We start from the raw sequence: 520,044 nt of genomic DNA, 5'->3' as shown, positions 1-520,044 counted from the left end.
GATTGTTCGGCTCGCTTGATTTGTCTTTCTCATATCTTTTGTGTCCCTATGGGCCTTTTTCTAAGGTCATTTTCATTGTCGTTTGTCAATTTTGTCTTGTCTTTCAGCCTAAAATAGTAAGGTTTCTCTTTGTTGTTATTCCTTGTCATCCCTTGTTGTTTGTACATAGAAGCGCTGTGATAAAAACATTGAGGTTTTTTGAGCGCGCATAGTTGTGTTTCTTCTCTAAATTTTTTTTTCTAATCCAAAAAAGCGCTGTGAAGAAAATATGGCGTTTTTCTGAGCGCTTACAGTGGTTTATTTATTGTCGTCAGTTCTTTCTGTTGTCCCATAGAAGCGCATTGATGATCATGGGTTTTTTTAGCCCTCATTGATTTTATATATGTCTCGATATGGTTGTTCTGCTTGCTTGATTTGTCTTTCTCACATTTATTGTGTCCTAATGAGCTTTTTCTTTTTCTGATTTTTGTTCTTGTTTAATTGTCGATTTTGTCTCGTCTTTTAGCCTAAAATAATTAGGTTTTTCATTTGTTGTTGTTCTTTGTCATCCTTTGTTGTTTGTCCATAGAAGCGCTGTGATGAAAACGTTGACGTTTTTTGAGCGCGCACAGTTATACTTCTTTTCTAATTATTTTTAATCCATAAAAGCGCTGTGAAGAAAATATGATGTTTTTCTGAGCGCTTACAGTGGTATGTACGTTGTCCTCAGTTCTTTTTGATGTACCATAGAAGAGTATTGACGATCATTGGTTTTTTAGTCCTTATTGAATTTAAATCTGTCTCGTTTTGGTTGGTCCGCTTGCTTGTTTTGTCTTTCTCACTTCTATTGAGCGCTTACAGTGGTTTGTTCATTCTCCCCAATTCTTTCTGTTGTTCCATACGAACGCATTGGTTCTCTTTTGATTAATTTGGTCCTTGTTTTTGTGAATTTTTTGGCTTGCATTTTTCTACTTTGCACGAAGCTAAAACTACAACAATTTTTCTGTCTCTCGCGCGATTTCAATTTTTTTAACCATATTTTCCCCTCTTTTGCTTTTCTGGCTGGTTTTTGTTTGCTGGGTTTGTCTTCGTTGTTTTTTGTCGCCTCTGCGTTTTTGATTTTGTTTTTGTGCTTTTTTTTTAACTTTTTTGAGTTTTTATCAGTTATTTTTGTGCTCTGCTCTTTTCCGTTTTTTATCTCTGCGTTTCCCACCCCACCTTGTGCCTCCCCTTTATCTGCCCTTTTCTTCTTGCGCATTACCCCACCCTTTTGTGTACTCACCCTTTTGCCCAACCCCGCGCCTTGTTCCCACTTATTCCTATTATTGAGCATTTTGGATGCCCCGTGTCTTAGCAGTTTTCGGGTCTCTGTTTTTTTTCCCTGGCTGATAGAGTCTGGTGAACTCCTTCTGGAGATCAATGCACCGTCTCTGTTGGTCAGGGAAGCTCAAGAGGCCCATGCAAAAGCTGAGACAATTTTGCATCCTTCCCTGCTCAAACCCTGTTCCTCCCACGACAAAACGTGCAGGTAAATTTACCTAAAAATGCAGGTAAATTTACCTGAACTGTGCATGTATTTTGGCGTTCCTGCACAGTACCTGCACGGTACCTGCACGTACCTGCAAATGCAGGTAATTTTACCTGAAATGTGCATGTAGTCCCCCTGCACATTTTACCTGCAATTTACCTGAACAGTAAAAATTTTAGGTAATTTTACCTGCACGATTTACCTTAAATTTGCAGGTAATTTACCCTTACACTACCCTCACTGTAAGGGTAAATTACCTGCAAATTTAAGGTAAATCGTGCAGGTAAAATTACCTAAAATTTTTACTGTTCAGGTAAATTGCAGGTAAAATGTGCAGGGGGACTACATGCACATTTCAGGTAAAATTACCTGCATTTGCAGGTACGTGCAGGTACCGTGCAGGTACTGTGCAGGAACGCCAAAATACATGCACAGTTCAGGTAAATTTACCTGCATTTTTAGGTAAATTTACCTGCACGTTTTTTAGAGTGTACATGTCAGAAACGAGTCCATACAGTTTTCACTGGTGCCACGAAGACATCAAATGATGTATGCATTTTCTTCAAAAAACTGTAAGACTCATCCAAAACTCAACTTATTTTTATGATGCAGTACTTTGATAACCTCTAGACGGCAAAAAACGTACCCCCCATTATTACATCTGACTGAATTTTTTTTAGAACATTGGTCAACATTAAACTCCGCAAAGACAATTTTTAAGACGACAAAACATCGATTTTGAAAATTTTTGGCCGATTTACCAATTCGGGAACATGGTATAGTCGGTTCGTATATCAAAAAACAACCTCTGATAAAGAGAAAATTGAAAGAAAATTATGCTAATTTGTCCAATTTTGAAAATTTTTGGTCAATTTTGATGCAAATCAAAAATATAGAATATCAATATAGAATATTGAAAAACCGTACTGTCAGGCATAAAACGTTCAATTTACTGGATTACCGTTCCGTATTCAGAAAATTGCAGAAATGTTGACCAAAAATAGAAAAAATTGAACAAGAACATAAAATTTTGACAAATTTGTCAAAAAAATCAATTTTCCAGCAAGAAGGTTCGTTAATTGAGTGAAACTTATTGCACAGAAAAAGTTGCAAAAATTTTCACAACCTCCGGCCTACAGAAAAAAATTGATCGAATCCCATATATTTTCTCGTCGCTCACTTATTTACCGTTTCGTCCGCATCCTTTTCGTCCCTTAACTTTTCATTTCTCCGTGTTCCGTTTTTTTTTCTCAATAACGTCGCTCTCCCAAAACTTCGCTTTTCGTTTTCTTCCGCTGCTTTTCCGGATTTCGATGTAGTATGTCATATGTGATGAAGTATGTTGTTGTTTTTGCTGTAGTATATTGAGTATGCTAGTATGCTGGTTTGTTGTTTAGGTCTAATAACTTTCTAGGGTGTGACTTAAGTTTATTCTCGAGTTACGGCTGGATTGCCCTTTGACTTTTCAACTTTACTAATTTACTAGCCTTCCTGTTGTAGTATTTTTATTTTGCTGCTTTATGTTTATGTGTACCTGTATGATTGCTAGTTGGTTTGGTCTTGTTGCCTTTAGGGCGTGACTTAAGTTTATTCTCGAGTTACGGCTGGATTGTTTCTTGACTTTCCAACTGTCTTTATCTACAAATACACTATTGTAGTTTATTCAATTTTGCTGTAGTTTGTTTAATACCGCTAGTATGCTGATTGTTTGTTGTGGTTTGGGTTTTGCTAGGATGTGACTTAAGTTTATTCTGGAGTTACGGCTAGTAAATTTCTCAACCTTTTCATCCTTTTAGTGTACTACTGCATTGCCGTAAATTAGTTTGTCGTTAAATTTATCGTTATAGACCCATTATGAACTATATTAGATTGTCTTGCAGTAGCTTCTCTCCTTTTTCCTAGGGTGTGACTTAAGTTTGTTCTGGAGTTACGGCTAGGTTGTTTGGTTGAGTTTTGGCTGTGGTCTGCTAACATAGGTCTTTCCGACCTCATTTCCCGTCCGTTCTTTCGCACCGTCCCGTTTCGTTGTTGCGCGTTTTTCGCTCGCTTTCCCGCACGTCCCGTTTCCGCTCCGTCGCGCACTGCTTGCTCGACTTCTCGTCTGTCCCGTGTCCGTTGCGTCGCGCGTTGCTCGCCCGACTTCCCGACCGTAACGTCTCCGTTTCGTCGCGCGTTGCTCGCTCGACTTCCCGTGTGTCTTTTGTCTCCCTCCGCGTTGACCGCATAGCGTTCAGCGCCCCACTTCTATTTTTGTCGGGCACTGTGTGCTCGATGACCATTTTTTGCTCTTTGGGCGGTTTGTTTTACAGACTGTCTACAGTGTGCTGTGTTTGGAGTCTTTTGCGTTAGATTTATTTTGCGTGGGTTTGATTTGTTTGGAGTGTTCTTATAAAAGATAACCGTGTTCAGTGGTAGTTTTTGCTGGTATTTGGAAGTAATAACATCGTGATGTCTAACAGTCTTGATCAAAAAGTCAAAAAGTTGTACGCTGCCAGGTCAAAGCGTGAAGCTGAATTGCATGCTATACATGAAGATATTCTTCATTGTATAAATAGTCAAAGTAGGCGAGTGAAAGTTGAACGCCTAGTAACAAAGTGCAACGAAGCATTTATGACTGTTGTAGACAAAAATGAGGACCTGATTGCATTTGCTGGAAAAACAGAGGATCCAAGTGCACTTGTTCCTTCATTAGAGTCTTACTTGGAGGCAATGACAACTAAGAATGACAAGATACTCACTTCAGCACGAAACTACTTCAACTCTGTTGATGATAAAGTGAGTGAGCTCCAGGAACCAAGGGCTCCCATTTTTTCTAGACTTCCCTCAATTATGACCTCGTCAAAAACATCTAGTCAGCGTAAACATGATTACGTAATTGCTAAAATGAAGCGCGAAGAAATTGAAAAACAGAATGAGGCAGCCATTCGCCTTGCTAAACAGAAAAAGCAAATGGAATCAGATGAACTGGAGGAAACCAACAGGAAACGTTTGGCAGAGGCAACTCTGCAAGAATTTGAATTGCTAGACGCCGTTTCTAAAGGTAGCCAATCTGAAACCACTGCAAGTGCTAGGAGCTCAATGAGAAGTGAAAAGGCTGTTCAAGACTGGATCAACACCTCACTTGCTTTAAGTTTTCACAATGAGGAGAAAACTAGTGAACCACAGGTTATGATTGACCCTCCAGAATGTCCTAGCCACAACAATGGCAAAACAGTGGAAGATCAGAACACTGAAATTTCAAGGCATTCTATTCCAAAAAATTGTCGAGGCAATTACATTTTAAGCAATGACACCTTGCAGCAACTCGACCCCTATTATACTCCACCTGAAAATTTTTTGGCTGCTGCTAACACACAGGCGTTGTACCAGGCGCACCTAAGGGCGCAAATGAATCAAACAGGCCAGCAAGGCACGGTGCTTCCAAGCATAACTAACCAGGGAACCGCGGATAGTCAGCCGCCTTCTGTGCACACCCCAGGGGCTTCTTCACCGCCCATTCAACAGCCCATTCCACCACAGACGTTCGCACCACAAAAAAATCAAAATAATGCATCCGAGTTTTTTCCACACGCAATATTCAGGGGACCTGAAATATCAAGTCTGCCGAAGAATAATTTGGCCCAGCAAATATGCTCCCGACAACAAATTAATTTTGTCCCCCGAGCAACAAACGCCACTCTTCCTCCTTTTCCGACAACAAATCATCCAGCCCCCGCAATAAACGTTCCCCTGCACCCAAGCGCCCCACCAAGTGCAAACATTCAACAGCACAACTCCGAACCCGCTCATCCTAACGTCCTTCCCATTCCGAACCCAGTCTTCGCACCTAACCTCACTGCTCTCATCCCACAGGCCACTTTGGATAATCAACCTCTCGTCAAAACATTTCAGAATAATAATAACCGAGTACACAAAGTTGTACGTTCCGTTGCTCCGCCTGTCCCAAATATGCCCAATATCCCTCTTGGCCAAAATTTTGTGCCAAATATGAGTCACTGGCGGTTTCCACAGCACAGACCGTCAATATTCAACCAAGACACAACCACCGTGAATAGTCTGCCTCCAAATGTACACGCCCATATCGCACCATCAAGCACTTATGTTCCACCACGAATTTATCGCCATTCGCCCCCTTTGATTGATATGCAATCACCGTTAGGCGCGCAGCAGGAAAACCTGATCGCGACTACTAATGTTGTACCTGGTCTAGCCACTCCGGTTTTTCAGCCAACATACCCCTATGTTGGGCCCACTCCGTTGAGTTGGAGCGGTCCGCAGGTGTCTGCACCTGCCCTTCCGATATCGGACAATGCGTCATTGATTAGGGAATTAGCTGATGCAATAACAAGCAAGAGAAACAACCCTTTGCCCGAGTGGAAACTTGCAGAGTTTAATGGCGACCCATTAAAGTGGCATGAGTGGTATGGTCAATTCAAAAGCGCGATCGACTCGCAGCCGCTCACTGATTACGTTAAATTGACGTACCTTAAAACACTCGTCACCGGTAAAGCAAAGATTGCAATTGCCGAGTTTGCTTACTGTGGTTTAATGTACAAGGATGCACTGCAGACTTTGGAACGTAAATTTGGCCAGCCACAGGCAGTCGTAAGTGCACACTTGGATAAACTAAGCAGTTTTCCACCTCTTAAAATGCACAATAGTGATAACATCATAAACTATTCTGCTGCAATATCCAGTCTCGTTGGGGTTTTCAAGTCGTTATCATATGATGCTGATTTGAAGAGCGCTTAACCTACTTAACCAAGCGGTACAGAAGTTACCACCAAACATGAAAGAGTCATGGTCACTCTTTACGGTTAAGAAGCACTGGGTTAAGCCTACCCTCCTTCACTTTAACGATTGGCTTAAAGAAAAGGCTGAGGCCCATGATCTTATGAAACAAAGCGCAACCAAGGCCAAACCTGAAGAGAACATCACTTCAGTAACCAAGACCAAAACAGCCTCAAAAGTGTTTGCATCAAATTCGCAACAAAGGGAAACAAAGAAGCAATTGCCACCTGCTTCCACAAATACCTACTTTCGATGCATTGTATGCAAAGGTAACCACCGGCTATGGGAGTGTCGAGTTTTCAAGGAAAAGACTCCAACCCAGAAAGCTAAGTTGGTGGCGGATAACAAACTTTGCTTTTCGTGCTTACGGGACAAGCACACATTCCGCCATTGCCCTCAACCAAGAAAGTGCCGAGCAGAAGGGTGCAATAGTTCGCATAACACACTATTGCATGGAGCAGATAGGGTTTTCCCAACAAAACAGTCGACAAATTCCAATACCATTCAACCTTCTGGCAACAGAGGTCAAAGTAAAGCAACCTCTAGTCAACTCCAGCCTAATAAGACCACAACAATGTCATCTGTTACTGATGTTAAGGGGCTCCTTCAGGTGACTGAATTGCAGTTGGTCAATTCGTCCGGTTTAGATACCAAGGCTTTAGTTTTGTGTGATACCGCCTGCAGTAACTCTTGGGTGGCCGGTAGTCTCGCAGATAGACTCGGTTTACACGGTAAAGCACTAAAGCTAACTGTCAAGGGTAATAATACCGAAGAAGTAGTTGATACTAGGGTTGTTGAAGTTACTGTGAAACCAAGAGAACAACAAGTTTTCGAACCATTCACCGTCAACCCTTTCGTTAAAGAGAGTCTGAACGTCGGCTCAGATATAATTAATGTACAGGCCCTGCAACAGACTTACCCACACTTAGCAGTCCTTGATCCCGTAACATATTCCTATCAAGACATTGAGATGATACTCGGACAAGATGTCTATCATGCCATCCGCCCGTTAGAATACTTCTCTGCCGATGAGAAGCGTTCACCCGTTGCCGTACGCTTGCCCATAGGTTGGGTCTTAAGCGGTCCGTTACCATCAAGTTCGTGTTTAACCTCAACGTGCTTTCAAGTGAATATCGAACAAGACAATGAGTTAGCAAGTCAAGTAAAGTCATGGTATGACATTGAATCATTCGGGGCAAACAAGCAGGTCGACTCAAGACCTACCCCACCATCCGGTTTTAAACCCGAACAAACCGGGTAAGGTGCGTAGGGCGCTCAATGGAGCAGCAAAATTTCATGGCGCCTCACTGAGTAAATCTTTGCTCACTGGCCCTGATCTGCTCCAAAACCTTATTTACGTACTTCTTCGCTTCCGACAACATCCATATGCCGTCTCTGCCGGCATCGAGGGAATGTTTCTACAGGTTGGTGTATTATCATCAGATCAACCATCACTTCGCTTTCTGTGGCGGGAGGACCCCACAACTAACGTTGTAGTGTATCAATATACGCGCCATATATTCGGGGCTAAAGACTCGCCCACATGCGCCAACTATGCATTACAACGCACTGCGAGAGACAATTCCAAGTTTTACCCCGAAGCTGCAAAAGCCGTCCTTGAAAACTTCTACAGGGACGATTACCTTGACTCAGTGGAGTCGCCTGAGAAAGCCATCAATAGATCGAAGGAATTGGTACATCTTCTCCATCTCGGTGGGTTCAAGCTTACAAAGTTTGTAAGCAATGTGCAAAATCTGGCTGATAGAATTGACGGTTCGCCTCAATCTACTGAGCCCAAGGTTATTGTTTCATGTCAGGAGGATTCATTGCATGTGCTAGGGTTAAAATTGGATCCCAGTAATGACACTTTAGTAGTGAGTAGGGGTACAAGCTGCGCTATCACCAAGTCCCTCACGCAACGCTTGGTCCTAAGTCTTGTCTCGAAAGTCTTTCACCCCATTGGTCTTGTCGCACCGTTTACCGTCGGTGCGCGATTGCTCTTAAAAGACATCTGGCGTGTCACAGGACAGCAATGGGATGACGAGCTCCCACAGGACATGGTTCAAAGATTTTTGGTCTGGAGTGCGGACTTACCAAAGCTTGAAAACATCAAAATTCCTCGAAGTTACTTTAGTGGACCCTTTGATAATACAGAGTTGCATATGTTCGGTGACAGTTCCCAGGATATTTTTAGTGCCGTCGCATTTCTTCGAGCCCGAGCAACAACCCCTACGGGCAAGATAAAAACAGAGCTTGCGTTTGTTTTGGGGAAAGCGCGCGTGGCGCCAATGAAAGTAATGACTGTCCCTAAACTGGAATTGCAAGCAGCTCTACTTGCCGCTCGGCTGAAGAACGAAATTATTCAGGCACTTACTGTAACTGTTAGCCAAGTATTCATGTGGACACACAGCACGACCGTTCTTCAGTGGATAAACTCTAATGAAAAGCAACCAATCTTTGTTGCAAACCACGTTTGTGAAATTTTGGAGTATACCAGCGTTGACCAATGGAACCACGTCGAAACTAAGGATAATCCAGCTGACGCTGGCACGCGTGGAATGTCCGCTGAGGTTTTGCAACTAAGCAGTTGGGTCAATGGTCCACATTTCTTATCTAACTCAAGTTTCCCTTTCGTACCGAACAAAGACGTCATTAATAACATCAAACTTGGCGTCAACCAAGCAGTCATCATAGAAGACACTGTCTCTCTCGCTACATCTGTTAAAAAACAGACAACTCACGTTCCGTCGTTATTCCCATTTGATAAGTTTAGTTCTTATCAAAAGTACTTGCGCATTGCCGCATACGTTCTCCGGCTTCTGCCGAAACATGCCGGCTACCGTAACCCCGATGGTAGCATTACTGACCCTACTGAGCTTGACGAAGCCGAGCGTCATCTACAGTACTTGGTGCAAGGAGAGTCTTTTGAAGCCGAAAGAAAATATCTTCTTGACAATAAATTCGTTAAACGGAGTAGCCGAATTGCTCCACATTCACCGTTTATTAGTTCAAATGGGCTAATCCGTTCCTCGGGCCGCATCAAGCGGTTAATTGAAGTTGGGTTTAACGTAAAGTACCCAATCATCTTAGATGCACGTCATCCGTTTGTAAAACTGTTCCTTGAACACACGCACGTACAGCATTATCATCAAGGCGTTGAATACCTAAGATCAATTGTGCAGGAACACTATACAGTACTGAAACTAAGATCATCCTTGCGTTCCATCAAAGCACACTGCCTGAGATGCCGAGAATTCCAAGCTGTAACTATGCAACCAATCATGTCTGACTTACCTAAGGAGAGACTTGCTTACCAGTCTCTTCCCTTCACGAACACTGGCGTTGACTACTTTGGGCCATTCTATGTTACTGTCCGCCGTACTACTGAGAAAAGATGGGGCTTCCTCTTCACCTGTCTCACTACTCGCGCTGTCCATGTCGAGATAGTTACATCCATGGACACCAGTTCTTGTGTTATGGGAGTTGAGCGGTTTGTGTCACGTAGGGGTACACCTGCCATGATTTGGTCGGACAATGGCACTAACTTTATTGGAGCGGAGAAAGAACTCCGAGAAAGTATTGAAAAGTGGAACGTTGTCAACATTGCAGCTGAGCTTGCTCACAAAGATATAAAATGGAGATTCAATCCACCCAGCGCACCACATCAAGGTGGTATCTGGGAGAGGTTGGTACGCAGCTTCAAGCGCGTGTTGTATACTATTCTTGGCACGCGTCGCCTCACGGATGAGGTACTGCATACTACCTTTTGTCTCGTGGAGAATGCTCTCAATTCGCGTCTTTTAACACCCGTAAGCGCTGATCCGTGCGATTTGAACGCTTTAACGCCCAACCACTTTCTTTTAGGAGAACACTCTACCGGTATTCCGCCTGTTGTCGGCAATAATGAGTTTGACCATCGTAAACGTTATGCCCGTGCGCAGTCGTACGCTAATGCGATCTGGTCCCGTTGGATCAAAGAGTACGTACCGACGCTGAACCGACGCTCTAAGTGGCAGACGCTTGCCGAGCAACACCTTAAGACCGGTGACTTGGTTTGGATAGTTGAAGAAACCAACCCTAAGGGTTACTACCCAACCGCTCGGATTGTGGAATTCCGTTACGGCTCCGATAGCGTCGCGCGCTCCGCCGTTTTACGTACGTCGACCGGTTCACTCGTCCGCCCGCTTGTAAAACTTGTACCAGTTTTCCCAACCTCTCCCTCAAAATGCTCATGTTAAGAAGTAAATAAGTAAGCGAGATATTATTAGCCAATCAGAATCGAGTATTCAAATGTGCATATAAATCGTTCCAAATAAGATTTAAATACGTTCTAAAATACGTAGAAAGTTCCGAAGAAGTTCATTTAACCTAATTTTAAGTAAATATAACCATGATATGTATCGATTAAGCTGGTTTTTGGCTCAATAATTTTAGGTTTTCTAGACATTTGCCGATTGAATACGATCTGATTTTGACGTCAATGACATCAGACAAAAAACCAGTAAAAGAGCATCGAAAAAACCTTGCCGTCTAAGCTTTCACTTGTTGCTATGATCATCGCTAATGCTTGTACGTTACAATTATACGTTGTTCCTTTACTATACGTTGCTATACGTCGATTATAGAGTTAAATTCAAAGAGCTTTCCGGACTACAGTTCTCGTTTACTGAGTTAACATTGGTGCCGCGAAGCAATCAAGATGTGGATTGTGGTGGAGCTATAATTGACGACTTATGGGTCATTACGGCAGGACATTGTGTGGCTGCTTTTAAAGCGAACGACACGAGATTGTTCCTGGGAGAATTCAAGTCATCCAACGAGACAAAACATCAACTGGCAGTGTGTGGGTTGGGAACTGTGAGTCGGATGGTGTTTTTGATTTCCGACCATTTACAGGAGATGGTGGATGGTGTTCTTAGAGTCAATGTACATGTCAGACAAATTTTCCTGTTCCAACCCTTTTAATGAGGGAGGAACTAAATGCTCATGTTAAGAAGTAAATAAGTAAGCGAGATATTTTTAGCCAATCAGAATCGAGTATTCAAATGTGCATATAAATCGTTCCAAATAAGATTTAAATACGTTCTAAAATACGTAGAATGTTCCGAAAAAGTTCATTTAACCTAATTTTAAGTAAATATAACCATGATATGTATCGATTAAGCTGGTTTTCGGCTCAATAATTTTAGGTTTTCTAGACAATTGCCGATTGAATACGATCTGATTTTGACGTCAATGACATCAGACAAAAAACCAGTAAAAGAGCATCGAAAAAACCTTGCCGTCTAAGCTTTCACTTGTTGCTATGATCATCGTTAATGCTTGTACGTTACAATTATACGTTGTTCCTTTACTATACGTTGCTATATGTCGATTATAGAGTTAAATTCAAAGAGCTTTCCGGTCTACAGTTCTCGTTTACTGAGTTAACAGCTCAAATGGTTCTTTTTGTTCAGTCAATTTTCACCGATCGATTTATTCACCGTCCAGTGTTTTGAGTGATAACATTAGCAAGTTTGTAAAGAGTAACACATCAAATTAAAACGATTATCCTGAATTTCGTTTTTTCAAAGGAGTTACGAATGTTAAATTTTTCTGAAGGTTAGGCTCACTTCCAATGTTTTGTTCATATTCTTTGTAACGTTTGTTGAAATTATGATCAATTTGGCTCACTTCCAATGTTTTATTTATATTCTTTGTAACGTTTGTTGAAATTAAGATCAATTTGGCTCACTTCCAATATTTTGTTCATTTTCTTTGTAACGTTTGTTGAAATTAAGATCATTTTGGCTCACTTCCAATGTTTTGTTCATATTCTTTGTAACGTTTGTTGAAATTAAGATCAATTTGGCTCACTTCCAATGTTTTGTTTATATTCTTTGTAACGTTTGTTGAAATTAAGATCAATTTGGCTCACTTCCAATGTTTTGTTTTATTCTTTGTAACGTTTGTTGAAATTATGGTCAATTTGGCTCACTTCCAATGTTTTGTTTATATTCTTTGTAACGTTTGTTGAAATTAAGATCAATTTGGCTCACTTCCAATGTTTTGTTTTATTCTTTGTAACGTTTGTTGAAATTATGGTCAATTTGGCTCACTTCCAATGTTTTGTTTATATTCTTTGTAACGTTTGTTGAAATTATGATCAATTTGGCTCACTTCCAATGTTTTATTTATATTCTTTGTAACGTTTGTTGAAATTAAGATCAATTTGGCTCACTTCCAATATTTTGTTCATTTTCTTTGTAACGTTTGTTGAAATTAAGATCAATTTGGCTCACTTCCAATGTTTTGTTTTATTCTTTGTAACGTTTGTTGAAATTATGGTCAATTTGGCTCACTTCCAATGTTTTGTTTATATTCTTTGTAACGTTTGTTGAAATTAAGATCAATTTGGCTCACTTCCAATGTTTTGTTCATATTCTTTGTAACGTTTGTTGAAATTATGATCAATTTGGCTCACTTCCAATGTTTTATTTATATTCTTTGTAACGTTTGTTGTAATTAAGATCAATTTGGCTCACTTCCAATATTTTGTTTATTTTCTTTGTAACGTTTGTTGAAATTAAGATCAATTTGGCTCACTTCCAATGTTTTGTTTTATTCTTTGTAACGTTTGTTGAAATTATGGTCAAATTGGCTCACTTCCAATGTTTTGTTTATATTCTTTGTAACGTTTGTTGAAATTAAGATCAATTTGGCTCACTTCCAATGTTTTGTTCATATTCTTTGTAACGTTTGTTGAAATTATGATCAATTTGGCTCACTTCCAATGTTTTGTTCATATTCTTTGTAACGTTTGTTGAAATTAAGATCAATTTGGCTCACTTCCAATATTTTGTTCATTTTCATTGTAACGTTTGTTGAAATTATGGTCAGTTTGGCTAAGAAAAATGATAAAATTTTATATGAGAAATATTATAAAATCTGATTAAAAAATAGAAAAAAAATCGATGTATTGTTTGAAGTCACTTTTTGAGATAAATTTTCAGCCAAAGTTTCGAAAATTTAGCGTTTAATTTTTCAATTTTCACGAAAAAAAAGGTTCTAATTATGCTACCTCTGGCTTCTAAGAAAGTGTTCTGGAACTAAAAATTTGGCAGCTTTTTGCTAATTAAATTTCATATTAATGAAAAACGCGTAATTTATTTTTGGTGCATTACGATGTAGTCTGATAAAAAATCTATTAAGTGTTTAATATAAATACTGAAACTGCTAACAGCCGTGCACTTTTAACAAGGCCACTTCTGGTCTCAGTGTTGATTAGCGCAATGAAAAAGTATTTAGATTTCATTTGGGCACTGTCCTTTTTTTTCTAAAAAATGCCGTTTTTTGTCCCAATTACAGCCAAATCCGTTTTTTTTAAAGGTTCAATTGATAAACATTCCTTTTCATGATCAAATGAGGCCCCTTGAAAAATTCTTATTATATATTTTCTGAGTGACACTCAAGGCATTTATGGCTCTGACAAAATAATTTTGTACTTTTTTTATTGGACTCTTTAATCAAGCTACAATTAATAGCTTTTTTGATGTCAATTGGCTGTGATCCCAATTAATTGGAGGTCTTTATCACTACATTGTCTTTTTTAAGGAAAAATCTAAAGACATCAATTGACTCATATTGTTTTTGCAAAAGTAACTCAATTATTATAAATAAATTTCTGATACACTGAAATCTTTGCTGTCAAAATTTCTATTACGTTAACATTTGTAGCAATCATTTGTTCTAATGTATGAGCTGTATTATCAAGACCAATTTTGGACACTTTTTTGAATTTGACCATTCAAAGTTTAATCAGATTGAATTGGGCACTCACTTTTTTAAAAAAATAAATGTGCTTTTTTAATTTTTATATAAATTTTACACAATAATGAGTTCAAATCAGAGCTCAATAATTGATTTTCGAAAATACATGCATACAATCATTCATTAAGTGCCAATCAAGGTCAATGAACATATGTAGTAGTTCATCAAAGAGTAAATCATAGTTCACAAAAGGTCACAAACTCTTTCATTTTCATTACATTAATGTCTGCTGTATATCTTCTAATTAGGGATTTTTAGCTTTGATACGAAGAGGTTTCTTATTTTTGTAAAACCTTTTGACGTCTTCCAATTTTTGAGGCTCTTTTTTTGGTCTTGTCATATTTTCTGAGTAAACCTCGTGAAAAATACGGCTCTGACAAAATAAATTCGTTATTTTTTAATGGCCTTTTTAATCTAGCTACAATTAAATGCCATTTTGCTGTCTTTTGACGGTGATCCTAATTATTTTGGGGTTTTATTCGCTACCTGGATTTATTTAAGGAAAAGTCTAATGATTCCAGTTGATACATATTGTGTTTTTGCAACAGTAACCCAATAAATATTTTAAAAAATCTGATATACTGAGTTTGCTGTCAAATCTTCTATTTCGCTAACATTTGTAGCAATCATTTGCTCTAATGGATGAGATGTTTTATCAGGACCAGTTTTGGCCAATTTTTTTATTTTGACCATTCAAAATTTACTCAGATTGAAATTTGCACTGCCTTTTTCAAAATAAATGTGCTTTTTCGTTGTTTTTATAAAAAATTACACTACATAATGATTTCAACTCAAAGCTCAATTATTAACTTTCTAAAATGCATGCATACTACCATTCATTAAGTGCCAATCAAGGCCAGTGAACATATATAATAGTTCGTCAGAGAATATTTCATAGTTCATAAAAGAGGTCATAAACACTTTCATTTGAAATACTATAAAGTCTGCACTGCTGTATATCTTCTAATTAAGGGTTTTTTACGCTTTGATACGTAGAGTCTTTACATTTCACTAAGATTTTTGACGTCTTCCAATTTGTGAGGCTCTTTTTATCGGTCGGGTGGTCAGATTACAGTTTTAATGACAAAACACAAACAAAAGGGGGGCCCAAAACCTGAAAACGCTGAAAGGGGGCCCAATTGATTAGATTTAAAAGTTTATTATGAATAGATTACGGCTCTAAAGTCTTCGACCACGTTCTCTTGAGAATTTGTGGTTTCATTTTGTAGCTAATGGCCCTCATGATTTTGAAATTAGTTGTTTGTCTAGGTGTTAATTATGTTCAATTAGGATATTTGTTTAGGTTAGTTTTTATCTGATGCTGTTTCGACTTTATTAGTCTTTTTTTGAAACCAGACATTTTCGAAATTTTTATTGTTTGCTTTTATTGAGTTGTTTTTCTTCTATTTATTGTTTCCCTAATGGCATGTACCATCTGTCACCTCAAGAGAAGTTATTTCGTTTGTTCAGTGGTTTGGGTTAAAACGAAAAGACATAATGTTTGAGCGGGGTTGCAACATTATGTGCGAAAGCACTTTACCGAGCCTCATTTTTAATAGCGAAACATTTGTTCCTACGAAATTAAGTCAGCAGGTTTCATCGGATTTGTAGAAATCTTAACTTGCAACTGTTAACAGCCGTGCAAATTCAACAATGCCATTCCTGGTCTCAGTGATGATTAGTTCAATGAAAAAAAGATTTGGACTTTAATTGGGATTTTTTTTCTAAAAAGTATTGCCGTCTTTATCGCTACATTGTCTTTTTTAAGGAAAAACCTAAAGACATCAATTGACACATATTGTTTTTGCAAAAGTAACTCAATCATTATAAATAAATTTCTGATACACTGAAATCTTTGCTGTCAAAATTTCTCTTTCGTTAACATTTGTAGCAATCATTTGTTCTAATGTATGAGCTGTTTTATCAAGACCAATTTTGGACACTTTTTTGAATTTGACCATTCAAAGTTTAATCAGATTGAATTGGGCACTCACTTTTTAAAAAATAAATGTGCTTTTTTAATTTTTATATAAATTTTACACAATAATGAGTTCAAATCAGAGCTCAATTATTGATTTTTGAAAATACATGCATACAATCATTCATTAACTGCCAATCAAGGTCAATGAACATATGTAGTAGTTCATCAAAGAGTAAATCATAGTTCATAAAAGGTCACAAACTCTTTCATTTTCATTACATTAATGTCTGCTGTATATCTTCTAATTAGGGATTTTTAGCTTTGATACGTAGAGGTTTCTTATTTTTGTAAAACCTTTTGACGTCTTCCAATTTTTGAGGCTCTTTTTTTGGTCTTGTCAGATTATCATTTTAATGACAAAACAAAAATCACGATGACGCTGGAAGGGAGCCCAATTAATTAAATTTTGAAGATGTTTGTGAATAGATTACGGCTCCAAATCTTCGACACCAATCACTCAAGAAATTTATGGATTTTCACTATTTTGCCTTCATTGTTTCTTTTTGGATTTTTTGACATTCTCGACAATAACAGGTCTTAATGACTTCCTATGGAGCAGTATAGGTGAGACCATATAATGGTTTCATTTGGTAGCTAATGGCCCTCACGATTTTCAAAAAATTTTTTTTTTCTAAAAAATATGAAAGGGTTTTTTAACTTTGCCTTATTGTTTTAGGTCTACATGTTTAATATGTTCAATTAGGACATTTGTTTAGGTTAATTTTATCTGATGATCTTTTGACTGTAATAAGCTTTTCTTGAAACTAAAAATTTGTCGTAATTTTTTATTATTTGATTTTTATTGTGTTGTTTGTCTTTTTTTGCTTCCCCAATGGCAGGCATGATCTGTCATCTCACAAGAAGTTATTTCGTTTGTTTAGTGAATTGGGTTAAAATTAAGTCAAACTATGTTTGAGTGGGTTCCGAACATTATGTTAGAAAGCACTTTACCGAGCCTCATTTTTTAATAGGGAAACAATCGTTCCCACGAACTGAAGTCAGCAGGTTCCACCGTAATCGTGGAAGTCTTAAACTGAAACTGTTAACAGCCGTGCAAATTCCAAAAAACAAGGCCATTTCTGTTCTCTGTGATGCTTAGTGCACTGAAAAAAAACGTTTGGACTTTAATTGGGATTTTTACTTTTTCCAAAAAATTTTGCCGTCTTTTCGTCCCAATTACAGACAAATCTGTTTTCCCTTTAAGGTTCAATTGATAAACATTCCTTTTCATGATCGAATGAGGCCCATTGTAAAATATTTTTTTTATATTTTCTGAGCAACCCTCATGATTTTCATGGCTCTGACAAATTAATTTCATAATTTTTTAAGGGACTCTTTAATCTAGCTACAATTACTAGACTTTTTGCTGTCTTTTGATTGTAATCCTAAATATTTAGGGCTTTTATTCGTTACCTGGATTTATTTAAGGAAAATCTAATGACATCAGTTGATACATATTCTTTTTTTTGCAAAAGTAACTCAATCAGTATGAAAAATTTTCTGATATACTGACTCTGCTGTTACATCTTCTATTTCGTTAATATTTGTAGCAATCTTTTGTTCTTATAGATTAGCTGTATTAGCAGGATTGGTTTTGTTCCCTTTTTTGTATTTGACCAATCAAAATTTAATCAGATTGAAATGGGCACTGACTTTTTCAAAAATAAACACACCATTTTGATTTCAAATGAAAGCTCAATTATTGACTTTCCAAAAAACATGCATACAACCATTCCTTAAGTGCCAGTCAAGGCCAATGATCATATATAATAGTTCGTCAGAGAATATTTCATAGTTCATAAAAGAGGTCATAAACACTTTCATTTGAAATACTATAAAGTCTGCACTGCTGTATATCTTCTAATTAAGGGTTTTTTACGCTTTGATACGTAGAGTCTTTACATTTCACTAAGATTTTTGACGTCTTCCAATTTGTGAGGCTCTTTTTATCGGTCGGGTGGTCAGATTACAGTTTTAATGACAAAACACAAACAAAAGGGGGGCCCAAAACCTGAAGACGGTGAAAGGGGGCCCAATTGATTAGATTTAAAAGTTTATTATGAATAGATTACGGCTCTAAAGTCTTCGACCACGTTCTCTTGAGAATTTGTGGTTTCATTTTGTAGCTAATGATCCTCATGATTTTGAAATTAGTTGTTTGTCTAGGTGTTAATTATGTTCAATTAGGATATTTGTTTAGGTTAGTTTTTATCTGATGCTGTTTCGACTTTATTAGTCTTTTTTTGAAACCAGACGTTTTCGAAATTTTTATTGTTTGCTTTTATTGAGTTGTTTTTCTTCTATTTATTGTTTCCCTAATAGCAAGTACCATCTGTCACCTCAAGAGAAGTTATTTCGTTTGTTCAGTGGTTTGGGTTAAAACGAAAAGACATAATGGTTGAGCGGGGTTGCAACATTATGTGCAAAAGCACTTTACCGAGCCTCATTTTTAATAGCGAAACATTTGTTCCTACGAAATTAAGTCAGCAGGTTTCATCGGATTTGTAGAAATCTTAACTTGCAAATGTTAACAGCCGTGCAAATTCAACAATGCCATTCCTGGTCTCAGTGATGATTAGTTCAATGAAAAAAGGATTTGGACTTTAATTGGGATTTTTTTTTCTAAAAAGTATTGCCGTCTTTTTGTCCCAATTACAGCCAAATCAGTTTTCAATTTAAGGTTCAATTGATAAACCTTTCTTTTCATGATCAAATGAGGCCCATTGAAAAATTCTTATTATATATTTTCTGAGTGACCCTCAAGGCATTTATGGCTCTGACAAAATAATTTCCTACTTTTTTTATTGGATTTTTTAATCAAGCTACAATTAATAGCTTTTTTGATGTCTATTGGCTGTGATCCCAATTAATTAGAGGTCTTTATCGCTACATTGTCTTTTTTAAGGAAAAACCTAAAGACATCATTTGACACATTTTGTTTTTGCAAAAGTAACTCAATCATTATAAATAAGTTTCTGATACACTGAAATCTTTGCTGTCAAAATTTCTCTTTCGTTAACATTTGTAGCAATCATTTGTTCTAATGTATGAGCTGTATTATCAAGACCAATTTTGGACACTTTTTTGAATTTGACCATTCAAAGTTTAATCAGATTGAATTGGGCACTCACTTTTTTAAAAATAAATGTGCTTTTTTAATTTTTATGTAAATTACACACAATAATGAGTTCAAATCAGAGCTCAATTATTGATTTTTGAAAATACATTCATACAATCATTCATTAAGTGCCAATCAAGGTCAATGAACATATGTAGTAGTTCATCAAAGAGTAAATCATAGTTCATAAAAGGTCACAAACTCTTTCATTTGAATTACATTAATGTCTGCTGTATATCTTCTAATTAGGGATTTTTAGCTTTGATACGTAGAGGTTTCTTATTTTTGTAAAACCTTTTGACGACTTCCAATTTTTGAGGCTCTTTTTTTGGTCTTGTCAGATTATATTTTTAATGACAAAACAAAAATCACGATGACGCTGGAAGGGAGCCCAATTGTTTAAATTTTGAAGATGTTTGTGAATAGATTACGGCTCCAAAGGCTTCGACACCAATCACTCAAGAAATTTATGGATTTTCACTATTTTGCCTTCATTGTTTCTTTTTGGATTTTTTGACATTCTCGACAATAACAGGTCTTAATGACTTCCTATGGAGCAGTATAGGTGAGACCATATAATGGTTTCATTTGGTAGCTAATGGCCCTCACGATTTTCAAAAAATTAATTGTTTTCTAAAAAGTATGAAAGGGTTTTTTAAATTTGCCTTATTGTTTTAGGTCTACATGTTTAATATGTTCAATTAGGATATTTGCTTAGGTTAATTTTATCTGATGATCTTTTGACTGTATTAAGCTTTTCTTGAAACTAAACATTTGTCGTAATTTTTGATTATTTGATGTTTATTGTCTTGTTTGTCTTTTTTTGTTTCCCCAATGGCAGGCATGATCTGTCATCTCACAAGAAGTTATTTCGTTTGTTTAGTGAATTGGGTTAAAATTAAGTCAAACTATGTTTGAGTGGGTTCCGAACATTATGTTAGAAAGCACTTTACCGAGCCTCGTTTTTTAATAGGGAAACAATCGTTCCCACGAACTGAAGTCAGCAGGTTCCACCGTAATCGTGGAAGTCTTTAACTGAAACTGTTAACAGCCGTTTAAATTCCAAAAAACAAGGCCATTTCTGTTCTCTGTGATGCTTAGTGCACTGAAAAAAAAAACGTTTGGACTTTAATTGGGATTTTTACTTTTTCTAAAAAATTTTGCCGTCTTTTCGTCCCAATTACAGACAAATCTGTTTTCCCTTTAAGGTTCAATTGATAAACATTCCTTTTCATGATCGAATGAGGCCCATTGTAAAATATTTATTTTATATTTTCTGAGCAACCCTCATGATTTTCATGGCTCTGACAAATTAATTTCATAATTTTTTAAGGGACTCTTTAATCTAGCTACAATTACTAGACTTTTTGCTGTCTTTTGATTGTAATCCTAAATATTTAGGGCTTTTATTCGTTACCTGGAATTATTTAAGGAAAATCTAATGACATCAGTTGATACATATTCTTTTTTTTGCAAAAGTAACTCAATCAGTATGAAAAATTTTCTGATATACTGACTCTGCTGTTACATCTTCTATTTCGTTAACATTTGTAGCAATCTTTTGTTCTTATAGATTAGCTGTATTATCAGGATTGGTTTTGTTCCCTTTTTTGAATTTGACCAATCAAAATTTAATCAGATTGAAATGGGCACTGACTTTTTCAAAAATAAACACACCATTTTGATTTCAAATGAAAGCTCAATTATTGACTTTCCAAAATACATGCATACAACCATTCCTTAAGTGCCAGTCAAGGCCAATGATCATATATAACAGTTAATCAAAGAGTAAATCATAGTTCATAAAAAGTCACAAACTCTTTCATTTGAATTACATTAAAGTCTGCTGTATATCTTCTAATTAAGTATTTTTTTAGCTTTGATACGTAGAGTCTTCACATTTTCTGAAACCTTTTGACGTCTTCCAATTTGACGTCTTTCAAAGTATTGCCGTCTTTTTGTCCCAATTACAGCCAAATCAGTTTTCAATTTAAGGTTCAATTGATAAACCTTTCTTTTCATGATCAAATGAGGCCCATTGAAAAATTCTTATTATATGTTTTCTGAGTGACCCTCAAGGCATTTATGGCTCTGACAAAATAATTTCGTACTTTTTTTATTGGACTCTTTAATCAAGCTACAATTAGTAGCTTTTTTGATGTCTATTGGCTGTGATCCCAATTAATTAGAGGTCTTTATCGCTACATTGTCTTTTTTAAGGAAAAACCTAAAGACATCAATTGACACATATTATTTTGCAAAAGTAACTCAATCATTATAAATAAGTTTCTGATACACTGAAATCTTTGCTGTCAAAATTTCTCTTTCGTTAGCATTTGTAGCAATCATTTGTTCTAATGTATGAGCTGTATTATCAAGACCAATTTTGGACACTTTTTGAATTTGACCATTCAAAGTTTAATCAGATTGAATTGGGCACTCACTTTTTTAAAAATAAATGTGTTTTTTTAATTTTTATGTAAATTACACACAATAATGAGTTCAAATCAGAGCTCAATTATTGAATTTCGAAAATACATGCATACAATCATTCATTAAGTGCCAATCAAGGTCAATGAACATATGTAGTAGTTCATCAAAGAGTAAATCATAGTTCATAAAAGGTCACAAACTCTTTCATTTGAATTACATTAATGTCTGCTGTATATCTTCTAATTAGGGATTTTTAGCTTTGATACGTAGAGGTTTCTTATTTTTGTAAAACCTTTTGACGTCTTCCAATTTTTGAGGCTCTTTTTTTTGGTCTTGTCAGATTATAATTTTAATGACAAAACAAAAATCACGATGACGCTGGAAGGGAGCCCAATTGTTTAAATTTTGAAGATGTTTGTGAATAGATTACGGCTCCAAAGGCTTCGACACCAATCACTCAAGAAATTTATGGATTTTCTCTATTTTGCCTTCATTGTTTCTTTTTGGATTTTTTGACATTCTCGACAATAACAGGTCTTGATGACTTCCTTTGGAGCAGTATAGGTGAGACCATATTATGGTTTCATTTGGTAGCAAATGGCCCTCAAGATTTTGAAATTAGTTGTTTTCTAAAAACTATGAAAGGACCTTTAAACTTTGCCTTATTGTTTTAAGTCTGCATGTTAATTATGTTCAATTAGGACATTTGTTTAGGTTAGTTTTTATCTGATGCTGGTTTGACTTTATTAGGCTTTTCTTGAAACTAAACATTTGTCGTAATTTTTTATTGTTGTTTTTTTATTGTGTTGTTTGTCTTTTCTTTTTGTTTCCCTAACGGCAGGTATCATCTGTCATCTCACGAGACGTTATTTCGTTTGTTTAGTGGTTTGGGTTAAAACTAAGTAACATTTTGGTTGAGCGGGGTCAGAACATTATGTGCTAAAGCACTTTACAGCGCCTCCTTTTTTAATAGGGAAACAATCGTTCCAACGAACTAAAGTGAGCTGGTTTTATCGGAATAGTGGAAGTCTTAACCTGAAATTGTTACGTAGGCTGAGAACAGCAGTTTCAATGTAACAATTTGGACATCCGCTTGCGACGCCAGAAACTTAGACAACGGAGCAAACGTATTTATTACTTACGCGCATCCAAATGTATAAATTAGTGCATCAATTTGGAATATGTTCGTGAGCGCTGCTTTCGATAAAGGATGTGAGCCAGCCAGCTACCGTGTTTTATGTCGATATGGTCGCTCAACCCGCAGTCTGGACGCCTAGTAAGTACAGCAGTATATAAAATGGTAAAAAATCCTGAAGTCCCTGAAGTGGTTGAACACCTAAAGCAAATAATCCACCTATTCGGCAACACTATACAGTCTATCAGTCTGTTTTAAGTCTCAACACACATCCCTTGTATCCCTCAGAACATATTAACAAACGTTTGAAAATACTGTTAGAAGATGATTGGGGTGCTTAAGTTGCACAAAGTGATAGCTCATCCTACAGTTAACAGATCTCATATACTCAAGGAAAGAAGTGTTTCCTTTCCCCCTGTCCATTATCACCTTCTATATCGCGATTTGATATTTTGACAGTAGTGATGTAAATCCAAACAATTAGTTCCATTTATCTGTTTTTGTAGACAAATTTGGGGCATCAAACTTGCAATAAAATGTTCAATTCCACTTAAGATGAATGCACCCCTAGACGGTAATCTTGAAAGAAAGCTCCTAAATTGACGGTTACCTTGTAAAGTTCTTGCAGGGTCAGTGCAAAAAAACGCATTATAAGGATCATTACTAGGAGAACAGTTAAGAATGAATAGAACTTTACACAATTGGAGAAGAAAACAACAGGTTACATACATACAGCTGCCGCATAAATCCCACGTGTAAAAAGGGCGGGACAATTTCAATAAATGCCTGTTTTGATTTCGGCATCCGTGTATGTAAAATTAAACAAGTTTTGTGCCATTAAGTTATGCATTGTATATTTACTTAAACAAAAACAGAGCCTCCTCATTCACAATTGGAGTAGGATTTTCAAAATTAGCAAACGTTTGTTTCAATGAATGCAATCGAAGATTAAGAAAACAAAAATAGCAATTAAAAAGCATGTTGTGTAAAACTAAGGCGTTGGAAATCAAGATACATGGTAAGGTATCAAGAGAGATATACATTGCACCGGAAGCAGATGCAAAGACTAAATTTTGATTATAAGATAAGCAGTGTATTGAAATTATCCAAGCAATCGATTCGAGTTGGATCACTAATTTGACTTTTATTTACTCATTCAATGTATTTTTTGCGTAAAACTCAGTAACACTGTAGTCCGTACCGATTTCAATTCATAATCGTGCTTAGATCGACATATAAGTTGATTTGATTCATAGCAACGTATAAGCAAACGTATTGTCCATTGTACGTACAATTCAACCGGCACGGTTTTTTGTGCTCTTTTACCGGTTTTTGTCAGATGTTATTAACGTGAAACTCAGTTCTCAATCGGTCAGCAATTGTCCAGAAAATCTAAAAAAAACTAAACTGAGAACCGCCTTAATTAGTACACATAGTACTTATATTCACTTAAAATTAAGCCAAACACATTTTTCTGAGCTTTCTGATTGAGCAAAAGAATTCTGTGCGTTTCATTATGACGTCTCTTAGCGGTAGCTAACATCCCCCTGCCCAGATGAAGGTTTCTGGTAAAATTGGTAAAATGATTTACAAGCGGACGGACGAGAGAACCGGTCGACTTACGTAAGACGGTGGAGAGTTCCAAGCTACTGGAACAGTAACGCAGTCATACAAACCGAGCAGTAGGGTAGTAACCTATAGGGTTATTTTCCTCAGCTACCCAAACAAGGTCATCTTAGTACGTCGGCTCAGCGTTGGTGCGTACTCTGTGATCCAATGGCACCACGAACGGTAACGAGCGTAATGTTTGCGATTATCAAAGTATTTATTACCAAGAGAAAAAAAACCAGCAGGTCTCTCTCTTAATAGAAAAGGGATGGGCGTTACAACATTAAAATTGCTAAGGTTATCGCTTACGGCGTTAGCGGGCGCGAACGCAGAGAATACTCAAAGAACAAAAAGCAGTGTGCAGGCGGCCCGTGCCAAGAACACTAGACCACACGCACCTGAAACTTCGTACCAACCTCTCCTGCAGATACCTCCCTGATGTGATGCGCTGGGTGGATTGAACCACCACTTCATGTCCTTGCTGGCAAGCCCAGCTTCATTGGTCCTGGCGTTTCACATTGCAAATTTTTCAAGGAGCTTTTTTTTAATCCAATAAAGTTGGCAACATTGTCAGACGAAATCATGGCAGGTGTACCCCTACGTGACACAAAACAATGACTCCTATCACATCTATCACATAGAAACTGCTTTTCAAAGAAGTAAGCATTTCAGCATAGGCAGAGCGAGTAGTAAGAAAAGTGAAGAGAAGTTCCCATTCCTTCGGTAGTGCGGCGGACAGTAAAATAAAATTGCCCAAAGTAGTCAACACAAGTCTTTGTGAAGGGATGAAATTGGTGATTAAGTCTCTCGAGAGTTAGCTCAGACAATATTGGTTGCATTTTTTCAATGCTGAAGTTTCTGTAACTCAAACAATTTGTTTTGCTTTCAGTACTGGATAGTGTTCCTGCACATTTTTTCAATTGATGTCAACGCCCTGATGGTAGTACTTGACATTATGGCTCCCACTTAAACAATTTTACAAAAGAGTGACAAGCATCCAAGACGATGGGCTGCTTTGCATTAAAACTGACTACCATTAACCTTGTGATGCGACCAGAGGAAGGTATAAGTTCATTTCAACAAAAAAACAGCGTGTATGGAAAGGTTTGGCTACACCGTTTAACGGATTTACTGTCGAAATTTTCTCTTTAATCAATGTTAAAAGATTCTCCCTCCATGAACCATGTACAGGAGGTGACGACCGGCTTCGTCGACTGAATAGAGTCAGCAATGCTACCAATAAAGCATTGTTTAGCCGGCATGTTTCGGTAAAAAATGGAAATCGTACGTGGCAATGCCTTAAAACTTCTGATAAAAACTAAACTGAACAAATTGGAAGAAAAATGGAACTGAAGCATTCTGGTACTTGACAGCTGTAGCCAGATATACGTTGGCTTCAATAATGTCTGCATGGTTGGCGCTTGTGTTATTGATGTTATTGATGACGTCTTTAATCGGCGTAAGCGGAACATTTACACTCCTCTAGACATATGGACAATCATAAATGACCCAGCTTCTGTTTCGCAGAACTTCAGTAGCCGTTTCACGCTTGCCAGTGGCAATTGGATTATCCTTAGTTGCGACATTTTTGCAATGGTCTAAGCTGGTATACTCCTAAATTCCGCATTGATGGTTTTCAATGATATTTGAGAAGGAATTCAACAGGCGTGATTTTATTTTTTTAAATCACTCGAGTGGTCATAATTTTTTCTTTTGAAACACACTTTTATTCCCCAATTAATTTGTTTTTATTATCAAAAGTTTTTATCAAAAGTTATTTCTTATAAAGTTTTATTATAACAAAAGTTATCATCAAATTTTTTCTAATACCAACGAGCGTAAGAGATTATTATTGAACTTGACTTGAAACAAGCGCGTTCAGTAGAGTTACTCTAGATTTTATAGGAAAAAAATTCCTTATATCTTTCAAGTTCTTGATGCTGCACACCTTTTTGGATAGAAGTCGTTTGATCTTTTTTTTAATGTTCAATTTGTTGTCCAATTTTATTCCTAACTATCTTACTGACGACAGTTCTCCTATGTCCCCACCGTTTAAAATGAGATGTGATGAAGTTCTTCCTTTTTTGGTGGAGCAAATACGATATATTCTGTCTTCTTATTGCTCATCATTAATTGATTTGATTGGAAGTAATAACACAATTCTTCAAAAAATTTTTCCAAAAAACTTCTGGCTATGTTTTCATTACAAATAGAAGAAAAAAGGAAAGTGTGATCGGCGTACTGGATTGTTTGATAATAGTCATTATCAATAGCTGTATGAAGATAATTCAAATAAATAATTAACAATAATGGTCCTAATACTGTGCCATGTTGCACTCCTCTGTTAAGTAAAATCCAGTCGGACTCATTACCTGAGAAAACTACTTTTTTGAGTTCTGTCTTTCAAATAGGATCTAATCAGATGTGTAGATGTTCCGTCGAATCGTAAAAACTTCAATTTTTCTATTAGTATTTTACTTGAAAATGATTGAAGTACTTTTGATAGATTGAGCAGTGCTCCACAAACTGCCTTCTTTTTATCCTTTTCGGTTCTTATATATTTCGAACAATGAAGTATGACATCTGTTGTTGACCCTTTTTTCCAATATCCAAATTGTTTAAGTGACACCAAGTTATTTCAGAACAAATAGCCATTAATTTGATACCTAATATCTTGCTCAAAAATTTTTGCCAATGCGCTGGTTACTGATATTGGAAGCTAGTTTGTGGGATCCTTCTGTGTTTCCTTTTTATAAAGTGCTGAGACCAATGCTTTTTCGAAGTCAGTCAGAAGTGACTACTCAGAAATCAACTCGTTTATCAGAAAACAGAAAGGCTCCGCAAGGACCGATTGCAAATCTTTCCACGCCCATACGGGAATTTTTGAAGGACCCAAAGGTTTGCTCACATTCAAACATTTTATCAAATCATGGATTTCTTTACAAATAACGTTTTTAAAAACAAACCGATCTGCACTTCCCGTATCAACTGAGAACAATGTCTTATCGTATATGATTCTTTTACCAAAGTATTCTCTCAAAATTGCAACTTGAAGATGTTACGCAGAGTGTCTATTATAATTTGCTGTTTTCATTGTTCCTAACTTCTTGTACAAATTGCCAGCATTTTTTTCTGTCTTCAGAGCAATAAAGTTTTTAACAACGAGGCTTCATTTTCTCATTTGAAATTTTTTCCGGTTAGGAAACTTTTTCTATCCAGAAAAATTTTCGGTTTAACATTCCTCACAAAACAAGATTTCAATGGCGCATGCAATTTATTACTTGCTTGGCTATAATAAAAAAATTAGGACATCATTTTGCTGGAATTTTGTGACATCCAGAAAATATTGCAATCTGAATTCCGCATATATCCCTGAAATTTTTCTTTAGAATAAAAATTTGTCGAAGAAAACTTTTTTGGTTGGCATTTGTTTCATGATCATTTTTTCTTCTAATATAGCAACTGTTCCGTAATGATCAAAAATCAAGATGCATTCTGTAACAAAACATCCTTGGATGTTTTCTGTGATGATATAACCAATCAATGTAGTCTTGTTTATACTCTGCTTCGTCCCCTATCTTTCTGTTACATGACACCAACCCGTACGGAAAAAATAGCGTTTCTAACTTTTGTTTTCCGTTCTGTCGAAAAATGTCAACATTTTAATCGCCCATCAGAATTATTCGTTTGTTCTCAGCTGCAACACAGTCAATTCCCAGTGCCAGTTCTGACAGAACCATTTCAGAAAGATGTTTGATCGAGCAGTACGAAAGATTTGTCAATTACTTTTTTTATTGAACTCACATTCTACCCAGATGGTTTCGAAACGAGATTCGGAGGTTGTGGTAAGACCTGTACGTTCTTTAGGTTTGAATGGTCTGGGTATATAGAGCAGCAGACCACCTCCACTTGTTTCGTCATGTAATGAAAGATTTCTACCTTTTCTGAAACATTAGAAATTTTCACTGCGTACGTCCTAAAAACGGATATCATCATTCAATTTGAGCCATTGTTTTGTAAAGCAAAAACTGTGTTTTTTCCCATATCTTCAGTTAATTGCTTTAAGGTGAAGTTGTGACAAACAATACTTCTACAATTGAGCGAGAGAATCTTTACATTATCCTTAAAAGACGCGCTTACTGTTCAAAGGGATTCAGCATACTTCACAACTGGCCCTGGTTTTTTTCTACATATCCACATTGAATCACGATAGAATCTTGAACTATTAAGACGAAACAAATATTTAATACACCAGAAAAAGAAATTTACATATAAATAAAAGGGGTTCTCGATGTTTTCCTGTATAACAAGAGAAGTGGCGCCTCATGAAAATTGTCATACGCCAATTCACCTTCAGATGCAGTTGCTGAAGATAAAATAAGTACAATAATGAGACTGGATCTTCATTTCCATGAAGTGCCTTCCCTAAACATCTATATCAAAATTGAAATAAAAAACAAGTAACACATCATCTCGAATTACTATACGAATTATTAAAATGGTTATTTCCTCTGGTGTAGTAATATTTTTGGTTGAATGGTTTGCGTTGAAAGGGTCGAAATTTGTTTCCATTGAATGATTGGTTGAAACTGCGGTTGTGTTGAGTATTTGCAATTACCTTGTTTGATGTGAGAAGAAAGTTTCCTAAATTTCTTAGACACTACTTCAACTAATTCAATGTATTCATTAAAAAACTCGTTCACATCACGATGTTTTTGTTTTAAAATTGAATTGGTTCCATCTTGCAAAACAACAGTTATAAGTTTTCTCTGGGGATATTTTTCTAGAACAGCTATCTTTTCTTTTGTTGTTTAAACTTTATATGCGTGAATGGAGATGTCTTGCGGTATTGAAAAATCATTGAGCCAGGAAGGAACCACCCTGCAATCAGGAAGGAATCTCTGGTAGTGCGCCTCCGCCCGCCTTCTAATCTTCTATCCCCTCTTCCTTTCTTCTCAAGTCTAGCAAAATTTGCTTTTGCTAAATGTCTCTGTATTACTCGTCTTGGCTGACACTTTCTATGTAAAAATCAGTAACACTGTAATCTGGTTCGATTTCAATTCATAATCTTGCTTCCATCAGCATATAATTAATTTTGGTACATAGCAACTTATAAGAAAATGATTTATCCATTTTCGTACAAATCAACAAGTAAAAATTATGCCGCAAGGTTGTTTAATGCTCTCTTACCCGATTTTCGCCTGAAGTTATTGACATCAAAATCCGTTTATAATCCGCCATCCATTGTCTTATTGTGCAAAAAACTGACATATGATAAACCGAAAACCACCTTAACTGTTACATATCGTGGTTCACCTAAATTAAGTTTTTCTATCCATGTCTCTATCTTCTGCTGGTTAAAAGCAATTGTAACAACAGTTTTTTTTCTCTGTATCAAAAAAAATTTGTGGAGAATTGAAGATTATACGATCTAATCTCTTCTAACATAACAAAATTAGAACTAGAAAATTTATGGATTGTCCAGTTGAAAAAACTAATAAACTAAATGTTCTTAAATTATCTGGAAATATGGAATTTTTTTCATTCGTCTGTTTTGAAAATGTTCTTCGAACTGACCTTTTCCAGTCTTTTGGCGTTTCTATCAAATGACAAATAAAAATTAAATTGTTTTTTGGTTGTAAAAATCCGCAAAAAACCAAAAATTTCCTTTGGAAGAGGATGAGGAAAATTTTTTTTGTCACATAAAAATTAATTATGTTTTAAAAAGAAGTTTTAAAAATTTTCGATAACATTTCTTTAAAACCAGCTTTTAACACTTCTTCGCAAAATTTTAACAGAAAAAACGAAGAGGCCAAAAAAGCTCAAGAAATATCAAAAATGACAAATTATTTCGAAAAGTTTTTATTTCATTTCAAATGCGAGTTTCAATTATCCGATTAAAAGTACAACTGCCTCGCAAAAAGCACACCTAGAATTCCGAAAAAAACATTCAGCGTCGTTTGTATTTTGTGCGAGTGTTTTCTTGTGCGCGCCTTTGTGTTTTAATGGTGCGCGTGATTATAATAAAAGTGGTATCTGTGTAAGAGAGAGAGAAAATGAGGTTAAGGTGAAATTATTAAGATTAAATAGAAAAATTTCTTAAAATTGGCTACAAATTGCGACTTTAGGATAGTTCAATGCAGACCTTATGAGTTTTTAAAGCACGCTGGTTACTTATCTTTGAGACTGCGAAAAACTCAATGTGCCATTATGCTCATGTAACATCCGGAAGAGGCAGATTTTATTCATACTTTCAGTACTACCGGTCTGATTTCCTAACAAAGTTGGCCAGAAAAACAAGACATAAAAAAAGGTAAGGATCTTTGCGTGAATATTTGATGCCAAAAAAAATTCGGTGGTTTTTTCGGGGTTGGGAATTTTATTAATATACGGGAGCTTGTGTGGGTGTATGTAAGTGTCCTTGTTTTTGCAATTTTCCTGGTATGTGCAAATAGAAGAGAATTTGGGAAAGGAAGAGTTAGTTTGAACAAGTTGAGGCACAGTGTAAAAACCATGCAAAGTTACCGAGAAATCACGCAAAAGTAGAAAAAGCACTAATAGTTGAAAAATTTGCTAAAAAGGCAGTTTTAAATATACTCAATGCCATTTCAAAAGAAAATTCCAATTTTAAACACATCTTCGAGAATTTGAAACAACTGCGAATAAACCGAAGCTGCTGAAGCATCAAAAATTACAAAACATTGCAAAAACTTCAACTTCATTTTATAAATTAGTGATAATTTTACAATTGCAGATAGATTGTCTCACGAAATACACGCCTAATTTGTCTTAAAAAAATCAGCGCGGTTGGTTTTTCATTTGTGTGAGTGTTTGTGTGTGCGTGCGCCTTTATGTATGTATGAGTGTGCTGATTTGTAAAGTAACAGGTATCTGTTTAAGAGAGAGAGAGAGAGAGAAAGAGAGAGAGAGAGAGAGAGAGAGAGAGAGAGAGAGAGAGAGAATGGAGATAGAGAAGAGAGAGAGATATTAGTTTGAGATTGATAGTTGTTTTAAAATTTAGACAAAAACAGAGGCAGGGCGCAAAAACTTTCGCAGATTAAGGAAAACTTGAACATTTTTTTTAAAATTGCCCACCAATTGCGAATCTAAGTATGCCCAAATGCCGAAGTTTTGTGTTTTCAAATCTAGCTGATAACACATCTGTGAGACCTTGAAACAACCAAAAATGATAAAATATTTCGAAGAACTTCAGATTCTTGTCATTTTCACGACTACCTATCTAACTGCCTCATGAATTCCACGCCAAGTTATCCAGAGAAAAAGCAAGACTAAATGAAGGGTGGGGAACCCAGTGTAAATATCAAATGCCAAAACAATTAGTGTTTTTTTCCAATGTCTAGATTTTTTTTGATGTCCGCGCGCCTTTGTGGGTTATATAAGTGTCCTTGAATTCGTTATGTGCGTGGTATATGTGTGTAAGAGAAAATGAGGGAAGGTGGAGCTAGTTTGAGAGAGTTAGTTCCTCTAAATTTTGTACACAAATAGAGACAGAGTGCAACAACTGTCAGAAATCATGTAAAATTAGAACAAATAATTAGTTTTTGCTTTACAGTGCTACAACCTAATACCAAACTACTGTGTTTTTGAGTACGTTGATGACGCATCGGCGAGACTTTCTAAAATTAATAAACACAATAGGCTAACAAAAATTCTGAAAAATTTTCAAAGGTACATTTCAATGTTTGCTGTCAACAATACAGTTGTCAATACAATTGACTCAAATATTCTCGTCCAGTTCCTTTTAGAAAAAAAAACAAAGAACACTTAAATGAACAGCGACGAACCTTGTCTATAGACAAATTGCCGAAACAAATTTAATTTCGGCTGTATTTGTTTGTTGGTTTTTGTTTAACTAATGATTCTGGTGTTCTTTACGGTTTTTCTGTGTTTTTGTCGTTCAAATTTCTGCGTTTTTGTGTTTATCTGGCAACAAGCCGTCGTATATTTTTGGTTTAAACGCTACAAATAATCTTGACTTCTTCTAATTATCTAGTGTACTCAATTTACTACAAAATGTTCTATAAGACCTGCATTTGCTATTTCGATGTTGAATGCTGTCGAAGATTATGATTGTACATAAAAGTGGACTTGACGCCCCGTGTTGACAGACTGCCCTATGAGAAGAGGGGCATTCTTTCAATTGACATTTCTTTCATTGTACCGAACGTTATATCTCAAAAGCCACTTTTGTTATGAAACTGTTTAGTTTTAAAAGAAAATAAATAAAGGTGGAAGACAAATTATTAAGTGAATGGTTTCCAGAAGAGATGGTTCAAGATCAAACTGCTCTTTGTGATGTTGATTCTATTAGTGGGTCTCCCACTGAGTATATGAAATTGGAGAAAAACCTGCTTTAGAACAGGAGTTTCCAGTATTTATTTTTCTTTTTTGCTTTTCGTTTTAATGGAACAAGCATTGTGTATTCGGGCCACTTGCTGTTAACAGCAACTTAAACTTCCAAATCTATTCTCTTGTTGAAGCTTTGAGATTTCGCTAAATGACAGAGAGAAGCCTGATTTTGTTTTGATGGGCAGCATAGCTCTAATGGGAATTGGAGATGTGTTGTAAAACACAGGGGCGCTCCGGTTAACAAATCGTAAGTTCAGAAATTTGTTGACATTTAACTTCCTGTATTTGTGCAACAGTTCTAAACGGTAATTGTTACAATTTTAAAGCATAGACAGTAAATCGACGGAGGGAATCGAACTCATCAACGGCGAAACCCGACGATTTTATACTCATTGACGATTGCATATCATCTAGGCAGACCTCATTCCAACACGTTATTTATAATGGAAATAAGGTATGAATCTTTTGAGTATCGTCAGCCGTTTACAATCAAAAGATCAAACGCATCCAGATGGCGACAGATCTCCTCTCTGGGCTACCTGCCTAAACTCCGAGTTAACTGCGGCATTTGGAGGAATGGCATATCTGTAATGCACGCGTACAATTGTCTAGGTTATATTTTCTACCCACCATTGCCATTGGGTTGACATTCATTGAGAGTTTTGTGAAACTTTATTCAGGTGACCAATTTCGTACATGGAAGATGATGGGCTTTTCATACCTCGTAACACATACTTTAGTTGTTTATAACGAGTTTCTTATTGTCGTATCTATTACCTTTGTGCAGCTTACTACCGGGCCAACACTATATGCACCCCCGAGTTACAGTGGACGCGCTATTACATACTAAAACATTGTTAGAATTTGGCATGCCACGTGTGTCCTGGGGAAAGGGTACCAATGATACTCACTCACTATGATAAAGGGAGAGGGTAAAAACAGGAAGGATCCGATTTGTCATTTGAACGTTCAAAATGAGTAGTTTGTTCGTTTTTATTGTGGCTGTAGCGGCAGAGAAAGCGCCATGACAGATTGTTGGAAAAGCTCGTCAGAATTTCCTGTTGTGAGTGATGCTAAATTGTCTCTGCTTGCACTTTGTGATAGTATCCGAACAGAACCTGTAAGGGGTGTAAAAGATGTGAAGGCAGGTTTGCTTCTTGGCTGTTTTGTGGAGGAAGTAGCTGATTTGTCGTACCTGCTAAGTTTGTGACCCCCCCCCCCCCCCCCCCAGGTCAGTACATGTACCCCCGGGTTACAGGGCACGCACTTATGCATAAATGATCATGGCTGTTACATGTATGGCACGTGTCGGGGTCGAGGGGTGCAAAAAAGCACCCATTAAGCTGAAGGGAGAGGGTACAAACAAATGGAACCTCCAAGGGGCGCAGAAGCGGCGAAGGCAGGCTTGATTTTCTTGGCTTATCTTTAAATGTGGACAAAGCAAACATCCGACGACCATCTCAACTTTAAGCTGAGTGTATGCAAGCATTCCTTCAGGCGCTGCGGATGAACAAGCAGATATGGTTGCCAGCTGCCAATGAATCGCCGCTTCAATCTTATGAAATTAATTCGGGCAAAGTTATGGAAACCGATGATCCTAAATTGACCAGTACTACTAACAACGATATTGTAAGTTCATCTTCAAATAATGAGAATCTGGAAAAATTGGTGAAGAATGCAAAGCCTGAAGACTCAGATCAGCTTTTCTGGTTTCCACTGTTATAATTTATGAAAGGTATTTTCACTGTATCGTGTTCTCTTTCTAATTGAAGCCTCAAAATCTAAGTGAACGAAGCCTCAAACAAAAATTGTAGAATTTATTCTAGTGCGGCTGGTCTTCTAATGTAATTTTCTGTACTATCAATTTTTTCCCGATGTTTTTTCGTCTGGCCAACTTTTCGTCTTTAAGAATAGGATAAACAGGCGAAGATCTGTGTCTGGCCCTCCTCAGTCACTAATTCCCCCACTCAATTTAACTCCGTGCACCCTCCTCGACCTTCGTCTTTTCAGAGACTACGAAAAATTGAACTTAGATGAGAAACTTGATACACTAGGTGAATCTTCTTGGGTGCCATTCAAAATTGTTAATTGCTCAAAGTTCACAGCAATTACATTATTCCTGTGGTCTTTGCAAGTTCAATCTTGAACAAGGCTTTGGTCTTGAATAAAATAATCGTGCACAAAGTTGGTCTTTAACTAACTTTTTAATTAGTCGCGAAATCGAGACGTTACCATTGGTATCTTTTACCGTTTATTGTTGCGTTTGGATTCCCCAACGGTATCTCTAACAAAAGTTTAAAGTTGATTTTGCAACCTTTGAGGTATGTTGGCATATACTCTAACGACACGACTTTAATTTTTTGTCAAGTATGTTATTGTGCATGCTAAATTGTTAAATATGCAGACGATGAGTTCATGCGTCAGTCTGTTTTAATTCACCAGTGAAAAACAGTTTCAAACTTGTTCTGTTTGTTGATTGGGATGTATTGTTTCAATTGATTTTATTTAGAACTGGTTCAACTGTCATTTTATTTGGGACGATAGAAACTTATTCATGCTACCCTGACTTTCGTTCAATCAATTTTCACGCTTCCTTACGCTCATTTGTCGCTAAAATTGATATGAAAAGTTGTCCATAACCTATGAAACACATCTAATAGATGTTCGGAAAAGTCACTGTTACCCCCTTGACGTCAATGATTGAAATAAGATAAAAAAGATCTTACAAAAACCTTACAAAAGCCCAACTTCTGAAAGGCAAAGAATCCAATGAACTCGATCCTAGCAATTAGCTTCCACTCTAAACATCTTTGATTACTTATGGAAGACTTCATGACCTAGCCCCCATCAGTAAATTTCCATTTCCATGTCTTTTTTTCTGAACAATCCCCATTTTAGGTGCAAATCGAAATTGTGAACAAAAAAGCGAGCTAAGATCGCAGTTTTTTTACTGCAGCCATGCTATCATTTTACGCCTCTGTTGGTGAGTTAACATTTGTGTCAGTTTCAATTAATCACCGCCTTTGGATAATAAACTAAAAACTTAGATTATTATTAGTTCTTTGAATTATACAAATTATGATCATCCTTTATAATTATCAATGTTTCTCTTCAGTACATCTCTCTTCCCTCTGATAAATATGGAGTGATCATCAGCCTCCTTGACCATTGACTCCAACTTCTCCTTTGCATCGTCTATCAAGAAAGCTACTGACGCTATTATCTGATCAAACTTCTGCACAGATACAATCAACTGTTGCAACTGATCGTCTAAATTGTACAATTTATTCACAAACTTGTTCACATCTGCGTGTGGCACATCATTCTGGACCAAAGTCAGTGCCGTGAAAACTTCACGCATAGATCGCTTCGAGTTCCTCATTTCATATTGGAAATATTCGTGATCGCGACAAGTTGAAAAATCGTAATGCAACATTTTGGTAATGGCACTCAAGGTCTGAATGGAATCGAGAGATTTCTGCTTAAGGTATTCGCACCGTTTAATCAAATCATCATAGACTTCCGTGTTGATTGTCCGTTCGATAATCCATCGTTTCATTCGTGGGATTCTTTCGCTCAAAGTGTCCGAATGAGCGTAATTAGGCAAAGTGGCATCAGTTAGCTGCAACTCATTCATTACAGCCATGAATTGTCTCAAAGGCTGACGCAGAGATACAATTGAGATGAGGAAATCTTTGGCTTCTTTGATCAACTCTCTCGCATTTGGGTCGTGTTCCTCTACGTTCATATGGAATGGGGAACTATCATCAGTTCCAAAGTATGCTGTCCATTTGTCAACCAGGGATGCGAAGTATATCTGGAAGCTGTCCATTTGAGTGTAGGTTGTTTTGATGAGACTGATGACAAAGACTGTTTGATCAATTAAGTCATTCGTACTTTGCAAATTAGTTCTGCATTTTGTACACTCTATTTCGTCCTCTCCATTTCTACAGTCCCAATTTGAATCGCAAATTTTGTGGATTGGGACACAGGTTGAGTCGCAGAGGATTCCACTGCAGAAACAGTATCCATTAGTAAATGACTCATCTGAATTGTCACCACAGTCCCGATTCCCATCACAGAACTGATCATAGGAGATACACTCGTCACTCATAAGACACAGTTCGTAAGTGCCCTTTGGACACGATGCTGGACAACCAACCTCATCTTCACCCTACACAAACAAACTTCTGGTTAGTTCTAAAACTACTACCAACCACTAACCAAATCCCACCCCCTTCCCCCAACCTCCCACTCACCACCCGGTAGATATTCTGAGGAATGGACTTTTACTCTTCTCTTGTAGGGCCTGCTAACCAACTAAACTGCGCCCTATCTCTTGTTTTCGATAATAAATAACTTGTTTTGTGCCAACACTTATCTTCAATAGTATTAACTCCTGATAGTAAAGAAAATAAGTTAGTCAAAAGTGCTTACCCTGAAACAGTGTTCAATTCCATCGCACACTAGTTCCATCAGAATGCATTCACCGTCTGAACACTGAAACTCCCTATCCCAATCACAATCTGCATCTTGTTCTGCTCCCAATGACGTCATAGCCCACTGTAGTTCTTCACACATGTCCTCTCTCTCGTCCTCCGCGTCCTTACAATCTGACACCCCATCGCATACCCACTCATCCGGAATGCACTAAAATATCAAACTATCCTCCGATAAGAACCATTAAACGCTATTACTTTTGTTGATCCGAGCATATGCTCAATTGTTGTGCTAATTGCTTTTCTTCCCAGATAGACCACTCACTTATGTTACATATCAGGCTAAAACTAGTAGAGCATACCCTGATGTTACTGCCATTCGAGTGATGATTGTTGTGTCCAGCTGGAGTGCCAGAAGTACATCTGAAGTGACTGCCAGACTCACACGAGCACACTCCTTCGTCAGACTTATCCCCACAGTCAATCACGTGATCACACACTTGAGACCTACAACATTTTAATTTATTGTATTGTCAACTGTTTCCCATACTTTTGAGGTTTTGCTTCTTGATTTCGTATACACTTTTTACACCCCATTAAAATTTGAATTCGCTCGTATATTCTAAATGCGCTATATGTATTTTTCAAAAATTGATTTCACTTTTCATAGAACAGCTCAAGATGACTATATTCTGTAAATTTTTGGTTTTTGGTCAACTCTCTTGAATCCAGACTAAAACCAGTCCATCCAAGATAATGCCTGAGTTGCCGCGTCCTGCTCATTGTCTCTTGCCTTGACATAAATTTAAGCATAATCCGATTGCCTTGAAGACCCTTTCCAGAACGGTATGTTCAGTAGCTTTATCCCAATGCAAAATTGAGTTGAAATATCTTGGCGATAGCGTTACCTGTGTTGAGGACAACGAAAAACGACAATATTTTGTAAGAAATCGTAGTTTTCTTCGTTTTCATTTGTTTCCGTTGTTTAAGACGTCTTTTAAGTGTAAGTAATGGTCGTTTGTTTTTTTTTTCAAAAAGAATCGTCGTTTCTTGATCGTTTTTTCGTCGTTTAATTGCCCTTTAACTAGTTTTTCTTTAGTAGATCGTTTTGGCATATCTGTAGTATGCCCTGATAGCGCAGTGGTGAGTGCATAACGATCGTTTTTGTCTAACGAAAACGAATAAAAACGGACGATTTCAAGTGAAAAACAAAATTCCTCAACACTGGTATGCACTTGTAATTTGGAAGCGCGACCCGGTGGTAAGTTTTAAGGTTGTCGGTTTTACATGAGATGAAAAATTGTCTGGTAAAGGTAGGGTTGTCATTGAAACTAGGACTTCCTTCAAGAATTTTTTCGTTTTGTTCCTCGAAATCTGCTTTTGTACCCAGGTTGAGGTGCCAGCTTTAGCCAACGCTTACAACCAGTTTACTCACCTGTCGACACAGTTTCCATTGGTACATTTGAACTGATGAGGTCTTGTGCATTCAGAGTGACACCAACTTTCATCTGACCCATCGTAACACTGTGACTGACCATCACACAGGTCAAACATCAACACACACCCTCTTTTGTCCTCACAAGAGAAGTGAAATGGCTCACAGGGACCACACCCAATCTCATCCGACATGTCCCCACAGTCGTTCACACCATTACACAATTGTTCAGTTCCCACACTCAACAACTGGTTCTGACACATGTACGTGTTAGGGTGCAGCTGGTCACAATTGGTTTCATCTGAGAAATCCCCACAGTCGTTATCTAAACACAATCAACAGCGGTATTATCCACCCCCATTGACATCAACATACTGGCCACAGACTTACACCTTTTACACAACAAAATTTTCACGCAACTATTCTCAAGTACACAAAAATGATGGCGCCTAAATTTTAAACAAACTGCAGATTCCAGAAACTGCAGATTCCATTTAAACAGAAACCGCAGATTCCAATGATGGCGCCTAAATTTCAAATAGAAACCGCAGATTCGAGACACTAAATATAAATCGAACTTGAGCGCAACTGATTAACAGCGCTCATATTTTCAAATATTTTGGCGTTTCTTTTTTGAAACGCCATAAGTTGCCATATTCAATAATTTGCCTAATCTGCCAATGTTTTGCGCTCTCTAAGCAAGCAACAAAAAAGAGCCAAAGAAATCATTGACCAAAATTGCGTAAGAGGTGAGACCTATGAGGCAGGGGCTGGCGCCCAATTTGGTGACAAAATTCACACATTTGAGAGCAATGATTAATCGCTCTCAAAGTCTTTATTCCAAAAATATGCTGATTGTTGCCGAGTAAATTGAATTGAATAAATTATATCATTAGATAGAGAATTTTTGGATCTTTTCTGCTAGAGCCCCCCCCCCCCCCCCCCCCCGCTTAGTTAGGCACCCCCCATTTATAAATGTTTAAACATATTGTTAAAGCTAGTAATCTTATACGTGAACATATACGAACAATATGCATTTACTAAAAGCTAGCACAGCAAAGGTTTGAAAGTATTACGTATGCAACCAAAATTTGTTGCATATAACGTAAGCATCAATAAAAATTTCTGTATTAGACCATTTTTGGTGTTATTGGCTACAATAATGGCTTGATTTTTTCAAAATTTTTAAGGAAACTATTCTAAAAGTGCCTTCAATCTACCTATACACTCTTGTTTCAATGAAATGCAAATATCGCTCTTACAATTCGCGAAAACTTAGATTTTGGGGGGTGCAAACTTAACGGCTATATAAGGCTGGGGGGGGGGCGCTAGCAGAAAAGATCCGAATTTTTGTGCGTATTATATCAAAACTTTCGCTTAGATTTTCCGTTCTAAATGCAACACACGTATTATTTCTGAGAAATACCAAAGCCGATATCCCACTAAGAATAACTTCCAAAATGGCTCAAAACTGTTCGCTTAGCCTAACAAATTCGGTTTTTTGAACGTATTAGTTTAAATTGGTGACCTAGACTAAGACCTGCCAACCAAGTTAACTAGATTTGCCGAGGCATTCTGATGTGCTTTCCGTTGAATGTTGTCTTTGTATAGTACGTTACTTACAGTAGCTTTTACGTAAAAGTTGCTGGATCTCTACTTGATTATTCAATTAAAAAACACATCGAAAGACTGTTTTATTCAGCTTTATTGCTGGTGCCGTCTACATCGGGTGCCTATATTTCATCCAAATTTTGTTGACAATAGTAATACATGCTGGTGGGCTGTTACTCCCCTCTACAGATAGAAAACTTCCCATGACCGCTTTCATATTTACGGACTGTAAATAAATAGTTCCATTTTCCACTTGTGGAAAATAGGTTGGTTCGAAACCAAATTTGGTACTCTGAAAACTCAACGCGATTTAAATTTTGTTCGCTTTAAATGAATTATGTAGAAAACATGTTGAAATAAAAATAATAAATTCTACTACATCAGCCGATTCAGTTCATCTACAATATCTACAGATCTTATACGAAAGATCATATTTAACAAACGCAAGCGAGCAACGACTTTTGATCGTGCTATGGCCTGTTTGATCATTTACCAAGATCAAAGAGTGATGCAGACAAGGACGAACCGAGAGGGAATTCAGGATTGCCACTAGACGCAACCAAAACTTGCAGGAGATAGGAAAAAACTTCAACCTGTTCATCTGTGCACTGAGGTGGCTTTGAAATGTGTTACATCGTGGCCCAAAACCTGGAATTGAACAACGCCGAAAAAAGATGCGAGAACAGCCACCCAGAAAACAACTTCAGTGGACAAAAAAAACTGTAAGACTCGACAGAAAAACTTGGTTTTGATGCCTTAAATTGATTATTTATCCGGCAAATCTAGTAACCCCCCTCAATTGTTTTTGGTTTCATTTGCTATATTCTGGTATTATCATTAATCATTCGTCACCGATAACCCACCCATACACCCTTTTGATTGAAAAAACATCGAATTTGAAAGTTTTTGGTCAAAATTTTGGAATTGACCAAATAGGGCTAAATACTAGAACGGGTAGTCTTATACGAAAAAAAATCACGCGAAGCAAGAAAAAAGTTTGAAAAAATTGACCAGATTTGAAAAAATTGGGAAAAAATCTATCCGATCATTCTCGCATACTTATATAGTAGTTAGATAGATTAAAACGCTGTAAAAAACAAGTTTGGTCAAGTTTTTCAAACTTCAAAAAAAAGAAGATCAGGTAACTGATTTTTTTCCTCTAATAAGCGCTTATTCTTGGTAACTCGTGAAAATCGTGCATTTAACGTCAAGGTTCGGATTTTGAGCAAAGCTCAAATCAATTATGTTGTAAAAACATTATATGGTTTACATATTAGCTGCAAGTTCCCTTCATCACGCCATAAAAACTTTGCCTGAAGCGTTACAAGACCATTATAAAAAAGGAATTTTAGCATTACCGGGTCTGAGTTTTAATCCTAACGCTTTGAAAGTCCGAAAAAACGCGCAATTTCAATTGAGTCACTTCTTCCGTGATAAAAAGAGGCTAGTTATATGGCATGATGTGGTGAACAATTCATTGTCCCGTCATCGCAGTAACAACAATAAGCCTTTACACCTTCGCAGCTTATTGAAGTGCTTGAAAAGTATCAGGAGCGCATAGAAGCTATAGTGTATTGCCCCAGAGAGGGAACTCCTGATATTTACAATCAGCTCAAGCGTAGTACTCTAGTTACCATCCATTTAGTGAAAGACATTGTGTCTAAACGTAAACAGAAAGATCTTTGTTTACTTAAAGAGTACAGAGCATTACACCAAAGGCCTGCACTTGAGCTGAAAACACTCACTATAGTCTTAGCTCGTAAGAACAACCTCCGGTCCTTGATAGCACGCTCCCGTCTGAAGAAACTTTCAAAGCGCCGTCGTAAAACGCTTTGCACCCGTCATGCATTCGAGGAGGCGGAACTCACACAAGCCTTTGATAACCTGAATGTCACTTAGTCTTGCGCTGTTGTGGGAGTCTACCCGCTGACTGGCGGTGTGACTTAGTGAACTCACGAGTTACGGGTTAGTTTGTGGTTGGTTCTCTCCGATAGCGCTTTACTAAACGTTTCGCTCTCCCCATTCTTCGAGTTTTTCACTACCATCTGTTTTCCGCAGGTTATCTGGTCTCATTTTCCGCTTCCGTCCTTTTGTTTCCTTGTCACTTTGTTTCCTTCTATCCCCCGTTTATCTGTTGAATGATGTAGTATGTTGTTTCTGCTGTAGTAAAATTTCTCTGCTAGTATGCTGGTTTGTTGTGTAGTCTCATTCCTTGCTAGGGTGTGACTTAAGTTCATTCTGGAGTTACGGCTGGTTTGTTTTGTGACTTTCACCACACTGGTTTGCTAGCAATTTGTTGTAGCTTTATTAATTTTTGTAGTATGCACTTTTGTTGTCTGGGTAGGGTGGTTTGCTAGGGTGTGACTTAAGTTTGTTCTGGAGTTACGGCTAGTAAAGTTCTTGACGTTTTCGACTTATGGTTATACTACACTGTTGCCGTAAATTATTTCATGTTTGATGTTTTGATGCCGTTGATAAAGCCCTCATAATGTTTTGTGCTAGTTTACCTGGCAGTAGCTCCTCTCCTTCTTTCTAGGGTGTGGCTTAAGTTTATTCTGGAGTTACGGCTAGCTTGTTTGGTTGAGTTTGTTTCTGTGGTCTGTTAGCATCGATCTTCCCGCCTCCTCGCTTGTGGTTTCCGCCCCGCCCGTGCCAGTTTTCCCGTTTCGTCGCGCGCCATCCGCCCGACTTTTCCGCCCCCGCCCGTGCCAGTTTTCCCGTTTCGTCGCGCGCCATCCGCCCGACGTTTCCGCCCCTTCCGTGCCGTTTTCCGTTTCGTCGCGCGCCATCCGCCCGACGTTTCCGCCCCGCCCTTGCTATTTTCCCGCTTCGTCGCGCGCTTTTCGCCCGACGCTCTCGTTTGTCCGTCCGGTTTCCCGTTGCGTCGTACGTTACTCGTTCGGCGTCTCTTCCCGTCCGTCCCGTCTCCCGTTCTGCCGCTTTTCGCGCTTCCTGCGCACCGTTCTTTCTTTCGCCGGGTACTATTGTACTCGACGAACATCTTTGCTCTTTGGCGGTTTGCTAGCCAAACCGTCACACTAGGGTTCGGTATAACCCCTTTGTGTTGTGCTGTTGCATGTGTGTGTACTTTATATTATTACCAAATTAAACTTGTGGTTCCTGTTTTTAAGATCATGACAGCTTTGCAGGACAAATTTAATAAACTTTATGGTGCGAGGGCAAAATTAGAGGCTGAACTATATAACATTTATGGTGAATTTAACAATGCTGTGGATAAGCAAGACAGGAAAGTTAAGATCGAACGTCTGATTGTGAAGTGCAAAGATGCTTTTACTAGAGTAGTTGATAAGAACGAAGAGCTCTTTGATCTGGCACAAAAGACTGAAAAACCAGATGCTGCCTGTAAGAACCTTGAAAAATGGTTAGAGACTGTAACAAAGAAAACTGATGAGTTCATTGCTGCTGCTCGAGGGTATATCAATTCGGTCCATGACAAAGGAACAGCAGAGCAGTATACCTCTCACCATTCAAAATCAAGTTCACATATGACTTCCTCAAAAAGATCAAGTCAGCGTCAACGAGACTTAGAACTATCAAGACTCAAAAGGGAGGAACTTGAGAAACAACATGAAGCAAAGCTTCGCATTGCTAGACAGCGTCTCGAAATTGAAAAACAAACGAAATTGCGGGAATTGGAAATTGAGCAGCTTGAGGAGGATCTCCGCAAGGAAGTAGCTACTGCAGCCCTTGAGGAATTTGAGTTGATGACAAAATCATCCACAGACGGGTCTGGTACAGGCAAAATGAGTGGGCTCTTTACGGAACGAAGTTCAGTCAAGAGCAAGAAACTTGTTCAAGATTGGGTTAATTCGTCACCGGCCGGGAACATTGCAGATGTTGCAAACGAACCGAGTTAGCACTTTTCTGGTTCCATCGCCCAATCCAACGAAGCAATTGTCCAACGACCTTCTTCAGCTCAACTTCTAAACTCACACTTCAATCTCAATACACATAGTCAAGTTTAGGCCAACATCAACCTCCCTGTCCAAGAACCAAGTAGTAGAACCAATGTAACCAATGATGCACATGTTGCAAACAACATCATGCAAGAGCAGCAACAGCCTCAATATACGCCTCCATCACCAATAAACTTCGGTATGCCAACTCAACTAAACGCGCCAAACACAGCCCGACAACTGTCTCAAGCAAAAATGCACTTCGATGGTTTGCAGTTAGATCATCAATTCCCTCGCAGATCGAGCATGCCGGGACAGTTGAATTTAGTCAGCCATCCGCATTCACCACCTTTTAATACAATCGTTAATGCTCCTCTAGCACCTAATCCGCCACAAGCACACATAAATATACCAGCCCCACCATCCCCCGTTCTAAACCTTGCACCACCGCATTTCCCGTTAATCCCACCAGCATTCCGCTTTCCTCCTTCGCCGCCACAAGCACTACCACTACAAGCCACTAACCCCGTGGCGAATAATGTCAATCTGTTACCCCATTCTCCGCCTGCACCATTTGTTTCCTCCGCAAACGTTTTTGTACCTCAATTAATTCATCCACCATCCCCAAAAAAGAGCTTTCAGCCCCAAAGTTTAGTCCCTATAACCCACGCACCTCCTGCTCCTCCAGATCCAAATGTCTGGCGTTTTCCAGCAGCAGTCCCATCTAATGCAGTACCACTTGTACGAACATCCGCAAACTTATACACCGTACAACCGGCCCCGTCAATCAACCCTCATATATCTACATCGCACCGCTCCTCTCATGTACAGGCAGCAGCAGGCACTCAAAATTACGTAACATCAGACTTCATGCAAGCGAATCCATTTAGTTCTTCCACAGGTACCGCCCCCACCTTTGTCACTCCGATCATTCGGCCAACGTATGGAGCTACCGTTCCGAACCCGTTGTGTTGGGGTGGCCCACCGCATCCCACACCTTCGGCTCCTTCTTTGGACACTGCGGATTTGATAAAGCAGTTGGCGGACGCAATTACTTGTAGGAAGAACGATCCACTGCCCGAGTGGAAGTTGTCACAATACAATGGTGATCCCCTGCAGTGGTACGAATGGTTCGGACAATTTAAAAGCGCCATAGACGCACAGTCCTTGACTGATGATGTCAAGTTAACATACTTAAAAACTCTTGTAACTGGAAAAGCTAAATCCGCCATCGCTGAGTTCGCATACTGTGGTGTAATGTATAAGGATGCACTTAGACACTCGAACGTAAATTTGGCCAACCACAGGCAGTAGTCAGTGCACACTTAGAAAAACTCAGCTCTTTTCCACCACTAAAGATGCACAATAGTGATAACATCATAAACTATTCTGCAACAATTTCAAGTATTGTTGGGGTCTTTAAATCACTTTCATATGACGCAGACCTTAAGAGCGCCTCACTTCTCAACACGGCTGTGCAAAAATTGCCGCCCAATCTGAAAGAATCCTGGTCACTCTTCACAGTGAAGAAACATTGGGTTAAGCCAACACTCCTTGACTTCAACGATTGGTTGAAGGAGAAGGCCGAGGCACATGATTTAATGAAACAAACTTCATCGAAGGCAAGAACTGAGGATAACACCAACTCAGTAGTAAAGACCAAAGTTGCCTCAAGAACTTTTGCTGCTAATACACAAACTAAGGGCACTCAGAGACCAGCCTCAACATCGGCAACGCCTGCAACCCCTCGCTGCATCGTGTGTAAAGGCAATCATCGCATCTGGGAGTGTAAGGTATTTAAGTGGGAGTGTAAGTCTCCCACTCAGCGAGCAAAGGTAGTGGCGGAAGCAAAACTGTGTTTCCCATGTTTGAGAGAAAAGCATATGTTTAAGCAATGCCCAAATCCCAGGAAATGAAGGAAAGACGGATGTAATAGCTCCCATAATACACTTCTCCGTGGAGCTGAGAGGGTTTATCCATCAAAATCCTCTTCAAACAAAAACAATAGTATTTCTAATGCTGGCGCAAATCAAAGTAAACTTCCTAGTGTCCAATCATCGAGTAGGACCACTACTTTGTCATCTGTGACTAATGTGAAAGGCCTCCTTCAGGTGACTGAATTACAGTTGAAGAGCTCCTCCGGTAAAGATACCACGGCTTTAGTTTTGTGTGATACCGCTTGCAGTAACTCTTGGGTGTCCAATGATCTTGCAAATAGACTTGGTTTGCACGGTACAGCATTGAAACCAACAGTAAAGGGTATAAATACCGAGGAGGTTGTAGACACTAAGTTAGTTGAACTAATTGTAACACCACGCGACAACCAAGCATTTGAACCATTTAAAGTCAGCCCTTACGTAAAGGAAAATTTGAATGTAGGTGCCGATGTCATTAACATTAAAGCACTTCAGGAAACATACCCGCACCTAGCAGTTCTAAACCCAGTTACATATTGCTATGGAAACATCGAGATGACACTTGGACAGGATGTGTATCATGCCATCCGCCCGTTAGAGTACTTCGCTGCCGACGAGAAGTCCTCGCCCTTCGCTGTTCGCTTGCCCATAGGTTGGGTCCTAAGCGGCCCTCTACCGTCGTCTTCAGGTTTAGTCTCAACTTGTTTCAAAGCTAATATGGAGCAGGATTTTGAACTCGCTAGTCAGGTAAAATCTTGGTACGACATGGAGTCGTACGGCGCACTTAAGCAAGTAGACCCACGATCCGCCTCGGATGCACGTGCGCATGAAATTCTTGAAAACACCACCGTGCATAATGGAAAAAGGTACGATGTCGGAATGCTATGGGCTGAAGATAACATCGAACTGCGCTGTTTCAATTGAAATCTTTGGAAAAGCGGCTTACGAAAGACCAGACTTTAAGGGAAAAGAACTCGAATACCATCAAAGAGGACTTAGACAAAGGCTACGTAGTAAGGGTCAAAGATGCTCATAAGGTGGAAAGTCGCTCGGAACGAGAGTGGTACCTACCACACCTCCGGTTGTTAACCCGAACAAGCCGGGCAAGGTTCGTAGGACACTAAACGGAGCAGCAAAATTCCATGGCGCATCTCTTAATAAGTCATTACTCACCGGACCTGACCTACTGCAAAACCTAATCAATGTACTCCTACGGTTCACACATCCATCTGCCGTATCCGCCGACATCGAGGGAATGTTCCTCCAAGTTGGATTGTTTCCATGTGACCAACCATCATTGCGCTTTTTGTGGCGGGAGGACCCCACATCAAATGTTGTGGTACACCAGTATACGCGCCACATCTTTGGGGCAAAAGATTCGCCCACCTGCGCCAACTACGCTTTTCAACTGCTCAATCCACTGAACCAAAGGTCATCGTTTCGTCCAAGGAGGAATCAATGCACGTGCTTGGGCTTAAGTGGGATCTCAAGTGGGTTGTGAGTAGGGGTACTAACAGCACCATCACGAAAAGTTTAACACAGCGCTTCGTCTTAAGTCTTGTGTCAAAGGTCTACGACCCAATTGGTCTTGTCGCACCGTTCACTGTTGGTGCTCGGTTAATCTTGAAAGACATTTGGCGTGTCAATGGACAAAGTTGGGATGACGAGTTACCTAAAGACACAGTTGACAGATTCCTTGCCTGGTGTGTTGAACTGCCGCGGTTAGCTGAGATCACTATACCGAGAAGTTACTTTTCAGGACCATTCCAACACCTTGAACTCCACATGTTTGGTGATAGCTCGCAAGACGTAGTCAGTGCAGTAGGTTTTCTTAGGGCTCAAGTAACTTGCAACTCCGGGGAGATTAAAACAGAGCTGGCGTTTGACTTGGGCAAGGCCCGTGTTGCACCTATGAAGGTAATGACAGTTCCTAAGTTGGAATTACAAGCCGCTCTCCTCGCTGCCCGTTTAAAAAGGGAAATCTGTCGAGCATTAACGGTTACTGTGGATAAAGTCTTTATGTGAACAGATAGTACCATCGTCTTGCAGTGGATTAACTCAAACAAACACCCCATCTTCATTGCAAATCGTGTTAGTGAAATCCTGGAGAACACCAGCGTTGACCAATGGAACCACGTCGCCACTTGTGATAATCCGGCAGATGCTGGCACGCGTGGCATGTCCGCTGAAGTTTTGCAATCAAGTAGCTGGATGAGGGGTCCTGACTTCTTGAGAACTAAGCGATTCCCTTTTGTGCCAAATACTGACGTCGTTGATAACATCAAGCTCGGCGCTGTAACCAAGGAACAAGATGATGACTCCATCTCATCTTTAGCCGCATCCATAACCAAGCCCCCTAAGGAACAAAGCATCAATCTAATCCCGTTCGATAAGTTCAGTTCTTATCAAAAATTACTTCGTGTCACCGCATATGTGCTCCGTCTTTTACCATCTCATGAAGGTTACCGTACCGTAGACGGCAGCATAGCCGACCCTGTTGAGCTTGACGAAGCCGAACGTCATCTCCAGTACTTGGTTCAGGGAGAGTCCTTTAATACTGAAAGAAAGGATCTTCTTGACAAATTCGTTAAGAAGAGCAGCCGCATTGCTCAGTTTACTCCGTTTATTGGGCCTCATGGTCTCATGCGTTCTTCTGGTCGACTCCAACGGCTAGTGGAAATTGACTTTGACACTAACCATCCTATCGTGCTGGATGCGCGTCATACTTTTGTTAAACTTTTTCTGCGGCATATTCATTTGAAGAACCGTCATCAGGGCATCGATTACTTAAAGTCAAAGGTACAGGAACGTTATGCCATCCTCAAACTACGTTCCACACTGCGTTCAATCAAATCAAACTGCGTCTTGTGTAGAAAGTTCCGTGCGGCAATCATTCAACCTATCATGGCAGACCTTCCAAAGGAGAGACTCGCATACCAGTCTCCTCCCTTTACCAACACCGGGGTTTATTACTTCGGCCCATTCTACGTCACAGTTCGTCGGACTACCGAGAAGAGGTGGGGATTTCTCTTCACTTGTCTCAATACTCGTGCTGTCCATGTTGAATTTGTCCCGTCCATGGACACTAGTTCCTGTGTAATGGGAGTGGAGCGGTTCGTCTCCCGTCGGGGTACTCCTATGATTTGGTCGGATAATGGTACGAACTTCATTGGAGCGGAGAAAGAACTCCGTGAACGTGTGGAAAAATGGAACACGCTTAACATTGCCACCGAACTTGCACATAAGAGCATTAAGTGGAGGTTCAATCCACCCAGTGCGCCACACCAAGGTGGCATCTGGGAGAGGCTAGTTCGAAGTTTTAAAAGAGTACTGTACACTATCCTCGGTACGCGTCGCCTCACAGATGAGGTGTTGAACACTACTTTTTGTCTGGTCGAATACGCACTAAACTCACGTCCCTTAACGTCCGTAAGCGCCGACCCGTCCGACCTAGGCGCAATAACACCTAACCATTTTCTACTCGGTAACCAAGCAAACAGAATTCCGTCTATCGTTGGCGTCGACGAGTTCGATCATCGTAAGCGGTACGCCCGTGCACAGTCCTACGCCAATGCAATTTGGGCACGTTGGCTTAAGGAGTATGTACCTGCGCTGAACCGTAGATCTAAGTGGCAGACGCCTACTGAAAAGCACCTCAAGGTTGGTGATTTAGTTTGAATCGTTGAGGAAAGCAACCCTAGGGGTTACTATCCAATTGATAGGATTGATGAACTCCGTTACGGTTCCGACAGCGTTGCCCGCTCCGCCGTGGTACGCACGTCGTCCGGATCGCTTGTCCGCCCATTCGTTAAGTTTGTACCGATCCTCCCAACATTTTCTTTCGGGCCGGAGGATGTTACCGAGTAAATTGAATTGAATAAATTAATTATATCATTAGATAGAATTTTTGTGCGTATTATATCAAAACTTTCGCTTAGATTTTCCGTTCTAAATGCAACACATGTATTATTTCTGAGAAATACCAAAGCCGATATCCCACTAAAAATAACTTCCAAAATGGCTCAAAACTGTTCGCTTAGCCTAACAAATTCGGTTTTTTGAACGTATTAGTTTAAATTGGTGACCTAGACTAAGACCTGCCAACCAAGTTAACTAGATTTGCCGAGGCATTCTGATGTGCTTTCCGTTGAATGTTGTCTTTGTATAGTACGTTACTTACAGTAGCTTTCACGTAAAAGTTGCTGGATCTCTACTGATTATTCAAATAAAAAACACATCGAAAGACTGTTTTATTCAGCTTTACTGATGCAGAGGGGCGATGGAAAAATGCACTACGCGTCGGTAGCGTATGAGATACGGCTATAAATGTCCAGCGAGGATCATGGGGTTTGCCGCTCAGTTAATTCCAAGAGTGACCTTTATTTTTGGTACCTAAAAATTGCTAATTTTTCATCCTGGCGGTTGTCTTCTTTTCTTTTCCTTTCATCTTTTTTCTCTTCCTTCTATCTATTATATTAAATAAATGAAAGCTGCTCTTCAGCCCAATTATTACCAACGTTCCTATCTGCACATGTTTTATGGTCTATAATCATGCATCCCAGCGTAATAAATGCGTTTCAAAACCTGCTATACCGCCATTTTGAAGCTAATCTGTATATGTTATTGCGCTTATTAAGCATGTAGCACACCAAAAAAAACCTGTAACCGAAAGATAGTTCAAGATGATTCATACTGTTACAAAATGACTTTAAAATTAATCAAGAATTAAGTTTGAAAGTAAGTCTTTAAATAGCCTCAAACTGAGGGTACCGACCTTAAACAGTATCAAGGTAAATGAAATCTTGAGAAAATCTTGTGCAATTGAAAGTCCGGTTCAAACTTCAACAGGTTCAGCAGCACCAACTGGGGTTCAGAGAGTGTTATAAGCTCAAAGAATTTCCATCAAATCAAGTGGCATATTGAAGGAGACCATTGAGTGTAATTGAAGCGATGATTAGCAGGTATGTAGAAAGCTTTCTCTATAGTAAAATCTCAATTCTAAATCTAGTGCTATTTGTTTTATTGCTATTTGTTACCGGACGCACTTACCCCGATCAATTATAAATGTGACTTGATTGATATGCGTTTCAGGGAGTCTAATCTATTCACTGATTGTCTTCTATGCAGTTTGCAGTTTATTTTCTTTAAATGCTCACACCATTTCATTCAATCGCTTCTATTTGTTATAGAAGCGACCCCACGCAGGGTATAGTTTAGAAACGGGGACAGAAACAATGCTCGGTATAGTTTATGGTATGAAAGGGATTTTAGCTGTATCGTGTTTTTAATCAAACTGAAGCTTCAAAGTTTTATGAATTATTCTTCACTTTTTTCGTCTTTTTTCGTTTCAAAAATTTACCTTTTTGTTGTTGACTTGTTTCGAACATTGGACTTTAACAGTAGCTTAGTTTGTAACGTACAGTTATTTGCCTTTCTCATTTTTTCTCGTTTTTTATTTAGCTTTGTTTTCTGTTTCCTTTGCGTTTTTCTTCTCTTGCTTTTCTTTTCCGCCTTCTCTATTTTCTATCTTTTTTGTACTTTTCTGCTTTCCTTTCTTTTTTCTGTCTCTTCTCACTTTTTCTCTTTTACTTAAGCCTTAAGTTAACATTTTCCCCAATTGATTTAATAGAGCAAGCTTCCAATAGTTCAGAAATTGGTTGGAATTAAGTTTTCCTGTTAAAGAACGTGGACTTTGTATTACAGCAACAATTCGATTCGGTAGATTGCTTAATTTAAAATGCTGAGCGTAGACTGTCATGCGAGTAAAGGAATTAATTTACTCGGGACTACAAGCAGTCGGAGAACAGAATATATAGACGGACATTAAAACAATGCCCACAACAAACAATGCCATTCAGATGTACTCAGGAAAGTTTGTTTTTTGTATGAAGTCAATTTTCATGTGCGTAAATGCCGTGGTCGTTTTTCATGTTTCCCCTGGTTAGCTTTTCGAGCTGCATATTTTTTTCGAATCCCCAATTTGATTGAAAATTTATTGAGAACTAAATGACATGCTGCTGATCAACCGTAGAGATTAAGACTCCCGACATAGGGTTATAAAAGAAAAAGGTAAATTGAGTTGTTAAAAGTTGTGTATTATTTCCGAATTAACCCCTACATCGGGAGTTAATCACTCCAGTTGATCTTCAGCATCTTCATTTCCTAGAGCTCTCATAGGTTTTGAAAATTGGTGATTCGAAAAAAGTTGGAATCGAAAAGCCAAACCGAGGGGATTCGAAAAAAAATTGGACTGAAAACAAACCGAGGAGAACATGAAAACCGATTACGATATGGCATTCACTCGAATGAAAAATGAATTCATAAAATAAGTTAGCAAACTTCCTGTATTTATCTGAATTTCATCAGTATTGTTCAACATTAACACCTGACTCCGTCCATTAGAGGGCCGTTTCAGTCACAATTTTGATAAGAAGCCCGACGAGGCAGCGTGGGTAACAAAACGACGGTCACGTCCCGGTTGCAACCAAGCCACATTCACCCAGATCATTTAAAACACTACTTGGTGCTATTGACTATATAACCAAATTCGTCGCCAGTCCCGACAGCATTTTCTCCCGCCATTATTTGGTCGAATAATGTTTTTCGGGCAACCTAATTCAACCAAATTTTCACGCATTTCAGATAAGCTAAAATGTGATCGAGAAGTAAAGTCTTTTTTGGTAAAGTTTCTCACCGTGCCAAGTTTCTCACCGACTCGGGCTCGATCCCAAACCCCTAGCTTAACAGCCATAGGTCTCACCACTTACGCTAACTATGCATATTGCTTGTCCTTTGCTCTTTCTACAGCAAACTTCTGAACAATGGCGTTTGAGCTTAAAATATGATGCTGCTTGATTTTTCCAATTCAGTCTATTTGAAGCTGTTGGTGTTATGTTTTGGGGTGACTAATTTGTTTTGGTGTAATCCTCCCGTTTCGTGGGGTGACTATTTGCTCAACTGGTTTTCTTGATCATTAAAATTGAGAAAAGAATCGAGAAATAAAGGGAGAGAGAGAAAGAGAAACGGAAGAAGAAAAAACGATATAAAGAGAGAAAGGAACGAGGAAAAAAGAAAGAGGACGAAGCACAGAGGGAGAGAGAGCGAGGGAGAGAAACAAAAAAGAAAGAAATTGATTGCTCTAAAATTCGTTTGGTGAAATAAAAGATAATGATTGCTCTAAAATTCGTTTGTTGGCAACAATATTAACTGGAAAATCCTTGGTTCCTACGAAAAACCATCAAAACCATCTTTCAAAGATTTGAAATAAAAAAAAAACAAGGGAAAAGACCAAGCGAATCCAAAGAAGAATTGCTACAAAGAAAACAACTGCCATTTTCATCCCCCAAATATACACACACACGCGCGCACATAAACCAACTCGCGTCGCAAAAATTGCGCGAATGCCAGGCGTCATGGTATTGATTATGGGGTCTCATGATGAGACCATGGGTCTCATGATCACCTACCCTCAATTGTGCTAAAGAAGCTAGCCTCCTCAGTTAACTACTGAGGATGGTAACAGTTGTTTCACCCTTGGAGGGAGACCCAGCTTTTATTTGGTCAAGAGTGAAGAGCAGAGAGTATACTATACGAGCTTATGGTTGTTCATTTAGATTTACGTGTGGATGTTGTGTGTGTAAAAGCCACCCTAATATTAGCCGGATATTATAGTGGTTAACAATTCAACGATATTGACTTATGTTGGAGCTCTGGTCGTTGTGTTGCGACTTAGAGTATTCGTGAGGCGTTTTTTCTGAAGAAACCCAGCAGTGAAGAAGAGGAACCAGCAGAGTGAAGAGAAGCAACCCAGCAGAGAGTATTGATGGGGCGTCTTTCTAAATGCTCTTGAACAAAGTTTTAGTTATTGTTCTCAAACAAAGTATGTACGAATTATATGCAGCCAAAGACCCCTCCCTGCGCCCTTGACACCAACAATCTTGCCTACCGATGCCCCCATCAATCCCCTAACTGAACTGCGCTCACCTCACGCCCCTTCAATTAGTATTAGTAGTAAGAGACTTTAAATTTACCAAAATAAGGGGTTTCAGCATATCGTTCTATGAAGATCTATATGATGTAAATAATTGAGTTTGAAAGAAGGTTTCTTCAAGGAGCCTCAAACTGATGGTACCAACAGGAATTTGTGTTCAATAGTATCAAGTTAAATAAAAATATTAGAGAAAATCTTGTGCAATTGAAAGTTCGGTTCAACAGATAATCGAAGCACCAACTATCGAATTCGGTGTTGTAAGCGTTCTAGGAATTTCAGTCAAATCAAGTGGCAAATTGGAGACCACAGAAGTGTTATCACAGCGATGACGACGACTAGCAGGTATCAAGAAACAGCTTTCTCTTAAGATATTTCAAATCTAGTGCTATTTGATTTTTTGAACGATGCTATCCGACGCACCGTTACCCTGATTAATGTGCCTTGAGTCTCACAGTTTTGAGCAGTCATCCAAAGCGAAGCGAGACGTCGCTTGACTTCACTGCATCCCCCCGTGGAGGCCTGCACTTCTCCACATCAAATCAGAATTTCTTACAACATACGTCGCTTCTATTGTCAAGTTAGTTTCTGCATAGAAAACCAAACTTTTGAAGATTTTTATGCATTTAATTTTAAACTCCTGGTAGCAACCATTTGCAGCAACTGGAAGCCGCGTACAAGCGAGTAGTGAGGACAAACCCAGGAGAAATTTTATGCGCGAAGATTGAATATCCTACCATAAACTCGGACATGGTAAATCTACTTTTTGATTGTCCCATGCAATTTGGTAATTCTTTTCTCCAATTGCTCGCACAATTTCATTCAAGCGTTTTTAATTGCTGGAAAATTGACACATGGCAGAATATATTACAGTTCCTTGATATTCATCAGAGGTGTGCAATTCAATTCATTCCCAAGTGCGAGGGCTACAGTCATAAAATTGATTAGTCTCAAAGTTTTGGAGCGGAGAACTTTCAATGTATCTTTTCGAGAAATCTCAGGAATGGTAAAAATATTTACTGATTGTCTTCCGATGTTTTCTTCAGAGAGTTGACAACGCAGAATATAGTTAGTTTCCCTGATTTGATAACAGATCATATAGAAGTTTCGGCGATCCGGTTAGATCCATTGACAATGTTTGTACCATAGCGAGTCCGAATCTCGAACAGACCGATAAAGGTCTAATAGAATTTTTGGGGAAGAGGGACAGGCAATCAAACTGGAGACGACGTGGTTACTTAAAACGAGTCACGACCAGTTTGCCACTGAGCAGCTGTTTGAGAAAGGAGCCAGAAAGTCAGCCAAGAAGTAACCTAGCCCGAACGCAGAGTAGTCCATGCACGAGAAACGCCTTGTCAAGTTTTAGTCTGGAAGACTTGATGCACTGAAATAAGGCATTCATCTAAAAAATATTTTTCGCATTGATAACCTACACATCAATCGACTTACAGTTTTGACAAACCGAAGCTGACTAAATGAATACTTGAATACTAATATTGCAGAAAAAGAAAATAACTGAAATAAAAATGCTGCCAAGCTTATCACTTCTTCGTAAAAGTATGCCGATTCAAACAATCGTGCTAGCATTTAACTTATCAATGACACTTCAAGGAAGGCAGATCGAACAAGGGGAAAACGAAAAGCTTCATATGTTCAATTAAATAGTGACACGATTATTAAAACATAAGAGCCTACAAAAAACAGTGAATGTTTTTGTTTAGATTTCAAGGGGTTTCTGTTACTTGAAAAAATAATCTTACTTGGTTTTCACACATACACTTGCTAACGACTGTCAAAATAGTAATTACGGTTAAATATGTTATAACTCGCAGATAGCGTTTCGATTTTTTCAATTGTTCAGAAATGTATACTCATATCAGTGCATCAAAAAAAGCGTAGCTTTATGTTTCAGACTGTATATCCCACAAACAACACAAACACCAAGAACAAACGACTACAAGCCTTCGATTAGAACGCCGACGAAGATCAATTTTAGCATTTACCGGGGGCTTATGAAACATGTTTTTAGTTCCTGGTAAGTTCTCATAATCGGTGATCAGATGTCAAATTCGGCTTTTTCAGCAACCTTCCGGCTATATTTAACAGCCACACTAATAGTAGCCGGCTACTGTAGCGGTTAACAATTCAACGATATTGATTTGTGTTGGAGCTCTGTCGTTGTTTTGCGACTTGGAGTATTGGTGGGGCTAGGAACCCAGCAGTAAAGAGGAGGAAACCAGCAGAGTGAAGAAAAGCAACCCAGCAGAGTGAAGAAAAGCAACCCAGCAGAGTAATGATGGGGCGTCTTTTTGAATGCTCTCGAAAAAAGTTGTAGTTGTTCTCAAACAGTATGTACCAATTATATGCAGCCAAAGACTCCTCCCCGCACCATTGACCCCAACAATCTCGCCTACCGATGCCCCCATCAATCTCCCAACTGAACAGCGCTCACCTCACGCCCCTTCAATTAGTATTAGTAGTAAGAGACTTTAGTAGTTATTAATAGTAACGAGACTTTCAGCATATCGTTCCATGAAGATCTATGATATGAATAAATGATTTTGAAAAAATGTTTCTTCAAAGAGCCTCAAATTGATGGTACCGACAGGTGTTTGTGTTCAACAGTATCAAGTTAAACAAAAAAATTTCAGAAAATCTTGTGCAATTGAAAGTTCGGTTCAACAGATAATCGCCGCAAGAACTATCGAATTCGGAGTGTTGTAAGCGTTCTAGGAATTTCAGTCAAATCAAGTGGCAAATTGGAGGAGACCCTGGAAGTGTCACAGCGATGACGACGACTAGCAGGTATGAAGAAACAGCTGTCTCTAAAATCTCAATTTCAAATCTAGTACTCATTGATTTGTTAAACGATGTTATCCGATGCACCGTTAACCCGATCAATGTGCCTTGAGTCTCACAGTTTTGAGCAGACTTCCACAGCTTTAGTGATGACTGACAAGGATATGACTGACAATGATGCGACCATGGTAACAACGACGGCGAATACAGGGCCTTGGAGCCTTTGACCAGAAACAACGCTCCGTATAGTTTTTGGTATAAAAGGGATTTTAGATCAATTAGTTGCTCTCATTTAGTTTTAGATCATTTGATTGCTCTAAGCAATCCAACTTTGTAGCAATTATATTAGTCATTTGCTCATTGTACAACTCACAGAAGTATTGGTATCCTACAGGTTTTAGCTACAACAAGTCTGCGAATTATTTTGACTCGTTTCGAAAATTTACCTTTGTTTTTGTTGACCTGTTTTCAAACATTGGACTTCAACAGTAGCATAGTTTGTATTGTAGTTATTTTTTGCCTTTTTTCCTCATTCTTCTTTCGTTCCTTCGTTTTTTATTTAGCATTTCGTTCTGTTCTGTTTCCTTTCCGTTTTTCTTTATTCTGTTGCTTTTTTTCTGCCTTTCTCTATTTGTTCTGGTTTTATTTCTCTTGTTTTTCTTTTCTCACGTTCTCTTCTCGTCTTTTACTTCAACCTTAATTTAACGTTTTCCCCTATTGATTTAATAGAGCAAGCTTTGTCTATGTCGACTACTGCGATTAATAGTTTATTGTTCCAAACCTTGTAGTATTGAAGTCTTGAAACTTGGCTCAATGAGAGAAGGAGGCCCGACTTTTGTTGTGATGGGCAACATAGTTCAGATGGCATTGCAATGTGTCGATAAACAGTGGAGCTAAAGTTCGAGAATGGTAAGTTCAGAAGAAATTGCGACGTTATCCAAACTCTTTAGTTATGACTGACAATGATATGACTGACAATGATGCGACCATGGTAACAGCGACGGTGAATACAAGGCCTCGGAGGCTTTGACCAGAAACAATGCTCGGTATAGTTTTTGGTATAAAAGGGATTTTAGATCATTTAGTTGCACTCATTTAGTTTTAGATCATTTGATTGCTCTCGAGCAATCAACTTTGTAGCAATTATATTAGTCATGTGGTCTTTTTACAACTTACAGAAGTATTGGTATCCTACAGATTTTAGCTACAGCAAGTCTGCGAATTATTGACTTTTTCGTTTCCAAAATTTACCCTTGTTTTTGTTGTTGACTTGTTTTCAAACTTTGGACTCCAACAGTAGCTTAGTTTGTAATGTACAGTTATTTTTTGCCTTTTTTCCTCATTCTTTCGTTCCTTCGTTTTTATTTAGCATTTCGTTCTTTTCTGTCTCCTTTCCATTTTTTCTTTATTCTGTTGCTTTTATTTTTTTCTGCCTTTTTCTTTTTTTAATTCTGCTTTCCTTTCTTGTTTTTCTTTTCTCACTTTTTCTCTTCTTGTACTTCAGCCTTCAGTCTTAATTTAACATTTTCCCCTATTGATTTAATAGAGCAAGCTTTGACTGTGTCGACCACTGCGATTAATAAATAGTTTAATGTTCCAAACCTTTTAGTATTGAAACTTGGCTCAATGAGAGAGGGAGGCCCACTTTGTTGCGATGGGCAACATAGTTCAGACGGGATTGGAATTTGTCGATAAACAGTGGAGCTGAGTTTCGAGAATGGTAAGTTCAGAAATTGTGACGGTATCCGATTCCTTTAGTTATGACTGACAATGATATGACTGACAAAGATGCGAACATGGGAACAGCGACGGTGACCTCGGAGGCTTTGACCAGAAACAACACTCGGTATAATTTTTGTTATAAAAGGGATTTCAGATCATTCAATTGCTCTCATTCAGTTTTAGATCATTTGATTGCTCGCGAGCAACCAATTTTGTAGCAATTAAATTAATCACGTGGACTTTGTACAACTGACAGAAGTATTGGTATCCTTCAGGTTTTATCTACAGCAAGTCTGTGAATTATTTTGACTTTTTCGTTTCGAAAATTTACATTGTTTTTGTTGACTTGTTTTCAAACATTGGACTTCAACAGTAGCTTTGTTTCTAATGTACAGTTATTTTTTTCCTTTTTTTTCTCGTTCTTCTTTCCTTCCGTTTTTTTCAGCTTTTCGTTCTTTTCTGTTTCGTTTCAGTTTTTCTTTATTCTGTTGCTTTTATTTTTTTTCCGCTTTTCTCATTTTTTCTTTTTCTGTTTTTCCTTCCCTTGTTTTTCTTTTCTCACTTTCTTTTTTACTTCAGCCTTCAGCCTTAATTTAATATTTTCACCTATTGATTTAATAGAGCAAGCTTTGACTATGTCGACCACTGCGATTAATAAATAGTTTAATGTTCCGAACCTTTTAGTATTGAAACTTGGCTCAATGAGAGAGGGAGGCCCGACTTTGTTGCGATGGGCAACATAGTTCAGATGGGATTGGAATTTGTCGATAAACAGTGGAGCTGAGTTTCGAGAATGGTAAGTTCAGAAATTGTGACGGTATCCGATTTCTTTAGTTATGACTGACAATGATATGACTGACAATGATGCGAACATGGTAACAGCGACGGTGAATACAAGACCTCGGAGGCTTTGACCAGAAACAACACTCGGTATAGTTTTTGTTATAAAAGGGATTTCAGATCATTTAGTTGCTCTCATTTAGTTTTAGATCATTTGATTACTCTCGAGCAACCAATTTAGTAGCAATTATATTAATCACGTGGACTTTGTACAACTGACAGAAGTATTGATATCCTTCAGGTTTTAGCTACAGCAAGTCTGCGGATTATTTTGACTTTTTCGTTTAGAAAATTTACCTTGTTTTTGTTGACTTGTTTTCAAACATTGGACTCCAACAGTAGCTTTGTTTGTAATGTACAGTTATTTTTTGCCTTTTTTTTCTCATTCTTCTTTCCTTCCGTTTTTTTCAGCTTTTCGTTCTTTTCTGTTTCGTTTCAGTTTTTCTTTATTCTGTTGCTTTTATTTTTTTTCCGCTTTTCTCATTTTTTCTTTTTTCTGCGTTTCCTTCCCTTGTTTTTCTTTTGTCACTTTTTTTTACTTCAGCCTTCAGCCTTGATTTAATATTTTCCCCTATTGATTTAATAGAGCAGGCTTTGTCTATGTCGACCACTGCGATTAATAGTTTAATCTTCCAAACCTTTTAGTATTGAAGTCTTGAAACTTGGCTCAATGAGAGAGGGAGGCCCGACTTTGTTGCGCTGTGCAACATAGTTCAGATGGGATTGGAATGTGTCGGTAAACAGTGGAGCTGAGGTTCGAGAATGTTAAGTTCAGAAATTGTTACGGTATCCAAATTTTTTAGTTATGACTGAGAACGATATGACTGACAATGATGCGACCATGGTATCAGCGACGGTGAATACAAGGCCTCGGAGGCTTCGACCAGAAACAACGCTTGGTATAGTTTTTGGTATAAAAGGGATTTTAGATCATTTAGTTGCTCTCATTTAGTTTTAGATCATTTGATTGCTCTCGAGCAACCAATTTTGTAGCAATTATATTAATCACGTGGACTTTGTACAACTGACAGAAGTATTTGTATCCTACAGGTTTTAGCCACAGCAAGTCAATTAATTTGACTTTTTCGTTTCGAAAATTTACCTTGTTTTTGTTGACTTGTTTTCAAACATTGGACTTCAACAGTAGCTTTGTTTGTAATGTACAGTTATTTTTTCCTTTTTTTTTCATTCTTCTTTCCTTCCTTCGTTTTTTGAGCTTTTCGTTCTTTTCTGTTTCCTTTCAGTTTTTCTTTATTCTGTTGCTTTTATTTTTTTCCGCTTTTCTCATTTTTTTTTCTGCTTTTCCTTCCCTTGTTTCTTTTCTCACTTTCTTTTTTACTTCAGCTTTCAGCCTTAATTTAATATTTTCCCCTATTGATTTAATAGAGCAAGCTTTGACTATGTCGACCACTGCAATTAATAAATAGTTTAATGTTCCAAACCTTTTAGTACTGAAACTTGGCTCAATGAGAGAGGGAGGCCCGACTTTGTTGCGATGGGCAACATAGTTCAGATGGGATTGGAATTTGTCGATAAACAGTGGAGCTGAGTTTCGAGAATAGTAAGTTCAGAAATTGTGACGGTATCCGATTTCATTAGTTATGACTGACAATGATATGACTGACAATGATGCGAACATGGTAACAGCGACGGTGAATACAAGACCTCGGAGGCTTTGACCAGAAACAACACTCGGTATAGTTTTTGTTGTAAAAGGGATTTCAGATCATTTAGTTGCTCTCATTTAGTTTTAGATCATTTGATTGCTCTCGAGCAACCAATTTTGTAGCAATTATATTAATCACGTGGACTTTGTACAACTGACAGAAGTATTGGTATCCTTCAGGTTTTAGCTACAGCAAGTCTGCGAATTATTTTGACTTTTTCGTTTCGAAAATTTACCTTGTTTTTGTTGACTTGTTTTCAAACATTGGACTTCAACAGTAGCTTTGTTTGTAATATACAGTTTTTTTTGCCTTTTCTCATTCTTCTTTCGTTCCTTCGTTTTTTCAGCATTTCGTTCTTTTCTGTTTCCTTCCAGTTTTTCTTTATTCTGTTGCTTTTATTTTTTTCCGCTTTTCTCATTTTTTCTTTTTTTTCTGCTTTTCCTTCCCTTGTTTTTCTTTTGTCACTTTTTTTACTTCAGCCTTCAGCCTTAATTTTATTTTCCCCTACTGATTTAATAGAGCAAGCTTTGTCTATGTCGACCAGTGCGATTAATAGTTTAATCTACCAAACCTTTTGGTATTGAAGTCTTGAAACTTGGCTCAATGAGAGAGGAGGCCCGACTTTGTTGCGCTGTGCAACATAGTTCAGATGGGATTGGTATGTGTCGGTAAACAGTGGAGCTGAGGTTTGAGAATGTTAAGTTCAGAAATTGTTACGGTATCCAAATTTTTTAGTTATGACTGAGAACGATATGACTGACAATGATGCGACCATGGTATCAGCGACGGTGAATACAAGGCCTCGGAGGCTTCGACCAGAAACAACGCTCGGTATAGTTTTTGGTATAAAAGGGAGTTTAGATCATTTAGTTGCTCTCATTTAGTTTTAGATCATTTGAGTGCTCTCGAGCAATCACCTTCGTAGCAATTATATTAGTCCTGGTGTCTTTGTACAACTCACGGAAAAATTGGTATCCTACAGGTTTTAGCTACAGCAAGTCTGCGAATTTTTTTGACTTTTTCGTTTCGAAAAGTTACCTTTGTTTTTGTTGACTTGTTTTCAAACATTGGACTTCAACAGTAGCTTTGTTTGTAATATACAGTTTTTTTGCCTTTTCTCATTCTTCTTTCATGCCTTCGTTTTTTTAGCATTTCGTTCTTTTCTGTTTCCTTTCCGTTTTTCTTTATTCTGTTGCTTTTATTTTTTTCCGCTTTTCTCTATTTTCCCTTTTCAGCTTTTTCCCTTTTTCTTCTTGTCTCACTTTCTTTACTTCAGTCTTCAGCCGTAATTTAATTTTTCCCCCTATTGATTTAATAGAGCAAGCTTTGTCTATGTCGACCACTGCGATTAATATTTTAATGTTCCAAAGCTTTTAGTATTGAAGTGTTGAAACTTGGCTCAATGAGAGAGGGAGGCCCGCCTTTTTTGTGATGTGCAACATAGTTCAGATGGGATTGGAATGTGTCAGCAAACAGTGGAGCTGAGGTTCGAGAATGGTAAGTTGAGAAATTGTGACGGTATCCAAATTCTTTAGTTATGACTGACAATGATATGACTGACAATGATGCGACCATGGTAACAGCGGCGGTGAAAAAAGGCCTCGGAGGCTTTGACCAGAAACAACGCTCGGTATAGATTTTGGTATAGAAGGGATTTTAGATCATTTAGTTGCTCTCATTTAGTTTAAGATCATTTGATTGCTCTCGAGCAATCAACTTTGTAGCAATTATATTAGTCATGTGGTCTTTGTACATTCACAGAAGTATTGGTATCCTACAGCTTTTAGCTACAGCAAGTCTGCGAATTATTTTGACTTTTTCGTTTCGAAAATGTACCTTTGTTTTTGCTGTTGACTTGTTTGCAAACATTGGACTTCAACAGTAGCTTAGTTTGTAATGTACAGTTATTTTTTTCCTTTTTTCCTCATTCTTTCGTTCCTTCGTTTTTTATTTAGCATTTCGTTCTTTTCTGTTTCTTTTCCGTTTTTCTTTATTCGGTTCCTTTTTCTGCTTTTCTCTATTTTCTCCTTTTATTCTGCTTTTCTTTCTCTTATTTTTCTTTTCTCACTTTCCTTTCTCTTCTTTTACTTCAGCCTTCAGCCTTGATTTAACATTTTCCCCCTATTGATTTATTAGAGCAAGCTTTGAATGTCGACCACTGCGATCAATAGTTTAATGTTCAAAACCTTTTAGAATTGAAGTCTTCAAACTTGGCTCAATGAGAGAGGGAGGCCCACCTTTTTTGTGATGGGCAACATAGTTCAGATGGGATTGGAATGTGCCGGTAAACAGTGGAGCTGAGGTTCGAGAATGTTAAGTTCAGAAATTGTTACGGTATCCAAGTTTTTTAGTTATGACTGAGAACGATATGACTGACAATGATGCGACCATGGCAACAGCGGCGTTGAAAAAAGGCCTCGGAGGCTTTGACCAGAAACAACGCTCGGTATAGTTTTTGGTATAGAAGGGATTTTAGATCATTTAGTAGCTCTCATTTAGTTTTAGATCGTTTGAGTGCTCTCGAGCAATCACCTTCGTAGCAATTATATTAGTCCTGGTGTCTTTGTACACCTCAAGGAAGTATTGGTATCCTACAGGTTTTAGCTACAGCAAGTCTGCTGCGAATTTTTTTTGACTTTTTCGTTTCGAAAATTTACCTTTGTTTTTGTTGTTGACTTGTTTTCAAACATTGGACTTCAACAGTTGCTTAGTTTGTGATGTACAGTTATTTTTTTCCTTTTCCTTCATTCTTCTTTCATGCCTTCGTTTTTTTAGCATTTCGCTCTTTTCTGTTTCCTTTCCGTTTTTCTTTATTCTGTTGCTATTTTTTTCCGCTTTTCTCTATTTTCCCTTTTCAGCTTTTTCCCTTTTTCTTCTTTTCTCACTTTCTTTACTTCAGCCTTCAGCCTTAATTTAATATTTTCCCCTATTGATTTAATAGAGCAAGCTTTGTCTATGTCGACCACTGCGATTAATATTTTAATGTTCCAAAGCTTTTAGTATTGAAGTCTTGAAACTTGGCTCAATGAGAGAGGGAGGCCCGCCTTTCTTGTGATGAGCAACATAGTTCAGATGGGATTGGAATGTGTCAGCAAACAGTGGAGCTGAGGTTCGAGAATGGTAAGTTGAGAAATTGTGACGGTATCCAAATTCTTTAGTTATGACTGACAATGATATGACTGACAATGATGCGACCATGGTAACAGCGGCGGTGAAAAAAGGCCTCGGAGGCTTTGACCAGAAACAACGCTCGGTATAGTTTTTGGTATAGAAGGGATTTTAGATCATTTAGTTGCTCTCATTTAGTTTAAGATCATTTGATTGCTCTCGAGCAATCAACTTTGTAGCAATTATATTAGTCATGTGGTCTTTGTACATTCACAGAAGTATTGGTATCCTACAGCTTTTAGCTACAGCAAGTCTGCGAATTATTTTGACTTTTTCGTTTCGAAAATGTACTTTTGTTTTTGCTGTTGACTTGTTTGCAAACATTGGACTTCAACAGTAGCTTAGTTTGTAATGTACAGTTATTTTTTTCCTTTTTTCCTCATTCTTCTTTCGTTCCTTCGTTTTTTATTTAGCATTTCGTTCTTTTCTGTTTCTTTTCCGTTTTTCTTTATTCGGTTCCTTTTTCTGCTTTTCTCTATTTTCTCCTTTTATTCTGCTTTTCTTTCTCTTATTTTTCTTTTCTCATTTTCCTTTCTCTTCTTTTACTTCAGCCTTCAGCCTTGATTTAACATTTTCCCCCTATTGATTTATTAGAGCAAGCTTTGAATGTCGACCACTGCGATCAATAGTTTAATGTTCAAAACCTTCTAGTATTGAAGTCTTCAAACTTGGCTCAATGAGAGAGGCAGGCCCCACTTTGTTGTGATGGGCAACATAGTTCAGATGGGATTGGAATGTGTCGGTAAACAATGGAGCTGAGGTTCGAGAATGGTAAGTTTAGAAATTGTGACGGTATCCAAATTCTCTAGTTATGACTGACAAGGATATGCTTGACAATGATGCGACCATGGTAACAGCGACGGTGAATACAACGCCTCGGAAGCTTTGACCGGAGGCTTTGACCAGAAACAACGCTCGGTATAGTTTTTGGTATAAAAGGGATTTTAGACCATTTAGTTGCTCTCATTTAGTTTTAGATCATTTGATTGCTCTCGAGCAATCACCTTCGTAGCAATTATATTAGTCCTGTGGTCTTTGTAAAACTCACAGAAGTATTGGTATCCTACAGGTTTTATCTACAGCAAGTCTGCGAATTATTTTGATTTTCGTTTCGAAAATTTACCCTTGTTTTTGCAGTTGACTTGTTTGCAAACTTTGGACTTCAACAGAAGCTTATTTTGTAATGTACAGTTATTTTTTTCCTTTTTTCCTCATTCTTTCGTTCCTTCGTTTTTTATATAGCATTTCGTTCTTTTCTGTTTTTCTTTTTCTTTATTCTGATCCTTTTTATGCTTTTTTCTATTTTCTCTTTTTGTTCTGCTTTTGTTTCCTTGTTTTTCTTTTCTCACATTCCTTTCTCTTTTTTTACTTCAGCCTTCAGCCTTGATTTAACATTTTCCCCCCATTGATTTATTAGAGCAAGCTTTGAATGTCGACCACTGCGATTAATAGTTCAATTTTCAAAACCTTTTACTTTTGACGTCTTCAAACTTGGCTCAATGAGAGCGAGAGGCCCCACTTTGTTGTGATGGGCAACATAGTTCAGATGGGATTGGAATGTGTCGGTAAACAGTGGAGCTGAGGTCCGAGAATGGTAAGTTCAGAAATTGTGACGGTATCCAAATTTTCTAGTTATGACTGACAAGGATATGAATGACAATGATGGGACCATGGTAACAGCGACGGTGAATACAAGGCTTTGGAGGCTTTGACCAGAAACAACGCTCAGCATAGTTTTTGGTATAAAAGGGATTTTAGACCATTTAGTTGCTCTCATTTAGTTTTAGATCATTTGATTGCTCTCGAGCAATCAGCTTTGTAGCAATTATCTTAGTCATGTGGTCTTTGTACAACTCACAGAAGTATTTGTATCCTACAGGTTTTAGCCACAGCAAGTCATTTTGACTTTTTCGTTTCGAAAATTTACCTTTTTTTTGTTGTTGACTTGTTTTCAAACATTGGACTTCAACAGTATCTTAGTTTGTAATGTACAGTTATTTTCTTCCTTCCCTCCTTCTTTCGTTCCTTCGTTTTTTAGCATTTCGTTTTTTTCTGTTTCCTTTCCGTTTTTCTTTATTGTTGCTTTTATTTTTTTCTGCTTTTCTTTATTTTCTCTTTTTGTTCTGCTTTTCTTTCCCTTGTTTTTCTTTTCCCAATTTTTTTTTCTTTTACTTCAGCCTTCAGCCTTAATTTAACATTTTCCCCTATTGATTTAATAGAGCAAGCTTTGTCTTTGTCGACCACTGCGATTAATAGTTTAATGTTCTAAATCTTTTTGTATTGAAGTCTTTGAAACTTGGCTTAATGAGAGAGAGAGGCCCGAATTTGTTGTGATGGGCAACATAGTTCAGATGGGATTGGAACGTGTCAGCAAACAGGAGCTGAGATTCGAGAATGGTAAGTTGAGAAATGGTGACGGTATCCAAAATCTTTATGACTGACAATGATATGACTGACAATGATTCGACCATCGTAACAGCGACGGTGAATACAATGCCTCCGAGGCTTTGAACAGAAACAATGCTAACTATATTTTTTGGTATAAAAGGGATTTTCGATCATTTCGTTGCACTCATTTAGTTTTAGATCTGTGGTCTTTGTACAACTCAGAAGTATTGGTATCCTACAGCTTTTAGCTACAGCAAGTTTTTCGTTTCGAAAATTTACCTTTTTTGTTGGACTTGTTTGCAAACATTGGACTTCAACAGTAGCTTAGTGTGTAATGTACAGTTTTTTTTGCCTTTTTTCCTCATTCTTTCGTTCCTTCGTTTTTTATTTAGAATTTCGTTCTTTTCTGCCTTTATTTTCTCTTTCTGCTTTTCTTCCCCTTGTTTTTCCTTTCTCCCTTTTTCTCTTCACTTTCTCTCTTTACTTCGGCCTGAATTTAAAATTTTTCCCTATTGATTTAATAGAGCAAGCTTTGTCTATGTCAACCACTGCAAGGCATTTTAGATCATTTAGTTGCTCTCATTTAGTTTTAGACCATTTGATTGTTCTTGAGCAATCAATTTTGTACCAATTATATTAGTCATGTGGTCTTTGTACAACTCAGAGAAGTACTGGTATCCTACAGGATTTAGCTACAGCAATTCTGGACATTTTCGTTTCGAAAATTTACCTTTTTGTTGACTTGTTTTCAAACATTGGACTTCAACAGTAGCTTAGTTTGTAATGTACAGTTATTTTTTGCCTTTTCCTCATTCTTCTTTCGTTCCTTCGTTTTTTAGCATTTCGTTCTTTTCTGTTTCCCTTTCCTTATTTTTTCTGCCTTTCTCTTCCTCTTTTCTTTCTCTTGTTTTTCTTTTCTCTTCTATTACTTAAGCCTTCAGCCTTAATTTAACATTTTCCCCCTTGATTTAATAGAGCAAGCTTTATCTATGTGGACCACTGTGATTAATAGTTTATTGTTGCACTTTTAGTATTGAAGTCTTGAAACTTGGTTCAATGAGAGAGGGAGGCCCGATTTTGTTGTGATCGGCAACATAGTTCAGATGGGATTGGAATGTGTCGGTAAACAGTGGAGCTTAGGTTCGAGAATGGTAAGTTCAGAAATTGTGACGGTATCCAAATTTTCTAGTTATGACTGACAAGGATATGAATGACAATGATGGGACCATGGTAACAGCGACGGTGAATACAAGGCTTCGGAGGCTTTGACCAGAAACAACGCTCGGTATAGTTTTTGGTATAAAAGGGATTTTAGACCATTTGGTTGCTCTCATTTAGTTTTAGATCATTTGATTGCTCTCGAGCAATCAACTTTGTAGCACTTATCTTAGTCATGTGGTCTTTGTACAACTCATAGAAGTTTTTGTATCCTACAGGTTTTAGTTACAGCAAGTCAATTAATTTGACTTTTTCGTTTCGAAAATTTACCTTTGTTTTTGTTGTTGAGTTGCTTTCATACATTGGACTTCAACAGTAGCTTAGTTTGTAATGTACAGTTATTTTCTTCCTTTTTCCCTCATTCTTCTTTCGTTCCTTCGTTTCTTAGCATTTGGTTCTTTTCTGTTTCCTTTCCGTTACTCTTTATCGTTGCTTTTCTTTTTTGCCGCTTTTCTCTATTTTCTTTTTTTGTTCTGCTTTTCTTTCCCTTGTTTTTTTCCCAATTTTTTTTCTTTTACTTCAGCCTTCAGCCTTAATTTAACATTTTCCATTGATTTAAGAGACCAAGCTTCGTCTATGTCGACCACTGCGATTAATAGTTTAATGTTCTAAACCTTTTAATATTGAAGTCTTGAAACTTAGCTCAATGAGAGAGGGAGGCCCGAATTTGTTGTGATGGGCAACATAGTTCAGATGGGATTGGAATGTGTCAGCAAACAGGAGCTGAGGTTCGAGAATGGTAAGTTGAGAAATGGTGACGGTATCCAAATTCTTTATGACTGACAATGATATGACTGACAATGATTCGACCATCGTAACAGCGACGGTGAATACAAGGCCTTGGGAGGCTTTGACCAGAAACAACGCTCGGTATAGTTTTTGGTATAAAGGGAATTTTAGACCATTTAGTTGCTCTCATTTAGTTTTAGATCATTCGATTGCTCTCGAGCAATCAACTTTGTAGCAATTATCTTAGTCATGTGGTCTTTGTACAACTCATAGAAGTATTTGTATCCTACAGGTTTTAGCTACAGCAAGTCAATTAATTTGACTTTGTTTCGAAAATTGACCTTTGTTTTTGTTGTTGAGTTGTTTTCATACATTGGACTTCAACAGTAGCTTAGTTTGTAATGTACAGTTATTTTCTTCCTTTTTCCCTCATTCTTCTTTCGTTCCTTCGTTTTTTAGCATTTCGTTCTTTTCTGTTTCCTTTCCGTTTTTCTTTATTGTTTTTTTTATTTTTTTCCGCTTTTCTCTATTTTCTCTTTTTTTTGTTCTGCTTTTTTTCCCTTGTTCTTTTCCCAATCTTTCTTTTACTTCAGCCTTCAGCCTTAATTTAACATTTTTCACTATTGATTTAAGAGATCAAGCTTCGTCTATGTCGACCACTGCGATTAATAGTTTAATGTTCTAAACCTTTTAGTATTGAAGTCTTTGAAACTTGGCTCAATGAGAGAGGGAGGCCCGAATTTGTTGTGATGGGCAACATAGTTCAGATGGGATTGGAATGTGTCAGCAAACAGGAGCTGAGGTTCGAGAATGGTAAGTTGAGAAATGGTGACGGTATCCAAATTCTTTATGTCTGACAATGATATGACTGACAATGATTCGACCATCGTAACAGCGACGGTGAATACAAGCCCCCGGAGGCTTTGACCAGAAACAACGCTAGCTATAGTTTTTGGTATAAAAGGATTCGATCATTTAGTTGCTCTCATTTAGTTTTAGATCATTTGATTGCTCTCGAGCAATCAAGTTTGTAGCAATTATATTAGTCATGTGGTCTTTGTACAACTCACAGAAGTATTGGTATCCTACAGCTTTTAGCTACAGCAAGTCTGCGAATTTTGACTTTTTCGTTTTGAAAATTTACCTTTTTTGTTGGACTTGTTGGCAAACATTGGACTTCAACTAGCTTAGTGTGTAATATACAGTTATTTTTTGCCTTTTTTCCTCATTCTTCTTTCGTTCCTTCGTTTTTTATTTAGAATTTCGTTCTTTTCTGCCTTTCTCTATTTTCTCTCTTTCTGCTTTTCTTCCCCTTGTTTTTGCTTTCTCCCTTTCTTTTCTCTCCACTTTCTTTCTTTACTTCAGCCTTAATAACATTTTCCCCTATTGATTTAATAGAGCAAGCTTTGTCTATGTCAACCACTGCGATTAATATTTTAATGTTGCAAACCTTTTAATATTGAAGTCTTGAAACTTGGCTCAATCAGAGAGGGAGGCTCGACTTTGTTGTGATGGGTAATATAGTTCAGATGGGATTGGAATGTGTCGGTAAACAGTGGAGCTGAGGTTCGAGAATGGTAAGTTCAGAAATTGTGACGGTATCCAAATTCTATAGTTATGACTGACAATGATATGACTGACAATGATGCGACCATGGTAACAGCGACGGTGAATACAAGGCCTCGGAGGCTTTGACCAGAAACAACGCTTGGTATAGTTTTTGGTAAAAGGGATTTTAGACCATTTAGTTGCTCTTATTTAAATGTTTTAGACCGTTTGATTGCTCTCGAGCAATCAACTTTGTAGCAATTATAATCATGTGGTCTTTGTACAACTCAGAAGTTTTGGTATCCTACAGGTTTTAGATACAGCAAGTCTGCGAACTATTTTAAATTTTTCGTTTCGAAAATTTACCTTTGTTTTTGTAGTTGACTTGTTTTCAAACACCTGACTTCAACAGTAGCTTAGTTTGTAATGTACAGATATTTTTTGCCTTTTTTCCTCATTCTTCTTTCGTTCCTTCGTTTTTTAAAATTTCGTTCTTTTCTGCCTTCTCTATTTTCTCTTTTTCCTTCTTTTCTTCCCCTTGTTTTTCCTCTCTCACTTTCTTTTCTCTTCACATTCTTTCTTATTTCAGACTTAATTTAACATTTCCCCTATTGATTTAATAGAGCAAGCTTTGTCTATGTCGACCACTGCGATTTATAGTTCATTGTTTCAAACCTTTTAGTATTGAAGTGTTGAAACTTGGCTCAATGATAGAGGGAGGCCCGACTTTGTTGTGATGGGCAACATTGTTCAAATGGGATTGGAATGTGTTGGTAAACAGGAGAGCTGAGGTTCCAGAATGGTAAGTTCAGAAATTGTACGGTATCCAAATTCTTTATTTATGACTGACAATGATATGACTGACAATGATGCAACCATGGTAACAGTGACGGTGAATACAAGGCCTCGGACGCTTCCACCAGAAACAGAGCTCAGTATAGTTTTTGGTATAAAAGGGATTTTAGATCGTTTAGTTGCTCTCATTTAGTTTTAGATCATTTGATTGCTCTCGAGTTATCAACTTTGTAGCAATTATATTAGTCATGTGGCCTTTGTACAACTCACATTATATTTGTATCCTACAGGTTTTAGCTACAGCAAGTCTGCGAATCATTGACTTTTTCGTTTCCAAAATTTACCCTTTTTGTTGTTGACTTGTTTTCAAACTTTGGGCTCCAACAGTAGCTTAGTTTGTAATGTACAGTTATTTTTTGCCTTTTTTCCTCATTCTTTCGTTCCTTCGTTTTTTAGAAATTCGTTCTTTTCTACCTTTCTGTTTCCTCATTTTTTTGTTCTGCTTTTTCTGTTGTTTTTCTTTTCTCACTTTTTCCCTTCTTTTACTTCAGCCTTCAGCCTTGACATTTTCCCCTATTGATTTAATAGAGCAAGCTTTGTGTCGACCACTGCGATTAATAGTTTAATGTTACAAATCTTTTAGTATTGAAGTCTTGAAACTTGGCTCAATGAGAGAAGGAGGCCCGACTTTGTTGTGATGGGCAACATAGTTCAGATGGGATTGGAACGTGTCGGTAAACAGTGGAGCTGAGGTTCGAGAATGGTAAGTTCAGAAATTGTGACGGTATCGAAATTCTTTTGTTATGACCGACAATAATAAGTGACAATGATGCGATCATGGTAACAGCGACGGTGAATACAAGGCCTCGGAGGCTTTGACCAGAAACAACGCTTGGTATAGTTTTTGGTAAGGGATTTTAGACCATTTAGTTGCTCTTATTTAATGTTTTAGACCGTTTGATTGCTCTCGAGCAATCAACTTTTTAGCAATTATAGTCATGTGGTCTTTGTACAACTCAAAGTATTGGTATCCTACAGGTTTTAGCTACAGCAAGTCGGCGAACTAATTTGACTTTTTCGTTTCGAAAATTTACCTTTGTTTTTGTTTTTGACTTGTTTTCAAACATCTGACTTCAAAAGTAGCTTAGTGTGTAATGTACAGTTATTTTTTGCCTTTTTTTCTTCATTCTTCTTTCGTTTCTTCGTTTTTTATTTAGAATTTTGTTTTTTTGTGCCTTTCTCTATTTTCTCCCTTTTTTCTGCTTTTCTTCCCCTTGTTTTTTCTTTCTCTCTTACTTAAGCCTTAATTTAATATTTTACCCTATTGATTTAATAGAGGGAAAACAAGCTTTGTCTAAGTTTTAGTTATGACTGACAATGATGCGACCATGGTAAAAGCGACGGTGAATACAAGGCCTCGGAGGCTTTGACTAGAAACAACGCTCGGTATAGTTTTTGGTATAAAAGGGATTTTAGACCATTTAGTTGCTCTTATTTAAAGTATTTAAAGTTTTAGATCATTTGATTGCTCTCGAGCAATCAACTTTGTAGCAATTATAGTTATGTGGTCTTTGTAAAACTCAGAAGTATTGGTATCCTACAGGTTTTAGATACAGCAAGTCTGCGAACTATTTTAAATTTTTCGTTTCGAAAATTTACCTTTGTTTTTGTAGTTTTCGAACACCTGACTTCAACAGTAGCTTAGTTTGTAATGTACAGATATTTTTTGCCTTTTTTGCTCATTCTTCTTTCGTTCCTTCGTTTTTTAAAATTTCGTTCTTTTCTGCCTTCTCTATTTTCTCTTTTTCCTTCTTTTCTTCCCCTTGTTTTTCCTTTCTCACTTTCTTTTCTCTTCACTTTCTTTCTTTTTTCAGACTTAATTTAACATTTTCCCCTATTGATTTAATAGAGCAAGCTTTGTCTATGTCGACCACTGCGATTAATAGTTCATTGTTTCAAACCTTTTAGTATTGAAGTCTTGAAACTTGGCTCAATGATAGAGGGAGGCCCGACTTTGTTGTGATGGGCAACATTGTTCAAATGGGATTGGAATGTGTTGGTAAACAGGAGAGCTGAGGTTCGAGAATGGTAAGTTCAGAAATTGTACGGTATCCAAATTCTTCAGTTATGACTGACAATGATATGACTGACAATGATGCGACCATGGTAACAGTGACGGTGAATACAAGGCCTCGGACGCTTCCACCAGAAACAGCGCTCAGTATAGTTTTTGGTATAAAAGGGATTTTAGATCGTTTAGTTGCTCTCATTTAGTTTTAGATCATTTGATTGCTCTCGACTTATCAACTTTGTAGCAATTATATTAGTCATGTGGCCTTGTACAATTCACATTATATTTGTATCCTACAGGTTTTAGCTACAGCAAGTCTGCGAATCATTGACTTTTTCGTTTCCAAAATTTACCCTTGTTTTTGTTGTTGACTTGTTTTCAAACTTTGGGCTCCAACAGTAGCTTAGTTTGTAATGTACAGTTATTTTTTGCCTTTTTTCCTCATTCTTTCGTTCCTTCGTTTTTTAGAATTTCGTTCTTTTCTACCTTTCTATTTCCTCATTTTTTTGTTCTGCCTTTTCTGTTGTTTTTCTTTTCTCACTTTTTCTCTTCTTTTACTTCAACCTTCAGCCTTGACATTTTCCCCTATTGATTTAATAGAGCAAGCTTTGTGTCGACCACTGCGATTAATAGTTTAATGTTACAAACCTTTTAGTATTGAAGTCTTGAAACTTGGCTCAATGAGAGAGGGAGGCCCGACTTTGTTGTGATGGGCAACATAGTTCAGATGGGATTGGAACGTGTCGGTAAACAGTGGAGCTGAGGTTCGAGAATGGTAAGTTCAGAAATTGTGACGGTATCGAAATTCTTTTGTTATGACCGACAATAATAAGTGACAATGATGCGATCATGGTAACAGCGACGGTGAATACAAGGCCTCGGACGCTTCCACCAGAAACAGCGCTCAGTATAGTTTTTGTTATAAAAGGGATTTTAGATCGTTTAGTTGCTCTCATTTAGTTTTAGATCATTTGATTGCTCGAGTTATCAACTTTGTAGCAATTATATTAGTCATGTGGCCTTGTACAATTCACATTATATTTGTATCCTACAGGTTTTAGCTACAGCAAGTCTGCGAATCATTGACTTTTTCGTTTCCAAAATTTACCCTTGTTTTTGTTGTTGACTTGTTTTCAAACTTTGGGCTCCAACAGTAGCTTAGTTTGTAATGTACAGTTATTTTTTGCCTTTTTTCCTCATTCTTTCGTTCCTTCGTTTTTTAGAATTTCGTTCTTTTCTACCTTTCTATTTCCTCATTTTTTTGTTCTGCCTTTTCTGTTGTTTTTCTTTTCTCACTTTTTCTCTTCTTTTACTTCAACCTTCAGCCTTGACATTTTCCCCTATTGATTTAATAGAGCAAGCTTTGTGTCGACCACTGCAATAAATAGTTTAATGTTACAAACCTTTTAGTATTGAAGTCTTGAAAGTTGGCTCAATGAGAGAGGGAGGCCCGACTTTGTTGTGATGGGCAACATAGTTCAGATGGGATTGGAACGTGTCGGTAAACAGTGGAGCTGAGGTTCGAGAATGGTAAGTTAAGAAATTGTGACGGTATTGAAATTCTTTTGTTATGACCGACAATAATAAGTGACAATGATGCGATCGTGGTAACAGCGACGGTGAATACAAGGCCTCGGACGCTTCCACCAGAAACAGCGCTCAGTATAGTTTTTGTTATAAAAGGAATTTTAGATCGTTTAGTTGCTCTCATTTAGTTTTAGATCATTTGATTGCTCGAGTTATCAACTTTGTAGCAATTATATTAGTCATGTGGCCTTTGTACAACTCACAAAATATTTGTATCCTACAGGTTTTAGCTACAGCAAGTCTGCGAATTATTTTCGACTTTTTCCTTTCGAAAATTTACCTTTTTGTTGTGGACTTGTTTTCAAACATTGGACTTCAACAGTAGCTTAGTTTGTAATGTACAGTTATTTTTTTTTTGACTTTTTTCCCCACCTCATTCTTCTTTCGTTCCTTCGTTTTTTATTTAGAATTTCGTTCTTTTCTGCCTTTCTCTATTTTCTCTCTTTCTGCTTTTCTTCCCCTTGTTTTTGCTTTCTCCCTTTCTTTTCACTTTGTTTCTTTACTTCAGCCTTAATTTAACGTTTTCCCCTATTGATTTAATAGAGCAAGCTTTGTATGTCGACCACTCCGATCAATAGTTTAATGTTGCAAACCTTTTAGTATTGAAGTTCTGAAACTTGGGCTCGGGAGGCCCGACTTTGTTGTGATGGTTAACATAGTTCAGAGGGCATTGAAATGTGTCGGTAAAATTCGGAGCTGAGGTTCGAGAATGGTAAGTTCAGAAATTGTGACGGTTTAGTTATGATAGGACTGACAATGATATGACTGACAATGAAGCGACCATGGTAGCAGCGACGGTGAATACAAGGCCTCGGATGTTTTGACCAGAAACAACGCTCGGTATAGTTTTTTGTATAAAAGGGATTTTAGATCATTTATTTGCTCTCATTTAGATCAACTGATTGCTCTCGAGCAATCAACTTTGTAGCAATTATATTGGTCATGTGGTCTTTGTACAACTCACAGAAGTATTGGTATCCTACAGGTTTTAGCTACAGCAAGTCTGCGAATTATTGACTTTTTCGTTTCCAAAATTTACCCTTGTTTTTGTTGTTGACTTGTTTTCAAACTTTGGACTCCAACAGTAGCTTAGTTTGTAATGTACAGTTATTTTTTGCCTTTTTTCCTCATTCTTCTTTCGTTCCTTCGTTTTTTATTTAGCATTTCGTTCCTTTGTTTCCTTTCCGTTTTTCTTTATTCTGTTGCTATTTTTTGCGCCTTTTATTTTCTCTTTTTTTCGTTCTGCTTTTCTTTCCCTTTCTTTTTTTTTCTTTTCTCTTTTTTACTTCAGCCTTCAGCCTTAATTTATCATTTTACCCTATTGATTTAATAGAGCAAGCTTTGTATGTCGACCACTCCGATTTTTAGTTAATGTTCCCAAACCTTTTAGTATTGAAGTCTGAAACTTGGCTCAATGAGAGAGGGAGGCACGAATTTGTTGTGTTGGGCAACATAGTTCTGATGGCATTGCAATGTGTCGGTAAACAGTGGAGCTGAGGTTCGAGAACGGTAAGTTCAGAAATTGTGACGTTTTAGTTATGATATGACTGACAATGATATGACTGACAATGATGCGACCATGGTAACAGCGACGGTGAATACAAGGCCTCAGAGGCTTTGACCAGAAACAACGCTCGGTATAGTTTTTGGTAGAAAAGGGATTTTAGATCATTTAGTTGCTCTCATTTAGATCATTTGATTGCTCTCGAGCAATCAACTTTGTAGCAATTTTATTAGAAAGTTCTATAGGCAAAAGCAATACGCGTCGGTTGCGTTAGGGATAACAATTATGGTGTTAAACTAGGGCTGCGGGTTCTTGCCTGTGAGCTAGGGCTACGGGTTCTTGCTTGTGTTGGTGGCAATAGCTCCTCTATTGGCCAAAAGATGGGTTCTGATTGTTTTTCATGCAGGCCATCTATCTGCTGTATGTCTGACAGACAGATAGATTTCAGTCGAGTCTCAAGACGCGTGGCACTGCCTTTTTGAGGCTCTTAATCTTGCTTTTGAGCTTCTAATACTTTTGCGCTCATTGGGCATGCCGTAGAGCCAAAACAAACGACCCCCCCCAAAAACTATTGACGCGCAATACACATCTATAGCGTATGGCATAACACTCACGGCTGTTAAGCGAGGTTTTTCTAGCACGAGGCTCTAAAACGAGTGTTCCTCCAATTTTCCGGCCCAAAATTGGGTAATCGTTATTTTTCACTCCTGTTTGCCTTTTGTTTCCGCACTTTTTAATCCTTATATTTTCCTTATATTTTCCTCATACGCTTATGGATAAAAATGGTTAATGGTTAATACCTAATGACGACAACCGAAAGATACCCGACTGACGACATGAAAGATTTATACGTCACGCTTGTCGATACTAATGTTTAATGGGGCTGATGGGGGCATTATATATTCAGAGGGAAGTAAATGGCTGACGACACTCGAAAGAATCAAACTTTACGACGCTTATGGATAAAAAAGGTTAATGGTTAGTTAATACCTAACGACGCATCCGAAAGATACCCTACTGACGGCACAAATAATTTATACGTTACGCTTGTCGATATTAATTGCTAAGGAGGTGGATGGGGCATTATATATTCGTCAGAGGGAAGTAAATGGCTGACGACAATCAGACTCAAACCTTGACACTTCTGGATAAAAATTAATGCTTTATACCTAATGACGAAACCCGAAAGACACCCGACTGACGACACGAAAGATTTATATACGTTACGGTTGTCGATATTAATGGTTAAGCAGGATGATGGGCCATTGCATATTTGTCAGGGAGAAGTAAATGGAAGACGACACTCAGATTTACATCTTACAACGTTTATGGATAAAAATGGCTAATGTTTAATAACAAATAATGACACCCGAATTATACCCGACTGACGACACGAAAGATTTATACGTTACGCTTGTCGATATCAATGACTGAGGAGGCTAATGGGGCATTATATATTCATCAGAGGAAAATAAATTGCTGACAACACTCGAAAGACTCAAACCTTACGACACTTATGGATAAAAATGGTTAATGGTTAATACCTAATGACACCCGAAAGATACCCGACTGCCACGAAAAAATTATACGTTTTAATTATCGGTATTAATGGTTAAGGAGGCTGATGGGGCATTTTATATTAATCAGAGGGAAGTAAATGGCTGACGACACTGATTCAAACTTATGACGCATATGGATAAAAATGGTTAATGGTTAATACCTAATGACTAAGATACCCCACTGACAAGAAAAAATTTAACGTTACGCTTGTCCATATTAATGGTTAAGGAGGCGGATGGGTATTATATACTCAGAGGGAAGTAAATGGCTGACGACAATCGAATGACTTTAGGAAGCTTATGGATAAAAATTGTTAATACCTAATGATGACACCCGAAAGATACCCGACTGAGAGTCCCATTAAACATGCAAAAATATTGTCCATATTTTGATCTCACGCGTTTAATATAAAGGATTAGCATTTTTCTTCCTAACACACACAGGCACATAAAGCGACTCAGCGTCGCAAGAGGCGCTCTCGAATAACAGGCGGAATTATGTTGATTTGAAATTTTCATGTCTACAAAAAGAAGGGTACCCGACGCGGGTTCGAGCCCTCGACCCTCAGATTAGCAGTCATCCAAATTACCAACTTCGCTATAACGACTACAAACCACCGCTTCTCACAATCGCTTTTATCGTATCAATAAACATTTCAGATTGAGAGCATTTGAGATCACGCAAAAATCAAGTAAAGCATGCAAAAATTAAGTAGAATGATAAGAGAGTTCTAAAATAGCGCAGAATCTGTACGGCTAACACTTTGCAGAAAAACACGTCTAGTTCGGGAGCAATTACAAAACACGTAGTACCCAGGACAGCAAATCCTCTAGCTTGGCGAGCTTTCTTTCAAGCCCTCTTATCCTCGTCGCAACTGGACCAGACGAACAATCTTTTGTCCCTGGTTGGGCTCCCACCCATCTACTATAAGCCTTTTAGGCCAAAGAAATATCTCGATATGTTCGCTAAACCAAGCTGCTCAATGCGGCTCTTAAAACATACGCTTCGAGAGGCCCCTAAACATGCAACAATTTTGTTCGAATTTTACCTATCGCGTTTAATATATTGATTAGCGTTTTTTTCTAACACGCAAACAAAACACAGCGTTGCAAGAAAAGCTCTCGAACAACAGGCGGAATGATGTTGATTCAAAATTTTTATGTCTACAAAAAAGGACACGGTTCAAACCCTGGACCCTCAGATTAGCAGTCATCTATATTACCAACTGAGCTAAAAACGACTACATGCCATCGTTTCTCAATAGCTTTTATCGTATCAAAAAACATATTTCAGATTGAGAGCATTTGAGATCACGCAAAAATCCAGTAAAGAGTGCAAAACTTAGTTGAGAGAAGAGTTCTAGAATAGCGCAGAATCTCTACGGCTAAAACTTTGCAGAAAAACACGTCTAGTTCGGGAGCAATTACAAAACACGTAGTACCCAGGCCAGCAAATCCTCCCTCTTGGCCAGCATACTTGCAAACCCTCTTATCCTCTTTGTAACTACCCCTGACTAACAGTATTTTGTCCTAGGTTTGGTTCTCACCCATCTACTTAGCCTTTTACGTCATTGAACTCTCTCGATATTTTCGCTTGAACATGCTGCTCAATGGGGCTCTTAAACTTGCGCTTCGAGAGGTCCCGTTACGTTTGTCGATATTAATGATTAAGGGGGCTGATGGGGCATTATATATCACAGAGGCAAGTAAATGGCTGACGACACTCAGACTCAAATCTTACGACGCTTATGGATAAAAACTAGCCTTTGAAAATATGCACGTGGAATTTTGAAAATATCAGATCTAGAGAGCCAGATTTTCCTGTATATAGTGCTGGAAATTAAAACTCCTTCTATTTTAAAACTTGCAATGTGCGTGTTTCAGATAAGGTTACGTCACTCTGCAATAATTCTGGCTTACATTTTGAAAAAATATGAAGTTAGTGGATCATGTCAAATTTTCTTGACTTCATTGAAGTCACGTGACCTAAACGTACTACTACCCAAGTGAATGATGGAAGATCAGATTCTTGCCGCCTGGGGAAAGGAAATATCAAAATTTACTTAGTTCTGTTTTCGTGTTGTTTTCCTTTATAGGTTCCAACTGAACTCCGTTGTATCACTCATGATAGCATTTGGTAATCAGATTTAACTAGTGTATTATAAGGAAATAAGATGTTATGTATTTTGTTATTGATTTTCGTTATGAATGCCTAATTTAAGTGACGAATGAAATCCCATTTTTCTCTTCTTTCCAATGATATTGAGATGAGCAGCCTCCTTATTCAATAAATACGTGACTTAATTTAAGTGTCTTTAATTGTAATTTAATTCTGTGATACTAACGTTTATGGATAAAAATGGCTAATGTTTAATACCTAATGATGACACCCGAATTATACCCGACTGACGACACGAAAGATTTATACGTTACGCTTGTCGATATCATTGATTGAGCAGGCTGATGGGGCATTGTATATTCATCAAAGGAAAATTGTCTGACGACACTCGAGACTCATACCTTACGACACTTCTGGATAAAAATGGTTAATGGTTAATACCTAATGACACCCGAAAGATACCCAACTGACACGAAAGATTTATACGTTTCGCTTGTCGATATTAATGGTTAAGGAGGCTGATGGGGCATTATATATTCATCAGAGGGAAAAAAATGGCTGCCGACACTGATTCAAACTTATGACGCTTTTGGATAAAATTGTTTAATGTTTAATAGCTAATGCCGACACCCGAAAGGCACACGACTGACGACACGAAAAATTTATACGTTACGCTTGTCCAAATTAATGTTTAAGGAGGCGGATGGGCCATTATATATTCCTCAGAGGGAAGTAAATGGCTGACGACAATCGAAAGACTCAAACTTTAGGAAGCTTATGGATAAAAAAGGTTAATACCTAATGATGACAACCGAAAGATACCCGACTGAGAGTCCCATTTAACATGCAAAAATTTTGTCCATATTTTGATCTCACGAGTTTAATATATAGGATTAGCATTTTTCTTTCTAACACACACAGGCATATAAAGCGAATCAGCGTCGCAGGAGGTGCTCTCGAACAAAAGGAGGAATTATGCTGATTAGAAGTTTTCATGTCTACAAAAAGAAGGGTACCCGTCATCACGGGTTCAAACCCTCGACCCTCAGATTAGCAGTCGTTCATCTTACCAATTGCGCTGTAACGACTACATACCACCGGTTCTCACAATTGTTTTTATCGTATCAAAACAAATTTCAGATTGAGAGAGTTTGAGATCACACAAAAATTGAAAAGTGAAGCGTGAAAATCCTGATTGAAAACTAAGGGCGTTCTAGAAAAGCGCAGAACCTGTACGGCTAAAACGTTGCAGAAAAACATACGTTTACAATAAGACCTTCAAATTGGTTAGGGAGCAATTGAAAAAGACGTTGTACCCAGGACAAAAAATCCCTCTTGGCGAGCATGCTTTCAAGCCTTTTTAGCCTCGTGGCAACTGCGCCTAACTAACAGTTTTTTGTCTTAGTCAGTTCTCACCCTTCTACTTCGAGCATTTTAGGTTATTGAACTGCTGAACCATGCTGCTCAATGCGGCTCGAGAGTCCATTAAACATGCAAAAATTTTCACCATATTTCGATCTCACCCGTTTAATATATAGGAATAGCATTTTCCTTTCTAACACACAGGCATATAAAACGACTCAGCATCGCAAGAGGTGCTCTCTAACAACAGGCGGAATTATGTTGATTCCAAATTTTCATGTCTTCAAAAAGAAGGGTACCCGACACGGGTTCGATCCCTCGACCCTCAGATTAGCAGTCATTCAAATTACCAACTGCGCAATAACGACTACAAATCACCGCTTCTCACAATTGCTTTTATCGCATCAATAAACATTTCATATTGAGAGCATTTGAGATCACGCAAAAATCAAAGTAAAGCGTGAAAAACTTAAAATCAAAAGCGTGAAAAACTTAGTTGAAAGATAATTGTTCCAGAATAGCGCAGAATCTGTACGGCTAAAACGATGCAGAGGAACGCGTTTAAAATAAGAACTTCAAACTTAGTTCGAGAACTATTAGAAAACACTAGTACCCAGGACAGTAAATCCCTCTGAGCCAGCGTACTTTCAAGCCCTCAGCCTCGTGGCTACTGCGCCTGACTAACAGTCTTTTTCCAAATCAGTTCTAATTCATCTACTTTGATCCTTATAGGTCATTGAAATCTCTCGATATTTTCCCTTAACCATGCTGCTCAATGCGGCTCATAAACTTGCGCTTCGAGCGTCCAATTAAACATGCAAACATTTTGCCCAAATTTAGGGCTCACGTGATTAAAATATCGGATTAGGATTTTTCTTTCTAACACGCTAACATAAAACGACTCAGCGTCGCAAGAAGTGATTTAGTTGAAAGATAATTGTTCCAGAATAGCGCAGAAACTGTACGGCTAAAACGATGCAGAGGAGCGCGTTTAAAATAAGAACTTCAAACTTAGTTCGAGAACTATTAGAAAACGCTAGTACCCAGGACTGTAAATCCTCCCTCTGGGCCAGCGTACTTTCAAGCCCTCAACCTCGTGGCAACTGCGCCTGACTAACAGTCTTTTGTCCAACTCAGTTCTCACTCATCTACTTATAGGTCATTGAACTCTCTCGATATGTTACCCTAACCATGCTGCCCAATGCGGCTCAAACTTGAGCTTCGAGCGTCCAATTAAACAATCAAACATTTTGTCCAAATTTAGAGCTCACGTGTTTAAAAAATAGGATTAGGCTTTTTCTTTTAACACACGGGAACAAAAAAACAACTCAGCATCGCAGGAAGTGCTCTCTAACAAGCTGAATTTTGTTGATTCCAAACTTTCATGTCTACAAAAAGAAGGGTACCCAACACGGGTTTGATCCCTCGATCCTCAGATTAGCAGTCATTCATCTTACCAACTGCGCAATAACCACTACATACCACCGCTTCTCACAATTGCTTTTATCGTATCAATAAACATTTCATATTGAGAGCATTTGAGATCACGCAAAAATCAAAGTAAAGCGTGAAAAACTTAAATCAGAGTAAAGCGTGAAAAACTTAGTTGAAAGATAATTGTTCCAGAATAGCGCAGAATCTGTACGGCTAAAACGATGCAGAGGAACGCGTTTAATATAAGAACTTCAAACTTAGTTCGAGAACTATTAGAAAACACTAGTACCCAGGACAGTAAATCCCTCTGGGCCAGCGTACTTTCAAACCCTCAGCCTCGTGGCAACTGCGCCTGACTAACATTCTTTTTCCAAGTCAGTTCTCATTCATCTACTTTGAGTCTTATAGGTCATTGAACTCTCTCGATATTTTCCCTTAACCATGCTGCTCAATGCGGCTCATAAACTTGCGCTTCGAGCGTCCAATTAAACATGCAAACATTTTGCCCAAATTTAGAGCTCACGTGATTAAAATATCGGATTAGGATTTTTCTTTCTAACACGCGAACATAAAACGACTCAGCGTCGCAAGAAGTGCTCTCGAACCACAAGCTGAATTATGTTGATTCGAAATTTTCATGTCTACAAAAAGAAGGGTACCCGACACGGGTTTGAACCCTCGACCCTCAGATTAGCAGTCATCCAACTTACCAACTGCACTTTAACTAACGACTATATACCACCGCTTCTCACAATCGTTTTTATCGTATCAATAAACATTTCAGATTGAAAGCATTTGAGATCACGCAAAAATAAAAAAAAAGCGTGAAAAACTTTGTTGAAGACAATTGTTCCAGAATAGCGCAGAATCTGTACGGCTAAAACGATGCAGAGGAACGCGTTTAATATAAGAACTTCAAACTTAGTTCGAGAACTATTAGAAAACACTAGTACCCAGGACAGTAAATCCCTCTGGGCCAGCGTACTTTCAAACCCTCAGCCTCGTGGCAACTGCGCCTGACTAACATTCTTTTTCCAAATCAGTTCTCATTCATCTACTTTGGAGCCTTATAGGTCATTGAACTCTCTCGATATTTTCCCTTAACCATGCTGCTCAATGCGGCTCATAAACTTGCGCTTCGAGCGTCCAATTAAACATGCAAACATTTTGCCCAAATTTAGAGCTCACGTGATTAAAATATCGGACTAGGATTTTTCTTTCTAACACGCGAACATAAAACGACTCAGCGTCGCAAGAAGTGCTCTCGAACCACAAGCTGAATTATGTTGATTCGAAATTTTCATGTCTACAAAAAGGGTACCCGACACGGGTTCGAACCCTCGACCCTCAGATTAGCAGTCATCCAACTTACCAACTGCACTTTAACTAACGACTATATACCACCGCTTCTCACAATCGTTTTTATCGTATCAATAAACATTTCAGATTGAAAGCATTTGAGATCACGCAAAAATAAAAAAAGCGTGAAAAACTTAGTTGAAAGATAAGTGTTCTAGAATAGCGCAGAATCTGTACGGCCAAAACTTGCAGAGAAACATGTCTACGATAAGAACTTTAAACTTAGTTCGGAAGCAATATAAACACGTAGTTCTCACGACAAAAAATCCTCCCTCTTGGCGAGCATACTTTTTCAAGCCCTCTTAGCCTCGTGGTAACTGCACCAGACTAACAGTCTTTTGTCCCAGGTTCCTTTCTCACCCAACTACTGAGTCTTTTAGGTCATTGAACTCTCTCGATATGTTCGCGTAACCATGCTGCTCTATGCGGCTCTTAAACTTCGAGAGGTCCCGTTACCTTTGTCGATATTAGTGGTTAGGGAGGCTGATGGGCATTATATATCAGAGGGAAGTAAATGGCTGACGACACTCAAGACAAGACACAAATCTTACGACGCTTTTGGATAAAAACTAGCCTTTGAAAATACGCCCGTGGAATTTTAAAAATATCAGATCTAGAGAGCCAGATTTTCCTGTTTGTAGTGAATTTAAAACTGCTTCTATTTTAAAACATGCAATGTGCCTGTTTCAGATAAGGTTACGTGACACTGCAAAAAATCTGGCTCAAATTTTAAAATGCTACGAAGTATTTGAATCATGTCAAATTTTTATGACTTCATCGAAGTTACGTGACCTATACGTACTACTAACATACCCATGTGAATGATGGAAGATCAGATTCTCGCCGCCTGGCGAAAGGAAATTTCAAAATTTACTTCAGTTCTGTTTTCGTTGTGTTGTTTTCCTTTATAGATTCCAACTGAACTCCCTTGTATCACTTACAATAGCATTTGGTAATCAGATTTAACTAGCGTATTATGTTGAACTGATAAATGTACTTCGTAAGATGTTGTATTTTGTTATTGTTTCGTCGTTATGGATGCCTAATTTAAGTGACGAATGAAATCCCATTTTTCTCCTTCTTTTCAATGATATTGAGATGAGCAGCCTCATTCAATAAATACGTGACTTAATTTAATTGTCTTTAATTGTAATTTAATTCTGTGATACTGTAACGGATTCTAAGTTGCTTCATTTCTTTTTTGTAAAACTGAATTTTTGCCGCTCAGGTTGAACTCTTTGGGGAGGGGAAAAAGTTGCAATGATTCTTTGTTGTCATTACGTTGATAACTTTAGTGCCTCTGTATTCAAAATAGTAACTCTAGAAAGAGTTTTTTTCTAAAGTTTGCCATATCTTACTAAAAGCCGTTTTAGCAGTTCTTTTAATTAAACAAAAGTTTTGGATTTCGCCCACGTAAAATCCGTGTTATTTTGGATTAATATGCGATTAAAACGGAGTGTTACTTAGGGTTTTTATACTCGGATTGTTGAGAGAGCTCAGAGAGTGATGAATGCAGTTTTTTTCACCAAAGTGCAGTTGTACAATCGCATGACGGGCTGTTAATAATCAGCGTTGACAGCCCTGACCTCAATTCATTGAATGTTGTACATTTGGATAATCATGTACCTCTTGTATTTTATCATTTATGAATTATAAATTGAATTCAAACTTTTCAGTATCGGGAATTAGGAGGATGCTATTGTGAAGTACCTGGTGCGTAGAAAAAAAAACGATAACCACAGTTTCGAAGCTGATGGTATACTTGTTTCAGCTGCGAAGCTGTAAACTCAGAAATTTTACAATTCAGAGAGTTTAAATTGTATTGTTGTGCTGTCTTTGATTTTGCTTATTACAATTCAAAGAATTTGAAATGTATTGGGGTGCTGTCTTTCTTTTAAGATCTGTTCACACAATTTCATGATTTTTGAAGTCAAATTGGAGTAGGTATTTTGTTCACGGCGAAACAGGAAATGGAGCGAAAAAGCAAGTGTTTTTGCGGCATGAGTTTTTTTCGCTCTAATTTTAAAGTAGAGTGAGAAAACGAACAAAATTTCACTTTCTCTAGTGGTTTTTTGTTCACATGCGGCAATTTTTTTGATTTTTACTGTTTTTTCTATTTTTTTGATGAGATTAGATTTTTCAAATGTTTTTTCCAATCCATTCATAGTTCATTATTGGCCTATATTTTTGTGAGAATCAGAGCAAAATTTCTCGCTAGTGGTCTTTTGTTCTCGCTAGCGGCATATTGACATTAACTTTCCGTTTTTTTGTTTATCTGACTTTTTTAGAGTTGGTTTTCCCAATTCACTCATAGTCCGTTCTGTGTCAAGTTTTTGTTTAGTCAATAAAAATTCTTTGAATTGTACGTCAGGACTTGTCCTGCTATGTTTTTTAATTCGTCGACCTCCGTAATTTTCCTACCATCAATTGACCATGCGCTAGTAAGTCATTGATCAACTTTTTTAGTGACCGCTACAAGTTTTTAGGTCAATCGTGTCATCAACGACTAATCAAATCTAAAATTGAAAATTTAAATCAATGTAATTTAGTTGAGGTCAATTAAACTAGAGAATTACAAAACTGTAATTCTTGAAAGACACTAGCAAGCCCGCAAAAGCATTACAAAATCATATCCGAACAGGTGTAAAAGAATGAGATTTTTTTGTGGCAACTCGGGCTCGAACCCATGCCCCTCGTTTAACAGCCACAGCTCTTACTCCTTAGGCTACCGACGCGTATTTTGGCGTCCATTAATTTATTTAACAGCAACTTTTTGTTAAGCAACAATTTTGGCTTTGCTGTGATTAAGGTGCGCTATGTTAAAGGAGCGCAATGATTTTGTATTAAACGAGCTTCTACAACCAAATCTTCTAACAACCAAATCCCAAATTTAATTCCGAGTACATTATACATCCTTTTCCGCCCCTACTTGTGCTTGAACCCATGTCTCTCGCTTGACAGCCACAGGTATAATCCCATGCGCTACAGACGCCTGCTGCTGTTGTCAATCGGTACTGGCTACCGAAGCAAAATTTTTATCAATTTCTTTTTCGTTTCGCTTGTTTTTGCTAAGCCGTATGCTTAATGAGCGAAAACAAAACATTTGCAGAGCAGGCTCTTAGGCATGATTGTGTGGGCTGCATTCTTAAGGATCGTTAAAACATGTCAACATAGGAGCGCTGCTAAACATTGCGTTCAAGTGCGACTCACATTTAAAATATTAGATGAGAGGGAGAGAAATAAATGGAGAAAGAAAGAAAAGAAAGGAATAAAGAAAGAACGAAAAGAAGAAATAAGTAACAAAAAAAACAAAATGAAGAGGGGAAGAAAACGACTACCAACTCCCGAATTTTGTATCCCAGTAAACGATGCATCCTTTTCCTCCACCACTCGGGATCAAACCCAGGCCCCTCTCTTCACAGTCACAGGTCCAATCCATTGCGCTACCGACGCCTGTTGCTATTTTCTATCCGTAGTGGCTACATACGAATATTGGTCGATGGCTTTTTGTCTCGCTTGTTTTTGCTAAGCCGTATGCTTAATGAGCGAAAAAACATTTACAGATCAGGCACTTAATCATGGCCGTGTAGGCTGCATGTTTAAGGATCGCTAAAACACGTGAAGATAGGAGCGTTGCTAACCATTGCGTTAAAATGCGACTTACATTTAATATATTAGAAGATATAGAAGAATCAATAAGAAGGGAAATAAAGAAGGGAGCAAGAAGGAAACACAGTAGTGGATGAAAAGATTCACCATTTTTGAGACAAAAAACAAGGGCCATTTCTTGCACCAATTCGGGCTCGAACCCATGCCCCTCGCTTCACAGCCACAGGTCTAATCCCTTGCGGTACCGACACCTGTTACTGCTGTCTCTTGAATTGGCTACATACGAAAAATATTGGTCGATAGCTTTCAGTCTCGCTTGTTTTTTCTTAAGCTGTGTGCCTTATGAGCAAAAAAAAAACATTTGAAGATCAGTCACTTAAGCATGGCCGTGTAGGCTGCATGTTAAAGGATCGCTAAAACATGTGAAGATAGGAGCGTTGTTAACCATTGTGTTCAAGTGCGACTTACATTTAATATATTAGATTATTATTATATATATATATATATATATATATATATATATATATATTATATATATATATATATATGTATATATATATATATATATATATATATGTGGAAGAATAAATGAGAAGGGAAATCAAGAAGGGCACAGGAAGGAAACAATAGTGGATGAAAAACAAGATACGCCAAATTTGAGAAAAACAGGCCATTTTTGGCACCGAGTCAGGCCAAACCCATGCACCTCTCTTTATCTCCACAGGTATAATCCCTTGCACTACCGACGGTTTTTACTGTTGTCTATCGGTAGTGATTACATACGAATATTGGTCGATGGCTTTTTGTCTCGCTTGTTTTTGCTAAAATGTATGCTTAATGAGCAGAAAAACATTTGCAGATCAGGCACTTAATTATGGTCGTGTAGACTGCATGTTAAAGGATCGTTAAAACATGTGAAGATAGGGGTGTTAACATTTTTAGCACGCACTCGGGGTCGAACACATGCACCTCGCTTCACAGCCACAGATCTAATCGCTTGCGCTACCGGCGCCTGTTACTGCTGTCTATTGAATTGGCTACATACAAAAAATATTGGTCGATGGCTTTCTGTCTCGCTGGTTTTTTCTAACTTGTATGCTTAATGAGCAAAAAACATTTGCAGAGCAGGCACTTAAGCATAGACGTGTAGGCTGTGTGTTTAATGATCGTTAAAACATATGAAGATAGAATCGTTGTTAACCATTGCGTTCAAGTGCGACTTACATTTAATATATTAGATGGTTCATACCTAATGACGACACCAGAAAGATGCGCGACTGAAACGAAAGATTTATACGTTACTCCTGTCTATATTAATGGTTAAGGAGGCTGATGGGGCATTAGATATTCATCAGAGTGATTTAAATGGCTGACGACACTCGAAAGACTCAAACCTTATAACACTTATGGACAAAAATGGTTAATGGTTAAAATTTAACTAGCCGTAGAAAATACGCACGTTGAATTTTGAAAATATAAGATCTAGAGAGTCAGGTTTTCCTGTATATAGTATCGGAATTTAAAACTGCTTCTATTTTAAAACTTGCAATGTGCGTGTTTCAGATAAGGTTACGTGACTGCAATAGTTCTGGCTTACAATTTGAAAAACTACAAAGTTTTTGAATCATGTCAAATTTTCTTGACGTCATTGAAGTCACGTGACCTATACGTACACTTAACATACCCATGTGAATGATGAAGATCAGATTCTCGCCGCCTGGGTAAAGGAAATTTCAAAATTTACTACAGTTCTTCGTTTTCGTTTTGTTGTATTCCTTTATTGATTCCATTTGAACTCCCTTGTATCACTTACGATAGCATTTGGTAATCAGATTTAACTAGTGTATTATGTGGAACTGATAATTGTATTTCGTAAGATGTTATGTATTTTGTTATTGTTTGTCATTATGGATGCCTAAATTAAATGACGAATGAAATCCCATTTTTCTCTTCTTTTCAATGATATCGAGATGAGCAGCCTCCTTATTCAATGAATACGTGACTTAATTTATCTTTAATTGTAATTTAATTCTGTGATACTATAATGGATTCTAAGTTGATTCTATTTCTTTTTTGTAAAATTGAATTTATTGCCGCACAGGTCGCAATCTTGCGGGGGAGGGGAAAAGTTACGGTTCTTTGTTGTCATTACGTTGATAACTTTAGTGAGTCGGTATTCAATATAGTAACTCAGAAACGGTTTTTTTCTTAAGGTTTTCTAAAAAGCCGTTTTTCTTGTAGTTTTAATTAAACAAAATTTTTGGAGTTCGCCCACGTAAGTTCCGTGTTTTTTTGGATTAATGTGATTAAAACGGAGTATTACTTAGTGTTTTTATACTCGGATTGTTGAGAGCTCAGAGAGTGATGAATGCAATTTTTTTCACCAAAGTGCGGTTGTACAAACGCATGACGAGCTGTTCACAATCAGCGTTGACAGCCCTGCCCTCAATTCATTGTATCGTGTCATCAACGACAATCAAATCTAAAATTGAAAGTTTAAATCAATGTAATTTATTTGAGGTCCATTAAAGAGAATTACAAAGCTGTAATTTTTGAAAGACACTAGCAAGCCCGCAAAAGCATCACAAAATCATATCCGAACAGGTTTAAAAGAATTTAGGATTTTTTTGGCGTATTTTCTCGCGTATTTTTGGCGTCCATTACCTTATTTAACAGCAACTTTTTGTTAAGCAACAATTTTGGCTTTGCTGTGATTAAAGTGCTCTATGTTACAGGAGCGCAATGAATTTGCGTTAAACGTGCTTCTACAACCAAATCTAACAAACAAATCCCAAATTTATTTCCAAGTACACTATACATCCTTTTTCTCCCCAACTTGGTCTTGAACCCATGCCCCTCGATTGAGAGCCACACGTTTAACCCCTTGCGCTACCGACGCCTGCTGCTGCTGCTGTCAATCGTTACTGGCTACATAAGCACAATTTGTGCGCTGCATTCTTAAGGATCGTTAAAACATGAACAAAGGAGCGCTGCTAAACATTGTATTCAATTGAGACTTACATTTAATATATTAGATGAGAGGGAGAGAAAGAAATGGAGAAAGAAGGAAAAGATAAAGGAATAAAGAGAGAACGAAAAGAAGATAAAGTAACAAAGAAACTAAAGAAATGAATAGGGGAAGAAAAAGACAACCAACTCCCCAAATTTTGTATCCCAGTAAACGATGCATCCTTTTCCTTTGCAACTCGGGATCGAACCCATGCCCCTCTTTGCAATCACAGGTCTAATCCATTGCGCTACCGTCGCCAGTTACTGGTGTCTATTGAACTGGATACGTACGAAAATATTGGTCGATGGCTTTTTGTCTCGCTTGTTTTTGCTAAGCCGTATGCTTAATGAGCAAAAACATTTGCAGATCAGACACTTAAGCATGGTTGTTTAGGCTGCATGTTTAAGAGTCGTTAAAACATGAAGATAGGAGCGTTGTTAACCATTGCTTTCAAGTGCGACTTTTAATTAATATATTAGATATAGAAGAATCAATAAGGGAAATAAAGCAAGAAGGAAACACAGTAGAGGATGAAAAACAAGATTCCCCATTTTTGAGACAAAAAACAGAGGCCATTTTTTGCACCGACTCGGTCTCGATCCCATGCCCCTCGCTTCACAGCCACAGGTCTAATACCTTGCACTACCGACGCCTGTTCCTGTTGTCTATCCGTTGTGGCTACATACGAATATTGGTCGATGGCTTTTTGTCTCGCTTGTTTATGCTAAGCTGTATGCTTAATGAGCAGAAAAACATTTGCAGCTCAGTCACTTAAGCAAGGTCGTGTAGGCTGCATAATTAAGGATCGTTAAAACAGGTGAATATAGGAGCGTTGTTAACCATTGCGTTCAAGTGCGACTTACATTTAATATATTAGATGGACAACCGAAAGAAACCCGACTGACGACACGAAAGATTTATACGTTACGCTTGTCGATATTATTAGTTATGGAGGCTGATGAGCAGTCTATATTCATCAGAGGGTAGAGAGATGTTCATAAGAGAAACATTAGATAATTATCAAAGGATGAACATGGTTTAGGTTATTAGTTCTAATAATCATTAGTTCTAATAATAATGGAGGTTTATCAACTAAAGTGTGTGTTGCGAGATACAAAAAGCCCATCTTCCAGGTGTAAAAAGGACGACTAATGACCATTTGCAATTCCCGGTGGCAATTTCCTTAAGTCAGATAACTCGGCGTTTAGGCAGGTGGCCATGAGAGGATCTTCCTCGCCCCTTTAGATGCGGCGGCTGATTTTCAGAAAGTAAACGGCTGAAAGTGGTTGCATTGGTTAATTAATCCCTGTCATTTGTCTGTGTTGGTTGTTAAATTCTGATATTGAATCAATTAGTTTATAAAATTTTGTTTGGTCCTGCACTTATCATATTCTTTCGGCATGCTGTGAACATGCTGAGTTCTCTCTGGAATCACCCTCAAAACAGCAGTTTCTAGTTTTTTGAATTTTTAGGGGTTTTCTATCTGTTCATTTGGTAGACAATTTGAACGCACATTACCGAGCTCTTCCTTGTTTATTTTAATTGCATAACTGTAGCAATGTTGGTACCTTGATCACAAATGAAGACGGGGTCAATGCACCGATCACTCTGACAGTGGAAGAGATCCATGTCCTGGCACTCTGTGCAATTCCATTCATCAGATGAGTCAGCACAGTCTGCGAATGAGTCACACCTGTACTGTAGTTGGACACACAATCCATCAGAGACACACTCGAACTGTTTCCCTTCTGAGCAACAAGACTGTCTTTCATCCAACTTACTCTCACTACAGTCTATCTCACCATCACACACCTAACACATATCAACTAGACAGAGTAACACAATTAGACATGCAAATAAACACCACACCCACTTAGATTTTACATCTCGATCACCCAATTAGCCCACCGGGGGTTGGCAGATCTTAAAATGAGGTTTTCAGTCGACCTCACTTATGGTTGAACGCACTAGCGATATTTTGATCAAAGATTGCTCGCTCACCAACTCAGAATTCAGGTGCCCGCTAAAATCCTCAACTCGGATCTCTTCCAAATATGAATCCCCGCTCCAGATTCCAGGATTCATATTTGCACCATGTTTCTGGGTGCTATTGAATTTTTAATACTTGGTACACCTTGCCATGTCATGGTTAATCTTTCTTGGAAATCTTTCCCAAGATCTTGTTTCTTGACACCCATGCAAAGATCTTGCAAGTTCGTACATATCTTGATATTATCTTGCCATGTAACATGGCAAGATCTTGGCAAGATTTTCCATGATTAAGTATGTTTCTTATCAAGGCTATCCAGTTTCATTTCACTGGGCACCCAGACCCAGACCACGCACGTGCCGTTTTCAACATTCTTCAACGATTTTTATATTACAGTAGTCAGTTAATTTGCAGTTGTCGTTCAAAAAGCACTGAAATTTGTTTTCACAGATACCTGCCTGCCCAAGTTTCTTGCCCACTTTCGACCCCTCCCCCCCAAGTAATTTTACTTGCATTACTTAAGTCCCTCTCATACCTTAGACTAAGACTCTTTTGCCTCCTTTTGATCTCACTGTTGGCAACTTAAATCCTAATCCCCCTCATGCCTTGCACCCTGAACTCCTCCTCTGACGCAACGGCTAAATTTTATGCTCAAACAAATATGTTCTCAATTCTTGCCAGGAAAATGAAGCCCCAAAAAAATTCGGTAAAATAGATGCATTTCAACCCCTTCCCCCCCCCCCCCAGTCCCTTTATTTTTAATCACTTCGCACGAGGTGATAGTACATATTTTGGTTTTTTTTAGTTTTACTTATCCATGGTCAGATTAATAATACTTGATTCTACACTTGTTTTTACGTTTCAACTGTTTTTTAAACGGTCTCCTATTTCAATTACTGGGGAGACATGTTACATTCTCTGTGTCAGAGTAATAAACTCACCCAACTGGCGGAAATGCATCCATTGGAATCCTCACAGTCAAACAGTCCAGGCTTGCACGTGGCAGGAGTGTCATACACACTTCGGAACTTAGAACTTTCCACTTGAGCGATCATGAGAATAAACAGCGCCACAGCAGTATACTGTCCTTTTCCCCATGACTCTTTCTTCCTATTTCGGCAAATCTGAAACGAAATTGTCCTCAATCTTTTTGCGTACATTAATTAAATCAATACAACCCTAGTTCAAAACTAATGCCAAATTTGTAAAAATTTGATTATCTATTCACAAGGTCAAATTTGTAAAATTTTGCAAAATAATGTCAAGTTTGCAAAAATTTGCAAACGATGGGCCGAGTTCGTTCCGGTCGAGCTCTGCTTAATTTAGCAAAGTGGGTTATTTTTCCAACCACTTCTCGGAGATTGCTAAATTCAATTGAAATTATTAAAGTACACCCAGTAATCAAAATCTGTGGTAAAATCACCCTACAAAGCAAACTACTAACGAAACGGGACACGGGAGTTGTTTACAATGTATTTGTAAAATTAATACATTTTACAAAATTTGCAAATTTATTTATAAATACTAAAGTAACCTCAAATTAAGGTTCAAACCTAATGACATTGTGAAATCTTGTTTTTTAACCCCCCGGTCCACCTTTATGGGTGGAGCACTGGTTTGTTTCCATCAAACCCATACAAGCGGAGCCATACTTTCAAGATGGCATCATTTGTATGTGACTGGTCACATGACAAGGGGGGATAGGTGGGCACAAACGGATAGCATCCAATATTTTCTGCAAATGTAAAGATGCCAGAATTTGTATAGTAAACGAGAGCTTCTTTAGCAATAAAAGCCCATTTTTTGCGCTACTGTTACACTTCTTGTACACAAACTACTTCCTTCCATGACCTCTCAACCCATTTTGCATTTGAGCGACTAATTCACTTCTTACCTCAGGTGGTGTGATGCCGCCCTAAAATTAGTTATCTCCTTCCAACTGACACGACGATAACCTTAAATAGGCGAAAACGGCGAAATCAAATATGTACAAGTTTGAAGTTACTGGAACTTTAGCATGTATAGCGCATCCCATAAGTTGGAATAACCGAACGTTTCAAACAATACGGGCCTCAGTTGCTCATTTGCATGCTTAGTTGCATGTTTTTGGCGTTTTTCGAACGTTCGATTGTTTCAATTTTATGGGAGACAGTATATTAACTCACCATTTTAGTTTGTTGCAGTTCTCGGATCTTTTTGTGCCTGTTAGCTTCTGCTGTTGGTCGGTGGTGGTCCAAATTTGATAATGAGGAGTGAAAAGAACCGACATAGTTGGCAGGTACCACCACCAATCCATAATTGCAACTGACAATTAATGCACTTTGAACAACTAACCACTCAGACAGCAAACAAAACAAAGAAGATAATGCATTCTCCCTTTACAGCAGTTATTTGTATGTAGCATTGCTCTCATGAACACATCAACGTAATCATCAAACTTTTAAAGATACAAAAACAAGTCCGAAATAAGAAAAATGCGACAGAATAAGTTTCGAAGAAATGAAGCGACGCGGGATATAAACTTCCTCTTGTATAAGTATTCTGAAGCTCATTTTATGTCAAATGTTTTTCAAGGTTGTTCGCTTGCGTTTTACTTTTACTTTTAAGCTGGGTTATATAGCTTGTCCCATAAAGTTGAAATCAGCGAACGTTTCAAAAGCCACAGGTTAGAATTCAAAGGTCAAAGTTCAAATTTGAAACATGTAGAAAAAATTGATGAACAAGAACTTAATGGAGAAAACGTTGATATTCAAATGATCACATTTTGGCGTTTTTCGAACGTTCGCTTATTTCAACTTTATGGGACTGACTATAAAAGCCACATGTTTGAGTTCAAAAGTCAAAGTTGAAATTTGAAACATGTAGAAAAAATTGATAAACAAAAACTTAATGGAGAAAACGTTGATATTCAAATGATCACATTTTGGCGTTTTTCGAACGTTCGCTTATTTCGACTTTATGGGACTGACTATAAAAGCCACATGTTTCAAAAGTCAAAGTTAAAATTTGAAACATGTAGAAAAAATTGATAAACAAAAACTTAATGGAGAAAACGTTGATATTCAAATGATCACATTTTGGCGTTTTTCGAACGTTCGCTTATTTCAGCTTTATGGGACTGACTATAAAAGCCACATAATTGAGTTCAAAAGTCAAAGTTAAAATTTGAAACATGTAGAAAAAATTGATGAACAAAAACTTAATGGAGAAAACGTTGATATTCAAATGATCACATTTTGGCGTTTTTCGAACGTTGACTTATTTCAACTTTGTGGGAAACTATATACTAAGTCCCATAAAGTTGCAACGCAAGTGAACGTTCAAAAAGCTCGGGGCATTCAAATGGACAGTGATTTGCTAGATATCTACATGTTTCAAATTTGAACTTTGACTTTCAAAATGTTCGATAGCGTTGCAACTTTATGGGACTGATTATAAAAGCCACATGCTTGAGTTCAAAAGTCAAAGTTAAAATTTGAAACATGTAGAAAAAATTGATGAACAAAAATTTAATGGAGAAAACGTTGATATTCAAATGATCACATTTTGGCGTTTTTCGAACGTTCGCTTATTTCAACTTTATGGGACTGACTATAAAAGCCACATGTTTGAGTTCAAAAGTCAAAGCTAAATTTGAAACATGTAGAAAAAATTGATGAACAAAAACTTAATGGAGAAAACGTTGATATTCAAATGATCACATTTTGGCGTTTTTCGAACGTTCGCTTATTTCAACTTTATGGGACAGACTATAAATAGTACGTCCGAGAAAGTTGCAACGCAAGCGAACGTTCGAAAAGCTCGGGGCATTCAAATGGGCAGTTTTGCTAGACATCTGCATGTTTTTGAACTTCGAACTTTGACCTTTGAAACGTTCGATAGCGTTGAAACTTATGGGACTGACTATAAAGCTTTAAGTTCCGACGAAGTTGTGGCGCATGAAAAAATTCAGCTTCAAAAGATCAACAGAGAAGAATAGGATTTTTCATATACATGCCTAGATTTTCAACGTTTGCTTGCTTTTTAAGTTGGCCTCGCTATAAAAACATTATGCCATTATCTGCTTGCTGTTAAACTTGGAGCTAAAGCGCTCAATTAGTGTTTCAACCTTGTGTTATGAGGAGGCTCAGTAATGTGCGTTCGCACATAAAGTTCCGACAACGCTCATCCAAATTTTTGGCATATACGTCTACCAACTGAGGAACAGTAGTTTTTAAAAAGAAATGTATATGAACACCAAGAAGCAAATAACTCAGTGGAGTAACAAAAGGGCACATTAGATTGAGATCAGTCACTATTGAGAAAGCAAGTCAAGAAGAACAGAATCAAAAAACAAACAATTTTATCCAAAAATTATGTCCATTTTTAAAAATAACAAGTTAAAACAGCGTCAGATGAAACTGAAAATAAAATTTTTATTTCACTATAAAAGATATGGGACCACTTCATGATGAGGCTCGGTAACAATTAGACAAAAAAACCAATGATAAATTGGCTCATACTTTAAAAAACAATTAATTTCAAGTAATGAAAACCATTAGATAGCAATTGAGAAATACAACTTGTTTATGATAACATAAGCATCTATAAGAAGGCATTAAGACCTGTTATTACTCAGTTTTTTATGTGATTACAAAAAGAAATAAAAATGAGAAAATAAACATAAAATTCCACAAACCTGCGAGAAAACGCCGTCGAAGCCGTGAAGCCAATTTTTGCCCCAAAGAAAACTATCAACTGAGCCTTTCTGGGGCGCAAATAATGTGGTATGCAACCTCTCATTAACGAGAATAGAAAGCAAGTAGACAAACGGAGAAGAACAGCAAAATTAAGCAAAAGTTGTGTATTAGCTAAAAAACTAAATAAACAGGTTCTTTCGTTCGTCCAATGGAAACGCTTGAGAACTGAAATTAATCACAATATGTCTTACGTCTAGAAAAAGAAGACAAATATAGGCAAACATCAAAAATTGGTTTGCTTTTTTGCAAAAAAAAAACGTTGCAAAGCCCGAAATTTCACAACGAATTCTTTAAAAACAAATTTTGTTCATTTCCACCTTCCCTCGAGGACAAAAATGTCATATGTGACCTACAATTAACAATATAAGTTAACAAATTAAAAAACCATCAGCTATCTACTCAAATCAGAATAATGGATAATTTATTCCTCCATAAAAGGCCAATGAGACCTGTCATTATCCAGAAATGCATAGGACTAAACAGATAAAGTAAACACCACAATTAAAAATAAATGTAAAAAATTCAATTAGGTTCTTCAAGAAAGGGATGTCGAAGCAAAGGGGTGTCGAAGCCGCTTAAATCACAATCTATGCCTTTAAGGAGTTTCATATGTTCAATTGTGTCATTTTTTGAGCGTGAATAATGTAATAATTGAACTATCAATAGCATGATAATGTGACAAAACGGGAAAAAACATGAAAAATGGGCCAATACCTACAAATAAAAAAATTGTGAAATCTATTAGTATGACCGCCAGAAAATCATAACTTAACAGGTAAAACCGCAAAAAATACTAAATTTGAATTCAGTAGGAGGAAGATGAAGAGGAAGCATTTTTCTGCTGACACTAAGCTACAAGTTGACCAAATTAAAAGAAAAACAATGTCAAGGTTCAATAAGCCATAGTTTACTTAAAAATCAAACATTTTTAAAAGTGAAAACGACCATAATCTTTTGGAGTAAGGAGATTAGATACATTAATTTGGAACTGCTTAGGAAGCCAATAGCACCTATCAACATTAAGCTTCGATTTGAATTGTTCTGTTCCTTAATTAACGTCAAAAAGATGGAATGTTTTTTTAAAATTCCGACTGGTTACAATCTGAATTATTTTTGTATTGCAACAGTCCAAGATTGAACCAAACCCAGCCTTGCTAATGCTCTTCGTCCATTAAAAACATCTAATTGTTTGGAATGTTCTAGATCTAGATAATTCGTTAATTAAAGGATCAACAATAATTGCAAAAAGTAGCAAAAACGGCAAAACTTTAATTCAATGAAACTGAAAGTGGGACTAGTTCCCTTGGTAGTTTACAAAGATTGTATTAGTTGTTTTTGGGTCTGTACTTCCGCCAAATTTTTGTCGAAGTGGACTGAAGAGGATTATTTCGGGCAATTTTTGATGCGAAAGTCTGAATTTTGAACTATCTCGCCAAAATTTTAGCCAAAAAAATTAAATGGTCAACAAGATTTTTTTGTCTCTAAAAAAATCAATAGTGTTATTGTTAACAGTTTTTACATTTTTTAAGCAAAATTGACGAAATTTTTGGCAAAAATTTCGGAAAATATGAATAGAAATAACGCAAATCGGTCCAATATTCATAAAAATTTAAACCACGATAACTCGCTCTAGAAAACGAAATCCAGAAAAAAATCATTTCAGTTTTGTTTTCTAGAGCGAGTTATCGTGGTTTGAATTTTTGTGAATATTGGACCGATTTGCGTTATTTTTATTCATATTTTCCAAAATTTTCCGAAACTTTTGCAGATTGTATTCAATCAACATTAAACTCATCCAAAAAAAATTGCAGTTAAAATAAAGAAACATTTCTTTTGCTCTGACAATGTAGGCTCGGAATGATAAAAATAAACTAAAACTAACTAAAGAAGACATATGAGGCATCAAGTAAGATAGGCAATGAAACTATCAATTATCAATGGAATTATGAGTTTGGGAAAGTCTACTGAGTCGAGTAGCCCGACCGCCAATCCGATTGGTCCTGTTGGTCATGGCTGAAATGCCTCTATGCGGTAGATTACTTGTAGATATTTCGGGAAGCAACATGCGGTCCGCGCGATCTTGCTTGTCGATTAAACTCAGATCTCGAAGCGCCACAATCAAAGGGCGTCGGAGGAACCGCGATGACTTGCGTTGTTGTGCAGTTGAGTTCAGGAGCTTAGACATCTCAACCGAGTACTGAAACCTTCTCGTTTCCCTGACTAGAGATTTCTCCTCTTTCTGGAATTTGGCCTGGACCATGTTGCGATTGTTCCAGGCTCGTTTACGCTTCTTCCTTTTCCGCCGCTTGCCCGCTTCCTGTAACGCAATTAAATTACTACCCGTTCTGAAAATTAACTTCTATGCTTAGTTAGATCTGGTTAGATTATTTTAGCACCAAATTCAAACTTACTTAAATGATTAAAATGTAAAGGGTAGATAACTGGAAAGGACTCCAAGAGTCGCGCAATAAAACTCTTAGAACTCACCTTGCCAAAAAGCAAATTAGCTTTCAAAAAAGATTTCTTGCAAATGAACTTATCGCCAAACTTAGACAACATAGCATACGTCATATATTATCTTCACGAAGACATCTCCAATAGCTTTCCAATATTTCGTTGCTCGGCAACGAGTCATGTTGGTTATAGAGTGGGGACCTTGAATTTAATCTGCGACAATGTTTTTTAAAACAGCGAAATGCAGGTATGGGGTCTATAGTTGTTCTAGGGATTGAGTAGATAGATAGGGTGGGAGGTAGGTGGGATAGCGGGGTTTAGTTGAGGGTGTATTAGTTTGGGAAGTGAAGAGGTACTGTTATGGGTTCAAAGGTTCTCAAAATTGTTGTCAAATTTCAGTTCATGAACAAATATATATGCTTCAGGCAAAAAAACAAAGTCAAATCATTAATACTTTTCTTCGAGTCGTAAAAAAGAGACTTTTACTGTGATTGCTTCAAACTATCCACAAACTGTAGGCTAATGACAGAGGTAGATAGGATCTAGGTTCCCGGGAGATGAGAAGGTTATTGGGGGGGGGGGGGGGGGGTAGTATGTAGTATGGTTAGCTTGAGATAATTGGTGAAATCGCAGTGGAGATGGCCCTCTGAAAATTCCATCTTCGCCTTACATTACATACAGCTCTCTCTACATTAGAGGCAAACTGTGTACTGCGTAACTGAATAACTGAATAACACCATTTAGGGAAGATTTATATTAAGAGAGACCGAATTTAGCCAAAAAACTCATGCTGAAAAGGAATTCTGCTATAGTTACAAATTCTGCATCAAATGCAAAATGATCTAGAATTGTTTCAATATTTAAATAGCAGAAATTCACCTTATCGTCGTCCTCTTCATCTGGTTTTTTCTTGTGTCTAGTGATTTTGACAGCCAATAGACCCTTATTAGTTGGGTTCCGTTTCACTCTGATTCCATAGTCTTCCAGGTTGACTGAGAAGTCTGGGAACTGAACAATCTCCAGAATCTCAACCAGCAGTTGTCTCTTCACATCATTATCCTCCCAGTTATCCACTAATGAATCTGCAACAAGGCAAATTATTATTTTTAATTTATTCGATTTGTAATTATCAAATTACTTTCTCTTGCTTGCTCTCGACTTGCCAAAACTATATAAATTCCGTAGAACGTGTAGTTATAATCTTCCTCATAGATATTTTTTCATATTAAAAATAAATATTATAATTGTTCTCATTATTAGTAAAAACTCAGCTGAATCGAAGTTTCGGTACCAGATACATGAAAAAACCCAAGCTTCCATTAATTACTCTAATTAAATTTTCCGAATCCCTCACTGAGAGGAGGAGGTGGGGGGGGGGGGGCACAAAGGGGGAAAAATCTGATATTCCATTTTGCCACTGAAAGCAGATTCCAGTTTTGTTAATTTTTCATTCATTCTCAGAGCAAAGAGCACGCGTCTAAGAAATGATGATAAATTTTTAGGAAACTCAGAATTAATTGCCCTTGTCATCGCGGTTTTAAAAAGAATCCCGGAATGTTACTGAACTTATCTCAAAACATATGGAGGCCAGCGACAAAAAGCTGAGAAAGGCATCATTATTAGATAGCTGAAAACAATTTAGAGCAGAATGATGTCCAAAGCAGCGCTGAAGTATCCAATGCATTTTTTCCAAGACCTAAATACTTTTCATAATTAAGTCATAACATGCAAGATAACATTTAGATGAACAAACTTTACAAAACATGGTGCAAATACAGTTGTATCACTTTACTGTGCGACATATCCTCCCCTTCATCGCCAAAATTGTTACGGAACATTGTAGCAGTTCTACATACGATACAAACCTCAAATATTTTAGTACCATCTGATGCAATCCTACTGTGCTATTTCCTGAGTATATTTCGACATAGTGAATCAACTAATCAGGATATGGCAGCTAGCAAGCATTAAAAGCCATCACCATACAAAGCAGAGAATTTATTGCAGAACCATTTTTCATCTCTGCGAGGATACAATCCACTGGCTGGCAATTCAAACCCAATAACAACCAGCTCAGCTGAGCGCGGCGGATTAATACAATGCAATTTTGTACAAGCAGTTCAAGCTAATATTCTGCTTGTTTGCTTACTGCAGTAACACATACAATTATGCGCTATATTACATAGAAAATGAATGTTATTAGGTACTTTTTTTCCAATACAATATCTCATCACCATCGCTAATTTTTACTCTTCAAACATCAATTTAATTTTGAAAAATGAGACTTTTACAACATATAATTTATTAACGGCAACATGACATGCAATTGCTATCAGAATGCTTATCCGAAAAAAAAACAACTCCCATTAAACAACGATCTATTCGATCGACGAATCCAATTAAACGTACTTATTCTCGATATGAACAGATATTGTGTGAGTGCCTTCGGCAAGTGATTTTGAACCTGCATGTGATGAGCAAAAGAAAACGGCGATTAAAGTATTAGTAAATATAAATTGAATTTAATAGTAATCTAGCTAAAATTCGATGTTTTAAATGTAAATCCGGTTTTCCTCGTCTCAAACAAACATCAAAATTTCTTTTTCATAAACTAACCTCTATTTCTGTCATTTTAGTAGCCAATTCGCGAGTTATTTGGGGAGACTTCTTGGAGTATTAGAATGGACTGAGTTGGAGAGGGTGACTTAATGATTTTTCAATGTTGATTATCAGAACAATTAAAATTATGAGATCGGCTGAGAGTTTTCCGTTAGCTGACTTCGAATCGCCGCATCTATGTCTCCTCCTCTATGTTTAGTGGAAATGTTTTCTGAGCCCGTAAAATTGTTGATATAGCTTTGGTTCTAAAACCATAATATGCCAATGCTTGGCGTCTGCGTATAGATTATAAAAATGGTATTGAGGCTTGAGCGCTTGATTTTCTGGTGCCTGGTTGTCGACCTTTTTAGATTTATATACTTTGACAGGCCATGCGGTTGTAATTTCGGTTGTAAAACAACGCGTGTTGAACTGCATTCAATATAATATCTGAACTTTCGAATTTGCTCACATATTAAATTGTTCTCTAACAGCTTAAGTGGTGAAGTCTTGTATCAACTTGCTTGGTAAACTGTGTTTTCAACAAATTATGTCTTCAAAAAAATAACAAAATTTTTGAGGAATTTTTTTAACGCGTACTTGGTGAATTATAATTAGGAGATCAAGTTTCAAATTGTTTGTTAATTTGCTCACAAGGTGTACATTTATTAACAACTCAGGTAATGCATTCTCTTAAACAGTTTATATGTTTATATGTACTATTTGAAAGACTACTCCTTGAGTTACTTTTTAATAACTATTCAAACAAATAAACCAACACGCTATTTTTTGAAAAGAATCACATTCAATACGTGAATTAATTAAAAATGTTCATTACGTAAAGTGCTATGAAACATTCATCTTTTAAGCACCTCATGTAAAATTGTTCATCGGCTGACGTGTCTTGGCCTTCAATTGGCTTCTTAAAAGATTGCCTGGTGAATTATTTCTCTAACAACTTACGCGTTGATTTGTTTTTCGATAACGTTTTTTTTTGTTAGAAAAATTAATCACCCTTTGAGTTTTTATAAATACCTCAAGTGTTAAATTGTTTTCTCAATAGTTTACAATTGATACAATAGCGTAAAGAAATGTTTTTAATAGCTCAGGCAGTGATGCAATTTGACAGCGTACGTATTGAATTATAAATTCCAGACGTCTTGAATTTTGATTTTCATAAGCTTTTTATCAAAGCTTTTTAGAGAATTTTCCATATATCGTGTTGAATTAATATAGTTTTTTAAGTGTTTTTTATTTTTTTAGTTTTGAATTTAAGTTACTGTTTTGAAAATAGATTGTGTGGTGAATTACTTAAAAAGCTCACGCACCGAAGAATGTTTTTTTATCTTAGGTTGTGAAAACTTTTGAAGCTTTATTCCTTTATTCGTTAAGTAGATTACATGTTACAGTTTTCATAATAGTTTATATGTTAAAATATTAAGAAAACTCTGATTTGAATAGCGTGGCTTCCTTTTAAAACTTAGACATCCATTTTTTTGGATAGCTCCCGTGATAATATTTTTCAATAGCTTCGTTTTGAAAAAATTTAAACATCTCACATGGTTAACTCCTCTGTTTCCCTCGATTGTTGAACTTTTGCAAAGCTATTGGTTACAATTGTTTGGTTAAGGTTAAGCGCCAGGCTCACGCTGATAGCTTATAACGCAAAATTCTTAACAAATTTTATATAATTATTTTCTTTTGAAATGTTGTGGTGATTTTTGTGTAACAGCTTACCTGTTGACTATTTACGTTTATCAGCTTACATGATGGGTTTCTTCAACATCGTAGGAGTTGTGTTGAATTAGTGTTTAAATAGTTTACATTATATTTTCTAACATACCGCATCTTCATTTGTGTTTTATTGTGTTGTCGCCAGCTGACGTGTTCAAATTTTTTTACAGCTCATTTGGCGAAAGATTGCTGGTAGGTATTGAGTTGTTTGCTTTAAAGCGTAAGTGATAATTTCTTTATTGAATTGATAACGGGATGAGTAATTTAAAAATTGATTAAAATTTAATTTCTTAAACAACTGAAGTTATCAATTTTTTGAATGCTTACAAAAAATGTTTTAAGAATTCACAAAACGTTTCGAAATTTTTTCAACTAATTACGTCTTTATTTGTTTTTTGAGCACATTACGTATTTCCTAAAAGAATACTTGGTGATTTTTAAATCAACTTACGTGATAAGTTTTTTTTAAAAAAGCTAGCAAGTTGGATTGCTTTTAAATAGAAAGGAGTTAAATATTCCTTGTGTTTTTCAAAGCTAACGCGTAATTTTTTTAAATTGTTGAATTATTAATTTAAGGGTTAAACATTTTATTTAGTTTACATAGGGAACTATTAAGCTGCGTTAAATTTTTCTTTGAAAATTTACGTGGTTTACAATGTTAATTTTTTTTTGTGCTCAATTACATTCCCATGAACTTATGAGTTGTTTTTTGATAGAGATTATGGATTGATATTTTTAAGTAGATTGCATGGAGAATTGTGTGTCAAGAGATTATGTGCTCAATTTTGTTTCCAAGGCTAACTTAGAAGAAATATTCTGTATTTTGCAAAGTTTCTCAAATCCCCAAGTTTTGCTAAATTACTTGTTGAATTAGTTTATAACAGCTTGACTTTGTAAAAATTTTAAGCGGCTTAAGAGTTGAATTGTGCTAGGTGCTGATTTTTTGAAATTTTTAACCAGCTGAATTGCCTAAAACAGCTGACATGCTGAACTGATTTAGCACCTTGCAGTTGATATTTGTTTTTCGAGACCTTTTGAAGTTGGTTACGGTTGTTTTCTGCAAATCCCACTTGTTGAAATGTTTTTCAGCCACTAGTGTGTTACATTTCTTGTTTTCAATAGCCCACGAACTTTTGTTTTAAAACGGTTTACCTGGTCAATTTTTTAGCAGCTCACGCATTGAATTAGTTTTTCTTAGGTTAAATGGTGAATTTTCTTAACATCCCATGTGTTGAATTTTTTTTGAAAGCTAGCGTGTTGAAATAATATCGTAGAAGCCCACGTGTTGAAACCTTTATAATATTTTGCGTCTTAACTTTTGTAAAGTAATTTACTTGTTATATTTTGCTCCGAGTTGAACGGTTTTTATTACCTCTTGAATTGTGTATTTTAAAACTTACGCTGTGATTTATTTACTTAACAGTTTAACACTTGGAGAAATTTTTCAAGAGCCACATGTTGAATTAGTTTTAAAAATAGATTGAGTGGCGAGGTTTTGGATTGGCCTACGTTGTGAACAGATTTAACAGTTGACAGGTTGAAAAAAGAATTAACACATTCTGGAGAAAAAATGAGAGTGTTTTTTGAATAATTTGTGTCTGGTATTACTAGGTATGGAAGTATTCGATAATCGCTGAAATGGGTTTTAAGCAGCTTACCTGTGGATTTTTTTAATAGCTTACGAAGTCAATCATTTTTTGGCAGACATTGTGTTGAATTGTTCAGTTGATAGCTTACGTTTTCAATTGATTTTAAAAATTAAGAGTTCATTTTTATTTCTACCAGTTTAAATGGTGCAGCATTTTTCCAGTAGCCAAAAATTAGTTTTCAACATCTGATGTAGCGATATTTTCATAGATTTACTGCTAAACTGTTATTGTTTTTAGTAGTTGAAGTGTTAATTTCTAACGGCTTACTTGTTGAATTGTTTTTCCGGCACGTGATTAATTTTTTAACACCTCAGGAGTTGATCTTTCATTTCAATAGCCGATGTGTTAAATTAACTTTTTAATTAAACTACATGTTGGAATGTTTTTTTAAAAAAACTGAGGACGTGAATTATTTTAACAGCTACTTGTTGAGTTGTGCTTTGAGAGCTGACCTCGTGAAATGTTTTTCATTTTTTTAAATGGTGAATTGTTTTTAGTAGTTCAAATGTTCCTTTTAATAGCTAACGCATTGAACATTTTTAAAAGTATAATTGTTTTTTAAATAGTTCACTTCTATTTTATTTTTCGTGGCTAAAGTGTTAGAAAGTTCCAGCCTGTGGGCTGATTTTTATAACAGCCTTTGCGTTGATTTTTTACCAGCCTGTATGTTGACTTTTTTACCAGCCTGTGTGTTGATTTTTTATACCAGCCTGTGTGTTGATTTTTTACCAGATTGTGTGTTGATTTTTTATACCAGACTGTGTGTTGATTTTTTTTCCAGCCTGTGTGTTGATTTTTTCAGCCTGTGCCTTGATTTTTTTAACAGCCGGTGTATTGTTTTTTTTAACAGCCTGTATGTTGATTTTTTAGCCTGTGTGTTGATTGTTTTTACCAGCCTGTGTGTTGATTTTTTTTACCAGCCTGTGTGTTGATTTTTTTAGCCTGTGTGTTGATTTTTTTACCAGCCTGTGTGTTGATTTTTTTTTTCCAGCTTGTGTGTTGATTTTTCTAACAGCCTGTGTGTTGATTATTTTTACCAGCCTGTGTGTTGATTTTTTCACCAGCCTGTATGTTGATTTTTTAGCCTGTGTGTTGATTGTTTTCACCAGCCTGTGTGTTGATTTTTTTACCAGCCTGTGTGTTGATTTTTTTAGCCTGTGTGTTGAATTTTTTACCAGCCTGTGTTGCTTTTTTACCAGCCTTTGTTTTGTTTTTTGTTACCAGCCTGTGTGTTGATTTTTTTTACCAGCCTGTGTGTTGATTATTTCACAAGCCTGTGTGTTGATTTTTTTACCAGCCTGTGTGTTGATTTTTTTTACCAGCCTGTATTTTGATTTCTTTACCAGCCTGCGTGTTGATTTTTTAACAGCTTGTGTGTTGATTTTTTTACCAGCCTGTGTGTTGATTTTTTTACCAGCCTGTGTGTTGATTTCTTTTTACCAGCCTGTGTGTTGATTTTTTTTTACCAGCCGGTGTGTTGATTTCTTTTTACCAGCCTGTGAGTTGATTTTTTAATCCGCCTGTGTGTTGATTTTTTCAGCCTATGTGTTGGTTTTTTTACCAGCCTGTGCGTTGATTTTTTTGGCCTGTGTGTTGATTTTTTTTACCAGCCTGTTTGTTATTTTTTTCGGCCTGTGTGTTGATTTTTTTACCAGCCTGTATTTTGACTTTTTTCAGCAGCCTGTGTTGATTTTTTCAGCCTTTGTGTTGATTTTCGTATTAGCCTGTGTGTTGATTTTTTTTACCAGCCTGTGTGTTGATTTTTTCGGCCTATGTGTTGATTTTTATACCAGCCTGTATGTTGATTTTTACCAGCCTGTGTGTTGATTTTTTTAACAACCTGTGTGTTGATTTTTTTTACCAGCCTGTGTGTTGATTTTTTACCAGCCTATGTGTTGATTTTCTTTACCAGCCCGTGTGTTGACCTTTTTACCAGCCTGTGTGATGATTTTTTTACCAGCCTGTGTGTTGATCTTTTTACCAGCCTGTGTGTTGATTTTTTAACCAGCCTGTGTGCTGATTTTGTTTACCAGCCTGTGTTTTGTTTTTTTCGGCCTGTGTGTTGATTTTTTTACCAGCCTGTATTTTGATTTTTTAACAGGCTGTGTGTTGATTTTTTCGGCCTATGTAATGATTTTTTTACCAGCCTGTATTTTGATTTTTACCAGCCTGTTTTGATTTTTTCAGCCTTTGTGTTGATTTTTTTTACCAGTCTGTGTGTTGATTTTTTCGGCCTATTTGTTGATTTTTTTTACCAGCCTGTGTGTTGATTTTTTTACCAGCCTGTGTGTTGATTTTTTTTACCAGCCTGTGTGTTCATTTTTTTACCAGCCTGTGTGTTGTTTTTTATTACCAGCCTGTGCGTTGATTTTTTTACCAGCCTATATGTTGATTTTCTTTACCAGCCTGTGTGTTGATCTTTTTACCAGCCTGTGTCTTGATTTTTTTACCAGCCTGTGTGTTGATTTTTTTTACCAGCCTGTGTGCTGATTTTTTTTTACCAGCCTGTGTGTTGTTTTTTTTCGGCCTGTGTGTTGATTTTTTTTATCAGCCTATGTGTTGATTTTTTCGGTCTATGTGCTGATTTTTTTTACAGCCTGTATTTTGATTTTTTACCAGCCTGTGTTGATTTTTTCAGCCTTTGTGTTGATTTTTGTACCAGGCTGTATTTTGATTTTTTAACAGGCTGTGTGTTGATTTTTTCGGCCTATGTAATGATTTTTTTTACCAGCCTGTATTTTGATTTTTTACCAGCCTGTTTTGATTTTTTCAGCCTTTGTGTTGATTTTTTTTACCAGTCTGTGTGTTGATTTTTTCGGCCTATTTGTTGATTTTTTTTACCAGCCTGTGTGTTGATTTTTTTACCAGCCTGTGTGTTGATTTTTTTTACCAGCCTGTGTGTTCATTTTTTTACCAGCCTGTATTTTGATTTTTTAACAGGCTGTGTGTTGATTTTTTCGGCCTATGTAATGATTTTTTTTACCAGCCTGTATTTTGATTTTTTACCAGCCTGTTTTGATTTTTTCAGCCTTTGTGTTGATTTTTTTTACCAGTCTGTGTGTTGATTTTTTCGGCCTATTTGTTGATTTTTTTTACCAGCCTGTGTGTTGATTTTTTTACCAGCCTGTGTGTTGATTTTTTTTACCAGCCTGTGTGTTCATTTTTTTACCAGCCTGTGTGTTGTTTTTTATTACCAGCCTGTGCGTTGATTTTTTTACCAGCCTATATGTTGATTTTCTTTACCAGCCTGTGTGTTGATCTTTTTACCAGCCTGTGTCTTGATTTTTTTACCAGCCTGTGTGTTGATTTTTTTTACCAGCCTGTGTGCTGATTTTTTTTTACCAGCCTGTGTGTTGTTTTTTTTCGGCCTGTGTGTTGATTTTTTTTATCAGCCTATGTGTTGATTTTTTCGGTCTATGTGCTGATTTTTTTTACAGCCTGTATTTTGATTTTTTACCAGCCTGTGTTGATTTTTTCAGCCTTTGTGTTGATTTTTGTACCAGGCTGTGTGTTGATTTTTTTACCAGCCTGTGTGTTAATTTTTTCGGCCTATGTGTTGATTTTTTTACCAGCCTGTGTGTTGATTTTTTTACCAGCCTGTGTGTTGATTTTTTTAACAGCCTGTGTGTTGATTTTTTTTACCAGCCTGTGTGTTGATTTTTTTACCAGCCTGTGTGTTGATTTTTTTACCAGACTGTGTGTTGATTTTTTTACCAGCGTGTGTGTTGAGTTTTTCAGCCTGTTTGTTAATTTTTTTTACCAGCCTGTGTGTTGATTTTTTTACCAGCCTGTGTGTTGATTTTTTTAACAGCCTGTGTGTTGATATTTTTTACCAGCTTGTGTGTTGATTTTTTCTAAGAGCCCGTGTGTTGATTGTTTTTACCAGCCTGTGTGTTGATTTTTTCAGCTTTTGTGTTGATTTTTTTTACCAGCCTGTGTTGATTTTTTCGGCCTATTTGTTGATTTATTTTACCAGCCTGTGTGTTGATTTTTTTTACCAGCCTGTGTGTTGTTTTTTATTACCAGCCTGTGTGTTGATTTTTTTACCAGCCTATGTGTTGATTTTTTCGGCCTATGTGCTGATTTTTTTACAGCCTGTATTTTGATTTTTTACCAGCCTGTGTTGATTTTTTCAGCCTTTGTGTTGATTTTTGTACCAGGCTGTGTGTTGATTTTTTTTACCAGCCTGTGTGTTAATTTTTTTGGCCTATGTGTTGATTTTTTTACCAGCCTGTGTGTTGATTTTTTTACCAGCCTGTGTGTTGATTTTTTTAACAGCCTGTGTGTTGATTTTTTTTACCAGCCTGTGTGTTGATTTTTTTTACCAGCCTGTGTGTTGATTTTTTTTTACCAGCCTGTGTGTTGATTTTTTTACCAGCGTGTGTGTTGAGTTTTTCAGCCTGTTTGTTAATTTTTTTTACCAGCCTGTGTGTTGATTTTTTTACCAGCCTGTGTGTTGATTTTTTTAACAGCCTGTGTGTTGATATTTTTTACCAGCTTGTGTGTTGATTTTTTCTAAGAGCCCGTGTGTTGATTGTTTTTACCAGCCTGTGTGTTGATTTTTTCAGCTTTTGTGTTGATTTTTTTTTACCAGCCTGCGTTGATTTTTTCGGCCTATTTGTTGATTTATTTTACCAGCCTGTGTGTTGATTTTTTTACCAGCCTGTGTGTTGATTTTTTTACCAGCCTGTGTGTTGATTTTTTTTACCAGCCTGTGTGTTGTTTTTTATTACCAGCCTGTGTGTTGATTTTTTTACCAGCCTATGTATTGATTTTCTTTACCAGCCTGTGTGTTGATCTTTTTACCAGTCTGTGTCTTGATTTTTTTTACCAGCCTGTGTGTTGATTTTTTTACCAGCCTGTGTGCTGATTTTTTTAACCAGTCTGTGTGTTGTTTTTTTCGGCCTGTGTGTTAATTTTTTTACCAGCCTGTGTGTTGATTTTTTCGGCCTATGTGCTGATTTTTTTTACAGCCTGTATTTTGATTTTTTACCAGCCTGTGTTGATTTTTTCAGCCTTTGTATTGATTTTTGTAACAGCCTGTGTGTTGATTTTTTTTACCAGCCTGTCGGTTGATTTTTTTACCAGCCTGTGTGTTGATTTTTTTAACAGCCTTTGTGTTGATTTTTTTTACCAGCCTGTGTGTTGATTTTTTTTTACCAGCCTGTGGGTTGATTTTTTTACCAGCCTGTGTGTTGATTTTTTTAACAGCCTGTGTGTTGATTTTTTTACCAGCCTGTGTGTTGATTTTTTTTTACCAGCCCGTGTGTTGATTTTTTTACCAGCCTGTGTGTTGATTTTTTTACCAGCGTGTGTGTTGTTTTTTTCAGCCTGTTTGTTGATTTTTTTACCAGCCTGTGTGTTGATTTTTTTTACCAGTCTGTGTGTTGATTTTTTTACCAGCCTGTGTGTTGATTTTTTTAACAGCCTGTGTGTTGATTTTTTTACCAGCCTGTGTCTTGATTTTTTTTTACCAGCCTGTGTGTTGATTTTTTTACCAGCCTGTGTGTTGATTTTTTTTTACCAGCCTGTGTGTTGATTTTTTTACCAGCCTGTGTGTTGATTTTTTTACCAGCGTGTGTGTTCTTTTTTTCAGCCTGTTTGTTGATTTTTTTTACCAGCCTGTGTGTTGATTTTTTTAACAGCCTGTGTGTTGATTTTTTTACCAGCTTGTGTGTTGATTTTTTTTTACCAGCCTGTGTGTTGATTTTTTTACCAGCCTGTGTGTTGATTTTTTTTTACCAGCCTGTGTGTTGATTTTTTTACCAGCCTGTGTGTTGATTTTTTTACCAGCGTGTGTGTTGTTTTTTTCAACCTGTTTGTTGATTTTTTTTACCAGCCTGTGTGTTGATTTTTTTTACCAGTCTGTGTGTTGATTTTTTTAAGAGCCTGTGTGTTGATATTTTTTACCAGTTTGTGTGTTGATTTTTTCTAAGAGCCTGTGTGTTGATTGTTTTTACCAGCCTGTGTGTTGATTTTTTACCAGCCTGTATGTTGATTTTTTAGCCTGCGTGTTGATTGTTTTTACCAGCCTGTGTGTTGAATATTTAGCCTGTGTGTTGATTTTTTTTACCAACCTGTGTGTTGTTGCTTTTTTACCAGCCTGTGTGTTAATTTTTTTTACCAGCCTGTGTGTTGATTTTTTTACCAGCCTGTGTGTTGATTTTTTATACAAGACTGTGTGTTGATTTTTTTTACCAGCCTGTGTGCTGATTTTTTTTACCAGCCTGTGTGTTGTTTTTTTCGGCCTGTGTGTTGATTTTTTTATCAGCCTATGTGTTGATTTTTTCGGCCTATGTGCTGATTTTTTTTACAGCCTGTATTTTGATTTTTTACCAGCCTGTGTTGATTTTTTCAGCCTTTGTGTTGATTTTTGTACCAGCCTGTGTGTTGATTTTTTTTACCAGCCTGTGTGTTGATTTTTTTTACCAGCCTGTGTGTTGATATTTTTACCAGCCTGTGTGTTGATTTTGTTACCAGCGTGTGTGTTGATTTTTTTCAGCCTGTTTGTTGATTTTTTTTACCAGCCTGTGTGTTGATTTTGTTACCAGCGTGTGTGTTGATTTTTTCAGCCTGTTTGTTGATTTTTTTTACCAGCCTGTGTGTTGATTTTTTTTACCAGCCTGTGTGTTGATTTTTTTTAACAGCCTGTGTGTTGATTTTTTTTTACCAGACTGTGTGTTGATTTTTTTACCAGCCTGTGTGTTGATTTTTTTAACAGCTTGTGTGTTGATTTTTTTTACCAGCCTGTGTGTTGATTTTTTTTACCAGCCTGTGTGTTGATATTTTTACCAGCCTGTGTGTTGATTTTGTTACCAGCCTGTGTGTTGATTTTTTTTACCAGCCTGTGTGTTGATTTTTTTAACAGCCTGTGTGTTGATTTTTTTTTACCAGCCTGTGTGTTGATTTTTTTAACAGCCTGTGTGTTGATTTTTTTTTACCAGCCTGTGTGTTGATTTTTTTTACCAGCCTGTGTGTTGATATTTTTACCAGCCTGTGTGTTGATTTTGTTACCAGCGTGTGTGTTGATTTTTTCAGCCTGTTTGTTGATTTTTTTTACCAGCCTGTGTGTTGATTTTTTTTTACCAGCCTGTGTGTTGATTTTTTTACCAGCCTGTGTGTTGATTTTTTTTACAGCCTGTGTGTTGATTTTTTTTACCAGCCTGTGTGTTGATTTTTTTTACCAGCCTGTGTGTTGATATTTTTACCAGCCTGTGTGTTGATTTTTTTAACAGCCTGTGTGTTGATTTTTTTTTTACCAGCCTGTGTGTTGACTTTTTTTACCAGCCTGTGTGTTGATTTTTTTAACAGCCTGTGTGTTGATTTTTTTTTACCAGCCTGTGTGTTGATTTTTTTTACCAGCCTGTGTGTTGATATTTTTACCAGCCTGTGTGTTGATTTTGTTACCAGCGTGTGTGTTGATTTTTTCAGCCTGTTTGTTGATTTTTTTTAACAGCCTGTGTGTTGATATTTTTACCAGCCTGTGTGTTGATTTTGTTACCAGCGTGTGTGTTGATTTTTTCAGCCTGTTTGTTGATTTTTTTTACCAGCCTGTGTGTTGATTTTTTTTACCAGCCTGTGTGTTGATTTTTTTTAACAGCCTGTGTGTTGATATTTTTTACCAGCTTGTGTGTTGATTTTTTCTAAGAGCCTGTGTGTTGATTGTTTTTACCAGCCTGTGTGTTGATTTTTTCAGCCTTTGTGTTGATTTTTTTTACCAGCCTGTGTTGATTTTTTTACCAGCCTTTGTGTTGATTTTTTTAACAGCCTGTGTGTTGATTTTTTTTACCAGCCTGTGTGCTGAATTTTTGGGCCTATGTGTTGATTTTTTTCACCAGCCTGTGTGTTGATTTTTTACCAGCCTGTGTGTTGATTTTTTCAACAGCCTGTGTGTTAATTTTTTTTACCAGCCTTTGTGTTGATTTTTTTACCAGCCTGTGTGTTGATTTTTTTTACCAGCCTGTGTGTTGATTTTTTTTAACAGCCTGTGTGTTGATTTTTTTTTACCAGACTGTGTGTTGATTTTTTTACCAGCCTGTGTGTTGACTTTTTTAACAGCCTGTGTGTTGATTTTTTTTTACCAGCCTGTGTGTTGATTTTTTTTACCAGCCTGTGTGTTGATATTTTTACCAGCCTGTGTGTTGATTTTGTTACCAGCCTGTGTGTTGATTTTTTTTTACCAGCCTGTGTGTTGATTTTTTTAACAGCCTGTGTGTTGATTTTTTTTTACCAGCCTGTGTGTTGATTTTTTTAACAGCCTGTGTGTTGATTTTTTTTTACCAGCCTGTGTGTTGATTTTTTTACCAGCCTGTGTGTTGATATTTTTACCAGCCTGTGTGTTGATTTTGTTACCAGCGTGTGTGTTGATTTTTTCAGCCTGTTTGTTGATTTTTTTTACCAGCCTGTGTGTTGATTTTTTTTACCAGCCTGTGTGTTGATTTTTTTACCAGCCTGTGTGTTGATTTTTTTAACAGCCTGTGTGTTGATTTTTTTTTACCAGCCTGTGTGTTGATTTTTTTTACCAGCCTGTGTGTTGATATTTTTACCAGCCTGTGTGTTGATTTTTTTAACAGCCTGTGTGTTGATTTTTTTTACCAGCCTGTGTGTTGATTTTTTTTACCAGCCTGTGTGTTGATTTTTTTAACAGCCTGTGTGTTGATTTTTTTTTACCAGCCTGTGTGTTGATTTTTTTTACCAGCCTGTGTGTTGATATTTTTACCAGCCTGTGTGTTGATTTTGTTACCAGCGTGTGTGTTGATTTTTTCAGCCTGTTTGTTGATTTTTTTTAACAGCCTGTGTGTTGATATTTTTACCAGCCTGTGTGTTGATTTTGTTACCAGCGTGTGTGTTGATTTTTTCAGCCTGTTTGTTGATTTTTTTTACCAGCCTGTGTGTTGATTTTTTTTACCAGCCTGTGTGTTGATTTTTTTTAACAGCCTGTGTGTTGATATTTTTTACCAGCTTGTGTGTTGATTTTTTCTAAGAGCCTGTGTGTTGATTGTTTTTACCAGCCTGTGTGTTGATTTTTTCAGCCTTTGTGTTGATTTTTTTTACCAGCCTGTGTTGATTTTTTTACCAGCCTGTGTGTTGATTTTTTTAACAGCCTGTGTGTTGATTTTTTTTTACCAGCCTGTGTGTTGATTTTTTTTACCAGCCTGTGTGTTGATATTTTTACCAGCCTGTGTGTTGATTTTGTTACCAGCGTGTGTGTTGATTTTTTCAGCCTGTTTGTTGATTTTTTTACCAGCCTGTGTGTTGATTTTGTTACCAGCGTGTGTGTTGATTTTTTCAGCCTGTTTGTTGATTTTTTTTACCAGCCTGTGTGTTGATTTTTTTTACCAGCCTGTGTGTTGATTTTTTTTAACAGCCTGTGTGTTGATATTTTTACCAGCCTGTGTGTTGATTTTTTTAACAGCCTGTGTGTTGATTTTTTTTTACCAGCCTGTGTGTTGATTTTTTTTACCAGCCTGTGTGTTGATTTTTTTACCAGCCTGTGTGTTGATTTTTTTAACAGCCTGTGTGTTGATTTTTTTTTACCAGCCTGTGTGTTGATTTTTTTTACCAGCCTGTGTGTTGATATTTTTACCAGCCTGTGTGTTGATTTTGTTACCAGCGTGTGTGTTGATTTTTTCAGCCTGTTTGTTGATTTTTTTTACCAGCCTGTGTGTTGATTTTTTTTACCAGCCTGTGTGTTGATTTTTTTTAACAGCCTGTGTGTTGATATTTTTTACCAGCTTGTGTGTTGATTTTTTCTAAGAGCCTGTGTGTTGATTGTTTTTACCAGCCTGTGTGTTGATTTTTTCAGCCTTTGTGTTGATTTTTTTTACCAGCCTGTGTTGATTTTTTCGGCCTATTTGTTGATTTATTTTACCAGCCTATGTGTTGATTTTTTTACCAGCCTGTGTGTTGATTTTTTTACCAGCCTGTGTGTTGATTTTTTTTTACCAGCCTGTGTGTTGATTTTTTTTACCAGCCTGTGTGTTGATTTTTTTACCAGCCTGTGTGTTGATTTTTTTAACAGCCTGTGTGTTGATTTTTTTTTACCAGCCTGTGTGTTGATTTTTTTTACCAGCCTGTGTGTTGATATTTTTACCAGCCTGTGTGTTGATTTTGTTACCAGCGTGTGTGTTGATTTTTTCAGCCTGTTTGTTGATTTTTTTTACCAGCCTGTGTGTTGATTTTTTTTACCAGCCTGTGTGTTGATTTTTTTAACAGCCTGTGTGTTGATATTTTTTACCAGCTTGTGTGTTGATTTTTTCTAAGAGCCTGTGTGTTGATTTTTTTTACCAGCCTGTGTGTTGATATTTTTATCAGCCTGTGTGTTGATTTTGTTACCAGCGTGTGTGTTGATTTTTTCAGCCTGTTTGTTGATTTTTTTTACCAGCCTGTGTGTTGATTTTTTTTACCAGCCTGTGTGTTGATTTTTTTACCAGCCTGTGTGTTGATTTTTTTAACAGCCTGTGTGTTGATTTTTTTTTACCAGCCTGTGTGTTGATTTTTTTTTACCAGCCTGTGTGTTGATATTTTTACCAGCCTGTGTGTTGATTTTGTTACCAGCGTGTGTGTTGATTTTTTCAGCCTGTTTGTTGATTTTTTTTACCAGCCTGTGTGTTGATTTTTTTTACCAGCCTGTGTGTTGATTTTTTTTAACAGCCTGTGTGTTGATATTTTTTACCAGCTTGTGTGTTGATTTTTTCTAAGAGCCTGTGTGTTGATTTTTTTTACCAGCCTGTGTGTTGATATTTTTACCAGCCTGTGTGTTGATTTTGTTACCAGCGTGTGTGTTGATTTTTTCAGCCTGTTTGTTGATTTTTTTTACCAGCCTGTGTGTTGATTTTTTTTACCAGCCTGTGTGTTGATTTTTTTACCAGCCTGTGTGTTGATTTTTTTAACAGCCTGTGTGTTGATTTTTTTAACAGCCTGTGTGTTGATTTTCTTTACCAGCCTGTGTGTTGATTTTTTTTACCAGCCTGTGTGTTGATTTTTTTACCAGCCTGTGTGTTGATTTTTTTAACAGCCTGTGTGTTGATTTTTTTTACCAGCCTGTGTGTTTATTTTTTTTACCAGCCTGTGTGTTGATATTTTTACCAGCCTGTGTGTTGATTTTGTTACCAGCGTGTGTGTTGATTTTTTCAGCCTGTTTGTTGATTTTTTTTACCAGCCTGTGTGTTGATTTTTTTTACCAGCCTGTGTGTTGATTTTTTTTAACAGCCTGTGTGTTGATATTTTTTACCAGCTTGTGTGTTGATTTTTTCTAAGAGCCTGTGTGTTGATTTTTTTTACCAGCCTGTGTGTTGATATTTTTACCAGCCTGTGTGTTGATTTTGTTACCAGCGTGTGTGTTGATTTTTTCAGCCTGTTTGTTGATTTTTTTTACCAGCCTGTGTGTTGATTTTTTTTACCAGCCTGTGTGTTGATTTTTTTACCAGCCTGTGTGTTGATTTTTTTAACAGCCTGTGTGTTGATTTTTTTTACCAGCCTGTGTGTTGATTTTTTTACCAGCCTGTGTGTTGATATTTTTACCAGCCTGTGTGTTGATTTTTTTTACCAGCCTGTGTGTTGATTTTTTTTACCAGCCTGTGTGTTGATTTTTTTAACAGCCTGTGTGTTGATTTTTTTTTACCAGCCTGTGTGTTGATTTTTTTTACCAGCCTGTGTGTTGATATTTTTACCAGCCTGTGTGTTGATTTTGTTACCAGCGTGTGTGTTGATTTTTTCAGCCTGTTTGTTGATTTTTTTTAACAGCCTGTGTGTTGATATTTTTACCAGCCTGTGTGTTGATTTTGTTACCAGCGTGTGTGTTGATTTTTTCAGCCTGTTTGTTGATTTTTTTTACCAGCCTGTGTGTTGATTTTTTTTACCAGCCTGTGTGTTGATTTTTTTTAACAGCCTGTGTGTTGATATTTTTTACCAGCTTGTGTGTTGATTTTTTCTAAGAGCCTGTGTGTTGATTGTTTTTACCAGCCTGTGTGTTGATTTTTTCAGCCTTTGTGTTGATTTTTTTTACCAGCCTGTGTTGATTTTTTTACCAGCCTGTGTGTTGATTTTTTTAACAGCCTGTGTGTTGATTTTTTTTTACCAGCCTGTGTGTTGATTTTTTTTACCAGCCTGTGTGTTGATATTTTTACCAGCCTGTGTGTTGATTTTGTTACCAGCGTGTGTGTTGATTTTTTCAGCCTGTTTGTTGATTTTTTTTACCAGCCTGTGTGTTGATTTTGTTACCAGCGTGTGTGTTGATTTTTTCAGCCTGTTTGTTGATTTTTTTTACCAGCCTGTGTGTTGATTTTTTTTACCAGCCTGTGTGTTGATTTTTTTAACAGCCTGTGTGTTGATATTTTTACCAGCCTGTGTGTTGATTTTTTTAACAGCCTGTGTGTTGATTTTTTTTACCAGCCTGTGTGTTGATTTTTTTTACCAGCCTATGTGTTGATTTTTTTACCAGCCTGTGTGTTGATTTTTTTAACAGCCTGTGTGTTGATTTTTTTTACCAGCCTGTGTGTTGATTTTTTTTACCAGCCTGTGTGTTGATATTTTTACCAGCCTGTGTGTTGATTTTGTTACCAGCGTGTGTGTTGATTTTTTCAGCCTGTTTGTTGATTTTTTTTACCAGCCTGTGTGTTGATTTTTTTTACCAGCCTGTGTGTTGATTTTTTTTAACAGCCTGTGTGTTGATATTTTTTACCAGCTTGTGTGTTGATTTTTTCTAAGAGCCTGTGTGTTGATTGTTTTTACCAGCCTGTGTGTTGATTTTTTCAGCCTTTGTGTTGATTTTTTTTACCAGCCTGTGTTGATTTTTTCGGCCTATTTGTTGATTTATTTTACCAGCCTATGTGTTGATTTTTTTACCAGCCTGTGTGTTGATTTTTTTTCCAGCCTGTGTGTTGATTTTTTTTTACCAGCCTGTGTGTTGTTTTTTATTACCAGCCTGTGTGTTGATTTTTTTAACAGCCTGTGTGTTGATTTTTTTTACCAGCCTGTGTGTTGATTTTTTTTACCAGCCTATGTGTTGATTTTTTTACCAGCCTGTGTGTTGATTTTTTTAACAGCCTGTGTGTTGATTTTTTTTTACCAGCCTGTGTGTTGATTTTTTTTACCAGCCTGTGTGTTGATATTTTTACCAGCCTGTGTGTTGATTTTGTTACCAGCGTGTGTGTTGATTTTTTCAGCCTGTTTGTTGATTTTTTTTACCAGCCTGTGTGTTGATTTTTTTTACCAGCCTGTGTGTTGATTTTTTTTAACAGCCTGTGTGTTGATATTTTTTACCAGCTTGTGTGTTGATTTTTTCTAAGAGCCTGTGTGTTGATTGTTTTTACCAGCCTGTGTGTTGATTTTTTCAGCCTTTGTGTTGATTTTTTTTACCAGCCTGTGTTGATTTTTTCGGCCTATTTGTTGATTTATTTTACCAGCCTATGTGTTGATTTTTTTACCAGCCTGTGTGTTGATTTTTTTTCCAGCCTGTGTGTTGATTTTTTTTACCAGCCTGTGTGTTGTTTTTTATTACCAGCCTGTGTGTTGATTTTTTTACCAGCCTATGTGTTGATTTTCTTTACCAGCCTGTGTGTTGATCTTTTTACCAGTCTGTGTCTTGATTTTTTTTTACCAGCCTGTGTGTTGATTTTTTACCAGCCTGTGTGCTGATTTTTTTACCAGTCTGTGTGTTGTTTTTTTCGGCCTGTGTGTTAATTTTTTTACCAGCCTGTGTGTTGATTTTTTTACCAGTCTGTGTGTTGATTTTTTTAACAGCCTGTGTGTTGATTTTTTTACCAGCCTGTGTGCTGATTTTTTTTACAGCCTGTATTTTGATTTTTTACCAGCCTGTGTTGATTTTTTCAGCCTTTGTGTTGATTTTTGTACCAGCCTGTGTGTTGATTTTTTTTACCAGCCTGTGTGTTAATTTTGTCGGCCTATGTGTTGATTTTTTTACCAGCCTGTGGGTTGATTTTTTTACCAGCCTGTGTGTTGATTTTTTTAACAGCCTGTGTGTTGATTTTTTTACCAGCCTGTGTGTTGATTTTTTTTACCAGCCTGTGTGTTGATTTTTTTTACCAGCCTGTGTGTTGATTTTTTTTTACCAGCCTGTGTGTTCATTTTTTTTAACAGCCTGTGTGTTGATATTTTTTACCAGCTTGTGTGTTGAATTTTTCTAAGAGCCTGTGTGTTGATTGTTTTTACCAGCCTGTGTGTTGATTTTTTTACCAGCCTGTATGTTGATTTTTTAGCCTGTATGTTGATTGTTTTTACCAGCCTGTGTGTTGAATATTTAGCCTGTGTGTTGATTTTTTTTACCAACCTGTGTGTTGTTGCTTTTTTACCAGCCTTTGTGTTAATTTTTTTACCAGCCTGTGGGTTGATTTTTTTACCAGCCTGTGTGTTGATTTTTTATACAAGCCTGTGCGTTGGTTTTTTTACCAGCCTGTGTGTTGATTTTTTTTGCCAGCCTGTATTTTGATTTTTTTACCAGCCTGTATGTTGACTTTTTGGGCCTATGTGTTGATTTTTTTACCTGCCTGTATTTTGATTTCTTTTACCAGCCTGTGTGATGAATTTTTGGGCCTATGTGTTGATTTTTTTCACCAGCCTGTGTGTTGATTTTTTACCAGCCTGTGTGTTGATTTTTTCAACAGCCTGTGTGTTAATTTTTTTTACCAGCCTTTGTGTTGATTTTTTTACCAGCCTGTGCGTTGATTTCTTTTTACCAGCTTGTGTGTTGATTTTTTTTACCAGCCTGTGTGTTGATTTTTTCAGCCTATGTGTTGGTTTTTTTACCAGCCTGTGTATTGATTTTTTCGGCATGTGTGTTGATTTTTTTACTACTATGTGTGTGGATTTTTTTACCAGCCTGTGTGTTGATTTTTTTACCAGCCTGTGTGTTGATCATTTTACCAGCCTGTATGTTGATTTTTTTACCAGCCTGTGTGCTGATTTTTTTTACCAGCCTGTGTGTTGTTTTTTTTCGGCCTGTGTGTTGATTTTTTTACCAGCCTTTTCTTTGATTTTTTTTACCAGCCTGTGTGTTGATTTTTTCGGCCTATATGCTGATTTTTTTTACCAGCCTGTATTTTGATTTTTTTACCAGCCTGTGTGTTGATTTTTTCAGCCCATGTGTTGATTTTTTTACCAGCCTGTGTGTTGTTTTTTTACCAGCCTGTGTGTTGATTTTTTCAGCCCATGTGTTGATTTTTTTAACAGCCTGTGTGTTGTTTTTTTACCAGCCTGTTTGTTGATTTTTTTACCAGTGTGTGTGTTGATTTTTTTTAACAGCCTATGTTTTGATTCTTTTTACCAGCCTGTGTGTTGATTTTTTTGGCCTGTGTGTTGATTTTTCTACTAGCTTGTGTGTGGATTTTTTTTACCAGCCTGTGTGTTGATTTTTTACCAGCCTGTGTGTTGATTTTTTTACCAGCCTGTGTGTTGATTTTTTTTGGCCTGTGTGTTGATTTTTCTACTAGCTTGTGTGTGGATTTTTTTAACCATCCTGTGTGTTGATTTTTTTACCAGCCTGTGTGTTGATTTTTTCGGCCTGTGTGTTGATTTTTCTACTAGCTTGTGTGTGGATTTTTTTTACCAGCCTGTGTGTTGATTTTTTTAAGAGCCTATGTGTTGATTTTTTTTACCAGCCTGTGTGTTGATCTTTTTACCAGCTTGTGTGTTGATTTTTTTTACCAGCTTGTCTGTTGATTTTTTTTGCCAGCCTGTGTGCTGATTTTTTACCAGCCTGTCTGTTGATCTTTTTACCAGCCTGTGTGTTGATTTTTTTTATCAGCCTATGTGTTGATTTTTTTCCAGCCTCTGTGTTGATCTTTTTACTAGCTTGTGTGTTGATTTCTTTACCAGCCTGTATTTTGACTTTTTTTACCAGCTTATGTGTTGATTTTTTCGGCCTATGTGCTGATTTTTTTACCAGCCTATATTTTTGATTTTTTTATCAGCCTGTGTGTTGATTTTTTCAACCTATGTCTTGATTTTTTTACCAGCCTGTGTGTTGATTTTTTTAACAGCCTGTGTGTTGATTTTTCTTACCAGCCTATGTGTTGATTTTTTAACCAGCCTGTGTGTTGATCTTTTCACCAGCTTGTGTGTTGATTTCTTTACCAGCCTGTATTTTGACTTTTTTACCAGCTTATGTATTGATTTTCTCGGCCTATGTGCTGATTTTTTTACCAGCCTATATTTTGATTTTTTACCAGCCTGTGTGTTGATTTTTTCAACCTATGTATTGATTTTTTTACCAGCCTATGTATTGATTTTTTTACCAGCCTGTGTGTTGATCTTTTTACCAGCCTGTAGGTTAATTTTTTTTACCAGCATATGTGTTGATTTTTTTTACCAGCCTGTTTGTTGATCTTTTTACCAGCTTGTGTGTTGATTTCTTTACCAGCCTGTATTTTGACTTTTTTTACTAGCTTATGTGTTGATTTTTTCGGCCTATGTGCTGATTTTTTTTACCAGCCTTTATTTTGATTTTTTACCAGCCTGTGTGTTGATTTTTTCAACCTATGTATTGATTTTTACCAGCCTGTGTGTTGATCATTTTACCAGCCTGTATGTTGATTTTTTTACCAGCCTGTGTGTTGATTTTTTTAGCAGCCTGTGTGTTGATCTTTTTACCAGCTTGTGTGTTGATTTCTTTACCAGCCTGTATTTTGACTTTTTTTACCAGCTTATGTGTTGATTTTTTCGGCCTATGTGCTGATTTTTTTACCAGCCTATATTTTGATTTTTTACCAGCCTGTGTGTTGATTTTTTCAACCTATGTATTGATTTTTTTACCAGCCTGTGTGTTGGTTTTCTTACCAGCCTGTGTGTTGATTTTTTTAACAGCCTGTGTGTTGATCTTTTTAACAGCCTGGGTGTTGATTTTTTTTACCAGCCTGTGTGTTGATTTTTTTTAGCCTGTGTGTTGATTTTTTTCACCAGCCTGTGTGTTGATTTTTTACCAGCCTGTTTTTTGATTTTTTTTACCAGCCTGTGTGTTGATTTTTTCGGCCTATATGTTGATTTTTTTTACCAGCCTGTTTTTTGATTTTTTTACCAGCCTGTGTGTTGATTTTTTCAGCCCATGTGTTGATTTTTTTACCAGCCTGTGTGTTGTTTTTTTACCAGCCTGAGTGTTGATTTTTTCGGCCTATGTGTTGATTTTTTTTACCAGCCTGTTTGTTGATTTTTTACCAGTCTGTGTGTTGATTTTTTTAACAGCCTGTGTTTTGATTTTTTTTACCAGCCTGTGTGTTGATTTTTTTGGCCTGTGTGTTGATTTTTCTACTAGCTTGTGTGTGGATTTTTTAAACCAGCCTGTGTGTTGATTTTTTTAGCAGCCTGTGTGTTGATTTTTTTACCAGCCTGTGTGTTGATTTTTTCGGCCTGTGTGTTGATTTTTCAACTAGCTTGTGTGTGGATTTTTTTACCAGCCTGTGTGTTGATTTTTTTTACCAGCCTATGTGTTGATTTTTTTTTACCAGCCTGTGTGTTGATCTTTTTACCAGCTTGTGTGTTGATTTTTTTACCAGCTTGTGTGTTGATTTTTTTTTGCCAGCCTGTGTGCTGATTTTTTACCAGCCTGTGTGTTGATCTTTTTACCAGCCTGTGTGTTGATTTTTTTTACCAGCCTCTGTGTTGATTTTTTTACCAGCCTGTGTGTTGATCTTTTTACCAGCTTGTGTGTTGATTTCTTTACCAGCCTGTTTTTTGACTTTTTGTACCAGCTTATGTGTTGATTTTTTCGGCCTATGTGCTGATTTTTTTACCAGCCTATATTTTGATTTTTTACCAGCCTGTGTGTTGATTTTTTCAACCTATGTATGGGTTTTTTTTACCAGCCTGTGTTGGTCTTCTTACCAGCCTGTGTGTTGATTTTTTTTAACAGCCTGTGTGTTGATCTTTTTAACAGCCTGGGTGTTGATTTTTTTTACCAGCCTGTGTGTTGATTTTTTTTAGCCTGTGTGTTGATTTTTTTCACCAGCCTGTGTGTTGATTTTTTAACAGCCTGTGTGTTGATTTTTTTTACCAGCCTGTGTGCTGATATTTTTACCAGCCTGTGTGTTGTTTTTTTCGGCCTGTGTGTTGATTTTTTTACCAGCCTGTTTTTTGATTTTTTTTATCAGTGTTTTACCAGTTTTACCTGTGTGTTGATTTTTTCGGCCTATATGCTGATTTTTTTTACCAGCCTGTATTTTGATTTTTTTACCAACCTGTGTGTTGATTTTTTCAGCCCATGTGTTGATTTCTTTACCAGCCTGTGTGTTGTTTTTTTACCAGCCTGTGTGTTGATTTTTTCGGCCTATGTGTTGATTTTTTTTACCAGCCTGTTTGTTGATTTTTTTACCAGTCTGTGTGTTGATTTTTTTAACAGCCTGTGTTTTGATTTTTTTTACCAGCCTGTGTGTTGATTTTTCTACTAGCTTGTGTGTGGATTTTTTTTACCAGCCTGTGTGTTGATTTTTTTACCAGCCTGTGTGTTGATTTTTTTTGCCAGCCTGTATTTTGATTTTTTTACCAGCCTGTGTGTTGACTTTTTGGGCCTATGTGTTGATTTTTTTTACCAGCCTGTATTTTGATTTCTTTTACCAGCCTGTGTGATGATTTTTTGGGCCTATGTGTTGATTTTTTTCACCAGCCTGTGCGTTGATCTTTTACCAGCCTGTGTGTTGATTTTTTCAACAGCCTGTGTGTTAATTTTTTTTACCAGCCTTTGTGTTGATTTTTTTACCAGCCTGTGCGTTTATTTCTTTTTACCAGCTTGTGTGTTGATTTTTTTTACCAGCCTGTGTGTTGATTTTTTCAGCCTATGTTTCGGTTTTTTTACCAGCCTGTGTATTGATTTTTTCGGCATGTGTGTTGATTTTTTTACTACTATGTGTGTGGATTTTTTTACCAGCCTGTGTGTTGATTTTTTTACCAGCCTGTGGGTTGATTTTTTTATCAGCCTGTGTGTTGATCATTTTACCAGCCTGTATGTTGATTTTTTTACCAGCCTGTATGTTGATTTTTTTTACCAGCCTGTGTGCTGATTTTTTTACCAGCCTGTGTGTTGTTTTTTTCGGCCTGTGTGTTGATTTTTTTACCAGCCTTTTTTTTTTGATTTTTTTTACCAGCCTGTGTGTTGATTTTTTCGGCCTATATGCTGATTTTTTTTTACCAGCCTGTGTGTTGATTTTTTCAGCCCATGTGTTGATTTTTTTTACCAGACTGTGTGTTGTTTTTTTACCAGCCTGTGTGTTGATTTTTTCGGCCTATGTGTTGATTTTTTTACCAGCCTTTTTGTTGATTTTTTTACCAGTCTGTGTGTTGATTTTTTTAACAGCCTGTGTTTTGATTTTTTTTACCATCCTGTGTGTTGATTTTTTTGGCCTGTGTGTTGATTTTTCTACTAGCTTGTGTGTGGTTTTTTTTACCAGCCTGTGTGTTGATTTTTTTTACCAGCCTGTGTGTTGATTTTTTTTACCAGCCTGTGTGTTGATTTCTTTTGGCCTGTGTGTTGATTTTTCTACTAGCTTGTGTTTGGATTTTTTTAACCATCCTGTGTGTTGATTTTTTTACCAGCCTGTGTGTTGATTTTTTCGGCCTGTGTGTTGATTTTTCTACTAGCTTGTGTGTGGATTTTTTCTACCAGCCTGTGTGTTGATTTTTTTACGAGCCTATGTGTTGATTTTTTTACCAGCCTGTGTGTTGATCTTTTTACCAGCTTGTGTGTTGATTTTTTTTACCAGCTTGTGTGTTGATTTTTTTTGCCAGCCTGTGTGCTGATTTTTTACCAGCCTGTCTGTTGATCTTTTTACCAGCCTGTGTGTTGATTTTTTTTATCAGCCTATGTGTTGATTTTTTTACCAGCCTGTGTGTTGATCTTTTTACTAGCTTGTGTGTTGATTTCTTTACCAGCCTGTATTTTGACTTTTTTTACCAGCTTATGTGTTGATTTTTTCGGCCTATGTGCTGATTTTTTACCAGCCTATATTTTTGATTTTTTATCAGCCTGTGTGTTGATTTTTTCAACCTATGTATTGATTTTTTTACCAGCCTGTGTGTTGATTTTTTTAACAGCCTGTGTTTTGATTTTTTTTACCAACCTGTGTGTTGATTTTTTTGGCCTGTGTGTTGATTTTTCTACTAGCTTGTGTGTGGTTTTTTTTACCAGCCTGTGTGTTGATTTTTTTTACCAGCCTGTGTGTTGATTTTTTTTATCAGCCTGTGTGTTGATTTCTTTTGGCCTGTGTGTTGATTTTTCTACTAGCTTGTGTTTGGATTTTTTTAACCATCCTGTGTGTTGATTTTTTTACCAGCCTGTGTGTTGATTTTTTCGGCCTGTGTGTTGATTTTTCTACTAGCTTGTGTGTGGATTTTTTCTACCAGCCTGTGTGTTGATTTTTTTACGAGCCTATGTGTTGATTTTTTTACCAGCCTGTGTGTTGATCTTTTTACCAGCTTGTGTGTTGATTTTTTTACCAGTCTGTGTGTTGATTTTTTTAACAGCCTGTGTTTTGATTTTTTTTACCAACCTGTGTGTTGATTTTTTTGGCCTGTGTGTTGATTTTTCTACTAGCTTGTGTATGGTTTTTTTTTACCAGCCTGTGAGTTGATTTTTTTTACCAGCCTGTGTGTTGATTTTTTTTTACCAGCCTGTGTGTTGATTTCTTTTGGCCTGTGTGTTGATTTTTCTACTAGCTTGTGTTTGGATTTTTTTAACCATCCTGTGTGTTGATTTTTTTACCAGCCTGTGTGTTGATTTTTTCGGCCTGTGTGTTGATTTTTCTACTAGCTTGTGTGTGGATTTTTTCTACCAGCCTGTGTGTTGATTTTTTTACGAGCCTATGTGTTGATTTTTTTACCAGCCTGTGTGTTGATCTTTTTACCAGCTTGTGTGTTGATTTTTTTTACCAGCTTGTGTGTTGATTTTTTTTGCCAGCCTGTGTGCTGATTTTTTACCAGCCTGTCTGTTGATCTTTTTACCAGCCTGTGTGTTGATTTTTTTTATCAGCCTATGTGTTGATTTTTTTACCAGCCTGTGTGTTGATCTTTTTACTAGCTTGTGTGTTGATTTCTTTACCAGCCTGTATTTTGACTTTTTTTACCAGCTTATGTGTTGATTTTTTCGGCCTATGTGCTGATTTTTTACCAGCCTATATTTTTGATTTTTTATCAGCCTGTGTGTTGATTTTTTCAACCTATGTATTGATTTTTTTACCAGCCTGTGTGTTGATTTTTTTAACAGCCTGTGTGTTGATTTTTTTACCAGCCTATGTGTTGATTTTTTTACCAGCCTGTGTGTTGATCTTTTCACCAGCTTGTGTGTTGATTTCTTTACCAGCCTGTATTTTGACTTTTTTACCAGCTTATGTATTGATTTTTTCGGCCTATATGCTGATTTTTTTACCAGCCTATATTTTGATTTTTTACCAGCCTTTGTATTGATTTTTTTTTACCAGCCTGTGTGTTGATCTTTTTACCAGCCTGTAGGTTGATTTTTTTTACCAGCCTATATGTTGATTTTTTTTACCAGCCTGTGTGTTGATCTTTTTACCAGCTTGTGTGTTGATTTCTTTACCAGCCTGTATTTTGACTTTTTTTTACCAGCTTATGTGTTGATTTTTTCGGCCTATGTGCTGATTTTTTTACCAGCCTATATTTTGATTTTTTACCAGCCTGTGTGTTGATTTTTTAAACCTATGTATTGATTTTTTTACCAGCCTGTGTGTTGATCATTTTACCAGCCTGTATATTGATTTTTTTACCAGCCTGTGTGTTGATTTTTTTTTACCAGGCTGTGTGCTGATTTTTTTACCAGCCTGTGTGTTGTTTTTTTTCGGCCTGTGTGTTGATTTTTTTACCAGCCTGTTTTTTGATTTTTTTACCAGCCTGTGTGTTGATTTTTTTCGGCCTATATGCTGATTTTTTTTTACCAGCCTGTATTTTGATTTTTTTACCAGCCTGTGTGTTGATTTTTTCAGCCCATGTGTTGATTTTTTTGGCCTGTGTGTTGATTTTTCTACTAGCTTGTGTGTGGACTTTTTACCAGCCTGTGTGTTGATTTTTTTACCAGCCTGTGTGTTGATTTTTTTACCAGTCTGTGTGTTGATTTTTTTTGGCCTGTGTGTTGATTTTTCTAATAGCTTGTGTGTGGATTTTCTTAACCATCCTTTGTGTTGATTTTTTTACCAGCCTATGTGTTGATTTTTTTTACCAGCCTGTGTGTTGATCTTTTTACCAGCTTTTGTGTTGATTTTTTTTTACCAGCCTGTGTGTTGATTTTTTTTACCAGCCTATGTGTTGATTTTTTTTTACCAGCCTGTGTGCTGATCTTTTTACCAGCTTGTGTGTTGATTTTTTTACCAGCTTGTGTGTTGATTTTTTTTTGCCAGCCTGTGTGCTGATTTTTTACCAGCCTGTGTGTTTATCTTTTTACCAGCCTGTGTGTTGATATTTTTTACCAGCCTATGTGTTGATTTTTTTACCAGCCTGTGTGTTGATCTTTTTACCAGCTTGTGTGTTGATTTCTTTACCAGCCTGTATTTAGACTTTTTTTACCAGCTTATGTGTTGATTTTTTCGGCCTATGTGCTGATTTTTTTACCAGCCTATATTTTGATTTTTTACCAGCCTGTGTGTTGATTTTTTCAACCTATGTATTGATTTTTTTACCAGCCTGTGTGTTGGTTTTCTTACCAGCCTGTGTGTTGATTTTTTTAACAGCCTGTGTGTTGATCTTTTTAACAGCCTGGGTGTTGATTTTTTTTACCAGCCTGTGTGTTGATTTTTTTTAGCCTGTGTGTTGATTTTTTTCACCAGCCTGTGTGTTGATTTTTTTAACAGCCTGTGTGCTGATTTTTTTTACCAGCCTGTTTGTTGTTTTTTTTCGGCCTGTGTGTTGATTTTTTACCAGCCTGTTTTTTGATCTTTTTACCAGCCTGTGTGTTGATTTTTTCGGCCTATATGTTGATTTTTTTTACCAGCCTGTATTTTGATTTTTTTACCAGCCTGTGTGTTGATTTTTTCAGCCCATGTGTTGATTTTTTTACCAGCCTGTGTGTTGTTTTTTTACCAGCCTGTGTGTTGATTTTTTCGGCCTATGTGTTGATTTTTTTACCAGCCTGTTTGTTGATTTTTTACCAGTCTGTGTCTTGATTTTTTTAACAGCCTGTGTTTTGATTTTTTTACTAGCCTGTGTGTTGATTTTTTTGGCGTGTGTGTTGATTTTTCTACTAGCTTGTGTGTGGACTTTTTAACCAGCCTGTGTGTTGATTTTTTTAGCAGCCTGTGTGTTGATTTTTTTACCAGCCTGTGTGTTGATTTTTTCAGCCTGTGTGTTGATTTTTTTACCAGCCTATGTGTTGATTTTTTTTACCAGCCTGTGTGTTGATCTTTTTACCAGCTTGTGTGTTGATTTTTTTTACCAGCTTGTGTGTTGATTTTTTTTTGCCAGCCTGTGTGCTGATTTTTTACCAGCCTGTGTGTTGATCTTTTTACCAGCCTGTGTGTTGATTTTTTTTACCAGCCTCTGTGTTGATTTTTTTACCAGCCTGTGTGTTGATCTTTTTACCAGCTTGTGTGTTGATTTCTTTAACAGCCTGTTTTTTGACTTTTTTTACCAGCTTATGTGTTGATTTTTTCGGCCTATGTGCTGATTTTTTTACCAACCTATATTTTGATTTTTTACCAGCCTGTGTGTTGATTTTTTCAACCTATGTATGGAATTTTTTTACCAGCCTGTGTTGGTTTTCTTACCAGCCTGTGTGTTGATTTTTTTAACAGCCTGTGTGTTGATCTTTTTAACAGCCTGGGTGTTGATTTTTTTTACCAGCCTGTGTGTTGATTTTTTTTAGCCTGTGTGTTGATTTTTTTCTCCAGCCTGTGTGTTGATTTTTTAACAGCCTGTGTGTTGATTTTTTTTACCAGCCTGTGTGCTGATTTTTTTACCAGCCTGTGTGTTGTTTTTTTTCGGCCTGTGTGTTGATTTTTTTTACCAGCCTGTTTTTTGATTTTTTTAACCAGCCTGTGTGTTGATTTTTTTAGCAGCCTGTGTGTTGATTTTTTTACCAGCCTGTGTGTTGATTTTTTCAGCCTGTGTGTTGATTTTTTTACCAGCCTATGTGTTGATTTTTTTACCAGCCTGTGTGTTGATCTTTTTACCAGCTTGTGTGTTGATTTTTTTTACCAGCTTGTGTGTTGATTTTCTTTTGCCAGCCTGTGTGCTGATTTTTTACCAGCCTGTGTGTTGATCTTTTTACCAGCCTGTGTGTTGATTTTTTTTACCAGCCTCTGTGTTGGTTTTTTTACCAGCCTGTGTGTTGATCTTTTTACCAGCTTGTGTGTTGATTTCTTTAACAGCCTGTTTTTTGACTTTTTTTACCAGCTTATGTGTTGATTTTTTCGGCCTATGTGCTGATTTTTTTACCAGCCTATATTTTGATTTTTTACCAGCCTGTGTGTTGATTTTTTCAACCTATGTATGGATTTTTTTTACCAGCCTGTGTTGGTTTTCTTACCAGCCTGTGTGTTGATTTTTTTAACAGCCTGTGTGTTGATCTTTTTAACAGCCTGGGTGTTGATTTTTTTTACCAGCCTGTGTGTTGATTTTTTTAGCCTGTGTGTTGATTTTTTTCTCAAGCCTGTGTGTTGATTTTTTAACAGCCTGTGTGTTGATTTTTTTACCAGCCTGTGTGTTGTTTTTTTACCAGCCTGTGTGTTGATTTTTTCGGCCTATGTGTTGATTTTTTTACCAGCCTGTTTGTTGATTTTTTACCAGTCTGTGTGTTGATTTTTTTAACAGCCTGTGTTTTGATTTTTTTACCAGCCTGTGTGTTGATTTTTTTGGCGTGTGTGTTGATTTTTCTACTAGCTTGTGTGTGGATTTTTTAACCAGCCTGTGTGTTGATTTTTTTACCAGCCTATGTGTTGATTTTTTTTTACCAGCCTGTGTGTTGATCTTTTTACCAGCCTGTGTGTTGATTTTTTTTACCAGCCATTGTGCTGATTTTTTTACCAGCCTGGGTGTTGATTTTTTTTAGCCTGTGTGTTGATTTTTTTCTCCAGCCTGTGTGTTGATTTTTTCAACCTATGTATGGATTTTTTTACCAGCCTGTGTTGGTTTTCTTACCAGCCTGTGTGTTGATTTTTTTAACAGCCTGTGTGTTGATCTTTTTAACAGCCTGGGTGTTGATTTTTTTTACCAGCCTGTGTGTTGATTTTTTTTAGCCTGTGTGTTGATTTTTTTCTCCAGCCTGTGTGTTGATTTTTTAACAGCCTGTGTGTTGATTTTTTTTACCAGCCTGTGTGCTGATTTTTTTACCAGCCTGTGTGTTGTTTTTTTTCGGCCTGTGTGTTGATTTTTTTACCAGCCTGTTTTTGATTTTTTTAACCAGCCTGTGTGTTGATTTTTTTAGCAGCCTGTGTGTTGATTTTTTTACCAGCCTGTGTGTTGATTTTTTCAGCCTGTGTGTTGATTTTTTTACCAGCCTATGTGTTGATTTTTTTTACCAGCCTGTGTGTTGATCTTTTTACCAGCTTGTGTGTTGATTTTTTTTACCAGCTTGTGTGTTGATTTTTTTGCCAGCCTGTGTGCTGATTTTTTACCAGCCTGTGTGTTGATCTTTTTACCAGCCTGTGTGTTGATTTTTTTTACCAGCCTCTGTGTTGGTTTTTTTACCAGCCTGTGTGTTGATCTTTTCACCAGCTTGTGTGTTGATTTCTTTAACAGCCTGTTTTTTGACTTTTTTTACCAGCTTATGTGTTGATTTTTTCGGCCTATGTGCTGATTTTTTTACCAGCCTATATTTTGATTTTTTACCAGCCTGTGTGTTGATTTTTTCAACCTATGTATGGATTTTTTTTACCAGCCTGTGTTGGTTTTCTTACCAGCCTGTGTGTTGATTTTTTTAACAGACTGTGTGTTGATCTTTTTAACAGCCTGGGTGTTGATTTTTTTTACCAGCCTGTGTGTTGATTTTTTTAGCCTGTGTGTTGATTTTTTTCACCAGCCTGTGTGTTGATTTTTTAACAGCCTGTGTGTTGATTTTTTTTACCAGCCTGTGTGCTGATTTTTTTACCAGCCTGTGTGTTGATTTTTTCGGCCTATGTGTTGATTTTTTTTACCAGCCTGTTTGTTGATTTTTTTTACCAGCCTGTGTGCTGATATTTTTACCAGCCTGTGTGTTGTTTTTTTTCGGCCTGTGTGTTGATTTTTTTACCAGCCTGTTTTTTGATTTTTTTACCAACCTGTGTGTTGATTTTTTCAGCCCATGTATTGATTTCTTTACCAGCCTGTGTGTTGTTTTTTTACCAGCCTGTGTGTTGATTTTTTCGGCCTATGTGTTGATTTTTTTACCAGCCTGTTTGTTGATTTTTTTACCAGTCTGTCTGTTGATTTTTTTAACAGCCTGTGTTTTGATTTTTTTTACCAGCCTGTGTGTTGATTTTTCTACTAGCTTGTGTGTGGATTTTTTTTACCAGCCTGTGTGTTGATTTTTTTACCAGCCTGTGTGTTGATTTTTTTTACCAGTCTGTGTGTTGATTTTTTTTGGCCTGTGTTGGTTTTTCTACAAGCTTGTGTGTGGATCTTTTTAACCATCCTGTGGGTTGATTTTTTTACCAGCCTGTGTGTTGATTTTTTTACCAGCCTGTGTGTTGATTTTTTCGGCCTGTGTGTTGAATTTTCTACTAGCTTGTGTGTGGATTTTTTTTACCAGCCTGTGTGTTGATTTTTTTACCAGCCTATGTGTTGATTTTTTTTACCAGCCTGTGTGTTGATCTTTTTACCAGCTTGTGTGTTGATTTTTTTTACCAGCTTGTGTGTTGATTTTTTTGCCAGCCTGTGTGCTGATTTTTTACCAGCCTGTGTGTTGATCTTTTTACCAGCCTGTGTGTTGATTTTTTTACCAGCTTGTGGGTTGATTTTTTTACCAGCCTGTGTGTTGATTTTTTTTTACCAGCCTGTGTGTTGATCATTTTACCAGCCTGTGTGTTGATTTTTTTACCAGCCTGTGTGTTGATTTTTTTTACCAGCCTGTATGCTGATTTTTTTTACCAGCCTGTGTGTTGTTTTTTTTACCAGCCTGTGTTGATTTTTTTACCAGCCTGTTTTTTGACTTTTTTACCAGCCTGTGTGTTGTTTTTTTACCAGTCTATGTGTTGATTTTTTTAACAGCCTGTATTTTGATTTTTTTACCAGCCTGTGTGTTGATTTTTTCAGTCCATGTGTTGATTTTTTTTACCAGCCTGTTTGTTGATTTTTTTACCAGCCTGTGTGTTGATTTTTTCGGCCTATATGTTGATTTTTTTACCAGCCTAATTGTTGATTTTTTTACCAGTCTAAGTGTTGATTTTTTTAACAGCCTGTGTTTTGATTTTTTTTACCAGCCTGTGTGTTGATTTTTTTTGGCCTGTGTGTTGATTTTTCTACTAGCTTGTGGTTGGATTTTTTTTTACCAGCCTGTGTGTTGATTATTTTTACCAGCCTCTGTGTTGATTTTTTTTACCTGCCTGTGGGTTGATTTTTTTGGCCTGTGTGTTGATTTTTCTACTAGCTTGTGTGTGGATTTTTTTAAACATCCTGTGTGTTAATTTTTTTACCAGCCTGTGTGTTGATCTTTTTACCAGCTTGTGTGTTGATTTTTTTTTACCAGCTTGTGTGTTGATTTTTTTTGCGAGCCTGTGTGCTGATTTTTCACCAGCCTGTGTGTTGATCTTTTTACCAGCCTGTGTGTTGATTTTTTTACCAGCTTGTGGGTTGATTTTTTTACCAGCCTGTGTGTTGATTTTTTTACCAGCCTGTGTGTTGGTCATTTTACCAGCCTGTATGTTGATTTTTTTACCAGCCTGTGTGTTGATTTTTTTTACCAGCCTGTGTGCTGATTTTTTTTACCAGCCTGTGTGTTGTTTTTTTTTACCAGCCTGTAATGATTTTTTTACCAGCCTGTTTTTTGATTTTTTTTACCAGCCTGTGTGTTGATTTTTTCGGCCTATATGCTGATTTTTTTTTACCAGCCTGTATTTTGATTTTTTTACCAGCCTGTGTGTTGATTTTTTCAGTCCATGTGATGATTTTTTTTACCAGCCTGTATGTTGATTTTTTTTACCAGTCTGTGTGTTGATTTTTTCGGCCTATATGTTGATTTTTTTTACCAGCCTGTTCGTTGATTTTTTTACCAGTCTAAGTGTTGATTTTTTTAACAGCCTGTGTTTTGATTTTTTTTACCAGCCTGTGTGTTGATTTTTTTTGGCCTGTGTGTTGATTTTTCTACTAGCTTGTGGGTGGATTTTTTGTACCAGCCTGTGTGTTGATTTTTTTTACCAGCCTCTGTGTTGATTTTTTTTACCTGCCTGTGGGTTGATTTTTTTGGCCTGTGTGTTGATTTTTCTACTAGCTTGTGTGTGGATTTTTTTAACCATCCTGTGTGTTGATTTTTTTACCAGCCTGTGTGTTGATTTTTTAGCAGCCTGTGTGTTGATTTTTTTACCAGCCTGTGTGTTGATTTTTTCGGCCTGTGTGTTGATTTTTCTACTAGTTTGTGTGTGGATTTTTTTTACCAGCCTGTGTGTTGATTTTTTTACCAGCCTATGTGTTGATTTTTTTTTTACCAGCCTGTGTGTTGATCTTTTTACCAGCTTGTGTATTGATTTTTTTTTACCAGCTTGTGTGTTGATTTTTTTTGCCAGCCTGTGTGCTGATTTTTTACCAGCCTGTGTGTTAATCTTTTTACCAGCCTGTGTGTTGATTTTTTTACTAGCCTATGTGTTGTTTTTTTTACCTTCCTGTGTGTTGATCTTTTTACCAGCTTATGTGTTGATTTTTTCGGCCTATGAGCTGATTTTTTTACCAGCCGATATATTGATTTTTTAGCAGCCTGAGTGTTGATTTTTTCAACCTATGTATTGATTTTTTTAACAGCCTGTGTGTTGGTTTTCTTACCAGCCTGTGTGTTGATTTTTTTAACAGCCTGTGTGTTGATCTTTTTAACAGCCTGGGTTTTGATTTTTTTTACCAGCCTGTGTGTTGATTTTTTTACTAGCCTATGTGTTGATTTTTTTACCTTCCTGTGTGTTGATCTTTTTACCAGCTTATGTGTTGATTTTTTCGGCCTATGAGCTGATTTTTTTACCAGCCTGTATTTTGATTTTTTACCAGCCTGTGTGTTGATTTTTTCAGCCTATGTATTGAATTTTTTTACCAGCCTGTGTGTTGGTTTTCTTACCAGCCTGTGTGTTGATTTTTTTAACAGCCTGTGTGTTGATCTTTTTAACAGCCTGGGTTTTGATTTTTTTTACCAGCCTGTGTGTTGATTTTTTTAGCCTGTGTGTTGATTTCTTTCACCAGCCTGTGTGTTGTTTTTTTAACAGCCTGTGTGTTGATTTTTTTACCAGCCTGTGTGCTGATTTTTTTTACCAGCCTGTGTGTTGTTTTTTTTCTGCCTATATGCTGATTTTTTTTACCAGCCTGTATTTTGATTTTTTTTCCAGCCGGTGTGTTGATTTTTTCAGCCCATGTGTTGATTTTTTTACCAGTTTGTGTGTTGTTTTTTTACCAGTCTATGTGTTGATTTTTTTAACAGCCTGTGTTTTGATTTTTTTTACCAGCCTGTGTGTTGATTTCTTTGGCCTGTGTGTTGATTTTTCTACTAGCTTGTGTGTGGATTTTTTTTACCAGCCTGTGTGTTGATTTTTTCGGCCTATGTGTTGATTTTTTTTACCAGCCTAATTGTTGATTTTTTTACCAGTCTATGTGTTGATTTTTTTAACAGCCTGTGTTTTGATTTTTTTTACCAGCCTGTGTGTTGATTTTTTTGGCCTGTGTGTTGATTTTTCTTCTAGCTTGTGTGTGGATTTTTTTTACCAGCCTGTGTGTTGATTTTTTTAGCAGCCTGTGTGTTGATTTTTTTAGCAGCCTGTGTGTTGATTTTTTTACCAGCCTGTGTGTTGATTTTTTCGGCCTGTGTGTTGATTTTTCTACTAGCTTGTGTGTGGATTTTTTTACCAGCCTGGGTGTTGATTTTTTTACCAGCCTATGTGTTGATTTTTTTTACCAGCCTATGTGTTGATCTTTTTACCAGCTTGTGTGTTGATTTTTTTACCAGCTTGTGTGTTGATTTTTTTTGCCAGCCTGTGTGCTGATTTTTTACCAGCCTGTGTGTTGATCTTTTTACCAGCCTGTGTGTTGATTTTTTTTACCAGCCTATGTGTTGATTTTTTACCAGCCTGTGTGTTGATCTTTTTACCAGCTTGTGTGTTGATTTTTTTACCAGCCTGTATTTTGACTTTTTTTGCCAGCTTATGTGTTGATTTTTTCGGCCTATGTGCTGATTTTTTTACCAGCCTATATTTTGATTTTTTACCAGCCTGTGTGTTGATTTTTTCAACCTACGTATTGACTTTTTTACCAGCCTGTGTGTTGGTTTTCTTACCAGCCTGTGTGTTGATTTTTTTAACAGCCTGTGTGTTCATCTTTTTAACAGCCTGGGTGTTGATTTTTTTTACCAGCCTGTGCGTTGATTTTTTTTAGCCTGTGTGTTGATTTTTATCACCAGCCTGTGCGTTGATTTTTTTAACAGCCTGTGTGTTTATTTTTTTTACCAGCCTGTGTGCTGTTTTTTTACCAGCCTGTGTGTTGTTTTTTTTTTAGCCTGTGTGTTGATTTTTATCACCAGCCTGTGCGTTGATTTTTTTAACAGCCTGTGTGTTTATTTTTTTTACCAGCCTGTGTGTTGATTTTTTACCAGCCTGTTTTTTTATTTTTTTTACCAGCCTGTGTGTTGATTTTTTCGGCCTGTGTGTTGATTTTTCTACTAGCTTGTGTGTGGATTTTTTTCACCAGCCTGTGTGTTGATTTTTTCGGCCTATGTGTTGATTTTTTTACCAGCCTAATTGTTGATTTTTTTACCAGTCTATTTGTTGATTTTTTTAACAGCCTGTGTTTTGATTTTTTTTACCAGCATGTGTGTTGATTTCTTTGGCCTGTGTGTTGATTTTTCTACTAGCTTGTGTGTGGATTTTTTTTACCAGCCTGTGTGTTGATTTTTTCGGCCTATGTGTTGATTTTTTTTACCAGCCTAATTGTTGATTTTTTTACCAGTCTATGTGTTGATTTTTTTAACAGCCTGTGTTTTGATTTTTTTTACCAGCCTGTGTGTTGATTTTTTTGGCCTGTGTGTTGATTTTTCTTCTAGCTTGTGTGTGGATTTTTTTTACCAGCCTGTGTGTTGATTTTTTTACCAGCCTGTGTGTTGATTTTTTTTACCAGCCTGTGTGTTGATTTTTTCGGCCTGTGTGTTGATTTTTCTACTAGCTTGTGTGTGGATTTTTTTAACCATCCTGTGTGTTGATTTTTTTACCAGCCTGTGTGTTGATTTTTTTAGCAGCCTGTGTGTTGATTTTTTTACCAGCCTGTGTGTTGATTTTTTCGGCCTGTGTGTTGATTTTTCTACTAGATTGTGTGTGGATTTTTTTACCAGCCTGGGTGTTGATTTTTTTACCAGCCTATGTGTTGATTTTTTTTACCAGCCTATGTGTTGATCTTTTTACCAGCTTGTGTGTTGATTTTTTTACCAGCTTGTGTGTTGATTTTTTTTGCCAGCCTGTGTGCTGATTTTTTACCAGCCTGTGTGTTGATCTTTTTACCAGCCTGTGTGTTGAATTTTTTTACCAGCCTATGTGTTGATTTTTTTACCGGCCTGTGTGTTGATCTTTTTACCAGCTTGTGTGTTGATTTCTTTACCAGCCTGTATTTTGACTTTTTTTGCCAGCTTATGTGTTGATTTTTTCGGCCTATGTGCTGATTTTTTTACCAGCCTATATTTTGATTTTTTACCAGCCTGTGTGTTGATTTTTTCAACCTACGTATTGACTTTTTTACCAGCCTGTGTGTTGGTTTTCTTACCAGCCTGTGTGTTGATTTTTTTAACAGCCTGTGTGTTCATCTTTTTAACAGCCTGGGTGTTGATTTTTTTTACCAGCCTGTGCGTTGATTTTTTTTAGCCTGTGTGTTGATTTTTATCACCAGCCTGTGCGTTGATTTTTTTAACAGCCTGTGTGTTGATTTTTTTTACCAGCCTGTGTGCTGTTTTTTTACCAGCCTGTGTGTTGTTTTTTTTCGGCCTGTGTGTTGATTTTTTACCAGCCTGTTTTTTTATTTTTTTTTACCAGCCTGTGTGTTGATTTTTTCGGCCTATATGCTGATTTTTTTTACCGGCCTGTATTTTGATTTTTTTACCAGCCTGTGTGTTGATTTTTTCACCCCATGTGTTGATTTCTTTACCAGCCTGTATTTTGACTTTTTTTGCCAGCTTATGTGTTGATTTTTTCGGCCTATGTGCTGATTTTTTTACCAGCCTATATTTTGATTTTTTACCAGCCTGTGTGTTGATTTTTTCAACCTACGTATTGATTTTTTTACCAGCCTGTGTGTTGGTTTTCTTACCAGCCTGTGTGTTGATTTTTTTAACAGCCTGTGTGTTCATCTTTTTAACAGCCTGGGTGTTGATTTTTTTACCAGCCTGTGCGTTGATTTTTTTTAGCCTGTGTGTTGATTTTTATCACCAGCCTGTGCGTTGATTTTTTTAACAGCCTGTGTGTTGATTTTTTTTACCAGCCTGTGTGCTGATTTTTTTTACCAGCCTGTGTGTTGTTTTTTTTCGGCCTGTGTGTTGATTTTTTACCAGCCTGTTTTTTTATTTTTTTTGCCAGCCTGTGTGTTGATTTTTTCGGCTTATATGCTGATTTTTTTTACCGGTTTGTATTTTGATTTTTTTACCAGCCTGTGTGTTGATTTTTTCAGCCCATGTGTTGATTTTTTTACCAGCTGGTGTGTTGTTTTTTTACCAGCCTGTGTGTTGATTTTTTCGGCCTATGTGTTGATTTTTTTACCAGCCTGTTTGTTGACTTTTTTACCAGTCTGTGTGTTGATTTTTTAACAGCCTGTGTTTTGATTTTTTTTACCAGCCTGTGTGTTGATTTTTTGGCCTGTGTGTTGATTTTTCTACTAGCTTGTGTGTGGATTTTTTTAACCATCCTGTGTGTTGATTTTTTTACCACCCTGTGTGTTGATTTTTTTACCAGCCTGTGTGTTGATTTTTTCGGCCTGTGTGTTGATTTTTCTACTAGCTTGTGTGTGGATTTTTTTTACCAGCCTGTGTGTTGATTTTTTTACCAGCCTATGTGTTGATTTTTTTTACCAGCTTGTGTGTTGATTTTTTTTACCAGCTTGTGTGTTGATTTTTTTTTGCCAGCCTGTGTGCTGATTTTTTACCAGCCTGTGTGTTGATCTTTTTACCAGCCTGTGTGTTGATTTTTTTTACCAGCCTATGTGTTGATTTTTTTACCAGCCTGTGTGTTGATCTTTTTACCAGCTTGTGTGTTGATTTCTTTAACAGCCTGTGTTTTGACTTTTGTACCAGCTTATGTGTTGATTTTTTCGGCCTATGTGCTGATTTTTTTACCAGCCTAAATTTTGATTTTTTACCAGCCTGTGTGTTGATTTTTTCAACCTATGTATTGATTTTATTACCAGCCTGTGTGTTGGTATTCTTACCAGCCTGTGTGTTGATTTTTTAACAGCCTGTGTGTTGATCTTTTTAACAGCCTGGGTGTTGATTTTTTTACCAGCCTGTGTGTTGATATTTTTGGCCTGTGTGTTGATTTTTTTCACCAGCCTGTGTGTTGATTTTTTTAACAGCCTGTGTGTTGATTTTTTTACCAGCCTGTGTGTTGATTTTTTTACCAGCCTGTGTGTTGATTTTTTCGGCCTGTGTGTTGATTTTTCTACTAGCTTGTGTGTGGATTTCTTTTACCAGCCTGTGTGTTGATTTTTTCACCAGCCTATGTGTTGATTTTTTTTACCAGCCTCTGTGTTGATCTTTTTACCAGCTTGTGCGTTGATTTTTTTTACCAGCCTGTGTGCTGATTTTTTTTTACCAGCCTGTGTGCTGATTTTTTTTTACCAGCCTGTGTGTTGATCTTTTACCAGCCTGTGCGTTGATTTTTTTTACCAGCCTACGTGTTGACTTTCTTACCAGCCTGTGTGTTGATCTTTTTACCAGCTTTTGTGTTGATTTCTTTACCAGCCTGTATTTTGACTTTTTTACCAGCCTATGTGTTGATTTTCTCGGCCTATGTGCTGAATTTTTTAGCAGCCTGTATGTTGATTTTTTTACCAGCCTGTGTGTTGATTTTTTCGGCCTGTGTGTTGATTTTTCTACTAGCTTGTGTGTGGATTTTTTTACCAGCCTGTGTGTTGATTTTTTTACCTGCCTATGTGTTGATTTTTTTACCAGCTTGTGTGTTGATTTTTTTTACCAGCTTGTGTGTTGATTTTTTTGCCAGCCTGTGTGCTGATTTTTTACCAGCCTGTGTGTTGATCTTTTTACCAGCCTGTGTGTTGATTTTTTTTAACCAGTCTATGTGTTGATTTTTTTACCAGCCTGTGTGTTGATCTTTTTACCAGCTTGTGTGTTGATTTCTTTAACAGCCTGTGTTTTGACTTTTGTACCAGCTTATGTGTTGATTTTTTCGGCCTATGTGCTTTTTTTTTACCAGCCTAAATTTTGATTTTTTACCAGCCTGTGTGTTGGTTTTTTCAACCTATGTATTGATTTTTTTACCAGCCTGTGTGTTGGTATTCTTACCAGCCTGTGTGTTGATTTTTTAACAGCCTGTGTGTTGATCTTTTTAACAGCCTGGGTGTTGATTTTTTTACCAGCCTGTGTGTTGATTTTTTTTAGCCTGTGTGTTGATTTTTTTCACCAGCCTGTGTGTTGATTTTTTTAACAGCCTGTGTGTTGATTTTTTTACCAGCCTGTGTGTTGATTTTTTTACCAGCCTGTGTGTTGATTTTTTCGGCCTGTGTGTGGATTTTTCTACTAGCTTGTGTGTGGATTTTTTTTACCAGCCTGTGTGTTGATTTTTTTACCAGCCTATGTGTTGATTTTTTTTACCAGCCTGTGTGTTGATCTTTTTACCAGCTTGTGTGTTGATTTTTTTTACCAGCCTGTGTGCTGATTTTTTTTACCAGCCTGTGTGCTGATCTTTTTTACCAGCCTGTGTGTTGATCTTTTTACCAGCCTGTGCGTTGATTTTTTTTTACCAACCTACGTGTTGACTTTCTTACCAGCCTGTGAGTTGATCTTTTTACCAGCTTTTGTGTTGTTTCTTTACCAGCCTGTATTTTGATTTTTTTACCAGCCTATGTGTTGATTTTCTCGGCCTATGTGCTGATTTTTTTACCAGCCTGTATTTTGATTTTTTACCAGCCTGTGTGTTGATTTTTTCAGTCTATGTATTGATTTTTTTACCAGCCTGTGTGTTGATTTTTTTACCAGCCTGTGTGTTGATTTTTTTACCAGCCTGTGTGATATTTTTAACAGCCTGTGTATTAATTTTTTTTACCAGCCTATGTGTTGATTTTTTTTACCAGCCTGTGTGTTGATCTTTTTACCAGCTTGTGTGTTGATTTCTTTAACAGCCTGTATTTTGACTTTTGTACCAGCTTATGTGTTGATTTTTTCGGCCTATGTGCTGATTTTTTTACCAGTCTATATTTTGATTTTTTACCAGCCTGTGTGTTGATTTTTTCAACCTATGTATTGATTTTTTTACCAGCCTGTGTGTTGGTATTCTTACCAGCCTGTGTGTTGATTTTTTAACAGCCTGTGTGTTGATCTTTTTAACAGCCTGGGTGTTGATTTTTTTACCAGCCTGTGTGTTGATTTTTTTTAGCCTGTGTGTTGATTTTTTTCACCAGCCTGTGTGTTGATTTTTTTAACAGCCTGTGTGTTGATTTTTTTACCAGCCTGTGTGTTGATTCTTTACCAGCCTGTGTGTTGATTTTTTTGGCCTGTGTGTTGATTTTTCTACTAGCTTGTGTGTGGATTTTTTTTACCAGCCTGTGTGTTGATTTTTTCACCAGCCTATGTGTTGGTTTTTTTTTACCAGCCTGTGTGTTGATCTTTTTACCAGCTTGTGTGTTGATTTTTTTTTACCAGCCTGTGTGCTGATTTTTTTTACCAGCCTGTGTGCTGATTTTTTTACCAGCCTGTGTGTTGATCTTTTTACCAGCCTGTGCGTTGATTTTTTTTACCAGCCTACGTGTTGACTTTCTTACCAGCCTGTGTGTTGATCTTTTTACCAGCTTTTGTGTTGATTTCTTTACCAGCCTGTATTTTGATTTTTTTACCAGCCTATGTGTTGATTTTCTCGGCCTATGTGCTGATTTTTTTACCAGCCTGTATTTTGATTTTTTACCAGCCTGTGTGTTGATTTTTTCAGCCTATGTATTGAATTTTTTTACCAGCCTGTGTGTTGATTTTTTTTACCAGCCTGTGTGTTGATTTTTTGACAGCCTGTGTGTTGATCTTTTTACCAGCCTGGGTGTTGATTTTTTTACCAGCCTGTGTTATATTTTTAACAGCCTGTGTGTTGATTTTTTTTACCAGCCTGTGTGTTGATTTTTTTATCAGCCTGTGTGTTGATTTTTTTACCAGCCTATGTGTTGATTTTTTTACCAGCCTGTGTGTTGATCTTTTTACCAGCCTGTGTGTTGATTTTTTTACCAGCCTGTGTGTTGATTTTTTTACGAGCCTGTGTTGATTTTTTTTACCAGCCTGTGTGTTGATTTTTTTTTCAGCCTGTGTGGTGATTTTTTTTACCAGCCTCGTGTTGATTTTTTGAACAGCCTGTGTGTCGATTTTTTTTAACAGACTGTATGTTGATTTTTTTATCAGCCTGTGTGTTGATTTTTTACCAGCCTATGTGTTGATGTTTTACCAGCCTGTGTGTTGATTTTTTTTACCAGCCTGTGTGTTGATTTTTTTACCAACCTGTGTGTTGATTTTTTTACCAGCCTGTGTGCTGCTTTTTTTACCAGCCTGTGTGTTGATTTTTTCGGCCTGCGTGTTGATTTTTCTACTAGCTTGTGTGTGGATTTTTTTTACCAGCCTGTGTGTTGATTTTTTTTACCTGCCTGTGTTTTGATTTTTTCGGCCTATGTGCTGATTTTTTTTACCAGCCTGTATGTTGATTTTTCTACCAGCCTGTGTGTTGATTTTTTTTACCAGCCTGTGTGTTGATTTTTTCGGCCTGCGTGTTGATTTTTCTACTAGCTTGTGTGTGGATTTTTTTTACCAGCCTGTGTTTTGATTTTTTTTACCAGCCTGTGTGTTGATTTTTTTTACCTGCCTGTGGGTTGATTTTTTTTGGCCTGTGTGTTGATTTTTCTACCAGCCTGTGTGTTGATTTTTTTTACCAGCCTGTGTGTTGATTTTTTCGGCCTGCGTGTTGATTTTTCTACTAGCTTGTGTGTGGATTTTTTTTACCAGCCTGTGTGTTGATCTTTTTACCAGCTTTTGTGTTGATTTCTTTACCAGCCTGTATTTTGATTTTTTTACCAGCCTATGTGTTGATTTTCTCGGCCTATGTGCTGATTTTTTTACCAGCCTGTATTTTGATTTTTTACCAGCCTGTGTGTTGATTTTTTCAGCCTATGTATTGAATTTTTTTACCAGCCTGTGTGTTGATTTTTTTTACCAGCCTGTGTGTTGATTTTTTGACAGCCTGTGTGTTGATCTTTTTACCAGCCTGGGTGTTGATTTTTTTACCAGCCTGTGTTATATTTTTAACAGCCTGTGTGTTGATTTTTTTTACCAGCCTGTGTGTTGATTTTTTTATCAGCCTGTGTGTTGATTTTTTTACCAGCCTATGTGTTGATTTTTTTACCAGCCTGTGTGTTGATCTTTTTACCAGCCTGTGTGTTGATTTTTTTACCAGCCTGTGTGTTGATTTTTTTACGAGCCTGTGTTGATTTTTTTTACCAGCCTGTGTGTTGATTTTTTTTTCAGCCTGTGTGGTGATTTTTTTTACCAGCCTCGTGTTGATTTTTTGAACAGCCTGTGTGTCGATTTTTTTTAACAGACTGTATGTTGATTTTTTTATCAGCCTGTGTGTTGATTTTTTACCAGCCTATGTGTTGATGTTTTACCAGCCTGTGTGTTGATTTTTTTTACCAGCCTGTGTGTTGATTTTTTTACCAACCTGTGTGTTGATTTTTTTACCAGCCTGTGTGCTGCTTTTTTTACCAGCCTGTGTGTTGATTTTTTCGGCCTGCGTGTTGATTTTTCTACTAGCTTGTGTGTGGATTTTTTTTACCAGCCTGTGTGTTGATTTTTTTTACCTGCCTGTGTTTTGATTTTTTCGGCCTATGTGCTGATTTTTTTTACCAGCCTGTATGTTGATTTTTCTACCAGCCTGTGTGTTGATTTTTTTTACCAGCCTGTGTGTTGATTTTTTCGGCCTGCGTGTTGATTTTTCTACTAGCTTGTGTGTGGATTTTTTTTACCAGCCTGTGTTTTGATTTTTTTTACCAGCCTGTGTGTTGATTTTTTTTACCTGCCTGTGGGTTGATTTTTTTTGGCCTGTGTGTTGATTTTTCTACCAGCCTGTGTGTTGATTTTTTTTACCAGCCTGTGTGTTGATTTTTTCGGCCTGCGTGTTGATTTTTCTACTAGCTTGTGTGTGGATTTTTTTTACCAGCCTGTGTTTTGATTTTTTTTACCAGCCTATGTGTTGATTTTCTCGGCCTATGTGCTGATTTTTTTACCAGCCTGTATTTTGATTTTTTACCAGCCTGTGTGTTGATTTTTTCAGCCTATGTATTGAATTTTTTTACCAGCCTGTGTGTTGATTTTTTTTACCAGCCTGTGTGTTGATTTTTTGACAGCCTGTGTGTTGATCTTTTTACCAGCCTGGGTGTTGATTTTTTTACCAGCCTGTGTTATATTTTTAACAGCCTGTGTGTTGATTTTTTTATCAGCCTGTGTGTTGATTTTTTTACCAGCCTATGTGTTGATTTTTTTACCAGCCTGTGTGTTGATCTTTTTACCAGCCTGTGTGTTGATTTTTTTACCAGCCTGTGTGTTGATTTTTTTACCAGCCTGTGTGTTGACTTTTTCAGCTTGTGTGTTGATTTTTTTTACCAGCCTGTATTTTGTCTTTTTTAAAGCCTGTGTTTTGATTTTCTCGGCCTATGTGCGACTTTTTTTTACCAGCCTGTATTTTTGATTTTTTTACCAGCCTGTGTGTTGATTTTTTTTACGAGCCTGTGTTGATTTTTTTTACCAGCCTGTGTGTTGATTTTTTTTTCAGCCTGTGTGTTGATTTTTTTTACCAGTCTCGTGTTGATTTTTTGAACAGCCTGTGTGTCGATTTTTTTTAACAGACTGTATGTTGATTTTTTTATCAGCCTGTGTGTTGATTTTTTACCAGCCTATGTGTTGATGTTTTACCAGCCTGTGTGTTGATTTTTTTTACCAGCCTGTGTGTTGATTTTTTTACCAACCTGTGTGTTGATTTTTTTACCAGCCTGTGTGCTGCTTTTTTTACCAGCCTGTGTGTTGATTTTTTCGGCCTGCGTGTTGATTTTTCTACTAGCTTGTGTGTGCATTTTTTTACCAGCCTGTGTGTTGATTTTTTTTACCTGCCTGTGTTTTGATTTTTTCGGCCTATGTGCTGATTTTTTTTACCAGCCTGTATGTTGATTTTTCTACCAGCCTGTGTGTTGATTTTTTTTACCAGCCTGTGTGTTGATTTTTTCGGCCTGCGTGTTGATTTTTCTACTAGCTTGTGTGTGGATTTTTTTTACCAGCCTGTGTTTTGATTTTTTTTACCAGCCTGTGTGTTGATTTTTTTTACCTGCCTGTGGGTTGATTTTTTTTGGCCTGTGTGTTGATTTTTCTACTAGCTTGTGTGTGGATTTTTTTTACCAGCCTGTGTTTTGATTTTTTTAACCATCCTGTGTGTAGATTTTTTTACCAGCCTGTGTGCTGATTTTTTTACCAGCCTGTGTGTTGACTTTTTCAGCCTGTGTGTTGATTTTTTTTACCAGCCTGTGTGTTGATTTTTTTTTTCAGCCTGTGTGTTGATTTTTTTTACCAGCCTCGTGTTGATTTTTTGAACAGCCTGTGTGTCGATTTTTTTTAACAGACTGTATGTTGATTTTTTTATCAGCCTGTGTGTTGATTTTTTTACCAGCCTATGTGTTGATGTTTTACCAGCCTGTGTGTTGATTTTTTTTACCAGCCTGTGTGTTGATTTTTTTACCAACCTGTGTGTTGATTTTTTTACCAGCCTGTGTGCTGCTTTTTTTACCAGCCTGTGTGTTGATTTTTTCGGCCTGCGTGTTGATTTTTCTACTAGCTTGTGTGTGGATTTTTTTTACCAGCCTGTGTGTTGATTTTTTTTACCTGCCTGTGTTTTGATTTTTTCGGCCTATGTGCTGATTTTTTTTACCAGCCTGTATGTTGATTTTTCTACCAGCCTGTGTGTTGATTTTTTTTACCAGCCTGTGTGTTGATTTTTTCGGCCTGCGTGTTGATTTTTCTACTAGCTTGTGTGTGGATTTTTTTTACCAGCCTGTGTTTTGATTTTTTTTACCAGCCTGTGTGTTGATTTTTTTTACCTGCCTGTGGTTGATTTTTTTTGGCCTGTGTGTTGATTTTTCTACTAGCTTGTGTGTGGATTTTTTTAACCATCCTGTGTGTAGATTTTTTTACCAGCCTGTGTGCTGATTTTTTTACCAGCCTGTGTGTTGACTTTTTCAGCCTGTGTGTTGATTTTTTTTACCAGCCTGTGTTTTGATTTTTTTAAAGCCTGTGTTTTGATTTTCTCGGCCTATGTGCGAATTTTTTTTACCAGCCTGTATTTTTGATTTTTTTACCAGCCTGTGTGTTGATTTTTTTACGAGCCTGTGTTGATTTTTTTTACCAGCCTGTGTGTTGATTTTTTTTACCAGCCTCGTGTTAATTTTTTCAACAGCCTGTGTGTCGATTTTTTTTAACAGACTGTGTGTTGATTTTTTTATCAGCCTGTGTGTTGATTTTTTTACCAGCCTATGTGTTGATGTTTTACCAGCCTGTGTGTTGATTTTTTTTTACCAGCCTGTGTGTTGATTTTTTTACCAGCCTGTGTGTTGATTTTTTTACCAGCCTGTGTGCTGCTTTTTTTACCAGCCTGTGTGTTGATTTTTTCGGCCTGCGTGTTGATTTTTCTACTAGCTTGTGTGTGGAATTTTTTTTACCAGCCTGTGTGTTGATTTTTTTTACCAGCCTGTGTGCTGCTTTTTTTACCAGCCTGTGGGTTGATTTTTTCGGCCTGCGTGTTGATTTTTCTACTAGCTTGTGTGTGGATTTTTTTTACCAGCCTGTGTGTTGATTTTTTTTACCTGCCTGTGCTTTGATTTTTTCGGCCTATGTGCTGATTTTTTTACCAGCCTGTATGTTGATTTTTCTACCAGCCTGTGTGTTGATTTTTTTTTACCAGCCTGTGTGTTGATTTTTTCGGTCTGCGTGTTGATTTTTCTACTAGCTTGTGTGTGGATTTTTTTTACCAGCCTGTATTTTGATTTTTTTACCAGCCTATGTGTTGATTTTCTCGTCCTATGTGCGAATTTTTTTTACCAGCCTGTAATTTTGATTTTTTTACCAGCCTGTGTGTTGATTTTTTTTTACGAGCCTGTGTTGATTTTTTTTTACCAGCCTGTGTGTTGATTTTTTTTCAGCCTGTGTGTTGATTTTTTTTACCAGCCTCGTGTTGATTTTTTTAACAGCCTGTGTGTCGATTTTTTTTAACAGACTGTGTGTTGATTTTTTTATCAGCCTGTGTATTGATTTTTTTACCAGCCTATGTGTTGATGTTTTACCAGCCTGTGTGTTGATCTTTTTACCAGCCTGTGTGTTGATTTTTTTACCAGCCTGTGTGTTGATGTTTTACCAGCCTGTGTGTTGATTTTTTTTACCAGCCTGTGTGTTGATTTTTTTACCAGCCTGTGTGTTGATTTTTTTACCAGCCTGTGTGCTGCTTTTTCTACCAGCCTGTGTGTTGATTTTTTCGGCCTGCGTGTTGATTTTTCTACTAGCTTGTGTGTGGATTTTTTTTACCAGCCTGTGTTATGATTTTTTTTACCAGCCTGTGTGCTGCTTTTTTTACCAGCCTGTGTGTTGATTTTTTCGGCCTGCGTGTTGATTTTTCTACTAGCTTGTGTGTGGATTTTTTTTACCAGCCTGTGTGTTGATTTTTTTTACCTGTCTGTGTTTTGATTTTTTCGGCCTATGTGCTGATTTTTTTTACCAGCCTGTATGTTGATTTTTCTACCAGCCTGTGTGTTGATTTTTTTTACCAGCCTGTGTGTTGATTTTTTCGGCCTGCGTGTCTTTTTTTCTACTAGCTTGTGTGTGGATTTTTTTTACCAGCCTGTATTTTGATTTTTTTTACCAGTCTATGTGTTGATTTTCTCGTCCTATGTGCGAATTTTTTTTACCAGCCTGTATTTTTGATTTTTTTACCAGCCTGTGTGTTGATTTTTTTTTACGAGCCTGTGCTGATTTTTTTTACCAGCCTGTGTGTTGATTTTTTTTCAGCCTGTGTGTTGATTTTTTTTACCAGCCTCGTGTTGATTTTTTTAACAGCCTTTGTGTCGATTTTTTTACCGGCCTATGTGTTGATGTTTTACCAGCCTGTGTGTTGATCTTTTTACCAGCCTGTGTGTTGATTTTTTTACCAGCCTGTGTGTTGATGTTTTACCAGCCTGTGTGTTGATTTTTTTTAAAAGCCTGTGTGTTGATTTTTTTACCAGCCTGTGTGTTGATTTTTTTACCAGCCTGTGTGCTGCTTTTTTTACCAGCCTGTGTGTTGATTTTTTCGGCCTGCGTGTTGATTTTTTTACTAGCTTGTGTGTGGATTTTTTTTACCAGCCTGTGTGTTGATTTTTTTACCAGCCTGTGTGCTGCTTTTTTACCAGCCTGTGTGTTGATTTTTTCGGCCGGCGTGTTGATTTTTCTACTAGCTTGTGTGTGGATTTTTTTTACCAGCCTGTGTGTTGATTTTTTTTACCTGCCTGTGTTTTGATTTTTTCGGCCTATGTGCTGATTTTTTTTACCAGCCTGTATGTTGATTTTTCTACCAGCCTGTGTGTTGATTTTTTTTACCAGCCTGTGTGTTGATTTTTTCGGCCTGCGTGTTGATTTTTCTACTAGCTTGTGTGTGGATTTTTTTTACCAGCCTGTATTTTGATTTTTTTACCAGTCTATGTGTTGATTTTCTCGTCCTATGTGCGAATTTTTTTTACCAGCCTGTATTTTTGATTTTTTTACCAGCCTGTGTGTTGATTTTTTTTTACGAGCCTGTGCTGATTTTTTTTACCAGCCTGTGTGTTGATTTTTTTTTCAGCCTGTGTGTTGATTTTTTTTACCAGCCTCGTGTTGATTTTTTTAACAGCCTGTGTGTCGATTTTTTTTAACAGACTGTGTGCTGATTTTTTTATCAGCCTGTGTGTTGATTTTTTTACCAGCCTATGTGTTGATGTTTTACCAGCCTGTGTGTTGATCTTTTTACCAGCCTGTGTGTTGATTTTTTTACCAGCCTGTGTGTTGATGTTTTACCAGCCTGTGTGTTGATTTTTTTTAAAAGCCTGTGTGTTGATTTTTTTACCAGCCTGTGTGTTGATTTTTTTACCAGCCTGTGTGCTGCTTTTTTTACCAGCCTGTGTGTTGATTTTTTCGGCCTGCGTGTTGATTTTTCTACTAGCTTGTGTGTGGATTTTTTTTTTACCAGCCTGTGTGTTGATTTTTTTACCAGCCTGTGTGCTGCTTTTTTTACCAGCCTGTGTGTTGATTTTTTCGGCCTGCGTGTTGATTTTTCTACTAGCTTGTGTGTGGATTTTTTTTTACCAGCCTGTGTGTTGATTTTTTTTACCTGCCTGTGTTTTGATTTTTTTGGCCTATGTGCTGATTTTTTTTTACCAGCCTGTATGTTGATTTTTCTACCAGCCTGTGTGTTGATTTTTTTTACCAGCCTGTGTGTTGATTTTTTCGGCCTGCGTGTTGATTTTTCTACTAGCTTGTGTGTGGATTTTTTTTACCAGCCTGTATTTTGATTTTTTTACCAGTCTATTTGTTGATTTTCTCGTCCTATGTGCGAATTTTTTTACCAGCCTGTATTTTTGATTTTTTTACCAGCCTGTGTGTTGATTTTTTTTACGAGCCTGTGCTGATTTTTTTTACCAGCCTGTGTGTTGATTTTTTTTCAGCCTGTGTGTTGATTTTTTTTACCAGCCTCGTGTTGATTTTTTTAACAGCCTGTGTGTCGATTTTTTTTAACAGACTGTGTGTTGATTTTTTTATCAGCCTGTGTGTTGACTTTTTTATCAGCCTGTGTGTTGATTTTTTTACCAGCTTATGTGTTGATGTTTTACCAGCCTGTGTGTTGATCTTTTCACCAGCCTGTGTGTTGATTTTTTTACCAGCCTGTGTGTTGATGTTTTACCAGCCTGTGTGTTGATTTTTTTTACCAGCCTCGTGTTGATTTTTTTACCAGCCTGTGTGTTGATTTTTTTACCAGCCTGTGTGCTGCTTTTTTTACCAGCCTGTGTGTTGATTTTTTCGGCCTGCGTGTTGATTTTTCTACTAGCTTGTGTGTGGATCTTTTTTTACCAGCCTGTGTGTTGATTTTTTTACCAGCCTGTGTGCTGCTTTTTTTACCAGCCTGTGTGTTGATTTTTTCGGCCTGCGTGTTGATTTTTCTACTAGCTTGTGTGTGGATTTTTTTTTACCAGCCTGTGTGTTGATTTTTTTACCAGCCTGTGTGCTGCTTTTTTTACCAGCCTGTGTGTTGATTTTTTCGGCCTGCGTGTTGATTTTTCTACTAGCTTGTGTGTGGATTTTTTTACCAGCCTGTGTGTTGATTTTTTTCACCTGCCTGTGTTTTGATTTTTTCGGCCTATGTGCTGATTTTTTTTACCAGCCTGTATGTTGATTTTTCTACCAGCCTGTGTGCTGCTTTTTTTACCAGCCTGTGTGTTGATTTTTTCGGCCTGCGTGTTGATTTTTCTACTAGCTTGTGTGTGGATTTTTTTTACCAGCCTGTGTGTTGATTTTTTTTACCTGCCTGTGTTTTGATTTTTTCGGCCTATGTGCTGATTTTTTTACCAGCCTGTATGTTGATTTTTCTACCAGCCTGTGTGTTGATTTTTTTTACCAGCCTGTGTGTTGATTTTTTCGGCCTGCGTGTTGATTTTTCTACTAGCTTGTGTGTGGATTTTTTTTACCAGCCTGTATTTTGATTTTTTACCAGTCTATGTGTTGATTTTCTCGTCCTATGTGCGAATTTTTTTTACCAGCCTGTATTTTTGATTTTTTTACCAGCCTGTGTGTTGATTTTTTTACGAGCCTGTGCTGATTTTTTTACCAGCCTGTGTGTTGATTTTTTTTCAGCCTGTGTGTTGATTTTTTTTACCAGCCTCGTGTTGATTTTTTTAACAGCCTGTGTGTCGATTTTTTTTTAACAGACTGTGTGTTGATTTTTTTATCAGCCTGTGTGTTGAATTTTTTATCAGCCTGTGTGTTGATTTTTTTACCAGCCTATGTGTTGATGTTTTACCAGCCTGTGTGTTGATCTTTTTACCAGCCTGTGTGTTGATTTTTTCACCAGCCTGTGTGTTGATGTTTTACCAGCCTGTGTGTTGATTTTTTTTACCAGCCTCGTGTTGATTTTTTTACCAGCCTGTGTGTTGATTTTTTTACCAGCCTGTGTGCTGCTTTTTTTACCAGCCTGTGTGTTGATTTTTTCGGCCTGCGTGTTGATTTTTCTACTAGCTTGTGTGTGGATTTTTTTTTACCAGCCTGTGTGTTGATTTTTTTACCAGCCTGTGTGCTGCTTTTTTTACCAGCCTGTTTGTTGATTTTTTCGGCCTGCGTGTTGATTTTTCTACTAGCTTGTGTGTGGATTTTTTTTACCAGCCTGTGTGTTGATTTTTTTTACCTGCCTGTGTTTTGATTTTTTCGGCCTATGTGCTGATTTTTTTTACCAGCCTGTATGTTGATTTTTCTACCAGCCTGTGTGTTGATTTTTTTTACCAGCCTGTGTGTTGATTTTTTCGGCCTGCGTGTTGATTTTTCTACTAGCTTGTGTGTGGATTTTTTTTACCAGCCTGTATTTTGATTTTTTTACCAGTCTATGTGTTGATTTTCTCGTCCTATTTGCGAATTTTTTTTACCAGCCTGTATTTTTGATTTTTTTACCAGCCTGTGTCTTGATTTTTTTTACGAGCCTGTGCTGATTTTTTTTACCAGCCTGTGTGTTGATTTTTTTTCAGCCTGTGTGTTGATTTTTTTTACCAGCCTCGTGTTGATTTTTTTAACAGCCTGTGTGTCGATTTTTTTTTAACAGACTGTGTGTTGATTTTTTTATCAGCCTGTGTGTTGATTTTTTTACCAGCCTATGTGTTGATGTTTTACCAGCCTGTGTGTTGATCTTTTTACCAGCCTGTGTGTTGATTTTTTTACCAGCCTGTGTGTTGATGTTTTACCAGCCTGTGTGTTGATTTTTTTTAAAAACCTGTGTGTTGATTTTTTTACCAGCCTGTGTGTTGATTTTTTTACCAGCCTGTGTGCTGCTTTTTTTACCAGCCTTTTTGTTGATTTTTTTACCAGTCTGTGTGTTGATTTTTTTAACAGCCTGTGTTTTGATTTTTTTTACCAACCTGTGTGTTGATTTTTTTGGCCTGTGTGTTGATTTTTCTACTAGCTTGTGTGTGGATTTTTTTTTAACAGCCTGTGTGTTGATTTTTTTACCAGCCTGTGTGCTGCTTTTTTTACCAGCCTGTGTGTTGATTTTTTCGGCCTGCGTGTTGATTTTTCTACTAGCTTGTGTGTGGATTTTTTTTACCAGCCTGTGTGTTGATTTTTTTTACCTGCCTGTGTTTTGATTTTTTCGGCCTATGTGCTGATTTTTTTTACCAGCCTGTATGTTGATTTTTCTACCAGCCTGTGTGTTGATTTTTTGTACCAGCCTGTGTGTTGATTTTTTCGGCCTGCGTGTTGATTTTTCTACTAGCTTGTGTGTGGATTTTTTTTACCAGCCTGTATTTTGATTTTTTTACCAGCCTATGTGTTGATTTTCTCGTCCTATGTGCGAATTTTTTTACCAGCCTGTATTTTTGATTTTTTTACCAGCCTGTGTGTTGATTTTTTTTTACGAGCCTGTGTTGATTTTTTTTTACCAGCCTGTGTGTTGATTTTTTTTCAGCCTGTGTGTTGATTTTTTTTACCAGCCTCCTGTTGATTTTTTTAACAGCCTGTGTGTCGATTTTTTTAAACAGACTGTGTGTTGATTTTTTTATCAGCCTGTGTGTTGATTTTTTTACCAGCCTATGTGTTGATGTTTTACCAGCCTGTGTGTTGATCTTTTTACCAGCCTGTGTGTTGATTTTTTTACCAGCCTGTGTGTTGAGTTTTTTACCAGCCTGTGTGCTGCTTTTTTTACCAGCCTGTGTGTTGATTTTTTCAGCCTGTGTGTCGATTTTTTTACCAGTCTGTATTTTGATTTTTTTACCAGCCTGTGTTTTGATTTTTTCGGCCTATGTGCTGATTTTTTTTACCAGCCTGTATGTTGATTTTTCTACCAGCCTGTGTGTTGATTTTTTTTACCAGCCTGTGTGTTGATTTTTTCGGCCTGCGTGTTGATTTTTCTACTAGCTTGTGTGTGGATTTTTTTTACCAGCCTGTGTGCTGATTTTTTTACCAGCCTGTGTGTTGATTTTTTTTACCTGCCTGTGGGTTGATTTTTTTTGGCCTGTGTTTTGATTTTTTTAGTAGCTTGTGAGTTGATTTTTTTAACCAGCCTGTGGGTTGAATATTTTTACCAGCCTGTGTATTGATTTTTTTACCAGCCTGTGTGTTGATTTTTTCACCAGCCTGTGTGTTGATTTTTTTACCAGCCTGTGTGTTGACTTTTTTACCAGCCTGTGTGTTGATTTTTTTTTACGAGCCTGTGTTGATTTTTTTTACCAGCCTGTGTGTTGATTTTTTTTCAGCCTGTGTGTTGATTTTTTTTACCAGCCTCGTGTTGATTTTTTTAACAGCCTGTGTGTCGATTTTTTTTAACAGACTGTGTGTTGATTTTTTTATCAGCCTGTGTGTTGATTTTTTTACCAGCCTATGTGTTGATGTTTTACCAGCCTGTGTGTTGATCTTTTTACCAGCCTGTGTGTTGATTTTTTTACCAGCCTGTGTGTTGATTTTTTTACCAGCCTGTGTGCTGCTTTTTTTACCAGCCTGTGTGTTGATTTTTTCAGCCTGTGTGTCGATTTTTTTACCAGCCTGTATTTTGATTTTTTTACCAGCCTGTGTTTTGATTTTTTCGGCCTATGTGCTGATTTTTTTTTACCAGCCTGTATGTTGATTTTTCTACCAGCCTGTGTGTTGATTTTTTTTACCAGCCTGTGTGTTGATTTTTTCGGCCTGCGTGTTGATTTTTCTACTAGCTTGTGTGTGGATTTTTTTTACCAGCCTGTGTGTTGATTTTTTTTACCAGCCTGTGTGTTGATTTTTTTTACCTGCCTGTGGGTTGATTTTTTTGGCCTGTGTGTTGATTTTTTTACCAGCCTGTGTGTTGATTTTTTTACCAGCCTGTGTGTTGACTTTTTTACCAGCCTGTGTGTTGATTTTTTCGGCCTGTGTGTTGATTTTTCTACTAGCTTGTGTGTGGATTTTTTTTACAAGCCTGTGTGTTGATTTTTTTACCAGCCTATGTGTTGATTTTTTTACCAGCCTGTGTGTTGATCTTTTTACCAGCCTGTGTGTTGATTTTTTTACCAGCCTGTGTGTTGATTTTTTTACCAGCCTGTGTGTTGATTTTTTTGGCCTGTGTGTTGATTTTTCTACTAGCTTGTGTGTGGATTTTTTTTATCAGCCTGTGTGTTGATTTTTTTACCAGCCTATGTGTTGATGTTTTACCAGCCTGTGTGTTGATCTTTTTACCAGCCTGTGTGCTGCTTTTTTTACCAGCCTGTGTGTTGATTTTTTCAGCCTGTGTGTCGGTTTTTTTACCAGCCTGTATTTTGATTTTTTTACCAGCCTGTGTTTTGATTTTTTCGGCCTATGTGCTGATTTTTTTTACCAGCCTGTATGTTGATTTTTCTACCAGCCTGTGTGTTGATTTTTTTTACCAGCCTGTGTGTTGATTTTTTCGGCCTGCGTGTTGATTTTTCTACTAGCTTGTGTGTGGATTTTTTTAACCAGCCTGTGGGTTGAATATTTTTACCAGCCTGTGTATTGATTTTTTTTACCAGCCTGTGTGTTGATTTTTTCACCAGCCTGTGTGTTGATTTTTTTAGCAGCCTGTGTGTTGACTTTTTTACCAGCCTGTGTGTTGATTTTTTTTTACGAGCCTGTGTTGATTTTTTTTACCAGCCTGTGTGTTGATTTTTTTTCAGCCTGTGTGTTGATTTTTTTTATCAGCCTCGTGTTGATTTTTTTAACAGCCTGTGTGTCGATTTTTTTTAACAGACTGTGTGTTGATTTTTTTATCAGCCTGTGTGTTGATTTTTTTACCAGCCTATGTGTTGATGTTTTACCAGCCTGTGTGTTGATCTTTTTACCAGCCTGTGTGTTGATTTTTTTACCAGCCTGTGTGTTGATTTTTTTACCAGCCTGTGTGCTGCTTTTTTTACCAGCCTGTGTGTTGATTTTTTCAGCCTGTGTGTCGATTTTTTTACCAGCCTGTATTTTGATTTTTTTACCAGCCTGTGTTTTGATTTTTTCGGCCTATGTGCTGATTTTTTTTACCAGCCTGTATGTTGATTTTTCTACCAGCCTGTGTGTTGATTTTTTTTACCAGCCTGTGTGTTGATTTTTTCGGCCTGCGTGTTGATTTTTCTACTAGCTTGTGTGTGGATTTTTTTTACCAGCCTGTGTGTTGATTTTTTTTACCAGCCTGTGTGTTGATTTTTTTTACCTGCCTGTGGGTTGATTTTTTTTGGCCTGTGTGTTGATTTTTTTACCAGCCTGTGTGTTGATTTTTTTACCAGCCTGTGTGTTGACTTTTTTACCAGCCTGTGTGTTGATTTTTTTGGCCTGTGTGTTGATTTTTCTACTAGCTTGTGTGTGGATTTTTTTTACCAGCCTGTGTGTTGATTTTTTTACCAGCCTATGTGTTGATTTTTTTACCAGCCTGTGTGTTGATCTTTTTACCAGCCTGTGTGTTGATTTTTTTACCAGCCTGTGTGTTGATTTTTTTTACCAGCCTGTGTGTTGATTTTTTTGGCCTGTGTGTTGATTTTTCTACTAGCTTGTGTGTGGATTTTTTTTTATCAGCCTGTGTGTTGATTTTTTTACCAGCCTATGTGTTGATGTTTTACCAGCCTGTGTGTTGATCTTTTTACCAGCCTGTGTGCTGCTTTTTTTACCAGCCTGTGTGTTGATTTTTTCAGCCTGTGTGTCGGTTTTTTTACCAGCCTGTATTTTGATTTTTTTACCAGCCTGTGTTTTGATTTTTTCGGCCTATGTGCTGATTTTTTTTACCAGCCTGTATGTTGATTTTTCTACCAGCCTGTGTGTTGATTTTTTTTACCAGCCTGTGTGTTGATTTTTTCGGCCTGCGTGTTGATTTTTCTACTAGCTTGTGTGTGGATTTTTTTTACCAGCCTGTGTGTTGATTTTTTTACCAGCCTGTGTGTTAATTTTTTTTACCTGCCTGTGGGTTGATTTTTTTTCGCCTGTGTTTTGATTTTTTAGTAGCTTGTGTGTTGATTTTTTTAACCAGCCTGTGTGTTGATTTTTTTACCAGCCTGTGTGCTGCTTTTTTTACCAGCCTGTGTGTTGATTTTTTCAGCCTGTGTGTCGGTTTTTTTACCAGCCTGTATTTTGATTTTTTTACCAGCCTGTGTTTTGATTTTTTCGGCCTATGTGCTGATTTTTTTTACCAGCCTGTATGTTGATTTTTCTACCAGCCTGTGTGTTGATTTTTTTCACCAGCCTGTGTGTTGATTTTTTCGGCCTGCGTGTTGATTTTTCTACTAGCTTGTGTGTGGATTTTTTTACCAGCCTGTGTGTTGATTTTTTTACCAGCCTGTGTGTTAATTTTTTTTTACCTGCCTGTGGGTTGATTTTTTTTGGCCTGTGTTTTGATTTTTTAGTAGCTTGTGTGTTGATTTTTTTAACCAGCCTGTGTGTTGATTTTTTTACCAGCCTGTGTGCTGCTTTTTTTACCAGCCTGTGTGTTGATTTTTTCAGCCTGTGTGTCGGTTTTTTTACCAGCCTGTATTTTGATTTTTTTACCAGCCTGTGTTTTGATTTTTTCGGCCTATGTGCTGATTTTTTTTACCAGCCTGTATGTTGATTTTTCTACCAGCCTGTGTGTTGATTTTTTTTACCAGCCTGTGTGTTGATTTTTTCGGCCTGCGTGTTGATTTTTCTACTAGCTTGTGTGTGGATTTTTTTACCAGCCTGTGTGTTGATTTTTTTACCAGCCTGTGTGTTAATTTTTTTTACCTGCCTGTGGGTTGATTTTTTTTGGCCTGTGTTTTGATTTTTTTAGTAGCTTGTGTGTTGATTTTTTTAACCAGCCTGTGGGTTGAATATTTTTACTAGCCTGTGTATTGATTTTTTTTACCAGATTGTGTGTTGATTTTTTTACCAGCCTGTGTGTTGATTTTTTTACCAGCCTGTGTGTTGACTTTTTTACCAGCCTGTGTGTTGATTTTTTCGGCCTGTGTGTTGATTTTTCTACTAGCTTGTGTGTGGATTTTTTTTACCAGCCTGTGTGTTGATTTTTTTACCAGCCTATGTGTTGATTTTTTTACCAGCCTGTGTGTTGATCTTTTTACCAGCTTGTGTGTTGATTTTTTTTACCAGCTTGTGTGTTGATTTTTTTTGCCAGCCTGTGTGCTGATTTTTTACCAGCCTGTGTGTTAATCTTTTTACCAGCCTGTGTGTTGATTTTTTTTACCAGCCTATGTGTTGATTTTTTTACCAGCCTGTGTGTTGATCTTTTTACCAGCTTATGTGTTGATTTTTTCGGCCTATGGGCCGATTTTTTTACCAGCCTATATTTTGATTTTTTACCAGCCTGTGTGTTGATTTTTTCAACCTATGTATTGATTTTTTCACCAGCCTGTGTGTTGATCTTTTTAACAGCCTTAGGTTTTGATTTTTTTTACAAGCCTGTGTGTTGATTTTTTTTAGCCTGTGTGTTGATTTCTTTCACCAGCCTGTGTGTTGTGTTTTTTAACAGCCTGTGTGTTGATTTTTTTACCAGCCTGTGTGCTGATTTTTTTTTACCAGCCTGTGTGTTGTTTTTTTCGGCCTATATGCTGATTTTTTTTTACCAGCCTGTATTTAGATTTTTTTACCAGCCTGTGTGTTGATTTTTCAGCCCATGTGTTGATTTTTTTACCAGTTTGTGTGTTGTTTTTTTACCAGTCTATGTGTTGATTTTTTTAACAGCCTGTGTTTTGATTTTTTTACCAGCCTGTTTGTTGATTTTTTTGGCCTGTGTGTTGATTTTTCTACTAGCTTGTGTGTGGATTTTTTTTACCAGCCTGTGTGTTGATTTTTTTACCAGCCTGTGTGTTGATTTTTTTACCAGCCTGTGTGTTGATTTTTTTGGCCTGTGTGTTGATTTTTCTACTAGCTTGTGTGTGGATTTTTTTAAGCATCCTGTGTGTTGATTTTTTTACCAGCCTGTGTGTTGATTTTTTTAGCAGCCTGTGTGTTGATTTTTTTACCAGCCTGTGTGTTGATTTTTTCGGCCTGTGTGTTGATTTTTTTACCAGCCTGTGTGTTGATTTTTTTACCAGCCTGTTTGTTGATTTTTTTACCAGCCTGTGTGTTGATTTTTTTGGCCTGTGTGTTGATTTTTCTACTAGCTTGTGTGTGGATTTTTTTACCAGCCTGGGTGTTGATTTTTTTACCAGCCTATGTGTTGATCTTTTTAACAGCTTGTGTGTTGATTTTTTTACCAGCTTGTGTGTTGATTTTTTTTGCCAGCCTGTGTGCTGATTTTTTACCAGCCTTTGTGTTGATTTTTTTACCAGCGAGTGTGTTGATTTTTTCAGCCTGTTTGTTGATTTTTTTTACCAGCCTGTGTGTTGATTTTTTACCAGCCTGTGTGTTGATTTTTTTAACAGCCTGTGTTTTGATTTTTTTTACAAGCCTGTGTGTTGATTTTTTTGGCCTGTGTGTTGATTTTTCTACTAGCTTGTGTGTGGACTTTTTTTTACCAGCCTGTGTGTTGATTTTTTTACCAGCCTGTGTGTTGATTTTTTTTACCAGCCTGTGTGTTGATTTTTTTGGCCTGTGTGTTGATTTTTCTACTAGCTTGTGTGTGGATTTTTTTAAGCATCCTGTGTGTTGATTTTTTTACCAGCCTGTGTGTTGATTTTTTTAGCAGCCTGTGTGTTGATTTTTTTACCAGCCTGTGTGTTGATTTTTTCGGCCTGTGTGTTGATTTTTCTACTAGCTTGTGTGTGGACTTTTTTACCAGCCTGGGTGTTGATTTTTTTACCAGCCTATGTGTTGATTTTTTTTACCAGCCTATGTGTTGATCTTTTTAACAGCTTGTGTGTTGATTTTTTTACCAGCTTGTGTGTTGATTTTTTTTGCCAGCCTGTGTGCTGATTTTTTACCAGCCTTTGTGTTGATCTTTTTACCAGCCTGTGTGTTGATTTTTTTTACCAGCCTATGTGTTGATTTTTTTACCAGCCTGTGTGTTGATCTTCTTACCAACTTGTGTGTTGATTTCTTTACCAGCCTGTATTTTGACTTTTTTGCCAGCTTATGTGTTGATTTTTTCGGCCTATGTGCTGATTTTTTTACCAGCCTATATTTTGATTTTTTACCAGCCTGTGTGTTGATTTTTTCAACCTACGTATTGATTTTTTTACCAGCCTGTGTGTTGGTTTTCTTACCAGCCTGTGTAATGATTTTTTTTCAACAGCCTGTGTGTTCATATTTTTAACAGCCTGGGTGTTGATTTTTTTTACCAGCCTGTGCGTTGATTTTTTTGGCCTGTGTGTTGATTTTTATCACCAGCCTGTGCGTTGATTTTTTTAACAGCCTTTGTGTTGATTTTTTTTACCAGCCTGTGTGCTGATTTTTTTTACCAGCCTGTGTGTTGTTTTTTTTCGGCCTGTGTGTTGATTTTTTACCAGCCTGTTTTTTGATTTTTTTACCAGCCTGTGTGTTGATTTTTTCGGCCTATAGGCTGATTTTTTTTTACCGGCCTGTATTTTGATTTTTTTACCAGCCTGTGTGTTGATTTTTTCAGCCCATGTGTTGATTTTTTTACCAGTTGTTGTGTTGTTTTTTTACCAGCCTGTGTGTTGATTTTTTCGGCCTATGTGTTGATTTTTTTACCAGCCTGTTTGTTGACTTTTTTACCAGTCTGTGTGTTGATTTTTTTAACAGCCTGTGTTTTGATTTTTTACCAGCCTGTGTGTTGATTTTTTTACCAGCCTGTGTGTTGATTTTTTTTACCAGCCTGTGTGTTGATTTCTTTTGGCCTGTGTGTTGATTTTTCTACTAGCTTGTGTGTGGATTTTTTTAACCATCCTGTGTGTTGATTTTTTTACCACCCTGTGTGTTGATTTTTTTAGCAGCCTGTGTGTTGATTTTTTTACCAGCCTTTGTGTTGATTTTTTTAGCAGCCTGTGTGTTGATTTTTTTACCAGCCTTTGTGTTGATTTTTTCGGCCTGTGTGTTGATTTTTCTACTAGCTTGTGTGTGGATTTGTTTTACCAGCCTGTGTGTTAATTTTTTTACCAGCCTATGTGTTGATTTTTTTTACCAGCCTGTGTGTTGATCTTTTACCAGCTTGTGTGTTGATTTTTTTTACCAGCTTGTGTGTTGATTTTTGTTGCAAGCCTGTGTGTTGATTTTTTTACCAGCCTGTGTAATGATTTTTTTTACCAGCCTGTGTGTTGATTTTTTTTGGCCTGTGTGTTGATTTTTCTACTAGCTTGTGTGTGGATTTTTTTAACCATCCTGTGTGTTGATTTTTTTACCACCCTGTGTGTTGATTTTTTTAGCAGCCTGTGTGTTGATTTTTTTACCAGCCTTTGTGTTGATTTTTTCGGCCTGTGTGTTGATTTTTCTACTAGCTTGTGTGTGGATTTTTTTTACCAGTCTGTGTGTTGATTTTTTTACCAGCCTATGTGTTGATTTTTTTTTACCAGCCTGTGTGTTGATCTTTTTACCAGCTTGTGTGTTGATTTTTTTTACCAGCTTGTGTGTTGATTTTTTTTACCAGCCTATGTGTTGATTTTTTTACCAGCCTGTGTGTTGATCTTTTTACCAGCTTGTGTGTTGATTTCTTTAACAGCGTGTATTTTGACTTTTGTACCAGCTTATGTGTTGATTTTTTCGGCCTATGTGCTGATTTTTTACCAGCCTATATTTTGATTTTTTACCAGCCTGTGTGTTGATTTCTTCAACCTATGTATTGATTTTTTTACCAGCCTGTGTGTTGGTATTCTTACCAGCCTGTGTGCTGATTTTTTAACAGCCTGTGTGTTGATCTTTTTAACAGCCTGGGTGTTGATTTTTTTACCAGCCTGTGTGTTGATTTTTTTAGCCTGTGTGTTGATTTTTTTTACCAGCCTGTGTGTTGATTTTTTTACCAGCCTGTGTGTTGATTTTTTCGGCCTGTGTGTTGATTTTTCTACTAGTTTGTGTGTGGATTTTTTTTACCAGCCTGTGTGTTGATTTTTTTACCAGCCTATGTGTTGATTTTTTTTACCAGCCTGTGTGTTGATCTTTTTACCAGCTTGTGTGTTGATTTTTTTTACCAGCCTGTGTGCTGATTTTTTTACCAGCCTGTGTACTGATTTTTTTTAGCAGCCTGTGTGTTGATCTTTTTACCAGCCTGTGCGTTGATTTTTTTTACCAGCCTACGTGTTGACTTTCTTACCAGCCTGTGTGTTGATCTTTTTACCAGCTTTTGTGTTGATTTCTTTACCAGCCTGTATTTTGATTTTTTTAGCAGCCTATGTGTTGATTTTCTTGGCCTATGTGCTGATTTTTTTACCAGCCTGTATTTTGATTTTTTACCAGCCTGTTTGTTGATTTTTTCAGCCTATGTATTGATTTTTTTTACCAGCCTGTGTGTTGATTTTTTTACCAGCCTGTGTGCTGATTTTTTAACAGCCTGTGTATTGATCTTTTTACCAGCCTGGGTGTTGATTTTTTTACCAGCCTGTGTGATATTTTTAACAGCCTGTGTGTTGATTTTTTTAACAGCCTGTGTGTTGATTTTTTTATCAGCCTGTGTGTTGATTTTTTTACCAGCCTATGTGTTGATTTTTCTACCAGCCTGTGTGTTGATTTTTTTTACCAGCCTATGTGTTGATTTTTTTACCAGCCTGTGTGTTGATCTTTTTACCAGCTTGTGTGTTGATTTCTTTAACAGCCTGTTTTTTGACTTTTGTACCAGCTTATGTGTTGATTTTTTCGGCCTATGTGCTGATTTTTTACCAGCCTATATTTTGATTTTTTACCAGCCTGTGTGTTGATTTTTTCAACCTATGTATTGATTTTTTTACCAGCCTGTGTGTTGGTATTCTTACCAGCCTGTGTGTTGATTTTTTAACAGCCTGTGTGTTGATCTTTTTAACAGCCTGGGTGTTGATTTTTTTAACAGCCTGTGTGTTGATTTTTTTTTAGCCTGTGTGTTGATTTTTTTCACCAGCCTGTGTGTTGATTTTTTTAACAGCCTGTGTGTTGATTTTTTTACCAGCCTGTGTGTTGATTCTTTACCAGCCTGTGTGTTGATTTTTTCGGCCTGTGTGTTGATTTTTCTACTAGCTTGTGTGTGGATTTTTTTACCAGCCTGTGTGTTGATTTTTTTACCAGCCTATGTGTTGATTTTTTTTACCAGCCTGTGTGTTGATCTTTTTACCAGCCTGTGTGCTGATTTTTTTTACCAGCCTGTGTGTTGATCTTTTTACCAGCCTGTGCGTTGATTTTTTTTACCAGCCTACGTGTTGACTTTCTTACCAGCCTGTGTGTTGATCTTTTTACCAGCTTTTGTGTTGATTTCTTTACCAGCCTGTATTTTGATTTTTTTACCAGCCTATTTGTTGATTTTCTCGGCCTATGTGCTGATTTTTTTACCAGCCTGTATTTTGATTTTTTACCAGCCTGTGTGTTGATTTTTTCAGCCTATGTATTGATTTTTTTTACCAGCTTGTGTGTTGATTTTTTAACAGCCTGTGTGTTGATCTTTTTACCAGCCTGGGTGTTGATTTTTTTCACCAGCCTGTGTGTTGATTTTTTTAACAGCCTGTGTGTTGATTTTTTTACCAGCCTGTGTGTTGATTCTTTACCAGCCTGTGTGTTGATTTTTTCGGCCTGTGTGTTGATTTTTCTACTAGCTTGTGTGTGGATTTTTTTACCAGCCTGTGTGTTGATTTTTTTACCAGCCTATGTGTTGATTTTTTTTACCAGCCTGTGTGTTGATCTTTTTACCAGCTTGTGTGTTGATTTTTTTTACCAGCCTACTTGTTGACTTTCTTACCAGCCTGTGTGTTGATCTTTTTACCAGCTTTTGTGTTGATTTATTTACCAGCCTGTATTTTGATTTTTTTACCAGCCTATGTGTTGATTTTCTCGGCCTATGTGCTGATTCTTTTACCAGCCTGTATTTTGATTTTTTACCAGCCTGTGTGTTGATTTTTTCAGCCTATGTATTGATTTTTTTTACCAGCTTGTGTGTTGATTTTTTTACCAGCCTGTGTGTTGATTTTTTAACAGCCTGTGTGTTGATCTTTTTACCAGCCTGGGTGTTGATTTTTTTACCAGCCTGTGTGATATTTTTAACAGCCTGTGTTGATTTTTTTTACCAGCCTGTGTGTTGATTTTTTTATCAGCCTGTGTGTGGATTTTTTTACCAGCCTATGTGTTGATTTTTTTACCAGCCTGTGTGTTGATCTTTTTACCAGTCTGTGTGTTGATTTTTTTTACCAGCCTGTGTAATGATTTTTTTACCAGCTTGTGTGCTGATTTTTTTTACCAGCCTGTGTGTTGACTTTTTCAGCCTGTGGGTTGATTTTTTTTACCAGCCTGTGTTTTGATTTTTTTTTAAAGCCTGTGTTTTGATTTTCTCGGCCTGTGTGTTGATTTTTTCAACCTATGTATTGATTTTTTTACCAGCCTGTGTGTTGGTATTCTTACCAGCCTGTGTGTTGATTTTTTAACAGCATGTGTGTTGATCTTTTTAACAGCCTGGGTGTTGATTTTTTTAACAGCCTGTGTGTTGATTTTTTTTTAGCCTGTGTGTTGATTTTTTTCACCAGCCTGTGTGTTGATTTTTTTAACAGCCTGTGTGTTGATTTTTTTACCAGCCTGAGTGTTGATTCTTTACCAGCCTGTGTGTTGATTTTTTCGGCCTGTGTGTTGATTTTTCTACTAGCTTGTGTGTGGATTTTTTTACCAGCCTGTGTGTTGATTTTTTTACCAGCCTATGTGTTGATTTTTTTTACCAGCCTGTGTGTTGATCTTTTTACCAGCCTGTGTGCTGATTTTTTTTACCAGCCTGTGTGTTGATTCTTTACCAGCCTGTGTGTTGATTTTTTCGGCCTGTGTGTTGATTTTTCTACTAGCTTGTGTGTGGATTTTTTTACCAGCCTGTGCGTTGATTTTTTTTACCAGCCTACGTGTTGACTTTCTTACCAACCTGTGTGTTGATCTTTTTACCAGCTTTTGTGTTGATTTCTTTACCAGCCTGTATTTTGATTTTTTTACCAGCCTATTTGTTGATTTTCTCGGCCTATGTGCTGATTTTTTTACCAGCCTGTATTTTGATTTTTTACCAGCCTGTGTGTTGATTTTTTCAGCCTATGTATTGATTTTTTTTACCAGCTTGTGTGTTGATTTTTTAACAGCCTGTGTGTTGATCTTTTTACCAGCCTGGGTGTTGATTTTTTTCACCAGCCTGTGTGTTGATTTTTTTAACAGCCTGTGTGTTGATTTTTTTACCAGCCTGTGTGTTGATTCTTTACCAGCCTGTGTGTTGATTTTTTCGGCCTGTGTGTTGATTTTTCTACTAGCTTGTGTGTGGATTTTTTTACCAGCCTGTGTGTTGATTTTTTTACCAGCCTATGTGTTGATTTTTTTACCAGCCTGTGTGTTGATCTTTTTACCAGCTTGTGTGTTGATTTTTTTTACCAGCCTACGTGTTGACTTTCTCACCAGCCTGTGTGTTGATCTTTTTACCAGCTTTTGTGTTGATTTCTTTACCAGCCTGTATTTTGATTTTTTTACCAGCCTATGTGTTGATTTTCTCGGCCTATGTGCTGATTCTTTTACCAGCCTGTATTTTGATTTTTTACCAGCCTGTGTGTTGATTTTTTCAGCCTATGTATTGATTTTTTTTACCAGCTTGTGTGTTGATTTTTTTACCAGCCTGTGTGTTGATTTTTTAACAGCCTGTGTGTTGATCTTTTTACCAGCCTGGGTGTTGATTTTTTTACCAGCCTGTGTGATATTTTTAACAGCCTGTGTGTTGATTTTTTTTACCAGCCTGTGTGTTGATTTTTTTATCAGCCTGTGTGTGGATTTTTTTACCAGCCTATGTGTTGATTTTTTTACCAGCCTGTGTGTTGATCTTTTTACCAGTCTGTGTGTTGATTTTTTTTACCAGCCTGTGTAATGATTTTTTTACCAGCTTGTGTGCTGATTTTTTTTACCAGCCTGTGTGTTGACTTTTTCAGCCTGTGGGTTGATTTTTTTTACCAGCCTGTGTTTTGATTTTTTTTTAAAGCCTGTGTTTTGATTTTCTCGGCCTATGTGCGAATTTTTTTTACCAGCCTGTTTTTTTGATTTTTTTACCAGCCTGTGTGTTGATTTTTTTTACGAGCCTGTGTTGATTTTTTTTACCAGCCTGTGTGTTGATTTTTTTTTCAGCCTGTGTGTTGATTTTTTTTACCAGCCTCGTGTTGATTTTTTTAAAAGCCTGTGTGTCGATTTTTTTAACAGACTGTGTGTTGATTTTTTTATCAGCCTGTGTGTTGATTTTTTTACCAGCCTATGTGTTGATGTTTTACCAGCCTGTGTGTTGATCTTTTTACCAACCTGTGTGTTGACTTTTTTACCAGCCTGTGTGTTGATTTTTTTACCAGCCTGTGTGCTGCTTTTTTTTCCAGCCTGTGTGTTGATTTCTTCAGCCTGTGTGTCGATTTTTTTACCAGCCTGTATTTTGATTTTTTTACCAGCCTGTGTTTTGATTTTCTCGGCCTATGTGCTGATTTTTTTTTACCAGCCTGTATGTTGATTTTTCTACCAGCCTGTGTGTTGATTTTTTTTACCAGCCTGTGTGTTGATTTTTTCGGCCTGCGTGTTGATTTTTCTACTAGTTTGTGTGTGGATTTTTTTAACCAGCCTGTGTGTTGATTTTTTTACCAGCCTGTTTGTTGATTTTTTTTAGCAGCCTGTGTGTTGATTTTTTTACCAGCCTGTGTGTTGATTTTTTCGCCTGTGTGTTGGTTTTTCTCCCAGCTTGTGTGTGGATTTTTTTTACCAGCCTATGTTTTGATTTTTTTTACCAGCCTGTGTGTTGATCTTTTTACCAGCTTGTGTGTTGATTTTTTTACCAGCCTGTATTTTGATTTTTTTTAAAGCCTGTGTTTTGATTTTCTCGGCCTATGTGCGAATTTTTTTTACCAGCCTGTATTTTTGATTTTATTACCAGCCTGTGTGTTGATTTTTTTTACGAGCCTGTGTTGATTTTATTTACCAGCCTGTGTGTTGATTTTTTTTTTCAGCCTGTGTGTCGGTTTTTTTAACAAACTGTGTGTTGATTTTTTTATCAGCCTGTGTGTTGATTTTTTTACCAGCCTATGTGTTGATGTTTTACCAGCATGTGTGTTGATCTTTTTACCAGCCTGTGTGTTGATTTCTTTACCAGCCTGTGTGTTGATTTTTTTACCAGCCTGTGTGCTGCTTTTTTACCAGCCTGTGTGTTGATTTTTTCAGCCTGTGTGTCGATTTTTTTACCAGCCTGTATTTTGGTTTTTTTACCAGCCTGTGTTTTGATTTTTTCGGCCTATGTGCTGATTTTTTTTACCAGCCTGTATGTTGATTTTTCTACCAGCCTGTGTGTTGATTTTTTTTACCAGCCTGTGTGTTGATTTTTTCGGCCTGCGTGTTGATTTTTCTACTAGTTTGTGTGTGGATTTTTTTAACCAGCCTGTGTGTTGATTTTTTTACCAGCCTGTTTGTTGAATTTTTTAGCAGCCTGTGTGTTGATTTTTTTACCAGCCAGTGTATTGATTTTTTCGCCTGTGTGTTGGTTTTTCTTCTAGCTTGTGTGTGGATTTTTTTTACCAGCCTATGTTTTGATTTTTTTTACCAGCCTGTGTGTTGATCTTTTTACCAGCTTGTGTGTTGATTTTTTTTACCAGCCTGTGGGCTGATTTTTTTTACCAGCCTGTGTGTTGATTTTTTGGCCTGTGTGTTGATTTTTCTACTAGCTTGTTTGTGGATTTTTTTTACAAGCCTATGTTTTGATTTTTTTTACCAGCCTGTGTGTTGATCTTTTCACCAGCTTGTGTGTTGATTTTTTGTACCAGCCTGTGGGTTGATTTTTTTTACCAGCCTGTGTGCTGATTTTTTCGGCCTATGTATTGATTTTTTTTTTACCAGCCTGTGTGTTGATCTTTTTACCAGCCTGTAGGTTGATTTTTTTTACCAGCCTATGTGTTGATTTTTTTTACCAGCCTGTGTGTTGATCTTTTTACCAGCTTGTGAGTTGATTTCTTCACGAGCCTGTATTTTGACTTTTTACCAGCCTATGTGTTTATTTTTTCGGCCTATGTGCTGATTTTTTTACCAGCCTGTTTTTTGATTTTTTTTCCCAGCCTGTGTGTTGATTTTTTCAGCCTATGTATTGATTTTTTTTACCAGCCTGTGTGTTGATTTTTTTGACACCCTGTGTGTTGATTTTTTTAACAGCCTGTGTGTTGATCTTTTTACCAGCCTGGGTGTTGATTTTTTTCACCAGCCTATGTGTTGATTCTTTTAGCCTGTGTGTTGATTTTTTTTACCAGCCTGTGTGTTGATTTTTTTTAACAGCCTGTGTGTTGATTTTTTTTACCAGCCTGTGTGTTGATTTTTTTACCAGCCTGTGTGTTCATATTTTCGGCCTCTGTGTTGATTTTTCTACTAGCTTGTGTGTGGATTTTTTTTACCAGCCAGTGTCTTGATTTTTTTACCAGCCTATGTGTTGATTTTTTTACCAGCCTGTGTGTTGATCTTTTTACCAGCTTGTGTGTTGATTTTTTTTACCAGCCTGTGTGTTGATTTTTTTACCAGCCTGTGTGCTGATTTTTTTAACCAGCCTGTGTTTTGATCTTTTTACCAGCCTGTGCGTTGATTTTGTTTACCAGCCTGTGTGTTCATATTTTCGGCCTGTGTGTTGATTTTTCTACTAGCTTGTGTGTGGATTTTTTTTACCAGCCAGTGTCTTGATTTTTTTACCAGCCTATGTGTTGATTTTTTTTACCAGCCTGTGTGTTGATCTTTTTACCAGCTTGTGTGTTGATTTTTTTTACCAGCCTGTGTGTTGATTTTTTTACCAGCCTGTGTGCTGATTTTTTTAACCAGCCTGTGTTTTGATCTTTTCACCAGCCTGTGTGTTGATTTTTTTACCAGCCTGTGTGCTGCTTTTTTTTCCAGCCTGTGTGTTGATTTTTTCAGCCTGTGTGTCGATTTTTTTACCAGCCTGTATTTTGATTTTTTTTACCAGCCTGTGTTTTGATTTTCTCGGCCTATGTGCTGATTTTTTTTTACCAGCCTGTATGTTGATTTTTCTACCAGCCTGTGTGTTGATTTTTTTTACCAGCCTGTGTGTTGATTTTTTCGGCCTGCGTGTTGATTTTTCTACTAGTTTGTGTGTGGATTTTTTAACCAGCCTGTGTGTTGATTTTTTTACCAGCCTGTTTGTTGATTTTTTTTAGCAGCCTGTGTGTTGATTTTTTTACCAGCCTGTGTGTTGATTTTTTGGCCTGTGTGTTGGTTTTTCTCCCAGCTTGTGTGTGGATTTTTTTTACCAGCCTATGTTTTGATTTTTTTACCAGCCTGTGTGTTGATCTTTTTACCAGCTTGTGTGTTGATTTTTTTTACCAGCCTGTATTTTGATTTTTTTTAAAGCCTGTGTTTTGATTTTCTCGGCCTATGTGCGAATTTTTTTTACCAGCCTGTATTTTTGATTTTTTTACCAGCCTGTGTGTTGATTTTTTTTACGAGCCTGTGTTGATTTTATTTACCAGCCTGTGTGTTGATTTTTTTTTCAGCCTGTGTGTCGGTTTTTTTAACAAACTGTGTGTTGATCTTTTTACCAGCCTGTGTGTTGATTTCTTTACCAGCCTGTGTGTTGATTTTTTTACCAGCCTGTGTGCTGCTTTTTTACCAGCCTGTGTGTTGATTTTTTCAGCCTGTGTGTCGATTTTTTTACCAGCCTGTATTTTGGTTTTTTTACCAGCCTGTGTTTTGGTTTTTTCGGCCTATGTGCTGATTTTTTTTACCAGCCTGTTTGTTGATTTTTCTACCAGCCTGTGTGTTGATTTTTTTTACCAGCCTGTGTGTTGATTTTTTCGGCCTGCGTGTTGATTTTTCTACTAGTTTGTGTGTGGATTTTTTTAACCAGCCTGTGTGTTGATTTTTTTACCAGCCTGTTTGTTGATTTTTTTAGCAGCCTGTGTGTTGATTTTTTTACCAGCCTGTGTATTGATTTTTTCGCCTGTGTGTTGGTTTTTCTTCTAGCTTGTGTGTGGATTTTTTTTACCAGCCTATGTTTTGATTTTTTTTACCAGCCTGTGTGTTGATCTTTTTGGCCTGTGTGTTGATTTTTCTACTAGCTTGTTTGTGGATTTTTTTTACAAGCCTATGTTTTGATTTTTTTTACCAGCCTGTGTGTTGATCTTTTTACCAGCTTGTGTGTTGATTTTTTGTACCAGCCTGTGGGTTGATTTTTTTTACCAGCCTGTGTGCTGATTTTTTCGGCCTATGTGCTGATTTTTTTACCAGCCTGTTTTTTGATTTTTTACCAGCCTGTGTGTTGATTTTTTCAGCCTATGTATTGATTTTTTTTTTACCAGCCTGTGTGTTGATCTTTTTACCAGCCTGTAGGTTGATTTTTTTTACCAGCCTATGTGTTGATTTTTTTTACCAGCCTGTGTGTTGATTTTTTTACCAGCTTGTGAGTTGATTTCTTCACGAGCCTGTATTTTGACTTTTTACCAGCCTATGTGTTTATTTTTTCGGCCTATGTGCTGATTTTTTTACCAGCCTGTTTTTTGATTTTTTACCAGCCTGTGTGTTGATTTTTTCAGCCTATGTATTGATTTTTTTTTTACCAGCCTGTGTGTTGATTTTTTTGACACCCTGTGTGTTGATTTTTTTAACAGCCTGTGTGTTGATCTTTTCACCAGCCTGGGTGTTGATTTTTTTCACCAGCCTATTTGTTGATTCTTTTAGCCTGTGTGTTGATTTTTTTTACCAGCCTGTGTGTTGATTTTTTTTAACAGCCTGTGTGTTGATTTTTTTTACCAGCCTGTGTGTTGATTTTTTTACCAGCCTGTGTGTTCATATTTTCGGCCTGTGTGTTGATTTTTCTACTAGCTTGTGTGTGGATTTTTTTTACCAGCCAGTGTCTTGATTTTTTTACCAGCCTATGTGTTGATTTTTTTTACCAGCCTGTGTGTTGATCTTTTTACCAGCTTGTGTGTTGATTTTTTTTACCAGCCTGTGTGTTGATTTTTTTACCAGCCTGTGTGCTGATTTTTTTAACCAGCCTGTGTTTTGATCTTTTTACCAGCCTGTGCGTTGATTTTGTTTACCAGCCTATGTGTTGATTTTTTACCAGCTTGTGTGTTGATCTTTTTACCAGCTTTTGTGTTGATTTCTTTACGAGCCTGTATTTTGATTTTTTTACCAGCCTCTGTGTTGGTTTTTTCGGCCTATGTGCTGATTTTTTTTACCAGCCTGTATTTTGATTCTTTACCAGCCTGTGTGTTGATTTTTTCATCCTATGTATTGTTTTTTACCAGCCTGTGTGTTGATTTTTTTTAGCAGCCTGTGTGTTGATCTTTTTACCAGCCTGGGTGTTGATTTTTTTATCAGCCTGTGTGTTGATTTTTGTAAACAGCCTGTGTGTTGATTTTTTTACCAGCCTGTGTGTTGATTTTTTTATCAGCCTGTCTGTTGGTTTTTTTACGAGCCTATGTGTTGATTTTTTTACCAGCCGGTGTGTAATTTTTTTACCAGCCTGTGTGTTGATTTTTTTTACGAGCCTGTGTGTTGATTTTTTTACCAGCCTATGTGCTGATTTTTTTACCAGCCTATGTGTTGATTCTTTTAGCCTGTGTGTTGATTTTTTTTACCAGCCTATGTGTTGATTCTTTTAGCCTGTGTGTTGATTTTTTTGACAGCCTGTGTGTTGATTTTTTTAACAGCCTGTAAGTTGATCTTTTTAACAGCCTGGGTGTTGATTTTTTTCACCAGCCTATGTGTTGATTCTTTTAGCCTGTGTTTTGATTTTTTTTAGCAGCCTGTGTGTTGATTTTTTTAACAGCCTGTGTGTTGATTTTTTTTACCAGCCTGTGTGTTGATTTTTTTTAGCCTGTCTGTTGATTTTTTTCACCAGCCTGTGTGTTGATTTTTTTTACCAGCCTGTGTGCTGATTTTTTTATCAGCCTGTCTGTTGGTTTTTTAACCAGCCTGTGTTTCGATCTTTTTACCAGCCTGTGCGTTGATTTTGTTTACCAGCCTATGTGTTGATTTTTTACCAGCTTGTGTATTGATCTTTTTACCAGCTTTTGTGTTGATTTCTTTACGAGCCTGTATTTTGATTTTTTTACCAGCCTCTGTGTTGGTTTTTTCGGCCTATGTGCTGATTTTTTTTACCAGCCTGTATTTTGATTCTTTACCAGCCTGTGTGTTGATTTTTTCAGCCTATGTATTGTTTTTTTTACCAGCCTGTGTGTTGATTTTTTTAGCAGCCTGTGTGTTGATCTTTTTACCAGCCTGGGAGTTGATTTTTTTATCAGCCTGTGTGTTGATTTTTTTAAACAGCCTGTGTGTTGATTTTTTTTACCAGCCTGTGTGTTGATTTTTTTATCAGCCTGTCTGTTGGTTTTTTTACGAGCCTATGTGTTGATTTTTTTACCAGCCGGTGTGTTGATTTTTTTACCAGCCTGTGTGTTGATTTTTTTTACGAGCCTGTGTGTTGATTTTTTTACCAGCCTATGTGCTGATTTTTTTACCAGCCTATGTGTTGATTCTTTTAGCCTGTGTGTTGATTTTTTTTACCAGCCTATGTGTTGATTCTTTTAGCCTGTGTGTTGATTTTTTTGACAGCCTGTGTGTTGATTTTTTTGACAGCCTGTAAGTTGATCTTTTTACCAGCCTGGGTGTTGATTTTTTTCACCAGCCTATGTGTTGATTCTTTTAGCCTTTGTGTTGATTTTTTTTACCAGCCTGTGTGTTGATTTTTTTAACAGCCTGTGTGTTGATTATTTTTACCAGCCTGTGTGTTGATTTTTTTACCAGCCTGTGTGTTCATATTTTCGGCCTGTGTGTTGATTTTTCTACTAGCTTGTGTGTGGATTTTTTTACCAGCCAGTGTCTTGATTTTTTTACCAGCCTATGTGTTGATTTTTTTTACCAGCCTGTGTGTTGATCTTTTTACCAGCTTGTGTGTTGATTTTTTTTACCAGCCTGTGTGTTGATTTTTTTACCAGCCTGTGTGCTGATTTTTTTAACCAGCCTGTGTTTTGATCTTTTTACCAGCCTGTGCGTTGATTTTGTTTACCAGCCTATGTGTTGATTTTTTACCAGCTTGTGTGTTGATCTTTTTACCAGCTTTTGTGTTGATTTCTTTACGAGCCTGTATTTTGATTTTTTTTTACCAGACTCTGTGTTGGTTTTTTCGGCCTATGTGCTGATTTTTTTACCAGCCTGTATTTTGATTCTTTACCAGCCTGTGTGTTGATTTTTTCAGCCTATGTATTGTTTTTTTACCAGCCTGTGTGTTGATTTTTTTAGCAGCCTGTGTGTTGATCTTTTTGCCAGCCTGGGTGTTGATTTTTTTATCAGCCTGTGTGTTGATTTTTTTAAACAGCCTGTGTGTTGATTTTTTTTACCAGCCTGTGTGTTGATTTTTTTATCAGCCTGTCTGTTGGTTTTTTTACGAGCCTATGTGTTGATTTTTTTACCAGCCTGTGTGTTGATTTTTTTTACGAGCCTGTGTGTTGATTTTTTTACCAGCCTGTGTGCTGATTTCTTTTACCAGCCTGTGTGTTAACTTTTTCAGCCTGTGTGTTGATTTTTTTTTTACCAGCCTGTATTTTGATTTTTTTTAAAAGCTTGTGTTTTGATTTTTTCGGCCTATGTGCGAATGTTTTTTACCAGCCTGTGTGTTGATTCTTTTACCAGCCTGTGTGTTGATTTTTTTTTACCAGCCTGTGTTGACTTTTTTTACCAGCCTGTGTGTTGATTTTTTCAGCCTATGTATTGTTTTTTTACCAGCCTGTGTGTTGATTTTTTTAGCAGCCTGTGTGTTGATCTTTTTACCAGCCTGGGAGTTGATTTTTTTATCAGCCTGTGTGTTGATTTTTTTAAACAGCCTGTGTGTTGATTTTTTTTACCAGCCTGTGTGTTGATTTTTTTATCAGCCTGTCTGTTGGTTTTTTTACGAGCCTATGTGTTGATTTTTTTACCAGCCGGTGTGTTGATTTTTTTACCAGCCTGTGTGTTGATTTTTTTACGAGCCTGTGTGTTGATTTTTTTACCAGCCTATGTGCTGATTTTTTTACCAGCCTATGTGTTGATTCTTTTAGCCTGTGTGTTGATTTTTTTACCAGCCTATGTGTTGATTCTTTTAGCCTGTGTGTTGATTTTTTTGACAGCCTGTGTGTTGATTTTTTTGACAGCCTGTAAGTTGATCTTTTTACCAGCCTGGGTGTTGATTTTTTTCACCAGCCTATGTGTTGATTCTTTTAGCCTTTGTGTTGATTTTTTTTACCAGCCTGTGTGTTGATTTTTTTAACAGCCTGTGTGTTGATTATTTTTACCAGCCTGTGTGTTGATTTTTTTACCAGCCTGTGTGTTCATATTTTCGGCCTGTGTGTTGATTTTTCTACTAGCTTGTGTGTGGATTTTTTTACCAGCCAGTGTCTTGATTTTTTTACCAGCCTATGTGTTGATTTTTTTACCAGCCTGTGTGTTGATCTTTTTACCAGCTTGTGTGTTGATTTTTTTTACCAGCCTGTGTGTTGATTTTTTTACCAGCCTGTGTGCTGATTTTTTTAACCAGCCTGTGTTTTGATCTTTTTACCAGCCTGTGCGTTGATTTTGTTTACCAGCCTATGTGTTGATTTTTTACCAGCTTGTGTGTTGATTTTTTTACCAGCCTGTGTGTTGATTTTTTTACCAGCCTGTGTGTTAACTTTTTCAGCCTGTGTGTTGATTTTTTTTTACCAGCCTGTATTTTGATTTTTTTTAAAAGCTTGTGTTTTGATTTTTTCGGCCTATGTGCGAATGTTTTTTACCAGCCTGTGTGTTGATTCTTTTACCAGCCTGTGTGTTGATTTTTTTTTACCAGCCTGTGTTGACTTTTTTTACCAGCCTGTGTGTTGATTTTTTTAACAGCCTGTGTGTTGATCTTTTTACCAGCCTGGGTGTTGATTTTTTTACCAGCCTGTATGTTGATTATTTTAAACAGCCTGTGTGTTGATTTTTTTACCAGCCTGTGTGTTGATTTTTTTATCAGCCTGTGTGTTGATTTTTTTACCAGCCTATGTGTTGATTTTTTTACCAGCCTGTGTGTTGATCTTTTTACCAGCCTGTGTGTTGATTTTTTGACCAGCCTGTGTGTTGATTTTTTTACCAGCCTGTGTGTTGATTTTTTTACCAGCCTGTGTGTTGACTTTTTCAGCCTGTGTGTTGATTTTTTTTACCAGCCTGTATTTTGATTTTTCTTAAAAGCCTGTGTTTTGATTTTCTCGGCCCATGTGCGAATTTTTTTTACCAGCCTGTGTGTTGATTTTTTCAGCCTATAAGTTCATTTTTTTACCAGCCTGTGTGTTGATTTTTTTCACCAGCCTGGGTGTTGATTTTTTTACCAGCCTGTATGTTGATTATTTTAAACAGCCTGTGTGTTGATTTTTTTACCAGCCTGTGTGTTGATTTTTTTATCAGCCTGTGTGTTGATTTTTTTAACAGCCTGTGTGTTGATCTTTTTACCAGCCTGGGTGTTGATTTTTTTACCAGCCTGTATGTTGATTATTTTAAACAGCCTGTGTGTTGATTTTTTTACCAGCCTGTGTGTTGATTTTTTTATCAGCCTGTGTGTTGATTTTTTTACCAGCCTATGTGTTGATTTTTTTACCAGCCTGTGTGTTGATCATTTTACCAGCCTGTGTGTTGATTTTTTGACCAGCCTGTGTGTTGATTTTTTTACCAGCCTGTGTGTTGATTTTTTTACCAGCCTGTGTGTTGACTTTTTCAGCCTGTGTGTTGATTTTTTTTACCAGCCTGTATTTTGATTTTTCTTAAAAGCCTGTGTTTTGATTTTCTCGGCCTATGTGCGAATGTTTTTTACCAGCCTGTGTGTTGATTCTTTTACCAGCCTGTGTGTTGATTTTTTTTTACCAGCCTGTGTTGACTTTTTTTACCAGCCTGTGTGTTGATTTTTTTAACAGCCTGTGTGTTGATCTTTTTACCAGCCTGGGTGTTGATTTTTTTACCAGCCTGTATGTTGATTATTTTAAACAGCCTGTGTGTTGATTTTTTTACCAGCCTGTGTGTTGATTTTTTTATCAGCCTGTGTGTTGATTTTTTTACCAGCCTATGTGTTGATTTTTTTTACCAGCCTGTGTGTTGATCTTTTTACCAGCCTGTGTGTTGATTTTTTGACCAGCCTGTGTGTTGATTTTTTTACCAGCCTGTGTGTTGATTTTTTTACCAGCCTGTGTGTTGACTTTTTCAGCCTGTGTGTTGATTTTTTTCACCAGCCTGTATTTTGATTTTTCTTAAAAGCCTGTGTTTTGATTTTCTCGGCCCATGTGCGAATTTTTTTTACCAGCCTGTGTGTTGATTTTTTTAACAGCCTGTGTGTTGATCTTTTTACCAGCCTGGGTGTTGATTTTTTTACCAGCCTGTATGTTGATTATTTTAAACAGCCTGTGTGTTGATTTTTTTACCAGCCTGTGTGTTGATTTTTTTATCAGCCTGTGTGTTGATTTTTTTACCAATCTATGTGTTGATTTTTTACCAGCCTGTGTGTTGATCTTTTTACCAGCCTGTGTGTTGATTTTTTGACCAGCCTGTGTGTTGATTTTTTTACCAGCCTGTGTGTTGATTTTTTTACCAGCCTGTGTGTTGACTTTTTCAGCCTGTGTGTTGATTTTTTTTACCAGCCTGTATTTTGATTTTTCTTAAAAGCCTGTGTTTTGATTTTCTCGGCCCATGTGCGAATTTTTTTTACCAGCCTGTGTGTTGATTTTTTCAGCCTATGAGTTCATTTTTTTACCAGCCTGTGTGTTGATTTTTTTACCAGCCTGTGTGCTGATTTTTTTACCAGCCTGTGTTGATTTTTTTTACCAGCCTGTGTGTTGATTTTTTTTATCAGCCTGTGTGTTGATTTTTTTTACAAGCCTGTGTGTTGATTTTTTTAACAGCCTGTGTGTCGATTTTTTTTAACAGACTGTGTGTTGATTTTTTTATCAGCCTGTGTGTTGATTTTTTTACCAGCCTATGTGTTGATTTTTTTTTCAGCCTGTGTGTTGATCTTTTTACCAGCCTGTGTGTTGATTTTTTCAGCCGATGTGTTGATTTTTTCACCAGCCTGTGTGTTGTTTTTTTCAACCTGTGTGTTGATTTTTTTACCAGCCTGTGTGTTGATTTTTTTTATCAGCCTGTGTGTTGATTTTTTTTACCAGCCTGTGTGTTGATTTTTTAACAGCCTGTGTGTCGATTTTTTTTTAACCGGACTGTGTGTTGATTTTTTTTTATCAGCCTGTGTGTTGATTTTTTTTACCAGCCTGTGTGTTGATTTTTTTAACAGCCTGTGTGTCGATTTTTTTTAAACCGGACTGTGTGTTGATTTTTTTTATCAGCCTGTGTGTTGATTTTTTTACCACCCTATGTTTTGTTTTTTTTGCCAGCCTGTGTGTTGATCTTTTTACCAGCCTGTGTGTTGATTTTTTTACCAGCCTGTGTGTCCATTATTTTACCAGCCTGTGTGCTGATTTTTTTACCAGCCTGTGTTTTGATTTTTTCAGCCTGTGTGTTGATTTTTTTACCAGCCTGTATGTTGATCTTTTTACCAGCCTGCGTGTTGATTTTTTTACCAGACTGTGTGTTGATTTTTTTAACAGCCTGTGTGTTGATTTTTTTAACAGCCTGTCTGTTGATTTTTTTTACCAGACTGTGCGTTGATTTTTTACCAGCCTATGTGTTAATTTTTTTATCAGCCTGTGTGTTGATCTTTTTACCAGCCTGTGTGTTGATTTTTTTTGCCAGCCTGTGTGTTGATTTTTTCAGGCTGTGTGTTGATTTTTTTTACCAGCCTGTGTGTTGATTTTTTTACCAGCATGTGTGTTGATTATTTTACCAGCCTGTGTTTTTACCAGCCTGTGTGTTGATTTTTTTTACCAGCCTGTGTGGTGATTTTTTTACCAGTCTTTGTGTTGACTTTTTCAGCCTGTGTGTTGATTTTTTTTACCAGCCTGTGTTTTGATTTTTTTAACAGCCTGTGTGTCGATTTATTTTACCCGCCTATGTGTTGATTTTTTTACCAGCCTGTGTGTTGATTTTTTTTAACCAGCCTGTGTGCTGATTTTTTTTACCAGCCTGTGTGTTGATTTTTTCAGCCTGTGTGTTGATTTATTTTACCAGACTGTGTGTTGATTTTTTTACCAGCCTGTGTGGTGATTTTTTTACCAGCCTGTGTGTTGACTTTTTCAGCCTGTGTGTTGATTTTTTTTACCAGCCTGTGTTTTGATTTTTTTAACAGCCTGTGTGTCGATATATTTTACCCGCCTATGTGTTGATTTTTTTACCAGCCTGTGTGTTGATTTTTTTTAACCAGCCTGTGTGCTGATTTTTTTACCAGCCTGTGTGTTGATTTTTTCAGCCTGTGTGTTGATTTTTTTTACCAGCCTGTGTGTTGATTTTTTTACCAGCATGTGTGTTGATTATTTTACCAGCCTGTGTTTTTACCAGCCTGTGTGTTGATTTTTTTTACCAGCCTGTGTGGTGATTTTTTTACCAGTCTTTGTGTTGACTTTTTCAGCCTGTGTGTTGATTTTTTTTACCAGCCTGTGTTTTGATTTTTTTAACAGCCTGTGTGTCGATTTATTTTACCCGCCTATGTGTTGATTTTTTTACCAGCCTGTGTGTTGATTTTTTTTAACCAGCCTGTGTGCTGATTTTTTTTACCAGCCTGTGTGTTGATTTTTTCAGCCTGTGTGTTGATTTATTTTACCAGACTGTGTGTTGATTTTTTTACCAGCCTGTGTGGTGATTTTTTTACCAGCCTGTGTGTTGACTTTTTCAGCCTGTGTGTTGATTTTTTTTACCAGCCTGTGTTTTGATTTTTTTAACAGCCTGTGTGTCGATATATTTTACCCGCCTATGTGTTGATTTTTTTACCAGCCTGTGTGTTGATTTTTTTTAACCAGCCTGTGTGCTGATTTTTTTACCAGCCTGTGTGTTGATTTTTTCAGCCTGTGTGTTGATTTTTTTACCAGCCTGTATTTTGATTTTATTTACCAGCCTGTGTGTTGATTTTTTTAAACAGCCTGTGTGTTGATTTTTTTTACCAGCCTGTGTGTTGACTTTTTTACCAGCCTAATTGTTGATTTTTTTACCAGCCTCTGTGTTGATCGTTTTACCAGCCTGTGTGTTGATTATTTTGCCAGCTTGTGTGTTGATTTTTTTTTATCAGCCTGTGTGTTGATTTTTTTACCAGCCTGTGTGTTGAATTTTTTTAGGATCCCGGGTGTTGATTTTTTTTATCAGCCTGTGTGTTGATTTTTTCAATAGTGTGTGTTGATTTTTTTACCAGCCTGTGTGTTGATTTTTTTACCAGCCTGTGTGTTGATTTTTTTAACGGCCTGTCTGTTGATTTTTTTTATCAGCAGGTGTGTTGATTTTTTTTACCATCCTGTGTGTTGATTTTTTTTACCAGCTTGTGTGTTGATTTTTTACCAGCCTGTGTGTTGATTTTTCAGCCTTTGTGTTGATTTTCTCACCGGCCGGTTTTGTTTTTTTAAACAGCCTGGGTGTTGATTGTTTTTACCAGCCTGTGTTTTGATTTTTTTTATCAGCCTGTGTTTTGATTTTTGTTATCAGCCTGTGTGTTTTTTTTTTCTACCAGCCTGTGTGTTGATTTTTTGAGGATCCCGTGTGTTGATTTTTTTAGCAGCCTGTGTGTTGATTTTTTAACAATCTGTGTGTTGATTTTTTTACCAGCCTGTGTGTTGATTTTTTTCACAGCCTGTCTGTTGATTTTCTACCAGCCGGTGTGCTAATTTTTTTTACCAGCCTATGTGTTGGCTTTTTTGGCCTGTGTGTTGATTTTTTTACCAGCCTGTGTGTTGATTTTTTACCAGCCTGTGTGCTGATTTTTTTACCAGCCTATGTGTTGATTTTTTCGGCCTGTGTGTTTATTTTTTACCAGCTTGTTTGTTTATTTTTTTACCAGCCTGTGTGTTGATTTTTTTACCAGCCTTTGTGTTGATTTTTTTAACAGCTTGTGTGCTGATTTTTTTACCAGCCTGTGTGTTGATTTTTTAGGATCCCGTGTGTTGATTTTTTTTACCAGCCTGTGTGTTGATTTTTTACCAATCTATGTGTTGATTTTTTTTACCAGCCTGTGTGTTGATTTTTTAACAGCCTGTCTGTTGATTTTTTACCAGCCTGTGCGCTAAATTTTTTTACCAGCCTATGTGTTGACTTTTTTGGCCTGTGTGTTGATTTTTTTACCAGCCTGTGTGTTGATTTTTTACCAGCCTGTGTGCTGATTCTTTTACCAGCCTATGTGTTGATTTTTTCGGACTGTGTATTGATTTTTGTACCAGCTTGTTTGTTGATTTTTTGCCAGCCTGTGTGTTGATTTTTTTCAATAGTGTGTGATGATTTTTTACCAGCCTGTGTGTTGATTTTTTTACCAGCCTGTGTGTGGATTTTTTTAACAGCCTGTGTATTGATTTTTTTTATCAGCTTGTGTGTTGATTTTTTTTACCATCCTGTCTGTTGATTTTTTTACCAGCCTGTTTGTTGATTTTTTTACCAGCCTGTGTGTTGATTTTTTCAGCCTGTGTGTTGATTTTTTTTACCAGCCTCTGTGTTGATTTTTTTTACCAGCCTGTTTGTTCATTTTTTTTAACAGCCTGTGTGTTGATTTTTTATCAGCTTGTGTGTTGATTTTTTACCATCCTGTGTGTTTATTATTTACCAGCCTGTGTGTTGATTTTTTTCAATAGTGCGTGTTGATTTTTTTACCAGCCTCTGTGTTGATTTTTTTACCAGCCTGTCTGTTGATTTTTTTAACAGCCTGTGTGTTGATCTTTTTTATCAGCTTGTGTGTTGATTTTTTTAGCATCCTGTGTGTTGATTTTTTACCAACCTGTGTGTTGATTTTTTTACCAGCCTGTGTGTTGATTTTTTTACCAGCCTGTGTGTTGATTCTTTCAGCCTATGTATTGATTTTTTTTACCAGCATGTCTTTTTTTAAATTTTTTTAAACAGCCTGGGTGTTGATTTTTTTACCAGCCTGTGTGTTGAATTTTTACTAGCCTGTGTTTTGATTTTTTATAAGCCTGTGTGTTGATTTTTTTACTAGCCTGTGTGTTGATTTTTTTACCAGCCTGTGTGTTGATTTTTTTAACAGCCCGTGTGTTGATTTTTTTAACAGCCTGTGTGTTGATTTTTTTTATCAGACTGTGTGTTGATTTTTTAACAGACTGTCTGTTGATTTTTTACCAGCCTGTGTGCTGATTTTTTTTTATCAGCCTATGTGTTGATTTTTTTGGCCTGTGTTTTGATTTTTTTACCAGCCTGTGTGTTGATTTTTTCGGCCTGTGTGTTGATTTTTTTACCCGCTTGTTTGTTGATTTTTTTACCAGCCTGTGTGTTAATTTTTTTCAATAGTGTGTGCTGATTTTTTTTACCAGCCTGTGTGATGATTTTTTTAACAGCCTGTGTGTTGATCTTTTTTATCAGCTTGTGTGTTGATTTTTTTAGCATCCTGTGTGTTGATTTTTTACCAACCTGTGTGTTGATTTTTTTACCAGCCTGTATGTTGATTTTTTTACCAGCCTGTGTGTAGATTATTTCAGCCTATGCATTGATTTTTTTACCAGCCTGTCTTTTTTTAAATTTTTTTGAACAGCCTGGGTGTTGATTTTTTTTACCAGCCTGTGTGTTGAATTTTTACCAGCCTGTGTTTTGATTTTTTATAAGCCTGTGTGTTGTTTTTTTACCAGCCTGTGTGTTGATTTTTTTACCAGCCTGTGTGTTGATTTTTTTAACAGCCCGTGGGTTGATTTTTTACCAGCCTGTGTGTTGATTTTTTATCAATCTGTGTGTTGATTTTTTTTACCAGCCTGTGTGTTGACTTTTTTAACAGCCTGTCTGTTGATTTTTTACCAGCCTGTGAGCTGATTTTTTTTTACCAGCCTATGTGTTGATTCTTTTGGCCTGTGTGTTGATTTTTGTACCAGCCTGTGTGTTGATTTTTTTGGCCTGTGTGTTGATTTTTTTACCCGCTTGTTTGTTGATTTTTTTACCAGCCTGTGTGTTGATTTTTTTCAATAGTGTGTGTTGATTTTTTTACCAGCCTGTGTGTTGATTTTTTTACCAGCCTGTGTGTTGATTTTTTATCAGCTTGTCTGTTGATTTTTTTTACCATCCTGTGTGTTGATTCTTTTTACCAGCCTGTGTGTTGATTTTTTTACCAGCCTGTGTGTTGATTTTTTCAGCCTATGTGTTGATTTTTTTACCTGCCTGTCTTTTTTTAATTTTTTTAAACAGCCTGGGTGTTGATTTGCTTACCAGCCTGTGTGTTGATTTTTTTACCAGCCTGTGTTTTGATTTTTTTATCAGCCTGTTTGTTGATTTTTTTTACCAGCCTCTGTGTTGATTTTTTTTACCAGCCTGTGTGTTGATTTTTTTTATCAGCTTGTGTGTTGATTTTTTTACCATCCTGTGTGTTTATTTTTTTACCAGCCTGTGTCTTGATTTTTTTCAAAAGTGTGTGTTGATTTTGTTTACCAGCCTGTGTGTTGATTTTTTACCAGCCTGTGTGTTGATTTTTTTTAACAGCCTGTGTGTTGATTTTTTTTATCAGCTTGTGTGTTGATTTTTTTTACCATCCTGTGGGTTGATTTTTTTACCAGCCTGTGTGTTGATTTTTTACCAGCCTGTCTGTTGATTTTTTACCAGCCTGTGTGTTGATTTTTTTACCAGCCTGTGTGTTGATTTTTTATCAGCTTGTTTGTTGATTTTTTTTACCATCCTGTGTGTTTATTTTTTTACCAGCCTGTGTGTTGATTTTTTTCAATAATGTGTGTTGATTTCGTTTACCAGCCTGTGTGTTGATTTTTTTTACCAGCCTGTGTGTTGATTTTTTTTAACAGCCTGTGTGCTGATTTTTTTTATCAGCTTGTGTGTTGGTTTTTTTACCATCCTGTGGGTTGATTTTTTTACCAGCCTGTGTGTTGATTTTTTTACCAGCCTGTCTGTTGATTTTTTACCAGCCTGTGTGTTGATTTTTTTAACAGCCTGTCTGTTGATTTTTTACTAGCTTGTGCGCTGATTTTTTTACCAGCCTATGTGTTGATTTTTTTGGCCTGTGTGTTGATTTTTTTTACCAGCCTGTGTATTGATTTTTTTGGCCTGTGTGTTGATTTTTTTACCCGCTTGTTTGTTGATTTTTTTACCAGCCTGTGTGTTGATTTTTTTTCAATAGTGTGTGTTGATTTTTTTACCAGCCTGTGTGTTGATTTTTTATCAGCGTGTGTGTTGATTTTTTTACCATCCTGTGTGTTGATTTTTTTACCAGCCTGTGTGTTGATTCTTTTTACCAGCCTGTGTTGATTTTTTCAGCCTATGTGTTGATTTTTTTACCTGCCTGTCTTTTTTTATTTTTTTAAACAGCCTGGGTGTTGATTTGCTTACCAGCCTGTGTGTTGATTTTTTTTACCAGCCTTTGTTTTGATTTTTTTTATCAGCCTGTTTGTTGATTTTTTTACCAGCCTCTGTGTTGATTTTTTTACCAGCCTGTGTGTTGATTTTTTTTATCAGCTTGTGTGTTGATTTTTTTTACCATCCTGTGTGTTTATTTTTTTACCAGCCTGTGTGTTGATTTTTTTCAATAGTGTGTGTTGATTTTGTTTACCAGCCTGTGTGTTGATTTTTTTACCAGCCTGTGTGTTGATTTTTTTAACAGCCTGTGTGTTGATTTTTTTTATCAGCTTGTGTGTTGATTTTTTTTACCATCCTGTGGGTTGACTTTTTACCAGCCTGTGTGTTCATTTTTTTTAACAGCCCGTGTGTTGATTTTTTTAAGGGCCTGTGTGTTGATTTTTTACCAGCCTGTGCGCTGATTTTTTTTTACCAGCCTATTTGTTGATTTTTTCGGCCTGTGTGTTGATTTTTTTTACCAGCCTGTGTGTTGATTTTTTTGGCCTGTGTGTTGATTCTTTTACCCGCTAGTTTGTTGATTTTTTTACCAGCCTGTGTGTTGATTTTTTTCAATAGTGTGTGTTGATTTTTTTACCAGCCTGTGTGTTGATTTTTTTACCAGCCTGTGTGTTGATTTTTTATCAGCTTGTGTATTGATTTTTTTTACCATCCTGTTTGTTGATTTTTTTACCAGCCTGTGTGTTGATTCTTTTTACCAGCCTGTGTGTTGATTTTTTTACCAGCCTGTGTGTTGATTTTTTCAGCCTATGTGTTGATTTTTTTACCTGCCTGTCTTTTTTTATTTTTTTTAAACAGCCTGGGTGTTGATTTGCTTACCAGCCTGTGTGTTGATTTTTTTTTACCAGCCTGTGTTTTGATTTTTTTTATCAGCCTGTTTGTTGATTTTTTTACCAGCCTCTGTGTTGATTTTTTTTACCAGCCTGTGTGTTGATTTTTTTACCAGCCTGTGTGTTGATTTTTTTCAAAAGTGTCTGTTGATTTTGTTTACCAGCCTGTGTGTTGATTTTTTTATCAGCTTGTGTGTTGATTTTTTTACCATCCTGTGGGTTGACTTTTTTACCAGCCTGTGTGTTGATCTTTTTACCAGCCTGTCTGTTGATTTTTTACCAGCCTGTGTGTTGATTTTTTTACCAGCCTGTGTGTTGATTTTTTATCAGCTTGTGTATTGATTTTTTTTACCATCCTGTTTGTTGATTTTTTTACCAGCCTGTGTGTTGATTCTTTTTACCAGCCTGTGTGTTGATTTTTTTACCAGCCTGTGTGTTGATTTTTTCAGCCTATGTGTTGATTTTTTTACTTGCCTGTCTTTTTTTATTTTTTTTAAACAGCCTGGGTGTTGATTTGCTTACCAGCCTGTGTGTTGATTTTTTTTTACCAGCCTGTGTTTTGATTTTTTTTATCAGCCTGTTTGTTGATTTTTTTACCAGCCTCTGTGTTGATTTTTTTTACCAGCCTGTGTGTTGATTTTTTTACCAGCCTGTGTGTTGATTTTTTTCAAAAGTGTCTGTTGATTTTGTTTACCAGCCTGTGTGTTGATTTTTTTATCAGCTTGTGTGTTGATTTTTTTTACCATCCTGTGGGTTGACTTTTTTACCAGCCTGTGTGTTGATCTTTTTACCAGCCTGTCTGTTGATTTTTTACCAGCCTGTGTGTTGATTTTTTTACCAGCCTGTGTGTTGATTTTTTTTATCAGCTTGTGTGTTGACTTTTTTTACCATCCTTTGTGTTGATTTTTTTACCAGCCTGTGTGTTGATTTTTTTTCAAGAGTGTGTGTTGATTTTGTTTACCAGCCTGTGTGTTGATTTTTTTACCAGCCTGTGTGTTGATTTTTTTTTAACAGCCTGTGTGTTGATTTTTTTTACCAGCCTGTGTGTTGAATTTTTTACCAGCCTGTGTGTTGATTTTTTTAACAGCCTGTGTGTTGATTTTTTTATCACCTTGTGCGTTGATTTCCTTATCATCCTGTGGGTTGATTTTTTTACCAGCCTGTGTGTTGATTTTTTTCAAAAGTGTCTGTTGATTTTGTTTACCAGCCTGTGTGTTGATTTTTTTATCAGCTTGTGTGTTGATTTTTTTTACCATCCTGTGGGTTGACTTTTTTACCAGCCTGTGTGTTGATCTTTTTACCAGCCTGTCTGTTGATTTTTTACCAGCCTGTGTGTTGATTTTTTTACCAGCCTGTGTGTTGATTTTTTTATCAGCTTGTGTGTTGACTTTTTTTACCATCCTTTGTGTTGATTTTTTTACCAGCCTGTGTGTTGATTTTTTTTCAAGAGTGTGTGTTGATTTTGTTTACCAGCCTGTGTGTTGATTTTTTTACCAGCCTGTGTGTTGATTTTTTTTAACAGCCTGTGTGTTGATTTTTTTTACCAGCCTGTGTGTTGAATTTTTTACCAGCCTGTGTGTTGATTTTTTTAACAGCCTGTGTGTTGATTTTTTTATCACCTTGTGCGTTGATTTCCTTATCATCCTGTGGGTTGATTTTTTTACCAGCCTGTGTGTTGATTTTTTTACCAGCCTGTCTGTTGATTTTTTACCAGCCTGTGTGTTGATTTTTTCAGCCTATGTTGATTTTTTTACCAGCATGTCTTTTTTTGATTTTTTTAAACAGCCTGGGTGTTGATTTTTTTACCAGACTGTGTGTTGATTTTTTTACCAGCCTGTGTTTTAATTTTTTTTATCAGCCTGTGTGTTGATTTTTTTTACCAGCCTGTGCGTTGATTTTTTTTCACCAGCCTGTGTGTTGATTTTTTTTTACCAGCCTTTGTGTTGATTTTTTTTAGCAGCCTGTGGGTTGACTTTTTTACCAGCCTGTGTGTTGATTTATTTACCAGCCTGTCTGTTGATTTTTTACCAGCCTGTGTGTTGATTTTTTTACCAGCCTGTGTGTTGATTTTTTTATCAGCTTGTGTGTTGACTTTTTTTACCATCCTTTGTGTTGATTTTTTTACCAGCCTGTGTGTTGATTTTTTTACCAGCCTGTGTGTTGATTTTTTTAAACAGCCTGTGTGTTGATTTTTTTTACCAGCCTGTGTGTTGAATTTTTTACCAGCCTGTGTGTTGATTTTTTTAACCGCCTGTGTGTTGATTTTTTTATCACCTTGTGAGTTGATTTCCTTATCATCCTGTGGGTTGATTTTTTTACCAGCCTGTGTGTTGATTTTTTTACCAGCCTGTCTATTGATTTTTTACCAGCCTGTGTGTTGATTTTTTCAGCCTATGTGTTGATTTTTTTACCAGCATGTCTTTTTTTGATTTTTTTAAACAGCCTGGGTGTTGATTTTTTTTACCAGCCTGTGTGTTGATTTTTTACCAGCCTGTGTTTTGATTTTTTTTATCAGCCTGTGTGTTGATTTTTTTTACCAGCCTGTGCGTTGATTTTTTTTACCAGCCTGTGTGTTGATTTTTTTTTTACCAGCCTTTGTGTTGATTTTTTTTAACAGCCTGTGTTTTAATTTTTTTTATCAGCCTGTGTTTTGTTTTTTTTTACCAGCCTGTGCGTTGATTTTTTTTTGCCAGCCTGTGTGTTGATTTTTTTAACAGCCCGTGTGTTGAATTTTTTACCAGCCTGTGTGTTGATTTTTTTTAACAGCCTGTGTGTTGATTTTTTTTATCAGCTTGTGTGTTGACTTTTTTTACCATCCTTTGTGTTGATTTTTTTACCAGCCTGTGTGTTGATTTTTTTTCAATAGTGTCTGTTGATTTTGTTTACCAGCCTGTGTGTTGATTTTTTTACCAGCCTGTGTGTTGATTTTTTTAACAGCCTGTGTGTTGATTTTTTTTACCAGCCTGTGTGTTGAATTTTTTACCAGCCTGTGTGTTGATTTTTTTAACAGCCTGTGTGTTGATTTTTTTATCACCTTGTGAGTTGATTTCCTTATCATCCTGTGGGTTGATTTTTTTACCAGCCTGTGTGTTGATTTTTTTACCAGCCTGTCTATTGATTTTTTACCAGCCTGTGTGTTGATTTTTTCAGCCTATGTGTTGATTTTTTTACCAGCATGTCTTTTTCTGATTTTTTTAAACAGCCTGGGTGTTGATTTTTTTTACCAGCCTGTGTGTTGATTTTTTACCAGCCTGTGTTTTGATTTTTTTATCAGCCTGTGTGTTGATTTTTTTTACCAGCCTGTGCGTTGATTTTTTTTACCAGCCTGTGTGTTGATTTTTTTACCAGCCTTTGTGTTGATTTTTTTTAACAGCCTGTGTTTTAATTTTTTTTTTATCAGCCTGTGTGTTGATTTTTTTTACCAGCCTGTGCGTTGATTTTTTTTTGCCAGCCTGTGTGTTGATTTTTTTAACAGCCCGTGTGTTGATTTTTTTTACCAGCCTGTGTGTTGATTTTTTACCAATCTGTGTGTTGATTTTTTTTTACCCACTTGTTTGTTGATTTTTTTTACCAGCCTGTGTGTTGATTTTTTTCAATAGTGCGTGTTGATTTTTTTTACCAGCCTGTGTGTTGATTTTTTTACCAGCCTGTGTGTTGATTTTTTAACAGCCTGTGAGTTGATTTTTTTATCAGCTTGTGTGTTGATTTTTTTACCATCCTGTGTGTTGATTTTTTTACCAGCCTGTGTGTTGATTTTTTTTACCAGCCTGTGCGTTGATTTTTTTTACCAGCCTGTGTGTTGATTTTTTTTACCAGCCTGTGTTTTAATTTTTTTTATCAGCCTGTGTGTTGACTTTTTTCACCAGCCTGTGCGTTGATTTTCTTTTTGCCAGCCTGTGTGTTGATTTTTTTAACAGCCCGTGTGTTGATTTTTTTTACCAGCCTGTGTGTTGATTTTTTACCAATCTGTGTGTTGATTTTTTTTACCAGCCTATGTGTTGATTTTTTTCAATAGTGCGTGTTGATTTTTTTTACCAGCCTGTGTTTTGATTTTTTTATCAGCCTGTGTGTTGATTTTTTTTACCCACTTGTTTGTTAATTTTTTTTACCAGCCTGTGTGTTGATTTTTTTCAATAGTGCGTGTTGATTTTTTTTACCAGCCTGTGTGTTGATTTTTTTACCAGCCTGTGTGTTGATTTTTTAACAGCCTGTGAGTTGATTTTTTTATCAGCTTATGTGTTGATTTTTTTACCACCCTGTGTGTTGATTTTTTTACCAGCCTGTGTGTTGATTTTTTTACCAGCCTGTGTGTTGATTTTTTAACAGCCTGTGAGTTGATTTTTTTATCAGCTTGTGTGTTGATTTTTTTTACCATCCTGTGTGTTGATTTTTTTACCAGCCTGTGTGTTGATTTTTTTTACCAGCCTGTGTGTTGATTTTTTACCAGCCTGTGTGTTTATTTTTTCAGCCCATGTGTAGATTTTTTTACCTGCCTGTCTTTTTTAAATTTTTTTAAACAGCCTGGGCGTTGATTTTCTTACCAGCCTGTGTGTTGACTTTTTTTGCCAGCCTGTGTTTTGATTTTTTTATCAGCCTGTGTGTTGATTTTTTTTACAGCCTCTATGTTGATTTTTTTTACCAGCCTGTTTGTTGATTTTTTTATCAGCTTGTGTGTTGATTTTTTTTACCATCCTGTGTGTTGATTTTTTTACCAGCCTGTGTGTTGATTTTTTTCAATAGTGTGTGTTGATTTTGTTGACCAGCCTGTGTGTTGATTTCTTTACCAGCCTATGTGTTGATTTTTTTTAACAGCCTGTGTGTTGAATTTTTTTTACAAGCCTGTGTGTTGATTTTTTTATCAGACTGTGTGTTTATTTTTTTACCAGCCTGTGTGTTGATTTTTTTACCAGCTTGTGTGTTAATTTTTTTTATCAGCTTGTGTGTTGAATTTTTTTTACCAGCCTGTCTGTTGATTTTTTACCAGCCTGTGTGTTGATTTTTTCAGCCTATGTGTTGATTTTTTCAGCCTATGTGTTGATTTTTTTACCAGCCTGTGCGTTGATTTTTTTTACCAGCCTGTGTATTGAATTTTTTTTACCAGCCTGTCTGTTGATTTTTTACCAGCCTGTGTGTTGATTTTTTCAGCCTATGTGTTGATTTTTTCAGCCTATGTGTTGATTTTTTTACCAGCCTGTGCGTTGATTTTTTTTACCAGCCTGTGTATTGATTTTTTTTACCAGCCTGTGTGTTGATTTTTTTTTACCAGCCTGTGTGTTGAATTTTTTTTACCAGCCTGTCTGTTGATTTTTTACCAGCCTGTGTGTTGATTTTTTCAGCCTATGTGTTGATTTTTTTACCAGCCTGTGCGTTGATTTTTTTTACCAGCCTGTGTGTTGATTTTTTACCAATCTGCGTGTTGATTTTTTTACCAGCCTGTGTGTTGATTTTTTTAACAGCCTGTGTGTTGAATTTTTTTACCAGCCTGTCTGTTGATTTTTTACCAGCCTGTGTGTTGATTTTTTCAGCCTATGTGTTGATTTTTTTACCAGCCTGTGCGTTGATTTTTTTACCAGCCTGTTTGTTGATTTTTTACCAATCTGCGTGTTGATTTTTTTACCAGCCTGTGTGTTGGTTTTTTTAACAGCCTGTCTGTTGATTTTTTACCAGCCTGTGTGCTGATTTTTTTTACCAGCCTATGTGTTGATTTTTTCGGCCTGTGTGTTGCTTTTTTACCAGCCTGTGTGTTGATTTTTTTACCAGCCTGTGTGCTGATTTTTTTACTAGCTATGTGTTGATTTTTTCGGCCTGTGTGTTGATTTTTTACCAGCTTGCTTGTTGATTTTTTTACCAGCCTGTGTGTTGATTTTTTTCATTAGTGTGTGTTGATTTTTTTACCAGCCTGTGTATTGATTTTTTTACCAGCCTGTGTGTTGATTTTTTTAACAGCCTGTGTGTTGATTTTTTATCAGCTTGTGTTGATTTTTTTTATCATCCCGTGTGTTGATTTTTTTACCAGACTGTGTGTTGATTTTTTTTACCAACCTGTGTGTTGATTTTTTTAACAGCCAGTGTGTTGATTTTTTTAAGGGCCTGTGTGTTGATTTTTTACCAATCTGTGTGCTGATTTTTTTTACCAGCCTGTGTTTTGATTTTTTTCATCAGCCTGTGTGTTGATTTTTTTTACCAGCCTGTGTATTGATTTTTTTTACCAACCTGTGTGTTGATTTTTTTAACAGCCCGTGTGTTGATTTTTTAAGGGCCTGTGTGTTTATTTTTTTAACAGCCTGTCTGTTGATTTTTAACCAGCCTGTGTGTTCATTTTTTTAACAGCCTGTCTGTTGATTTTTTACCAGCCTGTGTGCTGATTTTTTTTACCAGCCTATATGTTGACTTTTTCGGCCTGTGTGTTGATTTTTTTACCAGCCTGTGTGTTGATTTTTTACCAGCCTGTGTGCTGATTTTTTTTACTAGCCAATGTGTTGATTTCTTCGGCCTGTGTGTTGATTTTTTTACCAGCTTGCTTGTTGATTTTTTTACCAGTCTGTGTGTTGATTTTTTTCATTAGCGTGTGTTGATTTTTTTTACCAGCCTGTGTGTTGATTTTTTTACGAGCCTGTGTGTTGATTTTTTTTAACAGCCTGTGTGTTGATTTTTTTATCAGCTTGTGTGTTGATTTTTTTTAATCATCCTGTGTGTTGATTTTTCTACCGGCCTGTGTGTTGATTTTTTTTACCAGCCTGTATGTTGATTTTTTTACCAGCCTTTGTGTTGATTTTTTTCAGCCTATGTGTTGATTTTTTTACCAGCCTGTGTACCAGCCTGTGTTTTGATTTTTTTTATCAGCCTGTGTGTTGATTTTTATTACCAGCCTGTGTGTTGATTTTTTTTACCAGCCTGTGTTGATTTTTTTTCATTATCGTGTGTTGATTCTGTTTACCAGCCTGTGTGTTGATTTTTTTACCAGCCTGTGTGTTCATTTTTTTTACCAGCCTGTGTGTTGATTTTTTACCAGCCTGTGTGTTGATTTTTTCGGCCTGCGTGTTGAATTTTTTTACCAGCCTGTGTGTTGATTTTTTACCAGCCTATGTGTTGATTTTTTTCATATGTTTGTGTTTTGATTTTTTTCACCAACTTGTGTGTTGATTTTTTTACCAGCCTGTGTGTTGATTTTTTTAACAGTCTGTGTATTGATTTTTTATCAATCTGCGTGTTGATTTTTTTACCAGCCTGTGTATTGATTTTTTAAACAGCCTGTCTGTTGATTTTCTACCAGCCTGTGTGCTGATTTTTTTTACCAGCCTATGTGTTGATTTTTTCGGCCTGTGTGTTGATTTTTTTTTTACCAGCCTGTTTGTTGATTTTTTACCAGCCTGTGTGCTGATTTTTTTACTAGCCTATGTGTTGATTTTTTCGGCCTGTGTGTTGATTTTTTTACCAGCTTGCTTGTTGATTTTTTTACCAGCCTGTGTGTTGATTTTTTTACCAGCCTGTGTGTTGAGTTTTTTAATAGCCTGTGTGTTGATTTTTTTATCAGCTTGTGTGTTGATTTTTTTTATCATCCTGTGTGTTGATTTTTTTTTTACCAGACTGTGTGTTGATTTTTTTACCAGCCTGTGTGTTGATTCTTTTACCAGCCTTTGTGTTGATTTTTTCAGCCTATGTGTTGATTTTTTTACCAGCCTGTCTTTTTTATAAATTTTTTAAACAGCCTGGGTGTTGATTTTTCTACCAGCCTGTGTGCTGATTTTTTTTACCAGCCTATGTGTTGATTTTTTCGGCCTGTGTGTTGATTTTTTTTTTACCAGCCTGTTTGTTGATTTTTTACCAGCCTGTGTGCTGATTTCTTTTACTAGCCTATGTGTTGATTTTTTCGGCCTGTGTGTTGATTTTTTTACCAGCTTGCTTGTTGATTTTTTTACCAGCCTGTGTGTTGACTTTTTTACCAGCCTGTGTGTTGAGTTTTTTAATAGACTGTGTGTTGATTCTTTTATCAGCTTGTGTGTTGATTTTTTTTATAATCCTGTGTGTTGATTTTTTTTACCAGACTGTGTTTTAATTTTTTTACCAGCCTGTGTGTTGATTCTTTTACCAGCCTTTGTGTTGATTTTTTCAGCCTATGTGTTGATTTTTTTACCAGCCTGTCTTTTTTATAAATTTTTTAAACAGCCTGGGTGTTGATTTTTTTACCAGCCTGTGTGTTGATTTTTTTTACCAGCCTGTGTTTTGATTTTTTTTATCAGCCTGTGTGTTGATTTTTCAACCAGCCTGTGTATTGATTTTTTTTACCAGCCTGTGTGTTCATTTTTTTAACAGCCCGTGTGTTGATTTTTAAAAGGGCCTGTGTGTTGATTTTTTACCAATCTGTGTGTTGATTTTTTTTACCAGCCTGTGTGTTCATTTTTTTACCAGCCTGTGTGTTGAGTTTTTTAATAGCCTGTGTGTTGAGTTTTTTATCAGCTTGTGTGTTGATTTTTTTTATCATCCTGTGTGTTGATTTTTTTACCAGACTGTGTGTTGATTTTTACCAGCCTGTGTGTTGATTCTTTTACCAGCTTTTGTGTTGATTTTTTCAGCCTATGTGTTGATTTTTTTACCAGCCTGTCTTTTTTATAAATTTTTTAAACAGCCTGGGTGTTGATTTTCTTACCAGCCTGTGTGTTGATTTTTTTTACCAGCCTGTGTTTTGATTTTTTTTATCAGCCTGTGTGTTGATTTTTTTTACCAGCCTGTGTGTTGATTTTTTTTACCAGCCTGTGTGTTCATTTTTTTAACAGCCCGTGTGTTGATTTTTTTAAGGGCCTGTGTGTTGATTTCTTACCAATCTGTGCGTTGATTTTTTTACCAGCCTGTGTGTTCATTTTTTTAACAGCCTGTCTGTTGATTTTCTTTACCAGCCTGTGTGTTGATTTTTCTACCAGCTTGTGTGTTGATTTTTTTACCAGCATATGTGTTCATTTTTTTTCCCAGCCTGTGTTTTGATTTTTTTTTTACCAGCCTGTGTGTTGATTTTTTCAGCCTGCGTGTTGATTTTTTTACCAGCCTGTGTATTGATTTTTTTACCAGCCTGTGTGTTGATTTTTTTACCAACCTGTGTGTTTATATCTTTTACCAGCCTGTGTTTTGATTTTTTCCGCCTGTGTTGTTTTTTTTACCGGCCTGTGTTTTGATTTTTTACCAGCCTGTGTGTTGACTTTTTACCATCCTGTGGGTTGCTTTTTTTACCAGCCGGTGTTTTGGTTTTTTTTCCAGCCTGTGTGTTGATTTTTTTACCAGCCTTTGTGTTGATGTTTTTTACCAGCCTGTGTGTTGATTTTTTGTTTCAACCTGTGTGTTGATTTTCTTTACCAGCCAGTTTGTTGATTTTTTACCAGCCTGTGTGTTGAATTTTTACAGCCTGTGTGATGATGTTTTCAGCCTGTGTGTTGATTTTTTTTACCAGCCTGTGTGTTGATTTTTTTACCAGCCAGTGTGTTGATTTTTTTTTACCAGCCGATGTGTTGATTTTTTTACCAGCCTGTGTGTTGATTTTTTTGGCCTGTGTGTGATTTTTTTAAAAGCCGGTGTGTTGATTTTTTCAGCCTGTGTGTTGATTTTTTTTACCAGCCTGTGTGTTGATTTTTTCACCAGCCAGTGTAAAAATCAACACACAGGCGGAAAAAATCAAAACACAGGGTGTTTTGATTTTTTCCGCCTGTGTGTTGATTTTTTTACCAGCTTGTGTGTTGATTTTTTTTACCAGCATATGTGTTGATTTTTTTACCAGCCTGTGTTTTGATTTTTTTACCAGCCTGTTTCTTGATTTTTTCAGCGTGCGTGTTGATTTTTTTTACCAGCCTGTGTATTGATTTTTTTTACCAGCCTGTGTGTTGATTTTTTTACCAACCTGTGCGTTGATAACTTTTACCAGCCGGTGTTTTGGTTTTTTTTACCAGCCTGTGTGTTGATTTTTTTTACCAGCCTGTGTGTTGATTTTTTTACCAGCCAGTGTGTTGATTTTTTTTACCAGCCGATGTGTTGATTTTTTTACCAGCCTCTGTGTTGATTTTTTTGGCCTGTGTGTGATTTTTTTACCAGCCGTTGTGTTGATTTTTTTGGCCTGTGTGTGATTTTTTTACCAGTCTGTGTGTTGATTTTTTTACCAGCCTGTGTGTTGATTTTTTTGGCCTGTGTGTGATTTTTTTACCAGCCTGTGTGTTGATTTTTTTGGCCTGTGTGTGATTTTTTTACCAGCCGGTGTGTTGATTTTTTTGGCCTGTGTGTGATTTTTTTACCAGCCTGTGTGTTGATTTTCTTTACCAGCCTGTGTTTTGATTTTTTCCGCCTGTGTTGTTTTTTTTACCGGCCTGTGTTTTGATTTTTTACCAGCCTGTGTGTTGACTTTTTACCATCCTGTGGGTTGATTTTTTTTACCAGCTTGTGTGTTGATTTTTTTACCAGCCTGTGTTTTGATTTTTTCCGCCTGTGTGTTGACTTTTTTTACCAGCTTGTGTGTTGATTTTTTTACCAGCATATGTGTTGATTTTTTTTACCAGACTGTGTTTTGATTTTTTTACCAGCCTGTGTGTTGATTTTTTCAGCCTGTGTGTTGATTTTTTTACCAACCTGTGTGTTGATATCTTTTACCAGCCTATGTTTTGATTTTTTCCGCCTGTGTTGTTTTTTTTACCGGCCTGTGTTTTGAATTTTTACCAGCCTGTGTGTTGACTTTTTACCATCCTGTGGGTTGATTTTTTTACCAGCCGGTGTTTTGGTTTTTTTTACCAGCCTGTGTGTTGATATTTTTTACCAGCCTGTGTGTTGATTTTTTATCAGCCTGTGTGTTGATTTTTTTACCAGCCAGTTTGTTGATTTTTTACCAGCCTGTGTGTTGATTTTTTTACAGCCTGTGTGATGATTTTTTAACAACCTGTGTGTTGATATTTTCAGCCTGTGTGTTGATTTTTTTTACCAGCCTGTTTGTTGATTTTTTTTACCAGCCTGTGTGTTCATTTTTTTACCAGCCTGTGTGTTGAGTTTTTTTAATAGCCTGTGTGTTGAGTTTTTTATCATCCTGTGTGTTGATTTTTTTACCAGACTGTGTGTTGATTTTTACCAGCCTGTGTGTTGATTCTTTTACCAGCTTTTGTGTTGATTTTTTCAGCCTATGTGTTGATTTTTTTACCAGCCTGTCTTTTTTATAAATTTTTTAAACAGCCTGGGTGTTGATTTTCTTACCAGCCTGTGTGTTGATTTTTTTTACCAGCCTGTGTTTTGATTTTTTTTATCAGCCTGTGTGTTGATTTTTTTTACCAGCCTGTGTGTTGATTTTTTTTACCAGCCTGTGTGTTCATTTTTTTAACAGCCCGTGTGTTGATTTTTTTAAGGGCCTGTGTGTTGATTTCTTACCAATCTGTGCGTTGATTTTTTTACCAGCCTGTGTGTTCAATTTTTTAACAGCCTGTCTGTTGATTTTCTTTACCAGCCTGTGTGTTGATTTTTCTACCAGCTTGTGTGTTGATTTTTTTACCAGCATATGTGTTCATTTTTTTTCCCAGCCTGTGTTTTGATTTTTTTTTTACCAGCCTGTGTGTTGATTTTTTCAGCCTGCGTGTTGATTTTTTTACCAGCCTGTGTATTGATTTTTTTTACCAGCCTGTGTGTTGATTTTTTTACCAACCTGTGTGTTTATATCTTTTACCAGCCTGTGTTTTGATTTTTTCCGCCTGTGTTGTTTTTTTTACCGGCCTGTGTTTTGATTTTTTACCAGCCTGTGTGTTGACTTTTTACCATCCTGTGGGTTGCTTTTTATACCAGCCGGTGTTTTGGTTTTTTTTCCAGCCTGTGTGTTGATTTTTTTACCAGCCTTTGTGTTGATGTTTTTTACCAGCCTGTGTGTTGATTTTTTGTTTCAACCTGTGTGTTGATTTTCTTTACCAGCCAGTTTGTTGATTTTTTACCAGCCTGTGTGTTGAATTTTTACAGCCTGTGTGATGATGTTTTCAGCCTGTGTGTTGATTTTTTTTACCAGCCTGTGTGTTGATTTTTTTACCAGCCAGTGTGTTGATTTTTTTTTACCAGCCGATGTGTTGATTTTTTTACCAGCCTGTGTGTTGATTTTTTTGGCCTGTGTGTGATTTTTTTAACAGCCGGTGTGTTGATTTTTTCAGCCTGTGTGTTTATTTTTTCACCAGCCAGTGTAAAAATCAACACACAGGCGGAAAAAATCAAAACACAGGGTGTTTTGATTTTTTCCGCCTGTGTGTTGATTTTTTTACCAGCTTGTGTGTTGATTTTTTTTACCAGCATATGTGTTGATTTTTTTACCAGCCTGTGTTTTGATTGTTTACCAGCCTGTGTCTTGATTTTTTCAGCGTGCGTGTTGATTTTTTTTACCAGCCTGTGTATTGATTTTTTTTACCAGCCTGTGTGTTGATTTTTTTACCAACCTAAGCGTTGATATCTTTTACCAGCCGGTGTTTTGATTTTTTCCGCCTGTGTTGTTTTTTTTACCGGCCTGTGTTTTTATTTTTTACCAGCCTGTGTGTTGACTTTTTACCATCCTGTGGGTTGATTTTTTTTACCAGCCGGTGTTTTGGTTTTTTTTACCAGCCTGTGTGTTGATTTTTTTTACCAGCCTGTGTGTTGATTTTTTTACCAGCCAGTGTGTTGATTTTTTTTACCAGCCGATGTGTTGATTTTTTTACCAGCCTCTGTGTTGATTTTTTTGGCCTGTGTGTGATTTTTTTACCAGCCGTTGTGTTGATTTTTTTGGCCTGTGTGTGATTTTTTTACCAGTCTGTGTGTTGATTTCTTTACCAGCCTGTGTGTTGATTTTTTTGGCCTGTGTGTGATTTTTTTACCAGCCTGTGTGTTGATTTTTTTGGCCTGTGTGTGATTTTTTTACCAGCCGGTGTGTTGATTTTTTTGGCCTGTGTGTGATTTTTTTACCAGCCTGTGTGTTGATTTTCTTTACCAGCCTGTGTTTTGATTTTTTCCGCCTGTGTTGTTTTTTTTACCGGCCTGTGTTTTGATTTTTTACCAGCCTGTGTGTTGACTTTTTACCATCCTGTGGGTTGATTTTTTTTACCAGCTTGTGTGTTGATTTTTTACCAGCCTGTGTTTTGATTTTCTCCGCCTGTGTGTTGACTTTTTTTACCAGCTTGTGTGTTGATTTTTTTACCAGCATATGTGTTGATTTTTTTTACCAGACTGTGTTTTGATTTTTTTACCAGCCTGTGTGTTGATTTTTTCAGCCTGTGTGTTGATTTTTTTACCAACCTGTGTGTTGATATCTTTTACCAGCCTATGTTTTGATTTTTTCCGCCTGTGTTGTTTTTTTTTTACCGGCCTGTGTTTTGAATTTTTACCAGCCTGTGTGTTGACTTTTTACCATCCTGTGGGTTGATTTTTTTCCAGCCGGTGTTTTGGTTTTTTTTACCAGCCTGTGTGTTGATATTTTTTACCAGCCTGTGTGTTGATTTTTTATCAGCCTGTGTGTTGATTTTTTTACCAGCCAGTTTGTTGATTTTTTACCAGCCTGTGTGTTGATTTTTTTACAGCCTGTGTGATGATTTTTTATCAGCCTGTGTGTTGATTTTTTTACCAGCCAGTTTGTTGATTTTTTACCAGCCTGTGTGTTGATTTTTTAACTACCTGTGTGTTGATATTTTCAGCCTGTGTGTTGATTTTTTTTTACCAGCTTGTGTGTTGATTTTTTAACCAGCCAGTGTGTTGATTTTTTTTTACCAGCCGATGTGTTGATTTTTTTACCAGCCTGTGTGTTGATTTTTTTTGGCCTGTGTGTGATTTTTTTACCAGCCGGTGTGTTGATTTTTTTGGCCTGTGTGTGATTTTTTTACCAGCTTGTGTGTTGATTTTTTTACCAGCCTGTGTGTTGATTTTTTTGGCCTGTGTGTGATTTTTTTACCAGCCTGTGTGTTGATTTTTTTGGCCTGTGTGTGATTTTTTTACCAGCCGGTGTGTTGATTTTTTTGGCCTGTGTGTGATTTTTTTACCAGCCTGTGTGTTGATTTTCTTTACCAGCCTGTGTTTTGATTTTTTCCGCCTGTGTTGTTTTTTTACAGGCCTGTGTTTTGATTTTTTACCAGCCTGTGTGTTGACTTTTTACCATCCTGTGGGTTGATATTTTTTACCAGCTTGTGTGTTGATTTTTTTACCAGCCTGTGTTTTGATTTTTTCCGCCTGTGTGTTGATTTTTTTTACCAGCTTGGGTGTTGATTTTTTTACCAGCATATGTGTTGACTTTTTTACCAGCCTGTGTTTTGATTTTTTTACCAGCCTGTGTGTTGATTTTTTCAGCCTGCGTGTTGATTTTTTTTACCAGCCTGTGTATTGACTTTTTAACCAACCTGTGTGTTGATTTTTTTACCAACCTGTGTGTTGATATCTTTTACCAGCCTGTGTTTTGATTTTTTCCGCCTGTGTTGTTTTTTTTACCGGCCTGTGTTTTGATTTTTTACCAGCCTGTGTGTTGACTTTTTACCATCCTGTGGGTTGATTTTTTTACCAGCCGGTGTTTTCGTTTTTTTTACCAGCCTGTGTGTTGATTTTTTTACCAGCCTTTGTGTTGATGTTTTTTACCAGCCTGTGTGTTGATTTTTTATCAGCCTGTGTGTTGATGTTCTTTACCAGCCAATTTTTTGATTTTTTACCAGCCTGTGTGTTGATTTTTTTACAGCCTGTGTGATGATTTTTTAACAACCTGTGTGTTGATGTTTTCAGCCTGTGTGTTGATTTTTTTTTACCAGCCTGTGTGTTGATTTTTTTGGCCTGTGTGTGATTTTTTTACCAGCCTGTGTGTTGATTTTTTTGGCCTGTGTGTGATTTTTTTACCAGCCGGTGAGTTGATTTTTTTGGCCTGTGTGTGATTTTTTTACCAGCCTGTGTGTTGATTTTCTTTACCAGCCTGTGTTTTGATTTTCTCCGCCTGTGTTGTTTTTTTTACCGGCCTGTGTTTTGATTTTTTACCAGCCTGTGTGTTGACATTTTACCATCCTGTGGGTTGATATTTTTTACCAGCTTGTGTGTTGATTTTTTTACCAGCCTGTGTTTTGATTTTTTCCGCCTGTGTGTTGATTTTTTTTACCAGCTTGTGTGTTGATTTTTTTTACCAGCATATGTGTTGACTTTTTTACCAGCCTGTGTTTCGATTTTTTTACCAGCCTGTGTGTTGATTTTTTCAGCCTGCGTGTTGATTTTTTTTACCAGCCTGTGTATTGATTTTTTTACCAACCTGTGTGTTGATTTTTTTACCAACCTGTGTGTTGATATCATTTACCAGCCTGTGTTTTGATTTTTTCCGCCTGTGTTGTTTTTTTTACCGGCCTGTGTTTTGATTTTTTACCAGCCTGTGTGTTGACTTTTTACCATCCTGTGGGTTGATTTTTTTTACCAGCCGGTGTTTTCGTTTTTTTTACCAGCCTGTGTGTTGATTTTTTTACCAGCCTTTGTGTTGATGTTTTTTACCAGCCTGTGTGTTGATTTTTTATCAGCCTGTGTGTTGATGTTCTTTACCAGCCAATTTGTTGATTTTTTACCAGCCTGTGTGTTGATTTTTTTACAGCCTGTGTGATGATTTTTTAACAACCTGTGTGTTGATGTTTTCAGCCTGTGTGTTGATTTTTTTTACCAGCCTGTGTGTTGATTTTTTTGGCCTGTGTGTGATTTTTTTACCAGCCTGTGTGTTGATTTTTTTGGCCTGTGTGTGATTTTTTTACCAGCCGGTGTGTTGATTTTTTTGGCCTGTGTGTGATTTTTTTACCAGCCTGTGTGTTGATTTTCTTTACCAGCCTGTGTTTTGATTTTTTCCGCCTGTGTTGTTTTTTTTACCGGCCTGTGTTTTGATTTTTTACAAGCCTGTGTGTTGACTTTTTACCATCCTGTGGGTTGATTTTTTTACCAGCTTGTGTGTTGATTTTTTTACCAGCCTGTGTTTTGATTTTTTCCGCCTGTGTGTTGATTTTTTTACCAGCTTGTGTGTTGATTTTTTTTAACAGCATATGTGTTGACTTTTTTTACCAGCCTGTGTTTTGATTTTTTTACCAGCCTGTGTGTTGATTTTTTCAGCCTGCGTGTTGATTTTTTTTACCAGCCTGTGTATTGATTTTTTTACCAGCCTGTGTGTTGATTTTTTTACCAACCTGTGTGTTGATATCTTTTACCAGCCTGTGTTTTGATTTTTTCCGCCTGTGTTGTTTTCTTTACCGGCCTGTGTTTTGATTTTTTACCAGCCTGTGTGTTGACTTTTTACCATCCTGTGGGTTGATTTTTTTTACCAGCCGGTGTTTTCGTTTTTTTAACAGCCTGTGTGTTGATTTTTTTACCAGCCTTTGTGTTGTTGTTTTTTACCAGCCTGTGTGTTGATTTTTTATCAACCTGTGTGTTGATTTTCTTTGCCAGCCAATTTGTTGATTTTTTACCAGCCTGTGTGTTGATTTTTATACAGCCTGTGTGATGATTTTTTAACAACCTGTGTGTTGATGTTTTCAGCCTGTGTGTTGATTTTTTTTTACCAGCCTGTGTGTTGATTTTTTTACCAGCCAGTGTGTTGATTTTTTTTTACCAGCCGAGGTGTTGATTTTTTTACCAGCATGTGTGTTGACTTTTTTGGCCTGTGTGTGATTTTTTTACCAGCCGGTGTGTTGATTTTTTTGGCCTGTGTGTGATTTTTTTACCAGCCTGTGTGTTGATTTTCTTTACCAGCCTGTGTTTTTATTTTTTACCAGCCTGTGTGTTGATTTTTTTACAGCCTGTGTGTTGATTTTTTCCGCCTGTGTGTTGATTTTTATATCAGCTTGTGGGTTATTTTTTTTACCAGCATATGTGTTGATTTTTTTTACCAGCCTGTGTATTGATTTTTTTACCAGCTTGTGTGTTGATTTTTTCAGCTTTTGTGTTGATTTTTTTTACCAGCCTGTGTATTGATTGTTTTAACCAGCCTGTGTGTTGATTTTTTTACCAGCATGTGTGTTGATATCTTTTACCAGCCTGTGTTTTGATTTTTTCAGCCTGTCTTGATTTTTTCTACCGGCCTGTGTTTTGATTTTTTTACCAGTCTGTGTGTTGTCTTTTTACCAGCCTGTGTGTTGATTTTTTTTTAACAGCATGTGTGTTGATTTTTTCGGCCTGTGTGTTGATTTTTTTTACCAGCCTGTGTTTTGTTTTTTTTTACCAGCCTGTGTGTTGATTTTTTTACCAGCCTGTGTGTTGATATTTTTACCAGCCTTTGTGTTGATTTTTTTTTATCAGCTTGTGTGTTGATTTTCTTTATCAGCCTGTGTGTTGATTTTTTACCAGCCTGTGTGTTGATTTTTTTACAGCCTGTGTGATGATTTTTTTATCAACCTATGTGTTGATTTTTTCAGCCTGAGTGTTGATTTTTTTACCAACCCGTGTTGATTTTCTTTACCAGCCTGTGTGTTGATTTTTTTACAGCCTGTGTGTTGATTTTTTTACCAGCCGATGTGTTGATTTTTTTGGCCTGTGTTTGGATTTTTTTACTAGCTTGTGTGTTGATTTTTTTAACCAGCCTGTGTGTTGAATATTTTTACCACCCTGTGTATTGATTTTTTACCAGCCTGTGTGTTGATTTTTTTAACAGCCTGTGTGTTGATAAATTTTACCAGCCTGTGTTTTGACTTTTTCAGCCTGTGTTGATTTTTTTACCGGCCTGTGTTTTGATTTTTTTACCAGCCTGTGTGTTGTCTTTTTACCAGCCTGTGTGTTGTTTTTTTTACCAGCCTGTTTGTTGATTTTTTTGGCCTGTGTGTTGATTTTTTTACCAGCATGTGTTTTGTATTTTTTACCAGCCTGTGTTGATTTTTTTACCAGCCTGTGTGTTGATATTTTTTACCAGCCTGTGTGCTGATTTTTTTTTATCAGCCTGTGTGTTGATTTTCTTTACCAGCTTGTGTGTTGATTTTTTAACAGACTGTGTGTTGATTTTTTTACAGCCTCTGTGTTGATTTTTTTACCAACCTGTGTGTTGATTTTTTCAGCATATGTGTTGATTTTTTTACCAGCCTGTGTGTTGATTTTTTTTACCAGCCTGTGTGTGTTGATTTTTTTACCAGCCTGTGTGTTGATTTTTTTCCAGCCTGTGTGTTGATTTTTTTACAGCCTGTGTGTTGATTTTTTTACCAGCCGGTGTGTTGAATTTCTTACAAGCCTGTCTGTTGATTTTCTTAACAGCCTGTGTGTTGATTTTTTCTACCAGCCTGTGTGTTGATTTTTTTACCAGCCTGTGTGTTGATTTTTTACCAGCCTGTGTTTTGATTTTTTTACAGCCTGTGTGTTGATTTTTTTTACCAGCCGGTGTGTTGATTTTTTTGGCCTGTGTTTGGATTTTTTTACTAGCTTGTGTGTTGATTTTTTTAACCAGCCTGTGTGTTGATTTTTTAAACAGCCTGTGTGTTGATATATTTTACCAGCCTGTGTTTTGATTTTTTCAGCCTGTGTTGATTTTTTTACCGGCCTGTGTTCTGATTTTTTTTACCAGCCTGTGTGTTGTCTTTTTACCAGCCTGTGTGTTGTTTTTTTACCAGCCTGTTTGTTGATTTTTTTGGCCTGTGTGTTGATTTTTTTACCAGCATGTGTTTTGTATTTTTTACCAGCCTGTGTTGATTTTTTTACTAGCCTGTGTGTTGATATTTTTTACCAGCCTGTGTGCTGATTTTTTTTATCAGCCTGTGTGTTGATTATCTTTACCAGCTTGTGTGTTGATTTTTTACCAGACTGTGTGTTGATTTTTTTACAGCCTCTGTGTTGATTTTTTTACCAACCTGTGTGTGTTGATTTTTTTACCAACCTGTGTGTTGATTTTTTTCCAGCCTGTGTGTTGATTTTTTTACAGCCTGTGTGTTGATTTTTTTTGCCAGCCGGTGTGTTGAAATTCTTACAAGCGTGTCTGTTGCTTTTCTTAACAGCCTGTGTGTTGATTTTTTCCGCCTGTGTGCTGATTTTTTTACCAGCTTGTGTGTTAATTTTTTTACCAGCATATGTGTTGATTTTTTTTACCAGCCTGTGTATTGATTTTTTTACCAGCCTGTGTGTTGATTTTTTCGGCCTGCATGTTAATTTTTTTTACCAGCCTGTGATTTGTTTTTTTTACCAGCCTGTGTGTTGATTTTTTTACCAGCCTGTGTGTTGATTTTTTCAGCATATGTGTTGATTTTTTTACCAGCCTGTGTGTTGATTTTTTTTACCAGCCTGTGTGTGTTGATTTTTTAACAGACTGTGTGTTGATTTTTTTCCAGCCTCTGTGTTGATTTTTTTACCAACCTGTGTGTTGATTTTTTCAGCATATGTGTTGATTTTTTTACCAGCCTGTGTGTTGATTTTTTTTACCAGCCTGTGTGTGTTGATTTTTTTACCAGCCTGTGTGTTGATTTTTTTCCAGCCTGTGTGTTGATTTTTTTACAGCCTGTGTGCTGATTTTTTTTTATCAGCCTGTGTGTTGATTTTCTTTACCAGCTTGTGTGTTGATTTTTTAACAGACTGTGTGTTGATTTTTTTACAGCCTCTGTGTTGATTTTTTTACCAACCTGTGTGTTGATTTTTTCAGCATATGTGTTGATTTTTTTACCAGCCTGTGTGTTGATATTTTTTACCAGCCTGTGTGCTGATTTTTTTTTATCAGCCTGTGTGTTGATTTTCTTTACCAGCTTGTGTGTTGATTTTTTAACAGACTGTGTGTTGATTTTTTTACAGCCTCTGTGTTGATTTTTTTACCAACCTGTGTGTTGATTTTTTCAGCATATGTGTTGATTTTTTTACCAGCCTGTGTGTTGATTTTTTTTACCAGCCTGTGTGTGTTGATTTTTTTACCAGCCTGTGTGTTGATTTTTTTCCAGCCTGTGTGTTGATTTTTTTACAGCCTGTGTGTTGATTTTTTTACCAGCCGGTGTGTTGAATTTCTTACAAGCCTGTCTGTTGATTTTCTTAACAGCCTGTGTGTTGATTTTTTCTACCAGCCTGTGTGTTGATTTTTTTACCAGCCTGTGTGTTGATTTTTTACCAGCCTGTGTTTTGATTTTTTTACAGCCTGTGTGTTGATTTTTTTTACCAGCCGGTGTGTTGATTTTTTTGGCCTGTGTTTGGATTTTTTTACTAGCTTGTGTGTTGATTTTTTTAACCAGCCTGTGTGTTGAATATTTTTACCACCCTGTGTATTGATTTTTTTACCAGCCTGTGTGTTGATTTTTTAAACAGCCTGTGTGTTGATATATTTTACCAGCCTGTGTTTTGATTTTTTCAGCCTGTGTTGATTTTTTTACCGGCCTGTGTTCTGATTTTTTTTACCAGCCTGTGTGTTGTCTTTTTACCAGCCTGTGTGTTGTTTTTTTACCAGCCTGTTTGTTGATTTTTTTGGCCTGTGTGTTGATTTTTTTACCAGCATGTGTTTTGTATTTTTTACCAGCCTGTGTTGATTTTTTTACTAGCCTGTGTGTTGATATTTTTTACCAGCCTGTGTGCTGATTTTTTTTATCAGCCTGTGTGTTGTTTATCTTTACCAGCTTGTGTGTTGATTTTTTACCAGACTGTGTGTTGATTTTTTTACAGCCTCTGTGTTGATTTTTTTACCAACCTGTGTGTGTTGATTTTTTTACCAACCTGTGTGTTGATTTTTTTCCAGCCTGTGTGTTGATTTTTTTACAGCCTGTGTGTTGATTTTTTTTGCCAGCCGGTGTGTTGAAATTCTTACAAGCGTGTCTGTTGCTTTTCTTAACAGCCTGTGTGTTGATTTTTTCCGCCTGTGTGCTGATTTTTTTACCAGCTTGTGTGTTAATTTTTTTACCAGCATATGTGTTGATTTTTTTTACCAGCCTGTGTATTGATTTTTTTACCAGCCTGTGTGTTGATTTTTTCGGCCTGCATGTTAATTTTTTTTACCAGCCTGTGATTTGTTTTTTTTACCAGCCTGTGTGTTGATTTTTTTACCAGCCTGTGTGTTGATATCTTTTACCAGCCTCTGTTTTGAATTTTTCAGCCTGTGTTGATTTTTTTTACCGGCCTGTGTTTTGATTTTTTTTACCAGCCTGTGTGTTGTCTTTTTACAAGCCTGTGTGTTGATTTTTTTTTACCAGCATGTGTGTTGATTGTTTCGGCCTGTGTGTTGATTTTTTTTACCAGCCTGTGTTTTGTTTTTTTTACCAGCCTGTGTGTTGATTTTTTTACCAGCCTGTGTGTTGATATTTTTTACCAGCCCTTGTGTTGATTTTTTTTATCAGCCTGTGTGTTGATTTTCTTTACCAGCCTGTGTGTTGATTTTTTACCAGCCTGTGTGTTGATTTTTTTACAGCCTGTGTGATGATTTCTTTACCAACCTGTGTGTTGATTTTTTCAACCTGAGTGTTGATTTTTTTACCAGCCTGTGTGTTGATTTTTTTACCAACCTGTGAGTTGATTTTCTTTACCAGCCTGTTTGTTGATTTTTTACCAGCCTGTGTGTTGATTTTTTTACAGCCTGTGTGTTGATTTTTTTACCAGCCGGTGTGTTAATTTTTTTGGCCTGTGTTTTGATTTTTTTACTAGCTTGTGTGTTGATTTTTTAACCAGCCTGTGTGTTGAATGTTTTTACCACCCTGTGTATTGATTTTTTTTTACCAGCCTTTGTGTTGATTTTTTTACCAGCCTGTGTGTTGATATCTTTTACCAGCCTGTGTTTTGATTTTTTCAGCCTGTGTTGATTTTTTTTACCGGCCTGTGTTTTGATTTTTTTACCAGCTTGTGTGTTGTCTTTTTACCAGCCTGTGTGTTGATTTTTTTTACCAGCTTGTTTGTTGATTTTTTCGGCCTGTGTGTTGATTTTCTTTGCCAGCCTGTGTTTTGTATTTTTTTTACCAGCCTGTATGTTGATTTCTTTACCAGCCTGTGTGTTGATATTTTTTACCAGCCTGTGTGTTGATTTTTTTTATCAGCCTGTGAGTTGATTTTCTTACCAGCCTGTGTGTTGATTTTTTACCAGCCTGTGTGTTGATTTTTTTACCAACCTGTGAGTTGATTTTCTTTACCAGCCTGTGTGTTGATTTTTTACCAGCCTGTGTGTTGATTTTTTTACAGCCTGTGTGTTGATTTTTTTACCAGCCGGTGTGTTAATTTTTTTGGCCTGTCTTTTGATTTTTTTACTAGCTTGTGTGTTGATTTTTTTAACCAGCCTGTGTGTTGAATATTTTTACCACCCTGTATTTTGATTTTTTTACCAGCCTGTGTGTTGATATCTTTTACCAGCCTGTTTGTTGATTTTTTTGCCAGCCTGTGTTTTGTATTTTTTACCAGCCTGTGTGTTGATTTTTTTACCAGCCTGTGTGTTGATTTTTTTTTACCAGCCTGTGTGTTGATTTTTTTTATCGGCCTGTGTGTTGATTTTTTACCAGCCTGTGTGTTGATTTTTTTACAGCCTGTGTGATGATTTTTTTTACCAAACTGTGTGTTGATTTTTTCAGCCTGCGTGTTGATTTTTTTTACCAGTCTGTGTGTTGAGTTTTTTACCAGCCTGTGTGTAGATTTTTTTACCAGCCTGTGTGTTGATTTTTTACCAGCCTGTGTGTTGATTTTTTTACAGCCTGTGTGTTGATTTTTTTTTACCAGCCTGTGTGTTGATTTTTTTACTAGCTTGTGTGTTGATTTTTTAACCAGCCTGTGTGTTGAATGTTTTTACCACCCTGTGTATTGATTTTTTTTACCAGCCTGTGTGTTGATTTTTTTACCAGCCTGTGTGTTGATATCTTTTACCAGCCTGTGTTTTGATTTTTTCAGCCTGTGTTGATTTTTTTTACCGGCCTGTGTTTTGATTTTTTTACCAGCTTGTGTGTTGTCTTTTTACCAGCCTGTGTGTTGATTTTTTTTACCAGCTTGTTTGTTGATTTTTTCGGCCTGTGTGTTGATTTTCTTTGCCAGCCTGTGTTTTGTATTTTTTTTACCAGCCTGTGTGTTGATTTCTTTACCAGCCTGTGTGTTGATATTTTTTACCAAACTGTGTGTTGATTTTTTTTATCAGCCTGTGAGTTGATTTTCTTACCAGCCTGTGTGTTGATTTTTTACCAGCCTGTGTGTTGATTTTTTTACCAACCTGTGAGTTGATTTTCTTTACCAGCCTGTGTGTTGATTTTTTACCAGCCTGTGTGTTGATTTTTTTACAGTCTGTGTGTTGATTTTTTTACCAGCCGGTGTGTTAATTTTTTTGGCCTGTCTTTTGATTTTTTTACTAGCTTGTGTGTTGATTTTTTTAACCAGCCTGTGTGTTGAATATTTTTACCACCCTGTATTTTGATTTTTTTACCAGCCTGTGTGTTGATATCTTTTACCAGCCTGTTTGTTGATTTTTTTGCCAGCCTGTGTTTTGTATTTTTTACCAGCCTGTGTGTTGATTTTTTTACCAGCCTGTGTGTTGATTTTTTTTTACCAGCCTGTGTGTTGATTTTTTTTATCGGCCTGTGTGTTGATTTTTTACCAGCCTGTGTGTTGATTTTTTTACAGCCTGTGTGATGATTTTTTTTACCAAACTGTGTGTTGATTTTTTCAGCCTGTGTGTTGATTTTTTTTACCAGTCTGTGTGTTGAGTTTTTTACCAGCCTGTGTGTAGATTTTTTTACCAGCCTGTGTGTTGATTTTTTACCAGCCTGTGTGTTGATTTTTTTACAGCCTGTGTGTTGATTTTTTTTTACCAGCCTGTGTGTTGATTTTTTTACCAGCCTGTGTGTTGATTTTTTTTATCGGCCTGTGTGTAGATATTCTACCAGCCTGTGTGTTGATTTTTTACCAGACTGTGTGTTGATTTTTTTCCGCCTGTGTGATGATTTTTTTACCAAACTGTGTGTTGATTTTTTCAGCCTGTGTGGTGATTTTTTTACCAGCCTGTGTGTTGAGTTTTTTACCAGCCTGTGTGTAGATTTTTTTACCAGCCTGTGTGTTGATTTTTTACCAGCCTGTGTTTTGATTTTTTTACTAGCTTGTGTGTTGATTGTTTACCAGCCTGTGTGTTGATTTTTTTACAGCCTGTGTGATGATTTTTTTACCAAACTGTGTTTTGATTTTTTCAGCCTGTGTGTTGTTTTTCTTTACCAGCCTGTGTGTTGATTTTTTTACCAGCCCGTGTGATGTTTTTTTACCAACCTGTGTGTTGATTTTTTCAGCCTGTGTGTTGATTTTTTTTAACAGCCTGTGTGTTGATTTTTTTACCAGCCTGTGTGTTGATTTTTTTAACAGCCTGTGTGTTGATTTTCTTCTTTACCAGCCTGTGTGATGATTTTTTACCAGCCTGTGTGTTGATTTTTTTTACCAGCCGGTGTGTTGATTTTTTGGCCTGTGTTTTGATTTTTTTACTAGCTTGTGTGTTGATTTTTACCAGCTTGTGTGTTGATTTTTTACCAGCCTGTGTGTTGATTTTTTTACAGCCTGTGTGTTGATTTTTTTTACCAGCCTGTGTGTTGATTTTTTTACCAGCCTGTGTGTTGATTTTTTTATCAGCCTGTGTATTGATTTCTTTTACCAGCCTGTGTGTTGATTTTTTCAGTCTGTGTGTTGATTTACTTACCAGCCTGTGTGTTGATTTTTTACCAGACTGTGTGTTGATTTTTTACCGCCTGTGTGATGATTTTTTTACCAAACTGTGTGTTGATTTTTTCAGCCTGTGTGGTGATTTTTTTACCAGCCTGTGTGTTGAGTTTTTTACCAGCCTGTGTGTAGATTTTTTTACCAGCCTGTGTGTTGATTTTTTACCAGCCTGTGTTTTGATTTTTTTACTAGCTTGTGTGTTGATTGTTTACCAGCCTGTGTGTTGATTTTTTTACAGCCTGTGTGATGATTTTTTTACCAAACTGTGTTTTGATTTTTTCAGCCTGTGTGTTGTTTTTCTTTACCAGCCTGTGTGTTGATTTTTTTACCAGCCCGTGTGATGTTTTTTTACCAACCTGTGTGTTGATTTTTTCAGCCTGTGTGTTGATTTTTTTTAACAGCCTGTGTGTTGATTTTTTTACCAGCCTGTGTGTTGATTTTTTTAACAGCCTGTGTGTTGATTTTCTTCTTTACCAGCCTGTGTGATGATTTTTTACCAGCCTGTGTGTTGATTTTTTTTACCAGCCGGTGTGTTGATTTTTTGGCCTGTGTTTTGATTTTTTTACTAGCTTGTGTGTTGATTTTTACCAGCTTGTGTGTTGATTTTTTACCAGCCTGTGTGTTGATTTTTTTACAGCCTGTGTGTTGATTTTTTTTACCAGCCTGTGTGTTGATTTTTTTACCAGCCTGTGTGTTGATTTTTTTATCGGCCTGTGTGTAGATATTCTACCAGCCTGTGTGTTGATTTTTTACGAGCCTGTGTGTTGATTTTTTTACAGCCTGTGTGATGATTTTTTTTACCAAACTGTGTGTTGATTTTTTCAGCCTCTGTGTTGATTTTTTTTACCAGCCTGTGTGTTGAGTTTTTTACCAGCCTGTGTGTAGATTTTTTACCAGCCTGTGTGTTGATTTTTTACCAGCCTGTGTTTTGATTTTTTTACTAGCTTGTATGTTGATTGTTTACCAGCCTGTGTGTTAATTTTTTTACAGCCTGTGTGATGATTTTTTCACCAAACTGTGTTTTGATTTTTTCAGCCTGTGTGTTGTTTTTCGTTACCAGCCTGTGTGTTGATTTTTTTACCAGCCCGTGATGTTTTTTTTACCAACCTGTGTGTTGATTTTTTCAGCCTGTGTGTTGATTTTTTTTACCAGCCTGTGTGTTGATTTTTTTACCAGCCTGTGTGTTGATTTTCTTCTTTACCAGCCTGTGTGTTGATTTTTTACCAGCCTGTGTGTTGATTTTTTTTACCAGCCGGTGTGTTGATTTTTCGGCCTGTGTTTTGATTTTTTTACTAGCTTGTGTGTTGATTTTTACCAGCTTGTGTGTTGATTTTTTTACAGCCTGTGTGATGATTTTTTTACCAACCTGTGTGTTGATTTTTTCAGCCTGTGTTTTGATTTTTTTACCAGCCTGTGTGTTGATTTTTTTACCAGCCTGTTTGTTGATTTTTTTTACCAGCCTCTGTGTTGATTTTCTTTACCAGCCTGTGTGTTGATTTTTTACCAGCCTGTCTGTTGATTTTTTTTACCAGCCGGTGTGTTGATTGTTTTGGCCTGTGTTTTGATTTTTTTACTAGCTTGTGTGTTGATTTTTTTAACCAGCCTGTGTGTTGAATATTTTTACCAGTCTGTGTATTGATTTTTTTACCAGCCTGAGTGTTGATTTTTTTACCAGCCTGTGTGTTGATTACTTTTACCAGCCTGTGTTTTGATTTTTTTACCAGCCTGTCTGTTGATTTTTTCAGCCTGTGTGTTGATTTTTTTACCAGCCGGTGTGTTGATTTTTTCACCAAACTGTGTTTTGATTTTTTCAGCCTGTGTGTTGTTTTTCGTTACCAGCCTGTGTGTTGATTTTTTTACCAGCCCGTGATGTTTTTTTTACCAACCTGTGTGTTGATTTTTTCAGCCTGTGTGTTGATTTTTTTTACCAGCCTGTGTGTTGATTTTTTTACCAGCCTGTGTGTTGATTTTCTTCTTTACCAGCCTGTGTGTTGATTTTTTACCAGCCTGTGTGTTGATTTTTTTTACCAGCCGGTGTGTCGATTTTTCGGCCTGTGTTTTGATTTTTTTACTAGCTTGTGTGTTGATTTTTACCAGCTTGTGTGTTGATTTTTTTACAGCCTGTGTGATGATTTTTTTACCAACCTGTGTGTTGATTTTTTCAGCCTGTGTTTTGATTTTTTTACCAGCCTGTGTGTTGATTTTTTTACCAGCCTGTTTGTTGATTTTTTTTACCAGCCTCTGTGTTGATTTTCTTTACCAGCCTGTGTGTTGATTTTTTACCAGCCTGTCTGTTGATTTTTTTTACCAGCCGGTGTGTTGACTGTTTTGGCCTGTGTTTTGATTTTTTTACTAGCTTGTGTGTTGATTTTTTTAACCAGCCTGTGTGTTGAATATTTTTACCAGTCTGTGTATTGATTTTTTTACCAGCCTGAGTGTTGATTTTTTTACCAGCCTGTGTGTTGATTACTTTTACCAGCCTGTGTTTTGAATATTTTTACCTGTCTGTGTATTGATTTTTTTACCAGCCTGAGTGTTGATTTTTTTTTACCAGCCTGTGTGTTGATTACTTTCACCAGCCTGTGTGTTGATTTTTTCAACCTGTGTGTTGTTTTGTTTACCAGCCTGTGTTTTGAATTTTTTACCAGCCTGTCTGTTGATTTTTTCAGCCTGTGTGTTGATTTTTTTTTACCAGCCTGTGTGTTGATTTTCTTCACCAGCCTGTGTGTTGATTTTTTACCAGCCTGTCTGTTGATTTTTTACAGCCTGTGTGTTGATTTTTTTAGCAGCCGCTGTGTTGATTTTTTTGGCCTCTGTTTTGATTTTTTTACTAGCTTGTGTGTTGATTTTTTTAAACCAGCCTGTGTGTTGAATATTTTTACCAGCCTGTGTATTCATTTTTTTCTACCAGCCTGAGTGTTGATTTTTTTTACCAGCCTGTGTTTTGATTTTTTCAGCCTGTGTTGATTTTTTTTACCGGCCTCTGTTTTGATTTTTTTTACCAGCCTGTGTGTGGTGTTTTTACCAGCCTGTGATTTAATTTTTTTACCAGCCTTTGTGTTGATTTTTTTACCAGCCTGTGTGTTGATATTTTTTAACAGCCTGTGTGTTGATTTTTTTAGAAGCCTGTGTGCTGATTTCTTTTACCAGCCTGTGTGTTGATTTTTTCAACCTGTGTGTTGATTTTTTTTACCAGCCTGTGTTTTGATTTTTTTACCAGCCTGTGTGTTGATTTTTTTTTACCAGCCTGTGATTTTTTTTTACCAGCCTTTGTGTTGATTTTTTTACCAGCCTGTGTGTTGATATTTTTTAACAGCCTGTGTGTTGATTTTTTTAGAAGCCTGTGTGCTGATTTCTTTTACCAGCCTGTGTGTTGATTTTTTCAGCCTGTGTGTTGATTTTTTTACCAGCCGGTGTTTTGATTTTTTTACCAGCTTGTGTGTTGATTTTTTTAACCAGCCTGTGTGTTGAATATTTAAATCAGCCTGTGTATTGATTTTTTTACCAGCCTGTGTGTTGATTTTTTTACCAGCCTGTGTGTTGATTTTCTACCAGCCTGTGTGTTGATTTTTTTACAGCCTGTGTGTTGATTTTTTTTACCAGCCGCTGTGTTGATTTTTTGGCCTCTGTTTTGATTTTTTTACTAGCTTGTGTGTTGATTTTTTTAACCAGCCTGTGTGTTGAATATTTTTACCAGCCCGTGTATTGATTTTTTTTACCAGCCTGTGTGTTGATTTTTTTACCAGCCTGTGTGTTGATTTTCTAGCAGCCTGTGTGTTGATTTTTTTACAGCCTGTGTGTTGATTTTTTTTACCAGCCGCTGTGTTGATTTTTTTGGCCTCTGTTTTGATTTTTTTACTAGCTTGTGTTTTGATTTTTTTACCAGCCTGTGTGTTGATTTTTTTTTACCAGCCTGTGATTTTTTTTTACCAGCCTTTGTGTTGATTTTTTTACCAGCCTGTGTGTTGATATTTTTTAACAGCCTGTGTGTTGATTTTTTTAGAAGCCTGTGTGCTGATTTCTTTTACCAGCCTGTGTGTTGATTTTTTCAGCCTGTGTGTTGATTTTTTTACCAGCCTGTGTTTTGATTTTTTTACCAGCCTGTGTGTTGATTTTTCTTACCAGCTTGTGTGTTGATTTTTTTAACCAGCCTGTGTGTTGAAAATTTTTATCAGCCCGTGTATTGATTTTTTTTACCAGCCTGTGTGTTGATTTTTTTACCAGCCTGTGTGTTGATTTTCTACCAGCCTGTGTGTTGATTTTTTTACAGCCTGTGTGTTGATTTTTTTTACCAGCCGCTGTGTTGATTTTTTTTGGCCTCTGTTTTGATTTTTTTACCAGCCTGTGTGTTGATATTTTTTAACAGCCTGTGTGTTGATTTATTTAGAAGCCTGTGTGCTGATTTCTTTTACCAGCCTGTGTGTTGATTTTTTCAGCCTGTGTGTTGATTTTTTTACCAGCCTGTGTATTGATTTTTTTCTACCAGCCTGAGTGTTGATTTTTTTTACCAGCCTATGTTTTGATTTTTTCAGCCTGTGTTGATTTTTTTTACCGGCCTCTGTTTTGATTTTTTTACCAGCCTGTGTGTTGTCTTTTTACCAGCCTGTGTGTTGATTTTTTTACCAGCCTGTGTGTTGATTTTTTTAGAAGCCTGTGTGCTGATTTCTTTTACCAGCCTGTGTGTTGATTTTTCTTACCAGCTTGTGTGTTGATTTTTTTAACCAGCCTGTGTGTTGAATATTTTTATCAGCCCGTGTATTGATTTTTTTACCAGCCTGTGTGTTGATTTTTTTACCAGCCTGTGTGTTGATTTTCTACCAGCCTGTGTGTTGATTTTTTTACAACCTGTGTGTTGATTTTTTTTACCAGCCGCTGTGTTGATTTTTTTTGGCCTCTGTTTTGATTTTTTTACCAGCCTGTGTGTTGATATTTTTTAACAGCCTGTGTGTTGATTTTTTTAGAAGCCTGTGTGCTGATTTCTTTTACCAGCCTGTGTGTTGATTTTTTCAGCCTGTGTGTTGATTTTTTTACCAGCCTGTGTATTGATTTTTTTCTACCAGCCTGAGTGTTGATTTTTTTTTACCAGCCTATGTTTTGATTTTTTCAGCCTGTGTTGATTTTTTTTACCGGCCTCTGTTTTGATTTTTTTACCAGCCTGTGTGTTGCCTTTTTACCAGCCTGTGAGTTGATTTTTTTACCAGCCTGTGTGTTGACTTTTTCGGCATGTGTGTTGATTTTTTTACCAGCCTGTGATTTGTTTTTTTACCAGCCTTTCTGTTGACTTTTTTACCAGCCTGTGTGTTGATATTTTTTAACAGCCTGTGTGCTGATTTTTTTAGAAGCCTGTGTGTTGATTTCTTTTACCAGCCTGTGTGTTGATTTTTTCAGCCTGTGTGTTGATTTTTTTTACCAGCCTGTGTTTTGATTTTTTTTACCAGCCTGTGTGTTGATTTTTCTTACCAGCTTGTGTGTTGATTTTTTTTAACCAGCCTGTGTGTTGAATATTTTTATCCGCCTGTGTATTGATATTTTTACCAGCCTCTGTGTTGATTTTTTTAGCAGCCGCTGTGTTGATTTTTTGGGCCTCTGTTTTGATTTTTTTACTAGCTTGTGTGTTGATTTTTTTAAACCAGCCTGTGTGTTGAATATTTTTACCAGCCTGTGTATTGATTTTTTTCTACCAGCCTGAGTGTTGATTTTTTTTACCAGCCTGTGTTTTGATTTTTTCAGCCTGTGTTGATTTTTTTCACCGGCCTCTGTTTTGATTTTTTTTACCAGCCTTTGTGTTGATTTTTTTACCAGCCTGTGTGTTGATATTTTTTAACAGCCTGTGTGTTGATTTTTTTGAAGCCTGTGTGCTGATTTCTTTTACCAGCCTGTGTGTTGATTTTTTAAGCCTGTGTGTTGATTTTTTTTACCAGACTGTGTTTTGATTTTTTTACCAGCCTGTGTGTTGATTTTTTTTAACAGCCTGTGATTTTTTTTTACCAGCCTTTGTGTTGATTTTTTTTACCAGCCTGTGTGTTGATATTTTTTAACAGCCTGTGTGTTGATTTTTTTAGAAGCCTGTGTGCTGATTTCTTTTACCAGCCTGTGTGTTGATTTTTTCAGCCTGTGTGTTGATTTTTTTACCAGCCTGTGTTTTGATTTTTTTTACCAGCCTGTGTGTTGATTTTTCTTACCAGCTTGTGTGTTGATTTTTTTAACCAGCCTGTGTGTTGAATATTTTTATCAGCCCGTGTATTGATTTTTTTACCAGCCTGTGTGTTGATTTTTTTACCAGCCTGTGTGTTGATTTTTTACCAGCCTGTGTGTTGATTTTTTTACAGCCTGTGTGTTGATTTTTTTTAGCAGCCGCTGTGTTGATTTTTTTGGCCTCTGTTTTGATTTTTTTACTAGCTTGTGTGTTGATTTTTTTAACCAGCCTGTGTGTTGAATATTTTTACCAGCCTGTGTATTGATTTTTTTCTACCAGCCTGAGTGTTGATTTTTTTTACCAGCCTATGTTTTGATTTTTTCAGCCTGTGTTGATTTTTTTTACCGGCCTCTGTTTTGATTTTTTTTACCAGCCTTTGTGTTGATTTTTTTACCAGCCTGTGTGTTGATATTTTTAAACAGCCTGTGTGTTGATTTTTTTAGAAGCCTGTGTGCTGATTTCTTTTACCAGCCTGTGTGTTGATTTTTTCAGCCTGTGTGTTGATTTTTTTACCAGCCTGTGTTTTGATTTTTTTACCAGCCTGTGTGTTGATTTTTTTTTAACAGCCTGTGATTTTTTTTACCAGCCTTTGTGTTGATTTTTTTTACCAGCCTGTGTGTTGATATTTTTTAACAGCCTGTGTGTTGATTTTTTTAGAAGCCTGTGTGTTGATTTTTTTAGAAGCCTGTGTGCTGATTTCTTTTACCAGCCTGTGTGTTGATTTTTTCAGCCTGTGTGTTGATTTTTTTACCAGCCTGTGTTTTGATTTTTTTTACCAGCCTGTGTGTTGATTTTTCTTACCAGCCGCTGTGTTGATTTTTTTGGCCTCTGTTTTGATTTTTTTACTAGCTTGTGTGTTGATTTTTTTCTACCAGCCTGAGTGTTGATTTTTTTACCAGCCTATGTTTTGATTTTTTCAGCCTGTGTTGATTTTTTTTACCGGCCTCTGTTTTGATTTTTTTACCAGCCTGTGTGTTGTCTTTTTACCAGCCTGTGTGTTGATTTTTTTTACCAGCCTGTGTTTTGATTTTTTCGGCATGTGTGTTGATTTTTTTACCAGCCTGTGATTTGTTTTTTTTACCAGCCTTTGTGTTGACTTTTTTACCAGCCTGTGTGTTGATATTTTTTAACAGCCTGTGTGTTGATTTTTTTAGAAGCCTTTGTGTTGATTTCTTTTACCAGCCTGTGTGTTGATTTTTTCAGCCTGTGTGTTGATTTTTTTTACCAGCCTGTGTTTTGATTTTTTTTACCAGACTGTGTGTTGATTTTTCTTACCAGCTTGTGTGTTGATTTTTTTCAACCAGCCTGTGTGTTGAATATTTTTATCCGCCTGTGTATTGATATTTTTTACCAGCCTGTGTGTTGATTTTTTTACCAGCCTGTGAGTTGATATTTTTACCAGCCTGTGTGTTAATTTTTTTAGCAGCCTAAGTGTTGATTTCTTTTACCAGCCTGTGTGTTGATTTTTTCAGCCTGTGTTGATTTTTTTTACCAGCCTGTGTTTTGATTATTTTACCAGCCTTTGTGCTGATTTTTTTTACCAGCTTGTGTGTTGATTTTTTTTAAACAGCCTGTGTGTTGAATATTTTTATCAGCCTGTGTATTGATTTTTTTTACCAGCCTGTGTGTTGATTTTTTCAGCCTGAGTGTTGATTTTTTTAATAGCCTGTGTTTTCATTTTTTCAGCCTGTGTTGATCTTTTTTACCGGCCTCTGTTTTGATTTTTTTACCAGCCTGTGTGTTGATTTTTTCGGCCTGTGTATTGATTTTTTTTACCAGCCTGTGATTTGTTTTTTTTTACTAGCCTGTTTGTCAAATTTTTTACCAGCCTGTGTGTTGATATTTTTTAACAACCTGTGTGTTGATTTTTTTAGCAGCCTGTGTGTTGATTTCTTTTACAAGCCTGTGTGTTGATTTTTTCAGCCTGTGTGTTGATTTTTTTTACTAGCCTGTGTTTGGATTTTTTTACCAGCCTGTGTGTTGATTTTTTTACCAGCTTGTGTAATGATTTTTTTTAACCAGCCTGTGTGTTGAATATTTTTATCAGCCTGTGTATTGATTTTTTTTACCAGCCTGTTTGTTGATTTTTTCACCAGCCTGTGTGTTGATATTTTTTACCAGCCTGTGTGTTAATTTTTTTAGCAGCCTGTGTGTTGATTTCTTTTACCAGCCTGTGTGTTGATTTTTTTCAGCCTGTGTGTTGATTTTTTTTACCAGCCTGCGTTTTGATTTTTTTACCAGCCTGTGTGTTGATTTTTTTTACCAGGTTGTGTGTTGATTTTTTTTAACCAGCCTGTGTGTTGAATATTTTTATCAGCCTGTGTATTGATTTTTTTTACCAGCCTGTGTGTTGATTTTTTTGCAGCCTGTGTGTTGATTTCTTTTACCAGCCTGTGTGTTGATTTTTTTTACCAGCCTGTGTTTTGATTTTTTTTACCAGCCTGTGTGTTGATTTCTTTTACCAGCTTGTGTGTTGAATTTTTTTAACCAGCCTGTGTGTTGAATATTTTTATCAGCCTGTGTATTGATTTCTTTTACCAGCCTGTGTGTTGATTTTTTCAGTCTGTGTGTTGATTTACTTACCAGCCTGTGTGTTGATTTTTTACCAGCCTGTGTGTTGTTTTTTTTCACTGCCTGTGTGTTGATTTTTTTTACCAGTCGCTGTGTTGATTTTTTTGGCCTGTGTTTCGATTTTTTACTAGCTTGAGTGTTTTACAGCCTGTGTGTTGATTTTTTTACCAGTCGCTGTGTTGATTTTTTTGGCCTGTGTTTTGATTTTTTACTAGCTTGAGTGTTGATTTTTTTAACCAGCCTGTGTGTTGAATATTTTTACCAGCCTGTGTATTGATTTTTTTAACAGCCTGTCTGTTGATTTTTTCAGTCTGTGTGTTGATTTACTTACCAGCCTGTGTGTTGATTTTTTACCAGCCTGTGTGTTGATTTTTTTTACAGCCTGTGTGTTGATTTTTTTTACCAGTCGCTGTGTTGATTTTTTTGGCCTGTGTTTTGATTTTTTACTAGCTTGAGTGTTGATTTTTTACCAGCCTGTGTTTTGATTTTTTTACCAGCCTGTCTGTTGATTTTTTCAGTCTGTGTGTTGATTTACTTACCAGCCTGTGTGTTGATTTTTTACCAGCCTGTGTGTTGATTTTTTTACAGCCTGTGTGTTGATTTTTTTTACCAGTCGCTGTGTAGATTTTTTTGGCTTGTGTTTTGATTTTTTACTAGCTTGAGTGTTGATTTTTTTAACCAGCCTGTGTGTTGAATAGTTTTACCAGCCCGTGTATTGATTTTTTTAACAGCCTGTGTGTTGATTTTTTTACCAGCCTGTGTGTTGATATCTTTTACCAGCCTGTGTTTTGATTTTTTCAGCCTGTGTTGATTTTTTTTACCGGCCTGTGATTTGATTTTTTACAAGCCTGCGTGTTGTCTTTTTACCAGCCTGTGTGTTAATTCTTTACCAGCCTGTGTTTTAATTTTTTCGGCCTGTGTGTTGATTTTTTTTACCAGCCTGTGTTTTGTTTTTTTTTGCCAGCCTATGTGTTGATTTTTGTACCAGCCTGTGTGTTGATATTTTTTACCAGCCTGTGTGTTGATTTTTTTTACCAAAGTGTGTGTTGATTCTTTCAGCCTGTGCGTTGATTTTTTTTATCAGCCTGTGTGTTGATTTTTTTACCAGCCTGTGTGTTGATTTTTTTACCAGCCTGTGTGTTGATTTTTTACCAACCGGTGTGTTGATTTTTTTACAGCCTGTGTAAAGATTTTTTTTACCAGCCGGTGTGTTGATTTTTTCTGGCTTGTGTTTTGATTTTATTACTAGCTTGTGTGTTGATTTTTTTACAGCCTGTGTGTTGATTTTTTTTACCAGTCGCTGTGTTGATTTTTTTGGCCTGTGTTTTGATTTTTTACTAGCTTGTGTGTTGATTTTTTTAACCAGCCTGTGTGTTGAATATTTTTACCAGCCTGTGTATTGATTTTTTTACCAGCCTGTGTGTTGATTTTTTTACCAGCCTGTGTGTTGATATCTTTTACCAGCCTGTGTTTTGATTTTTTCAGCCTGTGTTGATTTTTTTACCGGCCTGTGATTTGATTTTTTTTACCAGCCCGCGTGTTGTCTTTTTACCAGCCTGAGTGTTGATTTCTTACCAGCCTGTGTTTTGATTTTTTCGGCCTGTGTGTTGATTTTTTTTACCAGCCTGTGTTTTGTTTTTTTTGCCAGCCTGTATGTTGATTTTTGTACCAGCCTGTGTTTTGATATTTTTTACCAGCCTGTGTGTTGATTTTTTTATCAGCCTGTGTGTTGATTTTCTTTACCAGCCTGTGTGTTGATTTTTTACCAGCCTTTGTGTTGATTTTTTAACAGCCTGTGTGATGATTTTTTTATTAAACTGTGTGTTGATTCTTTCAGCCTGTGCGTTGATTTTTTTACCAGCCTGTGTGTTGATTTTTTTACCAGCCTGTGTGTTGATTTTTTACCAGCCGGTGTGTTGATTTTTTTACAGCCTGTGTAAAGACTTTTTTAGCAGCCGGTGTGTTGATTTTTTCTGGCTTGTGTTTTGATTTTTTTACTAGCTTGTGTGTTGATTTTTTTAACCAGCCTGCGTGTTGAATGTTTTTACCAGCCTGTGTATTCATTTTTTTTCCAGCCTGTGTGTTGATTTTTGTACCAGCCTGTGTGTTGATATTTTTTACCAGCCTGTGTGTTGATTTTTTTATCAGCCTGTGTGTTGATTTCCTTTACCAGCCTGTGTGTTGATTTTTTACCAGCCTTTGTGTTGATTTTTTAACAGCCTGTGTGATGATTTTTTTACCAAACTGTGTGTTGATTCTTTCAGCCTGTGCGTTGATATTGTTACCAGCCTGTGTGTTGATTTTCTTTACCAGCCTGTGTGTTGATTTTTTACTAGCCGGTGTGTTGATTTTTTACAGCCTGTGTAAAGATTTTTTTTTACCAGCCGGTGTGTTGATTTTTTCTGGCTTGTGTTTTGATTTTTTTACTAGCCTGTGTGTTGATTTTTTTAACCAGCCTGTGTGTTGAATATTTTTAGCAGCCTGTGTATTCATTTTTTTTCCAGCCTGTGTGTTGATTTTTTTACCAGCCTGTGTGTTGATTTCTTTTACCAGCCTGTGTGTTGATTTTTTCAGTCCGTGTGTTGTTTTTTTTACCAGCCTGTGTTTTGATTTTTTTACCAGCCTGTCTGTTGATTTTTTTTACCAGCCTGTGTTTTGGTTTTTTTACCAACCTGTGTTTTTTTTAATTTTTTTCACCAGCCAGTGTGTTGATTTTTGTAACAGCCTGTGTGTTGATTTTTTTACCAGCCTGAGTGTTGATTTTTTTACCAGCCTGTGTTTTGATTTTTTTACCAACCTGTGCGTTGATTTTTTTACCAGCCTGTGTTTTTTTTAACTTCTTTCACCAGACAGTGTGTTGATTTTTTTTGCAGCCTGTGTGTTGATATTTGTAACAGCCTGTGTGTTGATTTTTTTTACCAGCCTGTGTAATAATTTTTTTTACCAGCCTGTGTGTTGATTTTCTTTACCAGCCTGCGTGTTGATTTTTTACCAGCCGGTGTGTTGATTTTTTTACAGCCTGTGTAAAGATTTTTTTTACCAGCCGATGTGTTGATTTCTTTGGCTTGTGTTTCGATTTTTTTACTAGCTTGTGTGTTGATTTTTTTAACCAGCCTGTGTATTGATTTTTTTTACCAGCCTGTGTGTTGATTTTTTTACCAGCCTGTGTGTTGATTTTTTTTACCAGCCTGTGTGTTGATTTTTTTTTATCAGACTGTGTGTTGATTTCTTTTACCAGCCTGTGTGTTGATTTTTTCAGTCTGTGCGTTGTTTTTTTACCAGCCTGTGTTTTGATTTTTTTTACCAGCCTGTCTGTTGATTTTTTCAGCCTGTGTGTTGATTTTTTTACCAGCCTGTGTTTTGATTTTTTTTACCAGCCTGTCTGTTCATTTTTTCAGCCTGTGTGTTGATTTTTTTTACCAGCCTGTGTTTTGTATTTTTTACCAGCCTGTGTGTTGAATATTTTTACCAGCCTTTGTATTGATTTTTTTTACCAGCCTGTGTGTTGATTTTTTTACCAGCCTGTGTGTTGATTTCTTTTACCAGCCTGTGTGTTGATTTTTTCAGTCTGTGCGTTGTTTTTTTACCAGCCTGTGTTTTGATTTTTTTTACCAGCCTGTCTGTTGATTTTTTCAGCCTGTGTGTTGATTTTTTTTACCAGCCTGTGTTTTGATTTTTTAACCAACCTGTGTGTTGATTTTTTTACCAGCCTGTGTGTTGATTTTTTACCAGCCGGTGTGTTGATTTTTTTACAGCCTGTGTAAAGATTTTTTTTACCAGCCGGTGTTTTGATTTTTTTGGCTTGTGTTTCGATTTTTTTACTAGCTTGTGTGTTGATTTGTTTAACCAGCCTGTGTGTTGAATATTTTTACCAGCCTGTGTATTGATTTTTTACCAGCCTGTGTGTTGATTTTTTTACCAGCCTGTGTGTTGATTTCTTTTACCAGCCTGTGTGTTGATTTTTTTACCAGCCTGTGTGTTGATTTCTTTTACCAGCCTGTGTATTGATTTTTTTACCAGCCTGTGTGTTGATTTTTTTAACAGCCTGTGTGTTGATTTCTTTTACCAGCCTGTGTGTTGATTTTTTTACCAGCCTGTGTGTTGATTTCTTTTACCAGCCTGTGTGTTGATTTTTTCAGTATGTGCGTTGTTTTTTTACCAGCCTGTGTTTTGATTTTTTTTACCAGCCTGTCTGTTGATTTTTTCAGCCTGTGTCGACTTTTTTTACCAGCTTGTGTTTTGATTTTTTAACCAACTTGTGTGTTGATTTTTTTTTACCAGCCTGTGTTTTGATTTTTTAACCAGCCAGTGTGTTGATTTTTTTGCAGCCTGTGTGTTGATTTTTGTAACAGCGTGTGTGTTGAATTTTTTACCAGCCTGTGTGTTGTTTTTTTTACCAGCCTGTGTGTTGACTTTTTTTACCAGCCTGTGTGTAGATTTTTTTACCAGCCTGTGTGTTGATTTTTTTACCAGCCTGTGTGTTGATTTTTTTCATCAGCCTGTGTGTTGATTTTCTTTATCAGTCTGTGTGTTGATTTTTTTACCAGCCTGTGTGTTGATTTTTTCGGCCTGTGTGTTGATTTTTCTACCAACCTGTGTTTTGTTTCTTTTAGCAGCCTGTGTGTTGATTTTTTTACCAGCCTGTGTGTTGATTTTCTTTACCAGCCTGTGTGTTGATTTTTTACAAGCCTGTGTGTTGATTTTTTACAGCCTGTGTGTTGATTTTTTTTTTACCAGCCGTTGTGTTGATTTTTTTTACCAGCCTGTGTTTTGATTTTTTTACCAGCTGTGTGTTGATTTTTTTCAACAGCCTGTGTGTTGATTTCTTTTACCAGCCTGTGTGTTGATTTTTTTTACCAGCCTGTGTTTTGATTTTTTTACCAGCTGTGTGTTGATTTTTTTCAACAGCCTGTGTGTTGATTTTCTTTACCAGCCTGTGTGTTGATTTTTTTTACTAGCTTGTGTGTTGATTTTTTTAAGCAGCCTGTGTGTTGAATACTTTTACCAGCCTGTGTATTGATTTTTTTTACCAGCCTGTGTGTTGATTTTTTTTACCAGCCTGTTTGTTGATTTCTTTTACCAGCCTGTGTGTTGATTTTTTTTACCAGCCTGTGTTTTGATTATTTTACCAGCTGTGTGTTGATTTTTTTCAACAACCTGTGTGTTGATTTTCTTTACCAGCCTGTGTGTTGATTTTTTTTACCAGCCTGTGTGTTGATTTTTTCGGCCTGTGTGTTGATTTTTTTACCAGCCTGTGTTTTGTTTTTTACTAGCCTGTGTGTTGATTTTTTACCAGCCTGTGTTTTGATTTTCTTTACCAGCCTGTGTGTTGATTTTTTACCAGCCTGTTTGTTGATTTTTTTACAGCCTGTGTGTTGATTTTTTTACCAGCCGGTGTGTTGATTTTTTTGTCCTGTGTTTTGATTTTTTTACTAGCTTGTGTGTTGATTTTTTTAATCAGCCTGCGGGTTGAATATTTTTACCAGCCTGTGTATTGATTTTTTTACCAGCCTGTGTGTTGATTTTTTTTACCAGCCTGTGTGTTGATTTCTTTTACCAGCCTGTGTGTTGATTTTTTTAGCCTGTGTGTTGTTTTTTTTTACCAGCCTGTGTTTTGATTTTTTTACCAGCCTGTCTGTTGATTTTTTCAGCCTGTGTGTTGATTTTTTTTACCAGCCTCCGTTTTGATTTTTTACCATTCTGTGTGTTGATTTTTTTACCAGCCTGTGTTTTTTTTTTAATTTTTTTCACCAACTAGTGTGTTGATTTTTTTTTGCAACCTGTGTGTCGATTTTTTTTAACAGCCTGTGTGTAGATTTTTTTTACCAGCCTATGTGTTGATTTTTTTTACCAGCCTGTGTGTTGATTATTTTCAACAGTCTGTGTGTTGATTTTCTTTACTAGCCTGTGCGTTGATTTTTACAAGCCTGTGTGTTGATTTTTTTACAGCCTGTGTGTTGATTTTCTTTACCAGCCGTTGTGTTGATTTTTTTGTCCTGTGTTTTGATTTTTTTTACCAGCTTGTGTGTTGATTTTTTTTACCAGCCTGTGTGTTGATTTCTTTTATCAGCCTGTGTGTTGATTTTTTTAGCCTGTGTGTTGTTTTTTTTACCAGCCTGTGTTTTGATTTTTTTACTAGCCTGTCTGTTGATTTTTTCAGCCTGTGTGTTGATTTTTTTTACCAGCCTCCGTTTTGATTTTTTACCAGCCTGTGTGTTGATTTTTTTACCAGCCTGTGTTTTTTTTTAATTTTTTTCACCAACTAGTGTGTTGATTTTTTTTTTGCAACCTGTGTGTCGAGTTTTTTAACAGCCTGTGTGTAGATTTTTTTTACCAGCCTATGTGTTGATTTTTTTACCAGCCTGAGTGTTGATTTTTACAAGCCTGTGTGTTGATTTTTTTACAGCCTGTGTGTTGATTTTTTTACCAGCCGTTGTGTTGATTTTTTTGTCCTGTGTTTTGATTTTTTTTACTAGCTTGTGTGTTGATTTTTTTAACCAGCCTGTGTGTTGAATATTTTTACCAGCCTGTGTATTGATTTTTTTACCAGCCTGTGTGTTGATTTTTTTTACCAGCCTGTTTGTTGATTTCTTTTACCTGCCTGTGTGTTGATTTTTTCAGCTTGTGTGTTGTTTTTCTTACCAGCCTGTGTTTTGATTTTTTTTACCAGCTGTGGGTTGATTTTTTTCAACAGCCTGTGTGTTGATTTTCTTTACCAGCCTGTGTGTTGATATTTTTACCAGCCTGTGTGTTGATTTTTGTCGGCCTGTGTGTTGATTTTTTTTATCAGCCTGTGTTTTGTTTTTTACCAGCCTGTGTGTTGATTTTTTTACCAGCCTGTGTGTTGATTTTCCTTACCAGCCTGTGTGTTGATTTTTTACCAGCCTGTTTGTGTATTTTTTTACAGCCTGTGTGTTGATTTTTTTTACCAGCCGTTGTGTTGATTTTTTTGTCCTGTGTTTTGATTTTTTACTAGCTTGTGTGTTGATTTTTTTAACCAGCCTGTGGGTTGAATATTTTTACCAGCCTGTGTATTGATTTTTTTTACCAGCCTGTGTGTTGATTTTTTTTTACCAGCCTGTGTGTTGATTTTTTTACAAGCCTGTGTGTTGATTTTTTTAGCCTGTGTGTTAATTTTTTTAACAGTCTGTGTGTTGATTTTTTTATCAGACGGTGTGATGATTTTTTTACCAGCCTGTGTGTTGATTTTTTTAACAGCCTGTGTGTTGATTTTTTTTATCAGACTGTGTGTTGATTTTTTTAACAGCCTGTGTGTTGATTTTTTTATCAGACTGTGTGTTGATTTTTTTTACCAACCTGTGTGTTGATTTTTTCGGCCTGTGTGTTGATTTTTTTACCAGCCTGTGTGTTGATTTTTTTTACCAGCCTGTGTGTTGATTTTTTTACCAGCCTGTGTTTTGATTTTTTACCAGCCTGTCTGTTGATTTTTTCAGCCTGTGTGTTAATTTTTTTTACCAGCCTGCGTTTTGATTTTTTACCAGCCTGTGTGTTGATTGTTTTACCAGCCTGTGTTTTTTTTTAATTTTTTTTTCACCAGCTAGTGTGTTGATTTTTTTTACCAGCCTGTTTGTTGATTTCTTTTATCAGACTGTGTGTTGATTTTTTTAGCCTGTGTGTTGTTTTTTTTACCAGCCTGTGTTTTGATTTTTTTTACCAGCAGTGGGTTGATTTTTTTCAACAGCCTGTGTGTTGGTTTTCTTTACCAGCCTGTGTGTTGATTTTTTTACCAGCCTGTGTGTTGATTTTTTTGGCCTGTGTGTTGGTTTTTTTACCAGCCTGTGTTTTGTTTTTTTACCAGCCTGTGTGTTGATTTTTTTACCAGCCTGTGTGTTGATTTTCCTTATCAGCCTGTGTGTTGATTTTTTACCAGCCTGTTTGTTGATTTTTTTACAGCCTGTGTGTTGATTTTTTTTACCAGCCTGTGTTTTTTTTTTTAATTTTTTTTCACCAGCTAGTGTGTTGATTTTTTTTACCAGCCTGTTTGTTGATTTCTTTTACCAGCCTGTGTGTTGATTTTTTTAGCCTGTGTGTTGTTTTTTTTACCAGCCTGTGTTTTGATTTTTTTTACCAGCTGTGGGTTGATTTTTTTCAACAGCCTGTGTGTTGGTTTTCTTTACCAGCCTGTGTGTTGATTTTTTTACCAGCCTGTGTGTTGATTTTTTCGGCCTGTGTGTTGGTTTTTTTACCAGCCTGTGTTTTGTTTTTTTACCAGCCTGTGTGTTGATTTTTTTACCAGCCTGTGTGTTGATTTTCCTTACCAGCCTGTGTGTTGATTTTTTACCAGCCTGTTTGTTGATTTTTTTACAGCCTGTGTGTTGATTTTTTTACCAGCCTGAGTGTTGATTTTTTCGGCCTGTGTGTTGATTTTTTTACCAGCCTGTGTGTTGATTTTTTTAGCCTGCGTGTTGATTTTTTTACCAGCTTGTGTGTTAATTTTTTTTACCAGCCTGTGTATTGATTTTTTTTTTACCAGCCTGTGTGTTGATTTTTTTGCAGCCTGTGTGTTGATTTTTTTTGCCAGCCTGTGTGTCGATTTTCTTACCAGCCTGTGTGTAGATTTTTTTTACCAGCCTGTGTGTTGATTTTTTTACCAGCCTGTTTGTTAATTATTAATTATTTTCAACAGCCTGTGTGTTGATTATCTTTACTAGCCTGTGTGTTGATTATTTTTACCAGCCTGTGTGTTGATTTTTTTACCAGCCTGTGTGTTGATTTTTTCAGCCTGTGTGTTGATTTTTTAACAGCCTGTGTGTTGATTTTTTTAATCAGACGGTGTGATGATTTTTTTTACCAGCCTGTGTGTTGATTTTTTTAACAGCCTGTGTGTTGATTTTTTTATCAGACTGTGTGTTGATTTTTTTTACCAGCCTGTGTGTTTATTTTTTTTACCAGCCTGTGTGTTGATTTTTTTTATCAGACTGTGTGTTGATTTTTTTTATCAGACTGTGTGTTGATTTTTTTTGCAGCCTGTGTGTTGATTTTTTTTGCCAGCCTGTGTGTCGATTTTTTTACCAGCCTGTGTGTAGATTTTTTTTACCAGCCTGTGTGTTGATTTTTTTTACCAGCCTGTTTGTTAATTATTAATTATTTTCAACAGCCTGTGTGTTGATTATCTTTACTAGCCTGTGTGTTGATTATTTTTACCAGCCTGTGTGTTGATTTTTTTACCAGCCTGTGTGTTGATTTTTTCAGCCTGTGTGTTGATTTTTTTAACAGCCTGTGTGTTGATTTTTTTAATCAGACGGTGTGATGATTTTTTTTACCAGCCTGTGTGTTGATTTTTTTAACAGCCTGTGTGTTGATTTTTTTATCAGACTGTGTGTTGATTTTTTTTACCAGCCTGTGTGTTGATTTTTTCGGCCTGTGTGTTGATTTTTTTACCAGCCTGTGTGTTGATTTTTTTTACCAGCCTGTGTGTTGATTTTTTTTATCAGACTGTGTGTTGATTTTTTTACCAGCCTGTGTGTTGATTTTTTCGGCCTGTGTGTTGGTTTTTTTACCAGCCTGTGTTTTGTTTTTTTACCAGCCTGTGTGTTGATTTTTTTACCAGCCTGTGTGTTGATTTTCCTTACCAGCCTGTGTGTTGATTTTTTACCAGCCTGTTTGTTGATTTTTTTACAGCCTGTGTGTTGATTTTTTTTACCAGCCTGTGTTTTTTTTTAATTTTTTTTCACCAGCTAGTGTGTTGATTTTTTTACCAGCCTGTTTGTTGATTTCTTTTACCAGCCTGTGTGTTGATTTTTTTAGCCTGTGTGTTGTTTTTTTTACCAGCCTGTGTTTTAATTTTTTTTACCAATTGTGGGTTGATTTTTTTCAACAGCCTGTGTGTTGGTTTTATTTACCAGCCTGTGTGTTGATTTTTTTACCAGCCTGTGTGTTGATTTTTTCGGCCTGTGTGTTGGTTTTTTTACCAGCCTGTGTTTTGTTTTTTTACCAGCCTGTGTGTTGATTTTTTTACCAGCCTGTGTGTTGATTTTCCTTACCAGCCTGTGTGTTGATTTTTTACCAGCCTGTTTGTTGATTTTTTTACAGCCTGTGTGTTGATTTTTTTTACCAGCCTGAGTGTTGATTTTTTACCAGCCTGTTTGATGATTTTTTTACAGCCTGTGTGTTGATTTTTTTACCAGCCTGTGTGTTGATTTTTTTTACCAGCCTGTGTATTGATTTTTTTTACCAGCCTGTGTGTTGAATTTTTTGGCCTGCGTGTTGATTTTTTTACCAGCTTGTGTGTTAATTTTTTTTACCAGCCTGTGTATTGATTTTTTTTACCAGCCTGTGTGTTGATTTTTTTTGCAGCCTGTGTGCTGATTTTTTTTGCCAGCCTGTGTGTCGATTTTTTTACCAGCCTGTGTGTAGATTTTTTTTACCAGCCTGTGTGTTGATTTTTTTTACCAGCCTGTTTGTTAATTATTAATTATTTTCAACAGCCTGTGTGTTGATTATCTTTACTAGCCTGTGTGTTGATTATTTTTACCAGCCTCTGTGTTGATTTTTTTACCAGCCTGTGTGTTGATCTTTTTTTGCCAGCCTGTGTGTCAATTTTTTTACCAGCCTGTGTGTAGATTTTTTTTACCAGCCTGTGTGTTGATTTTTTTTACCAGCCTGTTTGTTAATTATTAATTATTTTCAGCAGCCTGCGTGTTGATTATCTTTACTAGCCTGTGTGTTGATTGTTTTACCAGCCTGTGTGTTGATTTTTTTTACCAGCCTGTGTGTTAATTTTTTTGGCCTATGTGTTGATTTTTTTACCAGCCTGTGTGTTGATTTTTTTACCAGCCTGTGTGTTGATTTTTTTAACAGCCTGTGTGTTGATTTTTTTATCAGACGGTGTGATGATTTTTTTTACCAGCCTGTGTGTTGATTTTTTTAACAGCCTGTGTGTTGATTTTTTTATCAGACTGTGTGTTGATTTTTTTACCAGCCTGTGTGTTGATTTTTTCGGCCTGTGTGTTGATTTTTTTACCAGCCTGTGTGTTGATCTTTTTTTGCCAGCCTGTGTGTCAATTTTTTTACCAGCCTGTGTGTAGATTTTTTTTACCAGCCTGTGTGTTGATTTTTTTTACCAGCCTGTTTGTTAATTATTAATTATTTTCAGCAGCCTGTGTGTTGATTATCTTTACTAGCCTGTGTGTTGATTGTTTTACCAACCTGTGTGTTGATTTTTTTACCAGCCAGTGTGTTGATTTTTTTACCAGCCTGTGTGTTGATTTTTTTATCAGACGGTGTGATGATTTTTTTACCAGCCTGTGTGTTGATTTTTTTAACAGCCTGCGTGTTGATTTTTTTTATCAGACTGTGTGTTGATTTTTTTAACAGCCTGTGTGTTGATTTTTTTATCAGACTGTGTGTTGATTTTTTTTACCAGCCTGTGTATTCATTTTTTCGGCCTGTGTGTTGATTTTTTTACCAGCCTGTGTGTTGATTTTTTTTACCAGCCTGTGTGTTGATTTTTTTTGTCAGACTGTGTGTTGATTTTTTTACGAGCCTGTGTGTTGATTTATTTTACCAGCCTGTGTGTTGATTTTTTTACCAGCCTGTGTATTGATTTTTTTTACCAGCCTGTGTGTTGAATTTTTCGGCCTGTGTGTTGATTTTTTTACCAGCTTGTGTGTTAATTTTTTTTATCAGCCTGTGCGTTGATTATTTTTACCAGCCTGTGTATTGATTTTTTTTAGCAGCCTGTGTGTTGATTTTTTTTTGCAGCCTGTGTGTTGATTTTTTTTGCCAGCCTGTGGGTCGATTTTTTTACCAGACAGTGTGTAGATTTTTTTTACCAGCCTGTGTGTTGATTTTTTCTCACCAGCCTGTTTGTTAATTATTAATTATTTTCAACAGACTGTGTGTTGATTATCTTTACTAGCCTGTGTGTTGATTTTTTTACCAGCCTGTGTGTTGATTTTTTCTACCAGCCTGTGTGTTGATTTTTTACCAGCCTGTGTGTTGATTTTTTCAGCCTCTGTGTTGATTTTTTTAACAGCCTGTGTGTTGATTTTTTTATCAGAATGTGTGATGATTTTTTTTACCAGCCTGTGTGTTGATTTTTTTAACAGCCTGTGTGTTGATTTTTTTTATCAGACCGTGTGTTGATTTTTTTAACAGCCTGTGTGTTGATTTTTTTATCAGACTGTGTGTTGATTTTTTACCAGCCTGTGTGTTGATTTTTTCGGCCTGTGTGTCGATTTTTTTACCAGCCTGTGTGTTGATTTTTTTACCAGCCTGTGTGTTGATTTTTTTTGCAGCCTGTGTGTTGATTTTTTTACCAGCCTGTCTGTTGATTTTTTCAGCCTGTGTGTTAATTTTTTTTACCAGCCTGCGTTTTGATTTTTTACCAGCCTGTGTGTTGATTGTTTTACCAGCCTGTGTTTTTTTAAGTTTTTCTCACCAGATAGTGTGTTGATTTTTTTTGCAGCCTGTGTGTCGATTTTTTTCAACAGCCTGTGTATAGATTTTTTTACTAGCCTGTGTGTTGATTTTTTTTAACCAGCCTGTGTGTTGATTATTTTCAACAGCCTGTGTGTTGATTTTCTTTACTAGCCTGTGTGTTGATTTTTTTACCAGCCTGTGTGTTGATTTTTTTTACCAGCCTGTTTGTTGATTTTTCACCAGCCTGTGTGTTGATTTTTTCAGCCTGTGTGTTGATTTTCTCACCAATCTGTGTATTGATTTTCTTTACCAGCCTGTGTGTTGAATTTTTCGGCCTGTGTGTTGATTTCTTTACCAGCTTTTGTGTTAATTTTTTTTACCAGCCTGTGTATTGATTTTTTTACCAGCCTGTGTGTTGATTTTTTTTGCAGCCTGTGTGTTGATTTTTTTGCCAGACTGTGTGTCGATTTTTTTACCAGCCTGTGTGTAGATTTTTTTTACCAGCCTGTGTGTTGATTTTTTTTACCAGCCTGTTTGTTAATTATTAATTATTTTCAACAGCCTGTGTGTTGATTATCTTTACTAGCCTGTGTGTTGATTTTTTTACCAGCCTGTGTGTTGATTATTTTTACCAGCCTGTGTGTTGATTTTTTTACCAGCCTGTGTGTTGATTTTTTCAGCTTTTGTGTTGATTTTTTTAACAGCCTGTGTGTTGATTTTTTTATCAGACGGTGTGATGATTTTTTTACCAGCCTGTGTGTTGATTTTTTAACAGCCTGTGTGTTGATTTTTTTTATCAGATTGTGTGTTGATTTTTTTAACAGCCTGTGTGTTGATTTTTTTATCAGACTGTGTGTTGATTTTTTTTACCAGCCTGTGTGTTGATTTTTTCGGCCTGTCTGTTGATTTTTTTACCAGCCTGTGTGTTGATTTTTTTTTACCAGCCTGTGTGTTGATTTTTTTTGCAGCCTGTGTGTTGATTTTTTTTGCCAGCTTGTGTGTCAATTTTTTTACCAGCCTGTGTGTAGATTTTTTTACCAGCCTGTGTGTTGATTTTTTTACCAGCCTGTGTGTTGATTTTTTTACCAGCCTGTGTGTTGATTTTTTCAGCCTGTGTGTCGATTTTTTTTAACAGCCTGTGTGTTAATTTTTTTATCAGACGGTGTGATGATTTTTTTACCAGCCTGTGTGTTGATTTTTTTAACAGCCTGTGTGTTGATTTTTTTTATCAGACTGTGTGTTGATTTTTTTAACAGCCTGTGTGTTGATTTTTTTATCAGACGGTGTGATGATTTTTTTTACCAGCCTGTGTGTTGATTTTTTTAACAGCCTGTGTGTTGATTTTTTTTATCAGACTGTGTGTTGATTTTTTTAACAGCCTGTGTGTTGATTTTTTTATCAGACTGTGTGTTGATTTTTTTACCAGCCTGTGTGTTCATTTTTTCGGCCTGTGTGTTGATTTTTTTACCAGCCTGTGTGTTGATTTTTTTTACCAACCTGTGTGTTGATTTTTTTTATCAGACTGTGTGTTGATTAATTTTACCAGCCTGTGTGTTGATTTTTTTACCAGCCTGTGTATTGATTTTTTTTACCAACCTGTGTGTTGAATTTTTCGGCCTGTGTGTTGATTTTTTTACCAGCTTGTGTGTTAATTTTTTTTTTCAGCCTGTGCGTTGATTATTTTTACCAGCCTGTGTATTGATTTTTTTTACCAGCCTGTGTGTTGATTTTTTTTGCAGCCTGTGTGTTGATTTTTTTTGCCAGCCTGTGTGTCGATTTTTTTACCAGCCTGTGTGTAGATTTTTTTTACCAGCCTGTGTGTTCATTTTTTACCAGTCTGTTTGTTAATTATTATTTATTTTCAACATCCTGTTTGTTGATTATCTTTACTAGCCTGTGTATTGATTTTTTACCAGCCTGTGTGTTGATTTTTTTACCAGCCTGTGTGTTGATTTTTTTACCAGCCTGTGTGTTGATTTTTTCAGCCTGTGAGTTGATTTTTTAACAGCCTGTGTCTTGATTTTTTTATCAGACAGTGTGATGATTTTTTTTACCAGCCTGTGTGTTGATTTTTTTAACAGCCTGTGTGTTGATTTTTTTTATCAGACTGTGTGTTGATTTTTTTAATAGCCTGTGTGTTGATTTTTTTATCAGACTGTGTGTTGATTTTTTTACCAGCCTGTGTGTTGATTTTTTCGGCCTGTGTGTTAATTTTTTTACCAGCCTGTGTGTTGATTTTTTTTACCAGCCTGTGTGTTGATTTTTTTTGCAGCCTGTGTGTTGATTTTTTTTACCAGCCTGTGTGTTGATTTTTTTTACCAGCCTGTTTGTTAATTATTAATTATTTTCAACAGCCTGTGTGTTGATTATCTTTACTAGCCTGTGTGTTGATATTTTTAACAGCCTGTGTGTTGATTCTTTTTACCAGCCTGTGTGTTGATTTTTTTACCAGCTTGTGTGTTGAGTTTTTCAGCCTGTGTGTTGATTTTTTTAACAACCTGTGTGTTGACTTTTTTATCAGACGGTGTGATGATTTTTTTTACCAGCCTGTGTGTTGATTTTTTTAACAGCCTGTGTATTGATTTTTTTATCAGACTGTGTGTTGATTTTTTTTACCAGCCTGTGTGTTGATTTTTTCGGCCTGTGTGTTGATTTTTTTACCAGCTTGTGTGTTGATTTTTTTTACCAGCCTGTGTGTTGATTCTTTTTGCAGCCTGTGTGTTGATTTTTTTTGCCAGCCTGTGTGTCGATTTTTTTACCAGTCTGTGTGTAGATTTTTTTACCAGCCTGTGTGTTGTTTTGTTTTACCAGCCTGTTTGTTAATTATTAATTATTTTCAACAGCCTGTGTGTTGATTATTTTTACTAGCCTGTATGTTGATTTTTTTACCAGCCTGTGTGTTGATTTTTTTTACCAGCCTGTGTGTTGATTTTTTTACCAGCCTGTGTGTTGATTTTTTTAACAGCCTGTGTGTTGATTTTTTTATCAGACGGTGTGATAATTTTTTTGACCAGCCTGTGTATTGATTTTTTTTACCAGCCTGTGTGTTGATTTTTTTTGCAGCCTGTTTGTTGATTTTTTTTGCCAGCCTGTGTGTCGATTTTTTTACCAGCCTGTGTGTAGATTTTTTTTACCAGCCTGTGTGTTGATTTTTTTTACCAGCCTGTTTGTTAATTATTAATTATTTTCAACAGCCTGTGTGTTGATTATCTTTACTAGCCTGTTTGTTGATTTTTTTACCAGCCTGTGTGTTGATTTTTTTACCAGCCTGTGTGTTGATTTTTTTACCAGCCTGTGTGTTGGTTTTTTTATCAGACTGTGTGATGATTTTTTTTACCAGCCTGTGTGTTGATTTTTTTAACAGCCTGTGTGTTGATTTTTTTATCAGACTGTGTGTTGATTTTTTTTACCACCCTGTGTTGATTTTTTCGGCCTGTGTGTTGATTTTTTTTACCAGCCTGTGTGTTGATTTTTTTTTACCAGCCTGTGTGTTGATTTTTTTTGCAGCCTGTGTGTAGATTTTTTTTACCAGCCTGTGTATTGATTTTTTTTACCAGCCTGTTTGTTATTTATTAATTATTTTCAACAGCCTGTGTGTTGATTATCTTTACTAGCCTGTGTGTTGATTTTTTTACCAGCCTGTGTGTTGATTTTTTTTTACCAGCCTGTGTGTTGATTTTTTTACCAGCCTGTGTGTTGATTTTTTCAGCCTGTGTGTTGATTTTTTTAACAGCCTGTGTGTTGATTTTTTTATCAGACGGTGTGATGATTTTTTTTACCAACCTGTGTGTTGATTTTTTTACCAGCCTGTGTGTTGATTTTTTTACCAGCCTGTGTATTGATTTTTTTTACCAGCCTGTGTGTTGAATTTTTCGGCCTGTGTGTTGATTTTTTTATCAGCTTGTTTGTTAATTTTTTTATCAGCCTGTGCGTTGATTATTTTTACCAGCCTGTGTATTGATTTTTTTTACCAGCCTGTGTATTGATTTTTTTTGCAGTCTGTGTGTTGATTTTTTTTGCAAGCCTGTCTGTCGATTTTTTGACCAGCCTGTGTGTAGATTTTTTTTACCAGCCTGTGTGTTCATTTTTTTTACCAGCCTGTTTGTTAATTATTAATTATTTTCAACAGCCTGTGTGTTGATTATCTTTACTAGCCTGTGTGTTGTTTTTTTTTACCACCCTGTGTGTTGATTTTTTTTACCAGCCTGTGTGTTGATTTTTTTACCAGCCTGTGTGTTGATTTTTTCAGCCTGTGAGTTGATTTTTTTAACAGCCTGTTTCTTGATTTTTTTATCAGATGGTGTGATGATTTTGTTTACCAGCCTGTGTGTTGATTTTTTTAACAACCTGTGTGTTGATTTTTTTTATCAGACTGTGTGTTGATTTTTTTAACGGTCTGTGTGTTGATTTTTTTTATCAGACAGTGTGTTGATTTTTTTACCAGCCTGTGTGTTGATTTTTTCGGCCTGTGTGTTGATTTTTTTACCAGCCTGTGTGTTGATTTTTTTATCAGGCGGTGTGATAATTTTTTTGACCAGCCTGTGTATTGATTTTTTTTACCAGCCTGTGTGTTGATTTTTTTTGCAGCCTGTTTGTTGATTTTTTTTGCCAGCCTGTGTGTCGATTTTTTTACTAGCCTGTGTGTAGATTTTTTTTACCAGCCTGTGTGTTGATTTTTTTTACCAGCCTGTTTGTTAATTATTAATTATTTTCAACAGCCTGTGTGTTGATTATCTTTACTAGCCTGTTTGTTGATTTTTTTACCAGCCTGTGTGTTGATTTTTTTACCAGCCTGTGTGTTGAATTTTTTACCAGCCTGTGTGTTGGTTTTTTTATCAGACTGTGTGATGATTTTTTTTACCAGCCTGTGTGTTGATTTTTTTAACAGCCTGTGTGTTGATTTTTTTATCAGACTGTGTGTTGATTTTTTTTACCACCCTGTGTTGATTTTTTCGGCCTGTGTGTTGATTTTTTTTACCAGCCTGTGTGTTGATTTTTTTTTACCAGCCTGTGTGTTGATTTTTTTTGCAGCCTGTGTGTAGATTTTTTTTACCAGCCTGTGTATTGATTTTTTTTACCAGCCTGTTTGTTAATTATTAATTATTTTCAACAGCCTGTGTGTTGATTATCTTTACTAGCCTGTGTGTTGATTTTTTTTACCAGCCTGTGTGTTGATTTTTTTTTACCAGCCTGTGTGTTGATTTTTTTACCAGCCTGTGTGTTGATTTTTTCAGCCTGTGTGTTGATTTTTTTAACAGCCTGTGTGTTGATTTTTTTATCAGACGGTGTGATGATTTTTTTTACCTACCTGTGTGTTGATTTTTTTACCACCCTGTGTGTTGATTTTTTTACCAGCCTGTGTATTGATTTTTTTTACCAGCCTGTGTGTTGAATTTTTCGGCCTGTGTGTTGATTTTTTTACCAGCTTGTTTGTTAATTTTTTTATCAGCCTGTGCGTTGATTTTTTTTACCAGCCTGTGTATTGATTTTTTTTACCAGCCTGTGTATTGATTTTTTTTGCAGTCTGTGTGTTGATTTTTTTTGCAAGCCTGTGTGTCGATTTTTTGACCAGCCTGTGTGTAGATTTTTTTTACCAGCCTGTGTGTTCATTTTTTTTACCAGCCTGTTTGTTAATTATTAATTATTTTCAACAGCCTGTGTGTTGATTATCTTTACTAGCCTGTGTGTTGTTTTTTTTTACCACCCTGTGTGTTGATTTTTTTACCAGCCTGTGTGTTGATTTTTTTACCAGCCTGTGTGTTGATTTTTTCAGCCTGTGAGTTGATTTTTTTAACAGCCTGTGTCTTGATTTTTTTATCAGATGGTGTGATGATTTTTTTTACCAGCCTGTGTGTTGATTTTTTTAACAGCCTGTGTGTTGATTTTTTTTATCAGACTGTGTGTTGATTTTTTTAACGGCCTGTGTGTTGATTTTTTTTATCAGACAGTGTGTTGATTTTTTTAACAGCCTGTGTGTTGATTTTTTCGGCCTGTGTGTTGATTTTTTTACCAGCCTGTGTGTTGATTTTTTTTTACCAGCCCGTGTGTTGATTTTTTTTGCAGCCTGTTTGTTAATTATTAATTATTTTCAACAGCCTGTGTGTTGATTATCTTTACTAGCCTGTGTGTTGATTTTTTTAACAGCCTGTGTGTTGATTTTTTTTTACCAGCCTGTGTGTTGATTTTTTTACCAGCCTGTGTGTTGATTTTTTTCAGCCTGTGTGTTGATTGTTTTAACAGCCTGTGTGTTGACTTTTTATCAGACGGTGTGATGATTTTTTTTACCAGCCTGTGTGTTGATTTTTTTAACAGCCTGTGTGTTGATTTTTTTTATCAGACTGTGTGTTGATTTTTTTAATAGCCTGTGTGTTGATTTTTTTATCAGACTGTGTGTTGATTTTTTTTACCAGCCTGTGTGTTGATTTTTTCGGCCTGTGTGTTGATTTTTTTACCAGCCTGTGTGTTGATTTTTTTTTACCAGCCTGTGTGTTGATTCTTTTTGCAGCCTGTGAGTTGATTTTTTTTGCCAGCCTGTGTGTCGATTTTTTTACCAGCCTGTGTGTAGATTTTTTTACCAGCCTGTGTGTTGTTTTGTTTTACCAGCCTGTTTGTTAATTATTAAATATTTTCAACAGCCTGTGTGTTGATTATCTTTACTAGCCTGTGTGTTGATTTTTTTACCAGCCTGTGTGTTGATTTTTTTTACCAGCCTGTGTGTTGATTTTTTTACCAGCCTGTGTGTTGATTTTTTCAGCCTGTGTGTTGATTTTTTTAACAGCCTGTGTGTTGATTTTTTTATCAGACGGTGTGATAATTTTTTTTACCAGCCTGTGTATTGATTTTTTTTTACCAGCCTGTGTGTTGATTTTTTTTGCAGCCTGTGTGTTTATTTTTTTTGCCAGCCTGTGTGTCGATTTTTTTACCAGCCTGTGCGTAGATTTTTTTACCAGCGTGTGTGTTGATTTTTTTTACCAGCCTGTTTGTTAATTATTAATTATTTTCAACAGCCTGTGTGTTGATTATCTTTACTAGCCAGTGTGTTGATTTTTTTACCAGCCTGTGTGTTGATTTTTTTTACCAGCCTGTGTGTTGATTTTTTTACCAGCCTGTGTGTTGATTTTTTTATCAGACGGTGTGATGATTTTTTTTACCAGCCTGTGTGTTGATTTTTTTAACAGCCTGTGTGTTGATTTTTTTTATCAGACTGTGTGTTGATTTTTTTAACAGCCTGTGTGTTGATTTTTTTGTCAGACTGTGTGTTGATTTTTTTTACCAGCCTGTGTGTTGATTTTTTTGGCCTGTGTGTTGATTTTTTTACCAGCCTGTGTGTTGATTTTTTTTTACCAGCCTGTGTGTTGATTTTTTTTGCAGCCTGTGTGTAGATTTTTTTTACCAGCCTGTGTGTTGATTTTTTTTACCAGCCTGTTTGTTAATTATTAATTATTTTCAACAGCCTGTGTGTTGATTATCTTTACTAGCCTGTGTGTTGATTTTTTTACCAGCCTGTGTGTTGATTTTTTTTATCAGCCTGTGTGTTGATTTTTTTACCAGCCTGTGTGTTGATTTTTTCAGCCTGTGTGTTGATTTTTTTAACTGCCTGTGTGTTGATTTTTTTATCAGACGGTGTGATGATTTTTTTACCAGCCTGTGTGCTGACTTTTTTAACAGCCTGTGTGTTGATTTTTTTATCAGACTGTGTGTTGATTTTTTAACAGCCTGTGTGTTGATTTTTTTATCAGACTGTGTGTTGATTTTTTTACCAGCCTGTGTGTTGATTTTTTCGGCCTGTGTGTTGATTTTTTTACCAGCCTGAGTGTTGATTTTTTTTTACCAGCCTGTGTGTTGATTTTTTTATCAGACTGTGTGTTGATTTTTTTAACAGCCTGTGTGTTGATTTTTTTATCAGACTGTGTGTTGATTTTTTTACCAGCCTGTGTGTTGATTTTTTCGGCCTGTGTGTTGATTTTTTTATCAGACTGTGTGTTGATTTTTTTACCAGCCTGTGTGTTGATTTTTTCGGCCTGTGTGTTGATTTTTTTACCAGCCTGTGTGTTGATTTTTTTTACCAGCCTGTGTGTTGATTTTTTTACCAGCCTGTGTGTTGATTTTTTCAGCCTGTGTGTTGATTTTTTTAACAGCCTGTGTGTTGATTTTTTTATCAGACGGTGTGATAATTTTTTTTACCAGCCTGTGTATTGATTTTTTTTACCAGCCTGTGTGTTGATTTTTTTTTGCAGCCTGTGTGTTGATTTTTTTTTGCCAGCCTGTGTGTCGATTTTTTTACCAGCCTGTGCGTAGATTTTTTTACCAGCGTGTGTGTTGATTTTTTTTACCAGCCTGTTTGTTAATTATTAATTATTTTCAACAGCCTGTGTGTTGATTATCTTTACTAGCCTGTGTGTTGATTTTTTTACCAGCCTGTGTGTTGATTTTTTTTACCAGCCTGTGTGTTGATTTTTATACCAGCCTGTGTGTTGATTTTTTTATCAGACGGTGTGATGATTTTTTTTACCAGCCTGTGTGTTGATTTTTTTAACAGCCTGTGTGTTGATTTTTTTTATCAGACTGTGTGTTGATTTTTTTAACAGCCTGTGTGTTGATTTTTTTGTCAGACTGTGTGTTGATTTTTTTTTTACCAGCCTGTGTGTTGATTTTTTTGGCCTGTGTGTTGATTTTTTTACCAGCCTGTGTGTTGATTTTTTTTTACCAGCCTGTGTGTTGATTTTTTTTGCAGCCTGTGTGTAGATTTTTTTTACCAGCCTGTGTGTTGATTTTTTTTACCAGCCTGTTTGTTAATTATTAATTATTTTTAACAGCCTGTGTGTTGATTATCTTTACTAGCCTGTGTGTTGATTTTTTTACCAGCCTGTGTGTTGATTTTTTTTACCAGCCTGTGTGTTGATTTTTTTACCAGCCTGTGTGTTGATTTTTTCAGCCTGTGTGTTGATTTTTTTAACTGCCTGTGTGTTGATTTTTTTATCAGACGGTGTGATGATTTTTTTACCAGCCTGTGTGCTGACTTTTTTAGCAGCCTGTGTGTTGATTTTTTTATCAGACTGTGTGTTGATTTTTTTAACAGCCTGTGTGTTGATTTTTTTATCAGACTGTGTGTTGATTTTTTTACCAGCCTGTGTGTTGATTTTTTCGGCCTGTGTGTTGATTTTTTTACCAGCCTGAGTGTTGATTTTTTTTTACCAGCCTGTGTGTTGATTTTTTTAAACAGCCTGTTTGTTAATTATTAATTATTTTCAACAGCCTGTGTTTTGATTATCTTTACTAGCCTGTGTCTTGATTTTTTTACCAGCCTGTGTGTTGATTTTTTTACCAGCCTGTGTGTTGATTTTTTCAGCCTGTGTGTTGATTTTTTTAACAGCCTGTGTGTTGATTTTTTTATCAGACGGTGTGATGATTTTTTTTACCAGCCTGTGTGTTGATTTTTTTAACAGCCTGTGTGTTGATTTTTTTTATCAGACTGTGTGTTGATTTTTTTAACAGCCTGCGTGTTGATTTTTTTATCAGACTGTGTGTTGATTTTTTTTACCAGCCTGTGTGTTGATTTTTTCGGCCTGTGTGTTGATTTTTTTACCAGCCTGTGTGTTGATTTTTTTTTACCAGCCTGTGTGTTGATTTTTTTATCAGACTGTGTGTTGATTTTTTTTACGAGCCTGTGTGTTGATTTATTTTACCAGCCTGTGTGTTGATTTTTTTACCAGCTTGTGTATTTATTTTTTTTACCAGCCTGTGTGTTGAATTTTTCGGCCTGTGTGTTGATTTTTTTACCAGCTTGTGTGTTAATTTTTTTTATCAGCCTGTGCGTTGTTTATTTTTACCAGCCCGTGTATTGATTTTTTTTACCAGCCTGTGTGTTGATTTTTTTTGCAGCCTGTGTGTTGATTTTTTTTGCCAGCCTGTGTGTCGATTTTTTTACCAGCCTGTGTGTAGATTTTTTTTACCAGCCTGTGTGTTGATTTTTTTTACCAGCCTGTTTGTTAATTATTAATTATTTTCAACAGCCTGTGTGTTGATTATCTTTACTAGCCTGTGTGTTGATTTTTTTTACCAGCCTGTGTGTTGATTTTTTTTACCAGCCTGTGTGTTGATTTTTTTACCAGCCTGTGTGTTGATTTTTTCAGCCTGTGTGTTGATTTTTTTAACAGCCTGTGTGTTGATTTTTTTATCAGACGGTGTGATGATTTTTTTTACCAGCCTGTGTGTTGATTTTTTTAACAGACTGTGTGTTGATTTTTTTATCAGACTGTGTGCTGATTTTTTTAACAGCCTGTGTGTTGATTTTTTTATCAGACTGTGTGTTGATTTTTTTTACCAGCCTGTGTGTTGATTTTTTCGGCCTGCGTGTTGATTTTTTTACCAGCCTGTGTGTTGATTTTTTTTACCAGCCTGTGTGTTGATTTTTTTTATCAGACTGTGTGTTGATTTTTTTACGAGCCTGTTTGTTGATTTTTTTGGCCTGTGTGTTGACTTTTTTACCAGCTTGTGTGTTATTTTTTGTTACCAGCCTGTTTGTTGATTTTTTTAACAGCCTGCGTGTTGATTTTTTCAGCCTGTGTGTTGATTTATTTTACCAGCCTGTGTGTTGATTTTTTTACCAGCCTGTGTATTGATTTTTTTTACCAGCCTGTGTGTTGAATTTTTCGGCCTGTGTGGTGATTTTTTTACCAGCTTGTGTGTCAATTTTTTTTATCAGCCTGTGCGTTGATTATTTTTACCAGCCCGTGTATTGATTTTTTTACCAGCCTGTGTGTTGATTTTTTTTTGCAGCCTGTGTGTTGATTTTTTTGCCAGCCTGTGTGTCGATTTTTTTACCAGCCTGTGTAGATTTTTTTTACCAGCCTGTGTGTTGATTTTTTTACCAGCCTGTGTGTTAATTATTTTCAACAGCCTGCGTGTTGATTATCTTTACTAGCCTGTGTGTTGATTTTTTTTACCAGCCTGTGTGTTGATTTTTTTTACCAGCCTGTTTGTTAATTATTAATTATTTTCAACAGCCTGTGTGTTGATTATCTTTACTAGCCTGTGTGTTGATTTTTTTACCAGCCTGTGTGTTGATTTTTTTTTACCAGCCTGTGTGTTGATTTTTTTACCAGCCTGTGTGTTGATTTTTTCAGCCTGTGTGTTGATTTTTTTAACAGCCTGTGTGTTGATTTTTTTATCAGACGGTGTGATGATTTTTTTTACCAGCCTGTGTGTTGATTTTTTTAACAGACTGTGTGTTGATTTTTTTATCAGACTGTGTGCTGATTTTTTTAACAGCCTGTGTGTTGATTTTTTTATCAGACTGTGTGTTGATTTTTTTTACCAGCCTGTGTGTTGATTTTTTCGGCCTGCGTGTTGATTTTTTTACCAGCCTGTGTGTTGATTTTTTTTACCAGCCTGTGTGTTGATTTTTTTTATCAGACTGTGTGTTGATTTTTTTACGAGCCTGTGTGTTGATTTTTTTGGCCTGTGTGTTGACTTTTTTACCAGCTTGTGTGTTATTTTTTTTTACCAGCCTGTTTGTTGATTTTTTTAACAGCCTGCGTGTTGATTTTTTCAGCCTGTGTGTTGATTTATTTTACCAGCCTGTGTGTTGATTTTTTTACCAGCCTGTGTATTGATTTTTTTTACCAGCCTGTGTGTTGAATTTTTCGGCCTGTGTGGTGATTTTTTTACCAGCTTGTGTGTCAATTTTTTTTATCAGCCTGTGCGTTGATTATTTTTACCAGCCCGTGTATTGATTTTTTTACCAGCCTGTGTGTTGATTTTTTTTTTGCAGCCTGTGTGTTGATTTTTTTGCCAGCCTGTGTGTCGATTTTTTTACCAGCCTGTGTAGATTTTTTTTACCAGCCTGTGTGTTGATTTTTTTTACCAGCCTGTGTGTTAATTATTTTCAACAGCCTGTGTGTTGATTATCTTTACTAGCCTGTGTGTTGATTTTTTTTACCAGCCTGTGTGTTGATTTTTTTTACCAGCCTGTTTGTTGATTTTTTTACCAGCCTGTGTGTTGATTTTTTCAGCCTGTGTGTCGATTTTTTTACCAGCCTGTGTAGATTTTTTTTACCAGCCTGTGTGTTGATTTTTTTTACCAGCCTGTGTGTTAATTATTTTCAACAGCCTGTGTTTTGATTATCTTTACTAGCCTGTGTCCTGATTTTTTTTACCAGCCTGTGTGTTGATTTTTTTACCAGCCTGTGTGTTGATTTTTTCAGCCTGTGTGTTGATTTTTTTAACAGCCTGTGTGTTGATTTTTTTATCAGACGGTGTGATGATTTTTTTTACCAGCCTGTGTGTTGATTTTTTTAACAGCCTGTGTGTTGATTTTTTTTATCAGACTGTGTGTTGATTTTTTTAACAGCCTGCGTGTTGATTTTTTTATCAGACTGTGTGTTGATTTTTTTTACCAGCCTGTGTGTTGATTTTTTCGGCCTGTGTGTTGATTTTTTTACCAGCCTGTGTGTTGATTTTTTTTACCAGCCTGTGTGTTGATTTTTTTATCAGACTGTGTGTTGATTTTTTTTACGAGCCTGTGTGTTGATTTATTTTACCAGCCTGTGTGTTGATTTTTTTACCAGCTTGTGTATTTATTTTTTTTACCAGCCTGTGTGTTGAATTTTTCGGCCTGTGTGTTGATTTTTTTACCAGCTTGTGTGTTAATTTTTTTTATCAGCCTGTGCGTTGTTTATTTTTACCAGCCCGTGTATTGATTTTTTTTACCAGCCTGTGTGTTGATTTTTTTTGCAGCCTGTGTGTTGATTTTTTTGCCAGCCTGTGTGTCGATTTTTTTACCAGCCTGTGTGTAGATTTTTTTTACCAGCCTGTGTGTTGATTTTTTTACCAGCCTGTTTGTTAATTATTAATTATTTTCAACAGCCTGTGTGTTGATTATCTTTACTAGCCTGTGTGTTGATTTTTTTACCAGCCTGTGTGTTGATTTTTTTTACCAGCCTGTGTGTTGATTTTTTTACCAGCCTGTGTGTTGATTTTTTCAGCCTGTGTGTTGATTTTTTTAACAGCCTGTGTGTTGATTTTTTTATCAGACGGTGTGATGATTTTTTTTACCAGCCTGTGTGTTGATTTTTTTAACAGCCTGTGTGTTGATTTTTTTATCAGACTGTGTGCTGATTTTTTTAACAGCCTGTGTGTTGATTTTTTTATCAGACTGTGTGTTGATTTTTTTTACCAGCCTGTGTGTTGATTTTTTCGGCCTGCGTGTTGATTTTTTTACCAGCCTGTGTGTTGATTTTTTTACCAGCCTGTGTGTTGATTTTTTTTATCAGACTGTGTGTTGATTTTTTTTACGAGCCTGTGTGTTGATTTTTTTGGCCTGTGTGTTGACTTTTTTACCAGCTTGTGTGTTATTTTTTTTTACCAGCCTGTTTGTTGATTTTTTTAACAGCCTGTGTGTTGATTTTTTCAGCCTGTGTGTTGATTTATTTTACCAGCCTGTGTGTTGATTTTTTACCAGCCTGTGTATTGATTTTTTTTACCAGCCTGTGTGTTGAATTTTTCGGCCTGTGTGTTGATTTTTTTACCAGCCTGTTTGTTGATTTTTTTTACCAGCCTGTGTGTTGATTTTTTTATCAGACTGTGTGTTGATTTTTTTACGAGCCTGTGTGTTGATTTATTTTACCAGCCTGTGTGTTGATTTTTTTACCAGTTTGTGTATTTATTTTTTTTACCAGCCTGTGTGTTGAATTTTTCGGCCTGTGTGTTGATTTTTTTACCAGCTTGTGTGTTAATTTTTTTTATCAGCCTGTGCGTTGTTTATTTTTACCAGCCCGTGTATTGATTTTTTTTACCAGCCTGTGTGTTGATTTTTTTTGCAGCCTGTGTGTTGATTTTTTTTGCCAGCCTGTGTGTCGATTTTTTTACCAGCCTGTGTGTAGATTTTTTTTACCAGCCTGTGTGTTGATTTTTTTTACCAGCCTGTTTGTTAATTATTAATTATTTTCAACAGCCTGTGTGTTGATTATCTTTACTAGCCTGTGTGTTGATTTTTTTACCAGCCTGTGTGTTGATTTTTTTTACCAGCCTGTGTGTTGATTTTTTTACCAGCCTGTGTGTTGATTTTTTCAGCCTGTGTGTTGATTTTTTTAACAGCCTGTGTGTTGATTTTTTTATCAGACGGTGTGATGATTTTTTTTACCAGCCTGTGTGTTGATTTTTTTAACAGCCTGTGTGTTGATTTTTTTATCAGACTGTGTGCTGATTTTTTTAACAGCCTGTGTGTTGATTTTTTTATCAGACTGTGTGTTGATTTTTTTACCAGCCTGTTTGTTAATTATTAATTATTTTCAACAGCCTGTGTGTTGATTATCTTTACTAGCCTGTGTGTTGATTTTTTTACCAGCCTGTGTGTTGATTTTTTTTACCAGCCTGTGTGTTGATTTTTTTACCAGCCTGTGTGTTGATTTTTTCAGCCTGTGTGTTGATTTTTTTAACAGCCTGTGTGTTGATTTTTTTATCAGACGGTGTGATGATTTTTTTTACCAGCCTGTGTGTTGATTTTTTTAACAGCCTGTGTGTTGATTTTTTTATCACACTGTGTGCTGATTTTTTTAACAGCCTGTGTGTTGATTTTTTTATCAGACTGTGTGTTGATTTTTTTACCATCCTGTGTGTTGATTTTTTTACCAGCCTGTGTGTTGATTTTTTTTATCAGACTGTGTGTTGATTTTTTTTACGAGCCTGTGTGTTGATTTTTTTGCCCTGTGTGTTGACTTTTTTACCAGCTTGTGTGTTATTTTTTTTTACCAGCCTGTTTGTTGATTTTTTTAACAGCCTGTGTGTTGATTTTTTTTATCAGACTGTGTGTTGATTTTTTTTACGAGCCTGTGTGTTGATTTTTTTGCCCTGTGTGTTGACTTTTTTACCAGCTTGTGTGTTATTTTTTTTTACCAGCCTGTTTGTTGATTTTTTTAACAGCCTGTGTGTTGATTTTTTCAGCCTGTGTGTTGATTTATTTTACCAGCCTGTGTGTTGATTTTTTCGGCCTGCGTGTTGATTTTTTTACCAGCCTGTGTGTTGATTTTTTTTACCAGCCTGTGTGTTGATTTTTTTTATCAGACTGTGTGTTGATTTTTTTTACGAGCCTGTGTGTTGATTTTTTTGCCCTGTGTGTTGACTTTTTTACCAGCTTGTGTGTTATTTTTTTTTACCAGCCTGTTTGTTGATTTTTTTAACAGCCTGTGTGTTGATTTTTTCAGCCTGTGTGTTGATTTATTTTACCAGCCTGTGTGTTGATTTTTTTATCAGACTGTGTGCTGATTTTTTTAACAGCCTGTGTGTTGATTTTTTTATCAGACTGTGTGTTGATTTTTTTACCAGCCTGTTTGTTAATTATTAATTATTTTCAACAGCCTGTGTGTTGATTATCTTTACTAGCCTGTGTGTTGATTTTTTTACCAGCCTGTGTGTTGATTTTTTTTACCAGCCTGTGTGTTGATTTTTTTACCAGCCTGTGTGTTGATTTTTTCAGCCTGTGTGTTGATTTTTTTAACAGCCTGTGTGTTGATTTTTTTATCAGACGGTGTGATGATTTTTTTTACCAGCCTGTGTGTTGATTTTTTTAACAGCCTGTGTGTTGATTTTTTTATCAGACTGTGTGCTGATTTTTTTAACAGCCTGTGTGTTGATTTTTTTATCAGACTGTGTGTTGATTTTTTTACCATCCTGTGTGTTGATTTTTTTTACCAGCCTGTGTGTTGATTTTTTTTATCAGACTGTGTGTTGATTTTTTTTACGAGCCTGTGTGTTGATTTTTTTGCCCTGTGTGTTGACTTTTTTACCAGCTTGTGTGTTATTTTTTTTTACCAGCCTGTTTTTTGATTTTTTTAACAGCCTGTGTGTTGATTTTTTTTATCAGACTGTGTGTTGATTTTTTTTACGAGCCTGTGTGTTGATTTTTTTGCCCTGTGTGTTGACTTTTTTACCAGCTTGTGTGTTATTTTTTTTTACCAGCCTGTTTGTTGACTTTTTTAACAGCCTGTGTGTTGATTTTTTCAGCCTGTGTGTTGATTTATTTTACCAGCCTGTGTGTTGATTTTTTCGGCCTGCGTGTTGATTTTTTTACCAGCCTGTGTGTTGATTTTTTTTACCAGCCTGTGTGTTGATTTTTTTTATCAGACTGTGTGTTGATTTTTTTTACGAGCCTGTGTGTTGATTTTTTTGCCCTGTGTGTTGACTTTTTTACCAGCTTGTGTGTTATTTTTTTTTACCAGCCTGTTTGTTGATTTTTTTAACAGCCTGTGTGTTGATTTTTTCAGCCTGTGTGTTGATTTATTTTACCAGCCTGTGTGTTGATTTTTTTACCAGCCTGTGTATTGATTTTTTTTACCAGCCTGTGTGTTGAATTTTTCGGCCTGTGTGTTGATTTTTTTACCAGCTTGTGTGTCAATTTTTTTTATCAGCCTGTGCGTTGATTATTTTTACCAGCCCGTGTATTGATTTTTTTACCAGCCTGTGTGTTGATTTCTTTTTTGCAGCCTGTGTGTTGATTTTTTTGCCAGCCTGTGTGTCGATTTTTTTACCAGCCTGTGTAGATTTTTTTACCAGCCTGTGTGTTGATTTTTTTTACCAGCCTGTGTGTTAATTATTTTCAACAGCCTGTGTGTTGATTATCTTTACTAGCCTGTGTGTTGATTTTTTTTACCAGCTTGTGTGTTGATTTTTTTTACCAGCCTGTTTGTTGATTTTTTTACCAGCCTGTGTGTTGATTTTTTCAGCCTGTGTGTTGATTTTTTAAACAGCCTGTGTGTTGATTTTTTTTATCAGACGGTTTGATGATTTTTTTTACCAGCCTGTGTGTTGATTTTTTTAACAGCCAGTGTGTTGATTTTTTTATCAGACTGTGTGTTGATTTTTTTGACGGCCTGTGTGTTGATTTTTATAATCAGACTGTGTGTTGATTTTTTTACCAGCCTGTGTGTTGATTTTTTCGGCCTGTGTGTTGATTTTTTTACCAGCCTGTGTGTTGATTTTTTTTACCAGCCTGTGTGTTGATTTTTTTTATCAGACTGTGTGTTGATTTTTTTTACCAGCCTGTGTGTTGATTTTTTTACCAGCTTGTGTGTTAATTTTTTTTATCAGCCTGTGCGTTGATTATTTTTACCAGCCTGTGTATTGATTTTTTTACCAGCCTGTGTGTTGATTTTTTTTGCAGCCTGTGTGTTGATTTCTTTTACCAGCCTGTGTGTTGATTTTTTTACCAGCCTGTGTGTTGATTTTTTTTACGAGCCCGTGTGTTGATTTTTTTTATCAGACTGCGTGTTGATTTTTTTTACCAGCCTGTGTGTTAATTTTTTCGGCCAGTGTGTTGATTTTTTTACCAGCTTGTGTGTTGATTTTTTTTACGAGCCCGTGTGTTGATTTTTTTTATCAGCCTGTGCGTTGATTATTTTTACCAGCCTGTGTATTGATTTTTTTTACCAGCCTGTGTGTTGTTTTTTTTGCAGTCTGTGTGTTGATTTTTTTTAAAACCTGTGTGTTGATTTTTTTTTTGCAGCCTGTGTGTTGATTTCTTTTACCAGCCTGTGTGTTGATTTTTTTTACGAGCCCGTGTGTTGATTTTTTTTATCAGCCTGTGCGTTGATTATTTTTACCAGCCTGTGTATTGATTTTTTTTACCAGCCTGTGTGTTGTTTTTTTTGCAGTCTGTGTGTTGATTTTTTTTAAAACCTGTGTGTTGATTTTTTTACCAGCCTGTGTGTTGATTTTTTTTACGAGCCCGTGTGTTGATTTTTTTTATCAGCCTGTGCGTTGATTATTTTTACCAGCCTGTGTATTGATTTTTTTTACCAGCCTGTGTGTTGTTTTTTTTGCAGTCTGTGTGTTGATTTTTTTTAAAACCTGTGTGTTGATTTTTTTTTTTGCAGCCTGTGTGTTGATTTCTTTTACCAGCCTGTGTTTTGATTTTTTTACCAGCCTGTGTGTTGATTTTTTTTACGAGCCCGTGTGTTGATTTTTTTATCAGACTGTGTGTTGATTTTTTCAGCCTGTGTGTTGATTTTTTTAACAGCTTGTGTGTTGATTTTTTATCAGACTCTGTGTTGATTTTTTTATCAGACTGTGTGTTGATTTTTTCAGCCTGTTTGTTGATTTTTTTACCAGCCTGTGTGTTGATTTTTTCAGCCTGTGTGTTGATTTTTTAAACAGCCTGTGTGTTGATTTTTTTTATCAGACGGTTTGATGATTTTTTTTACCTGCCTGTGTGTTGATTTTTTTAACAGCCAGTGTGTTGATTTTTTTATCAGACTGTGTGTTGATTTTTTTGACGGCCTGTGTGTTGATTTTTATAATCAGACTGTATGTTGATTTTTTTTACCAGCCTGTGTGTTGATTTTTTCGGCCTGTGTGTTGATTTTTTTACCAGCCTGTGTGTTGATTTTTTTACCAGCCTGTGTGTTGATTTTTTTTATCAGACTGTGTGTTGATTTTTTTTACCAGCCTGTGTGTTGATTTTTTTACCAGCTTGTGTGTTAATTTTTTTTTATCAGCCTGTGCGTTGATTATTTTTACCAGCCTGTGTATTGATTTTTTTACCAGCCTGTGTGTTGATTTTTTTTGCAGCCTGTGTGTTGATTTCTTTTACCAGCCTGTGTGTTGATTTTTTTACCAGCCTGTGTGTTGATTTTTTTTACGAGCCCGTGTGTTGATTTTTTTTATCAGACTGCGTGTTGATTTTTTTTACCAGCCTGTGTGTTAATTTTTTCGGCCAGTGTGTTGATTTTTTTACCAGCTTGTGTGTTAATTTTTTTTTATCAGCCTGTGCGTTGATTATTTTTACCAGCCTGTGTATTGATTTTTTTTACCAGCCTGTGTGTTGTTTTTTTTGCAGTCTGTGTGTTGATTTTTTTTAAAACCTGTGTGTTGATTTTTTTTTTTGCAGCCTGTGTGTTGATTTCTTTTACCAGCCTGTGTTTTGATTTTTTTACCAGCCTGTGTGTTGATTTTTTTTACGAGCCCGTGTGTTGATTTTTTTATCAGACTGTGTGTTGATTTTTTCAGCCTGTGTGTTGATTTTTTTAACAGCTTGTGTGTTGATTTTTATCAGACTCTGTGTTGATTTTTTTTACCAGCCTGTGTGTTGATTTTTTTAAAAACCTGTGTGTTGATTTTTTTTATCAGACTGTGAGCTAATTTTTTAACAGCCTGTGTGTTGTTTTTTTTATCAGACTGTGTGTTGATTTTTTTTACCAGCCTGTATGTTGATTTTTTTGGCCTGTGTGTTGATTTTTTTACCAGACTGTGTGTTGATTTTTTTCTAACAGCCTGTGTGTTGATTTTTTTAACAGCCTGTGTGTTGATTTTTTTTATCAGACGGTGTGATGATTTTTTTTACCAGCCTGTGTGTTGATTTTTTTAACAGCCTGTGTGTTGATTTTTTTTATCAGACGGTGTGACGATTTTTTTTACCAGCCTGTGTGTTGATTTTTTTAACAGCCTGTGTGTTGATTTTTTTAATCAGACTATGTGTTGATTTTTTTAACAGCCTGTGTGTTGATTTTTTTAATCAGACTGTGTGTTGATTTTTTTTACCAGCCTGTGTGTTGATTTTTTCGGCCTGTGTGTTGATTTTTTTACCAGCCTGTGTGTTGATTTTTTTTTACCAGCCTGTGTGTTGATTTTTTATCAGACTGTGTGTTGATTTTTTTTACCAGCCTGTGTGTTGATTTTTTTACCAGCTTGTGTGTTAATTTTTTTTATCAGCCTGTGCGTTGATTATTTTTACCAGCCTGTGTATTGATTTTTTTTACCAGCCTGTGTGTTGATTTTTTCTGCAGCCTGTGTGTTGATTTCTTTTACCAGCCTGTGTGTTGATTTTTTTACCAGCCTGTGTGTTGATTTTTTTTACCAGCCTGTGTGTTGATTTTTTTTATCAGACTGTGTGTTGATTTTTTTACCAGCCTGTGTGTTAATTTTTTTGGCCTGTGTGTTGATTTTTTTACCAGCTTGTGTGTTAATTTTTTTAATCAGCCTGTGCGTTGATTATTTTTACCGGCCTGTGTATTGATTTTTTTTACCAGCCTGTGTGTTGATTTTTTTTGCAGTCTGTGTGTTGATTTTTTTAAAAACCTGTGTGTTGATTTTTTTTATCAGACTGTGTGTTGATTTTTTCAGCCTGTGTGTTGATTTTTTTAACAGCTTGTGTGTTGATTTTTTATCAGACTGTGTGTTGATTTTTTTACCAGCCTGTGTGTTGATTTTTTTGAAAACCTGTGTGTTGATTTTTTTTATCAGACTGTGTGTTGATTTTTTTAACAGCCTGTGTGTTGATTTTTTTTATCAGACTGTGTGTTGATTTTTTTACCAGCCTGTGTGTTGATTTTTTCGGCCTGTGTGTTGATTTTTTTACCAGACTGTGTGTTGATTTTTTTTACCAGCCTGTGTGTTGATTTTTTTAACAGCCTGTGTGTTGATTTTTTTAATCAGACGGTGTGATGATTTTTTTTTATCAGACTGTGTGTTGATTTTTTTGTACCAGCCTGTGTGTTGATTTTTTCGGCCTGTGTGTTGATTTTTTTTACCAGCTTGTGTGTTAATTTTTTTATCAGCCTGTGCGTTGATTACTTTTACCAGCCTGTGTATTGATTTTTTTTACCAGCCTGTTTGTTGATTTTTTTTGCAGCCTGTGTGTTGATTTCTTTTACCAGCCTGTGTGTTGGTTTTTTCAGCCTGTGTGTTGATTTTTTTAACAGCCTGTGTGTTGATTTTTTTATCAGACTGTGTGTTGATTTTTTTTACCAGCCTGTGTGTTGATTTTTTTAACAGCCTGTGTGTTGATTTTTTTATCAGACTGTGTGTTGATTTTTTTAACAGCCTGTGTGTTGATTTTTTTATCAAACTGTGTGTTGATTTTTTTACCAGCCTGTGTGTTGATTTTTTCGGCCTGTGTGTTGATTTTTTTTACCAGCCTGTGTGTTGATTTTTTTTTACCAGCCTGTGTGTTGATTTTTTTAACAACCTGTGTGTTGATTTTTTTATCAGACGGTGTGATGATTTTTTTTACCAGCCTGTGTGTTGATTTTTTTAACAGCCTGTGTGTTGATTTTTTTTATCAGACTGTGTGTTGATTTTTTTTACCAGCCTGTGTGTTGATTTTTTTAACAGCCTGTGTGTTGATTTTTTTTATCAGATTGTGTGTTGATTTTTTTAACAGCCTGTGTGTTAATTTTTTTTTATCAGACTGTGTGTTGATTTTTTTTACCAGCCTGTGTGTTGATTTTTTCGGCCTGTGTGTTGATTTTTGTACCAGCCTGTGTGTTGATTTTTTTTCACCAGCCTGTGTGTGGGTTTTTTTTATCAGAATGTGTGTTGATTTTTTTTACCAGCCTGTGTGTTGATTTTTTCGGCCTGTGTGCTGATTTTTTTACCAGCTTGTGTGTTAATTTTTTTTATCAGCCTGTGCGTTGATTATTTTTACCAGCCTGTGTTTTGATTTTTTTTACCAGCCTGTGTGTTGATTTTTTTTGCAGCCTGTGTGTTGATTTTTTTTATCAGTCTGTGAGTTGATTTTTTTACCAGCCTGTGTGTTGATTTTTTCGGCCTGTGTGTTGATTTTTTTACCAGCTTGTGTGTTAATTTTTTTATCAGCATGTGCGTTGATTATTTTTACCAGCCTGTGTATTGATTTTTTTTACCAGCCTGTGTGTTGATTTTTTTACCAGCCTGTGTGTTGATTTTTTTTACCAGCCTGTGTGTTGGTTTTTTTTACCAGCCTGTGTGTTGATTTTTTCATTCTGTCAGTTGATTTTTTTAACAGCCTGTGTGTTGATTTTTTTTATCAGACGGTGTGATGATTTTTTTACCAGCCTGTTTGTTGATTTTTTTAACAGCCTGTGTGTTGATTTTTTTATCAGACTGTGTGTTGATTTTTTTACCAGCCTGTGTGTTGATTTTTTGAACAGCCTATGTAGTGATTTTTTTATCAGACTGTGTGTTGATTTTTTTAACAGCCTGTGTGTTGATTTTTTTTATCAGACTGTGTGTTGATTTTTTTACCAGCCTGTGTTTTGATTTTTTCAGCCTGTGTGTAGATTTTTTTACCAATCTGCGTGTTGATTTTTTTTTACCAGCCTGTGTGTTGATTTTTTTACCAGCCTGTGTGTTGATTTTTCAGCCTGTGTGTTGATTTTTTAACAGCCTGTGTGTTGATTTTTTTTATCAGACGGTGTGATGATTTTTTTTACCAGCCTGTGTGTTGATTTTTTAACAGCCTGTGTGTTGATTTTTTTTACCAACCTGTGTGTTGATTTTTTTTACCAGCCTGTGTGTTGATTTTTTTTTACCAGCCTGTGTGTTGATTTTTTTTATCAGACTGTGTGTTGATTTTTTTACCAGCCTGTGTCTTGATTTTTTCGGCCTGTGTGTTGATTTTTTTACCAGCCTGTGTGTTGATTTTTTTTACCAGCCTGTGTGTTGATTTTTTTTATCAGACTGTGTGTTGATTATTTTTACCAGCCTGTGTGTTGATTTTTTAACAGCCTGTGTGTTGATTTTTTTTACCAACCTGTGTGTTGATTTTTTTTATCAGACGGTGTGATGATTTTTTTTACCAGCCTGTGTGTTGATTTTTTAACAGCCTGTGTGTTGATTTTTTTTACCAACCTGTGTGTTGATTTTTTTACCAGCCTGTGTGTTGATTTTTTTTACCAGCCTGTGTGTTGAATTTTTTTATCAGACTGTGTGTTGATTTTTTTACCAGCCTGTGTGTTGATTTTTTCGGCCTGTGTGTTGATTTTTTTACCAATCTGCGTGTTGATTTTTTTACCAGCCTGTGTGTTGATTTTTTTACCAGCCTGTGTGTTGATTTTTTCAGCCTGTGTGTTGATTTTTTTAACAGCCTGTGTGTTGATTTTTTTTTATCAGATGGTGTGATGATTTTTTTTACCAGCCTGTGTGTTGATTTTTTGACAGACTGTGTGTTGATTTTTTTACCAGCCTGTGTGTTGATTTTTTTTACCAGCCTGTGTGTTGATTTTTTTATCAGACTGTGTGTGTTGATTTTTTTACCAGCCTGTGTCTTGATTTTTTCGGCCTGTGTGTTGATTTTTTTACCAGCCTGAGTGTTGATTTTTTTTATCAGACTGTGTGTTAATTATTTTTACCAGCCTGTGTGTTGATTTTTTTTACCAGCCTTGTGTTGATTTTTTTGGCCTGTGTGTTGATTTTTTTACCAGCTTGTGTGGTAATTTTTTTATCAGCCCGTGCGTTGATTATTTTTACCAGCCTGTGTATTGATTTTTTTTACCAGCCTGTGTGTTGATTTTTTTATCAGACTGTGTGTTGATTTTTTTTACCAGCCTGTGTGTTGATTTTTTTATCAGACTGTGTGTTGATTTTTTTACCAGCCTGTGTCTTGATTTTTTCGGCCTGTGTGTTGATTTTTTTACCAGCCTGTGTGTTGATTTTTTTTACCAGCCTGTGTGTTGATTTTTTTTATCAGACTGTGTGTTGATTATTTTTACCAGCCTGTGTGCTGATTTTTTCGGCCTGTGTGTTGATTTTTTTACCAATCTGCGTGTTGATTTTTTTTACCAGCCTGTGTGTTGATTTTTTTACCAGCCTGTGTGGTGATTTTTTCAGCCTGTGTGTTGATTTTTTTAACAGCCTGTGTGTTGATTTTTTTTTATCAGATGGTGTGATGATTTTTTTTACCAGCCTGTGTGTTGATTTTTTGACAGACTGTGTGTTGATTTTTTTACCAGCCTGTGTGTTGATTTTTTTTTACCAGCCTGTGTGTTGATTTTTTTATCAGACTGTGTGTGTTGATTTTTTTACCAGCCTGTGTCTTGATTTTTTTGGCCTGTGTGTTGATTTTTTTACCAGCCTGTGTGTTGATTTTCTTTACCAGCCTGAGTGTTGATTTTTTTTATCAGACTGTGTGTTGATTATTTTTACCAGCCTGTTTGTTGATTTTTTTTGCAGCCTGTGTGTTTATTTTTTTCATCACACTGTGTGTTGATTTTTTTTACCAGCCTTGTGTTGATTTTTTTGGCCTGTGTGTTGATTTTTTTACCAGCTTGTGTGGTAATTTTTTTATCAGCCCGTGCGTTGATTATTTTTACCAGCCTGTGTATTGATTTTTTTACCAGCCTGTGTGTTGATTTTTTCGGCCTGTGTTTTGATTTTTTTACCAGCCTGTGTGTTGATTTTTTTTACCAGCCTGTGTGTTGATTTTTTTTATCAGACTAATTGTTGAATTTTTTTACCAGTCTGTGTGTTGATTTTTTTGCAGCCTGTGTGTTGATTTTTTTATCAGACTGTGTGTTGGTTTTTTTTACCAGCCTGTGTGTTGATTTTTTCGGCCTGTGTGTTGATTGTTTTACCAGCTTGTGTGTTATTTTTTTTATCAGCCTGTGCGTTGATTATTTTTACCAGCCTGTGTATTGATTTTTTTATTAGCCTGTGTGTTGATTTTTTTTACCAGCCTGTGTGTTGATTTTAATACCAGCCTGTGTGTTGATTTTTTTTACCAGCCTGTGTGTTGATTTTTTTTATCAGACTGTAAGTTGTTTTTTTTACCAGCCTGTGTGTTGATTTTTTCAGCCTGTGCGTTGATTTTTTTTACCAGCCTGTTTGTTGATTTTTTTGCAGCCTGTGTGTTGATTTTTTTATCAGACTGTGTGTTGATTTTTTTTACCAGCCTGTGTGTTGATTTTTTCGGCCTGTGTGTTGACTTTTTTACCAGCTTTTGTGTTAATTTTTTTTCAGCCTTAGCATTGATTGTTTTTACCAGCCTGTGTATTGATTTTTTTTACCAGCCTTTGTGTTGATTTTTTTATCAGACTGTGTGTTGATTTTTTTTACCAGCTTGTGTGTTGATTTTTTCGGCCTGTGTGTTGAATTTTTTACCAGCCTGCGTGTTGATTTTTTTTTACCAGCCTGTGTGTTGATTTTTTTTATCAGACTGTGTGTTGAATTTTTTTTACCAGCCTGTGTGTTGATTTTTTTGCAGCCTGTGTGTTGATTTTTTTTTATCAGACTGTGTGTTGATTTTTTTTACCAGCCTGTGTGTTGATTTTTTTGGCCTGTGTGTTGATTTTTTACCAGCTTGTGTGTTAATTTTTTTTATCAGCCTGTGAGTTGATTATTTTTACCAGCCTGTGTATTGATTTTTTTTACCAGCCTGTGTGTTGATTTTTTTACCAGCCTGTGTGTTGATTTTTTTTACCAGCCTTTGTGTTGATTTTTTTATGAGACTGTGTGTTGATTTCTTTTACCAGCCTGTGTGTTGATTTTTTCGGCCTGTGTGTTGATTTCTTTACCAGCCTGTGTGTTGATTTTTTTTACCAGCCTGTGAGTTGATTATTTTTACCAGCCTGTGTATTGATTTTTTTTTACCAGCCTGTGTGTTGATTTTTTTACCAGCCTGTGTGTTGATTTTTTTTTACCAGCCTTTGTGTTGATTTTTTTATCAGACTGTGTGTTGTTTTTTTTGCCAGCCTGTGTGTTGATTTTTTCGGCCTATGTCTTGATTTTTTTACCAGCTTGTGTGTTAATTTTTTTTATCAGCCTGTGCGTTGATTATTTTCACCAATCTGTGCACTGACTTTTTTACCAGCCTGTGTGTTGATTTTTTTTGCAGCCTGTGTGTTCATTTCTTTTACCAGCCTGTGTGTTGATTTTATCAGCCTGTGTGTTGATTTTTTACCAGCCTGTGTGTTGATTTTTTTTACCAGCCTCTGTGTTGAATATTTTACCAGCCTGTGTATTGATTTTTTTTACCAGCCTGTATGTTGATTTGTTTTAGCAGCCTGTGTGTTGATTTCTTTTACCAGCCTGTGTGTTGATTTTTTTAGAAGCCTGTGCGTTGATTATTTTTACCAGCCTGTGTATTGATTTTTTTACCAGCCTGTGTGTTGATTTTTTTTGCAACCTGTGTGTTGATTTCTTTTACCAGCCTGTGTATTGATTTTTTCTGCCTGTGTGTTCATTTTTTTACCAGCCTGTGTGTTGATTTTTTTACACAGCCTGTGTGTTGATTTTTTTTTACCAGCCTCTGTGTTGATTTTTTTACCAGCCTGTGTATTGATTTTTTTACCAGCCTGTGTGTTGATTTTTTTAGCAGCCTGTGTGTTGATTTCTTTTACCAGCCTGTGTGTTGATTTTTTTAGCAGCATGTGTGTTGATTTCTTTTACCAGCCTTTGCGCTGATTTTTTCAGCCTGTGTGTTGATTATTTTTACCAGCCTGTGTATTGATTTTTTTTACCAGCCTGTTTGTTGATTTTTTTAACAGCCTGTGTGTTGATTTTTTTTTATCAGTATGTGTGTTGATTTTTTTACCAGCCTGTTTGTTGATTTTTTCGGCCTGTGTGTTGATTTTTTTTACAAGCTTGTGTGTTAATTTTTTTTATCAGCCTGTGCGTTGATTATTTTTACCAGCCTGTGTATTGATTTTTTTACCAGCCTGTGTGTTGATTTCTTTTACCAGCCTGTGTGTTGATTTTTTCAGCCTGTGTGTTCATTTTTTTACCAGCCTGTGTATTGATTTTTTTACCAGCCTGTGTGTTGATTTTTTTAACAGCCTGTGTGTTGATCTTTTTTATCAGTATGTGTGTTGATTTTTTTACCAGCCTGTTTGTTGATTTTTTCGGCCTGTGTGTTGATTTTTTTTACAAGCTTGTGTGTTAATTTTTTTTATCAGCCTGTGCGTTGATTATTTTTACCAGCCTGTGTATTGATTTTTTTGCAGCCTGCGTGTTGATTTCTTTTACCAGCCTGTGTGTTGATTTTTTCAGCCTGTGTGTTCATTTTTTTACCAGCCTGTGTGTTGACTTTTTTGCCAGCCTGTGTGTTGATTATTTTGCCAGCCTGTGTTTTGATTTTTTTTTACCAGCCTGTGTGTTGATTTTATTTAACAGCCTGTGTGTTGATTTCTTTTACCAGCCTGTGTGTTGATTTTTTTAGCAGCCTGTATGTTGATTTCTTTTACCAGCCTGTGTGCTGATTTTTTCAGCCTGCGTGTTGATTATTTTTACCAGCCTGTGAATTGATTTTTTTTACCAGCCTGTGTGTTGATTTTTTCAGCCTGTATGTTGATTTTTTTTACCAGCCTGTGTTTTGATTTTCTTTACCAGCCTATGTGTTGATTTCTTTACCAGCCTGTGTGTTGATTTTTTCAGCCTGTGCGTTGATTATTTTTACCAGCATGTGTATTGGTTTTTTTAGCGGCCTGTGTGTTGATTTCTTTTACCAGCCTGTGTGTTGATTTTTTTTACCAGCCTGTGTGTTGATTTTTTCAGCCTGTATGTTGATTTTTTTTACAATAGCTGGCGTGGTGAATTTTTTTTAGATAAGGGCTTTTTAGTAGCGTATGTAGCAACTTATTGAGACTATTTAACCAGTGAAAAAAACCTTCCTGACTGATTTTTTTCAGCATATTTCATGTCTTTGTTTTGGACGAAAAGAAGATTTAATCATACCCTGGTTTGTGATGACACTCATTCTGAGGATCTGTTGAATATTATTGTCCAGCTCGCTCTCAGAGTCACTCATCCAGTCATGTTCTGCGAATGAGGGGTAGGAGGACAGATTGGTCACATCCAGCCAGGAACTGCTCACTTCACTGGAACTGGTAGTAGAGGTACTCTCGTCTCCTGTACCACTGCTCCTTCTCCCTCCCGAATACTTCTAAAAGACAAAATACTTCTGAGCACACACTACTTTTTCAGCCTGTGTGTTGATTATTTTTACCAGCCTGTGTATTGATTTTTTTTACCAGCCAGTGTGTTGATTTTTTTAACAGCCTGTGTGTTGATTTTTTTTATCAGCCTGTGTGTTGATTTTTTTTACCGGCCTGTGTGTTGATTTTTTCTGCCTGTGTGTTGATTTTTTTACCAGCTTGTGTGTTAATTTTTTTCATCAGCCTGTGCGTTGATTGTTTTTACCGGCCTGTGTATTGATTTTTTTTACCAGCCTGAGTGTTGATTTTTTTGCAGCCTGTGTGTTGATTTCTTTTACCAGCCTGTGTGTTGATTTTTTCAGCCTGTGTGTTCATTTTTTTACCAGCCTGTGTTTTGATTTTTTTTACCAGCCTGAGTGTTGATTTTTTTTAGCAGCCTGTGTGTTGATTTCTTTTACCAGCCTGTGTGTTGATTTTTTTAGCAGCCTGTGTGTTGATTTCTTTTACCAGCCTGTGTGCTGATTTTTTCAGCCTGCGTGTTGATTATTTTTACCAGCCTGTGTATTGATTTTTTTTACCAGCCTGTGTGTTGATTTTTTCAGCCTGTGTGCTGATTTTTTCAGCCTGCGTGTTGATTATTTTTACCAGCCTGTGTATTGATTTTTTTACCAGCCTGTGTGTTGATTTTTTTACCAGCCTGTGTGTTCATTTTTTTACCAGCCTGTGTTTTGATTTTTTTTACCAGCCTGTGTGTTGATTTTTTTTAGCAGCCTGTGTGTTGATTTCTTTTACCAGCCTGTGTGTTGATTTTTTTAGCAGCCTGGGTGTTGATTTCTTTTACCAGCCTGTGTGCTGATTTTTTCAGCCTGCGTGTTGATTATTTTTACCAGCCTGTGTATTGATTTTTTTACCAGCCTGTGTGTTAATTTTTTTACCAGCCTGCGTGTTCATTTTTTTTACCAGCCTGTGTTTTGATTTTTTTTTACCAGCCTGTGTGTTGATTTTTTTTAGCAGCCTGTGTGTTGATTTTTTTAGCAGCCTGTGTGTTGATTTCTTTTACCAGCCTGTGTGCTAATTTTTTCAGCCTGCGTGTTGATTATTTTTACCAGCCTGTGTATTGATTTTTTTACCAGCCTGTGTGTTGATTTTTTCAGCCTGTGTGTTGGTTTTTTTTACCAGCCTGTGTTTTGATTTTCTTTACCAGCCTATGTGTTGATTTCTTTACCAGCCTGTGTGTTGATTTTTTCAGCCTGTGCGTTGATTATTTTTACCAGCATGTGTATTGGTTTTTTTAGCAGCCTGTGTGTTGATTTCTTTTACCAGCCTGTGTGTTGATTTTTTTTTATCAGACTGTGTGTTGATTTTTTTACCAGCCTGTGTGTTGATTTTTTCGGCCTGTGTGTTCATTTTTTCACCAGCCTGTGTTTTGATTTTTTTTTACCAGCCTGTGTGTTGATTTTTTTAGCAGCCTGTGTGTTGATTTCTTTTACCAGCCTGTGTGTTGATTTTTTTAGCAGCCTGTGTGTTGATTTCTTTTACCAGCCTGTGTGCTGATTTTTTCAGCCTGCGTGTTGATTATTTTTACCAGCCTGTGTATTGATTTTTTTACCAGCCTGTGTGTTGATTTTTTCAGCCTGTCTGTTGATTTTTTTTACCAGCCTGTGTTTTGATTTTCTTTACCAGCCTATGTGTTGATTTCTTTACCAGCCTGTGTGTTGATTTTTTCAGCCTGTGCGTTGATTATTTTTACCAGCATGTGTATTGTTTTTTTTAGCAGCCTGTGTGTTGATTTCTTTTACCAGCCTGTGTGTTGATTTTTTTTACCAGCCTATGTGTTGATTTTTTCAGCCTGTATGTTGATTTTTTTACAATAGCTGGCGTGGTGAATTTTTTTTAGATAAGGGCTTTTTAGTAGCGTATGTAGTAACTTATTGAAACTATTTAACCAGTGAAAAAAACCTTCCTGACTGATTTTTTTTTCAGCATATTTCATGTCTTTGTTTTGGACGAAAAGAAGATTTAATCATACCCTGGTTTGTGATGACACTCATTCTGAGGATCTGTTGAATATTATTGTCCAGCTCGCTCTCAGAGTCACTCATCCAGTCATGTTCTGCGAATGAGGGGTAGGAGGACAGATTGGTCACATCCAGCCAGGAACTGCTCACTTCACTGGAACTGGTAGTAGAGGTACTCTCGTCTCCTGTACCACTGCTCCTTCTCCCTCCCGAATACTTCTAAAAGACAAAATACTTCTGAGCACACACTAATAAGTAAAATTAATATCTTTTTTGCCAATCGTAGAGGAAACGTTTTTCCATTGTGGCAATATGGGTGATCAGTGTACTTTGATACGTTTTTTCCTAGAAAACACACTGGCTGTAGTAGAAGTTCATCTCTCGGTCAGTGTAGCTTTGTGCTATCGTGAGATTGAAATGCGCTTTTGGCAAAATTTTGAACCACTCAAAAGATAAATGAAAAGAAACACATTTACATGAAGGTGGATGGAGCAAATCTGAAAATGAGCAGAGCAATTGCAGCAACGTAATTGACGAGATAATTAAACCTGTATTAATTTATACAGAGCTCAAATAGCAACCCAGGTAGACGCTCAGAGTGAAAGCGCCCCTGAGTAGTTGATGTGATAAGACTATATTCGGGCCGAGGTGTCAACGCTAAAAAACGCAAAATTATGTAGGATTGGCGGTTGATGTGTTGCATTTATGTACGATCTACGCTTGAAGGTGATCCTACATAATTTTGCGTTTTTAAACGAAGATCTTACATAATTTTGCGTTAATTTTGACGCTGATCTTACATAACTTTGCCTTGAATTTAGATTAGATCTTACATAATTTTGTGTTGAATTTAGCATTGATCTCACATAAATTTTCGTTCAATTTAGCGTAGATCTAATTTAGCTTAGATCTTACATAAATTTGCAGTTAATATATCGTTGATCTTACATAATTTTTCGTTGAATTTAGAGTTGATTCACATAACTTACAAAGAATGTGATTTTCGAGAGCAATAAAGTTTGGTGGAACAGTGGTAGGACAGACGACAAGCAATCAGAAGGTCTGTAGATCGAAGTTCACAACCATAGCTCTAAGCGTATTCACCGCAAAGTTATGAAACATCTACGCTTAGAAATGCACAATTCAACGCTTTCAATGCAAAATTATGTTGAAAAAATGCGGTGAACCTGCTGACTTGTACGCTGCTAGATACCGCTTATCTTATCCACATGATTTTGTCAAAATTCATCGGCCCGGGGAGTGCGTTCGATAGCCACTCTGGATGAGACAAGCATGTGCTCCAATCTGCATCTGAGCAGACGATGCCAGATTGAATTGATTTCTGATCAGACAAGTTCCAGACCATTGTCGAGTCTACACAGTGCTCGAAGACTTTTTCAAGCCAATAAATTCAAACACACGATGCGCAGATGGGCGCTCGGACTTGGTCTAATGTGAGGACATTCGATCTGGATACCTCAACTTGAAAAACTCAGAGAAAAAGTAATAGTTCTGAGGCAAAGTTATTATGCAGATGCAAAGGAGTAAAATGAATGCGTATTTCGGCATAACGATTGCGTCATAAAATAACCTGCTTCAACAATCATCAATAGTACTACGAAAATAGCAAAAAAAGTCCGATAGCTCAGAATAAACAATCCAAGCACGAAAAAGACTCTAATCCTAAGACCTCACAGATAAAAAACAATTTTTTTAAATGCCGGTTTTATGTTGTTTTCGTAATATTTAATCAATTTGACTGTAGACGACAGTTTTAAATTTTTAGCTAAGATATTTTTTCAAACATATGACGAACAGCTTTAACCACAGAAGCTTTTTCTAAAATTAGACAGATGTAGCATTATTGATCGCAGATTGATTGATTGAATTTCACAGATTGATACTTTGATGGGGGTTCACTAAAAATAGATCTCTGGGAAAAGTAAGTGAACAAACAGTTTCACAATGTTCAATCAGAGCAGTTTGAAATTGACCCTTTACTCTCAAGGCTAAAATTTGGTAATCGTTGATAGTTAAAACGTTTCATGTCGTAGTTGAGTTGTTGAATAAAAAAAAACCCAAAATCTGTTCTTAACGCTTTTTTAGTACAACCGTGGTTTTTTATAAGTCTCTTTAATCTGTTCACTAAGGTTTAGTGCTTATATGTTTATAGCTTAACATTTTTATCTTTCGAAGATATAATAAAATGCGAAGTACTTAACCGGTTCAGGACAAGAAAACAACCTGGGTCGAATTAGACATTTTAGGACATTGATTTTTTAATTTATAAAAACAGTTAGAATACCACCTCATAATTGCCTTCATTCTCTCAATTTTCCCGTGAACGATAGATGTTGACAATATTCTCGTTTACTTTATATGGCAATAGTTGCTCAAAAACGGCAAAGATAAAAGAGTGAGCGGAAATTTAACACTGCTACTGTTACATAATAACTATGCTAGTGAATGTTATAACACAAGATCAAAAGGACCATAGATCGAAAGGACAACAGATCGAAAACAGAAAATTGGGGACAATAGATCAAAAATTAATCTCTATTCTTATTGGTTCACATTCACCATTATTTGCGGGCTGCAATACAATTACCACATTATGGCCATGCCTTAGCGGCCCGTGAAACTTGATATGAATCTATCGATTACGTGCAACTATGCCGACGTAATACTATGTCGACGTTTAAGAGTGCCGAAAGTGGAACTTATTTCAAGAGTACCGCAAACATGAAAAGAGCCTTTTTATGAATTCAAGAGCATCTAAAGTAAATTTAAAAAACTTTCAGGGTACGCTGATCACATGTTCGGTTGTGATAGATTCATATCAAGTCCCACGGGCCGCTGAAGCATGGCCATTGCCCGCAATTACTATTGTATACTTAATGTTTGTCTTTCTGCAGTTTTCTTTTACTAATAAACAAGAAATTTTATAAGAATGCCGAAATTTGTTCTCGACTGTGATTGGCCGATAATTTTTTGCGTCATCTCCGTATTATGACATGATTAGTCAAGAAAAATATTGATCACATGTTCGGTTGTGATAGATTCATATCAAGTCCCACGGGCCGCTGAAGCATGGCCATTGCCCGCAATTACTATTGTATACTTAATATTTGTCTTTCTGCAGTTTTCTTTTACTAATAAACAAGAAATTTTATAAGAATGCCGAAATTTGTTCTCGACTGTGATTGGCCGATAATTTTTTGCGTCATCTCCGTATTATGACATGATTAGTTAAGAAAAATATTAAGATAAAAATTGAATAATTTTTTGGCACCCTTATAATCGGCATAGTATTACGTCGGCATAGTTGAACGTCACCGAATCTATCACAACCGAACAAAATATCACAACAGAACATGTTACATGCTGTATAATAAATGAGCGCTTGAATCAGATTGGCCAATACGCAACTTGAATTATTCAGTTTCCGATCAATTGTCTCAAGTTTCGCATTCGATCTGTTGTTTTTCGATCTATTGTCCTAGAACCGTTCAAGTATTTCTCCGTAATTCAAAAAATACAATCCGCAGAGTCCAGAATCTTGAGTCCGATTGTGATTTTTTTCTTCGTTTGATCAGAGCAAACAAAAAAGAAATACTCTTCATGCGGTCAGATGCAACCGAATTGAAGGTATAGGTACCACATGAAAACAAATGAAAAACAGGTATTGTAGAACAAAAAATTACGGGCTAAGTAAATGTGTCTTTGAACTTTTGAACGGGTCCACTAGTTTTACCGATTCTGGAATTAGTGTTGCTAATCATACAATAGAACAAACATCCTGTTTATGAAGTTATGATCTTTTCAATTACCACTTTCATCAAAAGCTTTTTCTCTACCTAATTTTGTGAAATTCCCATATAGAAAGAGAGCTAGCTCATGAGACATGCATGTCATTCTTTTCAACCAATGTATTATTTTGGAAAAAAAGCAGTTCCATCTAGGAACGGAAAAATCTGTTCATGCTTTGGGAATTTAGTTATGGTTCTTTTTCACTAATGAATTGAGACTAAATTTCTAAATGAACGTTTTGATAGATATTATTAATTTATGAATGAGGTTAAGAGAACATTAAGCTGAGTAGAACAAACTTTGTTTGAGTTAGAGATGACTCCAGATGAAAAGAAGGTCTGTCTGGAGTTGTTGGGGGCAGCGGAGAGAGATGTGCCCCCATTTGGACCCCTTATTCCACCTACTCCACCTCCACTTCCACTTCCACTTGCACCAGTGGCACTGATGCGTGGCTGCAGCTGTAGTCCAGGAGACCCAAAGTATGTATTCTGACTCAATCTGGTCCTGTTGGAGTCACTCCCTCGGGAAGCATTGCTACAAAAAATAGCAGCAGCAGTTTAACTAAGTCTATTATAACTTATAATAACAATTCTCGCCAGTGATTCTGGAATTTTGATCGTATAGCAACTATGACCACATTGTCCTCATCACTCATCATCAATAACTGACCAATACTTCCTAAGACACTTCATCAGTTACTGCAGTGAAAATATTTTGTCATCTCTTACAGGGTAGAAATTTAAAAGTAACACATCTAACATTTGTTATCATTGAGAATTATTATAAACCAGCAGGTGCACCAAACCAACTGGCTTTCTCATCATAAAAACATTTGTGGAAAACAGGATGAGTGCTTGAATGACCTGTATGATTTTGGGTACAAAAAAGGATAACCTCAATCTGGATAATCCCTTTATCATTTGCAATTTGATCAGCACTGTTCCTTAAGTCTCAAAATTTAGAAAAACTGCCTTTTTTAAGATCAATTAAGGCTTCATTTGAAATTCTTGGCAATTTTATTGCAAGTATTTTTCTATTATTAACATTCAATTGGGAAATATAATCAAACGCTTGAAATGATTGAACAAAAGTGTCTAGGTGATGGGGTAAAATCTGATAGTATATTTCCTCCATTTTTCGGCAAGCATGACGCGGACTTAATCAGTCATTGAATTCATACTTTAGATCAAGATCATCAACAATCGTTTACGTATTAGAATCAATAAGCTACTGTCATAAATGTATTTAGCACTCCTGTATACTCTACAGTTAAACTCTTTGTACCAGACAGTTGAGCCAAAACTGTATTATAAGCAAGAAGACTACCCAGGTCTAGGTACAGACTTATGAAAAGACAATGATCGACCAAATGTACTATGAAAAGACCATAATCGACTCATTTGAGCTATGAAAAGATTTTAGCTGGACTTTAAGACATTCTGGACTTTAGCTAGACTCAGAGTTTTCGCAAAAGATTTTTGCTGGACCCAAAATTTTACTAAAAGACTTGGGCTCGACCCAAAATTTGGGTTGGACTTAAGCTCGACACAATGCTTGCAAACAAAGTCGAGTTAAAGTCTTTTCATGGGTCCATCATTAGTCTTTTCATGGGACCATCATTAGTCTTTTCATAAGTCATACTCAGGATGACACTCTGGTTATAAACAATTAGTGGAAATTACCCTAAGCATATCATACTGCAGTTTATCACAGATAAACATCGTCACGATTACTTTTTAAAAATGTTCTTATAGATTCTAAAAATCGTCTTTTAATTGTTGAACAACAATACAGATTAAACGCAGGCGAGAGTGATTCAATGTCTGCCAGTCAAATTGAGCAGTTTTAACCGCATTATATATTAAGTGCCCCGCAGTGTCAATTGTTCCACGGAAAAAATGTTTCCACAAAACTTTAATGCCTTAAATTATGTGCAAACTTATGTGCATTGTTTGGCCACCGATTGGAGAGTAAAGCGACATTGTTGCTTTTTAAGGTCGCGATTAAGTCATTCAAAAATCTTTCTTTTTTCCTTTACTGAAAAGGAATCATGTTCCCTTGTAATGTATTATTTTCTCACACATTTCCGAGCTATGAATAAATCAAATAATTGAGGAAGTTCTTCGTATTTATTTTACATTGGAGGTAATGATTCTTATAATAAAAACAACCGTAACAAAAATTGTTCCTATCGCCAATAACACACAATAGCCATTACATAAACTGTACAAATACAAATGTTTACAATGTGCGACACTACAAGGCGCCATTGAAACCATCTGGTTTGTTTGAGGGCACATCGCGGAAGAGTTGCGCAATTTAAATTGGACAATATTTGGTTACAAAAAAGTTTCCAGTTCGAAGAGAGGCTAACTGTTGAAGGAGCGCTATAGTCTAGAGAACAAAAAATTAAACATTTGCGCTAATCTATATGTGAAAGTCTGTTTGACAAATCCTCGTTAACAAATATATAAAAGAACCAAAAACCTATGGTAAAATTCTATTATATTTGCTTCCTTGATTGTTCTAACATCTTCAAGAAAGGAATTGCTGTAATTAAAAGCCATTTTCAGCATCATATGAATTTTTACCGTCAAAGAAATATCATCGAATTTTTGTCTGCCAGCCGGTGCATACTGTACCTGTTGTCTTTGTTCCTTATTTCACTCAACTCAACTCGGAGTCCACAATTAGGGTTGAAAAAACTTCGCTTAGTGGTTGATATTTTGTTAGTTTTTTTAGTAATTTGAATATTTCACTCTGAAGCGTTGCTGATTAAATTGTGAACTTGTGTTTATTCGATAGACTCATGCTAACGTTTCAAGAACATGACTGACATTTTTTAAATCAAGATGTAGATTGGTTTTTAAAAAGCGTCTTTAGTAGATCCGTAAATTAAATTTGCATATTGAACGATTGGTTTAACAGAAACATTACAAACGCTTAGAAGCAGCTGTGTCCTCATTAAAAAAGACATAATCGGTAAAAGAGAGAGCTGAAATTTAAAAGGTTCTTTCTGGCAAAACTTATTTGATCTTTGAACTTCAAATGGTTGTTTATTTTTAATTCTAGGTACTTGAAAGCGCTTGTTTGTTCCGTTTCTGCTCAATCAAATATTGGTTTGCATTGGTTCGCATTGCGATTTGCTTAAAAACACGATGTGTTTTGTCTTTGATGTGTTAATTGTTAAATTATTTTTATAAAACCAGTTTGCAGCTGCCTCAAGTGTGGTATTGTGCTTTATACCTACATTCTCAACACTACCTTTGTTAAAAACAACTGTATCGTTGGCATGAAAAATAGTACTGCTTCTTTTGATATTTCGGTTAGAATGTCATTTAGAAACATATTGAAAAGTAGTGGACCAAGTTTTAATCATTGTGGGACTCCGCTGTTGACAATTTTCTTTAAAGATTCAACTTTCGCTCTCTAGTGCTCGAAACTTTCCAGCAATAGCTCAAGATTGACTATATCGAATGCTTTCTTAGATCAAAAAAGTGCTTTTAGTTAAACTTTTAACAGGTTTTTAAAATTTTTCAGTCAGTGTAGCTATGGCGCCAATAGTACCTAATTGACTTCATAAACCAACTTGAGCTTTGAAAATATCTTGTTTCCGCTCAAAAAGGCATGAATTCTTATATAAAACGTTTGCAAAAAAACTGTTTGAATTTTCTATGTTTTCTACAATTTGATAATTATACTGGGCAGCTGAGCTTTGCCTGATGCTTCATTAAATATTTTGAGGAATTTTCGTTATTGGCTGATTTTTGGATTTTTTTTGGTTAGAAAAATTACACTTTTTGTCTAAATAGATTCTAAAAAGCTTGTTTTGAACAATGCAATCCTTTTTAAAAGCGGTTTTGTCCGGATTTTGAAAACACATTTCCCTTAGAAACCTTTTTTGGCCTCTTTCGCTTAGAAGCCTTTTCCACATGATTATGTATTCATGTTTTTAGTGCTCCACTTTTAACTGAATCTATAATCGGTAAATTTTTGTCTAAGGTGTCAACCAACTTTTTATGCATTTTACCGAGAACGTTATCGGAAGACAATTCGCTAACAAAGTCTGTGAAGGCTTTTAATTTGTTTGTTGAGATTTTGTAAGTATTTCAAGAAATTTAAGTTTTTCTATTGTAACTCTAATTATCGTTTGGTGTTCTGATAATTAGAGACAGTATTGTGAAGAGAGGAAATAGCACTTTCGCAAAATGCACCAAGAGTTGATTTCATGTTCGAGGTTTTGCGTGTTGGATTTCTACCAAAACGAGGATGTTTTCTGCCTGCAAAACAACTGTTTTTTCAGAAAACTGCAAAATGGGCCAGAAAATAGTGTTGACGTCTCCATATAAAATATGCGTAGTTTTAGGGTCAATTGATAAGGTATCTAGGTAGTTTTCAACCTTCAGGAAATTATCAATGGTTTGCTTTCTAGAAGGATGACATATACACATTGTTACTCAAATACCGCTGCTTATTTGTGTTGTGCTTCAATATTAGGGTCTGCAGATTGTTTTGATCGCATCCTTTTGTTCAACAAACTCCAAATCCTTCATGACACAGATTCCTACTCCACTCACTCTTTTCTCTCACAACTGCATAGTTTTCGGTAATCTATGAGTCAAAATTTTATTATCCGTATTTATTTTTATGCCATTGAACAATTTAGATGAATTTTGGTTTAGTTCTGCTAAATTGTTGCCTTCTAAGGATTTCTCACAACCGAAAAAAGCTGTGTGATTCAGCTCAATAGTGTTCTTTGGATGTGTTTCCTACAACTAAGCCCAGCTTCTAATATAAGAGCTGCTTGCTTTGCTATAATATAACAACAGGAAGCAGTGTGTGTTCGCCACTTATTCCCAATAATCAAAGAAACGATTAGAAAAAGTCTTTTAGTGAGGCGCTGCTTCATGGTCAAGGTTCAGTATTAAAAGCAAAACAAAAAAAATAGAAAGTAAGCTCAGTCTCTTAATCGAACCATGCGTTGTTCGTTTTGCTAAGAAAACATTAACCTTGAGACAAATTTTCTTTTCTGGGGGTAGAAGTAGAAATCAAATTGTGTTATAAATATCATGTAAAAAACTCGTCAACAAATTGTAGATGAAGACACATTTCCTAGAGGATTCTTTATTGGCCTCCGCCTTTTTCAAATTATTATCTATCCATGTGTTTCGTGCTCCATTTCTAACTGAATCTATAATCAGTAGGTTTTTGTCTAGATTGTCAACCAATTTTTTATGCATTTTCCGGAAAACTTTATTGCATGACATTTCGCTAACGAAGTCTGTGATGGCTTTTATGTTCGTTAAGACACTGTGAAGTTTTCCTATTTTAATTGTAATAATCATTTGTTGCTGTGAAGTATTAAAAACAGTATCTTGAAGAGAAGAAAAAGCATTTTTGCAAAAGGCATCAAGTGTTGATTTTCTGCTCGAGGTTTTACGTGTTGGAATTGTGTTCTCTACTATGGAGAGGCTGTTTCCTGCCAGCAAAGTAATTATTTTTTTGGAAAACTGCAAAATGAACTAGAAAATAGTGTTAACGTCTCCACATAATATACGAGTAGTTTTAGGGTCAATTGGTAAGGTATCTAAGTAGTTTTCAACTGTTAAGAAATTAACAATGGTTTCCTTTCTAGAAGGATTACATATACACATTTATAATCAAATACCGCTGCCTATTTGTGTTGTTCTTCAATGTTAGGATCTGCAGATTGTTTTGATCGCATTCCTTTTGTTCAACAAACTCCAAATCTTTTATGACACAGATTCCTACTCCACTCACTCTTTTCTCTCACAACTGCAGAGGTTCTGGTAATCTATCAGTTAAACTTTTAGGTTCCGTAGTCATTTTTATGCCATGCAACGATTTAGATGATTTTTTCTTTAGTTTTTTTAAGTTGTTGCGTTCTAAGGAATTCTCCCAACCGAAAAAAGCTGTGTGATTCAGCTCAATAGTGATCTTTGAATGTGTTTCCAACAATTAAGCCCAGCTTCTAATATAAGAGCTGCTTGCTTTGCTATAATATAACAACAAGAAGCAGTGTGTGTTCGCCACTTATTCCCAATAACCAGAGAAACGGTTAGAAAAAGTCTTTTAATGAGGCGCTGCTTCATGGTCAAGGGCCAGTTTTGAAAGCAAAACAAAAGAAAACAGAAAGTAAGCTGAGGCTGTTAATCAAACCATGCGTTGTTCGTATTGTTAAGAAAACACTAATCATGTGACAATTTTCTCCTCTGGGGCTTGAAGTAGAAAACAAATTGTGTTATAAATAACATGTAACAAACTGGTCAACAAATTGTGGAGGAAGACAGATTTCTTTTAGGAATCTTTTTCGGCCTCAGCCCTTTTCAACTGATTATCTATCTATGTGTTTCGTGCTCCATTTCTATCTGAACCTATAATCAGTAGGTTTTGTCTAGAATGTCAACCAATTGTTTATGCACTTTCCCAAAATTTTTATCGGACGAACATTTGCTAACAAAGTCTGTGATGGTTTTTATTTGTTCAAGATATTGTGAAGTTTTCCACGAAATTTTTATTTTTCTATTTTAATTGTAATAATCCTTTGTTGGTCTGAAATAATAGAAACAGTATTGTGAAGAGAAGAAAAAGCATTTTTGCAAAGCGCATCAAGTGTTGATTTCCTGCTGGAGGTTTTACGTGTTGGAATTGTGTTCTCTACTATGGAGAGGTTGCCTCTGCCAGCAAAGTAACTATTTGTTCGGATAACTGCAAATGAACCAGAAAATATTGTTAACGTCTCCACATAATATACGCGTAGTTTCAGGGTCAATTGGTATGGTATCTAAGTACTTTCCAAGCGTTTAGAAATTAACAATGGTTTGCTTTCTAGAAGGATTACAGATACACATTTATAATCAAATACCGCTGCTTATTTGTGTTGTGCTTCAATATTAGGGTCTGCAGATTGTTTTGATCGCATCCTTTTGTTCAACAAACTCCAAATCCTTCATGACACAGATTCCTACTCCACTCACTCTTTTCTCTCACAACTGCATAGGTTCTGGTAATCTATCAGTTAAACTTTTAAGTTCCGTAGTCATTTTTATGCCATGCAACGATTTAGATGATTTTTTCTTTAGTTTTTTTAAATTGTTGCGTTCTAAGGAATTCTCCCAACCGAAAAAAGCTGTGTGATTCAGCTCAATAGTGATCTTTGAATGTGTTTCCAACAATTAAGCCCAGCTTTTAATATAAGAGCTGCTTGCTTTGCTATAATATAACAACAAGAAGCAGTGTGTGTTCGCCACTTATTCCCAATAACCAAAAAAACGGTTAGAAAATGTCTTTTAATGAGGCGCGGCTTCATGGTCAAGGGCCAGTTTTGAAAGCAAAACAAAAGAAAATAGAAAGTAAGCTAAGGCTGTTAATCAAACCATGCGTTGTTCGTATTGTTAAGAAAACACTAATCTTAAGTTTTCCATGAAATTTTCCATGAAACTTTCCATGAAATTGAAACTTATGAAGTTTTCCATGAAATTTTTATTTTTCTATTTTAATTGTAATAATCCTTTGTTGGTCTGAAATATTAGAAACAGTATTGTGAAGAGAAGAAAAAGCATTTTTGCAAAGCGCATCAAGTGTTGATTTCTTGCTAGAGGAAAGCTGTGTGATTCTGCTCAATACTGATCTTTGGATGTGTTTCCAAAGATCAGTATTGAGCAGAATCCTGATCTTTGGAAAAGCTGTGTGATTCTGCTCAAAAAAGCTGTGTGATTCTGCTCAATACTGATCTTTGGATGTGTTTCCTACAACTAAGCTCAGCTTTTAATATAAAAGCTGTTTGCTTTGCTATAATATAACAACAGGAAACAGTGTGTGTTCGCCACTTATTCCCAATAACCAAAGAAACGGTTAGAAAAAGTCTTTTAGTGAGGCGCTGCTTCATGGTCAAGGGATTTTAGTGAGGCGCTGCTTTTAGTGAGGCGCTGCTTTTAGTGAGGCGCTGCTTCAAAAAATAGAAAGTAAGCTAAGGCTGTTAATCGAACCATGCGTTGTTCGTTTTGCTAAGAAATCATTAACCTTGAGACAAATTTTCTCTCCGGGGGGTAGGAGTAGAAAACAAATTGTTATAAATTACATGTACAAAACTGGTCAACAAATTGTGGATGAAGACACATTTACTATAGGATTCTTTTTTGGCCTCAGCCCTTTTCAAATGATTATCTATCCATGTGTGTCGTGCTCCATTTCTAACTGAATCTATAATCAGTAGGTTTTTGTCTAGAGTGTCATCCAATTTTTTATGCAATTTCCGAAAACTTTATCGGACGACCATTCGCTAACGAAGTCTGTGATGGCTTTCAATTTGTTCGTTAAGATATTGTGCAGTTTTCCACGAAATTTTTATTTTTCTTTTTTAATTGTAATTATTGTTTGTTGGTCTGAATTATTACTAAACAGTATTTTGAAGAGAAGAAAAAGCATTTTTGCAATACGCATCAAGTGTTGATTTTGTGCTCGATGTTTTAAGTGTGGGAATTGTGTTCTCTACTATGGAGAGGTTATTTCCTGCCAGCAAGATAACTTTTTTGGAAAACTGCGAAATGAACAAGAAAATAGTGTTGACGTTTCCACATAATATATGCGTTGTTTCAGGGTCAATTGGTAAGGTATCTAAGTAGTTTTCAATTATTTGGAAATTAACAATGGTTAGCTTTTTAGAAGGATTATATATACACAAACATAATCAAATACCGCTGCTTATTCGTGTTGTTCTTCAATGTTAGGGTCTTCAGATTGTTTTGATTGCATCCTTTTTGTTCAACAAACTCCAAATCCTTCTTTACACAGATTTCTACTCCACTCACTCTTTTCTCTCACAACTGCATAGTTTATGGTAACATATGAGTGAAAATTTTAAGTTCCATAGTTATTTTTATGCCATGCAACGATTTACATGAATTTTTGTTTAGTTCCTCTAAGTTGTTGCGTTTTAAGTATTTCCCCCAACCGAAAAAAAAAGGTGTTTGATTCAGCTCAATAGTGTTCTTTGGATGTGTTTCCTACATCTAAGCCCAGCTTCTAATATAAGAGCTGCTTGCTTTGCTATAATATAATAACAGGAAGCGGTGTGTGTTCGCCACTTATTCCCAATAATCAAGGAAACGATTAGAAAAAGTCTTTAGTAAGGCGCTGCTTCACAGTCAAGGGCCAATATTGAAAACAAACTGAAAGGAAATAGAAAGTAAGCTAAGGCTGTAAATCGAACCTTGCGTTGTTCGTTTGTTTAGGAAACATTAACCATCTGACAAATTTTCTCTTCTGGGGGTTGAAGTATAAAATAAATTAAGTTTTAAATAATATGTAACAATCTGCTCAACAAGTTGTGGATGAAAATGAAAGGAGTAGGCAGAAATTGCTGTGAACCGAACAATCGCCTCCCTTGTCTCGTTTCCCAAAATCTTTGTAATTTCTACTGAGTCATTTCCCTCTTGCTCAAAAAGGCGTCCTTGTTTTTCTGACTGTGGAGCTATTGAAACTCTCTCTAGTTTCTGTTTAAAAAAGAATACGTTAAATCCAAGAATTTATCCGCAGCTGCTTGTCCCGTTGGAATTTTTTCTCAATTTAACCATTCGAACGAACTCCAGAGCTTTTGTTTCACTTGTTTTGAGCTCAAGTGATCCAATTCGACTGCTTGGTTTTGTCCGATTGTTTCTTGGATCTTCGTATTTTTTTGGAGAAAGTTTATATCCCTCTTCATATTTCTGTACTGTTCTCTATGTGCTCTTTTCAGATACGACAGTTAAGAGTAATGGTTTTCTGTCCAAAACCAAAAATGTACTCTAAAAGTCATTTTTTTAGCCAGTGTGGGAAGATATGCACAAGTATCTGATTAAATTAATTTAGTTGTTCTGTTTTTGGATAGGTTGTAGGATACAGCCCAATATCCAACTTTCTAAGCTTCTTATATAACCAACTCTTTGAACTCTAAGGGGAACTTTACATTTGTTGCATTCATTGAAAGCATATTTATGTTTCCAATACTTGGAACATTGTTTTACAACTGGGGGTTCTTCTCGTTTGCACCTGTAAACAGACCACCAATTTTTACACCATGGTTTTGCGCTGCTGTACCACAATTTGTTGAATCTGTTTTTACATGATTTGTTGATTCTGATTTAATTTTGTTTGTTATCAATTTGCTCTGCTTAGTCTTTTATACTTCATTCCATTAATATTGAACAATTCATGTTGTTTTTTCTTCCTGAATACTCTAATGTACATCGATTATAACAAAAGCTCTGAAAAATTTGTTGGTCTTGGAACAGCTGGCATAACGAGTTGTCTAATAGGTTCTGATATTGAGTTTTTTTCGAACAGGTTTACGTGCTTTGTACTCGTAGTTCTTGTGCATCTTGCGAAGTATCATCTGCAGTTGCTCCTACTTCTGGTAGAAGATCGTATATTAGGCTCATTTTACCAAAATCTTTCTGAAGGCTGTTGCTTAATGGAACAACAAAACTGTTGATCATTACTACCTGATTATGAAATCAAGAAATGTTAATCAAGTTTTATAGGTTCAGGAGGTTTTAAATGTTCGGATTGGTATTTAGAGTCTGTCTAGGAAAGCGTAAAAGGAGAGCTCGCAAATAATCTAAAAGCAAGAAAATGATTCAAGTTGTATAGAATCAAGAAAGTTTAAAATGTTCGGACTAGGCCCAAAAAACGCTCAAGGAACTTGGAGTCTGTCTACGAAAGCCGAAAAGACGAACTCTGCAACCTACTTAAAAACGAGAAAAATTAATCAAGTTGTATAGATTGAGAAAATTTTAAAGGATACGATTAGGCAAAATGAAATGTTAAACAAAGGAATTTGGAGTCTGCCAAGAAAGGATGTTGATTCATATTTTGTTTGTGTTTGAAAAAGAGAGCTTTGACGTTCATTCTCCAGCACATAATACTTGCTTTCCAATTTTTAGAACTCTGCTGTGCTACTTGGCTCCCCTCTGAATCAATATTGCACTCTTTTTTGCACAATTAGGTTACATTTGTAATATATAAGAATTTTCCGCATGTAGACTATATAGTTATTTTGGAAATCGTTCTGGATAGATGTGGCTGGCATATCTCTGACGGTTATCATTCCATTAGCATTTCATGATATTAGTGTGACTTTTAAGTGTTTTTAAATGCAAGCTTACGAAACTTGATATTTGAAACAACGCGGATCATTTCGCGTTGAATTTACCCAAAAATTGAAAGTTTTGATTGGCCATACAGGTCGACTACATTATATCCTATAACCAACTCTTGAAGCACACCCAAAATTTATGGGCCCACCTTCAAAAATTGATCCAATCAAACATTCTAGCCTCACATTTGTGTCAAGCTCGCGTCACGATGACTGCTAAATCGAGCTTAAATTTTTTAATGTTCTTTTTGATTTGACCATGGACTTTCCATACCACGTTTTGATCACGTACGATGAATTTATAAGTCGAGGCATAAACCTGCCAAATTCTTAAAAACGCCTCGGAAAATTGAGCTCCCTTTATTGTTATGAGAGGCCGATTCGAATGCACTAGGAGTTTAGGGAAATTTGATAGCGTATACGGTATATATCTGTCTGGGACAATCTGATGAGAGGTCATTCTCTTCTGGCTTCTTGGCTGGTATCCAATCTTATCATAGAATTAATATTTAAATTCTAACAGCTATACAATTTCGAGAGATGACTTTGATTTGTTCACGATTTCATTCCGTAATTCTATATAAAATATTGCATTGGCGATGAATAAAGAGCCTTTTGTGAGAATCGCTATATGTTACTTTTAACCAATTGATTAACCGAATCAGTTACATAAAGGACAGCTTCCTGTCTCTTAGATTACTAGATTAGATTGAACCACATTTGGCGTTTCTTCTTCTCCTTACCCACCCCCTCCCCCCTCACCGTTTCCCTTTTTTCAGCAAAAACTAAACATCTAAAAATTACTTGAGTTTAAAATTGGAAACTGCGTCAATGGTAGCCTTTATATAATTAGTGATGGAAGTAATCTCTCTTGTTGCGATAGGGAATCCCTTGTCGGTGCAAAAATAACTGAATTAATTTTTCAATCCCGGAAACGAGGGAACAGACGACAAGTTCCAGGCCAGTCAATTAATCTTAATGTACTACCACAATATATCTGATACCACTTCCATTCTTGTCAGTGATAATTTTTTTGTCTGAATCGTCTCAAATAAACAAAAAAATACCTTATGCTTAAAAATATCAAAAGCATACCCAATATTTTACTCTTATTTTAAAATTATCGAAAGGTCTTTTTAGCGTAATTATAGCTCAGCGAAACCACTTTTAATTCTTTCAGCTGCCCGTTTGCCTGTATATGAAACTCCAAGACAATAAATTGGGTGTTATGGCATTGAATATTCTTGCAGCTGGGGGTATTTTGGCACTGGGAAATAGTCATTCAAAAGTAATTTATGAATATTTGTCGCCAAACAAACAGCAGAGCACAGTATAGTTTCAGTATAAATGAACCAACCGAAAACAGTGACACACACAGACTTTAAAGAGTGGTTGGTTATGGATAGAGAAAATGGTAGGAATTGAAATGTGTTGCGTTTGTTCACTTTGTGCATGGTTACCCACATAGTAAGTGGGACACTACTTTCCTCAATTTATCTCTTCTCTCTTTCTCTCTATTCTCAGTTTACCAGTGGTGGGAATCTGTCCTTAACTCCAGCATATCTCTAAACACCACGTCCACTACTACTAACTCATAGTCACACACAAACACACACACACACACACTCGCTTGTTTATGTTGGTCTGCATACTTTACATAACAACTCTGTTCAGCCATTAGTAGTTAAGTTAACCTTGTACTGAGGAATAACAGCAAAGTCATGAATGCCTTCTTCCTCATATATTTGGTAAGTCCACCCATAACTTTATAATACTGAAACCTACCAAATCTAATTCTTCACAAACAATTTGTTTCAGTTAGAATATCAAAATTATAATTGTAAAATTGGAATCGCTGCTCAAAAATTGTTGATGTCGAACGTTAAATTCTGCTGAGAGTAAACAAAACTGCAAAATACTGAACATAGCATGAACGTCAAAAGAACTATCAAGCTGATGAATTTGGCACCCATATGATAAAAGGACACAATTTAGGAAGCAAAATTTGACTGCTTTTGTTCTTTATTGGACTGAAGAGAGTTTTTTCATCAGGAAATAAATAATGTACGAAAATTGAGAACTAAAAAAAACTTCCGGAAAAAAATTCAAAGTTTCCAGATTTTCAAGTTCACATTCAAAACTTTTTGCTGTTGATTTTTCTGGTAGATCGATGTTTTTTCATCACTACAACAAATTTTAATTACTTGTTAGAAATGGTCTAAAACGTTGGTTCTAAATTTACCAAACCGTGGTAGTTTTTTAGAAAAATTTCGGGTAAATCTTGTTTTTTGCGTGTAAGTTAGAAGAACCATTGAATTAAGTCCACTTAGTTGTATTAAATACTTTCTTAGACACCTGGAAATACAAAAAACAAGGCGGCTCGGTAATGTGCGTTCGCACATTAAGTTCCGACCCCGCTCATCTACATTTTTCACTTAATTGTCTACCAAATGAGGAAGAGATAAAAAAAATTAATATATCAACATATCGTTCAACAAACTACTAAAAGAATAAAACAATCTACTCTAGAGGGCCTATGAGAACTGTGGTTACCATAATATGACTACCAGAAAAGACGGCAATAAAAATCAAATAGTTACAAATATTAATTACGATAACTAAATCAAAATGGCATCAGATAAAATTTATACTAAGAGAATCAACCGGTACTTTTTTGGAACAAAATATGGGACTTTTCTTCAATGCGACTTGGCAACAAGTTGACTAGAAGTGAGCAAAAGGGGCAAAGTTTTTTAAAACATTGCCTATTTTTAAAAAAAGGAATTCAATTCGAACTGATTAGAAACATTACGCATCGAATCAAATAATTAAGAGAATCTTCTATATCTTTATGAGAGCGACTGAGGCCTTTCATTATTCAGGATATGTCATATGACTACAAAAGGAACAACAAATACGTGCAAAAACAAAAAATTTGCACGAAAAATTTTTGCACGAAAACGATGTCCCCCCAATCAATTAAATATTAAGCTGGTCACTAAAAACAATAAAAATCTTCGTTTGCATTTTTGCAGGTGACAAAATTTGTAAATCAAATGACGCCCATTATTGTGATACTGTGAAAAGAAAACAAAAAACCTACAAAAAAGGGCAAATATACAAAAACCACAAAAATTGGTCTTATGAAAACTGGTTGTGCCAAGAAGAAAGACCATTTGAGGAAAATAAAACCGTTATGAAGAACAAATTGTATTTCAATAGATAAATGATGTGAATTGTATACAGAGATGCTTAGCTACAATTTAAAAGAAATAAAATTGGCAGACCTCAAAAATCTATCCCCTTTTTTTATTAGAAACAAATATTTTAAAAATTCATGGCCAACAAAAGCTTTCGACTAAAAGAGTAGACAGTTTGTCTTACAACTACTCGGAAAACTAATTGCGACTGGTATTAATGAGACTAAATCAAAACACTATAACATAACATTAAATAAAATCTGAACTAATAAGTTTCAGAAACAACTTTACGAAACCACAGTTTTGAAGCGCCGAAAATTATAAAATATTAACCGCGAGAATATAACAACTTCATTTTTGTCTCCTTTGACCATCATTACGTTTTTTTGTAAAACGACTATCACAAAATGACAACAAAAAGAACCACAAAAACTGAAAAGTATCTAAACTTCACAAAATTCTTCTGAAACAAATTGTCTAAGCCCTGCAGACATCATTTAAAACGTTTAAACATCAGAAAACTATTGTTTGAGTCAACATTTCATTAAGGAGAGTTCTAAAAAATGAGGCTAATTTACGAAAATGATACAATATAGTAAAATACGAAAAAAAACGCAAACCAGTACAAAAGTGATAAGTTGAAGAATACCGTTACTTTTTTTAGAAATTTAATTCGAAAGTCAAAACAAGCATTAGCTGTTTACCGATATCATTTATTAAGTTCATTTGTTTATCTATAGTTAGCCACTGAGACTTTTAATTACACAATATTTGGCATATGACAATAAAAATTAACAACAAATAAAGGGCAAAAATAAAAAACTCTACCAATTTCTGCAAGAGAGCGGTGTCGCAGCCCTTCAAATCATATGTTATGAAAAACAAAAGATATGTTCAATTTCAATTGTTCTAGAGCTTTTTTCAGTTAGATTGTTAAAAAATGTGACAATTTACTAAAGAAACAAAACAACAGCAAAAATGGGCGATTATGCACAAAAATCAGAAAATTTTGTATGAAAACTCGTAGTACCTACAGCAAGAAAACATTCTGTTAAAACAGTTGGCCACAAATTTAGTTTGTATTCTATAGGGAGGAAAAGGTGACCCGTACTTCCTGGGAATAAGCAAAATGTTGACTAAATTTGTACAAAAAATTGACAAGTTCAGAAAATCACAGAAACTTCCTTAAAACAAATACATTCAGTAAAATAAGAGACATTAGGTAACAACCGAATGATTAGAAAAAGTTCACTTGCGCCTCTTGGGGAAAAAATTCAGATCTTTGAGTGGTTAAACTTAAAATCAGACTGCCAAAAGAATGACAATTGGAGGCAAAAGACGAGAATTCAGTTAAATTTTACTAAAACTTTTCCTCAAAGCCCTAAACACCCTTTGGTTCTCTGAAAACAAACTGTATCTACATTCGGTCTCAAATTTACGTAAATTTTAGCTCTCATTAACGGAGCCGTGAATAAAAACTATTGTCAGTAAATAACATTAAAAAAACAAGCAAATTATTTTGAAAAAAGGCAGCATCAAAAAAACCAAAAAATCTCTGATTCTAAGAATCCATGATATTATTGAACCTCTCCTCCTGATTTTGTCGCACGCTCAGCAAACCGACCAAGTGTTCCAAGTGTTTGCAAGATAGACCAATTGTTGAGTGGAATTCTTCAAATTTTAAAAAAAAGACAACGATGCATCTTGTATAATTATCGCGTTAAATCTGCAAAAAACGGCAAAGTTTTAGTTCCAGAAGACTTTCTTTCGGAGCCTAATTGAAACTACCGCTCTTTTTGAGATTAGGGAGTCTGTGTTAAGGTTTGTAGGTCACTAACTCTGGCAAAAATTAACAAAATGGAGCAAAAAAGCATATTTTGTGCCATTTTTGATGAAAAAAGTTTGTATTTTGAAAATTTTATCAAAAGTTTTAGCCAAAAAAAATTTCCATCAAAAAATTCAGCAACGCTCTTCTATCTCTAACGGTAAGAACAACAATCTGCCGTTAACAATTTTAATTAATTTTGAATTATATAAGCGAAGTTGTGCAAAATTTTAGCAAAAATTACTGAAAATGTGAACAAAAGCAGTCGAATGTTCACAAAACTTTAAACCTCGATAACTCCTTGTAAAAAACAAAAAACAAAAAAATCATTTTAATTTCGCATTCTACGCTGGACGGGCTTTTTAATGATACAACTCGCATTTCTCTACTATGAATGTATCGATCGGCCAAAATTGCCTAAACAAAAAAAACCAGTTGAGTATATAGTTCCTCCCTCCCCACTAAAGTGGGGGTCGGAACAAATATAAAAGCTACACTGTTAAGTCACTGGCTTGGCCAATTTATTTTGGAAGAAAACTGTACGCATCATTTCTTCTCTCATTTGAAATTTTGGCTAATGAAGATTTTGTTGTCGAATTATATTTCATGAGACATTGCCCATAGAAATTTATAGGAAAAGATCGAGAACTTTCTCAGAATTATAATTCTAATTTCGTAAATTATTCCGCAGAATTGACTTCGTTGTTTTCTTCCAGCATAATAGAATAATTTGTGGATCTTGAAGTTCCAAATGTTATCAATATGAAGAACCATTTTTAATGACTTAATGAGGAAATTATGCTAGAAATCCAATTTCGTTCTGCTTAAATTGTATACCTACCCGCCGGATAACATTTTTCTATATTTTTGACAAAAATTTCGTTTAGAACTACCCCTACAAGTCTTCAATATCGCAATTCATTTATTTTTATGTTTTTCTGATGATATAATACTGGTAATATCTTCTGTAAAAAAGCAATTTTTTAGCTTCACACTTCATTCGGCATGTAGTTGATGGCTTCATCAAATTGGCGTCCCTACAAAAAAGCAGTCGAATGTTCACAAAACTTTAAACCTCGACAACTCCATGTAAAAAACAAAAAACGAAAAAATCATTTTAATTTCGCATTCTACGCTGGACGGGCTTTTTAATGATACAACTCGCATTTCTCTACTATGAATGTATCGATCGGCCAAAATTGACTAAACAAAAAAAACCAGTTGAGTATATAGTTCCTCCCTCCCCACTAAAGTGGGGATCGGAACAAATATAAAAGCTACACTGTTAAGTCACTGGCTTGGCCAATTTATTTTGGAAGAAAACTGTACGCATCATTTCTTCTCTCGTTTGAAATTTTGGCTAATGAAGATTTTGTTGTCGAATTATATTTCATGAGACATTGCCCATAGAAATTTATAGGAAAAGATCGAGAACTTTCTCAGAATTATAATTCTAATTTTGTAAATTATTCCGCAGAATTGACTTCGTTGTTTTCTTCCAGCATAATAGAATAATTTGTGGATCTTGAAGTTCCAAAAGTTATCAATATGAAGAACCATTTTTAATGACTTAATGAGGAAATTATGCTAGAAATCCAATTTCGTTATGCTTAAATTGTATACCTACCCGCCGGATAACATTTTTCTATATTTCTGACAAAAATTTCGTTTAGAACTAACCCTACAAGTCTTCAATATCGCAATTCATTTATTTTTATGTTTCTCTGATGATATAATACTGGTAATATCTTCTGTAAAAAAGCAATTTTTTAGCTTCACACTTCATTCGGCATGTCGTTGATGGCTTCATCAAATTGGTGTCCCTACAAAATTTGTAATTTTTTATATAATTTGGACCGATGCGCCAGGGTAATCATATTATTCTAGTTGATTTGTTAATTTTAAATGATCAACAGTATCGAAACTTTTTTCGTGGGGAACAGAAAGAGCTGTAGCTGTTTTACCATAAATATCTTTTTTTCGATGTTTTCTTATTTTTTCTTATTCGATTTATGCAGGAAATGTTTGGAAAAACTCCCCGGATGACCACCATAAATGTTTCTTGGAAACCATACGTAAGACATGTATGGTTGTATGGCTTCTTTGATACCATACATAAGACCATACAAAAATTTCAAGGTGATCTCAAATGACGTCTTTTGGACCATGTAGTACAACAAATATATCGTACTTGCCATTGGCCTTCAACAAAAAAATTTTTTTTCTATGGTGCCTTGGATACCATATCCAAGACCATAGACTTTTATGGCCCATCCAAGATCATAAAACTTTTTTTGTGCAACCTCTTTTTTCGACACAAAAATGATTTTAACAACGTCCTATGCGGATTTCAGGCGATAAAAATGGAGATTTAAAAATTTCTTGTGAAAAAAACTTTATGGTGTCTTGGATACCATATCCAAGACCATAGACTTTTATGACCCATCCAAGATCATAAAACTTTTTTTTGTACAGCATCTTTTTTTGGCAAAAAATGATTTTAATAACCTCCTATTCGGGTTACAAACGATTAAAATGGAGATTTAAAAATTATTTCTGAAAATTTTTATGGTGTCTTCGATACCATATTCAAGACCATAGACTATTATGGCCCATCCAAGATCATTAAACTTATTTTGTACAACCTAATTTTTGGGCTCAGAAATGCTTATCACCGCACCCTATGCGGGTTTCAGGCAAACAACTTGAAAGTCCAAGACAAACTCATGAATTATAATTTGTGGTTTCTTGGATATCATCTCCAAGACCATATACTTTTATGGCTCATTCGATATCATAAAATTTTCTTTCAAAAGCTTTTAAAAAAATCAATGCCATTTTTCAGATATTGTGCCATTTTTTCGTCAATTTTGCTTTAATTTCTGTGATCAGCCATGCATTCAGTATTAGCTGAGCTCTTGATAATCCTTGGTTAACCTTTTCAGCATGTTATTTTGATGCAAGTCAAAATTTTCCGTTTTTTTTGTTTTTGTTGGAGTGTTTAAATTTCAATGATACGTCCTTCTCACTATTTAATTTGCGCTTTCTACATCTATTTCTGTCCCTGAAGCCAGTTTTACTGATGGTTATTGTTAATTCAACAATTTTTCATTTCTGACAATTTCAACAAATTTCTGTGAGTGTGTTGTTTTTTTGTCAAACTAATCAAAACATCAAAGCCTCCATGGCGAGATGCGAATTTGTTCCCGCCTCCCCATGAAGACTTGCAGTGACAAAAAAGTATTGATTGAACCTAAGCTACTCCAACAAACACGTTAGCATGGCTGTTCTACTCAACTAAACTTGATTTCTGCAAAACTGGGTCTCTGCTTCTAGCTCAAAAAAAGAGGTACACTTCAGTAATTTGCTGATATCTTCCAAAGTACTCTATCAATTTTTTTGGGCGGAAAATCGTTTTTCTGATGCTGTAATTTTCTTGTTTTTGCTGTTTAGGTGCTGTCCTAAGTCGTCGTGGTGAAAAAGTTATTCACTGTTAAATTTTAAAAAGTCACCAATAATGTGATTTTGGTGTTCTCCAAAAACGGGTACCCCAGAAAACCAGAATAAGCCTACATGTTTTGGTTCCCTGAATTCCGTTCTTATTAGAGAGGAACCCCATATATATGTTTAGTTTCATTTTTTTGAGTTGAGTTGGTCAATTTTTGCTCTGCATGTGCCGAACCTCGATTTTTGGCCTTGTTCGGCTAATTCGGCGGTGACATAAAGTTGAAATTTTTGGTGTCAGGATTAAACATGATAGTGCTTTAGACTGCTCAGTTAAGAGGGAGTATCACTATATACCTATTGTACCATTTTTTCACACGTTTTGATGGTGCATTTTAGCGATACGTTAAACTTGGTATTCTAAATAGGTCATTTGAACAAATGAATTACTTCCTTGCAATTGAACAAGTTATCGGGCGTGCTTTTTGTGTTTTCTGAACAGTATTTAGGTTCTTGAAGCTATTTGTATCAATTAGTGGGGTTACCTCAACAATTTTTCATTTTTCACGATTTCATCAAATTTCTGTGAATGTTGTTTTATGTCAAAACACACAAAAAATCGTAACCTTCATGGTGAGGTGGGAAATTTTTTCCCATCTCCTCATGAACGTTTTCCGTGATCCAGAACGTCAAATTGCACCAGAATCATAACCACAAATACGCCGACAACTCTGTTTCACGTTGTTTTACGTCAGTTCCGGAGATTTTAGGCTTTGCATTTAGCCCAAAAAATGGAGTACAAAACAGTATTTTGTTAATATCTGCTAAGGTCCCTGACCAAAATAAACGGGAGTAGTCGCATTTTGTTGGCACTAAACCCTTCTTGCTTGCAGTGTTTAGTTGGTTTCTCAAATCATCCTATTCAAAAACTTATTGATGTTTAAATTTGAAAAAAAAGTCGAATTTTCGGGCTATGTTGAGTGACCCAAAATTCGGTACAACAAAGCACAAGCTTTACATAACAAATCTTAGTGTGTTATAGTCCTCAGTTAGAGGGGAGTATCCCCATATATATTTTGCATAGTATTTTTTGAAATTGAGACGGTCAAATTTGGCTCTAAATCTGGTGACCTCGATTTTTTGGTCAATTAGCAATTTTGTTACGAGCTGATTGTTTCAGGATTATTATTTTCTTTCAATTTATTTCGATCTTATACTTCAATCACAGCCTTCAGGGAAAAGACAGCCAAGTAAACAAGAATAGTTGCAACAGATATCCAAGCAAAATCTGCATTTGCGGAGGAAACAACTTGCTTTATCACATTGAGAAAGGAACTTAAGTTTGTACTTTTTCAAATTTCGCATTCAATTTTTGACCCAAACGAGTGATTTTTGTCTTAATTTGTTGCTGTTAGGACATTCTTTTCTGGAATGGCTAGTCACAGTCCTGAAGATGTTCTTCAGAACAGTTATTCAATGTTGAAAGCGGAAAAATAAAATTTTTTCTCAAATTTTATGGCTTAGTGGTGTTTTGCGCACTTGAACAAGTTTTTGGGCGTGCATTTTGTGTTTTCTAGACACTATTTAGGTTGCTGAAGCTAATTGTATCAAACAATGGCATTAATTCGACAATTTTTCTTTTTTCACGATTTCATCAAATTTCTGTGGATGTTGTTTAATGTCAAAACACACAAAACATCATAACCTTCATGGTGAGGTGGGAAATTTTTTCCCACCTCACGATGAAGGTTTGCCGTGACCTAGAACGTGAAAGTGGACCAGAATTACACCCACAAATACGCCGGGAACGCTGTTTCACGTTGTTTTACGTCGGATCCGGAGATCTTGGGCTTCGATTTTAGCCCAAAAAATGGGGTACAGAACAGTTTTTTGTTAATATCTCCTAAAGAACTGGACCAAATTAAACGGGAGTAGTCGCATTTTGTTAGCACTGAACCCCTCTTGCTTTCATTATTTGGTTGGTTTCCCAAATCGGCCTAATCAAAAAGTTATTAATGTTCAAATTTGAAATAGTTCGAATTTTCGGGCTATTGTGGGTGACCCAAATTTCGGTACAACAAAACACTTGATTTATCCAACAAGTGTTAGTGTTTTAGAATCCCCAGTTAGTGGGGAGTCTCCCCATATATATTTTGTATGCAGTTTTATGTAGTCCAGATGGTCAATTTTAGCGTTACATGAGCAGTACCTGTCCTATTTGCTCATTTGGTACGGCACCTTTATGTTGGAATATCTCCTCGTAGAGTGAACCGATTTTTGATCTCTTCGTTGATTTGAACTCAGCTTGAGCCGTACTTGAATCCCTGTAAATAGCGTTTTGTTTCTTTCAGCCGTTTTCGAGAAATTGGCCAGGACACATACCTCCATTTTCACCTATTCGTGTCCGGTACTTTTGCTGTACCTACATGTTAGACCACTAAAACTAGCTCATTTAGACTCGATATTTAGTTCGTTAGGCTCGTTTGGTAATGCTGATTGTTGCCATATATATTTTACACCCCATTTTATGTAGTTCAGAAGGTCAATTTTAGCTCCGAATATGGAGTATCCCTCTTCTGGGGTCAGCTGGTACGGTACCTACTTTTTGCTATAACTTCTTCTAGAGTGCACCGATTGGGTTCATTTTTTAATATGATGCGTATCTCAAGCAGTGCTAAAAACTGTACAAAAGGCGTTTTTTTTCGTTCAGCCGTTTTCGAGAAATTGGCCAGGGAACTTGGCCCCGGTTTGACCTCCTGAAGCGGTTGACACCATCCGGTTGACACTTTTGACACCTTGAACCTTTGAACTGTGTTACAAAAATTAGTGTTTTGAACAGCCCGTGTAACGTAGTTTCCGAATATGTATACTTTATATAGCGTTTTCAGAGGTTTAGGTGCTCAATTTTAGCTCTGAAGGTGATGTATCTCTCCTCCAGGGTCAATTGATACGGTACTTTATTTTTGCTATAACTCCTTGAAAAATACACCGATTAGGCTCATTTTTTAATATGATGCGTATCTCAAGCCGTGCTACAAACTGTACTAAGTGCGTTTTTTTTGTGCAGCTGTTTTCGAGAAATTGGCCAGGGAACTTGGCCCCGGTTTGACCTCCTTGGGAGAGAAACACTACCATGAATACGATATTGAACTTGTTATGTAGATCCTACTTTCCTGATATGATTAATCAGACCTTTTCCGTTTGTGTTCGCCCAGTACGTTATGTGCCCCCAGTTACAGAGCACGTGTCACAACATGGTAAATCAATATGTAAAATATTTGTTTATTTTTATATAATAATACTATTATTCTAAGGTGAGGGCCTCGGGCCCGCATGAGGTGCAACCCCCCCTGCCCCGTTGAGACGCCGGTTAGTCGGTTTCCCCACCGCTGGGCTTTTGTGCATCTCATGTTGGGGACGTCTTCGGTGTGGTTTATAAAAGTTAGGTTTTCGTACGGAAATTCACGATTATTTCAAATAAGTAATTTTAAAAATAGTCTTTTTGTATAGGTCATAGAGTTGTCCAAAGTGAACCAAACTCGGTATGGATTATCCCACGTGTACCTAGGTTGTAAAACAAAAAAATTTTTGGTATAGCTTGCCTAGGAAAAAAGTTAGTTTTTCATACGGAAATTCGCTATTATTTCAAATAAATAATTTTAAAAATAGATCTTTTTCATCGGGTCAAGGAGTTGTTCAAATCAAACCAAACTGGGTATCGAGTATCCCATGGGTAACTAGATTGTAAAACAAAAAGAGTTTTTGGTATAGCTTGCCTAGGAAAAAAGTTAGTTTTTCATACGGAAGTTTGCTATTATTTCCAATATTTAATTTTCAAATATAGTATTTTTCATCGGGTCAAGGAGTTGTTCAAATCGATCCAAACTGGGTATTGAGTATACCACGGGTACCTAGAGTCTAAGACAAAAAGAATTATTGGTATAGCTTGCCTAGGAAAAAAGTTAGTTTTTCATACGTAAATTTGCGATTATTTCGAATAAATTTCTATAATAGAATTTTAAAAATAGGTCTTTTTCATCGGGTCAAGGAGTTGTTCAAATGGAACCAAACTGGGTATCGAGTATCCCATGGGTACCTAGAGTCTAAAACAAAAATAATTATCGGTATAGCTTGCCTAGGAAAAAAGTTAGTTTTTCATACGGAAATTTGCTATTATTTCAAATACCTAATTTTAAAAATAGGTCTTTTTCATCGGGTCAAGGAGTTGTTCAAATCGATCCAAACTGGGTATTGAGGATACCATGGGTACCTAGAGTCTAAAACAAAAATAATTATCGGTATAGCTTGCCTAGCAAAAAAGTTAGTTTTTCATACGGAAATTTGCTATTATTTCAAATACCTAATTTTAAAAATAGGTCTTTTTCATCGGGTCAAGGAGTTGTTCAAAGTGAACCAAACTGATATATTAGACTAACAGTACTATTTAAGTTGTAATGCAAAGAGAATGGTCCGCCTAACGTTCCTAGAAAAAAAGTTAGTATTTCAATCGGAAATATCGACTTATTCGCTTATTCTATTTTCAAAAATATAGAAATTTTATTGGATCAAGGAGTTGTTCAAAGTGAACCAAATTGATATACCAGACTACCAGTATAATGTGGATTGTAGTGCAGAAAGAATGGTTTGCCTAACTGCCCTACAAAAAAAGTAGATATTTCACACGGAAATATCGGCTTATTCGCTTATTCTATTTTCAAAAATATAGAAATTTTATCGGGTCAAGGAGTTGTTCAAATCGAACCAAACTGGGTATCGAGTATCCCATGGGTAACTAGATTGTAAAAGAAAAAGAATTTTTGGCATAGCTTGCCTAGAAAAAAAGTTAGTTTTTCATACGGAAATCTGCGATTATTTCGAATAGACTAGGATTATTGAATTTTAAAAATAGGCCTCTTTTATCGGATCAAGGAGTTGTTCAAATGGAACCAAACTGGGCATCGAGTATCCCATGAATAACTAGATTTTAAAACAAAAAGAATTTTTGGTATAGCTTGCCTAGGAAAAAAGTCAGTTTTTCATACGGAAATTTGCTATTATTTCAAATAAATAATTTTGATTATTTTTTAAAAATAGGTCTTTTTGCGATTAGGTCATAGAGTGGTCGAAAGTGAACCAAACTCGGTATGGAGTATCCCACGTGTACCTAGGTTGTAAAACAAGAAGAATTTTTGGTATAGCTTGCCTAGGAAAAAAGTTAGTTTTTCATACGGAAATTCGCTGTTATTTCAAATAAATAATTTTAAAAATAGGTCTTTTTCATCGGGTCAAGGAGTTGTTCAAATCGATCCAAACTGGGTATTGAGGATAACATGGGTACCTAGAGTCTAAAACAAAAAGAATTATTGGTATAGCTTGCCTAGCAAAAAAGTTAGTTTTTCATACGGAAATTTGCTATTATTTCACATACCTAATTTTAAAAATAGGTCTTTTTCATCGGGTCAAGGAGTTGTTCAAAGTGAACCAAACTGATATATTAGACTAACAGTACTATTTAAGTTGTAATGCAAAAAGAACGGTCCGCCTAACGTTCCTAGAAAAAAAGTTAGTATTTCAATCGGAAATATCGACTTATTCGCTTATTCTATTTTCAAAAATACAGAAATTTTATTGGATCAAGGAGTTGTTCAAAGTGAACCAAATTGATATACCAGACTACCAGTATAATGTAGGTTGAAGCGCAGAAAGAATGGTTCGCCTAACTGCCCTACAAAAAAAAAATAGATATTTCACACGGAAATATCGACTTATTCGCTTATTCTATTTTCAAAAATATAGAAATTTTATCGGGTCAAGGAGTTGTTCAAATCGAACCAAACTGGGTATCAAGTATCCCATGGGTAACTAGATTGTAAAACAAAAAGAATTTTTGGTATAGCTTGCCTAGAAAAAAAGTTAGTTCTTCATACGGAAATCTGCGATTATTTCAAATAGATTAAGATTATTGAATTTTAAAAATAGGTCTTTTTCATCGGGTCAAGGAGTTGTTCAAATCGATCCAAACTGGGTATTGAGGATAACATGGGTACCTAGAGTCTAAAACAAAAAGAATTATTGGTATAGCTTGCCTAGCAAAAAAGTTAGTTTTTCATACGGAAATTTGCTATTATTTCAAATACCTAATTTTAAAAATAGGTCTTTTTCATCGGGTCAAGGAGTTGTTATAAGTGAACCAAACTGATATATTAGACTAACAGTACTATTTAAGTTGTAATGCAAAGAGAATGGTCCGCCTAACGTTCCTAGAAAAAAGTTAGTATTTCAATCGGAAATATCGACTTATTCGCTTATTCTATTTTAAAAAATATAGAGGTTTTATTGGATCAAGGAGTTGTTCAAAGTGAACCAAATTGATACTCTAGACTACCAGTATAATGTAGGTTGTAGTGCAGAAACAATGGTTTGCCTAACTGCCCTACAAAAAAAGTAGATATTTCACACGGAAATTGCGACTTTTTCGCTGACTTCATTTTAAGAAATAGTTAATTTTTATCGGTCAAGGAGTTGTTCAAATTATTTGTTTTTTTCGGCTTAAGTTATGAGCTCTTCTTTCCTGTCAACTTACAAAATTCCAAAGATGAATCCAGGAGATTGCAAGGAGGAATGCCATCCTGTCAAAAAGGTAAAAAAAAATTTAAAATGTATTAAAAAATTGAGAGGGGTGCCTCAATGCCAACGGAAAATAGTTCGGGAAACAACCAGATTTTCCTGTTGGCATTGGTTGAGGGCTTTTGGATTTATTGACTATAATTCAAAAAGAATGATCGGACTTGCGTTCCTAGGAAAAAAGTTCGTATTTCAATCGGAAAGATCGACCTATTCGCCTATTCTATTTTCAAAAATATAGAAATTTTATTGGATCAAGGAGTTGTTCAAAGTGAACCAAATTGATATACCAGACTACCAGTATAATTTGGGTTGTAGTGCAGAAAGAATGGTTTGCCTAACTGCCCTACAAAAAAAGTAGATATTTCACACGGAAATATTGACTTATTCGCTTATTCTATTTTCAAAAATATAGAAATTTTATCGGGTCAAGGAGTTGTTCAAATCGAACCAAACTGGGTATCGAGTATCCCATGGGTAACTAGATTGTAAAACAAAAAGGATTTTTGGTATAGCTTGCCTAGAAAAAAAGTTAGTTTTCCATACGGAAATCTGCGATTATTTCGAATAGACTAGGATTATTGAATTTTAAAAATAGGCCTCCTTTATCGGATCAAGGAGTTGTTCAAATGGAACCAAACTGGGTATCGAGTATCCCATGGGTAACTAGATTGTAAAACAAAAAGAATTTTTGGTATAGCTTGCCTAGGAGAAAAGTCAGTTTTTCATACGGAAATTACTATTATTTCAAATAAATAATTTTCAATATTTTTTAAAAATAGGTCTTTTTGATTAGGTCATAGAGTGGTTGAAAGTGAATCAAACTCGATATGGAGTATCCCACGTGTACCTAGGTTGTAAAACAAAAAGAATTTTTGGTATAGCTCGCCTAGGAAAAAAGTTAGTTTTTAATTACGGAAATTCGCTATTATTTCAAATAAATAATTTTAAAAATAGGTCTTTTTCATGGGGTCAAGGAGTTGTTCAAATCAAACCAAACTGGGTATCGAGTATCCCATGGGTAACTAGATTGTAAAACAAAAAGAATTTTTGGTATAGCTTGCCTAGGAAAAAAGTTAGTTTTTCATACGGAAATTCGCTATTATTTCTAAGTAATTTTGAATATTTTTTAAAAATAGGTCTTTTTGATTAGGTCATAGAGTGGTCGAAAGTGAACCAAACTCGGTATCGAGTATGCCATGGTTAACTATGTTGTAAAACAAAAAGAATTTTTGGTATAGCTTGCCTAGGAAAAAAGTTAGTTTTTCATACGGAAATTCGCTATTAATTCAAATAAATAATTTTAAGAATAGGTCTTTTTCATGGGGTCAAGGAGTTGTTCAAATCGAACCAAACTGGGTATCGAGTATCCCATGGGTAACTAGAGTCTAAAACAAAAAGAATTATTGGTATAGCTTGCCTAGCAAAAAGTTAGTTTTTCATACGGAAATTCGCTATTATTTCAAATAAATAATTTTAAAAATAGGTCTTTTTCATCGGGTCAAGGAGTTGTTCAAAGTGAACCAAATTGATATTCTAGACTACCAGTATAATTTAGGTTGTAGTGCAGAAAGAATGGTTTGCCTAACTGCCCTACAAAAAAAGTAGATATTTCACACGGAAATATCGACTTATTCGCTTATTCTATTTTCAAAAATATAGAAATTTTATCGGGTCAAGGAGTTGTTCAAATCGAACCAAACTGGGTATCGAGTATCCCATGGGTAACTAGATTGTAAAACAAAAAGAATTTTTGGTATAGCTTGCCTAGGAAAAAAGTCAGTTTTTCATACGGAAATTACTATTATTTCAAATAAATAATTTTCAATATTTTTTAAAAATAGGTCTTTTTGATTAGGTCATAGAGTGGTCGAAAGTGAATCAAACTCGTTATGGAGTATCTCACGTGTACCTAGGTTGTAAAACAAAAAGAATTTTTGGTATAGCTCGCCTAGGAAAAAAAGTTAGTTTTTAATTACGGAAATTCGCTGTTATTTCAAATAAATAATTTTAAAAATAGGTCTTTTTCATGGGGTCAAGGAGTTGTTCAAATCGAACCAAACTGGTTATCGAGTATCCCATGGGTAACTAGATTGTAAAACAAAAAGAATTTTTGGTATAGCTTGCCTAGGAAAAAAGTTAGTTTTTCATACGGAAATTCGCTATTATTTCTAAGTAATTTTGAATATTTTTTAAAAATAGGTCTTTTTGATTAGGTCATAGAGTGGTCGAAAGTGAACCAAACTCGGTATCGAGTATGCCATGGGTAACTATGTCGTAAAACAAAAAGAATTTTTGGTATAGCTTGCCTAGGAAAAAAGTTAGTTTTTCATACGGAAATTCGCTATTAATTCAAATAAATAATTGTAAGAATAGGTCTTTTTCATGGGGTCAAGGAGTTGTTCAAATCGAACCAAACTGGGTATCGAGTATCCCATGGGTAACTAGAGTCTAAAACAAAAAGAATTATTGGTATAGCTTGCCTAGCAAAAAGTTAGTTTTTCATACGGAAATTCGCTATTATTTCAAATAAATAATTTTAAAAATAGGTCTTTTTCATCGGGTCAAGGAGTTGTTCAAATCGAACCAAACTGGGTATCGAATATCCCATGGGTAACTAGAGTTTAAAACAAAAAGAATTATTGGTATAGCTTGTCTAGCAAAAAAGTTAGTTTTTCATACGGAAATTCGCTGTTACTTCAAATAAGTAATTTTGAATAATTTTTAAAATTAGGTCTTTTTGATTAGGGCATAGAGTGGTCGAAAGTGAACCAAGCTCGGTATGCAGTATCCCCTGTGTAGGTAGAGTGTAGGAGATAAAGAATTTTTGCTATAGTTTGCGTAGAAAAAAAGTTATTTTTTCATACGGAAATTTGCTATTATTTCAAATACCTAATTTTAAAAATAGGTCTTTTTCATCGGGTCAAGGAGTTGTTTAAAGTGAACCAAACTGATATATTAGACTAACAGTACTATTTAAGTTGTAATGCAAAAAGAATGGTCTGCCTAAAGTTCCTAGAAAAAAGTTCGTATTTCAATCGGAAATTTTGACTTATTCGCTTATTCTATTTTCAAAAATATAGAAATTTCATCGGGTCAAGGACTTGTTCAAATCAAACCAAACTGGGTATGGAGTATCCCATGGGTACCTAGAGTGTAAAACAAAAAGATTTTTTGGTATAGCTTGCCTTGGAAAAAAGTTAGTTTTTCAAACGGAAATTTGCTATTAATTCAATTAAATAATTTTAAAAATAGGCCTTTTTCATCGGGTCAAGGAGTTGTTCAAAGTGAACCAAATTGATATCCAGGACTACCAGTATTATGTAGGTTGTAATGCAAATAGAGTGGTCCGCCTAACTTGCCTAGAAAAAAGTTCTTATTTCAATCGGAAATATCGACTTATTCGCTTATTATTCCTTAATCTATTTTCAAAAAATAGTGAAATTTTATGGGGTCAAGGAGTATTTCAAAGTGAACCAAATTCATATCCCAGATTACCAGTACTATTTAGGTTGTTATGCAAAAAGAATGGTTCGCTTAACTTGCCTAAAAAGAAAGTTCGTATTTCAATCGGAAATTTTGACTTATCCGCTTATTCTATTTTCAAGAATATAGAAATTTTATCGGGTCAAGGAGTTGTCCAAATCGAACCAAACTGGGTATCGAATATCCCATGGGTAACTAGAGTCTAAAACAAAAAGAATTATTGGTATAGCTTGCCTAGCAAAAAAGTTAATTTTTCATACGGAAATTCGCTGTTACTTCAAATAAGTAATTTTGAATATTTTTTAAAATTAGGTCTTTTTGATTAGGGCATAGAGTGGTCGAAAGTGAACCAAGCTCGGTATGCAGTATCCCCTGTGTAGGTAGAAGGTAGGAGATAAAGAATTTTTGCTATAGTTTGCGTAGAAAAAAAGTTAGTTTTTCATTCGGAAATTTGCGAATTTCCGGAATAACGATTTTTAAAAATAGGTCTTTTTCATCGGGTCAAGGAGTTGTTTAAAGTGAACCAAACTGATATATTAGACTAACAGTACTATTTAAGTTGTAATGCAAAAAGAATGGTCCGCCTAAAGTTCCTAGAAAAAAAGTTCGTATTTCAATCGGAAATTTTGACTTATTCGCTTATTCTATTTTCAAAAATATAGAAATTTCATCGGGTCAAGGACTTGTTCAAATCAAACCAAACTGGGTATGGAGTATCCCATGGGTACCTAGAGTGTAAAACAAAAAGATTTTTTGGTATAGCTTGCCTTGGAAAAAAGTTAGTTTTTCAAACGGAAATTTGCTATTAATTCAATTAAATAATTTTAAAAATAGGCCTTTTTCATCGGGTCAAGGAGTTGTTCAAAGTGAACCAAATTGATATCCAGGACTACCAGTATTATGTAGGTTGTAATGCAAAAAGAATGGTTCGCTTAACTTGCCTAGAAAAAAAGTTCGTATTTCAATCGGAAATTTTGACTTATCCGCTTATTCTATTTTCAAAAATATAGAAATTTTATCGGGTCAAGGAGTTGTCCAAATCGAACCAAATTCGGTATCGAGTGTACCATGGGTATCTAGAGTCTAAAACAAAAAGAATTTTTGCTATAGCTTGCCTAGAAAAAAAGTTAGTTTTTCAAACGGAAATTTGCTATTATTTCAAATAAATAATTTTAAAAATAAGCCTTTTTCATCGGGTCAAGGAGTTGTTCAAAGTGAACCAAATTGATATCCCAGACTACCAGTATTATGTAGGTTGTAATGCAAAAAGAATGGTCCGCCTAACGTTCCTAGAAAAAAAGTTAGTTTTCCAATCGGAAATTTTGACTTATTCGCTTATTCTATTTTCAAAATATAGAAATTTCATCGGGTCAAGAAGTTGTCCAAATCGAACCAAGTTCGGTATCGAGTATCCCATGGGTACCTAGATTGTAAAACAAAAAGAGTTTTTGGTATAGCTTGCCTAGAAAAAAAGTTAGTTTTTCATACGGAAATCTGCGATTATTTCGAATAGATTAAGATTATTGAATTTTAAAAATAGGTCTCTTTTATGGGGTCAAGGAGTTGTTCAAAGTGAACCAAATTGATATCCCAGACTACCAGTATTATGTAGGTTGTAATGCAAAAAGAATGCTCCGCCTAACGTTCCTAGAAAAAAGTTAGTTTTTCAATCGGAAATTTTGACTTATTCGCTTATTCTATTTTCAAAAATATAGAAATTTCATCGGGTCAAGGAGTTGTCCAAATCGAACCAAATTCGGTATCGAGTATCCCATGGGTACCTAGATTGTAAAACAAAAAGAATTTTTGGTATAGCTTGCCTAGAAAAAAAGTTAGTTTTTCATACGGAAATCTGCGATTATTTCGAATAGATTAAGATTATTGAATTTTAAAAATAGGTCTCTTTTATGGGGTCAAGGAGTTGTTCAAAGTGAACCAAATTGATATACCAGACTACCAGTATTATGTAGGTTGTAAAGCAAAAAGAATGGTCCGCCTAACGTTCCTAGAAAAAAAGTTCGTTCTTCAATCGGAAATTTTGACTTATTCGCTTATTCTATTTTCAAAAATATAGAAATTTCATCGGGTCAAGGACTTGTTTAAATCAAACCAAACTGGGTATGGAGTATCCCATGGGTACCTAGAGTGTAAAACAAAAAGAATTTTTGGTATAGCTTGCCTAGAAAAAAAGTTAGTTTTTCATACGGAAATCTGCGATTATTTCGAATAGATTAAGATTATTGAATTTTAAAAATAGGTCTCTTTTATGGGGTCAAGGAGTTGTTCAAAGTGAACCAAATTGATATCCCAGACTACCAGTACTATTCAGATTGTAATGCAAAAAGAATAGTCCGCCTAACATTCCCAGAAAAAAACTTCGTATCTCAATCGGAAATATCGACTTATTCGCTTATTCTATTTTCAAAACTATAGAATTTTTATCGGGTCAAAGAGTTGTTCAAAGTGAACCAAATTGATATCCCAGACTACCAGGCTCATTTAAGTTGTAATGCAAAAAGAATAGTTCGCCTAACATTCCTGGAAAAAAACTTCGTATCTCAATCGGAAATATCGACTTATTCGCTTATTCTATTTTCAAAACTATAGAAATTTCATCGGGTCAAGGAGTTGTTCAAATCGAACCAAACTGGGTATCGAGTATCCCATGGGTAACTAGATTGTAAAACAAAAACAATTTTTGGTAAAGCTTGCCTAGAAAAAAGTTAGTTTTTCATACGGAAATCTGCGATTATTTCGAATAGATTAAGATTATTGAATTTTAAAAATAGGTCTCTTTTATCGGGTCAAGGAGTTGTTAAAAGTGAACCAAATCAATATCCCAGACTACCAGTACTATTCAGATTGCAATGCAAAAAGAATGGTCCGCCTAACGTTCCTAGAAAAAAGTTCGTTTTTCAATCGGAAATATCGACTTATTCGCTTATTCCGTATTCTTTTTTTTTAAAAAAATAGTGAAATTTTGTGGGGTCAAGCAGTTGTTCAAAGTGAACCAAATTGATATCCCAGACTAGCACTTATATGTAAATTGTTTTACAGGAGCGTGCTCAGATGGACAAAGAAAACAAAAAGCCATCGATGAAGAAAGAAAAACGAAAAAACTCATTCAGCAATCCAATTTCTTTTCGTTTCTCAGGATTCAAACCCACTGAGAACGGTTCTTTTGGCCAAGCAAAAGAAGAATTGAAAGCTGCCTACCCTCTCATTCAAAATGTTTCATTTCTGGCGCTGAGAAAAGACTCAAAAAAACTACACGGTTGGGTCAATTTTTTGAATCCCAAGGATTGCTCAACGACTTTTTCTCTGATGCAGAAAAACCCAATACAGGGGTTCAAACCCGAAAAAATGGGAGAAATGCTTGAAGCAGAGTTTGCGGCAAGTCTTAATAACCCACCCTTTAAGCCTCTCCCGAGGAAGCAACCAGAGTTGAAGGATTTTTCAAAAGATGTGCAAGATTTTGATTATAAATGTTTTTAACATTTTTTGAAAAAAAATTGTGCGTATCCAACAGGTTTTTTACTGTTTATCTCTTTCTATGATTACCCTCTGTTCAGTAAATTTTAGGTTTGTAATAAAAAAGTAGTTTTCCGCCTAACGTTTGTAGGAAAAAAGCTCGTATTTCAATCGGAAATATCAACTTATTCGCTTTTTCTATTTTCAAAAATATAGAAAATTCATCGGGTCAAGGAGTTGTTCAAATCGAACCAAACTCGGTATCGAGTATCCCATGGGTAACTAGATTGTAAAACAAAAAGAATTTTTGGTATAGCTTGCCTAGAAAAAAGTTAGTTTTTCATACGGAAATCTGCGATTATTTCGAATAGACTAGGATTATTGAATTTTAAAAATAGGCCTCTTTTATCGGATCAAGGAGTTGTTCAAAGTGAACCAAACTCGGTATCGAGTATCCCATGGGTAACTAGGTTGTAAAACAAAAAGAGTTTTTGGTATAGCTTGCCTAGGAAAAAAGTTAGTTTTTCGTACGAAAATTTGCTATTATTTCAAATACATAATTTTAAAAATAGGTCTTTTTGATTAGGTCAAGGAGTTGTCCAAATCGAACCAAACTCGGTATCGAGTATCCCGTGGGTAACTAGAGTCTAAAATTAAAAGAATTTTTGGTATAGCTTGCCTAGGAAAAAAGTTAGTTTTTCATACGGAAATTCGCTGTTATTTCAAATAAATAATTTTAAAAATAGGTCTTTTTCATGGGGTCAAGGAACTGTTCAAATCGAACCAAACTGGGTATCGAGTATCCCATGGGTAACTAAATTGTAAAACAAAAAGAGTTTTTGGTAAAGCTTGCCTAGGAAAAAAGTCAGTTTTTCATACGGAAATTCGCTATTATTTCAAATAAGTAATTTGAATAATTTTTAAAAAAAGGTCTTTTTGATTAGGTCAAGGAGTTGTCCAAATCGAACCAAACTCGGTATCGAGTGTACCATGGGTATCTAGAGTCTAAAACAAAAAGAATTTTTGCTATAGCTTGCCTAGAAAAAAAGTTAGTTTTTCAAACGGAAATTTGCTATTATTTCAAATAAATAATTTTAAAAATAAGCCTTTTTCATCGGGTCAAGGAGTTGTTCAAAGTGAACCAAATTGATATCCCAGACTACCAGTATTATGTAGGTTGTAATGCAAAAAGAATGGTCCGCCTAACGTTCCTAGAAAAAAAGTTAGTTTTCCAATCGGAAATTTTGACTTATTCGCTTATTCTATTTTCAAAATATAGAAATTTCATCGGGTCAAGGAGTTGTCCAAATCGAACCAAGTTCGGTATCGAGTATCCCATGGGTACCTAGATTGTAAAACAAAAAGAGTTTTTGGTATAGCTTGCCTAGAAAAAAAGTTAGTTTTTCATACGGAAATCTGCGATTATTTCGAATAGATTAAGATTATTGAATTTTAAAAATAGGTCTCTTTTATGGGGTCAAGGAGTTGTTCAAAGTGAACCAAATTGATATCCCAGACTACCAGTATTATGTAGGTTGTAATGCAAAAAGAATGCTCCGCCTAACGTTCCTAGAAAAAAAGTTAGTTTTTCAATCGGAAATTTTGACTTATTCGCTTATTCTATTTTCAAAAATATAGAAATTTCATCGGGTCAAGGAGTTGTCCAAATCGAACCAAATTCGGTATCGAGTATCCCATGGGTACCTAGATTGTAAAACAAAAAGAATTTTTGGTATAGCTTGCCTAGAAAAAAAGTTAGTTTTTCATACGGAAATCTGCGATTATTTCGAATAGATTAAGATTATTGAATTTTAAAAATAGGTCTCTTTTATGGGGTCAAGGAGTTGTTCAAAGTGAACCAAATTGATATACCAGACTACCAGTATTATGTAGGTTGTAAAGCAAAAAGAATGGTCCGCCTAACGTTCCTAGAAAAAAAGTTCGTTTTTCAATCGGAAATTTTGACTTATTCGCTTATTCTATTTTCAAAAATATAGAAATTTCATCGGGTCAAGGACTTGTTTAAATCAAACCAAACTGGGTATGGAGTATCCCATGGGTACCTAGAGTGTAAAACAAAAAGAATTTTTGGTATAGCTTGCCTAGAAAAAAAGTTAGTTTTTCATACGGAAATCTGCGATTATTTCGAATAGATTAAGATTATTGAATTTTAAAAATAGGTCTCTTTTATGGGGTCAAGGAGTTGTTCAAAGTGAACCAAATTGATATCCCAGACTACCAGTACTATTCAGATTGTAATGCAAAAAGAATAGTCCGCCTAACATTCCCAGAAAAAAACTTCGTATCTCAATCGGAAATATCGACTTATTCGCTTATTCTATTTTCAAAACTATAGAATTTTTATCGGGTCAAAGAGTTGTTCAAAGTGAACCAAATTGATATCCCAGACTACCAGGCTCATTTAAGTTGTAATGCAAAAAGAATAGTTCGCCTAACATTCCTGGAAAAAAACTTCGTATCTCAATCGGAAATATCGACTTATTCGCTTATTCTATTTTCAAAACTATAGAAATTTCATCGGGTCAAGGAGTTGTTCAAATCGAACCAAACTGGGTATCGAGTATCCCATGGGTAACTAGATTGTAAAACAAAAACAATTTTTGGTAAAGCTTGCCTAGAAAAAAGTTAGTTTTTCATACGGAAATCTGCGATTATTTCGAATAGATTAAGATTATTGAATTTTAAAAATAGGTCTCTTTTATCGGGTCAAGGAGTTGTTAAAAGTGAACCAAATCAATATCCCAGACTACCAGTACTATTCAGATTGCAATGCAAAAAGAATGGTCCGCCTAACGTTCCTAGAAAAAAGTTCGTTTTTCAATCGGAAATATCGACTTATTCGCTTATTCCGTATTCTTTTTTTTTTAAAAAAATAGTGAAATTTTATGGGGTCAAGCAGTTGTTCAAAGTGAACCAAATTGATATCCCAGACTAGCACTTATATGTAAATTGTTTTACAGGAGCGTGCTCAGATGGACAAAGAAAACAAAAAGCCATCGATGAAGAAAGAAAAACGAAAAAACTCATTCAGCAATCCAATTTCTTTTCGTTTCTCAGGATTCAAACCCACTGAGAACGGTTCTTTTGGCCAAGCAAAAGAAGAATTGAAAGCTGCCTACCCTCTCATTCAAAATGTTTCATTTCTGGCGCTGAGAAAAGACTCAAAAAAACTACACGGTTGGGTCAATTTTTTGAATCCCAAGGATTGCTCAACGACTTTTTCTCTGATGCAGAAAAACCCAATACAGGGGTTCAAACCCGAAAAAATGGGAGAAATGCTTGAAGCAGAGTTTGCGGCAAGTCTTAATAACCCACCCTTTAAGCCTCTCCCGAGGAAGCAACCAGAGTTGAAGGATTTTTCAAAAGATGTGCAAGATTTTGATTATAAATGTTTTTAACATTTTTTGAAAAAAAATTGTGCGTATCCAACAGGTTTTTTACTGTTTATCTCTTTCTATGATTACCCTCTGTTCAGTAAATTTTAGGTTTGTAATAAAAAAGTAGTTTTCCGCCTAACGTTTGTAGGAAAAAAGCTCGTATTTCAATCGGAAATATCAACTTATTCGCTTTTTCTATTTTCAAAAATATAGAAAATTCATCGGGTCAAGGAGTTGTTCAAATCGAACCAAACTCGGTATCGAGTATCCCATGGGTAACTAGATTGTAAAACAAAAAGAATTTTTGGTATAGCTTGCCTAGAAAAAAGTTAGTTTTTCATACGGAAATCTGCGATTATTTCGAATAGACTAGGATTATTGAATTTTAAAAATAGGCCTCTTTTATCGGATCAAGGAGTTGTTCAAAGTGAACCAAACTCGGTATCGAGTATCCCATGGGTAACTAGGTTGTAAAACAAAAAGAGTTTTTGGTATAGCTTGCCTAGGAAAAAAGTTAGTTTTTCGTACGAAAATTTGCTATTATTTCAAATACATAATTTTAAAAATAGGTCTTTTTGATTAGGTCAAGGAGTTGTCCAAATCGAACCAAACTCGGTATCGAGTATCCCGTGGGTAACTAGAGTCTAAAACTAAAAGAATTTTTGGTATAGCTTGCCTAGGAAAAAAGTTAGTTTTTCATACGGAAATTCGCTGTTATTTCAAATAAATAATTTTAAAAATAGGTCTTTTTCATGGGGTCAAGGAACTGTTCAAATCGAACCAAACTGGGTATCGAGTATCCCATGGGTAACTAAATTGTAAAACAAAAAGAGTTTTTGGTAAAGCTTGCCTAGGAAAAAAGTCAGTTTTTCATACGGAAATTCGCTATTATTTCAAATAAGTAATTTGAATAATTTTTAAAAAAAGGTCTTTTTGATTAGGTCAAGGAGTTGTCCAAATCGAACCAAACTCGGTATCGAGTATCCCATGGGTAACTAGAGTCTAAAACAAAATAGAATTTTTGGTATAGCTTGCCTAGGAAAAAAGTTAGTTTTTCGTACGAAAATTTGCTATTATTTCAAATACATAATTTTAAAAATACGTCGTTTTGATTAGGTCAAGGAGTTGTCCAAATCGAACCAAACTCGGTATCGAGTATCCCATGGGTAACTAGAGTCTAAAACGAAAAGAATTTTTGGTATAGCTTGCCTAGGAAAAAAGTTAGTTTTTCATACGGAAATTCGCTGTTATTTCAAATAAACAATTTTAAAAATAGGTCTTTTTCATGGGGTCAAGGAATTGTTCAAATCGAACCAGACTGTGTATCAAGTATCCCATGGGTAACTAGAGTCTAAAACAAAAAGAATTATTGGTTAGCTTGCCTAGCAAAAAAGTTAGTTTTTCATACGGAAATTCGCTATTATTTCAAATAAATAATTTTAAAAATAGGTCTTTTTCATCGGGTCAAGGAGTTCTTCAAATCAAGCCAAACTGGGTATCGAGTATCCCATGGGTAACTAGATTGTAAAACAAAAAGAATTTTTGGTATAGCTTGCCTAGGAAAAAAGTTAGTTTTTCATACGGAAATTTGCTATTACTTCCAATATTTAATTTTCAAATATAGTATTTTTCATCGGTTCAAGGAGTTGTTCAAATCGATCCAAACTGGGTATTGAGTATCCCATGGGTAACTAGATTGTAAAACAAAAAGAATTTTTGGTATAGCTTGCCTAGAAAAAAGTTAGTTTTTCATACGGAAATCTGCGATTATTTCGAATAGACTAGGATTATTGAATTTTAAAAATAGGCCTCTTTTATCGGATCAAGGAGTTGTTCAAAGTGAACCAAACTCGGTATCGAGTATCCCATGGGTAACTAGGTTGTAAAACAAAAAGAGTTTTTGGTATAGCTTGCCTAGGAAAAAAGTTAGTTTTTCGTACGAAAATTTGCTATTATTTCAAATACATAATTTTAAAAATAGGTCTTTTTGATTAGGTCAAGGAGTTGTCCAAATCGAACCAAACTCGGTATCGAGTATCCCGTGGGTAACTAGAGTCTAAAACTAAAAGAATTTTTGGTATAGCTTGCCTAGGAAAAAAGTTAGTTTTTCATACGGAAATTCGCTGTTATTTCAAATAAATAATTTTAAAAATAGGTCTTTTTCATGGGGTCAAGGAACTGTTCAAATCGAACCAAACTGGGTATCGAGTATCCCATGGGTAACTAAATTGTAAAACAAAAAGAGTTTTTGGTAAAGCTTGCCTAGGAAAAAAGTCAGTTTTTCATACGGAAATTCGCTATTATTTCAAATAAGTAATTTGAATAATTTTTAAAAAAAGGTCTTTTTGATTAGGTCAAGGAGTTGTCCAAATCGAACCAAACTCGGTATCGAGTATCCCATGGGTAACTAGAGTCTAAAACAAAATAGAATTTTTGGTATAGCTTGCCTAGGAAAAAAGTTAGTTTTTCGTACGAAAATTTGCTATTATTTCAAATACATAATTTTAAAAATACGTCGTTTTGATTAGGTCAAGGAGTTGTCCAAATCGAACCAAACTCGGTATCGAGTATCCCATGGGTAACTAGAGTCTAAAACGAAAAGAATTTTTGGTATAGCTTGCCTAGGAAAAAAGTTAGTTTTTCATACGGAAATTCGCTGTTATTTCAAATAAACAATTTTAAAAATAGGTCTTTTTCATGGGGTCAAGGAATTGTTCAAATCGAACCAGACTGTGTATCAAGTATCCCATGGGTAACTAGAGTCTAAAACAAAAAGAATTATTGGTTAGCTTGCCTAGCAAAAAAGTTAGTTTTTCATACGGAAATTCGCTATTATTTCAAATAAATAATTTTAAAAATAGGTCTTTTTCATCGGGTCAAGGAGTTCTTCAAATCAAGCCAAACTGGGTATCGAGTATCCCATGGGTAACTAGATTGTAAAACAAAAAGAATTTTTGGTATAGCTTGCCTAGGAAAAAAGTTAGTTTTTCATACGGAAATTTGCTATTACTTCCAATATTTAATTTTCAAATATAGTATTTTTCATCGGTTCAAGGAGTTGTTCAAATCGATCCAAACTGGGTATTGAGTATACCATGGGTAACTAGATTGTAAAACAAAAAGAATTTTTGGTATAGCTTGCCTAGAAAAAAGTTAGTTTTTCATACGGAAATTCGCTAATATTTCAAATAAATAATTTTAAAAATAGGTCTTTTTCATCGGGTCAAGGAGTTGTTCAAATCGAGCCAAACTGGGTATCGAGTATCCCATGGGTAACTAGATTGTAAAACAAAAAGAATTTTTGGTATAGCTTGCCTAGAAAAAAGTTAGTTTTTCATACGGAAATCTGCGATTATTTCGAATAGATTAAGATTATTGAATTTTAAAAATAGGTCTTTTTCATCGGGTCAAGGAGTTGTTCAAATTGAACTAAACTGATATCCCAGACTACCAGTATTTTGCAGGTTGTAGTGTAGAAAGAATGGTTTGCCTAACTGCCCTACAAAAAAAGCAGATATTTCACACGGAAATTGCGACTTTTTCGCTGACTTCATTTTAAGAAATAGTTAAATTTTATCGGGTCAAGGAGTTGTCCAAATCGAACCAAACAGGGTATCGAGTATACCATAGGTAACTAGATAGTAAAACAAAAAGAGTTTTTGGAATAGCTTGCCTTGGAAAAAAATTAGTTTTTCATACGTAAATTTGCGATTATTTCGAATAAATTTCGATAAAAGAATTTTGAAAATAGGTGATTTTCATCGGCTCAAGGAGTTGTTCAAAGTGAACCAAATCAATTTCCCAGACTACCAGTACTATTCAGGTTGCAATGCAAAAAGAATGGTCCGCCTAACGTTCCTAGAAAAAAGTTCGTATTTCAATCGGAAATTTTGACTTATTCGCTTATTCTATTTTCAAAAATATAGAAATTTCATCGAGACAAGGAGTTGTCCAAATCGAACCAAACTCGGTATCGAGTATCCCATGGGTAACTAGATTGTAAAACAAAAAGAAATATTGGTATAGCTTGCCTAGGAAAAAAGTTAGTTTTTCATACGTAAATTTGCGATTATTTCGAATAAATTTCTATAATAGAATTTTAAAAATAGGTCTTTTTCATCGGGTCAAGGAGTTGTTCAAATGGAACCAAACTGGGTATCGAGTATCCCATGGGTAACTAGATTGTAAAGCAAAAAGAATTTTTGATATAGCTTGCCTAGGAAAAAAGTTAGTTTTTCATGCGGAATTTCGCTGTTATTTCAAAAAAAAATTTTGAACATTTTTTAAAAATAGGTCTTTTTGATTAGGTCATAGAGTGGTCGAAAGTGAACCAAACTTGGTATCGAGTATCACATGGGTAACTAGATTGTAAAACAAAAAGAGTTTTTGGTATAGCTTGCCTAGGAAAAAAGTTAGTTTTTCATACGGAAATTTGCTATTATTTCAAATACGTAATTTTAAAAATAGGTCTTTTTCATCGGGTCAAGGATTTGTTTAAAGTGAACCAAACTGGGTATGGAGTATCCCATGGGTACCTAGAGTCGAAAACAAAAAGAAATATTGGTAGAGCTTGGCTAGGAAAAAAATTAGTTTTTCACACGTAAATTTGCGATTATTTCGAATAAATTTTGGTAATAGAATTTTAAAAATAGGTCTTTTTCATCGGGTCAAGGAGTTGTTCAAATGGAACCAAACTGGGTATCGAGTATCCCATGGGTAACTAGATTGTAAAACAAAGAGAATTTTTGGTATAGCTTGCCTAGGAAAAAAGTTAGTTTTTCATACGGAAATTTGCTTTTATTTCAAATACCTAATTTTAAAAATAGGTCTTTTTCATCGGGTCAAGGAGTTATTCAAATCGATCCAAACTGGGTATTGATGATACCATGGGTACCTAGAGTCTAAAACAAAAAAAGAATTATTGGTATAGCTTGCCTAGCAAAAAAGTTAGTTTTTCATACGGAAATTCGCTATTATTTCCAATATTTACTTTTCAAATATAGTATTTTTCATCGGGTCAAGGAGTTGTTCAAATCGATTCAAACTGGGTATCGAGTATCCCATGGGTAACTAGATAGTAAAACAAAAAGAATTTTTGGTATAGCTTGCCTAGGAAAAAAGTTAGTTTTTCATACGGAAATTCGCTATTACTTCAAATAAGTAATTTTGAATATTTTTTAAAAATAGGTCTTTTTGATTAGGTCATAGAGTTGTCGAAAGTGAACCAAACTCGGTGTCGAGTATGCCATGGGTAACTAGGTTGTAAAACAAAAAGAATTTTTGGTATAGCTTGCCTAGGAAAAAAGTTAGTTTTTCATACGGAAATTCGCTATTATTTCAAATAAATAATTTTAAAATTAGGGCTTTTTCATCGGGCCAAGGAGTTGTTCAAATCGAACCAAACTGGGGATCGAGTATCCCATGGGTAACTAGATTGTAAAACAAAAAGAAATTTTGGTATAGCTTGCCTAGAAAAAAGTTAGTTTTTCATACGGAAATCTGCGATTATTTCGAATAGATTAAGATTATTGAATTTTAAAAATAGGTCTCTTTTATCGGGTCAAGGAGTTGTTAAAAGTGAATCAAATCAATATCCCAGACTACCAGTACTATTCAAGTTGCAATGCAAAAAGAATGGTCCGCCTAACGTTCCTAGAAAAAAGTTAGTATTTCAATCGGAAATTTCGACTTATTCGCTTATTCCGTATTCTTTTTTCAAAAAAAATAGTGAAATTTCATGGGGTTAAGGAGTTGTTCAAAGTGAACCAAATTGATATCCCAGACTACCAGTGACATTTAAGTTGTAATGCAAAAAGAATAGTCCGCCTAACATTCCTAGAAAAAAAGTTCGTATCTCAATCGGAAATATCGACTTATTCGCTTATTCTATTTTCAAAAGCTTTCTAGAAAGAACTGGACAAATTTTTCTGTTATTGAGCACTGTTTTATTATTCAGTTTTCCTTTTTTGTGAAGATAGCAATCGCGGTGTTTCGTAAGCTGACTTGTGCGGCTGAAAAACTGCATTTGCTATCCTATCAGAAAAAGAAAGGCTGAAAATAAAAAAATGTATTTTTTGAAGAAATTGTTCTTTCTAAACTTTTTAGCTCATTTTTAATTTTTTCTCGACATGCTAGACTGTTCTATGTTGATTTTTGACAATTTCTTGACGTGTCTCACAATTATAATGTTCATTGAATTGAATGCTTCGCATAGAAATGTGATATGATGATTTTATTTGTGTTTGCAACTTAGATGACTTAGGTCTACTTTTTGCTTCTTAAATAGAGCCTTTTTTTGCTTCAAGTCACTCTAAATTGACATCGTTTTGACCTTATGACCTTCACAACTTATTATTTATCATGAGTAGATGTCTTAAGATTGTTAAAATTTACATGTTTGTTGTAATTGGTTCTAGTAAATCTAAACTTTTTTCTAAATATCAAAAAGAACCTCTCAAAAGTCAACAATTTTCCAAATTTTTGAAGATTCAAAGAATCGTGTTTTTTTCAGTTTTGTTTGAAGTTCCCTAGGATAAACCAGTAGTACTAGTAGTATGTGGATTTTACTGCAGATCAATGCCCCGCCAGACGTTTCTACAAACAAAGTAGATATGTCATTTTGAAATATCAACTATTTCGTTTAGTCTTGTTTCAAAAATAGTGAAGTTCTATGGGATCATAAACTCGTTTATATATCGGACCATAAATTTGAACCAATAGTATTGCTCAACTAACAGTATTGTGTAGTTTGTAACACAAAAATTATGATCTTCCTAACGTTACTAAAAGTTTGTTTTTCAACTAGAAAGAACTGGACAAATTTTTCTGTTACTGAGCACTTTTTTATTATTCAGTTTTCCTTTTTTGTGAAGATAGCAATCGAGGTGTTTCTTAAGCTGACTTGCGCGGCTGAAAAACTGCATTTGCTATACTATCAGAAAAAGAAAGGCTGAAAATAAAAAAAATGTATTTTTTAAAATTGTCCTTTCCAAAATTTTAGCTCATTTTTAATTTTTTCTCAACATGCTAGACCGTTCTATGTTGATTTTTGACAATTTCGAGACGTGTCTCACAATTATAATGTTCATTGAATTGAATGCTTCGCATAGAAATGTGATATGATGATTTTATTTGTGTTTGCAACTTAGACGACTTAGGTCTACTTTTTGCTTCTTAAATAGAGCCTTTTATTGCTTCAAGTCACTCTAAATTGACATCGTTTTGACCTTATGACCTTCACGACCTATTATTTATCATGAGTAGATGTCTTAAGATTGTTAAAATTTACATGTTTGTTGTAATTGCTTCTAGTAAATCTAAACTTTTTTCTAAATATCATAAAAACCTCTCAAAAGTCAACATTTTTCCAAATTTTTGAAGATTTAAAGAATCGTGTTTTTTTTCGGTTTTGTTTGAAGTTCCCTAGGATAAACCAGTAGTACTAGTAGCATGTGGATTTTACTGCAGATCATTGCCCCACCAGACGTTTCTACAAACAAAGTAGATATGTCATTTTGAAATATCAACTTTTTCGTTTAGTCTTGTTTCAAAAATAGTGAAGTTCTATGGGATCATAAACTCGTTTATATATCGGACCATAAATTTGAACCAATAGTATTGCTCAACTAACAGTATTGTGTAGTTTGTAACACAAAAATTATGGTCTTCCTAACGTTACTAAATAAGTTTGTTTTTCAACTAGAAAGAACTGGACAAATTTTTCTGTTACTGAGCACTTTTTTATTCAGTTTTCCTTTTTTGTAAAGATATCAATCGCGGTGTTTCGTAAGCTGACTTGCGCGGCTGAAAAACTGCATTTGCTATTCTATCAGAAAAAGAAAGACTGAAAATAAAAAAAATTTTGTTTTTTAATGAAATTGTCCTTTCCAAACTTTTTAGCTGCTTTTTATTTTTTTCTCGACATGCTAGACTGTTCTATGTTGATTTTTGACAATTTCTTGACGTGTACCACAATCATGATTTTCATTGAATTGAATGCTTCGCATAGAAATGTGATATGATGATTTTATTTGTGTTTGCAACTTAGATGACTTAGGTCTACTTTTTGCTTCTTAAATAGAGCCTTTTTTGCTTCAAGTCACTCTAAATTGACATCGTTTTGACCTTATGACCCTCACGACCTTACTTTCACCTCATCGCCACTTATTAATTTTTCTTGACATGTTAGATTGATTTATGTTGGTTACTGTTTGGTCAATAAAAGTGGTGTCCTATCAATCTCCTTTAGCCTATGAAAACAATCACAGATTTGTTTCCAGAGTGTTATGGAAAAAGAAAATCAAGAGAATTGTAGGCGTAAAAGAGGCCGCAGAAGACGAGAAAGTGTCTTGAAGAGAAAGAAATAATATCAAGATAAGCAAATTGGTTTTTTAAAGAAGCGGCAAAACTTTTGTGAAGAGGATCTGAAGGAAGCAAAAGAGACTATTTCAAGGCTCAATGCGCATATCTCTCGTTTCAAAGACAAATCTGGGTTGCAGTCACGAGTAAGTTTATTACCTGTAATTGTTCTGGCCGTTCCTTTTGTCAGAATTAATTTGAACATCTGATATCTAGAAAAACTTTCCTTTTAATTTTGGTAAAGTTTTCTTTTGTTTGAAAATAATCTGAGTTTATCTCTTTAACAAAGTTAGAATAATTGTATAAATTGTTTTTAGAGTGTACTAAACAATGGCAGACCTCAAAGGTTTTGCGTTAAAATGCAATCCGAGAAAAATGAAAACCACGATGGTCGGGTTCAGAGGAGAAACGTTATTAAGCGACTTGCAGCTGTGTCACAATTTAGTGTCAGCAACTTTAAAGTACGACACGAACGCTGCTTGGGTTCTGGATCTTTTGGACAAGTGTACGCTGGGTCTTTTGGTTTCAAACAAAAAATGCAATGTGTTGTAAAGATCGCTAAAAAAGGAGCAGACGAAGATTTGATTCTCGTGGCCGAATTCTTAGAAAAATTTTTGATGAGCCATTGGACTCTAACCAAATGTTCTTCCCCTTTCTCTATGGTTATCACAACGATGAAAAAGTTCTCGTATTGGAGCGTTTTTTCGGATATTCTGTGAAACAGCACGCTCTCGTAAGTATAAAAAATGATTGGATAAAGCGAATAACTGAAATATCGAAAGCACTTATGTTCCTCCATTCTAGAGAAATTCTGCATCTTGACATTCACGCAAGCAATGTTCTGGCCTCACCCGATACTATAAAGCTTTTTGACTTCGGTAAAGCAACGTTAGAAGATTTTCCTGTCACTTACAACCTTGATGCTGTGGAACGAGAATTGTATAATAGAAGATATCAGCAAATTGAGTTTGAGCTGAGAAATGAAAAGCTCTGTAAAACTAAAAGGTGCTCCGCTGTTTACAGTTTGGGTGCTCTCATTCTATATATTGTTGACAAATGCCCTATTTCAGTGGACATAAAATGCAGTCTTGAAGTAATAGGTAAAAATTGCTGTGCACCTCGTGCAATTAGAAATTCTTTGGACCTCATTATTATTGAGTTAAATGAACTGTCGCCAGAAGATTTTTCCTTAAGATGAACTGCAATAAAAAGTTCCCGTTGTTGAGAAAATCTGATCTTTAAATTTTGGTTACATCATGTAAACTTTACAGAACGCAATTTTATGGTTTGGAGGATACAATTTGAAAGAAAATAAAGTTTTCGTTGGTTGCCTTGTATTTGAAGACTTTCGTTGGTTACCTTGTTTTTGAAGACTGACAAAAGACTCACATTACCTGAGATAGCGTCGGGTAAATGGCTTCTTGTTTAGCATACCTGTTTACCATTTAGCAATTTTTCAATCGAATTGGTAATGCTCAATTATCCTAGCTTCTAAATCGTATTTTTTAATAATCACAATTCTTTTGTTTTCAGAAATGAATGAGCCAAGACGAACAGAGCGTTCAAATAAAGGTTTCAACTCTCAGCTACACTCCGATTTGTATGAAAACGAAAAACTTGAGAAAAGTGCTAAGGGGAAAATATGGCTTTTCTATTACAAAGGGGACACGAATTCTTTCCCAATAGAATACAACAGCTGTAGGTGGCCGGATGGAACAACTCTAGCACAGAAATTAGAGCTTCGTATTGATGACAAGATGGACATTCGTTACAAGAATGTACCCATGAGAGCTTCTCTGAGTGGCATAGTGTTAAAAGCTGACGTGGTAAGAGCAGAAGCTGCAATTGCAAAAAAAGTTGCAGATGCTGATAGATCTTTGACAGATGTGAGCTACCATGGGTTAGTTAAAATTCGTAGTAACTATTTTTTTGCTTATTGTTATTAAGAATATCTGAACAATCCATTAGAGATTTGTAGAAAGCTTTAAAAGATTCTTTATGTCGTGTCAAAGCAAAGATAGCTTTTTTTGTTCAGTGATGCGGATCAAAGTGAGGTTGCGTCATTGGAGCGTTACGAAGCGCCAGTCCTCCCTAAGACGAAAGAGAAGAAGAACCGCTCCTCTGATTCAAGGAAATCAGCTCTTCCGAACAAAAAGCTGAGTTTCGATGATTCTGTTGATGATAAAGATATCAGGGCACAAGATCCTGTTGTTACATTAGGTGCAACTTCAACTCCGTTAGAGGTAGTGTTTTTTATCATCTAAGCGAGATAACCAAAAATTTTGCAGAAAATTTGCAAACAATTTTTTAAATCGTTAGAATCGATTTGATTGTGTTAACGGTTCAGTTTTTTATCTGTTTTCCAATGTTTTTAGAATACGAAACCAATAATGGAAGGAGCTATGAAAGCCCTTGTTGATGCCTTCCAGACAAAATTCAAAGAGGCTGTGAAGGTACAGGAGGATCACACACGAAAAATGGCAAAGGAAAATCAGCTGTTGCGCGCCAAGTTAACAACCTTAATTAAGAAAGCGCGTCCTTCTATTGCTTCGTCGGAATCGAACCCAATACCAAGCCGTGTCGAGGGAGATAGCATTTGGGTTGGAGATCTGGACCTCATGACACTAGTTCCAGATAGCGGACTTTCTTCTTTTGGGCGAACTGTAGTAGCAGCTGCTTTCGGAGAAGGTGATAAGTGCAAACTAATCAACGAGAGGATTGGTCCTAAATTGTCAAAAAAAGGCGCTAGAACTCCGTGCGATGCTGATCTCGAACAGAAGTTCAGAGACTGCATTGCTCGAAACTTCTCGAATGACATTCAAGCTGCAACCGAGAAGGCGATTTCAGGAGCAAACCAGTATGGACTAGAAATGAGGCAGCGTTTTCCTACAAAAATTTTGAAGCTTGATGCCGAAAATATACCACCTACAGTCAATGATTTGAACAACTAAGTCTACTTCTGGCTTGTGGAATCTAAAAGAGGGCAAGGCAATTCGCTCTTAAGCGTTGACAGACTTTTTTGTACTAAGATTATTTCTATACTTTGATAATCTTGGCCGTCTTCAGAGCTGCTGATATTGTTTCTTGGCAGTCATCAATTAAGCTGTTGTAAACACATTGAGGAGTTTGCGAAAGAAAATGAAAAACTAGTGCTCTCTAACTTATTATACTCAAACAAATTGTCTTCTGCTTCTTTTCACATAGTCGCTTTTTATGCTACCGATGTATTCAATTCTCTTGAAACCGCCCTACAGCTGCATTTATTGCTCTGATTTATAAAATTTCTCCTCTCAACTTTTATTATGTTCGTTTTTCGTTGCTTAGTTCAGCTTTAACTCCAGCAGACTTAAAAGTTTTCATACCTAATCAGGATTACCAAATTTTTTTGTACCCGGATATTTATTTTGATAACCTTGGCCTTCATCAAATGTGCTGATATTGTTATTTCGCAGTCATAAATTGTGCTGATGTAAACATATTGAACATTTCTCAATTTGAAAAAAACAAAATGAGAAAACTAGTGCTATAAGTTTTTATACACAAACAAGTTCTGTTCTGATTCTCTCACTATATTTGCTTTTCGTACTGAACTTCGTACGCTTTTCGAAGTTCAGATCTCTTGAAACTCTCTTAGGGCTGCATTTTTTGCTGTTTATTAATAGTTCTCAACTTTCACCATGTTTGCTCTCTATCGTTTTATAAATAAAACGTTTCCTAATAATTGATCTTCGTTGCTTCTTTTGACCTAAGCGTTGGGAAATATTCGACAGTGAAGAGGAACATTCAATCTTAAGGTTTCCTTGTCAATTTTTTGGAAAAATTGCCTAAACACACCTCGTTTTTTAATTCTGGAACCTAATTACTAGTTAACGAAAAATTTTCCTATTGTGAAACGTTATCTAGAGTTTGTCATGTCAAACGCGTCACCTTTTCAGACCAATGTCCGAGTCCGACAGGAGCGAAATATTCTCTTCAGAAGAGGAAGGTGAAAAAGTGTTCTTTGCAAAAATGTCAGATTCAAAGAGGGTCAAAAGAGCTCGTTTCGAATCCGAGGACGAAGAAAATGAAGCAAACAAGTTATCAAAAAACTCAACTTTGAAAAAGAAGAGAGCTTACGTTGAATCTGAAAACGAGGAAGAGTTAATTGAGGAGAGTTTAATCGAAAAAGATACTGACGCCAGCAATGTAGTAACTCCAAGCGGCGTAAACGTTGCAAGCTCTGCAGTGCCTTCTGGTGTTGGATCTTTGATACACCCAGTAGTCGATTTGTTTAACTCTTCAGTTGACACAGTATTGGAAGAGCACAAAAACAACCTTAAGCAGCTTCGCATTAAAGAAAAAGCATCGAATCGCGAGTTTATAGATTCTCTCCACCACTACATGTTCGGTGAAGGTGCAGCTGCCAGTAACGATCGATCCGCGTCTCCAGTAATAGTGAATGGTTTCAATTTGATGGAGCTGCAAGCGGGACCAGAGCCATCGAAATTCGGACGCAAGTTAGGGAAAAAGATTTTCGGAGAAAACTCTGACTGCCTGCTTACTACTCACATGATAGGACATCAACGGTCATTCTCCGAAATGCGGGAAAAAGTTGACGAGCACCTGGAGGAAGCTTTCGAAAGTTAGGCTTAGTCAATTTTTCATTATATTCACAAAATGCAAAATTAAGCAAATTTGTTTTCCTGCTAAATCTGAATGCCTAGATTGAAAAACGTTGAAAAAATTTTACAAATTTTACTGGAGCGTTCTGCAGAAAGACCTAAGTGTTCATTTAAAATGACTTTTATTCTATCTAAAACTCTGTGTGATATATAATCCCGGCTTTGATTTATTGTTTTTGTTTCAGAGGTTGTCAAAGCGAAGTATCCAAGACAATCGGAAATTGCCTTTCGTGAAGCCAGAAATGCCGCAAACCAAATGGGCTTAGATCTTAGAAGAAAATGAAATCGTCACCCTCACTGGCAAGACCTCAACGCTTTTCTCTCCAACTCAGCTGCGATTTAATTAATAGGCAATTTTTGATTTGTAATTTTCTGCTGTCAAAGGTGATTTTTTGTGTTTTTAATGTAAACGATAGTTTCTCTAATCAAACAATAACTCTGCCGTCTTCTGTTTTACACTTTGATTATGTGAGTTTTAGGTCGAGCTGTTATATTGAACTCGTTTTATAAAAAACTGTTTTGTACAACTAAAACAAAATTGTTTTTGCATATGAATCGACAGGTATACAGGAGTTCACCATTGAATTTTTTCAGATGAAATGAAATACAAGAATAAAAGCTTAATTTTGGCTCAGTGTGATGATCATGTTACATCTTTTTTGGTTCAGCGAGACGATTTACCTGTGCTGTCTATGGTTGATAAAATAAGTGAGTCAGAATATTCAGAAAAACTCACCAATAATGCACTTTACAAAAAATTTGATTCTTTGCTGCGACAAAGTTACCTTGAGGCGAAAGAAAACAAGTTCGAGTTTCGGCCGGACAGTTTTGGGTGGCTATGGTTTGCATTATGTTGGTGAAAATGTACTCAAAGCTTTTCAGTCAAACACTTTAATCTCAAATCTTTGGGCAGCTTTAGAAAAGATTGATACGGAAGATGAAGACAAAATTAAACCAATCTCAGTTTTTAAACCGACTGATTTTTGCAATCTGTCGCAAATAATGGTCGGCTCTGTCAGATTCGTGAATCATTCTTGCTTTCCCAATTGCGAGTACGAAGTAAAGGATTGGAAAAACCGTAAATGCGTAAAACTGAAAATATTTCCGGGATATCGATCCGGAGAGTGAATTAACGGTTTTTTACGGCGATTCATATTTTGGAGAGCAGAATAGTGATTGCTTGTGCCCTCATGTCGACAAACACAATAACACTACTACTACTCTTCCTGCAGTTCAACTTTATCTAAAACCCCAGCAAAAATCAGTTGAAGCCAATTTAAGGTCTCGATTTATCAGAAAAAGGAGAAGAAATTATGTTGGCTTTGATTGCAAGCGAATGCGAGTTAGAACAGAATTAAGGGCGTTCGATTCCGACAGTTCGGATGCAGAGACCTCTTCAGACTTTTCAGTAGAGACCACACAATCTGTTGAAATTTTGTCCGATGCAGATAACAGGCAATTAGCAGCGTACAATCAGATTTCTTCACCGCAAGTTGTTCACCCACCCCTGCCTTCCATTGACGATGTGTCGACCATAAACGCTGATATGGACGACGCAAGTGTTTCGTCTGCCGACGGTTCTTCTTCAAACGAACTCGAGCCCGCTTCAGATGCCAACTTCAGGCTTTGCATCAATGCTATTACAGCAAAGCACGGCACATCTGATGCGGAAGCGAGGGACTGGGTCAAATTGGTAAAAATTGTGAGTTTTCGCGATGATCTTCCCAGCTTCAAGACCATAAAAAAACAATTTCATATAAATAAACTTGCCCTTTCGGCAGTCGTGAAAAAGAATGGCGATGGCGAATTTATCAAGTTGAATTTTGTTGAAGAGCTACAAACTTTATTGAAAGATAACATTAATCTCTTTTATTCGTACGATTCGAGCCGCGAGAAGCACAGTGATTTGCAGCTACCTTCAGCTTTTAACTTTGCCACAAAAACTATCGATGTGTTCCTCATTATGAACTCAGATGGTGTGCGGCTCGTGAAGTCGTCGAGTAAATCGTTGTGGCCTGTATGGTTTGCGATAGCTCTTTTCCCACCCGTGAAAAGGTCTCTCTTCGAAAATATTGTTCTAGCTGCATTGTGGTTTGGTAACAACAAGCCTTCATGGGACGAGATGTTTCAGGTAAATTTTTCTCTAATACGGAAGTACAAAAACGAAAAATATATCTGACATTTTTTTCAGGTCATAAAGAACGATCTGCAAACTGATTTTTCCGTAAAGTTTCAAAGCCATGTCTTCATTGTGAGATATCGGGTTGTACTTCTGGTGTCAGATATGCCAGCAACCGCATCTATGCTGACTATGCATCATCATCTCGCCACCTATGGTTGCACGCTATGCCCGGTAGAGACCAAAAGACAAGACCGAATCCGATATTATCCATTCAAACGATTCAAACTGAGAACCGCTGAGATACACAATGAGTGCCTTCGAACACTTGAACGCCAGAGATTGAAGTCATTCAAAGGTGTCAAAGGGAAAAGTTAACTATTCGATTTGATACCGAATCTGCCTTTAGCTGCACCAGTGGACGAAATGCATCAAGTTTATTTGGGTGTCACTAAAGTGATGATGCAAGTTATTGTTGACAAAACCAGGAAGACAGATATTGCAATCGTAAACTCCCTCATAGGAGGCCTGAAGGTAAGAACAATTGAAAATTTTGAAAATTGACTTCTGCGCAGATAAACTATCTCAAGTTTGTTTTTAGTTGACCTCCGATTTCAAGCGTAGTGTTCGAACGCTCAAAGATCTGGAATTTTTCAAAGCCAATGAATACAGAGCGTGGTTGTTCTACATCGGACCAATTCTTTTCAGTTTTTCTGTCAATGAAGACATCTACAATCGATTTCTACTACTTAGTTACTCAATTCGACTACTAATGGTGTCTACAGAACATACTGACAAAGCTGAGAAATTAATTTTTGATTTCCTGGAAAAAACGAAGGCACAGTATTCGGACGTTGTTTTTTCAGCAAATACTCATTCCCAGATGCATTTGGCGTGGCAAGTGAAGCAATTCGGTCCTTTGTGGTGCGCCTCTTCAATGATGTTTGAATCTGCGAACTACCTTCTGCAGTCCAAGTTCACTGGTTGGGTCAATCATTTACCTTTGATAATTGAGCGCTACCATCGGAATAAACAATCTTTGCGAGAGAGTGTTCGACATGACAAACTTTCGGACTACTGCAACTCTCTCAGAAAAACATCGAAATTTTTTCGTAAACGTGCAATTAGCAATGGAGTTCCCGACGACTTGTGCAATGCAGGAGAATTGTTCTACAGCAATTACCAATCCTCTGCGTTCCATTTAGATTCTCTTGCCCATTCGTCCTTGTTTAACAGCTTCAGTTACTTCAAACACAATAACAAACTGCGTTTTGGTCAGATTCGTTTGTTTTTCAACAAAAATGGAGCTGAAATGCTAGCTGTTTATCAATTCAAAGTTGTTCAAACGACAAAATGCCCAACGCCTGTTTCTTGTGAACTATATTCATTCGTCAAAGTTGAGAAAACAAGAAAAGTGTACACGCTGTTTGTAGAAGCGATCCACGAGAAACTTCTTCACATCTACGTCAATGATATGCATTTTCTTGTCTCTTTGCTTTCTCGTCTTGAGCATGATTAACCTTTCAAAGATTCCATATTGTTGTTGATAATTGAAAATTTATTCGAAGTTTTCTTTATTTCCAAGTTATTAAAATTTGCGGCTTTGATCAGTATATATGATACCTATAAATGATTTTGAGTAACAAAGTCCGTTTATAGAGGTTACTTTTTATAGAGTCCTTTTTACCAGTGAAGTTCTTTCTTCTCAAGCTGTTTTTTGGTGTTATCTTGAGGAACTTTTTCCATATTTTAGATTAGGTTCAGTTTTTTTCAAAAACTCAGTATATCAGGATCACAACGATATTGTAAGATGATAATGCCTATTTTGTTCAGTCTTTTTGATAAGATATGCAAGAAAAAATTATGATTACTTTAACTTTTTTACCTTGAAAATAACATTATTATGGCACGGCGAAAAAGAATTCTACGAAATCTGTTTTTTTCAATGAAAAGTCATGATTAGGATACAAACTGATCAAAGATTCTTAGCTGCTTCAATTCATGGTTTTTGACGTGGCTGGTTTCTGCTGTTAGCCTTATACTGTTTTCATACGAAAATCTTGCCAGTTACTTTTTTTAGTACACTTCTCCTGCAATTTTCGTTTCCTATTAACCAAGTAACCACCATAAATGGTTTTCTTGAAAACCATAAACCGACCATTAATGGCTTTCTTGAATACCATGAACCTTCCATAAATGGTTTTCTTAGATACCATACACATTCCATTTATGGCCGTCTTGGATACCATAGAGTTACCATTAATGGTGATCTTGGATACCATAGAGTTCGCATTAATGGTTATCTTGGATACCATAGAGCTTCCATTAATGGCTATCTTAGATATCATACACCCGACCATTTATGGTATCTTGGATACCATGGTAAGATCATACACGAAAATTTGGCCCTCCGTGGATGGAACCATAAATGGTCTTAAGTATGGTATCTAAGATGGGGCAACCCGGGCTGTTGGCAAAATTTTTCCAATTTCAGGAAGAGCTCAATTTTCAGAGCTCCAATTCTATGCACGGGAACTCTTTATCCCTATTTAAAAACTCTATCTCCGCTGGCTGTTTTTCTGTTTAGTTTGATTGATCTTTTGTATAATTAAAGGATAATTCTAATTTTTTTAGTAAAATTTTTCTAATAGACCTTTTAGTTGGTCAAAAAAATTGATATTAATTTCATTACAACAAGTTTGTCAATTATTTTAACTTTCCTGTCTATATCGTTACAAAATTCAGTTTGCAATTCACAACTGATTTTGTAATATTTGCGGCTAGACTGGGTAGGCAATCCCAAATTGAATTATAGTATCTTTGTAATATTTTAAAGATTTTTTGGGAATGGTTTATAAATTTGTTGAGCAGTAATATGGCTCTCGGAATGCCTCGCTTTAGATATTATATCTTCGTTTTTGGTCACAGTAATCCTATGGTGTCGCTGTTAAAATCGCAACATGATAAGATCAAAAATAAAAAAAATTCATTACTATTAATATGCTCCTCCGTTATATACAATATATGCTTTGATACATTGACTATACGACGATTTGTGACTTAACGTCTCCTAATTGTTATTACATGTTGTAAAATGAAATTATATTAATAAGTCAACTCAGCGTTTTTTTTCTGAGAAAGCTCATCTCTTCATTTTATCAAGTAAAGATAAATGCACTAGTATGTTAAATACTACTAGCAGTTCTTGCTAGATTGTATGTCGTTGACCATAGATAACTCACTTGGAAATATTCAATTTTCTGGCAATTTTTGTTAATGGTTTCTTCAATAAACCTGTTCAAATAACTTTCTGTGTTTGCAGGTATATTCGATTGTGCTGCTGTGGCCTGTATTCCATTGCAAAGACGTAGCAAGTGCTATTGGGAAGTTGAGATACGTTTTGGACATCGATAGGGATCTCACTCTACAATTGGACACTTTGTCTCACCAGTTGACTCAACTGCAGCAATCTATTGACCAAATAAGGAAACATGAGCTTAAGAGTCTACAAGACATGCTGCAGAACAGAATTCAGGATTTCCAGGTGATAATTGTTGTACTCGATATCATACTTCTTCTCCGTTAAACAATTAATTTTGTTGAATTTTATCCAATGGCAAGGAAAGTCGTATAAGGTTCTATACACAGCAGACTTACTGATCATATAACTGTGTTGAAGATTAATTATTACAAATGAAGTCTAATTGTTCCGACCCTCTTGAGGGGGGAGGAACTATATACTCAAATGGGTTTTTTTGTTCCGTGAACTTTCGCCGATCGATATATTCATCGTAGAGAGTTGAGACTGGTATCATTAGAAAGCTCGTCCAGCGTAGAATATGGAATTAAAAAGATTTTTTTATTTTTCGTTTTCTACAGGGAGTTATCGAGGTTTAAACTTCTGAGAAAAGATAGTGAATTCACGTTGTTTTTATTCACATTTTCCGGAATTTTTGCCTGAATTTTCGTCAATTTTGCTAATATTTGTTATAATTTTTAAGAATAGTGCCGTTGATTTTATTTTTGAAGACGAATAAGCATTGTTGATTGCTTTCTTTAATTTTTTTTGTCAAAAAATCTGGATAGACATTTCAAAATTTAGCCTTTTTCATCAAAAACAGCACGAAATAAGCTACTTTAGTCCACTTTGATTAAATTTGCCGACAGTACACCCCCAAACAACACTCATACAATCTTCGTAGACTCAGAAGGGGGCTATTTCTACTTCAGAGTCCGCTGAGAGTGCTCTGTAATTAAAACTTTGCCGTTTTTTGCTAACTTTACTCGTTGAATATCAAAAATGCAGAATTTATTTTGAGTTTTTCACTAATAAATTATCTATATCTACAACATTCGAAAAATTAATTGTTCCTAACGGACAATAAACATTAGCAGGGCTAGTTTTGGGCCATTCTTGGACTGTTACAATCCAAAAAAATTTGGGTAGTAATCAGTCGGTCTTTTTTTTTTAAAAAAAGACATTTTTTTTAATAATAAAGAACAGAACATATCAAATCAAAGCTCAGGAGTGATAGGTCCAACCGATTCACTTACTAAGCAGCTCCAAGGTAATGCATTTAGTTTTTTACTCGAAAATTTATGGTCGTTTCTTTTCTTAAAAATAATTGACTTTTCAACAAATAATGGCTTAATTAACTTTTCCTCTATTTTTTTCTTTATTTGTTCAACTTCCAGCTTAGTGTCAGCAAAGAAAGAATGCTTCTTCTTTCTACTGATTTAACATTCATTCTCGGTTGCAGGTTTAAGCCTGAAGTTAATGTTTTTTGGCTTTGATACTACAAGATTTCAGATTTTTGTTTATTTTGTTATTTGCCAGTTTTTCACGTTTTCTAATTTGGTCACATTATCACATTATTGACAGTTCTCATATCACATTATTAGCGTTCAGAATAATGCACTAGAACATATTAAAATCCTGAAAGATATACATTATCGTTTTAACGGCCTGGACGCCTCTTTCTTGAAGAAATCAACTGAATTTTTGAATTTTGTCTTTAACTGTCATTTATACTTTGTCGTTTCGGTCGTATGAAATTTCTTGTATAGTGATAGCTTTCATTGGCCTTTCATGAAAGAACAGAAGAACCGATATTCTGATATTAGTAGATAGCTGAAGGCTTTCATGACTTTGAAAACAATCGTTATCCAAAATTAAAAAAAAACTTTTTAACTTCGCAATTTTGTTCTTTTTATGTTTCTTTTCGTTACCTAATCTCGTTAGTTAATTACAGGTCAAATATGACATTATGGGTGTCAAAGGAATAAAAGGGATTGGTGTCCCAAAATCTTTTTGTATAGAGTTTACTGACCTTACTGGCTTCGACACCGGTTTTTCACAAAAAAAAGTAAATTAATTTGATTTTTGTCAAATTTGACGTCCTTTTTGTAGATGCAAGAAATTTTCTGGATAATTGCAGGTCTCGAGGGCTTTCTATTTATGAATAAACAACCCTATTTAAATAGTTCTTTTTGTATTCAATGCCTTTCATGACATTGAATGTAATTTTGTTTCGGAAAAAAAATTTAAAGTATTACATACTTTAGCACTTCGCTTTTTTGTCTACTTGTTACCTAGTCTTACTAATGAAAGGCCAAGTACTACATTATAGCTGTTTGAAGAAGGCGCAATCGAATATATTTTGAGGGCCAAAATATGGCTTGACGGTTTTGACAGCGTTTTCTGGCAAGTTTCAATTGAAATTTTGTTTGTTTTTTTTTGTTGTTCTTTTCAGCCGCTTTAAAAATTGAATAAAGACAGGTCCTAATGCCCTTCTATAAAAGCAGTGATAATCGTAAATTTGTGGTAATATTAATTGATTCCTACTGGTATTTATTACTTTGATATTAACTGTTTCAAAAAAAAAAATTTTAATTTACTGTTTTTGTTCTTTTTTGTATAATTGTTACCAAACCTTTTCATGAACTGGTCGCATATTTTTTTCTGGTGATTTATAATTTATTTTTGTTTAGTTTTAGGTTATCTGACGGTATGTTGACTTTGTTATTAATTTTAGTTTTTAAGAGGGACATAAATTTTTTGATATAATTAATGTTTGTTGTTGTTGCTGTTTGATCTAGCTGTTCGTCTTGACTCGCTTTCTTAATATTGACATATTACAGCAATCTAATGCATCAATTTTAACTCCACTGAGTTATTTGCTTTGGAGGCTATCTTATCGTTCATACAGAATTATTTGAAAAAGACTTGGGCTTTTTTGGGATTCGCAAAAAATAATTTTTGGGTTTTTCTACCTGTTCCTCATTTGGTAGACAATTATGCCAAAATTGTGGATGGGCGGGGTCGGAACTTTATGTGCCATCGCACATTACCGAGCCGCCTTGTCGGTTTTAATATTCAAAAAATTGATCTGGAATCGTTTCAAGTGTAACCATGGTCACAAGATTCGTCACGAGATCTTTCACCAACTATGTAGTGAGAACATAGTGAGCACCCAAATAACATCCTCAGCATATCCACTTAGTATCACACTTTTATATAGCACGCTATTCCTATGAGTCTTACTTATACTGTAGTACACACAACCATATACTTCCTCTAAATTCAAAACCTGAAAACCTTCACAAATATGAAAATAAGCAGGGATTGTGAATTTGTGTAGACTGAAGAGAACTTGAAGCATCCAACAGACCAACTGCTAATAATCAAAAGATTTCACGAGAAGTGGAAACCTGTTCACGACACTCTATCCACAAGTGAGGCTATCAAATCCATTACAAGTCTAACTGAACAGTTGGCATCACAAACATATCTCACAAATGAGGCCATCAATGGTATTCTCAGACTACAACACACGTACAACATTCCAGCCGTCAATTTCTCAATTGGTCTAATTGGGAATTACAACTCAAAGCTCAAAATGGCTTCTCACGATCTACTAGACCTTGGTAAGGACAACAAATCTTCCGCAATAGGGCAGCAAAATGTTATATCAAACAAAATCCATTTTTCAGAAATCCTTATCCCGTATTTTGCGCATTTGTTTTACTGATATTACTCCCTTTCAATCAGACTTAATTTTGGGACGCATTTAGATTATGCCTAAAAACCAAATATGTTTTGAATAGAAAAATTCAATAAAACATCGATTAGCAAAATTGCGTATTTTTCCAAAAACACTAACCCGTTCTTATGCAATCTCTCTCATTTTTGTTTGTTATTCACAGAACCACAAAAAATCGCTAAGTTTTGTTGGTGCAAGAAAAAAAATTAACTGATTCTGCCTGCTTACTGCCAAAAAATGATCACTAATTTTTAGTTTCCTATTTTTATAGTGAGTGCTATTTGAAGAGTGAAACTCTTGTTGAAACGCTTGTTTCCCTTTGCTCTTTTCCAATTGGGTGACAATAACTTGAAAAGTACTTCCCTCTCCATGAGCCAGCCCATGAACTGCCAAACAGGCAGCAGAGAACAACTATTGGGCCTGGGCTAGCAGCATTATAGCTCATTCATGAACAGTCACTATTGAAACTAAGTGTGCCAGCCAATCAATAACAGCAAAAAAATTACTCAAATTGAAGACTCGACAGTCTTTAATGTCTGCCAGTACACTAAACTTTTTTGAGAGCACAAAAAAGATCTTGTAACAGTTTGCCAGCTGATGATAGGAAGGCAATTACATTCAACCCTCGCAGCTTCCGGAAGCGTAAACCCGAATGCTCAGCGGTGCTGATGTCAATGGTTGTTTCCCGGGCCAAGTTTTCACCCGGAATCCACCCCTAATTAGCGGTGCTCAGCGTGTAATACGTATTCCACTACTATTTATCGGGGAAAATAGTGTAAGAGTGTTACTTCAAAAAATATTACACTGTATTTAGACTTTTTTCTGCACTTTTTTAGGGGGAGAAAAGAGTGTAAATTACCACTACCATTATAACATTACCATTATAACAAAATGTAAATTACACAATTACCATTATAACAAAATTCGTCTAGCTAGAAGGAGTTGGTTGGTGCAATGGTCAATGCACAAAGTGAAAACGGCACGTTTGACAGAGGGAAGATGGGGGATTAATCCTCACTTCCTACTTCCACTTTTGGTTTTTAAAATTAGTCTTATAATTACACTCTTCCACCCTTAATTAGGCGGAAAAATAGGGGTATATCTTTTGATTTTTAAACTCTTTTCCCCGTTATTTGTGGGGAAAATACAGATGAATACACTGTAACATCAAAAGACAACATAACGATTCATAATTCATCTATTGGTATTGTGAACTCTCTTGCAGCGACATCCCTCGATCTTGGAAAACAGAAACGTGGTCACTTCATACACTCAAACTGCGGATTTACAGGAAAGACAATTTTTATTCCCCTTGTGATGAGCGGATTCAAACCTTGCAAGAATCTTCCAAGATGATTCAAAACTTGCAAGATTCTTGCAAGAATTCTGCAAGATATCAATCCAAGCAAAAAATAAATCATGTTAGAAAACACCTTTGAAGCAAATTATTGTTTCTTAAACAAGTTACTAAACCGAATTCAATGAAAAAAATTTTTTTAGCTCGGATTCAAAATCCTGCAATAATCTTGCAAGTTTTTGAATTCTGAAAAAACTATTTGTATATTTTTGGTAGCTAAAAAAAACTGAAAACCAAATGAACTGACTCTTATCGAACTTTTTGATGAGCAGAACTGATTCTAATTGCCCTTTTTCCCTACACACCTTTTGAATGGCAAATCTTGCTGACATCTGGGGCTCCTTACGGTGTTTTTTTCAGATCAATTTTACTGATTCAGAATCGATTTTTGAAACAATTTTTATTACAAAAAAATCAGTTTTTTTTGCACAGAGCAGCACTCCGCATAATAATTTCTAAAATCAAAAACAATCGGTTTTTTTGCCTATATGTTTTGGAGACTATTGTCTGTATAAAATCGATTTTATCTACCTCATTTCCTTGAGCTTCATGTTAAAAAAAATCAACGCGAGCTTATCAGAACAACATTCTTACAACGTAAACGCTTAAAACAAGTCAGTCAGAGAAACCGGAAATTAGAAGTTATTTTTTTTCATTTTTGAAGAAATACAAAAGGTCGGCTCAAGTAGGCGGCATTTTTGCTCAGACAACTATTGACTCCATTTTTTAACTTTGTGCGCTTTTCAAAATACGATAAAAATTTCGGACAACGCTTTGATGGGCAACTGGAAAGGGAATGATCAGAGCCCAGTTGGCTTGAATTTTGCGAGTTAGTAAGATTTCGAACTAATATGATTGTGAAAGTGATCTTCCTATTTAGGTATCCATGCCTACCAGCAAGAGAACTACGCAGCCTGCTCCCAATATCTGCAATTAGCTGAACAACATTTACTTCACAATGGTCAACAAACTATTTCACATTTTTCTGGTAGCAATGCAGCCTCTGCATGCGCTGACGTCACTTGTACACAACCATCAAATGCACAATCAGAAAGTGATCCAAAAACACTCAAAATGTTGGGAACCATTTACGACTATCACCATTTCTGTCAAATAAAACAAGGAAACTACAAAAATGCTATAACACTCGCCGAAAAAGCGCTGCAAATTCTCACAAATAATGAGCGCATCAAACAAAATGTTGAAATAGTAAAAGATTACATAAGACTTAAGGTAGAGCCTGAACAGACTTTTGAAATCAATCGACGTAAAGAAGACGATATATGCAAGCATGCCGCTTTTCCTCAAGCCCAATTTTCTGACAATGTTTCTCGAAATCAAAACAGACAAGCATTCAAATTCAAAATCTGGTCAAAATGTAACAATTATCACAATAATAGAAACCCAAATTTGGTCATTCAACCAATCAAGCGGGAGATATTATCCCACATTCCTCAAATTGAATTCTGGCATAACTTTCTATCAGATTGCGAAGTTGAGGAGCTGAAACAGTCGGGTCTGCCTCAGTTAGAGAGGTCAACAGTCGCGGGTGAAAGCGAGTTCGAGACCTCAAACATTCGAGTTAGTCAGTCAAGTTGGTTCTCTGATCGACTGCACCCAAATGTCAACTTAATTTCAAAGAGGATAAGTGACGTGACCAACTTAACAATGGAAACTGCTGACGACTTACAAGTTGCAAATTACGGAGTGGGGGGCCAGTACGACGCACATTACGATTTTGCAGTTGAAGAGAGTTCGGTTCTCGAGTCATTTCTAGCAAATGGAAACAGAGTAGCAACTGTTTTGATGTATCTTTCGGATGTTGAACTCGGAGGAATTACAACTTTTACAGAGTTGGGTTTGAGTGTGAGACCTGAGAAAGGCTCTGCTGTCTTTTGGTACAACTTGAGACCAGATGGGAGTGGAATTCTGGAAACAAAACACGCAGCCTGTCCAGTGATTGTTGGGGTTAAATGGATTGCTAACAAGTGGCTCAGATATCATGGCCAACAGTTTGTGTATCAGTGCTCGATCCATATTTAGCTCAATCCCAATGAAAACAAATTTTCATATAAGTAGAATAGACAATACCGCCAAACACCCCCCAACAACTTCTAACAAGTAGAAAAGATAAAATCTTTTTTTCCAAAAAAAAAATTAATTTCACAGCTCTCTAATAATTTTTATTAGCAAAAGGGCTTGAAAGAAAAAATGATATTTTGAAAAATGAGAGCAGTCATTGACGGTGTTGTCTCATTAACTAGTGATTAGTATTAAATATTTAACATTGCCAGCAAATTCTATTTCTGAATATATATTTTATTGGAGAAATAATAGAAAAGTAAACAATTAAATGTTCTTAATCACTAACTGAGTTTAATTCTATAACTTTCAGCATGACTCCCAAAAGTTAAGTGAGAAATGAGAAACCAACAGCGTGCACTTCGAGCTAATTTCATAATTCGAGATGAAACTTTGGCTGGTAATTTATATAAACCGATTTAGTGCAATATTTTCCACCCATAATCAATTAACACTCAATTGAATCTTCAATTGCTCCGAATTTCTACCTGCCCCTCCCTCTAACCCTGTCAACACTAACCTAAAGGTTTTCCGGCTTAGGATTTTAATCTTCCTCAAAACTGCAATAATGGAAATGGTGACCACGTAAAGTGAGAAAATTAGACAAGGTGTCACTGTCAGTTTAAACGACAATGAAAATAAGCAGCTGCAACAACAGAGGCAACAGATACTTGCTGTGGATAACATGTCAAGATTCTAGTGTTCTTTTTTCAAGTATTCTAATCCCCCAACCAGATATTGACAGTGAGTAGGTTCACATTATTGATACCTGCACGGTTGAGGTGGATGTTCAACCAGTGCTCTTTGAAAAGTTTTGATAAAGAATCAATACTTTGGATTTAAAATTCTCTTAAGTTAGGATTTTGGTGAATGATTTCCAGGTCGACGAATTTCTTGCCTGAATTTATTGTTCGGTAATCTTTTGATTAAAAAGGTGATTTAAAGCCAGGCGGGCGAATCTGGCACGTACCTGGATATAATTCCTCTTGTAGATCCGGAAGCTCTAGTTGGACTGCGTCTTTGTTGTCTGAGATCGAACAGCACAAAAGAGCCAGTGTCTTCATTCCCTTCCAATCCCACATTACTGCTTCCCTGTTCGTCCGATATGGCTGGCAGAATCGGGCGGGGTGTGGGACTCCGGATAGCAGTGAAAGTTGTCCTTTTGGAATTGGGGTCTTTGTGGGTTGTTCCACTTGGACTTATGATCACAGGAAGTCTTACGGGCAATTTGGGTTGTATATTTTGGAGATTTTTTGAACTAGCAATGTCCATGAACGTTTATTAAAAGATCAGCTTTAACAGATTGGCTTATCTGATAAGAAAAAATGTCGTTGAATTTTAGTGTGATAAGTTGTGAATAATCACAGGATTGTTACTATATAATCAGAACACTGCATAGACAAACAGGAATGGCTAAGCTGAAAAGCCACCAAATTCATATAGGTGGGACCAAACACTCGTGCAAAAACGAAAAGAACTGTTTAAAACGACTATTGGGGTTACTTTTATTGCTTAAAATAGTACTAATGTGATCAAATAGAAACTATAGAGACCTTAATTGCAAAAGTGGTTGATTGAATTAAAAAGTGGTAACCAATACACACATTGTGGATATAGAATGACATTGCATTAGAATGCTTTGTTACAATTCTAATCTGACTGCCATAAAATTCTTTTGAGACCAGTAGAGCGTTGAAATTTCAAGGGTAGGATATAATACCAATGAAGCGTTTAGCACAACTTAAACAATCATCAAATTCACCTGTTCACTTTTACTATTCTCAGTCACGTGACACACAGTCTGACGTCACTGGAGGGATTCGCCTTCCTGGGTCACCCATCACCCAACACAAGTTTCCTTGATTTCTCTCCTCAAGGTCTTATATGGTTCTTGGTAATCTTATAAACTTAAATTGTGATTCGTACCATTTCTTGGTTACCTTTCAAACATTTCCGTCACAATCATAGAAAATTCATGCATGAATTGATAAAGACAAAAAAATGCAAGATATTAATTTTGGAAAATGATGTAAAGGTTGGCTGGAAATGGTACAATGTCATATATGACATATGAAACATTGATTGAATTCACGTATAAAGTAGTCAGAGGGTAATCTAAACTAAACGAATCTCTGCCTATGCAGTCCACCGTTTCACTCTTTAAGTGCGCTAAAAAACTTTGCTTTGTACTCCTATATTTAAAAGAGGATTGTGATACATGCGCCTTTCAAATATATTCTTTTTTTGAATGTGTTCCATACAATATTTGTAGATCAACTTCACTCATGTGACGAAAACTGCTCAGGACACTGAAGCTGATTGAATAGATTGATTTGACTATGTCTTTCAATTCAAACACCTCTTATCACCAACATGTTCACACTCCCAAGCAAAAAACACCAATCCCAGTTCACGTCATAGTCCAAATGATTCAATGCCATTAAATGCTTGGTATATTTTCCGTTTGTGCCCCCCCCCCCCCCCCAGTACGCAATGCAACCCCCATTTATATAGATCAAGTGCCATAACATGGTAAATCATTATGTAAAAATATTGCACGTGCGTCTGGAGGGTGCAAATAACATGCCTTTTAAATGTTTTCAAATTTACTTCCAATTGGAATTGTACATTTTCCTTTATTTCGCTTTTGCCTTCACCACTTGTTTTCTTTAATTTTTGCTTTTCACGGTTTCACTTTTTACGTTTTAGCTTTATCTATTTTTACTCGTTTATATTCAATCTATTTAACTTTGCGTTTACTTTAATTTTTACATTTGCTTGTTTTTACCTTGTACATTTTACTTTTATTTTACGTCTTTACTCTTTTCGTATTCACTTTCTTAACTTTTTGTCAGTCATATTTTTCAACCTCTACAATTTTTATTTCTTTTTATTTGTACATAAGATCTTTTTAACGTTTTTAATTTTGTTTTTTTTTCATTTTTTTACTAATCTTTTCTCAAAATGTTTTTTCATTCTTTTTTTAAATTTTTTATTTTACTTTCTTCTAATTTTTAATTTTTTTCTATTTTACTTCAACGTTTTTCTCCTTTTTGCGCTTTTTTACATTTTAAATTCTGTTGTTACGTTGTGGCTTTATTTAAATTTTACTTTTCACGTTAACACTTATATTTGTTGCGACCCCTCTCGAGGGGGGAGGACTATATACTCAAATGGGTTTTTTTTGTTCAGACAATTTCGGCCGATCGATATATTCATCATAGAGAGTTGATAATGGTATCATTAGAAAGCTTCTCCAGCGTAGAACAAGGAATTGAAAAGATTGTTTTGATTTTCGTTTTTTACAAGGAGTTAGCGGGGTTTAAACTTTTGAGAAAATAGAGTTAATTCCGTTGATTTTATTCACATTTTACGGAATATTCGACTAAAAATTGGAAAATTGGCCAATTATGCTAAAATTATCTAAATTTTTTTAAGAAAGTGTTGTTGATTTTACTGTTTAAGACAGAAAGAATTCTTGGCTACTTTTTATTTGATTTTTGTGTCAAAAATTCTGACTAAATATTTCAAAACTCGTATTGTCAAAAAAAAGCACGAAATAAGTTCCTTTAGTCAATTTTGACTAAATTTACACACCCAAACACCACTAACAAAATCTTTGTAGAATCAAAAAGGGGGCTATTTCAACTTCAATTTCCGCTGAAAGTGCTCCGTAATTAAAAATTTGCCATTTTTTGCTAACTTTTTTCGTTGATTATTAAAAACGCTGCATTTATTTTTCATTTTTAACTAACAAAATGTCTATATCTATAACATTCGAAAAATTAAGTGTTCCTAATGGACAAACAGCAGTAGCAGGGCTAGTTTTGGACCAGCCGTGGACTGCTACAATCCAAAAATAATTCGGATGGTAATCAGTCGCTTTTAAAAAAATTCGATCTTTTATATAATAATTAAATAACTGAGCAGTTCAATACGAAACTCACTATCGATAGGTCCAATTGAATTCCTAAGTAGCTGCAAATCATTGCGTCTAGATTATTACTTAAAGCTTACGGTCGTTTTGACTTTTAAAAACATTTGATTTTTAAATAAATAATGGCTTATTGAACTTGGCCTCCATTTTTCTCTTAATTTGGTCAACTTGTAGCTTAGAGTCGGCAATGAAAGAATGCTTATTCTTGCTACTGCATTAAAATTAAACCATTAGTGGGTTTTTACGCCTTGAGTTATGGTTTTCTTGCTTTGATACTAGTAGATTTCACATTTTCTTTTATTTTTAGCTAATTGCCCATTTTTCATTTTTTCCAGTTTTGTCATATTATTACGTCATTGACAGTTCATATATGATATTATTGGTGTTCAAAATTTAGAAAATTGATAATTTTATAATCATTAAGATATAGATTATGGTTTTAACGGCTTCGACACTACTTTCTCGAATAATTTCATTGAATTTTTAAATTTTGTCTTTAACTGTCGTTTCTAATTTGTCTTTTTAGGCTATTGAAATTTCCTTTACAATTACCCGGTTTTATTGGCCTTGCATGGGAGAATAGATGAGCCAATATTCTGATATTAATAGATAGCTGATGGCTTTCATGACTGGGAAAACAGTTGTTTTCCAAAATAAAAAAAACTCGTTTTAACTTTGCAAATTTATTCCTTTTATTGTCTGTTTGATACATAGTCACGTTAATTACAGGTCAAAAATGTCAATATTTTGTCATGAGAAGTTGCCGAATACCTACAGGTTTTAAAGAATTCGTTATGAGTTTACTGGTTTCGACACGGGTTTTTCACAAAAAAAAAGTAAATTAATTTTTGATTTTAGTCAGTCATATTTGACGTTCTTTTTGTAGACGTAAGACATATTCGAGACAATTGCTGGTCCCAAGGGCTCCTCTTGGAAGAATAAACGAACCTGTTTGAATATTTGATATTGTAATTAATGGCTCTCATCTCTTTGGAAATATTTTTTTCGAAAAAAAAAACAAGTATTACTTATATTTGTTTTTGACATTTTGTCTACTTGTTACCTAGTTTCATTAAAGAGAGGTCACATAATACATTATCGGTCTTCAAAAAAAGTGCAATCAAGCATATTTTGAGGGCCAAACTATGGCTTTAGGGCTTCAAGGGCGTTTTCTGGCAAATTTTTAACTGATTTTTTGTTTGTTGTCTGTTTTTTGTTCTTTTTTGTAACAGCAGAAAAAATTGAATTGAGACAGTTCTTAATTCCCTTGTTTAGAAGCATTGAATATCGTAAAATTATGGGATACTTTATTAAATTTCTTATGGTTTTCGTTACTTTGAAATTGTTTTTAAAAAACTAAGCGAATTTTTTAACTTTACTGTTTTTGTTCTTTATTGTCTAATTACCAAGCTTTATTATTGACTGGTCCAAAATCTTTTGCAATTTTTTTGTCTAGTTTGAATTTTATCTGACGCTATTTTGACTTTGTTATATAGTTTTGTTTTTAAAACGGACAAAGTTTTTGATGTAAATAATGTTTGTAGTTGTTGTTGTTGTTTGATATTGCTGTTCGTCTTGACTCACTTTCCTATTATTGGCATATCTCATCAATCTAATGCATTATTTTGTACTCCACTGAGTTGTTTGCTTTGGAGGCCATCTTTTCGTTCTTACACCATTTTTTTGTTGAAAATTACTTGAATTTTGGGTTTTTCTATCTGTTCCTCATTTGGCAGACAATTATGCCAAAATTTTGGATGAGTGGGGTCGGAACCTTATGTGCGATTGCACATTACCGAGCCTCCTGGTTTCGAACTTTATTTTCAATTGTTTAGCATTCTTTTACTTTTTACATGTACAATTTTACTTCATACATCTTCAATTTTGACGTTATTTTTCATTTCTCAGGCTTTTGTAATTTAGCTTTCTTAGTTTTTATAATTCCATTTTAATTTTTATAATTCCATTTTAATTCCATTTTTAATTTTAATTTTTGTCTATATTTTTCCTTCTTACGCCTTTTAAAAAATATATTTTTACTTTTCATTTAATTTTAGTTCTACATTCAAGTTTTACACTTACTTTCACATTTTTTACGTTAGAATTTATGATTTTGAGTTTTACATTTGTACTTTCCTCAATTTTCTTATGATTTTTCATGATTTTACTTCGTCAATTTTTATACTTCTGTTTTCGTTTTCATCAATGCTTTTTACACCTTTGATTTCTGCGTTTTAACGTTCGTTATATTTTAGAGGTATACATTTTTACAATTTCATTTGCGTTTTGTAAAGTAACCTTCAAAAACGCTGTCATAAAAATGAGTTATTATATGGCAAAGCAGTTTGAAAAACAGCGCCTGGGGGCGCAAAGGTTACATGTCCACGAAGCTGTGAAGTGGTTGCGGGGGGAGAGGAGGCGACAGAAACGATCCTTCGTTTTCAGTCCAACAGTTTCTAATAAAATTTAAAATGATTTCAATACAGCTGGGCAACTCCGAACCCTAAAAATTTAGGTTGGTTATCTCTTAGAAGTTGCATTGAAACAAATAATATTACAGTCTAGCACGAAGACTATAACTGTTGTGATCGGAATTCGTATTGTATGAAAATTTGAATAGAATCGTTTTTATCACTTTTCCCTATTACGTAAATGTAAAGATAATTCGGCTAGAAAACCTACATCTACTAGAAAAACTAAACCTACGACGATTGGTTCCGAAAAGTGCAACATTTTCTAATGCAAGCACAAGTTGAAGCGCTTTAATTTTTGGGCCGGTTTCTCTTCAGCCAGCTAGCACTCTTGATGCACTTTGTCATTGACATTTGTTGTTGAAAGTTCAAATTACTCATAAATCATAACTCAAATCTGTCATGACTATACACTCAGTTATCCTAAGCTCACATACGTACACTATTACTAAACTTGTATACAATTAGCATGATACAAATTGAATAACTGAACAACACTTAAAAATAAATCAACGCATATACTGAACTATGATTGAACTTCTCCATATGTATGATTACGCATCATAATCAACATGTACACTTTTCGGAGGTGTTTTTCTTGTTTACATAATGGGCAAATATCCACTTATCTAGAAAGCTAAGCAATGAGGGGGTGTACAATTAGATTACAAACCTACTACCTACATTTAGCTGATCCCGTTTTACGCTGGGGATGCTTATTCTGGCCAAGATGATTGACACAATTGCCTAAATTAGCATTAGGGTCACGGCCGAAACCACCTTCTTTATCAAACCAGGTACACTATCTCATCACCATTGTGACCTTCCCGGACTATGAGTACACAAACTCTAACAATTTAGTTCAAACTGTTTCTAATTGATCTCTAAATAGTTTCAATATATCATTGTACCATTTTTTTTACTCACATGATTGGCCAGTTTTCATTCATTGACAAGTAGGAGGAATTTAATTGGCTGAGATGGAGAGCGTGAGAATAGATCGCTGATGTCTAACATATAGACATAATGGCAAAAGGTACGTAGTTAAAAAGCTGCAATGCAATCTCGAGCGAGGCCTTCCCGTCTTCAAAGCACTTTTCCAATAAAAAACCTTTTTTTAATGAAATGTTACACGGAAAATCATGAACAAAATCAAAGCAAATAAAATGCAGGCTTTGATTTCCAAACAAAATTTTATATCAAGCAATTTAGTACTTACACGAGGATTTGATGTAAAAGTGTAAGATTAGTATAATCTATAAGAGAAGCTGTCTATGGTGTCAGCTCTGTATACTCTAATAATCAAAAGTCAATTAGGCACAAACATCAATAAACTTCTGAAAATCGCCATTGTTACCATTTGTTTCAGCCCCCGTTTTGACCAGAACTTCGATGCTTCATACCTCGGTGCTGACCTTAGCAAGTTCACTTTAAAAAAGTATGCGCAATTTGTCGCGCATAAATTTGCATTTTCGAGAATATTATTCCCCGACCCTTACTCTTGTACAAAAAATTCAAATATTCGATAGCTTTGCAAAATTGTATCTTCAAGATTAAATGAATTTGCAGACAATTTTACAAAATTTTTTTTGTCTTGATCTCCGATGAGTACCTGATTTCGAAGCGTTACTCTACTGATTTTTATTGGTAAACGTAGTTGATGCAAGGATTTCAGGGTCTTTTCCGTTTCTGCCCCCCCCCCCCCCTCCCCAGTACATTACCCACAAACGGAAATGCATTATATGTTAAATATCACAAGAAATGCATTTAAAGGAATAGGTTGTATAGCAGTTTTCTGTTCCGTACCAAATAGGGCTCGAACCCAAGCACCTCGTTTAACAGTCATAGGCTTGATTACTTACGCTACCGATCCCTTTTTTGCTGTGTTATGTTGCATGTACAAGGCTTGAATGCTGTCATCATGTTTAAGCGCCTAATCTTTGCTTGTTTTAGCACTCCTTAAACGTGCAGCCTAACGTAGTATATGCGTTTTGTCAAGCATGTAGAAGCTCATTATCTGCACAACTATTAACATTTGGAGATTGGAACAATTACTGTGCAAAGAGCAAATACTGACTGCACTTGTTATTCAAGAAAAAAGAAAAATGTAGGAGCCCAAGTAAACAGAAGACATGAGTAAAATTCAAAAACAAATTCCTGACAACCTCAATGTTTGCTGTTCTCTAACAAACAAAAGATTCAGAGAGTTTGGTCTTTGCACAGTATTTGTTCCGACCATCAACAGTACTAACCTTTCCCTTTACAATACCCTGACACATTTCTTCTAGTGCAGTCGAGTCACTTATTTCGACTTCAAAGATGTATCTTGTTTGGACCTAAAAGAATTCAATAAAAGGAACTGAACATTTTGTACTTTTTTTCTATAATTTCGGAGTTGATTCCTGTTTTGCTTGTAAGCTCGAGGTTAGAAAACTCCTAAAGGATATCAGGTTGCCATTCACTTAGCGCAGAAACTATTTCAGCTTGCTTTTTGGACTCTTCAAATGGCATCGAAATGATTAGTTCAAAAATCTGATGCCATATATTTAACTTTTACATGGCTAACCAAATTGATCATTTTAGTTTCAAATTGAGGACATTTAAATGTTGTTTTGTAAAGAAGTTGGGTAATGTGTCACTATCAAGATCGGTCTGCATTTTTTCAGTCTTCGAAACCAAATGAAAATGGCATTTTTTGTCACGCCCAGAGTGGATGGAGGACACTTAATTTCGGTTAACGGTTTCAGTGGCATTGACAAAATTCAACAATGGGTCTCAAGCAAAACGTGTTTTTTGTTCCCATTCACTTTGGCGGTGGAGGATCTATATGCTCATTGAGTTTTTTGTTCAATTAATTTTCAGCGATTGATATATTCATCACACATTTTTCAGTGGAATCATTAGAAAGCTATTTAGAAAGCCATATAAAAAAAGACACAATCATTGTTTACACAGATAACAGATGAGGCCTATTTTTACCTAATGTTCCTAAGAAATTGTCCTGGAACTAATATTTCAGCAGCCTTTCGCAAATTTAAAGTTATATATCAAGTTTTAAGGTTTCGGGCCGTTTTAGTCGAGTGGTTTAAATCAGATCTGATATTTGTTCAATGAAAATTTTGTTTTCTGAGTAAAGATGGTTTTCATGGCTCCGGCCATCTTTTCTTGTAAACTTTTACCGAACTCTATTTTTTCGGGCATTTGATCTTCTGCTGGTACTCATTTAATGGAATCTAATTAAATATTTGCAAGGAAATATTAGAAAGATTTCAGACGGTTTTTGACAAATATAAGTCGATAACTATCCAAAAACCATTTTTGATATCTTTTGGTCAATTTATTTATTTCGGTAGCTTTTCGGACAATTGTGTTTTAATGGACAAGCAGCACTCGGGAAAGCAGTTTTGGTCGAACTGTTGAATTTACATTTCATAAATATTCAGATTGTAATGGGGCGCTGTCAAATAGTTTGCCGGTTGTTTTTTTTTCGCTTCATAATTTGGGGAAAATTTTTTACAATTAGCTTCCTAAGCATTAACCCGTTAATACATTACCATTTAATTGAAAACTACCTTTTTCTCCCAATCTTAATTCTGCCAACTTGCAGCGTAGTCTCAGCAGAGTTCACATTTTCTTTCAAGTGAATTAGCAATGTGCTTTACATTTTCTTTTTGTACATTTCCCAATTTCCCAAAGTTCGCTTTTGCTGTCTTGTTCGCTTATTACATTAAGGGCACATTCATGACAAGGCACGAATTTTAGTTTTGGCGTTGAATTTTTAGTGAAGCTTTTGGTTTTATAGGCTTGGACACCGTTTCTTTGCATATATGCTTTCAGTTGATAGCTAATGGTTTTCATGACTTACAGCTAAATTAAAACGTTTTTTTAACTTAGACCTTTTCGTTTTTTGTCTACTTGTTTGACTATTCGCAATGAAGAGAAGGCCCATCTTTATGTTCCTTCCCCTTTCTGATCGGCATTTTGTATGTGTGAACTTGATCAAGGTTGCTGCTGTTGCACTGGTTCCTTAGTTGCATTTGTATAACCAGTAAAAACATAGCCGGCAGATTGCCGGAATAGCTGCGAAAGAATAGACCTGCGTGCCATATAATAGAGATAGAAACAGATACAGATCTAAATTGAAAAAAAAAAAATCGACGCCGCTCAAAAAACTAGGTAAAAAACATTCAGCGATAAATTAATAAAGCTTGTTGAAATTCATTCCGCAGAAGCCTCTTATTAGTGACCTCTACTGCACAAATGAGTTCCTTTGACCTTAAACACATTCAAACTAAACTTAAGTTTTAAAGTGCAAAAGTGATTTTATTGAGTGAGGTAAGTCACGTATGATCAAAATCTAATTACGCAAATAACCTAAAAACTTTTGCTAAAGCGAGTGAGAAATGACGTCACGCGCGCAAATGCCGTCAGTTTGAGGAAGAAGTCATTCAGAAAATTTGACTTTTTCAGCTTTGCTGTGTGAACAAATGTAAAACGAAAAAAGAGCGTCAGACGACGAAACAAAAAAAAAACCAAGAGCACCGCAATATAGCTTCGCTCAGCTTACAGCTTCGCAGCTATAAAAAATAAGATATATTAGTGTGACTGACCCACAAATTGCTTGTGGTGCGCTGACCCTTCTATATCTACGTCATGGTGGGTGTCCCGGGTTAGGTTGACCCGGAAGGGCACCGTTGATCAAGGTCAACACTTTCCTCCGATTCCAGGGTTTTCAGTACTTTTTGACAATAGAACTACATTTGGCACTACTACGTTGAAACTACACGAAACTACACACATGCCATATGAACTCCTAATGGTAGGAGCTTTTCATTACTATGCGCTGACATTACACTCCCTCAGCCTTGACCTCAAATCCACTGTCTCTAACTATGTCTTTAGACTGATTTAAAAAATTATAAACAAACATTGAATTCTCAGCAAAAAATTTACCTTTTTGCCGAGTAAAATTTGTCCATTTCATCAAAAGGGAAAGTAATCATTTTTTATCAGAATCAAAAAATAGACGCATGTATGAATCACCAACATCTATCTAAATACGTTACGTTACTTTCTATACACCAACAAATTTCATAGTTGCAATAACAATAGTAAGATAATGCATGGGGTCGCTTATGATTTTCGTACCAAAACAAAACGAAGATCAACAGTAATGAACATAATGAATTTATTATCTGAGAGTAATACAGCAGCCTCTTATGGAAAGAAAGCGAGAGGATAAAATACATGAAAAGCAACTTCTATCTTGTGTATTATTGCATTAACAAATTCAGCCATACCCCATGTTTATGGACACTATACATTTCTCACAATTCAAAGAATTTGAATTGTATTGGGGCCTTGCCTTTTTATGACCCGAAGAGGATTTGATTTAATGATTTATTCTATAGTTTTTTTTATCAGTGACTTCTCCTCCTTTCAAGTCAAATTCCGTGACAACAATTACATGAAAACAAGCGGTTTGCTCAATCTTCAGAACAAAATTTGAAAACAGAGCAAAAGAGTGGTTTGTGTTCAAGCTGTATTCTATGAGCGAAAAGATTGAGCGTTAAAAAATGTGCGAGCGATAAGAAACTAAGTGAGCGATAATTATTGCTTACGTTTGGCTTTTTCGAAGTAAAACTTTTTCAGCCAAAGCTGTTTGTCTCATTATTCGAACAGTAATACTAAATTTTTCTAACCGCCTGATGGAAATAATATCCTTTGCATATACTTTATGATTTAGATGACTTAATGAGACGAAAACAATAACCATTCAAGGACTGAACCGTCCGACTCAGTATGTAAAGGAGTCGTCCGAAGAACCATTCAGCTGCCTATTTGCAAGAAGATTTTTGCTATTTATCTGCTCATTCGTATCCAAGTTAAAAATTCAGCCACCTGTCGCAATACAGTCGCAATTCAGCCACCTATCGCAAGTTTTCTCTAGATTAAGAATCTCAGCATTTAAAAGAATTTTTTGGAATGTTTTTCATTATCTTTTTGAGACTGCAGATCAACAAAGGTAATGAGGCTATCTTCTGGCATTCTGCCAGCTATGTTTTTAATGCTCAGTATGTTCCACAAAAAACCCGCGATGCCAGCTTGTCTCTATATCAGGTTTTAGCCTTCATTTAATTTCTAACAGACACCATTATCCCCCTTAACTTACCTACCACCACCACCTGCGCCCCCTCCATCATCCCTCCGTAAACCCGCACACTTGCCAACGCCCCCCCCCCCCCTACTCAGGCTCAACCCTCTCATACTCACCTCCCCTCTCAACTGGGCTACAGAAGTGTTTGTTTGGAGGAGGAACTCATCAGAAAGTCTAATGTACGAGCTCCGCATATCCCTTTTGAAAGCGATTCAGCAATCGAAGCGATGAGAAATAAGTAGAAAGAGCTTTCTCTATTGTAATATCTTTAATTTAAATCTAGTGCTATTTGTTTTATTGAGCTTAATGTTATCGGACGCACCGTTACCTCGATCAATTGTAAATGTGACTGATTTATGCGTTTCAGAGTGACGCGCAGTTTCTCGAGAATGCTTCCACAGATAAGCGAGACATCGCTTAATTCCGATGACCATCCCCGTGTAGGCCCGTCCTATGCAACGCGAGATTACTTACAGCGTACGGCTCGTCATTCCTCAAGTTAGTTTAAGTTTTTCATTCTGCATAGAAAACCTCAGAAGTTTCAAAGATTTCTATGCATGTTATTTTCAATTCCTGGTAGCAACCATTTGTAGCAACTGGAAGGCCCGTACAAGCGAGTAGTAGTAAAAATGCGATTTTTTTAACGGGGGGGGAGGGACCTGTCTACCGTTACAATACCAGCATGGCCTTTCTTAGGTGCCCTTGCTGAAAACACAAATCAAACATGGAAAAAACGAAGAAGCTTCATTTGTTCAATTCAAAAGTAACACAATCAAATCAACATAAAAGAGCCTACAAAAAAGAGTGATTAATTGTTTGGAATTCTATTACTTAGAAAAAAATTAGACATCTTACTTGATTTTCACAGAACAGTACACTTGCTGACGACTGTCAATATAGGAACTACGGTTTGTTATAACGAGATAAACGTTTCAATGATTTTAATTGTTCAAAAATGTATCCTTAGATCAGTGCTTCAAAAAAGGCATAGCTTCATGTTTCAGATCGTACATACCAAACATCAACACGACCATTTGCACAAACACCAAGAACAAAAGTAAACAAGCCTTCGAAGAGCATTTACCGGGGGCTTAAACAGGTTTGTAGTTCCTGGTAAGTTCTAATAAACGGTGGTCAGATGTCAAATTCGGCTATTTTCAACAACCTTCCGGTTATTTTTACTAGCCACCCTAATCTTAGCGGGCCTATTTTGTTAACAATTCAACGAATTTGCTTTAAGCTGGATATCTCTCTTGTTTTGCGACTCGAAGAGTATTGATGGGGCGTCTTTGCGACTGAAAGAGTATTGATGGGGCGTCTTTTTTAAATGCTCAAAGGTATGTAGTTTATTGTTCTCAAACAATTGTTATTGTAGCTTTTTTGATCAAGTTTAGCAATTATATGCAGCCAAAGACTCCTCCCCGCACCGTTGACCCCATCAATCCCTCCAAACTGAGCTGCGCTCACCTCACGCCCCTTCAAGTAGTATTAGTAGTAGTAAAAGAATCAAACAATCACATCAATCAGCCAACACAAAACTCAGAAGGTCAAACATATGTAATGTTTCAAGACAAACTTGGTAGCTATAATTGGTTATCCATCGATGCTCGTCAGTTGCTCACTTGCAGACGTACTCATAAAGTTTAGCCAGGCTTCAACTTAGCTGCACGTTTCCATTTTAAACACAAAATTGGATCATCTTTAGTGATTTTCTTCTGCTCCATTGATTACAGCCTGTAGGTGCAAAAATTAAATAAAAATGGTAGTTATAATTAAATAACTGCTAAATTAAATTCAGAATTTTTTATTGTAAATTCCCTCAATTCCATTTTTTTATGCCAGTTTTTTGTTTCAGAGATTGGAATCTGGAGAAAACAGAATCCCATTCCAGTTAATACATGAAATGTGCACAGTTAGATCCGTCAACACTGTGTTTGTGAGAGTTCGACCTGTAGCCTGTCGGAATTATCACCAGCCCGATGACCGCCTGGTCGAAAAAACTTTCGGGGAGGAGGGACCTCCAATCAAACTGGAGGCGGGGTGGACAGTTAAACACGCCGACACAGTCGCGGCCACTTTGCCACTCAGCGCCTGCTACAGAAATGTGCTAGCAGATGGGCGCAGAGGCAACCAACCCCAAACTGAGCCGAGAGAACGCCTAACTCAGCCGAGAAACACCTCGTCAAGTAAGTGGAATACTTCATAAATAGCAGTCTTGCAGACGTTAGTCAGGTTGACATTGCTGCTTTTTTCGCTCTATCAGTACATCAAAAAAGGCAGCTTTATGTTTCAGCTCGTAGATCCAAACGAAGATCGACGAGAGGAGCAACACGACAGGCCAACTCCGCGCCAGATGTAAAGAAACCGTACAAGCCTTCGATGAGACCGTCGGCGGCTCACGATTTAGGCGTTTATGGCGGGCTTATGAAACATGTTTTTGTAGTTCCTCGTAAGTTCTAATACTTGGTGGCCAGATGTCAAATTTGGCTATATTCAGAGAATAAAATAAAACCTTGAGCAATTGAAAGTTTGGTTCAATTTTTAACAGATCGTCAAGAATCCAACTTCATAGAATTCAGATGCGGAGAGTGCTGTCGGCGCTCCACGAGTTTCAGCGTAATAAAGGGGCATATTGAAAGAGTGCATAGAAATGCAATCGAAGCGATGCGAAATAGAAGGTATGTAGAAAGAGCGTTCTCTATTGTAATATCTTAAATTTAAATCTAGTGCTATTTGTTTTATTGAGCTTAATGTTATCGGACGCACCGTTACCTCGATCAATTGTAAATGTGACTGATTTATGCGTTTCAGAGTGACGCGCAGTTTCTCGAGAATGCTTCCACAGATAAGCGAGACATCGCCTAATTCCGATCAACATCCCCGTGTAGGCCCGTCCTATGCAACGCGAGATTACTTACAGCGTACGGCTCGTCATTCCTCAAGTTGATTTAAGTTTTTAATTCTGCATAGAAAACCTCAGAAGTTTCAAAGATTTCTATGCATGTTATTTTCAATTCCTGGTAGCAACCATTTGTAGCAACTGGAAGGCCCGTACAAGCGAGTAGTAAAAATGCGAGTTTTTTTAACGGGGGGAGGGACCTGTCCACCGTTACAATACCAGCATGGCCTTTCTTAGGTGCCCTTGCTGAAAACACAAATCAAACATGGAAAAAACGAAGAAGCTTCATTTGTTCAATTCAAAAGTAACACAATCAAATCAACATAAAAGAGCCTACAAAAAAGAGTGATTAATTGTTTGGAATTCTATTACTTAGAAAAAAATTAGACATCTTACTTGATTTTCACAGAACAGTACACTTGCTGTCGACTGTCAATATAGGAACTACGGTTTGTTATAACGAGATAAACGTTTCAATGATTTTAATTGTTCAAAAATGTACCCTTAGATCAGTGCTTCAAAAAAGGCATAGCTTCATGTTTAGATCGTACATACCAAACATCAACACGACCATCTGCACAAACACCAAGAACAAAAGTGTACAAGCCTTCGAAGAGCATTTACCGGGGGCTTAAACAGGTTTGTAGTTCCTGGTAAGTTCTAATAAACGGTGGTCAGATGTCAAATTCGGCTATTTTCAGCAACCTTCCGGTTATTTTTACTAGCCACCCTAATCTTAGCGGGCCTATTTTGTTAACAATTCAACGAATTTGCTTTAAGCTGGATATCTCTCGTTGTTTTGCGACTCGAAGAGTATTGATGGGGCGTCTTTGCGACTGAAAGAGTATTGCTGGGGCGTCTTTTTTAAATGCTCAAAGGTATGTAGTTTATTGTTCTCAAACAATTGTTATTGTAGCTTTTTTGATCAAGTTTAGCAATTATATGCGGCCAAAGACTCCTCCCCTCACCGTTGACCCCATCAATCCCTCCAAACTGAGCTGCGCTCAACTCACGCCCCTTCAAGTAGTATTAGTAGTAGTAAAAGAATCAAACAATCAGATCAATCAGCCAACACAAAACTCAGAAGGTCAAACATATGTAATGTTTCAAGACAAACTTGGTAGCTATAATTGGTTATCCATCGATGCTCGTCAGTTGCTCACTTGCAAACGTACTCATAAAGTTTAGCCAGGCTTCAACTTAGCTGCACGTTTCCATATTAAACACAAAATTGGATCATCTTTGGCGATTTTCTTCTGCTCCATTGATTACAGCCTGTAGGTGCAAAAATTAAATAAAACTTTCAAAATTAAATTCAGAATTTTTTATTGTAAATTCCCTCAATTCCATTTATTTACGCCAGTTTTTTGTTTCAGATTGGAATCTCGAGAAAACAGAATCCCATTCCAGTTAACACATAAAATGTGCACAGTTAGATCCGTCAACACTGTTTGTGAGAGTTCGACCTGTAGCCTGTCGGAATTATCACCAGCCCGATGACCGCCTGGTCGAGGAAACTTTCGGGGAGGAGGGACCTCCAATCAAACTGGAGGCGAGGTGGACAGTTAAACACGGCGACACAGTCGCGGCCACTTTTCCACTCAGCGCCTGCTACAGAAATGTGCTAGCAGATGGGCGCAGAGGCAACCAACCCCAAACTGAGCCGAGAGAACGCCTAACTCAGCCAAGAAACACCTCGTCAAGTAAGTGGAATACTTCATAAACAGCAGTCTTGCAGACGTTAGTCAGGTTGACATTGCTGCTCTATCAGTACATCAAAAAAGGCAGCTTTATGTTTCAGCTCGTAGATCCAAACGAAGATCGACGAGAGGAGCAACACGACAGGCCAACTCCGCGCCAGATGTAAAGAAACCGTACAAGCCTTCGATGAGACCGTCAGCGGCGCACGATTTAGGCGTTTATGGCGGGCTTATGAAACATGTTTTTGTAGTTCCTCGTAAGTTCTAATACTTGGTGGCCAGATGTCAAATTTGGCTATATTCAGAGAATAAAATAAAATCTTGAGCAATTGAAAGTTTGGTTCAATTTTTAACAGATCGTTAAGAATCCAACTTCATAGAATTCAGATGCGGAGAGTGCTGTCGGCGCTCCACGAGTTTCAGCGTAATAAAGGGGCATATTGAAAGAGTGCATAGAAATGCAATCGAAGCGATGAGAAATAGAAGGTATGTAGAAAGAGCTTTCTCTATTGTAATATCTAAATCTAGTGCTATTTGTTTTATTCAGCTTAATGTTATCGGACGCACCGTTACCTCGATCAATTGTAAATGTGACTAATTTATGCGTTTCAAAGTGACGCGCAGTTTCTCGAGAATGCTTCCACAGATAAGCGAGACATCGCTTAATTCCGATGAACATCCCCGTGTAGGCCCGTCCTATGCAACGCGAGATTATTTACAGCGTACAGCTCGTCATTCCTCGTTAGTTTAAGTTTTTCATTCTGCATAGAAAACCTCAGAAGTTTCAAGATTTCTATGCATGTTGTTTTCAATTCCTGGTAGCAACCATTTGTAGCAACTGGAAGGCCCGTACAAGCAAGTAGCAGTAAAAATGCGTGTTTTTTTAACGGGGGGAGGGACCTGTCCACCGTTACAATACCAGCATGGCCTTTCTTAGGTGCCCTTGCTGATAACACAAATCAAACATGGAAAAAACGAACAAGCTTCATTTGTTCAATTCAAAAGTAACACGATCAGATCAACATAGAAGAGCCTACAAAAAAGAGTGATTAATTGTTTGGAACTCTAGTACTTAGAAGAAAAAAATTAGACATCTTACTTGATTTTCACAGAACAGTACACTTGCTGACGACTGTCAATATAGGAATTACGGTTTGTTATAACGAGAAAAACGTTTCAATGATTTTAAATGTTCAAAAATGTATCCTTAGATCAGTGCATCAAAAAAGGCATAGCTTCATGTTTCAAGATCGTACATACCAAACATCAACACGACCATCTGCACAAACACCAAGAACAAAAGTGTACAAGCCTTCGAAGAGCATTTACCGGGGGCTTAAACAGGTTTGTAGTTCCTGGTAAGTTCTAATAAACGGTGGTCAGATGTCAAATTCGGCTATTTTCAGCAACCTTCCCGTTATTTTTACTAGCCACCCTAATCTTAGCTGGCCTATTTTGTTAACAATTCAACGAATTTGCTTTAAGCTGGATATCTCTCGTTGTTTTGCGACTCGAAGAGTATTGATGGGGCGTCTTTGCGACTGAAAGAGTATTGCTGGGGCGTCTTTTTTAAATGCTCAAAGGTATGTAGTTTATTCTCAAACAATTGTTATTGTAGCTTTTTTGATCAAGTTTAGCAATTATATGCGGCCAAAGACTCCTCCCCTCACCGTTGACCCCATCAATCCCTCCAAACTGAGCTGCGCTCAACTCACGCCCCTTCAAGTAGTATAAGTAGTAGTAAAAGAATCAAACAATCACATCAATCAGCCAACACAAAACTCAGAAGGTCAAACATATGTAATGTTTCAAGACAAACTTGGTAGCTATAATTGGTTATCCATCGATGCTCGTCAGTTGCTCACTTGCAAACGTGTGCTCACTTGCAAACGTACTCATAAAGTTAAGCCAGGCTTCAACTTAGCTGCACGTTTCCATTTTAAACACAAAATTGGATCATCTTTGGTGATTTTCTTCTGCTCCATTGATTACAGCCTGTAGGTGCAAAAATTAAATAAAACTTGTAGTTATAATTAAATAACTGCAAAATTAAATTCGGAATTTTTTATTGTAAATTCCCTCAATTCCATTTATTTACGCCAGTTTTTTGTTTCAGATTGGAATCTCGAAAAAACAGAATCCCATTCCAGTTAATACATAAAATGTGCACAGTTAGCTCCGTCAACACTGTGTTTGTGAGAGTTCGACCTGTAGCCTGTCGGAATTATCACCTGCCCGATGACCACCAGGTCGAGAAAACTTTCGAGGAGGAGGGACCTCCAATCAAACTGGAGGCGGGGTGGACAGTTAAACACGGCGACACAGTCGCCGCCACTTTGCCGCGACACAGTCGCGGCCACTTTGCAGAAATGTGCTAGCAGATGGGCGCAGAGGCAACCAACCCCAAACTGAGCCGAGAGAACGCCTAACTCAGCCGAGAAACACCTCGTCAAGTATGTGGAATACTTAATAAATAGGAGTCTTGCAGATGTTAGTCAGGTTGACATTGCTGCTTTTTTTCGCTCTATCAGTACATCAAAAAAGGCAGCTTTATGTTTCAGCTCGTAGATCCAAACGAAGATCGACGAGAGGAGCAACACGACAGGCCAACTCCGCGCCAGATGTAAAGAAACAGTACAAGCCTTCGATGAGACCGTCGGCGGCGCACGATTTAGGCGTTTATGACGGGCTAATGAAACGTGTTTTTGTAGTTCCTCGTAAGTTCTAATACTTGGTGGCCACATGTCAAATTTGGCTATATTCAGAAAATAAAATCTTGAGCAATTGAAAGTTTGGTTCAATTTTTAACAGATCGTCAAGAATCCAACTTCATAGAATTCAGATGCGGAGAGTCCTGTCGGCGCTCCACGAGTTTCAGCGTAATAAAGGGGCATATTGAAAGAGTGCATAGAAATGCAACCGAAGCGATGGGAAATAGAAGGTATGTAGAAAGAGCTTTCTCTATTGTAATATCTTAAATTTGAATCCAGTGCTATTTGTTTTATTGAGCTTAATGTTATCGGACGCACCGTTACCTCGATCAATTGTAAATGTGACTGATTTATGCGTTTCAGAGTGACGCGCAGTTTCTCGAGAATGCTTCCACAGATAAGCGAGACATCGCTTAATTCCGATGAACATCCCCGTGTAGGCCCGTCCTATGCAACGCGAGATTACTTACAGCGTACGGCTCGTCATTCCTCAAGTTAGTAAGTTTTTCATTCTGCATAGAAACCTCAGAAGTTTCAAAGATTTCTATGCATGTTATTTTCAACTCCTGGTAGCAACCATTTGTAGCAACTGGAAGGCCCGTACAAGCGAGTAGTAGTAAAAATGCGGGTTTTTTAACGGGGGGAGGGACCTGTCCACCGTTACAATACCAGCATGGCCTTTCTTAGGTGCCCTTGCTGAAAACACAAATCAAACATGAAAACGAAGAAGCTTCATTTCTTCAATTCAAAAGTAACACGATCAGATCAACATAGAAGAGCCTACAAAAAAGAGTGATTAATTGTTTGGAACTCTAGTACTTAGAAGAAAAAAATTAGACATCTTACTTGATTTTCACAGAACAGTAAACTTGCTGACGACTGTCAATATAGGAATTACGGTTTGTTATAACGAGAAAAACGTTTCAATGATTTTAATTGTTCAAAAATGTATCCTTAGATCAGTGCATCAAAAAAGGCATAGCTTCATGTTTCAAGATCGTACATACCAAACATCAACACGACCATCTGCACAAACACCAAGAACAAAAGTGTACAAGCCTTCGAAGAGCATTTACCGGGGGCTTAAACAGGTTTGTAGTTCCTGGTAAGTTCTAATAAACGGTGGTCAGATGTCAAATTCGGCTATTTTCAGCAACCTTCCGGTTATTTTTACTAGCCACCCTAATCTTAGCGGGCCTATTTTGTTAACAATTCAACGAATTTGCATTAAGCTGGATATATCTCGTTGTTTTGCGACTCGAAGAGTATTGATGGGGCGTCTTTGCGACTGAAAGAGTATTGAGGCGGCGTCTTTTTTAAATGCTCAAAGGTATGTAGTTAATTGTTCTCAAGCAATTGTTATTGTAGCTATTTTGATCAAGTTTAGCAATTATATGCGGCCAAAGACTCCTCCCCGCACCGTTGACCCCATCAATCCCTCCAAACTGAGCTGCGCTCACCTCACGCCCCTTCAAGTAGTATTAGTAGTAGTAAAAGAATCAAACAATCACATCAATCAGCCAACACAAAACTCAGAAGGTCAAACATATGTAATGTTTCAAGACAAACTTGGTAGCTATAATTGGTTATCAATCGATGCTCGTCAGTTGCTCACTTGCAAACGTACTCATAAAGTTTAGCCAGGCTTCAACTTAGCTGCACGTTTCCATTTTAAACACAAAATTGGATCATCTTTGGTGATTTTCTTCTGCTCTATTGATTACAGCCTGTAGGTGCAAAAATTATAACTGCAAAATTAAATTCAAGAATTTTTTATTGTAAATTCCCTCAATTCCATTTATTTACGCCAGTTTTTTGTTTCAGATTGGAATCTCGAGAAAACAGAATCCCATTCCAGTTAATACATAAAATGTGCACAGTTAGATCCGTAAACACTGTTTGTGAGAGTTCGACCTGTAGCCTGTCGGAATTATCACCAGCCCGATGACCGCCTGGTCGAGAAAACTTTCGGGGAGGAGGGACCTCCAATCAAACTGGAGGCGGGGTGGACAGTTAAACACGGCGACACAGTCGCGGCTACTTTGCCACTCAGCGCCTGCTACAGAAATGTGCTAGCAGATGGGCGCAGAGGCAACCAACCCCAAACTGTGCCGAGAGAACGCCTAACTCAGCCGAGAAACACCTCGTCAAGTAAGTGGAATACTTCATAAATAGCAGTCTTGCAGACGTTAGTCAGGTTGACATTGCTGCTTTTTTCGCTCTATCAGTACATCAAAAAAGGCAGCTTTATGTTTCAGCTCGTAGATCCAAACGAAGATCGACGAGAGGAGCAACACGACAGGCCAACTCCGAGCCAGATGTACAGAAACCGTACAAGCCTTCGATGAGACCGTCGGCGGCGCACGATTTAGGCGTTTATGGCGGGCTTATGAAACATGTTTTTGTAGTTCCTCGTAAGTTCTAATACTTGGTGGCCAGATGTCAAATTTGGCTATATTCAGAAAATAAAATCTTGAGCAATTGAAAGTTTGGTTGAATTTTTAACAGATCGTCAAGAATCCAACTTCATAGAATTCAGATGCGGAGAGTGCTGTCGGCGCTCCACGAGTTTCATCGTAATAAAGGGGCATATTGAAAGAGTGCATAGAAATGCAATTGAAGCGATGAGAAATAGAAGGTATGTAGAAAGAGCTTTCTCTATTGTAATATCTTAAATTTAAATCTAGTGCTATTTGTTTTATTGAGCTTAAAGTTATCGGACGCACCGTTACCTCGATCAATTGTAAATGTGACTGATTTATGCGTTTCAGAGTGACGCGCAGTTTCTCGAGAATGCTTCCACAGATAAGCGAGACATCGCTTAATTCCGATGAACATCCCCGTGTAGGCCCGTCCTATGCAACGCGAGATTATTTACAGCGTACGGCTCGTCATTCCTCAAGTTAGTTTAAGTTTTTCATTCTGCATAGAAAACCTCAGAAGTTTCAAAGATTTCTATGCATGTTATTTTCAATACCTGGTAGCAACCATTTGTAGCAACTGGAAGGCCCACCAAACATCAACACGACCATCTGCACAAACACCAAGAACAAAAGTGTACAAGCCTTCGAAGAGCATTTACCGGGGGCTTAAACAGGTTTGTAGTTCCTGGTAAGTTCTAATAAACGGTGGTCAGATGTAAAATTCGGCTATTTTCAGCAACCTTCCGGTTATTTTTTACTAGCCACCCTAATCTTAGCGGGCCTATTTTGTTAACAATTCAACGAATTTGCTTTAAGCTGGATATCTCTCGTTGTTTTGCGACTCGAAGAGTATTGATGGGGCGTCTTTGCGATTGAAAGAGTATTGACGGGGCGTCTTTTTTAAATGCTCAAAGGTATGTAGTTAATTGTTCTCAAACAATTGTTATTGTAGCTATTTTGATCAAGTTTAGCAATTATATGCGGCCAAAGACTCCTCCCCGCACCGTTGACCCCATCAATCCCTCCAAACTGAGCTGCGCTCACCTCACGCCCCTTCAAGTAGTATTAGTAGTAGTAAAAGAATCAAACAATCACATCAATCAGCCAACACAAAACTCAGAAGGTCAAACATATGTAATGTTTCAAGACAAACTTGGTAGCTATAATTGGTTATCCATCGATGCTCGTCAGTTGCTCACTTGCAAACGTACTCATAAAGATTAGCCAGGCTTCAACTTAGCTGCACGTTTCCATTTTAAACACAAAATTGGATCATCTTTGGTGATTTTCTTCTGCTCCATTAATTACAGCCTGTAGGTGCAAAAATTAAATAAAACTTGTAGTTATAATTAAATAACTGCAAAATAAAATTCGAATTTTTTATTGTTAATTCCCTCAATTCCATTTATTTACGCCAGTTTTTTGTTTCAGAGATTGGAATCTCGAGAAAACAGAATCCCATTCCAGTTAATACATAAAATGTGCACAGTTAGATCCGTCAACACTGTTTGTGAGAGTTCGAACTGTAGCCTGTCGGAATTATCACCAGCCCGATGACCGCCTGGTCGAGAAAACTTTCGGGGAGGAGGGACCTCCAATCAAACTGGAGGCGGGGTGGACAGTTAAACACGGCGACAGTCGCGGCCACTTTGCCACTCAGCGCCTGCTACAGAAATATGCTAGCAGATGGGCGCAGAGGCAACCAACCCCAAACTGAGCCGAGAGGGCAACCAACCCCAAACTGAGCCGAGAGAACGCCTAACTCAGCCGAGAAACACCTCAAGTAAGTGGAATACTTCATAAATAGCAGTCTTGCAGACGTTAGTCAGGTTGACATTGCTGCTTTTTTCGCTCTATCAGTACATCAAAAAAGGCAGCTTTATGTTTCAGCTCGTAGATCCAAACGAAGATCGACGAGAGGAGCAACACGACAGGCCAACTCCGCGCCAGATGTAAACAAAACGGTAAAAGCCTTCGATGAGACCGTCGGCGGCGCACGATTTAGGCGTTTAGGGCGGGCTTATGAAACATGTTTTTGTAGTTCCTCGTAAGTTCTAATACTTGGTGGCCAGATGTCAAATTTGGCTATATTCAAGAGAATAAAAATAAAATCTTGAGCAATTGAAAGTTTGGTTCAATTTTTAACAGATCGTCAAGAATCCAACTTCATAGAATCAGATGCGTAGAGTGCTGTCGGCGCTCCACGAATTTCAGCGTAATAAAGGGGCATATTGAAAGAGTGCATAGAAATGCAATCGAAGCGATGAGAAATAGAAGGTATGTAGAAAGAGCTTTCTCTATTGTAATATCTTAAATTTAAATCTAGTGCTATTTGTTTTATTGAGCTTAATGATATCGGACGCACCGTTACCTCGATCAATTGTAAATGTGACTGATTTATGCGTTTCAGAGTGACGCGCAGTTTCTCGAGAATGCTTCCACAGATAAGCGAGACATCGCTTAATTCCGATGAACATCCCCGTGTAGGCCCGTCCTATGCAACGCGAGATTATTTACAGCGTACGGCTCGTCATTCCTCAAGTTAGTTCAAGTTTTTCATTCTGCATAGAAAACCTCAGAAGTTTCAAAGATTTCTATGCATGTTATTTTCAATACCTGGTAGCAACCATTTGTAGCAACTGGAAGTCCCGTACAAGCGAGTAGTAGTAAAAATGCGGTTTTTTTTAACGGGGGGGGGGAGGGACCTGTCCACCGTTACAAAACCAGCATGGCCTTTCTTAGGTGCCCTTGCTGAAAACAAAAATCAAACATGGAAAAAGCGAAGAAGCTTCATTTGTTCAATTCAAAAGTAACAAGATCAAATCAACATAGAAGAGCCTACAAAGAGTGATTAATTGTTTGGAATTCTATTACTTAGAAAAAAATTAGACATCTTACTTGATTTTCAGAACAGTACACTTGCTGACGACTGTCAATATAGGAATTACGGTTTGTTATAACGAGAAACGTTTCAATGATTTTAATTGTTCAAAAATGTATCCTTAGATCAGTGCATCAAAAAAGGCATAGCTTCATGTTTCAGATCGTACATACCAAACATCAACACGACCATCGGCACAAACACCAAGAACAAAAGTGTACGAGCCTTCGAAGATCATTTACCGGGGGCTTAAACAGGTTTGTAGCTCCTGGTAAGTTCCAATAAACGGTGGTCAGATGTCAAATTCGGCTATTTTCAGCAACCTTCCGGTTATTTTTACTAGCCACTCTTAGCGGGCCTATTTTGTTAACAATTCAACGAATTTGCTTTAAGCTGGATATCTCTCGTTAATTTGCGAATCGAAGAGTATTGATGGGGCGTCTTTCCGACTGAAAGAGTATTGATGGGGCGTCTTTTTTAAAAGCTCAAAGGTATGTAGTTTATTGTTCTCAAACAATTGTTATTGTAGCTTTTTTGATCAAGTTTAGCAATTATATGCGGCCAAAGACTCCTCCCCGCACCGTTGACCCCATCAATCCCTCCAAACTGAGCTGCGCTCACCTCACGCCCCTTCAAGTAGTATTAGTAGTAGTAAAAGAACCAAACAATCACATCAATCATCCAACACAAAACTCAGAAGGTCAAACATATGTAATGTTTCAAGACAAACTTGGTAGCTATAATTGGATATCCATCGATGCTCGTCAGTTGCTCACTTGCAAACGTCATCATAAAGTTTAGCCAGGCTTCAACTTAGCTGCACGATTCCATTTTAAACACAAAATTGGATCATCTTTGGTGATTTTCTTCTGCTCCATTGATTACAGCCTGTAGGTGCAAAAATTAAATAACTTGTAGTTATAATTACATAACTGCAAAACTAAATTCAGAATTTTTTATTGTAAATTCCCTCAATTCCATTTATTTACGCCAGTTTTTTGTCTCAGATTGGAATCTCGAGAAAACAGAATCCCATTCCAGTTAATACATAAAATGTGCACAGTTAGATCCGTCAACACTGTGTTTGTGAGAATTCGACCTGTAGCCTGTCGGAATTATCACCAGCCCGATGACCGCCTGGTCGAGAAAACTTTCGGGGAGGAGGAGCCTCCAATCAAACTGGAGGCGGGGTGGACAGTTTAACACGGCGACACAGTCGCGGCCACTTTGCCACTCAGCGCCTGCTACAGAAATGTGCTAGCAGATGGGCGCAGAGGCAACCAACCCCAAACTGAGCCGAGAGAACGCCTAACTCAGCCGAGAAACACCTCGTCAAGTGGAATACTTCATAAATAGCAGTCTTGCAGACGTTACTCAGGTTGACACTGCTTCTTTTTTCGCTCTATCAGTACATCAAAAAAGGCAGCTTTATTTTTCAGCTCGTAGATCCAAACGAAGATCGACGAGAGGAGCAACACGACAGGCCAACTCCGCGCCAGATGTAAAGAAACCGTACAAGCCTTCGATGAGACCGTCGGCGGCGCACGATTTAGGCGTTTATGGCGGGCTTATGAAACATGTTTTTGTAGTTCCTCGTAAGTTCTAATACTTGGTGGCCAGATGTCAAATTTGGCTATATTCAGAGAATAAAATAAAATCTTGAGCAATTGAAAGTTTGGTTCAATTTTTAACAGATCGTCAAGAATCCAACTTCATAGAATTCAGATGCGGAGAGTGCTGTCGGCGCTCCACGAGTTTCAGCGTAATAAAGGGGCATATTGAAAGAGTGTATAGAAATGAAATCGAAGCGATGAGAAATAGAAGGTATGTAGAAAGAGCTTTCTCTATTTTAATATCTTATTTAAATCTAGTGCTATTTGTTTTATTGAGCTTAATGTTATCGGACGCACCGTTACCTCGATCAATTGTAAATGTGACTGATTTATGCGTTTCAGAGTGACGCGCAGTTTCTCGAGAATGCTTCCACAGATAAGCGACACATCGCTTAATTCCGATGAACATCCCCGTGTAGGCCCGTCCAATGCAACGCGAGATTACTTACAGCGTACGGATCGTCATTCCTCAAGTTAGTTTAAGTTTTTCATTCTGCATAGAAAACCTCAGAAGTTTCAAAGATTTCTATGCATGTTATTCTCAATTCCTGGTAGCAACCATTTGTAGCAACCATTTGTAGCAACTAGAAGGCCCGTACAAGCGAGTAGTAGTTAAAATGCGGGTTTTTTTTAACGGGGGGAGGGACCTGTCCACCGTTACAAAACCAGCATGGCCTTTCTTAGGTGCCCTTGCAGAAAACACAAATCAAACATGAAAACGAAGAAGCTTCATTTCTTCAATTCAAAAGTAACACGATCAAATCAACATAGAAGAGCCTACAAAAAAGAGTGATTAATTGTTTGGAATTCTATTACTTAGAAAAAAATCTTACTTGATTTTCACAGAACAGTACACTTGCTGACGACTGTCAATATAGGAATTACGGTTTGTTATAACGAGAAAAACGTTTCAATGATTTTAATTGTTCAAAAATGTATCCTTAGATCAGTGCATCAAAAAAGGCATAGCTTCATGTTTCAGATCGTACATACCAAACATCAACACGACCATCTGCACAAACACCAAGAACAAAAGTGTACAAGCCTTCGAAGAGCATTTACCGGGGGCTTAAACAGGTTTGTAGTTCCTGGTAAGTTCTAATAAACGGTGGTCAGATGTCAAATTCGGCTATTTTCAGCAACCTTCCGGTTATTTTTACTAGCCACCCTAATCTTAGCGGGCCTATTATGTTAACAATTCAACGAATTTGCTTTAAGCTGGATATCTCTCGTTGTTTTGCGACTCGAAGAGTATTGATGGGGCGTCTTTGCGACTGAAAGAGTATTGATGGGGCGTCTTTTTTAAATGCTCAAAGGTATGTAGTTTATTGTTCTCAAACAATTGTTATTGTAGCATTTTTGATCAAGTTTAGCAATTATATGCGGCCAAAGACTCCTCCCCGCACCGTTGACCCCATCAATCCCTCCAAACTGAGCTGCGCTCACCTCACGCCCCTTCAAGTAGTATTAGTAGTAGTAAAAGAATCAAACAATCACATCAATCAGCCAACACGAAACTCAGAAGGTCAAACATACGTAATGTTTCAAGACAAACTTGGTAGCTATAATTGGTTATCCATCGATGCTCGTCAGTTGCTCACTTGCAAACGTCATCATAAAGTTTAGCCAGGCTTCAACTTAGCTGCACGATTCCATTTTAAACACAAAATTGGATCATCTTTGGTGATTTTCTTCTGCTCCATTGATTACAGTCTGTAGGTGCAAAAATTAAATAACTTGTAGTTATAATTACATAACTGCAAAACTAAATTCAGAATTTTTTATTGTAAATTCCCTCAATTCCATTTATTTACGCCAGTTTTTTGTCTCAGATTGGAATCTCGAGAAAACAGAATCCCATTCCAGTTAATACATAAAATGTGCACAGTTAGATCCGTCAACACTGTGTTTGTGAGAATTCGACCTGTGGCCTGTCGGAATTATCACCAGCCCGATGACCGCCTGGTCGAGAAAACTTTCGGGGAGGAGGAGCCTCCAATCAAACTGGAGGCGGGGTGGACAGTTTAACACGGCGACACAGTCGCGGCCACTTTGCCACTCAGCGCCTGCTACAGAAATGTGCTAGCAGATGGGCGCAGAGGCAACCAACCCCAAACTGAGCCGAGAGAACGCCTAACTCAGCCGAGAAACACCTCGTCAAGTGGAATACTTCATAAATAGCAGTCTTGCAGACGTTACTCAGGTTGACACTGCTTCTTTTTTCGCTCTATCAGTACATCAAAAAAGGCAGCTTTATTTTTCAGCTCGTAGATCCAAACGAAGATCGACGAGAGGAGCAACACGACAGGCCAACTCCGCGCCAGATGTAAAGAAACCGTACAAGCCTTCGATGAGACCGTCGGCGGCGCACGATTTAGGCGTTTATGGCGGGCTTATGAAACATGTTTTTGTAGTTCCTCGTAAGTTCTAATACTTGGTGGCCAGATGTCAAATTTGGCTATATTCAGAGAATAAAATAAAATCTTGAGCAATTGAAAGTTTGGTTCAATTTTTAACAGATCGTCAAGAATCCAACTTCATAGAATTCAGATGCGGAGAGTGCTGTCGGCGCTCCACGAGTTTCAGCGTAATAAAGGGGCATATTGAAAGAGTGTATAGAAATGAAATCGAAGCGATGAGAAATAGAAGGTATGTAGAAAGAGCTTTCTCTATTTTAATATCTTATTTAAATCTAGTGCTATTTGTTTTATTGAGCTTAATGTTATCGGACGCACCGTTACCTCGATCAATTGTAAATGTGACTGATTTATGCGTTTCAGAGTGACGCGCAGTTTCTCGAGAATGCTTCCACAGATAAGCGACACATCGCTTAATTCCGATGAACATCCCCGTGTAGGCCCGTCCAATGCAACGCGAGATTACTTACAGCGTACGGATCGTCATTCCTCAAGTTAGTTTAAGTTTTTCATTCTGCATAGAAAACCTCAGAAGTTTCAAAGATTTCTATGCATGTTATTCTCAATTCCTGGTAGCAACCATTTGTAGCAACCATTTGTAGCAACTAGAAGGCCCGTACAAGCGAGTAGTAGTTAAAATGCGGGTTTTTTTTAACGGGGGGAGGGACCTGTCCACCGTTACAAAACCAGCATGGCCTTTCTTAGGTGCCCTTGCAGAAAACACAAATCAAACATGAAAACGAAGAAGCTTCATTTCTTCAATTCAAAAGTAACACGATCAAATCAACATAGAAGAGCCTACAAAAAAGAGTGATTAATTGTTTGGAATTCTATTACTTAGAAAAGAATCTTACTTGATTTTCACAGAACAGTACACTTGCTGACGACTGTCAATATAGGAATTACGGTTTGTTATAACGAGAAAAACGTTTCAATGATTTTAATTGTTCAAAAATGTATCCTTAGATCAGTGCATCAAAAAAGGCATAGCTTCATGTTTCAGATCGTACATACCAAACATCAACACGACCATCTGCACAAACACCAAGAACAAAAGTGTACAAGCCTTCGAAGAGCATTTACCGGGGGCTTAAACAGGTTTGTAGTTCCTGGTAAGTTCTAATAAACGGTGGTCAGATGTCAAATTCGGCTATTTTCAGCAACCTTCCGGTTATTTTTACTAGCCACCCTAATCTTAGCGGGCCTATTATGTTAACAATTCAACGAATTTGCTTTAAGCTGGATATCTCTCGTTGTTTTGCGACTCGAAGAGTATTGATGGGGCGTCTTTGCGACTGAAAGAGTATTGATGGGGCGTCTTTTTTAAATGCTCAAAGGTATGTAGTTTATTGTTCTCAAACAATTGTTATTGTAGCATTTTTGATCAAGTTTAGCAATTATATGCGGCCAAAGACTCCTCCCCGCACCGTTGACCCCATCAATCCCTCCAAACTGAGCTGCGCTCACCTCACGCCCCTTCAAGTAGTATTAGTAGTAGTAAAAGAATCAAACAATCACATCAATCAGCCAACACGAAACTCAGAAGGTCAAACATACGTAATGTTTCAAGACAAACTTGGTAGCTATAATTGGTTATCCATCGATGCTCGTCAGTTGCTCACTTGCAAACGTACTCATAAAGTTTAGCCAGGCTTCAACATAGCTGCACGTTTCCATTTTAAACACAAAATTGGATCATCTTTGGTGATTTTCTTCTGCTCCATTGATTACAGCCTGTAGGTGCAAAAATTAAAAACTTGTAGTTATAATTAAATAACTGTAAAATTAAAATCAGAATTTTTTATTGTAAATTCCCTCAATTCCATTTATTTACGCCAGTTTTTTGTTTCAGATTGGAATCTCGAGAAAACAGAATCCCATTCCAGTAAATACATAAAATGTGCACAGTTAGATCCGTCAACACTGTTTGTGAGAGTTTGACCTGTAGCCTGTCGGAATTATCACCAACCCGATGACCGCCTGGTCGAGAAAACTTTCGGGGAGGAGGGGCGTCCAATCAAACTGGAGGCGGGGTGGACAGTTTAACACGGCGACACAGTCGCGGCCACTTTGCCACTCAGCGCCTGCTACAGAAATGTGCTAGCAGATGGGCGCAGAGGCAACCAACCCCAAACTGAGCCGAGAGAACGCCTAACTCAGCCGAGAAACACCTCGTCAAGTAAGTGGAATACTTCATAAATAGCAGTCTTGCAGACGTTAGTCAGGTTGACATTGCTGCTTTTTTCGCTCTATCAGTACATCAAAAAAGGCAGCTTTATGGTTCAGCTCGTAGATCCAAACGGAGATCGACGAGAGGAGCAACACGACAGGCCAACTCCGCGCCAGATGTAAAGAAACCGTACAATCCTTCGATGAGACCGTCGGCGGCGCACGATTTAGGCGTTTATGGCGGGCTTATGAAACATGTTTTTGTAGTTCCTGGTAAGTTCTAATACTTGGTGGCCAGATGTCAAATTTGGCTATATTCAGAGAATAAAATAAAATCTTGAGCAATTGAAAGTTTGGTTCAATTTTTAACAGACCGTCAAGAATCCAACTTCATAGAATTCAAGATGCGGAGAGTGCTGTCGGCGCTCCACGAGTTTCAGCGTAATAAAGGGGCATATTGAAAGAGTGCATAGAAATGCAATCGAAGCGATGAGAAATAGGTATGTAGAAAGAGCTTTCTCTATTGTAATATCTTAAATTTAAATCTAGTGCTATTTGTTTTATTGAGCTTAATGTTATCGGACGCACCGTTACCTCGATCAATTGTAAATGTGACTGATTTATGCGTTTCAGAGTGACGCGCAGTTTCTCGAGAATGCTTCCACAGATAAGCGAGACATCGCTTAATTCCGATGAACATCCCCGTGTAGGCCCGTCCTATGCAACGCGAGATTACTTACAGCGTACGGCTCGTCATTCCTCAAGTTAGTTTAAGTTTTTCATTCTGCATAGAAAACCTCAGAAGTTTCAAAGATTTCTATGCATGTTATTCTCAATTCCTGGTAGCAACCATTTGTAGCAACTGGAAGGCCCGTACAAGCGAGTAGTAGTAAAAATGCGGGTTTTTTTAACGGGGGGAAGGGACCTGTCCACCGTTACAATACCAGCATGGCCTTTCTTAGGTGCCCTTGCTGAAAACACAAATCAAACTTGGAAAAACCGAAGAAGCTTCATTTGTTCAATTCAGAAGTAACACGATCAAATCAACATAGAAGAGCCTACAAAAAAGAGTGATTAATTGTTTGGAATTCCATTACTTAGAAAAAAATTAGACATCTTACTTGATTTTCACAGAGCAGTACACTTGCTGACGACTGTCAATATAGGAATTACGGTTTGTTATAACGAGAAAAACGTTTCAATGATTTTAATTGTTCAAAAATGTATCCTTAGATCAGTGCATCAAAAAAGGCATAGCTTCATGTTTCAGATCGTACATACCAAACATCAACACGACCATCTGCACAAACACCAAGAACAAAAGTGTACAAGCCTTCGAAGAGCATTTACCGGGGGCTTAAACAGGTTTGTAGTTCCTGGTAAGTTCTAATAAACGGTGGTCAGATGTCAAATTCGGCTATTTTCAGCAACCTTCCGGTATTTTTTACTAGCCACCCTAATCTTAGCGGGCCTATTATGTTAACAATTCAACGAATTTGCTTTAAGCTGGATATCTCTCGTTGTTTTGCGACTCGAAGTATTGATGGGGCGTCTTTGCGACTGAAAGAGTATTGATGGGGCGTCTTTTTTAAATGCTCAAAGGTATGTAGTTTATTGTTCTCAAACAATTGTTTTTGTAGCATTTTTGATCAAGTTTAGCAATTATATGCGGCCAAAGACTCCTCCCCGCACCGTTGACCCCATCAATCCCTCCAAACTGAGCTGCGCTCACCTCACGCCCCTTCAAGTAGTATTAGTAGTAGTAAAAGAATCAAACAATCACATCAATCAGCCAACACAAAACTCAGAAGGTCAAACATACGTAATGTTTCAAGACAAACTTGGTAGCTATAATTGGTTATCCATCGATGCTCGTCAGTTGCTCACTTGCAAACGTACTCAAAGTTTAGCCAGGCTTCAACTTAGCTGCACGTTTCCATTTTAAACACAAAATTGGATCATCTTTGGTGATTTTCTTCTGCTCCATTGATTACAGCCTGTAGGTGCAAAAATGAAATAAAACTTGTAGTTATAATTAAATAACTGCAAAATTAAAATCAGAATTTTTTATTGTAAATTCCCTCAATTCCATTTATTTACGCCAGTTTTTTGTTTCAGATTGGAATCTCGAGAAAACAGAATCCCATTCCAGTAAATACATAAAATGTGCACAGTTAGATCCGTCAACACTGTTTGTGAGAGTTTGACCTGTAGCCTGTCGGAATTATCACCAGCCCGATGACCGCCTGGTCGAGAAAACTTTCGGGGAGGAGGGACCTCCAATCAAACTGGAGGCGGGGTGGACAGTTTAACACGGCGACAGTCGCGGCCACTTTGCCACTCAGCGCCTGCTACAGAAATGTGCTAGCAGATGGGCGCAGAGGCAACCAACCCCAAACTGAGCCGAGAGAACGCCTAACTCAGCCGAGAAACACCTCGTCAAGTGGAATACTTCATAAATAGCAGTCTTGCAGACGTTACTCAGGTTGACACTGCTTCTTTTTTCGCTCTATCAGTACATCAAAAAAGGCAGCTTTATAGTTCAGCTCGTAGATCCAAACGAAGATCGACGAGAGGAGCAACACGACAGGCCAACTCCGCGCCAGATGTAAACAAAACGGTAAAAGCCTTCGATGAGACCGTCGGCGGCGCACGATTTAGGCGTTTAGGGCGGGCTTATGAAACATGTTTTTGTAGTTCCTCGTAAGTTCTAATACTTGGTGGCAAGATGTCAAATTTGGCTATATTCAGAGAATAAAATAAAATCTTGAGCAATTGAAAGTTTGGTTCAATTTTTAACAGATCGTCAAGAATCCAACTTCATAGAATTCAGATGCGGAGATTGCTGTCGGCGCTCCACGAGTTTCAGCGTAATAAAGGGGCATATTGAAAGAGTGCATAGAAATGCAATCGAAGCGATGAGAAATAGAAGGTATGTAGAAAGAGCTTTCTCTATTGTAATATCTTAAATTTAAATCTAGTGCTATTTGTTTTATTGAGCTTAATGTTATCGGACGCACCGTTACCTCGATCAATTGTAAATGTGACTGATTTATGCGTTTCAGAGTGACGCGCAGTTTCTCGAGAATGCTTCCACAGATAAGCGAGACATCGCTTAATTCCGATGAACATCCCTCTATAGGCCCGTCCTATGCAACGCGAGATTACTTACAGCGTACGGCTCGTCATTCCTCAAGTTAGTTTAAGTTTTTCATTCTGCATAGAAAACCTCAAGAAGTTTCAAAGATTTCTATGCATGTTAATCTCAATTCCTGGTAGCAACCATTTGTAGCAACTGGAAGGCCCGTACAAGCGAGTAGTTGTAAAAATGCGGGTTTTTTTAACGGGGGGAAGGGACCTGTCCACCGTTACAATACCAGCATGGCCTTTCTTAGGTGCCCTTGCTGAAAACACAAATCAAACATGGAAAAAACGAAGCTTCATTTGTTCAATTCAGAAGTAACACGATCAAATCAACATAGAAGAGCCTACAAAAAAGAGTGATTAATTGTTTGGAACTCTAGTACTTAGAAGAAAAAAATTAGACATCTTACTTGATTTTCACAGAGCAGTACACTTGCTGACGACTGTCAATATAGGAATTACGGTTTGTTATAACGAGAAGAACGTTTCAATGATTTTAATTGTTCAGAACTGTATCCTTAGATCAGTGCATCAAAAAAGGCATAGCTTCATGTTTCAGATCGTACATACCAAACATCAACACGACCATCGGCACAAACACCAAGAACAAAAGTGTACAAGCCTTCGAAGAGCATTTACCGGGGGCTTAAACAGGTTTGTAGTTCCTGGTAAGTTCTAATAAACGGTGGTCAGATGTCAAATTCGGCTATTTTCAGCAACCTTACGGTTATTTTTACTAGCCACCCTAATCTTAGCGGGCCTATTTTAATAACAATTCAACAAATTTGCTTTAAGCTGGATATCTCCGTTGTTTTGCGACTCAAAGAGTATTGATGGGGCGTCTTTGCGACTGAAAGAGTATTGATGGGGCGTCTTTGCGACTGAAAGAGTATTGATGGGGCGTCTTTTTTAAATGCTCAAAGGTATGTAGTTTATTGTTCAAGCAATTGTTATTGTAGCTTTTTTGATCAAGTTTAGCAATTATATGCGGCCAAAGACTCCTCCCCGCACCGTTGACCCCATCAATCCCTCCAAACTGAGCTCCGCTCACCTCACGCCCCTTCAAGTAGTATTAGTAGTAGTAAAAGAATCAAACAATCACATCAATCAGCCAACACAAAACTCAGAAGGTCAAACATACGTATTGTTTCAAGACAAACTTGGTAGCTATAATTGGTTATCCATCGATGCTCGTCAGTTGCTCACTTGCAGACGTACTCATAAAGTTTAGCCAGGCTTCAACTTAGCTGCACGTTTCCATTTTAAACACAAAATTGGATCATCTTTGGTGATTTTCTTCTGCTCCATTGATTACAGCCTGTAGGTGCAAAAATTAAATAAAAATGGTAGTTATAATTAAATAACTGCTAAATTAAATTCAGAATTTTTTATTGTAAATTCACTCAATTCCATTTTTTTATGCCAGTTTTTTGTTTCAGAGATTGGAATCTGGAGAAAACAGAATCCCATTCCAGTTAATACATGAAATGTGCACAGTTAGATCCGTCAACACTGTGTTTGTGAGAGTTCAACCTGTAGCCTGTCGGAATTATCACCAGCCCGATGACCGCCTGGTCGAGAAGACTTTCGGGGAGGAGGGACCTCCAATCAAACTGGAGGCGGGGTGGACAGTTAAACACGGCAACACAGTCGCGGCCACTTTGCCACTCAGCGCCTGCTACAGAAATGTGCTAGCAGATGGGCGCAGAGGCAACCAACCCCAAACTGAGCCGAGAGAACGCCCAACTCAGCCGAGAAACACCTCGTCAAGTAAGTGGAATACTTCATAAATAGCAGTCTTGCAGACGTTGAGACAGTCGGCGGCGCACGATTTAGGCGTTTATGGCGGGCTTATGAAACATGTTTTTGTAGTTCCTCGTGAGGTCTAATACTTGGTGGCCAGATGTCAAATTTGGCCATATTCAGAGAATAAAATAAAATCTTGAGCAATTGAAAGTTGGGTTCAATTTTTAACAGATCGTCAAGAATCCAACTTCATAGAATTCAGATGCGGAGAGTGCTGTCGGCGCTCCACGAGTTTCAGCGTAATAAAGTGGCATATTGAAAGAGTGCATAGAAAGGCAATCGAAGCGATGAGAAATAGAAGGTATGTAGAAAGAGCTTTCTCTATTGTAATATCTTAAATTCAAATCTAGTGCTATTTGTTTTATTGAGCTTAATGTTATCGGACGCACCGTTACCTCGACCAATTGTAAATGTGACTGATTTATGCGTTTCAGAGTGACGCGCAGTTTCTCGAGAATGCTTCCACAGATAAGCGAGACATGGCTTAATTCCAATGAACATCCCCGTGTAGGCCCGTCCTATGCAACGCGAGATTACTTACAGCGTACGGCTCGTCATTCCTCAAGTTAGTTAAGTTTTTCATTCTGCAGAGAAAACCCCAGAAGTTTCAAAGATTTCTATGCATGTTATTTTCAATTCCTGGTAGCAACCATTTGTAGCAACTGGAAGTCCCGTACAAGCGAGTAGTAGTAAAAATGCGGGTTTTTTTAACGGGGGGGGGGGGGAGGGACCTGTCCACCGTTACAACACCAGCATGGCCTTTCTTAGGTGCCCTTGCTGAAAACTTGTAAAATATTCTGACAATTTTGTTTCTCGTGGTTGGCAAAGATTTGTTATAGCTGCGAAGCTGTAAGCTGAGCGAAGCTATCTTGCGGTGCTCTTGGTTTTTACGACTCGAGAGTATTGGTTTTCTTAGTTTTTTACAGGAAGTACAAACATTTTGACCTAAAAGCGAAAGAGTAAAATAGCCGTGTGAACTAAATTTTTCTGAGCGATAGAAGTTTCTTATCATGCGCTGTAATCAGTAAATGACTTTTCGACTTTGAAAAGTGTTTTTTTTACAGAATGCAGTATATATAGTTAATTATTTTTAGCCGTCTTTTGTCCAATTTGCACAATGTTTTTGGTTATAGCTAAATTTTGTGTAGAAGTAGTTTTTAATGGAAGCTGTAGTAATATGTGAATCTCGGAAATGGATACCACAGTGTTTTTGAGAGTCTGATAATGCGCATTAAATTCTAAATGAGCACATATATCCCAATTTTAAAAATTCATTTTTGGCCTTCTTAAATTCGTTTCCTCAATTATGGATCTTGAAGCGGATTTTTTAATTAGTACATATGGCATTTCAACATTGATATTTCATGCATTGATTCCATCTTTATAACGTAAAGTATTTTCGTTTTATAGAATTGTACACATGCTTGCCCGATTTTGGCAGTTCGTCGCATTTTTGTTTTTTTGTTTTTTTTATTTGATTACTAGAAAAAGTCTTGGTTTGCTTTGTCACTGATCCTAATTTACTTTTACTGATTATCGAATAATTTTTTGGCGTTAAGTAATCTAAATTCAGCAAGATTCTTTTCATAAATATTGAAAAGTTTTTTTGGCTATTTTAATTCAAAAAATTTTATTGTTTCCGATCTCTGAACTATGTTTCTTCATTTTAATCTATACAGGAGGATAGCTATATAGTTTTATGGTGAATAAGGAAATGTACTTGCTTTTTCTACTTCATATTTTTATCAATTTTATTTTCTTCAAAAATCAAAAACAAAATTTGGTTTTTGTTTCTGTCCTAATTCTCCGCATTATAGCATGTAAGTCTATGTGAGTCTTTTTTCCTGCGAATATTTTTTTCAGCTCTGTTTTTATCAGTTGTGAATAGAAATAAGGCTTTTAGCATTTTGTTTTAGATTTTTTTCTTAACAATTCATTCCATTTGTGAGAGTTCGACCTGCAGCCTGTCGGAATTATCACCAGCCCGATGACCGCCTGGTCGAGAAAACTTTCGGGGAGGAGGGACCACCAATCAAATTGGAGGCGGGGTGGACAGTTAAACACGGCGACACAGTCGCGGCTACTTTGCCACTCAGCGTCTGCTACAGAAATGTGCTAGCAGATGGGCGCAGAGGCAACCAACCCCAAACTGAGCCGAGAGAACGCCTAACTCAGCCGAGAAACACCTCGTCAAGTAAGTGGAATACTTCATAAATAGCAGTCTTGCAGACGTTAGTTAGTCAGGTTGACATTGCTGCTTTTTTCGCTCTATCAGTACATCAAAAAAGGCAGCTTTATGTTTCAGCTCGTAGATCCAAACGAAGATCGACGAGAGGAGCAACACGACAGGCCAACTCCGCGCCAGATGTAAAGAAACCGTACAAGCCTTCGATGAGACCGTCGGCGGCGCACGATTTAGGCGTTTATGGCGGGCTTATGAAACATGTTTTTGTAGTTCCTCGTAAGTCCTAATACTTGGTGGCCAGATGTCAAATTTGGCCATATTCAGAGAATAAAATAAAATCTTGAGCAATTGAAAGTTTGGTTCAATTTTTAACAGATCGTTAAGAATCCAACTTCATAGAATTCAGATGCGGAGAGTGCTGTCGGCGCTCCACGAGTTTCAGCGTAATAAAGGGGCATATTGAAAGAGTGCATAGAAATGCAATCGAAGCGATGAGAAATAGGTATGTAGAAAGAGCTTTCTCTATTGTAATATCTTTAATTTAAATCTAGTGCAATTTGTTTTATTGAGCTTAATGTTATCGGACGCACAGTTACCTCGATCAATTGTAAATGTGACTGATTTATGCGTTTCAGAGTGCCGCGCAGTTTCGAGAATGCTTCCACAGATAAGCGAGACATGGCTTAATTCCAATGAACATCCCCGTGTAGGCCCGTCCTACGCAACGCGAGAAATCGAGTGCCGCGCAGTTTCTCGAGAATGCTTCCACAGATAAGCGAGACATGGCTTAATTCCAATGAACATCCCCGTGTAGGCCCGTCCTATGCACCGCGAGATTACTTACAGCGTACGGCTCGTCATTCCTCAAGTTAGTTTAAGTTTTTCATTCTGCAGAGAAAACCCTAGAAGTTTTAAAGATTTCTATGCATGTTATTTTCAATTCCTGGTAGCAACCATTTGTAGCAACTGGAAGGCCCGTACAAGCGAGTAGTAGTAAAAATGCGGCTTTTTTTAACGGGGGGAGGGACCTGTCCACCGTTACAATACCAGCATGGCCTTTCTTAGGTGCCCTTGCTGAAAACTTGTAAAATATTCTGACAATTTTGTTTCTCGTGGTTGGCAAAGATTTGTTATAGCTGCGAAGCTGTAAGCTGAGCGAAGCTATCTTGCGGTGCTCTTGGTTTTTACGACTCGAAGAGGAGTATTGGTTTTCTTAGTTTTTTACAGGAAGTACTATTTGTTCAAACATTTTGACCTAAAAGCGAAAGAGTAAAATAGCCGTGTGAACTAAATTTTTCTGAGCGATAGAAGTTTCTTATCATGCGCTGTGATCAGTAAATGACTTTTCGACTTTGAAAAGTGTTTTTTTACAGAATGCAGTATATAGTTAATTATTTTTAGCCGTCTTTTGTCCAATTTGCACAATGTTTTTGGTTATAGCTAAATTTTGTGTAGAAGTAGTTTTTAATGGAAGCTGTAGTAATATGTGAATCTCGGAAATGGATACCACAGTGTTTTTGAGAGTCTGATAATGCGCATTAAATTCTAAATGAGCACATATATCCCAATTTAAATTCATTTTTGGCCTTCTTAAATTCGTTTCCTCAATTATGGATCTTGAAGCGGATTTTTTAATTAGTACATATGGCATTTCAACATTGATATTTCATGCATTGATTCCATCTTTATAACGTAAAGTATTTTCGTTTTATAGAATTGTACACATGCTTGCCCGATTTTGGCAGTTCGTCGCATTTTTGTCTTTTTTGTTTTTTTTTATTTGATTACTAGAAAAAGTCTTGGTTTGCTTTGTCACTGATCCGAATTTACTTTTACTGATTATCGAATAATTTTTTGGCGTTAAGTAATCTAAATTCAGCAAGATTCTTTTCATAAATATTGAAAAGTTTTTTTGGCTATTTTAATTCAAAAAATTTTATTGTTTCCGATCTCTGAACTATGTTTCTTCATTTTAATCTATACAGGAGGATAGCTATATAGTTTTATGGTGAATAAGGAAATGTACTTGCTTTTTCTACTTCATATTTTTATCAATTTTATTTTCTTCAAATCAAAAACAAAATTTGGTTTTTGTTTCTGTCCTAATTCTCCGCATTATAGCATGTAACAGTCTGTGTGAGTCTTTTTTCCTGCGAATATTTTTTTCAGCTCTGTTTTTATCAGTTGTGAATAGAAATAAGGCTTTTAGCATTTTTCTTTAGATTTTTTTCTTAACAATTCATTCCATTTGTGAGAGTTCGACCTGCAGCCTGTCGGAATTATCACCAGCCCGATGACCGCCTGGTCGAGAAAACTTTCGGGGAGGAGGGACCTCCAATCAAACTGGAGGCGGGGTGGACAGTTAAACACGGCAACACAGTCGCGGCCACTTTGCCACTCAGCGCCTGCTACAGAAATGTGCTAGCAGATGGGCGCAGAGGCACGTTTCCATTTTAAACACAAAATTGGATCATCTTTGGTGATTTTCTTCTGCTCTATTGATTACAGCCTGTAGGTGCAAAAATTATAACTGCAAAATTAAATTCAAGAATTTTTTATTGTAAATTCCCTCAATTCCATTTATTTACGCCAGTTTTTTGTTTCAGATTGGAATCTCGAGAAAACAGAATCCCATTCCAGTTAATACATAAAATGTGCACAGTTAGATCCGTGAACACTGTTTGTGAGAGTTCGACCTGTAGCCTGTCGGAATTATCACCAGCCCGATGACCGCCTGGTCGAGAAAACTTTCGGGGAGGAGGGACCTCCAATCAAACTGGAGGCGGGGTGGACAGTTAAACACGGCGACACAGTCGCGGCTACTTTGCCACTCAGCGTCTGCTACAGAAATGTGCTAGCAGATGGGCGCAGAGGCAACCAACCCCAAACTGTGCCGAGAGAACGCCTAACTCAGCCGAGAAACACCTCGTCAAGTAAGTGGAATACTTCATAAATAGCAGTCTTGCAGACGTTAGTCAGGTTGACATTGCTGCTTTTTTCGCTCTATCAGTACATCAAAAAAGGCAGCTTTATGTTTCAGCTCGTAGATCCAAACGAAGATCGACGAGAGGAGCAAGAATCCAACTTCATAGAATTCAGATGCGGAGAGTGCTGTCGGCGCTCCACGAGTTTCATCGTAATAAAGGGGCATATTGAAAGAGTGCATAGAAATGCAATTGAAGCGATGAGAAATAGAAGGTATGTAGAAAGAGCTTTCTCTATTGTAATATCTTAAATTTAAATCTAGTGCTATTTGTTTTATTGAGCTTAAAGTTATCGGACGCACCGTTACCACGATCAATTGTAAATGTGACTGATTTATGCGTTTCAGAGTGACGCGCAGTTTCTCGACAGATAAGCGAGACATCGCTTAATTCCGATGAACATCCCCGTGTAGGCCCGTCCTATGCAACGCGAGATTGCTTACAGCGTACGGCTCGTCATTCCTCAAGTTAGTTTAAGTTTTTCATTCTGCATAGAAAACCTCAGAAGTTTCGAAGATTTCTAAGCATGTTATTTTCAATTCCTGGTAGCAACCATTTGTAGAAACTGCAAGGCCCGTACAAGCGAGTAGTAAAAATGCGGGATTTTTTAACGGGGGGGAGGGACCTGTCTACCGTTACAATACCAGCATGGCCTTTCTTAGGTGCCCTTGCTGAAAACACAAATCAAACATGAAAACGAAGAAGCTTCATTTGTTCAATTCAAAAGTAACACGATCAAATCAACCTAGAAGAGCCTACAAAAGAGTGATTAATTGTTTGGAATTCTATTACTTAGAAGAAAAAAATTAGACATCTTACTTGATTTTCACAGAACAGTACACTTGCTGACGACTGTCAATATAGGAATTACGGTTTGTTATAACGAGAAAAACGTTTCAATGCATTTAATTGTTCAAAAAAGTATCCTTAGATCAGTGCATCAAAAAGGGCATAGCTTCATGTTTCAGATCGTACATACCAAACATCAACAGGACCATCTGCACAAACACCAAGAACAAAAGTGTACAAGCCTTCGAAGAGCATTTACCGGGGGCTTAAACAGGTTTGTAGTTCCTGGTAAGTTCTAATAAACGGTGGTCAGATGTCAAATTCGGCTATTTTCAGCAACCTTCCGGTTATTTTTACTAGCCACCCTAATCTTAGCGGGCCTATTTTGTTAACAATTCAACGAATTTGCTTTAAGCTGGATATCTCTCGTTGTTTTGCGACTCGAAGAGTATTGATGGGGCGTCTTTGCGACTGAAAGAGTATTGATGGGGCGTCTTTTTTAAATGCTCAAAGGTATGTAGTTTATTGTTCAAGCAATTGTTATTGTAGCTTTTTTGATCAAGTTTAGCAATTATATGCGGCCAAAGACTCCTCCCCGCACCGTTGACCCCATCAATCCCTCCAAACTGAGCTCCGCTCACCTCACGCCCCTTCAAGTAGTATTAGTAGTAGTAAAAGAATCAAACAATCACATCAATCAGCCAACACAAAACTCAGAAGGTCAAACATACGTAATGTTTCAAGACAAACTTGGTAGCTATAATTGGTTATCCATCGATGCTCGTCAGTTGCTCACTTGCAAACGTACTCATAAAGATTAGCCAGGCTTCAACTTAGCTGCACGTTTCCAATCATCTTTGGTGATTTTCTTCTGCTCCATTAATTACAGCCTGTAGGTGCAAAAATTAAATAAAACTTGTAGTTATAATTAAATAACTGCAAAATAAAATTCGTATTTATTGTTAATTCCCTCAATTCCATTTATTTACGCCAGTTTTTTGTTTCAGAGATTGGAATCTCGAGAAAACAGAATCCCATTCCAGTTAATACATAAAATGTGCACAGTTAGATTCGTCAACACTGTTTGTGAGAGTTCGAACTGTAGCCTGTCGGAATTATCACCAGCCCGATGACCGCCTGGTCGAGAAAACTTTCGGGGAGGAGGGACCTCCAATCAAACTGGAGGCGGGGTGGACAGTTAAACACGGCGACAGTCGCGGCCACTTTGCCACTCAGCGCCTGCTACAGAAATATGCTAGCAGATGGGCGCAGAGGCAACCAACCCCAAACTGAGCCGAGAGGGCAACCAACCCCAAACTGAGCCGAGAGAACGCCTAACTCAGCCGAGAAACACCTCGTCAAGTAAGTGGAATACTTCATAAATAGCAGTCTTGCAGACGTTAGTCAGGTTGACATTGCTGCTTTTTTCGCTCTATCAGTACATCAAAAAAGGCAGCTTTATGTTTCAGCTCGTAGATCCAAACGAAGATCGACGAGAGGAGCAACACGACAGGCCAACTCCGCGCCAGATGTAAACAAAACGGTAAAAGCCTTCGATGAGACCGTCGGCGGCGCACGATTTAGGCGTTTAGGGCGGGCTTATGAAACATGTTTTTGTAGTTCCTCGTAAGTTCTAATACTTGGTGGCAAGATGTCAAATTTGGCTATATTCAGAGAATAAAATAAAATCTTGAGCAATTGAAAGTTTGGTTCAATTTTTAACAGATCGTCAAGAATCCAACTTCATAGAATTCAGATGCGGAGATTGCTGTCGGCGCTCCACGAGTTTCAGCGTAATAAAGGGGCATATTGAAAGAGTGTATAGAAATGAAATCGAAGCGATGAGAAATAGAAGGTATGTAGAAAGAGCTTTCTCTATTTTAATATCTTATTTAAATCTAGTGCTATTTGTTTTATTGAGCTTAATGTTATCGGACGCACCGTTACCTCGATCAATTGTAAATGTGACTGATTTATGCGTTTCAGAGTGACGCGCAGTTTCTCGAGAATGCTTCCACAGATAAGCGAGACATCGCCTAATTCCGATCAACATCCCCGTGTAGGCCCGTCCTATGCAACGCGAGATTACTTACAGCGTACGGCTCGTCATTCCTCAAGTTGATTTAAGTTTTTCATTCTGCATAGAAAACCTCAGAAGTTTCAAAGATTTCTATGCATGTTATTTTCAATACCTGGTAGCAACCATTTGTAGCAACTGGAAGTCCCGTACAAGCGAGTAGTAGTAAAAATGCGGGTTTTTTTAACGGGGGGGGAGGGACCTGTCCACCGTTACAAAACCAGCATGGCCTTTCTTAGGTGCCCTTGCTGAAAACAAAAATCAAACATGGAAAAAACGAAGAAGCTTCATTTGTTCAATTCAAAAGTAACAAGATCAAATCAACATAGAAGAGCCTACAAAGAGTGATTAATTGTTTGGAATTCTATTACTTAGAAAAAAATTAGACATCTTACTTGATTTTCAGAACAGTACACTTGCTGACGACTGTCAATATAGGAATTACGGTTTGTTATAACGAGAAACGTTTCAATGATTTTAATTGTTCAAAAATGTATCCTTAGATCAGTGCATCAAAAAAGGCATAGCTTCATGTTTCAGATCGTACATACCAAACATCAACACGACCATCGGCACAAACACCGAGAACAAAAGTGTACGAGCCTTCCAAGATCATTTACCGGGGGCTTAAACAGGTTTGTAGCTCCTGGTAAGTTCCAATAAACGGTGGTCAGATGTCAAATTCGGCTATTTTCAGCAACCTTCCGGTTATTTTTACTAGCCACTCTTAGCGGGCCTATTTTGTTAACAATTCAACGAATTTGCTTTAAGCTGGATATCTCTCGTTAATTTGCGAATCGAAGAGTATTGATGGGGCGTCTTTGCGACTGAAAGAGTATTGATGGGGCGTCTTTTTTAAAAGCTCAAAGGTATGTAGTTTATTGTTCTCAAACAATTGTTATTGTAGCTTTTTTGATCAAGTTTAGCAATTATATGCGGCCAAAGACTCCTCCCCGCACCGTTGACCCCATCAATCCCTCCAAACTGAGCTGCGCTCACCTCACGCCCCTTCAAGTAGTATTAGTAGTAGTAAAAGAACCAAACAATCACATCAATCATCCAACACAAAACTCAGAAGGTCAAACATATGTAATGTTTCAAGACAAACTTGGTAGCTATAATTGGATATCCATCGATACTCGTCAGTTGCTCACTTGCAAACGTCCTCATAAAGTTTAGCTAGGCTTCAACTTAGCTGCACGATTCCATTTTAAACACAAAATTGGATCATCTTTGGTGATTTTCTTCTGCTCCATTGATTACAGCCTGTAGGTGCAAAAATTAAATAAAACTTGTAGTTATAATTACATAACTGCAAAATTAAATTCAGAATTTTTTATTGTAAATTCCCTCAATTCCATTTATTTACGCCAGTTTTTTGTCTCAGATTGGAATCTCGAGAAAACAGAATCCCATTCCAGTTAATACATAAAATGTGCACAGTTAGATCCGTCAACACTGTGTTTGTGAGAATTCGACCTGTAGCCTGTCGGAATTATCACCAGCCCGATGACCGCCTGGTCGAGAAAACTTTCGGGGAGGAGGAACCTCCAATCAAACTGGAGGCGGGGTGGACAGTTTAACACGGCGACACAGTCGCGGCCACTTTGCCACTCAGCGCCTGCTACAGAAATGTGCTAGCAGATGGGCGCAGAGGCAACCAACCCCAAACTGAGCCGAGAGAACGCCTAACTCAGCCGAGAAACACCTCGTCAAGTGGAATACTTCATAAATAGCAGTCTTGCAGACGTTACTCAGGTTGACACTGCTTCTTTTTTCGCTCTATCAGTACATCAAAAAAGGCAGCTTTATTTTTCAGCTCGTAGATCCAAACGAAGATCGACGAGAGGAGCAACACGACAGGCCAACTCCGCGCCAGATGTAAAGAAACCGTACAAGCCTTCGATGAGACCGTCGGCGGCGCACGATTTAGGCGTTTATGGCGGGCTTATGAAACATGTTTTTGTAGTTCCTCGTAAGTTCTAATACTTGGTGGCCAGATGTCAAATTTGGCTATATTCAGAGAATAAAATAAAATCTTGAGCAATTGAAAGTTTGGTTCAATTTTTAACAGATCGTCAAGAATCCAACTTCATAGAATTCAGATGCGGAGAGTGCTGTCGGCGCTCCACGAGTTTCAGCGTAATAAAGGGGCATATTGAAAGAGTGTATAGAAATGAAATCGAAGCGATGAGAAATAGAAGGTATGTAGAAAGAGCTTTCTCTATTTTAATATCTTATTTAAATCTAGTGCTATTTGTTTTATTGAGCTTAATGTTATCGGACGCACCGTTACCTCGATCAATTGTAAATGTGACTGATTTATGCGTTTCAGAGTGACGCGCAGTTTCGAGAATGCTTCCACAGATAAGCGAGACATCGCTTAATTCCGATGAACATCCCCGTGTAGGCCCGTCCAATGCAACGCGAGATTACTTACAGCGTACGGCTCGTCATTCCTCAAGTTAGTTTAAGTTTTTCATTCTGCATAGAAAACCTCAGAAGTTTCAAAGATTTCTATGCATGTTATTCTCAATTCCTGGTAGCAACCATTTGTAGCAACCATTTGTAGCAACTAGAAGGCCCGTACAAGCGAGTAGTAGTTAAAATGCGGGTTTTTTTTAACGGGGGGAGGGACCTGTCCACCGTTACAAAACCAGCATGGCCTTAGGTGCCCTTGCAGAAAACACAAATTAAACATGAAAACGAAGAAGCTTCATTTCTTCAATTCAAAAGTAACACGATCAAATCAACATAGAAGAGCCTACAAAAAAGAGTGATTAATTGTTTGGAATTCTATTACTTAGAAAAAAATCTTACTTGATTTTCACAGAACAGTACACTTGCTGACGACTGTCAATATAGGAATTACTGTTTGTTATAACGAGAAAAACGTTTCAATGATTTTAATTGTTCAAAAATGTATCCTTAGATCAGTGCATCAAAAAAGGCATAGCTTCATGTTTCAGATCGTACATACCAAACATCAACACGACCATCTGCACAAACACCAAGAACAAAAGTGTACAAGCCTTCAAAGAGCATTTACCGGGGGCTTAAACAGGTTTGTAGTTCCTGGTAAGTTCTAATAAACGGTGGTCAGATGTCAAATTCGGCTATTTTCAGCAACCTTCCGGTTATTTTTACTAGCCACCCTAATCTTAGCGGGCCTATTATGTTAACAATTCAACGAATTTGCTTTAAGCTGGATATCTCTCGTTGTTTTGCGACTCGAAGAGTATTGATGGGGCGTCTTTGCGACTGAAAGAGTATTGATGGGGCGTCTTTTTTAAATGCTCAAAGGTATGTAGTTTATTGTTCTCAAACAATTGTTATTGTAGCATTTTTGATCAAGTTTAGCAATTATATGCGGCCAAAGACTCCTCCCCGCACCGTTGACCCCATCAATCCCTCCAAACTGAGCTGCCCTCACCTCACGCCCCTTCAAGTAGTATTAGTAGTAGTAAAAGAATCAAACAATCACATCAATCAGCCAACACGAAACTCAGAAGGTCAAACATACGTAATGTTTCAAGACAAACTTGGTAGCTATAATTGGTTATCCATCGATGCTCGTCAGTTGCTCACTTGCAAACGTACTCATAAATTTTAGCCAGGCTTCAACTTAGCTGCACGTTTCCATTTTAAACACAAAATTGGATCATCTTTGGTGATTTTCTTCTGCTCCATTGATTACAGCCTGTAGGTGCAAAAATTAAATAAAACTTGTAGTTATAATTAAATAACTGTAAAATTAAAATCAGAATTTTTTATTGTAAATTCCCTCAATTCCATTTATTTACGCCAGTTTTTGGTTTCAGATTGGAATCTCGAGAAAACAGAATCCCATTCCAGTAAATACATAAAATGTGCACAGTTAGATCCGTCAACACTGTGTTTGTGAGAGTTTGACCTGTAGCCTGTCGGAATTATCACCAACCCGATGACCGCCTGGTCGAGAAAACTTTCGGGGAGGAGGGACCTCCAATCAAACTGGAGGCGGGGTGGACAGTTTAACACGGCGACACAGTCGCGGCCACTTTCAGCGCCTGCTACAGAAATGTGCTAGCAGATGGGCGCAGAGGCAACCAACCCCAAACTGAGCCGAGAGAACGCCTAACTCAGCCGAGAAACACCTCGTCAAGTAAGTGGAATACTTCATAAATAGCAGTCTTGCAGACGTTAGTCAGGTTGACATTGCTGCTTTTTTCGCTCTATCAGTACATCAAAAAAGGCAGCTTTATGGTTCAGCTCGTAGATCCAAACGGAGATCGACGAGAGGAGCAACACGACAGGCCAACTCCGCGCCAGATGTAAAGAAACCGTACAAGCCTTCGATGAGACCGTCGGCGGCGCATGATTTAGGCGTTTATGGCGGGCTTATGAAACATGTTTTTGTAGTTCCTGGTAAGTTCTAATACTTGGTGGCCAGATGTCAAATTTGGCTATATTCAGAGAATAAAATAAAATCTTGAGCAATTGAAAGTTTGGTTCAATTTTTAACAGACCGTCAAGAATCCAACTTCATAGAATTCAAGATGCGGAGAGTGCTGTCGGCGCTCCACGAGTTTCAGCGTAATAAAGGGGCATATTGAAAGAGTGCATAGAAATGCAATCGAAGCGATGAGAAATAGGTATGTAGAAAGAGCTTTCTCTATTGTAATATCTTAAATTTAAATCTAGTGCTATTTGTTTTATTGAGCTTAATGTTATCGGACGCACCGTTACCTCGATCAATTGTAAATGTGACTGATTTATGCGTTTCAGAGTGACGCGCAGTTTCTCGAGAATGCTTCCACAGATAAGCGAGACATCGCTTAATTCCGATGAACATCCCCGTGTAGGCCCGTCCTATGCAACGCGAGATTACTTACAGCGTACGACTCGTCATTCCTCAAGTTAGTTTAAGTTTTTCATTCTGCATAGAAAACCTCAGAAGTTTCAAAGATTTCTATGCATGTTATTCTCAATTCCTGGTAGCAACCATTTGTAGCAACTGGAAGGCCCGTACAAGCGAGTAGTAGTAAAAATGCGGGTTTTTTTAACGGGGGGAAGGGACCTGTCCACCGTTACAATACCAGCATGACCTTTCTTAGGTGCCCTTGCTGAAAACACAAATCAAACTTGGAAAAACCGAAGAAGCTTCATTTGTTCAATTCAGAAGTAACACGATCAAATCAACATAGAAGAGCCTACAAAAAAGAGTGATTAATTGTTTGGAATTCCATTACTTAGAAAAAAATTAGACATCTTACTTGATTTTCACAGAGCAGTACACTTGCTGACGACTGTCAATATAGGAATTACGGTTTGTTATAACGAGAAAAACGTTTCAATGATTTTAATTGTTCAAAAATGTATCCTTAGATCAGTGCATCAAAAAAGGCATAGCTTCATGTTTCAGATCGTACATACCAAACATCAACACGACCATCTGCACAAACACCAAGAACAAAAGTGTACAAGCCTTCGAAGAGCATTTACCGGGGGCTTAAACAGGTTTGTAGTTCCTGGTAAGTTCTAATAAACGGTGGTCAGATGTCAAATTCGGCTATTTTCAGCAACCTTCCGGTTATTTTTACTAGCCACCCTAATCTTAGCGGGCCTATTATGTTAACAATTCAACGAATTTGCTTTAAGCTGGATATCTCTCGTTGTTTTGCGACTCGAAGAGTATTGATGGGGCGTCTTTGCGACTGAAAGAGTATTGATGGGGCGTCTTTTTTAAATGCTCAAAGGTATGTAGTTTATTGTTCTCAAACAATTGTTTTTGTAGCATTTTTGATCAAGTTTAGCAATTATATGCGGCCAAAGACTCCTCCCCGCACCGTTGACCCCATCAATCCCTCCAAACTGAGCTGCGCTCACCTCACGCCCCTTCAAGTAGTATTAGTAGTAGTAAAAGAATCAAACAATCACATCAATCAGCCAACACAAAACTCAGAAGGTCAAACATACGTAATGTTTCAAGACAAACTTGGTAGCTATAATTGGTTATCCATCGATGCTCGTCAGTTGCTCACTTGCAAACGTACTCAAAGTTTAGCCAGGCTTCAACTTAGCTGCACGTTTCCATTTTAAACACAAAATTGGATCATCTTTGGTGATTTTCTTCTGCTCCATTGATTACAGCCTGTAGGTGCAAAAATGAAATAAAACTTGTAGTTATAATTAAATAACTGCAAAATTAAAATCAGAATTTTTTATTGTAAATTCCCTCAATTCCATTTATTTACGCCAGTTTTTTGTTTCAGATTGGAATCTCGAGAAAACAGAATCCCATTCCAGTAAATACATAAAATGTGCACAGTTAGATCCGTCAACACTGTTTGTGAGAGTTTGACCTGTAGCCTGTCGGAATTATCACCAGCCCGATGACCGCCTGGTCGAGAAAACTTTCGGGGAGGAGGGACCTCCAATCAAACTGGAGGCGGGGTGGACAGTTTAACACGGCGACACAGTCGCGGCCACTTTGCCACTCAGCGCCTGCTACAGAAATGTGCTAGCAAATGGGCGCAGAGGCAACCAACCCCAAACTGAGCCGAGAGAACGCCTAACTCAGCCGAGAAACACCTCGTCAAGTAAGTGGAATACTTCATAAATAGCAGTCTTGCAGACGTTAGTCACGTTGACATTGCTGCTTTTTTCGCTCTATCAGTACATCAAAAAAGGCAGCTTTATGTTTCAGCTCGTAGATCCAAACGGAGATCGACGAGAGGAGCAACACGACAGGCCAACTCCGCGCCAGATGTAAAGAAACCGTACAAGCCATCGATGAGACCGTCGGCGGCGCACGATTTAGGCGCTTATGGCGGGCTTATGAAACATGTTTTTGTAGTTCCTCGTAAGTTCTAATACTTGGTGGCAAGATGTCAAATTTGGCTATATTCGGAGAATAAAATAAAATCTTGAGCAATTGAAAGTTTGGTTCAATTTTTAACAGATCGTCAAGAATCCAACTTCATAGAATTCAGATGCGGAGAGTGCTGTCGGCGCTCCACGAGTTTCAGCGTAATAAAGGGGCATATTGAAAGAGTGCATAGAAATGCAATCGAAGCGATGAGAAATAGAAGGTATGTAGAAAGAGCTTTCTCTATTGTAATATCTTAAATTTAAATCTAGTGCTATTTGTTTTATTGAGCTTAATGTTATCGGACGCACCGTTACCTCGATCAATTGTAAATGTGACTGATTTATGCGTTTCAGAGTGACGCGCAGTTTCTCGAGAATACTTCCACAGATAAGCGAGACATCGCTTAATTCCGATGAACATCCCTGTGTAGGCCCGTCCTATGCAACGCGAGATTACTTACAGCGTACGGCTCGTCATTCCTCAAGTTAGTTTAAGTTTTTCATTCTGCATAGAAAACCTCAAGAAGTTTCAAAGATTTCTATGCATGTTAATCTCAATTCCTGGTAGCAACCATTTGTAGCAACTGGAAGGCCCGTACAAGCGAGTAGTTGTAAAAATGCGGGTTTTTTTAACGGGGGGAAGGGACCTGTCCACCGTTACAATACCAGCATGGCCTTTCTTAGGTGCCCTTGCTGAAAACACAAATCAAACATGGAAAAAACGAAGAAGCTTCATTTGTTCAATTCAGAAGTAACACGATCAAATCAACATAGAAGAGCCTACAAAAAAGAATAATTGTTTGGAATTCTATTACTTAGAAAAAAATTAGACATCTTACTTGATTTTCACAGAGCAGTACACTTGCTGACGACTGTCAATATAGGAATTACGGTTTGTTATAACGAGAAAAACGTTTCAATGATTTTAATTGTTCAGAACTGTATCCTTAGATCAGTGCATCAAAAAAGGCATAGCTTCATGTTTCAGATCGTACATACCAAACATCAACACGACCATCGGCACAAACACCAAGAACAAAAGTGTACAAGCCTTCGAAGAGCATTTACCGGGGGCTTAAACAGGTTTGTAGTTCCTGGTAAGTTCTAATAAACGGTGGTCAGATGTCAAATTCGGCTATTTTCAGCAACCTTCCGGTTATTTTTACTAGCCACCCTAATCTTAGCGGGCCTATTTTAATAACAATTCAACAAATTTGCTTTAAGCTGGATATCTCCGTTGTTTTGCGACTCAAAGAGTATTGATGGTGCGTCTTTGCGACTGAAAGAGTATTGATGGGGCGTCTTTGCGACTGAAAGAGTATTGATGGGGCGTCTTTTTTAAATGCTCAAAGGTATGTAGTTTATTGTTCAAGCAATTGTTATTGTAGCTTTTTTGATCAAGTTTAGCAATTATATGCGGCCAAAGACTCCTCCCCGCACCGTTGACCCCATCAATCCCTCCAAACTGAGCTCCGCTCACCTCACGCCCCTTCAAGTAGTATTAGTAGTAGTAAAAGAATCAAACAATCACATCAATCAGCCAACACAAAACTCAGAAGGTCAAACATACGTATTGTTTCAAGACAAACTTGGTAGCTATAATTGGTTATCCATCGATGCTCGTCAGTTGCTCACTTGCAGACGTACTCATAAAGTTTAGCCAGGCTTCAACTTAGCTGCACGTTTCCATTTTAAACACAAAATTGGATCATCTTTGGTGATTTTCTTCTGCTCCATTGATTACAGCCTGTAGGTGCAAAAATTAAATAAAAATGGTAGTTATAATTAAATAACTGCTAAATTAAATTCAGAATTTTTTATTGTAAATTCCCTCAATTCCATTTTTTTATGCCAGTTTTTTGTTTCAGAGATTGGAATCTGGAGAAAACAGAATCCCATTCCAGTTAATACATGAAATGTGCACAGTTAGATCTGTCAACACTGTGTTTGTGAGAGTTCAACCTGTAGCCTGTCGGAATTATCACCAGCCCGATGACCGCCTGGTCGAGAAAACTTTCGGGGAGGAGGGACCTCCAATCAAACTGGAGGCGGGGTGGACAGTTAAACACGGCAACACAGTCGCGGCCACTTTGCCACTCAGCGCCTGCTACAGAAATGTGCTAGCAGATGGGCGCAGAGGCAACCAACCCCAAACTGAGCCGAGAGAACGCCCAACTCAGCCGAGAAACACCTCGTCAAAAAAGTGGAATACTTCATAAATAGCAGTCTTGCAGACGTTGAGACAGTCGGCGGCGCACGATTTAGGCGTTTATGGCGGGCTTATGAAACATGTTTTTGTAGTTCCTCGTAAGGTCTAATACTTGGTGGCCAGATGTCAAATTTGGCCATATTGAGCAATTGAAAGTTGGGTTCAATTTTTAACAGATCGTCAAGAATCCAACTTCATAGAATTCAGATGCGGAGAGTGCTGTCGGCGCTCCACGAGTTTCAGCGTAATAAAGTGGCATATTGAAAGAGTGCATAGAAAGGCAATCGAAGCGATGAGAAATAGAAGGTATGTAGAAAGAGCTTTCTCTATTGTAATATCATAAATTTAAATCTAGTGCTATTTGTTTTATTGAGCTTAATGTTATCGGACGCACCGTTACCTCGATCAATTGTAAATGTGACTGATTTATGCGTTTCAGAGTGACGCGCAGTTTCTCGAGAATGCTTCCACAGATAAGCGAGACATGGCTTAATTCCAATGAACATCCCCGTGTAGGCCCGTCCTATGCAACGCGAGATTACTTACAGCGTACGGCTCGTCATTCCTCAAGTTAGTTAAGTTTTTCATTCTGCAGAGAAAACCCCAGAAGTTTCAAAGATTTCTATGCATGTTATTTTCAATTCCTGGTAGCAACCATTTGTAGCAACTGGAAGTCCCGTACAAGCGAGTAGTAGTAAAAATGCGGGTTTTTTTAACGGGGGGGGAGGGACCTGTCCACCGTTACAATACCAGCATGGCCTTTCTTAGGTGCCCTTGCTGAAAACTTGTAAAATATTCTGACAATTTTGTTTCTCGTGGTTGGCAAAGATTTGTTATAGCTGCGAAGCTGTAAGCTGAGCGAAGCTATCTTGCGGTGCTCTTGGTTTTTACGACTCGAAGAGGAGTATTGGTTTTCTTAGTTTTTTACAGGAAGTACTATTTGTTCAAACATTTTGACCTAAAAGCGAAAGAGTAAAATAGCCGTGTGAACTAAATTTTTCTGAGCGATAGAAGTTTCTTATCATGCGCTGTGATCAGTAAATGACTTTTCGACTTTGAATTGTGTTTTTTTTTACAGAATGCAGTATATAGTTAATTATTTTTAGCCGTCTTTTGTCCAATTTGCACAATGTTTTTGGTTATAGCTAAATTTTGTGTAGAAGTAGTTTTTAATGGAAGCTGTAGTAATATGTGAATCTCGGAAATGGATACCACAGTGTTTTTGAGAGTCTGATAATGCGCATTAAATTCTAAATGAGCACATATATCCCAATTTTAAAAATTCATTTTTGGCCTTCTTAAATTCGTTTCCTCAATTATGGATCTTGAAGCGGATTTTTTAATTAGTACATATGGCATTTCAACATTGATATTTCATGCATTGATTCCATCTTTATAACGTAAAGTATTTTCGTTTTATAGAATTGTACACATGCTTGCCCGATTTTGGCAGTTCGTCGCATTTTTGTTTTTTTTTTGTTTTTTTTATTTGATTACTAGAAAAAGTCTTGGTTTGCTTTGTCACTGATCCTAATTTACTTTTACTGATTATCGAATAATTTTTTGGCGTTAAGTAATCTAAATTCAGCAAGATTCTTTTCATAAATATTGAAAAGTTTTTTTGGCTATTTTAATTCAAAAAATTTTATTGTTTCCGATCTCTGAACTATGTTTCTTCATTTTAATCTATACAGGAGGATAGCTATATAGTTTTATGGTGAATAAGGAAATGTACTTGCTTTTTCTACTTCATATTTTTATCAATTTTATTTTCTTCAAAAATCAAAAACAAAATTTGGTTTTTGTTTGTCCTAATTCTCCGCATTATAGCATGTAACAGTCTGTGTGAGTCTTTTTTCCTGCGAATATTTTGTTCAGCTCTGTTTTTATCAGTTGTGAATAGAAATAAGGCTTTTAGCATTTTTTTAAGATTTTTTTCTTAACAATTCATTCCATTTGTGAGAGTTCGACCTGCAGCCTGTCGGAATTATCACCAGCCCGATGACCGCCTGGTCGAGAAAACTTTCGGGGAGGAGGGACCTCCAATCAAACTGGAGGCGGGGTGGACAGTTAAACACGGCAACACAGTCGCGGCCACTTTGCCACTCAGCGCCTGCTACAGAAATGTGCTAGCAGATGGGCGCAGAGGCAACCAACCCCAAACTGAGCCGAGAGAACGCCTAACTCAGCCGAGAAACATCTCGTCAAGTAAGTGGAATACTTCATAAATAGCAGTCTTGCAGACGTTAGTTAGTCAGGTTGACATTGCTGCTTTTTTCGCTCTATCAGTACATCAAAAAAGGCAGCTTTATGTTTCAGCTCGTAGATCCAAACGAAGATCGACGAGAGGAGCAACACGACAGGCCAACTCCGCGCCAGATGTAAAGAAACCGTACAAGCCTTCGATGAGACCGTCGGCGGCGCACGATTTAGGCGTTTATGGCGGGCTTATGAAACATGTTTTTGTAGTTCCTCGTAAGTTCTAATACTTGGTGGCCAGATGTCAAATTTGGCCATATTCAGAGAATAAAATAAAATCTTGAGCAATTGAAAGTTTGGTTCAATTTTTAACAGATCGTTAAGAATCCAACTTCATAGAATTCAGATGCGGAGAGTGCTGTCGGCGCTCCACGAGTTTCAGCGTAATAAAGGGGCATATTGAAAGAGTGCATAGAAATGCAATCGAAGCGATGAGAAATAGGTATGTAGAAAGAGCTTTCTCTATTGTAATATCTTTAATTTAAATCTAGTGCAATTTGTTTTATTGAGCTTAATGTTATCGGACGCACAGTTACCTCGATCAATTGTAAATGTGACTGATTTATGCGTTTCAGAGTGCCGCGCAGTTTCGAGAATGCTTCCACAGATAAGCGAGACATGGCTTAATTCCAATGAACATCCCCGTGCAGGCCCGTCCTACGCAACGCGAGAAATCGAGTGCCGCGCAGTTTCTCGAGAATGCTTCCACAGATAAGCGAGACATGGCTTAATTCCAATGAACATCCCCGTGTAGGCCCGTCCTATGCACCGCGAGATTACTTACAGCGTACGGCTCGTCATTCCTCAAGTTAGTTTAAGTTTTTCATTCTGCAGAGAAAACCCTAGAAGTTTTAAAGATTTCTATGCATGTTATTTTCAATTCCTGGTAGCAACCATTTGTAGCAACTGGAAGGCCCGCACAAGCGAGTAGTAGTAAAAATGCGGCTTTTTTTAACGGGGGGAGGGACCTGTCCACCGTTACAATACCAGCATGGCCTTTCTTAGGTGCCCTTGCTGAAAACTTGTAAAATATTCTGACAATTTTGTTTCTCGTGGTTGGCAAAGATTTGTTATAGCTGCGAAGCTGTAAGCTGAGCGAAGCTATCTTGCGGTGCTCTTGGTTTTTACGACTCGAAGAGGAGTATTGGTTTTCTTAGTTTTTTACAGGAAGTACTATTTGTTCAAACATTTTGACCTAAAAGCGAAAGAGTAAAATAGCCGTGTGAACTAAATTTTTCTGAGCGATAGAAGTTTCTTATCATACGCTGTGATCAGTAAATGACTTTTCGACTTTGAAAAGTGTTTTTTTTACAGAATGCAGTATATAGTTAATTATTTTTAGCCGTCTTTTGTCCAATTTGCACAATGTTTTTGGTTATAGCTAAATTTTGTGTAGAAGTAGTTTTTAATGGAAGCTGTAGTAATATGTGAATCTCGGGAATGGATACCACAGTGTTTTTGAGAGTCTGATAATGCGCATTAAATTCTAAATGAGCACATATATCCCAATTTAAATTCATTTTTGGCCTTCTTAAATTCGTTTCCTCAATTATGGATCTTGAAGCGGATTTTTTAATTAGTACATATGGCATTTCAACATTGATATTTCATGCATTGATTCCATCTTTATAACGTAAAGTATTTTCGTTTTATAGAATTGTACACATGCTTGCCCGATTTTGGCAGTTCGTCGCATTTTTGTTTTTTTTTGTTTTTTTTTATTTGATTACTAGAAAAAGTCTTGGTTTGCTTTGTCACTGATCCTAATTTACTTTTACTGATTATCGAATAATTTTTTGGCGTTAAGTAATCTAAATTCAGCAAGATTCTTTTCATAAATATTGAAAAGTTTTTTTGGCTATTTTAATTCAAAAAATTTTATTGTTTCCGATCTCTGAACTATGTTTCTTCATTTTAATCTATACAGGAGGATAGCTATATAGTTTTATGGTGAATAAGGAAATGTACTTGCTTTTTCTACTTCATATTTTTATCAATTTTACTTTCTTCAAAAATCAAAAACAAAATTTGGTTTTTGTTTCTGTCCTAATTCTCCGCATTATAGCATGTAACAGTCTGTGTGAGTCTTTTTTCCTGCGAATATTTTTTTCAGCTCTGTTTTTATCAGTTGTGAATAGAAATAAGGCTTTTAGCATTTTTCTTTAGATTTTTTTCTTAACAATTCATTCCATTTGTGAGAGTTCGACCTGCAGCCTGTCGGAATTATCACCAGCCCGATGACCGCCTGGTCGAGAAAACTTTCGGGGAGGAGGGACCTCCAATCAAACTGGAGGCGGGGTGGACAGTTAAACACGGCAACACAGTCGCGGCCACTGCCACTCAGCGCCTGCTACAGAAATGTGCTAGCAGATGGGCGCAGAGGCAACCAACCCCAAACTGAGCCGAGAGAACGCCTAACTCAGCCGAGAAACATCTCGTCAAGTAAGTGGAATACTTCATAAATAGCAGTCTTGCAGACGTTAGTTAGTCAGGTTGACATTGCTGCTTTTTTCGCTCTATCAGTACATCAAAAAAGGCAGCTTTATGTTTCAGCTCGTAGATCCAAACGAAGATCGACGATAGGAGCAACACGACAGGCCAACTCCGCGCCAGATGTAAAGAAACCGTACAAGCCTTCGATGAGACCGTCGGCGGCGCACGATTTAGGCGTTTATGGCGGGCTTATGAAACATGTTTTTGTAGTTCCTCGTAAGTTCTAATACTTGGTGGCCAGATGTCAAATTTGGCCATATTCAGAGAATAAAATAAAATCTTGAGCAATTGAAAGTTTGGTTCAATTTTTAACAGATCGTTAAGAATCCAACTTCATAGAATTCAGATGCGGAGAGTGCTGTCGGCGCTCCACGAGTTTCAGCGTAATAAAGGGGCATATTGAAAGAGTGCATAGAAATGCAATCGAAGCGATGAGAAATAGGTATGTAGAAAGAGCTTTCTCTATTGTAATATCTTTAATTTAAATCTAGTGCAATTTGTTTTATTGAGCTTAATGTTATCGGACGCACAGTTACCTCGATCAATTGTAAATGTGACTGATTTATGCGTTTCAGAGTGCCGCGCAGTTTCGAGAATGCTTCCACAGATAAGCGAGACATGGCTTAATTCCAATGAACATCCCCGTGTAGGCCCGTCCTACGCAACGCGAGAAATCGAGTGCCGCGCAGTTTCTCGAGAATGCTTCCACAGATAAGCGAGACATGGCTTAATTCCAATGAACATCCCCGTGTAGGCCCGTCCTATGCACCGCGAGATTACTTACAGCGTACGGCTCGTCATTCCTCAAGTTAGTTTAAGTTTTTCATTCTGCAGAGAAAACCCTAGAAGTTTTAAAGACTTCTATGCATGTTATTTTCAATTCCTGGTAGCAACCATTTGTAGCAACTGGAAGGCCCGTACAAGCGAGTAGTAGTAAAAATGCGGCTTTTTTTAACGGGGGGAGGGACCTGTCCACCGTTACAATACCAGCATGGACTTTCTTAGGTGCCCTTGCTGAAAACTTGTAAAATATTCTGACAATTTTGTTTCTCGTGGTTGGCAAAGATTTGTTATAGCTGCGAAGCTGTAAGCTGAGCGAAGCTATCTTGCGGTGCTCTTGGTTTTTACGACTCGAAGAGGAGTATTGGTTTTCTTAGTTTTTTACAGGAAGTACTATTTGTTCAAACATTTTGACCTAAAAGCGAAAGAGTAAAATAGCCGTGTGAACTAAATTTTTCTGAGCGATAGAAGTTTCTTATCATACGCTGTGATCAGTAAATGACTTTTCGACTTTGAAAAGTGTTTTTTTTACAGAATGCAGTATATAGTTAATTATTTTTAGCCGTCTTTTGTCCAATTTGCACAATGTTTTTGGTTATAGCTAAATTTTGTGTAGAAGTAGTTTTTAATGGAAGCTGTAGTAATATGTGAATCTCGGAAATGGATACCACAGTGTTTTTGAGAGTCTGATAATGCGCATTAAATTCTAAATGAGCACATATATCCCAATTTAAATTCATTTTTGGCCTTCTTAAATTCGTTTCCTCAATTATGGATCTTGAAGCGGATTTTTTAATTAGTACATATGGCATTTCAACATTGATATTTCATGCATTGATTCCATCTTTATAACGTAAAGTATTTTCGTTTTATAGAATTGTACACATGCTTGCCCGATTTTGGCAGTTCGTCGCATTTTTGTTTTTTTTTGTTTTTTTTTATTTGATTACTAGAAAAAGTCTTGGTTTGCTTTGTCACTGATCCTAATTTACTTTTACTGATTATCGAATAATTTTTTGGCGTTAAGTAATCTAAATTCAGCAAGATTCTTTTCATAAATATTGAAAAGTTTTTTTGGCTATTTTAATTCAAAAAATTTTATTGTTTCCGATCTCTGAACTATGTTTCTTCATTTTAATCTATACAGGAGGATAGCTATATAGTTTTATGGTGAATAAGGAAATGTACTTGCTTTTTCTACTTCATATTTTTATCAATTTTACTTTCTTCAAAAATCAAAAACAAAATTTGGTTTTTGTTTCTGTCCTAATTCTCCGCATTATAGCATGTAACAGTCTGTGTGAGTCTTTTTTCCTGCGAATATTTTTTTCAGCTCTGTTTTTATCAGTTGTGAATAGAAATAAGGCTTTTAGCATTTTTCTTTAGATTTTTTTCTTAACAATTCATTCCATTTGTGAGAGTTCGACCTGCAGCCTGTCGGAATTATCACCAGCCCGATGACCGCCTGGTCGAGAAAACTTTCGGGGAGGAGGGACCTCCAATCAAACTGGAGGCGGGGTGGACAGTTAAACACGGCAACACAGTCGCGGCCACTGCCACTCAGCGCCTGCTACAGAAATGTGCTAGCAGATGGGCGCAGAGGCAACCAACCCCAAACTGAGCCGAGAGAACGCCTAACTCAGCCGAGAAACATCTCGTCAAGTAAGTGGAATACTTCATAAATAGCAGTCTTGCAGACGTTAGTTAGTCAGGTTGACATTGCTGCTTTTTTCGCTCTATCAGTACATCAAAAAAGGCAGCTTTATGTTTCAGCTCGTAGATCCAAACGAAGATCGACGATAGGAGCAACACGACAGGCCAACTCCGCGCCAGATGTAAAGAAACCGTACAAGCCTTCGATGAGACCGTCGGCGGCGCACGATTTAGGCGTTTATGGCGGGCTTATGAAACATGTTTTTGTAGTTCCTCGTAAGTTCTAATACTTGGTGGCCAGATGTCAAATTTGGCCATATTCAGAGAATAAAATAAAATCTTGAGCAATTGAAAGTTTGGTTCAATTTTTAACAGATCGTTAAGAATCCAACTTCATAGAATTCAGATGCGGAGAGTGCTGTCGGCGCTCCACGAGTTTCAGCGTAATAAAGGGGCATATTGAAAGAGTGCATAGAAATGCAATCGAAGCGATGAGAAATAGGTATGTAGAAAGAGCTTTCTCTATTGTAATATCTTTAATTTAAATCTAGTGCAATTTGTTTTATTGAGCTTAATGTTATCGGACGCACAGTTACCTCGATCAATTGTAAATGTGACTGATTTATGCGTTTCAGAGTGCCGCGCAGTTTCGAGAATGCTTCCACAGATAAGCGAGACATGGCTTAATTCCAATGAACATCCCCGTGTAGGCCCGTCCTACGCAACGCGAGAAATCGAGTGCCGCGCAGTTTCTCGAGAATGCTTCCACAGATAAGCGAGACATGGCTTAATTCCAATGAACATCCCCGTGTAGGCCCGTCCTATGCACCGCGAGATTACTTACAGCGTACGGCTCGTCATTCCTCAAGTTAGTTTAAGTTTTTCATTCTGCAGAGAAAACCCTAGAAGTTTTAAAGACTTCTATGCATGTTATTTTCAATTCCTGGTAGCAACCATTTGTAGCAACTGGAAGGCCCGTACAAGCGAGTAGTAGTAAAAATGCGGCTTTTTTTAACGGGGGGAGGGACCTGTCCACCGTTACAATACCAGCATGGACTTTCTTAGGTGCCCTTGCTGAAAACTTGTAAAATATTCTGACAATTTTGTTTCTCGTGGTTGGCAAAGATTTGTTATAGCTGCGAAGCTGTAAGCTGAGCGAAGCTATCTTGCGGTGCTCTTGGTTTTTACGACTCGAAGAGGAGTATTGTTTTTCTTAAGTTTTTTTACAGGAAGTACTATTTGTTCAAACATTTTGACCTAAAAGCGAAAGAGTAAAATAGCCGTGTGAACTAAATTTTTCTGAGCGATAGAAGTTTCTTATCATGCGCTTTGATCAGTAAATGACTTTTCGACTTTGAAAAGTGTTTTTTTTTTACAGAATGCAGTATATAGATAACTATTTTTAGCCGTTTTTTGTCCAATTTGCACAATGTTTTTGGTTATAGCAAAATTTTGTGTAGAAGTAGTTTTTAATGGAAGCTGTAGTAATGTGAACCTCGGAAATGGATACCGCAGTGTTTTTGAGAGTCTGATAATGCGCTTTAAATTCTAAATGAGCACACATATCCAATTTTAAAAATTCATTTTTGGCCTTTTTAAATTTGTTTCCTCAATTATGGATCTTAAAGCGGATTTTTTAATTAGTACATATGGCATTTCAACATTGATATTTCATGCATTGATTCCATCTTTATAACGTGAAGTATTTTCGTTTTATTGAATTGTACACATGCTTGCCCGATTTTGGCAGTTTTTTCGTCCCATTTTTCTGTTTTTTTTATTTGATTACTAGAAAAAGTCTTGGTTTGCTTTGTCACTGATCCTAATTTACTTTTACTGATTATCGAATAATTTTTTGGGGTTAAGTAATCTAAATTCAGCAAGATTTTTTTCATAATTAAAATATTGAAAAGTTTTTTTGGCAATTTTAATTCAAAAAATTTTATTGTTTCCGATCTCTGAACTATGTTTCTTCATTTTAATCTATACAGGAGGATAGCTATATAGTTTTATGGTGAATAAGGAAATGTACTTGCTTATTCTACTTCATATTTTTATCAATTTTATTTTCAACTTTCAAAAAACAAAAACAAAATATGGTTTTTGTTTCTGTCCTAATTCTCCGCATTATAGCATGTACCAGTCTGTGTGAGTCTTTTTTCCTGAGACCTATTTTTTTCAGCTGTTTTTATCAGTTGTGAATATAAAAAAGGCTTTTAGCATTTTTCTTTAGATTTTTTTCTTAACAATTCATTCCATTTGTGAGAGTTCGACCTGTAGCCTGTCGGAATTATCACCAGCCCGATGACCGCCTGGTCGAGAAAACTTTCGGGGAGGAGGGACCTCCAATCAAACTGGAGGCGGGGTGGACAGTTAAACACGGCAACACAGTCGCGGCCACTTTGCCACTCAGCGCCTACTACAGAAATGTGCTAGCAGATGGGCGCAGAGCAGAGGCAACCAACCCCAAACTGAGCCGAGAGAACGCTTAACTCAGCCGAGAAACACCTCGTCAAGTTAGTGGAATACTTCATAAATAGCAGTCTTGCAGACGTTAGTCAGGTTGACATTGCTGCTTTTTTCGCTCTATCAGTACATCAAAAAATGCAGCTTTATGTTTCAGCTCGTAGATCCAAACGAAGATCGACGAGAGGAGCAACACGACAGGCCAACTCCGCGCTAGATGTAAAGAAACCGTACAAGCCTTCGATGAGACCGTCGGCGGCGCACCATTTAGGCGTTTATCGCGGGCTTATGAAACATGTTTTTGTAGTTCCTCGTAAGTTCTAATACTTGGTGGCCAGATGTCAAATTTGGCTATATTCAGAGAATAAAATAAAATCTTGAGCAATTGAAAGTTTGGTTCAATTTTTAACAGATCGTCAAGAATCCAACTTCATAGAATTCAGATGCGGAGAGTGCTGTCGGCGCTCCACGAGTTTCAGCGTAATAAAGTGGCATATTGAAAGAGTGCATAGAAATGCAATCGAAGCTATGAGAAATAGAAGGCTAGTGCTATTTGTTTTATTGAGCTTAATGTTATCGGACGCACCGTTACCTCGCTCAATTGTAAATGACTGATTTAGGCGTTTCAGAGTGACGCGCAGTTTCTCGATAATGCTTCCACAGATAAGCGAGACATCGCTTAATTCCGATGAACATCCCCTAAGCGAGACATCGCTTAATTCCGATGAACATCCCCGTGTAGGCCCGTCCTATGCAACGCGAGATTACTTACAGCGTACGGCTCGTCATTCCTCAAGTTAGTTTAAGTTTTTCATTCTGCATAGAAAACCCCAGAAGTTTCAAAGATTTCTATGCACGTTATTTTCAATTCCTGGTAGCAACCATTTGTAGCAACTGGAAGGCCCGTACAGGCGAATAGTAGTAAAAATGCGGGTTTTTTTAACGGGGGGAGGGACCTGTCCACCGTTACAATACCAGCATGGCCTTTCTTAGGTGCCCTTGCTGAAAACTTGTAAAATATTCTGACAATTTTGTTTCTCGTGGTTGGCAAAGATTTGTTATAGCTGCGAAGCTGTAAGCTGAGCGAAGCTATCTTGCGGTGCTCTTGGTTTTTACGACTCGAAGAGGAGTATTGGTTTTCATAACATTTTTTACAGGAAGTACTGTTTGTTCAAACATTTTGACCTAAAAGCGAAAGAGTAAAATAGCCGTGTGAACTAAATTTTTCTGAGCAATAGAAGTTTCTTATCATGCGCTTTGATCAGTAAATGACTTTTCGACTTTGAAAAGTGTTTTTTTTTACAGAATGCAGTATATAGATAACTATTTTTAGCCGTTTTTTGTCCAATTTGCACAATGTTTTTGGTTATAGCTAAATTTTGTGTAGAAGCAATTTTTAATGGAAGCTGTAGTAATATGTGAACCTCGGAAATGGATACCACAGTGTTTTTGAGAGTCTGATAATGCGCATTAAATTTTAAATGAGCACATATATCCCAATTTTAAAAATTCATTTTCGGCCTTTTTAAATTCGTTTCCTCAATTATGGATCTTAAAGCGGATTTTTTAATTAGTACATATGGCATTTCAACATTGATATTTCATGCATTGATTCCATCTTTATAACGTAAAGTATTTTCGTTTTATAGAATTGTACACATGCTTGCCCGATTTTGGCAGTTCGTCGCATTCGAGGCAACCAACCCCAAACTGAGCCGAGAGAACGCCTAACTCAGCTGATAAACACCTCGTCAAGTAAGTGGAATACTTCATAAATAGCAGTCCTGCAGACGTTAGTCAGGTTGACATTGCTGCTTTTTTCGCTCTATCAGTACATCAAAAAAGGCAGCTTTATGTTTCAGCTCGTAGATCCAAACGAAGATCGACGAGAAGAGCAACACGACAGGCCAACTCCGCGCCACGCCAGATGTAAAGAAACCGTACAAGCCTTCGACGAGACCGTCGGCGGCACACGATTTAGGCGTTTATGGCGGGCTTATGAAACATGTTTTTGTAGTTCCTCGTAAGTTCTAATACTTGGTGGCCAGATGTCAAATTTGGCTATAATCAGAGAAAATAAAATCTTGAGCAATTGAAAGTTTGGTTCAATTTTTAACAGATCGTCAAGAATCCAACTTCATAGAATTCAGATGCGGAGAGTGCTGTCGGCGCTCCGAGTTTCAGCGTAATAAAGTGGCATATTGAAAGAGTGCATAAAAATGCAATCGAAGCGATGAGAAATAGGTATGTAGAAAGAGCTTTCTCTATTGTAATATCTTAAATTTAAATCTAGTGCTATTTGTTTTATTGAGCTTAATGTTATCGGACTCACCCTTACCTCGATCAATTGTAAATGTGACTGATTTATGCGTTTCAGAGTGCCGCGCAGTTTCTCGAGAATGCTTCCACAGATAAGCGAGACATCGCTTAATTCCGATGAACATCCCCGTGTAGGCCCGTCCTATGCAACGCGAGATTACTTACAGCGTACGGCTCGTCATTCCTCAAGTTAGTTTAGGTTTTTCATTCTGCATAGAAAACCCCAGAAGTTTCAAAGATTTCTATGCATGTTATTTTCAAATCCTGGTAGCAACCATTTGTAGCAACTGGAAGGCCCTTACAAGCGAGTAGTAGTAAAAATGCGGGTTTTTTAACGGGGGAGGGACCTGTCCATCGTTACAATACCAGCATGGCTTTTAGGTGCCCTTGCTGAAAACTTGTAAAATATTCTGACAATTGTTTCTCGTGGTTGGCAAAGATTTGTTATAGCTGCGAAGCTGTAAGCTGAGCGAAGCTATCTTGCGGTGCTCTTGGTTTTTACGACTCGAAGAGGAGTATTGGTTTTCTTAAGTTTTTTTACAGGAAGTAACATTTTGACCTAAAAGCGAAAGAGTAAAATAGCCGTGTGAACTAAATTTTTCTGAGCGATAGAAGTTTCTTATCATGCGTTGATCAGTAAATGACTTTTCGACTTTGAAAAGTTTTTTTTACAGAATGCAGTATATAGATAACTATTTTTAGCCGTTTTTTGTCCATTTTGCACAATGTTTTTGGTTATATCTAAGTTTTGTGTAAAGTAGTTTTTAATGGAAGCTGTAGTAATATGTGAACCTCGGAAATGGATACCACAGTGTTTTTGAGAGTCTGATAATGCGCTTTAAATTCTAAATGAGCACATATAACCCAATTTAAAAAATTCATTTTTGGCCTTTTTAAATTCGTTTCCTCAATTATGGATCTTAAAGCGGATTTTTTAATTAGTACATATGGCATTTCAACATTGATATTTCATGTATTGATTCCATGTTTATAAGTATTTTCGTTTTATAGAATTGTACACATGATTGCCCGATTTTGGCAGTTTTTTCGTCCCATTTTTCTCAGTTTTTGTATTCAAAACATTTTATTGTTTCCGATCTCTGAACTATGTTTCTTCATTTTAATCTATACAGGAGTATAGCTATATAGTTTCATGGTGAATAAGGAAATGTACTTGCTTTTTCTACTTCATATTTTTATCAATTTTATTTTCAACTTTCAAAAATCAAAAACAAAATTTGGTTTTTGTTTCTGTCCTAATTCTCCGCATTATAGCATGTACCAGTCTGTGTGAGTCTTTTTTACTGAGACCTATTTTTTCAGCTCTGTTTTTATCAGTTGTGAATATAAATAAGGCTTTTAGCATTTTTCTTAGATTTTTTAACAATTCATTCCATTTGTGAGAGTTCGACCTGTAGCCTGTCTGAATTATCACCAGCCCGATGACCGCCTGGTCGAGAAAACTTTCGGGGAGGAGGGACCTCCAATCAAACTGGAGGCGGGGTGGACAGTTAAACGCGGCAACACAGTCGCGGCCACTTCGCCACTCAGCGCCTGCTACAGAAACGTGCTAGCAGATGGGCGCAGAGGCAACCAACCCCAAACTGAGCCGAGAGAACGCCTAACTCAGCCGAGAAACACCTCAAGTAAGTGGAATACTTCAAAAATAGCAGTCTTGCAGACGTTAGTCAGGTTGACATTGCTGCTTTTTTCGCTCTATCAGTACATCAAAAAAGGCAGCTTTATGCTTCAGCTCGTAGATCCAAACGAAGATCGACGAGAGGAGCAACACGACAGGCCAACTCCGCGCCAGATGTAAAGAAACCGTACAAGCCTTCGATGAGACCGTCGGCGGCGCACGATTTAGGCGTTCATGGCGGTCTTATGAAACATGTTTTTGTAGTTCCTCGTAAGTTCTAATACTTGGTGGCCAGATGTCAAATTTGGCTATATTCGGAGAATAAAATAAAATCTTGAGCAATTGAAAGTTTGGTTCAATTTTTAACAGATCGTCAAGAATCCAACTTCATAGAATTCAGATGCGGAGAGTGCTGTCGGCGCTCCACGAGTTTCAGCGTAATAAAGTGGCATATTGAAAGAGCATAGAAATGTAATCGAAGCGATGAGAAATAGGTATGTAGAAAGCTTTCTCTATTGTAATATCATAAATTTAAATCTAGTGCTATTTGTTTTATTGAGCTTAATGTAATCGGACGCACCGTTACCTCGATCAATTGTAAATGTGACTAATTTATGCGTTTCAGAGTGACGCGCAGTTTCTCGAGAATGCTTCCACAGATAAGCGAGACATCGCTTAATTCCTATGCAACGCGAGATTACTTACAGCGTACGGCTCGTCATTCCTCAAGTTTTTCATTCTGCATAGAAAACCCCAGAAGTTTCAAAGATTTCTATGCATGTTATTTTCAATTCCTGGTAGCAACCATTTGTAGCAACTGGAAGGCCCGTACAAGCAAGTAGTAGTAAAAATGCGGGTTTTTTTAACGGGGGGAGGGACCTGTCCACCGTTACAATACCAGCATGGCCTTTCTTAGGTGCCCTTGCTGAAAACTTGTAAAATATTCTGACAATTGTTTCTCGTGGTTGGCAAAGATTTGTTATAGCTGCGAAGCTGTAAGCTGAGCGAAGCTATCTTGCGGTTCTCTTGGTTTTTACGACTCGAAGAGGAGTATTGGTTTTCTTAAGTTTTTTTACAGGAAGTACTATTTGTTCAAACATTTTGACCTAAAAGCGAAAGAGTAAAATAACCGTGTGAACTAAATTTTTCTGAGCGATAGAAGTTTCTTATCATGCGCTTTGATCAGTAAATGACTTTTCGACTTTGAAAAGTGTTTTTTACAGAATGCAGTATATAGATAACTATTTTTAGCCGTTTTTTGTCCAATTTGCACAATGTTTTTGGTTATAGCTAAATTTTGTGTAGAGCTAGTTTTTAATGGAAGCTGTAGTAATATGTGAACCTCGGAAATGGATACCACAGTGTTTTTGAGAGTGATAATTCGCTCTAAATTCTAAATGAGCACATATCTAATTTTAAAAAATCATTTTTGGCCTTCGTTTCCTCAATTATGGATCTTGAAGCGGATTTTTTAATTAGTACATATGGCATTTCAACATTGATATTTCGCATTGATTCCATCTTTATAACGTGAAGTATTTTCGTTTTATAGAATTGTACACATGCTTGCCCGATTTTGGCAGTTTTTTCGTCCCATTTTTCAGTTTTTTTGTTTTTATTTGATTACTAGAAAAAGTCTTGGTTTGCTTTGTCACTGATCCTAATTTACTTTTACTGATTATCGAATAATTTTTTGGCGTTAAGTAATCTAAATTCAGCAAGATTTTTTTCATAAAATATTGAAGTTTTTTTTGGCAATTTTAATTCAAAAAATTTTATTGTTTCCGATCCCTGAACTATGTTTCTTCATTTTAATCTATACAGGAGGATAGCTATATAAATTTATGGTGAATAAGGAAATGTACTTGCTTTTTTTACTTCATATTTTTATCAATTTTATTTTCAACTTTCAAAAATCAAAAACAAAATTTGGTTTTTGTTTCTGTCCTAATTCTCCGCATTATAGCATGTACCAGTCTGTGTGAGTCTTTTTTCCTGAGACCTATTTTTTTCAGCTCTGTTTTTATCAGTTGTGAATATAAATAAGGCTTTTAGCATTTTTCTTAGATTTTTTTCTTAACAATTCATTCCATTTGTGACAGTTCGACCTGTAGCCTGTCGGAATTATCACCAGCCCGATGACCGCCTGGTCGAGAAAACTTTCGGGGAGGAGGGACCTCCAATCAAACTGGAGGCGGGGTGGACAGTTAAACACGGCAACACATTCGCCGCCACTTTGCCACTCAGCGCCTGCTACAGAAATGTGCTAGCAGATGGGCGCAGAGGCAACCAACCCCAAACTGAGCCGAGAGAACGCCTAACTCAGCCGAGAAACACCTCGTCAAGTAAGTGGAATACTTCATAAATAGCAGTCTTGCAGACGTTAGTCAGGTTGACATTGCTGCTTTTTTCGCTCTATCAGTACATCAAAAAAGGCAGCTTTATGCTTCAGCTCGTAGATCCAAACGAAGATCGACGAGAGGAGCAACACGACAGGCCAACTCCGCGCCAGATGTAAAGAAACCGTACAAGCCTTTGATGAGACCGTCAGCGGCGCACGATTTAGGCGTTTATGGCGGGCTTATGAAACATGTTTTTGTAGTTCCTCGTAAGTTCTAATACTTGGTGGCCAGATGTCAAATTTGGCTATATTCAGAGAAAATAAAATCTTGAGCAATTGAAAGTTTGGTTCAATTTTTAACAGATCGTCAAGAATCCAACTTCATAGAATTCAGATGCGGAGAGTGCTGTCGGCGCTCCACGAGTTTCAGCGTAATAAAGTGGCATATTGAAAGAGTGCATAGAAATGTAATCGAAGCGATGAGAAATAGAAGGTATGTAGAAAGAGCTTTCTCTATTGTAATATCTTAAATTTAAATCTAGTGCTATTTGATTTATTGAGCTTAATGTTATCGGACGCACCGTTACCTCGATCAATTGTAAATGTGACTGATTTATGCGTTTCAGAGTGACGCGCAGTTTCTCGAGAATGCTTCCACAGATAAGCGAGACATCGCTTAATTCCGCTGAACATCCCCGTGTAGGCCCGTCCTATGCAACGCGAGATTACTTACAGCGTACGGCTCGTCATTCCTCAAGTTAGTTTAAGTTTTTCATTCTGCATAGAAAACCCCAGAAGTTTCAAAGATTTCTATGCATGTTATTTTCAATTCCTGGTAGCAACCATTTGTAGCAACTGGAAGGCCCGTACAAGCAAGTAGTAGTAAAAATGCGGGTTTTTTTAACGGGGGGAGGGACCTGTCCACCGTTACAATACCAGCATGGCCTTTCTTAGGTGCCCTTGCTGAAAACTTGTAAAATATTCTGACAATTGTTTCTAGTGGTTGACAAAGATTTGTTATAGCTGCGAAGCTGTAAGCTGAGCGAAGCTATCTTGCGGTTCTCTTGGTTTTTACGACTCGAAGAGGAGTATTGGTTTTCTTAAGTTTTTTTACAGGAAGTACTATTTGTTCAAACATTTTGACCTAAAAGCGAAAGAGAAAAATAGCCGTGTGAACTAAATTTTTCTGAGCGATAGAAGTTTCTTATCATGCGCTTTGATCAGTAAATGACTTTTCGACTTTGAAGTGTTTTTTACAGAATGCAGTATATAGATAACTATTTTTAGCCGTTTTTTGTCCAATTTGCACAATGTTTTTGGTCATAGCTAAATTTTGTGTAGAGCTAGTTTTTAATGGAAGCTGTAGTAATATGTGAACCTCGGAAATGGATACCACAGTGTTTTTGAGAGTGATAATTCGCTTTAAATTCTAAATGAGCACATATCTAATTTTAAAAAATCATTTTTGGCCTTTTTAAATTCGTTTCCTCAATTATGGATCTTGAAGCTGATTTTTTAATTAGTACATATGGCATTTCAACATTGATATTTCATGCATTGATTCCATCTTTATAACGTGAAGTATTTTCGTTTTATAGAATTGTACACATGCTTGCCCGATTTTGGCAGTTTTTTCGTCCCATTTTTCAGTTTGTTTTTTTTATTTGATTACTAGAAAAAGTCTTGGTTTGCTTTGTCACTGATCCTAATTTACTTTTACTGATTATCGAATAATTTTTTGGCGTTAAGTAATCTAAATTCAGCAAGATTTTTTTCATAAAATATTGGTTTTTATGGCAATTTTAATTCAAAAAATTTTATTGTTTCCGATCCCTGAACTATGTTTCTTCATTTTAATCTATACAGGAGGATAGCTATATAAATTTATGGTAAATAAGGAAATGTACTTGCTTTTTTTACTTCATATTTTTATCAATTTTATTTTCAACTTTCAAAAATCAAAAACAAAATTTGGTTTTTGTTTCTGTCCTAATTCTCCGCATTATAGCATGTACCAGTCTGTGTGAGTCTTTTTTCCTGAGACCTATTTTTTTATCAGTTGTGAATATAAATAAGGCTTTTAGCATTTTTCTTAGATTTTTTTCTTAACAATTCATTCCATTTGTGACAGTTCGACCTGTAGCCTGTCGGAATTATCACCAGCCCGATGACCGCCTGGTCGAGAAAACTTTCGGGGAGGAGGGACCTCCAATCAAACTGGAGGCGGGGTGGACAGTTAAACACGGCAACAAAGTCGCGGCCACTTTGCCACTCAGCGCCTGCTCAGAAATGTGCTAGCAGATGGGCGCAGAGAAAACCAACCCCAAACTGAGCCGAGAGAACGCCTAACTCAGCCGAGAAACACCTCGTCAAGTAAGTGGAATACTTCATAAATAGCAGTCTTGCAGACGTTAGTCAGGTTGACAATGCTGCTTTTTTTCGCTCTATCAGTACATCAAAAAAGGCAGCTTTATGTTTCAGCTCGTAGATCCAAACGAAGATCGACGAGAGGAGCAACACGACAGGCCAACTCCGCGCCAGATGTAAAGAAACCGTACACGCCTTCGATGGACCGTCGGCGGCGCACGATTTAGGCGTCTATGGCGGGCTTATGAAACATGTTTTTGTAGTTCCTCGTAAGTTCTAATACTTGGTGGCCAGATGTCAAATTTGGCTATATTCAGAAAATAAAATCTTGAGCAATTGAAAGTTTGGTTCAATTTTTAACAGATCGTCAAGAATCCAACTTCATAGAATTCAGATGCGGAGAGTGCTGTCGGCGCTCCACGAGTTTTAGCGTAATAAAGTGGCATATTGAAAGAGTGCATAGAAATGCAATCGAAGCGATGAGAAATAGAAGGTATGTAGAAAGTATCCATCCCCGTGTAGGCCCGTCCTATGCAACGCGAGATTACTTACAGCGTACGGCTCGTCATTCCTCAAGTTAGTTTAAGTTTTTCATTCTGCATAGAAAACCCCAGAAGTTTCAAAGATTTCTATGCATGTTATTTTCAATTCCTGGTAGCAACCATTTGTAGCAACTGGAAGGCCCGTACAAGCAAGTAGTAGTAAAAATGCGGGTTTTTTTTAACGGGGGGAGGGACCTGTCCACCGTTACAATACCAGCATGGCCTTTCTTAGGTGCCCTTGCTGAAAACTTGTAAAATATTCTGACAATTGTTTCTAGTGGTTGGCAAAGATTTGTTATAGCTGCGAAGCTGTAAGCAGAGCGAAGCTATCTTGCGGTTCTCTTGGTTTTTACGACTCGAAGAGGAGTATTGGTTTTCTTAAGTTTTTTTACAGGTAGTACTATTTGTTCAAACATTTTGACCTAAAAGCGAAAGAGAAAAATAGCCGTGTGAACTAAATTTTTCTGAGCGATAGAAGTTTCTTATCATGCGCTTTGATCAGTAAATGACTTTTCGACTTTGAAAAGTGTTTTTTTACAGAATGCAGTATATAGATAACTATTTTTAGCCGTTTTTTGTCCAATTTGCACAATGTTTTTGGTTATAGCTAAATTTTGTGTAGAGCTAGTTTTTAATGGAAGCTGTAGTAATATGTGAACCTCGGAAATGGATACCACAGTGTTTTTGAGAGTGATAATTCGCTTTAAATTCTAAATGAGCACATATCTAATTTTAAAAAATCATTTTTGGCCTTTTTAAATTCGTTTCCTCAATTATGGATCTTGAAGCGGATTTTTTAATTAGTACATATGGCATTTCAACATTGATATTTCATGCATTGATTCCATCTTTATAACGTGAAGTATTTTCGTTTTATAGAATTGTACACATGCTTGCCCGATTTTGGCAGTTTTTTCGTCCCATTTTTCAGTTTGTTTTTTTTATTTGATTACTAGAAAAAGTCTTGGTTTGCTTTGTCACTGATCCTAATTTACTTTTACTGATTATCGAATAATTTTTTGGCGTTAAGTAATCTAAATTCAGCAAGATTTTTTTCATAAAATATTGGTTTTTTTGGCAATTTTAATTCAAAAAATTTTATTGTTTCCGATCTCTGAACTATGTTTCTTCATTTTAATCTATACAGGAGGATAGCTATATAAATTTATGGTAAATAAGGAAATGTACTTGCTTTTTTTACTTCATATTTTTATCAATTTTATTTTCAACTTTCAAAAATCAAAAACAAAATTTGGTTTTTGTTTCTGTCCTAATTCTCCGCATTATAGCATGTACCAGTCTGTGTGAGTCTTTTTTCCTGAGACCTATTTTTTTTATCAGTTGTGAATATAAATAAGGCTTTTAGCATTTTTCTTAGATTTTTTTCTTAACAATTCATTCCATTTGTGACAGTTCGACCTGTAGCCTGTCGGAATTATCACCAGCCCGATGACCGCCTGGTCGGGAAAACTTTCGGGGAGGAGGGACCTCCAATCAAACTGGAGGCGGGGTGGACAGTTAAACACGGCAACACAGTCGCGGCCACTTTGCCACTCAGCGCCTGCTCAGAAATGTGCTAGCAGATGGGCGCAGAGAAAACCAACCCCAAACTGAGCCGAGAGAACGCCTAACTCAGCCGAGAAACACCTCGTCAAGTAAGTGGAAAACTTCATAAATAGCAGTCTTGCAGACGTTAGTCAGGTTGACAATGCTGCTTTTTTCGCTCTATCAGTACATCAAAAAAGGCAGCTTTATGTTTCAGCTCGTAGATCCAAACGAAGATCGACGAGAGGAGCAACACGACAGGCCAACTCCGCGCCAGATGTAAAGAAACCGTACACGCCTTCGATGTACCGTCGGCGGCGCACGATTTAGGCGTTTATGGCGGGCTTATGAAACATGTTTTTGTAGTTCCTCGTAAGTTCTAATACTTGGTGGCCAGATGTCAAATTTGGCTATATTCAGAAAATAAAATCTTGAGCAATTGAAAGTTTGGTTCAATTTTTAACAGATCGTCAAGAATCCAACTTCATAGAATTCAGATGCGGAGAGTGCTGTCGGCGCTCCACGAGTTTCAGCGTAATGAAGTGGCATATTGAAAGAGTGCATAGAAATGCAATCGAAGCGATGAGAAATAGAAGGTATGTAGAAAGAGCTTTCTCTATTGTAATATCTTAAATTTGAATCTAGTGCTATTTGTTTTATTGAGCTTAATGTTATCGGACGCACCGTTACCTCGATCAATTGTAAATGTGACTGATTTATGCGTTTCAGAGTGATGCGCAGTTTCTCGAGAATGCTTCCACAGATGAGCGAGACATCGCTTAATTCCAATGAACATCCCCGTGTAGGCCCGTCCTATGCAACGCGAGATTACTTACAGTGTACGGCTCGTCATTCCTCAAGTTAGTAAGTTTTTCATTCTTCATAGAAACCGAAGTTTCAAGATTTCTATGCATGTTATTTTCAATTCCTGGTAGCAACCATTTGTAGCAACTGGGAGGCCCGTACAAGCGAGTAGTAGTAAAAATGCGGGTTTTTTTAACGGGGGGGAGGGACCTGTCCACCGTTACAATACCAGCATGGCCTTTAGGTGCCCTTGCTGAAAACTTGTAAAATATTCTGACAATTTTGTTTCTCGTGGTTGGCAAAGATTTGTTATAGCTGCGAAGCTGTAAGCTGAGCGAAGCTATCTTGCGGTGCTCTTGGTTTTTACGACTCGAAGAGGAGTATTGGTTTTCTTAAGTTTTTTTTACAGGAAGTACTATTTGTTCAAACATTTTGACCTAAAAGCGAAAGAGTAAAATAGCCGTGTGAACTAAATTTTTCTGAGCGATAGAAGTTTCTTATCATGCGCTTTGATCAGTAAATGACTTTTCGACTTTGAAAAGTGTTTTTTGTTTACAGAATGCAGTATATAGATAGAATGCAGTATATAGATAACTATTTTTAGCCGTTTTTTGTCCAATTTTCACTATGTTTTTGGTTATAGCTAAATTTTGTGTAGAAGTAGTTTTTAATGGAAGCTGTAGTAATATGTGAACCTCGGAAATGGATACCAGTGATTTTGAGAGTCTGATAATGCGCTTTAAATTCTAAATGAGCACATATATCCCAATTTTAAAAATTCATTTTTGGCCCTTTTAAATTCGTTTCCTCAATTATGGATCTTAAAGCCGATTTTTTAATTAGTACATATGGCATTTCAACATTGATATTTCATGCATTGATTCCATCTTTATAACGTGAAGTATTTTCGTTTTATAGAATTGTACACATGCTTGCCCGATTTTGGCAGTTTTTTCGTCCCATTTTTCTGTTTTTTGTTTTTTTTATTTGATTACTAGAAAAAGTCTTGGTTTGCTCTGTCACTGATCCTAATTTACTTTTACTGATTATCGAATAATTTTTTGGCGTTAAGTAATCTAAATTCAGCAAGATTTTTTTCATAAAATATTGAAGTTTTTTTGGCAATTTTAGTTCAAAAAATTTTGTTTCCGATCTCTGAACTATGTTTCTTCATTTTAATCTATACAGGAGGATAGCTATATAAATTTATGGTGAATAAGGAAATGTACTTGCTTTTTTTACTTCATATTTTTATCAATTTTATTTTCAACTTTCAAAAATCAAAAACAAAATTTGGTTTTTGTTTCTGTCCTAATTCTCCGCATTATAGCATGTACCAGTCTGTGTGAGTCTTTTTTCCTGAGACCTATTTTTATCAGCTCTGTTTTTATCAGGCTCTGTTGTGAATATAAGGCTTTAAGCATTTTTCTTAGCATTTTTCTTAGCATTTTAGCATTTATCTCTTAACAATTCATTCCATTTGTGAGAGTTCGTCCTGTAGCCTGTCGGAATTATCACCAGCCCGATGACCGCCTGGTCGAGAAAACTTTCGGGGAGGAGGGACCTCCAATCAAACTGGAGGCGGGGTGGACAGTTAAACACGGCAACACAGTCGCGGCCACTTTGCCACTCAGCGCCTGCTACAGAAATGTGCTAGCAGATGGGCGCATAGGCAACCAACCCTAAACTGTGCCGAGAGAACGCCTAACTCAGCCGAGAAACACCTCGTCAAGTGGAATACTTCATAAATAGCAGTCTTGCAGACGTTAGTCAGGTTGACATTGCTGCTTTTTTCGCTCTATCAGTACATCAAAAAAGGCAGCTTTATGTTTCAGCTCGTACATCCAAACGAAGATCGACGAGAGGAGCAACACGACAGGCCAACTCCGCGCCAGATGTAAAGAAACCGTACAAGCCTTCGATGAGACCGTCGGCGGCGGGCGCACGATTTAGGCGTTTATGGCGGGCTTATGAAACATGTTTTTGTAGTTCCTCGTAAGTTCTAATACTTGGTGGCCAGATGTCAAATTTGGCTATATTCAGAGAACAAAATAAAATCTTGAGCAATTGAAAGTTTGGTTCAATTTTTAACAGATTGTCAAGAATTCAACTGCATAGAATTCAGATGCGGAGAGTGCTGTCGGCGCTCCACGAGTTTCAGCGTAATAAAGTGGCATATTGAAAGAGTGCATAGAAATGCAATCGAAGCGATGAGAAATAGGTATGTAGAAAGAGCTTTCTCTATTGTAATATCTTAAATTTAAATCTAGTGCTATTTGTTTTATTGAGCTTAATGTTATCGGACGCACCGTTACCTCGATCAATTGTAAATGTGACTGATTTATGCGTTTCAGAGTGACGCGCAGTTTCTCGAGAACGCTTCCACAGATAAGCGAGACATCGCTTAATTCCGATGAACATCCCCGTGCAGGCCCGTCCTATGCAACGCGAGATTACTTACAGCGTACGGCTCGTCATTCCTCAAGTTACTAAGTTTTTCATTCTGCATAGAAAGCCCCAGAAGTTTCAAAGATTTCGATGCATGTTATTTTCAATTCCTGGTAGCAACCATTTGTAGCAACTGGAAGGCCCGTACAAGCGAGTAGTAGTAAAAATGCGGGTTTTTTTAACGGGGGTGAGGGACCTGTCCACCGTTACAATACCAGCATGGCCTTTAGGTGCCCTTGCTGAAAACTTGTTAAAATATTCTGACAATTTTGTTTCTCGTGGTTGGCAAAGGTTTGTTATAGCTGCGAAGCTGTAAGCTGAGCGAAGCTATCTTGCGGTGCTCTTGGTTTTTACGACTCGAAGAGGAGTATTGTTTTTCTTAAGTTTTTTTACAGGAAGTACTATTTGTTCAAACATTTTGACCTAAAAGCGAAAGAGTAAAATAGCCGTCTGAACTAAATTTTTCTGAGCGATAGAAGTTTCTTATCATTCGCTTTGATCAGTAAATGACTTTTCGACTTTGAAAAGTGTTTTGTTTACAGAATGCAGTATATAGATAGAATGCAGTATATAGATAACTATTCTTAGCCGTTTTTTGTCCAATTTGCACAATGTTTTTGGTTATAGCTAAATTTTGTGTAGAAGTAGTTTTTAATGGAAGCTGTAGTAATATGTGAACCTCGGAAATGGATACCAGGGATTTTGAGAGTCTGATAATGCGCTTTAAATTCTAAATGAGCACATATATCCCAATTTTAAAAATTCATTTTTGGCCCTTTTAAATTCGTTTCCTCAATTATGGATCTTAAAGCCGATTTTTTAATTAGTACATATGGCATTTCAACATTGATATTTCATGCATTGATTCCATCTTTAAAACGTGAAGTATTTTCGTTTTATAGAATTGTACACATGCTTGCCCGATTTTGGCAGTTTTTTCGTCCCATTTTTCTGTTTTTTTTATTTGATTACTAGAAAAAGTCTTGGTTTGCTCTGTCACTGATCCTAATTTACTTTTACTGATTATCGAATAATTTTTTGGCGTTAAGTAATCTAAATTCAGCAAGATTTTTTTCATAAGTAAAATATTGAAAAGTTTTTTTGGCAATTTTAGTTAAAAATTTTATTGTATTGTTTCCGATCTCTGAACTATGTTTCTTCATTTTAATCTATACAGGAGGATAGCTATATAGTTTTATGGTGAATAAGGAAATGTACTTGCTTTTTCTACTTCATATTTTTATCAATTTTATTTTCAACTTTCAAAAATCAAAAACAAAATTTGGTTTTTGTTTTTGTCCTAATTCTCCGCATTATAGCATGTACCAGTCTGTGTGAGTCTTTTTTCCTGAGACCTATTTTTATCAGCTCTGTTTTTATCAGTTGTGAATATAAGGCTTTAAGCATTTTTAGATTTTTTTCTTAACAATTCATTCCATTTGTGAGAGTTCGTCCTGTAGCCTGTCGGAATTATCACCAGCCCATGACCGCCTGGTCGAGAAAACTTTCGGGGAGGAGGGACCTCCAATCAAACTGGAGGCGGGGTGGACAGTTAAACACGGCAACACAGTCGCGGCCACTTTGCCACTCAGCGCCTGCTACAGAAATGTGCTAGCAGATGGGCGCAGAGGCAACCAACCCCAAACTGAGCCGAGAGAACGCCTATCTCAGCCAAGAAACACCTCGTCAAGTGGAATACTTCATAAATAGCAGTCTTGCAGACGTTAGTCAGGTTGATATTGCTGCTTTTTTCGCTCTATCAGTACATCAAAAAAGGCAGCTTTATGTTTCAGCTTGTAGATCCAAACGAAGATCGACGAGAGGAGCAACACGACAGGCCAACTCCCCGCCAGATGTAAAGAAACCGTACAAGCCTTCGATGAGACCGTCGGCGGCGCACGATTTAGGCGTTTATGGCGGGCTTATGAAACATGTTTTTGTAGTTCCTCGTAAGTTCTAATACTTGGTGGCCAGATGTCAAATTTGGCTATATTCAGAGAACAAAATAAAATCTTGAGCAATTGAAAGTTTGGTTCAATTTTTAACAGATTGTCAAGAATTCAACTGCATAGAATTCAGATGCGGAGAGTGCTGTCGGCGCTCCACGAGTTTCAGCGTAATAAAGTGGCATATTGAAAGAGTGCATAGAAATGCAATCGAAGCGATGAGAAATAGGTATGTAGAAAGAGCTTTCTCTATTGTAATATCTTAAATTTAAATCTAGTGCTATTTGTTTTATTGAGCTTAATGTTATCGGACGCACCGTTACCTCGATCAATTGTAAATGTGACTGATTTATGCGTTTCAGAGTGACGCGCAGTTTCTCGAGAACGCTTCCACAGATAAGCGAGACATCGCTTAATTCCGATGAACATCCCCGTGCAGGCCCGTCCTATGCAACGCGAGATTACTTACAGCGTACGGCTCGTCATTCCTCAAGTTACTAAGTTTTTCATTCTGCATAGAAAGCCCCAGAAGTTTCAAAGATTTCGATGCATGTTATTTTCAATTCCTGGTAGCAACCGTTTGTAGCAACTGGAAGGCCCGTACAAGCGAGTAGTAGTAAAAATGCGGGTTTTTTTAACGGGGGGGGAGGGACCTGTCCACCGTTACAATACCAGCATGGCCTTTCTTAGGTGCCCTTGCTGAAAACTTGTAAAATATTCTGACAATTATGTTTCTCGTGGTTGGCAAAGATTTGTTATAGCTGCGAAGCTGTAAGCTGAGCAAAGCTATCTTGCGGTGCTCTTGGTTTTTACGACTCGAAGAGGAGTATTGGTTTTCTTAAGTTTTTTTACAGGAAGTACTATTTGTTCAAACATTTTGACCTAAAAGCGAAAGAGTAAAATAGCCGTCTGAACTAAATTTTTCTGAGCGATAGAAGTTTCTTATCATGCGCTTTGATCAGTAAATGACTTTTCGACTTTGAAAAGTGTTTTGTTTACAGAATGCAGTATATAGATAGAATGCAGTATATAGATAACTATTTTTAGCCGTTTTTTGTCCAATTTGCACAATGTTTTTGGTTATAGCTAAATTTTGTGTAGTAGTTTTTAATGGAAGCTGTAGTAATATGTGAACCTCGGAAATGGATACCAGGGATTTTGAGAGTCTGATAATGCGCTTTAAATTCTAAATGAGCACATATATCCCAATTTTAAAAATTCATTTTTGGCCCTTTTAAATTCGTTTCCTCAATTATGGATCTTAAAGCCGATTTTTTAATTAGTACATATGGCATTTCAACATTGATATTTCATACATTGATTCCATCTTTATAACGTGAAGTATTTTCGTTTTATAGAATTGTACACATGCTTGCCCGATTTTGGCAGTTTTTTCGTCCCATTTTTCTGTTTTTTTTATTTGATTACTAGAAAAAGTCTTGGTTTGCTCTGTCACTGATCCTAATTTACTTTTACTGATTATCGAATAATTTTTTGGCGTTGAGTAATCTAAATTCAGCAAGATTTTTTTCATAAGTAAAATATTGAAAAGTTTTTTTGGCAATTTTAGTTAAAAATTTTATTGTATTGTTTCCGATCTCTGAACTATGTTTCTTCATTTTAATCTATACAGGAGGATAGCTATATAGTTTTATGGTGAATAAGGAAATGTACTTGCTTTTTCTACTTCATATTTTTATCAATTTTATTTTCAACTTTCAAAAATCAAAAACAAAATTTGGTTTTTGTTTTTGTCCTAATTCTCCGCATTATAGCATGTACCAGTCTGTGTGAGTCTTTTTTCCTGAGACCTATTTTTATCAGCTCTGTTTTTATCAGTTGTGAATATAAGGCTTTAAGCATTTTTAGATTTTTTTCTTAACAATTCATTCCATTTGTGAGAGTTCGTCCTGTAGCCTGTCGGAATTATCACCAGCCCATGACCGCCTGGTCGAGAAAACTTTCGGCGAGGAGGGACCTCCAATCAAACTGGAGGCGGGGTGGACAGTTAAACACGGCAACACAGTCGCGGCCACATTGCCACTCAGCGCCTGCTACAGAAATGTGCTAGCAGATGGGCGCAGAGGCAACCAACCCCAAACTGAGCCGAGAGAACGCCTAACTCAGCCAAGAAACACCTCGTCAAGTAAGTGGAATACTTCATAAATAGCAGTCTTGCAGACGTTAGTCAGGTTGACATTGCTGCTTTTTTCGCTCTATCAGTACATCAAAAAAGGCAGCTTTATGTTTCAGCTTGTAGATCCAAACGAAGATCGACGAGAGGAGCAACACGACAGGCCAACTCCCCGCCAGATGTAAAGAAACCGTACAAGCCTTCGATGAGACCGTCGGCGGCGCACGATTTAGGCGTTTATGGCGGGCTTATGAAACATGTTTTTGTAGTTCCTCGTAAGCTCTAATACTTGGTGGCCAGATGTCAAATTTGGCTATATTCAGAGAACAAAATAAAATCTTGAGCAATTGAAAGTTTGGTTCAATTTTTAACAGATTGTCAAGAATTCAACTTCATAGAATTCAGATGCGGAGAGTGCTGTCGGCGCTCCACGAGTTTCAGCGTAATAAAGTGGCATATTGAAAGAGTGCATAGAAATGCAATCAAAGCGATGAGAAATAGGTATATCTTAAATTTAAATCTAGTGCTATTTGTTTTATTGAGCTTAATGTTATCGGACGCACCGTTACCTCGATCAATTGTAAATGTGACTGATTTATGCGTTTCAGAGTGACGCGCAGTTTCTCGAGAACGCTTCCACAGATAAGCGAGACATCGCTTAATTCCGATGAACATCCCCGTGCAGGCCCGTCCTATGCAACGCGAGATTACTTACAGCGTACGGCTCGTCATTCCTCAAGTTACTAAGTTTTTCATTCTGCATAGAAAGCCCCAGAAGTTTCAAAGATTTCTATGCATGTTATTTTCAATTCCTGGTAGCAACCATTTGTAGCAACTGGAAGGCCCGTACAAGCGAGTAGTAGTAAAAATGCGGGTTTTTTTAACGGGGGGGGGGAGGGACCTGTCCACCGTTACAATACCAGCATGGCCTTTCTTAGGTGCCCTTGCTGAATACTTGTAAAATATTCTGACAATTATGTTTCTCGTGGTTGGCAAAGATTTGTTATAGCTGCGAAGCTGTAAGCTGAGCAAAGCTATCTTGCGGTGCTCTTGGTTTTTACGACTCGAAGAGGAGTATTGGTTTTCTTAAGTTTTTTTACAGGAAGTACTATTTGTTCTAACATTTTGACCTAAAAGCGAAAAAGTAAAATAGCCGTGTGAACTAAATTTTTCCGAGCGATAGAAGTTTCTTTTCATGCGCTTTGATCAGTAAATGACTTTTCGACTTTGAAAAGTGTTTTTTACAGAATGCAGTATATAGCCTTTTTAGCCTTTTTTTGCAATTTCCAATGTTTTTGGTTATAGCTAAATTTTGTGTAGAAGTAGTTTTTAATGGAAGCTGTAGTAATATGTGAACCTCGGAAATGGATACCAGTGTTTTTGAGAGTCTGATAATGCGCTTTAAATTCTAAATGAGCACATATATCCCAATTTTAAAAATTCATTTTTGGCCTTTTTAAATTCGTTTCCTCAATTATGAATCTTAAAGCGGATTTTCTAATTAGTACATATGGCAGTTCAACCTTGATATTTCATGCATTGATTCCATCTTAATAACGTGAAGTATTTTCGTTTTATAGAATTGTACACATGCTTGCCCGATTTTGGCAGTTGTCTCGTCCCATTTTTCTGTTTTTTTGTTTTTTTTATTTGATTACTAGAAAAAGTCTTGGTTTGCTTTGCCACTGATCCTAATTTACTTTTACTGATTATCGAATAATTTTTTGGCGTTAAGTAATCTAAACTCAGCAAGATTTTTTTCATAAAATATTGAAGTTTTTTTGGCAATTTCAATTCAAAAAATTTTATTGTTTCCGATCTCTGAACTATGTTTCTTCATTTTAATCTATACAGGAGGATAGCTATATAGTTTTATGGTGAATAAGTAAATGTACTTGCTTTTTCTACTTCATATTTTTATCAATTTTCAACTTTCAAAAATCAAAAACAAAATTTGGTTTTTGTTTCTGTCCTAATTCTCCGCATTATAGCAGGTACCAGTCTGTGTGAGTCTTTTTTCCTGAGACCTATTTTTTCAGCTCTGTTTTTATCAGTTGTGAATATAAATAAGGCTTTTAGCGTTTTTCTTAGATTTATTTCTTAATTCATTCCATTTGTGAGAGTTCGACCTAAAGCCTGTCGGAATTATCACCAGCCCGATGACCGCCTGGTCGAGAAAACTTTCGGGGAGGAGGGACCTCCAATCAAACTGGAGGCGGGGTGGACAGTTAAACACGGCAACACAGTCGCGGCCACTTTGCCACTCAGCGCCTGCTACACAAATGTGCCAGCAGATGGGCGCAGAGGCAACCAACCCCAAACTGAGCCGAGAGATCGCCTAACTCAGCCGAGAAACACCTCGTCAAGTAAGTGGAATACTTCATAAATAGCAGTCTTGCAGACGTTAGTCAGGTTGACATTGCTGCTTTTTTCGCTCTATCAAAACATCAAAAAAGGCAGCTTTATGTTTCAGCTCGTAGATCCAAACGAAGATCGACGAGAGGAGCAACACGACAGGCCAACTCCGCGCCAGATGTAAAGAAACCGCACAAGCCTTCGATGAGACCGTCGGCGGCGCACGATTTAGGCGTTTATGGCGGGCTTATGAAACATGTTTTTGTAGTTCCTCGTACGTTCTAATACTTGGTGGCCAGATGTCAAATTTGGCTATATTCAGAGAATAAAAAAAATCTTGAGCAATTGAAAGTTTGGTTCAATTTTTAACAGATCGTCAAGAATCCAACTTCATAGAATTCAGATGCGGAGAGTGCTGTCGGCGCTCCACGAGTTTCAGCGTAATGAAGTGGCATATTGAAAGAGTGCATAGAAATGCAATCGAAGCGATGAGAAATAGAAGGTATGTAGAAAGAGCTTTCTCTATTGTAATATCTTAAACTTAAACCTAGTGCTATTTGTTTTATTGAGCTTAATGTTATCGGACGCACCGTTACCTCGATCAATTGTAAATGTGACTGATTTATGCGTTTCAGAGTGACGCGCAGTTTCTCGAGAAAGCTTCCACAGATAAGCGAGACATCACTTAATTCCGATGAACATCCCCGTGTAGGCCCGTCCTATGCAACGCGAGATTACTTACAGCGTACGGCTCGTCATTCCTCAAGTTGATTTAAGTTTTTAATTCTGCATAGAAAACCTCAGAAGTTTCAAAGATTTCTATGCATGTTATTTTCAATTCCTGGTAGCAACCATTTGTAGCAACTGGAAGGCCCGTACAAGCGAGTAGTAAAAATGCGAGTTTTTTTAACGGGGGGAGGGACCTGTCCACCGTTACAATACCAGCATGGCCTTTCTTAGGTGCCCTTGCTGAAAACTTGTAAAATATTCTGACAATTTTGTTTCTCGTGGTTGGCAAAAATTTGTTATAGCTGCGAAGCTGTAAGCTGAGCGAAGCTATCTTGCGGTGCTCTTGGTTTTTACGACTCGAAGAGGAGTATTGGTTTTCTTAAGTTTTTTTTACAGGAAGTACTATTTGTTCAAACATTTTGACCTAAAAGCGAAAGAGTAAAATAGCCGTGTGAACTAAATTTTTCTGAGCAATAGAAGTTTCTTTTCATGCGCTTTGATCAGTAAATGACTTTTCGACTTTGAAAAGTGTTTTTTACAGAATGCAGTATATAGCCTTTTTAGCCTTTTTTTGCAATTTCCACAATGTTTTTGGTTATAGCTAAATTTTGTCTAGAAGTAGTTTTTAATGGAAGCTGTAGTAATATGTGAACCTCGGAAATGGATACCAGTGTTTTTGAGAGTCTGATAATGCGCTTTAAATTCTAAATGAGCACATATATCCCAATTTTAAAAATTCATTTTTGGCCTTTTTAAATTCGTTTCCTCAATTATGAATCTTAAAGCGGATTTTCTAATTAGTACATATGGCAGTTCAACCTTGATATTTCATGCATTGATTCCATCTTAATAACGTGAAGTATTTTCGTTTTATAGAATTGTACACATGCTTGCCCGATTTTGGCAGTTGTCTCGTCCCATTTTTCTGTTTTTTTGTTTTTTTTATTTGATTACTAGAAAAAGTCTTGGTTTGCTTTGCCACTGATCCTAATTTACTTTTACTGATTATCGAATAATTTTTTGGCGTTAAGTAATCTAAACTCAGCAAGATTTTTTTCATAAAATATTGAAGTTTTTTTGGCAATTTCAATTCAAAAAATTTTATTGTTTCCGATCTCTGAACTATGTTTCTTCATTTTAATCTATACAGGAGGATAGCTATATAGTTTTATGGTGAATAAGTAAATGTACTTGCTTTTTCTACTTCATATTTTTATCAATTTTCAACTTTCAAAAATCAAAAACAAAATTTGGTTTTTGTTTCTGTCCTAATTCTCCGCATTATAGCAGGTACCAGTCTGTGTGAGTCTTTTTTCCTGAGACCTATTTTTTCAGCTCTGTTTTTATCAGTTGTGAATATAAATAAGGCTTTTAGCGTTTTTCTTAGATTTATTTCTTAATTCATTCCATTTGTGAGAGTTCGACCTAAAGCCTGTCGGAATTATCACCAGCCCGATGACCGCCTGGTCGAGAAAACTTTCGGGGAGGAGGGACCTCCAATCAAACTGGAGGCGGGGTGGACAGTTAAACACGGCAACACAGTCGCGGCCACTTTGCCACTCAGCGCCTGCTACACAAATGTGCCAGCAGATGGGCGCAGAGGCAACCAACCCCAAACTGAGCCGAGAGATCGCCTAACTCAGCCGAGAAACACCTCGTCAAGTAAGTGGAATACTTCATAAATAGCAGTCTTGCAGACGTTAGTCAGGTTGACATTGCTGCTTTTTTCGCTCTATCAAAACATCAAAAAAGGCAGCTTTATGTTTCAGCTCGTAGATCCAAACGAAGATCGACGAGAGGAGCAACACGACAGGCCAACTCCGCGCCAGATGTAAAGAAACCGCACAAGCCTTCGATGAGACCGTCCGCGGCGCACGATTTAGGCGTTTATGGCGGGCTTATGAAACATGTTTTTGTAGTTCCTCGTACGTTCTAATACTTGGTGGCCAGATGTCAAATTTGGCTATATTCAGAGAATAAAAAAAATCTTGAGCAATTGAAAGTTTGGTTCAATTTTTAACAGATCGTCAAGAATCCAACTTCATAGAATTCAGATGCGGAGAGTGCTGTCGGCGCTCCACGAGTTTCAGCGTAATGAAGTGGCATATTGAAAGAGTGCATAGAAATGCAATCGAAGCGATGAGAAATAGAAGGTATGTAGAAAGAGCTTTCTCTATTGTAATATCTTAAACTTAAACCTAGTGCTATTTGTTTTATTGAGCTTAATGTTATCGGACGCACCGTTACCTCGATCAATTGTAAATGTGACTGATTTATGCGTTTCAGAGTGACGCGCAGTTTCTCGAGAAAGCTTCCACAGATAAGCGAGACATCACTTAATTCCGATGAACATCCCCGTGTAGGCCCGTCCTATGCAACGCGAGATTACTTACAGCGTACGGCTCGTCATACGGCTCGTCATCCTCAGTTAGAGGATTTTTCATTCTGCATAGAAAACCCCAGAAGTTTCGAAGATTTCTATGCATGTTATTTTCAATTCCTGGTAGCAACCATTTGTAGCAACTGGAAGGCCCGTACAAGCGAGTAGTAAAAATACGGGTTTTTTTAACGGGGGGGAGGGACCTGTCCACCGTTACAATACCAGCATGGCCTTTCTTAGGTGCCCTTGCTGAAAACTTGTAAAATATTCTGACAATTTTGTTTCTCGTGGTTGGCAAAAATTTGTTATAGCTGCGAAGCTGTAAGCTGAGCGAAGCTATCTTGCGGTGCTCTTGGTTTTTACGACTCGAAGAGGAGTATTGGTTTTCTTAAGTTTTTTTACAGGAAGTACTATTTGTTCAAACATTTTGACCTAAAAGCGAAAGAGTAAAATAGCCGTGTGAACTAAATTTTTCTGAGCAATAGAAGTTTCTTACCATGCGCTTTGATCAGTAAATGACTTTTCGACTTTGAAAAGTGTTTTTTTTACAGAATGCAGTATATAGATAACTATTTTTAGCCGTTTCTTGTCCAATTTGCACAATGTTTTTGGTTATAGCTAAATTTTGTGTAGAAGTAGTTTTTAATGGAAGCTGTAGTAATATGTGAACCTCGGAAATGGATACCACAGTGTTTTTGAGAGTCTGATAATGCGCTTTAAATTCTAAATGAGCACATAAATCCCGTTTTAAAAATTCATTTTTGGCCTTTTTAAATTCGTTTCCTCAATTATGGATCTTAAAGCGGATTTTTCAATTAGTACATATGGCATTTCAACATTGATATTTCATGCATTGATTCCATCTTTATAACGTAAAGTATTTTCGTTTTATAGAATTGTACACATGCTTGCCCGATTTTGGCAGTTTTTTCGTCCCATTTTTCTGTTTTTGTTTTTTATATTTGATTACTAGAAAAAGTCTTGGTTTGCTTTGTCACTGATCCTCATTTACTTTTACTGATTATCGAATAATTTTTTGGCGTTATGTAATCTAAATTCGGCAAGATTTTTTTCATAAGTAAAATATTGAAAAGTTTTTTTTGGCAATTTTAATTCAAAAAATTTTATTGTTTCCGATCTCTGAACTATGTTTCTTCATTTTAATCTATACAGGAGGATAGCTATATAGTTTTATGGTGAATAAGGAAATGTACGTGCTTTTTCTACTTCATATTTTCATCAATTTTATTTTCAACTTTCAAAAATCAAAAACAAAATTTGGTTTTCGTTTCTGTCCTAATTCTCCGCATTATAGCATGTACCAGTCTGTGTGAGTCTTTTTTCCTGAGACCTATTTTTTTCAGCTCTGTTTTTATCAGTTGTGAATATAAATAAGGCTTTTAGCATTTTTCTTAGATTTAGATTTTTTTCACAATTCATTCCATTTGGCATAATGCGGCCCTGAGAATTTGCTTTAAAGGCTGTTTAAAAATTCTGGCTGTTTTTTGTTTTGCACGAATAATATTGGGTTCTTATTTTATTTTAGACGCTTTTGCCTCTATATCCTGTTTTTGTCTTTTTGGTTATCTTAGCATGAATCAACGGTTTTCGTTTGTATGTGTAGTTTTTAGGTTATGTGCGTGATTAGATTTTGATCATACGTGACCTACCTCACTCAATAAAATGACTTTTGCACTTTAAAATTTAAGTTTAACTTGAATTTAAGGTCAAATGATCTCATACGTGCAGTAAAGGTCCCTAATAAGGGGCTTCTTTGGAAAATTTTAACAAGCTTTATTAATTTATCGCTGAATGATTTTTGCAAAGTCTTTTGAGCGGCGTCTTTTCTTCAATTTAGATCTGTCTGTTTCTATCTCTACTATATGGCACGCAAGTCTCTTTCACAGCTATTCGGGCAATCTGCCGGCTATTTTAATGTCTATATTGGCATATCTTATTTGCATATCTTATGAACGTAAAAGTTTGCTTGCTTAAAAAGTGTTGGCTAATATCAATGTGACTTGGGTTCATTGATAATTGTTTGTTTTGCAGGAAACAACCATCGCCTGAATCGCTGACACTCTCTCTCTCTCTCCATCTCTCTCCCTCTATCTCTCTTTCTCTCGCTCCCTCTCCTCCGACATATTTCAAGGTACAAATTTTATTTTTATTTTATGAGGAAGTTCTAGTGCTTAACGGGATTTGAATGGAAAGTTTGACAAATGATGTTCATTTAGTCTTACAAGATTCCAATGATTTGAATTCAGATTTCGTATTTCACTTGATAGTCTGTTGAACACAAATTGTTTTGGCTCAAAAAATTCCTAGCTTGAAAAATCTTTAATCGATGCTTTTTAGAAAGAAAGTGCTTTAGATATGCGCTGTTAAAATTTTCACTATATTTTGGTCTCAAAGTTGCAAACCTGGTGCTAACGAGAGGAATGGGATTGTTGGTCCAAGCGGCTTCAAAGTGAATGAAGCTGCGTTTGAACGACCGTCTATACCTAATAAAACTGAATTTCAACACAGATTATGCATATTTCTTTCTTAACGATGATTTCAATTGATTTCCTGGAAAATTAAGAACAGATTTATATTCATATTCCATAGAATGACCATCCAGGAATCTACTAAGAAATAATGAAAATCTCTTAGAAGGCATCTGTTTGGTTGCTGTCGATTATTCAATCAATCATGAGTTTTTTGTTGTGCAGCACTCCATCTTCTTGAGAGTAAGGTTATCAAAGAGTTGCCTTCGAGTTCGGTTATCAAAGACATAATTGTCGGTGAAACACAACTGGCGCCTAAAGGCGCCAAAGTTTCTGCTGCTTTGATTGCCTGTCGATTGCTACACGAAGCGGGAGAATTGGACGACGACGACAGTTGAGGCCAGTCAGGGCAAAAGCGAAGAAAAAGTCAGGCAGTAGAACTGGCATTTCCTCATCAAAGGCATCTGAGCACCAAAACGTTGTAGCAAGTGTTACAAGTGTTAGGCGCCTTGCCTGTCGATGATTCGAATCAACGAAAATCCAGTTTCAACAAATCATAAAATGTGCACAGTTAGATCCGTTAACACCGTTTGCTAAGAGTTAGGGCCGTAGCAAGTCCGAAACTCAACGCCGATAACAGCTCGAACCGAATTTTGGGGACGATGTGTACAATTCAATTTGTGTTGGGCAACATAGCTAAGACATAGCTAAAATTTTGCAAAGATAAGGTGTGTCAGAAGACACGTGAGCTGCGGTTCAGAATTCATTTGACATTTAGTTTCCTGACTAAGCACGTGGACTTTGTATTTCAGCAACAATTCGATTTGATAGGTGTGCTGACTTCAATATACTGAGCAGTGACTCATGTGAGCGAAGGAATTGATTTACTCAGTACCCAGTTCCAAGTGTTGAATACTCGGTGAGTTATGCTTGTGGAGAGTCTTGGTAACTGTGGCAACTTTCCGTGTAATGCCAGTCGTTTAATTTAGAAAACCTACGGCCTGCAGATAGTTAAGAGCCCCTCACAGGGCATGCAACGCTTTGCCTCCTTTCACTATGTCCCATAGTGACATTTTTAATTTGGTCAATGAAAAAATCTCCAGACTGCACTTGAAGATTGATATATTCAACCAAACCCTTCGGGCTATCATTAATCCTGGATGAAGCGAACATTCATCGACCACAACAAATCTTAGCCAATTAAATCAGAGCATTCTTTCAACGGCTACGAAGGAACGAACCGACTGAGTCTGGGGCAGAGAATTTTTCAGTTTTATCTGATGATGAAAGACTGAGGAGAATCTGATAATGAATAATCCTACGTTGGCCAATCGTACTGACAAGGATGTGAGGACGAAAACGGACAATGATCTGACTGACAATGATGTGACTGACAATGATGTGACCATGGTACCAGCGACGGCGAATACAAGGCCTCGGAGGCTCAGACCAGAAACATTCGGTTTAGTTTATGGTATGAAAATTTTTGCGGTATCGCATTTTAGCTACAGTGAGTGCACGCGCCATTGTATTGCATTACAATAGGGGACGGCACGTGTCTCGTGGGAGGGGGACGGGGCACAATATGGAATAGCACGTGTCTTGCCCAAGTTAAGGGAGAGGCGGATACAAACGGTAAACAACCAAATTGTCTTAAAACGTTCATTTTAATTGTACTGCTGCGGCTGAGAAAGCGCCATAAATGACTGGGATTGCTGGAAAAGGTAAGCTCGGCAAAATTTCCCGTTGTAGGTGATACTGAATGGTTTCCGTTTTCAGCCTGTAGGGTATCCAGTTAGAACCGCCGAGAGGTGTTGAGGTAGCTACAAGGCAGGCTTTGATGTACTTGGACTATCATTAATCCTGGGTGAAGCGAACATTCATCGACCACAACAAATCTTAGCCAATTAAATCAGAGCATTCTTTCAATGGCTACGAGGGAATGAACCGAATGAGTCTGGGGCACAGAATTTTTCAGTTTTATCTGATGAAAGATTTTGAGAATGTGATCATGAATAATACTCCGTTGGCCAATCGTACTGACAAGGCTGTGAGCACGGAAACGGACAATGAAGTGACTGCCAAAGATGTGACTGACAATGTGACCATAGTAACAGCGACAGTGAATACAAGGCCTCGGAGGCTCAGACCAGAAACAACACTCGGTATAGTTTATGGTATGAAAATTTTAGCGGTATCGCTTTTTAGCTACAGTGAGTGCACGCGCCATTGTATTACATTACAATAGGGGATGGCACGTGTCTCGTGGGAGGGGGACTAGGCACATCATAGAATGGAACGTGTGTCTTGCCCAAGTTGGAGATGAGGATACAAACGGGAAACAACCAAATTGTCTTAAAACGTTCATTTTAATTGTACTGCTGCGGTTGAGAAAGCGCCATAAATGACTGGGATTGCTGGAAAAAGTAAGCTCGGCAAAATTTCCCGTTGTAGGTGATGCTGAATGGTTTCCGTTTTCAGCCTGTAGGGTATCCAGTTAGAACCGCCGAGAGGTGTTGAGGTAGCTACAAGGCAGGCTTTGATGTACTTGGACTATCATTAATCCTGGATGAAGCGAACATTCATCGACCACAACAAATCTTAGCCAATTAAATCAGAGCATTCTTTCAATGGCTACGAGGGAATGAACCGAATGAGTCTGGGGCACAGAATTTTTCAGTTTTATCTGATGATGAAAGACTGAGAATGTGATCATGAATAATACTCCGTTGGCCAATCGTACTGACAGGGCTGTGAGCACGGAAACGGACAATTAAGTGACTGCCAAAGATGTGACTGACAATGTGACCATAGTAACAGCGACAGTGAATACAAGGCCTCGGAGGCTCAGACCAGAAACACTGTATAGTTTATGGTATGAAAATTTTTGCGGTATCGCATTTTAGCTACAATGAGTGCACGCGCCATTGTATTGCATTACCATAGGGGATGGCACGTGTCTCGTGGGAGGGGGACTGGGCAAAACATGGAATGGAACGTGTGTCTTGCCCAAGTTGAAGGGAGAGGAGGATACAAACGGGAAACAACCAAATTGTCTTTTTAACGTTCATTTTAATTGTGCTGCTGCGGTTGAGAAAGCGCCATGATGACTGGGATTGTTGGAAAAGGTAAGCTCGGCAATATTTCCCGTTGTAGGTGATGCTAAATGGTTTCGTTTTCAGCCTGTGAAGGTATCCAGTTAGAACCACCGAGAGGTGTTGAGGAAGCTACAAGGCAGGCTTTGAGGTACTTGGACTATCATTAATCCTGGATGAAGCGAACATTCATCGACCACAACAAATCTTAGCCAATTAAATCAGAGCATTCTTTCAATGGCTACGAGGGAATGAACCGAATGAGTCTGGGGCACAGAATTTTTCAGTTTTATCTGATGATGAAAGACTTTGAGAATGTGATCATGAATAATACTCCGTTGGCCAATCGTACTGACAAGGCTGTGAGCACGGAAACGGACAATTAAGTGACTGCCAAAGATGTGACTGACAATGTGACCATAGTAACAGCGACAGTGAATACAAGGCCTCGGAGGCTCAGACTAGAAACACTGTATAGTTTATGGTATGAAAATTTTTGCGGTATCGCATTTTAGCTACAATGAGTGCACGCGCCATTGTATTGCATTACCATAGGGGATGGCACGTGTCTCGTGGGAGGGGGACTAGGCAAAACATGGAATGGAACGTGTGTCTTGCCCAAGTTGAAGGGAGAGGAGGATGCAAACGGGAAACAACCAAATTGTCTTTTTAACGTTCATTTTAATTGTGCTGCTGCTGTTGAGAAAGCGCCATGATGACTGGGATTGAAAAAGGTAAGCTCGGCAATATTTCCCGTTGTAGGTGATGCTAAATGGTTTCGTTTTCAGCCTGTGAAGGTATCCAGTTAGAACCACCGAGAGGTGTTGAGGAAGCTACAAGGCAGGCTTTGAGGTACTTGGACTATCATTAATCCTGGATGAAGCGAACATTCATCGAGCACAACAAGTCTTAGCTAAATATATGAGAGCATTCTTTCAACGGCTACGATGGAACGAACTGAATGAGTCTGGGGCACAGAATTTTTCAGTTTCATCTGATGATGAAAGACTGAGAATGTGATAATGAATAATCCTCCGTTGGCCAATCGTACTGACAAGGATGTGAGCACGAAAACGGACAATGATCTGAATGACAATAATGTGACTGACAATGATGTGACCGACAATGATGTGACCATGGTACCAGCGACGGCGAATACAAGGCCTCGGAGGCTCAGACCAGAAACACTCGGTATAGTTTATGGTATGAAAATTTTTGCGGTATCGCATTTTAGCTACAGTGAGTGCACGCGCCATTGTATTGCATTACAATAGGGGATGGCACGTGTCTCGTGGGAGGGAGACTGGGCACAATATGGAATGGCACGTGTGTCTTGCCCAAGTTGAAGGGAGAGGAGGATACAAACGGGAAACCAAATTGTCTTTTAAACGTTCATTTTAATTGTACTGCTGCGGCTGAGAAAGCACCATGATGACTGGGATTGTTGGAAAAGGTAAGCTCGGCAATATTTCCCGTTGTAGGTGATGCTATATGATTTCCGTTTTCAGCCTGTGAAGGTATCCAGTTAGAACCGCCGAGAGGTGTTGAGGAAGCTACAAGGCAGGCTTTGAGGTACTTGGACTATCATTAATCCTGGATGAAGCGAACATTCAACGACCACAACAAATCTTAGCCTATTAAATCAGAGCATTCTTTCAACGGCTACGAAGGAGCGAACCGAATGAGTCTGGGGCACAGAATTTTTCAGTTTTATCTGATGAAAGACAGAATGTGATAATGAATAATCCTCCGTTGGCCAATCGTACTGACAAGGATGTGAGGACGAAAACGGACAATGATCTGACTGACAATGATGTGACTGACAATGATGTGACCATGGTACCAGCGACGGCGAATACAAGGCCTCGGAGGCTCAGACCACAAACACTCGGTATAGTTTATGGTATGAAAATTTTTGCGGTATCGCATTTTAGCTACAGTGAGTGCACGCGCCATTGTATTGCATTACAATAGGGGACGGCACGTGTCTCGTGGGAGGGGGACTGGGCACAATATGGAATGGCACGTGTGTCTTGCCGAAGTTGAAGGGAGAGGATACAAACGGGAAACAACCAAATTGTCTTTTAAACGTTCATTTTAATTGTACTGCTGCGGCTGAGAAAGCGCTATGATGACTGGGATTGTTGGAAAAGGTAAGCTCGGCAATACTTCGTTGTAGGTGATGCTAATTGATTTCCGTTTTCAGCCTGTGAAGGTATCCAGTTAGAACCGCCGAGAGGTGTTGAGGAAGCTAAAAGGCAGGCTTTGAGGTACTTGGACTATCATTAATCCTGGATGAAGCGAACATTCAACGACCACAACAAATCTTAGCCTATTAAATCAGAGCATTCTTTCAACGGCTACGAAGGAGCGAACCGAATGAGTCTGGGGCACAGAATTTTTCAGTTTTATCTGATGAAAGACAGAATGTGATAATGAATAATCCTCCGTTGGCCAATCGTACTGACAAGGATGTGAGGACGAAAACGGGCAATGATCTGACTGACAATGATGTGACTGACAATGATGTGACCATGGTACCAGCGACGGCGAATACAAGACCTCGGAGGCTCAGACCACAAACACTCGGTATAGTTTATGGTATGAAAATTTTTGCGGTATCGCATTTTAGCTACAGTGAGTGCACGCGCCATTGTATTGCATTACAATAGGGGACGGCACGTGTCTCGTGGGAGGGGGACTGGGCACAATATGGAATGGCACGTGTGTCTTGCCGAAGTTGAAGGGAGAGGATACAAACGGGAAACAACCAAATTCTTTTAAACGTTCATTTTAATTGTACTGCTGCGGCTGAGAAAGCGCTATGATGACTGGGATTGTTGGAAAAGGTAAGCTCGGCAATACTTCGTTGTAGGTGATGCTAATTGATTTCCGTTTTCAGCCTGTGAAGGTATCCAGTTAGAACCGCCGAGAGGTGTTGAGGAAGCTAAAAGGCAGGCTTTGAGGTACTTGGACTATCATTAATCCTGGATGAAGCGAACATTCAACGACCACAACAAATCTTAGCCTATTAAATCAGAGCATTCTTTCAACGGCTACGAAGGAGCGAACCGAATGAGTCTGGGGCACAGAATTTTTCAGTTTTATCTGATGAAAGACAGAATGTGATGAATAATCCTCCGTTGGCCAATCGTACTGACAAGGATGTGAGGACGAAAACGGACAATGATCTGACTGACAATGATGTGACAGACAATGTGACCATGGTACCAGCGACGGCGAATACAAGGCCTCGGAGGCTCAGACCACAAACACTCGGTATAGTTTATGGTATGAAAATTTTTGCGGTATCGCATTTTAGCTACAGTGAGTGCACGCGCCATTGTATTGCATTACAATAGGGGACGGCACGTGTCTCGTGGGAGGGGGACTGGGCACAATATGGAATGGCACGTGTGTCTTGCCGAAGTTGAAGGGAGAGGATACAAACGGGAAACAACCAAATTGTCTTTTAAACGTTCATTTTAATAATTGTACTGCTGCGGCTGAGAAAGCGCTATGATGACTGGGATTGTTGGAAAAGGTAAGCTCGGCAATACTTCGTTGTAGGTGATGTTAATTGATTTCCGTTTTCAGCCTGTGAAGGTATCCAGTTAGAACCACCGAGAGGTGTTGAGGAAGCTAAAAGGCAGGCTTTGAGGTACTTGGACTATCATTAATCCTGGATGAAGCGAACATTCAACGACCACAACAAATCTTAGCCTATTAAATCAGAGCATTCTTTCAACGGCTACGAAGGAGCGAACCGAATGAGTCTGGGGCACAGAATTTTTCAGTTTTATCTGATGAAAGACATAATGTGATAATGAATAATCCTCCGTTGGCCAATCGTACTGACAAGGATGTGAGGACGAAAACGGACAATGATCTGACTGACAATGATGTGACTGCAAATGATGTGACCATGGTACCAGCGACGGCGAATACAAGGCCTCGGAGGCTCAGACCACAAACACTCGGTATAGTTTATGGTATGAAAATTTTTGCGGTATCGCATTTTAGCTACAGTGAGTGCACGCGCCATTGTATTGCATTACAATAGGGGACGGCACGTGTCTCGTGGGAGGGGGACTGGGCACAATATGGAATGGCACGTGTGTCTTGCCGAAGTTGAAGGGAGAGGATACAAACGGGAAACAACCAAATTGTCTTTTAAACGTTCATTTTAATTATACTGCTGCGGCTGAGAAAGCGCTATGATGACTGGGATTGTTGGAAAAGGTAAGCTCGGCAATACTTCGTTGTAGGTGATGCTAATTGATTTCCGTTTTCAGCCTGTGAAGGTATCCAGTTAGAACCGCCGAGAGGTGTTGAGGAAGCTAAAAGGCAGGCTTTGAGGTACTTGGACTATCATTAATCCTGGATGAAGCGAACATTCAACGACCACAACAAATCTTAGCCTATTAAATCAGAGCATTCTTTCAACGGCTACGAAGGAGCGAACCGAATGAGTCTGGGGCACAGAATTTTTCAGTTTTATCTGATGAAAGACAGAATGTGATAATGAATAATCCTCCGTTGGCCAATCGTACTGACAAGGATGTGAGGACGAAAACGGACAATGATCTGACTGACAATGATGTGACTGACAATGATGTGACCATGGTACCAGCGACGGCGAATACAAGGCCTCGGAGGCTCAGACCACAAACACTCGGTATAGTTTATGGTATGAAAATTTTTGCGGTATCGCATTTTAGCTACAGTGAGTGCACGCGCCATTGTATTGCATTACAATAGGGGACGGCACGTGTCTCGTGGGAGGGGGACTGGGCACAATATGGAATGGCACGTGTGTCTTGCCGAAGTTGAAGGGAGAGGATACAAACGGGAAACAACCAAATTGTCTTTTAAACGTTCATTTTAATTGTACTGCTGCGGCTGAGAAAGCGCTATGATGACTGGGATTGTTGGAAAAGGTAAGCTCGGCAATACTTCCCGTTGTAGGTGATGCTAATTGATTTCCGTTTTCAGCCTGTGAAGGTATCCAGTTAGAACCGCCGAGAGGAGTTGAGGAAGCTACAAGGCAGGCTTTGAGGTACTTGGACTAACATTAATCCTGGATGAAGCGAACATTCATCGACCACAACAAATCTTAGCCAATTAAATCAGAGCATTCTTTCAACGGCTACGAAGGAGCGAACCGAATGAGTCTGGGGCACAGAATTTTTCAGTTTTATCTGATGAAAGAATGTGATAATGAATAATCCTCCGTTGGCCAATCGTACTGACAAGGATGTGAGCACGAAAACGGACAATGATCTGACTGACAATGATGTGACCATGGTACCAGCGACGGCGAATACAAGGCCTCGGAGGCTCAGACCAGAAACAACACTTGGTATAGTTTATGGTATGAAAATTTTTGCGGTATCGCATTTTAGCTACAGTGAGTGCACGCGCCATTGTATTGCATTACAATAGGGGATGGCACGTGTCTCGTGGGAGGGGGACTGGGCACAATATGGAATGCCACGTGTGTCTTGCCGAAGTTGAAGGGAGAGGAGGATACAAACGGGAAACAACCAAATTGTCTTTAAACGTTCATTTTTTAATTGTACTGCTGCGGCTGAGAAAGCGCTATGATGACTGGGATTGTTGGAAAAGGTAAGCTTGGCAATACTTCCCATTGTACGTGATGCTAATTGATTTCCGTTTTCAGCCTGTGAAGGTATCCAGTTAGAACCGCCGAGAGGTGTTGAGGAAGCTAAAAGGCAGGCTTTGAGGTACTTGGACTATCAATAATCCTGGATGAAGCGAACAATCATCGACCACAACAAATCTTAGCCAATTAAATCAGAGCATTCTTTCAACGGCTACGAAGGAACGAACCGAATGAGTCTGGGGCACAGAATTTTTCAGTTTTATCTGATGATGAAAGACAGAATGTGATAATGAATAATCCTCCGTTGGCCAATCGTACTGACAAGGATGTGAGAACGAAAACGGACAATGATCTGACTGACAATGATGTGACTGACAATGATGTGACTGACAATGTGACCATGGTACCAGCGACGGCGAATACATGGCCTCGGAGGCTCAGACCAGAAACAACACTTGATAGTTTATGGTATGAAAATTTTTGCGGTATCGCATTTTAGCTACAGTGAGTGCACGCGCCATTGTATTGCATTACAATAGGGGATGGCACGTGTCTCGTGGGAGGGGGACTGGGCACAATATGGAATGGCACGTGTGTCTTGCCGAAGTTGAAGGGAGAGGAGGATACAAACGGGAAACAACCAAATTGTCTTTTAAACGTTCATTTTAATTGTACTGCTGCGGCTGAGAAAGCGCTATGATGACTGGGATTGTTGGAAAAGGTAAGCTCGGCAATACTTCGTTGTAGGTGATGCTAATTGATTTCCGTTTTCAGCCTGTGAAGGTATCCAGTTAGAACCGCCGAGAGGTGTTGAGGAAGCTAAAAGGCAGGCTTTGAGGTACTTGGACTATCATTAATCCTGGATGAAGCGAACATTCAACGACCACAACAAATCTTAGCCTATTAAATCAGAGCATTCTTTCAACGGCTACGAAGGAACGAACCGAATGAGTCTGGGGCACAGAATTTTTCAGTTTTATCTGATGATGAAAGACTGAGAATGTGATAAATAATCCTCCGTTGGCCAATCGTACTGACAAGGATGTGAGCACGAAAACGGACAATGATCTGACTGACAATGATGTGACTGACAATGATGTGACCATGGTACCAGCGACGGCGAATACAAGGCCTCGGAGGCTCAGACCAGAAACAACACTCGGTATAGTTTATGGTAGAATTTTTGCGGTATCGCATTTTAGATACAGTGAGTGCACGCGCCATTGTATTGCATTACAATAGGGGATGGCACGTGTCTCGTGGGAGGGGGACTGTGCACAATATGGAATGGCACGTGTGTCTTGCCCAGAAGAGAGGATACAAACGGGAAAGAACCGAATTGTCTTTTAAACGTTCATTTAAATTGTACTTCTGCGGCTGAGAAAGCCCCATGATGACTGGGATTGTTAAAAAGCTCGGCAATATTTCCCATTGTAGGTGATGCTAAATGGTCTGTTTGCAGCCTGTGAAGGTATCCAGTTAGAACCACCGAGAGGTGTTCAAGCTACAAGGAAGGCTTTGAGGTACTTGGACTATCATTAATCCTGGATGAAGCGAAAATTCATCGACCACAACAAATCTTAGCCAATTAAATCAGAGCATTCTTTCAACGGCTACGAACGAACGAACCGAATGAGTCTGGGGCACAGCATTTTTTAGTTTTATCCGATGAAAGACTGAGAATGTGATAATGAATAATCCTCCGTTGGCCAATCGTACTGACAAGGATGTGAGCACGAGAACGGACAAGGATCTCACAGACAATGATGTGACTGACAATGATGTGACCATGGTACCAGCGACGGCGAATACAAGGCCTTGAAGGCTCAGACTAGAAACAACACTCGGTATAGTTTATGGTATGATAATTTTTGCGGCATCGCTTTTTAGCTACAGTGAGTGCACGCGCCATTGTATTGCATTACAATAGGGGATGGTACGTGTCTCGTGGGCGGGGCACTGGGCACAATATGGAATGGCACGTGTGTCTTGCAAGTTGAAGGGAGAGGAGGATACAAACGGGAAACAACCGAATTGTCTTTTAAACGTTCATTTTAATTGTACTGCTGCGGCTGAGAAAGCGCCATGATGACTGGGATTGTTGGAAAAGGTAAGCTCGGCAATATTTCCAGCTGTAGGTGATGCTAAATGGTTTCCGTTTTCAGCCTGTGAAGGTATCCAGTTAGAACCGCCGAGAAGTGTTGAGGAAGCTACAACGCAGGCTTTGAGGTACTTGGACTATCATTAACCCTGGATGAAGCGAACATTCATCGACCACAACAAATCTCGGCCAATTAAATCAGAGCATTCTTTCAACGGCTACGAAGGAACCAACCGAATAAGTCTGGGGCACAGAATTTTTCAGTTTTATCTGATGATGAAACACTTAGAATGTGATGAATAATCCTCCGTTGGCCAACCGTACAGACAAGGATGTGAGCACGAAAACGGACAATGATCTGACTGACAATGATGTGACCATGGTACCAGCGACGGCGAATAAAAGTCCTCGGAGGCTCAGACTAGAAACAACACTCGGTATAGTTTATGGTATAAAAACTTTTGTGGTATCGCTTTTTAGCTACAGTGAGTGCACGCGCCATTGTATTGCATTACAATAGGGGATGGCACGTGTCTCGTAGGCGGGGCACTGCGCACAATATGGAATGGCACGTGTGTCTTGCCCAAGTTGAAGGGAGAGGAGGATACAAACGGGAAACAACCGAATTGTCTTTTAAACGTTCATTCTCATTGTACTGCTGCGGCTGAGAAAGCGCCATGACTGGGATTGTTGGAAAAGGTAAGCTCGGCAATATTTCCCGTTGTAGGTGATGCTAAATAGTTTCCGTTTTCAGCCTGTGAAGGTATCCAGTTAGATCCGCCGAGAAGTGTTGAGGAAGCTACAAGGCAGGCTTTGAGGTACTTGGACTATCATTAATCCTGGATGAAGCGAACATTCATCGACAACAACAAATGTATGAGAGCATTCTTTCAACGGCTACGAAGGAACGAACCGGATGAGTCTGGGGCAGAGCATTTTTCAGTTTTATCTGATGATGAAAGACTTGAGAATGTGATAATGGATAATCTTCCGATGGCCAAACGTACTGACAAAGATGTGAGCACGGAAACGGACAATGATGTGACCATAGTAACGGCTACGGTGAATACAAGGCCTCGGAGGCTCAGACCAAAAACAACACTCAGTATAGTTTATGGTATGAAAGATTTTAGCTGTATCGTTTTTTTAGCTACATTGAGTGCACGCGCCATTGTATTGCATTACAATACGGGATGGCACGTGTCTCGTGGGAGGGGGACTAGGCATAATATGGAATGGCAGGTGTCTTGGAGCACCCAACAAACTTGGGTACAAGGGAGAGGATACAAACAGGAAAGAACCGAATTGTCTTTTGAACGTTCATTTTAATTGTACCGCTGCGGCTGAGAAAGCGCCAAGATGACTGGGCCTGTGAAGGTATCCAGTTAGAACCGCCGAGAAGTGTTGAGGTAGCTACAAGGCAGGCTTCGAGGTACTTGGACAATCATTAATCCTGGATGAAGCGAACATTCATCGACCACAACAAATCTTAGCCAATTGCATGAGAGCATTCTTTTAACGGCTACGAAGGAACGAACCGACCGAACCGAATGAGTCTGGGGCAAAAATTTTTCAGTTTAATCTGATGATGAAAGACTTTTGAAGAGAATGTGATAATGGATAATCCTCCGTTGGCCAATCGTACTGAAAAGGATGTGAGCACGGAAACAGACAATGATGTGACCACGGTACCAGCGACGGCGAATACAAGGCCTCGGACGCTTAGACCAGAAACAATGCTCGGTATAGTTTATGGTATGAAAGGGATTTTTATCTATCGTGTTTTTATCTACAGTGAGTGCACGCGCCATTTTATTAAGTTATTACAATATGGGATGGCACGTGTCTCGTGTGGGGGATGGCTGAGCACACAATATGGAACGGCACGTGTCGGGGGGAAAGGCATAATACGCACCCACCAAGTTGAAGGGAGAGGACAAACGGGAAGAATCCGATTTGTCTTTTGAAACGTTCATTTCAATTGTACCGCTGCAGCTGAGAAAGCGCCATAATGACTGGGATTATTGGAAGAGGTAAGCTTCGCAATATTTCCCGTTGTAGGTGATGTTAAATGGTTTCCGTTTTCAGCCTGTGAAGGTATCCAGTTAGAACCGCCGAGAGGTGTTGAAGCTACAAGGCAGGCTTCGAGGTACTTGGACTATCATTAATCCTGGATGAAGCGAACATTCAACAAGCACAACAAGTCTTAGCCAATTGTATGAGAGCATTCTTTCAACGACTACGAAGGAACGAACCGAATGAGTCGGGCAGAGAATTTTTGCTTCAGTGATTGCACGCACCAACGCGCCATTGTATCATTACAAAATGGGATGGCAAGTGTCTCCTTGGGGGTGGCGCAGGGCACACAATATGGAATGGCGGCGTTGAGTTTTTTAGCTTCAGTGATTGCACGCGCCAACGCGCCATTGTATTATTAGAAAATGGGATGGCAGGTGTCTCCTTGGGGGTGGCGCAGGGCACACAATATGGAATGGCGGCGTTGAAGACAAGTCCTTGGAGGCTTAGACTAGAAATATGGAACGGCACGTGTCGGGGGGAGGGGCATAATACGCACCCACCAAGTTGAAGGGAGAGGACAAACGGGAAGGATCCCATTTGTCTTTTGGAACGTTTATTTCAATTGTACTGCTGCGGCAGAGAAAGCGCCATGACTGGAATCGTACGAAAATCTCGGCAACAATTCCCGTTTCAGGTGATGCTATATGGTCTGTTTGCAGCCTTTGACGGCATCCAGTTAGAACCGCCGAGAGGTGTTGAGGAAGCTGCGAAGGAACGAACCGACCGAACCGAATGAGTCTGGGGCAGAAAAATTTTAAGTTTAATCTGATGATGAAAGACTTTTGAAGAGAATGTGATAATGGATAATCCTCCGTTGCCCAATCGTACTGACTAAGATGTGAGAACGGAAACGGACAATGTGCCTGACAATGTGACCTTGTTAACATCCACGGTGAATACAAGTCCTCGACGGCTTACACAAGAAACATAGCTCGGTATAATTCATGGTATGAAAGGGATTTCAGCTGTATCGAGTTTTTAGCTACAGTGAGTGCACGTGCCAACGCGCCATTACATTATATTACAATATGGAATGGCACGTGTCTCGGGGGGCACGCACCCACCAAATTGGAGGATACTAACGTGAAAGATCCGATTTCTTTTAAACGTTCACTTTAATTGTACTGCTGAGGCAGAGAAAGCGCCATGATGACTGGGATTGTTGGAAAAGCTCGGCAATATTTCCCGTTGTAGGTGATGCTAAATGGTCTGTTTGCAGCCTGTGACGGTATCTAATTAGAACCTCCGAGTGTTGAAGCTGCGAAGGAAGGCTTCGAGGTACTTGCATTATTAATCGTTAAGCAAACATTCGTCGACCACACCAAATCTTAGCCAATTGTATGAGAGCATTCTTCCAACGGCTACAAAGAAACGAACCGAATGAGTTTGGCACAGGGAATTTTTCAGTTTTATCTGATAAAGGCCTTTTGAAGAGAATGTGATAATGAATAATCCTACGTTGGCCAATCGTACTGACAATGTGAGCACGGAAACGTACAATGTGACCTACAATGATGTGACCATGGTAATAGCTCCGTTGAACACAAGGCCTTGGAGGCTCAGACCAGAGACAACGTTCGGTATAGTTAATGGTATGAAAGATTTTAGCAGTATCGTGTTTTTAGCTACAGTGAGTACACGCGCCATTGTATTACATTACAATAAAGGGGTGGCACGTGTCTCGTGGGAGGCTGACTGGGCACAAAATATGGAATGGCACGTGTCTCGGGGGAGCATAATACGCACCCAACAAGTTGGAGATGAGGATACAAACGTGAAAGAACCGAATTGTCTTTAAACGTTATTTTAATTGTACTGCTGCGGCTTTGAAAGCGCTATGATGACTGGGAGTGTTGGAAAAGCTCGGCAATATTTCCCGTTGTAGATTATGCTAAATGGTCTGTTTGCAGCCTGTGACCATCCAGTTAGAACCACGTGACTGACAAAGATGTTACGGTAACAGCGACGCGTGAATGTCCTCAGCTTAGACTGCCGCGCGCAAGAAGGAATTGGGTGGCTGAGAACCATTCAAAATGTGTGTGTAAAAGTTATTGTCATGGGCCGGGCGGTGGCAACTGAGCCGTTGAGGGCGAAAGAGGGTGAGTGATATAATACTAACTGACGGTTGCATTTCAAGTAATCGTACTAGAGTCAATACGTTTATATTGACTCCACAGTTTATACACAATACTTATGGGTACCATAGACTAATCCGCTTACGTGAAATGCAAAAAACGGGCTTAAATGGAATGGTGTGTGAAAGTTTGTATTGGCTGGGCACACAATATGGAACGGCACGTGTCGGGGGGAGGGGCATAATACGCACCCACCAAGTTGAAGGGAGAGGACAAACGGGAAGGATCCCATTTGTCTTTTGGAACGTTTATTTCAATTGTACTGCTGCGGCAGAGAAAGCGCCATGACTGGAATCGTACAAAAATTTCGGCAACAATTCCCGTTTCAGGTGATGCTATATGGTGTTTGCAGCCTTTGACGGCATCCAGTTAGAACCGCCGAGAGGTGTTGAGGAAGCTGCGAAGGCAGGCTTTGAGGTATTTAGACTATTATTAATCGTGGATGAAGCGAATACTCATCGACCACAAATCTTAGCCAATTTTATGAGAGCATTCTTTCAACGGCTACGAAGGAACGAACCGAATGAACCGAATGAGTCTGCGGCAGAGGATTTTTCAGTTTTATCTGATGATGAAAGACTTGGAAAATGTGATAATGGATACTCCTCCGTTGCCCAATCGTACTGACAAAGATGTGAGCACGGAAACGGACAATGTGCCTGACAATGTGACCTTGTTAACATCCACGGTGAATACAAGTCCTCGACGGCTTACACAAGAAACATAGCTCGGTATAATTCATGGTATGAAAGGGATTTTAGCTGTATCGAGTTTTAGCTACAGTGAGTGCACGTGCCAACGCGCCATTACATTATATTACAATATGGAATGGCACGTGTCTCGGGGGGCACGCACCCAAAATTGGAGGATACTAACGTGAAAGATCCAATTTCTTTTAGACGCTCATTTTAATTGTACTGCTGAGGCAGAGAAAGCGCCATGATGACTGGGATTGTTGGAAAAGCTCGGCAATATTTCCCGTTGTAGGTGATGCTAAATGGTCTGTTTGCAGCCTGTGACGGTATCTAATTAGAACCTCCGAGTGTTGAAGCTGCGAAGGAAGGCTTCGAGGTACTTGCATTATTAATCGTTGAAGCAAACATTCGTCGACCACACCAAATCTTAGCCAATTGTATGAGAGCATTCTTCCAACGGCTACAAAGAAACGAACCGAATGAGTTTGGCACAGGGAATTTTTCAGTTTTATCTGATAAAGGCCTTTTGAAGAGAATGTGATAATAATCCTACGTTGGCCAATCGTACTGATAATGTGAGCACGGAAACGTACAATGTGACCTACAATGATGTGACCATGGTAATAGCTCCGTTGAACACAAGGCCTTGGAGGCTCAGACCAGAGACAACGTTCGGTATAGTTAATGGTATGAAAGGGATTTTAGCAGTATCGTGTTTTTAGCTACAGTGAGTACACGCGCCATTGTATTACATTACAAGAAAGGGGTGGCACGTGTCTCGTGGGAGGCTGACTGGGCACAAAATATGGAATGGCACGTGTCTCGGGGGAGCATAATACGCACCCAACAAGTTGGAGATGAGGATACAAACGTGAAAGAACCGAATTGTCTTTAAACGTTATTTTAATTGTAATGCTGCGGCTGAGAAAGCGCTATGATGACTGGGAGTGTTGGAAACGCTCGGCAATATTTCCCGTTGTAGATTATGCTAAAAGGTCTGTTTGCAGCCTGTGACCATCCAGTTAGAACCACCGAGAGGTGTTGAAGCTACAAGGCAGGCTTTGCGGTACTTGGACTATCATTAATCCTGGATGAAGCGAACATTCATCGACCACAACAAATCTTAGCCAATTAAATCAGCATTCTTTCAACGGCTACGAAGAAACGAACCGAATGAGTCTGGTCAGAATTTTTCTGTTTTATCTGATGTGAGCACGAAAACGGACAATGATCTGACTGACAATGATGTGACTGACAAAGATGTTACGGTAACAGCGACGCGTGAATGCCCTCAGCTTAGACTGCCGCGCGCAAGAAGGAATTGGGTGACTGAGAACCATTCAAAATGTGTGTGTAAAAGTTATTGTCATGGGCCGGGCGGTGGCAACTGAGCCGTTGAGGGCGAAAGAGGGCGAGTGACATAATACTAACTGACGGTTGCCTTTCAAGTAATCGTACTAGAGTCAATACGTTTATATTGACTCCACAGTTTATACACAATACTTAAGGGTACCATAGACTAATCCGCTTACGTGAAATGCAAAAAATGGGCTTAAATGGAATGGTGTGTGAAAGTTAGTATTGGCTGGGCACACAATATGGAACGGCACGTGTCGGGGGGAGGTGCATAATACGCACCCACCAAGTTGAAGGGAGAGGACAAACGGGAAGGATCCCATTTGTCTTTTGGAACGTTTATTTCAATTGTACTGCTGCGGCAGAGAAAGCACCATGACTGGAATCGTACGAAAATCTCGGCAACAATTCCCGTTTCAGGTGATGCTATATGGTCTGTTTGCAGCCTTTGACGGCATCCAGTTAGAACCGCCGAGAGGTGTTGAGGAAGCTGCGAAGGAACGAACCGACCGAACCGAATGAGTCTGGGGCAGAAAAATTTTCAGTTTAATCTGATGATGAAAGACTTTTGAAGAGAATGTGATAATGGATAATCCTCCGTTGCCCAATCGTACTGACTAAGATGTGAGAACGGAAACGGACAATGTGCCTGACAATGTGACCTTGTTAACATCCACGGTGAATACAAGTCCTCGACGGCTTACACAAGAAACATAGCTCGGTATAATTCATGGTATGAAAGGGATTTCAGCTGTATCGAGTTTTTAGCTACAGTGAGTGCACGTGCCAACGCGCCATTACATTATATTACAATATGGAATGGCACGTGTCTCGGGGGGCACGCACCCACCAAATTGGAGGATACTAACGTGAAAGATCCGATTTCTTTTAAACGTTCACTTTAATTGTACTGCTGAGGCAGAGAAAGCGCCATAATGACTGGGATTGTTGGAAAAGCTCGGCAATATTTCCCGTTGTAGGTGATGCTAAATGGTCTGTTTGCAGCCTGTGACGGTATCTAATTAGAACCTCCGAGTGTTGAAGCTGCGAAGGAAGGCTTCGAGGTACTTGCATTATTAATCGTTGAAGCAAACATTCGTCGACCACACCAAACCTTAGCCAATTGTATGAGAGCATTCTTCCAACGGCTACAAAGAAACGAACCGAATGAGTTTGGCACAGGGAATTTTTCAGTTTTATCTGATAAAGGCCTTTTGAAGAGAATGTGATAATGAATAATCCTACGTTGGCCAATCGTACTGACAACGTGAGCACGGAAACGTACAATGTGACCTACAATGATGTGACCATGGTAATAGCTCCGTTGAACACAAGGCCTTGGAGGCTCAGACCAGAGACAACGTTCGGTATAGTTAATGGTATGAAAGGGATTTTAGCAGTATCGTGTTTTTAGCTACAGAGTACACGCGCCATTGTATTACATTACAATAAAGGGGTGGCACGTGTCTCGTGGGAGGCTGACTGGGCACAAAATATGGAATGGCACGTGTCTCGGGGGAGCATAATACGCACCCAACAAGTTGGAGATGAGGATACAAACGTGAAAGAACCGAATTGTCTTTAAACGTTATTTTAATTGTACTGCTGCGGCTGAGAAAGCGCTATGATGACTGGGAGTGTTGGAGAAGCTCGGAAATATTTCCCGTTGTAGATGGTCTGTTTGCAGCCTGTGACCATCCAGTTAGAAGCACCGAGAGGTGTTGAAGCTACAAGGCAGGCTTTGCGGTACTTGGACTATCATTAATCCTGGATGAAGCGAACATTCTTCGACCACAACAAATCTTAGCCAATTAAATCAGCATTCTTTCAACGGCTACGAAGAAACGAACCGAATGAGTCTGGTCAGAATTTTTCTGTTTTATCTGATGTGAGCACCAAAACGGACAATGATCTGACTGACAATGATGTGACCGACAAAGATGTTAAGGTAACAGCGACGCGTGAATGTCCTCAGCTTAGACTGCCGCGCGCAAGAAGGAATTGGGTGGCTGAGAACCATTCAAAATGTGTGTGTAAAAGTTTGTCATGGGCCGGGCGGTGGCAACTGAGCCGTTGAGGGCGAAAGAGGGAGAGTGATATAATACTAACTGACGGTTGCATTTCAAGTAATCGTACTGGAGTCAATACGTTTATATTGACTCCACAGTTTATACACAATACTTATACTCTAATCCGCTTACGTGAAATGCAAAAAATGGGGACAAATGGAATGGCACGTCTCGGGGGGGGGGGGCATAAAACGCACCCACCAAGTTGAAGGTAGAGGAGGATTCAAACGGGAAAAATCCGATTTGTCTTTAACGTTCATTTTAATTGTACTGCTGCGGCAGAGAAAACGCCATGATGACTGGGATTGTTGGAAAAGGTAAGCTCGGCTAAATTCCCCGTTGTAGGTGATGCTAAATGGTCTGTTTGCAGCCTGTGACGGCATCCAGTTAGAACGACCGAGAGGTGTTGAAGCTACAATGCAGGCTTTGCGGTACTTGGACTATCATTAATCCTGGATGAAGCGAACATTCATCGACCACAACAAATCTTAGCCAATTAAATCAGCTTTCTTTCAACGGCTACGAAGAAACGAACCGAATGAGTCTGGTCACAGAATTTTTCTGTTTTATCTGATGTGAGCACGAAAACGGACATTGATCTGACTGAAAATGATGTGACTGACAAAGATGTTACGGTAACAGCGACGCGTGAATGCCCTCAGCTTAGACTGCCGCGCGCAAGAAGGAATTGGGTGGCTGAGAACCATTCAAAATGTGTGTGTAAAAGTTATTGTCATGGGCCGGGCGGTGGCAACTGAGCCGTTGAGGGCGATAGAGGGTGAGTGATATAATACTAACTGACGGTTGCATTTCTAGTAATCGTACTGGAGTCAATATGTTTATATTGACTCCACAGTTTATACAATACTTATGGGTACCGTTGACTCTAATCCGCTTACGTGAAATGCAAAAAATGGGCACAAATGGAATAACACGTCTCGGGGGGGCATAAAACGCACCCACCAAGTTGTAGGTAGAGGAGGATTCAAACGGGAAATATCCGATTTGTCTTTAACGTTCATTTTAATTGTACTGCTGCGGCAGAGAAAACGCCATGATGACTGGGATTGTTGGAAAAGGTAAGCTCGGCAATATTTCCCGTGGTTGGTCATGCTAAATGGTCTGTTTGCAGCCTGTGAAGGTATCCAGTTAGAACCGCCGAGAGGTGTTGAGGAAGCTACAAGGCAGGCTTTGAGGTACTTGGACTATCATTAATCCTGGATGAAGCGAACATTCATCGACCACAACAAATCTTAGCCGATTAAATCAGAGCATTCTTTCAACGGCTACGAAGGAACGAACCGAATGAGTCTGGGGCACAGAATTTTTCAGATTTATCTGATGATGAAAGACTTTGAGAATGTGATAATGAATAATCCTCCGTTGGCCAATCGTACTGACAAGGATGTGAGCACGAAAACGGACAATGATCTGACTGACAATGATGTGACTGACAAAAGATGTTATAGTAACAGCGACGCGTGAAAGTCCTCCGCTTAGACTGCCGCGCGCAAGGAATTGGGTGGCTGAGAACCATTCAAAATGTGTGTGTGAAAGTTATTGTCATGGGTCGGGCGGTGGCAACTGAGCCGTTGAGGGCGAAAGAGGGTGAGTGATATAATACTAACTGACGATTGCATTTCAAGTAATCGTACTGGAGTCAAAAATTTTTATATTGACTCCAGTTTATACACAATACTTATGGGTACCATTGACTAATCCGCTTACGTGAAATGCAAATGTGCACAAATGGAATGGCACGTCTCGGAGGGGGGGCATAAAACGCACCCACCAAGTTGAAGGTAGAGGAGGATTCAAACGGGAAAGATCCTATTTGTCTTTTAAACGTTCATTTTAATTGTACTGCTGCGGCAGAGAAAACGCCATGATGACTGGGATTGTTGGAAAAGGTAAGCTCGGCAATATTTCCCGTTCTAGGTGATGCTAAATGGTCTGTTTGCAGCCTGTGAAGGTATCCAGTTATAACCGCCGAGAGGTGTTGAGGAAGCTACAAGGCAGGCTTTGAGGTACTTGGACTATCATTAATCCTGGATGAAGCGAACATTCATCGACCACAACAAATCTTAGCCATTTAAATCAGAGCATTCTTTCAGCGGCTACGAACGAACGAAACGAATGAGTCTGGGGCACGAAATTTTTCAGTTTTATCTGACGATGAAAGACTGAGAATGTGATAATGAATAATCCTCCGTTGGCTAATCGTATTGACAAGGATGTGAGCACGAAAACGGACAATGATCTGACTGACAATGATGTGACTGACAAATATGTTACGGTAACAGCGACGCGTGAATGTCCTCAGCTTAGACTGCCGCGCGCAAGAAGGAATTGGGTGGCTGAGAACCATTCAAAATGTGTGTGTAAAAGTTATTGTCATGGGTCGGGCGGTGGCAACTGAGCTGTTGAGGGCGAAAGAGGGTGAGTGATATAATACTAACAGACGGTTGCATTTCAAGTAATCGTACTGGAGTCAATGTTTATATTGACGCCAGTTTATACACAATACTTATGGGTACCATTGACTAATCCGCTTACGTCAAATGCAAAAAATGTGCACAAATGGAATGGCACGTCTCGGGAGGGGGGGGGGGCATAACACGCACCCACCAAGTTGAAGGTAGAGGAGGATTCAAACGGGAAAGATCCTATTTGTCTTTTAAACGTTCAATTTAATTGTACTGCTGCGGCAGAGAAAACGCCATGATGACTGGGATTGTTGGAAAAGGTAAGCTCGGCAATATTTCCCGTTCTAGGTGATGCTAAATGGTCTGTTTGCAGCCTGTGAAGGTATCCAGTTATAACCGCCGAGAGGTGTTGAGGAAGCTACAAGGCAGGCTTTGAGGTACTTGGACTATCATTAATCCTGGATGAAGCGAACATTCATCGACCACAACAAATCTTAGCCATTTAAATCAGCATTCTTTCAGCGGCTACGAACGAACGAACCGAATGAGTCTGGGGCACAAAATTTTTCAGTTTTATCTGACGATGAAAGACTGAGAATGTGATAATGAATAATCCTCCGGTGGCCAATCGTACTGACAAGGATGTGAGCACGAAAACGGACAATGATCTGACTGACAATGATGTGACTGACAAATATGTTACGGTAACAGCGACGCGTGAATGTCCTCAGCTTAGACTGCCGCGCGCAAGAAGGAATTGGGTGGCTGAGAACCATTCAAAATGTGTGTGTAAAAGTTATTGTCATGGGTCGGGCGGTGGCAACTGAGCCGTTGAGGGCGAAAGAGGGTGAGTGATATAATACTAACTGACGGTTGCATTTCAAATAATCGTACTGGAGTCAATATGTTTATATTGACGCCACAGTTTATACACAATACTTATGGGTACCATTGACTCTAATCCGCTTACGTGAAATGCAACAAATGGGCACAAATGGAATGGCACGTCTCGGGGGAGGGGGGGCATAAAACGCACCCACCAAGTTGAAGGTAGAGGAGGATTCAAACGTGAAATATCCGATTTGTCTTTAACGTTCATTTTAATTGTACTGCTGCGGCAGAGAAAACACCATGGTGACGGATTGTTGGAAAAGCTCGGCATTATTTCCCGTTGTAGGTGATGCTAAATGGTCTGTTTACAGCCTGTGACGGTATCTAATTAGAACCTCCGAGTGTTGAAGCTGCGAAGGCAGGCTTCGAGGTACTTGCATTATCAATAATCGTTGAAGCAAACATTCGTCGACCACACCAAATCTTAGCCAATTGTATGAGAGCATTCTTTCAACGGCTACGAAGAAACGAACCGAATTAGTTTGGCACAGGGAATTTTTCAGTTTTATCTGATAAAGACCTTTTGCGAATATGATAATGAATAATCCTACGCTGGCCAATCGTACTGACAATGATAGCACGGAAACGTACAATGTGACCTACAATGATGTGACCATGGTAATAGCTCCGTTGAACACAAGGCCTTGGAGGCTCAGACCAGAGACAACGTTCGGTATGGTTAATGGTATGAAAGGGATTTTAGCAGTATCGTGTTTTTAGCTACAGTGAGTGCACGCGCCATTGTATTACATTACAATAAAAGGGTGGCACGTGTCTCGTGGGAGGCTGACTGGGCACAAAATATGGAATGGCACGTGTCTCTGGGGAGCATAATACGCACCCAACAAGTTGGAGATGAGGATACAAACGTGAAAGAACCGAATTGTCTTTAAACGTTCATTTTAATTGTACTGCTGCGGCTGAGAAAGCGCTATGATTACAGGGAGTGTTGGAAAAGCTATAATATTTCCCGTTGTAGATTATGCTAAATGGTCTGTTTGCATCCTGTGAGGGCATTCAGTTAGAACCACCGAGACGTGTTGAAGCTACAAGGCAGGCTTTGAGGTACTTGGACTCTCATTAATCCTGGATGAAGCGAATATTCATCGACCACAACAAATCTTAGCCAATAAATCAGCATTCTTTCAACGGCTACGAAGAAACGAACCGAATGATTCTGGGCACAGAATTTTTCAGTTCTATCTGATGATGAAAGACAGAATGTGATAATGGATAATCCTCCGTTGGCCAATCGTACTGACAATGATATGAGCACGGAAACGGACTTTGATGTAACTGACAATGTGATCATGGCATTATCGAAGGTGAAAACAAGGCCTCGGAGGCTTAAGACCAGAAACAACGCTCGGTATAGATTATGGTAAAAAAGGTTATTTTAGCCGTAGTCACACACATGGAATGGCACGTGTGTCTCGGGGGGGGCATACTCAGCAACCACCAAGTTGAAGGGAGAGGAGGATACAAACGGGAAAGATCCTATTTGTCTTTTAAACGTTCATTTTAATTGTACTGCTGCGGCAGAGAAAAAGCCATGATGACTGGGATTGTTGGAAAAGATAAGCTCGGCAATATTTCCCGTTGTAGGTGATGCTAAATGGTCTGTTTGCAGCCTGTGAAGGTATCCAGTTAGAACCGCCGAGAGGTGTTGAGGAAGCTACAAGGCAGGCGTTGAGGTACTTGGACTATCATTAATCCTGGATGAAGCGAACATTCATCGACCACAAATCTTAGCCAATTAAATCAGAGCATTCTGTCAACGACAACGAACGAACGAACCGAATGAGTCTCGGGCAGAGAATTTTTCAGTTTTATCTGATGATGAAAGACTTTGAGAATGTGATAATGAATAATCCTCCGTTGGCCAATCGTACTGACAAAGATGTGAGCACGAAAACGGACAATGTGACTGACAAAGATGTTATGGTAACAGCGACGCGTGAATGTCCTCAGCTTAGACTGCCGCGCGCAAGAAGGAATTGGGTGGCTGAGAACCATTCAAAATGTGTGTGTAGAAGTTATTGTCATGGGTCGGGCGGTGTCAACTGAGCCGTTGAGGGCGAAAGAGGCTGAGTGATATAATACTAACTGACGGTTGCATTTCAAGTAATCGTACTGGAGTCAATATGTTTATATTGACTCCACAGTTTATACACAATACTTATGGGTACCATTGACTCTAATCCGCTTACGTGAAATGCTAAAAATGGGCACAAATGGAATGGCACGTCTCGGGGGGGGGGGCATAAAACGCACCCACCAAGTTGAAGGTAGAGGAGGATTCAAACGGGAAATATCCAATTTGTCTTTAACGTTCATTTTAATTGTACTGCTGCGTCAGAGAAAACGCCATGACTGGAATTGTTGGAAAAGCTCGGCATTATTTCCCGTTTTAGGTGATGCTGGTCTGTTTGCAGCCTGTGACGGCATCCAGTTAGAACCGCCGAGAGGTGTTGAGGAAGCTGCCAAGGCCGGCTTCGAGGTATTTTGACTATTAATCGTGGATGAAGCAAACATTCGTTGACCACCCCAAATCTTAGCCAATTATATCAGCATTCTTTTAACGGCTCTACAAAGGAACGAACCGAACGAACCAAATGAGTTTGGGGGAGAGACCGTACCGAGGACATACACGTTTGAAACTACTCGTCAACCTCGCAACCGCTACCTTATGAAACAGTGAGTGGTCCAGACTTTACTGCACACCCTCAAGTTTGGATGATTAACATCTGATCACTCCAAAGAACTGGTCTTAACTATTCAGAAATCCCCCACCTCTCGATTTGGTTTAAACGGCGTTCATTTTTATCCGTATTTGTATGCTTCGTCGACTTTCCTTCTATCTTTAAAACAGAATGCTGACGGTGAAAAATCTTTGGATTTTCAAATTTCGGTCTGTTATTCACGGGTTCTCAAATCACCTCCCAGGCATTGCGATCGACTAAATTGCCCTTAATTTCATCGGTTTGACCAACTCGATGTCCGAAACTTTATAGCCTTCCTTGCCTAAATCTATTGTAGGGAGAAACTATTTTACGGTGGTTCACACACGAACTTTCCTTTCCCTTTCATTTCACGCAACTTTTCGGTAACTTATTTGGCAACTTTTCGTCACTGATTGTCAGTGAATTCTATACAGCGAATCAAAAATTGCATTCTCCAAGTAACCCAATGAATTTAACTTTGAAAATCGAGCACAATCGCAAAATTCAGCTTTTTCAAAACCCTATGTTGAAATTCTGGGTCAATTTTCCTCCGTTTTAGGATTTTGACATTTGGTTGAACTCGTGTAGTTCTACTTACTGCTTGTGATTACATTGAACTACTCCGTTATTGGGAGACAAGGTTTGCTAACGAGAATAGGCGGTGGATTGCTTAGAGCTACAGCAAATTAATTCTGTCTTTACGAGACTGTCAATTGGGAACTCGGATCTGTTTCCTCCTTTTCCGTTGTCAACATTTAATTCTCATAAATTCCACCAGCCGAGATTTGATTGCCACCAAAATGTACCATTGCCTGAAGGTCACCTAATGTTTTTCTTCAGCCGGCCGCACGTTCACCTATTTAATATAAAAACTGGACCTTCCGTTCTTACCCCTTATAAAATTACTCCTGCTCTTCGAGGTACACTAAGGGAACGGACCGAAAATCAGAATCAGAATTTACGTCAGCAATTATTGCAACATATTGATGCACCATTTTGATTCTACCAAATGGAAACAAGTGTGTGTGTTACTTGTATATCTGACTGGCGAGAGATCGGATGGTAGAGGAGGAAACAGATCCTTGACCAGTGGTTGGAACTAAAGTAATAAATGGAGTATCTATTCTGCCCCCCCCCCCCCAAGCTTAATAGAGGGCATATTTAACTTTAACACCGCCCACGCGCACGTGATACTTTACAGTAGCCGGCTATCTAACAAATTGAAATTGCTGCATAATACGGGGGGGGGGGGGGGGCAGAGTAGATCCGAAATAAACACCAATAATGAAGTGGTATGGCCTATCAGCCACATGGAGAGAGAGAGAGCACGGAAATGATAAGTCTAGTTATAACAGTAACAGCAACCATAACAGTAGTATTATCATTAGTCATATTAGTTACTAGAGCGAAACACAGTAATAAGCACCCATCAAACAGCAACAACTCATAACTAAAACCTAATTTCAACAACGTACTTCGAATTAGGTCAATATATGAAGTGCCACCACGTGCTAATTTGAAATCTATTAAACAATGGCTCATTTCAACAAGCCCCCTCTCAAAAACCTACCTAATTGATAACATGAAGCATCCAAGTCCCTAGATCTAGTAGCACGTTCTATAAAAACCACAGATCATGAGCCGTCGTTTTGATCATACGTATGAGAGAAATCTTGGAATGGTCGATTAACAGCTCGACTAAACTTCTGAGAGAGATTACTGAAATGTGCCTTTGATTTTTGAGCTCAACGTGGTCACAACTCATCAAAAAGAAACAGTGAAACAAAAGGACTTCCCATGGAAACTAAACACAATTATATCCCATTAGGGTATTTCATTTCACTTAACTGTTTCGTTTCACTGAAGGGATTGTTTGTATGGGAATAAAATGAGGAGGTAAGTTTTAAAATAAAGCCTTTCGTAATATGCAGCAGCATACGCATTGTTTGTGCAAACCTGTGAACAAGCCTTCCTCTCCTGTGAACGAAAAGGCAAGACAGACACAAGACAAAGACCAACCACACAAACTGTCAGTGACGTAGATTTATTGTGTTACTGCAGAAGAAGCCAACAGAACAAACAGGACACGACAGAACAAGCATCCCCATCCATCACCCAACCCAATTCCATCATACATTCATGTGGTTGCCACCGTTCATAAACCCTGAAACAAAAGCCATCCTTTATCAATCATTACTTTTCTATCATCCCTTCAAAAGCTTTTATGCACGGAAGTAATTTATAATTGAAGCAGATCTTCCGCTTTTACAACCGTATCCTTTCACCTCTATTTTAATACTATAAATTGCGCCGTCAACATAAATGCAGTTGGGGTGAAGAATTCCGGTCTGTAAGGCAAGATAGGGGACGACAATAATGCATCTTGAGGTTACTTACATATTAAGAAACTCTTTCACCACTCTGAATGACTTACATTCGAAAAGCAAGTCATGCCTCAGTTGAAACCTAATAACCGGTCGTTGGGGGGTTTGCCCCCAAAGGGGGGTGGGGGCGGGGGTTGCTATGATACAAATGCGATGCTCTGTACATCTGCGATTATACAAATGTATATAGTGTAATTGATCAAATTGTTCCGCCTCAGATCTGAGCTGCGGTTATCAGAAATAGATAGCTCCCAGTTGAAAATTATTCCATGATAACATTTGCTCACCATATGAACGAATATCGTAGCCTGATTGAGAGTTCACGCAGGATCTGGAATCGGATGGTGCGACAGACATGTTGTGATCACTGCGAGAAAAGTCTGCAGGTTGCGAAATGCTCAGCATCTTGTCCAAAGCCTGTGCAGATTCCCACATTCCGATAACAGGGTCAAAGTCTCCTGATTCCTTTTCCGATTCACCTCTGTCCCCTTTCCAAATTGTTTTCACCAAAGGGATTTTGTTGCGCAGACAGAACAACATTATCGTTAGCAGCACAATAAGCCCAATAAGGACTGTACCCGCTACAAATATGTTTACACTTTGCCCTGTAGATACATCATCATCAACCTCCAATGCTGTGCATCTCTCGGCCACGGGTTCAGTTGGTTGTTTGAAGTTGGGCAGTAATCGAATGTGAGGCCTCTCCTTTTCTTTGATGCAGTTGCTAATTCCCTCCTTCCGTGGGGCTGGCATTGAACAAACATGGACCTCGAGTTTCCTATCCAGCCAGAAATAGGGGTCTTCTTCTCCATACGTCTCATACATTGACGTAAGTGGAAGGTCCACCTAAAGGTCATCTTCACACATATAGTCAGTCCCACAAAGTTGCAACCCTATCGCACGTTTTAAAGGTCAAGTTCAAATTTAAAACATGCAGATTCTGCATTCATGATGTTCATTTGCATGTCTGGCGTTTTTCAAACGTTCGCTTGCGTTGCAACTTTATGGGACTTACTATAGTCGGTCCCACAAAGTTGCAACCTTATTGCACGTTTTAAAGGTCAAAGTTCAAATAAAAAACATACAGAGATCAGCATTTCGTTGTCCATTTGCATTTCAAACGTTCCCTTGCGTTGCAACTTTATGGGACTTACTATACTCCTCACCTCGCTATGCTTTCAGTGAACCCCTCTAATGTCATCAATTCCACTTTAAAGTTGAAACGCAACTGTCCTGTCAGTTACTACTTTTACAAATGAACATTTAATTATTCTGAGACTGGTACTGTCTGTCTCCAAGTTGAAAAATAGTCCGCATCTTTAACTTGAAACGCTTTCGAAAGTTTATATAGTCTGAAAACGAAGTTGAAATAAGCGAACGTTCGAAAACCTCAAAAACTGTGCAATTGAGCATCAAATTGGTCATTTGAATGCCAACGTTTTTTTCATCAAGCTTTCATTCATCAATTTTTTCTACATTAAAAATTTGAATGTGACCTTTGAACTCTGTAGTAAGTCCCATAAAGTTGCAACGCAAGCGAACGTTCGAAAAGCTCGGGGCATGCAAATGGACAGTGTTTTGCTAGATATCTGCATGTTTTAAATTTGAACTTTGACCTTTCAAACGTTCGATAGCTTTGCAACTTTATGGGACTAACTATATACTGTTGCCTATATAGCTTGTCCCATTAAGTTGAAATAAGCGAACGTTTCAAAATCCACTGAACAGATTTCAAAAGTCAAAGTTCAAATTTAAAAAAATGTAGAAAAAATTGATGAATGAAAGCTTAATAAAAAAACGTTCAATAAAACATTGATGAATAGAAGCTTAATGGAAAAAAAACGTTTACAATCAAATGCCTGTTTTTGACGTTTTCAAACGTACGCTTATTCCAACTTTATGACAGACTATATAGCGTGTCCCGTAAAGTTGAAATAAGCGAACGCTTCAAAATACACAGGTTAGAGTTCACAGGTCAAAGTGTATAAAATATGCAGAAAAAAATGAGGAATGAAAGCTTAATGGAGAAAAAATGTTGATATTCAAATGAGCACATTGGCGTTCAATTGCACGTTTTTGGCGGTCTTCGAAAATAATCGAACGTTTCAAAAAGGTCAAAAAATGGAACTGAGCATCGTGTTGTTATTTTCACTCTATTTCATCTAGCGAACAATCGTCAAAACATGCAAATGCGCAATGCGGCGGGGACAGTGTTCTTTTGAAACCTTAGCTTATTACAACTGTATGGGCGAGGAGTGTCAATGCTGAATAAATGCATTGACACTCCTCGCAAGCATTTCGCTTCCGTTTCAATTCTTGTTCCCTGAGAAACACAAAAACCAACTTGAAGCATCAGGATCAAATCAAAAAGACCGTAGGAGCGGGCAGCGGCTGTGCATATTGAATTGTTGAGCTGGGAAAAATGAGGAGCAATATCGCACCAACAACTAAAAAATAGTAGTTCACAGCAAAATTCATGAAGATCTCAAGCGATGTAGACCTTAGCTCTTCTTCTAAGGACAAAGATATTCTAATAAATTAATGAAAACAAAAACGAACTCATAAAAATTCCACTAAATCTGGTACTTTCAATTGTAATCTAATTCAAAGATAACAACGCAGCGCCTCAATTTTTCCACAAAACTTCTCAAATCTAGAATGTATTTAGTCATCAATTCTATTGCCTAATTATAACCGCTCCAAACTCAACAATAGTTCACAACAAATGGAGAAAAAGGTTTCAAGAAATCCGCTGAATGTATCTCAGGTAGTCCATAAGAATAAAGCTGATTGTGGAAAACACTCAAATTGTCTTTTCCGAACGAAACAGCCTTTTCAAAAACCGCCTTCTGTACGCAGAATTTGCTTTAATCTCTTTTTTAAAAGAACAATCAAAAAAGTTTATTCAGTTTTAGTGAAACCTGAAAATTGCCAAACAACTCAGCTTTAATCTCTTTTTTAAAAGAACAATCAAAAAAGTTTATTCAGTTTTTTTAGTGAAACCTGAAAATTGCCAAACAACTCAAAAATAAAACATAGACAGAGAATAGCCGCGATAGACGCTTGTGGCCTTCCATGAATTGAAACAACAAAAAAAGAAATAAGATACACATATCAACCACCAGTCCTTTAATAGACCACTAGGCTCGGACTGTCAATTTTATCACACATACGTTCTATAAGGAAGAAGCGCTTAGAGAGCTTTTTCAAAATTGACATTCGAAATCAAAAACAACACTAATACTCCACAATTAGCGCATATAAGTTTGGCACTACTTAGATGCACACAATTGATCTTTAACTAAAATGTTCGTAAAATTTGAAGTTCCATAAGTGAGTTCAGAAGTCATTTTTTTAGCGAGGTAAGTCGCGCAATTGGCCTAAAAGCAGAAATAACGTCACGCACACATCTTTTAACTGCAGAGCAATAGAAGTCACTGAAGTCAATTCCGAGAAGTCAATTCAAAGAAGTCAGGTTGAAAGAATCATCAATGGAGACGACGAATTAAAGAAAAACCACGATGTCCCCAATAATAGCCGCTATCGCTTCGCGGCTATTTATCATGATTTTCAAAAAATACTCATAAGCACTAAAAATTTTGATTTTTTGGTTTTTTAATAAACATTTATTAAAAAAGCAACTGCCGCTAACCTTTAGACATCAAAATTACGTCAAGTGGAAAAGACTGTACACTGAAATTAGAATATGTATTTCAAAATGAAATCAAAATGTGGCTTTTTCCAGTTCTTTTAGTTTTATTCTAGTGGAGGCGACTGTACGCTCGAACTAGAAAGCGGTTATAACTCCTCTCTCAGTCTGAACAAATTTTAAAAAAACTGAAAAACGCATAAACAAACCACTCAATAAAACTTAGCCTGGATTGCATAACACAAGAAAAAAACCCAAATAATGCTCCCTTTACAAAACATAAAATCGCCTGGAGCAAATCTTGAACAACTTCCCTAGATTTGTTTCTAAAACTTAGCCTGGATTGCATAACACAAGAAAAAAACCCAAATAATGCTCCCTTTACAAAACATAAAATCGCCTGGAGCAAATCTTGAACAACTTCCCTAGATTTGTTTCTAGTACGGTCCAACTGCAAACACAATTCATTCGGAGATTTCAATATTGATATTACAAAGCCATCCAGCCGAACGAAAATCTTCTCTGAAGGATTCAGTCACCAGAAGTTTTTTGTAATTCTAAACGTTCTGAATATACAAGAGTTCTGAATTCAAACTCCAGTTTTTTAAGGTCAATTAAAAAAAGCCCCGCTCCTAAAAGGGCAGTCGGTTAACTCGGAGGCGGCAAGTCAACTCATAAATACATTTATAAATCGTGAAAGTAGTCAAAAAATTCAGGCATCAAAAGCCTTGAACAGCAGAAATACGAACAAAATGCGAACAGAAAAATGAACAGCAGAATTACGAACAAAATATGAGAACCAAAATCGTTATGAGGTACAAGATGTGGTGATTTGAAACATTTCAATTAAATTTATAGACATCTAGGACAGCAGACGTCTTCCCCTATAATGGTTCCTATTGAGGCTTCTACTAAACGGCGCCGGAACATTGAGCGTGCCCCACGGAGGCAGAGTATGGAGCTACGCAAGAATGCGAAACTCATTTTTGGCCTAACGTAACTGATCACGTCCGAATACGAAGCCTCTATCTTATCACTAATCATGGTAGTCAATCTCTGTATGTCTTTCGATGCGGACGGACCAGCTTCTCCTGTACTGAAGAAGCTGAACGGACAAAGTAGCTTTCTCGACTTCAATTATCCTTCGCTCGTATTTCAGCTTCTTGATGGATTCGTGATACTTGTAGGATAGTTTGAGTTTAGTAAGCCGCAAGACTTTCAGGGAGCTGCTCAGTCACTTAACCTGTGTATCTCGTTTTTGAAAGTTAAAAGCGCCAGACAACAAATCGGTCACGAAAAAATCGGATTTAAAATGACCGCAGGACTAATATAATTATTACAAACTTCGTTTCAGAACAATTAAATATTGCCCCCCCCAATTATGTGCTCCGTATACCTCGAGAAGTTCCGTCTCAAAATCGCCGCTGGAAGTTCAGCTCAAAATGTATGCAGTCATTGGAATTGAAGGATTCAAAGATAACCGCTATTTAAAGCTGAAAGTGAATTTTTGGATCTTTTCAACACAATCTTTCTAGCTCATTGGTACCTAGTAAACTGGCGGCACTTTCAAAACAATGTTAGGGGCTGAATGCCATAGCCTGTTTTATTTAATTTACTCCGTTGAATATAATGAGTAAAAAGAAAGCCCCCTCCCCTACAAGCGTAGTCGGTCATCTCGGGGGCGGAAATGAACTCCTATGCGCAAGTACAAAACTTGACAGTAGTTGAGCCCAAGCATATGCGCGAAATTTGTTCTCTTATCTGATTGGTCAATAAATCAGTTGCTTTTATGCTATTTCCAATTTATCATTTTTTTGGACAACAGAAAGTCATTTTACCATAATTTGCGCATCTTCGGGATAAATGACGTCAAACTTCACATCTGTCTTCACAGGTGTGCTAATTTGTACATTTCCATCCAAGTGGGTTCTGAAGTCCGTAAATATCTGGTATCCAGCAAGTCTGTCTGTATCATTTGGATGTTGAATTAAAAATCTCAGACCACTCGCCAAATCCTCTCTTTCATTTGTAGCGTTCTCCGGGTAGTAAAGGAACACTTGCACTTTTGTAGGCTTCTTGGGTGCGTCTGAGGTTTTAGGTGGGAAGGTACCTTGATGAGCTTCTTTGATTTTACAATTAATGCACTGAGAATTTGAATTTACAAAGTCGCATTCTGATGGCTCCCAAATGAGATGATCAGACTCAGCCAAAGTTAACGAAAATAGTAAAAATAAACTGAAACTTCTGCTAATTGCCATTACTGCAGGAATGTTGAGGATACAAACGCAAATCTGTCAGCTAGACGCCATCATTGGCCAACTTTCATTCACAATACGCCACAATTGCAACTAAAATATTCAAACATTTAATAAGAATCAATAACCGTATCTTTTCCGTTTGTGCCCCCCCCCCCCCCCCCAGTACGTTATGCGCCCCCAGTTACAGAGCACGTGTCATTACATAGTAAATCACTGTGTAAAAATATGGCACGTGCGTCTGGGGGTGCAAATAACATTATGCGCCCACTAAGCTGGGGAGGGGGGGGGCAAAAACGGAAAAGATCCCAATAACCATTGGTAACTAACTATATAAGGCACAATAATGATTCACAAATCGCAATTCAATAATAGCCTGGCCACTTATAACTAAAATCACTTCTATCAGCACAACTGATAAAAAATAGTAGTCGATCAATCTTGATTTGACGTATTATCGAAAAAATGTATCCTGGAGTGAATATTGTATGACTCGGAACACACCCAGTGGGAACGGGGTTATATCTGTATATAAATTACATCTCAGAAAACCTGAAATATTCGCATGAGATTTCTGATTCTTTACTGTGCTTCATTCTCCTCTAAAATGATGTGCTACGGCAGCCGTGGCTTAAAACGGGTTTTCCCTCTCATTATAGCCCCCACCCATCATGGTATAATTATCGTTATTGGCGGAAGGTGAGTGGGACATTATATGATCAATAAGCTTGGGGGTTATCAGAGCTGAGGGGTTATAAGATACACTAAATATAAAAGTGTTATTTTACTACTTCATGAGAATTAAAGTTCTATATAAGAAATTTCTCCTACGCCAATAGGTCGAACGCCGATTTTGTTTGTTTGAGGGATTAGAATGCATGCGTTTTACGCTTCAAAAGATTTTTAAGATAATTTTTCAGTTGCCAGAAAATTGCTGAAGCGTTTGGCTACCGTTTTTGCTATGTTTCGATGATGCATAGCATCATCAAAACTGGTGTTATGCCAGCAGCTAAAATTCGTTAGTGAACAGCAAGGAAAGACTAACGGGTTCAAATTTCTGTGTCGCGCAAGTTTCGAAGATTACAACTTCTGCAGAGAGAATTCTGCATGAACTCGAAACCATCAACAAAAATGCTGTTATGCCAGTAGCTAAAATTTGTTAATAAAGTTTAGGGTCTTTCCCATTACAGCCCCCGCCCCATGAAATTATGGCGCCTCTCGCATTAAGGTATAATTACCATGATTGGTGGGGGGGGGGGGGGGGGGGGGGGGGGGCTTTAATGTGAAAGACCCAAAATTTATATGCAGCTATCAACGCGCTAAATCGGAATTGGCCAAGCTTGAGAATTGAAAATGACAACTTGAAATTACGAATCAGGAGGTCCAGTTTTCGGTTGTTAACCTTTTCTCATACCAAAAAATGCGGTCTTTCCATTAAAAGCCCCTCATCATGGTATATTTATAATGATTGGGGGCAAGAACTATAGGTTATCTGACACTAAGCTGTGGGGCTTCAATGTAAAAGACACAAAACTTATATGCAGCTATCTATGCGCCGAATCGGCTCAGCTTTGAACTGAAAATGAGAACTTTAAATTACGAATCAGGAGATCCAGTTTCCGGTCGTTATCCGTTTCTTAAAACAAAAATGCGGTCTTTCCGTTCTTAGCCCCCATTATGGTATACGTATTACGATTGGGGGCGAGAGCTATAGGTTCTCAGACCACTAATTTCGGGGGTGGCTAAAATGGGAAGGAGCCAAAAATTGTTAGAATTTACAAAAACTTTCCCGCCAGACCTTGTGTTTTACTTAATTTCGAAAGATAGGGGTTCTGCGGGAATAAAAAAGGGTGTACAAGACTTGAATAGATATTTGACAAGGAGGCTCGGTAATGTACGTTCGCACATTAAGTTCCGACCCCGCTCATCTACATTTTTCACTTAATTGTCTACCAAACGAGGAAGATATATAAAAAATTAGGATATCAACATATTGTTCAACAAACTACTAAAAGAATAAAACAGTCTAACTTAGAAGGCCTATGAGACCTGTGGCTACCATAATATGACTAACGTAAAAGACGGCGATAAAAATCAAATAGTTACAAATATTAATTACGACCAAAATTCCTTTCCCATTTTTTGAAAACCACTAAAAACCAAATCAAAATGGCATCAGATAAAAATTAAACTCAGTAGATTAACCGATACTTTATTAGAACAAAATATGGGACTTTTCCTCAATTCGACTTGTTAGCAAGTCGACAAGAAATGAGCAAAAGGGCAAAGTTTATTAAAACATTGATTTTTTAAAAAAAGAATTAACTTCGAACTGATTAGAAATATTACGCATTAAATGAAATCATTGAGTGAGTCTTTTATACCTCTACTGAGAGCAACTGAGGCCTTTCATTATCCAGGATATGTCATACGACAACAAAAAGAACGACAAATACAGGCAAAAGGGAAAATTTGCACAAAAAATATGCACGAAAACGATGTCCCAGCCAATTAAAAATTAAGCTGATCACTAAAAACATTAAAAATCTTCGTTTGCGTTTTCTGCAAGTGACAAAATTTGTAAATCAATTGCCGGCCATTTTTGTGATTCTGTGAAAAGAAAACAGAAAACCTACAAAAAGGTGCGAATATGCAAAAATCACGAATATTTTATGAAAAATGGTTGTACCATGAACAAAGACCATTTGAGGAAAAAAAGCGGTTATGAAAAGCAAATTGCATTTCAATACCTAAATGATGTGAATTGTCTATAGAGATGCCAAGCAAAAATTTAACAAAATTAAATTGGCAAATCTCAAAAATCTATCTTTTTTAAAAGAAAAGTCTTTTTTAAAAAATCAAATATTTTCAAAATTCATAGCCAACAAAAGCTTTCGACTAAAAGAGTAGAGAGTTTGTCTTGCAACTACTTGGAAAACTAACTGTGCCTCTTATTAGTGAGACCACCAAATGACAGCAAAAAGAACCGCAAAAACAGAAGTATTTCAACTTCACAAAATTCTTCTGAAATAAACTGTGTAACCCCTGAAGACATAAATTAAAACGTTTAAACAAGAGACAAATTAAGGTTTGGTTCAACAAAACATTAAAAAGAGCTCTAATTCTGGAGGCTGAGTTACGAAAATGATACAACATTGTAAAACAGGAAAAAAACGCAAACCAAAACAAAAAGGCATAAGTTGAAGAATACTGTTCATTTTTGGAAACTTAATTCGGAAGTGAAAAAAGCCATTGGCTATTCACCGATATCAGTTATTAAGTTCATTTATTTTTCTATAGTTGGCCAATGAGACCTTTACTTACCCAATAGTTGGCATATGACCTCAAAAATTAACAACAAATAAAGGAACTGTGTCGCAGCCCTTGAAACCATATGTTATAAAAACAATAAACATGTTCGTTTCCAAATCTTTTAAAGCTTTTTTCAGTTAGACTGTTAAATAATGTAGAAATTTATCAAAGAAACAAAAACAACAGCAAAAATGGGCAAATATGCACAAAAATCACAAAATTTTGTATGAAAACTCGTAGTAACAAAAGCAAGAATAGCTTATGTTAAAAAAAATTGGCCACAAAATTATTTTGTATTCTATAATGAGGAAATGTTGACCTGTACACACTGGGAATAAGAAAAAAAGTTGTCCAAAAAAAATAAAAAATTGATAAATTCAAAAAATAACAGAAGTTTCATTAAAACAAACAAATTTAATAACATAAGAGACACTAGGTAACAACCGAATGCATAGAAAAGGTTCACTTACACATCTTGAGGAAGCAATTTAGATCTTTGAGTGGTTAGACTCAAAAATTAGACTGCCAAAAGAATAACAATTGAAGGCAAAAGACAAGAACTCAGTTGAATTTTACAAAAAATCGTCATACGACAACAAAAAGAACGACAAATACAGGCAAAAGGGAAAATTTGCACAAAAAATATGCACGAAAACGATGTCCCAGCCAACTAAAAATTAAGCTGATCACTAAAAACATTAAAAATCTTCGTTTGCGTTTTCTGCAAGTGACAAAATTTGTAAATCAATTGCCGGCCATTTTTGTGATTCTGTGAAAAAACAGAAAACCTACAAAAAGGTGCGAATATGCAAAAATCACGAATATTTTATGAAAAATGGTTGTACCATGAACAAAGACCATTTGAGGAAAAAAAGCGGTTATGCAAAGCAAATTGCATTTCAATACCTAAATGATGTGAATTGTCTATAGAGATGCCAAGCAAAAATTTAACAAAATTAAATTGGCAAATCTCAAAAATCTATCTTTTTTAAAAGAAAAGTCTTTTTTAAAAAATCAAATATTTTCAAAATTCATAGCCAACAAAAGCTTTCGACTAAAAGAGTAGAGAGTTTGTCTTGCAACTACTTGGAAAACTAACTGTGCCTCTTATTAGTGAGACCACCAAATGACAGCAAAAAGAACCGCAAAAACAGAAGTATTTCAACTTCACAAAATTCTTCTGAAATAAACTGTGTAACCCCTGAAGACATAAATTAAAACGTTTAAACAAGAGACAAATTAAGGTTTGGTTCAACAAAACATTAAAAAGAGCTCTAATTCTGGAGGCTGAGTTACGAAAATGATACAACATTGTAAAACAGGAAAAAAACGCAAACCAAAACAAAAAGGCATAAGTTGAAGAATACTGTTCATTTTTTGGAAATTTAATTCGGAAGTAAAAAAAGCCAATGGCTATTCACCGATATCAGTTATTAAGTTCATTTATTTTTCTATAGTTGGCCAATGAGACCTTTACTTAACCAATAGTTGGCATATGACCTCAAAAATTAACAACAAATAAAGGAACGGTGTCGCAGCCCTTGAAACCATATGTTATAAAAACAATAAACATGTTCGTTTCCAAATCTTTTAAAGCTTTTTTCAGTTAGACTGTTAAATAATGTGGAAATTTATCAAAGAAACAAAAACAACAGCAAAAATGGGCAAATATGAACAAAAATCACAAAATTTTGTATGAAAACTCGTAGTAACAAAAGCAAGAATAGCTTATGTTAAAAAAAATTGGCCAAAAAATTAATTTGTATTCTATAATGAGGAAATGTTGACCTGTACACACTGGGAATAAGAAAAAAAGTTGTCCGAAAAAATAAAAAATTCATAAGTTCAAAAAATAACAGATGTTTCATTAAAACAAACAAATTTAATAACATAAGAGACACTAGGTAACAACCGAATGCATAGAAAAGGTTCACTTACACATCTTGAGGAAGCAATTTAGATCTTTGAGTGGTTAGACTCAAAAATTAGAAAAGAATAACAATTGAAGGCAAAAGACAAGAACTCAGTTGAATTTTACAAAAAATCTTCCTCAAAACCAAAAAACCCTTTGGTTCTCTGAAAACAAACTATCTACTATTGTTATTCAAAAAACGATGCATTTTGTATAATTATCGAGTTAAATCTGCAAAAAACGGCAGAAGACTTTAATTCCAGAAGACGTTCATATGGCGCCTGATTGCAACTAGCGTTCTTTTGTTGATTAGGGAGTCTGTGTGGAGGTTTCTAGGTCACTACGTCTGGCAAACTTTCACAAATTGGACAACAAAAGCATTTTTATGCCATTTTGATGAAAAAAAACCGAATTTTGAAAATTTTATTAAAGATTTTAGCCAAGAAACTTCAATCAAGCAATTCAGCAACGCCCTTCTATCTCTAACGGTGACAAAAACTCTCTGTCGTTAAAAATTTTAACATATTTTAAATTTTATTAGCGAAATTGTGCCAAAATTTAGCAAAAATTACTGAAAATGTGAACAAAAACAGTCGAATGTTCACAAAACTTTAAACCTTGATAACTCCCTGTAAAAAACGAAAATTGAAAAAATCTTTTTAATTCCGTATTCTACGCTGGACGGGCTTTTTAATGATACCACTCGCAATTCTCTACGATGAATATATCGATCGGCCAAAATTGACTGAACGAAAAAAAACCAGTTGAGTATATAGTTCCTCCCTCCCCACTAAGTGGGGGTCGGAACAAAAAAGTTCTGATTTATAAGGTGATTTAAGATATTAACCACCCCCGAAAGATCAAGGACAGAAGGTGGCTTTCTCGCTCTTTTCGTGATATTTTTATGAATCGGATAAGCTTTACGGGCAATTCTTAGCAAACAATGTGTATTATCACATAAAAAGAAGTTTCACTGGAGCGTAAACCAAACAGCCCGTTTTCTTTGAAACCTATTCGAGCATCGTCGTCAGTTGCGAGACTTCAATATTTCCAAGTTTTTTCCTTGAAAAGTCAAAACACAGGGCTCCGATTCGATATCACATGCTTCACCATGTAAATTGGTAACTGGACCGCGTATATCATTGAGCCTGATGAGTTATGAGTTACACTAATTTAGTTACATTAAATGTTACATTACTTATTAGTTAATTTAAATGTTTCTCAAAAGCATATTGATGGTAATTTCAGTTTCAGCCGTGTCTGAGGGCAATGACAACTAGCCCTTAGTTTGATCAAAATTGCACCTTTTTAACTTGAGTGCATTCAATCAGCACGACGGTCTTTTCTACGCAAGATCTAGAGAAATTACATTTCAAATTTCTTAAATGATTTCGCAACCCAGTACCTGCTTCTCTTTTCTGATTTTCTCAAGTATCTGTTCCTGCATAACAAACGGGTTCGCAACACTAGATTGATGCAAGAGTTCACAGAATTGAAGAGATCTTTGATACTTACTCGCCCTGTCTTCAGGTAATAGTAAGCTTAAAGTATCTTCTTTCACTGGTAGCTAAAAGATATTTCTAAGGCTATTGTTGGCCAGCATTGAAGGGATCAGATTGTTTTTATGTATAAGTTCTGCTCATTGAAGTAGCTCGGCGGAACGTGGCGTCGTTCTTGCAATGATTAAGTGTTAAGTTAGACTTTTTGTATAATAATGGTTCACATTCTGAGGTGACACCTAACACTCTGAGTTTTCGGACTGAACATTTTTCTACTCCTCTTTTTATGAAGTATATATTCCCTAGAGCACAAAGGACTTCCCAGCCAACACTTTGGGTTTACACAACACTAATAAAAATTGAGACCTGACACACCGAACAACCTTATTCAAAAATTGCAGTGTCAATCACACAAGTGATGGGGACTCCCGGGTGATAATCCGCGACAATTTGTGAATTGGACACAATCTGGAAGGAAAAAACCCATCGATTGCTCCGATGGAGAACAATTTACATTTAACAATGACCTTACTCACAAATTAGTTATATGGCTCTAGATATGCAGAATTTTCCTCAAAACTAAAAATGTTAACCCGTTCGCCATATGTCCAAAAGCCACGGAAGCCTAAGGATAGTTTGAGGCATTGAAGGATATTCAAAAACAAACTATATAAATTTTGTACAAATTATAAAATATAAACAAATTAATTTTTGTTCCAATTAAATTATTTTTTCATTTAGCGGTCAGAGTCGTCTGAAAAAAAACTAACACAAATGACAAAAGTAATTTGCAACAAAAACGAGTCACATTTGATTGCCAAAACATACAACCGCACAAAAATTAACGTTTTCTCCATTATTTTTCAATAGGGATATCCAATATTAAAGATACGGATAACTTGAATTCAATAAAGGTCAACAATAACAGAACGGTGATAACATCATTCGAGGTCAAACAAAAAGAGCAAAATCAAAGCAACTGATCGTAAAGACGAAAATTCAAAGTGCACTGTGTGCTGTTAGAATGAAAAATGAGCACCACGTCTGCTGATGAAATGAATAAATTACCAGTCAGTTTCTGGAGGTCAAAGTTTGGTATGAAACAGTATACATTTAGGTTCACGTAAGGTTTCAAATTAGGTTTATATGTACAGATTTATGGGTATATTCCAATATTTATATTCCAATATTAAAGTACTTAAAAACCATTTTTTATTTTTCTGAATGAATAGTTATTAACCAACTATTATAAAAGATCTATAGGTGTTACATTGACATATCTAAACCAAGCAAGAATTATCAGGGGAGAAGAATTCAAGCTAACGAATTATTTATAGACAAATGCCAGAAAGAGACGGGGCTTCTAAAACATCTATGTCTCCGTGTCGCTGCAGGAAATTAGCCGCAATAATAACACGCTCCATGAAAGTATAAGTTAGTTATCGAGAGATGTTTAGGTTCATAATTTTGTATGAAGATGAAATTTATTAAATAGTTTCAGCCTATATTGACTTTCTGGGACAGCAGTTGTGTTCCCATATGCACTTCGTGATAGCTGCCAGTTCACTGAGCAGAGCTCTTGACAAATACCCCGCGACTCGAGAGGGATTTGGAAGAAGTTTGATCCTCAAGACGTCACCAGATTTCAGAAGGACTCTCCCAAAACGCATTGAGTCAGTCCCAGGTCTGAGTGTTCATCCAGAAGCCCAGCCCGGTATGATTGTCTTTGATATCAACATCCCCCCGGTTCACCGGTGATTCTGTGGCACGTCGCCATCAACTACAGCAAGACGTCCCACCCTAAGCATCCCAGAACCCCGCTTACGACGGCTCATCTTCTAGAGAAATTGGAACGAATCCCAAACCTGGTGGCAATCGTATACGTCCAAAGAAAGAGCCCAATGTCCACAGCTCCCGACCTCTTCAAAGACCTACTCAAACTCCAAACCCCAGTAAACAAAGGATCTTCTGTCAAAGAGGAAACAGAATAATCCCCAATACGCTAAACCCTACCAAAAACTAGACGTCCGACCGTTCTTGGAAGTCAAACTTCTGACAACTTTAAGAAGCTACGACTACGATATCAAGAAGATCGTAAACAAGAACAAGCGACATTCGTAGAGTAAAAGAAGGCTGCTGCAGACGTAACTACAAAGCACCAGGTACAGTTTTCTTAGTAATTTTTGCTTCCTACGGCGCCCTCTAATTACTGGGCCAAGGGGAGCGGAAATATCTAGGAAACCAATTGGCCTACCTGAAAAGTTGTCTGATAAGTCTATATTTCTCTGTCCTTTCTGTTCACCAATGGCACCGTTTAACTACTGGGCCAAAAGTGACCGACACCCACTCCAGCAATTTTCCAAGCAACTAGCTCCAGTTAAAATGACTCGTTCTTGTAGAACTTGCAAGAAAAACATTCCAAACTGCGATCAGACCTTCAATTGCGTGGCATGCAATTGTCATCTACATCTTGATCCAGCCTGAACAGGACTATGGCCAGAAGCTTTTAACGGAATCGAAGAGTTGGGACAAATTGCAATGCTGCTTTGTACTGCGTGCGTGAACAACAACGAACGAGATGCTTTCATCCGAAACCGAACTGTGATGCAAGTAAATGATGAGATCGACCAACTCAATGTGACAGCAAAAATGGAAAACACCGAAGCAAAAGTAACTGATTTAGTGGAAGAGAAGATCAACGAAGCGATGAGGAAAACACGAACAAGTGGAAGAAAGTTATGCCAGCGTAGTGAATAAAGTAGAGGACAACAAAAAAGTGACTATGTCACAACCAACAAAAAGAGCGCAATTTTGTCCCAACACGTGAACATGTAACCCACATTTTGAAAACCATAGGAGTGGAAGCTGAAATTGTCACCCTCAGGCGGACGAAACGATCCAAAACGCGTGCTGTTCTTGTCACTTTGCCTAGAGCCACTGCCGTCAACCTTGTCATAGCCAAAAGCGTGGAATGACGACCAGAACTGAAAGACATGAACGTGTTTTTCTCGCGAGCCCTCTCAATTGAGGGTTCCCGCAAAGAAAATATCTGTCTTAAAAGGCCTAAGGAACTTATTGAACAATGCGTGTTACCATCGTATGCTAGAGGCTAATCCCAAAAATTGGAAAGCAGTAATAAGTGGCGATCTGAATTTTCCCTCAACGAACAGGGGAGCCTATTGGAGCACCGACAAAGAGAAACAGGACGTCCTCAGCATCCTCGAAGAACGTCTCCTCCGACAAACTATTGACTTCCCAACTTGCGGTAAAAATATTTTTGATGTACTGCTCTACAAAACTGCGAAGTATTCTCCCAAGTTGACAACAGTTTCAATGCCCTGTACTGATCAGTTTAACGACTGTAGTGATCATCTTCCTGTTGTTTCGTCCTTAGAAATTGATTACCAACAAGACAAACGAACTAAAAAACGTTATTACTGTTTTACCAAAGCAGATTTTGACTCAATGCTGTGCCACATGTCATCGAACCGTTTCCAACCTCTATGCTTCTCAAATGCAAACAACATGTACAGCGAATTCCAGGATTAAGCCATGACACTCATCGACAACCATGCATGTTCCAAAAAGAACTCGGTTTCTCAATGCTTTTCCCAGTGGATAGCCGCTGCCATTTCAAATCAAATGAAAAGGCTGAATACCCAACGAACCAAGCTAGGTACTCGCCCCACTACCTACAGGAAAAACAAAGTGCGTGCCCTTGAAGCGGAAGTGCTCGAAAATTGCAAATCCGATCGCATCGCTTATCAAGAAAAAGTGTTTGGCACAAGAAACACCAAAGAAATCTTTCGACATTTGAAATACATAAAAAAAGCATCGAATGCCAAAGACTGCAGAACGTAAAGAAGAGTCATCAAGCACAACCCAGAGCAAGGTGGAACTGTTCAATTATTTCTTCCACTTTGTGTTTGCACCAAAAGCACCATCCACTGTCAACAGATACCAAAACCAGAAAACCAAACTCCAGAACTTCGAAGTCTCCGTTGGAATGATTAAAAATTTTTTGAAAAAGTTTGACATCAAGAAGTCTTGGGGCCCAACAATCTACCGCCAATATTCTTCACAGCAACACAGAAACAAATGTGTAGAGCGTTTAACACCATGTTCAAAAATGTCAAACGTATCCGGAAACTACCCTTGTTTTGGAAGACAGCAGCCGTAGTACCAGTGTACAAAAGGACAATCCGAAACTCGTCGAAAACTACCGACCCATATCTCTCTTTTGCATTGAAAGCAAGATCTTCGAAAAGTGCATGTACGTACCGCTATACAGCTATACAACCACTTCAAAAACTTTCTGTCGAAGAGTCAACACGGTTTCGTCAGGAAAAGATCAGTGATGAGCAATCTCCTGCAATACTTGAATAAATATATGTCGCCATGGACAATGATACAACTGCTCAAGTCAGTGCATTTTACAGCGACTTTTCCAAAGAATTTGACACCGTGCCCCACAAACTGCTCATCTCCAAACTAAGTGTAGGTGGATGGTTCCTAGACATCCTATACGACTACCTAAGTCAGCGAAATCAAAACGTACGAATTGAAATTCACACATCGCAAGAATTACAAGTGACCAGCGGAGTACCAAAAGGCTCCCTACTGGGGCCTTTACTCTTTGGCATCTTTATGAACAGTCTTCCCGATGTTCTAACTTTCAGCAAAACTTTCATTTTTGGGGACGACCTAAAAATCCTAGCCATCTGTAAATCAAACGACGAAGAAGTCCAAACTGATATAAAGAGAATTGGGAAATGGGTCACATCAAATAAAATGAAACTAGTGGTCAACAAATGCCATTTACTCAGCTTTCGAGGGATACGCGCGTGTCTGTCATTAAACGGAATACCGCTAGGGGAGCCTGGGAAAGTGAAAGACCTGGGAGTCTACTTTGCGGACAAGTTAAACTGGAGTACACTAATCGAGCATCGAATCGAGAAAGCAAAAAAAGTATTCTACTGCTTGAGGAGAAACATTGCCTTCAATTTCAAATTCTCAATGAAACTAGGACTATACAAATCAGTCATACTACCCGTTTGGCCCTACGGGATAAATTGCGCGTAACAATCTAGAACAGATCACCGGAAGCTCGGAAATTTTCAAAGGCTGGTACTGAAAGGGGTGTGCTGACCCCACTGTGTTCACTACAAAGCTCAGTTGAGACTACTGAATGTCCTACCTCTACCCCTCTTCATCCAATTGAAGGATCTTCTGCTCCTTTCGATACTTTACAAGGACATTGAGGAGCACAAAATCAACCTACCCATTCAATCATGGAACAACAGGGGCAAGTAACGCTGAAGTTAAATAAAACACAAAAAGAACGAAAAAGGACTCAATTTGTCTACAGAACTGCTAGAGTAGTGAACAGAATACATGAGAAAGTGGACTTTAATTGCGAAGTTGGACTAAAGAACAGAATCATCAATCTTATGTGGTTGCACGTGGAAAATCGGTTTTCCGAAAACAACGTCTGCACTTGAAAGCTATGCTGCGAATGTGGGAGTAACGGAAACAACTGGACAAACTTCTGAACAGACAGTGGGGGCATTGGCCCCTCCAGACCAACTGGGAATCCAAAACATCAAAAACAACAACAACAACAAAAATTAGCCATTTGTTGAGTTATTTCAAAGTACTTCCAAACATCAGCATCACACTTTCCCCCGAGAAGTTGGAAAATGTACTGTGAGGTGCAAGAGCTGCAGGTGAAAAAATATGAATAAAAAAATTCCTCCGAATTAACACGACATACGAGAAAATGTTGCCAAATATTCGTCTAAAGCAACATGCTTGAAAACCATCGAACTTCATCATCAATCAGTTATCATTTATATCGTGCCGTATCCGTTTTCCATAGAATAGGCTCGATAAAAAAAAACAACAAAACAATGTGTTTGAAACTGTTAAAAATATTGAACGGAAGAGAACTCTTAGGACAATGAAGAGCTAGTCTAGAAGACACAACTTTGGTTTAAAAAAGTTTAGTCAATTTGAGTTTCTTGTTAGTAATTATACTATGATCCTAATACGAGTCAACGGTTTCAATAGCATAGCTCTTATTAAATATGCTTTGGATGAGTATTGCTTCATAGCACTCCCGATATCAGCAAATTTCTGGACAATAGCTCGTTTGGATCGCTTGTTTCTTTTATGCACTAAACTTCAAAACTGTACGACATATGACTACTAGAAAGGAACTATAATGGTGAGGCTGAGTTAATTGTTGGTAGCCAATGCTTGTTTTCAATATTGCCGCACTAAGGGTTTAGACAACCAAAAAAGGAAGTCCTGTTGACCCGAACAGCAATATCAAGCATAGCAAAGCATATCAGCGGACAAATAACAACATACGCTGATCAAATCAAAGATTCATCAGATAATGTTGGCCCAACACAAAAAGCCAGCACAATCGATGTCTATAGGCAACATTTATCTATCCCAAAGGACGGCACTACAGAGGCAAGAGTAATCGCAGATTCAATTACCAACAGAATTGACGGAAGGCAAAATGGACCAAATTTGCTAGCAAGAATCTTCAGGGGTCATAGGATCTCAGGACTGTTTGAGAGAACTGTAAACACCAGAGCAAAAAAAGTGAAACTGGTAACAATTCGAATTGGAGTCCTTGATTGTCTATCGGCTATTTTTGACATTGAAGAATCAATTATGGCATGCGCCAAACCTATATATACATCTGCTTACAAATTCACACCAGAGACAAAAACAATCTGCATTTTATTACCGCTTGGTGCCTTTAGAAAAGAGAGTAACGTTGGTGTCAATAAAATCCGGAACTTTAGTTTCACTATGCAGTTAAGTTTCCAATGTGAAGGACCTATCCCACATTAAACTTACACGGATTCATTTGAGTTCATTTTAGTTATCGATGTCGAGTTTCACAAAAACCTTGACTATAATCTCACAGATGGCCTCCATCTTTCCGAAAACTGTGTTAAGGCTATTGTAAAGTCTCTTCGAAACAACTTAATAAATTTAAATGTGGAAATAAGCAACAGTGTCATATCAATAAAACGAAACAGAATAGACAAACACAATAGACCAGCGAAAATGATGCATTTAGTTCTTTTAAAAATTATATGGCTAACAAAATGTTATTTTTGGATATGGCCTTCCTTTTCCTGCCAACATGCTTGATGCTCTTGTATATTACCATAACTGCGATACAAAAAATGATATTGTTTGTGAATATAGTGTCATGGATTAACTAGAATCAACACAAATTGACTCTGGAAAAATTGATTGCGATTGTTCTTTTGCTATGTGGTGACGTGGAGTTAAATGCAAGACCAACAGTTTCTTACAAATCTGTTTTCGCAATAACAAAAAAAGTTTAAACTAAAAACAAAAAAATTTTGAACTTGAATGCAAAAGTTTTTTCCGGAAAAATCTCATTGAAATGTGTCCTCCAGGATTTTGAGGAAAACAAAAATATTGGACTAAGTGAAACTTGGTTACCTGGAAATGATTGCTCTAAATTTTGGAGTGTTTTAAACGATACTCATGTACTATTCCGATAAGACCTTTTTCAGTCATTGGCGTAAAATTTAACATATAGCCCCTTGCATTTCAAATCAAAAAACAAGTCAGCTGTAAATAAACTAAATAAAAGTGGTGAGAGTTTGTCTCCTTCGGCTACTACTGTCTTCGTCTTCAGTTCAATCTCAGTTGACGAGAACTCCCCATCAGGGATCTACTGGAAGTTGTATTTTAGCGCTGATTGTATTTTGTGTAGCATGTTCCCTTGAGCCCCAATTTTATCAGCTTTATAGGCAGCAGGTACTGTTTACGAAAACTTTTTCGTGGTCAATGAAGCAGGCACAGTATTTGCCATTGCAGCTTGTGTTATGCTTGACTGCTCTTTTCAAGTATGAAACTGCATCGATTGTTGACAGTTTACGTCCGAAACCATATTGGCTTGATGGTAAAATTTGATTTCGCTCAACCCATGTTCGCAAACACTGATCAATGATATTCGGGAACAGTTTGTGCATGCACCACAACATGCGAATGCCTCTGTATGAACTTGGTTCTGCTTTTTTGCTCCCTTTGCTTTTGTAGAGTGGTTTAATATTTGATAACTTCCAAATTCGGGGTAATTTATGCTCCGCTAAGCAGGTGTTAAATAATTGGAATAGGTATCTTTGCATTTGTTGAAAACCTAATTTAATATAAGTGTTCGTTATTCCATCTTTTCCCCCTGCTTTACAAGTTTTTAACTTCCTCAATTATTTCTTCCAGTGTTATTGGATCATTTGAATATCCGGTACATTTCTACTTTGAAATACAATAATCATGGTTTCCTAAGGTTTGCTTGTCTACAATTTTATCAAATATATCGCTCTCAGCTTTAAATAGACATTGAAATATGATTCCCACGTTGGAATTGCAATTCCGGATACTTTTACAATTTTCTTTGAATTCAGAATTTTCCCATATTTTCGCCTTTCTGTGCCCATTTTTCTGATGAGGAAAACTTCACTATCTATTTCATTCATCATTTCGTGTTTTCTGTAAAGTTTTTTAAAGGATCTTTTTAATTTGATGTAAATGGAAGCATGTCTCTGCCTGTATCCAGCCTTCAGCTGCTTATGCAACAAGGAAAGTTTTCTTTTGAACTACTTCGGTGAACTTCTTTCAGGCCGACGGTTGCTGATTCTTGAATAACCTTTGAAAATTCGTCATGATTAATATTCATGTCTTTTCTAGCACAGTAAAACTTGGTTTTATTTAAAATTTTCTGTCATTATGAATGACTGCCGCTACCAAGTAATAGATCATTGGCGTAAACAATTACCTTTAAATCATCATGTTCCATTTCGTAATCACATATCAGCAATCAAAACTATAAAGCAAAGGTGCCATTTTGTCTCGTTGCGCAACAGCTGTTTATTTCCTTTTTTCTTCCGATAGCGATTCCACATCTAAGACTTGTTGCAGGATGCACCCACGAACTGATGGCAATGTTGTAAGAATGTTTCCATGAAGTCCCATTTCAATTGTTACCCGTTACCAGTTTTGGTGATGGCCGTGCCGACGGGTTTCAGGAAACCAAAAATATCGATATTTGAAGCCAAAAACAACAAAGGTAATGCGGTGTTACGACTTGTTATGAGTTTTCAAACTAGTTTATATTTGGAAGAAGAAGATTAACTTGAACGCTAAATGGAAATGACCAATTTTCAAATGGTATTCACAATGTCAACTGCTTACAGGGTGTGGTTGTTTCATTCAATCTGTGTTCATTCACTTGTAAGACTTTCGAAGTGGTGTCAACTTTGAAATCGAGCCCCAAAAGTTTGTGGTCATCTGATGAAACGGTTTTGCCAAAAAGTCTCCACACGCACAAGTATTTCTCCTACTTGTGGAAAATCTTTGCGCACACAGTTTCTATAATACCTCCATAATACACTATTCTGTGTTTGGGGAACAGTCTTTCAGCTCTTGCTGAACAAAAAACATTTTTTTGGAAGAACAAATTTTGTCGAAGTGTATTTACTTACTCCGCATCGAATTATCAAAAAAAATCATTCAACTTTGTGGTTGTGTTTTTTATCTCTATTAGACATAGGTCGTCGGTCTAGAAGTTGAGGCCATAGAGTGACACGGGAAACACAATTGAACTGAACCGATGACTTGCAGACATGAAGTTGGTTTTCCGCAGATTTAGTTTTTGATTAAAATTTGCAACGGATGGGCTTTAATGATTAACTGGTTTAAGTGGTGTTTAGATGATAAAATTGAGATGTTGAGATGTTAGAAGTTGCTGTAAAAATGAGTGACTGTCGCTACACATTACTAGATTGTCGGTGTAGAAAATTACCTGTAAACCTTCGTCTTTAAACTCGAGGTAAAAATTGGCAGTAAAAAATTGTACTGAAAAGTGAATGTGATAGTTTGTCTTCTTTAGCAAGGCCAGTTTGTTGCTTTATTTCTTCGGAGAGCGATTCCTCATCTAAGAATTGTTTCAGGGTGCATCACGTACTGATGGCAATTTTGTTAGAATTTTGATAAAAAATTGTTACAAGGAATCTCATTCAATTGATCGTTATTAGCCGTTAGCAGTTTTGGTGATGGCTGCGCCGAGGGGCTTAGGCGACCAGAAAAAAATCCAAGTGACAATCTGTCATCAAAAGAATAGGCATCAGATGCGTTTGAAGCCAGCAACAGGGGCAATTGAAGCCAAAATTATCAAAAGTAATGCACTGTTACGATCTCAACAAATTCCGATCATTAAAATTAAACGCTTTTCGTAATCAAAAAAGCTTGTTTAGAAATTTTCACTTTCTGCAACTTTTGGTTTAATTGCCTGTTTGATGGAGGGCAGCGATGAGTTTAATAGGCGACGTCGAAAAACGGGTTGACTTAACGGTAGTTTTCCTTAGTTTCCCGGCCATTTTTTTAAACTTTGATAACTAATCCTGTGAAAATTTTTGACAGACAAAACTGCTAAATATTTTCTCCATAACAAATTGGTTTTTACATATTGTAGTCAACTTGGCAATTTTGAGCTAAAAACCAGAGTCAAGAGAGTTAAACTAAAGTTTTACCCACAAGATCACACTTGCAAATTGTCGAAACTATCTACCGTTATCAAAAATGATCATTAAATTTTTCGTTCAAGAGTTTATAGAACTTTTGTAAAGGAATAAAGTTCAAAAAATGACGACAATAAAAGAAGAAAAAGATGATTAAATAAACCATCAAATCAAACTGACAAATAGTCAAAAAAAATTTTAGAGAATTAGAAATAAACAATCAGTTTAATTGTTCAAGAGTTATAGAACTGTTGTAAAAATGTCAATTTTAATATTGACTACATTAAAGAACATAGTCATTTGATAAATTTTTTTTCGCAAAATCTGCAAAAAAATAGGTTTGTCTCCCATTGGTAGTAACCTTCCATACAACAAAACTTATTGTGCAGTCCAATGGCATAGAACTTGGCAATGTTTCTCCTGTGTTATTGCGGGCAGTTTTTTAATCCATGTATATCTTGAAACATCAACTTATTTAAAAGTGTTGTGGTTAATGTGCACTTGCTTACTCTGCAGCGACTTTTCCAGAAAACGGCTTCTATAGTTCGATAACGCTGTTTTATTTCAATTTCAAAAAGTTCATAGACGTACGTCTCTAGTCCGTAAGAGTTGAAGCTATAAAAACAACTCAATTGAAATGTTGTCGAGCTGAGTTGAAGTTGACTTTTTGCAGATTTAGTTTTTTGCTTATTGAAGCTACTGACTGATAAATCTTAGGTGATGATTGGGGGATAATGTGCATAAAGAAATACAATTAGATGGCAGAAGTTGTTGGTAAATTCAACTTCTCTCTTCGATATGTAGACAATTTTATCAAAAGCTCAGCGGCCACCTCGTCTGAATTTTATGCATTTTCTCTTGATTAGATTGATTATCAAAAAATTTCCGCTACATTGCCTGTTTTAGAATATTCAAACTTTGTTGTAGTGTGTTATGTGTTATGGCTCCCAAGTACTAAGTCATCAGCGTAAATATAACATATAGTCATTTGCATTTTGACTCAAATTATAGGTCACATATAAATAAACTAAATAAAAGTGGTGAGAGTTTGTCTCCTTGGGCTACTATTGTTTTCAGTTCAATCTCATTTGACAAAATTTCCCCATCAAGGATCTGCTGGGAGTTGTATTTTAGCACTGATTGTATTGCGTGTAGCATGTTCCCGTGGAGCCCCAGTTTTATCAGATTTGTAAGCAGCGGGTACTGCTTACAAAAGCTTTTTTTGTAGTCAATGAAGCAGGCACAGTATTTGTCATTGCAGCTTATGTTATGTTTGACTTCTCTCTTCAAAAATGAAGTTGCGTCGATTGTTGAGAGTTTACGTCCGAAACCATATTTGCTTAAAGGTAAAAATTGATTTCGCTCAACCCATGTTCGCGAACGCTGGTCAATGATATTCGGGAACAGTTTGTGCATGCAACACAACAGGCTAATGCCTCTGTATGAACTTGGTTCTGTTTTTTTTGCTCCCTTTGCTTTTGTAGAGTGGTTTAACATTTAATAATTTCCAAATTTGGGGTATAATATGCTCCGCTAAGCAGGTGTTAGATAATTGATATAGGTATCTTTGCATTTGTTGAAAACCTAATTTAATACTAGTGTTCGTTATTCCATTTTTCCCGCTGCTTTACCAGTTTTTAACTTTCAAACTTCGATAATTATTTCTTCCAGTGAAATTGGATCATTTGAATATCCGGCACATTTCCACTTTGAAATACAATAATCATGTTTTCCTAAGGTTTTCTTGTCTAAAAATTTATCCAAGATATCGCTCTCAGCTTCAAATAGACATTGAAATGTGATTCCCACTTTGGAATTGCAATTCCAGATACTTTTAAATTATTCTTTGATTTCAGAATTTTCCCAAATTTTCGGCTTTCTGAGTCCATTTATCTGATGAGGAAAATTTCACTATCTATTTCATTCATCATTTTGTCTTTTCTGCAAAATTATTCAAAGGATCTTTTCAATTTGAAGTAAATGGAATCTGCTGCATGTCTCTGCCTGTATCCACTCTGCCTGCAATTTTCCGCAAATTTAGTTTTCGATTAATTTTTGCAACGAATGGGCTTTAATGATTAACTGGTTTAAGTGCTGTCTAGATGATAAAATTGAGGTGTTGAGATGTTTGAAATTGCTGTAAAAGTGAGTGACTGTCTACACATTACTAGATCGTAGGTGTAGAAAATTACCTGTAAACCTTCGTCTTTAAAACCGCGGTAAAAATTGACAGTAAAAATTGTACTGAAAGTGAATGTGATAGTTTGTCTCCTTTAGCAAACCAGTTTTTTGCTTTATTTCTTCCGATAGCGATTCCTCGTCTAAGAACTGTTTCAGGGTGCATCACGTATTGATGACAATTTTGTAAGAATGTTACAAGGAGTCCCATTCAATTGATAGTTTTTAGTTAATATTTTTGGTGGCGGCTGCGCCGACGGGCTTAGGCGACCGGAAAACAATCCAAGTGACAATCTGTCATCAAAAGAATAGGCATCAGATGCGTTTGAAGCCAGCAACAGGTGCAATTGAAGCCAAAATTATCAAAGATGATGCAGTGTTACGATCTCTACAATTTCCGATCATTAAAATGAAACGCCTTTTCGTAATCAAAAAAACTTGTTTAGAAACTTTCACCTTCTGCAACTTTTGGTTTAATTGCCTGTTTGTTGGAAGGCTGCATACAGAGTTTGATAGGCGACGTCGAAAAACGTATTGACTTGACGGTAGTTTTCCTTAATTTCCCGGGCCATTTTTTTAAACTTTGATAACTACTCCTGTGAACATTTTTGACAGACAAAACTGCTAAATATTTTCTCTAGAACAAATTGGTTTTTACATATTGTAGTCAACTTGGCAATTTTGAGCTAAAAACCAGAGTCAAGAGAATAAAACTAAAGTTTTACCCACAAGATCACACTTGCAAATTGTCGAAACTATCTACAGTTATTTAAAATGATCATTAAATTTACCGTTCAAGAGTTTATAGGACTTTTGTAAAGGAGTAAAGTTTAAAAAACGACGACAAAAAAAGAAGAAAAAGATGATTGAATTAACCATCAAATCAAACTGACAAATAGTCAATAGTATTTAGAGAATCAGAAATAAACAATCAGTTTAATTGTTCAAGAGTTATAAAACTGTTGTAAAGATGTCAATTTTAATATTGACTACAATAAAGAACATAGTCGTTTAATAATTTTTTTTGCAAAATCTGCAAACAAATAGGTTTGCCTCCCATTGGTAGTAACCTTCCATACAACAAAACTTATTGTGCAGTCCAATGGCATAGAACTTGGCAATGTTTCTCCTGTGTTATTGCGGGCAGTTTTTTAATCCATGTATATCTTGAAACATCAACTTAATTAAAAGTGTTGTGGTTAATGTGCACTTGCTTACTCTGCAGCGACTTTTCCAAAAAACGGCTTCTATTGTTCGATAACGCTGTTTTATTTCAATTTCAAAAAGTTCATAGACGTACGTCTCTAGTCCGTGAGAGTTGAAGCTATAAAAACACCTGAATTGAAATGTTGTTGATCTGAGTTGAAGTTTATTTTTTGCCAATTTAGTTTTTTGCTTATTGAAGCTACTGACAGATAAATCTTAGGTGATGATTGAGGGATAATGTGCATAAAAAATTACAATTAGATGGCAGAAGTTGTTGGTAAGTTCAAGTTTTCTCTTCGATATGTAGACAATTTTATCAAAAGCTAAGCGGCCACCTCGTCTGAATTTTATGCATTTTCTCTTGATTAGATTGATTATTAAAAAATTCCCGCTACATTGCCTGTTTAGAATATTCAAACTTTGTTGTAGTTTGTTATGTGTTATGGCTCCCAATTACTAAGTCATCAGCGTAAATATAACATATAGTCCTTTGCATTTTAACTCAATTTATAGGTCACATATAAATAAACTAAATAAAAGTTGTGAGAGTTTGTCTTCTTGGGCTACTATTGTTTTCAGTTCAATCTCATTTGACAAAAACTCCCCATCAAGGATCTGCTGTGAGTTGTATTTTAGCACTGATTGTATTGCGTGTAGCACGTTCCCGTGGAGCCCCAGTTTTATCAGATTTGTAAGCAGCGGGTACTGCTTACAAAAGCTTTTTTCGTAGTCAATGAAGCAGGCACAGTATTTGTCATTGCAGCTTATGTTATGCTTGACTTCTCTCTTCAAGTATGAAATTGCGTCGATTGTTGAGAGTTTACGTTGGAAACCATATGTGCTTGAAGGTAAAATTTGATTTCGCTCAACCCATGTTCGCAAACGCTGGTCAATGATATTCGGGAACAGTTTGTGCATGCAACAATAAAAGCTAATGCCTCTGTATGAACTTGGATCTGTTTTTTTGCTCCCTTTGCTTTTGTAGAGTGGTTTAATATTTAATAACTTCCAAATTTGGGGTATTATATGCTCCGCTAAGCAGGTGTTAGATAATTATAATAGGTTTCTTTGCATTTGCTGAAAACCTAATTTAATACTAGTGTTCGTTATTCCATCTTTTCCCGCTGCTTTACCAGTTTTTAACTTTCAAATTTCGACAATTATTTCTTCCAGTGAAATTGGATCAATTGAATATCCGTCACATTTCCACTTTGAAATACAATAATCATGTTTTCCTAAGGTTTGCTTGTCTAAAAATTTATCCAATATATCGCTCTCAGCTTCAAATAGACATTGAAATGTGATTCCCACTTTGGAATTGAGTTGTGTTTACGAAAGCTTTTTCGTAGTCAATGAAGCAGGCACAGTATTTGCCATTGCAGCTTATCTTATGCTTGACTGCTCTTTTCAAGTATGAAATTGCTTCGATTGTTGACAGTTTACGTCCGAAACCATATTGACTTGAAGGTAAAATTTGACTTCGCACAACCCATGTTTGCTAACGCTGGTCAATGATATCCAGAACAGTTTGTCCAAGCAACAGAACAGGCTAATGCCTGTATGAACTTCGTTCTGTTTTCTTTTGCTCCCTTTGCTTTTGAAGTGGTTTAATAATTGATAACTTCCAAATTTGGGGTATTTTTATGCTCCGCTAAGCAGGTGTTAAATAATTGGAATAGGTATCTTTGCATTTACTGAAAACCTAATTTAATACAAGTGTTCGTTTTTCCATCTTTTCCTGCTGCTTAACCAGTTTTTAACTTTAAAACTTCCTCAGTTATTTCTTCCAGTGTTATTGGATCATTTGAATATCCGGTACATTTCCACTTTGAAATACAATAATCATGGTTTCCTAAGGTTTGCTTGTCTAAAAGTTTAACCGATATTTCGCCCTAAGCTTTAAATAGACCTTCGAATTATGGTTCCCAAATAGGAATTGTAATTCCTTAAACTTTTGTTAAAGTTTTCTTTGATATCAGAATTTTCCGAAATTCTCGCCTTTCCGATTCCCTTTTTCTGATTATGAAACTTTTGCGATCTATTTCATGCATTATTTTGTTCTCTGCAAAATTTCTTAAAGGCTTTTTTCATCTTAAAATTATCAGAATCTGCTTTATGTCTGTCTGTATCCATCTTTCAACTGCTTATGCAATAAGTACATTTCTCTTTTGAACCATTTCGAGGATTTTCTCTCAGGCCGCACGGTTGCAGATTCATGAATAGCCTTGGCGAAATCGTCATACGATGTGTCCAATGCGTTGTTATCGTGTGGATTTTGAACGCTTTTCATTCGTTCGTTCAATTGTTCAACATCAAATATACGCATTTGCTTTTTTCTGCTTTCAGCTATATCTTGTCTGCTTTTTAGATCAAAGCAGCAAGAAACCAGTTTCTGCTTTGTTAAGAATGACTTTTTGATCTTTATCTCGTTAGAAGGTTCTAAGAGTTCCTTGCTTACGAAATAATAATCGATAAATAAAGCGATACGTACTTGAATCATTCACGAAAAGCTTGTTGTTTCCTCAGTTTCTTGATATGAATTTTTCGAACGGACTGTTTCGGTATTCATTGAACAATGATTGAAATATAAGAGAGAGAAAGAAGTGAATTACGTCTATATAGACAGTATAACAGAACAAAGCGTAAGATACAAAAGCAATGAATAAAATCACACAAAGTGTAAAGCATAAGAAAAACAAGATGCAATGTACATAGTCGTACGCGGCGTATAAAATCAGAAGCAAATCATTACAAAGCACGTGTGTAGATACATTTTATGATTAAGAACACACACTTTAACTAAAACAGGCCAAGTTATCAGAGTTTTCATGGTAAATGCGTAACACCCTTGAGACTAATGGAATGTTGGGGAGAGCAGGACATGACAGGAGGTGAAATTTCTCGACAAATGGCTCCTCGCAGAGCCTGTAGGCACAGTCCAGAGGGTCGGGTGGGCCATAGCAATCATATCTAATACACAAAAGATGATGCAAACCGTTGATGTAGAAAAGAGCAATAGGACGTCTATTAGGCTCATTAGCTGACTGTAAATGGAGAAAATCATCATCATAGAGGTGATGTATAAGGTCCGTATTTGCCCAGAACTTGGATATCCGTGCCCATCGTTTCCAATACAAGCCGATCACTCTCCGGCAGTGGTCTTGGGTCAGAATGGCGTCATCCGGCCCATCAAACACAGTTACTCCATAGGTGGCGACTGGCTTTATGACCGCATCCAACAGTCTGTAGGCAGTTTGAAACCCCGTTTTCTGCAAATTTACCTTGTTTCGCAGTGAGTTGATGGCTTTCATCGATCTTTTCTTTAAATGAGATAGATGACCCGTAATTGTAAAGGTCGTGGAGAGAACAATACCAAGATAAGTGAAGTTGCTGACGTATTCAAGTGGGGTATTATTATAAGTTAGACGTTCGCAGGAGCCCAAACTACCGCCATTTCTGAACTTCATGTATTTGGTCTTATCGACGTTAACTTCCAGATCGTTTTCAGTACAATAGACAGAGAGTATATCCAGGGCATTCTGGACCCTGTCGATAACTGTCGATCCAATAACAGTATCATCAGCATAGAAGACAACGTCACAGCCTGTTTTAGTCAGAACAGGGGCTAAATCCGCTATATAAAGGCTAAAGAGGAGGGGGGAGAGCTTGTCCCCTTGAGGGACCCCAGAATCGGTTAATATCTCGTCCGAAAGGAAATTGCTTTGGCAAATTTGGACACGTGTGTCTGATAGGATGCTGGTAATGGCATCTAGGATTCTAGTTGGGACGAATAAATCGTACAACTTCTTAGTGAGCTTTCTACGATCAATACTATCGAACGCCTTCCAAAAATCGACATATACGCAATAATAACGAGACACGGTGGACATACCTGACTGAATATGAGACTTTAACTCACGCGTTGCATCCAGAGTGCTCCGGTTCCTTCTGAAGCCATATTGGCAGTCGGGTAGAATTTTCTTCTGCTCCTCCCAATCGGTTAAGCGGTCATAAATCAGAGCGGTATAAATCTTTTGCAAAACGGGAATTAATGCAATACCTCGATAGCTATCTGGTGACATCAGCGGACCTTTCCCCTTGTATAAGGGCATCAATAGACTTACTCGCCATTCATCTGGCATATCAGCAGTAACAAAGATGTTGTTGAATAAGGTTAAAAGACGTGATTGAAGGGTACCATCCGCCAATTTGATGGCGTCATAAGTAATGCCGTCTTTACCAGGAGCACGTTTGCCTGGCAACTTACTGATGACCGATTGTAACTCCAATATGGAAAATGGATCGTCATAATCGTCTAAGGGTTCTTCATCGAAGGGGATAACCGCATCCCTACCTTTGTATAGTACACCTTGAAAGTGTTGTTGCCACTCAGATATAGAGATACCATTAATTTTTGGCGATGCAGGTCGAGACTTTATAATTTTCCAAAAGCTTCCTTTATCTGATTCTGCGGTTTTGATGATTTGTTCCTCTCTATAACGGCGATATTCAGATAATTTATACCGACATATCCGTTTGTAATTTTGTTTTGCGAGATGGGTATCAGGGTGATTGGAGCGACGTAAACTAATGAAATTTCTATGTATCACATATAGTTCCGAGTCGAACCAAGGTTTTGACTTACGTTTACGGGGAAGTATTGCCGATTGTTTAATGGCATCGACCAACCGTGAATTTTGACTTTGAGGGTCACCGTTGTCGGGAAAGGCCTCTAAATGAGATTGTAGTAAATCGGGATCAAATCTAGTGATCTTTTCTCCCCGTGTACCACAAGATAGGGTTGTTATTGGGACATCAAGCTGAAGTTGACAATGTTGCGTAAGTGGGTGCTCTACAATAATCATATGCGTGTTATGCAGGAGACTATGCTGTACGAATACCAGGTCGATTGTGCTTCTACCATTATGACAGAAGTATGTATGTCGATCTGGTTGATTCAGTAGGGCCAAGTCGTAAGGCTGTAACAAATCGACTAAATCGTATCCTCTAGAGTGGGAGCCGTCTAGGCGACAATTAAAATCACCGGATAAGATAACTTTTGCACTGTTAGGAATAACATCAAGGCATGATCCAATTTTCTCGTTTATCACCTCAATATCAGTCTGGGGGCGAAAATACGCTACAATTACGGCTAGGTGCAGACTTGGGAAACTGACACACAGGGTTTCGGCGGTCGAAATGATAATTTTGGAAGAGCACTTAAGACGAGTATTAGAAAATAAGGCAATACCACCGGAAGGGTGACCAGTGACTGAAAACTTTCGGGCAGGTGAAAAATGACCAAGAAACCCGTCAACTGAAAATGGTGTAAGTTTTTTAGTTTCAACTAAAAGTAATAAATCAAAATCGCTCTGTAAGTTCGAGTCGTGCTCAGAAAGTGTCTTCATTGCTCCATTTACATTCCAAAACAGAATTTGCAAATTTGTTGTTTTCCGAGCCGGTAGTCAAATGGCTGTTGCAGTAGAAGTAGCCGAACTATTGGCGACCCTTACAACTTTGCCCTTGTTTATTTTGTACTTGTTTGACGGGTCGGACGCTCTGCATTCGCGCAATTGTTGTCGGAGCTGAAAATCTTGTTTCCGTTGTTCAGGCGTCAAGTCTGGATTAATAAAAGTTTCTTTGTAGGCGGGTAATGAACGGAGTTTATGGGCATTTTTTAGAACCGACCACTTTGTTTTGCAATCGTGGAACTTGACGATCAGTATTTTTCTCTTTTCTATCGAGTCTCGTCTTTGAACCTCTTTTTCTTGCACCTCTGCCGGAGTCACCTGACAGCCTATGTCGGATAGAAGTTTACTGACGGACTCTGTATTGTATTTTCCACTTTCGACCTGAGGAGGATTTGTGATAATCACATTGGTTTCACGCAGTGATTGGTTTCTCTCTTCATTCTGGATAGTTTTGAGAAGCGTTGCCGGGGATGATGAGTTCACTACGTTCGCATAGCTGGGTTTTTTATTAGCGTTTGCATTTTGGACGGCATCCAGTTGTTTCTTCAATTCCGTAATTTCTTTGAAAGCACAAAATCCGCAGACAAAAATTTCGTTTTCGTTTTGCAACTTTTCCAAGTTAGCTTGGGAGTATACCCGGACGTCAGTATAAACTCCACAGCGGTTCTTGCATTCTATACTGCGTTGCTCATCGAAATTTTTCTTTCTTGACATAATAAAAACGAGACTTTTTTTAAAAAACGCTAAGAGACGCTTTTCCTAAGAGACGCTTTTCATGAACGCTTTAGTACTTTGTACTTGTTTGACGGGTCGGACGCTCTGCATTCGTGCAATTGTCGGAGCTGAAAATCTTGTTTCCGTTGTTCAGGCGTCAAGTCTGGATTAATAAAAGTTTCTTTGTAGGCCTAAGTAATGAATCGGCATTGTAATGATTTGCTTTTGCTTTGTAATGATTTGCTTTTTGATTTTATACGCTGCGTACGACTATGTACATTGCATTTTGTTTTTCTTATGCTTTACACGTTGTATGATTTTATATATTGCTTTTGTATCTTACGCTTTGTTCTGTTATACTGTCTATATAGACGTAATTCACTTCTTTCTTCTCTCTCTTCTCTAATGAATCGGCATCGTTCATTTTTATGCTTACAATTTACACAATTCCTTCTGCAGATCGAAAGCAAACTAAAACCCGAGGAGGGTGGACTTTACAAGTTAAATTGCTGGCAACTCTGATCTAGAAACTGAAGTCAATTGTATTAACGGTACACTTGATAAAAAAATAACAGATCAGAATGAAAGTAAAAACTCCTTGTCAGGAATAGAAAACAATACACCCGGGATTTTCAAAAACTCCGGAATGAAGATTGAATAAATTTTAGTGTAATAAGAGTAAAGAAAATGTTGTAAATGTGGTATTAATTGTACATAATTTTGAAAATCGTTGTTTTTTTTTAACTCATTTCTTAGAATTAGAGTCAAAGAAAAGTTTAAATACTTTGTAAATGATTTGATTTGATATTTAAACCTGACGATGAACGCATTGCTCGAAAACATTCGTTTCTTTAAATCAATTTAATTTTTGATTGACAATTCCTTCTCTGCATATTACACCTGTTAGACTACAAAATTTAACAATTTTTAATGTGCTACTTGTACGCTGATGCTGATTTTTTTAGAGTTCCTTTTTGCTTATTCACATTGCCACTGTTTGTCTCATGAAACTTGGATTCATCTAATTTTTCACGTTTGGTTTGTAATTCGGGTTCACACATGCCAATTTATTGAACAAAAATATTTTAAGATGAATAGTTTCTGATCTGGTGACCGGACAGTAGATCGAAAGGACAACAGATCGAAAACAGAAAAATTGGGACAATAGATCGAAAACTAATTTTTATTCTTATTGGTTCAAATTGAGCATTATTTGCGAGCTGCAACATAATCACCACATTACGGCCATGCCTCGCGATCCATGGCCATGCCTTAGCGGCCCGTGGGACTTGATATGAATCTATCACAACCGAACAAAATATCACTATAGAACATGTTAAATGCTGTATAATATATGAGCGCTCAAATCTGATTGGCCAATACGCAGCTTGAATTAATTAATTTTCGATCTATTGTCCCAATTTTCGCTTTCGATCTGTTGTCTTTCGATCTATTGTCCTAGCACCTTCTGATCTATTCTAACTACCCTCCCCACCGATTAGTGGAATATAACGTGCTTTGTGGGCCCAACGTCCTACAGTTTGTTTATACAACAACGCAGGTTTTGTTATACAAAATTCGTAAAGAACATTGAGGGGAGCAGTGTAGATACTTAAGACTTTCAAAACTGTTTCTCCAAAATTTTTAAATGAACCAATCAGTTAAAGCGACGAGCTGTTACTATAGCAATCCTCGTTACTAATCAAAGACAAAAATTTTGCTGATACCTGAACTCGCTAAAAGCCCGCTTTAATATTTGTTTCTATAAACAGGCCTTCTCTCTGAAACTGAGATAAATAAGCATTACTTTTAAAAAAGAAGGAATATTGGATCTTTTCCGTTTGTGCCCCCCAGCTTAGTGGGCGCATATTATTTGCACCCCCCAGACGCACGTGCCATATCTTTACATAATGATTTACTATGTAATGGCACGTGCTCTGTATCTGGGGGGCGCATAACGTACTGGGGGGGCACAAACGGAAAAGATCCGGAATATTCTTGGATAGCTGGCACGGAGTGAGTAAATTCACGTTTATCAAAATATTTTCTACAAAATCTAGTATTTTTCGTTCAGAATGGGACTGAAAACTTCCCTCCCCTAACACAGACATGCGATTGCAATGTTCTATGGAAACTGTCTTTTTGATTCATGGAAGGCTATCATAGGAGAAAAATTTTGCTCCAGGAAATTTTTTTGAAGAACTTTTTTTATCAGATCATATTCTTTATAGCGCTTCCATTTTAAAATGTCGCCGCTTCAAAAGTTTTTCCTATTCATGAACTGAAAAAAAGCTATCTTTTGTCAATTTTTAATCATGTAATTAATATTTTCAGATTTTGTCATTTGGATTTGACGTTTAATTTATCTCATTCTAATATTGGCAAACAAATTATAGTTCTGTGGAGTTCCTTTTCTGTAGAACTCCCTGCTGCTCTTTTATTTAAATAAATTGCAAACCCAGTAAGTGAAACCGAATTAAGTTCTGACTTTTTCTTATAATTTTAGCTATCAAAGATTCATTACCGCCTGGTAAATTTCAAGGTTATACTTGGAGGAAATTGCATATCTGATATTTGGTTAATATTTGATGCCAAAATTCAATTTGATTTATTTTTAAATTTTAGTATCGCTTGTGTTTCAACTCTATCTTGTAATCCTCCCCAATCTTAATTTGTATCAGCAAACTTATTCCGTGACGCAAGACGCGCACATTTACTCTCGTTTTCAAAGTAACGTTTCCCTTACTGATTCTGAACCTATGAGAGGAGTTCCCTCAACACTGTTGAAGTAATCAGCATCAACTCTTACTATTGTTAATTCTTTCTATGTTTCAGTTAGTAATGCCTCAGCTTGTCGATAGGTGTGAAGAAATCATAGCCGTTGAGGCAGAAGCGCGGAAGTTGAATCTTTTTGAAGTGTTTAGGAAAAATGACAGGCTCAAAACGGACTATTTGACAGGTAAAAGGTGTCTATGACTTATCACATAAAAAAATGCCTGCTCCAGCAACCTAGTCAGCCTTTGCTAGCAACTCGGATCAAATTGATTTTCTAAAGCTTTAATTTGTATAAAAAGAATTACTCCGTCTATAGGTACTAAATTAATATAATTAATATTTAATAAACTAATAATATTATATAAAGTTCTCAGATTTAAACAATGGAACTCGTGCGAGTGACTAATCGTTTCACGGTGAAAATTTTTTTGAGTTCTCTCAAAAAAGTCTTTCTTTTTTTAAAAAAAAAAACGTACTGTGGTAAACAAGCAAATTATGAAACTAAACACTGCCATTTTGAGAACAATTGTCTAATTTTAGGGATATCAAAAGCGACTTTCAAAATTGAAATCATCTATTTCAAGCACTAATTACAATTCATTGTGATGAATTTGCACGCTAAGCTATCAAACACTAAAAAGTTGATGTGAAAGCCAAGCTTTGCAAGGTTTAAAGAATTGGCTATATACCTTAAGAGAAAGTACAACTGCATTAAAAATCGGACAGTCCATATTATCATTCACAATTTGAAATTTAGAAGCTCATCCCTTGAAATCTCAAATTTATAATGCAAAACATACTGGATGTATTAGTAATTTAATCTAACGAGACGGCTCTTTTGAGTCCTTGCATGGCACATAATGTTCCAAAATACCTCTCAAGACATTCAAAATTGTTATCTATTGGGTAATTTTTTGAATTTTCCTACAGCAACTAGTAACAGTTTTTATCGGAGAATGTTTAATCTGCGTTCATTGTGTGCATCTCAAACTGTCAACTTGATTTAAAAAAACTTTTTTAAAAAAAAAGAACATAACAGAAACTGGTTACTCAACAGAACTTGAAGTTTAGCAGCTCAACGAACACCCCAAAACTGACAACCAGATAAACGACCTTAAATGGTCAGTGGATAAACTCAATCTTTTGTTTCGTCAGTGGTTATCAAAAAATAAAATCGTATTTAAACAAAAGATTTTTTTAAATCGAAATAACTCAGAAATTTAGAAAGGAGTACATCAGAAATGTAGCGTAGTTTTTTGAAAACAATAAAGGATATTTGTTTTGCGTTAATTTTTATTTTTATTAATACTGTGAAGTTCCAAAAGTAAACTCGAAACAAGTTAAAAATCAGAACTCTCATTTTATTTCCCAAAGTTTTGTTTTTACAAGTGAATATGACGTTGACGATATATTCCCTATTGCTGTTTTTATTTAAAAAAACACATCTTGGATGTTCTTTTTTGCGAAATGCTTCCTTTTCAAAACTAAAGTAGTTAAAATTGATCTGATAAACGTTAGTCATTGCTCTCCATCAAAGTTCGTAGCAATTGGTTTTGGTCCAATTAGTCTTTCTAATGGAACTTTTGCATGATCAATTTTTGATTTTTGAACGCTTTTAACCTGGCAAATCCCGAGGCCGTTAAATGTGCGCTCAATGCTCGTAAATTTCTACTAATCTCTTATTATAGATTCCTTTGCAACTGCTGAAGAGGTAAATTTTATTATTTAAGGCCAATTTTGGACCCTACACTTTGTCCCACCCAGGTTTTTCGCCCCCATACATCCAGTGAAGCTAACCTTCATAAGCGTAAACGAGTTAGTATCAAAGCTACAGTTTTGTCAATCGTTTGGAAGTAATTTGTCCGACTTTAGTTTGTTTTTATTTTTGTGTTCTTAGAATAAATTAAAATTTTTGGGAACTAGGGGACAGCAGTTTTAAATCAACTAGAGAAAAATTTGGTTTCATTTCCTAACGCAACAAGGAGGCTCGGTAATGTGCGTTTGCTTATAATGTTCCGATCCCTCTCAACCACGTTGCTGAATTAATTGTCTACCAAATCAGGTTTTCAAATCATAATTGTCTACCAAATCAGAGATTTTCAAAAATTCATATAATGTTCGAAAATAATTGGTATACCCATTTCAATAATCGCTTTAAGCACAATCCACAATACAAATTAAGTAATAACTCAATAGGGGACCGATCAGATTTGCCAGGAAAGAGAGTAAGAGACAAGACCAAAAACAAAATCAACAAGCATTACTTTCTACCAAAACTCGATGTCTATCCATTTAAAAAAAACTTAACGAAATGGCAAAATAGCATCAGATTTAAACTGAATAAAACCAAGTGACTTGCATGTTACCGGAAATGATATGGAACCCGTCTTTATTGAGAATAATTAACCAAGTAGACAAAAAAGGGCGAAGTTAACAAATACGTATGTTTTTTTGGAAACAATTTAAATCAACGTTGTGAAAAACATTGGCTGTCAAATGAAATCCTTCGATGATTTCATTTATACCTTTATTCGAAATCATTAACATCTTTCATCATCCAGAATGTCATACAACTACAAAAAAAATAAAAACATTTTTGGAAAGTATGGAAAATTTCTGAATTTTGTTGGGCGTCGAGCAATTGGAATTAGTTGAAAGCGTGGTTGGCTGGATGCTTCTGTAAAAAATGAACTGAAACATCTGCGGGTGCAGAACTTGCAAAAAGTGTTACTGTTCTACTATACGAGTACGGTGATGCTGACCTATAACATTCAGAAATTGATCATCCTAGCTCTGAAATGAGCAAAGAGAAAATTGTGATGAAAAGACGTCGTAATGTCGTCAATTAAGGGCTTCGCTCCACTTCTTTTTGTAGTATTTAATTGTTATTATCTAGATAATCAGATAATCAATGCTTTCACGATTTATCAGTTTTTTATTGCATAAAGCCGAACATTGAGACCAATATTGGTCGAATTTTTGTTGAATATAATTTTCAAAAAATTGTATTTGTATCCGTTGTTTGTTTAGGGGACAACAGGAACTCAGGAGGTTTTAAAACCATAAATTTTAAGATTGACTGTATAGTTCTGAATATTTGCTCTTTTTCTAAATCTCAAATAGAGTTCCTAAACATTACCAGAACAGTGTTTTAATCAAATTGAATTGTGAACAACTTTTTACTATTTTCCTTTTGATCGGTGCTATAGTAACAACAGTGAGGTTGTTTTTCCGACTTTCTGGTCTTTATAGTAACAAGGAGGCTCAGTAATTTACGTTCGAACATCACGTTCCGACCCAGCCTATCCAATATTTTTACTTAATTGCCTTCCAAATGAAAAAGAGATAGAAAACTTTCAAAAATTTGTCTTTTTCAAAGTTTAATTGCGTATGAATAATAAAATTGCTTTAAACTCCACCCACTTTTAAACTCATCACGTTCCGACCCAGCTCATCCAGTATTTTTACCTAATTGCCTTGCAAATGAAAAAGAGATAGAAAACTTTCAAAAATTTGTATTTTTTCAAAAATTATTTGTGTATGAATAATAAAATTGCTTTAAACTCAAGCAATCAAAAGAAGTACTTAATGCCGTTTTAGAGGGCTGACGCCATTTGCCAGCAGACAACAAAACCAATTATTAACAACTATTAACAAAAAACACTGAACTAAGTTAGAAAAATCGACACTGAAAACCTAATTTAATTAAATTAAATTTTACTTCACTATAAAGGGACGTTATGGGACGTGCTGCACTAGTGAGACTAAATAGTGAGACGTGCTGCCAGGAGAAAAAAAAACAAAAACGGCAAAGTTAAAAGAAATAAGCTAATGTTTTTTGAAAAACCTTGATTTCGAAGTCATGGAAACCGTTAGCTATCAACTGAGATCATTAAATCATATCACTTAATCACCCTTTTAACCCCACGGGAAGCCATTGACATCATTACTTATCCCGAATTTGTTTTACGACTAATAAAATCACGACAAATACTGGCAACAGAAGTTTGAAAAATTAGTACTAACTAAGTGTACAAGTCATTAAAATCATCAACAATTAACTCATCAAAAAATATGTATAATTGGGCCTGCGGTAAGAGCCAGTGAGAACTGTTTTCTATTTTCCTTTTGTTAGTGTTACAAGACAGAATATTATAAATTGCGCTTTCTTTCAACGCCATTATTGTGATATGCGACCTGTCATCATCTGGAAGATTCTCAAAAATGGGCAAACGTAAAAAAAAACTCAAAGCCAAAAATTTTTAATCTAACGAAAAGTTGCAATGATAACTTACTTAGGTCACTAAAATAAAAGTGTAACGTCTCAGCTAAGAATAAATTACAAGTTGACAGCAAGGATTAAAATGAGGCAAAAAGCTCCAAAATCCACTCTTTTTTTTCTTGAAATCAAATATCATTAAAAAACAATAAGCATTCAATGTAGCTCATTAGAACTCGAAATAAACCTGTCGCTTTAAGGGATAAATCATAAGAATTATAAGACTACAAATTAACAACAAAATTTCGGAAACAAATTTATTCAAACATTGTAGAAGCCATAAAAACCACGTGTTCATAACTGAATTTTTAATATGTGTTCGGGCCTCATTCGCAACTACATTGGACTTGTCAATAAATGATTAATATTTTGGAATTGTTATAGATTAATAAAATCACGTTAAGTAACATGAAAGAAACAAAAAAAACGTCAAAAATAATAAAAACAAAACAAAAAGAAAGCTCCATGTAAAATTTGAGTATTTTTTGTAAACATGTTTAGACCAAAACTACCCTTCCTATTGCTGCACATGGTTTAACAAAATTTAACTTTACCAACTGTTAGCGAAATATAGTATTTGACAGAAAAAGGTCAAAAATAACAAAAAATGATCAATTTGGTTAATTATCGAGTTAAATTAGAAAAAAAACACAGTTTTCAAATCTACAACGCTCTGAAAGAAAGCAGAAGTGAATCTGGCCCTCTTTGGAGCTTTAGAATATTGTGTCAGCAGGTTTTAGGTTTGTACATCTGACAAAATTTAACAAACTGTGCTATAGGAGCATTATTGTTGCGTTTTTAATAAAAATTGGCTGAATTTAAAAAAAAAGTTATATATAACTCTGACCAAAAGTTCGGACAAAACAGTTAAGCAACGCCCATTTGTCTGTAAAAGCTACAACCAATCACTATTGATACCAATTTTAACATAGTTTTAAGCAAAATTGACAAGAAATTTTGAACAAAAATCCGGCAAGTGTGAACAAAAACAACGGAAATCAGTTTAATATTCACAAAACTTTAAACCTCGATATTTCCGTAGAAAAAAATTAAATTTGAAAAATGTTTTTAATTCTATAGTATACGGTGGACGGTCTTTTTAATGCTACCACTCACAACTATCTACCATAGATAGATCGATCGGCGAAAATTGACTGAACGAAAAAAACCAATTTCAGTATATCGTTCCTCCCCGACCAAGGTGGGTCGGAACAATTAAAAGAGTTTTTTTCTTGTTGGACCGGTTCAATTATTTTGAACTTTTGAGGCGGCTTTACTAATTTAGGTCGATTGTTTTGTTTATCGTTTTGGTGGGAATCGTTTATCGTTTTACTATTGCATGTGCATTTTTTAGTTAAAATAATAACTTGGTTTTTGAGTTTGTTCAGTTTGGGACTGTTTTATTTTTCAAAACTTTAGAAGTTTTTTCTCATTGTTTTTTCAGAATACGAGACATTTGAGTTCTCATTATTTTCCGGGGACATTGATTATGTTTAATTGCATGAGAGAAGGTTTGAGAATCTTTGGATTTGTTTGTTTGTGTTAGCAGAAACTAGTGAAATCAAAGGAGACTTTCGATAGTTTAAAATAGACTTGAAATGATCATTTTGTTCAGGCACTCAGATCTGTTCACTGCTGGAGTGTGAGCTTGGACTGAGTCTCTCTGAGGAGCAGAGGAGGAGTCTAATTGAGAGATACACTTCCTCTAATGGCTACTTCAACTATAAGGAGTTCTCTCAGGCTATCAACACCAGACTCAACCACAAGGTCCTCATCGATGGACGAAATCCAGCTTAGTTAGTATTATGTACAATAATAATGACAAATGATTCTTTTATGGCAAAACTATAAAACTGCCGATCTCGTGGATCATTATTAAGTTAGTCATCACTTAGTTAATAATAACAAGTAGCAATAATGACAAACGACGTGAATAAATTGTGTTATGATCAAGATTCAAGTTAATTACATTACATGTGATCTAAGTTTTCAGTGAAAAAGTCTAGTTTTGATATGACACTGACATGGTCTGGGTTGTATGTTAATCGAAATTGCCAGATAAATAATTTTTTAGCTTTCCACTTCATTTTTCTATTCTCTATTTTGTTTTAAAACTGAAGATTGTGAAGGTTACGATACATTAATTTCGGCTTTTTGTTTCCAATTTTTTATTTTTGTGGAAAGAGTCGACCGACTGTGATTTGAATCGAGGTCACCTTGATGCCTTGATCTGGATCATAAATTAAATCACTTTTGAGAAAAAAAACTCTGCTTTCATCTTACACTCCCTTATTATGAGAAACTTAATCGCAAAAATGGTCTGAATTTGGAGGTATAATTGTTCAGTAGTATAAATCTTCAGTAGTATGAGCCAAAGGTGTGAACCATCGTAGGAAAATGTTTATTGACTCAAAGTTGGTGGAAAAGTCCACAAGCACAGTTCCAGCTTATTTCTACTTCATAAACCAAAAGCATATTAATCAATCCAAAACTCCGGTGGTTTCCATGACAAAAAATGTAACCCAATTTTCCTCCTGTCTTCAGTGAAATAATTATAATCATGGTGAAGAAAGAGTGGCAGAAACTTTCTGGTATTCGATTAATTTTATCAAAATTTAACATGGGCTCTGTTTTACTAAAGCCCAGGCTGGGTAATGTTCGTTTGCCCATTATGTTGCTACCTATGAGGAATTTCATTCCTCCCATGATTGGAAGGAATATTTGAATACTAAAAATTCATGCTATAATTATATTGGTTAAACCCAATAAATGTTGTATCTCTCCTGATTGAATTTTATTGAAAGAATTGGAGTAAAAAAACAGTTGGTTAAATACCAGGCTTTGAACCCGCATTTGACTCCGAAGATACTAGGGGTAAAACAAAATAATAATCAAGAAAGCACCACTTTATATTACTACCTCTCTCAGCCGCAAGTATTGATTAGTTGTTTTAACCAATAATACCCACAAGGGAAGTTTTTCAAACTGAAAGGATACTTGACAGTTCGGGACTAAAAACTTGTCGACTTCTCGAAAAATGTCGACTTCTTCCAGATGACATTATTAAGTACTTGTCATATCTCTTGGATTCTATCTTTGCTTCAAATCATTTGCGATCTTAAAGCAAAGTCAATTTGCAATCTGAAAAATAAAACGGTACAAACAACTGGCTAGTTGAATTGAGCGAAAAAAATCATCTTCACTTCTATAACAATTCACAATTATCAGTAAGCCATTAAAATGAAAAAGTGCGTCAAAATCATTTACTGACTTAGGACCAGTCATAATGTATCTTTAATGACACACTTTTCTGATAGCATTCATATGTTCAATGGTGTCAGTAACTCCCGGAGCAACAAGAAACAATGTTAAAATACTCGATTTGACAACTTATTTTATTCGAAGCTAAAAAAAATTGGAAATGATAGTTATGAGAGATTATGAAGTTTGTTTTCAATGAAGCTGAATTGTCGAGTGTTGATGTTTAATTCAGAACACCCGGACTAGATTATTGTTCTTAGGGAATAAAAATAACTTTTTCCATCCATACATCAATAACTCAAGTTTTTACTCTATTTGAGCCTCATAAACAGTGTTCAGTATAAATACAATCTGCTGAATCATTTTGTGGATTATTTTTCGTCAATTGGTTCTCATCAATTATAATATTTTTTAACACAATTTATGCTATTTGTTTGTTCTCTATTTTTTGCTTGAATTGCTCCTAAGACAATTTGCTGAAAATTTTCCTCGAGGAAACTGGAGCTCAAAAACTTACAGGTCTTAATTAAAAGCAATTACTCAAACTATAGCAACTAAAAGAGTCCGAAAAGTGAAGATTTTTGCTATTTAAAGTAAAGTAGTCAACTTGAAAAACTGTTCGAAAAGCACGAAATTGTATAAAATAAATGAAATAATTAACCGGTTTTGCAGAGAAAGAGAGAGGGTTACAAAAAGATATACGAATTGGGTTGTAGTATTTCCTTTACTTCCTAATCTTACTATTTTGCGTGATCATGTTTTCCAAGTTTGGTGACAGAAGTTAAATTCGGACTTTGTTTTATGTTTGTGCTCATTTTTGATCAATTGAATATTTCAGTGACCCGGATGTTTCCATAGTGAAACCTTTATCCGCTGATGCCTCCGCCCACGCACAGAGTATTCTGGCTTTCCTTGCCAACTCATACAAACAGAGGAAGATAGATGTTGCGAAGGTGTTTGCATCCCTGGACCCAAAGGGAACTGGATTAGTGCCAAAGGACGTCGTAAGTTCATTTCTCATAATTGCCCCCCCCCCCCCCTCCACAATACATTATGCACCCCCTTCAGTTATAGAACACGTATGATACATAGGAAATCTTTATGCAGTATTAAATTATGTGAGCTTGGGAATGCAAATAATGTGCACCACTAAGCCGAGAGATCAAACAGAAAAGATGAAAAGATTTCTCTTATTTCTAAACCATTTTCTACGTAAAATCTAGTCTACCCGGTCAGCATTTCTGGACCGCAGTTTTTATTCTTTGGGGGTGGATGCTTTCTATTGCATCCTCTGTACATTAAAAAAGCTAATCAACAGATTAAAAAATACTAAGAAACATGCTCACATGATGACGAATTTTCAAAACTTTAAAATTTTAAAAATACAAAGATCGTTTTTAAAAAAGTGAGTAAATTTTTGTTAAAAAAGCTAAAATTTCACCGTAAAGTAGTATTTTCCTTCCTCAATATAAACCACTTTTTCCCCTAATTTTTTGATTTGAAGAAAGAAAAAAGCCTTCGTAAAGTTGTTTTCAAATTCCGAAAAAATCAAAAAGTTCATAGAATTATCTTAATTTTAACTGAAAACTGCTGCAATTTATTTGCATTGGAAGTTAAAAATGGCGCGTTTGTTGTTAGTAAGCTGTCAGAATAAAAAGCTTGCCAGTCTTACTGAAGTTGCATTAGAAAAATCAATGGTCCTAGCAGTTGAACCAAGCGTTAAACAATTTAATTTGTTATTTTGTCCTCTGTGTAACTTTAGATGCATTTTCATGAAGCGTATGCGTCTTGATTGATAAATACTTCTTTGGAAACAGAAATATTAAGAATGGAACAAAGGTCACAAAAAAGCAAATTTTCTAGAGTTTAAGGCCTTGCTTTTTTCCAGGCTTTTTTCCAAGAAGCAAAAAATCGAAAGAGTATTTTCAGGAACTGAGTAGATTTTTCGTGAGATATTCAGATTAATGTTTGGTATCTGTGATATATTAAGGGAGAAAAATCATTTTCTGCAATTATCATTATATTTTTTCTTTTTTATCATAAAAAGTCTATATTTAAGAACCAAAATTTTAGGTATCGAAAATGTTTACCGAGAATTACTGAAAAAGATGGACCCAATAATGTTTTGTTCGAGTTTCAGTGTTTTTATTATGTGGAAAACTATTGAATAATTTTTGAGTGGTACGGCGGTTCTATGTCTCGGCAAAAGATACCGATCGGCCAAAATTGAATTAACAAAAAAAGTCGTGCTGGTGTAAAACTCCTAACCCCCAATTACATTTAGAGGGTTTGAACAATAAATTTGATGGTTTATAAATTTAAGTTTGATGTTCATTTAACGTTTCTTTATATAAGGTACTCTCCATTAAGATGTTAAAAAAGTTAAATATGCTAAAATGACGATGAAAGAAAGGTTAGAAAAAGGCAGACTTACCAGTTTTGAAGTTGAGGTAATAGCAACACCAATTAACTCTTCTTCTTTTTCAAAGGGGGTAAAACTACTAATGGGTTTTGTTTCTTTGCAGAAATGCTGCAGAAATTGTTCAGTTGGCGAAATAAGCTTTTTACCTCGTCCGATATAACGTCTTTTGTTATAATGAAAGATAAAAGTCAATTGAAAAGCTAGTTTGCAGTAAAAAGTAGAAAAAATGAAGCTAACAGAAAGTAAGTTTTTGTTTGTAATTCGAGTTTTGAATGAGGTCTTTGTTTAGATGGCTGTGATGCTAATCTGCGCCAATTTAACCGAAGATATAATTGGTCAGGACTCTCTGATTAGTAACTACATAAGTTAGATAGGCATGAGATGTGTAAAGGTATGTAATCCAAGCAAAGACAAACGACAAAATCAAACTGAGAATAAATTTGAACCAAAAAAGAGTACTGCGTGCTCTCTTTTCTCATTATTGTTCTATGCTTAATATTGTTTAAAATGTTGGACTAAACAGCACTGCGTTTTGTATGTGGAAAGCTCTCGATATAGTTTATGAATGTATCTTGTTGCTCGGCGGCACAAGCAAAAGCTCTCTCTCACAATTTATAACATAACTACACGTATATTATTATAACTTCACAACGGTGTTTCTTACCTTTTTATATCTTTGTTTAATTGCATTTTGTGATTACTTTTTTGCGCAGAATTTAGTCGTTACTTGATTCGCTGTGTTGTATCTCCAACTTTTCTCTCCAAAATGGTCTTTGATCGTTCCCGCCGGGCAAAGACTGCAATTAACACGCGAGCGTTTCTGGGTCCGGAAAAACCCTATTTTGGGTCACGACTGGAAGCCGTAAGTTGAGCAAGTGTTACGTAACAACTAACATAACTGTTACATAATGTTTACAGTTCCTCATGCACATGCCAGAAGAGGAGAAACTGGAATACGAGAATCTGGTAGTGCTGACCCACAAGTACTCTGACCCGAAGAACCCCAGCCAGTGCAACTATATTAGGTTCACAAATGACCTGGCTTGCTGTGCCAAAAGTCTCGACAGCAAAAGTGTGATCCAAATGCCAATGATTGAGGGATATTCTAACAAAGAGGATAAGGTCTTCCTACTAACCCGATTGTTTCCTCTCTTTTTCCTTCTTACACTATTTTTTACCTTCATCTCCCTACCCCCACCCCGCCCCATCCCACTTTTACCTCAACTCACCCTGTTAGTTATAAGTTTGTATGTTGTCTCATTTACTACTGTTTAATCTGTTCGGTTATCTTATTTGTTAACAAAATTGATGTTAATAATTATAAAGTATGTTTTGTCTTTTTCAAATAGAGTTAAACGAGTGCATGGCGATTTAATTTTATATAGTGAAATTATAATCAACCAAAAAAAATCAAAATTATTTCACAATTAGTCTGCTTATATGTGGCGTCAAAAATTGTCCTGAGGAAGGCTGCTGAATTAGAAAACAACAATATTCAATGACCTATCATTTTCTAGAACATAACTAGATTTTATGTGTCAGTTGTTTTATTTCACGCTGGTTTAATTACTAACATTTATGAAACTTATCAAAGCTTAGAACTACAAAGTCTTATTAATATAGTTTCCAAACAAATTTTTATGAGAGTTAGAAAAAATTGTATACTTGTATTTTCTAGCATGGTTTTGTAACATTTAAACCATATATGAGTTAAAATCCAGACACAACTCATTTTAACTTTCAGTTACGACCGTTTGTATTTAGATTGTCTTTTTGATGCATTGAAACTTCCTAAAGAATATTTTGCGCAATACCATATTAATGAAAATCTGTCTGATCGTTAAACCTTTCGTTGATTGCTTCCAAGCCAAAATGTTATTAAACTAAAAGATTTTTCCCCTGAAATGGACGACGCGTTTCTCATTTTCATATAGATGATGACGAAGCTTCCATTGGTGATCAACTATGACACCTAAACTTTAAAAAGTTTAACTGATTCTGTCGTTTAGTATTCAGTGGTTTAAAAGTAAAGTCGCTCACAAAAAACCGCTGCTAGGCTGTTATTGGTTTTCTTTGGTTTTCAATAGTGTTTTATGGTCCTGAAAAAGTAAGTTGCAGCTTTTTTATTACATATGTAGCGTAAAATATAGTTTTCTAAGTTTTATTGAAATCCATTGTCTAGTAGCGTATGTTTCAAATTAATTGCTTCCAGCTGGAGTAATGAATGCAGAAACTATATGCTAGTATCATTAACATACCATTTTATGAGACGACTTGCAGCTGATAAGCTCAAAGTTTTTCAAATTGTAGAAAATAACTTTGAACGTTGGTAACTGACAATAAAATTTTAATTTCAGTGTTAGAATCTCACAAGTGAATGCAAATTTTATAACTTCAAGGGAAGCCCTGCGTCATCGCACACAGTGTTGATAACTGATATTATGTGTCTTGATATTCTGATACATCAGTAGCCAGTATGTTGTATTATGTATCAGTTTGTTGTAATGTCAATCGGTGGACACAGGGAAAACAATTGGTCTTAAGATATGAAAACACTACCAGAAAACCGTGACATTTGTTTTGATCGACAGTTTCCTAAATATTTTCTATGTAGCATTTATTTAGAGCAGTCCAATCAGAAGTAGGAATAAACAAAAATTATTCAGCAGATGACTCATATAAAAGTCTATGGGTAGTGAAAATTTTGTTCTCAGAAAGGATGTCACTTTTTTGCGTCGCAATTTGTTTTCAATCTTTGACAGTCTTTTTGTAAGCAAAAGTTAGGAAGTGGCAAAAAGTAAGCGCATAGTAGCCTATTTTGAATGCGCATGGAAATCGAATTTATATCTGTGCTGCTTAAACTTAGCCAAAAGTTTTAATCCTCTTTTATAGCGAAAAAGTTACTTCCTGGCGCTAAATATCCGTTTCTTTTCTTCATACTAAAATAGGTCATTTGAAAATTAAATAAAACCCATAGTCGAATATCAGGAACTAATAGTTATTTTTCTTATAATTTTTTTGCTCGTTTTAAAGCTCAAATCAAAGCTCGATTGGGCGAAAGAAATTTTTTGATCTATTAGGCAGTTTCTGAAATAAATTTGCCGAACAGTAGTCAACATGCGAAAGAGTTGTTAAAAGTATGGATGTATGTTAAAGATGTAAAATGTATTATCATTAGTAGTAAAATATGTGGTGGTTTAGCGCTCAGAACATGGCTCCCTTGAATAGTTAGACCCGAACCCAATCATTGAAGAGAGTGATTCTAGCTGTTTGCGTGTCCGGACAAAACAGTCGCAGACAAAACAGTCTCAAACAAAATAATACTAAGTTGCAAAATATTCCCAGACAAAACAGTCCCAAAAACAGACAAAACAGTCCTCGACAAAATAATCCCAAAATTTTACGGATTTTGTCTCAACGCAATAATTAACGAAAGTTAATCCGACAATTAAGCTAAACAATCAAATTATCAAAGTATCAAAAGTGGACGCAAAACTAGTTGCTAAACTCAATGACAGGTTTTGTTTTGATTGGGAAGCATATAAAAGAGTTTAACGTCTTAGTTTTGACGCTAATTATTAATTTTGAATTCATTCAGACAAACAAAAAATCGGAATTGCTCGTCTTTGAAGGCTATGGCTATATTAGGCACCGACAACTTACAGTTGCCGCATCTTCTTGGCGCTGCTGTATTACAAAATGCAATAGCAGAGTCAGGCTACTCAATGAAGAAATTGAAGTTATCACCGTTCATAGCCATTTAACTAATCCAGCAGATACTGAAAAGCAAAAATTCCGCTCGGCGTTGACAGACCGAGCAGCGATGACTGACGAGACTCCCCGCCAAACAAAACTTGCTGCCCAAAAAGACATCAACAGAGAAACAGCAGCTAATATTCCAGGTTACAACTCAAACCAAAGGACATTTAACAGAACGCGCCCACAAGTTCGTCCACAAATGAATGAACCCTCGACGCTGAAAGGATTTGAGATCCCCGAGTTATTAAAGATGGTTAGAACGTGTGGAGACATGTGCAGTCAGCTGGCAAAGCATCGGAATACAAAAATAACTTGGAGTTCCGAGAGCATATCACGATGATGCTTCGCACGGCTTTCTTGCCAGTGAAAGATGTCATTACTGCGTTTGAAAAATTACAGTCAGCTTGCCCAGAGGACTGTGAGCCAATTTTCAACTACTTTGAAGACGATAACATCGGCCGATACAACTCTACTGGACAGAGACAGAAACCGCAATTTGCAATTGAACGATGGAATTGCTGCGAGTGCATAAAGAAGGGCTATGCCAGAACAAACATTTCCGTCGAAGGCTGGAGGAGTAATTTTGTAAAATTGTTTAACACAAAACATCCTTCCTTCACTGCCCAAGTTGATCGAGAAATTCAAGGGCGAACAAAAAAACGCTGAGATAATGGTGGAGATGATAACAGCTGGCCAGCAAGCCTAAGAAAGCAAATTACGCATAAATTGATGCAAATTTAGAAGAACTCTTTCAAAAGTATCAGCATCAGAATATGATTGATTTCTTGAGAGGCTGCAGTTATAATTTTATACTCTAACATGTGTTGCGTTTGTTATTGTGATCCTTTATTTTCTGTAATTCAATTCTTTTTTTCTGTCAAAATTTTAAAGTTTAAAAGTAACGCTATGAGCGATCTGGATATTGCAAAATGTTGATCATGAACTAGCTCTTCATTTCCACTTCTATCACGACAACCCATGGCCGGGATATCTGGATTTTAACACTTTTCCCAGATTTTCCCACTTTCCGATCTGATTTGTCCTCAATTTTTGAGTTTTGCGAATTTTTTCCCCCAGTCCGGCTCGAACCAGCGGCCTCTGAATCTGCTTCCAGTTCTTTAACTACTGTGCCACGGTGATTTTGATTTTCTGACTTCAAAGCTTTCCTTCAAGATCAAAGCTGCACTTTCTTTTGATCTGTATAACAAGCGCTTTGAGCGGGACTGTTTTGTCTGTTTTCTTCGGACTATTTTGTCTGGGACTGTTTTGTCTTGGACTATTTTGTGGTTTAGGACTCTTTTGTCTGCAACTGTTTCGTCTGTTTTCTTCGGACTGTTTTGTGTAGGACTGTTTTGTCTGGGACTATTTTGCGATTTAGGACTCTTTTGTCTGGGACTGTTTTGTCTGTTCACCCTCTGTTTGGTATACCACCCCATATTTTGCTAATATTATTTTAGTGCTTTGCATCCGTTGTACAGGGCCAAGTTTTTTTGAGTTAATTATAAGATAGAAAAAATGAAAGTGCAAAATAATATATTCATTGCATTAAAATAGTTTGAACCTATTAGGTGCAGAAGAATGCTGCAAATGATGCACATGCTTTAAAGTTGGTGCATGTAGTTTGTTTTTGTAGGCTTTTCTCTTATGAAGACAATTTTTAGGGCCAGATGACATTTTTTTCAAGTCGAACCTTAAGGTCATTCTTATGTTTCAATTGGCATTTGCCTATTTCGCCTATCAGTAGCTGATTACTAACAAAACGCCCTTTCGCCTAATTGAGTCACATAATCTCTTTTTAGTCGTCCTGAGAGGGTAGGCTTTGCGTTTATTTGCCGCGGTTTCATAAGTACGTCGGTGGGATGGGATATGAAACGAAAGCTTGATAAATCAAAGACAAATTTTAGAGCAATTAGGCGAATTTTTTCCTCTAATTTTTTGTGGAAATTAGGCGAAAACAGATTAAAACACTTTTCAACTTTTAAAGATTATACTTCAAAATCCAATTGAACGCTATTAAGTACCCAAATGTAATCGAAAATTGGGTTTACATGAAAATGAGTCGAAAAAGAAAATAATAATAGAACATTTTTTTGCTTTACTTTAAGTAGTTGAGAGATATAGGATTGTGAAAGATTTGTGAGAAAAGTATCGGCCTAATTGGTGGATATACCTGAACTGAAATGATGGAAATGCTCAGTGATTATAAAACCTTTGATTTTGTTTTTTTAAGCTCATATCATGTAGGGACAATGGTTAGAGACAATTGGGTACCTTTTTGGAAGAAGCGTCTGGTTTAATTGGCTGTCGCCTAATTTCCACAAAACGTTAGTTGCAAATTTTTTTTCTTAATGGCTACAAAAATTAGCATTACTTAACCGAGTTTTCGCCGAATATCCTACGTTGATTATTTTGCAAAAACTCTTTCAAAAAACTGTTCAAGTAGCTAAATGCTTGTTTTGAATGTAAATGAAAACACGATTAATAGATAAGAACTCAACGAAAATGTGTTTTTGAATTAGTTTGTCAGATGATTTACAGAAACTGGTAGAAACGAGGTGAACTTTGAAAGCACAATAATGTAGGGAAAAGAATCAGTAAGTAGGCGCCTAATGCATATTAATGGTACCAATGGTTGTTTGTGTTTCAACTAATAAAAAACATCGGCTGTTAAAATAAAAATTTCTGAATTGAATATGAGAAAATTCTGTTTGAATTGGGTTTTAAGTGAATTTTTCTTTTTTGTAAATCGATTTTATGACTTCGTTTCATTTCATGAGCTCTCGCATTGAACATTTCTCTTCAATTTGTCATGAACAAGTAGAGTGTTGTCTTAACCAACTCTGATAAACTGTCAATATTTTGTCCTCCTGTATTTTTTTCGGTTGGCTTTTGAATGGTTTTATTTTCCGTAATGCAGTTGTAATCATACTAACAGGAAATATATAATGGAAAAACGCAGAAAGTATAATGGAAAAAAAAGCAGAAAGTCATCAGCTTGGCTGTTGTTTCTTCGCTTTCATTCTCTTTTCATTGTTGTAATTTGATTAGAGATCTCTCCTTAATATATATCTACCATTTAGATTCTTGGAGCTTTATCAAGTCGATCAAACTTTCGATGAAAATTTGAATTATGTCAAATGCTAAAATTGTCATGCCGAATTTTATTACAATTAGTCCAGAAAATTTTTAAATTTTGGGTTTGAGGTGAAGTGCGGATTGCAAATGACTCTATGCAGAAACTTATTCTTACAAAAGAAGTGTATAGTTTTCTCTATCAAGTTTTTGAATCTCTTTGATTCACAACAGTTTCAATAAGACTGAAAAAATGACAGTTTTCTACTCTTTGCCGTTCTCTATTTTCGAGTTTTCACGTTCTACAATGAATTAACTTATATTACTTTCTTTAAAAAATGTCTGATTGTATAACAGAGCTTTAATGCTTACGTACAAAAAGTTGTTGCTAAAAATTTCTGCAGGTTATTTGGAAAATTACATGAACAAAGTAAGCAATATTTTTGGTGATAATGAAGGAAATTGAAATCTTGTTTGTTTTTTTTTGCTGGTAATTGCTTCCCCTGGTAAATATAAGCTGCTTCTAGTGGTAACGAGTCGTAATAGGGATACGGGGGGAAAATGCGAATGAAGAATTAGTAGTGGAAATTGTGGATAGAAAGTAATTTACGGTCGTCTCCTCTTGTTTTATCTCATTCCCTCTTTTCCTCCTCTAATTTCTTCCCCAAATAGATCGTAGACTGTTGGCCTAGTTTTGCATTTGAGTTTATTGCCTCCAAACACAGCAGCTACAGGGCAACTTCCTTAAAAGCAAATGGCAAATGTCAAAGTTTACTAACTAGTTAGCACTAAATCTTGAACTAATTTCATCACTTCTTCTTCTCTAAACTGGTCCTGCTCAGTATAACACATAAATATTTGTGTGAAAAAGTGTCAATTAGTTTATGCAAACAAGTTCGTCTATAAGTGTGAGAAGGCATTCTGTTCTAGCATGTCCTATCAATTACAAACAAGTCTCGCGAGCTAATATGACATTATTAATAAATAACAAATACAACCCTGTAATAACCATGTAACAACCCTGTGATAACTTCCACTTGGATTGAAGTTATTGCAAAGTTACTTCGCCTGTTCAAAACAGACGTCAGTGCAAATTTTGCAGGGATAAATTTAGGCGGAAACACCTTTGGCCATTAGTGCAACCAAATTTAGTTAAACCTCAAGTTAAGGAATTAAGAACCCTTACAGCCATAAATGTTTAAAAATTGCGACTGATCACACCATGTTTTTTTGCCATTATACATATGAGAACTTCCTTGTTTGTGCAGTTTTTCTCAGTCATATGAACACATATTGTCAACATGTGTTTTCGTTTATTCGACTTAAATAATTTTCCAAAAAAATCTGTCAATTATGATAATTATCTACTTCTTGAAACAGAGATCTGGAATCGTTTGTTAATTTGGTGCCCAAAAAATTAAATTTCAGTACGCTTGCGTTAATGATATTTGTTAGCTTGTATGGCATCTCAATTTCTGCGGTTTTTAATCACCCTGTCATAGCAATTGATCACTTAATCAATAGAAAAATCACACTTTCTGTCATTGCTCTGACCATAAAAAATTGGAGACTGCTGTTAATCTGACAAGTTTTAATTAACGAGCACTCTCAAAAATGAGCATGATATCCTATGAGGGAATGTCTGGGTCCCCTTTCAACATTCACTTTTTATGTATTTTGAATCAACTGTCAAAATGTAGCTTCCAAGTTGCAAAAGCTTGAATTAATGTAGTTGCGATGCTTTTCAAGCTGATTCGATTTTGAGTAATCTTCATCGATAAAGTTTTATGGTTTTTGAAGTTGTAAAAAATATGTACCTTTCCTTGCGTGTCAATGTGTTACTTTTCCTTCCTTTTCACTGATGGTGGTGCAGTATACTTAAATACCTTCACAGCTCACACTTGATTGTTAAAAGAAACGTGTTTTTAGCTGGAATATAGTTTGAGGAAATAATTTTGGGGAGAGTAAAAAAGTTTTCAGTCAATTTATCCTGAAAATTTTCCGGCTATTGCATTTTGCGGAAAGGTAAAATATCATTTTTATATTTTTTAGTTGTTTCAACTAATCTCGAGAAAACATCTTAGATATTTCGTAAGAGATTTCTAGGAGTTGATATAAATGCTATAGGAAGATATGTTACGTTTTTTTAAAAAAAACTTAGGGAGGTTTTTAATATTGTTTCAAAGTAAATAGTGCTGAGAAGAGGTTCGGTTTTTTATGTGCGTGTGATCCCTTCTAGAAAGATGACGTTATTTGAGATTGAAATAAAATAGATTTTTAACAGTTTGGCGAGGAGCTCTACTCCTTCAACGCTTTCTTGACTCGAGAAATGAATCCTTGAGAAACAAGAAGGACTAAGAGAATGGGTTATAAAAGGATTCCCAAGTTTGAGAACCCGAGATGAGTTAGTGTAATCGTTATCATACTAGGCTTTGCAGTAAGAGATATTGATTCAATTCCAGTGCAGCAGCAATTGTACTCTAACCCTCTAACAGGTTATGGGTCAATACCTTAGTCTCTAAGATTGAGTGAGCTATAGGGGGAGAGAGAGAAAGAGAGAGAGAGAGAGAGAGAGAGAGAGAAGAGAAGAGAAGAGAAGAGAAGAGAGAGAAGAGAGAGAGAGAGAGAGAGAGAGAGAGAGAGAGAGAGAGAGAGAAGAATAAGAATAAGAATAAGAATAATAATAATAATAATAATAATAATAATAATAATTGTTGTATACGTATCGCTCAACAATGAAAAGAGCAAGAGTGAATCTTGAATTTGATAACTATTCTCTGAACGCGTTAAGGCAGAACTGCAATCGAGTGCTTTCGCACTTGTTGGTCAAGACACAATACCAGTTGTACTGTGTGGTTAACAGTTAACAGAAATGTCAATCACAATCATCAATCTATGTACAATGAGTTGTCACCAATTGGTTAAGTGTTAGCATCTAGATAAGTACGTGTGACAGCAAATGAGTTTGTTCTCCGGATGGAGATTAGACCATAAGATAAATATGTATATAGTTTAAGAGTGTTTATATTAATACTTGATATACTTGGTTGCGATTTGTGGATTCCTCCACCACACTCCCCCTTCGTCGGATCTTTGGCTGACTAGTCAAAGAGTTTGTCAAGGGCGGCGATATCCTCTGTGTTGAGGGATGAGATGGAGCTTGATGTTAGGCTTTCGCCATTGTCCTCCTCCATGTGGATTAAATCAATAGGTTCGTTGGCGTTTTCTCTTTCCTCTGGTATGTCTGGTTGTGCTTCGATGTTGTGATGTTTTGTGTGTTTGCTTGTTTTCTCGATTTGTTTTTGTTTCGGATGATCGTTTTGGGATCTTGTGTCGGCGTTGGTATCGGCTGTCCATGTAGTATGTACCAGTTGGTTACTGTTTTTGTTCTCGCAAATGGTGGTTGTGGGTGCGTTGGTTTTTACCAATTGGTAATCATTTGTGCTGGTCCTCGCGGTATTCTGGATTATTGGGTCTACAGGGGTGGACTGGTGTGAAGGAGTAATTGGTGTTATGTCTTGGGTTAGTCCTGTGTGGTTAGTTGGGGTAATTGAGATTGGATTTTCGTCTTTGTTTTGCTTTTTCTTTGGTGAGTGGGTGATGCGGTGAATGATTTTATCGATCTTTTTGTTTACTTGTTCTTGGGACTTTTTCCTCGCTGGTGTTGACATGAAGGCTGTTGGGTCATTTGAGGTAAATATCTTTATCGGGCTGCCTTGTGAGGAGTCCGAGATCAGGTTAATAACTTCTATAGATTTGTTTTGTTCTAACTTTGAAGTATCCAGTTGGATTCTTGGAGAGTTGGAAATTCTTCGCTGGTGCTCCTTTGCCTTGTTTAATTTCGATTGGGCTATAGCCGCTTCTTTTGATTTTCTGTCAAAATCGCTTTTGGGTTTTGTTGATCTTTTTTGGGGCTGTTGTTTTCTTTTTCGTTGAGATGTGCTTCGGTTGTTTGGTCCGGGGGTGTCGAAATGGTAGGATGGTCCAGGTTGCGAGTAGGATGGTCCAGGTTGCGAGTAGAAGTGGGCTTCGTTTGTGTTGGTTTGCTCTTCTGGTCTGTCCAGTTGGTTTTTTTTTGCTTGGACTGTTTGAGTTGTTTCTTTTCTGTTAACAAAAATTGTTTTATTTTTTTTCTTGATTTCTATTATATTCTCGTACTGTTTTACACGCTACGAAGTGCATTAGTCTTGGTTTTGTTTCGTTTATGATTGCCAAGTCATTTTTTCTGATTACTGTATTCTTTCTGGTGTTCGTGTCTAGAGTTATTGTTGTTGGTGAGTAGTTAGTGATAGTACCATCTGGTATTATGTTCCAAAGTGGTTTTAGTGTGCCGCGTGGTTCAGGTGCTTTGCGTGCTAGTGTTTCTCGTGCTATTTGTTTTCGTGTGTTAGTTATTGATGTTGTTTTATCACCGAATGTTATCATTAGTTTGTCAGGTGTAATCTTAATTGGAGAAGTGTTCTTACGTTTGATGGCTTTCTTTTTAATGTTCTGAAGCGTAGATTGGTCCGAGGAGTCATCTCCCTCGATTGTTGGTTGGAATTGTATGTCCAGATGTGGTTCAGAATCTGACTCGAGATTCCATATTGTGTCGGCTTTCAGCATCGGTTGTTTTAGTCCTCTTCGTTTATCTAAATGGAATTTTGTTATTTCATTGTATGATAGATTTTTTGGTGATGTCCTGGATGTGATGTTTGATATTGGTGTGTTTGGTTTTCTGCCGAAATGAGCTGTGAATGGTGCGATTTTTGTAGTTGTGTTAGGTATGAGTTTTATTTCTTGTATTATTTCTGTGATTTTATCTGCAAGTGTAATTTTTGACCATTTGGGGTCGTTATTTAGGACTGAGAGTCGGCGTTTTATTGTTTGTATTAGACGTTCTATCATTCCGTTAGCTCTGTGGTCTCCAGCTGGAGCTAATATTAGTTTAATATTATGGTTGTTACAGAAAATTTCGAATTGTCTGGATTTGAATGCTTGGGCTTGGTCGCATCTTATATTTCTAGGTATTCCGTGAAATTTTGTGTATTTTTCTAAATATTTTATTGCTGTGTCAGTGTCGCAGTTGTGGTATACTTTTGCGTGTGGATATCTGGAGAATCTATCTACCGATGCTAATATATACGAATCATTATTTTGTTCGTCTAGTATGGGGCCGGCAAAATTCATTTGGATTTCTTCGTTTGGTTCGTGTAGCGGTGGTAGGTTTGCTAATTGTGATTTTGGTATTATTGGTTTTAGGTTCTTACCTATTTTGATGCACGGTTGGCAATTCTGTGTGAGGGTTACTATCTCTCTGTGGATTCTTGGGAACCATATCATGTTTGCTAAGTGCATCATTCCTGATTGTCCTGGGTGATTGCGGTGGATGGAGTTCATGATTAGTTTACGCAGTTGTGTAGGTATATACATTTTTCCGTCATAGAGTATGCAGCCAGCTGGTGTTGTGCTCGGATCTCGTTTTAGGGAGTGCCAGTATCTGCTGAAGTGTTTGAGTAAGTCCCAGTTTTTATCTTCTATGATTTGTAGTAAATTTTTGCTATGTGGGTCGTTTCGTGTAGCTTCGGCGATGAAATTTTCTCCGAATACTCGGTGTAGTTGTTTTAGGTGGTTGGGAGTGTTTTGGTAGTCCAGTTCTGGGATTGGATTGAATTCCTCTTTTTCTACTAGTGGTTGGCGTCCTAGTCCGATGTTAGATGTTTCGTCTGTCTGTGTGGCAATTGTATTTGTCTCCAGTTGGTTTGTCATCATTTTTGTTTTCGTTGTGTTTGGTGCTCGGTATCGTTTTTTGATTGGGACCTGGAACGTTTCTACTTGTGGGTTGTTTCTTGTCGTGACGTGTATTTTGTTTCTTCTTTTTGTTGTGTTTCCATTGTGAGTCGGAGGCCTAGTTTGTTCATGATGTCTCTCCCCATGATATTTATTGTATTGGTGTCTACCAATAGGATTGTGCAGTTTGTTGCAGTTGATGTTCCTGACGTTATGTCCACGTGGATTGTTCCGAGTATGTTTATTTTGTTGTTGTTGAAACATCTGAATTCGCCCAGTGATTTATCCGGATGTTGGATCTTTGTCTTGTTGTCTACTAGCAGACTTTTTGCCGTTTGGATGTTCATGAAACTCCTGGGGCTTCCTGTGTCGGCTAACCAGTAGGTTTGTTTTTTGTTTGTGTATATTTTTAGCCAGAATTCCCCTCTTCTAGTTTTGTTGATTTTGCTGACTTTTTCATTTGTAAATTTAACTGAATGGATGAAGTTTGTTGTGTTTTGCCAGTCTTCCATCATTTCCCGAATGTAACAGGTTGCTTCTGGGTCGATTGTTTCCTCGGTTGAATTGTGTATGTCTTCCTGTTCTTCTTCGTTTATATTTCTCATTTTTTGTGATGTTTTTCTTTGAACCAATTGGTTATTCTTTTGTTGTTGTTGGTAGCCCGAGTATAATTGTTGTCCTGTATAGTTTTGTTGTCTGCGTTGTTGTGGGTTGTATTGTGGACGTGGTGGCATCTCTGATTTGCATTGTTTTGCGAAGTGACCTATTTTCCTACATATTCTGCAGATTTCGTTTTTTGCAGGGCAAACGTTTAAATGGCCAGGGAGAAATTTGTTGCCACAGCGTCGGCAGTCTTGGACTTGTCCTGATTGTGGGGTTGGGAGTATTGGTACTCTGTTTTGTCGTTTTATGTACTGAATTTTTTCGAACCATGGGTTTGTTTGTAGTGTATTTGTATAGGTGTTTCTCATTTTCTGTTGACTTTCTTGTCCTCTTTCTCGTGCCAGTGCATATTGTAGTGTCTCTGCTGGTGTTCGTTCCTCTGATAGTAAATCCATTTGGATTTGCTGGTTGTTCATGCCTTGTATGAAGATGCTCTTGACAAGGCTTTCCTCCATGTGTTCCCAGTTGCAGACTGATGCGTGTTTTTTGATTCGTGAGTGGAACACTTCTAGTGATTCGCCTTCTTTTTGTCGGCATCGGAAGAATTGATATCTGTCAAATGTTTCGTTCCTGGTTTGCATGAATGATTCTCTAAGTTGTTCTACTAGTGCATCCGTGGTGCATTTTTGAAGTTCTGTGTGAGGGAATCTTTGGTGGAAAATGTTTGTTGCTTGTGTTCCTAGTGAGAGGTATATGTGGCTTTTTGTTTTGTTATCTGCTTCTTCCCATGGTGTGTTGTCTACTTGTGGTCCCCTATCTTCTATGTCTTTGCATGAGTTTTGCCAATCGGTACGTCTTTTGACGTTTCTTTGTTCCCTTTGCCTTCTTTCGGCAGTTGTTTCATCGGGTAGTGCTGGTTCGTAGTGTGGCTCTGTTGGATAATCAAGGTCTTCATTTTCTGGCCTTGGTTGTAGTAGCTTGTCAACTTGTATATTTTCTTTTACCATGATTGCTAGCTTTACTGTAGCTAGCCATTTTTCCCATTCTATTTCGGGTTGGTGACCTTTGTCCCAAAAGAAGTTTACTCCTAATGGGGAGCGAGCCATAGTTGACTGCGCCATGTTGTATACGTATCGCTCAACAATGAAAAGAGCAAGAGTGAATCTTGAATTTGATAACTATTCTCTGAACGCGTTAAGGCAGAACTGCAATCGAGTGCTTTCGCACTTGTTGGTCAAGACCAATACCAGTTGTACTGTGTGGTTAACAGTTAACAGAAATGTCAATCACAATCATCAATCTATGTACAATGAGTTGTCACCAATTGGTTAAGTGTTAGCATCTAGATAAGTACGTGTGACAGCAAATGAGTTTGTTCTCCGGATGGAGATTAGACCATAAGATAAATATGTATATAGTTTAAGAGTGTTTATATTAATACTTGATATACTTGGTTGCGATTTGTGGATTCCTCCACCACAATAATAATAATAATAATAATAATAATAATAATAATAATAATAATAATAATAATAATAATAATAATAATAATAATAATAATAATAATAATAATAATAATAATAATAATAATAATAATAATAATAATAATAATAATAATAATAATAATAATAATAATAATAATAATAATAATAATAATAATAATAATAATAATAATAATAATAATAATAATAATAATAATAATAATAATAATAATAATAATAATAATAATAATAATAATAATAATAATAATAATAATAATAATAATAAGAAGAAGAAGAAGAAATGAAAGAAGGAAGGGGAAGCAAGCAAGAAAGAAAGAAAGAACGAAATAAATAATTAAAGAGAAGAAACAGAGAAGTTAGTGGCAAATCGTGAAATCGGCGATGGTCATCTAAGGAGGAGTGTGAGAAAGTTGAGAAAACGCAACCTTATTTAAATTATCCGTAATATAAGCTTGACATCTTGTTCTAGGTATTCTTTGCTAGAAAGATGAAGCTTTGAGAAGTGTCCATTTTCTCAGTGTTTGCGGCTGTGTGGACCTCCTTAAGAAGCCCGTTTTTGCTTATTTTTTATGAGAGGTAGTTAAGCCTATTTTTTGCAGTTTATTGTTCATATCTAGCTATTGCATTCTCAGTTTTAATTCATTTTTATCTGTAATTTAAATTGGTTTGTGTATGTGGCTCAGTTGCATCACTTCAACTTCTGTCAGTCCTTTTTGATCAAACGATAATTTTTTCAAAGTCCTTCTGATTCGCACAAAATCTTGGTTTTGCTTTTTTTTAGCTCTATCTCTGCATGTTGCTATCATTTATTAGGCTCTCAACAATACTTTAGATTGTATTTCCCCTATTTCTCAAAAATTTATGCCTTGATTGTAATTGCACATAAGTTATTTTGGCTCTTATTGAAATTTGATCAAAATTAATTAAACTGTCGAACTAGTTATCTATTGGGTTTAGTGCTTTGCTTTCGAAACCGGTCACATTATCAGTTGATACTATTTTGAAAGTTGCGTACATAATGAACAACTTAATGAGTAAAAACTTTCTTATCAGTGAATATAGTTAGCTGCGGTGTTTTCATTTGCTATTTGTTGTGTTCAGAAAGATGCGTTGTCAGAAGTTCTGACGGTGATTGAAAAGATCCAAGTGCTTTGCTTCAAATTCGGAATCCGTTCAATCGAGTTCTTCAAAGACTACGACAAACTGCGCCTGGGTCTCTGTCTGGAGGATGAGTTCAAAGCTGGTCTGGATCTGTTCACGAGAAAGTTCCTCCACTTGAGTGTGAAACAGTTGAATGACTTGACTAACTTCTACAGGGTGCCAGATGATGGCAGGATCTACTACAGAGCATTCACGGATCTCATCGAAAATAGTGAGTAGTGAATTTCAGAACCGCGTAGTGATTCGAGATGCTGAGACAGATTTTTGAAGTGACTTTGCACACTTACTCAAGGCATGGCATTACACTTGCATTTTAATAAGTTTTAAAATACAAAAAAATGTGGTTAGTCTGGTTTTGCAAAAAAAAATCTGGTATTGTAACCTTGTGCACTGCAGACTCTCAGCATGATTTTAAGACTTTTTTCGTGTGTTTCAAGTCATGTTATTCTGTGTGGGTGCAAAATGTTTAATGAGATACGATTTTTTTCATTGAAAGTATTATTTTAAGCAAGAATAACTATGTTTGGAATCTTGAGACTCGTCTTGAGAACTAAGTTGAAAACAAATTCATCTGACCTGACACCTGTGCTGGAGAAATTGTGATTAGTTTTTTTAATAATATTTATTATTGTTTCGACCCCACTTTTAGTGGGGGGAGGAACTATATTCTCAACTGGGTTTTTTTGTTCAGTCAATTTTGGCCGATCGGTATATTCATCGTAGAGAGTTGTGAGTGGTATCATTAGAAAACCCGTCCAGCGTAGAATATGGAATTAAAATTTTTTTTGATTTTCGTTTTTTACAGGAAGTTATCGAAGTTTGAACTTTGAGAAAAGTAGAGTGAATTCCGTGGTTTTTGGTCACATTTTCCGTAATCTTTGACCAAATTTTCGTTAATTTTACTAAAGTATCTTGAAATTGTTAACGTAACGATAGTGTTATTGATTTTATCTTAAAAGATAGAGGGGGGTTGCTGAATTGTTCGATATGAGCTTTTTGGCTAAAATTTATGCAAAATATTTCAAAAATCAGACTTTTTTTCGTCAAAAATGGGACCAAATATGCATTTTTGGCCGGCTTTCACTAAATTTGCTAAAAGTAGACACCTTAAAACTGCAATCATATTCATTGAAAGCTTGAAGAGAGAGCTAGTTGCACTCCCGCTGGTTTTAAGAGTCTTCAGAAATGATAATTTTGCCAGATTTTTGCAAATTTAATCACGATAATTATACGAAATGCATTATTTATTTTTGATATACTGAAAAACTTTGTTTAAAAATTGATCCATTTCGCGACCATTTGAACAATTGAATGTCTTCTTAATCGCGCAGCATTATCAGGGCTGATATTGATCTCACCATGGATCCATACGGTAAAAAACGATCCATACAGTTTCTTATACATTTTGCTGACAAGAATTTCAAATGAGGGCTTTTTTATCGACAGATACTATTTACAAAAAATGAATACTAACGACCATATTTTATGGTCTCAGAGTAAAGCTCGCGTTTTTTTATGGCTCTGACCAATTGCTTTCGTAACATTTTGTGGATTTCTTATGTTTTGCATTCATTTTTTAATACTTTTTGTAGTCCAATGACTTAATCACCCCAATCAGTGATCGCACTGGCTTACTAGGAGGTATAATTGAAGCAGACAATGCTTTCAGTTGTTACCTTATGTCTCTTATAACTTTGAATTCATTTGTTATAAGAAAATGTACGCGAACTTTTGATCTTTGTCACTATTTTCTCTTATTTCTCTCAGCTTCGACGTAGTCTGAAAAAGACAAGCAAAAACCCACTTACTGTTAGTCAATAAATTAATTTCGGTATTGGTTTTAAATTTAACTAATGGATTTTTGGTTTTATCACTACGAGTTTCGATTTTTTTTAGTATAATTGCAGATTTTTTCAGTTCATTTTGTTTCATTGTCCAATTATCACATTATTGACAGATACAGTTGAAGATAAGTTTAGTTGGGAAAACGAACAGGGTGAAAAAAGTGGATCCGAATATGTTAATTGTTTTTTTTAATCGTTTGCGCTTATGGGCTGAGACACTGTTCTATTGCAAAATTCAGCGATTTTTTGTCACCATGTAACTCAATCTCACGTATAAGAAATCTCATTTACTTTTGTGGACTCAAACATTATTTTTGTGGTTGGTTATATGTTTTAACTGATTGTTTGGGCCATTTAGTTTCATAAGAATTTTTTCAGGTTTCTCTACTGTTCACTTTTTGGTTTTTGTTGTCATTTTTAAGTAGTCCATTTATAGGAAAAACACCATTGATTTTCACATGAGAATCAAGTGATGTTATTTAGCTCTTGTAGATAACATCTTATAATTGAAGTATCTTGAACACTCTGGTTTAAAATTTAAGTTTTGGCTTCTGCGTGTTTTTGTTATTTTTGTCTCGTGACTTAGTCTCATTAATGACAGGCCCAATTGGCTTTTTGAGGTGTTGCATCTTAGTTGACCTCCTTTTTGTTGAAATCTTATGTCATGTCTGTTATGATATTTGAAAAAAAATGTTTTCCAAATATATGAAAAATATTTGCATTTTTGAGCTTCGCCATTTTTTAATTTGTTTTTTTTTTTTGGTTAATTTGTAGCTTAGCCTCTGTAAAGACAAGTCACAACCCATTTCTAGTGAGCTATAGTTAAAATAATAATGGTTTTAGTTCCAACTAATTGTTTCTCGGCTTTGTTACTACTGTTACTACAAAATTTTATAACATAATTGAAAATTTAATATATTTGTATATTTTAAAGGACTTTTGTTTTCTTTTAAAATTATTACGCTAATGGTAGGTCCTATTGGCTTTGAAATAATGCGGAATTGATCATTTTCATTGCTCGTAGAAACAAGTTTCTGGTTTCAACCGTTTGAACGGTTTCACTGCCATTTCTTGCAAAGCTTTGTTTTCCGATATTTGTCCTTCTTTTTGTAGTCGTACACTGGATAATGACAGGTCTCAATTGCTTCATATGCAGATATAAATGAATCTTTTAGTGATTTCACTTATTCTCTAATGAAAATAATCTTTTTTGAAATCAATTGTTTTCAAAAATAGAAACGTATTTCTGAACTTCGCACCTTTTTGCTCTGTTCGTCGACAGAGAGGGGGTCACTTATCTTTTCTATTGAAGTAAAAGTTATTTTGTTTTGTTTAGGTTTCATCTGATGCAAGGTTGATCTTGTTATATTTTTTTTTAATTTAGACATTGAGTTTTGGTCGTAATTAATGTTTGTTATTTAGTTTTTATTATAGTCTTTTCCAGTTGTCCTATTAACAACAAGTTTTATCGGCCCTCTAGCGTGGCCTTATTGTATTCCATTATTGTATCTTGAGCGATATGTATGTTTTTGAAGCTTTTCTATCGGTTCATCATTTAGTAGCCAATTAAGTCATGAATGTGGATGAGCGGGGTCCGAACATTATGTGCGTACGCACATTACCGAGCCTCCTTGTTGCTCCCACCTTTATTTTTTTAAAAAATGTTAGAACTATATGCGTGCCCTAATTTCCTTCTGACAGTTTTCGACTTTTTGAGCAATATATGTGATATTGATTAAAAGTTTTTAATGTTTGCACTGCAGCTAAACAATGGAATTAGCAATACCACTTTTTGAAAAAAATGAGGTATAGTTTTTTGGGCATTTCCGGACAGGTTGGCCCATTTTTTGTTTTTTGTGCACTTTTGATGATTTCGCTATTTTTTCTATTTCGGTTGCAGAGTTTTGAGTGCTGAAAAGAAAACTTTTGAGTGTCATTGGTTCTTTGTTTTCTGTTCAGAAATTTTTAATGAAAAATTGCTACAAAATTTGATTAATTTGAATGAAAGTGTTAAATATCTCACGCAAACAATCTGTTTTTAGGCATTTACTGGTTCACGTGTAAATCTGTTTGAGCACTGAAAAATTTAGAAATGAAATTGAGGCATGCATATATCTTCAAAAATTTGAATTTTTGAAAAAAAATATGAACTGACCAAAATTTTGTATTGTTTCGGTTTTTTTCATCTCTGTTACTGATTTCTCTTAGGGTTTTTATCTCTTTTAAGGAAAATCTGACGTTTTGAGTTAAATGCAAATGACGACTTTGAATATAGATAATTTGAACTGGCGTTTGGTTTTTCAAGAACAGTATCAAAACTGACCACCTCAATTATTTGTGAAATTTAGCCGGGTTTTAATTTTTCTATATGCCTCACACTTAAACTTGTCTTTAATTTATAACGTTTTTGAGCAAAATTATTCGCTGGTAATAATTTCTGGCTATTAATGTTGTGCTTTGCCCAGCAAACATACTAATATTTAGATACAGAACTAGAATCAAGTTAAATCCAATCATTTGAAGTCCAATAAAAATAAAGTATGATTTTTTTTCAAAAGATTCAATTTTAAGAATTCAGTCACCTGACTAAATATTTTTGCGTAAGAACTTCACTCATAGTTTTTAGAGTAAAGGCCAAAGCTAAATCATGCATGGCTTTTCAGTTTTCAGTTTTTTTACTGGGTCCTGTTATTCAACTCAATAATGGATATCAATGTTAGAGGCTTTTTAAAAATTGAGTAGAGCCCCCGTTTTTGTAATAGTTGTTGATAAGAAAAACTTCTATAAAAAGTCACCAAAAAATTGGTTTGGGCTCTTTTGTTCATCTTCCCTAATTGTTTTGCGAATTATGAAGAGCATTTGAAAAACGGCTGCTACCATTCTTTGAGATGCACATAGGTTTCTTGCTGTAAATAGAGTTTTGCACATGTCATCCAGACACTGCCAGTTTCTTTTGTTTTTTTCTATTTTTACCAGAGGAGTGTCATAATTATTTTAAGAGATTTTGAAAGGATTTAATCATTGTTGAAAGTGTTTGAAAGTGAAAAACAAATACACGATGAACTAATGAAGTGTAGTCAATAACATATGCGACCAATTACTTTTGAAATTTTAATTGACTTTTGCATCGCCGTAGTAATTCGTTTTTTGACCAATTTTGATACTTCATATTACAACTTTCTTCTTTTCGAGAAAAAATGGTTTTTTTAATTGTTTTTACTGGTGCTATCATATTTCAGATAGTCTCCTCAATTTAGCATTATGCAATATATAGCACTGTGAGCTGTAAAACGCGATTGATATCACTGTGTCACCCACTGAATCATATCATCTTTTTTTGTTTTTCTTATCTGACCTTTCCTGTTTCGCGTTTTCTTCTTAATTTAAACTAACCTTTAACTAGAAAATTTTTTACGTAGATTATGGCACGCAATAGCTTTTATTGCTGCTGTATTTAACCGTCTATCAATTTTGTTTACTTTTCCGTTTCTTGATAATACCCGGAAAATTAATAAACTAGCAGCCTTAGCTTTTGAAGTTAGTGGGCAATATAAAGAAATTTTGTGATTATTGGTATCTTTCACTATCAGCTTAGAAGCCAAAATAATTCAACTATTTCAAACTACCCTGCTATTCGCTTTGTTTGTCAATCTTTCTTAGTCTTTCTTTGATTTCATAACAAATTGAAATCTTACTTTTATTTAAATCGTGTTTTGCACAAAAACATCAATTAAAGGTTTTACGACATAATTTGTAGGCTGATTGATAATCTCGTAAAATCTAATTGTGAATTAAAATACAGCCAAGCATATAATGGGGTAATTTTCTATAAAGATCAAAGGGTCTGAATCAATTAGGTTTTAGTTGTTTTGTGTTACTTATTGTGTGCAGTGTTGTTCGTGTTTAATGTATGGTAATTGTCATTAGAGTGAAATGTCATTAAAATAAAATCGATAGCGACAACAATCATAAAAGGTACAAATATATACTGAAGTAACTGCTTCCATTTTGAGAGAAATATATCTAAGGCTCATGACAAGAAGCAACAATACTATAACTATTACCGAAATGACCACTATTTTGCTTCCATTGATTTGTCAATTCTGATGAAAAAGTCCTCATTAGTATCTCAATTGCAGTGATCTGAAAGTATGACTGTATGTCAAGTTGGCATACGCTCTGTGTGAGCTGAGCCAAATTAAGTTTCAGTTATTGATGAAAGGGAATTCTGTATGTGAAGATCACAAGTTTGGTCTTAATACACTCGTTGATTTAGCTTTCAAAATTTTATTTTGCAATTTTTAAGCGTTACTATCTTAACATGCAAGAGTTCAAATAAGCCGGGCTTAGATCTATTTCTCAGTGCAAGCCACAAAGTTTTCAGTTATACGCACACAATGTAGTTTTCTCGTTGTCAAATGTGCTCTCATCTAATTTTTAAAAAAAATTAGGGTTTCCTCCTATAATTTTTGTTGCTCAGTAGTACATAAAATAAGGCTTTAAGCAGAATTTTAGAAAATTTCACGCTGGCATGGCTGGGAACCGAACAACCGACTCACTAAAAATACAGAATTTTTGGGAGGGGGGCTTAAAGTTGGAAATAAGTTGCGCATATTATACCAAACAAAAAAGATAGTCATTTCTTGCCTTGCCCTACAAGCAAAATTTTCAACGCAAAACTCTTAACAAAACAAATCACTCTCGGACAAGTTCTTGATTGACAATTCTGCCAGTTTTTTTCATTAATTTGCATCGCTTTAAACACATTTTCTTTTAATTTGATTTTTTCAGTATTGGAAAATTGACTGTTCAAAAAGAACAAGGAGGCTCGTTAATGTGCGTTCGCACATGATGTTCCGACCCGAGCTTATCGACATTTTTCTACTTAATTGTCAACCAAATGACAATATAACAAAAATAGATATTTGAGTTTAAAACAATCGTTACACAATCTAACCACTAATTGAATTACATAATGCCATGCCTCATTACAGCGCCAACGCGATCTGCCGTTAAAGAGACCACGAAAAAAACGACAAAATCAGCAAAAACAAAAATTTCACGGCAAAAACTGAATATCAAAATTTAAAAGCACCTAGTAACAACGTCAAAATGCAGTCAGATAAAACCTCAACTGCACAAATATACTTTTTCCGAACTATACAGCAGATGGAAATTTTAATGAGACTAGGTAACAAGTCGACAAAGCGAACAAATGAGGCGAAGTTCGGAAATTAGTCAATATTTTTTAAACCAAGAAATTTCAAAGGTCTTAAGAAGCATTAGCGTTTAACTAAATGAACCTTGACAAATTACTAGAAAGTTATTACGAAACCAAAAGGACCTCTTTTTGGTGACTAAGCCATAGAAATGGACTAAAGGTGCAGAAAAACTCAAAAAATTACAAACGATTTGCGAAAACACAAATTATTGATATCAATTAAGACCTTAGCCATTATCTGAACATTATATACTTTCAAATCAATTGTTATTTCTACTATTTCAGCTAAAGGATTTGTTTGAGATATTAACTAGGTTTACCTAGGCCACATTTGACAACCATTGGGATCTGTTATTACGCGATTGTGTTGAAAGAAGAGAAAAAGAAACACAAAACGGACCACTCAAAAAACGTTTATAAAAATGCATATTGTCCAACAAAAAAAAGTCAGTGAAAAATCATATAAGTAGATTTGTTTTTTTTTGAAATACAAGAAATTGGACGGGACCTCTCAATGATGAAAGTAAGTTACGAGTTGACGAAAAGAACAACAAAAATTGAAAAGTTTGAAAAAAAATTGAAAATGTATATCATAAACTTTAATACTATCCGCTATGAACTGGGTGCTTCGGGAAGCATCATTCATTCAATCTTCAATTACAATTATATAGGACCGGTCAGCAATTTACGGCTACCTAAAGAACAAAAAACAGGAAAAAACAGCAAATTCAAGAAAAAAATTGAGCGAGAAAAGTGTCGAAGACATTGAACTTTTCAATAAATACTTTTCTAGTCTCAAATAATTTTTTAACAGCAAGGGGGTTCTTCTTTAACAATATAACTTCAAAAAATCACTAAATATGAACAAATACTTTAGAACCGCAAAATTTTTGAGAAAACTCGTAGTATCAACGCCAAAAAAATTCAATAGCTTTCAACGGAATCCAGTAAATACGCTATATTGATGGGACGACAAGATTGTTAGCCTTTCATACTTCATCAATAAACCATTACAACACGTCATTGACTATGAAAACAACAACAAATACAGGCAAAAACAAAAAAAATCAGTAGAGAAGTCCCTGAAGAAAGTTTCGAATCAATTTAAATCATAAGCTCTACTCTGAACAGTTTAGCTATGATCCATTCAACGTTTTCTCTAAACCATTGGCAACTACCATTTTTAGGATAGGGTGATAAGATTTCAAAAGGAACCAAAAATAAAAAAAAGTATTCAAAAATTAAAAAATTATCAAAACCCGTGGCATTGAAGTCTTAAAGCTATTAGGTAGATGATAAAACCGGAAACCAGATTAATTTTGTATGCAGTAGAAAAGAAGAGGATCCTCTCAATGCTGACACTGACTGACAGTTCACGAAAAAAGTCTAAAATTTGCTAATGTTAAAAAAATATATATTTTCGATAAATTATTTTTAAGGACTTAACAGCCATTAATTCCAATAGCTTTCAACGGAAGTTAATAAATACACTCCGATATGCCCCGATGGGAAGAAAAGGATATTTATCTTGAGTATTTATTCAATAAAGCATCACAATAAGTCTTTTGAATATGAAAACAACAACAAAAACACGCAAAAACCAAAAATTCAGTAGGAAAATGCGAGAAGAAAGTGTCGGAGCCATTTAAAACATAATCTTTTCTCTGAAAACTTCATCTGTGATCCACTGAACGTCATTTCTAAGCCAAATAGATCTATCAATATTTGAATAATGTGATAAGAGTTCAAAAGTAACCAATAATACGAAAATATCTAAAAATCTAAAAAAAGAAATTTTGAAATCTTGTCATTGAAGTCATAGAACCAATAGTTGAAAGATAAAACCGCTAACCAGATTATTTTTGGTTGCGATAGAAAAGAAGGGCGTCTTGTTACTATTGAGACTGACTAACAGTTCACGAAAAAAAGGTAAAGATTGGTTAATATTCAGAAAAAATTTTCAAAAAATTTTTTCAAAGTCTTAAAGCCATTAAAATCACTAGCTTTCAACGGAAGTCAATAAATGCGCTCAAGTATAACCTATCCTTTTGGGGGGGGGAATAACGTTTGTTATTCATAGGTATTCAATAAGACATCACAATAAGTTTTATGATTATGAAAACAACAACAACAGGCAAAATCCAAAATTTCAGTTGAAAAGTGCGAGAAGGAGTCGAAGCCACTTAAGCCATAAACTTTTCTCTGAAAACTTTATCAGTGATCCATTGAACGTATTTTATAAGCCAATGGGAGCTATCAATATTTGGATGATGGGATATGGGTCAAAAGTAATCAATAATACAAAAATAACTAAAAATTTTTTTAAAAAATTGAGATTTTGTGTCATTGAAGTCATATATCCAATAGTTAGTAGATAAAACCGCTAACCAGATAAAATTTGGATGCAGTAGGGAGGAAGAGGGTCCTGTCATTACTGAGATTGACTTAAAGTTCACGAAATCAAATTTATGATTGGTTAAGGTTCAAAAAAATTTTCCAAAAATTATTAAAGTCTTAACAGCCAAAAGCTGTCCACTCAAAGCACTAGATATGTTCTTTTAATGCTCATTACGAAATATATTGCATCTTAAGTCAATGAGTTCATGCCATAGAACTCCAAAGAAATAGTAAGTCTTCAAAAAGAAAATCAAATTTTCATTAAAATTTATGAAAACTCAATGTTGAAGCCAAAAAACATAAGCAATTCCTTGAAAACAAATTTTTTGTTCATTGGGCTTCTTTTGACTGTAAATTAGGTTTGTTTTTCGCGAAACCTCGATATGAAAAGTGACTAGTCTCTAGGTGACCTAAAAAAAAACAGAAGTTTTCTAAAAAAAGAGCTCTCAAACAGAATTTGATTTTTTTTTGATAGTGAACTTCCATATGAGACCAGAACTAGTCTTTTTATCGCCTTCAGTTTTTTAGGAAGACTTAATTGGTTAATTTGTGGCTTGAAATGTAAGTTTGAAATACTGTTTTTGTAGAAAATATCTTAATTTTAAGAAAAATTACACGAAAAGTGAACAAAATCATGCCAATTATCCCGTGTTCACACAAAACTTCAATCCTCGATAACGCCCCAAAAAAGAAACGAAATTTAAAACAAATCTTTTTGATTCCGTATTCTGCGCTGGACAAGCTTTCTAATGATACCAGTCTCAACTCTCTACGATGAATATATCGGTCGGCCAAAATTGACTGAACAAAAAAAAACCCATTTGAGTATATGGTTCCTCCCCCCACAAGTGGGTCGGAACAAAAATGAAAATGAAGGTAAAAAAAAGACGTACTCACCAGTTTTTATGAAATATGGTTGCGTTAATTTCGTGGACTACCAAGATATTCCTTTGAATCTTTATAGCTGTTAGTTCTTTATAGCTGGAGGTTTTGTTGTCAAAAAGTTTTTTAATCAAAAGTTTTATATTTGGTACTGTTTTATTTGCACCCAATACATTTGGGATTTGGTATTTCGTCTCTCAATTCTCTGGAAAATAAAAAAAATTGATTTTCGTTTTTTTCATTTTTATTTTATATTTTAAATTTTTGATGAAGAATTCGAAAGATGATAAATGATACAAAGGAGATATTGTGTCTGCGTAACTAAGTGATGTGCGTTCCTTATTGTTTAGGAGTTAATTGATAGATTTTTCCAATGTAGAAGAACTGCGAACATTTTTTTTTCATTATTTTGCTGAAAATCTTGATATTTATTCAGTTTTGAGGAAAATTGTTGACCAATCACGTTTGCGAGATCTTCTTGTAGCCCTTGAATTATCTAAAATTTAGCTTTTCTATTTAGCTGTTATTTTGAGGGATATTTTTAGGCCCAGAGGGTATTTGGAGATCGGAATATTGCTTTTTATCCACAATGATTTTCACGTCATTTTTGGCAAAATGAACTTCGAATTTTTTTTACTTTTCTGAAAATAATTCTTTACAACTATGGTTTATAGTTATTATCTTGAAAAGCTTGTGACAAGTTCGTTAGCTTGGCCATATGAACAGTAATAGAGTTGAGTTTTGGAACACTTTTACAACCAATGTTGGCAAAACTTGATCTTGCGTTGAACGTAATTATTAACGCATAAAAAATCTCGAACATTTAAAATTTTTCGAAATCAAAAATTCTCATTTTAACATAATTTTTAAACGTTTTTCTTTTGCGTTTGTACTTTGCCAATTCATTCGTCTGTCTACTACGTTTGGTCATTACTCTATTGATTGGTGTTTTCAGTCAAAATTCTATTCTAATTGAGGCGACAGGGAATGTGGAGATGAAGAGAAAAACCCCAATTTTTCTGATGTTTTTTACTCGAATCGTTAAAGCTTGCCAAAACTTTTTTTAATTATTCGTGTCCATAGGTGCTCAACTATATACTCAAAATGACAACCTTGTAATAGTTCTCCAAATTTTCTCATATGTGTTTTAGCTTTCAACATTCCCAATTTGGACAAGCAACCTCTGGCAGAAGTACAACGTCCACTTCAGGGAATCCTCCAAAGAGTAAGAGAGCTTAGCTTCCCTTGCTTTTGTTCCAATATAAATAGAATCAATTAAAATTGACTGGGCAAACTGAGAAGGTAGCTGTGATCTCATTGTTTGTTTTTTCCTTCACTTTTTAAATCTTCATTGGATCGTTTATTTCTTAACCTGTATATGATGGATAAATAATTTCATACTCCTCCTCCAGCTGGGGTGAATTGTTTTTTTTTCATTTATCTTCATATATTAACCAAAAAGAGTGTTGGAACGAACAATTTAAATCCACTGAGTCTTTCGGTAGTTACAAATAGCCTTCGGAATTTTGTACAATTGAAGTATGTTATAAGATCACAAGTCTTATTTAAGCCTTTTTCAACCCCTTAAAAGAGGTTTGATCTTTCACCAGTCGATTATTTCAATATTTGAGGAACAACATAACATAATAATGAAGCCTAATTAAGTTCACTAACGACCATTCCACATCTTTTGTCTGTCTATAAGTTCTGTTTTCACTCCTATTTCTATTTTACTTTTTTATTTAAGTTTCTTCCTCTTTGTTCCACATTCTGCTGAACAATATGTTAAATTGCCTCTTTTTTCAACCCAATAATACTGATGACTAATGCCTTTTCAGTCTGGATCTGCCTCCTCTGCTTTGTCAGGGGGTAGTCGCACTTCCAGTCGACCGGCAACTGCCGAAGCATCCTCCACTTTCACTCCGGACACAGAACGGGTGAAATGGCCCCCATGGCCACACCTGACCATAAATCATAACCCTAATACTTCACAGCTCTCTAGAAAACCCTTGTGAATAGTTATCATATACTCATTTGGGGAGTGATTTTTACTATGTGTTTATAACTTGGCACATTTGTGGTCACCGTTTTGAAACAGTTGTTCATAAAGATGATTGCCCCACATTCATTCCATCATAACCATTCACGTGAATATTTAATGTATAAGTTTCAGCAATCCCAGAAATTGTGGTGTCACTCAGCCATATATTGAGAAATTAAATACAATTCTATTTGATTTTTGTCACAATCGTATTCTTTGTACGTAATCTCTCAATGAATTAAAGTTCTCAATGAATTATATCTTAAGACATGCAAATTTTTGTCATAGAGAATGAATCAGTCTGGTTTTAATTTTTCTATAAACGTTTTTAACCAATTTTGAATATAGTTCAACAATTATTCACGCATGTGTGTTAGTACAGGGCGATTTGCTGACCTGTGTAATATTGATGATGATGTTTTTGTTTGTGGTTGTAGCAACTGAACCCTCTTGAGGATGTGGATGAGGGGAGACTGGAGGTGGTGATGAGTGAACTGGCCCACAGGGTCAAGGACAGGAGACTCATGGTCTTCCCATTCTTCAAGGACTTCGACAGGGTAAAGTTCATCTCAGTCTACACCACTACTACAAAGAGCACTTACTAAAACCATCTGAATAGCTGCATAAGCAATTCGAGTGCAAACCTCTATCTGTAACACATTTTTGACCATTTTTTAATTAAAAAGGAAGCCCGAATTTCGGCACATGAGTTCTTCAGCTGTGGAAGCTAACAATTCGTTTACACACATAAGAAGAATATGACTTTTGTTTAAATTTGCAAATATTTGTCAGTTTTTTCAGTTAATGTTAAGCTTCTTTTGAAGTCCTTGTTTCCTTTTGTCCTTTGACATGTCCTAATTAAACAGAGGTGTTAAACCCTTTTCTTACCCTTCGAAAATTGTTCAAGAGATTGTGTCGATTAGATGCATTTTTTAAACAAAAAAAATAAAAGGTATTTATTTTCTTCCCTTTATCAATCTTACTACTACTTGTTACAACTGCAACAAGTTTAAAAGTTCAAAGTCAAGATGTCTGAGCAAAAGAGTCCCTGATTAAAGAAATTAGACTGAGACAACTCTAGTTTTTTGGACATGTCATGAGGATGAGAGAAGTGGAACACTTAGCTATAACACGAAAGATACTCGGGAAGAGCGCTAGAGGAAGAGACAGAGTGAATTACCTCAAGCAGTTCCCCAATAACGCCATTGATCAGAAGAACAGATAAAAGAAAAGGATGGCAATTGTTTTCGCGTGTGACGGCCGATGTCTGGACCCTCAGACCCGGCAAATGAAGAGGAAGAATTGGTTTTTGTTCACGTGCATCAATCTGTTTTCTGATTTTTTAACGTTTTCTGGATTGTTTTTTGCTAGATGGTTTTTTAAGTCCAGCCCTCGTCCTTGTAGTTCAGGACTCGTCCTGCTGAATATGTTCTGTTCCTTCGCCTTACGCGTTTTTGTTTTCCATTCGTTTACAAATGCTGACAAAGCTGAAAAGTCAATTCTTTGGAAACAGTTTTTCCTCTTCTTTACGGCTTTTGTGGGTGTGGCATTTTTTTTAAAGTCGACTAGAAAAATTTTAGTTTCTGAGCTGATTTGCATGTTTACATTGTTAATAGCCGCACTCATCTTCTCAGCCGGCTATTATAGCGCTCCTATTTTTTTTTTACTTCGTCGAATAAAAAAATTTTCGCTTTACCTCATTTTGCCGCCTTTTCAACATTTTGCGTGAAATCTTTTTGACTTCTCTAGGCTAGTTTCTCTCTTCTCTCATTCTGCTAAAAGTGATTTTGAACATCAGTTGCTCAGCAAAGCAATTCAAAATGAACAGACTCAGTATAACAAATTGAAGTCAGGAATAGAAACAGGATAAACCCATAAAGCCCAATTTTAGATGCCCGCTATTTGAACGTCGTTCCTATAAGTATTAGTTACCTCTCTCTATTGCTTATTGTTATTGATAGTACCCCCTGTAGCCTCTCTCTAAGAAACAGAAGTATGTTCAACTACGAAATGCCATCAAAATAAATCGGACTTAAAAAATGTTTTTGTACAAAAATCTTTTTTTTCAATATCTTATATTCTTTCAATCCCAATCATGCTTATTGGAATCAACGGCGGCTATTTTCCGGCAATCTGCCGGGTATGTTTGGCCATCCATGACTTAGTCTCTTTCAACGACATGACTTCGTACTTTAAATCTTCAGTTGAGTTAAAATTAGTTGAAGGTCAATAAAACTTTTTTGCGTAATGAAGGTCCCTTCTATGCAGGCTTCTGCGGAATTAAATTGGACAAGAAATATCATTTTTGAAAAAATCTCAGTGTTGTGTCATACTTTTGTAAAGAGAGCCTATCAACTCATTTCTCTATCCGTTTCTATCCGTTTCGGTCTAATATATGTGGTACGCAACTCTATTTCTCAGCTTTATTCGGCAGTCTGCGAGTTATGATTATAATCACAGAACATTATTTTGAGCTAAAGAAGAAAGTCAGAGCAAAGGTTTATTTTTAACTTTTTATAGAAATGAGTGATTCTTATATTACACTAAGAGTTCTGATAATAAATAATTTACTATTTGATCTATTTGTATAGGGCAAGTGTTACAGTGGGAATGTGACGAAGAACCAGTTTGCTCGTATCCTGGCCATTTTGGGTCTGACAGTGCAGCCGGAGGACTTCCGGCTCCTGTGCAAGAAGTTCGAGGAGCAACACAAGGGAGACATCAACTACCCTGCATTCGTACAGGCCATCGACTACTGTAAGCGCTTCATTGAAAAATTTCTTACCAAAAATAGAGATATCTCATGTACCAGTTGTGAAAATGGGAAATTGTTGTGTGTGCTAGATCATACAAAGCTTTAGAATAAATTTCAAATTATTTCCGACATTCTTAGTTTGCTTGAGATATGTGATTCAATCGCCAGGATAAAGTTTAATATTGACTGACTTGGCTTTTGCAAAGAGTAATGAAAGCAAAAACCTAGGAAGTAGTCAATTAATTAGGATCGACTTTCTGTCAAGTCCAAATTCAATGTTGTTTCAAAAAGAGTCCAAGCGGGATTGAAGAATTGTAAAATTTTAACAGCAATTTTGGTGATCGTTTTTTCATTGGCCCTTGTTAATCATAACTGATTTTTGTGTGTCTAGTGTTTCTGGCGTTCCGGACTGAGGTGCCCAAGCCAGCAGTGCACGTGGATGCGCCCATGTGGCATGAGTTGCCTCTGGACACTAGCAATGTCAATCTGACAGAGATCATCGGCAGAATCAAGGAGCACTGCATGGTCAATAGAATCAGGGTAAGAGAGAGAGAGAGAGAGAGAGAGAGAGAGAGAGAGAGAGTTACTCTTCTTTTTTAATACAAGAGATGTCTGTCTTATTTTTTTCAACCTACAATATTTGAACACAAAATAGAATAGGAACAGTTGACCAAGACTTTTTATCATGGATGCTTGTGCTTAATTCATTATTCAACATAGTTTTGCCCCTGTTTAATGAACAAATTGATTGTTAAAGGTTGAAATAAAACTTTCACTCTTTCTTCTAACAAGAACTAGAGTTGTGAAGAACAATGAAAAAACAATTTTTTCTATTTTAAATTATTTTTCATAATCATTTGTTCCCTCAACTTTGACCATCGGTAACCCATCGAAAAACTTGAAGAAATATCCGTGCAAATGACAAGATTAAAAATTATTATTCTTCTTAGTAAATAGATCGTCGTAAAATATACCGGCACTATTCTTCATTAATGACCGTGCTAAATTTGAGTTCGAGTGGTGGAAGAGAACGTGTTAGTAAAACAAAATCCTGACATTAGAAAAGACGTACTGAAAGGCAGCCTTGGTTCATTTTCTGTGTTCTAAATTCCAATAGTGAAATCATCTGTTAGTAACATTTACTTACGAGAAAAACAGCACATATAAGATAAGTGTCAAGTTGAATAATTCTTTGAAGTTGTCGAAAAATTTAGACCTCATTTTGACTATAGTTTAAAAAAAAAAATTATTCGCCTAAAAGCAGTTTTCAAACCGTTTGTATCAAAAGCAAGGGGTCAGCATAAGTGTCCAACATCTCATGGAATCAAATGGTATTCTTCCAGTGTATGAGCTTTATGCTTATGAGCTGCTTAATTTTGTGCTAAGATCAACCTCCGGGTTGCATTCTGAAGATTTTTTGAATAATCTTTATCAGTATAGGTCTAAAACACGTACAACAAGAATTACAGTCAAGTGTCTACTAATTATCCCATCAAAAAATTCTGTATGGCAGACAGTCTTTTTCGTATAGAGGTGCGAAACTCTTCAATTTATTTGTTGATAATGATATTTTTAGTCAACAAATAGTTTTAAATGATTAAAACTTCCAAGGTTTTGCTGATATTTTACGGAGTAACTATATATCAGGAAATAGGGAACTTGTTAATTTTATTTTCGAATAGTAGTTAAAAACATAACAACAAAAAAGTGGCATGGCACTGGTCAGAATGCCAAAATTATGAATGCAAAAGTGTCTCTTCGGACTTGGAAATTCTCAAAAATTGTAATTATAATTTTTTACTAGTTAAATATAGTTTTTTGTAAGTGTGTATCAAAGCGGCAGCATTTGGCTCCTTATGGATCCAACTGTTGGTTGCTTTACGTGGTGTTTCTTTCTCTATTTTGCAAATTATGATATCCTTCAAT

The 520,044-nt window shown here is 36.8% G+C and overlaps 6 protein-coding genes across 8 annotated transcripts in view; 2 read left to right on the top strand and 4 right to left on the bottom strand.

Moving 5' to 3' along the window:
• Positions 1-35,748: 35,748 nt before the first annotated feature.
• Positions 35,749-94,771, bottom strand: LOC142351459 (uncharacterized). Its single transcript, XM_075403481.1, has 7 exons — positions 94,701-94,771; positions 93,477-93,659; positions 92,114-92,357; positions 38,627-38,951; positions 37,554-37,698; positions 37,190-37,402; positions 35,749-36,926 (listed from the first exon to the last, which is right to left on the bottom strand). Exons 1-7 carry the CDS (start codon positions 94,701-94,703, stop codon positions 35,835-35,837), a joined length of 2,205 nt encoding a protein of 734 aa, XP_075259596.1. The 5' UTR covers positions 94,704-94,771; the 3' UTR covers positions 35,749-35,834.
• Positions 94,772-99,085: 4,314 nt separating this feature from the next.
• LOC142351742 (uncharacterized) lies at positions 99,086-258,614 on the bottom strand. The gene is made up of 4 exons (XM_075403887.1): positions 258,609-258,614; positions 256,659-256,866; positions 100,608-100,810; positions 99,086-99,591 (listed from the first exon to the last, which is right to left on the bottom strand). Exons 1-4 carry the CDS (start codon positions 258,612-258,614, stop codon positions 99,202-99,204), a joined length of 807 nt encoding a protein of 268 aa, XP_075260002.1. The 3' UTR covers positions 99,086-99,201.
• Positions 258,615-258,787: 173 nt separating this feature from the next.
• On the bottom strand, positions 258,788-326,747 carry LOC142351494 (uncharacterized). Its single transcript, XM_075403539.1, has 3 exons — positions 325,880-326,747; positions 262,986-263,220; positions 258,788-259,095 (listed from the first exon to the last, which is right to left on the bottom strand). The coding sequence occupies exons 1-3, from the start codon at positions 326,179-326,181 to the stop codon at positions 258,838-258,840; spliced, it is 795 nt and encodes a 264-aa protein (XP_075259654.1). The 5' UTR covers positions 326,182-326,747; the 3' UTR covers positions 258,788-258,837.
• Positions 275,075-324,926, top strand: LOC142351493 (prolyl 4-hydroxylase subunit alpha-2-like). Its single transcript, XM_075403538.1, has 4 exons — positions 275,075-275,589; positions 317,750-317,971; positions 321,069-321,354; positions 323,708-324,926. Exons 1-4 carry the CDS (start codon positions 275,563-275,565, stop codon positions 324,868-324,870), a joined length of 1,698 nt encoding a protein of 565 aa, XP_075259653.1. The 5' UTR covers positions 275,075-275,562; the 3' UTR covers positions 324,871-324,926.
• A 114,162-nt stretch (positions 326,748-440,909) lies between the features above and the next one.
• LOC142351826 (uncharacterized) lies at positions 440,910-487,527 on the bottom strand. The gene is made up of 4 exons (XM_075404033.1): positions 487,125-487,527; positions 447,090-447,599; positions 441,890-442,448; positions 440,910-441,382 (listed from the first exon to the last, which is right to left on the bottom strand). The coding sequence occupies exons 2-4, from the start codon at positions 447,507-447,509 to the stop codon at positions 441,348-441,350; spliced, it is 1,014 nt and encodes a 337-aa protein (XP_075260148.1). The 5' UTR covers positions 447,510-447,599; positions 487,125-487,527; the 3' UTR covers positions 440,910-441,347.
• LOC142351824 (uncharacterized) overlaps positions 477,185-520,044 on the top strand; it is a 69,931-nt gene continuing 27,071 nt past the window's right edge. The window contains exons 1-10 of one of the 3 annotated variants that reach the window (XM_075404030.1): positions 477,185-477,334; positions 483,045-483,225; positions 485,529-485,694; positions 488,031-488,234; positions 502,919-503,189; positions 514,474-514,547; positions 515,161-515,259; positions 515,801-515,920; positions 517,955-518,120; positions 518,510-518,658. In XM_075404030.1, the coding sequence (XP_075260145.1) occupies positions 477,202-477,334; positions 483,045-483,225; positions 485,529-485,694; positions 488,031-488,234; positions 502,919-503,189; positions 514,474-514,547; positions 515,161-515,259; positions 515,801-515,920; positions 517,955-518,120; positions 518,510-518,658 (1,563 nt within the window). In that variant the 5' untranslated portion in view covers positions 477,185-477,201. Of the gene's footprint in view, positions 477,335-483,044; positions 483,226-485,528; positions 485,695-487,677; positions 487,975-488,030; positions 488,235-502,918; positions 503,190-514,473; positions 514,548-515,160; positions 515,260-515,800; positions 515,921-517,954; positions 518,121-518,509; positions 518,659-520,044 lie in introns of those variants that run through there. The other 2 variants (XM_075404031.1, XM_075404032.1) reach the window with 2 other exon arrangements.

Source organism: Convolutriloba macropyga, chromosome 13, assembly GCF_964194025.1.
Source record: "Convolutriloba macropyga chromosome 13, txConMacr16.3, whole genome shotgun sequence".
Classification (NCBI taxonomy): domain Eukaryota; kingdom Metazoa; phylum Xenacoelomorpha; order Acoela; family Convolutidae; genus Convolutriloba; species Convolutriloba macropyga.
This window is presented reverse-complemented; position numbering and strand designations above follow the sequence as displayed.

Coding starts and splice junctions, on each gene's coding strand:
- LOC142351459 (XM_075403481.1), bottom strand. Junction 38,952..92,113: donor CGTCTTCATTTGTGATCAAG/GTACCAACATTG, acceptor GATTGTGTTTAG/ATAACGACTGTGGGGATTTC. Junction 37,403..37,553: donor CGAATGGCAGTAACATCAGG/GTATGCTCTACT, acceptor TTGATATTTTAG/TGCATTCCGGATGAGTGGGT.
- LOC142351742 (XM_075403887.1), bottom strand. Junction 100,811..256,658: donor GAGTGTCATCACAAACCAGG/GTATGATTAAAT, acceptor GCCTTGTTGCAG/ATTCATTAGTGGATAACTGG. Junction 99,592..100,607: donor ATGAAGAGGACGACGATAAG/GTGAATTTCTGC, acceptor ATTGCGTTACAG/GAAGCGGGCAAGCGGCGGAA.
- LOC142351493 (XM_075403538.1), top strand. CDS start 275,563: ATGAATGCCTTCTTCCTCATATATTTG. Junction 317,972..321,068: donor ACAGAATTCAGGATTTCCAG/GTGATAATTGTT, acceptor GAATTTGTGTAG/ACTGAAGAGAACTTGAAGCA. Junction 321,355..323,707: donor TCACGATCTACTAGACCTTG/GTAAGGACAACA, acceptor CTTCCTATTTAG/GTATCCATGCCTACCAGCAA.
- LOC142351494 (XM_075403539.1), bottom strand. CDS start 326,181: ATGGACATTGCTAGTTCAAAAAATCTCCAAAATATACAACCCAAATTG. Junction 263,221..325,879: donor ACAAGAGGAATTATATCCAG/GTACGTGCCAGA, acceptor TATTTTTTGTAG/CAATGCTTCCCGAGGGAGTG. Junction 259,096..262,985: donor TCATCTCTAACTCAAACAAA/GTTTGTTCTACT, acceptor TTTGTCTTTTAG/AAGTATTCGGGAGGGAGAAG.
- LOC142351826 (XM_075404033.1), bottom strand. CDS start 447,509: ATGGCAATTAGCAGAAGTTTCAGTTTATTTTTACTATTTTCGTTAACT. Junction 442,449..447,089: donor CCGAAGATGCGCAAATTATG/GTAAAATGACTT, acceptor GATGACCTTTAG/GTGGACCTTCCACTTACGTC. Junction 441,383..441,889: donor CTACGATATTCGTTCATATG/GTGAGCAAATGT, acceptor CTTTTGTTTCAG/GGTTTATGAACGGTGGCAAC.